Source organism: Eubalaena glacialis, chromosome 6 (genome assembly GCF_028564815.1).
Source record: "Eubalaena glacialis isolate mEubGla1 chromosome 6, mEubGla1.1.hap2.+ XY, whole genome shotgun sequence".
NCBI classification, from domain to species: Eukaryota; Metazoa; Chordata; class Mammalia; order Artiodactyla; family Balaenidae; genus Eubalaena; species Eubalaena glacialis.
The window spans coordinates 132,918,721-133,495,436 of record NC_083721.1 but is presented as its reverse complement, the minus strand read 5'-3'; the positions used below and the strand labels follow the sequence as shown (position 1 = coordinate 133,495,436).

The 576,716-nt window shown below is 46.5% G+C and overlaps 1 protein-coding gene and 1 non-coding gene across 2 annotated transcripts; both read left to right on the top strand.

The window, feature by feature from the left end:
* The first annotated feature begins 106,272 nt into the window (after positions 1 to 106,272).
* Positions 106,273 to 531,228, top strand: EPHB1 (EPH receptor B1). Its single transcript, XM_061193662.1, has 16 exons — positions 106,273 to 106,642; positions 243,191 to 243,255; positions 267,189 to 267,870; positions 392,591 to 392,746; positions 416,537 to 416,872; positions 439,182 to 439,306; positions 446,931 to 447,093; positions 450,671 to 450,779; positions 451,617 to 451,681; positions 463,862 to 463,984; positions 476,872 to 477,119; positions 484,713 to 484,928; positions 518,282 to 518,431; positions 525,044 to 525,237; positions 527,114 to 527,269; positions 530,542 to 531,228. The coding sequence occupies exons 1-16, from the start codon at positions 106,585 to 106,587 to the stop codon at positions 530,648 to 530,650; spliced, it is 2,955 nt and encodes a 984-aa protein (XP_061049645.1). The 5' UTR covers positions 106,273 to 106,584; the 3' UTR covers positions 530,651 to 531,228.
* TRNAK-UUU (transfer RNA lysine (anticodon UUU)) lies at positions 471,005 to 471,076 on the top strand. The gene has a single exon. It is a non-coding gene; the product is annotated as a tRNA-Lys (tRNA).
* Positions 531,229 to 576,716: the final 45,488 nt, after the last annotated feature.

The window sequence follows — 576,716 nt, the reverse complement described above, 5'->3', positions numbered from 1 at the left end:
CCAAAATGCAGATATGTACCCAGAGAGGGAGGGACAGGTTCACCTAGGGCAGCCATTGATACCTGGATGGCAGACAAGCAGCACCTATGATGCCCTTGTCCCTAGAGGGCTCAGGGCAGACATCCTGAATTGATCCCGGCACTCTTGCTTGCTGAGCTAAGCTCTGGCCACAGTCCTCATGAAATAAGCACTCTAGGTAGCGCTACCAATCAATCACGGTTGGCAGCAGAAATGAAATCCATTTGCCATCCTTGCATTAATCTTTTATCAGAGATTAATTTGCCTGATTGGTCAGGGATTTCCAACAACAACAAAGCTTGGCCTGCAGGCGCCCGGGCCCCAAGGGAATAGGTCACAAAAAGGGAGGTTTTCATTATCTTGATGGGTCATTGAGGGAATGATCAAGCAGTCTGGGGATTTTGAGGCTCAGTATGAGTTAAGTGGGTGTGGAGAGCTGCATGAGTGAGGCCCCTCTAGGCTTGGGATGGCCCTCCTCTTTTCCCTGTTCTGCAATGTCTGGCTGGTTGAAAACTTTGTGCTTTTTACCCCATCACGGCGCAAAGTTCTGGCACATCTCTCCCATTTGTACATCTTATTCCCAGATGATCAGGTTCTATGCTCTATTACATAGCCATCAGTTGTTAAATATATGTATCCCTTGAAATTTCAGGGCAGTGCTGTGAAATGTGGGGGGGGGGGGACACATGTCCTCCTGCTGCCTTCTGTCTCCAAATGATGAGGTTCAAGAGTGTTGGACCTTGACCATGAAAGGGTGCCCAGGCAGATGATTCAGGGTGGGCTGGGGGGTACATGTGTGTGCACACGTGTGTGCTGGGAAGCCAGCCCACTGTAGGCCCTCAGCCATGTCAGCATGTGCCTGGAAGAGTAGCTGAGGTGGGGTAGGCTATTTTCATGAGGGACTGGGGAGCCTCCTGGGAAGAGGGAGTCAGGCAGCAGTTAGGCTCAGGAACAAACCCTCTGTCTTTAGAGGAGCTGTCACTTGGATCTGTGCCCAGTTCATTGTCCCTGGGACACGTGTAAGACCCAGGGTACAGATGAAAGGAGATTTTTCAGTGGCGACCTTGAAAGACTTCGGGTGCAAGAGCAACCTTGCTTTGGCACCGAGTGGCAGAGCTTCCCACAGGAAGGAGGGCAGGGGAAGGAAAGCAGCCTCTTGCTTCAGGCCTCAGCCTTCTGGCTCCAGAAGCCACAGCCCCATTTTGGCAGCTCAGGGCTCTGGAGCCTTCTTGCTGTGGTGGTGGAGGTGGTGCGTGGTGAGGGTGGCTGTGATGTGGGCACTGGGGTGCCTGGAGATACCCGAGGCCTCAGCAGCACGTAGCCCTGGAAGAGAAGGGCTAGAGTGAAGGACAATGGCTGCTGCGAAACAGTCAGTCAGGGGACCTATCCAGAGGCACGCGACAGGTATCTGAGAGCTCCCAGAAATGACTAGGGGGGTGATGGGGGGAAACTCTCATCACAGAGCTGTGGCTATTTGTTCTGGTGTCTTCCTCCCACTCTGGACTGTGCCCTGGCATAAACAATTCTCAGATTAACAAATGACATTTGTGTAGTGCTTTACTTGTTTATAAATACTCTCCCAGTGAGACTTCACAGCCCTCCTGGGAATAAAATGTATCCCACCTCACTTATAGAGATAGTCTGGAATAACGGAAAGAATTCAGACTTTGGAGCCCACAGAGCTGAGTTACTACCTTGTGTGGCCTTGGTCGAGTCATTTAGCCTCCCTGACTAAGAAAGGTAAGGTATTTAGCGTGTGGTACCAGCATTATTGGACTATTATTGGTGATCAATTGATGGCAGAGAAATAAATATTAGATACATCTAGTTGGGTTTGGGTATGAATTTGAACACGGGGTCTTTTCTGTCTAAATTCATTTTTGTTCCACTCTGCTGTCCCGGCTGCAGATGATTCTGAGAATTATGGTTGGGAGAAGAAGGCATGATGCTGAAACTCGTGTAGTGGTGGGGTGAGGGGGTCTGGGGCTGGACAGGATGGTGGGAACCATGCCGTCCAGCATCAGTCTGAAGGCCCCAGAGCTGCTGTGAAGTTCTAGGATTGGCCTCACAACACTGAAGCCCGTCCCAATGGGCTCGCTGCTGCCATTGGTCTCAGGGATGCAGAAAGTTCACACTGGAGGTTTGAGGCCAACTTGGAAAACGGCTGGTTGGTTTCTCCCTGGACATTTTCAAAGGCTTAAGTCATGTCGTTTGTTAAAAATGGAGAGTTCTGTAGCAACCGAGGTGAGGCCACGTGCCGTTTCTAACGAGGACATGTCCACTCTTGACCTGGAAGTATGCAGGGTCACCGGCAGGGTCGCAGTGAGAAGCCCAGGCTGTGGGGCGTTCTCTTGGAGCAGGTGAGAATCATTTATATCTTCAAAAGACATTTTTGCAAAAATAGCATGACCAGAGTTTAATAATAATTCAAACAGTGCAGTTAGGTTGATGTGGACAACAGTGGTCCCTGCCTTGCTCCTGACCACCCGGGTACCATTCTCAAGAGACCCTTTCACCTGTTTCTTCTGTTTATCTCTATCTCTCGGTGATACATAGTTGTACTTCAGTTTCTTGATTCTCCAGCTTTAATATTATCTATTAACATGTTATTTCAAGGTTAGGATTTAGCCCTTTTACACACACACACACACACACACACACTTTTATACCTCCCTTCTCCCAAACTGTTTATGCCACAAGATTTGATTAAATAAATGTTCAGTGTTTGCCATACTATGACTATAAAAATAATTGCCCATTAAGCAGCCTATTATTCTAGGATTACATTTCCTTTCTTTAACAACTTATTGTTTATCGTTTTCCATGAGGATGGGGAAGTGGGTTAATTACCTCATTTTTTTAATTTGCTTTAACTTCATGTCTCTATCACTCAATTTCCCAGCGCTCTTTTCCAAACCAGCTGGTATCTACCAGCTTCACATTTGCTTGGGGACATCAAACCTGGCTTCTCCATCCTTCCTGGTTCCTCTCTAGGCCTTCCGCATACCTGTGACTGTCACTCTATGACCTCCCTTCACTGTCATCCCAGCAGCTCCCAAGTCCTGGGTCCCATTTCTTTCTCTTTCTTAGTTTATTCCCTTGTTTGGTGAATCATGATCTCCTGTGGCTTCCTGACAAAGGGTGCATGATTCCAGGACCTTGAATATTTGTTGAATTTCAGAAATGTCTTTATTGGCACCTGATTAATAATTTGACTATTTTTGGAGTTCTCATTTAAACATCATTTTTCCTCATCATTTTGAAGGAACTGTGCTATTGTCTTCTACCGCACTTAAAAGTTTCTTTTCAGAGGTCTGATGCCACTCTCATTTCTGATCATTTATATGTGACTTTGATTTGTTTCTGTCTGGAAATTTTTGCCCCAGTTTTAGGAAACTTCATGATCATGTGCCTTTTTTTCATCTTTCCATTGTGGTGGACACTTGATAGGCCCTTTCTGTGGAGAAACTCATGTCCTTCAGTCCCAGGAAATTTTCTTGTGTTATTTCTTTGGTAATTCCCTCTCCTCTATTTCCTCTGTTTGATCTTTCTGCAACTCTTCTGTTGGACTTTGGAACTCCTGAATTGGTTATTTTATTCCTTATCTGTTCTCCCTAATTGTCATCTTTCTAAAATTTCTAACTACTGGTAAATTATCTTCTATTTTTTAAATCGAGTTTTAAATTTCAACTTTTAAAAATTTCATAAAACTCTTATTCTCTCTTCCCTCTTCAAATATGACATTATTTTCTCATATTCTTGTATTGTGTGAAGTATTTTCTCTTATCTCTCTAAATATTTATTAAATATATTTTTCTTCCCCCTGAATTCTGTTTCTCCCAAGTTTTTAAATCTTCTTTTTTGCTTTAGTTTGTTTGTGGTTATTTGACCCCGTCTTGACTTTTGCCATTCTGGGCATCCTTGGCTGTCTGCTCACCTTTAAGAGGCTACATAAGGCTTGGTGATTGGGCTTTACTCTAAGGAGGTCAGGCAGGGACTGGGATGTCTTGTTGGGGGAACTCAAATTATAGAGTGTTTTCTCCTGGGGCAGTTTTCCAGTTTCCACAATATTCTCCAGTTTCCTGCCTGGATATAACCTGGCCATCAGCAGCCTGTGAGGTAGGGAGAGGGCTGGGACTTTCAGAATGATGCCTCTCCCCTACTCATCATCACCCCTGGTGTCTTCTCATCCAAAGCATGTCTGATTCAATTTCTCTGAAGCAAACCCCTCTAGTTTCATGTCTGTGTAGCATGGGGAGGGATTTTGTGTCACTATCAGTCAGGGTAGGTTTTGGTAACAATACCAAAATCTCCTCTGGGTCTGCCTGCTAGGAGAGTTCCTTCTCCCACAAGGTCCAGGCATGGGCTTCTGGGGAAGGACTTAGAGCAGCCATTCCTTTCTCTTCCCCTTTGTAGAGTCCCAGTTGTATTGGAGTGTCTACACCTGTACTGGGTAACTCAGGCATTCAGCCACCTAAGCTGATCTCATCAAGTAATTCTCCTTTCCCCTTGCCAGCAGTTGGTTTAGGGATGGGCGTGTCACCTATTTTCAGCTAATGAGACATGAGGGGAGGTCTGCTGGAAAAGGACCCCTCTCTCTGAAATAGGAGATACCTAGAAGAAATAACCCCTCTTCTTCTTGTCTGATCATGAAGCTAGGAACTACAGCTGTTAATTTGTGACCATGAGGCAAGCTGATCTCTGAGGAGAGAGGTATATGCTGAGAATGGCTGAGAGGAAAGAAGGAAAGGGCCTGGGTCCTTGATGTCACCACCGAACTACTGCATTAACCCACCAGACAGCCACCTTACCTGGGAGCCCCTTTTTAGATGAAGTGATAGATTTTACCTGTTGTCTAGGGCCATTAATTTGTTCCTTGCATCCAGAAGCTGCCTAACTGACAAAGTGAGCATCCTTGGGGGTGAGTAAATTGTAGCCCCAGCCTCCAGGTCCTGGATATGTAATTAAAACAGGGAGTTATGCACAGGGTCCAAGCCAAGTGCAGGCTTGATCTAGGCAGTGAGATGTCCTGGGCCACACAGTCAGAGCCAGACAAGGGACAGGAATGTAAGGTGGTGATGCCTAATGGTTGGGGCTCATGCTCTAGAATCCCAGCTTTGCCAGTTACTTGCTAGGTGAACTTGGTGAGCTACTTCATGCCCCTAAACCTGGTTTCCTCATTTATGAAATGAAAGTGATCATAGTAACTTCCTTCTAAGGTTGCTGAGATTGTCAAATGAGATAATACCTATTAAGAGCTCAGAACTGTGCCCACGACTGTCAGAGGCTGGACCCCTTGAGTGCGGAGCCAGGGCACCATCGCATCCTCTGCATAAGGGATGCTGAGTCCCAGCGCCAGGGTGTAATTGGGGTGGGACCAAGTGGATGCCAGCTGTGGAGAGGACACCTTCTCCCAAAGGTGGTGGGAAGGGGTCTTCCAACAATTTGAAATACCACCACTGTGGAAGTCATGATTTTGAAGACTATGAATAAAATACATTAGCCCAGTGGTTCTCAAAAATGTGTGTGCATCAGAATCATCCAGAAGGCTTGTTAAGCATAGTTTGTGGGGCCCCACCCCAGTTTCTGATTCAGTAGGTTTGGGTGGGGTTGCAAATTTGCATTTCTAGGAAGTCCCTAGATGATACCAGTACTGCTAGTCTGGGGACCACAGTTTGAGGACCAGTGTGTTAGAGGAGGCGGGGAGAGAGCAAGAGTATGAGGGAAAATCATGTGAGGTTAATGTCTTTTTAAAATCTATTTTATTAAAAATTATGTTATTATGGAGAAATGAGAGTTGTATAGTGAGCCCTCATGTACCCATCACTCAGCTTCAACATATACTCATGTCCCATCTTAAGTCCACAGATGTCTTTTGAATGGACTCCCGTTCTCTCCCCACAGCACCAGCAGGGGCCTTGGCCCCATCTTGGGCTGGCTCCCAGGGCTCAGAAAGAGGCCATGTCCTTGGGGCCCAGCTGCATGGAGGGATGCCTAAGTCAGATTGACTCTGAGGAGAAATGCCGTGGCTGGACACTTCTTGATACACCCCTGTCAGCCTCAAACGTTTTCCATCCCCACCACGGGTGGGCAGCTGAGGCGGTCCCCAGAGACGGTCCCCGGCCAGTGGCTCAGCCGGATGGCTGAGGCCTCAGGGGGCTGTAACCGCCAGTCTGAAGACTAGCTCTCCTCCGAAAAAGCCGGTCCCCTGCCAGTCAGTCATTCCATCCACTACACTGTGCCTGGTTCTGTTGGGTGCTGGGGAGGCTGCCGTGCACAGGACCCACTCCAGTGGGGAGAGGGGCCACTAAACTGGTGACCACAGACAGCAAGCTAAGTGCCGGGGAAGAAGCCTCTGCAGACGGTGTCCTGGGAGCACAGAGGAGGACACCCCAACCCTACGGGGAGGCAGGAAACCTAGGGAGGCCCTCCTGACTTGCTGATGCTGGAGCAGGTCTTCAAGGGCTGTGGAAGAGAAGGCCTGGCCGCCCCGCTGGTGGGCTGTCTGTCTCTCGCTGTTGGAGTCAGCCCGTGCTTCCTTCCTGTAATCTGTGTGCAAGCTCCCAGTCCAATCGTGAGGGCGCCGGGGTCCTTCCCCCTCCACACGGAGCCTGAGCCCAGCTGCGGCCTCTCTCGTGTGAGCCCGTGTGGGGCTGCGGCAGTGCTCTGGGAGGGGCTAGAGGTAGCTGCTCTGGGATTAAGCAGCATCACAACTCTCCATCTTGAATTTCCTCCCTATCAATCAGAGTCATCGGTGATGAATCACACTCTTTCAGCTCCAGGAGTTTCCCCTTCTCCTGGTTTATGTGTAGAACACGGGTGATTCTGGGATTGTCTGCTCTGTGTATGATAGACATGGGGCAGGGCTGCCCGTGTGCATATTCAGCGTTGGTGTTGATGCCAGGAGGGCTGGGCAGCCAGGAAATGGGGGTGTCTCTCTCTGGAGGGGATGGGAAACAGGCAGAACCCAGAGGGCCTTGGCCACTTAAAGGGGTCCTGGTACAGAATCCTACAGGGAGCCCTGTGGGGACGGGTGGAAGGAAGCTCACAATCGATGCTCTGCAAATTTCCTCTTTACAAAAATGTCTCTGTTTCCCAACCTATGATCACACCAGGGCCCTCTGTTCAAGATCCCTCCTCCCATGATTAGATACAATCCCAGCAATGTATCATCATTTTTATATTTAATTAAATTGCTGTCCCCTATTTAATATTTTCAACTAAGCTCCTAAAGCCAGATCTTACTTATAGATCTAAGTTTTATATTGTAGGTTCTTTCAAAGGCTTTGTCATGGGACCTTTTTTTATTAGTATTAATCCCCTATAATAAATAACATCAACTCCAATAATGCTACACTAGATACTTCCCCTGACTCCTATCTCCTTCCACATTTATTATTGACTCAGTTTATGTTCCTTTAAATCAGTTTCAGTCTGGGTGGCAATACTCTCATTTACTGACCCATCAATTTGAATTTGTTTTATAAGATTCCATTAATTACTGTGTCCAATTCCTTTGCGTGCCTGCAACCCGCACATCCCTTCAGTCTCTTTGAATTCCCTCCAGGCTCTGTGGCTGCAGATTTTCATGGCAATGGTGTCTTCAGGTTAGGCTGGTGAGCCCTCAGATGCTTATGCTGTGAGATGTTTTCAACCTTATTCCCAGCAAGGAGCAGGGAGCTGAGTCACAGAGGGCCTTCCTGATACCTTAGTCCTCTAGGTCTGGCCCCTCCCCTGGTGAATCCCCTGAAAACCCTGCAGGGAAGGGGATGTGAGGTCCAGAGGAGGATCAGTCTCTGCGTAGGGGCACATGGGACTCATGTGACAATTCCTTTTGTGCGTAGCTGGGATTTCCTAGGGTCGGTCCCGTCTGCCATCCATGTGGCCGCAGCCCTGCGTAGAGCACCGGCACACATGCAGGAGACTACCTCCCCCTGCCATAAACCAGAGGTGGGGAGGACACCTGAGCTTTAGCGAATTCCTTCCTTTTCCTTAATCTGAACCCGTCTCCTGGCACTGTCCTATGACACTGTCTTCAGAGCCATGGGCGATAGCCCCCAACCTCCTCTGCCTCTACCATTTGGAGAGACACTTATTCTGTGTTGCCTGATGGTCTGGTCACTTTATATCCAGCTGGTTGCTTATTTATAGGAGAACATGAGGCTGGGCACACAAATCTTCTCTGCAATACTCAGACATGACAAATTCGGGGCGTGGGTTAGGTGAGTACAATGTCCCTAAGGTGCCATCTGCAGACTTACTGAAAGCAGCCTGCCATGGCTGTGACTCCCCTCCTGGCTGTGACTCCCCTCCTGGCTGTGAGTATTTGGAAAAGTGATGAGATTTAGACAAGGGCTGGCCTATTGTCTGAAGCTAAATGAGAGCTGGTCCAATGATTTTCCTCTTCCAGAACTCGAGAACGGACAGTGAAAGGCAAGTTGGTTGGTGGAGTGTGAAGATCCAAACATGTGGCCAGTGGCTAATCAGGTGAATATGGTAGAGTGCTGGGTGAAGCTGTGTGAACACTTGCTGCCCAAGTCCCCAGCCATCCTGACGGCCGGAACTCAGAAGGTTTCCAGGTTCTGTGAGGCCTGAGGGATGGCAGTGATTCCTGTCCCAGATGCCCCCGAGCACTGCCATATCCTCACAATGTCAGCCCTGCTTCACACACGCACACACACACACCCCGTTCTTTAGTTAGCTCGAGTGATCTTATTTTCTTGCAAAACAAAATACTTCGCCTTGAATAAGGGGTGACTTGCCAAAGAGTACTATCTATAGGAGACATGATAATGCTCCAATGTGTCCTTGGAAAGAGCATCTTTAATTAGGGCAAAGACAGAAGGCCAAGGTCAGTGACAGAGAGTGAGCGTACATACAGGCCACAAGGTTTGTTTAGGAGGGAAGACAAAAGGAAATAAGTCTGTTTCCAAAAGAGCCTGAGAAAGTCTATGCACTATGAATTAGGAGGCTTCTTTACGATGAAAGGTATTTTGAGGCAGAAGCGAGTGCCCAAGAGCAAGAATGCATGCAGTGGAGAACCACCGTCCTTGGAAGAGTGGTTGACTCCCATCCACTGCTCCCTACTGGGCATGGGAGATGGGGGTCATTCAGCCTCTGCTTGAATGTCTCCAGAGGTGAGGAGCCCTCTCCCTTTGTCCTTCCCAAAGGAGCCTCTAATCTGCACGCAGTTTGTGGAAATCTGTTGGTTTCCCTGACAGACTTCTATTCTCCCTTTTGCAGGGAGCACCCAGGCTATTTTTCCTTTGGAGAACCACCCCTCCTCGAGTTTCAGTCCTTGTGGTTTAGGCAGGACTTAGCCAAGCTCTCAGTGTTAGTGGTGGGCAAATGATCCAAGCCTGGTGAATCATCCTGTTTCACACTATGGCCATAATGATTGTTTCAGAAATGAGCATGTGACCCAAGCTGTCCAATGAACGTCAGCCCTGAGAGTTTTGATGGAGCCTTCAGGAAGGAGCTATATTCATTCTCTTGGTTGTTAAACTGATAGGATCTAAGTCTGGTGCTTCTAGTGACCATTTTGCCACCATTGAAAGAGAATATGTCCAAAAATTAAGCCGACATAGAGAAAAACAGTGTGGAATGATGGAGTGCCTGAAACCTATTTCTAGACTTTACGTTATGTGAAAAATAAACTTTCCATTTGGTTTAAGCCAGTTTGTGTTTGGTTTCTGAGTCCTGAATGATATAGAAAGCTTTTAATTACTAGAATTTTATTACTTTTTAAATTTATTGGAGTGACTTCCCTATACTCTTCCTTTCTTAACTTTGTTCTGCCCTCTGCATTACATAGAAAACATCCATTTCCTCTTTTAAACTAGCTCTTATTTAAAGATATTATAGCTTGCCTGAATCTTTACTTCTGGAGTATAAACCTCAACAATCATTTTATCTATTGTCCTTATGACAAGTTTTCTAATCCCTTCACTATGCAGGTTACCTTTTTCTAGACCAACTATGGCTTTCCAATGTTCCTCTTAAATGTGGCTCTCACATCTGAACCTGGGATTCCTGAGGTGGTCTGATCAGATCGGAGTACACAAGGCTACCCTTTCCTTACTGGGATGGACCCTCTACTTCAATTAATTCAGTTTAAGACTCCAATCAGATTTTCAGTGGCTAGTTGTGTTTATAAAGCCTCTGACTGTTTTTTACAACAGTTGGTGAGAAGCTGGGCCTAACCCACTCTTCACTTAACTACTAGTTATGGACTCTGCTCTCATACAAACTTGAAGCCTGGCTTTCCTCATTTACTAGCTGTCTAACCCTGAGAAAACTTTTTAGCTACCTTAGGGTCTTGCTCTTCAAGGTGTGTTACAGGCAGCTTTTAGAAACATTGAATCTTAAGCTCTTTTCTAGACCTATTATTCAGAACCTGTATCTTAACAAATCCCCAGGGGAATTGCATGCACATTAAAGTATAAGAAGCACTTTTCTAGGATACAGATTTTTTTTCACCTGTGCAGTCAATTTTTTCAAAAAGAGCTTTATTGTGATATGTTACATATCACATAATTCACCCATCTAAGTGCACAATTCACTGTTTTTTAGTATATTCACAGGGTTGTGCAACGGTTACCACAACATAATTTTAGACAATTTTTGTCCCCCCTTAATAAAAAAAGTCCCATACCTATTAACAGTCAACTTGCATTCCCCTCCTACTCCCAAGCCCTAGACCTGAGCAATTACTAACCTACTTTCTATGTATTTGCTTATTCTGGACATTTCCTATAAGTAGAATCATACAATATGTGGTCTTCTGTGTCTGGCTTCTTTCACTTAGTGTAATGTTTTCAAAGTTCATTATGTTTTAGCACGTATCAGCACTCCATTCCTTCTTATTGCCAAATAATATTCCATTGTATGGAAGTATCATTCTTGTGTATCCATTCGTCAGTTGACAAACATTTGGGTTGTTCTCATTTTTTAGCTATTATGAATAATGCTGCTATGAACATTTGTGTATAAGCCTTTTACATTTTACATTCTCACCAACAGTGTATGAGAGTTCCACTTTCTTCAATTCCTCACAAACACAAATTGTCTGTCTTTTTAAATTATACCTTCTTAGTGGGTGTGAAGTAGTATCTCACTATAGTTTTGATTTGCATTTCCCTAATGATTAATGATTTTGAACATCTTTTCATGTACCTGTTGGCCATGTATCTTCTGTGGAGAAATGTTTACTCAAATCCTTGCCCATGTTTAAATTGGGTTATTTTTATTTATTTTTTTACTATTGAGTTCTAAGAACTCTTTATTGATTATAGATACAAGTCTCATATCAGATATATGATTTGAAAATATTTTCTCCCATTGTGCATTGTATTTTTACTTTCTTGATAATGTCCTTGAAAGAACAAAAGTTTTTAATTTTGCTAAAATCTGATTTATCTATTTTCTCTTTTGTTGCTCATGCTTTTGGTGTCATAGATAAGAGTCTGTTGCCAAATCTTAGGTCATGAAGATTTACTCTTATGCTTTATTTTAAGAGTTTTATAGTTTTTGCTCATACATTTAAGCCTATGATCCATTTTTAATTAATTTCTGTCTGTGGAGTGAGGTGAGGTATGGGTATTCAGTGGTCCTAACACTATTTGTTGAAGAGACTCTTCTTTTCCCATTGAATGGACTTGGCACCCTTGTTAAAAATCAACTGACCATAACCTAAGAGTTTATTTCTGGACTCTCAATTCTATTCCATTGATCTATATGTCTGTCCTTATGCCAGTACCACACAATAATTATTACTGTAGTATTGTAGTCAGTTTTGAAATTGGGCAGTGTGGGTCTTTCAACTTTGTTTTTTGTTTTTAAGATTGTTTTGACTATTCTGGATCTCTTAAATTTCTACATGATTTTTAGGATCAGTTCTTCAATTTATGCAGAAACTGGCAGCTGGCAATTTAATAAGGATTGCATTGAATCTGTAGATTAATTTGGGGGGTATTGCCATCTTAACAATATTAAGTCTTCCAAAAAATGAACATAATATGTCTTTCCATTTATTTAGCTCTTCTTTACTTTCTTTCAACAAGTTAAGTCTTGTATTTCTTTTGTTAAATTTATAACTATTTATTTTTTTGATGCTATTGTAAATGGAATTGTTTTCTTAATTCCAATTTTAAAATGTTTAATTTTGAATTCCTGGAGTATAAAAATACAGCTGATTTTTATATTTTGATATTGTATCCTGCCACACTGCTGAATTCATTTATTAGTTCTGATAGTATTTTAGTGGATTCTTTAGCATTTCTATAAACAAGACCATGGCTTCTGAAAATAGACTTTTCTTCCCTTCCAATCGTCATGCCTTTTCTTTCTTCCTCTTACCTAATTGTCTTGACTAGAACCTCCTGTACATGTTTTTAAAAATTGGTGAGAATGGACACCCTTATCTTGTCTTAATCTTAGGGGAAAGCATTTAGTCTTTCACCCTTTAGTATGATGCTAGTTGTGGGTTTTCCATAGATGCCCTTTAGCAGACAGAAAAAGTTCCCTTCTGTTCTTAGTTTGTTCAGTGCTTTTATCATGAAAGTGTAATGATTTTTGTCAGGTGCTTTTTCTGCATTTGTTGAAATGATCTTATGTTTTCTGTCTATATTCCATTAATATAGTATATTGTATTAATTGATTTTTGAAGGTTAAACCAACTTTGCATTCTTGGGACCATGCATTTTTTCGTGGCATATACTTCTTTTTATATGTTGCTGGTTTTGGTTTGCTAGTATCTTGTTGAGGATTTTTGTATCTTTAGTCATGAAATTCTATAGGGATTTTGTGTGTGTGTGAGTGTGATGTCCTTATCTGGTTTTGATATCAGGGTAATACTGGCTTAATAAAATGAGTTGAGAAATATTTCCTCCTCTTCTAATTTTCCAAATAATTTGTGAACGATTGGTATTAATTCTTCTTTAATGTTTAGTACAATTCACCAGTGAATCCCTCTGGGCCTGATCTGCTTATCTTTATGGAAAAAATTTTAAAAAATATTCATTTATTTATTTGGCTGCACCGGGTCTTAGTTGTGGCACGTGGGGTCTTTTAGTTGTGGCATGCGGGATCTAATTCCCTCACCGGGGATCGAACCCGGGCCCCCTGCATTGGGAGCTCAGAGTCTTAACCACTGGACCACCAGGGAAGTCCCCTGGGAAATTTTTAGATTACTAGTTTGATCTCTTTACTTGTTATAGGCTTATTCAGATTTTCTGTTTCTTCTTGAGACAGTTTTAGTAATTTTTGTCTTTCTAGAAATTTGTCCATTTTACCTAAGTTATCTAATTTGTTGATGTAAAGTTCTTTATAGTGTTCCCTTATAATACTTTTTATTTCTGTAAAGTCAGTAGTAATGTCCACTCATTCATGATTTTAATGACTGAAGTTTTCTCCCTTTTTTCCTTGACCAGCCTAACTAAACTTTTGTCAGTTTTGTTGATGTTTTAAAGAACCAACTTTGGTTTTGTTGATTTTTCTCTATTATTTTTCTATTCTCTGTTTTATTAATTTCCATACTACTTTTTATTTCCTTCTTTTTGCTTGATTTGGATGTAGTTTGTTCTTCTTTTTCTAGGATATAGTTTTTTAATCTAAAAAAAAGCATAATATTTGCTTCAAAGTGTTGTTGAAAGGATTAAATAAAACATGTGCCTGGCATATAATAAGTGTTCAGTAAATGTTAGTTCCCTTTTTTTAATTCATCCTTCTTGTTTTGGACCCATAAATCCAGCCTGTTAATACAAATCTGAATTTTGAAATTGCCATCAAAACATGTTAGTCATGCTACTCAGCTGGGTATCACCGGCAAATCTGGTAAAACATGATTCCAATACCTACATCTAAGATGTGGATGAAAACAGTGGAGCAGGGCAGAAGTTAATGGTATGCCACAGCAAACCTCTTCCAGATGGACATCAATCCATTAGTCAATGCTCTTTGGGCACAGTGGTTCAGCAATAAATCTACCCAGCTGTCTACGTTGGCCCCTGCCAAATGCCCTGCTAAAGCTGTGTTGCCTGTGGCACTCCCCAATTCTCTCGTCTCTGCAGTGGGCTGCTGGCCTTGCCCATTTGTCATCTGTGCTCCTTTCTAGGTGTGGTGGATTGAATTATTGGCCCCAGTTTTCACCCCTCCCTGCATTCACACCCTTGCCTCAGCCTTAGGAGTTGAGTACCCTTTACATCCTGCACTTTGACTTTGGCCATAGGATTTGCTTTGGCCACTGGCATGTGGATGAAAGCCACAGTGTGCCAGTTCCAAGCCTAAGTCTTAAGAGGCCTCACATGTTTCTGCTCAACATCTTTTACCTCTGCCATCACCTTGAGAAGAACATGCCTAGGCTAGTCCTCTGGTCCAAGGAGGATGAGAAATGTGTGGGACAAACCTAGGCTCACAATCCTATGGCAGGAAGCAGAGCCTCTCCAGCCAACCCACAGATCTCTGAGAATAAATGATGGTTGTTTCAAGGCATAGGGTTTTGAGGTGGAAGGTTACACAACATTGGCACAGTACCTGTCCAATACACTAAGAAAAACCCATCCGTGCGTGTAGTGTTTCAGCAGGTGTGACGAGGGAGGGTAGAGCTACCTTAAAGCTGAGTCTCAGTGGAAAGAGCTTTGGGCTAAGGATGGTTCTGGAGGCGGCTCATCCTAGTCCCAACACCCTCGGGCAGCTCTTACATCTGTCTACCTGCAACATAGGCCTCCCACCAGCACAGCAGTCCTCTGCCATTTTTCTGTCCCATTTTTCTATGGTGGGCAAGGCCATCTGTAAGATGCATCTCCTCCACAGGATCCAGATTTTGATAAAACTCTAAAAGATAGTTTTGGAGAAGTAAGTCCCTTCAACAATTGACAAGCATCATGACAACTCATGGGAAGGCAGTAAAGGGCACTCACACAAGGTTCTGGCTCAGGTCCCAGGGGCTGTGGGTGAAGCGAAAGTCCAGTGTCTCTACAGGTTACTTAACCTCTTTGTTTTCCATTCAAGAAAGTGGGAGAGTGAGGTTGTTATTATCCACCAGAGACCAATTTGCCTGTAAACGAGTGAAGCTTCGACTTCAGGGTCCTCACTTTCCAGGCCCCTTTCAAGAATCCTGGGAGGGGCCTTCACAATGTATGTATATGGTTCTACATTTTCGTAAAATTTGCAAAGCTGAAGAGTTTGAACTGCAATAGTGAAACCACTGTCACTGTCCATTCTCTCTTCTGCTCTGTTAAGCTTCTCTTTGTGTCATTGGTGGCATTGGAGTGGCCAAGGGCCTTTCTGGTATCTGTTACAGGGGTTTGAATTGGGATGTATTGGGTTTAGTGGAATGTACTTCTGTGGTTTGCATCACTCTCATTGTTGGCCATGTTGGTACAGGAATGACTTCCAAGAATGTGCCTACTGCCCATTCTGCAAACTCTCTCAGTATCATGACATGAATACACCCCCAGGTATCCAGCTCCTAAAATATGTGGGTGATGCAGGAGACATGAGGCTTGAAATGTACAGAGGCTACAGTAGGATAATCTTCTGATTATTAGGCATATAAAATTGTAAGCAATGGATTCAATTCTCATCAATGCCTAGTCAAAACAGAAGTCCACTTATGCAAGAATATACTCAATAAGGCAGAACAGACAAATATAATTGTACTATATATCCTTTTTTCCTTTTTCAATGGGAATCATGTAAAATAGAACTGATTAGAATTGCTGTGTTACAGGCACAGGCCTATAGCAGTATTTCACACCTCAAGTACAATTGCAGCAGCTCATATGTGAAAGAAATTTGATAAAAGTTTGCTTAAATTTGACAACAATCCTAAAAATTCATGTGACATTACCAATAACAAGTGGTGAAGCTAGAAGAAACTCTTCTAAACTATCAATAACTTAAACCAAATTTCAACAAACTGATCTAAGGGAAAGAGTAAATTTCTGCTTCTTCTCTCTAGAGAAAATATTATACAATCATTTTCATGTGGAGGCTTAATCAAAGAGTATGCAGCCAAAAACTATATAAAAAAAGAGTATTATAGAGGTATGTCATGCTGTGAAGTATTATTTTTTTAAATTATATCATTTTTCTGGATCTTGTGGTGTGCGTGTATTGTCATCACTGTGTAATTTGTAATTGTCATCACTGATATTTGTCATCAAATTTGTAATTTGATATCATTTCTTTTCTCATTCTAAATAAATATTTGTTTTGCATTTAACTTTGTATTTGTAATTTTGTATTTTTTTCTTAAAATATGCCCCCCAAATTTTACAGGTTTTGGCCCCCAGGAAACCTGTTTCCACTCCTAGCTGCCAGAGGTCACACCCCAAATGCCTGCAAGGGGCCAACAGTACTTTCACTGGGGAAGTGGTGTGCCCACCCAGGGACTCACACTGTCACTTGAAGAGAGAGCCCTGCCCCCTGCTGAAGGGATGAGGACACTCAGCTCCCATTGAGGGCTGACACCAGCCCTGGGTTTTCCAAGAGAAGCTGATAATATGAATTTTTATGTGAATTCTTTAAAGTTAACACATACATACTATGTGAGCTGCTATTTTTCACCCTCTCCTGAGATAACTTTGCCCTTCTCTAATTTGCTTTTTAAAAAGTAAACAACTTGTAAATGCCAGAGTTTTACTGTTGCAGCAATAACTTGCCATGGGCCTTGTGGTGGCAGGGGTAGGTCAGGACACTGCAGCGGGCACAGGGCCTGGGGAGTCTCTAGGGTCTTGCTGGCTCTGATGCTCCGGCGTCTCCCTCCAGCAGGCTCCCCCCCTACCTGGCATCGGTGCAGATGAGGAAAGACTGTGAACCGTGGTGGCCAGGATGCTCTCCAAGGCCCGGGCAGGCCAGGGCGCTCAGAGGAGCCAGAGCAGCCGAGACCATATCTACAGAGCTGGGGCTGTGTCCTCTGTGGCCCTGAAGGACAGGAGTTTGTGGAAGGGCAGGGGGAATCCAAGAGTTAATGTGATAATGTCTGTCAATTATTTTAAGCCACATGGAGGAAAAATAAATTATAAATAGCAAGGGCCATAACAGATTCAAAGGGTAAGTGTATTGATAGCTTTTTTCTCTTCCTAAGATTTCTGAGGTTTCAAAACAAGATTATTTTGGGACTGCATCTATTTTAATTCAAAAGATTTTTCTTTAAACATGTTTCAGTGTGAGAGAGCCTGTCTCCTCCCGTTCTCCCCTCGCTCTTTCCACGGAAAGGCAAAGCTCTGGTTTCACACACCTCGTGCCGGCCTCCAGCCTTTAGAAACCTTTCTGGGCACCACCCGGCCACCGTGCATGTTAGCAAAGACCTGGCTTTGGGTCGGGCTTGACATTCTAATCCCCAGAGTCTGCCTTGTTTACCACTTGAAAGCAGGCTTCATTTTGAGGGCGGTGCTTTGTAACTTCCAGCTCCTGAAGCAAGAGCAACACACAGGCGCACACACACACATGCCTGAACACACTCATGCACATACATACACAAGCACGTGCACACGCAGCAAGAATGTGCCCTGATCTTAGGGGGAGGCTCCTCTCCCTACAGCACACCAGGCCAGGAGACGCGAAAGGGCTGGCACAGAACAAAAGCTTGAGCCTCATGCAAGTGCTGGTTTATAAAGGGCATTTAGACCTCTTTGGAGCAGCCTCGGGATCCCGGCCATGGTGGGTCCGGCCTTGACAAGCTGGGATTTCTTCACTCCCACAACATAAGTTCCCCAGATCCACAGCCCCGGCCTCCAGAGCCAGATGCTGAAGTCAGGCTGGCGGCTCAGATTCCAGCGGCTTCTGTTGCTGTCACCGGGATTAGCACAGGGAACGGCAGGCCGGAGCACGGGGGTGCGTGGCCTTCTCCTCTTCCAGCCTGGCTGCAGTTCTGTCTTTGCAAGCACTTATTTTTTAAAAACGACTTTTGCTGTCTTGCAGACACGCCCCCATGCTCTCTCTCCCTCTCCCCTTCCACCCTGCACACCTCTAGTCCTCACATTTGAGGCAGCTTCCTTGGACTCGGATTTCTACAGATTTTTGAAGTTGGATAAAATGGTTCCAACAGAGGATATAAAGATACTGCCACCATCTTGAGTTCTCCTTAAAACAGGAAGCCCAGTCTGCAGAGGGATTTGTTGCTTTCAGCCTGGCAAAGAAGCAGCCGTTTAGTGGGGAGGGGAGGGGATGAAACCATGCACCTCAGACTGGGACTTGAACCCACGCAGCTGGGGCTTGAACCCGGCCAAAACCCTGATTGGGATTGAACCCATGCGGCTGGGACTCGAACCCAGCCAAAACCCACAGTCTTCCAACCGAGATCACACACATGATTTCAGGACTTTATGAAGCTCAGGTTCTTTTTTTTTTTTTTTTTTTAAATCTTTATTGAAGTATAATTGCTTTACAATGGTGTGTTAGTTTCTGCTTTATAACAAAGTGAATCAGTTATACATATACATATGTTCCCATATCTCTTCCCTCTTGCATCTCCCTCCCTCCCACCCTCCCTATCCCACCCCTCTAGGTGGTCACAAAGCACCGAGCTGATCTCCCTGTGCTATGCGGCTGCTTCCCACTAGCTATCTATTTTACATTTGGTAGTGTATATATGTCCATGACACTCTCTCACCCTGTCACATCTCACCCCTCCCCCTCCCCATATCCTCAAGTCCATTCTCTAGTAGGTCTGTGTCTTTATTCCCATCTTGCCACTAGGTTCTTCATGACCTTTTTTTTTTCCCTTAGATTCCATATATATGTGTTAGCATACTGTATTTCTTTTTCTCTTTCTGACTTACTTCACTCTGTATGACAGACTCTAACTCCATCCACCTCATTACAAACACCTCCATTTCATTTCTTTTTATGGCTGAGTAATATTCCATTGTATATATGTGCCACATCTTCTTTATCCATTCATCCGATGATGGACACCTAGGTTGCTTCCATGTCCTGGCTATTGTAAACAGAGCTGCAATGAATATTTTGGTACATGACACTTTCTGAATTATGGTTTTCTCAGGGTATATGCCCAGTAGTGGGATTGCTGGGTCGTATGGTAGTTCTATTTTTAGTTTTTTAAGGAACCTCCATACTGTTCTCCATAGTGGCTGTATCAATTTACATTCCCACCAACAGTGCAAGAGTGTTCCCTTTTCTCCACACCCTCTCCAGCATTTATTGTTTCTAGATTTTTTGATGATGGCCATTCTGACCGGTGTGAGATGATACCTCATTGTAGTTTTGATTTGCATTTCTCTAATGATTAATGATGTTGAGCATTCTTTCATGTGTCTGTTGGCAATCTGTATATCTTCTTTGGAGAAATGTCTATTTAGGTCTTCTGCCCAGTTTTGGATTGGGTTGTTTGTTTTTTTGTTATTGAGCTGCATGAGCTGCTTGTAAATCTTGGAGATTAATCCTTTGTCAGTTGCTTCATTTGCAAATATTTTCTCCCATTCTGAGGGTTGTCTTTTGGTCTTGTTTATGGTTTCCTTTGCTGTGCAAAAGCTTTAAAGTTTCATTAGGTCCCATTTGTTTATTTGTGTTTTTATTTCCATTTCTCTAGGAGCTGGGTGAAAAAGGATCTTGCTGTGATTTATGTCATAGAGTGTTCTGCCTATGTTTTCCTCTAAGAGTTTGATAGTGTCTGGCCTTACACTTAGGTCTTTAATCCATTTTGAGTTTATTTTTGTGTATGGTGTCAGGGAGTGTTCTAATTTCATACTTTTACATGTACCTGTCCAATTTTCCCAGCACCACTTATTGAAGAGGCTGTCTTTTCTCCACTGTATATGCTTGCCTCCTTTATCAAAGATAAGGTGACCATATGTGCGTGGGCTTATCTCTGGGCTTTCTATCCTGTTCCATTGATCTATATTTCTGTTTTTGTGCCAGTACCAAACTGTCTTGATTACTGTAGCTTTGTAATATAGTCTGAAGTCAGGGAGCCTGATTCCTCCAGCTCCATTTTTCGTTCTCAAGATTGCTTTGGCTATTCGGGGTCTTTTGTGTTTCCATACAAATTGTGAAATTTTTTGTTCTAGTTCTGTGAAAAATGCCAGTGGTAGTTTGATAGGGATTGCATTGAATCTGTAGATTGCTTTGGGTAGCAGAGTCATTTTCACAATGTTGATTCTTCCAATCCAAGAACATGGTATATCGCTCCATCTATTTGTATCATCTTTAATTTCTTTCATCAGTGTCCTATAATTTTCTGCATACAGGTCTTTTGTCTCCTTAGGTAGGTTTATTCCTAGATATTTTATTCTTTTTGTTGCAATGGTAAACGGGAGTGTTTTCTTAATTTCACTTTCAGATTTTTCATCATTAGTATACAGGAATGCAAGAGATTTCTGTGCATTAATTTTGTATCCTGCTACTTTACCAAATTCATTGATTAGCTCTAGTAGTTTTCTGGTAGCATCTTTTGGATTCTCTATGTATAGTATCATGTCATCTGCAAACAGTGACAGCTTTACTTCTTCTTTTCCGATTTGGATTCCTTTTATTTCTTTTTCTTCTCTGATTGCTGTGGCTAACACTTCCAAAACTATGTTGAATAATAGTGGTGAGAGTGGGCAACCTTGTCTTGTTCCTGATCTTAGTGGAAATGGTTTCAGTTTTTCACCATTGAGGACAATGTTGGCTGTGGGTTTGTCATATACGGCCTTTATTATGTTGAGGAAAGTTCCCTCTATGCCTACTTTCTGCAGGACTTTTATCATAAATGGGTGTTGAATTTTGTCAAAAGCTTTCTCTGCATCTATTGAGAGGATCATATGGTTTTTCTCCTTCAATTTGTTAATATGATGTATCACGTTGATTGATTTGCGTATATTGAAGAATCCTTGCATTCCTGGAATAAACCCCACTTGATCATGGTGTATAATCCTTTTAATGTGCTGTTGGATTCTGTTTGCTAGTATTTTGTTGAGGATTTTTGCATCTATGTTCATCAGTGATATTGGCCTGTAGTTTTCTTTCTTTGTGACATCTTTGTCTGGTTTTGGTATCAGGGTGATGGTGGCCTCGTAGAATGAGTTGGGGAGTGTTCCTCCCTCTGCTATATTTTGGAAGAGTTTGAGAAGGATAGGTGTTAGCTCTTCTCTAAATGTTTGATAGAATTCGCCTGTGAAGCCATCTGGTCCTGGGCTTTTGTGTGTTGGAAGATTTTTAATCACAGTTTCAATTTCAGTGCTTGTGATTGGTCTGTTCATATTTTCTATTTCTTCCTGGTTCAGTCTTGGCAGGTTGTGCATTTCTAAGAATCTGTCCATTTCTTCCAGGTTGTCCATTTTATTGGCATAGAGTTGCTTGTAGTAATCTCTCATGATCGTTTGTATTTCTGCAGTGTCAGTGGTTACTTCTCCTTTTTCATTTCTAATTCTATTGATTTGAGTCTTCTCCCTTTTTCTCTTGATGAGTCTGGCTAATGGTTTATCAATTTTGTTTATCTTCTCAAAGAACCAGCTTTTAGTTTCATTGATTTTTGCTATTGTTTCCTTCATTTCTTTTTCATTTATTTCTGATCTGATCTTTATGATTTCTTTCCTTCTGCTAGCTTTGGGGTTTTTTTGTTCTTCTTTCTCTAATTGCTTTAGGTGCAAGGTTAGGTTGTTTATTCGATATGTTTCCTGCTTCTTGATGTAGGCTTGTATTGCTATAAACTTCCCTCTTAGAACTGCTTTTGCTGCATTCCATAGGTTTTGGATCGTCGTGTGTCCATTGTCATTTGTTTCTAGGTATTTTTTGATTTCCCCTTTGATTTCTTCAGTGATCACTTCGTTATTAAGTAGTGTATTGTGTAGCCTCCATGTGTTTGTATTTTTTACAGATCTTTTCCTGTAATTGATATCTAGTCTCATAGCGTTGTGGTCGGAAAAGATACTTGATACGATTTCAATTTTTTTAAATTTACCAAGGCTTGATTTGTGACCCAAGATATGATCTATCCTGGAGAATGTTCCATGAGCACTTGAGAAAAATGTGTATTCTGTTGTTTTTGGGTGGAATGTCCTATAAATTTCAATTAATTCCATCTTGTTTAATGTATCATTTAAAGCTTGTGTTTCCTTATTTATTTTCATTTTGGATGATCTGTCCATTGGTGAAAGTGGGGTGTTAAAGTCCCCTACTATGATTGTGTTGCTGTCGATTTCCCCTTTTATGGCTGTTAGTATTTGCCTTATGTATTGAGGTGCTCCTATGTTGGGTGCATAAATATTTACAATTGTTATACCTTCCTCTTGGATCGATCCCTTGATCATTATATAGTGTCCGTCTTTGTCTCTTGTAATTGTCTTTATTTTAAAGTCTATTTTGTCTGATATGAGAATTGCTACTCCAGCTTTCTTTTGATTTCCATTTGCATGGACTATCTTTTTCCATCCCCTCACTTTCAGTCTGTATGTGTCTCTAGGTCTGAAGTGGGTCTCTTGCAGACAGCATATATATGAGTCTTGTTTTTGTATCCATTCAGCCAGTCTGTGTCTTTTGGTGGGAGCATTTAATCCATTTACATTTAAGGTAATTATCGATATGTATGTTCCTATTCCCATTTTCTTAAATGTTTTGGGTTTGTTATTGTAGGTGTTTTCCTTCTCTTGTGTTTCTTGCCTAGAGAAGTTCCTTTAGCATTTGTTGTAAAGCTGGTTTGGTGGTGCTGAACTCTCTCAGCTTTTGCTTGTCTGTAAAGGTTTTAATTTCTCCATCAAATCTGAATGAGATCTTTGCTGGGTAGAGTAATCTTGGTTGTAGGTTTTTCTCCTTCATCACTTTAAGTATATCCTGCCACTCCCTTCTGGCTTGCAGAGTTTCTGCTGAAAGATCAGCTGTTAACCTTATGGGGATGCCCTTGTGTGTTATTTGTTGTTTTTCCCTTGCTGCTTTTAATATGTTTTCTTTATATTTAATTTTTGATAGTTTGATTAATATGTGTCTTGGCGTGTTTCTCCTTGGATTTATCCTGTATGGGACTCTCTGTGCTTCCAGGACTTGATTAACTATTTCCTTTCCCATATTAGGGAAGTTTTCAACTATAATCTCTTCAAATATTTTCTCAGTCCCTTTCTTTTTCTCTTCTTCTTCTGGGACCCCTATAATTCGAATGTTGGTGCGTTTAATGTTGTCCCAGAGGTCTCTGAGACTGTCCTCAGTTCTTTTCATTCTTTTTTCTTTATTCTGCTCTGCAGTAGTTATTTCCACCATTTTATCTTCCAGGTCACTTATCCGTTCTTCTGCCTCAGTTATTCTGCTATTGATCCCATCTAGAGTATTTTTAATTTCATTTATTGTGCTTTTCATCATTGCTTGGTTCCTCTTTAGTTCTTCTACGTCCTTGTTAAATGTTTCTTGCATTTTGTCTATTCTATTTCCAAGATTTTGGATCATGCTTACTATCATTATTCTGAATTCTTTTTCAGGTAGACTACCTATTTCCTCTTCATTTGTTAGGTCTGGTGTGTTTTGACCCTGCTCCTTCATCTGCTGTGTGTTTTTCTGTCTTTTCATTTTGCTTATCTTACTGTGTTTGGGGTCTCCTTTTCACAGGCTGCAGGTTCGTAGTTCCCGTTGTTTTTGGTATCTGTCCCCAGTGGCTAAGGTTGGTTCAGTGGGTTGTGTAGGTTTCCTGGTGGAGGGAACTAGTGCCTGTGTTCTGGTGGATGAGGCTGGATGTTGTCTTTCTGGTGGGCTCGTCCACGTCTGGTGGTGTGTTTTGGGGTGTCTGTGGCCTTATTATGATTTTAGGCAGCCTCTCTGTTAATGGATGGGGCTGTGTTCCTGTCTTGCTAGTTGTTTGGCATAGGGTGTCCAGCACTGTAGCTTGCTGGTCGTTGAGTGAAGCTGGGTCTTGATGGTGAGACGGAGACCTCTGAGAGATTTTCGCCGTTTGGTATTACGTGGAGCTGGGAGGTCTCTTGTGGACCAGTGTCCTGAAGTTGGCTCTCCCACCTCAGAGGCACAGCCCTGATGCCTGGCTGGAGCACCAAGAGCCTTTCATCCACACGGCTCAGAATGAAAGGGAGAAAAAATGGAAAGAAAGAAAGAAAGAGGATAAAAGAAAATACAATAAAGCAATTATAATAAAAAATAAGAAAAAAAATTATTAAGAATAAATTTATTAAGAAAAAAATTTTTTTTTAATTTTTAAAAATAGATTTAGTAATTTTTATGCTAAAAATAAGAAAAAAATTATTAAGAAAAAATTTATTAAGAAAAAAAATTTTTTAATTTTTTAAAAATAAAAAATATGAAAAAACTTATTAAAATTTTTTTTAAAATTTTTTAAAAATAGAAAATAAGGAAAAAATTATTAAGAAAACATTTATTAGGGAAAAAAAATTTTTTTAAGTAAAAAAAAAAAAAACAGAAAAAAAACGGACGGACCTAACCCTAGGACTAACGGTGAGAGCAAAGCTATACAGACAAAATCTCACCCAGAAGCATACACATATACACTCACAAAAAAAGGAAAAGGGGAAAAGTTAATATATCCTGCTCCCAAAGTCCACCTCCTAAATTTGGGATGATTCGTTGTCTATTCAGGTATTCAACAGATGCAGGCACATCAAGTTGTTTGTGGAGCTTTAATCCGCTGCTTCTGAGGCTGCTGGGAGAGATTTCCCTTTCTCTTCTTTGTTCGTACAGCTCCCGGGGTTCAGCTTTGGATTTGGACCCGCCTCTGCATGTAGGTCGCCTGAGGGCGTCTGTTCCCCGCCCAGACAAAACGGGGTTAAAGGAGCAGCTGATTCGGGGGCTCTGGCTCAGTCAGGCCGGGGGGAGGGAGCGGTACGGAGGAGGCGGGGCGAGCCTGCGGCGGCAGAAGCCGACATGACGTTGCAGCAGCCTGAGGCGCGCCGTGCGCTCTCCTGGGGAAGTTGTCCCCAGATTACGGGAGCCTGGTCATGGCGGGCTGCACAGGCTCCCGGGAGGGGCGGTGTGGAGAATGACCTGTGCTCGCCCACAGGCTTTTTGGTGGCGGCAGCAGCAGCCTTAGCGTCTCATGCCCGTCTCTGGGGTCCGTGCTGATAGCCGCGGCTCGCGCCCGTCTCTGGAGTTCGTTTAAGTGGTGCTCTGAATCCCCTCTCCTTGCACGCCACGAAACAAAGAGGCAAGAAAAAGTCTCCTGCCTCTTCGGCAGCTGCAGACCCCCTCCCGGGCACCCTCCCGGCTAGTTGTGGTGTGCTAGCCCCTTCAGGCTGTGTTCACGCAGCCAACCCCAGTCCTCTCCCTGGGATCCGACCGAAGCCCGAGCCTCAGCTCCCAGCCCCCGCCCGCCCTGGCGGGTGAGCAGACAAGCCTCTCGGGCTGGTGAGTGCTGCTCGGCGCCGAGCCTCTGTGCGGGAATCTCTCCGTTTTTCCCTCTGCGTCCCTGTTGCTGTGGGATCCACGCTGATAGCCGCGGCTCGCGCCCGTCTCTGGAGCTCGTTTAGGCGGCGCTCTGAATCCCCTCTCCTTGCGCGCCGCGAAACAAAGAGGCAAGAAAAAGTCTCTTGCCTCTTCGGCAGCTGCAGTCTTTTTCCCGGACTCCCTCCCGGCTAGCACCGAAGCCCGAGCCTCAGCTCCCAGCCCCCGCCCGCCCCGGCGGCTGAGCAGACAAGCCTCTCGGGCTGGTGAGTGCTGCTCGGCACCGCTCCTCTGTGCGGGAATCTCTTCGCTTTGCCCTCCGCACCACTGTGGCTGCGCTCTCCTCCGTGGCTCTGAAGCTTCCCCCCTCTGCTACCCGCAGTCTCTGCCCACGAAGGGGCTTCCTAGTGTGTGGAAACCTTTCCTCCTTCACAGCTCCCTCCCACTGGTGCAGGTCCCGTCCCTATTCTTTTGTCTCTGTTATTTCTTTTTTCTTTTGCCCTACCCAAGTACGTGGGGATTTTCTTGCCTTTTGGGAGGTCTGACGTCTTTTGCCAGCGTTCAGTGGGTGTTCTGTAGGAGCAGTTCCACGTGTAGATGTATTTCTCATGTATCTGTGGGGAGGAAGGTGATCTCCACGTCTTACTCTTCCGCCATCTTGCCCCTCCCTCCCGAAGCTCAGGTTCTTGATGTCTCATTGCAGAAAGAATTCAGTGAGAGACAAAGTGATAGGTAAGAAGTGGATTTATCTAGAGAGAAACACTCCACAGACCATCTCAGAAGATGGGCCATCTTAGAAGGCGAGAAAGGCACCAGGGTATGGGGTTGTCAGTTTTTATAGTGGTGGGTAATTTCATAGGTTAATGAGTGGGAGGAATATTCCACCTATTTCAGGAAGGGGCCAGGATTTCCAGGAATTGGGCCACTGCCGACTTTTTGATCCTTATTGTCGCTGTAGAACTGTCATGTAGCCTGTGGGTGTGTCATTTAGCTTGCTGATGTGTTACAGTGAACATATACTGAGGCTCAGGGTCTCGTGGAAGTCGACTTGTCCACCATCTTGGACCCATTTAGTTCTAATCCATTTATGTCATGTCCTCGGGCTATGTCATTCTTTCAAGGGTTGTGCCCTGCCCCCTTCCCTCCTGTTTCAGGGAGAGGAATCAACCCATTTCCCCTCTCAACATGAGCTACTATTTAATGAAGATGAATTAAGATTTAACAGTGTTAATGCTGTTGAATTATGAGTTTGATTAAAGTGGGTGATTAGTTAGCAAACACTGAAGATGAGTTGTTTCCATGCTCAGCAAATGCAAATCGATGGTTCTCCTCTCCTGCGGACCTGTGTGACTTTGACCTTGGCCATTCATTTGGCTAAGTGTGTAGCTGCAATATTTCATGATCTCCCATGGAGTACGTGCAGGTAGGCTGAAGAAGGACAAAGGCCATATTTTATGTAAAGAAAGAGTCACTGAATGTGGAGAAACAACAGAGGGCAGGATTCTGAACTGTTATAAATAAATTCCTTATTGTGGAAGTCAATACGTGTACTTCTGAAATAGAAATACTCATATGGCAGCTTAAAAATTCTTTGGCTATTTATGGGTAAAATGCTGTGATGTCTAGGATTTGCCTAAAATACTCTAGGAAAAAAAATGATTTTCAAATGTCTGTATGTGTGTGTTGGCGAAGAAACATATAAACAGATAAAATTGTCAAAGTATTTAGAATTGTTGAAGTTGGGCGATGGGGACATGGGAGTTTATTGTACTGTCCTCTCTACTGTTACGTCTGTTGGAAATTTTCCACAATGTAAATCTCCCCTAAACCCCTAAAAAATTCCCTGGAAACAATTAAGTAAACTATGAGGCAAGAGACAAGCAGAGAGATTCACAATTTAAAAAGAGAAGATATAGAAGAAAAACATGAAGGCCCAAGCAGATAGATGGACAAAGTGTATGAGCTGGCAACTGGTTAAAAAAAAAAAAAAAAAATCGGGCTTCCCTGGTGGCGCAGTAGTTGAGAATCTGCCTGCTAATGCAGGGGACAGGGGTTCGAGCCCTAGTCTGGGAAGATTCCCACATGCCGCGGAGCAATTGGGCCCGTGAGCCACAACTACTGAGCCTGCGCTTCTGGAGCCTGTGCTCCGCAACAAGAGAGGCCACGATAGTGAGAGGCCCGCGCACCGCGATGAAGAGTGGCCCTCGCTTGCCGCAACTGGAGAAAGCCCTCGCACAGAAACGAAGACCCAACACAGTCAAAAATAAATAAATAAATAAATAAATTAAAAAAACAAAACAAAACAAAACCGCAAATGAGTTAAAAAAAAAAAAACATGTCTAAGAAAATTTGAAAACCTGTTCAAACTCACTAAAACAATTGAACAAATTTAAATGCAAGCAATAGGATGCCTTTTGTCTTCCCCTGCAATGAGCAAAGATTTCAGGAGTAGGAGCTCCTAATTTCAGTGAATGTCAGGACCAGCTGCAGAGAGTGCATACTGGGACAACTCTTTGGAAGGCAAATCAGCAGTGTGATTTCAACAACCTTAAGTTTTTCCTATCCATTGAGCCAGTAATTCCATTTCTAGGAATTTTGCCTAAGGAAACAAGTAAAGATATGCACAGTGGTCTGTGATTCATGTATGCAGATGACTGTGCTAGCATTATTTAGAGGAGTGAAAACAATTGGTAATGACCCAAACATCCAACAATAAGTGACTCCTTAGATGATTTTGGATAATTAATTTGTGCATTTATTCAACAGATACTTATCAACATCCCTTTACAAGTCACACCCAGGGGACACAAAGATGAATAAGACACAGCCCCTGTCTTCAGGGAGTTGATAGGGCCATGGGAACATGGAAAAATAAACAGGTGACAAAGGCCATTTATATAATGGACTATACTGCAGGTATTAAAAACAGAAGTTGCAAAGGATGGCTTTGTTTTAAGGTAAATGTAGGGTAAAAAATTGTACATACTGCCCTATGTAAAAATATTTAAATAACAATATAAATATTGATAAACGATATGCAAAATATTAACAGATTTATCTCTGATCATTGGGATAATGCATGATTATTTTTTCCTTAGACTTTTCTCTAACTTGCAAAATTTCCTCTATCAAAATACATAATTCTATAATTAGAAAAAATAACAATAAAAAGGGAAGCGTGCTACATTTAATGAATGCCTATTATATGCCATGTAGATTTCTAGGCACTACACACACACACACACACACACACACACACATACATGCTACATACATAGTTTCATTTAACTGACAACTTTTAGGGGTAGACTTTATTTTTAATTTTTAAAAATGTTCAACTTCCTGTTTTTATTTTTGAATAAGTTCCAAAATACAAATCACATGGTTCCAAAATCCCAAAAATATAAAATGATATATAGTGAAAAAATATCCCTGCCCTGAACCACTGTGCTTTGCACCACCATCCCCCATCTTCACACTGGATTTAACCACTTTTATTAAGTTCTGTGTATTATTTATGTAAAATAAGCAAATACAATAAACATATTTTTATATTCCTCCTTTCTTATACAAAACACAGCATGTTATACGTACTATTTCCCATCTTGCTTTTCTCACTAAAATAATGTCTACCTGTTATTGTTGTGAGGATTAAAGAACTTCCTCATTTTTAATGCCTGCAAAATATTCCACTGTGGATACATTGAAATCTGACTAATGTTCCACTGTGGATACAATGCACTGTGGATACATTGAAATCTGACTAATTAGTTCTGCTGCAAATGAAGTTTGCATTTTTTCCTATTAATCTGTGTGTTTCTAAAAGGATAATAAGATCTAGTTCAAATGAGTAGTTTGCAAAATTTTTTCCCTTATGAGTCTGAATGGTGTCTAATATTGGGTTGGCCAAAAAGTGCCTTCGGTTTTTAAGTAAAAATAAAAGACACATTTTTCATTTTCACCCAGAACTTTATTGAACAATGTATTCACTCTTTTGTTCCACTACCTTCTGCCATTTTTCAGGCAACTTCATAGTTCCATCTTTCCAAAATTTTTTTTTAAAAGATTTAATTTTGTTTTATTTTTGGCTGTGTTGGGTCTTCGTTGCTGCGTGCAGGCTTTCTCTAGTTGTGGCGAGTGGGGGCTACTCTTCACTGCGGTGCGCGGGCTTCTCATTGCGGTGGCTTCTCTGCGGGGGCTACTCTTGTTGCAGAGCATGGGCTGTAGGCATGCAGGCTTCAGTAGTTGTGGCACATGGGCTCAGCAGTTGTGGCACGTGGGCTCTAGAGAGCAGGCTCAGTAGTTATGGTGCATGGGCTTAGTTGCTCCGAGACATGTGGGATCTTCCTGGACCAGGGATCGAACCTATGTCCCCTGCACTGGCAGGTGGATTCCCATCCACTGTGCCACCAGGGAAGTCCCTTCCCAAAACTTTTTATCTTTTTGAGCAAAGAACTGTTCCAGGTGCCTTTTACAGTCTTCCAGGGAATTGAAATTTTTTCCATTAAGAGAATTTTGTAAAGACCTAAATAAATGGAAATCCAAAGGTGCAATGTCTGGTGAATACGGCAGATGAATCAGAACTTCCCAGCCAAGCTGTAACAGTTTTTGCCTGGTCATCAAAGAAACATGCAGTCTTGCATTATCTTGATGGAAGATTATGCATTTTCTGTTGACAAATTCTGGACGCTTTTCGTTGAGTGTTGCTTTCAGTTGGTCTAATTGGGAGCAGTACTTGTTGGAATTAATTGTTTTGTTTTCCAGAAGGAGCTCATAACAGAGGACTCCCTTCCAGTCTTACCATATACACAACATCACCTTTTTTAGATGAAGACTGGCCTTTGGTGTGGTTGGTGGTGGTTCATTTCGCTTGCCCCACGATCTATTCTGTTCCGCATTATTGTACAGTATTCACTTTTCAGCGTCTGTCACAATTTGTTTTAAAAATGGAACGTTTTCATTACTTTTAAGTAGAGAATCGCATGTGGAAATACGGTCATGAAGGTTTTTTTCTCTTAACTTATGTGGAACCCAAATATCAAAGCGATTAACATAACCAAGCTGGTGCAAATGATTTTCAGTGCTTGATTTAGATATTTTGAGTATGTTGGCTATCTCCTTTGTGGTATAATGTTGATTGTTCTCAATTCATGTCTCAATTTGATCGCTGTCAACTTCAACTGGTCTACCCAACCATGGAGCATCGTCCAGCGAGAAATCTCCAGCATGAAACTTTGCAAACCACTTTTGACACGTTTGATCAGTCAAAGCACCTTCTTACCCTGCACAAATCTTTTTTTTTTTTTTTTTTGCATTTCAGTTGCGTTTTTACCTTTCTTGAAATAATGAAACATAATATGACAAAAATGTTGCTTTTTTCTTGCATCTTCAATAGTAAAATGTCCACACAAAAATTCACCAATTTTGATGTCTTTTTAAAAAATGCATGCTGATATGACAGCTGTCACATACAATCTAACAAAATTGTTTCAAATGAAGTTAAAGACAACTAAGTGCTACTAGAGCCATCTTACAGAAAAAAAAACAAATGAACATTTTGGCCAACCCAACAGAATAAGATTTTGTTCAAAGTCACTTGTCCTAGTCCCATTTTATAGATGAGGAATAGAAGCCTCAGAGAGGCTCAGTGAATTGGCCAAAGTTACAAGCTAGTAAATGAGTGATCTAGGCCTCAAACTCAAGCCTGTCTGGGTCAGAGCCCATGCTTTTTCAGTCAGAGCTGGACTGAGAACTAATCATCACAGATTTATTATAAGAATATACAGGGAACTTAGAATTTTGTATAAAAGGTCAATGATTAGCTTATTATAATTATTTAGGCACTGGACTGAGAACTAATCATCACAGATTTATTATAAGAATATACAGGGAACTTAGAATTTTGTATAAAAGGTCAATGATTAGCTTATTATAATTATTTAGGCATAGCAGAAGAAACAATGGAAACTTCTGAATAATTGTGAGCAGGAAAACTCATGGGTAAGGATTGGGGAGGGGATGATCAAGAGATCCAGGAGGACTTCGCAGTGATTTTGAGGGACCCATACCCATTGGAATCAAGAAATTTGTTGTTTTTCAATAAAGGAAGTTCTGAGCGGGCAATTGGTTAGCAGTCTTTTCTTGAGCTCGGGAGGACGCAGTGCCTGGCCATAATCCTTCAGTGTGGGGTTTCCCTGGTCGGTTCTAGCTTCTGAGGTCTGACCTTGGCAAAAAGCCTGTGTGTGTGTATGTGTGTGGTGGGGCAGGTGTTGGAGTTGCTGGCGAGGGGTGAGATGGGAGTTCTAGCAGGCTGAAAACCAATGTTAACAGTGTCCTTATTCCTTAGATTAAGTGCTAAAGGGACCCCTGAAAGACTGCTAGCAAATAAGAGACAATGAGTCTGTGTGTCCGAATAGAGAGCAGACATTTCTAACTCTTCTCAGCTCTGTTCAGCAGAGACAGGTCATGGGCTTACAAAGAAGAGCCATCTCGCTTTCCTCCACTCCCCAGTGTAATACATGGGTGAGGGTGACCCATAGGGTAGGGTTGCTAGATAAAATATAGGACACTTAGTTATATCTGACTATCAGATAAACATTGTGTAAATTTTTAGTATAAGTACATCCCATGTAACGTTTTTATTTGCTAAATCTGGTAACCCCACCATAGGGGCTCAGCTCACACTTTCCTGACAGCATCCATTCTTTTTCTGCAGGTATTTACTAATCTCAGGTGAGACTGTTTAGGGGAGGAGATGTTGAAGAGATTCTGCCTTTAGATGACTTCTATTTTATGGCTGTTGGTAAGTCTACCTGGTTGTAACAACACCATTTCCCTGTAAAACAGACAAACAAACAAATATTTTATTTATCTATCCATTTATGTATTAAGCTATCTCTAAATAATTTTTGGATTACAAAAACAAGATATATTCATTGTAGGAAAAATAGATATAAATAGATATGTGTGTATGTATACATATACACAAGTATGTAACAATACTTTTAATTTTACTTGAATTTGACAGAAGAATATCAAAGTGTAAATGATAGAATTACTAAACTCCAGATAAATATGTTTTTTACAAAAAGATAAATCAGTTCCTTAAAAAAACTTTAAATTAAAAAAAAAGTAAAAACAGGGTAAATATAAAAAATAAAATAACATAGGAAAATTATTTTGCATGTCTATAATCATGATACAAATGTACCAGACTCTCTAGTTAAAATATAGAATTATCAGATTAAATTGAAAAATCCAAACATATTCTGCTTGCAAGAGCCACATGAAAGCAAAGGGGCATGAAAAGGCTGAAAATAAAGGGATGGAAAATGTATATTTGCCAAAACAAAGCTTGCATAGCTATATTAATAACAGATTTTTAAAAAAGATGAAGAGGGCCAGTCAAGATATGATGATGAAATCTTCAATTCATTATAAACTTAAATATACTTAATAACATAGTCTCAAAATATATAAAGCAAAATTTGACAGACCAATAAGGATAAATTGATAAACACACATCACACTGGGAAATTTTTGATATACTTTTCTCAGTAATTAATAGATCAAGCAGACAAGAAATCTTTCATGGTATTTGAACAATATAATTAACAACATTGATCCAATGAATATATATATATATATATACACCCCTATAGCAAGAAATTGGAGCATATACATTCTTCTCAAGAACATAAGGATCATGTATAAAAATTAACCCAAAAGTAGGCTGTTAATTAGGTCTCTGTACATTTTAAAGAATTAATAACACAGAGACCACATATCTGATTCCAGTGCAATTAAGGAAGAAACAAATTGATAAAAATAATTTAAAAATCCATACATTATGAAATTTAAAAACAAAATCTAAATAACTATAGATCAAAAGAGAAATAAAAACAGACATTTACAATACTTGGAATGGTCTGAAAAATAATGGCAGCTTCCTGCATCTATTTAGTTCTATACATCATTTCCAAAATCAATTAAGTCAAGAGGAGGAGCAATAAAATCATCCCTGATCCACACCTTTACATCACTAGGATACAGAAACCACCACAAACTTTAAACTAACTACAAGTTGAGAAATAAACACCATGTTTCAACAGAGCTTCTGCTGCTGCTGCTGGTAGGAGAGTAGAAGCTTATGAGAATCTGTGAAAAAGGAAATTAGGAGAAGAGGGCATAGACAAAACACATACAAAATCACTCCCAGAAAAAGAAAGTGCAACAGTAAGTGTCAAAATACTGAACACAGGTCTGGGACATGGTAGCTCACAGCATCAACCAAAGGGAAAATGGCTTGAAAGTGAACAGGACTGGAATTGGCAGCCTCAGAAAAGCATAGCTTCTAGGAGATAATAAAATAAATAGAGATAAATTATGTCCTTTGTGGACTGACAGTGAAGGGAAAGTTGTAAGTAAGAGAGGAAAAATATTGATTCTGCAGAAATGAAAAAGGGATAAGGTATGCCAATGCTTTTCATTCCCTGCATCATCATCCATAAAAAAACTGCAGAAGAGGGTACCCTTAAACTATGAACTCTGTACACACAGTGCTCAGGAATAGGAAAAATAAAAAATAAATCAAACCAAGTCCATATAAGACTAGTAGCTAATCAAAATCCTCCCCTAGCAAACATCCCCAAAACGGAAGAAACTGATAACACATGTTGCGATGTGAATTGAATACACTTAAAAAAGCATTTGGAGATTAAAAAATTAGAATCAGAAATTAAAAATCTAAAAACAAAAATGAACAAAACATTTTGTTTTGAAATGCAATGAGAAGAAATGCAACGAGAGTTGACGAAATTCAGGAAGGAAATTGAAGAAAAAGGCAAAACAATTTCAGAAATACAGAATAAATAACAAGCTGTAAAAGGAGGAATATATTGAAGTGAAAATTTGAAAAGGAACACTGAAGAAAGGCAGAAAACAATGAAAACAACAAAAGTAATAAAAATGAAAGAAGTAAAATGGTTCTGAAAATGATTGAAATGGAAGATGTGCAAAGAAGGTTCAGCCTACATATAGTAGGAATCCCTGGAAGAAAAGGGCAAACACAGGAACAAAACAAATATTTAAAACTGTATTCAAGAAAACTTTCCAGAAATGAGAGAAAAGTAAATAATCATATTCAAATGGCCCATCATGTTGTCAAGAACTGTGAAGAGTCTTATATTTTATCCTACTTATAAGCTAATAAGTTAGCTTGCCACAGTGTTATGGTTGCCAGTAGAAAACATGAGACTCCTAGGTCAGAGAGTAAAGATAGTTCATTACTCACAGCAATATCAGTACCCAATATTGTGCCTGGAATCCCTGAGGATTTTTCTTTGTCTTTAAAGTCTAGTAGTTTATGTCTCAGATTTGAGCATTCCGGGACAATTTTCAAAGTATATATGTTGGGAGACATATGTTTTAATGTTGATTCCCTCAGCCCCAATATTCAAGGGAGATGTGCAGAGGGCTAGACAATATCTGCACGTATAGCGTAACAGGAGAGATACTCTGAGCTTAGGGAACCTGAGTGTTTCATAATGGGTAGATAGCATCCCTTCCTTTTGCTTTATTTTTTTATTTTTTTTTAACTTTTGGTTTATTTATTTATTTATTTATTTATTTATTTATTTATGGCTGTGTTGGGTCTTCGTTTCTGCGCGAGGGCTTTCTCTAGTTGCAGCAAGCGGGGGCCACTCCTCATCGCGGTGCGCGGGCCTCCCATAATCGCGGCCTCTCCTGTTGCGGAGCACAGGCTCCAGACACGCAGGCTCAGTAATTGTGGCTCACAGGCCCAGCCGCTCTGCGGCATGCGGGATCCCCCCGGACCAGGGCTCGAACCCGTGTCCCCTGCATTGGCAGGCAGACTCTCAACCACTGCGCCACCAGGGAAGCCCCCTTTTGCTTTATTATGCTGAACACCAAGCATGTCTTCTTTTTGTCCTGGAGGACAAAAACACTCTGAGAGTGTTTGCTATATAAGCTCCCTTAAAAATATAGTCTGGAACAAGACAATGAGTGTATATTCTGTATATACTGCATATACTAATATATATATGTATATACCGTATATATATTTTGTATATATTTGCAATATATACAGAAACATGAGTTACTCAGAGAGTTGTCTCCCAACATATATACTTGGAAAATTGTCCCGGAATGCTCAAATCTGAGACATAAACTACTAGACTTTAAAGACAAAGAAAAATCCTCAGGGATTCCAGGCACAACTATGAAATTACTTAAATGCATAAGAAAATTAAGCTTCCATCAGTCTTCTCAAGAACAACATACAAAGGAAGGTAGCGATGGAATGATTTTTTTTGCATGTGGGGGTGGAAAAAGAGTCATTGCAGATATAATTAGTAAAGTTAAGAAGATGTAATACTGGAGTACTATGACCAGTGTCCCTATAAGAAGAGAAGAGACACAGACACATAGACACAGGAGGGAACACCATCATGTGACAATGGAGGCAAATATTGAAGTGCTGCAGCTGTCAGCCAAGGAACATCAAGGATTGTGAGCAAAGCACCAGAAGCTATCAAGAGGCAAGGAAGTGTTCTCGCCTACAGGTTTCAGAGGGAGAGTAGCCCTGCTAACAATTTGATTTCAGGCTTCTAGCCTCCAGAACAAATTCTGTTGCTTGAAGCCAGCCAGCTTGTGGTACTTTGTCATAGCAGCCCTAGGAAACTAATACAGATGGATACTTCCTTGACATGACAAAATATATAAACCTCAAATCCTAAAGCCAGAGTCCTACTTGATGGGGAAACACTAGAGCTATTCTGACTAAGGCAAAGATGCTCATTATCTTTAGTATGCTTTAACATTGCATTTGAGGTATTAAACAATGCAATTGGATAAGAATAGACATTTAAAGGTATAAGAATTGGAAAAGAGGTAAAACTATCTCTACGTACACTTACCACAAGACTCAGCCATCACACTCCTGGACATTTATCTCAGAGAAATGAAAACTTATGATCACGCAAAAACCTACATGTGGCTATTCATAAACGTTTTATTTGTAATAGCCCCAAACTGGGAATGACCAAAATGTCCTTCAACAGGTGAATGATTAGACAATCATACTCAGGAAAATAGATTAAACATTTAAACAAAATACTAGAAATTTGAATCCAACAGCAAGTAGGGAAAAAAACATATAATCAGGTTGGTGTTACCTTAGGAGTGCATGACTGACTTAATGTTATAAAACTATTTACAAAATCACTACATTAACAGATTAAGGGGGGAGCATATGATCATCATCCTCATATTACAAAATCCTATAAATATCTAATGCTTAGATCTCCAAGTTACCCTCTGGGGGTCTCTAATCTTCTCCACCTTCTGGGTGCTCAGGGTGCACAGCCCAATGTCCCCTTGCAGAGACTGGTGTTTATCTTGCTTTCCCCTCTCTCCTGTATCTATTTTCTTGAGAGGTCAGGGTGGATTATGCATTCTTACTCCCCTTTCCTGCCTTACATCTGGACCTTAGATCCTTACCACTCAAAATGTGGTGTGTCGACCAGCAGCAGCCTGGAAGCCTGTGAGGAATACAGAGGCTCAGCTCTACCCCAGAGCTACCAAACCAAAATCTTCCTTTTAACAAGACCCTAGGTAATTCCTTTGCACATGCAAGTTGAGTAACAGTGTCCTAGAGCACAAGCTGACACTTTGTCTCCTTTGACCTCTGGTCCCTCCAAGCTAGTTCCCCTCAAGCGCTGAGGGTTGGCCTTAGGGAAGAGGCCCAGCGGGTAGACCAGAGAAGGGAAGGGGTGCATAGATAATTTAACATTTGACATCACCTTCGCGTCACTTTTCATACCTTTCACCCAGGTTTTGGAGGACTCTGCTGAGGACCCACGCTGGTTCCTGTTTGGCTGGTACTCATCAACCGTCTCTGCTGGTTGGAGAAGAATGGTGGGGGGCAGGTGCGGGGAATGTAAGCGGAGGTCAGTTCCCAGTTTCAGTTCACATATTGTAACATCAAAGCCCTCTCAACTGATGTGTGGTAGCTGTGTGCTCCTGTGTCTCCCCTCAATTTTAGAGGTCTCCACTTCTGCCCCCTGCCCTCCTTCACCCTCTCTGCCCTGCAGATCAAGACTTTGTGTATCTCTAACCCAGAGGAAACAGGCCCTCAGTCTGGCCTGAAGATGTGTGTGGACAATGTGTGGTCCTACACGTTGTTTTCTTCCCTCTCTGAAAATATAAAACAGGAGGTTTAATACTCAAGTTCTGAGCCTCTGAAGATCTGACAGCTGGGTCCTCGTTTTCTCCCAGCCTCAGTTCACAGTGCCTGGGGAGGCAGGGGTACTCTGTCCCCTTTGGCTGGGACATTATCTCGCTCCTTCTCCAGGGTGTCTCCCTCACACGCCTACACACGGCCCCTTCTCCTGCTTCCCTCCTTGCAGCCTAGCCTGGTGGACACTGGCACTGACACTCTGATCCAATGGCCTTGGAAGACTTTCATCTCTTAGGAAAATGTGTCCCAGGTGTTGGTGGCTGTCACCATCCACACTTGCTTGTCCTCCTATCATTTTAGGCCTCAGCTTCTTTGCCTGCAGAATGGGGATTAGAATCATTTTTCACTTAGTCAAATCTGACAATCATTTTCTTTATGGTTTCTGCCTTTGCTTCATGCTTGGAAAGCCTTCACCACCAAATGATTTTTTAAAAACATGTTTATTTTTTCCAGTTGTATCATGGTTTGTGTTTCCACTAAACCCATCTGGATGGGTTTTGGTGTGTGATGTGAGTTTCTTCTTTCTAATTGTTTCAGGGCAGTTTATTAAATAGCCTATTATTTCCTTATTGTTTTGGAACACAAATTTTATCATAAACTAAATACTTAGGAGTGTTTGTGTCTATTTCTGGGACTGTTTGCTCCCTTCTGCCATGCATTCCCTAGACCCTCGGGGGCTCGGCCTCGCCTCTCTGAAGGGCCCTTCAGGAAATCTGTGCTTCTGCCCATGGAGGCTCACACTCCACTGCAGGGGGACAAGCCAAACACTCCGAGGAGGGGTGGGGGGCAGTGAGCACGCTGCCCGTGGAGAGTGCGTGTGTGTGTGTGCACTGTGTATGTGTGTATGTGTGTCTGTGTGTGTGTTCTGAGGAGCTGTGGCCCATTGGGTTGCAGTTGCAGTTTTAACTTGATTCCATGTCCTACTTAACTTAGATCATGGGGCTTAAGACCTGACCTCCTTCAACTTCCATCCTCTCCCTTCTCACCCATGAGCATGCCTCTCTCTGATCGGTCAGTACCATGCTCTGTCCTCCACCTCCTCACCTCTCATTACCCCCTGGGTCTCCTTCTGTCTGCCATCATCCCTCTCTCCTGCATCTTCACCTTCTCCCTGTCCTTTGGATCCTGTCCTCCAAAACACAGAGGATGGAAGGGTCAAGTACATAGGGTGTATGGCCACAAGTCCAGAGTGGCAGAAACGTGGGGCTGGGTGGGTGGGAGATACCAGGAGATGCAACCAAGAGGTGGATGGGGGCCGACAGGGACCAGTGAGCAGAGGGAAATGTGGGCACAATTGTTTTAGAAAATCCTCCCCGGTAGCGTAGTGGAAAAGGCTGGCTGGGAGGGCCCAGGACTGGAGACAGAAATCTTGCTGCAGGAAACCAGGTGAGAGATGGGGTTGGGCCAGGCCATTAGACAGAGATAAGGGAGATGCTGGAGCTCCTGGAACGATCTGAGTTAGGATTCTCTCCACCGTGAGTACTATATACTGCTGGGCTTACTTCCTTGAGCCCCTGGGGAGGACCTGAGACTTCATGTCCCACCTGGAGTGTCACAGGATGCAACAGCAGTTGACAACAGGGTGCCAGCTATGACATCAGACCAGACCTCTTCCTTTACTCGCTCCTGACACCCAGCTCAAAAGCTGGGCATATCTGCCTCAGTAGGAACCTGGCGAAGGCTGCTTTCCCCATTACAACCTTGTCCTCCCAAACTCTCCTTTCCTCCTGACACACTTCCATCAACAATGCCAGCCGTAACACAGCACGTTCTCCTTTTCCAGGGTCCAAGACTTTCTAAGATAAGCCTCTGCAGAGTCCTCTTGCAGAGCTTTATGTGGACCGTCCTGGGGGTCCTCGGGGAGTGTGATGGTCACCCCAGCTACCCGGGCTGACTTTACCTGGGCTCAGCATCCCGATGGGAAATAACCAGAGCCCTGTCCACACTGGAGATTCAGTTGCATACAGCTTGATGGCAGGTTGGGTGTGTGGAAGAGGAATGTATTGTGTAAACTGACACCAGGTTGTTAAGAAGGACCACGGGGCCTAAGGGAAAAGAAGATCACATTAATACAGATTGGTCTGGTGCAGTGTCCAGACTTAGCCTCAGGTCCCGAAGAGAAAGGGGCACCCTTTGAATACGCCCCAGCATAGTCCCCTGGGGACCTTCGATTCTTGGGAGGAGGTGCTTATGAGCTCAAAGTGAAAGCACTGTGTCTTTAAGAACTGAAGCTATTCTGCTAGGGAAATGGGTGGTGAATCGGGAGGAAGGAGTCATTCTGCAGGCCCCCTTCTCCTCACCCAGAGCAGAGCAGTGGGAAGGAAGGAGGGGGAGTGGTCAGTGGAGGAGCCAGCAGCTCCAGCCTCCAGCTGGGAGCCTGAGAGGTCCCTGAGCAGGACAGTGGGCAAGTGCAGAGGGCATCAAAGGATAGGGCTCTCAAAGGTGGTGACAGTGATCCAGGTGTGTCAGGGAAACTTCGGGAGGGATCCTCCTGGGGCTTCTCTGGTGGAAGCAGTGGAATGCGGGGGACAAGTCTGAAGCCCCCAGAGGAAATAGCCTGGTGTATGGCCTAGTGAACTAGGTGTGCCCCTCCCATGGCAACTGGCTCTGATCTGGATGGGAGAAGCGACTCATGTGAAATTTAGAAACGTGTTTTCAATCTGTGTTCCTGCTGGACAAAATTCTGAACACCCACTGGAAACTGGATCCAGATTTTAGACAAAGATTATTTGTCAAAAGGCAGAGAGATAAGGATCTTACCAGAAAGATATTGATTACTTAAACACACTTTAATGAGTTTCTGCATGTGTTTTTCTAATGTAGATTATTCTCCACTACCTAGCAGAAATACCAGTCCTCTCATTTATTTTTTTAAAAAAAACAGCTTTATCCAAGTATATAATTACATGCAATAAAATGCCATAGTTTAAAGTGTACAATTTGATAGGTTTTGATATGTTTTGTATACACCTGTGAGATCATCTCTGCAATCAAGATAGTGAACCTATCATCACCCCAACATACTTTCTCGTGCCCCTTTGTAATCTGTCCCTCCATCCTGTACCCCGCCACCCCTGCTTCCCATGGCTGCCTGGAAACTGTCTCTAAGCATTAAGCTGGGGCAGTCATAAGGCTCACCTCCTTCGTTTCCTGTCTCTCAGGGATGAGCCTTCTTTTTTGCCCCATGCCCAATGTCTTGAGCACCATTGTTTAGTATGTTTTGTCTGGGCCTGTAGTAGTTTCAGGTCAGAGGGTAAACCTGGTCTCTGTTATTCTATCTAGAATAGAAAGGAATTCCAACCCCTCATGTTGGATGATTCTCTGCAATTTGGTCAGAAAGCAGTGCATCCTCTCCCTCAGCTCAGAAGTCTGAGCAGTGCCATGGTGGATGGTCCTGAGTACCCATTATGTGAGGGGTGCTTCCGTTCATCCAGTCACTCAGCAAATATTACTGAGGATGTGCTCTGTGCAGTGCTCTCACTTTGGCACTGGGGATACAGTGATGGGCGAGACAGACATCATCCCTGCCCTCCAGGAAACCCTTGTCAAGGGAGGGACACAGACGGCTAAACAGGCCATCTCAGATCAGAGCTACAGGGCCGCGTGAGAGACAGTCTCTGCAGATGGGGCAGGCGTGTTCACAGACTGGATCGGATGCTCTCAGGGCCCCTTGCGCACCCCCTTGGCCTACCTCTGCCTTCACCGGCAGCCGTGGTGGAAAGTTCCACGTGAGCCAGTCCCACCTCTGTGCTTCTCTGCCTCCCGCCTTCCCTCAAGCTTCAAAACCCACACAGCTGCAGACAGGAGCACCTCAGCCGCAGTATGCAAGAGGGAGGGCCTTGTCAGCCCTGAACCAATGGGACATGAGAGCTGTGCTAAATGACCCACTTCCTGTCCTCTGGTTGGACGGTTCTGGGGGCACATTCTGTGTGCTCCTCAGAGGTCCCGACAGGATGAAGCCTCTCACCACCTGCGGCAATAGTTAAATAGTGTTTCCTCTTTCCTGACTTGCCCTTCCTAAATTTGCAATCCCACTCTCTGGCATCACTTCCTAAATAAATTCCCTGCATCCAAGGCTTTGTCTCAGATTCTGCTTTCACGGGGACTCAGATTTGGACATAGCGTGTCTAATTTTAATACAACAATCCCATTTTACAGATGAGAAAAATGAGTCTTGGAGCTTTTCCTGAGGTCATAGGGCTGGAAGGTGGCAGAGCCAGGGTACAAGCGCAGCTTACTGGACCCCAACTCCCTTGTTCTTCCCACACACTCTGGGTACCTCCAGAAGCTATGTTTCAAGAGCAGGAGTCTGGGAGAGCTGCAGGGGGCTTGCTGTGCATCCTCCAGGAGCCCACCAACCCCTCTGTAGTTAATAGTAAGTGAAATAACCATGACTCTGTGCCAACGTGTGTCCAGGGATCTTGTGACGACCCAGGGGACAGTATTTAAGTCGTGGCTTTGAATCAGGTGCCACATATGTGCAGGGTGCTGGGGTTCACGTGTGCCAAGCCATGGCCGTGCCTTCCAAGAGTTCCTAGTCTACGGAGGGTGAGAGCAACAGGCTGACAGCTAACGACAAGAGGGACATAGGCTAGTCAGGGCCAGAGGGGACACCCCAAGAGGGAGTGGCAGTGTGCTCTGAGGGGGGAGTCCACAGCACAGAGGCCTGGGACAGCCCTGCTCAGGGCCCCATTGGCAGGTGAGAGGAATTGAAGCAGGTGTGTCGGGAGGAGGTTGTGGAAAGAGGTGAACAGGAGGAGGCTGGACGCAGAAGAGAGGCAGGGAGGAGGTCCCAGAGGTCCTGCAGGCCGAGCCAAGGAATCCGGGCCTGGCAGTGGGAGCCACTGAGGGCTTTTAAGTAGGTCAGTGGTCTTCAGCTTTAGCAGGCGTCATAATCACTTGGAGAGCTTGTTAAAGCACAAATATATGGAATCTAAAAAAAAAAAAAAAAAAAAGTGGTCGTGAAGAACCTACGGGCAAGACGGGAATAAAGACACAGACCTATTAGAGAATGGACTTGAGGATACGGGGAAGGGGAAGGGTAAGCTGGGACGAAGTGAGAGAGTGGCATGGACATATATACACTACCAAATGTAAAACAGATAGCTAGTGGGAAGCAACCGCATAGCACAGGGAGATCAGCTCGGTGCTTTGTGACCACCTAGAGGGGTGGGATAGGGAGGGTGGGAGGGAGACGCAAGAGGGAGGGGGTATGGGGATATATGTATACGTATAGCTGATTCACTTTGTTATAAAGCAGAAACTAACACACCATTGTAAAGCAATTATACTCCAATAAAGATGTTTAAAAAAAAAAAAACAACCACAAAGCGTTGGGCCCTGCACCGGAGTTGCTGAATCAGTGGGTCTGGGATGTGTCCTAAGAATTTGCATTTTTATCTAGTTCCCAGGAGATGCTGATGCTGGTGGTCTGGGAACCACACTTTGAAAAGCACTGAAGTAGGGAAGTGAAGTGCTCAGATTTTCACTGAGATGGACTGGAGAGGGACTAGTTGGGTGAAGTAGGTTAGAAGGCTGTTGGTTGCTGCAGTGATTCAACAGGGAGCTGAAAGGGCCTGAGCCGGGCGTGTGGGGATGGAGACAGCAGGATGGGAAGCAGAAATGTTAAGAAGAATCAACAGAACTTCTGTGGTTTGGGGAAAGGATAATATAAAATCCAAGTGGATCTTATCACCATTTCAAAATCTCCAGACCAGGAGTCAGGGTGTTCAACCGGGAGAACTGTATAGAGAGTCAGACAGACCCTTCCTTCCCTTTATTTTTCTGCCTCCTTCCCCTCCTAGTTAGAAGAGCAACAGAAACTGTTCAAAGAAAGGAAAAAAGTGCCACAAGGAAGATAAAGTGGGATGATAAAACAAAAGGAGAGACGAGCAGCGAATCGATTGCCAGTTGGAAGCCAGAGACCAGGAGAGCCAGGCAGACGGAGGGGTGGAGGGGAGAGGATGGACAGACAGACCAGAGCTTCCAGTCCTGGGCCCCGCTGGAGGAGGGGTGTGTGCCCCGAGATGCTAATGGGTCAAGGTGCTCTGTGGCAGATCCAGTCTCCCAGTGGTTAATTAAGCCCTTGCTCCCATTAGCTGCAGGACACTAGCTTGGCATTGGAGGGAGGGGACACATAAACAAGGGCTCCACTCAGCCAGATAACACTTTACTATCCCACCTGCTTTATCTGGGCTGCTCTCCCCAGATCCTGCATCTTGCAAGGCTCTGGAGACTAAATCACCATTAGCAGCCCCTGAATAGCAGTCCCAGTGTGAGCTCTTCCAGACACCTTCAAGCACAGCATTTTTATCCAAGACCAGGCCAGATATTGACCAAGGCTGTATGATGTGATGGGGTGGGGCCTCTGCTGTGGTTTTGGACAGAGCCCCTCCCTCTCTGCTAATAAATGTCCCCGCCCCTGTAGGCGCCTCCTGGAGGAGTGGCCCCACAGAGTCCATCCTTCCTGCTCCTGACCTGGGAACTTCCAGAGCAGGGCTACCCAGCAGTCCAGGTAGATGCTCCTGAGTCCAGGGCAGCAGGATTCCCCTGTTCCTGGCACAGAGCTCCTAAAACTTTTGGAATTTCCTTAGTGATGAGAGTGATAAAGGTGTCTTTTATTATATTAATGAGGTGACTTTTGGAAAGCTCCTAGGTCACCTAAGGACCAGGGGACCCAACCACAGGATTAGAAGGTTGGAACTTTCAGTCCCACCCCCAACCCCCCACCTCTGGGGAGGGGAAAGGGACTAGAGGTTGAGTTCAATCACCAATGGCTAATAATTTAATCACTCATGCCTATGTAATGTAACCTCCATAAAAACCCAAAACGAAGGGGTTCAGAGAGCTTCCAGGCTGGTGAATCAGAACTCTTCCACATGCCACCTTGCAAGACCCCAAACTCCACGGGGACAGAAGCTCCTTTGTTCGGGACCTCACCATAGGTATCTCTTCCTCTGGCTATTGATTTGCACCCTTTGGTATCCTTTGGAATAAACTGGTAATCTAGTGAGTAAATTGGTTTCCTGAATTCCATGAGCCATCCTAGCAAATTAATCCAACCCAAGGAGGGAGTCATGGGAACATCTAATTTGTAGCCAGTCGGTCAGAAGTACAGGTAACAACGTGGACTTGCGATTGACATCTGAAGTGGAGGGCAGTCTGGTGGGACTGAGCCTTTAACCTGTGGAATCTGATCCTATCTCTGGGTAGATAGCATCAGAATTGATTTGAATTCTAGGACACCCAGCTGATGTCAGAGAATTGCGCGGTGGAACAGGGGGGGAAAACCCTCACATGTTGGAACTGAGAATCAGAGGAATCACACAATATATGACCTTCTGTGTCTGGTTTCTTTTACTTAGCATAGTTATTTCAAGGTTCATCCACATGGATCAGTACTTCCGTGTTATGGCTGAATAGTATTCCATTGTGTGGATATACCACATTTCATTTATCTATTCATCCATCAATGGACTTCTGGGTTGTTACCACATTTTGGCTATTGTGAATAGAGCTGCAACAAATATTTGGGTACAAAGATTTGTTTGAGTACCTGTTTTCAATTATTTGGGTATGTATCTATGAGTTGGATTGACTTATATGGGAATGGGTTATGTGATAATTCGTTTTTTAACTTTTGAGGAGGCTTATTTGTAGTTCAGGGGTTTTCCTACCTCATCTGGACCCATACCTCACAGTTCCTAGGATAGTGTGATTGTTGTGGTGTGGGTGGGAGATGGCTCCCAGGGTCTAGCTCGGGCAACTGGACCAATGGGTGAATGGTGGTGCCATCACCATGGGGAGCGCATTGTTGGAGGAGGTCATCAAGAGGACATGACTATTGCTGGTTGACCGGAGAGCTGGACCCGGACAACCGGAGGCTCCTTCTCCTTCCCCTGTCCTTGGGATGTATGTTCTGTCCACTGTTCCTACACTAGGAGCTACTTCAAGGACACAACCCATCACAGAGAACAATGTGATACTGAGACAATCTGGACTGAACACGCTTAGGGCCTCTACGTAAACTTTTAAGATTCTGGCTGGTGGGTATGGTGATATACTTGTCTACTGTCCAAGACAAGCCTCTTATGTGAGTTCCCTTGCTGGTTAAACCTGCTGTCTACCAAACTGGAGTGGCTGCCTCTTTCCTCTGTTTCTCCTTGCTCTCCATGTATGGAGGCCAGTTTCAGATTTCACCTGGGGAACTCCTGAGATTGTGAACCAATGGTGGGAGATGAGTTCCACTGAGACCTGTTGGATTTGGAGTGCCTGTTGGATGCCCACATGGACATGCCTCGGGGGAGGGCTAGGTGTGCTCACCTGTATCCACAGGGCAAGGTCTAGGCTAGAGGCTGAAGTGGGCCTCATAAGCATCTCAGGCCATCACATTCAGCTTAACTTAACTTATCATCTCCCTGGACACTGTTCTGAGCACTTTCCACTATTCCATCATCTCAACAACCCTCTGAGGTTCTATGAAAATCCTCATTTTCCATATAAGGAAAAATGTGCTGGGCTCCCTTGGCACATCTATATCCCCCGGGCACAAGGCTCCTTGATATGGTTGTTGCTTGTTTCTGGCCACTGTCCTGGAAGATTGGGCTCCTGAGGGCAGGGGTTGCTCTTCCTGCTCTGCTCCCCTGGGCCTGGCACAGGGCTTGGCACACTTGTCCAGTGGGTCCTGAGGGTGACGAACTCTGTGAGTGAGACGAGAAGAGGGCCCAGAGTGACACCTGGGGAACATGACAATTAAGGGCAGGTGGAAAAAGGGTAATCAAGAAAAGAGATCAAGAAAATCACTGACAGGTAGGGAGGAACCAAAGGGAACCCACAAGGGAGGTATTTTAAGATGAGGCAATCCACCCCAAGAACACCTTGCCTGTGGACATGTGAACACAAGTTCCTAGGGCACAGGCCATATCAGATGTAACCATCACTGCAACCAGCCCCATGTTCAAGGTAAGTGCTCAGCACATGGGGGTGGTGGAGTCAAGATGGCAGTGTGGGAAGACACAGAGTTTGCATCCCCCCACAACTAGGGCACCTGCCGGATGCTGGTGGGGGACCTCGATGCCCAAGGAGATGTGAGGAACCCCCAAGTGAACCGGTAGGACATGGGGGGACTGAGGCAGGAGGAGAAATAGAGGCCAGACAGGACTGGTGCACCTGAGGGGTGGTTGAGAGGGGGGAGGAGTTCCCATGCCTGGAGGGACCCTTGGGGGCTTGGATCAGAGGATAGCTTGCCCAGTGTTTCCCCTGCCCAATCGGCTGGGGAAGTCTGCTGGGTCCTACGCCCTCAGAGGCCCCCTCCGGACCATGTTGGTCCTGGGGGCCTAGAAGGGAGGCGGAGGGAGAACAGGAGAGGCGAGCAAGAGGGGCTGTCCAGGACCAGAGGACCAGGAGAAGGAGCGGAGGGCATTGGCCCCACCCACTTGGGCCCAGGAAGCCTGCTGAGCTCCCAGGTGGGGTCTCCCGTCTTCTGAGACCAGAGGCTGGAGGCGTGCCTGGACCCCTTCTGTTCCGCTGAGCTTAAGTCCCACCCCCCACACCTCCCAGGGCCTTTTCCAGCCCTGTCCTAAGCATAGGTCCCACCCACCGCCCAAACCCTGCCCCTGCTTAGGCCCCACCCTCCACAGCCAAGGCCTTTTCCACTGTTTTTTTTTCTCCTCCTCTTTTTTACTATTGTGGTTCTGTTTTACCTTCTAGTTGTTGTTTCATCTACATTTTTATTTTTATATTCTTTCTAACATACCTGTTAGTTTCCTAGTCTAATTTTATATTTTACTTTGTTATTGTTCCTTTTTTTTTTTTCCACCCCACATGGCTTGCAGGATCTTGGTTCATGAGTTGGGGGTCGGGCCACAGCTCCTGTGGTGGGAGCTCCGAGTCTGAACCACTGGAGAAACAGAGACCCTCAAACCCCAGGGAATATTCATTGCAGTGAGGTCTCCCGGAAGTCCTCATCTCAGCACCAAGACCCAGCACTACCCCACAGCCTACAGGCCCCAGTATTGGAAGCCTCAGGCCAAACAATGAGTAAGACAGGAACACAGTCCCACTCATAAAAAAAAAAAAAAAAGAGACAGCAAAAAAATATGTCACAGATGAAGTAGAAAGTTAAAATCCTACAAAACCAAATAAATGAAGAGGAAATAGGCAATCTACTTGAAAAAGAATTCAGAGTAATGATAGTAAAGATGATCCAGAATCTCAGAAATAGAATGGAGGAACGGATTGAGAAAATTCAAGAAATGTTTAACAAAGATCTAGAAGAACTAAAGAACAAACAAACAGAGATGAACAACACAATAACTGAAATGAAAAATATACTAGAAAGAATAAATAACAAAATAACTGAGGCAGAAGAGTGAAAAAGTGAGCTGGAAGACAGAATGGTGGAAATAACTGCTGAGGAGCAGAATAAAGAAAAAAGAATGAAAAGAATTGAAGACAATCTCAGAGACATCTGAGACAACACTAAATGCACCAACATTTGAATTATAGGGGTCCCAGAAGAAGAAGAGAAAAAGAAAGGGTCTGAGAAAATATTTGAAGAGATTAGAGTGGAAAACTTCCCTAACATGGGAAAGGAAATAGTCACCCAAGTCCAGGAAACACAGAGAGTCCCACACAGGATAAACCCTAGAAGAAACGCACCAAGACACATATTAATCAAACTAACAAAAATTAAATTCAAATAAAAAATAGTAAAAGCAGCAAGGGAAAAACAAAAAATAACATACAAAGGAATCCCCATAAGGTTATCAGCTGATTTTTCAGCAGAAACTCTTCAGGCCAGAAGGGAGTGGCAGGATACACTTAAAGTGATAAAATAGAAAAACCTACAACTAAGATTGCTCTATTCAGTAAGGATCTCATTCAGATTCCAGAGAGAAATCAAAAGCTTTTCAGACAAGCAAAAGCCAAGAGAATTCAGCACCACCAAACCACCTTTGCAACAAATGCTAAAGAAACTTCTTTAGGCAGGACACACAAGAGAAGAAAAAGACCCACAAAAACAATCCCAAAACAATTAAGAAAATGGTAATAGGAACATACATCTTGAAAATAACCTTGAATGTAAATGGATTAAATGCCCCAACCAAAAGACACAGACTGGCTGAATGGATTCAAAAACAAGACCCATATATATGCTGTCTGCAAGAGACCATTTCAGAACTAGGGACACATACAGACTGAAAGGGATGGAAAAAGATATTCCATGCAAATGGAAATCTAAAGAAAGCTGGAGTAGCAATACTCGTATCAGATAAAATAGACTTTAAAATAAAGAATGTTACAAGAGATAAAGAAGGACACTACATAATGATCAAGGGATCAATCCAAGAAGAAGATATAACAATTATAAATGTTTATGCACCCAACATAGGAGCACCTCAATACATAAGGCAAATGCTAACAACCATGAAAGGGGAAATCGACAGCAACACAATAATAGTAGGGGACTTTAACATCCCACTTACACCAATGGACAGATCATCCAAACAGAAAATAAATAAGGAAACACAAGCTTTAAATGACACAATAGACCAGATAGATTTAATTCATATTTATGGAACATTCTACCTGAAAGTGGCAGAATACATTTTCTTCTCAAGTGCACACAGAACATTCTCCAGAATAGATCACATCTTGGATCACAAATCAAACCTCAGAAAATTTAAGGAAATTGAAATTGCATCAAGTGTCTTTTCTGACCACAATGCTATGAGATTACAAATCAATTACAGGAAAAAGAAAACTGAGAAAAACACAAATACATGGAGGCTAAACAGTGTGCTACTAAATAACCAAGAGATCACTGAAGAAATAAAAGAAGAAATTAAAAAATACATAGAAACAAATGACAATGAAAATACAATGACCCAAAACCTATGAGATGCAGCAAAAGCAGTTCTAAGAGGGAAGCTTACAGCAATTCAATCGCACCTCAAGAAACAAGAAAAATCTCAAATAAACAATCTAACCCTACACCTAAAGAAACTAGAGAAAGAAGAGCAAAGAAAACACAAAGTAAGTAGAAGGAAAGAAATCATAAAGATCAGAGCAGAAATAAATGAAATAGAAATGAAGAAAACAATAGCAACCAACTAAAAGCTGGTTCTTTGAGAAGGTAAACAAAATTGGTAAACCTTTAGCCAGACTCATCAAGAAAAAAAAGGGAGAAGATGCAAATCAATAAATTTAGAAATGAAAAAGGATAAATCACAACTGACACCACAGAAATACAAAGGATTATAAGGGACTACTACAAACAACTATATACCAATAAAATGGACAACCATGAAAAAATGGACAAATTCTTGGGAAGGTACAATTTTCCAAGACTGAATCAGGAAGAATTAGAAAATATAAACAGACCTATCACAAGTAATGAAATTGAAACTGTGATTAAAAATCTTCCAACAAATAAAAGTCCAGGACCAGATGGCTTCACAGGTGAATTCTATCAAACATTTAGAGATGAGCTAACACTGATCCTTCTCAAACTCTTCCAAAAAACTGCAGAGGGAGGAACACTCTCAAATTCATTCTACGAAGCCACCAAAACCAGAAAAAGATATCAAAAAAAAAAGAAAATTATAGACCAATATCACTGATGAACATAGATGCCAAAATCCCAAACAAAATACTAGCAAACAGAATCCAACAACATATTAAAAGGATCATACATCGTGATCAAGTGGGATTTATCCCATGGATGCAAGGATTCTTCAATATATGCAAATCAATCAATGTGATACACCATATTAACAAACTGAAGGAGAAAAACCATATGATCATCTTAATAGATGCAGAAAAAGCTTTTGACAAAATTCAACACCGATTTATGATAAAAACTCTCCAGAAAATGGGCATAGAGGGAACCTACCTCAACATAATAAAGGCCATATATGACAAACTCACAGCAAACATCATACTCAATGGTGAAAAACTGAAAACATTTCCTCTAAGATCAGGAACAAGACAAGGATGTCCACTCTCACCACTCTTATTCAACATAGTTTTGGAAGTCCTAGCCATGGCAATCAGAGAAGAAAAAGAAATAAAATGAATACAAATTGGAAAAGAAGAAGTAAAACTGTCACTGTTTGCAGCTGACATGATACTATACATAGAAAATCTTAAAGATGCCACCAGAAAACTACTAGAACTAATCAGTGAATTTGGTAAGGTTGCAGGATACGAAATTAATGCACAGAAATCTCTGGCATTCCTATACACTAACAATGAAAAATCAAAAAGAGAAATTAAGGAAACAATCCCATTTACCACAACAACGAAAAGAAAAAAATACCTAGGAATTAACCTACCTAAGGAGGTGAAAGACTCAGAAAACTATAAAACACTGATGAAAGAATTCAAAGATGACATAATCAGATGGAGAGATATACCATGTTCTTGGATTGGAAGAATAAATATTGTGAAAATGACAATACTACCCAAAGTGATCTACAGATTCAGTGCAATCCCTATCAAACTACCAATGGCATTCTTCACAGAATTAGAACAAAAAATTTTACAATTCGTATGGAAACACAAAAGTACCCAAATAACCAAAGCAATCTTAAGAAAGAAAAACAGAGCTGGAGGAATCAGGCTCCCAAACTTCAAACTGCACTACAAAGCTACAGTAATCAAGACAGTATGGTACTGGCACAAAAACAGAAATATAGATCAATGGTACAGGATAGAAAGCCCAGAAATAGACCCATGCACATATGGTCACCTAATTAACAACAAAAGAGGCAAGAATGTACAATGGAGAAAAGACAGCCTCTACAATAAGTGGTGCTGGGAAAACTGGACAGCTACATATAAAAGAATGAAATTAGAATACTACATAACACCATACACAAAAACAAACTCCAAATGGATTAATGACCTAAATGTAAGACCAGACACTATAAAACTCTTAGAGGAAAACATAGGAAAAACACTCTTTGACATAAACCGCAGCAAGATCTTTTTTGACCCACCTCCTAGAGGAATGAAAATAAAAACAAAAATAAACAAATGGAACCTAATGAAACTTGAAAGCTTTTGCACAGCAAAGGAAACCATAAACAAGACGAAAGAACAACCCTCAGAATGGGAGAAAATATTTGCAAATGAATCAAGGGATAAAGGGTTAATCTCCAAAATATAAAAACAGCTCATGGAGCTCAATATCAAAAAAACAAACAATCCAATAAAAAATGGGCAGAAGACCTAAATAGACATGTCACCAAAGAAGACACACAGATGGCCAAGAGGCACATGAAAATATGCTCAACATCACTAATTATTAGAGAAATGCAAATCAAAACTACAATGAGGTATCACCTCACACTGGTCAGAATGGCCATTATCAAAAAATGTAGAAACAATAAATGCTGGAAGGGGTGTGGTGAAAAGGGATACCTCCTGCACTGTTGGTGGGAATGTAAACTGATACAGCCACTATGGAGAACAGTATGGAGGTTCCTTAAAAAACTAAAAATAGAGCTATCATACGACCCAGCAATCCCGCTACTGGGCATATACCCTGAGAAAACCAAAATTCAAAAAGAGTCATGTACCACAATGTTCATTGCAGCTCTATTTACAATAGCCAGGACATGGAAGCAACCTAAGTGTCCACCGACAGATGAATGGATAAAGAAGATGTGGCACATATATACAATATTACTCAGCCATAAAAAGAAATGAAATTGAGTTATTTGTAGTGAGGTGTATGGACCTAGAGTCTGTCATACAGAGTGAAGTAAGTCAGAAAGAGAAAAACAAATACCATATGCTAATGCATATATATGGAATCTAAACAAAAAGGTACTGATGAACCTATTTGCAGGGCAGGAATAAAGACATAGACACAGAGAATGGACTTCAGGACACGGGGAGGGGGAAGGGTAAGCTGAGACGAAGTGAGAGAGTGGCATGGACATATATACACTACCAAATGTAAAATAGCTAGCTAGTGGGAAGCAGCCACATAGCACAGGGAGATCAGCTCGGTGCTTTGTGACACCTAGAGGGGTGGGATAGGGAGGGTGGGAGGGAGGCTCAAGAGGGAAGGGATATGGGGATATAGGTATTCATATGGCTGATTCACTTTGTTGTACAACAGAAGCTAACACAGTATTGTGAAGCAATTATACTCCAATAAAGATCTATTAAAAAAACCAAAACACATAGGGGCTGTAAGCCTGAGATGTGACCCATGTCCTCCCATCAAGGGGAGGGAAGCCTGAAGAAGGAGGGTGGATCCTGCCCAGCACCCTGTAGCCTGGGATCTCCTGCTCTGCCCCCCAGGCATGGCCCAGCCCCTCCCTCCCCCCACATTCCATAGTGGTGGGACAGCAGCCACCTCCCCTCCTGGGCAAATTACTGGAGGGATGGCAGATGATTAGGTACATGGACAGCACGTTCACTTACTCCCCTTGGAAAGAATTAATTATAGTCATAAAAAGAAGACAGAATTTCTGCCACATTCCTCCACAGAGCGGGTGAAGCTAGGACAGGGGAGAAGGGCAGCCTCTTGGGGCCAGGACACATAGAAGGATGACACCTTCTCAGGAGAGAAAATTGCAGGAGGTTTCATTAATGTCATTAAAATGCAGGACTGACAGTGAAGGTCCTTGGCGATTGCCTGTGGCTGCAGGAGCTGTCTCCTCCTGCTGCCTGGGCTCACCGGTGACCTGCGCTGCCCCCTTGCCGCCCGTCCCACAGGCTCTACCACTGCCCAGGCATGACACGGGCCTGGTGGCCAGCGGCCTGGCAGGGACTCAGCTGCTGGGAGGGAAGGGCCTCTGGGGAGTCCAGGCACGAAGTGGGTGCCAAGGTCACCAGCAGACAGGGCTCTGTGTTCCATCCTTTGTTCTCAGTCCTCAGCGGTGGGGTCTGGGCGTACGTGATTACTGAAGCCTGTGATCCCAGATGTCGGTCCTTCTGTCTGTCTGTCTCTCCTTCTGTCAGTGGGTCTCTGGCTGGCTGTCTCTGTGTGGTCTTCCTAAGCTGAGCTCTGCATACAGGCCCGCTCTGCTCGTTCCCTTTGCATCTGTCACTGCTCTATTTACAGTTTCTCTTTCTCTATATTTATCCCAGCTCTCTTTCCCCTCATTGTCTCCCTGTGGTCAGAGCTTCCCTCCATGGGGACTTTTCCAGAAAAGCAGCTAGCAGGCTGAAAGACCCCAAACTCCACCCCTCCGACGGTCCACAAGCTGTAGGTCTTCTGATGCTGGCTAGGGACCCTCATTCCCCGTGGACCACAGGAGATGGAAAACTGGCCTAAAGGCAGCGATACCAGGTGGGCAGGGAGCCAGTCCTCCTGGCTTTGAGAGCACCCACTCAGCATTGCCATCCTGGATGCCCACACACAGCCAGCATCTCAGGGTTAAGGGACGGATCTCAGGCAAGGGCCCTGACACATGTGCTTTTACAAATGAGAAAACAAAGTCTCAGAGAGGTAGGGTAACTGACCTGAGGACACAAAGCTGGACAGCAGTGCTCTTGCCCCAGGGTCCTCTCTCCCAACCACTTTGCAATACTGCCTCGGGGCACTGTGGTGTGAGCCACAAACGTGTGCACACCGCACACTGGTGTGCACGCTCAGAGATGAGTATCTGCAAGGTTGTATGTGCACACGTGTGGGGGGTGTTTTTATGTGTGCTGCTCACGCACCCCTTTTAGGCTTTACTGAAAATGTGACAAAATAGAGCCTCTGAGCCCACAGGACTTGCCAGCTGCAAGGCCCCTTCCGGGCTGGATCACACCCCTGCCTGCCTTGGCGTCCTGCACCACACTGCATGGTGACTGGGGCCGGGCCGGGTGGGCAACTCTGTGTCTTAGCCTCAAGGACTCCTCGAGGCCTGGTGTTCTGGTGTCCCGGGGCTGCCCCTGCTGGGCCTGTGACCCTGTGACCGCCATGGGAGAAGCGGGGCTCACGCGCAGAGACCCGGGACCACCCAGTTGGCCCATCGGGAATGTACTCAGAAGGTCAGAGCTTTCTTCCAGGGTTTTGGTGAAGGACACAGCTCATCTTGTCAACAGAAGGGCTGCCCCAGCGTGAGGAGGGTCTCCTCCTGCGTCCTAGCCCTTCTCCTCTATCTGGTCGTTCTCCCACGTGCACCGACCTGGGGCTTCTGGCCATCCCAAGGCCTCGTGATGCCTAGCTTGGCCATTTTCAAACTGTATCCTCGAGACTTTTAGCCTCTGCATGAGGTGCTTCAGTGACTACTCAACTCGGGGGTGGAGAGGGGGGGTAGTTATGGATACTCAGGGGATGGGAGTCTGTGTATCCTCCTCTGACCAGGGCAGCCCTGGTTTTATGTTCTGCAAACTGGGTTTCCTTCTAAGAGCTTGGCTAGGCAGCACACATTTTTATTTGCCTTCTTAAAAAAGGCTTTAGGCCACCCTCCCCCTTGACTCTTAACTAGGGACAGGCAAGCTTTCAGCCCCTCAAATCCTCCCCGCCTGCCCTGTGGGTCTGGGGAAAGCAGACCACGAGCGGGTTGTATGTGTGACTCTGACACTCCTCCCCAGATCTCCGCTGCACACCCTGGCTCCCTCTTCACAGCGGGTATCGTGGCCAGGACACGTGAGGCCTGTTGGGCAGCTGGGTGTGAGGTCAGCTTATTCTGAGCTCAGAGGAAGGGTACTGGGCCATGTGGCCTGTGAGAGCTGATTTATGGAGGACCCAGCAGGTACAAAGGGGGAGGGGAGGGGAGTGCCTCATCCTCTACCAGCTGGGACCTCGGGTCAGCCCTGAGCCCAGGAGGCCCGACAGCTCCCAGAAGGGGCAGAGCCTAGCCCTCACCCAGGGCTGCCCTCTAGTGGAGAGTCTGTGAATGGAGGCCCTCAGGTGGTCAGCATCTCAGCTCCCAGAGGGCATCTCTAGGAGGCTGAAGATGAAAGGTAGTGTCCTCCGTATTGTATGCACAGAACAATCTGGCTTGAGGGCAGCTGCAGGGCTGCTCCAAGGCTGACTCGACCTCTAAGCGGGGAGAGATTGCCCCTTTCTTCTGTCTCTGGTGCAGGCTGCTTGGGGCTGGGACCTCTCCACGTGGCAGAGTTTCCCCCAGCCCCACTCAAGGTGCCTCTTCGGTGGCTGGGGCCACATCTCAGCTTCTGCCCCCTCCCCGCCTTCATCCTGGCTCCCTTTGCGGAGAAGATCCTGAGAGGAACCCCAGCTTTGGTAACTTCCCTGTACAGCCGATACTTGTGGCTAAGGAGCTGTATGTTGAAAGCTCACCTGGCTGTCTGAGTTTTTGATGAGAACTGGGTTGGTGCTTCGCGTGTCCCCAAATGCAACGTTTAGAGAAACAGCACAAAGTGAGTTCCCGCTTTGCCTCTGAGGGAGAGTGCAGGGGGAATTGCCCCTGCTTTGGAGGAAGGCTTACACGTGTAGTGCATGGGTGGCCTGAGCCCCGTGCAGGGGCAGGATGGTCAGCGAGTCCTTTGTGCTGGGGCACTTGCCCAGCCCAGCGGGACAGTCTCCACTTGGCACCCCCAGGACAGTTTCAAGTGTTCCTGGTCTGGGTGGCATCTCTTAGCAGTACTTTCTAACTTATACATTCCAGCTTTCCTGAGTTCAGGTTCAGATCAGAGGAGAAGAAGGCCCATGCCTCTGTGTGGAGAGCATTCCCAAGGGGACCGTCCATGGACAGCTGGGGAATCCTCATCCCATCACTGAACATTTGGCAAAGTGTCGGGAGGCCCCTTATCAAGAGCCTTGCAAGGGAAGTCAGGTCCAACTGTGTGCAGGATGGAGGGCTGTGATGTCTGGTACATTTCAGGGACCAGTATGGTGTGGGGTTTAGAAACCAGTCCTGTCCTGACCACTGAAGGTCCAGCAAAACCTGGAAAAGAGGAGACCCAGGGGACAGGGAGCATCTGTCCCACACCCTATCCTTCCAGCTCTGGAAGAGAGACAGGGCTCGTAGGACAAACTTCCTTATGGGCCCAGACCGTGCTCAATGGCAGGGAGAATCTCATAGCAATGTCTGGGGCTCTGAGAGAGACAGGAATTGGGACCCAGTGGACCTCAGCTTCTGTCTATTTCCCAGGTTCTGAGCCTCTAACATAGGCCACTCTATTCCCATGGAGACATCAGCAAGAAGATGCCTTTCCTTTTGCCTCTCTTGTATGGAGGACTGATTGCTTACTTGGCTGGTGAAAAGTCTGAGACTGGGAGGACCCCCAGGATGCAGCAGATGTCACCGTAGGCCAGAACTGGCCACCCACAGAGCAGCTGGGTTTGTGGCCGAGCATATCACCACCCAGGACAGGATCATGGTTTTGTCAATAAATACAAGGAGAACAGATAATGATTAGGTGACCAGCCATGTGTGCCGGAGTCCTTCAAGCTCATCTAGTCCAACCCCCCATTTCATGGATAAGCAAACTGAGATCAGTAACACAGCCGGTGTTAGACTTTGGACTAAAACTCAGAACCTTTACTCCCATGACAAGGCTGTTTTATCAATACTTCAATCCAATTCAATAATATTTATTAAATATGCACAGGATTTGATAACTGGCAGAATACTGAGGGTGGGTGTAGAAAAAGAATCAAGGATTATTTCAAAATTTTCAGTCCCAAAGAGAGGAAGAATGTAGAAAATTAGGGAAGAGATGAGCAATGACTTATTTAAGTCACATGTGTGAGTGGATGGAAGGCAGAAAAGGCAGGGCCGGGAGGAGGGAGGGGCACCGGGATGGCAGAGGGTCCCTGAGACAAGGATGGGACCTCCTGTGGTCACCTGTGCCACCAGGGCCGAGCCCTGGGGAGAGAGAGGCGAAGGAGAGGTGCCCCTGGAGGGGAGCCGATGCAGTCTGGGGGACACCCGGAGTGGGTGCTGAGGACACGAAGACCCCTGGGGAGGAAAGGGAAGGAGGGAAGCAGGATGGTAACGTGAGCTGTAGGAGGGTCAGGGAAGGACCGGTTTCCAAGGCTGAGGAGAACTCGACAGAACTGTGGGCTTTGGTGGAGGAGTCAGGGGAAGCGGGGATTTGGGGTGCAAACGTGAGCAGAGGGACGGGGGGGTAGGAGGTGGGGGGGTAGGAGGTGGCCCCAGCACTGGTGGGAGGAGGGGTGGTGTGGTGGCTTCAGCCCCGGGCCCAGGTGAGGGGCCAGGAGAGCGGGCACTCAGTGCGTGCTGGGTCTGGGGGTGAACCTGGTTGTGAGCACGTGTGCGCCCCTCGTGTGTGACTGTGGGCTGGCGGAGGCTAAGCCTAAATGGGGTTGGTCAGGGGAATTGTGTAGAGATGAGATTAAAAATGGAAAAGCAATTCAAATCACACCTTGTTTGAGACAAAGTTGCCCCTGATCACAGCTGTTATGATGATTATCGACCATTTATGGACTACTATAAAAAGATGTAACCCAAGGGTCAGCTGGGTGAGACGGGCTCAAGCCCACCCCAGCTGCATGGTCTGTGGGAGTCCAGAGGCTCTCCCGTCTGTCTGCAGACATACGGACATGAGCTGTTCACGCCTTCTCTGCACCCGACACTGCTGGTCTCTGCAACCACACAAAGTAAGCCTCCCCTCGGGGCTCCCCAGAGACTCCCCATGTCCCCTTCATCCACCCCCAGGCAGTGCAGGCTTCTCTGAAGGGTCGTGGAGGAGACGGGCTGGGCTGGGCATGCATCAGGGCAGCCGGCGGTCACCATTGTCCCCCGAGGGCGCGTCACACCCACCTGCTCCGTCTTTGTCCCCTCCTCAGCTCATCCGCTGGCCCCTAGCTCTCCCCTCTGCCTCCTTTCCTGCCTTTTACAGTCTTCCCAGGCAGGTCCCCCTGCTCTGAAGCCTTGGCTCCAACAGACATGCAGCAAACAATCTTTCCCCGAAAAGGGCAGCGTGTTCCATCAGAAGGTTACATGGAATGCGTTTTTCACCACCCACTTATTGTTCACGTTTCAGGTTTGCTTCATTTTAGGCGGCCCTCCAGCTCTGCACTGAACTCCGATCACATCTGTTCTCTACCATCATGGGCCTGACGACTCTCTGGGTGGTCACGTGGGCTCGACTCCCCAAACAGGACACAGCCGTGCTTTCTAGCTGTCTACACAGAGGAGAGGCACCGGGCCAGGAGCCAAGCCCGGGCTCTAGCTGTGGCTGTACCGCTGATCATCGTGGGGGAGGTTCCTTTTCCCAGGGCTCGTTTCCTCGTCTGTAAGGTGAAGCTGGTCCAGGAACCCTGACAGGGTATTTGTCCCGGGTGGCCGGCCTGAGGAGCAGCTCTAGGGGGATGCCGACTGCCCCTTCCTGTCCTCGCTTGCTGGGCCTGTCTCTGCCTGGCTCTGGCCCCATTTGTTCCAGTGTAACCACACCCTAGTCCCCTAGACACGGCCACCCCAGCCTCCCTGGTCGGTGTGAGCCAGCTCCCGAGCCAGCCTGGGACACTCCCTCAGCATTATTCTCTTACTGCTTTTTGTCACCCAAGCTTTGGGCTGCCCCAGTCAATGGCAGCTCCATTTCCCTTGAATTGTCACCCACACCTAAACCCAGGGCTTTCCATGGTGTGTGTTGTTTTGACACCCAAGGGATCACCCATTCCTCTGGGGGCTCAGCTTCAACTTTAGGACTGAGCTGGGGATGCCCTGGGGTCCCTCCAGCCCATAGACCATCCCTGTACGTACCTCCCCACGGAATGGGATTCTGGTTATTAAGGAGCAGACAAGTACCCCCTTCATTAATTCATTTATCCAACACTTCCTTCCACAGTGGGTTAGTGACCTCCCAAAAGAGAGGGGGTCCTAACCCCTAGTACCTGTGATAGTGACCTTATTTATTAAAAGGGTTTTCGCAGATGTAATTAAGTTATAAATCTTGAGATGAGATCATTCTGGATTAACCAGGTAGGCCCTAAATCCAATGACAAATGTCCTCCTAAGAGACAGAAGAGGAAAGGACACAGGGAGAAGAAGGGAAGGCCATGTGAAGGTGAGTCAGAAGTTGGAGAGATTCTGCCACAAGCCAAGGAATGCCTGGAGCCACTAGGAGCTGGAAGAGGCAAGGGAACAAATTCTTTCCCAGAACTTCCAGAAGGAATGCAGCCCTGCTGACACCTTAATTTTAGACTTCTGACCTGCAGAACCATAAGATATAATCAATTTGTGTGCTTTTAAGCCGCTAAGTTTGTGGTCATTGTTTATAGCAAACAAATACAGTCTGTGGCCAAATGGGTCTTCCTCCCCCTTTATAGGAGCAGCCCGTCATGGCCACGGCCCAGGACTCCTAGGAATCAGGCCTTTACTTGCCAGCTCGTTGCCGTTTCCCACAAACTGGTCCTGTACAGAGGCCACAGCTTCGCCTCTGGCATCACCACCCCCTGGATTTTCCTGACATGGGAAACCTTCCCCTCCTTCCAGGCTGTCTACAGGAGACCATCCAGCAACCCCACAGCAGGAAATCAATCCAAATGAGCCGGAAACAGGTGGGTCCTGACTTTGACTCACAGCACCTGGATTTTAAAACTGGAAACCAGTAAAGCCTGACTTGTAGGGCTGTGGGTGGAAAGAACCTAGTTACAGTGGTGTCTAACGGGAAGAAGGGAGACCAAGCCACTTTCCTGATGTTCAGATTTTTATATAAGGGGCAGGGGTCTCTGGCAGTGATGTGTAAGCACGAAAGACTTGGGGAGCAAGCAATCCTAAAAGCAGAAATACAGCCATGATTATTGCATGTACTCCCATCGATAACAATGAAGACAGTAACTGTAGTAATAAGAGAAGAAGGCTAACGTGTGTTTACGATGTGCCAGGCTCTCTCCTAAGCTTTCAGCATGTAGCTTTGAATCTTTTGCAATAACCTACAAGATGTTTGTCTTTACTATCCCTGCTTTGCTGATGGAAAACGGGAGCACAGAGAGGTTAAATAATTGCCTAAAAACAATTAGAACTCATGATTAGCCTGACTCTAGGGAAGGCACTCTCGAATCAAATGTAAAGATATTAACTTGCATCGTCTCAGCACCCAAAGCACTTTCCCACTGGTGGTTTCATTCTGGTGCCCAGAGCAGCAGGCAAAAATCCTCCTGTCCATTCTTGAGATGAGAAAACTGAGGTCAAGAGACTGGTCCAAGGAAAAAAGTGACCACTGCCATCCCTGTTCAGTGTCTGGTATATCCACACAGCAGAGCCCCATAGGATAATTGGAAGGGTTAACAGTTATTGAGCAATTACTACATGCCTGCCAGGAATGGTGTTAATCCATTATCATGTGCACATTCAATCTCATAATAGTCCCATGTGGTAGAGACCAGGGAGGTTAAGGAACTTGTTTGAGGTCACACAGCTAATAGTCAGTGGTCACACAGCTAATAGCCAGTGGTCAAGCTAGAAGCGCTCACATGCTCTTGCTGTGAGGGGATCTCAGAGTCCAATGCAAACAGCTTCCTCACCGCTACTTGCAGAACTCTATGGGTCACGGGTCCCGGGGCCTTTCTCGTTGGAGGGCACTTCTGCAAGGTAACAAGGGATCACGCCTGCTTCGTTTCTCAGTGCCCACAGAATGCTTTCTCTGCACTGCTCCACTGAATTCTCGTGCCGGGACCATTCCAGGTATTTGGAGTTTTAATTCTTTGGAATGACTAAGCCCATTGCTGAGAAGGCTGTTGTAAGAAAAGGCTGAGGGAGGCTTTCCTGGTGGTGCAGTGGTTAAGAATCCGCCTACCAATGCAGGGTACACTGGTTCGAGCCCTGGTCCGGGAAGATCCCACGTGCCGCGGAGCAACTAAGCCTGTGAGCCACAACTACTGAGCCCGGGTGCCACAACTACTGAAGCCCACACGCCTAGAGCCTGTGCTCCACAACAAGAGAAGCCACCGCAATGAGAAGCCCGCACACCACAGCAAAGAGTAATCCCCGCTCGTCGCAACTAGAGAAAGCCCGCACGCAGCAAGGAAGATCCAACACAGCCAAAAATAAATAAGTAAAATAAATAAATTTAAAAAAAAAAGAAGAGGCTGAGGGGTCTTTTTTGTTCTTAAATGATAACCTTCTAAGGCAAAAGCACTTCAGCTTTGCCCCTGAGGAAGAACGTGGATCCAGCTTCTATTTTTGCCGGGGTGACTCCTCGGCTCATCCACTGAGCTCTTTTGTTTAAATGCTCAGACAGCCCCCGCCCGGAGCCTGCCAGCTTCCCTTGGCTGCCCACCAAGCTCTGCCATTCGTTCTCCAAATTGGTCCCCTAATCAAATCTTCGGGACTTTTAATTTTCATAAACATGAATATGGAAAATGAAAGGGGCCAGGAGAGCTATGGAGAGAGGCCCGCTGCTGCCCGGACGGGGAAGGTCAGGGCTCTTCCAGGTGAAAAGTGCCTGCCAGGGGGCCCCTGGACACACCCTGGGCACTGGGCAGCCCTTGGGCTGAGCCTTCAGAGAGGATGGCTCTGAGGAGGTGTCCCCTGGATTCATTTTAAAGCTGAGCCAAGAAAAATTCATTTTGTCCAAAAAGGCCAAGGGGAAACTTCCTGCTTTGGCTGAGATGGCCATTGGTGGAAGCAACGTCTCCACCCTGCGTAGCAAGGTGGTGAGATGCTCGGGGCAGGGATCTGGCAGCCTTCTGGGCGTGCTGTCCACCCGGCCCTGATATTAGTGCTTCAGATTTGCCTAGGAGATTCAGAGCAGAATTTGCAATTCATGACTCTTTAGCTTTCTCATTTTCTCTATGTGTAACCCTTGAACGCACCTGAGTCCCCACTTCTCCTCTTCTATCCCTGATGTGGAGGTGCTCCTGGGGAGGCTCCTCCGAAGTTTCCAGTCACCTAACCTGAAAGTAAGCGGAAGGAGCCTGGGGATCCTCTCTCCACATTCTACATACGACGTTGAATTTCCTTTACCTCTCCAGCTGTTCCCCATTCCTCCTGCAGGAGGAGAACCTTCCAGCAGCTCTTCTCCTGAGATTTAACGGAGTTGCCACATTTTGTAGCTAGCTGGGCAGAAGGAGAGGTGAGAAACCTTGATATTGACCCCTCGGTTATATACAGTTTCCCACGTGTGAGGCCCGCAGACGCATGGCTGCCACTGCAGCGAAGGTCCTTGTCTGAGGATGCCATGAAAATAGGCCTAGCCTATGGGTCCAGACTCTGAAAAGACTGGCAGGCCTACAGGAAGTCAGCCTGAGCCAGGCCAAGTGCATGTCTGGCTGGTTACCTACCCCGGGTGGGCTCTGCTGAGGGTGATTATTATCAATATATTGATTTCTCCCCTGCACTGTGGAAACGTGCCATTTTCTGGGGAACTGGACCAGGTCACTTTGCACTCACATCCCCCATTTGGCACAAGTGCATGTAAGTGGGGTTGTGGGTTGAACTGTGTCCCCCAACCAAATTCCTATGTTGAGCTTTTAACCCCTAGTTCTTCAGAATGTGACCTTATTTGGAGACAGGGATTCATGGAGGTCATCAAGTGAACGTGAAGTGATTAGGGTGGTTCCTGATTCAATAGGATTGGTGTCCTGAAAAGAGGAAGACGACGTGAAGGCACAGGGAGAAAATGTCCGACTACAAGCCACGGAGCGAGGCCTGGGCAGATCCTTTCCTCACAGCCCCCAGCTGCATGTGAGATCCTGCCAGCACCTGGATTTCAGAGAACAGTGAGACAACACATTTCCATTGATTAAGCACCCAGTTTGCTGTGGGCAGCTCTTGCAAACTTGTACAGGGGGCTTTACCAGCCAAAACAAAACAAACATAAACAAAAAACACCTCTAGCTACAAATGCAGGACTTAGTGAATAAGTGGGTAAAAGAAGTTCCCCCATGGGGTCCCAGAAACTCACCATGCAACTTCTAGGGTCTGTGCTGGTGACTCTTCTCACTGTGAATAAGAAGGGAGAGACAGTTTGCAGAACCAAATGGAGACGGGCGTGCAGAGGTGGGGGTGAGGGGGAGGGCAGCAGCAGCTTCATCATTAATATTTGAAAGTAATTTACAAGGCTCATTAAAAATCACGGCTTTTCTGTAGTTCAGGGCTGTGTTATGGAGTTCCATATCTGTTTTCCTTTGATGAACCAGGAGTCAGACAGACCAGGACTCCAAAATCTAGAAGTCTGAGATCAGTACCTCTAACATTTATTAGGTGTGTATGAGAGAAACTGTGAGATCTTGTTTTATTCTCCAAACAATCCTGCCTGGTAGATATTTTCATCCCTGTTTTTTTTTAATTGAAGTATAGTTGATTTACAATGATTCAGGTGTTCAGCAAATTGATTCAGTTCTACATATATATGTGTATATATATTTTTTTTCTTCAGATTCTTTTCCATTATAGATTGTTATAAGATGTTGAATGGAGTGCCCTGTGCTGTACCCCTGTTTTGAGATAGCACTGAGAATCAAAAGGACTAAGTAACTTGCCCAAGCTCACACAGTTAGCTGTGTATTGGAGGAGTATTTACCTCCAAAACACATATTCTTTTCAAAACAATCAATTTCTTGTGGATCAAGTGTCTCCCTTAGGTTTTCTGAGATGATGACCTTGGTGTCCTTAGCCTTGAAATAATGCCCCGTTCTTAGTAACCCAGTGAATGCTTTTCTAGCTCCATGTGGCAAATCTGGGGTCTCCACCACTCACTCCTCATTTCTTAGGGTCCCACGTCACAGGGTACTAGGTAGAGTGACAAGGGCTGCAGATTGAGGCCTCCCCTTTGTACTCTCTGGGTCATCAGGGTGGCCCAAGACCGGTTTCATTACTGTGTAGAATATATTCTGCTGGCATGTGAAGACCATCTGAGAGCACACTGCACAGAGATGGGCCATCTAGAAGCATATGGTAGGACCACAGCCTGCTGCAGGCACAGTTCAACAAGCAAGTCAACTCTATTTCCAGTGGCTTCAATGCCAAGTTTAAGTTGGCTTCAATGCATGAGTTCCCACATTCCTAGTCTTTAAAGGAAAATGAGCTCTTTCTGGTGGGCCTTCAGGGACAAGTTCAGGGACCCGAGTTCTGGTTCCTCCTTCCAAAGCCTTCGGAGCCACCTTGGTCTGCTCTCCCCTTGAGCACAGCCCTGGGTCCTTTCATTTGCCTTTATAGTGAGTACGTGACAATACCTGTGTCACTGCGTAGTACTAACTTACTTCTTTGGTCCAGGCTCTCTTCACCATCCTGACCTCTGTTATGATCCCGTTCCTGTTCTGGAGCCTCCTCCTGAGCCCCGAGATGCCCACAGCCACCTGGTTGTCACTTCTGTGGCATTTGCCTCTTGCACCCGGGCTGTGTTTCATTTCTCACAAAGGGGCAGCATGTGGATTTGGAAAGGCCTTGCTCCCTGGAACCCGCCATGAATGGAACACCTCCCCCATCCCAATGCTCCTTACTTCAGCCACGAAATTAGCTTTCAGCTCTCCAGGTATTCCTTGTTGTCACTTTTCAATTTAGCCTCCAAATTAGTCACCCGACAGAGAAATGATCTCCCCTCCAAACTCTTTTCATCTGCAGTGACACCTCCATCCCTGGAGTTATTGCTTCATCTAGACCAAGAACTTGGAGAATAAACTGACCTTGGCTGCTCCAAGAGTACAGCTCTGCTGACTGCAAACCACCCCCAAGCCTTGTGTCCAGCATCCTCCAAGCCGTGTTCATGTATGGCTGACTTCATCGTACCTGAGAGTGCTACCACCTTCAGAATACTCTAGTGTTTCTACTCCTTTGAGGACTCATTATGTGATGGCAGTGGTTCTCAAACTTGAGGGAGCCACCTGGAGACTTATTAAAACCAAATGACTGGGCCCCACCGCCAATCATCTGATAAACAGGTCTGGGGTGGGGCCTGAGAATTTATGCTTCTTTTTTTTTTTTACATCTTTATTGGGGTATAATTGCTTTACAATGTTGTGTTAGTTTCTGCGGTACATCAAAGTGAATCAGCTATATGTATACATATATCCCCATATCCCCTCCCTCTTGAGCCTCCCTCCCACCCTCCCTATCCCACCCCTCTAGGTCATCACAAAGGACTGAGATGACCTCCCTGTGCCATGTGGCAGCTTCCCACTAGCTATCTATTTTACATTTGGTAGTGTATATATGTCAATGCTACTCCCTCACTTCGTCCCAGCCTCCCCTTCCTCCCATGTGTCCTCAAGTCTGATCTCTACCTCTGCGTCTTTATTCCTGCCCTGACACTAGGTTCATCAGTACCACTTTTCTAGATTCCATATATATACATTAGCATACAGTATTTGTTTTTCTCTTTCTGACTTACTTCACTCTGTGTGACAGACTCTAGGTCCATCCACCTCACTACAAATAACTCAATTTCATTTTTTTTATGGCTGAGTAATATTCCATTGTATATATGTGCCACATCTTCTTTATCCATTCATCTGTTGATGGACACTTAGGTTGCTTCCATGTCCTGGCTATTGTATATAGTGCTGCAATGAACATTGTGGTACATGTATCTTTTTGAATTATGGTTTTCTCAGGGTATATACCCAGCACTGGGATTGCTGGGTCATACAGTAGTTCTATTTTTAGTTTTTTAAGGAACCTCCGTACCATTCTCCATAGTGGCTGTATCAGTTTACATTCCCACCAACAGTGCAGGAGTGTTCCTTTTCTCCACATCCTCTCCAGCATTTATTGTTTCTAAATTTTTTGATGAATGGCCGTTCTGACTGGTGTGAGGTGATGTCTCATTGTGGTTTTGATTTGCATTTCTCTAATGATTAGAGATGTTGAGCATATTTTCATGTGTTTGTTGGCAATCTGTATGTCTTCTTTGGAGAATTTAAATTTCTTTTTTATTTTTTTTATTAAGGTATAGTTGATGTACAATATCGTATAAGTTTCAGGTGTACAACAGAGTAATTCACAATTTTTAAAGGTTGTCCTCCATTTATAGTTATTATAAAACACTGGCTATATTCCCTGTGCTGTACAATATATCCTTGTAGCTTATTTATTTTATACATAGTAGTTTATTCCTCTTAATCCCCTGCCCTTACTTGCCCCTCCTCCTTCCCTGTCCCCACTAATAACCACTAGTTTGTTCTCTATATCTGTGATTCTGCTTCTTTTTTTTTATTCACTAGTTTGTTGTATTTTTTAGATTCCACCTATAAGTAATATCATATGGTATTTGTCTTTCTCCGTCTGACTTATTTCACTTACCATAATGCCCTCCAAGTCCATCCATGTTGCTGCAAATGCAAAATTTCATTCTTTGTATGACTGAGTAATATTCCAGTGTGTGTGTGTGTGTGTGTGTGTGTGTGTGTGTGTATATACATATATATATATATATATATATATATATATATATATCTCACATCTTTATCCATTCATCTGTTGATGGACACTGGGGTTGCTTCTATATCTTGGCTATTATAAATAATGCATCAGAGCTGGTGTGTCTCATCCTTTGTGAGGGCAGTAGTCAGAGCCATCCTAGTCACCATGTCATCCCCAAGGCCTGGCTAGTGACCGGTAGCCAGTCAGAAAATATTTGCTGAATGAATGAATGAATGAACAACGTGAACTTGATCATTGTCTTATTAGGATATTAGCCTACATTTAAATCAGGCAGAATTTTGGTACCTTATGCATACACTACCACAGTGGTTCTCAAGGTGTGATTCTTGGACTAGTAACACCAGCATCACCTGGGAACATCTTAGAAATGCAAAGTCTCTTTGCAGACCAGCTCTGATGATACGGTGGGCTCAGAATGACAGGAGGGGAAGTACAGGCTGCTCCTGAAGCTCAGAGCAGGAGCCCCAGACCAGTCTGATGTGTGAATGAGAGAATAAGGGAGAAGGGAGAAGTCTTGTAAGGCTTCCTGGAAGAAGTGGCATCTAAGCTGGATCTTCAAACAGAAATAGGAGTGAGCCAGAGGAAGTCAGGAATGGGTTGTGTTCCAGGTAAAGGAGAGAGCAGGTATAAAGATCTGGGCAGAGTTATGGCATGGCATGATGTGGAACCTGAAAGTTCAGGTAGCGGGGAGGGTGTCTGTGTGTGAGAGGAGGATGGGGAGTAGAGAGAGAGACTGGAGGCTGGAGCTGACCATGGTAACAGGTGATACTGGGGCAGGGGCTCTTCAAGTAGTCCTTGGAGTAGTCCAGCAGCATCAGCATCACTTGGGAACTTCTTGGAAATGCCAATACTTGGGCCCCATATAGACCTACTGAGTCAGAAACTCTGGGCATGGGGCCCAGCCATCTATGTTTTCACAAGCCCTCCAGGGAATCTGATGCAGCTCAAGTTTGAGAGTTACTTGACTAGAGAAGTGGGCAGAGGCTGGAGAGAGGCCATGCAAGTCCTAGTAGGGCATCTGGGTTTGATCCCACAGCAACCACAGCACAGAATCATTTCTCAGTAACACATATTTGCTGCTTGATTGAACAAGTGAAAGATTTTAAACAAAATGGTAATGTGGCTTACTTGCATTTTCAAGGGATCTCTTTGGCCAATGTGGAGATTGTCTACAACATCATTTCTGTGCATACCTTTATTCTCAGGGTTAGTTATCTCTTCACTGAAGTAAGACCTTGGGATTATATTCACAGGGGTCAGAAGGTGGAGGTATTCGCTGAGCCTGGCTCCCCACAACTTTCAAATATATTTATTAATGTACCATACACCTACAATAGAATCAACTCAATCATTGTGTGGGAAGAAAGGATGTTCTGGTTTGTGAAATGTTCCTGAGAGCTGAGGTTGGACAGGCTCATACTATGAAAGTCCTTGGGCTCAGGGCCCTGCTCTGTGTGTGTGTGTGTGTGTGTGTGTGTGTGTGTGTGTGTGTGGTGTTAAGATCTGCCTCTCCCATGGTTTTCTGCTATTGACTGCTCTGATGGTGGAGGCTCAGAGATACAGATCTGAGCGGCCTCCGGGATCCAGCAGTGTCTCTGTGGCTCTGAGCCAGGTCTTGCTCTGCCTTGTCCTGTACCCACTTCTGGTGCCTGCCTCCTGATTTGGGGACCCAGATTCTTAGGACCCTGCCCTCTCAGCACAAATGCCAGCCCAGTGCCCCCCTGTGCCGCTTGCCTGTCTGCCTGGATCTTTACCACCAAGGCTACCCTGCAGGGAATGCTCTATCTAGAAAGGGCCCTTCCCACCTGCCCTGACCACACTCCCCCAGTGGGCCTAAGGCTAAGTGGGCCTAGTTGGAGGCTGTACCACATGACTTGTAACCAGAGCCTCACCATCTGGACCAAGGGTGATCGTCTGACCATCATTGCCTGCCTGGTCATCTGAGACTGTGCCTGGGCTAATGTCAGGCCAATTCAGACTCCTCCCTGTAGATCGCGGAAAACAGACCGGATCGAGCCGTGAGCATAGAGACTGAAGGAGCAGAGCCATGGTGCAGGGGGGATAAGACCAGGACAGGCTTGGGGCCTTGAGCAGTTCAAGTCACATGGGGATGGAAACCACCTGTTAGCAGGTGCTGGTCGGAGGAGAGGAGAGGCCTGAAAGTGCAGGGACGGGAAAGCAGAGGCACCCAGGGAGAAACTCGTCCTCACAGCTTCCTTGCTCCCCACCGCCTTTAAGTTCTAGTTTGTCCATGGCCTGGTGTCCCCCAGTTTTACTCCATGAGATCCAGCAAGAGCTCTGCTCCACCCCGCCCAATGGCATTTTAAAAACTGGCTTGAAAGGTCTGTGTTCTTTGTGGCTCTTTGACCTTCAGTGGGCCTCCCTGTCACTGGCAGTGTGCCTGGGACTGACTGGTCTGTCCAGAGGTTGCCCTCCCACGTGGATGCCCAACACGCCCACTTACACTGTGCTGTGCTCGGGAGGAACATCTGATCTGCAGCCCAGTCCTCCCATTCGGCTTCATCTTGCTACCCGGAACCTTCTGGGCCCAGCGGTGGGAAGAGGCTGGCTGCGGACATGTGTGCATTGGTGTGACTTGGCCTTTGCAACCACTACGTGGAGAAATGGGCTGCAGGGTATTCAGGTCCCAGGCAGAGACACAGCCATGCTTTATACCACGTGGCCAGTGGTATCGTGCAGGCAGTATCTCCCTCTTAGACAAAGAGGTCTCCACTGGAGGCTGAACCACAGCCCCCCTTCATAAGGACTATTTCAGTAGGTTAACTTCATAGACACTTCGACTCAGGCCTGAGGATTTGGGGAAATGGAAGGTGAGTGTTCTGGCCTTGCCGCCTCCACACTCTTAGCCCGTGTCAAGATTCCAGACTGGCAGACCTGACTGACAGGCGTGTGAGCTGTGAAGTCGCACAGGGCTCCGTGCTCAGGAACACCCCATGCTCGGTTTAATGCTCTGTCATCTTGAGATTCTTAATAACTGATTAACAAGGAACCCTGCATTTTCATTTTGCAAAGGGCCCTGTAGGTAAGAAGGAAGTCCAGTGGAATGGGCCCTCTTCTGGCCCTTTCCTGACTCCACACCGATTTTTCCTTCCCATGCACAAATCTGGGTCTGATTGCTCTAAGTTCTTGCCACAGGTGTTGTTCTTGTTGCTTGTAAGCAAATATTTTTGAAAGCCCGTGCTGTGCCAGGCACCATGCACTGTTCAGGGAGCTCTCCGTTCAGGGAGAAGACAGATGCATAGCTGGAAAATCGACATGCAGGGACAACTAATCTAACCTAGCCATGGAGAGGGAAGAGCCTTCCTGAAAGAGTAGTGAGTGATGGGTGATTAGAGATTAGTCAAAGACTCTAGGCAGTTCAGCCCGAGCAAAGATCTGGAGAAGTGAAGGACACACTATGTTCAGGGAGCTTGAAACACTTAGGGAGGACTCAGTGTGAGGCCAGGAGTGACAGGAGAAGAGGCTGAGGGACAGACAGGGACAAGACCAGAGGGCCTTTTATATACTCAAGGAACTTGGAATCTTTGGCATCAAATGGGGAGCCATGGAAGGATCAGGAACAGGCAGGAACATGATCAGATTTGCATGTGGGACAACCTTCATGTGGCTGTGCTGTGGCCAGTGGATTAGAGGCAGTGAGCCTGGAGGGTGTCTGAAACAAGCTGCCCCATTACCGAAGGTTATCTTTAGCTAGTCAGACCTGAGCTTCCTAGGAACAGGAATTCATTTGGCCCGCTGCAGACTTTGCCTACAGATCTGAATTTTGCAAGCCCTGCTTAAAAGTAACTGGAGCTCTAATTAAGGCCATGAAAGGCTTTAACAGTGACCAGAGGCATTTTTCCTTCTATTCCTTTTCATGTGGTGCCAGAAGGAGCTGAGAACCCTTCTCTCTTCTCAGTTGGCACTGGCATCCCTTCCTAACTGTGGGCCAGCCCAGGTGCTGGAAACCCAGGGATTCTGGATGTCCAGGTGCCGACTATTTACATGGCTGAAACTAGGAAGTCGTAGCTTCTCCAAGTGCCTGCTCATTGGAAAGCACTGCTAAACAGGTAGAGTGCTGTGGTGGGCAGGAGTGTAAAGATGTCTCTCAAAATCCCTGTCCCGGATTATTCAATCAAACACTAACTTAAGTGCTGCTGTGAGGGGACTTTGAGAGGCATTAAGGTTGCTACTCAGCTGGCTTTAAGATGGGGTGGTTATCCCAGGTTGTCCAGGCAGGCCTGTGGAATCACGTGAGCTTTTAAAAGCAGAAGAGGGTCCCAGGAGAGATTCCCAGCAGGAGAAGGGTTTGATGTGCTGTTTCTGGCTCTAAGATAGAGGGGCCAGGAGCAAGGACCAGAGAAGTCACTAGGCACTAGAGGAGCACCGGCTGACAGCCAGCAAAGGCACGGGGAACTCAGTCCTACAACCTCAAGGAACTGGATTCTGGTAACAACCTGACTAAGCTTAGAAGCAGATCTCTACCCCCCGACCCCAGCCTCCAATAGGAATGCAGCTGTCTGTGCCTTTCTAATCAAAACAAGCCCTAAAGACAGGCCAGGGGCTTGGGCTTGGAGATGCACGAGGTAAAACAGTTTTGGATGGTTCTGTGGCGAGGGAGGTATTACTTTAGGTGGGCTCTGAGGCTGGTTAAGAAACAGGCATGAGAACCTAGTTTCAATTGACTGCAAGTTTCATGAGATGCAGGCACGAAGTACCTCAGGAGCTGTTGAGTGTGGTCCTGGACTGGCAGGGTCAGTGTTACCTGGGAACCCAGAGAAAAGCAAATTCTTGGGCCCCACCTCAGACTTGCTGAATCAGAAAGTCTTGGGGTGAAGGCGGAAGTCTGTGTTTCACCAAGCCCTCCAGGTGGTCCTGATTCTGGCTCTTGTTTGAGGACCACTGGAGTAATGCTAGTACAGTGAGGCTCAACCTTGGCTGTGCATTAGGAACAGCTGGGATGCTCTCAAACTTACAGCTGCCTAGACCCTATGTCAAACCAATTTACTAAAAATTTCTGGGCTGGACATTTGTAATTAAGTTTCCTTGCAACTCTAATGTACATTAAGAATTGCTACCCAGATGCCTGGCACATAATTGAAGCCCGGTAAATATTTCCTGACTGGATGGTTGGTTAATAATATACTTTGAAAAATCCTTGGTATTAGTGATTGTTTCACCAGAGAAGCAACCCCAAAGCTGGACCCTAAGTGCCTTGGGAGCTGTGGGGGAGAAAGTGACCAACAAGCCTTGGTCCTGGTTGTCATCTTCTTCACTGAGCACTTTCCTGACCTCTAATTCATCCTACTTAAGTTTATCCAAAAAGGATAGAGATGAGATGCAGGTGTAGGATGAGAGCGTACAGTTATTTCTATTCCCTCTTACATCCTCAGTCCTAGGCTGTGGAGTGTAAATGGGCTCATTTCTGAGACATGGGGGAACCGTATTATGCCAGCTCTTCATAGCTTCCTCCCCGTCCCTTCACTGATGTGGAGCCAGCAGGTCAAGGCTACTTTTCTTCTCATGGAATTGCGTTCTCCATTAAGGTAAGCAAGTGTGCTTGCTTTTCAGTCCAAATAGTTAGTCTTCTGTAGCAGGTGGATAGCAGAAATACCAGATCATTCTCAAATCTGGTTGCCCATCAACATCTCCTGGAAAGTGACAATTCATACTGCTAGGTCCCATGTAGACCCACTGGATCACGAAGTTCAACAGTTGAGCTTTCATTAGAACCCCCAGGAGAGTCTGATGTCTTCAGGCCATGAGAGTTTGGGAATCACTGCATCCTAACATACTCTTTTCACAAAGCTATGTCCTTTCTATAAGAAGCTCTCAACATTGTTAAATATAAACTAACTTTAGCAAAAAGATTGCATCAATAAAAGTATCAATACATTAGAGTAAAAGTTAAAGAATTGCCAATACTTTGCAACAGTTACAATTCTTTCTACTTATCTTCCTTTTCTTTTTTTTTTTTTTTTTAATTTTATTTATTTATTTATGGCTGTATTGGGTCTTCGTTTCTTTGCGAGGGTTTTCTCTCTAGTTGTGGCAAGTGGGGGCCACTCTTCATCGCGGTGCGCGGGCCTCTCACTATCGCGGCCTCTCTTGTTGCGGAGCACAGGCTCCAGACGCGCAGGCTCAGTAATTGTGGCTCACGGGCCCAGTTGCTCCGCGGCATGTGGGATCTTCCCAGACCAGGGATCGAACCTGTGTCTCCTGCATTGGCAGGCAGATTCTCAACCACTGCACCACCAGGGAAGCCCCTCTTCCTTTTCTTTTTCATCAACCTGATTCTTTTCTTGGGATTTACTGGTACTTCTCATTCTAACCTGATTTCCGAATTTAATCTTCCCCTTGTGATATTTTTTTTATTGTACTATAATTGCTTTACAATGTTGTGTTAGTTTCTGCCACACAGCGAAGTGAATCAGCCATATGCATACACACATCCCCTCCCTCTTGGACCTCCCTCCCTCCCATCCCACCCCACTAGGCCATCACAGAGCACCAAGCTGAGCTCCCCGTGCTATCGAACTAGTTTATCATCAAACACCATTCAGGATGCTTTTACTTTTCCCTCTTCTCAGCTGCAATCATTGGTTAACTGTATCATAATTGATCAGGGGTGATAGAATTTATCTCCCTAGCCACGGGGTCTTTGCCATTTTCCCTCTTAACTTCCACCTTATTCTTGTCAAGCGGCAAAGGAAAACTATAAATAGTTAATAGCATCATCAGGCCCACTCCTGAGTTCTCCTCTTGTGTCTGTTTTGTCTTAATCATTAGTACATGGGTTAATTAGCTTCCAAGTCTTTCAAAGTTACAGATTGTATGGATGCTAATTTGGAAAACAGTGATAAGATTTACATACCAAACACTTTTCTCCTGATTCCCTTAGCAACCATCCCCAAACTCAGTGCAAAATTATCAACCCATGTTGGCCAGAAGGTAACTGTAAGAATACATTTGGACAGATGCTAACAAGGGGAGCCCGCACCCTCACTTGCATTCCTGGATGCTGACCCTCACAGAGGTGTCAGGTGCTGAAGTCAGAGTAACCCAGCCTCCCACTTCCACACCATCAACTCTGCCAGCTTCCTGAGTCCAGCCAAGAGAGGCTTCACTGTCCTTTCTCCAGGCTGAGTGAGGTGGGCAGACTGAAGGACCAGCGCAGAGCAATCTATGCCCGTTGCCACCCTCAGAAGGCACCAGATCCAGGAGACCTCTTTACTCTTCTAGTTCTTTACCACTGACACTTGAGAAATAGCCAGAATGTTCTTAAAGCCACGAGCACTCTGGATCCCTGACTTAGGGGGAAATATTTCAGGGATGAGGGGTTATTTGCAAAGGTGCTGGTGAGATCAAATTGCAGATATCTTCATGGGGAAAATGGATCCAGCCATCCAGGGTGGATGGGGCGGAAGCAGACATGGGGACACCGAGCAGAGGCATCCCATCCTGACTAGGCCTGTCTGAAACGTCAGTCTTGGCCGCCCGTTGCTTTCTCCCCAGAGGCGCTGCGGGCATTGTGCTCTTTCGGTGCCAGGAGAGGAGGTGGATGGGAGAAACCTGACCCTCTGATGCCAGACGCCCAGTTCAGCTGATGCACGGCTGGATCCTCTTGCCAGACTTGGCTGGCCTCCCTCTCTGTTTGAGGCAGCATTAAGAAGATTGATTTCTGTTAGCCAGCCATAATGGGAGACTGTAATGGCTGCGAGGGAGACACTTGGCTTGTGGACATCTTGTATGGATGCCAGTTGCTTCGGGAGAGAGCACTTGACCGAGAGCCAGACAAGGCTCCTCTTCAGCTTCTTGCTGTTCTGTTTTCCCCCCTCCCCCCTCCTCTCTTACCCTCCATTTCTTCCCCCTGTTCATTCCCCATGCTCTCCCTTGTGGTCTAGAAATGTCCCATGTGGGAAGGACTCAGAGCCACTCTTGGCTTTGCTTGCAGGGTGCTCACCCACCTAGATTCTCCCCTTTGTGTCCCTGACAAGGGTGCACCTGGGGTGGGGCCTCTGCATGGTCACAGTGGCGGGCTCCCACCACTGCCCCGTGACGTTCCCAGACAGCCCTCGGTCTCATCGACAGACTGTAAGTGTTGCCTTGTGAAGTCTGACCGCTCCCAAGAGGGAACGGAGAGCTAGACCATCTCAGGCGCTGAAGGGTCATTTCCAGGAGCTCAGCTTGACTGTGACTCAGTTTATGCCCCTTGCAGCCTTCTGGGGTGAGGGGAAGGGAATTTGGCTTCTGGTGGGTGGAGACAGCTATCCAGGCTGGTGCTACCAAGGCCCTGTGGTCAGTGAACCTCTCCTGGGAAGGGATCTCCAGATTCCAAAGCATGGGTGGCAGCTACGGCCTCCTCTTTCATATACCCTAAGGTCTGCCCAGAGGTGCCCAGAGGTGCCCGGAGCCCCTTGGAGTGTGTTTGCCAGTCCCAGTCTCCCACCAGTGCCCATGCACTCGTAGAGACAGCAGGGCTTCAGGAAGCCATGTGCTGGCCAGGTGGAGAGACACTGCACAGCTTCCTCGCTCTCCTCCTCATCCCTGGCTGCAAGGTCCTGCTCCTGTTCGCTGCCACCTACACTCAGCGGTGAGGCCAAGGCCTCAGAAAAGACAGGGGACACAGACATCCCAGACAGATGGGCAATCCGGGGGACTCCCTTCCTGCAGGAGACAGTTGCTCTTAGAGCAGGCAGAGCCCTCTCTACATGGTGTGGCTGGGAGCAACCTTTGGAGGCCACTTAAGCCACTCCCTTAGCCTAGGCAATGGCACCCATAGAGTCCAAGTCTATTCTGAGCATTCAATTCCAGGTGCTGCTGTTATTAGCTGGTAGGGGTGGGAGAAAAGCCAAGTGCACCCTGGTACCCCTGGTCGCAGGTGTATCCCTCAGCACACATCTCCATGAACCTGATACTTAAAATCGTAACTCAGAACAAACAGGGCTCCACATAAATGAACCCTGCCCATCTTCCCAACCTCATGCCCTACACTTTCAGCTATTGGTGTCTCTCCAGGCTTCAGCCCCACTGCCCTCCTTCGTCCCTGACATTTCTGTTTCCTTCCCCTGATTAAGTATGCGCTCACAGATGCCCTTCCAAATGGCCCTGGGTGAAGCATGGTCCTCATCCCACCAAGAGTCACCCTCTGTCACGAGGTGTTTTACTTTCTACATGGTTCTTGGTTGACACCCTCTGAGATGATCTTATTGTATTTGCTTAGTTTTTTGAGGGGAGGGCCTGTCTCTTCTATAATTCCACACCCATGAGAACAGGGACTTTCTGTCCTGTCATTGTTTCCCCGGCACCCAGCCTGGTGCCCAGGATGCAACAGGTGCTCAGAAAATACATGCTGAGTACATCATTGACTGACAGCAGGAACAGAGAGCCTTGCCCTGCTGCTGCAGAGGCTTCCTGGGTCCAGGCGAGTAAACACTGTCCTCTGGGCGTCAGAAGGAAGGACACAGTTCCCACTAGCGTAGCCTGGGGTATCATTTCCTAATTGACACCTCCTCCCCGCCATGTGGGTGTGTTGGTTCACAAACACAGGGGGTAACACATTGTTGTCTCAAGACTGCATTCTTGAATGGCTCCTAGTGTGGGAACAGTGGGAAGAATGTACATTCCAAGGACAGGGGATGAGGATGAGGAGCCTCTGACTGCCGGGGTCAGCTCAGGGGCCAACCAGTGGTCACATCCTCTCGATGACCTCCTCCAACAGGCTGATGTTGTCTTCCTCACCTTTACTCTTGTTCTCTTCCGCAGGCTGTCTGGGAGATGCAGGTATGTGCGTTCCTGTTTCTTCCCTTGTGCTAAGTCACATAACCAAGAAATGACCGTACCAATCCACTCTCCAGTTTAGCACACAAACTTAAAACTTAATCCTTAACTTGAGGCAATGTAATAGCATGCCACAATACTCATGGAATAGAGAGGAAAATTACTGTATTAATCTACAAATACCTTGTCAGGAGAGTGAGTCCTATAAAATGAATAACTCTTTTGTTCCACTGAATCCTCTAATGGGCTCTTGTCCACATGGATAGCCTAGAGCCAAGGCAGCAGTGAGGGTCTCCTGGGTGGGGCAGCTGAAGGACTTTGAAGAACAGGAATGTGTAATGTTATCTGAGTCCATTTGCATTTCTGCAAAGTAAATATCCTCGTCAGTCCTCAGTGAAGTCTACCTCACACACACACGCTGTGTGAGAGTGGTGAGTGTGTGTTTGAGTCAGTTCGGTGCCTAGTGGAGAGGCTGAGGACGTCCATGCATTGAACTCAGGAAGCAGAGACAAGTTTGGGACTAGTGTTGAAAACTCTTATGCCCTGACCACATTCCCTCAGCCCTAGCACTTCAGTCACAGTGGCCTGACTTCCAGCTGCCAGCTTTGGGGCCCAAGGCCTTTCTCTGGACCTTGGAGGGCTGCCTGCCTGTATTGACGCAGCTGGAAGTGCTGTGGAGTTGATGCTCTCCACCTTGGCAGCCTGAACAAATGTCTGCTGCGAATTGGTGTATAAATAACCCCACTTCCTTGCCCTTGGGTGGGATAACTCGTAGGCCTGTGTTCTATGCTGCCATCCAGAATTTCCCCACAGGGTTACTCTCCAGGCGCCCATTGGTAGCGCTGGCTTGGTAATACACCATATGGCTGCTTCTCCTCTGTTATCACACTTCCCCACTCACCTCTCCATGTTTCCTTCCCCTCCTCTCTAAGTGAGGTCCCTAGAAGCAGAGCCTGAAGCAGGACTTAGGGGGAGGTACTCTCAGCGAAGAGGCAAGAAGGCTGTCATGGACCAGGGAAAAGAGCTGAGCAAAGCTGTGGTCTTGGCTGGAGACTGGCTTCAGCCTGATCCCTTGGCGAGCTCTGGAGCACAGACTCTACTGCAGAGTTCGTACCCCCCTGGAGCCAAGGGAGCTGGCCTTTTGAACCTCCACTTCAGTTAGTTACTTCCTGAAGATCGCCCTGAATGGTGGAGGTGGGTAGGCATATCCTCCTAGCTGAGGCGGTGCCCATTTGGCCAAAGGCAGTGCTCCAGAAAAGAGCCCACCTGTGAGCTGTTAGCAGCCAGTGATCACAGCTGGAGGAAGGGTGCACCGGCCAGCGGAGGGGAGCAGCCAGTGCACCTCCGTACAGGCTGGTGTTCTAATCTGTCTCAGGGTCTGATTCTGGGTATGGAATGAGAGACAGATTTACCTTGATCTCCAGGAGAGGGGAGGCATCAAATCTCTTGATAGTATATTCAAGTACCCATTAGTCCATTTGGTTCTGGAGGTTACTTTGGATAATTTGTGGAGTTAATTAGACAGTGACCTCTTCTCTCTCCATCACTCATTCTGTGTGGAATGGTACCTCTTCTCCTGGAGTGACCTGGCCCCTCTTTTTCAGTCTTCTTCTTCCTGTTATTCAGCTGTGAATGTGGGGGCTTTCTGACCGCCCAAACCCCTCTTCTCTGTATCAGATCTACACAGTGAGCGCTAACAGCTGAAATGGCAAAAATGCCAGGGATTACCGACATGGCCAGCTGCTTCCTCAGCAAACCACCTCCCTGTCCATTTGTCTGTGGGTAGAGATATCTGTGGGTTGTAGGACTCCTCCCCTGTGTGGTAGCCTAGCCGCTCTGGATGCCCTGTACCACAACCCACCTCTGTGTGGCCTTGACACCCACCTAATCCTTGCTAACCTCTGGCCCTAGAGAGCCAGATTCCATTCCCATAGTTCCAGTCATCAGCTGGTTAAGGTAGAAATACAATATAAGCTATGTATTTTCTAATAAACACATTAAAACGGTAAAAGGAACAGGTGAAATTCATTTTAATATAATTTAACACAATATATCAAACTATTATTTCAACATGTAATTGATATAAAAATTATGAGATATTTTACATTTTTTTATCCTTAATCCTTGAAAGATGGTATAAATTACAGCATATTTTATACTGAAGGTACATTCAGTTTGGACTAGCCACATACCAAGTGCTCAATAGCCACTTATGGCTAATGGGTACCATATTGGAGAGACTGATTCTAGAGTGTCTGGTAGTAAGCCTGGCTTTGTTGAAATGGCCAAACTATGGTGTCTAGGCTGGACTAGGAGGCAAGTGAAGCCAGGAGGGCCTGATGCTCTTGATGGTGTGGTGCGGCTGGATTGGGTTTGAGGACTGAGATTCACGATGAAGGTGAAGGGTAATGATGAGTGGGGGAAGGGGAGGGATGGTTCTGGAAGCCTGGGAAGTCCTGGTCTAAGAGGGGAATTTCCAGAGTTGGAGATGATGGAGGTGGGGCAGTGGCCAATGCTGGTGGATGTAAAGAGGAGGTGGACATAGGGACCACTTGCTTGAGGTGCTGGAGGAACTTTCAGGCCAATGCATTTAAGGTCTTTGAAACTATCCATAGTACGGGTAGCAAGAGGGGCAGATGGACAGGCTATGATGTCGATGCTGATGCTATTTGGGGCACCAGGACCACCTCATTCAGATGGGGTGAGATCAGAGCCAACTGTGTGAATCTGAGGCTCATCTATTTCGTGAGAAAAGTCAACTGTTCTTAATTCTAATTTTTCAAAAGGAAGATTTCCAAAGGCGAGACGTGACAAACACAAATTTAACCAGCATGTTTTCTATTGCATTATTGAGTCCTTGGTGTAGGTGTTAAAAAAGGCACACGTTTCTCATTGACCTCCTTGAAAAATACTTGTGGATTTTACTATTAATAAGTCCCCTTTGATTCTCACTCTCCAATTAATTGTGCGATCACCTAACAGTATTTTGATCTGGACTGTATTTCTTGTTATAATGATTAGCATTTCATACCTTAGACTCTGTGAAGAGCAGGACAAATTGCCTTCATTTCTTCTTCTTGATCAACCACAGAGAATGATCAGATTTTGCACTCTCAAGTGTCTTTTAATTGACTTTTGAGCAGGATATATACTCACCTCAGTTTTTAGATGGGTAAACCAAGGCTTTGAACAATTACTGGACTTGTCCAATTGACTCACTTAAAAAAAAAATTAAACCTGGAGAGTTTGCTTAATGAAAATACATGGAAATGATTAGTAATTGGGGTTTCTAAGTTTTACTTTTGGTGAGATTCAATCCTTCAAATGATTGAATTTTGCAAAGAAGGGACTTTGTTTGTAATTCACTGCTGTACCCCAGATTCTGACACACTGCGTGCACTCAATAAATATTTTTGAATGAATGGATGAGTTGCATCATCTCTTCATTTAGTTTTATTTAGATGGTCAAGTATCTTTTATTGGTTTTAAAACATTTTTAAACTTAATATTTTAAAACAGTTACTCATTCAGGCTTTTTTTAAACAGCAAATTCTTTCTGGAGATAATTCAGAACAAATAAAAAATGCACATACACACCCTTTTGGGAGATATAATACTGTTTTCTCTCACTTGTTTTGCAACTTGCCTTTTCACAGAACACTGGGTCTTGAAGATCTATGTACATTAAGCACAGATAGTTCCACATCACTCTTTTAACTCTGGCATTAGTAGTATGGCTGGATGATAGTTTACTTGGTCATTTCCTTAATTAATGGCATTTAGGTTATTCTTAATTTTTTCCTATTTTAAAATTTGATGCATCAAACATTTCAGCACATTGAGTCCTTATGTGCCTCCATGACTATTTCTCTACGTTAGTGTTGAGCAGTGAAACTGGAGTTCATAGAAAGGCCCAACTTAAGGCTTTTAGATACTGCCAAAATGCCCTAAAGAGTAAAACTTCAATTTATACTTTTACTGTCTATCTGCCCACACATCCTTGCCTACATTCAGTATAAACAAACATTGTTTTTTACCAGTCTGTTGGGTGAAAAATAATATCTAGTTCATTTTGAGGAAGTAACTTTGTTATGATGAATACATATATATATAATTACATGTAATGAGTTATTATAAATACACACATATATACTTACATGTAATGAGTATATGTACATATGTGTATATATGTGTATGTATACACATACAATTTAAATATTAATGCCTACCACTCAGCTGAATATTAATATTGCCTTAGGAGCATCTTTTTAATTATGCAGCAGTAATTCATTCATTTTTGCTCCTGTATATGAGTATACATAATTTTATCTTTCTGTTGTACAATGATGGACATTTGGGCTATTTCCTGATTTTTCCTATGGTGAATTGTGCACCTCTGAGGTTTCTTGTGTATGTCTCCTGGCTTACATGTGCACGAGTATTGCTAAGGTATACCTAGCTATGAAATTGCCGAGTCCTAGGGTACAGTGGAGACTACCAGTTGTCCACCCAAATCCATTCTCCCCACTTTCGCACAAGGTGTCCAGCTAGACATCTTTCCCAGCTTCCCTTTTAGTTGGATGTGGCTATATGACTAAGTTTTCATAAGCAACTTTCTATTTTGCTACTTTGGGGTCAAAGCTTTAAGGCAATGGGTACACCTCTTCCATGCTCTTATCTCTCTTCCCAGTAGCCAAAACCCAAATGTGGTGATGACCCAACTTCAACTTTGCGGAAAAGGGCAGAATCCTAGAGGATGGCGGAGCAATGACTTGAAAAGGACCAAGGACCTAAATGGTCATGAGGGTCAGAGTTGTCCCACTGATCAGGACTGTAAACTTCAGGAACTATATGTGTGAGAAATATAAACTTCTTTACCTTTAAACCATTTTACTATCACTATTTTATTTTTAGTCTCTTTATTATGGCAGTCTGTACTTTAATTAATACATAAGGAAGCACATGTTAAACCTCACTGATGCCATACTCCTACCCAAAGGGTTTGAACCAACTGGTACTCCCATTAGCAATGCATGAAAGTTCCTGTCGCTCCACATCAAACCAAGCCTGCTATTGTCTGACTGTATTATTTTTGCCTATTGGTGTGTGAGGAGTATTATCTTGGTGGTGTTGTCACTGGCAAATGAGGTTGTTCATCTTTTTAGATACTGCTAGCTCATTCATATTTCCTTTTACCTGAAATGTCTATTTGAATTTTTTGCCCTCTTTAATATTGAGTGTTTTTAATATTATGGTCAAATATATATAAAATTTGCATTTTAATCATTTTAAGTGTACGATTCAGTGGTGTTAATTACATTCACAATGTTGTGCAACCATCACCACTATTTCCAAAACCCTTTCATCACCTCAAACAGAAACTCTACCCATTAAACAATAACTCCCCACACTTCCTTCCTGTAACCCCTGTTAGCCTTTAATTTACTTGCTGTCTTTATGAATTTGCCATTCTAGATATTTCATATAAGTGGAATCATACAATATTTGCCCTTTTGTGTCTGGCTGAAAAATATGGAAAAATTCATGAATTTTTGTTTCAACGGCTATGCTAATTTCTGTTATCATTCCAATTTTAGTTCCAATATGCTGTCAAAGCAAGTACTTGGGCACTTTTAAAAGTTTATTTTTGGTTTGTAGAAGTTCCTTATCTATTCTAGATATGAATACTTTCTTTCTTTCTTTCTTTCTTTTTTTTTTAACATCTTTATTGGGGTATAATTGCTTTACAATGGTTAGTTTCTGCTGAATAGCAAAGTGAATCAGCTATAGATATACATATATCCCCATATCTCCTCCCTCTTGTGTCTCCCTCCCACCCTCCCTATCCCACCCCTCTAGGTGGAAACAAAGCACCGAGCTGATCTCTCTGTGCAATGTGGCTGCTTCCCACTAGCTATCTCTTTTACATTTGATAGTGTATATATGTCCATGCCACTCTCTCACTTAGTCCCAGCTTACCCTTCCCCCACCCCGTGTCCTCAAGTCCATTCTCTACGTCTGCGTCTTTATTCCTGTCCTGCCCCTAGGTTCTTCAGAACCTTTTTTTTTTAAGATTCCCTATATGTGTGTTAGTATACGGTATTTGTTTTTCTCTTTCTGACTTACTTCACTATGTATGACAGTCTCTAGGTCCATCTACCTCACTAGAAATAACTCAATTTCATTTCTTTATATGACTGAGTAATATTCCATTATATGTGCCACATCTTCTTTATCCATTCATCTCTTGATGGACCCTTAGGTTGCTTCCATGTCCTGGCTATTGTAAATAGAGCTGCAATGAACATTGTGGTACATGACTCTTTTTGAATTATGGTTTTCTCAGGGTATATGCCCAGTAGTGGGATTGCTGGGTCGTATGGTAGTTCTATTTTTAGTTTTTTAAGGAACCTCCATACTGTTCTCCATAGTGGCTGTATCAATTTACATTCCCAGCAACAGTGCAAGAGTGTTCCCTTTTCTCCACACCCTCTCCAGCATTTATTGTTTCTAGATTTTTTGATGATGGCCATTCTGACCAGTGTGAGGTGTGACCTCATTGTAGTTTTGATTTTCATTTCTCTAATGATTAGTGATGTTGACCATCCTTTCATGTGTCTGTTGGCAATCTGTATATCTTCTTTGGAGAAATGTCTATTTAGGTCTTCTGCCCACTTTTGGATTGGGTTGTTTGTTTTTTTTTTGATATTGACCTGCATGAGCTGCTTGTAAATTTTGGAGATTAATCCTTTGTCAGTTGCTTCGTTTGCAAATATGTTCTCCCATTCTGAGGGTTGTCTTTTTGTCTTGTTTATGGTTTCCTTTGCTGTGCAAAAGCTTTTAAGTTTCATTAGGTCCCATTTGTTTATTTTTGTTTTTATTTCCATTACTCTAGGAGGTGGGTCAAAAACTGATCTTGCTGTGATTTATGTCATAGAGTGTTCTGCCTATGTTTTCCTCTAAGAGTTTTATAGGGTCTGACCTTACATTTAGGTCTTTAATCCATTTTGAGTTTATTTTTGTGTATGGTGTTAGGGAGTGTTCTAATTTCATTCTTTTACATGTAGCTGTCCAGTTTTCCCAGCAGCACTTATTGAAAAGGCTGTCTTTTCTCCATTGTATATTCTTGCCTCTGTTATCAAAGATAAGGTGACCATATGTGGGTGGGTTTATCTCTGGGCTTTCTATTCCGTTCCATTCATCTATATTTCTGTTTTTGTGCCAATACCATACTGTCTTGATTACTGTAGCTTTGTAGTATAGTCTGAAGTCAGGGAGCCTGATTCCTCCACCTGCGTTTTTGTTTCTCAAGATTGCTTTGGCTATTCGGGGTCTTTTGTGTTTCCATACAAATTGTGAAATTTTTTTGTTCTAGTTCAGTGAAAAATGCCATTGGTAGTTTAATAGGGATTGCATTGAATCTGTAGATTGCTTTGGGTAGTATAGTCATTTTCACAATGTTGATTCCTCCAATCCAGGAACATGGTATATCTCTCCATCTGTTTGTATCATCTTTAATTCGTTTCATCAGTGTCTTATAGTTTTCTGCATACAGGTCTTTTGTCTCCTTACGTAGTTTATTCCTAGGTATTTTATTCTTTTTGTTGCAATGGTAAATGGGAGTTTTTCCTTAATTTCTCTTTCATATTTTTCATCATTAGTGTATAGGAATGCAAGAGATTTCTGTGCATTCGTTTTGTATCCTGCTACTTTACCAAATTCATTGATTAGCTCTAGTAGTTTTCTGGTAGCATCTTTAGGATTCTCTATGTATAGTATCATGTCATCTGCAAACAGTGACACTTTTACTTCTTCTTTTCCATTTTGGATTCCTTTTATTTCTCTGATTGCTGTGGCTAAAACTTCCAAAACTATGTTGAATAATAGTGGTGAGAGTGGGCAACCTTGTCTTGTTCCTGATCTTAGTGGAAATGGTTTCAGTTTTTCTCCATTGAGAACAATGTTGGCTGTGGGTTTGTCATATATGGCCTGTATTATGTTGAGGTAAGTTCTCTCTATGCCTACTTTCTGGAGGGTTTTTATCATAAATGGGTGTTGAATTTTGTTGAAAGCTTTTCTGCATCTCTTGAGATGATCATATGGTTTTTCTCCTTCAGTTTGTTAATATGGTGTGTCACATTGATTGATTTGCATATATTGAAGAATCCTGGCATTTTGGGATAAACCGCACTTGATCATGATGTATGATCCTTTTAATGTGCTCTTGGATTCTGTTTGCTAGTATTTTATTGAGGATTTTTGCATCTGTGTTCATCAGTGATGTTGACCTGTAGTTTTCTTTCTTTGTGACATCTTTGTCTGGTTTTTGTATCAGGGTGATGGTGGCCTCGTAGAATGAGTTTGGGAGTGTTCCTCCCTCTGCTATATTTTGGAAGAGTTTGAGAAGGATAGGTGTTAGCTCTTCTCTCAGTGTTTGATAGAATTCGCCTGTGAAGCCATCTGGTCCTGGGCTTTGGTTTGTTGGAAAATTTTTAATTACAGTTTCAATTTCAGTGCTTGTGATTGTTCTGTTTGTATGGTTTTTTTTCTTCCTCGTTCAGTCTCGGAAGATTGTGCTTTTCTAAGAATTTGTCCATTTTTCCAGGTTGTCCATTTTATTGGCACAGAGTTGCTTGTAGTAATCTCTCATGATCCTTTGTATTTCTGCAGTGTCAGTTGTTACTTCTCCTTTTACATTTCTCATTCTATTGATTTGAGTCTTCTCCCTTTCTTTCTTGATGAGTCTGGCTAATGGTTTATCAATTTCGTTTATCTTCTCAAAGAACCAGCTTTTAGTTTTATTGATCTTTGTTATCTTTTCCTTCATTTCTTTTTCATTTATTTCTGATCTGATCTTTATGATTTCTTTCCCTCTGCTAACTTTGGGGTTTTCTTGATCTTCTTTCTCTAATTGCTTTAGGTGTAAGTTTAGGTTCTTTATTTGAGATTTTTCTTGTTTCGTGCGGTAGGATTGTATTGCTATAAAATTCCCTCTTAGAACTGCTTTTGCTGCATCCCATAGGTTTTGGGTTGTCGTGTTTTCATTGTCATTTGTCTCTAGGTATTTTTTGATTTCCTCTTTGATTTCTTCAGTGAACTCTTGGTTATTTAGTAGTGCATTTTTTAGCCTCCATATGTTTGTATTTTTTACAGATCTTTTCCTGTAATTGATATCTAGTCTCATAGCGTTGTGGTCAGAAAGGATACTTGCTACAATTTCAATTTTCTTAAGCTTACCACGGCTTGATTTGTGACCCAAGATATGGTCTATCCTGGGGAATGTTCCATGAGCACTTGAGAAGAAAGTGTACTGTGTTGTTTTTGGATGGAATGTCCTTTAAATATCAGTTAAGTCCATCTTGTTATGTTTAGAGCTTGTGTTTCCTTATTTACTTTTCATTTTGGTTGATCTGTCCTTTGGTGAAACTGGGGTGTTAACGTCCCATACTATGATTGTGTTACTGTCGGTTTCCCCTTTTATGGCTGTTAGCATTCGCCTTATGTATTGAGGTGCTCCTATGTTGGGTGCATAAGTATTTACAATTGTTATATCTTCTTCTTGGATTGATCCCTTGGTCATTATGTAGTGTCCTTCTTTGTCTCTTGTAATAGTCTTTATTTTAAAGTCTATTTTGTCTGATATGAGGATTGCTCCTCCAGCTTTCTTTTGATTTCCATTTGCATGGAATATCTTTTTCCATTCCCTCACTTTCAGTCTGTATGTGTCTCTAGGTCTGAAGTGGGTCTCTTGTAGAGAGCATATACACGGGTCTTGTTTTTGTATCCATTCAGCTAGTCTATGTCTTTTGGTTGGAGCATTTAATCTAATTACATTTAAGGTAATTATCAATATGTATGTTCCTATTACCATTTTCTTAATTGTTTTGGGTTTGTTATTGTAAGTCTTTTCCTTCTCTTGTGTTTCCTGCCTAGAGAAGTTCCTTTAGCATTTGTTTTAAAGCTGGTTTGGTGGTGCTGAATTCTCTTAGCTTTTGCTTGTCTGTAAAGGTTTTAATTTCTCAGTCGAATCTGAATGAGATCCTTGCTGGGTAGAGTAATCTTGGTTGTAGGTTTTTCACCTTCATCACTTTAAATATGTCCTGACACTCCCTTCTGGCTCGCAGAGTGTCTGCTGAAAGATTAGCTGTTAACCTTATGGGGATTCCCTTGTATGTTATGTGTTGTTTTTCCCTTGCTGCTTTTAATATTTTTTCTTTGTTTTTAATTTTTGATAGTTTGATTAATATGTGTCTTGACGTGTTTCTCCTTGGATTTTTTCTGTATGGGACTCTCTGCGCTTCCTGGACTTGATTGACTATTTCCTTTTCCATATTAGGGAAGTTTTCAACTATGATCTTTTCAAATATTTTCTTAGTCCCTTTCTTTTTCTCTTCTTCTTCTGGGACCCCTATAATTCGAATATTGGTGCGTTTAATGTTGTCCCAGAGGTCTCTGAGACTGTCCTCAATTCTTTTCATTCTTTTTTCTTTATTCTGCTCTGCGGTAGTTATTTCCACTTTTATCTTCCAGGTCACCTATCCATTCTTCTGCCTCTGTTATTCTGCTATTAATTCCTTCTAGAGAATTTTTAATTTCATTTACTTTGTTGTTCATCATTGTTTGTTTGCTCTTTAGTTTTTCTAGGTCCTTGTTAAACGTTACTTGTATTTTCTCCATTCTATTTCCAAGATTTTGCATCATCTTTACTATCATCACTCTGAATTCTTTTTCAGGTAGTCTGCTTCTTTCCTCTTCATTTATTTTTTCTGCTGGGTTTTTACCTTGCTCCTTCATCTGCTGTGTATTTCTCTGTCTTCTCATTTTGCTTAACTTACTGTGTTTGGGGTCTCCTTTTCACAGCCTGCAGCTTCATAGTTCCCGTTGTTTTTGCTGTCTGTCCCCAGTGGGTGAGGTTGGTTTAGTGGCTTGTGTAGGCTTCCTGGTGGAGGGGACTAGTGCCTGTGTTCTGGTGGATGAGACTGGATCTTGTCTTTCTGGTGGGCAGGACTGTGTCCAGTGGCGTGTTTTGAGGTGTCTGTGACCTTATTATGATTTTAGGCAGCCTCTTTGCTAATGATTGGGGTTGTCTTCCTGTCTTGCTAGTTGTTTGGCGTAGGGTGTCCAGTACTGTAGCTTGCTGGTTGTTGATTGGAGCTGTAATACTTTCTTTCTTAATTAAATAAGTTGCAAATATTTTCTTCTAGTGTTTGGCTTAACTATGTTTATGATGTCTTTTGCACTAATGCGTCTCATTTTATGTAGTCAAATGTATCTATATTTTCTTTTGTAATTTGTGGATTTTGTGTCTTGTTTATGAAACCTTACTCCACCCACTGTTCTTCATTAAGGTATTCTCTTATATTTTCTTCAAAAATATTTTTAGAGTTTTACCTTTCATATTTATTTATTTATTTTAACACCTTTATTGGAGTATAATTGCTTTACAATGGTGTGTTAGTTTCTGCTGTATAACAAAGTGAATCAGCTATACATATACATATATCCCCATATCCCCTCCCTCTTGCGTCTCCCTCCCACCCTCCCTATCCCACCCTCTAGGTGGTCACAAAGCACCGAAATGATCTCCCTGTGCTATGCAGCTTCTTCCCACTAGCTAGCTATTTCACATTTGGTAGTGTATATATGTCCATGCTACTCTCTCACTTCGTCCCAGCTTACCCTTCCCCCTCCCCCGTGTCCTCAAGTGCATTCTCTAGTAGGTCTGCGTCTTTATTCCCGTCCTGCCCCAGCTTCTTCAGAACCATTTTTTCTTTTTCTTAGATTCCATATATATGTGTTAGCATACGGTGTTTGTTTTTCTCTTTCTGACTTACTTCACTCTGTATGACAGACTCTAGGTTCATCCACCTCACTACAAATAACTCAATTTCATTTCTTTTTATGGCAGAGTAATATTCCATTGTATATATGTGCCACATCTTCTTTATCCATTCATCTGTCGATGGACACTTAGGTTGCTTCTATGTCCTGGCTATTGTAAATAGTGCTGCAACGAACATTGTGGTAGATGTCTCTTTTTGAATTATGATTTTCTCATGGTATATTCCCAGTAGTGGGATTGCTGGGTCATATGGTAGTTCTATTTTTAGTTTTTTAAGGAACCTCCATACTGTTCTCCATAGTGGCTGTATCAATTTACATTCCCACCAACAGTGCAAGAGGGTTCCCTTTTCTCCACACCCTCTCCAGCATTTATTGTTTCTAGATTTTTTGATGATGGCCATTCTGACCGGTGTGAGATGATATCTCATTGTAGTTTTGATTTGCATTTCTCTAATGATTAATGATGTTGAGCATTCTTTCATGTGTTTGTTGGCAATCTGTATATCTTCTTTGGAGAAATGTCTATTTAGGTCTTCTGCCCAGTTTTGGATTGGGTTGTTTGTTTTTTTGTTATTGAGCTGCATGAGCTGCTTGTAAATCTTGGAGATTAATCCTTTGTCAGTTGCTTCATTTGCAAATATTTTCTCCCATTCTGAGGGTTGTCTTTTTGTCTTGTTTATGGTTTCCTTTGCTGTGCAAAAGCTTTTAAGTTTCATTAGGTCCCATTTGTTTATTTATTTCCATTTCTCTAGGAGCTGGGTCAAAAAGGATCTTGCTGTGATTTATGTCATAGAGTGTTCTGCCTATGTTTTCCTCTAAGAGTTTGATAGTGTCTGGCCTTACACTTAGGTCTTTAATCCATTTTGAGTTTATTTTTGTGTATGGTGTCAGGGAGTGTTCTAATTTCATACTTTTACATGTACCTGTCCAGTTTTCCCAGCACCACTTATTGAAGAGGCTGTCTTTTCTCCACTGTATATGCTTGCCTCCTTTATCAAAGATAAGGTGACCATATGTGCGTGGGTTTATCTCTGGGCTTTCTATCCTGTTCCATTGATCTATATTTCTGTTTTTGTGCCAGCACCAAACTATCTTAATTACTGTAGCTTTGTAATATAGTCTGAAGTCCAGGAACCTGATTCCTCCAACTCTGTTTTTCTTTCTCAAGATTGCTTTGGCTATTCAGTGTTTTTTGTGTTTCCATACAAATTGTGAAATTTTTTGTTCTAGTTCTGTGAAAAATGCCATTGGTAGTTTGAGAGGGATTGCATTGAATCTGTAGATTGCTTTGGGTAGTAGAGTCATTTTCACAATGTTGATTCTTCCAATCCAAGAACATGGTATATCTCTCCATCTATTTGTATCATCTTTAATTTCTTTCATCAGTGTCTTATAATTTTCTGCATACAGGTCTTTTGTCTCCTTAGGTAGGTTTATTCCTAGATATTTTATTCTTTTTGTTGCAATGGTAAACGGGAGTGCTTTCTTAATTTCACTTTCAGATTTTTCATCATTAGTGTATAGGAATGCAAGAGATTTCTGTGCATTAATTTTGTATCCTGCTACTTTACCAAATTCATTGATTAGCTCTAGTAGTTTTCTGGTAGCACCTTTAGGATTCTCTATGTACAGTATCATGTCATCTGCAAACAGTGAGAGCTTTACTTCTTCTTTTCCGATTTGGATTCCTTTTATTTCTTTTTCTTCTCTGATTGCTGTGGCTAACACTTCCAAAACTATGTTGAATAATAGTGGTGAGAGTGGGCAACCTTGTCTTGTTCCTGATCTTAGTGGAAATGGTTTCAGTTTTTCACCATGGAGGACAATGTTGGCTGTGGGTTTGTCATATATGGCCTTTATTATGTTGAGGAAAGTTCCCTCTATGCCTACTTTCTGCAGGGCTTTTATCATAAATGGGTGTTGTATTTTGTCAAAAGCTTTCTCTGCATCTATTGAGATGATCATATGGTTTTTCTCCTTCAATTTGTTAATATGATGTATCACGTTGTTTGATTTGCATATATTGAAGAATCCTTGCATTCCTGGAATAAACCCCACTTGATCATGGTGTATGATCCTTTTAATGTGCTGTTGGATTCTGTTTGCTAGTATTTTGTTGAGGATTTTTGCATCTATGTTCATCAGTGATATTGGCCTGTAGTTTTCTTTCTTTGTGACATCTTTGTCTGGTTTTGGTATCAGGGTGATGGTGGCCTTGTAGAATGAGTTGGGGAGTGTTCCTCCCTCTGCAATATTTTGGAAGAGTTTGAGAAGGATAGGTGTTAGCTCTTCTCTAGATGTTTGATAGAATTCGCCTGTGAAGCCACCTGGTCCTGGGCTTTTATTTGTTGGAAGATTTTTAATCACAGTTTCAATTTCAGTGCTTGTGATTGGTCTGTTCATATTTTCTATTTCTTCCTGGTTCAGTCTCGGCAGGTTGTGCATTTCTAAGAATCTGTCCATTTCTTCCAGGTTGTCCATTTTATTGGCATAGAGTTGCTTGTAGTAATCTCTCATGATCGTTTGTATTTCTGCAGTGTCAGTTGTTACTTCTCCTTTTTCATTTCTAATTCTGTTGATTTGAGTTTTCTCCCTTTTTCTCTTGATGAGTCTGGCTAATGGTTTATCAATTTTATTTATCTTCTCAAAGAAACAGCTTTTAGTTTTATTGATCTTTCCTACTGTCTCCTTCATTTCTTTTTCATTTATTTCTGATCTGATCTTTATGATTTCTCTCCTTCTGCTAGCTTTGGGGTTTTTTTGTTCTTCTTTCTCTAATTGCTTTAGGTGCAAGGTTAGGTTGTTTATTCGAGATGTTTCCTGTTTCTTGATGTAGGCTTGTATTGCTATAAACTTCCCTCTTAGAACTGCTTTTGCTGCATCCCATAGGTTTTGGGTCGTCGTGTCTCCATTGTCATTTGTTTCTAGGTATTTTTTGATTTCCCCTTTGATTTCTTCAGTGATCACTTCGTTATTAAGTAGTGTATTGTGTAGCCTCCATGTGTTTGTATTTTTTACAGATCTTTTCCTGTAATTGATATCTAGTCTCATAGCGTTGTGGTCGGAAAAGATACTTGATATGATTTCAATTTTCTTAAATTTACCAAGGCTTGATTTGTGACCCAAGATATGATCTATCCTGGAGAATGTTCCATGAGCACTTGAGAAAAATGTGTATTCTGTTGTTTTTGGGTGGAATGTCCTATAAATATCAATTAAGTCCATCTTGTTTAATGTATCATTTAAAACTTGTGTTTCCTTATTTATTTTCATTTTGGATGATCTGTCCATTGGTGAAAGTGGGGTGTTAAAGTCCCCTACTATGATTGTGTTACTGTCAATTTCCCCTTTTATGGCTGTTAGTATTTGTCTTATGTATTGAGGTGCTCCTATGTTGGGTGCATAAATATTTACAATTGTTATACCTTCCTCTTGGATCGATCCCTTGATCATTATATAGTGTCCTTCTTTGTCTCTTGTAATAGTCTTTATTTTAAAGTCTATTTTGTCTGATATGAGAATTGCTACTCCAGCTTTCTTTTGATTTCCATTTGCATGGAATATCTTTTTCCATCCCCTCACTTTCAGTCTGTATGTGTCTCTAGGTCTGCAGTGGGTCTCTTGTAGACAGCATATATACGGGTCTTGTTTTTGTATCCATTCAGCCAGTCTGTGTCTGTTGGTGGGAGCATTTAATCCATTTACATTTAAGGTAATTATCGATATGTATGTTCCTATTCCCATTTTCTTAAATGTTTTGGGTTTGTTTTTGTAGGTGTTTTCCTTCTCTTGTGTTTCCTGCCTAGAGAAGTTCCTTTAGCATTTGTTGTAAAGCTGGTTTGGTGGTGCTGAACTCTCTCAGCTTTTGCTTGTCTGTAAAGGTTTTAATTTCTCCATCAAATCTGAATGAGATCCTTGCTGGGTAGAGTAATCTTGGTTGTATGTTTTTCTCCTTCATCACTTTACGTATATCCTGCCACTCCCTTCTGGCTTGCAGAGTTTCTGCTGAAAGATCAGCTGTTAACCTTATGGGGATTCCCTTGTGTGTTATTTGTTGTTTTTCCCTTGTTGCTTTTAATATGTTTTCTTTATATTTAATTTTGGATAGTTTGATTAATATGTGTCTTGGTGTGTTTCTCCTTGGATTTATCCTGTATGGGACTCTCTGTGCTTCCAGGACTTGATTGACTATTTCCTTTCCCATATTAGGGAAGTTTTCAACTATAATCTCTTCAAATATTTTCTCAGTCCCTTTCTTTTTCTCTTCTTCTTCTGGGACCCCTATAATTCGAATGTTGGTGCGTTTAATGTTGTCCCAGAGGTCTCTGAGACTGTCCTCAGTTCTTTTCATTCTTTTCTCTTTATTCTGCTCTGCAGTAGTTATTTCCACTATTTTATCTTCCAGGTCACTTATCCATTCTTCTGCCTCAGTTATTCTGCTATTGATCCCGTCTAGAGTATTTTTAATTTCATTTATTGTGTTTTTCATCGTTGCTTGGTTCCTCTTTAGTTCTTCTACGTCCTTGTTAAATGTTTCTTGCATTTTGTCTATACTATTTCCAAGATTTTGGATCATCTTTACTATCATTACTCTGAATTCTTTTTCAGGTAGACTGCCTATTATTTCCTCTTCATTTGTTAGGTGTGGTGTGTTTTGACCCTGCTCCTTCATCTGCTGTGTGTTTTTCTGTCTTCTCATTTTGCCTATCTTACTGTGTTTGGTGTCTCCTTTTCACAGGCTGCAGGTTCGTAGTTCCCGTTGTTTTTGGTATCTGTCCCCAGTGGCTAAGGTTGGTTCAGTGGGTTGTGTAGGCTTCCTGGTGGAGGGGACTAGTGCCTGTGTTCTGGTGGATGAGGCTGGATCTTGTCTTTCTGGTGGGCATGTCCACGTCTGGTGGTGTGTTTTGGGGTGTCTGTGGCCTTATTATGATTTTAGGCAGCCTCTCTGCTAATGGATGGGGCTGTGTTCCTGTTTTGCTAGTTGTTTGGCATAGGGTGTCCAGCACTGTAGCTTGCTGGTCATTGAGTGAAGCTGGGTCTTGATGTTGAGATGGAGATCTCTGAGAGATTTTCGCCGTTTGGTATTACATGGAGCTGGGAGGTCTCTTGTGGACCAGTGTCCTGAAGTTGGCTCTCCCACCTCAGAGGCACAGCCCTGATGCCTGGCTGGAGTACCAAGAGCCTTTCATCCACACGGCTCAGAATAAAAGGGAGCAAAAATAGAAAGAAAGAGGATAAAATAAAATAAAATAAAGCTATTATAATAAAAAATAAGAAAAAAATTATTAAGAAAAAAATTTATTAAGAAAAAAATTTTAATTTTTTAAAATAAAAAATATGAAAAAAGTTATTAAGAAAAAAAATTTTTTTAGAAATAGAAAATAAGGAAAAAATTATTAACAGAAAATTTATTAAGAAAAAAAATTTTTTAAGTAAAAAAAAAAACAAAAACGGAAGGACCGACCCTAGGACAAATGTTGAAAGCAAAGCTATACAGACAAAATCTCACACAGAAGCATACACATATACACTCACAAAAAAAGGAAAAGGGGAAAAATTAATATAACCTGCTCCCAAAGTCCACCTCCTGAATTTGGGATGATTCGTTGTCTATTCAGGTATTCAACAGATGCAGGCACATCAAGTTGTTTGTGGAGCTTTAATCCGCTGCTTCTGAGGCTGCTGGGAGAGATTTCCCTTTCTCTTCTTTGTTCGCACAGCTCCTGGGGTTCAGCTTTGGATTTGGACCCGCCTCTGCGTGTAGGTCGCCTGAGGGCATCTGTTCTTCGCTCAGACAGAACGGGGTTAAAGGAGCAGCTGCTTCGGGGGCTCTGGCTCACTGAGGCGGGGGGCAGGGAAGGGTACGGATGCGGGGCGAGCCTGTGGCGGCAGAGGCTGGCGTGACGTTGCACCAGCCCGAGGCGCGCCGTGCATTCTCCCGGGGAAGTTGTCCCCGGATCACGGGAGCCTGGCCGTGGCGGGCTGCACAGGCTCCCGGGAGGGTAGGTGTGGAGAGTGACTTGTGCTTGCACACAGGCTTCTTGGTGGCGGCAGCAGCAGCCTTAGTGTCTCATGCCCGTCTCTGGGGTCCGCGCTGATAGCCGCGGCTCGCGCCCGTCTCTGGAGTTCGTTTAGACAGCGCTCTGAATCCACTCTCCTTGCGCGCCGCGAAACAAAGAGGCAAGAAAAAGTCTCTTGCCTCTTTGGCAGCTGCAGACTTTTTCCCGGACTCCCTCCCGGCTAGCTGTGGTGCACCAACCCCTTCAGGCTGTGTTTATGCCGCCAACCCCAGTCCTCTCCCTGCGATCCGACCAAAGCCCGAGCCTCAGCTCCCAGCCCCCGCCCACCCCGGCGGGTGAGCAGACAAGCCTCTCGGGCTGGTGAGTGCTGCTCAGCACCGATCCTCCGTGCGGGAATCTCTCCTCTTTGCCCTCCGCACCCCTGTGGCTGCGCTCTCCTCCGTGGCTCCAAAGCTTCCCCCCTCTGCCACCCGCAGTCTCCGCCCGTGAAGGGGCTTCCTAGTGTGTGGAAACCTTTCCTCCTTCACGGCTCCCTCCCACTGGTGCAGGTCCCATCCCTATTCTTTTGTCTCTGTTATTTCTTTTTTCTTTTGCCCTACCCAAGTACGTGGGGAGTTTCTTGCCTTTTGGGAGGTCTGACGTCTTCTGTCTTCTGTTCAGTGGGTGTTCTGTAGGAGCAGTTCCACGTGTAGATGTATTTCTACTGTATCTGTAGGAAGGAAGGTGATCTCCACGTCTTACTCTTCCGCCATCTTGCCCCCCTGGATCCTTTCCATTCTTTATAGCTTTCATTTCTTTTTCATGTCTTACTAGTGCTGGCTAGGACCTGCAGTAAAATGTTTATTAGAAACAAAGAGAGCAGGCATCCTTTTCTTTTCCCCACCTTCAGAGGGAATGCTTCTGATGTTTGACCATCTGATGGATTATTTGCTCTGGGATTTTGGTATATACCATGTCTCAAGATTAGAAAGTTTCTTCCTATCCTCTTATTAAATACTTTTTAAATTGTGAAAAAGTTATGAATTTTTATCAAATATTTATGTGTCTATGGAGATGAGTATATACATTTTTCCTTTAATCAGTTAATGAAGTGAATAGATTTCTCTAAAATTAGACTATCCTTACAATCCTAGGACAATCCCAAATTGGTCCCCTTAAAAAAAAGAAAGTATACAGTACATTGCTGGGTTCAGTTTGAGTATATTTTGTTATATATTTGTGCATTTATTTGGTCCTTTATTTTCTTGTACAGTTCCTCTCAGGTTTTGATATCAAGGTTAAATTAGCTTCCTAACATGATTTGGGAAACATATCCTTGAATGTTTGGAGGAAAACTCACTGGCAAAACCATCTGGACTTAATGTTGTTTCCTTTTTGGTGCATAGATTGTTAATTACTGATTCAAATTATTTCATGGTAATGAGTCTATTCAAATATTCTTATTTTTTATGAATTAGATTGTTTATGTTATATTTTCCTATTTCATTCAAGTGGGTCATAGTATTCTCTAAACTTTCAGAGTTTTATTCTATACCTATGTCCCTCTTTTCATCCCTAACACTTTGTCTCATTACAGATTTCTTGCAAACCAGCTCAATCTTGTTAGAAGCTTTTTCCATTTTATTAGTTCCTTTTTTTTTTCAGACAGTGAGTTTTGAGATGTGAGGTCTTGTTAATAATTTCTGTATTTTCCATTCCTGTATTTTTATGTATTTATCTTTATATTGTATTGCTTTCCTTTGAATTATTCTCAGTTTTATTGCTCTTTTTAACTTAGTGATTTCTTCTATTCTTATAAACTTTCTAATATTCTGATATAAGATACAAAATTACCTTTAAATATCACTTTAGCTGCATGTCAAAATTCTGAGAGGTTGAGTTTTAATTATCGTTCTATTTGAAATATTTTTCATTTCCCATTAAGATTTCTTATTTAAAGGTTGTTAAAGTGTGTTTCAAAGTTTCTTTTGTTATTGATTTCTAATTGAATTACTTTGAGGTTAGATGCTGTGATTTGTATGACCAATTATTTGGCCTTTGTTGAGACTTACTTACTTTGTGGCCTGGTAAGTAGTCAATTTTTGCAACTGTTCTACATATACTTGAGAATAATAGGCAATCACTAGTGATTGGATAGGGCTCTGCATATACCTCTTAAATTAAGTTGGGTAGTTATGTTGTTACAGTCTTCCAGTACCAATTTTCATCTGCTTGATCTATAATAACCAAATGAGGTATGTTAAAATCTATCTCTATAATGGTAGATTTGTCAACTTCTGTTTGAAATTCTGCCCTTTTTTTTCTTTATACAATTTGAGTCCATGCCTTAGGTGCATAGAAATTCAGAATCCATGTGTCTTCCTAAAAAAAATATTTATTTTATTATTGTGTATTGCTTCTTTCAGTACTAATAATGCCTTTTCCTTAATTTTTTGTGTTAATCTAGCTATAATGGATTTCTAAAATCAATATTTTCCTGGCATTTCCTGGCATATATTTTTCTTGTCCATTTACTTTGAACATTTTTGAACCCTTATTTTTTAGTGTGTTTCTTCCAACAATATATAACTGGATTTTCTTCTTAACCAGTATGATGTTCACCTTTTTAAATAAGTTTATTTCATTTATATTTACTATGTTGAAGACACATTTATTGTGATTACTAATATACTTGGATTTATTTCCATCATCCTATTTTGTGCTTTGTGTATGTATGCTGTGCTTTTCTTTCCTTAGTTTTTCTCCTTTCCTACTTACCATTGTATTGATTAAGTTTCATTATTCCCTTTTTCCCCCACAGCTTATCTGGGAAGTGGTAACCCACAACATTTTAAAGCATGACTGACTAGATAGACAAGATCTAAATTTTTTCAATTACCTCTGCCTGCCTCCAGAATGGCACCAGCATTTTAAAAAACATTTAGCTTTTTAACTCCTATCTGAGATGCTGTTCATATTCAGTATTTTATTGTTATTTAGTATTTAGTGCTTTTACAAATGCCAAAGATTTGCCCACATTATTGCTTCTTTCATCTTACTTTGCTCTTTTGATTTCATTTCTCTTATTCATGAATGATTTCTTTTAGTAGCTCTCAGAGACAGTATCTTGGTGGTAAATGCCCTAAGTCTTGCTTGATAAAGCCTTTATTTTGCACTCAGTCCTGAATACAAATTTAGCTGGATATAAGATTTTAGGTTATACAAAATTTTAGATTCATAGTTATTTTCTTTCTGCACTTAACATTTTGCTGCTGGGAAAACTAATTGTCATTTCTTAAAAGTAACCATCATTTCTTTTCTTTCTTTTTTTTTTTTTGAGTTTCATAGATTTTTAATATGTAATATTTTTTCTTTTTTAACTTTTTATTTTATATTGGAGTATAGCTGATTAACAATGTTGTGATAGTCTCAGGTGCACAGCAAAGTGACTCAGCCATACATATACATGTATCCATTCTCCCCCAAACTCCCCTCGCATCCAGGCTGCCACATAACATTGAGCAGAGTTTCCTGTGCTACTGTCATTTCTTTCTGATCACTTTTAAGATTTTTTCTGTCTTTGGTGTCCTGCAGTTTCATTATGATTTGTCTAGGCATGAATATTTTTTGTTTATTCTGCTCAGGACTTCCTAAGTCTGTGCTTCCTAAATCTGAACAATCCATTTCTTCCATCTGTTCTGGAAAACTTTCTGCCATTTTCTCTTAATATTGCTTAACCACCCCCCACTACAATTACTTCAATTATTTCCTCTTAAGTATTTAAAAAATTATGATAGCCTTCTATTTGCATCACCCTTATACCTCAACCTCTTTTAATGTTTTACATCTCTTTACTTTTCTGTGTTGCATTATAGCCAATTTTCTCAGATTTAACGTGAAGTTCAGTAAACTTCTCTTTAAGCATATTTAATGTCTTAAGACTATCCATTTAGTTTTTAGTTTCAGTGTCTTTAAGTTTTTTCCTATTTTCTGTTGTTCTCTCATAAATGTATAATTTTTTGTAGTGTCTTATTTTAAATATTGATATTTAAGTCTTTCTCTGATAGTTCTATAATAATGTGTCTACTCTGTTTAGTCTGCTGAATTTTGCTAATGGTAGATTTATTCATGTGTTCTGTGATTTTGGATTGTGAGTTCATATTTGGCAGGGCTTTATCTGTGGGAATCCTATGGGAGGGTGTCCTTTTTGCATTTCCTTCTACCAACCCATTTACAACAAATTATTTTCAATTGAGTTATTGGCTTGGGAGAGTCGAGATTAAGTAGTATAAATCTGAACTCAAGCCCATGGTAAGTGAAGGCCTATCATAGGAGTTCTGTGGGGAGGTTACTGTCTCTCACATCCAAGTCAAGCCCAGGTTGAAATGCAAGCTTCCTAGTCCTCCCCTCTGACAGTGGGTAAACGTTTTTCTCAGTCCAGTATTTCAATGAAGGTGTTGCAATTTGAGGTCTCAACTTTATGCAGTGGTCTCAGTTCCAACTTTCTGTCTTGCATTCATTCAAAGCCTTGTTTCCAAGTGATATACATTAAAATTCAAAGCATTAGATTTCCGGACCAGGGACTAGTCCCTGCCCACGCTGCAGCATAAACTCCTACATTTATCATTCTGGATTTTAGTACTTTCTTTCTAGACTCTTGGGGATAATTATGGGCCCTGCAATGTATTGAAAAGAAGATACTTTACATATTATTGAGTTTTTTTCTGGATATGTTTAGCAAGAGTTTTGTGGCTTAACCTATAGTATTACCATGAATAAAAGTTATTCTTTTACTATTTATTTTCCCCTTTGTTTTAGGCATGATATGTAAAATGATATTATTTTTTAGCCAAAAAGTCTTCTTTATCAATATTCAGTTTATTCATATTTGTTATTGGAAGTGATTTCTGTCATTTCTTATGCATTCTTCTTGTTTAACAATAATTTATCTTCTGTTTAATAATTTTTCAATTCCTTTTTAAAAAAATATACAAGTTATATTTTATTTTTATCTTCTCCAGTGTTTTCAAAGGTATATATACTTCTTTAAATTGTATTTGTGGAAACCTTCAACTATTTAAAACTGTTTTTAAACTAATTTTAACTACTTTAAACCAATTTCAGTATTTGTAAGATACAAGCATTTAAGAAAAAAAAGCTTCTGAATCCCTCCTATGTGAACTAGGAATTTCACAAAGCTTTGTTCCCCCACCTAACATCCCCCTCCTCTTTGGTCTTAATATAATTTGAGCTATTAGATTTAGGTTTCTGTAATTTGAATTTTAACAACATGTATATTCTTTATTGAGACTACTTTTGATATTTTTATTCAATTTAAAAGTGGTTTGCAAACATTTAGACTTCTATTTTAATTGATTTTATGCTTGTCACCAAACTTCATCTCTATCATTTGGGTATATTTTCAAGTAACTTTTTTTTAAAACTGCTGCAAATTTTCTGAGACTGGAAAATTTAACTGAAAATGTCTGTTGCTTTTAGCCTGCTCAAATATATTATTTGTGTCACAAATTTTTCACTCATCAAAGTCTACAGCTCTGGCTCCATTTTCTTTTGGAATTTAGTGTTATGAAGTTAATGATATTTAGTCCAACTGTAGGTAATCTGATTTGTTTTTCTAAGTGTCTGTTTGTCTGTGCCCTTGGGTAGATGTAAGATTTCTTTAAAATATCTTCAAAAACGTCACCAAGGTGGGACTATCAGGTCTTTACTCAGCTAAGTTAAGTTTTTATATTGATAGCTTTGCCATTACTTTCATGACATTTATATTGCTGCCTCTTTTAGGAACTCTAAACTCTTTCAGGAACGTTTCTGGGAATTCTTTGGAGTCCCTAGCCCCTGGCAAGCAGAACACAATTTTACGTATGTTGGTCCTCCATCTTGTGTCTTCCATATGTTTGTATTCTCTCTCAATGTTTTTCCTTTTCTGTCCATTTTGCATGCATTCTTGGAAAGATTCCCCAGCTTGTCTTCAACACCACTCATTCAACGCTCAGCAGCAACAAATCTGCTCTTTCCTGCCACACCAGTGTAGAGTTTAATTCTGCCCTGCATTTTTGTTTCCTTAAAACCCTCTCTCTCTCTCTTTCTCCTCCCTTCTCTCATTCTGTTGCCTTTTCCTCTTAACCTGTTTTCTTGTCAGCTTCTCCCTTTGTCATGAAATTTGTCTTTATGCATACCAAGAAGCTTGTTGAAAATGTCTCTTGACTGGGCAAAGCATCATTTTTAAAGGGATGTTCCCCCTCTGGGTCTTGAGGTACTGTCCCTGCTCTTTGTCTTGCAGTATTTCTAACAGGTCCCTGGACTCTCTTGACTCCTTTTCACTCCTTCTTGAGAAGGGAGGGACTCATAGTCCTGTTTCATGCTAGGCAGGAGGAGTGGATTGGCTTTGGGCCCCCCATCTTCCTGCTTGCTTGATAGCTGAATCATCTTTTTAGACCTACAGCTGGAGGACCAGCCAGTGTAGCCTTCATCTAGTATATCTGCTCCACTGAGGTGGCATCTTTCTCCAACTACCATGTTGATTCTCTGGTGCTCTGACCTGATGTGTCACAGGAAAAACTACACTCTGCAGTTGTACTGCTCCCACATTTATTACCATATCTGCTCCAGCCTCTTGACCTTTCTTCCCCTACAGAATGCATTGTGTCTCCATCAGCCCATCATCTGTCCAGTTGTCTTGCTCATTTTCAGGCTCTTCTTGGTATAAGAAGACCTTGGGGAAGGGAGAAAGGTGACCTGGGGAAACTGTTCTTCATTTGGTTCAGAGTTGAAGCAATAATGGTGATGGATATTTACTCCATTCTCTGGTTAGTAGAGATCCTGGGTGTCTGAGTCACGTATTGACAGAGTGGGAATTACCATGTATCTTCTTATTTCTTTAAAGCAAGTTCTCTTTATGGAAGAGAACTTGGCATATGTCATACATGTGTTTGATAGGTTTTTCTCCATCCAGCTTCATCTGCCTTATAAGGATTGTCAGTTCCTTCTACATCCTGGCAATTAGGTTGTCTGTCAGTGTTCATTCACCTTGTTACTCTGAGTCTTCATATTTGTCTGTATTTGCTGGGGTGTTTTCCTGAGAAATAGGGAGAGGCTTTGTTAGAAGCCTCTAGCCAGAGGCCATTTTGTACAGAAAGTCCCACAGTGCATTTCAGTGTCTGTCTTCCCAAGGAGACCCTGAGATCCTTAAAGGGAGGGTTTGGGTCACAGACATCACTGGGTCCCCAGTACTTTGCAGGCAACCAACACTGAATTCCTGATCAATAAACATTGAAAGAACAAAAGAGGGAGAGGAAGCTTTTGTTATTTGTCTATTATCCATTGTTAAAGTGTTTTAAATAACTCGTAAATGATCCACCTGCCTCTCCAAAAAGAACCGATGAAGATGTGTCTTGCAGCTTAAGAATCTAATTAAAGGTAGCTTGGGTCATGGAGTGTATGACTAAACCTTTCATTTAAGCAGTTAAATAATGCTTAGAAAGAAAAAGATGGGATAAGAGAGCAACTTAATATCTCAGGTACAAGACACCCATATGATCATCCTCAGGGTGGTTACTATTTGTCTATGCTCCCATTACTAAGTAGAATGAAGAAAACAGGCTTAAACTACAACAAAAGGGATGTAGGTTAGCGGTGAGCAGGAACTTTCTAATAGAGTAGCTTCATAATGTGTAGAATGGAAGCTGCGCAATTGCTTTCACTAGAAATGCTTTTCAATCTTTTAGACACAAAACTGTTTAGAGGTGGGGGTGACCTGGTTAGCTGCCCCCAAACCTTCCAGCCAGAAGGGCCTCTGAGCCCTAGCAAAAGGGTCAAGTCACCCTTGGGTGCCTGAGGGTCCTCAGCTGCTGGCTTGGAGGTAAGCATCTGTCACTTTGAAGGAGTGATTTAGTGATATCAAATAGCTGGGTGATTAATCAAAAAAATAAGTGAGCATTTGACTTCGGAGAGAAGAAAAAACAGCCAAGGAGTTGCTTTGGGGAAAATGGGCACCCAGGCTTGGAATCCCAAACCAATGGTGCTTTCAGGGATATTTACAGAGCATAAATCATTGCAAGAGAGAGATCAATCTGCTGCACGGCTAAATTAATATTTAACTTGCTCAGGATAAGTCAATCCCCTGGGTTATTAGAGAAATTAACAAAAGCCCTAAACTGATGTTATTCTTACCTGAGCCATCAGCATGTGCTAAAAGTCATCAGTGCCGTTCCCTCATACCCTTTCAAACTGTTGTGCCCCGTCCCCACCCCACTCCAACTCTCTCCTCTAACCCCTCTAATTTTTCCCCTACCTCCTTCTCTTCTTGCTACAGAATGCTTCCTTCAAACAAAACCTGATATAGTCAATAGATGCCGAGTAAAATGAAAAGCTGACGGAACAGAGGTGAGGTCTGCAGCCCCATCCACTGACCACTTCCCTATCTGCATGTCCCCTGAGAGGACCTCAGAGAACAGTTTGAAACTCCTAGGCAGTGGCTCCCGAGCCTCACTGTGCAGCAGAATCCACTGGTGTGAGGACTATAAAACACACCTGTGGCCCTACCACATCCCTACCAACTTAAAATCTTTGTGAGCCTTGGGTGAGCCTCGGGGGTCAGAAGATATTAAGTGGGTGATTCTTGTGTAATTTTCCTGGCACAGGTTCAGAGACCCTGGCAGAGTTCTTGGGACCCCTGTAATTGTGGTGTCCCAGGGTCCTCCCAGGAGTGAGGTTTGCAGTTGGATAATGCCTTCAGCCAAGTCTGGAACTGCTGCTCTGTACCCACACAAGGAGCTGTAGCACAAGACTGTGGGTGAGAGGGACCAGTTAAGGGACACCAAGGCTTCCTGGGAGAGGTGGGCTTGGGGTAGAAGTTGAGGGCAAGAAATTCAATTCATTTCATTTCAGTTTGCATGAAAACATCTGGTGCAGTGCTTGTATGCAGCAGGTGCGCAATAAACAGAAGTCATTCCCCTCGTGTCTCACTACCCACCATCACCCTTCAGCTGTTAACCTTGCTTATTTTCCAGTCCTTCCCATCACCTGACACCTATTTCCTCTTTATTGTCATCCTTCTCCACTACACTGTAAGCTCCCTCAGAGCAGGGTCTGTGGCTGCGTCTCCCCAGCCCCGAGCAAACCCTGCCTGGCTCATAGTAGGTACCCAATAAATATTTGTGGAATAAATGGGTGAGTGCATGGCTAGCCAGGTGCAAGGGAAGGAGAGCCTGGGTTGGGTGTGGGGATGGTGAGGGGATCAAGCTGGCTGAGCAGCCCAGCCCAGAGGGAGGCTGGCAAAGTCTGGGTTGAGAAGGCATGTTCCAGGGAGCTTGTAGAGGAATCTGGATGCCACGCTAAAGTGGTTGGTCTTTCTTTGGCAGACGAGGAGGAGCCATTAGGTTTCTGTGCTGGGAAGAGATAAGATCAAGCTCGGCTTGAGGAGGATTGGTTTGCCAGCAGAGTGCAGAAGGATTGGAGAGGGGAGGGGATGGAAGCTGGGTGACCAAAGCAGTGGGCTGGCACTGGGACAGGCTCACGGGCATGGGCCAAGGTTATCAGAAGCAAGCTGTGGCACAGGGGACTCTGCCTAAGGCACCTCTCAAAAGACTGTGATGTTCATACAGTGGATTTTGTGTTTTGTATTCAATATGCATCAAAAACAGGACCCCAGTCCTTCCTCCTTGTAAAGTAAGAAAATTTTATTTATGATGTGTGTAGTTTACTTACCCTGCCTCAAAAAAAGAAGGTTAAATATTACATTTTTTTCCTTTAGGAAATGTAATTTGGGACAATTATCAACCCCATTTTTTGGTCCTTATTCCTATGGAAACTGTATATATTTTCTTCTTGGGTGCTCTTTATGACTTTTTAAAATATTTTAAAAAAGTAATTTAGAAGTAAGTTTTTCAAATAAAGCAATATTTCTTAAAAAAAAAAAAAAAAGACTGTGATGTAGCAAAGGACAGAAAGGAGTCTGAGACTCATCCATCTATCCATCCATGGGGGGAGGGCTGGAGGCAGAAGAGCAGGTGAAGCTGCTGTGGAATTGTCCATGGACCCAGCAAGAGTTGAAGAGGGAACAGTAAGAAGTGCTAAGTTAGGTAGGAGGAGAGCGGGCACCATGGAAACTGAGGCAAGAGCTCCCTGATGTCAAGGGTGCTGAGGGCTTAGGAGGACTATGGGTAACTGGGAGTGGGTCATTCCCGGGGTGATGGCTCCAGAGATGTTGGGATGTACTTGGTGGGGTGAGGCAGGACAGAGGGCAGCTGGCACGCCGTTAAGGAGGAGGATGAGGGAGTGAAGGCTGGTGCCGAGGCAGGGTGGGATGGAAGGTAGTGGGGAGGGAGGCAACCTGAGTCAGAGTGGGGGAAGCAAAACAGTGTCAGGATGGGGAGAGGAGTCTGGCTATGACTGAGGGGCGGGGGGCAGTCCCAGCAAAGGAGAGACTAAACATTCAGGGTGGGAAGCTGATTTGGCAAAGCTGGAAGAGGAGGACGTAGAGCATGGGAGGGGTCATCACATCTGCCCACAGTTAAGTCATTGACAAATCTGGGAAAGGCTTGGTGGGGAAGAGGCGACTGTTGGGGGGTTGACCTAACAGGTCCTCCCTGACCCTGTAGGACCAGACCATCATCAGATCTGGGGTGGGGGTGATGGGATGAGGACAACTCTCCAGCATAGCTTTACAGCCTCAAGGCAGATCTTGAACGCTCTGGCTATCCCTAGAGACAGGAAAAGAAAGCAGAGCTGGGGGTGCTGAGCTGGGGAGAATCGCTCCTGCCTCCAATGCCCTGTCCTCCTGTTGCTGCCTCTGCAAGTCCTTCCAGCCCCTCCTCCACAGTTTTGGTGCCTTCCCCCGCCTGCCACCTTGCAGAGCTCTCGCTGCCCCTATTGCATTCTGCCCCTCTAAGGGGCTGTGTGACCACTGGTCCCTCCCGCCTGACCTGTCCTCTGGGGTCGGGGCCCTCGGTGGATGTTCACAGGACACGTGGGGAAGTGAAAACTAAAGGCAGCCAGAGACTTCTGGGGGACAAGAGCAGCAGGGAGCTGAAGAGGAAGCATATCCAGTGCCCTGCACCCTGGGGCTACCGCCCCCACATTCTCTGAACCTCATTCATTCAGTCAACAGACACATGCCATCACCTTCGACGGGCCAGGCATTGTTCTAGGCGCTGGCCATTCGGTAGTGAACAACGCGCACACGACTCCCGTTCTGGTAAGGAGAGACCCACGATAAACAAAATTGATTAGTAAAAACCACAGTGTGTTAGGTGAAGTGCTACGGACAGGAGGGATAGGGTGTGCCATGGGGGCTGCACTAAATAGAGTAGTCAGGGTAGTCTCACTGAGAAGATGAAAGAAGACAAACTTGATTATCTATAGGTCACCTAGTCCTGGGGGGCTGTAAGGGGAAGGGTCTTGGTCGGCCCCTTCCCTAGGCCCCATAGGTTAGGGCATGGAGAGCTGGGGCCGGCCGGTGCGGTTCTCTGGGAGCACCACCAGGGGGAGCCCGGACCCCTCCTAGCGCCTTCCGAGCCCTCCCGCACAGCCTTGCAAGCAAAAGTTTTTCTTAAACTAACAATGCCAGTGTAAGGAGGTGCTCGCGCCTGATTGGACGGGGGAATTTTGCAGGTTTGATTCCTTGATTGGACAGGAGGTGTTAGGGGTGGGGAGAGAGCTGATGGTGGGGGATCCCGCACCCTCCCCCGTCAGTCTGGCCGGCTCAGTCCTCCAGTAGGCTCGGCTGTAGCTCGCAATGTGACACCAGGACGAACACGCACTCGCGCGCTCTCCCCGGCTCGCACTCCCTCGCCCGCTCTCTCACACACACGCACGCACACACCCACCTCTCCCATAAACACACACACACACATGCACACCCACACCCACGCGCGCCCGCACCGCCCCACGCGCGCACACTCCCGCCCACGCCCACGCCGCGCTCCGGGGAGTCCGGTCCCGGCCAGAGCGCGAAAGGATACGGAGAAGCCACCGGCGGGGAGCGCAGCGGCACCCCGAGACGCGGTGCCCTCCCCCCGCGGCCGCCTCGGCTCGGGCTCGGCCTGGGGACCGCCGGCCGGCGATGGCCCTGGACTGCCTGCTGCTGCTCCTCCTGGCATCCGCAGTGGCCGCGATGGAAGGTAACGTACCCACCGCGGAGCAAGTTGGCGGCTGTATCCCCGGGGCTTCTGTGGCTGCTACGCGTCGCCTGCATCCCGCGACCCGAGGGCCAGGTTGTTGGGGAGCATCGGCCGCGGCCGAGCGCGGGGCTGGGGCGGCACCCACCCGCGCGCCCCCGGCTGGCTCTCGGCGCCCGCAGCTGGTTCGCGCGCGGAGCCCTCTGGCTCCCGCGCCCGGGCGCTCCTTAGCAGCCCCGGTCTCCCGCAGCTCGGCTCAGAGAGCACGGAGCCCGCTGCATTGCGGTGCAGGCTCCTTAGCTCCGGCGGAGAAGGGCGTTGGGGAAGAAGGGGCGCCTCGGGCGGTCCTGCCCCTGGAGTGCGGGCGTTAGTCTGCTCGCTTCCTATCCCGGGCACGGATGCTCTTAGGCAGCCGCGCGCCACCTCTCCTTTTCCTCCGCTCGGGATCCGCGGGCTCCAGGACTCGGCCCGGCGGGCTAGCGCTGCGCGCCGGGACCGGAGAAGCTCTGCCACGGTACCTCGCAAGTGGCTGCCGAATGAGAGGGGCTGAGTTCATTGGCCCGACCCTCGGGGGACAGCTGGTGGTACCGCAGCCTGCGGACTGCATCTTTCCCGGGTCAGTCGGGGCAAAGTGGACACCTTTGTCGCCTCTTGCTCCTGAAAACGGGTGTGGGGTGGAGTGGGTGATCAGTCCTGACGAAACTCGCCCAGTATCCCACCGGCCTGGGAAGGTAGCCGACGCGCAGCGACGCTCTCTCTGTTACTTCAGCCTTGGCTGTGCCTCTGCCGCCGTGGCCCGGAAAGCGCGCTCCGCGGGCACAGCGCCTGGCGCAGCAGGGAGACCCGCGCTCGGCGGCGCCCGCGAATCCCTGTGGGAAATCCCTGCCCCTCTCCCGCCTCCCGCCCCCTTCCCCCGCCCCATTCCTCGAAGCCGAGCGGCGGCCGCAGCCCCCTCCCGAAACGCAGCCGGCCTAGAGCGGAGTTTAGTGTCGGGATGGAAGCAATTCTGGGGGGAGATACGCGCCTCAGCCCCGCAGCCCCGGTGTCCGGCGTGGGTGAAACTCCACCGAGGGACTCCGCACGCAGCCCCCGGCGCCCGCGCCGCCTTCCGAGCTGGGAGCTCGCTCTGCTGGGCCGCCCAGGTCCTCGTCCAACTGCTACTGGTTGCCCAGCGGAACCCTCCGCCCGGCCCCAAACCCCGTGGTTCAGCGCCCCGACCCCTCCGGAAAGTGCTGCCCTTCTCGAAGCGAAGCTGGGGCCTTGTGGCCCCGAGGCGGGGCTAAGATAACCCGGCCCGGTAGCGAAGACCACCATATCCCGCGTTCGTTCTGGTGGCGGCGCGGGGGTGCGGCGATTAATGCCTAGAAAGCTCGCTTTTGCTGTTCTGAAGGTGGCTTTTTGTCTGCCCTCCGCCTGCCGCTGCCCTTTCTGGCTGCTGGGTCTTTGTGCCGAGGGGGTTGCTTTTGGGAACGTGCAGGGGCTGGAACGTTGGGGAGCGCGATCAACAAACACCCCGCAGAAGGGATGCTCGGATTTGGCTTATTGAGAGGCAAGCGCGGGAGCGGTTGAATTAGGACAAGCCAGGCGAGGCACACCTCCAAACCAGTCGGGACGACCTGGGAGAGCGGGCATTTGCAATGGGCGAGGCCACACTGGACTTTCTAACGCTGGGGCGGCGCGTCCTGCCCGCCCATCTTCGCGCCCCTTGGAGGGTCAGCGGCTCGGTCTCGGAGAGCAGATAGGTGCCTACTTGGGGAGCCTGGTCTCGGCGTTGGGTCTTCATCGTTGAAGGAGAGCACATGCATTCGAGCGAAATTGGAGAGCAAATGTGTGGGAACTCACTGGGCGTCTGGCGGCGCGCGGTTTCTGCCCTAGACCCCCTCTTGGCTAGCCCTCCCTATCTGCTGGGCTGGAGAGGCCCCAAGGAGGGTGCCGTGGTGCCGGCGCCCAGCCGCGCGTACCAGTCCTGTCACCCAGGTCGTCTGGAGCCTTTCCCTCCTCGCAGCTCGGAAACTTTACCGTTAGCCTGGCCAGAAGAGCCCGGCTTTCTGGGCTGAACGTCTCTCTCTCCAGTAAGGGTTAAAAGAAATGCCACGTTCAGCAGAATATTAAAGCAGCCCTGGCGTCCCTGCTCAGTGCACAGGGATAGTCCACACCATTCACTCCTTCCTCTCCCCGATGAACACAGGCAGGCTCATTTTCTCCTCCTCACACGCGGAGCTGCCTTCCTGCCGGGCTGGCTGGGCTGGGGCCAGCATCATTCGGTTTGCGATGAGTGAGGAATAATTATCAGAAAAGTGGATCAATGAGCTGCCTACACAGAGAGCAGATCCCTCTCACACTGCCGTGGCCAGGCGGTGCCTCCCCTTGCTGGTTTGGCCACTTTTGTGTCTGTCTGTCTTCTTTCTCTCGTGGGTCTCTGTTGGAATTTCAGTGGGCCCTTGTCACCCAGGGCAAGCAGCTCCAAGAGCAGTCAGGTCCTCAGCCCAGGCCAGGGCAGGGACAAAGGGATAACGGCAGCCGTGGGCCAGGTGGTGGGGACACTTAGCCAGAAGCAGGCGGGGCCCTAGGAGACCCTCTGCCTGGGCGGAAGGAGGGAAGGGGCTGGCTGACCTGGGGAGTGAGAGGCCCACACTGAAGGAGACGACCCCTTCCCTCCTCCCTTCCCTCCCCACTTATAGCCCGCTCTGCTGTGTGGGGAGAGAGATGGCATGCAGGGCAGAGGCATGGGCTTTTAAAGGCTATTTTCAGAGGGGAGCAGGCAGGCTGGGAGACAGGGATGCTGACATACTCTGGGCTTCTACACACAGAACCAGGGCTCTTTTCTCTGTCTCCAGAAAAACAACTGCCTCTTCAAGTCCATGTCTTTTCACCCTGGGCCTGAGAGCTTGTTGAGAATGGGCTGCTGGTGTCTGCGGGCTGCATTCTCTGAGCTGCCCTTTGGCCCATACCCTTTGCGTCGGGGTCTGGAGACCTGGGCTTCTCTTGAGGTGCTTCTGAGGTGTTGGGCTGGCTGCAGACACTTCTCCCTCCGAGTGGAGTATTCCTGGGCTAAGCGCGTTGGCCCTTCTGGGAGGCAGTGCCCTGGAATCACTGACAGCTCATAGCATCCTCCCAGCCCGAGCACCCGTGGGCGTCCACGAATGACCATAGACTTGCAGGTGGCCTCCGTGTTCCACGCTCGCTGACCAGAGCACTCCCCGGAGAACCGCTCTTTGATGTGGCCCAGAGTGAAATCCTGGGCTTGCCACCCTTGTACGTGCACACGTTTGATTTGGTGGTAGGGCTTAACAAATAGTGAGTTCTCGAAGGAATTGCTGATGTATGAATACATACACCCCTGAGTTACTGCAACCCTTCTTGGGGTACCCCACCTTGACATGCAAGGGCACTGAATCTCACCGTTCACAGTTTGTGGCGAAAAACCCCAACCTCAGCCTGTGTGCCTACAACAGGCCACCAGGCCAGGTGGTAATTGGCAGTTTCTGCATTTTCTGTTAATATTCATTTGCTACATGTGCCTCTGTTTTGGGTATCCATGAGCGTGCATGAGCCGGCAAGTGGTAGCAGGCGCCAAAGATTGAAAAAAATGTCTGGGAGAGAAAAGTAAATTTGCGAGAATTCTATCCATTAGTTGATTATATTTTCTGTGCGTTATGAAACAGTTACCATTACTCAGTGTTTGTGGAGGGACCCCGAAGCCAGTGAGTGGAATGCTGGCAAGGAAAGGTAACGCAGCCCTGGGCCATTGCTTGAGAAAAGTCTTGGCAGTGTAGACAGCTACAGAGGTAGGACCCAGCCCTGGCCTGAACCTTCTGGGTTGGCAAAGCAGAGCTGCCAGTAGCTGGTGATGCTCACCCATTCCAGCCTTAGAAGTTGGACAGGTAATATACGTTATGAGGATATCCCTGTACTGGTTTAAAAATAAAGATGCTATTAAAGTCAAAGATGCATTCATATTATTAAACTAAAACAATCATCTTAGCTAATCCTCAGGAGTTCTTAGAAACCCTAAGGTTCAGGAGCGTAGGGTTTCCAGCGTGGGCAAAGGGTGGAAGCAGTTTTGGAAGCCAGTCATCTCAGGTAGGGATTTTTAGGCTTTAGGCAGCCTCATGGCACCTGGGCAATTTGCTATAGACTCCTGGACTCTTCCCACAAAAGTTCAGCAGGTCTGGATAGATCCTGAAAGTCTGCATTCTGGCCTCCCAGAAAATCCTGTTGCAGGTGCTTCCTGGAAATTCTGCCCAGGGGAATGGTTCTAAAATAGGCTGCGGTCACAAATCCTGGGCAGGTCTTGCTCCACTTTGCACTTACTGAATGGCCTGGGATCTTCATTTTTAATAAAGGGCCCCAGTGATTCAGATGCAGGCAGTCTGGCACCGGCATATTTGGGAACTGCTGATAATAGCTAACACTTAACGCTAGGTGTTGTTCCAGGTGCTTTACATAAATTAATTCACTTAATCTTTAGACAACCCTATCAGGTAGGTATTATTATTAACCCTCCTCTCCCATTTTTCAGATGAGAAGACTGAGGTACAGGGTGGTTGAGTAATTTGATAAGGCCACATAGCTAGTGAGAGGCTTGCACTGGAACCTAGGCGGTCAGGTTCTGGGGTTTGTGTTCTTAACCACTCCACCTCACTACATCACTTTTGTAGGCTTTGCATGAAGAAAGGTTCAGATCCACCTGAATCCATGGGCAGGAAGAATTCTAACGCTGATTGAGCCACCGACCGTTGGGTACTCCGTTGATTACTGGGGACTCCATGTTTCCATGGTCACGGGAGAAGAGATGAGTGAAAGTTTCATATAATCCCAACACTTCAGCTGAAGCACCAGTTTCCTACCCCTTCTTTCCCACCCTATTCCCATCCTGTACACAGGCAGACACAGGGCTAGGGACCTGTACCGTGGTGAGGCTTCTGATAAGGAATCTAGTAGAAAGACTGGGAGCATCTTTGTTCCTCTTCTTGCCCTGGCCGCTCTCCCAAGGAAGAAATGATTGCGGACAAAGGTCCCTAAAGGGGATGGGCCTGGGCACCCTATGCATCCTGGGGGCAGTGGAGGGAGCACACTGGATCCTTACCTGTTCCCCCTCCCCCCACCAATAGTCTAGAGCACATCCCTGTACCTGGATTCTAGGAGTCCACATTCCTTGGAAGAGCTCCCTTTCTGTCTCCCTCTTCTGCATTAGCCACTTAAGCAACCTGAATATTTCCATCAGATTTCCATGTCTCCAAAGGTGGTGGAGAAACAGCACTGGATGCCTGCCCTTCTGAGGAAATTACTATAATAATAAAGTAACACCCTGGGAGAGATTCCATATTTAAAAGCACAATTTTGCATGAGAAATTTCTCAGCCCCTTCCGTGGATTGCATTTCAATTGCAGCAATAGTCAGGGTCCCCAGGTGTGTGTTTGTGCTCAGAAGGGGGGCATTGAGTGGCCAGGTCAGGGCCACCTGCTCCATCAAAGGCCCTCAAGCCTGACGTCTGAGTCACCTCACTGGCTTTTGTTGATCACTCCTCTGGGGGGTTAGAGAGATGGGAACACACTGTGCAGGGAGGCCTGGAGGGTGGTGGGCTTGATTCTTCTTTACTAATGGAACACTGCTTTCCATCTGACCTAAGACACAGGAAGCAACCGGATGTACAGTTCGCTCTCTCCCTCCCTGTGCCCCAGTTTCCTCATTGTTGAAAGGCTAACGGAGGGGCCGTTATGATGGAGAGGGTAACAGGGGCTTGGGGTGGGCGCAAACCCCAGGGTAGAAGCAGTGGTAGAAGTAGGAGGTTTGGGGGTGACAGCTGTGGGTAAAATGCAGTCTGGGGCATGGTGACCCCCTGACTAGTTGTGGGCGAGGTGTGGATCCTCTTAGGCTGGCAGGGGTTCTGCAGCAGCACCTCAGAGATGAGTGAGGGTGAGCTGGGCCGACATTAAGAAGGGTCTTAGCCTGGTGCCCTCCATGAGGAGACCTTGCTCCTGGGACCTCTTGTTGGCCTGGTCCAGGCCTGCTGACCTGGTCCAGCACTGGGTCCACAGTCTCCACTTGTCCCATGTAGAATCATCCGCCAGGTGTCTCTCGGTGCAACTGGCTTTTACGTTTGCCACTAACTTTGTGAAAGAGAAGGTTTCACTTCCACAGCCTAGGAAGAATATCTTACCCACCTGCTGCCTCATTCCCAGGGAAGCATGGGAGCCGAAAATCTGGGGCCCTTCACTACATCATAACGACCCCCATAATGGGGTCTTCAGGATGCTCATCTGCTAAAGAAGCTGAAAAGGTGATGAAAAAGGCCGTCTCCCACTCTGCCCCCAGCAGAGGTGTTCCTCCAGGGCAGGGAAACCCCAGCGCCCGCAGACAAACCATTAGCAGCTTCTGAAGGAGGCTGCTCTGTCCCCTCATGGAAGGTTCCCAGAATTCTCTGGAGCAGATCTGGGCCAACGTGGAAACATATAGGAAATTTCCTGAGAATTACCAGGACTCATTTCTGCCCACGAGTTGCACCTGAGGCCCGGAGTCTCTCCTCCCGTCCCTCCCGTTTCCTGGCAGCAAGTGACAAAATGACTGATTTGAATTTAACCTCCTTGTTCTGCTTCTCCATCCCCCCAGTGGAGGTGATAACGAGCAGAGAAATGGGCAGAGGCAGGTGGCCAGGAGGGGAGGGGCAAGTGAGGGAACAGGGGTCCCAGGCTGCAGCCTAGCACTGGCTTCTGAAGTCCCTAGGACTGATCCTGGGGCCGCTTCAGCTCCTGGGGGCCAACAGGGAGTCAGGCTTGTTCCCAGGGCCCCAACATGTTGGGAGCAGGACTGGAGACAAGTTTTAGGGAAGGGAAGAGACTTTCCAGAAATCTTACAGCCTAGCAGCACTAGAGCCAGGACTAGACTAAGCTTCTATTGCCCATTCACCATGTGCTGATCCCATACCCTTAATATCCAAGCATCTGTTTGTTCTCCCATTTTACAAGTGAGGAAGCTGAGGCATTACTGGCACAAGAGCTAAGATTCAAACCGAAGTCTTGATAAAGTGAAGTTGGACAGCTCCTCAGCCTCTGCCTCCCAGTTCAGTGCCTTTTCTATTGAACATTGCTTACTCATGAATGAAAGCAGGGAGCACTTATTAAGCGCCAGCTGTTTATTCACTGTTCTGCCAGGTGCTGTCAAAGGTACCAGACAATATCCTGGCCTCTGTGCCCAAGTCCCTGTGGCCAGGCTGTCCTCCTGCTCTCTGGAACTGCCCCACCTGTGCCCCCAGCTGGAGGAAGAGCTTCTTCCTTCTCCGTTTGCATTTTCCTGTTTGCACATGGCCTTTCCCATGTTGTCCCACCAGTCAGACCCCCACTGTGGTCATTAGTGGTTTTCTTTTTGCTGCGTGTCCGTCTGGCTCTTGTCTTTGATGTGCTGCTTAGACGGTGGCGGCTTGGCATCTGGGCCGGGCTCGTGATGGTGGGGGTGTGTGGGGAGCAGGTTGCTGTGGGCCTCCTAGAGCTCCCGCCACAGGCCCACCTTCCAGAAGGAGGGCCAGTTGCCCGCGTTCTCCCTTGGGGACCGCCCTGACTTCTGCCGTGTTCACTCTGCCCTGCCTGGGGCCGTGTTACTCCCAGAGCTCTGGCAGCTCCTGTCCGTGGGGACAGGTGCAGACCCACAGCATCAGGGGAGGACATGGGGATTTAGCATCAGGTTTGAGTGTGGAAGGGCATGTAGGAGGAGGGGGGAGAGAAACCCCTCAGCATCCTAGTCTCACTGGACAGTGCCCGGTCCCCCTGGGGCCGTGCCTGTGGACGGTGCTGAACAGGAGGACCGGGAATAAGAGCAGGCAGCTTCATCGACAGGGCGGCAGAGAAAATGCCTTATCTGTGAGAGGCAGCTGGGCCCTGCAGTTCATTGTTCTGTTGTTTTCCTCTTGCTGCTTTTTCAGTACATCAAGGTGGTACCTTTGCCCTTGGCTTTCTCATTGATGCTGAGGCTTGAGCTGTGTGGTGAGCTTGGAAGGGGGAGAAAGAAGGGAGGAGCCTCGCTCAGGAGGGCTGGGAAGGGAGCCCAAAGAGGGATGCTCTCAGTCCCTTTGGCAATGCAGCCAAGTGGTCTGGATGCATTGGGGATGGGGTGGAGCGCAGGCTGTAAGCTTCAGGGCAAGGAAGAGGGTCTCAGACCATCCATCTAGCTGTGGGTGGGTGCCCAGGGGCCTGTGTTGGGCACTGGTCAGACCATACTTTGGGTGTCAGACCACACTGTGCTACTTAGGTTTACCCTGGCTGGGGCGTGTGTGAATCTCTTCCAGCACCTTGAGGACTGATGCGAGACCCTTCACAATCTGGGTCCTCCTTCCCCCGACTCCGGTCCTGCCAGCAGCACCTGCTGCTGCTCCGTCTTCCCCTGCTCCACACGGGCACAGATGCACACACGCTGCACAGGTACACACACCCCGGGCATCCCCTTTCCTTTTCCCCGTCTGTGCAGGGGCCCAGCTGAGTGTTCTGCGGCCGTGCGCCTCCGGGTCTGCACCTGCTTGCTCCGCCTGTGTTGTTGCGTTTGTCACTGATCTTTCCTTGGCTAGCTCTAACTTAGTCTTTAGAATTTGCTGTAGTGGTTGCCTCCTCTTGGAAGCCTTCCTCCTAGCCCCAGGCTGGACTAAGTGGCCTGCTGGTCCCCACCGCAGCTGCTTCTGCCTCCCTCTGTGGGAGCACAGTCCACACTGGTCTGCAATTGCGTGTTTATTTCACTGGAGACTCCGCAGCTCTGTGAGCCCCTGAAGGGTGGGGCTCTGTCTTCATTGTCATGGTATCCCCAGCATGTGACATATAGGTAGTGGCAATGTGTATGTTGTATTAATGAATACAAAGAAAGAAAAGGTCAGTAGAACACACAAAAACCTGAAATCATGTCTTATGTGGTAGTTTAAAACATGTGTGCAAATTTTTGATATTCTTTTCATCAAAACATGAAACCTAGCTCGTCTCCATTTAAATATGGGTTGGTCTTCTGCTCACTCTGATGAATAGAACATGGCAGAAGTGATCTTGCCTAACTTTGGAGGTGAGATCAGAGAAGATACTACAGCTTCTGCCTGACTGTCTCTCACAAGGGATGTGAGACCTGGTGACCCTGCCACCATATTGTGAGGAAGCCCAAGCAACTTGGAGAGACCACGTGGAGATGTTCTAGCCACAGCCCTAGCTTACATCCCAGCCCACTGCCAGCATCAAATGCCAGACATCTGAGTGAGTGAGTCTTCAGATGGTTGCAGCCTCCATCTTTCCAGCCATTTCTGCTGACTCTCAGTGGGAAGAGACAGGATTTCCTCACTGAGCCCTGTCCAAATTATAGATTTGTGAACAAAATAAATCTTGTCATAGTTTAAAACCACTAGGTTTTGGATTGGTCTGTTATGTAGCAATTGATAACCAAAATAGGAGAAGTAGTAGAAGTAAAATAGTTTAGAGAAGATTAGAGAGGACTTAAGGAGAGGCTGGGGAGAGGGAAGAGAAATGGTATCTCATTCATTCAACATCTAACAAATATTTGTCAACCTCCTACTATGTGCCAGGCAGTATGTGCAAAACAGGGAGTGATGGAAAGGGAGCCCAGCCTTTGGGAGCATCTTAGTGGCAGGACAGACAGTCATTAAGAAGACAAATAATGTAGAACATAATTTTAGGAAAGTACTATAAACGGAGTAAACAGGGTGATGTGATCGAGGGTGATGGGTGCAGGCTTGGGCAACTGAAAATGAGGGGAGAAGGTGGGGAAGGGAAGACCTCTCTCTGTGAATACATGAAGGGTCATTTTGCCAAGCAGGCTTAGCTTTACTCAGCATGGGAGATGGATTTCGGCATGATTATTAAATTCTTTACAGACAAACTGAACCAAGCTGGGATAGGCTGCCTTGAGGGATGATACAGCCCCATCCCGGGGTATCCAAGGAGGGCTGAGCCACTCCCAGAGGTGAGAGCCCAAATTCTACAAGAGGCAAATGGGGAGTGGGAGCAGAGGGGTAGAACTGACAGCTTGGCCTGGGAGCCATCAGGTTCATGAATACTCATACAGAGCACATTTATTGAGCATCTACATGAGAAACTTTGTACTTGAAGCTGAAAACATGAAGGTCAAGAAGACACAGTCTTTCCTTCCAGGAGCTCACCGATTAACAGACTGGTGGGGGAGACAGAGCCATGCAAACTACAAGCTGTAACAGGATGTATGATGGCATATGCTAGCTGTGGTATAACAGTTACACATCAGCTGCTAGGAGAAACCAAAGGAGGGGGTCATACTTCCGATGGGAAGGATTTGAAGCAAGAGTGTGTGTGCAAGAGAGAGAAACAGAGATAGAGACATGGGGAAAGCTCCTTGGAGGGTGGGTAGAAATTTGTCAGACAGAGATGGGAGTGGGTAAGGATGAGAAACCAAGATTGATAGTCATTCCTATTCTCTGTCTTATGAAGGTGGACTTCCGGAGCTCTCCATGAAGGGCTTTACCTATTTTATTAGCCATATCTTTGGCTGTAGGGACAGATGTACAACTCAAGGTGGAGAAAAGCAAAGTGTAAGGAGTGATTACTGGCCCTTGTTATTCCTGGACAGTTTGGGACTTAGGTTGTGATTATATTTGGGGCACCAAGGCTGTCTTAAGACTCAGTCTCCCTTTCTTCATTCCTTAGCTTTGTGTCTGTGTCAACCCAGGTCCTGGCAGAAAACACATGGCATTCTCAAAGGGTTAATTGAGGAGAGTTTAGTGAAGAGACTCTTCCCAGAGGTATGAACAGGGTTAAGGGAACCAAAAAGTGTGGGATGCACCCAGGGTCTGGCAATAGTGGGAAGCCATAGCTCCCCAAGGCCAGAAGGGGGAAGGGGAGGGACTGGTGCCACCAGAACCTGGCAAGAGCTGTACTTGGAGAGGGCTCCCTGATGGGAGCTGTAGACGTAGATAGAGGAATGCAGCTGCTGCCCAAACCATGCATGGGGATGGGGGGAGGGGCATCATATTCTCTGAACTCTTTCTCCTCCACTATTTCATCACCTGCGAGTACCTCCTGTTGGGTGAACCCAACAAGAAAGCGGTGGACGTGGAAACCTGGTCCATGGAAGTCAGTCTCCTGAGGCTCAGAAGAGGGCAAAGAAATGGGTCTGGAGGGGCAACGGAGAATAATCAGCCCAGTCATTTACATTGACTTCATCCTCCAGCAGGCTCTCCTACCAGATTGGTCATGTGGCCACTGACAGCTCAAACTCACATCCTCTTGAAATTTCAGCAGAGATATGAATTCTCACTCCCAGTGGCTCCAGCAAAAACCCTGGAAGTTTTGTCTCCTTGGTTCCCTTGGGTTCTAAGCCTCTCCGTGAGCCAGGCTCTGTCACCAGCATGTTGAAATGCACTCATCGGCCAGGCTTGGGGCGCATGACTACCCATCCCCAGAGCTGGGGAGGGGAGAGTTAGCCCAGACCCACCTGAACCACCGGGCCTGAGATGGGAGACGGCTGTCTCCCCACAGAAATGTCAGGATGCTGTTACCGGAAGAAGCAGGAGTGGGTGCTGGACAGGGCAACAGTCTTCCACACCCATTCAACTTTCCTGCATCACTGGAACATTACAGAGAGCTAGTGTGCAGGAAAGGAAAGAACATGGACTCTGGGGGCAGAAGGAGGAGGCTGCAGCTGTGATGGTCCTGGATGAAGATGTGGGAAAAGCAGGGGAAAGTGAAGGTGATAGAAAAGTGAAAACCCAGGAAGGGAGACCTAGAGATGGCTGGGCAAACAGCTTCTTTCTTGAGAAGGATATTTTCTATATTCCTGAGCATCATGATCAAACTCAAAGTGATGAACAGGAAGACAGCAGGGGTGTTTGGCTGAAGGCAAAATGATTTTAAGACTAGGGTATCTCAACTAGACTCTGAAAAAGGGAGGGCTCCTATTTGGGACAAGATGAAAAAAACAATGAGTGAGGGGCTATGCTTCTCACTGTAACTCTCTGGGTTCCAACACAGATACCACAACATCTTAACCTAACCATTGCATTTAAACTGGATGCTCAGAGGAGAGCAAGAATGAAAGAAATGCAAACTCATAGGTACAATGAGATGGCTCATTTCCTCTTATTGTCCCCCATTCTCAATCATGGCTTAGTCTCACCAGGAATTTCCATTTTGTGTCAGCAGAATATTTAGTCAGTTTTCTGTGTACTTTTTGTCTAGGTTTTGAGACTTGTATAAAGATGGCAGGTCTTCAATGTCCTTTGCAGCCTTCTTTCTTCACACCTTAGATGTCTCTTTCTCTTTTGAGAGAGAGGCATCTAAAATCTGCTAGAGTTCATCAGAGGAAGACTCCATTTGCCCTTTCAAGTTCCCTGCTCTTGGCTCCAACTTTCCTCTACTCCCAGCCAAGCAGAAAAAGAACAGTTTTTTTTTTTTTTTTTTTAACACAGTAACACAATGCTGCCGCTCTGCATGAAAACCTGTGGTTTTCTTTTTCCAATCAGAAGAAAGTTATTTTCCTTTCACTCACCTGACTAACTTGTTCAAAGCATCCCCTCCCCACCCTTGTCTGATATCTTGCTGCTAAGTATTTGCCAATTCATTTGCATCTCAATGGTTCCTTAGCAACTATCATACCCTCAGGATTAGGTACAAAGCTGCTCTCTGACACAGACTGCTGGGGCTACATCGCCCCCGTTTATGGTACCTGAGTTACCAAACCGAGCCCTGCCCAGACACAAGGCACACTCACTGAGAACATCGCACAGGTTCTGAATTACAATGAGGTTCCTCCTTACCCTATCTGAGCATGCAGACTTCTAAGAAGACCCTTGTTTTTGAAATGCTCCCAATAGTCTATTGGTGCCTGCAAACTGCCCTCTGATAATATCAGGAAGAGAATCACAGATCTCAGCATTGGAGGTGAGTCCTGTCTTCAGATGGGCAGTGGATTTGGTCCATTTTATAGATCTGGCAGCTGAGGCTTAGAGAGGTGAAATGGCCAGGTGGGGCAGGTACCGTGACATGCCGAGGTAGGATGGGAGCTCAGGGCCCTGCTGTTTCCTAGTGCTTGCTCCACTCACATGCTGCATCCTGTTAAGAGTGACTTCCATTTGCCAACTATTGTGAACTTCAGGAATAAACTTAAAGAAAGGTTTTTTGTTTTTTTTTTTTTAAACATAGGTATGCGACTCTTCTTCTGAGATCCTAGGAGATTTCACTTCTCACCTAACCAGAGAGAGTAATTGCCCAAATGAATATGCCAGATATGTACATCACCTGGTTTCTCTGCTCTTGATGGTTGGTATTCTTTCCATTCTTGGGCTTGTAGCTGAGGGTAGCACTGGAGGAGTGAGGGGAAGCCCGGTGTGTGCGTGTGTCTGTGAGTGTGTGCGCTTGTGTGTGTATTTATGCAGATGGTGTGGATAGACAGTGGCACAGAGACTGGTTAGGAAATTAGAATATTCCACCCAGAGTAGGTGGTGCTACTTTTGTAGCAGCACCAGGCCTCCACCACCAGGGCTCACTGACATGCAACAGCTGGCAAAGGGAAGACGCTATTCAGAAAAGGACAATAAGAACAAAGCTCGTTCTACAGTAGGGCTGACCTTTGCGACTCCCGCTTCACGTTGTTATTAAATATCCGGAAGGGACTGAAAGAACAATTATAGTATTGTCATAACGTATAAGTGCACAAAGCAAGCCTTGCGCAGGGAGGCTGGGACTCAGCTGAGCTTGACAAAGCAGGGGACTCAGCGACAGCGCTTAATTTCTTCTCACTTGGAGGTTGTTTTCATTATTTCACACCGGCGGAAAACCACCGACGTACTGCGTGCGGTTCTACCATCAGGAGCTCCGGAAGCAAAGACGTCCAGAGGAGAGGGGTGGAAATCCGTGGATCTGTACTTGGCTTCCTGTAGACCTCCATGTGGAGTCCTGATTGTAGCCGTCCTGATGGCCTGGGCTTCAATGGGTGCTGGCCGCCGGGGTTCTAGCGACAGTTTGCTGAGTTGAGTTGGTTTAAAGCTTTCATAGGATGGAGAGTGAGTGACTGGCTTTGCCATGATGGGGCGTCCTGTAAAGAAGGATCACAGGGGCTCATGTGGTCACTCCCTCCTTCACACATCCTCCGGCTCATGTCGCCACCTCACTGTGGTAAGAATGGGGACCCATAGCATAGGGAAAACCATCAGGTGGGAGTTGCACACGTGCACTGGGGGCTGGCTCTGTGGTGTCACGGCTCTCTGTTCTGCATCTAAACCAGTGCTTCTCAACCTTATTCTCATTGCCCCTCACCCCACCCCCCTACCTCCCAGGAGCCTTTGTAGACATTTTTCCTGACCACCCCCTACCATACCCTATGAAGTGTTAATACCTAGATATACTGTACATCTCTTTATGGACTGAGGCCCTTTGGGGCCACAAAGCATTGTAATATCTAAGATTTTTCACTCCCCACCTTCCCCCAAGAATCACTTTGCACCCCTGTGCAGAAAGCATGATCTAAATGAAATAAGTCCGGCAGCAAATTAGCCAGCCCTCCGCTGAGTTAGAGCACAGCTTGACATCTTCTGTTCTTCCGTATAAGTTTTGCCAAGAGTGGCACCGGCGGGTTGAAAGGATGTCCACCTTAGTTGGTCCAGGATGTCCCCTGCAACCTGGTATTAAGCTTCAGTTGTCAGGTCCTGGGGTGGTCCGGGGAGGGGTGTCCATTGAAGGCCTGAGGCACAAGGGTAACCAGAAGCCTTGGGCAGTGGTGATTTACCAGTAAGTGCGGAAGGATTTCAGTATTTTAACAAGCATGGCTGTGCCAGCCCATACTTAGTGAATGTCAGTCCTGAGTTCCCCAGATTTGGAAGTAGTTTCTTGAGTCTGGGTCCACTTTTTAAATAAATCAGCTTTCTTGAGGTATAATTTCCATACAGTAACGTTCACCAAGTTTAAGTGTACAATTCCATGAGACTTGACCAATGAATGTGGGTGTGTAGCCCCCATACAAACATGATATAGAACGTTTTCATCACTCCCATGTCCCTTTGCTGCCATCCCCTGCCTCTATCCCTCTCCCCATGACGTTTGGCAACCACTGATCTGATTTCTGCCTCTGCAGTTTTGCCTTTTCTAGAAGTTCATACAAATGGAATCACAGAGCATGTAGTCTTTCTGTGTGGCTTCTGTCACTCAGCGCGGTGCATTTCAGAGTCACCCATGTCGTCCCACAATTGTGGTTCCTTCCTTTTTCCTGCTGAGCAGTGTTCCATTGCACAGATATACATACTTGCTTTATCCGTTCAACAGTTGATGGCCATTTCCTTCTAGTTTCTAGTTTTTGGCTTTCATGAATAAAGCTGCTGTGAACATTTGAGTTATGTTTCTTCGTGAAGACACAGAACGAAAAATAGGTTTTTCTTAGGTATTGGGTAAATACCTAAGAGTGGCGTTGCTGGATAATACGGTTAGTGTGAATTTGTCTTTATAAGAGACTGCCAATTTGTTTTTCAAACATTTTGCATTCCCGTCAGCTGTGTATGAGAGTCCCTGTGGCTCCACATCCTCACCAGCAATCGTTATCGTCAATCTTTTTAGTTTTATCCATTCTGGGGTGTATATAAGGGCATCCCATGGTTTTCATTTGCATTCTTTAACAATGTTGTGCTTATCATGTGCTTCTTAGCCATTCATACATAGTCTTTGATGAAATCGATGTTCAGATCTTTTGTCCATTTTTTTTTTTTTTTGTGATTGGGTTGTCTGTTCTGGGTCCATTTCCACTTGTATGGTTGTTTGGAGGTAACAGGGAAACCTCACCCCCACTCCTGCCTGTCTGTTGGGGTTGCTGTGTTGTGCTGAGAAGACCATAGGTTGGTACCTGCTGGGTCTCATTCCTGGAGGTGGGGTAGGGATGGGCCGTGATCTCCTCAACAAGGATGGTTGTCAGCTATCAGGTAAGAAGTGCATCCCCAGATCGGAGCCAGAACCTTGGAAAGTGGGCTGTTGCTGTGGGAATGTGTGAGCCTCTGCAGGAAGCCATAATTCAGGTGATCCAGCGTTGTGTCACCCTGTGTTTATTTCCCATGTGTTATCCCTAAGTTCCAAGCCTGTCTCCACCATACTCCTGGGTATGAAGGGAGGGCCCGTGCCCTGCCCCGGCCCAGCATTACGGGAGGAGCTGGGCCTCCATGGTGGTGGCAGCAGAAATCAGGCAGAGATCCCCACGCATCCTGCTTCTCCAGGTGGTCTTATTACAGGTATCTTTTGGTTTGGGGTTTCCTTCTTAAGGAGAAAGGTGATTCCTCTTCACAGGCTGCCCTATGAAGGTTGGTCTGGCACTGCTCGGGATGCCTGGTCTCAGGCTGGGCCCATTTGATAGGGCGCCCAGGTGGCTCATCACCTTTCTCCTGCTCCGACTCCTGAGAGGTTTCCCAGCCCCACCAGTTTGTGCTGCATTCAAGCCGTGGAGAATGACTTTGGCTCATTTCTGAACTTTAGGTGACAGATGCAGGATTCCACAGGCTTCTCAACACCAGGGATGATGTAGGTGCTTCAACCGCGTTTGCTGTTATTTGCATGATGATGATCAGTGATCATAGTAATCATGGGGGTGGTGACACATAACAAGCATGTGGAGGCCTGCCATGGTGTCATCAAGAATTGATGGGCTCAGCTGGGCCCTGCGTCACATCTCACAAGCACTTCTTGTGCCCACAAGCAAAGATGCAGCTGACTCTGCATCACTTCTGGCTCTGGGCAGGGCAGGCACCCTAGCCAGAATCCACCCTAACCCTAACCCGGACACAGAGGAGGTACTCGGTAAGTGATGGATGCATGGATGGATGGATGGACTGGGTCCCTATCACACTGCACAGGGTCACTCAGGGAGAAGCTGGTGCTGGGGCCACCATGGCATAAAACCAGGGACTCATATCAAACAAAACAACAGCAGCATAGGAAACCCAGATCGAACTGTGAAGACAAGACCAACACACCTGGAGCTGGATGGAAAGACCTGAAGATGGTTCAGACCAGGAGACACCATTGAAAGGACCTGTTTTATGGGGAAGCTTAGGGGTAAACTGTACCTTGAACATGTGGAGACGGAGAGTGGTGGGGCACGTGTCATGGGAGAAGTAGCAGAAGCGGAGGTATGGCAATGGGAAAGGAAAGGCTAACACGTGGAATAGCAATACAGTCAAGTGAGTGCTCAGTGGCTCAGCCATGTGGCCGGGGCTGTAGGAGGTCAGAGGATGGAGAGACGGAATGGCCAGGGTAGCCAGGATCGCTTCCTGAAGGAGGGGTACCTCTTGCACGAAATAGAGGGTTCTTGCTGGTAGAAGAAGCAGAGCATAGGATTCTCTTCCAGCGAAGCTTGCCCTGCCCTCGACCAGAATCATCTGGGGTGGAGAACCTGCAGAGAAGCCTGTTTCTGTGACCTGTGCCCCTCTGTCTTGGATCTCCTGGCTCCGGAAAGCCCAGGAGGTGTTCCTGTGGGGGAGGGCTCAGCATCACTGTTGCATCCTGAGTCCCAGGGTACAGCTGACACTGCCAACATGGGTTCACCTAGAGAAAAGGAAGATGCTTTTTGCAATGGTCTGGACCAGCTCTCACAGCTGTTTTCTCTGGTCTCACACTCGGGGTGTGGTGTGTGAGCCAGGGCCTGGGCTTTACCTGGGAGCTCACCCAAAATGCAGAATCTCAGGCCCTGCCTCGCAATGAGCGAATTCAGATCTGCCTCGATCGGGAGTCCCAGGCTCTAAAACTTTTGCATCAGGGACGTGGCCTCTTTAAACAATTTAACAAACCTTTTTTGAGCATTTTTTTAAAAAAATGAATTGCTCCAGATTAATGAAGACCAAAGAGACATGACAAGTAAATGTAACACATGTTCCTTTACTAGATCTTGTACTGGAAAAAAAGTTGCTCTAAAGGACAGTATTTGGACAATTGACAATGAACACCCCAAATTAAGGGAAAGGGTCTCACTAGATGAAAGTAATTTAATGTTAAAATTTCCAAATTTAACAACTTGTGGTCAAGTAAGAGAATATCCTTGTTCTCTTAATGTATGCACCTTGTTCTCAGAGGTCTTGGGGAGGAAAACAAGCGAACAAGTGTGTGCATATCCTGTAATAAATGTATACATAATACACAAATGTATATGGAATATACATGTATATACATGTATATGTATATTCTCTTATACTCTAAAATATACTTGTAGAAAGAGAGAATAAAAAAGCAAATGTGGCAAAATGTGAAAAATTGGTGACTCAGGGTAAGAGTATATGGTGGTTTTTTTGTTCTATTCACGCAACTTTCTTGTGTGATTGCTATTATTTTAAAAATAAAAAGTTTTAAAAAATGCGTCTTGTTTAAAAGTTTGATAGATGTTGCAAGTTACCCTCCAAAAATGCTGAACCAATTTATATTCTCACAGCACCGTGAGAGGGTTGGTGCAGCTGCTTGATGTAGCTATTTTTATTCAGCTATTTTCATGCCAGGGACTTTTTTTGATGGGGTCATATATCAGTTTTGACCTGGGGATATTTTGCTTTTTCCCAATTTATTATGAATATTTCTAAAAGTAAAGAAAAATCATAACGCAGCAAACATCCATAGCTGACCACCCAGATTCAAGAATTGTTAATATTTTACCCTGTTTATTTTTTTTTATTATTATTATTTTTTAATAATTTTTATTTTTATTTTTATTTATTTATGGCTGTGTTGGGTCTTCGTTTCTGTGCGAGGGCTTTCTCTAGTTGCGGCAAGTGGGGGCCACTCTTCATCGCGGTGCGCGGGCCTCTCACTATCGCGGCCTCTCTTGTTGCGGAGCACAGGCTCCAGACGCGCAGGCTCAGTAATTGCGGCTCACGGGCCCAGTTGCTCTGCGGCATGTGGGATCTTCCCAGACCAGGGCATGAACCCGTGTCCCCTGCATTGGCAGGCAGATTCTCAACCACTGCGCCACCAGGGAAGCCCCACCCTGTTTATTTATCAGTATGTATTTTGCAGGGAAGGTTGGGAATTGAGACGCAGCAAAATTCAGTAACAGCCAGAGGTAAGTGATGGAGCCAACCACCATATCCTCTGTACCTGGTGCTTTATCTCCTGTCTCCCAGATTTTCCTGAATTGCTTCCTGAACAGGGAGAATTTTTTTGTTTTGTTTTTACTGAAGCACTTTAGGAGAGTGTTGGAGTCAGATAAGCCTGAATTGGAACTCCATCTCTGACCTTGGGCTCCTTAACCTCTCTATGCCTCAGTTTATTCATCTGATAAGTGGGGATGGCACTACTTACCTCTTCAGATTGTAGTGAAAGATAAATGGGATAACCTGCTTAGCCATTATTATTGTCATTTCTTCTGAATGTCTCTTTTCATTTAGCACAGACCTCCAGGCCATCTCCTCCAGGAAGGCTGATCCCCAAGTCTTTACCCTGCTTACCAAGACCTTGTCTAGACCTTACGTTGCTGGTATGTGGTTCTGTCTTGTCTGCTCCAGTAGTCTCTGGAAAGTTGATACTCAGGCGTGTGTGCTGGGGTGATGTTTGGTAGCTGGACATCATGACCAGGAATCCCAGACCCTGGGCCTCCCATGTCACTAACCCCCAGCTGCTCAGGTCAGGGTGAAGTCCCCACAGCCCTAGCAGAGTAAGGAGAGGGCCTGTGGCCCACTGCTCCCTTTCCCACCCTGTCTCCAGATTTCTTCCCACTAGGCCAGGATTTAAGTTTGTGGGGACAGGGAAGCACAGGGCTGGGGCTAGGGTCAGAGGACTGAGGCATGCAAAATCTAAGGGGGCACCCCAAAACTCAGTAACCAAGATAAATATTTTAATGGAATATTTAAAAAAAAAAAAATCTTCAAACTCTAGCCTGTGGGCTGGCTTCCTGTTTTTGTAAACAGAAAATAGAGTTTTAAAATAAAGTTTGAGGGCCTCCATCTGCCCACACGCCCCTCTGCGGCCCCAGGAACTCTCCTGCACTTGCTGTCCTCAATGTGAGATATCCATCAGACCCGCGACTCTGGAGTTAGCACAGCTCCTTCATGCCCTAAAGGCCGGACGCCCTGATGCTCTTAGCACCTGTGTCCCCAGGCCCATGGCCAGCAGGGCTCATGGCTCAGCTGGAGGGAACACTGAGCTGGAGGCGGATGTGTGTGGTGGGTTCACATGGTGCGGGTGGCACTTGTTTCCCTGTCGTGGTGGAGGGGTCCGCACGGGGCCCCTCCTTGGCCTTAAGCTGAAGGAGTGCCTCCATGGCAGAGGTGCAGCGCTGGGGTCAGAAGACTGGCTGCCGTGATCTTGGAAAGTCACCTCGTCACCTATCTAGTGGAGGTGATGGGGTCCAATCCCCTCCCCTCTGGGGTCTCCAGTAAGAGGTTGTTGAGTAGGAATTAGAGCTGCGGTGTGTGAGATGCTTTGTCCCAGAACTGGCCCTTGCTCTGGAGATGTCAAGCCGCCTCTCCCGTAACGGTGAGTGCATTTGATGCCAGTGGCTAAGTGGTCATCCCTGTAGAGGATCCCCATAGAGGGGATCAAGTCTAAGACCCCACCACCCAGCCCAGAGTGGGAAGGCGGTGTGACAGGTGAGAGTCTCCCTTCCATGTCTAGCCGGGTTCACAGACACCTCTCAGGGTCCCAGGCCTGAGCATCCAATCACCTACTTCTCAAACAGGTGGCTCCCCGAGCGCCCCGTCCCTGCCCCATTCCCGGCTCACCTGAGCTTGTGGGGCTGTCCGTGCCCCCGACTCTGCTGAGGACCATGTAGAGAGGAAGGATATGGAAAGGGAAGGTGTACCCAGGTACAGGATGTTCCCTCAGGTGATCATCTCACACTCCTGGGCCATAGATTTCACTTTTCTTTGACCGTCACTCCACAGGTGTGAAACTTGTGTTCAGCTCTGGGGTAACGAGATCGGAAGTCCCTGGCGCCCTAGGAGTCTGACAGGCAGACAGCCGGGTGGGGGTAAGGCTCCTTTGGTTTCCGATATTCGACCTGGCTCTGGTGTGTCCCTACTCCTGGGGACAATAATATGGTCCCCTGGGAGCCTTCCGCACATCTGGCCTCTCCTCTCACAGGACTGTGTTTTAGGGTGAACACGGGGCTGATCAGAGGCCGAGGAGCAGAAGGGAACAGGTAGCCTGGCTGGAAACGGGGTGGAGGTGGTAGATGGGAGCAGATTTAATCTTCAGACGACCAAGGGATGCTTAGGGGCCAGCCTATGAGCAGAGAGGGCTGTTTGAATAGGACAGACATGGGTCTATACCTGGGGTACCAAACAGGAGAGGTGGCAGAGGTGAGCTCCTAACTGAACACAGAGAAATGGAAGGTGGGCAGGCAGAAACACCCCTCTGTTTTACCATTGCCGTGATAAATTGGGGTTTTCCATTTGTATGTGTCTCTCCCTTTCCTGTGCCTTGAGGTCTGGGGCCTCCTATTTGTGTGTCGGTGCCCTGCACAGGCAGCCAGCAGGCAGGATGCATGTCCCCCGGGAGGTGCAGTGGTACATGTTGGGTGGTGGTCTCAGAGACCAGGTGCCTGTCTTCGTTTGGCTACTCTCGACGTGTGGCCTTGGACAGTCATCTCCTCTGTAAAGTGGGAATGAATGATGCCCCCTCGTAGGGGCTTCTGTAGGGAGAAAGTGAGCTAACACAAGTCCAGTGCCTGGTGCAGTGCTGAGTGTGTAGTGGGCACTCAATGAATGCGTCCTTCCTTCTTCTTTCCCTCCTCCTTCGGGGCTGTAGCCTGGTGGGTTTGCTTGGAGAAGCTGGGTCTCCACCGCGAACCCACACCCTGCTTCCCACAGGCTGCTCAGACACTTCTCCTTGTGGGCAAGGTGGCTGCCCTGCCCCGAGCCCCTGCATCCCCGCTCCCCTCCTCTCCGCCCTGCTGGGGGCTTCCCTGTGACACTCTTGCCTCCTTCCCTAGCCCAGCCTCGCCTCCCCCACCTCCTGCTCTGAGCCTCGCTCAGAGGACAGATGGACACCCCTGGTGCCAATTTCCGATTTGGCCAGTGTCAGCTAATTGCTGTAACAACAGACTCCAAATCTGTTACCCGACAAGATAAAAGTTTATTTCCTCCTCACATCACAGTTCATGGCGGCCAGCGGCGGGCACCCGTGCTGATGGAGGAGAAGGCTGGCACTCTTACCTACCCAGCCTGGAGATGACACCCCACTTCCTCTCCTCTCACGGTCCCGGCTAGACGCGAGCTGGGAAATGGAGTGAGCATCCATCTGGGAAGAGGGCGCAGGTCTAGAGAGCAGCTGGCAATGTCCCTGCTGCTGCACCACGGCCTCTCTGAGTCTGGGGACAGGGGCAAATGCCTCCCTGTGGCCCGGGGAGGCCTGTCCACCAGGAGGGCTCAGAACATTCCTCCCTCCCTCCCTGCCTTCCCCCCTTCCCCCTTCCTTTCCTTCCTTTCCTCCATCCTTCCACGTTTACAGGGCAGCCCCTTAGACGAGAAACTGCCTGCCTTCATGCAGTGGAGGAAGAGATGCTTAGGGTAACTTTTCAGTTCATGAGGGCTGGGCTCTCAATCACAGGTAAATAATGATCCAGGTTATTCCACTTACCAAACGCTTCCTCAACAGCAAGTTCTTGGTAGTTGCTTTTTATTTATTTGGGTTTGTCTGGCCACCTGCAGTTTGTCCCCCGATGCCAGCTTCTCTCCTCCTGGCACTCCCCACGCTGCTGCTTCGGCTGGGAAAAAGGAGCAAAGATCAGATAAGCTTTAAGAGGGACGACTGATTTTTTTTTTAACATCTTTATTGGAGTATAATTGCTTTACAATGGTGTGTTAGTTTCTGCTTTATAACAAAGTGAATCACTCATACATATACATATGTTCCCATATCTCTTCCCTCCCGCGTCTCCCTCCCTCCCACCCTCCCCATCCCACCCCTCCAGGTGGTCACAAAGCACCGAGCTGATCTCCTCGTGCTATGCGACTGCTTCCCACCAGCTATCTATTTTACATTTGGTAGTGTATATATGTCCATGCCACTCTCTCACCCTGTCACATCTTACCCTTCCCCCTCCCCATATCTTCAAGTCCATTCTCTAGTAGGTCTGTGTCTTTATTCCCGTCTTGTCACTAGGTTCTTCATGACCTTTTTTTTTTTCCCTTAGATTCCATATATATGTGTTAGCATACGGTATTTGTTTTTCTCTTTCTGACTTACTTCACTCTGTATGACAGACTTTAACTCCATCCACCTCACTACAAATACCTCCATTTCATCTCTTTTTATGGCTGAGTAATATTCCATTGTATATATGTGCCACATCTTCTTTATCCATTCATCTGTCGATGGACACTTAAGTTGCTTCCATGTCCTGGCTATTGTAAATAGAGCTGCAATGAACATTTTGGTACATGACTCTTTCTGAATTATGGTTTTCTCAGGGTATATGCCCAGTAGTGGGATTGCTGGGTCATATGGTAGTTCTATTTTTAGTTTTTTAAGGAACCTCCATACTGTTCTCCATAGTGGCTGTATCAATTTACATTCCCACCAACAGTGCAAGAGTGTTCCCTTTTCTCCACACCCTCTCCAGCATTTATTGTTTCTAGATTTTTTGATGATGGCCATTCTGAACGGTGTGAGATGATATCTCATTGTAGTTTTGATTTGCATTTCTCTAATGATTAATGATGTTGAGCATTCTTTCATGTGTTTGTTGGCAATCTGTATATCTTCTTTGGAGAAATGTCTATTTAGGTCTTCTGCCCATTTTTGGATTGGGTTGTTTGTTTTTTTGTTATTGAGCTGCATGAGCTGCTTGTAAATCCTGGAGATTAATCCTTTGTCAGTTGCTTCATTTGCAAATATTTTCTCCCATTCTGAGGGTTGTCTTTTGGTCTTGTTTATGGTTTCCTTTGCTGTGCAAAAGCTTTTAAGTTTCATTAGGTCGCATTTGTTTATTTTTGTTTTTATTTCCATTTCTCTAGGAGCTGAGTCAAAAAGAATCTTGCTGTGATTTATGTCATAGAGTGTTCTGCCTATGTTTTCCTCTAAGAGTTTGATAGTGTCTGGACTTACGTTTAGGCCTTTAATCCATTTTGAGTTTATTTTTGAGTATGGTGTCAGGGAGTGTTCTAATTTCATACATTTACATGTACCTGTCCAGTTTTCCCAGCACCACTTATTGAAGAGGCTGTCTTTTCTCCACTGTATATGCTTGCCTCCTTTACCAAAGATAAGGTGACCATATGTGCGTGGGTTTATCTCTGGGCTTTCTATCCTGTTCCATTGATCTATGTTTCTGTTTTTGTGCCAGTACCAAGCTGTCTTGATTACTGTAGCTTTGTAATATAGTCTGAAGTCAGGGAGCCTGATTCCTCCAGCTCCATTTTTCGTTCTCAAGATTGCTTTGGCTATTCGGGGTCTTCTGTGTTTCCGTACAAATTGTGAAATTTTTTGTTCTAGTTCTGTGAAAGATGCCAGTGGTAGTTTGATAGGGATTGCATTGAATCTGTAGATTGCTTTGGGTAGTAGAGTCATTTTCACAATGTTGATTCTTCCAATCCAAGAACATGGTATATCTCTGCATCTATTTGTATCATCTTTAATTTCTTTCATCAGTGTCTTATAATTTTCTGCATACAGGTCTTTTGTCTCCTTAGGTAGGTTTATTCCTAGATATTTTATTCTTTTTGTTGCAATGGTAAACGGGAGTGTTTTCTTAATTTCACTTTCAGATTTTTCATCATTAGTGTATAGGAATGCAAGAAATTTCTGTGCATTAATTTTGTATCCTGCTACTTTACCAAATTCATTGATTAGCTCTAGTAGTTTTCTGGTAGCATCTTTTGGATTCTCTATGTATAGTATCATGTCATCTACAAACAGTGACAGCTTTACTTCTTCTTTTCCGATTTGGATTCCTTTTATTTCTTTTTCTTCTCTGATTGCTGTGGCTAACACTTCCAAAACTATGTTGAATAATAGTGGTGAGAGTGGGCAACCTTGTCTTTTCCTGATCTTAGTGGAAATGGTTTCAGTTTTTCACCATTGAGGACAATGTTGGCTGTGGGTTTGTCATATATGGCCTTTATTATGTTGAGGAAAGTTCCCTCTATGCCTACTTTCTGCAGGGCTTTTATCATAAATGGGTGTTGAATTTTGTCAAAAGCTTTCTCTGCATCTATTGAGATGATCATATGGTTTTTCTCCTTCAATTTGTTAATATGGTGTATCACGTTGATTGATTTGCGTATATTGAAGAATCCTTGCATTCCTGGAATAAACCCCACTTGATCATGGTGTATGATCCTTTTAATGTGCTGCTGGACTCTGTTTGCTAGTATTTTGTTGAGGATTTTTGCATCTATGTTCACCAGTGATATTGGCCTGTAGTTTTTTTTCTTTGTGACATCTTTGTCTGGTTTTGGTATCAGGGTGATGGTGGCCTCGTAGAATGAGTTTGGGAGTGTTCCTCCCTCTGCAATATTTTGGAAGAGTTTGAGAAGGATAGGTGTTAGCTCTTCTCTAAATGTTTGATAGAATTTGCCTGTGAAGCCATCTGGTCCTAGGCTTTTGTTTGTTGGAAGATTTTTAATCACAGTTTCAATTTCAGTGCTTGTGATTGGTCTGTTCATATTTTCTATTTCTTCCTGGTTCAGTCTCGGCAGGTTGTGCATTTCTAAGAATCTGTCCATTTCTTCCAGGTTGTCCATTTTATTGACATAGAGTTGCTTGTAGTAATCTCTCATGATCCTTTGTATTTCTGCAGTGTCAGTTGTTACTTCTCCTTTTTCATTTCTAGTTCTATTGATTTGAGTCTTCTCCGTTTTTCTCTTGATGAGTCTGGCTAATGGTTTATCAATTTTGTTTATCTTCTCAAAGAACCAGCTTTTAGTTTTATTGATCTTTGCTATTGTTTCCTTCATTTTTTTTTCATTTATTTCTGATCTGATCTTTATGATTTCTTTCCTTCTGCTAGCTTTGGGGTTTTTTTGTTCTTCTTTCTCTAATTGCTTTAGGTGCAAGGTTAGGTTGTTTATTCGAGATGTTTCCTGTTTGTTGATGTAGGCTTGTATTGCTATAAACTTCCCTCTTAGAACTGCTTTTGCTGCATCCCATAGGTTTTGGGTCATCGTGTCTCCATTGTCATTTGTTTCTAGGTATTTTTTGATTTCCCCTTTGATTTCTTCAGTGATCACTTCGTTATTAAGTAGTGTATTGTGTAGCCTCCATGTGTTTGTATTTTTTACAGATCTTTTCCTGTAATTGATATCTAGTCTCATAGCGTTGTGGTCAGAAAAGATACTTGATATGATTTCAATTTTCTTAAATTTACCAAGGCTTGATTTGTGACCCAAGATATGATCTATCCTGCAGAATGTTCCATGAGCACTTGAGAAAAATGTGTATTCTGTTGTTTTTGGGTGGAATGTCCTATAAATTTCAATTAAGTCCATCTTGTTTAATGTATCATTTAAAACTTGTGTTTCCTTATTTATTTTCATTTTGGATGATCTGTCCATTGGTGAAAGTGGGCTGTTAATGTCTCCTACTATGATTGTGTTACTGTCGATCTCCCCTTTTATGGCTGTTAGTATTTGCCTTATGTATTGAGGTGCTCCTATGTTGGGTGCATAAATATTTACAATTGTTATACCTTCTTCTTGGATCGATCCCTTGATCATTATATAGTGTCCTTCTTTGTCTCTTGTAATAGTCTTTATTTTAAAGTCTATTTTGCCTGATATGAGAATTGCTACTCCAGCTTTCTTTTGATTTCCATTTGCATGGAATATCTTTTTCCATCCCCGCACTTTCAGGCAGTATGTGTCCCTAGGTCTGAAGTGGGTCTCTTTTAGACAGCATATATACGGGTCTTGTTTTTGTATCCATTCAGCCAGTCTATGTCTTTTGGTGGGAGCATTTAATCCGTTTTCATTTAAGGTAATTATCGATATGTATGTTCCTATTCCCATTTTCTTAAGTGTTTTGGGTTTGTTATTGTAGGTGTTTTCCTTCTCTTGTGTTTCTTGCCTAGAGAAGTTCCTTTAGCATTTGTTGTAAAGCTGGTTTGGTGGTGCTGAACTCTCTCAGCTTTTGCTTGTCTGTAAAGGTTTTAATTTCTCCATCAAATCTGAATGAGATCCTTGCTGGGTAGAGTAATATTGGTTGTACGCTTTTCTCCTTCATCACTTTAAGTATATCCTGCCACTCCCTTCTGGCTTGCAGAGTTTCTGCTGAAAGATCAGCTGTTAACCTTATGGGGATTCCCTTGTATGTTATTTGTTGTTTTTCCGTTGCTGCTTTTAATATGTTTTCTTTATATTTAATTTTTGATAGTTTGATTAATATGTGTCTTGACGTGTTTCTCCTTGGATTTATCCTGTATGGGACTCTCTGTGCTTCCAGGACTTGATTAACTATTTCCTTTCCCATATTAGGGAAGTTTTCAACTATAATCTCTTCAAATATTTCCTCCATTCCTTTCTTTTTCTCTTCTTCTTCTGGGACCCCTATAATTCGAATGTTGGTGCGTTTAATGTTGTCCCAGAGGTCTCTGAGACTGTCCTCAGTTCTTTTCATTCTTTTTTCTTTATTCTGCTCCGCAGTAGTTATTTCCACTATTTTATCTTCCAGGTCACTTACCCGTTCTTCTGCCTCAGTTATTCTGCTATTGATCCCGTCTAGAGTATTTTTAATTTCATTTATTGTGTTTTTCATCGTTGCTTGGTTCCTCTTTAGTTCTTCTACATCCTTGTTAAATGTTTCTTGCATTTTGTCTATTCTATTTCCAAGATTTTGGATCATCTTTACTATCATTATTCTGAATTCTTTTTCAGGTAGACTGCCTATTTCCTCTCCATTTGTTAGGTCTGGTGTGTTTTGACCCTGCTCCTTCATCTGCTGTGTGTTTTTCTGTCTTCTCATTTTGCTTATCTTAATGTGTTTGGGGTCTTCTTTTCACAGGCTGCAGGTTCGTAGTTCCCGTTGTTTTTGGTATCTGTCCCCAGTGGCTAAGGTTGGTTCAGTGGGTTGTGTAGGCTTCCTGGTGGAGGGGACTAGTGCCTGTGTTCTGGTGGATGAGGCTGGATCTTGTCTTTCTGGTGGGCACGTCCACGTCTGGTGGTGTGTTTTGGGGTGTCTGTGGCCTTATTATGATTTTAGGCAGCCTCTCTGCTAATGGATGGGGCTGTGTTCCTGTCTTGCTAGTTGTTTGGCACAGGGTGTCCAGCACTGTAGCTTGCTGGTCGTTGAGTGAAGCTGGGTCTTGATGTTGAGATGGAGACCTCTGAGAGATTTTCGCCGTTTGGTATTACGTGGAGCTGGGAGGTCTCTTGTGGACCAGTGTCCTGAAGTTGGCTCTCCCACCTCAGAGGCACAGCCCTGATGCCTGGCTGGAGCACCAAGAGCCTTTCATCCACACGGCTCAGAATAAAGGGGAGAAAAAATAGCAAGAAAGAAAGAAAGAGGATAAAATAAAATAAAGTAAGATAAAATAAAATAAAGCTATTATAATAAAAAATAAGAAAAAAATTATTAAGAAAAAATTTTTTTTAATTTTTTAAAATAATTTTTTCATTTTTTATAATAAAAAATAAGAAAAAATTATTTTAAAAATTTTAACTTATTAAAATAAAAAATAAGAAAAAAATTATTAAGAAAAAATTTATTAAGCAAAAAAATTTTTAAAATTTTTTAAAGTAAAAAATAAGAGAAAATTATTAAGAAAAAATTTATTAAGAAAAAAATTTTTTAAATTTTTTAAAAGAAAAAAGAAAAAAATTATTATGAAAAAAATTTTTAAATTTTTTAAAATAAAAAGTAAGGAAAAAATATTAAGAAAATATTTATTAAGAAAAAAAATTTTTTAAGTAAAAAAAAAAGAAAAACGGACGGACTGAACCCTATGACAAATGGTGAAAGCAAAGCTATACAGACAAAATCTCACCCAGAAGCATACACATATACACTCATAAAAAGAGGAAAAGGCGAAAAATTAATATATCCTGCTCCCAAAGTCCACCTCCTGAATTTGGGATGAGTCGTTGTCTATTCGGGTATTCCACAGATGCAGGTACATCAAGTTGATTGTGGAGCTTTAATCCGCTGCTTCTGAGGCTGCTGGGAGAAGTTTCCCTTTCTCTTCTTTGTTCGTACAGCTCCCGGGGTTCAGCTTTGGATTTGGACCCGCCTCTGCATGTAGGTCGCCTGAGGGCGTCTGTTCCCCGCCCAGACAAAACGGGGTTAAAGGAGCAGCTGACTCGGGGGCTCTGGCTCACTCAGGCGGGGGGGAGGGAGGGGTACGGATGCAGGGCGAGCCTGCGGTGGCAGAGGCCGGCGTGACGTTGCAGCACCCTGAGGCGCGCCGTGCATTCTCCCGGGCAAGTTGTCCCTGGATCATGGGACCCTGGCCGTGGCGGGCTGCACTGGCTCCCGGGAGGGGCGGTGTGGATAGTGACCTGTGCTCGCACACAGGCTTCTTGGTGGCGGCAGCAACAGCCTTAGCGTCTCATGCCCGCCTCTGGGGTCCGCGCTGATAGCCGCGGCTCGCGCCGCCTCTGGAGCTCTTTTAGGCGGCGCTCTGAAACCCCTCTCCTCACACACCCTGAAACAATATTCTCCTGCCTCTTGGGCAGGTCCAGACTTTTTCCCGGACTCCCTCCCGGCTAGCCGTGGCGCACTAGCCCTGTTCAGGCTGTGTTCACGCCGCCAACCCCAGTCCTCTCCCTGCGATCCGACTGAAGCCCGAGCCTCAGCTCCCAGCCCCCGCCCGCCCCGGCGGCTGAGCAGACAAGCCTCTCGGGCTGGTGAGTGCTGGTCGGCACCGCTCCTCTGTGCGGGAATCTCTCCGCTTTGCCCTCCGCACCACTGTGGCTGCGCTCTCCTCCGTGGCTCTGAAGCTTCCCCCCTCTGCTACCCGCAGTCTCTGCCCACGAAGGGGCTCCTAGTGCGTGGAAACCTTTCCTCCTTCACAGCTCCCTCCCACTGGTGCAGGTCCCGTCCCTATTCTTTTGTCTCTGTTATTTCTTTTTTCTTTTACCCTACCCAGGTACGTGGGGAGTTTCTTGCCTTTTGGGAGGTCTGCCGTCTTCTGCCAGCGTTCAGTGGGTGTTCTATAGGAGCAGTTCCACGTGTAGATGTATTTCTGATGTATCTGTGGGGAGGAAGGTGATCTCTGCATCTTACTCTTCCGCCATCTTGCCCCACGGACCTCTGATTTTTAAAATGAAGAAAAAGTATTAGAATTAAGAGGATACGGACATTTAAAAATGCTAATAAAGTGGTACAACCAGGGAACTATTGCTTGAAAGAATTAGTGGAAGTGAAAAAGGTTTGAGTAAAGATAAAAGACAGGGACACAAGTTATGGTGAAAAGAGGGTGAAAGCCCAAAAGGGCAAGATGAAATGTGAAATCCAAACACCTAAAATACTGGAAGGCTAGATTACGTATCCCAAGAAGACTAAATTTGGAAGAAAACAGACAGTCCCAAACCATAGGTGATGGGGGCACAGCCTAGCTCTGTGACTGTTTCTGTCCCTTTTTCTCTGAAGGTTCTTGGGTGTGAGAAGTTCTAGCGTAGATAGAAACAACGCTTCTCTTTATGAGAAAGAGGCTGGGGGCGGGGGGGAGGGATGGTGGGGCTGGGGGCCTGGGGCGGCTGGTGCCATTTGTCTTGCCCCTGGGGTCTGGCCTTTCTCCCTTTTCTCCCTGTGTTTGGGACAGCTGGAGGCAAGGAGGTTGGGAGGTCAGAAGTGGGGGCCACACGCGAAGAGCAGACCCTCCCCAGGCAGCTTCTCCAGGAGAACATTGGCTAAATGGAAAGGTAAAGGTGTTAAAATGGGGCAGGTGGAGACTTAGAGGGTGTCACCAGGGGCCTTGTGCTGTCTGGGAACTGGTGTAGGAGCCGGGAGGTCTTCCTGCTTTGCTGGGGAGTTGGGTCCCGGTATAAAGGATTGCTTCAGCTGGCAGAGACATCCCCTTTCCCTCCCACTGCCCTCCGGCCTGCAACCCAGCCTCTGGGCTCCACAGCTCCTGGTCCCCACCAGCCGCGTCACCACACAGGCGGCTTCAGGGCTGTCCCCAGACATGGGCAAACCCCACAGACACCCTCTAGCCGAGGCTTCCCGGACCACTGGCATCTCTCACCGCCGACGCTGGCCATCCTTCACCCCCACCTGGCTGCAGGTGAGCTGCGATGTCGCAGGCTGATGGTGTGTGCAGGCCGGTGAGGGTGGGGCACTAACCAGCATGTGTGTTTTCCTTTCTCATTCCTCTTGCAAAAGAATTGGCTTCCTAAAGTCAGGGCCTTGCCCTGACACTCCAGGAATGCCCATGATTCTTATTTAAAATTGTAAGGTATTATCCTATACTGCCACCCTCTCCCCGCCTTGCTCTAGTGAGCCATCCCTTGCCAAAGCACGTTCCTTTTCCATTTTGTCTCATTTTGCAAACGTGACAGATCTAATTTACATCAGGGACCCTTCTGTTTTTAAATAGCATACTTTTGCTGTTAAAAGATTTTTTTCCAATCACCTTGGAAGAGATTTGTGTCCTTCTCAGAAGTGTTGGCATAGTTTGCGGGAATTGGCGTGCTGATAGGAGCGTTGGCTTGGCAGAAACGCACCCAGACTGTCCAGCCTGGGGTCAGACTCAGCAAAACCTGCACCCTGCACCCTGGCCTCAGATCCAGCCAAGGGGGAAGCAGAGGTGCCCTTGATGGGGTGCACTGGACCACCCCTCACCTGCAGCGGGACCACCCAGCTTACCAGTTCCCTGCATCCCCAAGCACCCAGCACTGGTTTGAAAGGCTCCACTGGCTTGCCCCTGGGCCTGTGGCCTCTCAGATAATTGCTTTTGCTTAAAAGCCATTAAATCTCTCAGAAGAAGGTGTGAACTGTTGTAAATGACTCACCTGCCTTCTTCTTTTTTTTGTTCATGTATGTACTTTTATTTTTATCCTACCCTATTCTGAAAAAGATTTGTAGAAGAAAAAGTAAAGAAACAGATAGGAAATATTCATTCTCTTTAGTAATCAAATAATTGAGCTAAATTACAATTTTATTCACACTAAATTATAAAAAATCTTTTCTTAAAAAAACCTGTTATGAAGTACATATCCAGTTTTCAATTAATGGATATAATTTATAGTGCTAATGGTATAGTTGACAATCTTTTGGAAAGCAATATAATAGATAGATAGCATGAACCATAAACGTAGGCATAACTACTGAATGAGTAGTAATTCTAACCATTAGTAATATAATTTTAAAAAAGCAAAATAATATTTGATGGATTTTCATTACAGTACAATCTTTAATTTCAACTAAGAGAACACTTCTTAATTTCTTATTTCTATTTAACTGTTTTCTATCCAAAATAGTAGAAATGAGTTGGTAAATTTGAATAAATGAAATAATATTCTGAAGCTCCTCATAAAATAATTATTGAAACTATGGAAAAACATAAAAAGTTATGAAACTATATCAAATATAACAGTATAAATTAGGATGTCTACCTATTGCATTTCTTGAAAAACTATTCATTGCAAACATCACCTGCCTTCTTAATGGAGGAAGTAAATTCAGATAGAGGCTTCCAGAAAACAACTACAGGCCAAGCTCTCCCAGAAGGGAGGTGTCTTCTGTGAGCAGTGGGTTTGATGAAGGGAGTGGGGCGGAGCTTGCACAGTGGAGAATCAAAAGGGAGCAGGAGGTCACCCTGGACTTGGGGATTGGAAGGAACAAGGTGTCCTGGGGAAGACCAAGCCATTCTTGCTGGGGCGGGAAGGAAGCCCCGTGCAGAGCCTGCACCTCCATTCAGAGCTGCCAGCCGGTGGGTTCTTCCCAGATGGGGCTACCCAGGCTGACAGGGGAGTGCCCTGGGATGGTGGGAGGGAGATCTTTCTGGACCAAAGGAGGGTCACGTCTTGGATTATGGAGTGTGGGAAGGAAGAAAGTGGGGAGTGAGGAAGGAAGGGGGGAGGAGGAGAGGGAGCAATGGAAGAAAGTAGAGAGGAAGAGGAGGAGGTGGGTGGGGCTGAGGATAAGTTTCTCCTGCTTCACTTGACCCCTTCTGGGCAGAACCATCTGCAGAACCCAGGGGAAGTGGAGAGTGAGGACAGAGAAAGAATGGAGAAAGAGTGGGAGGGAACAAAGGGGCAGTGGAGTTGGTGGCATCCTTGTCCTCTCAGTAGCTCAGAATTTCCGGCTCCCATTGCCAGCCCCCTACCTCTGCCAGGTTTCCCACTGAATCAAGCTGCACAGGCTCTTTAAGTCAGAATTCTTGGGGTCTTGGGGAAGAGAAGCCTTGCCTGTTGAGTGCCTGCCTTCCCGCAGGCTCTGTGACAGGTAACCCCAAAGGCCTTTCCATTTTACAGATAGGGAAACTAAGGCTCAGCTTGGCCCAGGTAACACCAGAGCTGCTTCTGGGCCCCAGACAAGGTTCTTTCTACTATTCCCCTGAGGGAATCTGATGAATATTCTGGAAGTTGATGAATATTCTGGAAGCTGATGTTTCCCATCGACCATCAAGCTGAGGTCCTCTCAGGAAACTGTAAATATAAAGACATTTTATTATTGAAGTCAGAAGTTGGTGATAGCATCAGTTTTCGTGACAACAGGCTATGATGTCACAGACAGTTGCCTGGCACAGCAGAGACACAAGCAGGCAGGAACATGGGGAGCCATGGCAGAGAGGGTGTAAGACACGATCCATTAGCATAGATGCTGAAGGCCTTCCACCCACCCTCTCCCAGCATCGGCTGCTGCTTTCTCAAAGGGAGACACACTGACATTTCAGAGCAAATACATGGGCTTGATGAACCATTGAATGCTTCTGCTTGCAATATTATTTCCCTAAAAGTTTTCTTTGACTATTTGCTAAAAGGACAATACTTTTTTCTTTCTTTTCTTTTCTTATTTTTTGTTTTGTTTTTGTAATCCTGGGATCTTGCAGTTGGCTAAGTGGTAGTTGGTTTCTTGTGTGCCCAGCAGGGGAAGCTATTAATTCCTGTCGACATGGCAGAGCAGGGTGGGGATGACAGTGAGAAAGGGCCAGTAGGGGGTCAAGTACTGGGAGGCAAGTGAGTTTCTGGAAGGAGACTGGGAGGTTGAGCCCAGATGCTGAATATGCTGGGGCTGAAAGGCACTAGGTCTGGGGTTCTCACCGTGTGACACGGCAGCACTGGGTCCTCTTGCCAGTTGGGATCATTCTCATCGAAGTGCTCCACGTTGTTAAAAGCTGTGACTCATTATGTTGTTCAAAGAGGGCTACAACACCATCTTCCATCCCACATGCTCTTTGGCAAAGGGACTGCACCAGTGTAGAATTGAATTCCCCTTCCCTGGAATCTGGACTGGTCTTGGTGAATTGCTCCACCAATAAAATGTGGCAGAAGTGATGGGCCTTCCAAAGTTAGGTCATCAGTATCTCGCAGCTTCCACCTGGATGTCTGGGAACTCTAGCTGTTAGGATGCTCATGCTGGGAACCCAGAGGCCATGTTGTAAGATGCCCAAGCCACGTGGAGATGCCACGTGGAGGGGCTCCAGGGACAGCCCCAGGTGTGCTCCCAGCCATTTGGGCATCAAGCTTGGTAGAGGTTCCAGTGACCGCAGCCCCTGCCAACATCTGACTGCAGCCTCCCGAGCGACCCTCAGTGAGAACTACCCAGCTGGGCCCACCCAACCTGCAGAATTGTGACATAAAATGAGACATCATCATCTCGAGCCACTACATGTCCAGGGCGACTAATGGTAACAGGAACACAAGCAATGACTTGAAGTTGTTGTGTGAGACAAAACTCAGACAGGCCCAAGGTCAGAGACCACAGTCATGGCAGGTGACTGGCCCTGTGGTGGGCCCTGAAGTCCAAGGCCTCTGACCTTCAGAACCAGGAGACAGTCAGTGGCCTGCCTGTGGGTGAATCCTGCTGTAAGGAGGGCGTGTGGGAAGGGTGGGGATCTGCTGTCAGTCAGCTCCAGGAGCCTGGCTGTTGGTCTGCAGTTTGGCAACATAAATGCCCATCAGGCCAGATCTGCTCCAGCTCTGATGGGCTGGTTTTGAACCTCGGCATGCAGGACCGTTCATTTTATCTGGTTGGTTTTGGCTGAGTCTCCCAGCAATTGAGATTGGATGAATGTCCCTTTGCAGAGTTTCATCCAAGCGGTTGATAAAAATGCCGGAGGGCGCCGAGCCTGTGAAATCTCACAGAAGATGCTGCTTCCACGGGGCCCTCTTTGGGTACTGTTATTCTGCCAGCTGTGAATCCACCAATTTGTACTTATCTCGGCCTATGCTTTTCCATCTGATCGACCATTTCATGAAGTGCTTTACTGAAATCCAGTACAGAATGATTTAGTGGCCTAGGAAAACTTCCAAGCAGGAAAGGAGTTCGAGTTGGTGGTTATTACTCAACTCATCATCCTCCCGGAGACCTCCACGTTTCCTCTGCGTGTAAGTATCCTCTGGTCCCCACCTTCCCCCATGGGTTGGCTCATGGGATACAGTGTTCACCATTTACCTTTTTTTCCTTAAAGAAATATTACATTTGCCCTCTCAGTTTTCTCCCACTTTATTCATCCTCTCATTTCCTGAAGATGCCTTTCTTTGACCATATCTGCATTGTCTTTCTATATTGTATTTCCCCCCAGATAGTATTATACCGTAAAAGGCAATGAAAACATTTTTAGATGTAGAGCTTAGAACCAGTGTACATTTAGGAAGTTCTTCCTGTTGTCATCTTCCAATTTTTTTTTATTGAAGTATAGTTGATTTACAATGTTGTGTTAATTTCTGCTGTACAGCGAAATGAATCAGTTATACATACATATATACATTCTTTTTTTATAGTCTTTTCCATTATGGTTTATCATAGGATATTGAATATAGTTCTCTGTGCTTTACAGTAGGACCTGTTGTTTATCCATTCTATATATAAAAACTTACATCTGCTGACCCCAACCTCCCACTCCATCCCTCCCCCAACCCCCTCCCCCTTGGCAACCACCAGTCTGTTCTGTATGTCTGTGAGTCTCTTTCTATTTCATAGATAAATTCACTTGCGTCATATTTTATTTTACTTATTTATTTTTTTAAAGATTTATTATTTATTTATTTATTTATATTTATTTTTTGGCTGCATCAGGTCTTTAGTTGCAGCACACAAGATCTTTGTTGAGGCATGTGGGATCTTATTTGTGGTGCACGAGCTTCTCTCTAGTTGTGGCGCGTGGGCTCCAGGGCTCATGGGCTCTGTAGTTTGAGGCATGCAGGCTCTCTAGTTGGGGCATGTGAGCTCAGTAGTTGGGGCGCATGGGCTTAGTTGCCCCATGGCAGGTGGGATCTTAGCTCCCTGACCGGGGATTTAACCCATGTCCCCTGCATTGTAAAGGCAGATTCTTTACCACTGGACCACCAGGGAAGTCCCTGCATCATATTTTAGATCCCACATATAAGCAATATCATATGGCATTTGTCTTTCTCTTTCTGACTTCACTTAGTATGATAATCTCTAGTTGCATCCATGTTGCTGCAAATGGTATTATTTCATTCTTTTTATGGCTGAGTAGTATTCCACTGTATATATGTACCACATCTTCTTTATCCATTTATCTGTCGATGGACATTTAGGTTGTTTCCATGTCTTGGCTATTGTGAACAGTGCTGCTATGAACATAGGGGTGCACATATCTTTTTGAATTAAAGTTTTGTCTGGATATATGCCCAGGAGTGGGATTGCTGGATCATATGGTAATTCTAGTTTTAGTATTTTGAGGAACCTCCATACTGTTTTCCATAGTGACTGCACCAATATACATTCCCACCAACAGTATAAGAGGATTCCCTTTTCTCCACACCCTCTCCAGCTTCCTGTAGTCATCTTGATGTCTAGCCCATGTCAATTGGGGTGCAGTGCCCTCTCTCTTCCCATTTCTTTCCCCCTCATCATGTAAGGGGAAGAATCAGGCCTCTCCTCAGCAGAGCTACTCTGCATATAATTGACTGTTCTTGCTGTGTCCTTCATCTGCCTTCTCTGCTTCTGGATAAATAATCCCCACTTCCTTGTGTGTTTCCTCACTACCCCTGTTTTTCAGGGCCCTAATCATTTTTATTTCATTCTCCACTATAAATGATTTTAAAGCCCCTTGGAAATATAAAGGTTGTCTAAATAATAAATCATCATTTTGGCAAATGATACTGAGACATTTAGAGAGAGAAAATTAATCACCCCCTTATAGCCACAGAGTGGCTTTCCACAGGGCGTACCAAGTAGTTTGTAGAGCTCATCATTAATTCTTGACCCCTTCCTGGAGAAAGCAGGTAGGGACCATTTATTTTACTGGGGGAAAGGCCATGGAGGTGCAGGCGACTTCTTTGCTGGCACCTCTAGCCAGTGCAGTCCATGGTGTAAAGAGGCCTCTGCTCTCAGCATCTGACACTGCACCTGTGGGGTGTACTGTCTCTGCTCCACCATCACACGGTAGGCTTCCTGGGCCCATTCCCTCTGTACATCAGCCTGTACAGAGCCCAGGATAATGACCATAAAGCACTTTTTCCTTAGAGCAAATTCTCTGTCCAGAGTGCTGCAGTGTCTCCCACTGCATCTAGTACAAACACCACAGATTCTACCAATATTCAAGGAGCATGCACTTTCACATACATCAGCTCATGAATTATTATGTCCATTTTGTAGATGAGGAAACTGTGGCTTGTGGACCCTCAGTGGCTTATTCAAATCCACACAGCTAGCATGTGGCACTGCTGGGATCTGAGGCTAGGTAAATCTAACACCCTAGTCTAGTACTTTCTCTTCTTTCTAGCCTGAGCTTATGGCTACATCCATTCTAGTTATTTAGGTTTTGAGTGACAGTAAGCAAAATCAATACACGTGGACACACATACATACACCTTATTGGCCCATGTAATTCAAAGTACAGTGTGATGCTGGTTTCAGGCTTGGCTGGATGCAGTATGCTGTCGTGACTCAGTTTCTGCCTTGTGGCCCCACTTCCTCTCAGTTGGTCTGACGCTCTCCCATCATGGTCAGCAGGTCCGTTGTCATGATACAATACAAACAGGGAGATTCACTTCTTGGTAGTTCCTGCACAAGTCCTGGGAGTCATTCTGGTTGATGCCAACCTAAGTCATGTGCTCATCCCTGAACCAGTCACCACGCCCAGGGGCTGGAATTCGCTGATGGGCCTAGATTACTCTTTCTCTTGGGCAACTGAGGGGGTGGGGGTTTGTGTACTCTAAAGGGTGGGTGAAATTGCAAGCCAAGACCATGGACAGTTATGATAAGGAGGATGAGTGGGCGCTGGCTGGCAGAAAATAGGTGCCTTCCCTGGGCACCCACCCTGACACCTCGTGCTCTGGCTGGGCTGCTCCTCAGATGGACATTGCCTATCCCACCAGCATCTCTTTGCTAATTCTTGTTTCCTGCTCCTATTTTTCACCCTTCCCATCTGAATCCCCCATACCCTTTGGTCTGTTTCATGCCTCCCTGGACCGAGGAAACCTTCTTGGCTGCCTGGCTCCTGAAAGCTTCCTCCCTTGAGGACCTGTGATCTGGATTCCTGCTTTCTCTTCCTTGGTACCCCATTGAGGAAAGACATCTGCTCGCCACCTTGGACGGTTTTCGAGAAATAGCTTATGTCCAAGTTGGAATAAATGTGCAAAATTCACATCTCTGTGCTATTTGGGACTTTTGGTGAATAGTTGGTGAAAATCACTGCAGCCAAGGATGGAGGCAAAACCAAGTGTGTATGAATGGGAACAAAAAAGATCCTGGGGTCTTAATAGACCGATGAAGACTCTGACTCTGAATACAGTGCCATAATGAGAAGTCTGGCAGGATCCTCCCAGGCACCCAAATGGGATTCAAACAAATGGGGCATTTTGGCCTGGAAGGTCCCGTCATCCTCTCGCTCTGTTCCTGGTCAGTTAGAACCTTCTCGGAACCTCATCCCCAGTTGGGCCCATTATACCTGAAAACATGTTAATTCCCAGCATCTGACTCAATCTGATCATTTTCTAGATCAGGAATATGAGATCCTGAGAGGCTGAATTAATTCCCTAGGGTCATGCAGTGGGTTAGGGCATAGCTAGAAGTGGAGATTACTTCTGATGCCCCCTCTAGTGCTGTTTCCAGCCTCTGTGGTTTTCCAGGGCGGCTCAGCAAGGCATTTACACTGGGGAATGACTCTGTGCGGGAGGCTTGGGGACTGCAGGCAGTGCCCAGACAGAAGGAGGCTGAGGGCCATGGACGGGGTCTGATGGTGCTTCCTGGAGACCGGTCAGCATGGTCTTGGGCACACGTGGACGCTGAGCCAGTGTGTGGGCACAGGATTGGCTGATGATACTTTTCAGGGTTGGGAAGATTCTGGTTAGGAAGGTACTGCCCCAATATCTTCTATGCTGCAGAGGAATGGGCCTGTCAGGGTGACAGAATGCTGGGGTGGGCCACGCAAGATGACCACTGGGTCCCGTCTCTGGAAGTATTAGAGCAGGAGGTCTGAGTGGCTCAGACAGGAGCTGCCTGAGGCTGACAGGGTGGGGCCCTCCATCACCCAGCTCGTACTCTGTTTGGGGAGCACCTACCATCTCCCTTTCCTTCCCGTAGTCAGTGAAGTATTGCGGTAGAGATGTGCCATTTCTCAGACATGATTTGGATAAATGGAAAACTCTCATATGGGAGGGTGCTATTTTTAAGAGATACTAGGTACGGAATAAAATTCTGTGAAACACACAATTATTTAGCTGTCTTTTGTTCAAGAACATTCTTCTAATTAACGGCCACTAGCATCTATTGAGATGTTGGGGAAGTATGCCTGCTACGTGCTTGTTTCGACGGGGAAAAAAATTAATTTGTATTCTTGACCCCAGTCCTGAGTGAGCCTCCCCTCCAAGGACCTGAGACAATCACCTTGGGGGTGAGGAGTAGGAGGCTCTCTTTGTCTGGGGGACACTGGGACTTGGGGAGGTTGCCTCCCCAGGTGCCTCTTGGCAGCGGCCTCCCTGGGGGGCTGTTGTAACCCTGCGGCTCTGAGAGGGCTCCCTCAGTAATGCTACCCTCCCCGGCACACCCCCGCTTCAGTCCTTCTCAGAGCTCCTTTTCATTTATCTTAAAAAAAAAAGAACTTATTTTGAAATGATTTCAGACCTATGGAAAAATTTTTTAGTACAAAGAATTCTATTATACTCTTGTATGGGTTGAATTATGTCCCCCACCCTCGTTGAAATCCTAACCCCCAATACCTCAGAGTGTGACCTTATTTGGAAATGGGTAGTTGCAGATATAATTAGTTAAATTATATATATGATGAGGTCATATTGGAGTAGGGTGGGGCCCTAATCCAATATGACTGGTGTCCTTATCAAGAGGGGAAATTTGGATGATACATGTGCACAGAGAGTGTCGTGTGAACACGAGGGCAGGGATCGGGGTGATGCTTCCATGAACCAGGCAACGCCACAGATCGCCAGCAAACCACCAGAAGCTAGGAGAAAGGTATGGAAATACATCCTCTCTCCCTACTCACAGAAGTCAGCAAGGACTCAACAAGAAGGCGGTGGCCGGGGGTGGGGTGGGGGGTGGGGGCATCCATCCTCATAACTTCCATTAGCTCTCCCTGCTTTCTTGAAATGGAGAATGATTTCCTGCTCTCATGTCAACTGCATGGCATCCCCAACCAGAGTATTGCTCTTAAGCCCTTCTAATCGAGAAATTCCAGAGTGGCCTCTGGGGAGGAGACGTGTTATAAGAGGGCTCCTCATTGGGGTAATTGAGATCCAGTGTCCTGTCCAGGCAGATAGCTTTGCAGAGCTCTGAAAACACTGGCCAGCGTGGCCTCCAATCTTCCCTGGAACTTTCAAGAGCAGCTGGGAGGCCAGGAGTGGGCCCGCAGAGTTTTAGGCTCTAATGAGGGAAGCTCTGTCGTGTTGAGCTGGACCCTCGCCCCACAGTTCTCGACCAGCTGCCTGCCCCATAGCTGAGCAGATTCAGGATCCATCAGACTCTCTGGGACCATGTCTTCCCACTGTGTCGCACCCTCCTTTTCTCCAGTTTTCCTTCCCCAAGTTTACAGACTTGCTCAGGTCCCTCCAAACAAGCAACAGAAGTTTGCTTCTGGCCTATCCTACCCCTCTGATGCTTCCTCTTTCCCTTCCAAGGTCTCCAAAGTAGTTCCCACAGGCTGCTTCCGCCTCTGTAGAGACGTTTCCCCTGCAGTTGAATTGACTCTTCATTCCTGTGCTTTCCTAAATGTTGCCTCTACACAAATGGAAAATCATCTCCCACCTTCTTCACCTTCAGGCCGCTGTGACTTGGCCCAGTGCTTTTTCACACTTTGTAACATTTATTGGCTTCCCCCTGATTTCAAAAGAGATGTATGCTCTGAGATCTCCTCATTTTCAAAGAGGACATCCTGTAGTCTTCCTTGGTTCAACTGCATTGTGGGAGAATTTACCTCTTTGAATGCTTGTGCGATCTGCTTGGGAGAATTTGGGGCTGTTACTCTGAAAAGGAAAATGTCAAGTGTTGCTTTCTGAAATTGTCCAATGTGCCAGCATACTGTGAGATCAGCATGCTGGCTGGGTAGGGTCACCAGATAAAATACAGGATGCCCAGTTAAATTTGGAGTCCAGAGAAACAGTACATCATTTTTAGTATAAATGTGTCCCAAATACTGTGGGACATGCACTGACATATTGCATGTGACATTTGGGATATACTTAATACTAAAAATGATTTATTATTTATCTGGAATTCACATCTAACTGGGTATCCTGCTGTTTGTTGGTTTGCTGAGTTTGGAACCCTATATGGACAAGTGGGATGGAGCTAGGCAACCTGTGGGCGGCCTTCATCTGAGGTCAACAAGGGCATTCGTGAACATAACATAAAGGCCAGGCTGGGAACAAACCAAGACAGAATGAAGCTGAAAGGAAATCTGGGACAGGTCATGAGACAACTGAACTTCAGACCTTCAAGTGAAGTGTCTGAGTCATCGTAGCTCCCGAGAATTTGCCCTGTTAATCTGAGGCCCTCTTCTGTCCCCAGCTCCATCCCACTGAGATCACTGCCATGACTCCCCCCTCACCCCCATGTGCTAGTAGAGACCTAGTATTTTCCCCTAAATCAATTCACTTAAAACCTTGAATGAATGTATTTCAAAAAGGAAGCTTGATCCCATCGCTCTCAGGGGAAAAGCAGTCTCACTTTTCACAAAGTGCAGGTGACTTTCAATGTCAGGACAATGACATTGATGTTATTGAACTCTAACCTTTGACTCTGAGTCTGAAGCCTGCTCTTGATTCCTTAAAAAGTGAACTTAGTAAGTGGTGGAGAGGCGCTAATGACACACCAGTCCCTGCTTGAAATTTTCTTCTTGACATAATCACAAGGGCCAAAGAAGAATTGCAGGGGACACAACTTTCTAACCCTGCAGGCCAGCGTATTTAATGGTTAATGTGACTCTTGTTTCTAGAAAGCACTGGTGTTGGGTATGTCTTAGTAATGGCCGGTAATGCTAGTTTGCTTTGTTTTTTGAAAAAGTCCTTTATAAATGAATTTCTTCTTTCTGTGGAGAGAAGTTTGAATTTTTGCAAGTGGGAGTCAAGTTTCCACAGTGCATGCTCGTGGTGACCTGATCCCACATCCTCTGTGCTGGGGCCACCAGCCAACATCCAGCAGAAATCTCCTTGGGGTCCTTTGGGGCTCTCATTCCGCCATGAGTGAGGCTACAGAGGTAAACACAACTAGACTCTCCAGCTTTGATCTGAAGAGGCCCCACTCTGCCCCTGTGACCCCCAGGCCCTCTGGTTTGATGGCAAGGCCAGCACAGGATAGAGTGTGCTGAATGGACCGATATTCTTGTCGTTGGGACTGTGAGTGGGCAAGCCTCGTCCCCGACAGGGCAGACAGGACTTGGAACACAATTTTTCCATGGAAACAATGTACTAAAGGGTGGTTAGGTTTTATGGTATGATTGGTTCAGGACAGTAAATTTTCTTTGAGCACCTAATATATTCCAGACACTGTACTGGGACTATAAAATGTAGAAAGCACTGTTTTGGGCTAAATGGAGTTCAATCCTGTGGGAGAGACGGGCAGAGAACAGACAAGCGGGCATTGGCTGCTCAGGGTGATGGGTGCAAGGACGGATGGAGGCCCAGTGTGCCGTCGGGGTCCAGCAGTGGGCCCGGCTAAACCTGAGGGCGTCAGGAGGAGCTGCCCGGAAGCTGAGTCCTGAAGGAGGAGGAGGTGTTTGATGGGTGGCGAGCAGGGATGTGGGGCACGCCCAGCAGGGTGGACAGCCAACAGTGGGGCCAGGGGGCTGAACTGCATGGTGTGTGCTGAGCTGCTCCCATCTGCCCATATTTCTAAAGTGAGTTGAGTTTGGAGGGATAAGCAGAGGGGTTTTATGGAGGCCCCCCCAGAGCCTGATAAGAAGTGTGGACTCAGTTTTAGGCAGGGGAGCCACTGAAGGATTTTGGTCAAGTTTACATTTAAGAAAGTTGCTCTGGCAGTTGTGTGGGTGATGGATGAGAGGATGCTAAGACAGAGGGAGAAGACCAATAGAAGGCTTCTGTGTCATTCTAGGCAGGGATGAGAAGGCCTGGGCCAGGGGGCTCGCTAGGCTCCCTAGAATGCAAGGCCCAGGAAGGCAGGGATCTTAATCTGTTTTGTTCAGACATATCCCAAATGCCTAGACGAGAGCCCAATACATAGTTAAGTGATAAATAAGTATGTGTTGAGTGAGAGGTTCAGAGTGAGGGGAGATTTAGGGGGTCCAGTTTCGTGGAGATGAAATGGGCATTTGATGTTCCAACCTGGATTCCTAAGTGTCCCCTCTAGCAGACCTCCAGAGACAAGGAGGTCTTTTTGTTTTTCTTACACAAAGCAAACTCCTGACCCATGGATGGTCTTTTGGGATGCGAGTTGTTTGGGAATCTCTGGGTGAGGTCATCTCTGGGGTCTTTTCTTCTGGACTCAGTTTGGCCAGCCTAGGCCTCTCTAGCTTGGTCCTTAGTGGAGACGGAATAATGCTTTGCCCTCGTTTTATGCTCAGAACATGTCACCTTCTAGCTTCTTCTTAGGGATAACCTTACCCCTTGAGCCTTTTTACTATGTAAACATCAAGTAGTCTTTCCAAATTCTCCCGTTTGGAGGTTGCCTTATAATCTGTGAGCTGAGGACACCCAGGGGAAGGTCTCCTGGCCATTGGGACAGTTTGGGATGTCACCCGGTGGAGGAACATGGGCAGCCACGCCATCAAAATCCGTGATTAATGGACATAATCTCCACCAGAACATTAATTTTGGGCATAATCAAAGCCCGCTGAATTACTTCAGTGTCAGACCTTGACAGAGAAGTCAGCTTGGGATTAGCATTTTGATTTAAAGTTCAAGGGGTGGTATTTATCTTTATTTCTGTCACATACGACTGATTGACTGTCTGTCCTAGAAAATAAAAACAAATGCTACTTCCTCAGTCAAGTGAGCAGGGGGTAATTTAGAGGCACTTTTTCACGGTTGGCTGGACATGTACGGAATGGGTGGGCAGCCTCCTGTCTTGGCTTCCACAAGGTGTCTGGGCTTCAGGTTCTCGATTCTGTCAGAGGCCAGGTGACTGTGGGAGGAGTCTTGCTAACGTCTGTGCAGGTGTGTCGCTCCTGATGGTAGTGCCTTGCCAGAGCCCCTGCCTGAGCTGAGAGGAGCTGGCATGTGGTGTTGGGGACCCTGGAGAAACTAGGTCCATCCCCATGGGACTGGGTTCAGAACATTGGAGACCCCTCCCCTTCCCCAGGCCGGACAGCACTGAATGGTGGTAGATTTCAGATTCCAGGCCCTGTGATTGCCGCTTGCAGCCCTGCAGAGGGGCTGCTCATGAGAACACGTGAATGTGTGAACTTGACATTATTGATGCTGACAGTGCAGCCAGGCACTGGGCTGGTGTCTTTACCTTCATTGCCCTGAATCTTGACCACAACTCTTTATAGATGAGGACCTGGAGGCCCAGAGAGGCGAGGCAACATGCCCAAGGTGAGTAGAAATGGCAGGAGGAGTCCAGCCCTGGACAGTCTGGCTCCAAAGCCTGGGTTCTTCCTGTCCCTGCATCTGATTCATCTAGCCAGGTGGGGCAGACCACGGGGCCGGAGGTGACGGGCCCCTGAGCCTTGAGCGTGGCTCTGTAAAGGGAAGGGCCCGACTGGGGAAGAAGGACAGCAAAGGGGCGTCAGGGTTTCCCGGGCTCCCCAGGGCTCCACCCATCCTTAGCCGCACATCTTCATCCTTCTCATAAGAACCCGGAGGTTCCTGTTGCCTGTCCTGTGGGCTCTTTGGCCGCAAGTTGGAGGCTGCTGCTGTTTTGGTCCAAACTCAGAAGTGATCGGCGCTCCGCCAAGAGTCTGCAAGCTCCTTTGCAAATAGGGTTTAGTGAAAGGTTGGGTCAGAGTCAGCAGTTTGGAGCTTCTTTGGACGTTTCATCTGAAGGCAGAAGCTGATGCAGAGGCTGTCTGGAGATGGGGAGGGTGCGTCCCCCCTCAGGGAGAGTGGTCCACGAGGCATCTGCTCTGCACAGCCATCCCAGTCCTTCTGGCCACACCGAGCACCCCCTAAAGCACAGACTCCCTTCGTTCTCAGGGTTATCTGACAGCAATGATCAATGCAAAGTATGATTTCAGCATCTATTATACTCACTTTTTTCAATTAAAAAGTACATTTTAATAATGGATTTTAGCTCCTTGTTTCTCATAAATCAGATGCAGTTTTTTAAAAAGGTGCATTTAAAGAATTACTTCATTTGTCTATTTTTAATTTTGCGTCTGAAAATGTAGTAATCTTTCAGGAATTTCATCGAACACAAATCGAAGCAGATCTTTGTAAATTAAGAGGCAAACCATCTGCAATCTAACAGAGGTATGATATGTATTTGGTGAATTTTTTAAAATTATACTTTATTAGGCAAATAAAGTACAACTGAAATAACAGGCAGTGAAACTATTTTCTTTGATTAAAACTGCATATTTATAGGGCTTCCCTGGTGGCGCAGTGGTTGAGAATCTGCCTGCCAATGCAGGGGACACGGGTTCGAGCCCTGGTCTGGGAAGATCCCACATGCCGCGGAGCGACTGGGCCCCTGAGCCACAATTGCTGAGCCTGCGCGTCTGGAGCCTGTGCTCCGCAACAAGAGAGGCCGCGATAGTGAGAGGCCCGCGCACCGCGATGAAGAGTGGCCCTCACTTGCCGCAACTAGAGAAAGCCCTCGCACAGAAACGAAGACCCAACACAGCCATAAATAAATAAATAAATAAATAAAAATTAAAAAAAAAAAAAACAAAAAAAAACCTGCATATTTATATATTATGAATATTTATTTACATTCGACAAAAGCACATTTTAACAAAAACATGTACCATGCATTGTTAGTATTTTGGTCATAAATATGAAATGTGGACTTTAAAAAAAAACTGTAAATATGAATCAGCCTAAGATTAGTCAAGATAAGAAAGTTAATGTCTTCATTATGCAGCCGCTTACCTTCTTCTTCCTGTTAATTCATTGACCGGAAAAGAAATAGGAGCTCGCCTGCTTTTCCAATTCCCAAGTGACTAATCTCAAATAGATTTGTCTAAAGAAAGAAGACATTGTTTCTTCATCTGTAGAAGAGGGTACGGTTATTAAAAGCTTGATTTATCATTTTAATATCCTGATGAATGCAGATAAACAGCTTTAACTATTTGAAATTACTCATCAGCAAATCTCTCTCTCTTAATGTGTCCACCCTTAGCTCCGTCTCATAAAGCTGATATTGAAAAAGGATGGTAGCTAGTTGTCCATGTGGCTGGATGCCAAGGTGTCCCTGCAAAGAAAGAGTTACCCCAGCCCACCTATGGGAATACTAGCAACCAGTGTGTCAGGGGCACATCGGGATTTATTTGTAAAACGTTTCTTTAAAAAGATTAAAATAATCTATTCTCTCAAACACCCCGTAACTAAAAGGTATGTTATCTATTCCATGATTATGTCTTTGAGCTTTAGCATATCTTTTTGGCTATGGAAAGCAAATGATTGGGGTTAATTTTTTTCAAAAATAGATGTTTTAAAAATCTGATTTACTTCTAAAGGATCTCTGATTGTCATCCTTCTTGGTTCACATGGATGCAGATGTTGTTGATATAAACTCAAGGATGGACACCAAATGGTTCCCATGGCCTCAGGCTGCTTTGCAAAATAACTCCTGCTGTCCTGGGGCATGACAGGGGAGAGGGCAACCAGTCTTCTCGTGCAGACCTTGCCAGAGCTGGGAAGAGGTGGGGCTGGTGGGCTAGCTTGAATCTATAAAAGCATGGCTTTATCAAAGGAACAAAGGACCAAAGAAAGCTCTCCTCTGGCCCCCAAAGATTGAGAATTAGCCAGTATGACTTAAGTATTTAGGGGTATTTGGTAGAATTTTTAACTGTTTCCATACAAGGAAAATTTAGAAAATGGGGAACATGAGTGGCTCATTCATGCAATGGGGAGCACAGAATAGGGGCTTTGATTGGGATTTCCCTTCAGGCTTTAGGGAATCATTGGTCCTGGACCGTGCTTCTGCTCTGCTCTTTCTCCCAGCATCCTCATGCCCGATGGTCAGGTTTCTGATACCTTGGGAATGCAGCTGGCCTCCTGACATTCTGGTCTGAGCTCTGCCTTCAGGTGGTGGGGGAATTGTTATCACTGTGTAGGACCCAGGCTGGGAACAGGGAGAGCTGCACAAAAAGGTGGAAGATTCATGGGGACTGAGGTCCGGGGAGCCATAGGAGATCATTTACTCCCTCATTTCCTTTTACAGATGAGGAAGCTCAGGCCCAGAGAAGTTAGGTGATCTGGCCAGAGTCTTGAGAGTGTTAGAAGCAGAGCCGAAAGGAAACCGTGGCTTCTTTCCTGCCCTAGCCTTTTTGCCCTCTCACAGTTTTCCTGGGCTTATTTCAGCTCTTGGGGACACCTCCTGGATGCCTCCCCCTCAGAGTCTCCTAGAAGTTTATGCTAAAATGTTGTTACCCTGTTGGTCAATCAGTTCTTCCTAGTGTCTGTCATCTGTGTTGCCCAAATTTAAAACCTTATCCTCTCATGCTATACTTGAAAGCATGAGAGAATAATTGCTTAGCGCTCTCCTCTAAAAGAAAATTATTCACTTAATAAAATCTTCTAATCTATCACATGTAGCCTTTCTTGCTCTTTGAAAATTAATATATGGAAAATTCATGGTTGTAGCTGGATCTAAGGCAAATCATGTGTCTTCCAGCTTGATGAGGAGCCCCGAGCAACCACTGCCACCTGGTGGCAATGTACCCTAATTACAAGAGAAGTATATAAAAAGAGGGCAGCTTTCTTGCGTGCGACTTTGAAGCTAGAAAAAAGCGAACATTCTACCCCTAGGCAGGCAGATTCTATTAAAAACAATAAGAGCAAAATAATTAGATGCAGTCTGGAACATGTTCAAGTAAATGAGTTCTTTTTTTTTTTACTACATATTCATCCATTAATTCATCAATTAATGTTTGGGTGAAAGAGAAGGAGTATTTATGTAGTGCCTACTCTATGCCAGGCACTGTATTAAGTGCTTTACATATATTACCTCATTTGCTTCTCAATATAAAACCGCAAAATATTATTCTTTTTGAACAGATGCCTAGAGGTTAACAGGCAAAGCCACACACTCTGGAACTCACAGGGTTACGATGTGAACTCGATTTTTCACGCCCAAGACCATACTTGTGTTCATTGCCTCACTGACTCCTGATTCTGCAGCCTGCTGTGTGCTGATGGCATCAGTGCTCAGCGGGCACATTCCTGCCCTCACCATGTTGCTATTGGCTGGTGACTATTTCCCTGTTGTAGATATAATTACTGATTTGAGTTTCACCTAGAATTCTAGAGTCTGTTCCTTTGTTCTTGGCTGTTCTGGCTGTGTTACCAGCTTCTGCTGCTGTGAGGCAGAAGTGGATGGGACTGAGTTCTGGGGATGTGACGGGTTCTAAGTTGTGCTAGGTTACAAGGAAGAGGGGCAGGGGGTGTCCTGAAAAAGGCTCTGCCCGTGGACACCCAGGCACAAATCTCAGGGCGCTTGATCCTGGGCCCCTAACTGAGTTGTGACCTCATGCCAGGCTGGCCCGAGTAGGATAACCAATGCAGTGGGCAGCCCTGGAGGGAGAGGCTGTGTCCTGGGATGGGCCTGGCATAGGTGGGATGGTGATGAGTAATGGGATCCATCCGGTATTTTTCCATGTCCCCACGACCAGACACCACCCAAAAAGGGAGCTCAACTCCATAGATGGTGGGACCTGTTTGCCTGGGGGTGAAAAAGCTTCTAGGTGACTCTGCTGTATGTCTTGGGCCACACTTTGGTGACCAAACAAGTGAAAGGTTGAATGTGCTTCTGCTTTGTTGAGGATTCACTCGGGGTGGGTTTGGACTGACAGCTCACTGGGGACCCCAGGGCATCCCACCTGGAGGTCCTGGGGCAATGGCAAGGAGTGCTATTTCTTTCATTATTACTCCTCTGTCTCTCCCTAAGAAATCTCTTTATCTCCACTTGGTGCCTCCCTTATTGCTTGAAACTCATTCTTTTTTGGATCAGTTATTTCTGTGTGTCTGTCTCCCAGGCAGCATGAGTCACTAGGGCACAGGGACCAGGTCTTACTGTTTCCTCATGGTGCCTTTGCCTATCGTAGACTATGCTGTGAGTGTTTGTGGTTCATCTAAAAGCAGGGACCCCAAATCCAGAAGCCAGCCAGGGACTTGCAGGGTTCAGAACCAGCTGAGGTTGCCTGGTGGGGGCCATGCAAACAGATGAGCCCACGACCCATCTGACTATATGGCCATTGCCTTGTCTTCTGGATTTTCATGGGATAATCCCCAATTTTTAAATGTTGGCAAAAATGCACTTTTTTCTTTTTACATTGTGTGCAGGCCAAATAAAATCAGTCTGGCTCTCAGATGCGTTAAAAACCTCTAAATTAAAGCACCACGAAAAGCCTACGTATGCCCTTGTCCTTTAAAAAATAGTTTCTCAGTGCTCATGCCTAATTAAATGGGCCTTGGCAATTGAACTTCTTTCTTTCAGGTGAGTGTGTAAGAGCATCCACTTCATGAGAAGGAAAAACTTTATGAAGTTGTTTGGGTCAGAACCATAACAATACCAATAAGATGTATTTTATGAAGTTGGTGAGAAAGTTGTAATCTGGATGCTCTTTTACAGTGTGTAGAACTGATACACGTTGTAGATACCAGTTCCCTGACCGCCCCCTCGGCTACTCCTTCGGTGACAGATGTGAAGCCCCCTCCCTCCCTTTGAGAGCCCCCCTCAAAGCTTCCGGCACAGGTATGGGCTTTAATGGCCTTGGTAGTTTACGGCCCTCAGGCCCACTTCTGATCAGCTCATTATTGTGGTGACAGTCACCGGGCTGGTGACTGCAGGTGTTATTAGGAAGACGGGGGGATGGGGTTCGAACTGCAATGAGCTGCCCCATCTTGGGGCTCCCTCCAGGGGACAGGTCTCCTCCCTGGTCTCCCATGCTCTCAGAGCCCCCTTCTCTGGCTGCATCTCCCCGCACCTGGCCAGGAGAGGACGTGTGTGCCGAGAAGGGGCAGAACTCACCGGTGCTGCGGTGTGACTGGGGCTTCTGCCCCTCCTGGGGCCTTTTCATGGTTTCTGGGAAGATCTCTGATGCAAGCGGGGATCAGATGTCTCTAAAACCCCATTAGGTGCTCTGCCACCTCGGCCGTGTTCAGATCCAGCCTGGGCACCTTGGAGGAGTGGGCGTCCCGTCCCAGCAGCCTTCTCCTGCTTGCTCCAAGCAGTGCTGGTCCCTTGGGCTGCCTTTTGATGGAGGCTGCTTTTCAGGCATATGTCAGTGTGTGGGGGTGTGGCTGGGGGCAATGCTGAGCCCAGTTGTTTTGCTTCCTAGGGAACCTAGACAGGCTTGCAGGCAGTGGGAGGAGATATTCCTGAAAGGAGGCAGGGGCAACTCTAGCTTAAAGAGCTCTCCTCTCCTTATTTCTCCATTTGATTGATTGAAAAAGCTGACTCTTTGGAGTGGGCACCTTCTCACTGGAAAGAGTGACTGAGTCTGGGAGGAGCGTGTGTGGGGTGTCGGGCACACGTGCATCTGAATCCTGCTCTGCTGCAAGCTCTCTGTGTGGCCTTGGGCCAATGAGTCCTCAGTCTCCTCCTCTATAACATGAGTTTAATAAAATCTTCTTTTTAGGCTTAAATGAGGGAATTTGAGATGCTTATCAGAGTGTCTGGCATTGTGTAGGGATTGATTTAAATTCTCTTATTTGCTTATTTATTTGGGCTGTCCACCTCTCAGGGTCTCCCTCATTCTTTATACCTTGCTGAGCTTATCTGCAGGGATTTTGAGACCTGGGCTGAGAATAAAAAAGAGGATGTCATGGACATCACCACATATCATTAGGGTGGGCTCCTAAGAGACCTCCCTGATCTGAGCCTCACTCCCCCACGCCACACCATCCGGAGCCCACCCCATCATGGCTCACTCCATCCAGGACCCGTGCCACCTCCATGCCAGAAGACCCTTCTGAAGGCACTGATTGGAAAGATCAGTTATTCTAATTTAAAAACAAAATCTGGGAGTTCCCTGGCAGTCCAGTGTTTAGGACTCGACACTTTCACTGCCATGGCCTGAGTTCAATCCCCGGTCAGGGAACTAAGATCCCACAAGCTGCTTGCTTTTCATGGGCCTCCTTAGTTGTTACCTGCATCTGACTCTTCCAACCTCACCCTCTAGGTCCTCCAGTCAGACAGCTGACTCTTCGTTAGACATGGCTTTCCTGGCTGCACACTTTCAGCTGTTCAGTTCTCTCTGCCTGTAGGGCCTTCCCCACTGTCTCCATCTTTTACTATCCCACACACCCTTAACAGCCTGCTTGAAGTGGTGCCCTGATCCTCTCCTTTATGCTGCTAATGTTGTATCTGTTACAGCTATAGATGTTATAAACTCAACAACACAGTGTTACAATGATTATATAATCTTATGCTTTTTAAAGATGCTAAGAGAAGACACAAGGAAAATATATTTATAGAGTCTTTTATATTAACCCACATATTTACCATTTCCAGTACTTTCTATTTCTTCTTCTGTTTCCATGTTACTTCTGGTGTCATTTCCTTCAATCCTGAATCACATTCTTTACTATTTTTTTGTGAGTCAGGTTTTCCAGCAATGAATTATCTCTGTCTTTGTCTGGGAATGTCTTTATTTTGCCTTTGGTTTTTGTAGGATAGTTTGGCTGGATATAGAATTCTTGCTTGACAGTTTTTTTCTTTCTTTTTTTTTTTTTTTTGGCCGGAGTGTGGGATCTTAGTTCCCCAACCAGGGATTAAACCTGCACCCCCTGTTTTGGAAACGCAGAGTCTTAACCCCTGGACCACCAGGGAAGTCTGACAGTTTTTTTTTTTTTTCTTTTGACACTTTGAATATGTCATTCCACTGCCTTTGGGCCTCCATTGTTTCAGAAAAGAATCAGGAGTTAACCATATTGATGTTCCTCTGAATGTGATAAATCACTTTTCTTTCACTGTATTCAAAATGTTCTTTTTGCCTTTTAAATGTTTGAGTATGATGTATCTATGTGTGAGTCTCTTTATACTTATCTTACTTTGGGTTCATTGAGTTTCCTGACTGTGTATAGATTGATGTTTTTCATCAAATTCAAAAAGTTTTAAGCCATTATTTTTCAAATTTTTTCTGTTCTTTTTTCTCCTCTTCCTCTGGAATGCTCATCAAATGCATATTTTTGTGCTTGATGTTATCTAACAGATTTCTGAGGTTCTGTTGCTTTTTTACTTTAATTTTCTTTCTGTGTTCTTCAGATATTATAATTTCCATTGATCTATCTTCAAGTTCACTTGAAGAATCTTTTCCAACTTGAAGAATATTCTGTCAGGCTCCTCTAGGAAGTTTCTCATTTCAGTTATTGCATTTTTCATCTCCAGAATTTCCATTTGATTCATTCTTTATAATTTCTGTCTCCTTAGTGAAAATACCTGTTTGTTGATATATTGTTTTCACACTTCTCTAAATGTTTAAACATGATTTCCTTTATTTTTGAACATATTTACATTAACTACTTTGAAGTCTTTGTCTACTGAAGCCATTGGGGGACTACTTTTTTTCTTGAGTATGGGTTACACTTTCCTATTTTTTTGGGATGTGTCATAATTTTTTTATTGAAAACTGGACATTTAAGATAATATATTGTAGTATCTCTAGTTCTTCTTTCTTTTCCCCTAAAGGCTGTTGTTACTGTTTTTGATTTTGTATTTGTTTTGTAACTTGCCTGGGTTAAATCTGTGAAATCTGTCTCCCCTGGGGTGCGTGGCCACTGATGTGTTGGTTCAGTTTTTATTTTTAAATTTTTGTTTTTATGTTTATGTCTTGCTTCCTAGGGGTAACCCCTCTGTCTGTGTAGCTTAGTGGTCTTCCAGTGATTAGACAGAAGTTGTGCTCAAACGCATTGAGCCAGTCCATCTTCCATTCTCTGCGACTGATCTGTGTGTGGGTAAAAATGCTCAAAGTTCAGGCCATTTTGAAACCTACTCCAGCTTTGAATTTTCAGTGGGACCTTTTGCTTCTCCTCTGAACAAGCACAGTCTTAGGGCTAGTGTGTGGATATCTTGGGTTCTCTCTGATCTTCACTGGACATGTGTGCAACCTAAGCCAGGGGTATGCTTGCCCCAAGCATGACCACAGCCTTGCCTGCTGAGATCCTCACTTCTACTGACAATGCTGCTGGACCTGGGCATCACCAATCACCCCAAATCCCAAGTCCTCTTTGACCCCACAGCTCTGCTCTTCTCATGTCACTTCCTTCCCTGGCAGAACCTCCTTATCAACCCAGCTGGGGGGAGGGTGGGAGAGGAGGGAGCAGCTCCAGGCAAGAATACCACAAAGTTCTTACCCAAAGTTCAGCCTCTGAGACATAAACACTTCTCAGATTGTCTTTGGTAAATTTTCAGAGTGCTGAGATGGTTGTTTTTGTCACTTTTGCCCAGCTTTATAGTTGCTTTTTAAAAAAGAGGTTTTGCTGACCTCCTTTCTCTGCTCAGCCATGAGTCTCTACTGGGTTGCATTTTTTGTTTAATGTAATCAGCTTTTTCCTGGCTTCAGAGTCACTGGAGAGCTTGGGTTTCCTTCCCCACTTACCCAAGAGCTCCATCTGAATCCACTTTGGATTCGTCTGTGGATCCTCAATGAGTGGCATCATACCTGGCACACAGCAGGTGCCCAGCACGTGTTTGTTGCTCTTATGATCTTAAAGATGGCTGATAGACGGGATGATCCATGTGAACGTTGGATGTGGACTCAGACAGACCTGGGTTTGGTTCTCAAGTAAAAAACTGAGAACTTTACTGCTCCTTAGTTTCTCATCTGTAAAGTGTCAAAAATAAAACTCACTTCTTACTCGCCTTACTGCTCCTTAGTTTCTCATCCGTAAAATGTCAAAAATAAAGCTCACTTCTTGTGGTAGTTGTGTGAATTAAATAAGAGAGAGTGTAGAAGTCATCTAGAACAATCCCAACATGGAGTAGTGCTTTGTAACTATTAATTTCATTTCTTCTCCTAAGATGTGGGGTTGATGAAGATAATATGCCTTTGGTAATCTGGCTTATTCATCTATCCAACCATCCATTCATCCATCCAGCTGTCCATCCATCTTTCTACAGATGCAGAGATAAATGAGACAGGGGATGTGCTCTGGAGAAACACCTATAATGGAGAAGACAGACACATAAATAGATAATCTACAATCCGTGGACAAGAGCTAAGGCAGGTATGAGTGAAGAGCTGCAGGTAGAGAGGCCAGAGGAGTGACATTGGGGTAGCAGTCTCGTGTCCATGCCCCTTTGCTGTGGCTTTGAGGCTCTCTGGTTAGGGGCAGGAAACTGAGGTGGGTAGAGACAAGACCACCTAGCACTTTCTTCATCCCATACCATCCCAAGGGAGATAACCCAGCAGACCTCAGGCTGCAGCAGTCTTATATATGCTCACACTGCCTCTGTAGGAGGTACAATTTTACTTTTCCTGCCAAGACACTCATCATTTCTATCCACTGTTTTACTGCAAAGCACTAATGTATCATGGTTTTTCGTGGAGTCCAGGAGTGCCTAGCAAGCTCTCACTCTTTTTGTCACAGAGGAGGCACCCTCGCCTCTGTTAGGTGACTGGGGCTATTTCCCCCTCCCCCCCACCCCAAGCATGCCCATACTTAGGAGATGGAGGCTTTTGTGCACAGGTCGGAGAGAAGACTGTGGTCGTTTCACATCTGCAGAGGGTCTTCTGAGGTGGCCACATCCTTGGGGAAGTGGGACTGCCAACCTGTGCCCAGACTTGCATTTCCTTCTCTGCTTCAGGCATTTCCTCTTCTCGGGGGCCCACAGGCAGGAGGACAAGGAGCAGTGGACAGCTTTTCCCTGGGTCTGTTCGCCAGGCACTGTGGCCCCTGCCATGTTAAGCCAGCAACAGCTTTTCTCTGCAAACACAGACCCATTTTAGCAGCTCAGTGCTGAGTGTTGCGTCTGAATAGAAGGCCATTATGAAGTGGTTCATTGCTTGCATGTTGCGACCTGCCAGGGCAGGCCTCCGGGGCCCCATTCAGGGGAATGTTAGTGCAGCCCAGCGCTGCTCCGCCTGCCCATCACACTGCCTTTGAGAGCCCTCCCGAGCCCTGCACTCTTCCCTGCACGCACATCATCGGGAGCATTGCCCCGGCGCTCCTCGCCGGCCCTGGGAACTTTATAGCCCATGTTTACTATTCATTGTTGTTTCCACAGTACATCTTGTGTGAGGCCTGTTCAGTGAAAAATGGTTCTTTCCCTGTCTTCTCCATGGAGTTACTTCAAAACCTGCTCCTGGCTGAAGGCAGGGGCTTTCCTGTTTGTGGAGAGGATGCTTACCTTTGCGGGCGGTGTTTGGGGAAGGAAAGGTTAAGGGCAGACAGGCAAGGCAGGCTGAGGGCTCTGGTGGGCCACTCCCCAGTCCATTTTGGAAGTTGAAACTGAAACCTCTGGTTATTTACCCAGCCAAGTCACCTGGATGAGGAATGGGCCAGGAGGGTCATGTGACGGGAGTTGAGGCGAGCACAAAAGAATCCATTTATTATCCTGGCAGGAAATTTGTTCTTTTGGATTCTGGAGCTGCAGACATAATGATTTCATTTCCTTCAGGGGAGGGAGATTAATGGTCCTTCCCGGGCCCGTGTGGATTGCTGTTTCCTGCATTTCCCCGGGTGTTGTCAGCTCCAGTTTGCTGGGGTCAGGGGGCATGTGCCAGTTCATGCTGATTAAGGGAACGTGGCCTTCCCTGTGGAAGGCTCCAGGATACCCGGAGGTGACCCAGGTTAAAACACACACATCATGGAAAAACACATCCCAGACAGAGAGAGGCTGTCCCCGGAGTCCCTGTGAGCTGCCAGCAGAAGTGGCAGGAGGCTGGGTCCCCTCCTGCTTTGGATGTAGCCACTCATCCTACGAGTGGGCTAGAGTCATAACTGCCCAGGAGACAGCTGGGACCAGGACCCCACCAGTGCTGCCACTCGCTCGTTAGCTGTGTGACTGGGAGCAAGGTACCCAACCTCACTGAGCCCGGCTTCCTCATCTGTAAAATGTGGAGATTACACTTACATCACCAGGCCTTGCTTGGGAGGTTAAATGAGAGCTGTGCCGAAGTGCTTTAAAACCAGAGTCCTTCACAGGAGGGGTGGCCTCCTGGGGCCCCTCTGGACTCCTGATGGCTGCAGGGAGGACCACTCCTGATGCCGAATCAGCCTTATCTAGAGGACGAGATGAGGTGGGTGGACCGAGGCTGGTGGTCTGCCCTGAGATGAGGAGGTTGAGAAGAAGGCAGGACGAGGGAACCAGAAGGACCTCGCCTGGGCGCTCCTCCCAGGGGTGTCCCCGGGTGACCCAGGTGGCCATTGCAACCTGGCCCCAGTGTTTCATATTGTGTGGAGCAGACATCCCATATGGGGAGTCAGATTCTGTGTCTGGATAAGGATCAGTGTTGTGTTAAAAAAAAAACAATTTTCCACTGTGGCCTGGAGACATTGTACCACATTGAACAAAGATTGCTGTCAGGCTCTGGCTTGTGAGGCGCTGGGCCTCCTCCCACTGAGCTTGGCTCATAATCGGTGACTAGTGGCTGTTTGCTCGTGAAGGACCTTTCGTTAAATGAAACTTTTGCTTTCCAGAGAGATGCAGAGGTGATTTATTTGGAGAAATTTGTGTATTTTCCTTCCCTCAGTTTCCCATCTATGTCTGCACTCAACCCCAGTAGCACACCTGTCATGGAGAATAGTGAGTTTCTTCGCCTCTGCATAAAGAGATGGCAGATTGAATGGCATGAAATTAAGCTGAGTTAAATTGACAGAGCTGTTGAACACAGGAATGGGTGACCAGGACGAGGGGTTGTCTGTTCCCAGGGGGCCTCGGGAACAGGATGAGGCTTCCAGCAGCGGGTGGTCCCCGGAAGTCTTCCTGAAGGCAGGGGCGTGTCTCGACAGAGCATTACTAAACATAAGTTAAATATGGATAACAGAGCAATTTTAATAAACATTTTACTTTTAATATGTTTACACTGTTGTTAATTATCTCTCTAAGTGGAGAAAATAGAAACTGTAGCATATTGAACAAAGATTGCTGATTAGGGTAATAAAATGGAAATTTTAATCAAGATGATAACTTTAAGTCAAAGGAGGTTTTCTCCTAGGCTGCTGGAGCTTTCATCTTTATTAAACACCCCATTTATCATCACCATTCCATTCATCACCAGCATTAGATTAATATTGACAATTTAAAATAGAAATAACTTTTTCTTGCCATTATGATGCTGATACAGTAATGGTGCCGGAGACTTTCAGGAAACCGTCACAAGCTGTCATGCTTCCCTTCCCTGCTGCAGTCGGCTGCCACTCTCCAACCCAAACCTCAAGGCACCAGCCACTCAGCAGGGAGGCTTTTCTCGTGGGAAACTCCTCCACGATCTGTGACCCCCAAAGTCCTGTGTGTTCTTCCTTGAGAAAGCAGAAAGCCTTTGGTGGCTTGAGGTTGTCTCTTCATGGTAGAAGCGTGTCTAGGAGTCACAGGCCTCTATTTTTCAATCCAATACGAGAGGTAGCTGTTGAATATCTATCTGCAAGGCACTGGGCAGAGGCCAAAAGAAGTGAGCCTCAGCCCTGCCCTGTGGAGGCCACAACACGCACAAGGCTGGAGACGTGAGTCTCAGATGAACGGTGCAGACAGAAGACCCCAGAGGGTAAACAGAGCTGGCCTGATGACCACACTTTGAGAACCACTGGTTTAGACTAAGACTGCTATGAACAAACCAGGAGGGCTTCACGGAGGAGGGTCCTTTTGGCCTTTGCTGGAGGCCTAGAACCTCACCAAGCAGAAAGGAGGAGAAGTCCCGGAAGGTGACAGGGCCTGAGTCGGAGGTGGGAAGTTCGAGGGCAGCCGGCCCAGGGAGAAAGCTGCAGAGCCTTTGCAGTTGACATGGAGGTGGACAGCAGGTGCATCTGGGAGTTGGAGATGGAGAACTCTCTCTCTCCATCCCCGCAGAGGGGTAAGTGACGCAGGGAGAGCTGTGAGAATGCAGGAGGACCCTGAGGGCAGAGCTAGGAGATCTGGGGTCAGAAGCCATTCATGCCACCTGGACAGCGCCCTCCTGCGATGCAGCCCAGCCAGACCACACCGAAGAGACCTGTGGTTCATGGCCCATCACCCCAGGCCTCCTGGTGGAGTTATTATTGCTGCCTTTGCTGGGTGGGGGAGGGGAAAGGGAGGGATATGCCCCCTGGAGCTCTGCTCCACGGAGCCCCTACTGTGGGGAAAAGGACCACCACCTTGGGAAGAGGCTGGCCACCTGCCTGCGTTAGGTCTGCTGGGCCCGGTTTTGGGCATTGTCCAGCAGCAGGGTGGCCTTGGCCTCTGGGTGCTCTCCGAGGCCGGTTGGGAGGCTGCTCCTGGTGGGCTGTGCCCTGGGGTGCTGGGGAGGGGACAGGGCCGAGGACGCCAGTGTGGAGCCTCCCCTTTGGAACCACTTCATTCTTCCACCTTCCCAATCCTCTAGGGCTTCTTAAATGTGCTACATCGTTTCTTAAAAGGCCTCTTTCTTTGCCTTGATCATAAAATTGCCAGGGAACAATGACGCTCATTTAAACAGCAGCATTAAATCTCCTTCTCCCCAGTTGCCGTTGTCACCTCTGTTCCACATCAAAGCAGCGCGGAGCTCCCGGGAGAGCAGCGAGGAGAGCCTGCCTTCCAGGGCCGCAGGGACCAGCTCTTGGCTGAGACCTTATTTTTAAGAGGGGTGCCCTCCACGTTGGCCCCTGGGGAGACCACCCCAGTTTGGGGCCTGGAGAAATGAGGCTGGGAGACCTCCAGGGGTGAGGGCCCCTCAATCTTCTTGGGGGTCCTCTGGGCTTGCCCTCACTGACCACGCTCCAGGGGTGGGAAGAGGGGAGTGTGGGGCAGGGAAAGGCTTGTGTCCCAGGCACAGAGGTGAGAAGGGCCCATGGGGTCTGGGGGCTGACTGAGGAGTCAGGGAGTTGTGCCCGAGCAGGGAAGGGCCACCCACATTGCTGTGCCCACACAGCTGGGATTCTTGACTTGTCTAATGGCGTTGGGGGTCATGATCCATCCCACTTCCCATTCCCCAGGTGCTCCCATGGCTGCCCTGTGAGCATGAGGGGGGCGCAGTCTCCCCGTGGATGCAGCAGACGCTCTGGCTGGTTGGTGCAGAGCTAGGAGGGCGTTTGTGCCCTTCCTCCTGGGAAAGCCCAGCAGAAGCAGCTGGGAGGGAAATTGCATCACAGTGGAAGGATGGGCCTTGGCCTGGGCCTGGATCAGGAATCGCCTTTCTCCCTTCTTCCCTGTTGGATCATTGCCCTGTTTCCTCATGGGCAAAGGCCCCAATGTGTTTGTGAGGAAAGGTGCTGGTTCTGTGTCCTTCCAGGGTCAGGCTGTGTCCAGCGAAGAGAGAAGCGGGTGCTGGGGCCCCCAGGGCTGGGCAGGCCTTGTCTGGAAGGGAGAATCCAGGCTTCAGGGAGACGGCCCAGCAGGGGCCACACATGGCTCCTTAAAGCTGCTTCTCAACGACAGGTTTCCGCGGGTGGTTAAGATCTCTGGAGAGACTCATTTCCAGGGTGTCCTTTGGGGTCCCCTCCCACTGTCCAGTCCTCACACCTGTTTCCCACAGGTCCCTGGTACCCTGCATTCCTGCTCCTCCTCCTGGCACCCCCTTTCCTCTCCCTACTACCCCTTTGCTCCCCTGAGCTTCCTTCCTCCCCCACATTGGTTATTTCCTCTTCTCTCATTTCCCTTCCCTTTCTCTCCCCCTCCACCTTCTTCAGTCCCTCCCCACCTTCTCCTGTAAATTCCCTTCCTTCTGCAGCCACCCTCTTCCCGACAACATGCCCCCCCTCCCTGCTGGAAGAACTCTGTGTACATTTGTTTGCATGGCGAGGTGCACACGGGCTGTCTTGGTTTTTGCAGTCTTGTCCCTTGGGCTACTGTCAGTTCAGGGGGCCAAACCATGCTCATTGCCCTCGGTGCCTGGTGACCCATGGGCACTGTGGTCACTTTTCACTGCCTGACAAACGGTAGTTTGTTACGAATCTGAGGTTTATTTACACGTTAAGCCTTACAAAGGAAGGTATAAATATTGAATCCCCTTTGTTACACATTTAATGAATTATGTTGGCTGAAAATCATAAAATAGTGAAAATCTTGACAGTCTGGAAAACAAATTGTCGCCTTGTTTACCTTTTTGTAGCTATGTCCATGCTCGGAGCTGAGCCATCGTCCTTTGCCAGGCTCTGGAGGCCTGACGTGCTTCTGTGGACCTCAGGACGAGCCTGAATCTTAACCATCCTTCTTTGTCCAATGTTTGTCTTGAAATTCTGCCGAAGGGTGGATTTTCAATAGAACCCTAGGGCTGCAAGGGTCTGTCCAACTTCAGATTATGTGCGCGGCCTCCATTCTGCATGGGTGGCTGTGTGCTTAACCCACCTCGGGGGTGTTTTCTCACCCGTTTTAAGGACAGTGCACTGCCATCTGGTGTCATCCACCTGCCCCCACCTCTCACCACTGTCCGCCTCAGCGGTCCCCTTCTTTTGGTGACCCCACCCCTCTGGCAGTCTGCCTCGACCCTGAATCTGCAGCCACAGCGCACACCCTGCCACTCCCACCCTGGTGAGCAGCATTTGCGCAGACGGCTCTGTTAAACCTGGATGGGTTCCGAAGACGTTATTTGACTTCTTCAGCCCTCTTGTGCAAGACCATATGGGGCTACAGGAGAAGAGGGCAGAGGGTCAGAGGCACTTAATCTCCCACCCCCATCCCCTATATGTCCTTCAGGCACCTTCTTCATGGTACTTTAGTCAGTCCTTTGTGGTGAAGTGATGGGATTTTGAAGAGGATTTTTGTAGGTGCCTCCAAGTGCAACAGAATGCATCAGCCTCATCAGGAGGAGAACTGAAGGCCTGAAAAGCCACAGAGTAACATGTGGGGAGGGTGAAACCAGTCTCCTCGGAGACTGTGGGTGCAGGTGGCCAGATGTGCAGTAAATATGGAGAGACATACAAGGAAACATACCCAAGCACCCTGATTATTGATTTGTGTTGTGCAAAGGATGACCAGCCCTGTCTTTAGCCAGAGTCCTAGGCAAAGGGACAGGGACCAGGAGAACCAGTGAAATAGGGAGTGTGAGTGGGGCAGAGAGCTGGACTGGGGCCAGGACATCTGAGTCCTATAGGGCTGACCCCGTTGCCAGTTGCTGTGAAGATGTGGGCGCGTGGCTCTACCATCTGAGCCTCACATTCCCCACCCATAAAGTGGGGAGGGCCAGTGAGGTCGCTGCCACCTCTGATTTACTATGACTGTCACATCTGAAAAGGGGAAGGGAGTAGGGCTGGGGTGGTGTGGAGAGCGAGAGAGATGGAGAAGGAGGAAAGAGGGAGAGAAAGGAAAGAAATAGACAAGGCCAAAGAGTGGACATGAATGAAGTAGAATCAAAGGTAACAGAAGCAAGAGGAGAGAAGGGAAGAGAAAGAACAGGTGAGCACTTACCTGAGAGCTGGCATTGTTGGAGGAAGAGCGAGGAGGGAAGCACATCGCAGACCCCAGAGGCGGCTTGTGCTCGAGCCCCCGTGTGACTCATGGCGCCAGCCTGAAAAAAACCAGAGGGGGCCACAGTGCCCCTGATGGACCCCCAGTTCCTGTGATGGGCTTGGGCAGTCTCTCACACTGGAGCTAGACATGGGAAGAAATGGCAGACATGTTTTGGTGATAAAATCACAGATTTTAGTGATGGGTTGGCTGTGGGAATTAGGGGAGGAGGCGTGGCCAAAGGCGGCATCCAGATTTCTGGCTTTCACAGTCAACGGATGATGGGGCCACTTGTTGAGATGGGAAAGATTGGAAGCCGACCACATTTGGGGGACTCGGCTGTGCTGACTTGGAGATGCCCATGAGAATTCCAAGTGGACGTGGTGAAGGAGATTGGATGTGTGGATCTGAAGCTCCAAGGAGAGGTCAGTGGGCTGAGATGGAGGTAGAAAGTTGGTAGCCATGCGTATACAGGTGGTTAATTCCCCACCAGAAGCATCGTGGCCCAGCAGTGTTCTTGGACTCTTTTCGTAGGAGTAGAGAAAGAGAAGGCTTTGGGGAGGAAGAGAAGGCTTTGGACCCCTGCTCCGCTCAGAGCTCAAGCAGGGTGGAGAGTATAAGACATGGTTTCCATGGAAAATATGAGACATGCATGGGTTCCATACAAGAACGACAACACACCTCAGCGAAGCCTATTCCCCTCGACCAGGACCCAGAACCCATCCATCGCAGAGTTCTTCCTATGAGCCCATGCTCAGCCTCAGAATCCTTTCCTCCAGTGGCTCCTACCCCCTCTGAATCCTCTCCGTGTACAAGCAGGCACACCTGTTCCTCTCCTGCCCTGGAGGTTTACCCAAGGCTCCTGTTCACAGAAGTGGTGTTTGTCTTGCTGCAAGCCCGGAGCTGATGTCAGGTGGGGCTGGCTTGGGGCTCCGGGTGTGTGACGGATCTGGGATTATTGGGAGGAATCGTGCAGTAGGAGTGCCCAGTAGGTGCTCAGTGAAGACGTGTGGGATGAACAACTGTCTAGGTGAGTGGGTGCCTGAAGCCTCTTGGGGGCAGAGGCATAAGGAATCTGCCTGATGACCTCAGGACTGAGCTGAGCTAAGCCGAGTCTGGGAGGTGCTCAATGAACGGTGATCTGTGTCCTCATTGTGATCTTCTAATGTCTCCCTCTGTTCTCAGACCCACCATGAACCCGGCCTCTTGGTTTCCGCTCCTCGAGGAAGTGCCTTTACCGCAGTGCACTTTGGCGCGATGCTATCAGTCTAAACCGAGAGGCTTTGGAAGAACAGCCCTGGGAAGTCTTGGTGGTGTTTATCACGAGGGTGTCATTGGCAGTGTTCCTTGCATTACACAGTGTCCTTGTGGGGGCCAGTGGGAGGCATTGGCTTCGGGCTTCCATATCAAGAACCGTGGGCTTTTCTGAGCAATCATTTTGTTTATGTCCTATGGATCCCATGACCGGTGTAACCGGTCAGGTTTTCCTCATCCATCTACTGCTAGAAAATCCAGCTTTAATGTGTGGCTTGGCCAAAGAAAATGAGTTGTTTCAGCCTCACCGTGGGCTCCAATTTATGCCTTTACTCTTGGTTTGGCTTTTTCTTCTCACCTATTTTTCTTTAGAGATTTTCTATTACTTTTTTCTTAATATAAAACAAATATAGATGCTCTACAAAAGTTAAGAAAACATAAAAAACTGTAAAGAAGAAAACCAAGTCAGTTGTAATCCCCACCCGCTCTTTGTGGCAATCTGTTAAATTTTGTGTTCAGCTTACCTGTCTCTGTCCTATACACACATGAGCACACGACACATAGGTGTGCACACACGTACACACATGCACAATATTCAGATAACAATTTCACCATATTATACATAGTGTTTGGTAACTTTAAAAAATAGTAATACATAATATGTTTTTTACTTGGTTACTTATATATCTTAGAGTATTTTACATAATCCTTGTAAGCCATCTTAAAGCTTCTAAAATAGAGTGGGTTATAAATAAAATACATGTAAGATTTAAGGCAGAGACTTCCAGGGAAGCTTAGGCCTGAGGCAAATCAAGGGCTCGGGGTGGAGGTGCTCCCCAGTAGCCGGAGGCTCTGGATGGGGGTGCGAGAGCTGCCCTGTGGGTGGAATTGCTCTGGGAAGGTTGCCTGAGTTTCTTGATAGAATTTTGAACATACTGGAAGAAATTCACATGTGCCCATTGGATCCCACAGTCAGACTGGAAGAAACTTCCTATGGAACCTGCAGACAGAACACTGGGGCTGCTATGATGTGTTGGAATGGGGGGAATGCACACCGTCTGAATGACCTACCACTCATCTGAGCAGAGACAGCAGACCTCACCTTAAAGCAACAGGATGTCTCCTGGTTACAGACTGGGCTGTAACCTGAGTGTACAGACTATGATGGTGCTGATATGCAGAGATAGCTCTACATAGATACGTTTTTCTGTATCAGCAGGCTGCTTTATTTCCCTGTAGCCTTTCCACCAGTGATGCTGGGGGAAGGAGGGAGAGAATATACCACAGAGTAGGGAAGAAGGAAGCCAGGACCTAGAGATGTTTCTGCTCCACTGGAATAACTGTTGTTATTGAGCCCTGACCTGGTACCGGGCACTCTTCTGAGTGAGTGTTTTATGTGTGTTCAGCATTGAATCCACAAAGCAACCCGATTAGATGGTAGTAGTAGGATTATACCCATTTTACAGATGATGAAATAAGAGGAAGAGAGGAGTCAAGAAACTTACTCAAGGTCATGTAGCTACTAAGGGGTGGAGCCAGGTCCAAAGTCAAGTGGCCTGACTACGGATGTCACACTTAACGCACGAGGCTCCAGGGTCCACACAGGAATACGTATAAGAACACCCTTCTGGTTCCTGGAGGAAGACAGAAAGCAAGAGAGGAAGGTGAGGGTGGAACTGAGAGCTGGTGCCCCAGCGCCCCACTTTGGAGTGAGGGTGCTGGTGGGGGGTACTGTGGGCTTGGAGACCCTTAGGCAGGTTTGGAGGAGGGGTGGATGTGTGGAGAGGACAAGCAGATGGGAGCAGGCCTGGAGAGGGGCTGCAGCACCATGGGAGTGACCCATGCAGTCACCCAGGGCCTCCACGATAAGCCAGGCAGTTCTGCCTTCCATGGGGGGAGAGGCCGGGCACTCGGCGTGGGTGGGGACAGGAGCAGACAGCCACATCTCATGCCCCTGTATGTGAGGATAGCTCAGCTTCCCAGCACCCCACGCCATCGTGGGATGGGGCAGATGAGCCTGAGTATATCTGAAAAGAGATTCTTTTAAGCTGGAAGAAATGGAGTTTTCTTTAACTTTGCAGTGCATTTTTGTCTGCTGTCATCAGCACTTGGGGCTGATGAGCAAGAGATCAAATTTTAGACCTGTTTTGTTCAGTATGGTCGCTACTAACCACCCGTGGCTACTGAGCAGAGGGAATGTGGCCAGTCCTTCCTGAGAGGTGCTGTCGATGTCAAAGACACCCTGGGTTTTGAAGACTTTGTATGACGGAAAGAATAAACTATCTCAAGAATTTGTGTATTGATACGTTTAATGGTACTATTTTGAACATATTGGGGATAAGTAAATTATTAAAGTTAATTTTACTTTTATTAATGTGAAATTTAAAATTACATGTGTGACATTATATTTCTGCTGGAGAGTACTGTTTTAGACAAGGTGGAAAATAGTAAAAAAAAAAAAAAAAAGAAGAAGGAAGGTTGTGATTTTTGCACATTTTATGACACTGTGTATTTCTGTGGCATAAGATGCATCTGAAGAAGGAATGTACCCTTTCAGACGTGGTGTTAGGTCGGGTTCCTGGGCAGAGTGCTGTGGTGGGATCTGATGCCAGGAAAACAGGGGAAGCCCAGTGAGCCAGCCCTGGGAGGGTGGCGGAGGGGTGGTGAGCTCCAAGAGGGGGGCGTGCTCCTGGGAGAGCCAGCAGCGTCTCTGAGTTTCCGGGCACCCGTCCCCTCGTCTGCTCCCTGCCGGCATATGTTCTCCCTCTTCTATCGGTACTTTGCCCCGCTTCCTCCGGGCTTGCCCAGACCTGCCTCCTGTCCGCCTCACAGCCCCGGCTCCTCCTGATGCAGGCATTCTGGTCAGTGAGATTCACCTTTTCACACCAGGCCATGTCCTGGCCGCTGACCACCTGAGGATGTCAGTCCTGGGCTGGGTGCCGACCTCGATGCACTCAGTGACTGCCTCTGTGTGGTTGCCAGCTTGGCGTGTGTCCCTGAGCACAGTGCAAGGAAGTTGGGCCTGACAGGCACTATGATAATGGGGGGTGGGGGTCAGTCAGGAGAACAGAAGCAAAGACCGGCAGTGTCCATCCCAGCACCACACTTAGGGGCAGTGTCGGCCCCAAGCACCTGTCCAGGAGCGATGCCTGTACATCCCCAGGTGGAGGTGAAGGCAGAGCCTGTGAACTTGATGCTACTGAGTATTTAAGATCTATTATCAGTTCCTCTGTGCCTGTTGGATCATGTGACTCTCCGTGTAGCTTGTCCACAGGGAGGAGTGCACTGGTGAACCAGCATAGGTACCCTGGCTACCTGGAGAGGTACTTATTTCATTTGAAAGCGACACATTGGCATCCTGGTTATGCATTCCTCCCTGTGAAGTTATTTGCATGAGTCAGCCCCCTGTTATCACAGTTATGGGTCTGACCTGGTGTGCCATGATTTCACGAAAGATGGTTCCACTTAGGCAAACTTCCTAGAAGCCATCTAGGGGGCCTTAGCTTGTGCCATCCCTCCACCTAACTTTTACAGAATGGCTTCAGGCTGACAACTTTCTCTTGCTCTCAATGGCAAGCATTTGGTCCCATCAAAATTGTCATCATTGTTGTCATTGCCAGGTCTCACTGTAAATGGGGTGACATGTTCTCCTTGCTTGGGGCCCCTGAAGCCTGTCCTGTTACCTTCCCAGATGCTTATTAGGTCCCCTGATGGGTCAGAATCAAAGACGATGCTTTGAGTGTGTTTATGTGAGCACTTGGGGCGGCATGTGGGAGGGCGACTGGGGCTACCATAGCCGAGTAATTAAACAGGAGAATGTGTCTGATGTCCAGGTAATTACTGCTGAGCATCTGCTAAATACAGAGTTTCATTGATGGCTGGCATTGTTAGGCACAAGAGGGCTGGTGTGTTTGCACTCCACATGGCAAAGGGATGATTTAAAATCTGTTCCCATCAGCGGCCCCTGGAGCAGCCCCAACATAAATTAAGGAAGGCTGGAGCTTATGTAACCTGACCCAAAAATCACTTCCAGAAGGGGCCACAGGAAAGCTCCTCTGCTCCGGAAAGGCTGCTAGAAATAACAGCATGAAATGATCGACTCTTGACTGAGAAAGGACCCCTGGGAGTTGGTCAAGCCCACGCGTCTGACTGTTGAGGAAACTGAGGCAGCGCAGGGAGGGGAAGGAACCACAGGGTCGGTGACAGAGCCAGGACCGGCTGGCCACCCCTTCCGCCCAGGACATCCCCCCAGCGGGTCCCCAAAGCCCAGCCTGCCCTGGCAGATCCCTCGGAGGCACTTACGGAAACCCTGGGCCCCTGCTCAGGGGGAGTGGCAATCCTGGGGTGGCCTTCAGCTCATCCTGCCGCCTGACCACGTAGGGGGCACGCTGCTCACCCCACGTCCTCCCTGCCGAATGGTCACATGGGCTGGGACCCACAGACGAAGGGCAAGAGGAATCTGGGGAGGTCTCCCGTCTGGTTTGGAGGGCTTTTTCTTTTTCCCGTCCACGCCTGAGGGCAGAGCACCCTGGATCTCCTGGCTCTGGTGCCTCTCTCTTCATTGACTACTAGTTAAATGTTTTAGGCTCTGCCCTGGGATATGTGGTGTAACATCTTCTCTCCTCCCTCGCTCCCTAATCGCCCCTCCCTAGGCCTCATCAAATGGTGGTCGCCAACCAGCAGAGAAAATTCTTTTCCAACACAGCCTCGCAGTGGTGGCAACCAGAAGGTGTAGGGGAAGCTCACCTTGGGCTGCACTCTCCACCCAGTCTTCCTGTGGGGAGGTAACTTGGAGGGTGGGAGGAGGTGTCCAGCCCGTTCTAGGCCATTCTGGTCAAGGTGTATGGCAGGTCTGGGCCCTGATCTGGTCCAGTGGTCCCAGACTTGGGATCTCTAGAGGGCCCATCCCAGGGTGCTACTCTGTGAAGCCTGGTGCCCCCAACCCCCTGGCGGAGCCCCCGCGGAGCCTTCTGCTAGAGGCTGCAGTGGCCATCACAGCTTTTAAAGCATCTTCCTCTGACCGTCAAGGCCCTGACTTCGGTCTCCGTGGAGCCTGCCACCATTAGGACTTTAAATTTCTGCTACCCAAATGCAATCATTCATTCAATTAACAAGCATTTATTTGCAAACTTTCCCTTTTTTGAAATAATGCTTTATGTTACCAAAACACTAAGTACATTTTTTTTTGGTGATACCTCTTCCAATCTGTGTCCAGATGCATACAAATTTACTGTTTATTTTCCCTGCTTTACATAATCTCTATAATTGTCACTTTTCAATGGCTTTGTAAGAGTCTGTCAAATGGCTGTACAGTGTTTAATCATTCCCCTGCTTTGTGAAACTGGGAATAAGTATGTCATGTATTTGTATTTTTTAATTTTTATTTTATACGGGAGTATAGTTGATTTACAATGTTGTGTTATTTTCAGGTATACAGCAAAAGTATATTGTGCGTTTAGCTTTTTTTATACTGCTTTTTTGTTTCCCTTTGGTAAATTCTGAGGAATGGATTATTTTGAACACTTTTAGCTGTTTAAAGTGCAGAGTTGAATCATATGCACATTTAAGTGACCAGACTTGAACTCTAACAAAAGAGAAGGGGTGGAGACACACACACACACACACACACACACACACACACACATACACACACACACATGCAGCTCTGCTGACCCCTAAGCCAGCTTCCCTCCCTCAAGCCTCCCATTCTGGGAGCCACACCCTCATTAAAGACTCCGATGTTAAAGATGCGTGGCTTTCGTGTTCTCTGGCACCTAAGGGTCCACCAACTGCTTTGTCTGGTACCCAGCCAAAGGAAGGGCCATCTGTTCCCGGGAAAGATGACGTGGCAGCGTCCAGCGTGGTGCCTTCCCCAGGGACTCTCAAGGGCAGTTTTGACTCTATAGACTTTCAATCTCACCCTGGCCTAAGAAGCAAGCCCACTTAATACTTTCCAAAAGGTTGCTTGGCAGTGTCACTGTGAGTGACACTAGATCCTCTCACCAGTCATTGCACACCCCATGCACCCCAGCTCATTCCCAGATTAAATAAGTGAAAAGCAGTACTTCAAGGCTCACTGCCCAATTTGCCTGTGTTTGCTCCGTGTTTTGTTTTACTTTTTGTGTTTCCCCAAGAGGCACTTCCCTGGCTATGGACAGGATGAGTAGGACAGTGCATGGAGGAAACTGGTGGCTTGGAAGGCCATGAGAGGGCCGGCCAGGTTTGCAGATGTTGGAATTGTGGGGCTACAGGGAGTGAGTGTGGTGGAGAATGGGGCAGGAGTGGGGGAAACACATATACGCAGAACGCATTAGGGTCCCAGGAGCAGGCGAGCCCCTGAGACCAGGAAAAAGAAATAGAACAGAAGGATGATAACGTCATGCTAGAATTGTCGAGGGCCAGGGCGTTTAAGAAGAAAGCAGTCAAGTGGAGTGCATGGGATGTGGCCAAGACAACCAGCCAAGGGCATGGATAGAAGAGCAGACCTTGGCAAGCTTGTTTTCTGGCATAGTGGGAGGAACCCACGTGAGGGGGATAAGGAGGGGATGGGAGGTAGTGAGCGTCCAGGTGTAGACCACTTACCTGAAAGTTTCAGCAACCAAGATTAGAGAATCTGTAATACCAGCTGGAAGAGGCAAGGAGATTTCAGAATAAGGAGAGTCATGGCAGCTTCCAGAAAGGGAAGCTGCCCTGGAAAGAAGGTTTGTGAAAGAGTTAGGGAAGGGACGGGGGTGGAGGGAAATAAGAGGAGAAACCATCCTCCCAGAGGTAGGAAAGATGTATACAAACACTGTTGGGCTAAAAGAACAGCCCGTGTGTAATATAGTCCCTGGGCTTCTGCCCGGTGTCTAACTTGGGTATTCGTTTTGGAGGAGTGAAGAAATATGAACTTGGCAGCCTCCCAGCCAGTCCCGGGGTGGGAGCTCCACTCTGTGGGGATTCTTTGGAGCGTCCATCGTGGCCTCACTGCTGCCCCTGCGCAGAGTCAATTCCCAGATTCTCAGCTTCCCCTGAGCAGCCTGGGTGAGGATGAGATGCTGTGGAGAGCAAGGAATCATGGGCCTTGCCCTGGGCCTTCCCTGCCTGCTGGGAGCATGAGGTCTAGTGCAGAGGGTGGTGGGGCTCATGGGCAAAGCCACCCGGGTGTCTAGCTTGGGACTGATGTCTGCGAGAGGCACCTTGCTCCCTGGGGGAGGAGGAGTTGGTACAGGATTGGAGGTGGGGGGGCAGCAGGGGGGGAGGGCTTTAAGTTGGGCCCAAAGAGGTCAGAGGTGTGTACTCCATGGATGTCCTTAGTCTGTCCCCCTGGAACCCTAAAATAGACTTACACCTGTCTGGACCACAGTTCTTCCCCTGGGGATACTGGCCTGTTTGGTCTTAGATTTATTTTTGTGGACAAGCTCTTATTCTTTCTTTTGTTCAAACCTTGTGAACTCAAAAAAAGAGACACCCAATTAGAATAAAACTTAAATGAAATTGAAACACCAATTAAAACATATCATCAATTAAAATAGAGAACTAATTAAAGTGCTTCCAACAAGCAGCAGCCAGTACGGCCCTGTGACCTGGAAGCCCCAGGCTTGGTCATGGGGTGGCTGGAGGGCCAGCCAGACATACTGCTGGTTTGGGAAGTAGGAAACGGAAGGCTGACTTTGGGCACTGGGAACAGGACATCCCTCTTGTTGAGTCCTTCTACCTGTGGCACAGTTGGTGACCCTCTTGCTCCTTTTCCTGGAGACAGAGGGGCTCACAGCTGGTGCTGACTCCATACGGAGTGGAGCAGAGCCTAGCCTGTCCCCATGGGGCCCAGAGTAGGAAGGGCTGCAGGTCACACACAGGGCTTCACAGGCCACACCTGACAGAGCCACCTGGACTCAAAGCCACATGCACATTTGCAGGTGCTCTTTTCCTTCCTCTTGGTAGTGAGGCTCTGAGAACCACTGTGTGTATGTAGCTTTGCTCCACGGGTCCCTGGAGCGCAGGTGGGGTGAACACCAGGCTCCCCCTGACCTGGCAGGCCTGGTATTCGTGGCCTTGTGCCACCTGGGCCCTCAGCCCTGTCTTCCTCATCTCCCACCATGCCTGTGTGTACAGAGGACCTCTGTTCAGCCACTCTGGTCTCCTGGCTAACTGGCAAGTTGTTGGAAGTAATAAGATGTTCCTCTAAAACTGTCCCTGGTTACCCTCTCCTCAAGGCCCAGTGAGACACATCTCCTTGCTGCTCCTCTAAGTAGGTCTGTTGACCTTGACCGGCCTGTCTTGAATCATTATGTACACAGCCATCTCCATCCTTCTGTACAAGTCAAGGTATATGTTAATATATAGTATTAAGTTACATCTTTCTTGTATAGGAGACTGCGTGTTTTTTAAGGGTAGCGATTGACCTTTGCTTAACTTTTTATTATCCACTAGTTTTTATAGTCATCAACTCAAACTTTTAGAATTTTATTTTACTTGTCTAAGGAAGCGTTCTAGTTTGACAGGAACAAAATGTCAGAGTGTGGAAAGGCCCCTCGGGTGTCTGGCCAGCATGCCCCACCTACAGAGGCTGGACCACCGGGCCGTAACCCCACCTACCTGATGTGAGCTCACTTCAAGAACAGGCGAGTTCTTAGGAGAAAATCAATAACCTCATGTATGCTTGTCTTTTAAGCCCAATGCTCTTAAGTGGCAGCAAGCTCTACCAGGAACAAAAGAAGGAAGAAATTAGGTAAAGGGAGAATCAATATTTGTGTTGGGTTTTTAAAGACTTAACAGTCTGTTATTATCCTTGGTTCCGGGGAATAGTAGCTGTTATTGCAGGGCTTCTGGAGCGAGCCTGCGGAGAGAAACTCCATGTTTGGAATTTGCTCTTCTACCTCCGAGCCTGGAAATAGAACAGGTGTGGCAGCCCCTGCAAAGCTCTGTTCCTTCTTTGTAGCGTTGTATGTTTTTACCCAGCTTCGTATTTAAGGCAGAGATCAGGAGAAGCAGGCCCAAGTGTTGACAGCCTGTCGTGTCCAGTGTCCCGATCCCCAGACCGCATCCCCGGAGAGGGAAAACAGATCATGGAAGTGGGCATCTCTGTTGCCTGTCCTTCTCCAGCCACACGTCAGCTTTCATTGGGGAGGCAGGTGGTGGGGAGGTGGGGCTCAGGGACAGTACTGCTGGAGGTCACAGCATCTCCGCTGGGGACAGGATGAAGGCTTCCTCACTGGAGAGATGCTTTCAGGAAAGTGGTGCATCCTGGCCTCTGTTGTCTCAAGAACAGCAGAGAACATGGCTCAGCTGTGACCTTGTGCCCCAGCACTGGACCTTTTCGTGTCTATTCACCTTCACCTGGCCCTCTTCCGAGCCCCGCTGCAGCTAGTTGCTTTTGCGTGAGGTTCCTTCACCTCCTCTTTTAAACCTCCTGATCTGTGGGTTCTGGACCAGGCTGGGAAGTCCTGGGGTCAGGAGAGGGCTTGCAAAGACCTGGGCCCTCATCCCCAGCTGTCAGTGTGGCTGTTTTCTTCCCTTGAGCTCCCACTTGCTCACCTTTCCTCAGGTTGTTTGGAGACCTGTGCACACATGCTCCTGTCCCGGAATGTCCCCCCTGCCACCCTCCTTATTCCCCTGGCCTTTTCTAAACCTTGTCTCAGGCCCCCACTGATGGTCCTTTCCTTTGACATAATTTGCCCTCTCGCCCTCCTCCTCCTCCCCACTCCCCTCTTCCTCTAATGTTCTATTTCTCTCCCGAGAGCCACAAGCTCAGAGTAAAAAAGAAATCAGTGGACTCAAAGGAGAGAAATCATTATTCTCTCTCTCTGAAACCTTTTCCCTCTCTTTTCATAAAACCAAAGCAGCAGGTGAGGGACAGTATCACCATAGCTGAGAAAAAGAGGGAGTGGTGGAAGGCACATGGAGGGGATGTGTCAGGAGGAAGCATGGTTTGTTCATTTCTTCAGGGCAGCATGTGTTTTCAGAACACCTCACTGCCAGAGGGGCTGCCCACGGGGGTGGGAAGACAACCGACTGGCCTGTTCTTGAGTGGCCCACAGTCATCAGCCCAGGATCTCCAGACCTGGGGTCCCTGCATGGGCCTCTGAGAGGTCAGAGATCAGAGATGTTGTGTGTGTAGGTGCATTTTCTGAGAAGAGTTTCTACAGTTTTCCTCAGATTCCTGGAAAGGTTCAAGATCTAAGACTTTCAATTTTTTTTTGACCATGACTTGTAGTTAAAAAGACCTGTCTAGACCTTGTCTCACACATCTGTGTATGTATGTGCGTGTGTGTATGTATGTGTGTGTGTGAGAGAGAGAGAGAAAGAGAGAGAGTGTTAGTTTTGTGGGTGTCTATATATATTTCTATATCCATGTCTATATCATCTCTGAAACAAAAGTTCCCCAACACTACTTACCCTTCTACATGCAAATCAATGTGGTATTTTCTATTTTACTCTTCTTGATTCTATAATTAGCTATTCTATTCTATTTCATTAAAAAATACTGATTATAGCCCATGAAATTGATTTCATAACCCAGTAATGAGTCACAACCTGAACTTTGGAAAACACTGATCTAAAGGAAAGTGTTAAGGATCACTGATCTGGGAACTCTGGCACATTCTTAATGAGGGCCTTTTGGCAATATCTGTCAAGGTACAAATACATACACCCATTGACCCTGATGTTCCTACAGGGATGTTCCACTTCTAGGAATTTCTAGAAATCCCATTACTAGGAATTTCTCTTACAGATATACTTATGCACAATGATATTCAAGATAATTCTTTGCTTTGTTGTTTATAATAGCAAAAGATTGGAGACAACTCAAATGTCCATCATGAAGGGACCGGTTGAATAACTAATGGAACATCCACACAATGGAAGAATACTCTGCAGGTGTTGTTAAAGAAAAAAGGGAAGCTCTCAATGACCTAAGTTGGAAAGATTGCCAAGATATATTAATTCAAACAACAAGATGCAAAACAGCGTGTTTCATTTGTTACCTCTGGAGTGAAGAAGGGGGCAATTAGATTCTATATTCATACCTGCTTATATTGGGTTGGACCATATGAAATTCCCATTTTTAAAGATCAAAATAATTGAATATTGGCAGTTTCACATGGTTCAATGTAATGTGCATAAAGGAAGTATAAGGTAAGAACGGGTGGGAAATTTCTTGCTGGGACCTGTTAAAATAAGGAATCCCATTGGTTAATGGGACAGGAAAGGGGCTCACTCTGAGCTAAGGCAGAACCGAGGGCAGTCCCATGCCCAAGCGGAGAATAAGCAGAGGCCGCTGGTCCCTGTCCTCATGCCCGAGACCGAGGCAAGACCAGCCCCAGACAGGGGGCAAGAGGCTGGGATGGAGTGGACCAACAGCTGGAGAATCCCTCTGTCTCCCTCCTTTATCCCTCCCTCTTTCTAGATATCAAGTGTGAATGGTATGGTGGGGATGAGTTAGAAATTTAACTTTCAAAATTTAAAATTTTGAACGCAATTGCGTGTGTCAAAAAAAGCATCACCCAAGGAAGGTTGATACCTGCAGACCGGACCAAGTAGGGCTTTTGACTTCTCAGGGCTGGGCTGGAGAGGGCCGAGGACTCAGGAGAGCTGCCCGCAGGCACAGACCATTTTTCTCATGCCCAGTACCTGCTGCCTGCTGCCCAGCCTGATGCTCAAGCTCAGTGAGGTTTCTAGGACCCTAGGGTTATCTGGGCAGGTGTCTCGAGGAGTTGGACACTGTTGAGGTGTGGGGTGGGGGTAGAGTTGAGGATGGAGGTGGGGCCTGGTCTGTTTACCTCAAAGCCCATGCTGATTCTGTTCAGGTTTCCAGGGCCAAGGAGGATTGCTGGGCAGCTGGCAGGGTATTCAGCTAGGACCTCATAGGGCAACATTTACCTGGCACTTCACCACCATGATCTTAGTGCTACAGACTTGGAAATTTGTTTTCATCAGCATGTGGATGCTGTTCAGGCTCTCAGAGACTCACATGTAGACCCTGCCCTGTGTGTTCATTACCCTGGGAGCAGAGCCACCGAGGGGAGTGGATACCCAGGCCCTCTGATCAGTATACCTTCTCCTTTAGGCAGCTCCAAAGGGGCAGAAAACTAGCATCAGAAGGCCCTTGGTAGGCAGGAATCTGAGCTATACAGGCCACCCTGGGGCTATGGAGCACCAGCCCTGATGGATACCTGAGGACTGATCCTTTCCATTGAGAATATATGAAATGAATGTGTGTTATGTACTGGGGTGGGGGGCAATGCTGGCAGGGCCATGGCTTAATCACCTCTTAGAAGTTTCTTTTTATTCTCTATGTGTGAGCAATCTCCCTTGTAGGGCACATTCCTTCATCAGCTTTATATACCTTTAATTCAATTATAGTTGATTCTATCTGGACAGATATCTTCGGTCTCCCTTGGAAGACTCCATGCATTGACGTTTATCCAAGTTATACATGTATGTATGTATTTTGGCAGGAGAGGATCTTTTGCTCCCTCTCATTTTCTGCCTACATTTTACCCAAAACTCCAGTACTCAGATAACAGAAACAGCCTTGGACAGTGTTTAGTAGAGAGAATGGTGGGACCCCAGTGGGGGTCTGTGAAATTAATCAGGAAGTACCAGGCAGACAGTGAGCAGGAACTGGTCAGGGCCGGCTAGAACGCTGCTGCAGAAGCTCCAGTGAGCAGCCCAAGGGCCTGGGCTGGGAGGAGCAGGCAGGTGAAAACAGGCAAGTGAGTGGTACCAGTGGCCTTGGGAAGGAGAAGAAACAGGCTTTGGAAGCTGACTCAGTATCAGAGGTAAGAGGACAGACATGGCATGACTCCTCTGGATCAAGCCTGGTGGTGGGAAGTGTGATGGAGAGGAGTCCTTGGGGAAAGATGCTTAATTAGTTCAGGACTGGCCTTTCAGATTTGACTTGCTGATGGGGATGGAGAGTCCCATCTCCCTTGGCCCCGGTTCCCTGGTAGTTAATTTCAAGCTTGGGACTCAGTTCAAGATTTTGGCCTAAACTTCATAGAAGTGAAAGGTGGTGACTCACATGAAGGGATGAATGAAATCATTTAAGAGGGAGTACAGAGGATGTAGGTGACCAAAGACCAGATCTTGGGGACTGCTCCATTGGGGAGTGCTGTACCATGTTGCTTCTCATTGGGTCCTGGGCTGAGAGTGATGGGGGTGGTGGGGAGAGTTGAATGGAGACGAGGCTGGTCTCCCAGGGCTTCTGAGGGAAATGCTGTGGGCATCACGTGTTGGAGGCCCCTTCCTGTGGGCTCTGTCCCCAACAGTCCCTTCAGCCTGTAGTGGAAATGGAACTGGGGGCACTGGGGGAGAATTGGAACCAGCAGAGGGTAAACCCTGAGGACACTAAGTAAAGACCTCACCTCTAAATGTGAAATTCAGGGAGATTTGAAGGAGGGGTTCTGCTTTAGCCAGGGGAGAAGAGTAGGGTTAGGCGAGTCATTGATTGATGAGTTAAGGTTTAATGAAAAGATACCAAATTGTACTTAAGTGCTTATCTTTCTGTGCCTCTTGTTCTTAAATTATGTATCAGATTTTTAAATGTGGACATGATTAATGCTATTAGGATCTCCGGCTTGGCTGTCTTAACAAAGACTTACATTTTAACTTAAAAACATAGCTGAGTGGAGACTCTTACCATTTTTTTGTCAATTAATCACCTGCGTGTGAAGCTCAGCTGTTTGGACCCTAAGGCCATATGCAAAGGCAGCCGCGCCCGCTGGGTGGTATCACCCTCATTACGGGGCAGAATATTTTGGAGAAAGTTAACTGACTCCTGAATGTTGCAGCAGTAATGTGAGATGAAGGTCACTAGGAATGCAGAGGTTCTGTGTTGCACCAGGAAGGGAAATGGATGTAGAGGGTGAGAGGGGAAGAGCACAGTGCTGATGCCAGGGCAGGGGCAGTCTCATCTCCAGGCACACCAGGCAGAGTCCATGGAGACTTGGTCCTTGAAGGTCCTTGGTCCTTGGTCTGTGGTTCAGAGCTTGGGAAGTGAAGTACCCAGGACAGGCCTGACTTGCACAGTTTAGTTCACTAGACATTTATTGAGAACCTACTATGTGTCAGGTTCTGGGGATACAAATAGGAATAGGATACATTCTTGGCTTTAAGTATTTACCAGGTAGTGAGGAAAATGGACTGCTAAACATTGGATGTGATAAACCTGTGGCTTGTTCAATAATAGACGTTTGTATCAGACCTCCTGATGAGAAAATAATGAATCTGCAGTGCAGGCCTGCTGTCGTGCTGGACCCTCAGCCATCATGTGCCACTGGGTGGCCACTTGGTTCATTAGAGGCCATGGGCCTCCAGGGTTTGATGAACTCTCCCTGAAGGGATGATTACCTGGGTTCAGGTCTTGCCTCTGCCTCTTACAAGTTGTGTAGCCTTGAGCGACTCACTTAACAACCCCCTGCCTCAGTTTCCTCACAGTGGTACTTACTGCACAGGGTTGTCAGAAGGATTAGATGTGTTACATAGTGTTAGCTTAATGATGGAGAAGAAGTGGGAGGGGAGGTCTAGGAAGCAGGACTGGAAGGGCATTCTCAGAGAAAAAGCTAGGCAGGTGATAGAAATCCCAGCCCAACTTGGCTTAAGTGAATGGGGAATTTATTGCCTTTCTCAGTGGACCAGGAAGGTGAAGCAGTGCTGTGGATCTGGTTTCTCTCTCCCCTCATTGGCCACGCCCTCTGGGCTGATGTCATTCTCACAGGCTCTCAGCACAACCTTGTCAAGTTGGTTGCAGGCAGCTGCTGGGACTGTAGCCCTCCAGGATGAATTTAGTGGGAAGTAATAGCAAGAATCTTTGTTCCCGCATTTCTAGCAAGAGCCCTTGGATGGACCCTGAGGGGGTTAAGCCTGTGCCCGACCTTGAACCACTCGCTGAGGTCGGCTGAGTGCTCAGAGACCATTCCACTCTCTCCATTTAAGACACACCCTTTGCAATGTCCAATTCTGGCTTCTCGTAACGGAACAAGAACTTTAAGACCCTAAAGCATGTTGAGTGCAAAATCTGCTAGATTGTTAGTGATGTTCTGTTTCTGATCTTTTAGCTTTGTGTTACCCTGTCCAAAAAATGAACATTTTTAGCAACTTGTTGTGTCTTTCCAGAGCATTCAACTTAGTGCCATAGAAGCAAAGCTCTTCTTCTTCACATTTATACTTCATAGATTTATTAATATTTGATTAAATTAAGTATTTATAACCACAAATACAGCTGGCAAACAGGTATGGGGACAAACACAGACTCTGGGCAAGCATTCTGTTTAACTCATGGGCACAAGTGCGCAAGTCTCCTTGAGCTGTCACAGGACTGTGGGCATTGGGTCCATGCATTTGACAGAGCGAATAGAAAGAGTAGGTAAAGCAGGCAATCACATAAGGTCATTAAAGAGAGTTTCCACTGCCCAAGTTTGCTCTCGGATGACTGGCATGGCTGGGCCAGTTGCAGAGGATGTTGAGAAAGTGAACTGGACCCACATGGGATGGGCAAGAGAGGAAGAGAGTTCTGGCCTCCCTAAGGAAAGCCAACGGTCCAGAGAGAGACATAATGACTTCAGTCACATGCAGACCTGATGTCCAGAGTCTGTGGGCATCCAATCTGAGCAAGGAAGATAGCCAGGGCAGAGTTGGTGGGGGCAGGGTGGAGGTGTTAGGAGCATCCTGCCCACTCTAATTGTATCCCCTCAGGGTGGTCCCAGGTGGCAGAGCAAAGCAGGGCATAGCCTAGCTCACAATCAGGAGTGTTCCCCTTGGGTCAGTTGAGGAGTATTCAGAAGGGGCTACTGGCCCAGGAAGGCCAGGAGGGCACTGACCCTTTGCCAGGGAGTCACAACAAATTTCGAGTTCCACTGGATTCAAGCTCTTGGGCAGAGATTGGCATCATCTAATGCTGCCCTGGACAGCGTGACATCAGCTGCATTGTGCTAGGACGACCCAGCCTCAGAAAACCCCAGCCACACACAGAGCCGGTCTCGGGAGCCTCATCAATAAGATGGGGACAAGGGGACAGACCTCACAGACTGTTGCAAGGATTAAATGAAATGAGAATCGCTGAGTTCCCAGTACAGAATAAGTACGTAGTAAGTCTCAGCTCCCTCTTAGCCATGTCTCCCTGGTTTTCCACTGTGGAAACTGATCTCACAGAAGTTAAGCAACTTGCCTTGTTTATATGGTACAAGAGGGGCCAAGCAGGGGCCACCGAAGCTTCCTCTTTTCCCCCCAAACCATATGTGGTCCATACACTAAGCAGGCTGATGCCTCTCTAATAGCTTGGACTCCCCCCTCCCAGCCCTGGGATGGGTGGCCTTTATCATGGATTCCTGCACAGTGAGAAGGACCTCAGCTTAATAATGTAACAGAGATTAGAAAAGTGTAGGCCAGAGGGAGGCCGTAGAAATACCTAGTTACTAAAACAGTATCAGATAACGACCTTTCAAACCAGCTGCAGCTCAGAGAAGGAGTGGAGCTGAGTAATGATTACAGCTCGGGGCCTAACGAGGAGCCCATCACTTATTTATAACACCGCCGCTTTCTGGCTATTACTGCACGCGTGCCCCTGGGTCTAGGCAGGGGTTACCTTTCATAATCTGAGCAACAAATGAGTCAATTTGGCCAATTCTCTGGGCTGGGGGATTGGCTGGGATGAGGGGTGAGGAATTCAGCAAGTGAGGTCCTCACACACTGGTCCTGGGGTGGGGGGCAGGGGAGCAAAGCTCTGCAGTTCTCAGAGTCTGTCGTTCAAAGTGGATTCATTTGCTGGGGACAAATCAAGTCGATGTAGGGTTGTTGATCTGCCACCTCACCGTGTTCATTATTTATCATCACTATTATCATTGCCTTTATTGAGTGCACTGCACTTTGTAATCCAGGGCTCCCTAGGTGAGCTCAACCAAGCCTGGGGCTTTCAATACCACCTAGATGCTGACGACCCCCAAACTTATTTCCAGCCCAGTCTCTCTACTCACTGCAAACACATGATTCCCTGTGTCCCTGGATCTCCCCACTGGGATGTCTCACAGCCTCCTCAACCATAGCAAGTCCAAAATGGAACTGCCCCTCCGCTAGCCTTTACACCCCAGCGAATGGCGTTGTGATCTGTCTGGTTGTCATAGCCCCAAAGCATGGGTCCCCTTTAATCCCTCCTTTCCCTCATAGCCCTCAGCCGGTCACCCACATACCCTGCTGGTTCTCCTTCCAAAGTGCCTCCTGGATCTGTCCGCTTCTCTCCACCTGGTCCTAGCCCCCGGCATCTTTTGCCTCCAGATTGCTTTGCCCTCGTTCTAAGTCTGAGTCAGGTGATCCCCCTCTCCACCTCAAACCTCCTGGTGTGTTCCCAGCACACTTAGAATAAGACCCCAACTTGGTGCCATGGCCCTCATGTCCCCACGTGCTCTGACCCTTGCCCACCTGTGCAACCCCACCTCTTACTCGGAAATATTCCTCAGGCTGCAGTGACCTCTCTGGCCCTTTAACAGAGCAGGCTTGTTTCCATCTCGGGGTCTTTGCAGTTGCTGTTCCCTCTGCCTGGCATGGTTTCCCTCAGGGTTTCCTGGACTGGCTCTTTCTCTGGGCAGGTCCCAGAGAGGCCTTCCCAGCCCACCTTAGTTAAATAATACCCCTCTTATCATACCATCTTGCTTCATCATATATGCAGCACTTGTAATTATCTGAAATAAGCTTACTTATTTGTTTACTAATTTACAGTCTGCATGCACTGGAGTCTGCATGCAATGGAGCAGGGACCTTTGGTTGTGGGTTCTGCTCTGAACAGGGCCTAGTATAGGGCCTGGGACATCATAGGCTCTCAGTAAATATTTATCGAGTGAATTCACGAACAAGTGTTTTTCTAATTTCAATAATAACCTAGCAAAGTAGGTTTCATTTGCTCAGTTTTATAGGAAGTTGAAGTTCAAAGAAGTCACAAAGCTTGCGTAAGGTCATCCAAGCTTGTAAGTGGCAGAGATGCAGTTCATGCCCAGTTTTGTCTGCTTTAACACTCTTCTCCAAAACCACACTACCTTGCCAAGACAAACCTGTTTGGGTGCTGCTCCCAAAAGAAAGTTTGAGGATCCCCTGGGAAGATGTTCCTTAGCGGGCTCACGATCACTCCTGCAGGTGTGAGCTGTTACTGCATCTGGACCCTGGGGTCTTTGCAATTACCATCCCCATCAGCCTAGAAGCTGCAGGTGAGAGAGCAAGAGTGAGTGTGTTTGGGGCGAATGGGTGGAATGAGCAGCGGCTGCCCTAAAGCTCTGGGTGTTCCTCACAGGGACCACATCGGTGTGCCCCTGTGATGGCCAGCAGCTGGCCTGCTGAGGGGAGTTAATATAGTTAATGGCACCAAGCTATTAATGCAACCAAGGGCAGTATCTGCAAAAAGTCCAGACCAGAGTGGAGCTACGTGGGCGGCTATTGGACAGCAAGCACTGGATGCTGTGTCACCACGGGGTGACACAGGGGCTGCCAAATTGCCGTTCCACTCACCTCTGATGGCTGCATCTGCTCCTGTTCCCCATGTGGAGGTGGCCCCTTCTGCTGCAAAATCCTTGACCTTCTGGTCCTCTCCCACCTCTCTGTTTCTCCGTGGGTTCATTCTGTTTGTTCTGAGTCTCACCTGGTCCCTTAGCATAAAGGACGACTTCTCACAACAAATTGACAAAGGATGGCTAGATTTGGGGTAACAGCTCTGCCTCCCCCAGGAGGGAACCAATGAATCGCCCACTGAGGGGGCTCTGGGATCCCTCCCAAAGTAGCCTTGACGTGGTTTACCTGGGCCCTTATAAGCACATGGGAAAGATAATTCCCACTCGAGGGAGAGGCCTTGGGCTCACCGTGTCTTAGCTCTCTCTCCCATCGCCTCTTCTAATCCTTATAATTTGGATCCAGTACAATGAATCAGACAGTAAGAGTCCAGGAACATTAAGCAGAATTTGCCATTTTCATGCAAAGCTGAAAGACATGGCTATTTCACATGCAGTGATTAGATGCTTTTATGGCCAACCTATCACATTACACGCCACAGATTTCCAATAAATAAAGGAAAGCTAGAACGGGGCCTGCCAGTTGTATTACAATCCAGCTAACAATATCGTGGGCAGAGCAGTGCTTTCTTGACATCTAATTTTCTCAATTACACGAGTGATCATGTCACTCCCTGCTTAAGCTCCTTCAATGTCTTTCCATCAACTAGAGTGACGGTGAGTACCGCACGGCTCCCCTCCATCCTGGCACCAGGGCACCGTATGAGAATAGTCCATGGGCCTCCTCCACCAGACTGGGTGTCCCGTGAGGCAGGGACCACACTATTTTCCATATCCCTTGACTGGAATAGGGCCCAGCCTCCAGAGAGAGCCCAGCAGAGGTTGGCTGAGTGGATGGATGACCGAATGATCCACCCGAGATACTGTGGACCTTGGCTGGCGGGGATAGATGGGGGAACATCTCACAGACCTGACACGGCTCGTGTTCAGCCATAATTCACAAAGTAACATTTCCGGATATTTGACACATCACCTGGAATGTTCTATCTCAGCCTAACCTGAACCATTAAATTAGAATTCATGAGCCAACTCATGCCCTCTTGGAGAGAGAGGGAGAGGGAGAGAGATGAATGCATGCCCCAGAGCGAGTGGGGGCCAGGCAATGCTTTCTCCTCTCTCCTGGGTCCCTCGTGCTCCTTGTGACCTGGACATCTTGCTGCTCTGAGTGTGATAAAGGATTTGGCCTTTAGACCTAATTCACCCCACCCTTACCCCAAGTCAGAGAAAACCTTTCTGGGGTGCATTTGACACATCTGAGCCACTCAGATGGCTTGGGGATTCATACTGAATTTATCCGTATTCTAATAATCAACCACAGTAATTGTCTTTTCACTTAGTCTGCATCTCAGCAATTAAGAGCGTATATATTTATTGAGGAATGGCTGTGGGGACTCATTACCTGCTGCTGTTAGTTCACAAGGTCTGCTCAGAGCTGTCTGTCATGCAACCAGGAGATGGTCCTGCCCCATCCCCGCCTGCTGCCCTTCTGGAGAAACCTGACTGGAGCGGTGATGGCCGTTAAATGATGGCCCTTTCATGCGTTTGGGCCAGCAGGTGGTGGCGGACTGTGTCTCTTGACAGCCCTGACGAGGGGTGGTCGGGGTGGGTTTAAGGGCACTGGCGGGGCCTCCAGTGTGGGCTGAAGAACAGAAGTAAACAAGAACTAGGAGGCAGTCTGTCAACCTCAGATCCCAGCTTTGGCAGGGTAGCCTTCCTTAGGACGTCGTCGGTGGGCAGTGGTTTGTCACTCAGCTTGGCCTGAGAGGTTTCAAGGAGAAACTGAGCAAGGAGAATGGGGCGCCCTCCTCTCCAGAGAAACTTTTCCTTTTTTTAACATCTTTATTGGAGTATAATTACTTTACAATGGTGTGTAGTTTCTGCTGTATAACAAAGTGAATCAGCTATACATATACATATATCCCCATATCCCCTCCCTCTTGCGTCTCCCTCCCACCCTCCCTATCCCACCCTCTAGGTGGTCACAAAGCACCGAAATGATCTCCCTGTGCTATGCAGCTGCTTCCCACTAGCTAGCTATTTCACATTTGGTAGTGTATATATGTCCATGCTACTCTCTCACTTCGTCCCAGCTTACCCTTCCCCCTCCCCCGTGTCCTCAAGTCCATTCTCTAGTAGGTCTGCGTCTTTATTCCCGTCCTGCCCCTAGCTTCTTCAGAACCATTTTTTCTTTTTCTTAGATTCCATATATATGTGTTAGCATACGGTGTTTGTTTTTCTCTTTCTGACTTACTTCACTCTGTATGACAGACTCTAGGTCCATCCACCTCACTACAAATAACTCAATTTCATTTCTTTTTATGGCTGAGTAATATTCCATTGTATATATGTGCCACATCTTCTTTATCCATTCACCTATCGATGGACACTTAGGTTGCTTCCATGTCCTGGCTATTGTAAATAGAGCTGCAATGAACACTGTGGTACATGACTCTTTTTGAATTATGGTTTTCTCAGGGTATATGCCCAGTAGTGGGATTGCTGGGTCGTATGGTAGTTCTATTTTTAGTTTTTTAAGGAACATTCATACTGTTCTCCACAGTGGCTGTATCAATTTAAATTCCCACTAACAGTGCAAGAGGGTTCCCTTTTCTCCACACCCTCTCTAGCATTTATTGTTTGTAGATTTTTTGATGATAGCCATTCTGACAGGTGTGAGGTGATACCTCAGTGTAGTTTTGATTTGCATTTCTCAAATGATTAGTGATGTTGAGCATCCTTTCATGTGTTTGTTGGCAATCTGTATATCTTCTTTGGAGAAATGTCTATTTAGGTCTTCTGCCCATTTTTGGATTGGGTTGTTTGTTTCCAGAGACACTTTGATCAGCGCAGAAATTCAGCTGCTTCCACGGATTGGTTCTGGGTGGAAACCTGAACTCCGCGGGGCCTGGCCGGTGATGCTGGCAGGCAGGCGGGCAGCCTGTGGCAGCAGGCTCATTGCTCCAGCCCTGCCCTCGCCTGTAGCAGAGCAGGCACGGCCAGATCTTCACATGTTCTTTAATGCAATCCAGAAATTGGCATTTTTGTGTGAAAGTTGCACTTTTTAAACATTAGCAACAGATTTTTAAAACACTATACACTGTTCCCCCCTCTCACTTCCCCAGAAGGTCTGTGGGCAGCGTGGTCGTTGGCTTCCGGAGGCAACAGACTCACCCGGATGGCCTGGCGGCACTTGGTGTTGACTACCTCACGGGCCCGTGTGATTCTCCACGCCCCATCTGAAAACACAGACAGAAATACTCCTAATGTGGAGACACGTTCCTCCTTCTTCTTGCTACAGAGTATCCAGAAGAAGGCCCCCAGCCTGGGGGCTGCGTTCATCATAGTGTTACCTGGTGGCCTATTTATAGAGCGTGGGCCCCCACTCTGCCGTCACCGGGGCCCCTTCCTTGCTCTGTTGCAGACTGAGAATGCATCGATGCACCCTCCTGAGAGCTTGGGGTCCCTGGAAGGGGAACAGTCCACTTCCCTCCCCTTCCTCATTGTTGTCTGATCCGGGCAGCCAGCGGGCCAGGCTTTTGCATCACCTCTGGGGTCCTGCCCAGACCTTGGCTCCTGGCGTCCTTAGGAACTCATCCCCCAAGGGATCGGCCTCCCACAGGGCTTGTGGCACCTGGACAGAGTTTTCGGGGGTGAAGGCCCTGCCTAGTTACAACAGGCAAGGAAGCAGGGTGGCTCAGCTCATCCACTGGCAGGTGGCTCCTAAGGAGACGCCGGGCCTTGTCCTGATGCCTTTCCATCTGAATCGGCCGAGAACAGCTGACCTCCCCGCCTGGTCCCTCACCAGGGCTTGTGCTGGCGGGCAGAGGGGAGCAGACGGCCGGCTGGGAGGGGGAGTTCAGGCAGATGGAGGTGCTGCCGGCAGTGGGGAGGGCGCACATGGGCAGCGTGGAGAGGCCTTGGCCCAGGTCTCACGTGCGGAGCTGCAGGGAGTGGGGGGACTGGTGGCCTTCAAGGGACCCCGGGAGGCCCGGGTAGCACGGCCCCGCAGACCTGTTCTTCCCTGAGCCTCCACGCGGATGCTGCCACAGTCACAGGAAGTTCCTCAGCACCTCTGAGCTCTCGTTTCCACATCTATAAAATGTGGATAATGACCACCTCTCACCGTGCTGATGAGCTAATGTTTGTGAGAGGGCTTGAAGCACCATAGATCGCTACACCTAAGTGAGATGATTATTATGTTTACCTATTTTTATTCCACTTCTCGAGTACTTATTTTTCGTCCAGGTCTTTAAAGCAAAAATTTTAAAGACATCCAAATGGAACAGGTCAGGGAAGTGGCCACAGGGCCTCTTTTGAGCCTTTGTCATCTCCTGCTGCAAAGGAGACTGTTGCCTCCGCCCCCTAACTTGACTCCCAGCACCCGGCCTGGCCTCCTCTGCTCCCTCCTACACACGGCCTGCAGAGGGAGCTTTTGGAAACTGCACCCCTGGTCTTGTCGTCTTCATGCTCCACAAACTTCAGTTCATAACTCAGCTCTCACATAAGAGATGTACGCTGAGTTCTGTGCTAGGCAGAGAGCTGGGCGGGAGTGGGATGGGGCACCATCCTGTCCCCGGGCTCATGGCCTGGGGCTTCTCTGCCCCTGCTGGGTAAGAATCCTGGCTCCCAAGTCTTCTGGCGCTGTCCCCTGCCTACCTCTCCAACCCATCCTCCTCGCCCCCTCCTCCCAAGCCCCGGGTGAAACAGCCCCAGTGTTGTTCTCCGACACATCCGGGCTGGTGCTGGGCCCCTCACCCTTTCTTCTTCCTCCCTTCCTCTTCATTTGCCAGTATCCTGCCCAGCCTTCACAACTCAGCATTTGGAGTGTTGCAAAGGATGGAAATTCCACTCAAAATAGCTTCAAGGAAAAGGAAATTTATTGATTCACAGTGAAGAGTTACATGCTTTCTGGATGCAACACCAGGACCCGATCTCTCCCATCTCCTGGCTCTGCTGTCTTCCCTGGAAGCTTCATTCTTAGGCCCCCAAAGGGGTGGCAAAGATGACCAGTCGCCAGTTTAGGCTTAAAATGTGGGCAGTGTGCATCTCCATGGTGGTGCCAGAGAAGGCCCTAGGCAGAGGCTCACTCGGCTGGTATGGGTCATGTGGCTGGGGTAATGGGCTAAGATGGGGTGGATAGTTGGGGCAGGATGGGGCAGGATGGGGAGTCCATGAATCCCATGGACTGAGAGTGGGAGGGAGTAGTTTACTGGAGCAGAATCAGGGGCTCTTAGTAAAGAAGAGGGCGTAAATGCTGCGTGGCAGGCACAGAAGATTCCAGCACACCTTCCCTGACTATTCCCACAACCCCGGGGGTTGTGTGCTGCCCACGTGCCTTGCTGCTGTCAATAGAGCGGGAGGAATTTTTGCACCTGTTTCTCCCACTGCACTGTGAGCTGCCTGAGGCCAGGGCGTTTGTCCCCTTCAGCACTGGCTCCTCACCACCTGACCCCGGGCCTGAACCCCATGGGGGTTTGGTACCTGTGAGTCCACTGAGGCCCAGCCTCAGGCTCACACACAAATTGAAGAAGTCTGGAGTCAGATGGCAGAGCTGGGGTCATGGTCGTGGGTGTGGACCATTGCCAAGCACACTGGTCCAGATCCTGCGGGTCCTGTGGTCTGATAAGATCCACCATTGGGGGCCATTCCTTCGTGAGCTGAGAATGCCCTATCACGGACAGGATACCTGGAGAACCTTAGCTTCGGATGGGGATGCTGCCCAGCAAGAGTGGAGATGAGTGGTGCACCATCATCAGAGCTGGTCCTTTCCTTGTGGGGGAGGAACCCACCCAGCCGCCAGCACCACAGCCCCCAGGGTGCAGGCTGGCCCTGAAACTGTGCTCCTTCCTTGTTGAGAACCTCTCCTTTTCCTCTGCTGACCCTCAGGCCTTCACATCCCGCCAGCCCCTTTGATGGTGGGCTGAGCACACCCAGGACGTTACCCTCCCAAAGGCACCAACTCCAGAAACAGGGTCACCATCAGTCAGGAGATAGACCATAAGAAACTTGTAACTGATGACAAAAAACCCAAGTTTGTGAATAATCTGTTTGCTTCTTTAGCAAGTTGTAGGGGTCCAAGTTTCCTCCATATAACAACTTTCCCCTCACTCACGTGTGCTTTCCTGTGTGGGAGGGGATGGTGCCTCCACTGTAGGGGGTTGGGGGCTGTGTGTCATCTGCAGCCTCTCATACCCATGGTGCAGCCCCCTTACCTGGGGACCCTGGGAAGGCCGTGCCCGACCTGACAGTGTCACCCAGCCAGGCAGGGGTTCAGGCAAGACCCACTGCTCTAGGCTTTCCTCCTTCCCTTCAGCAATAGGAGTGCCCCTCCCCATTGCCTCAGCCCTCAGTACTGCCAGGTCAAGTTGGGGTGCAGTCGCCACGGGGCAGGGTGGCGGCTGAGGGAAGGCCAGCCCCCCCACCCCGCCCCTGAGTGGAGGTGACCACCAGTCCTCCCAGCGAAGGTGATGGTGGCACTGAGCGTGTCAGCTTTTCACATGCCAGCTGAGGGTGGCCTTGGGAAGGCTGGGGCTTCCTGGTGAACCTTCTGGCCCTGTCTCCATTGATTTTTCTGAGGGATATTTGTATATCATGAATTAAGAAGGAGTTTCAGGCTGTTCTTCAAGCAATTTCTTAAGCAAATGGCCCAGGTGAAATTAGCTCTTCTGAATAATTCATTTTCCTTCTTCCAAATTTAAATTTGCTCTTCCCTTAATGGTGAATCAGCTAGATGAGGGGCAGGGGTAGTTGGTGGTCCGTATTAAAGTTATTAAAGAACAAAGAGAGGCTGGAAACCCTAGGAATTAAAAACCACTGTGTTGGTGGAGGGCATTGCCCCTGGGGGTTGGCATTGTTATTCCTGGCCATCATGAGGCGGTCTGCTTGCCATGCACCAGGTGAGTCCACAGGGCTGGGGGGCTGAGCCCTGTGGGGACAGGGCTCTCCCTGCTGTGACTTCCTCTGGCTTCTGCAGAGCTGGTGGGAGGGGAGGATTTGGTCTCTTTGTGATGACTGTGATTACAGGGATGATTGGTTTCCCCAGTCAGGAGTCCAGATGCAGAGGGCAGAAGGGACCCCCAGGGCCATTTGCCCAGCATTTCCTCCACTTCTGTTGTTCACACAATGACCACATTGATGAATTTTTGCCATGAGTTTACTATTGTTGATTCACTATTGTACCACTGTTGATTCACTTTTAAAAAATCTAAGTGTATTCATTTGTAAAAGAAAGTTTAAATCAATCTAGTACATGGCAAGTATGCAACCAATGGAAGACAACTGTCAAAATGAATCAAATGAAAAAAAACATTAAGCTTTAGCTAAAACGTAAGCCGGTTTTCTTGTTTTTGAGTATCAAGTTTTCAAGAGGGGTTAAAGAAATGCCACACCCAAACTAAGACTTTCTTCCTTAAGGTAGTCGGAAGGATGGAAAGGAAGCTAGAAGGGGCATGCATTTCTCCCGAAGTCATGCAGTACGATTTAGCGTGGTGTCTGGCGCCACCCTGAAATTGCTTTGAATGTCACAATGGTGCCTGCCTCTCCCTTCTCACTTAGAAAACCCTGCTCCCCCTCAATCCTCTCACCCATTTTGCAGAAAGCTTTACTGAGGCTCATAAATAGAGTAATATATCCAAGGTGCCCAGAGCTGGCCAGAGAGCAGAGTCCAGGTCTTAAGACTGTCTGGGGAACTGGAATCTTTGGATCACTGCTAAGCCTGGAAAACCAACATTTGATCCCAATTCCAAGCCAACAGCATTTACCAAGCAAAGATTCCATCAAGAAATGCAAAGGATGGAGATTCAATGAGGGAAATTGGTCCCATTTCCTGAGCTTTAGAGGAAGGGAATCGAGTTTGGACAAAGCTGTGAAAGAGATCATATAGGTCTGCCGAGTTGTCGTAGAATGATTTATACCCAAACCTAGCCTGATGCCATCATAACAGGCAAAATCAAATCCAAAATGGACATTGGTAGGGTACGATTGATAGAGAAGTGATATAAACGAGGCTGGAAAAAATCAGCATACCCCAGAGGACGTCTCTGAGCATCCTTGGTTCCTGTTCCTTTATATCCACCCCAAACGCTGGGCCTTCCCTCACACCATGCTTCACTCTGTTCTCAGCTTTTTGCAACTGTGCCTTTTGCTGGAAGAGGCCTTGTGGGAGGAAACACTCTGCCTTGGTCTGAACTGGCCAATGTGCAGCTGGCCAGAGAGTAAACACTGAAGCAAAGGTGACAAGGACGTTGCTGCCCTCCAGCTGTTGAAGGACTAACTGGGAAAAGTAGAGGGGCTGGGTGGACAGACCCGGGCTGCTTTGCTCTGGGACTTCTGTGGAAGCGTGTTTCTTCAAGACACCTCAGTGGCATTTTAGGATTGTGAACAGTCTCTTAGGCCAACAAGGGGACTTTGGTAAGGAGGCCCGCAGGGCTGGTTTGTCCACTTGGCAGCGGCCGCGGGCTGTGTGCTGCCCATGGGAGGCAAAGGCTGGTTCTGCTCTTTCTCCTTTGCCCATTCCTCTCACCACTGGCTTGAAAGTTTCCTGGGCAGGCCTACTGGTGGTGGCAACATGCGGTCCACCTATTCAGGGGTTCTTCCTGGAGACTACAGTAGCCCTCCACACAGCCAGGAGATGGTCTCCATCACTTCAGAGGACACGGCATTGAGGGCCCATCACCAGGGACCACAAGGCCAGACAGCTAGCCCCATATCACTGCTCAGCCAAGATTCATCTCCCTGGGCCCCCCTCAGAGCACCCAGCCAGTGCTTGGCAGGGCGAGGCTACAGGTATGAGCATCTGGGCTGCAGGGCCGAGCGGTGAGGCTCTCAACACTGATGAGGATCCCTGATGTGTCCTCTCAGGAAGGTTAGGCAGCTTGGAATTGGGCTTCTGGGTCCTTCTTTCAAGAAGGAAGAGATGTTATTGCTTTATCTGTGAGAGGAAGGGGTGGTGGGAGAATTACATGGCCAAGCGTTCTGAGAATTGGGGTGCAGTTAAGGGGAGTAAATTTGTTCATCATTGGAACAGCGCCATTTCTACACTCATGTTGGCAGATCAAGGGCAGCAGAGGGGCCCTGGTCAAAACAGTTTGAGCACTCTGTTCTCGTGGGGGATTCTGGGTAGCCGAGCCTTTGCTGGTTGTGGGAGTACCTTTTGTTAGCAGTGGCTCAGAGCCTTTGTACTAACATCCCTAATGCAGGAAATAGCATCTCCCAGGGAGGCAGAGGCCCCAAAGTCTCCATGGGAAGCGACGGGTGGGTGTGTGTTTCACATGTGCATGGGTGTATCGGGTGTGTAGCAAGTATATAGTAGTATGTTACAGTAGTATGTAGCATGTATGCTGTGTATGTGGTGGGATGGGACATATAGGTGTGTGCAGGCAGATAGGGGCAGGGAATTGTCAGAAAGGAGAGCCCATCAAGAAGCAAAATACAGACCCTAGGCTGACTTGAGATAAAGGTGTTTTGGTGGATGATGGATAAGACACACCCCCATTCCAGAGCAGCTTCACCTGGGGTCCCACCTGCCTCAGATTGATGAGGCCACTGGAGAGACCAGCTGGCAGAGACTGAGTGCCAGCCACCTGTGGGGCCAGGTCAGAAGGGACCTCTCTTTATAAACTAGGAAAGATCTACAGGGGCAGGAGGCCTGGCAAAGGACAATGACGGGTTCATGTACACCAGCAGAACTGCCTCAACAGACGTTAGCACCAGAATGGTAAATAAATGAATAATTGAAATCAGCCCCTCAACACAGGCATAGATCTTATTTTTAATCCCTGGAATTCTGACTTTTTTGAAAAGAGCTTGACTTGGCAGGCAGCAGCAGAGAACGTGGGAGTGACTGCCTTAACGCCCGGCCATAGCCTAGCGCAGCTTCCCATCAATGATGACTGAGTAAATGAAAAGAAGGGTTCACAGAGGGTCAATAAAGCTTTATTGAAAAAAACAAACAAAGAATTCATGGAATGAAATGATAATGGGGAACTGTCCAACAATATTCTTTGGGATGTGTCCAAGACTGTAATCAGAGGCAAGCTAATTCAGTACTAATTTCAGGGAAAAAGATTGGGAAAAAATGGATAATTAGAAAAGAAAATGGGAACACTAGAGGAATCCTATAAACATAAATTAGGTCCCAAAATACTAGCACAATTAATCGCAGCCAGGGGAGAGTCAAACCTCATCCTATCAAGAAGAACTGAATATTTCAGTTCTGAAGAAGAATTGAAGAATTGAAAGTATACAAAAAAGGGATGAACCAAGAGGAATATAACCAGCCATAACTAAAACAAACAAACAAACAAACAAAAAACGCTTGTCAGAAATTAACAACTGAAATGCAAGAGAGAAATAACATCTTTATTAACCAGTGGGGATGAAAAGTAGACTCAGAAAATACAACAAATGCTCATATTCCTCAAAGCCCCATCTCTTTCTATTGAAATTACAGCCATAACTTTCAAAAATCTTTTTATTTTTCCTCTCTCAGGAGCAGAATGATTCATTGTATATAAAAAAGAAAAGAGAACATAGGAAATAATTAAAGCTATAAAAAAATTCCCAATTATGAAGCATCAGATTCCAGATGGCTATGACACAGACTCACCATGAAGAATCAACTTGTGTGTGTGTGTGATTGGGGGGCATCTCTAACACGATGGAGTTGGAGACCTGGAGAAGGAAGTGCTGTTAGAACTCTTCTTTCCTCCTGAAATTAGGACTTCTTAGGACTGGAAGGGAATATTCCACCATGATAGCACTTCACTTCACTCAGAAGGAGGAGAAACAAGCCATGGTCTGTTCTGAGGAGCAGACTCTGGAAATCTGTCCTAAGAAGAACCACTGAAGCAACGAGGATGGTCTGGAGAGGGGAAAATCTCAGAGGTAGATGTGAGAGTTGCTGCAAGGAAAAGGGCCCCCTAATACAAAGTTTACACTGAGTTTCTGACTTGGGCCCTAGCTGTCTTAAAAAGAAATGTCCTGCCTTGGGGGACAGTGAGCTCTCCATCCCAAGCGGAGGTTGTACAACCTCCTGTCAGAAATGTTGAGAGCGATTCAAGTACTGAGTTTGAAAGGGCCTTTTTATCCTTACGTTGTTTAGTTCTGAGATTGCAAGCTGGACCAACTTTAAACTCTCCTAGAAAGGACAAGTGATAGATTTAAGATTTTGGGAGGAGGAGAGAGTTCCTTGGCTAGCTTTTAATAGCTGGCCATGAACCCTGAGTTACCCATGAAAAAATAAAGGGCGTTACTTCTCTCGTGGAGAGGAATTGGGTGGGGTGTGGACAAGGGGATCACTGCCTGTTCTGAGATTGGACCTTCCTGAGAAACATCTGGTTACCATGGAGCCTCCATAGCAACTCCCATCAGGGCTGAGATGCTCATAGGGCAGGTGTTGCCCTGCCTTGGAGGATCAGGGCAGGGGTCAGGGAGAGTAGCCCTTAGGGACATTCCCTGTGCTGGGCACTGTGCTAAATGCATTTTATGCATCATCTCATGGCAACTCTATGAATCACAAACTGTTTCCCCTGGTTTAAGAGGTGGAGAAATGTAGTCTCCATGAATATAAATGTTACACTGTTGGTAGGTGGTGGGAGGATGGGATTTGAGCCCAGGTCTATCCATTCTAGAGTTGGGTGCACTGCCCTGTGCTGCCTTCCATTTTGGCCTCTATGTGTCAGGCCCTGTGGCCATGGTAGGACTTCTGGGCCGTGATATCTGAACGTCTGTGTGGTGTTCCATTGGCTGCAGTCCACGCCTCAGAGGCTCTGGTCCCCCCCCAGCATGTCGGAGAGCAGTGATGGTGTGGAGAAGCCGAGAGCTGAAATTTCCTTTTTGGGTAGGGCACAGCTGGAAGAATTCTGAGTTCGTGAGCAATCACAGTCCTGAAGCCTCAAAGAAGCCTTTTGTATGCATAAGCTTATTATAAATAAATGAGTGTAAGATTTCTTTTAACTCTAAAATACATGCTTGAAGCCAAAGCTGCTCAGATGCCGTTCCTGGGGATTCAGAAGTTCATTTGATCAGAAGGTGGTCTGTTCTTGCCAGAGAGTACAGTGGGTTCTAATTAGCTCGGGTTCAAAGACTGAGAGAGCCCTGGCCACCATTCTGTTAGTTAAAGAAAATATCAAAAATCAGCATAAACAAGCAATAGGATATGAGTTAATAATACCATTTTCTTTCAAAAGACCCGAATGATCCAGACCATATTTCCTTTGGCTAATTTGAATCTTTGCATTTTAAGAGGCCAAGGTACTGGGGCACTGGAATAACATAAGTGAGAAAGCCTCTCAGTTTACTCTGCTGTGTGGGTTGAGCTGTGCAGTATCCACAGCTGACATGTGCAGGCACAAGGGAGGCACTGAACCAATGACCCGAAATTGAGCAATCCATCTATTTAGACCTGATCTCTGGAACTGCAGTCAATCAATCAGCATGCATTTATTGAACACATATAAATAAAGGCATGCTGGAATTGACATCAGCCCTCGGAGGAAACACAAGGAGTGGATACAATGATTCTCATGCTGCAGGTCTGAAAGGGTGGCTTTGTTTGGTATTCCCTCAAGTAATTGAAGAAAAAGTTTGGATTCTAATGGTGCAGAGTTATCTCTGCTTTTGGAGGAGGTAGAGGAATACATGAGCATGATAAGGAGAGACAAAGATGTAAAAAAGGTCCAAGTTGAACATCTAGAGATGAACATCTGAGATGAGAAATACACAGGATGGGATTGAAGGAAGATGAGGCACTGCAAGAAAGATGAGTGAACTTGAAGACAATCCAAGATGAAACACAGAGGGATAAATGATTGAAGAATAATGAACAGAGAATCAGTGAACCGGTAGTAAAAAACCAAATGTAGTACCATGTATAATGTTAGAAAATATAAACAACAGAAAAAGTGCAGAATGAAAGTGATAGCCTCTTTCCCCAATCTGCACTCCCATGTCTTTCCCCAGCAATAATCACTGGTGACAGTTTCTTGTGATTCCTTTCAGAAAAATAAATACACCCATAGCCACCTATTTGTATTTATACATCTGAGAAGCAGTCCCGGGTTTGAGGACAGTTAACTAGCCGGCAACAGGCAGATCATCTTCTCCAGTTATGTACCTCTAGGACCCCCTAACCACACTTGCTTACATGCCTCCAGGGAATTTTGTGGAACATAATTGATATTGTGAGAAAGGAGGGTTCCATGGCTTAGAAAGTTTGGGAAACCTTGGGGACAACAAAGTCAAGTGAGCAGGCCTAGCTATTGCTGACTTGGCAGAGCTTCAGACTCCTGGTGAAGGAGAGATTGTTTCTCAGTCTTGGATCCAGGAACTCGTTCAGGGAAGGGTGTGTCCTAAGCATGACCTGGGTGCTTCAGGAATCTTTTGGGAGACGCTGCTCTGCCAACAAATGGGAGACGGTGGCTTGACTGGAAACGGAACTGAATCTATGGGGTGGTTGTGTGTGGGTGGCATGAGAGAGACAAAAGTCACACAGCTTGGAAGTGAGGCTCCTTTCCAAAAAGTGAGCTCACCTGGGAGGAGATTGGGAAATAGGAAAAAAAAAAAAAATTAGAGATACAGACTCATGGGGCAACAGACACAGGACAACAGTTATCCATTGTTGCATAGCAAACCACACCCCTCCCTGCCCCCATTCCCCCACATGTAATGGCTTAAGACACTAACAGTGAATGACTTCTCATAGTTCTCAGGATCAGCTGAGTCCTTTCTCTTCTGGTTTTACCTGGGCTCACTCCTGCAGCTGACTTTGGCTGGAGGGTGGTGGGTTCTAAAGTGGCATCACTCTTGTGTCTGGCAGTTGGTGTAGGCTGTTGGCTGGCGGCCTCGTTCTCCTCCATGTGGCTTCTCATCTGGCTCCAATTGGGCTTCTTTGTGGCACAGTGGGCTTGGGGACAGAGGAGTGGAAGTTGTCAGACCTCCTGAGCTCCTGAATTCACACATCACTGCCACACATGCTGTCGGTCAGAGCAAGCCACAGAGATAACCTGACTTCAAGAAAGTGGAGAAACAGATGCCATCTATTGAGGGAAGGTGTGGCCAAGTCACATTACAAGAGGCATGAACACAGGGAGGGAGGCAAGATTCACTGGGGACCATTATTATAAGTGTCTGCCACACTGGGTTTGGAACAAAGGGCACCAGAAACAAGGAATGACATTTGCCTAGGAAAGAATAGTAAGTATTTATTTTCATTTATGTCTTTTGATGTTAGCTCAAAGGCTACCAAAACAACTCTTTATCAACCTGAATAATGTAAAGAAGTTGTTTGGGGAGTGATGACAAAGGAAAATCAGGTTTTTGTTGTTTTAACTCTGCAGGGTGACCATTTTGTAAGTTAATAAAAAGTTGAAGATTAATGAGACCATATCCATGGAGTATTTAGAACTCATTTTAAGGAGAGTGGAAGATTCATCAAATGGCTGTCCAAATGCCATTTAAGAGAGGACAGGTCATATTTTCCACCTGTCAGAGTTGGCATCTGACTTTCAGGGGCCTCCCTGCCTGGATTTGTGTTGACTTAGTTCACCTACTCCTCTTGGCAAAGAGTAGAGTGACTACTTTTCTAAGGAGAGGATTTGGGGCCAGGGGAGGACTTGAGCTCCTCTAGCTGGGAGCACTAGCGGAGGGGTAGTGTGGAAGGGCCCACCTCCGATGTGTCCTGGAGGACAGCCCTTCCCTGTGGACAGCCTGAGCACAGCCCACAGGGCAGCTGCTCAGCACGGGGAATCCTTTCTGGGGAGGGGAAGGAATTTCCTCCCCGTCCCCACAGGCAGCATCCATGGTTTCACACAGGGGCAGCCGGCCAGAGCCCCAGGGGCCTTCCCATGACAGGATTGGACTAGGACAGTCTCAGCTCCACACCAACCTGGAAGGACGGTCTCACCACCGAGCTCCATGCCATGAGGGAGAGGGATGCTTTAGGGCCTCTAAGGCCCTACAGTCAAAGCATTCTATGGTCTGATGTGGCCTATATCCCTAGTCCCTTCTAGGAAAAGATACTCCTCTTTTCTAGAAATAAAACATATCTTCTGGGAGTGTCAGTCTTACCCACATGTAATTTGTTTATCCATCAAATATTCTGAGTGGCAGTGCATCCTGGGCAGTGTGCTAGGAAGGGAAACACAGCAATGAACAAGGCAGACAAAATTGCTGCTCTCCTGGAGCTTCAAAGAATGTTCCAAAAGGGGAAGGAGGACAGTGCAAAGGTTCTGAGGGGAGGAGCCTGGCAGATTCCAGTAGCCGAGAGAAATGTTAGTTGGCAGGGACTGACTGTAGGGCCTGGATGCTCAGAGGTGGGTCAAGGTAGACCCCTTAAAAGCCATTCACAGGTCCTGGTGAGGAATTTAGAATTCTGCTGAGTGCGGTGGGGCGCTGTGGAAGGGTTCTACGCAGGATGGTGAATGGAGGTGGTACATATTTAAAAGAGCCCGCGAGCTGTTGAGTAGGGAGGCAAGAGAGGAAACTGGGGGGAGGGGACCAGTGAGGGGCAGGTCCAGGAGGCCAGGCTTGAGGAGATGGTGGCCTGGGCTGGGGGATTATGCATAAGCATGTATTTTTGAGTAGATTGCAATTCTGCCTTTGCTGCAGCAATAAAGCTTGAGCCTTCAAAGAAGTTTTGTCCCCATGGTGGGCCACTTTGGGCTGTGGTCCCAGACCCCCAGGTCCCTTGTTCACCACCATCCTATCATGAGGGATTCTTGGGTGAAAAACTGTGCAAAGGGGACTTCCCTGGTGGTGCAGTGGTTAAAAATCCGCCTGCCAATGCAGGAGACACGGGTTCGATCCCTGGTCTGGGAAGATCCCACATGCCGCAGAACAACTAAGCCCGTGCGCCACAACTACTGAGCTTGCGCTCTAGAGCCTGCGAGCCACAACTACTGAGCCCACGTACCTCAACTACTGAAGCCTGAGAGCCCTAGAGCCCGTGCACTGCAACTGCTGAGCCCGCGAGCTGCATCTACTAAAGTCTGCGTGCCCAGAGCCCATGTTCCACAACGAGAGAAGCCACCACAGTGAGAAGCCTGTGCACTGCAACGAAGAGTAGCCCCCACTCACCACAACTAGAGAAAGCCCGCGCACAGCAATGAAGACCCAACACAGCCAAAAAAAAAAAAAACAAAAAAACAAAACAAAAAAAAACTGTGTAAAGTATTACCACACAGAAACTATTGTGTTAGAACAAGTAGGTAGCCCTCTGGAAAAGGAAAGGCAGGGATATTTCGAAACTTTGTATTCTATTCCATTAATCTACCTGTTTTGATGCCAGTACCACACTGTTTTTACTGGCTATGGCATGATAATATGTTTTAATATCTGGTAGGACTGTTGCCTCTTCTTGTTCTTTTTTTTTTTTTAACATCTTTATTGGAGTATAATTGCTTTACAATGGTGTGTTAGTTTCTGCTGTATAACAAAGTGAATCAGCTATACATATACATATATCCCCATATCCCCTCCCTCTTGCATCTCCCTCCCACCCTCCCTATCCCATCCCTCTAGGTGGTCACACAGCACCGAGCTGATCTCCTTGTGCTATGCGGCTGCTTTCCACTAGCTATCTATTTTACATTTGGTAGTATATATATGTCCATGCCACTCTCTCCCTTCAACCCAGCTTACCCTTCCCCCTCCCCATGTCCTCATATCCATTCTCTACATCTGTCTGCGTCTTTATTCCTGTCTTGTTTCTAGGTTCATCAGAACCTTTTTTTTTTTTTTTTAGATTCCATATATATGCGTTAGCATACGGTATTTGTTTTTCTCTTTCTGACTTACATTAGAATGACTCTGTATGACAGGCTCTAGGTCCATCCACCTCACTACAAATAACTCAATTTCGTTTCTTTTTATGGCTGAGTAATATTCCATTGTATATATGGGCCACATCTTCTTTATCCATTCATCTGTCAGTGGACACTTAGGTTGCTTCCATGTCCTGGCTATTGTAAATAGAGCTGCAATGAACGTTGTGGTACATGTCTCTTTTTGAATTATGGTTTTCTCAGAGTATATGCCCAGTAGTGGGATTGCTGGGTCATATGGTAGTTCTATTTTTAGTTTTTAAAGGAACCTCCAAGCTGTTCTCCATAGTGGCTGTATCAATTTACATTCCCACCCAGCTGCAGATGACATGATACTATACATAGAGAATCCTAAAGATGCTACCAGAAAACTATTAGAGCTAATCAATAAATTTGGTAAAGTAGTGGGATACAAAATTAATGCACAGAAATCTCTTGCATTCCTATACACTAACAACGAAAAATCTGAAAGAGGAATTAAGGAAACACTCCCATTTACCATTGCAATAAAAAGAAGAAAATACCCAGGAATAAACCTACCTAAGGAGACAAAAGACCTGTATGCAGAAAACTATAAGACACTGATGAAAGAAATTAAAGATGATACCAACAGATGGAGAGATATACCATGTTCTTGGATTGGAAGAATCAACATTGTGAAAATGACTATACTACCCAAAGCAATCTACAGATTCAATGCAATCCCTATCAAACTACCAATGGCATTTTTCACAGAACTATAACAAAAAATTTTATAATTTGTATGGAGACACAAAAGACCCCGAATAACCAAAGCAATCTTGAGAAAGAAAAACGGAGCTGGAGGAATCAGGCTCCCTGACTTCAGACTATATTACAAAGCTACAGTAATCAAGACAGTATGGTACTGGCACAAAAGCTGAAATATAGATCAATGGAACAGGATAGAAAGCCCAGAGGTAAACCCATGCACTTATGGTCACCTTATCTTTGATAAAGGAGGCAAGAATATACAATGGAGAAAAGACAGCCTCTTCAATAAGTGGTGCTGGGAAAACTGAACAGCTACATGTAAAAGAATGAAATTAGAACACTTCTTGTTCTTTTATTAAAGTTTTCCTGGTTATTCTTGTTTGTTTATCTTGTAGTAAAATGTTTTAAAAATGTTTCAGATCTATAAAGAGTAGAAAGAATAATGCAACATTTTTAAAAAAAACAAAAAAGTAGACCGTGTTCTAGACACAGGTCTACTTACCACCTAGCTTCTGAAATCTCTTCCAATTTCCACTACAAATGCAGAGAAGCCCCATCCATCCCACCTCGGTCCCTGCCCCTCCTCCCACCAGGGTGGCCACTGAATTTGGTGGGTTTTGGTTCCATGAATTTTATTCACTTTTAATGTCTATGTATGTGGGCCTAAACACAACAGTAATCTAGATGTTTCTAAATTTTATATAAACAGTATTATACTTTGTGTCCTTCTGAATCTTGCTTTTTTTCCCCCAACTCAACATTAAGCTTGAGAGACTCTTCCAAATTGAGATGACTTGCTCTAGTCCATTATTGCCACAGCTGTGTGGTATTTTGTTGTATGAAAATCCCACAGTTTATTCATTTTACTGTTAATGGGCATTTAGCTTGTATACAATTTTCTGCCATTATAAGCAGTACTTCTACTGACATTCTTGTGCATTTCTAAGAATTTCCCGTGGATCTTTTGCATCTATACTCAGGAATGGAATAACTTGTTCATCAGATATACACTTGTTCAGGCCTCCTAGATAGAGTCAAACTGATCTTTGAAGTGTGTGTACCTGTTGGTTTTCCTGTTTTAACTTTAGAATTAGCTCAACTATCTGCAAATGAGCATATAAATAAATAACAGCTTCAGTGGATTAAATTTATAGATTAATTCAGGAATAATTAACATTTTATGAATGTTTTATGAATGTTTAGAATTCTTATCCAAGAATATGGAATTTATCTTTTTTCTTATTAAGTATATCTCCAGGTATTTTGTCCTTTTTGTTCCTATTATACATGAGAATTTTCTCTCCTATTGTATCTTCCAGTTGGCTGTTGGTAAATATAAAAGCCATTGCTCTCTAGATATTACTTTGTAACCTGTCCTTTTACCATTTAGAGCAGAGTGCAAGTTGATTGTCTTGGGTTTGCCGGACGTACAATCATAATATCTACTAACGTTGACTGTTTTTGTCTCCTCCTTTCCAATTTATACACCTGATTTCCTAATTAGGTATTAATTGTTTTGCCTACTGCTCCACAACACTGCTCAATAATATGGTAAATCTGGACATTTTGCCTTGCTTCTAATTTTCGTGGGGAAAATCTGTTGTTTTTCCATTAAACATTTTGTGTTGAGAAAGACATATATCATAGTGGCAGAAAATATCCATCTATCTCTGTTTTCTTATGAGTTTTTTAAAAATCAAGAATAAGTGTTGAGTATTATTTATTGCCTCTTCAGTATCCATTGAGATGCTTAGATAATGTCTGGATCTAGTAAACTGGTTAAATTATGTTATGGATTCTCTAATATTGAATGATTCTTGTTTTGTAGTCAACCCCACTTAGTCCTTCAGGGTGTTGCTGGATTTTCAGCTAATAATTTATTTAGGACTTTTGCACTGCTATTCATAAGCAAGATTGATTTCAAAGGCCTGTCTGGATGGTGGGGAGCTGTGTGGGAAGCACCCTGCAGAATCTGGGTGTTGGAGTCCCCCTTACAGCCTCAACATTTATACCATGAGCCAGTTCTCATGATTATTTGGGTCCCCAAATGTCCACGGACCTTCAGCCTTCTAGAGATGATCTCCTTCACAATCTTGTCACAGAGGAGGATGGCCTCTCAGATAGGAGGGGTCTGTTCAGATTCCCACAGCCTCCTATTTCAGCTCATATTATTCTCTCTCTAGTCTGGCCTTTTTCCATAGAAATGCATTTGGGGAATGAGGTGTAACTCATTGTCTAAGCAGATCCTCTCCCAGCCTTCTGTCCTCTCTGTTTACTGCTTCAGTAGAAGCACTTCGCAGCTTTCCAAGCAGGTTCTTTTTTCAGAGTTGGGTTTGTAAGGGAGACGTTTAGATCTAGGAGTATACTTTCCCAGAGAAAGGATGTTTTAAGTGGTAGATGAACTACTACTTCTTCCTGGCCTTGAAGCCCACTTACTGCTTCTCGTCCCTACCAGGGGTGTCCCAGCCACAGCTGCTCACCAGTTGTCATATTCTGGGGACAGGAACCTGGGCTGAGTTCTGTGCTGGGACCCTCCCCAGAGGAACATCCTTTCCAACCTTGGCCCAGCAAGAGCATCTCCACCTCCAAAAGGCCAATTGCTTCTGGAGGATGCTTAGACTGGGCTGCCTACTTGCAACAGGAGTACCAGGAACAGGTTAACTCTGTTTTGAGAGAAGGTCCCCTCTCTATTTGCATGAGAAAAGAGAACTCAGTACACTTTCTCCAGAGAAAGTAACTGCCCATCAATCACTCCCTAGGTGACCCCTTGGGAGAACAAAGGGCAGTTGCTTTTTTAAGTCAAGTGTTTCTAAGTTAGAGGTAATCAGCAAATGGGATTTTTCTTGGTAGGATGCTTTTCTTTTTCTTTTTCTTTTTCTTCTGATGGAAAAATTAGGCTCCATTTTTATTTATTTCAGACTCCAGGTATCCCTGTAAGTCTCTGTTCCCTGGTTTTCCCTCTCCCCTTCCTTTTTATACTCACTTTTTCCAGTTGGCTACCACTTCACTCTGCCTTCCCTCCCTCCCTCTCTCCATTCTATCTCTTGGTGTATAATTCGTTTGCAGTCAGGTGGTCTCTTTGATTTACTGGGCCTCTTCTCAGCAGAATTATAATAAATGGATTGCTTTCCTGCGCCCCGGCTGGCTCACCACCCTTGCGCAGCCTGGGTCAAGCCCCTTGCAAACAGAGGATGCTTGCGGCCTGCACAAAGGCACGTGCTCACACATACCATATCAGCCCTCTACATCTTTTTCTAGCCAGATATAATGAAAAATCTCAAGTCATCCATCTGAGACCCAATTAAGTTGCAAGAATATAGGAAGAGATGTCCCCGGGATGGTCCACCTCCGCATAGTGTGGTCCTGGGTGCCGATGGTCTCAGGAGCCTAGAGATTGTCCTGATTACAGACTTAATTAGCTGTGTAATTAGCAACTGTAGGCCTGTAAAACCTTTGTTGTTTGCATCCAGAATACTCTTAAAGAGTGTAAACCTAAACTGTGTTACCTGAAATGAGGAGCGGACAAATCCATTCATGGGCTCCTTGGCCTCAAACACACTTCAGCGGTTTCTCCCGGCACTGAGAATACAGTAGAAAAACAAGCAAACAAACCATAAATCCAAACAAAGAACATCTTAATGTGGCCTAGGAGGCCCAGTCTGCCCTGTCTCCCCCCAAATCTCTCTAATGCAAGTGCACACTCCCCCCACCCCGGCCACACGCACACCCATGCAGATGCCCATGGGAGCCTTTCACTTGCTCAGAAGTGCTGGACCTGCAAGGACTTGCGAGGGCCCTGGACCCACCCTTGCTCTGCCTGCTGCATCCTACCAGGCCCCAGCCCCGCCTCCTTCATCAGGCCCCTTCTATCCATCCCTCTGTCTCAGTCTCAAAGCTGCCTCTTCCAGGAAATGTTCACATCCCCCAGCCCCCTCTGTTGAGTGAGGTCCCCTTATCTACTCCACCCACTGGTGGCGTCCTCCGTGTCAGTCAGTGCAAAGGTCATGATATCAGTATTTGGGCCATTCCTTGCGGGATGTCTGTCTGTCCGCTAGCCATAGACTGCCTGAGGGTTGGGCTCCTGCCTGTTACTTTCTGGGCTTTATCCGCAGACCAGGTGCTGCTCCCTAAGTACCTGTGGGTGAACTGAGGAAGGAAGGAAGGAAAGAAGAAAGGGAGGAAGGAAGGAAGGAAGGGAGGATGGAGGCGAGGAGGGGAGGAAAAAATGCCAAGAGTAACAGCATCTTTCTTGCCTCTGCTGCTGGGAGATGTTTGCATTGAAGTGTGCATTTTCTCTTTTATGTGCTTCCTCTGCTTCCCACCCTCACCCCACCCTCCTTTATTCCTGTTTGTCTCTGAGTTGAGCCCATGCTGGTTTCTCACCACCAAAGCCAGAGCATCGGGGAGGAAGGGCTAAGCTTCCTCCCTAGTGGTACTCCTGCAGCCAGTGCACATGGGGTTCACTCTGTATTGGTTGAACTGATTAGAAATTTCATCCAGAGGTGTCCCTTCCCGGGGTCGCCCCTTGTCACTATGTCCGAGATGAGCATGGTGTGGCTGGTGGAAGGAGGCGGGGACTGGGAGCGAGGCCTCAGCTTCAGGAGGCTGACTCACCGTGCTGCCTTGAGACCACACTCCCGATATCAGTTTCTTCATCTGAGGACCCTTCTATTTTTTTTTTTTAACATCTTTATTGGAATATAATTGCTTTACAGTGGTGTGTTAGTTTCTGCTTTATAACAAAGTGAATCAGCTATACGTATACATATATCCCCATATCTCCTCCCTCTTGCGTCTCCCTCCCACCCTCTCTATCCCAGCCCTCTAGGTGGTCACAAAGCACCGAGCTGATCTCCCTGTGCTATGTGGCTACTTCCCACTAGCTAGCTATTTCACATTTGGTAGTGTAAATATGTCAATGCCACTCTCTCACTTCGTCCCAGCTTACCCTTCCCCCTCCCCGTGTCCTCAAGTCCATTCTCTACATCTATGGCTTTATTCCTGTCCTGCCCCTAGGTTCTTCAGAACCTTTTTTTTTTTTTTTAGATTCCATATATATGTGTTAGCATATGGTATTTGTTTTTCTCATTCTGACTTACTTCACTCTGTATGACAGACTCTAGGTGCATCCACCTCACTACAAATAACTCAATTTTGTTTCTTTTTATGGCTGAGTAATACTCCATTGTATAGATGTGCCACATCTTCTTTATCCATTCACCTGTCAGTGGACACTTAGGTTGCTTCCATGTCCTGGCTATTGTAAATATAGCTGCAATGAACATTTTGGTACATGACTCTTTTTGAAGTATGGTTTTCTCAGGGTATATGCCCAGTAGTGGGATTGCTGGGTCATATGATAGTTCTATTTTTAGTTTTTTAAGGAACCTGCATATTGTTTTCCATAGTGGCTGTACCAATTACATTCCCACCAACAGTGCAAGAGGGTTCCCTTTTCTCCACACCCTCTCCAGCATTTATTGTTTGTAGATTTTTGGTGATGGCCATTCTGACAGGTGTGAGGTGATATGAGGACACTTCTATTAATACAGTTTGAACGTTTTGAAGCAGAAATGCAAAGACCAAAGCTTCTCAGCCTAGAAGCCTTCCAGGAGGCTGTCTAAGCCACTGCTAGCCTCCAGGAAAGCTAGCATTTCCTCTCTGAGGGTCTGTTTTTCTCTATCGTCCTTCTCCCTGTCTACCTACTGTTTGTGAAGCCCAGGATTGTTGGTTTGGGTCTTTCCTTGGGTTCTGGCAAATGAAATAAGGTTCTGGAAGAATGATGGAGAGTTCTGTTTGGAACGAGGGCTCTGGTGTCAGACCAACCAACCTCTGTCCCCAAACCCTCTGCCGTGGGCTCTTGGAGACCCACGCCTTCGTTCAGCGTTTGAGGATACACCAGTCGTAGAAGGGACATTTCCCCTGCCTTCTCCTGCGGTCACCTCCCATCTGCAGAGGTATGTTGACAAGCCAAGTGCTTTGTTCTTGGAAGATGTCCCCTTCGGATGGTTTTATTCCCCTAACTGGTATTTTTCTGTCTCGTTTCTTCATTTTCTCTTTGTCTCTGGGAATGAGGAACCGTGGCTGTTATGCAAAGGCCTCTCTTTTTCTTGTTCGAGTTCAGTAAATCTCCAGCATCTGAAAGGAGTGACAACCTCCAGCCTTGAGTTTCTGCAGGGGAAACAGGCTTTTCACTCCTTAATGTGTAGCCAGATCTTCTGCGTTAATCACTCCCCTTTCTTCTGGGTATTTGCAGCTTAAAAGGTGTCATTTAAAAGAAATGAATGCAAAATAGGAGTCTGTGTTGGGAGAGCCCTAATGCCCTCTGCTTGCCCTGCTCCCTCCCTGTGGCCCTGTGGGCTGCCTTGCTTTTCCTGCCAAACTTGGCCCCCAGGAACTGACATCCACAGAGATCAAAACTGCCTCTATCTTGCCTTCTCACTCTGCATTTGGTGGCTCGTTGGATGCCCGGTGTATTAAACATTTTACCCAATGACAGAGAATCAGGGTCCAGATGGACAGAGGCGTGGCCTTGGTACCCAGCGCAGAAGGGGTGTGTTGGAGAGTGAGGGCCTGTGATCACCCATGGGCAGAGGGAGAGCTTGGAGAGAATAATCTCTGTTACCAACGCATTTTTTTCCACAAAGAAAATAAGAAAGCCACAGTTTTGAAGTGGAAACTTTCTAGGCTTGGAAGAAGCTGAAAAGTAAAATATGGTGCTTGGACCTTTTGTGTGCAGATGATACGGAATCTGAAAACATGCACTTTTCCTATCCAACATGCTCAAATATCTTTCTAGTACTCTTGTAAGGAAACGTGAATTCACCGTTTTAAGCTCTAAGAGGAAAATCCACCGAATGTTAAGAAGGGCAGCTGAAGTTTCTTTTGAAGTTTAAACTTCTAGAGAAGATGGATGATAATAGAAAAGCACGCCAGGTTTATCTTCTGCATTGTGAAACTGATGGGCTGGCCTGGGGACGTGGGTACAGTTCAAACCCCAAATGTAAGGCACACGGGTCTGTCCATAAGGTCACCCTCTACCTTTCGACTTTGGTCCCAAATTCTGCAGCCTTTGCCAACCGTCTTCAGGACAGGCAAACAAGGCTTGAAGATGAGGTGGGGTTGAGAACAAACAAGGAACTGGAATCTTCTCTTTGGCTCCTTTGCCAGCTTTCTTCCATGTAGCCAGTAACAGGGAGTGGTAGGCTTTCTGGAATCTTTCTGGGAGCACTGGGGAGATGTGGAAAGAGCAGCATTTGAATGGCTCACCAGGTCAGGTACATGGCGTGTTGAGGCCGGGGAAGAAGTTCTGAGATGCCAGGCAGAGCGCCCAAACCTCAAAGGGTCCTCCATACCCCCCCTGCAGAGGTCATCTCAGAGATGCCGAGTCTGGGTTTGCTTGGCATCTGCTGGATGCTGAGCTTCTTCCCCAACCAGTTCTCTTTAGTCCTGGCATCCTCCCTCCTGTAACCTGGTCCATTGGATGAGAGTTGTCTGTCAGTAAAGGGAGACAATCATAGAACCTACCTCAAAGTCATCAGGGACCAACAGAGGTGCTGAGACCATACCTGGCATATCATAAGCACCCAATAACAGTTGATGCTGTTGTGGTGGATATTATTATTATTATTATTATTATTATTATTATTATTATTATTATTATAACAGACATTATTTCCACTCCCATTGCTCACTTTCTTGCCAGTTGACTTGCTGGTTTCCTCCTGTCAAAGCCTGTGCGGGCTGGTCTCCACTGTAGATCTTTGTGGGGTCAACCTCCTCCGCCCCACACCCTCTGCCCTCAAGTGTTTTGAGTGCTTTGCTCACTGGGAGTAGTTTCCTGGGGTGTCAGGCTCAGAGGGAAGCCCCACTTGGGCAGACTTGCCAGAAATAGAAAGCGCCATGGGTTTGGTGTTGACAGAGGTGGCAATCTGAATGCAAGGCCATGTCCTGAGGGAGCCAGAGCCCCTGCTGTCCTGATTCAAGGGCATGGAGGTTGGTGAAGGCTTAGCCCTGGTGGGAAGTTCCCTCTGGGTGAATGTCACCTTCCTCCCATGGCACCTGTTCCATCCCCTGGGACACATCTGGGCTGTGCTAGAGGGGACACGAGGACGCCACCGGGGGTGGTGGGAGGAGGGCTCCAGCCCTTTGCTGAGATGGCTGTGCCCCAGAGAGCTTCCCTGAAAGGGTGAGGGCAGAGGTTCTCCCTGATCCTTTCTCACAGCCAGGTTTAAGTGGGGGACCCAGGGCACACCCAGCCCCATCACCATATTTATTCCTAAAGAATAGTTTTCTTCTTGGTCAGTTCAGTTCATCAACCTTAGGAGTCTGAAAGGTCCCAACCTCTCTTTGGCCTGGAGAGTGGTGAGGGGCCACACCATCTTGAAGGGAACGTGCCGCAATCCCAGCCACTCCCTAACCGCCTGGGACTCAGTCCAAGGGCAAAGGGAGGCGGGTGAGAGCAGCAGCAGTCCCACGGGAGAGCGTGGCCACCCTGGGAGCGCAGGCCAGCAAAGCAGCGCGTCCCGAATGGTCCTCATTCACAGGGGTGCCAGTCTTCAGCACCGTCGGTTTCCTTTGCCTGGAATTCCTTCCCCACCAGTCTCTTCAGGGCCGCAACTCGTCCAGAGCTCAGCGGGACGTTTCCTCTGGGCAGCCTCCCCTGACCACCTGCTCTGGAGTTTCCAGCCCTGATCCTTCTGTGGCTCTGTTGACTGACGCACTGAATGGATGATGGACGAACGGTCGGCTGGGAAAGCCTGGTGCTGGTTTGGGCCCCAGCCCGAGTATGTGTGTGTCTGCACATCCTCCCTGGGGAGAAACCTCTTTCTGCTCAGGCAGCTGGGTCTCAGTGCTGTGGTGAAGGGAGGGGTTTTAGAGACCCTTCCACTGGCAGCTTCTCTTCTCCTAGAGCCCAAAGTGCATATGGACCGTGGCCTGAGGCTGTGGCACTCCTGTATGTCACCATTAAATGTCCCTCAGGGGTTTGTGGCTTGGGGCTTCGCTGATTAATCCCTTCTTGGGATTAATCAGCAAAGGGATTAATTTGCCAAGAAGGCAAATCGATGTTATCTCGTGTGCCAGCTGGCATCGAGTGGGGCGACGGCGGGGTGGGTGAGGAGGGCGGTGATGAGCGTGGTGGATGCGCGTGCCTGGGTCGCTGGCCGTGCCTGTCGTGGGTGGGGGAAGGGGTGTGGCTGCACACAGGCTGCATATTTGTCATCCCAGCTCATCAACTTCATGTCCAACTCCTCTCAGTTACACTTTACAGTCATCACCTCATGACTCCACGCATCATCCTATAAATGGGCTTCGTTAACAGCTCCATTTTCGGATGGGAGAAAATGACTTGATCACATGGCAGGAGTGCTGGTGGCAGGGCTGGGGGAGAAGCCTGGCTGGTGGAATTTGTAGCCCCACCTCTGCAGGCCCCCCCTCCCCCTGGTCGATCTAACCATCAACCCCACTTAGTGGCACCGATTCAGCTCCTCTGTGTAGTTGGTGGGGGGCCAGCCCCTAATGCTCCGACTCCCAGGAGACTTCAGACAAGCGACGGCGGAGCCTGCATGTAGCAGGTGATATGGGGCTTCGGCACAATCTGTAGTTTGGAAGCAACTCTGTGTTTTCCAGGCGCCCATCTGTGGAGGAGAATGGGGTCTGTGCGGGGTCTGCTTGCTTGTTGAGGAAACAACTGCTGCTCAGGACTGGAAGTGTCCGCCCCCTTATGTGTGCCATTTCGTTTCCAAGCTGAGAAGCCCCGGGCTTTTCTGGGGAGGGGTTCCGGCCCTTCGGAGCTCTGCTTGCAGGCCTGGGAGCACCTTGGTGAGTCCCTTCCTTGCTGGAATGAGCCTGTGCAGCGCTGTGTATGCTGCAAATGGTCTAGGGGCTCAGGCCTAGCAGTGCACAGGATTCTGATTCAGGCCGGCACCCTGAGGGAGTGGGGCGGAGGGAGGGCTGTGTGGGGCAGCTGTTTTCTTAATTTCCAGTGTGCTGGTCAGTGGAGTGGAGGACAAGAGGCGGGCCATGTGTTCTTCACATCACCTGAGACGCATACAGGATGCTTCCCAGGGGTTAGGAGTAGAAAAGGCACTGCAGACCCGTGATGCATGAGTTCCATCATCATCATCATCATTTTCTTCATCATCATTTTTATCATCATCCTCAGCCATGGGGGCCTAGGGATTATGGAACTTTTAAAAAATTGTAGTATAGTTGATTTACAATGTTGTGTCAGTTTCAGGTGTACAGCAAAGTGATTCAGTTATACACACATACACACACGCACACATTCTTTTTCAGATTCTTTTTTATGGAACATTTTTTGCTGGATGTTCTAGGCAGAGAGTGAAACTGCTCCTAACTGAGGTTGGCCTGGGGTGTTCATTCTCTCTTGCCAATGTACCTGAGGTTCTGTGCTAGGCAGGTTGCTGACACTCCCCCCGCCCAGCATTTCGTTCTTGAATGCTTCAGTGCCTTTGCCCTTGCTCTTCCCTTTGCCTAGAATGCCCTTACATGCTTCTTTGACTAGTATATTCCTACTCATGCACTAAGCCCCAGCTTAAGCCCCCTTCTGCCAGGCAGAATAAATATCTTTGCAGGGATAGTGTTGATCACATCCTAAAGTTGATCTCTTCCCTCTTTTTCAACCATCCAAAGCACACACTAAGACTTTGAGCTAATTGAGGGGAAGGGCTTTCTAGGGAATGGCACAGCGGGACAATGGACCACACCTGGTGCATTTGCGAGGTGGTGGGGAGACTGATGGACCCAGAGCTTGGTGCCCCCAGGCCAGGAGTAGCAGGACCTAGGCCGGGTGGGTGGTGGAGGTGGTTGGTGCCTAAGCTGATAAAACCATCCGAGGTGAATGGACTTGGGAGTTAGACAGGACCTTGGTTGGAATTAGTTTCTGGGCGCAGTGTATTCTGAGGTTTCATCTCCTTTGAGCCTCAGTTTCTTTTTCTGTGGAAATGTGATGGTAGAGCCTATTGCCAAGGCTGCTGTGAGAATCATGTGAGGTGATGCAGGTAAAGGGCGAAGTAGGTGCTCAGACACGGTGGTCATAACTGAACTCATTCTGGCTGAGAAGCTGAGGCCTTTGGGTGCAGGGGTGGTGCCTCTTCCATCTTTAGATCTGCAGTGGGCCTCACACAGGGCAGGTGCTTACTGGCTGCTCACTTTTTAAAGCAGTCTGAGTGAAGATAATGCCCTGAGAAGAATTTTGAACCAGGGAGAGGCAGAGTGAAAGTGGTCGTTAAGGAAGACTTTGGTAGGGGTGTGTGTAGGGTGGGATATAGGCAGCAGAGGTGTGTGGAGGGGAGCCTGAGATATCAGGACATTTCAAGCACACTCTGAAGTGACCTGGACTGAGCGCTTCCAGGAAGTCCTGGAGCCTCTTGAGGAAGAGCTTGGGCTCATGGGGCCCAGTGAGAGGTGGACTTGGGCAGAACATGTGTGAATGTGAGGGCGGACGTGCTTGTGTGCGGGTAGAGGTGCTTGCCGGTGTGTGTAGGGGGTGGGGGATGTGTGTGTGTGTGTGTGTGTGTGTGCACTCACATGTGTCCACCCAACACTAAACAAAAGACACATATCCGCCCTCACAAAGCTTGTGACTGTAGTGACACGGGGAAGAAGGACTGTAATGACTTAATGAAATCATTACTCAAAAGTGTGATGACAGGTCTGATGGGAAATTTCCGGAATTCTTTGAAAGTTCATACAAGTACCTCATTCATAACTGGAGGCTTGGAAGACAATCTGCTTTTTAAAAAGCTTTCATCTTTTCAACTTATTTATCATAATTTTAATAAACATAATTTATATTTTACATAAATATGTGCACGTTTTCCTTCTGTAACATAACCACAGCACCATTATCACATCTGAAAACATCAGCACTGATTCCTTAGTGTTATCAAATAGCCAGTCGGTGTTCAGATTACATTGTGTGTCTCATAAACATTTTTACAGCTGGTTTATTCAAATCAGGATCCAAACAAGATCCACACGTTATGTCTGGTTGACTTGTCTCTCAAGCCTCTTCTAATCCATAGCTTCCCCCACCCTTTTTATTTTCCCATGTAATGTATTTGTTGAATGAACCAGATTACATGTCCTGTAGAGTTTTGCAGAGTCTGGATTTTGCTGATCAGACCCCATGGTGTTGGTTAGTATGTTCCTTGGTCCCTCGGACGTCCTGTAAGCTGAGAGTCAGACCTATTGATCTGGACAGGTTCAGGTTCGATTTGGTTTCCACACAGGCTTTTCCCAGATGGTTTGGCAGCCATTGGTGGCTGTGGCGTCCTGGGGGGAGGACATTTCATAGATTGCAGCATCTAAGCTGAAGCCAGCTGGGCGAGAAGAGTCACCAGGAGAAGGGAAGGGAGGGGATCATGAATCGAGGCTTGGGCGTCTGAGAGGACATGTCAGAATTGAGCAGCTCGGAGGAGCTGGGAGATGGGTGGCAAGGTCAGCACCGTGGTAAAAGAGGGCTGGGCTGGAAGCAGAGGCAGGGCAGTGCTGTGGGAACTTGGGTGGTCTCTCAGCCTCTTTAAGCGTCATCTGTAGAGTGGACACAATACCTGTGATTACCTCCTAAAGGGACTGTGGAGGTTAAAAGAGACAGCAAGATGAAAGACCTTTAGCACCAGCATCTGGTAAATAGAAAGGAATCAATAGATGCTGTTGGTGATGAGGATGATGAGGATGCCGACAATGTGGAGGAGGAGGGAAGGGAGCTGGGACTTTTCCCTGAGATCCATGGCAAATGATTGAAAGCTTCTGGGTCAGAGTGATATGATCAGATTTGCATTTCAGGAAGCCTGACTTGTCTGCAAGATGGAGAATGAATTTGGGAGGTGCAAGAAAAGGAGTGAGACAGCAGTTAGGAGCTGATGTAGTTGTCCAGAAGAGAGGGGGTTGGCCTGGGTGGGGTGATGGCAGTGGGGATGGAAGTGAATGGACTTATTGGGAGGTATTCAGAGAATAAACACGGAAACGAGATGATAGACAACACAGGTGAGAGAGGGGAGCCAGGAGGGGGTCGGGGTTTCGGCTTGAGTCTCTAGCAGGAGGGTGGTGCCACCCACTGAGTCGGTGGGGAATCTCCACACCTCCAGGACCCCAGGCCAAACACCACCCCAGTACTTGTATATTTATGTATTTAGTGAATGCGTGTGTGCTACTGTGCTAATATATTCTGTGCATTTTAATATATTCAATAAAATAAAAATTATTAAAAATCAGATAAAGATGAAATAAGCAATATTTTACACTATCTTACTATGATTAAAATGGCTTCTTAATCTCATTAGATGGTACAGCAAGGCAAAATATACACTCAGGGAGAGGTTCATCATTCACAGTAGTAGATGTATATCCATATTTCAAATAGTCTTCCTGATTATTTGATGTTTTTGGCCAATTTCTTGTCAGATCTGATTAGACTGTCACGGCTTTTAGCTCTTCGTGCGGCTGATGAGGAGCTATTAGTAGGGGTGGGGTGAGCGTCAGCACCCTCAGGCTCGTGGGCTTATGACCGCGTGCAGTGTTGGAACGGTTCAACTTGTGCCTTCTTTGCCAGAATCTTTTAAAACCGCTTATTCCACCTTTGTAAGGATTGGTTTTGTCTGAACCAGATCATAGAAGCTGTAAGTGCTCTTTGCCAGTACATCACCCTGGAAATGAACAGAGTTAGGACACCTGGGCCCCCCTCCCTCGTGCTGCCTCCCATTCGGCTCCCAGGACACCTCGGAAGCTGCATCCGACATGGGACCCTGACCATGGCCCGAGCGAGAGCATCAGGTCCATCTGTATGTTCTGTAGGACTAAAGCTTAGTTTTTTCTTTCATCTTCTTTTGTGTATTAAAAAAAAAGAAATAGAAGTGCAGGCACCCCACTTGAGCTCTGGGCTGCGCTTTGCCAAGTTGGGGGAACGATATGCCTTGTGGGATGTGGTTAAGGCAGGTGAGGCTCTGAGCAGCCGCTCCGGGCTGTAGTCTGGGCTCCTGCATCCCAGGTACACCTGCAGCTCACGGGTCTGGCTGTCGAGGTGGCTCCTATTGGCGCCGGAAGAGCTAGGATGGGTGTGGGGGGGAAGGGAGGGATGGGGCTCCTTGTACCCCCTCTCTGGCCTCTTCGGCAGTCTGGCCAGGAGAGAAGCCACAGCTCACCGCAGGGCCTGGCGTGTGTCGGCATGCACGTGAATATTGGCACATTTAGCAGCATCCCTTGCGATTAAAAATGAATTTGCCTGGGACCATGCTGCCCTTTCTGAGAATCCCCTTCTCAGAAGGCCCTGAGGGCTGGAGGTCGGAGTCCTCCCACCGCCCGCCCCTGGGCACTCCCCTCCCACCCAGCCCCGGGCTGCGCGCACCTGTACCAGGTTTATTTCTAGGGAGGAGGCTGATGAGGCCTCTGCAAGGGGAGGGGCCCGGGCACCCACCAGAGATGGGAATCAGGTAATAGATTAACCAGGTAGAGCTGACAGAAAAGAGATTTGTGGGGTTGTTTGAAATTGTCCGGTGTTCTAAAGCTGCTTATCATTCTGTCGCTGCTCATCCCGGGTTCTGAAGAATCCCCAGGAGACTGATGGGCGCACACGTTACACCGGTGCTGAGCAGCTCTGCCTCGACCCCAGCGCGGCCAGATGTGCCTGCGAAGGGAAAGTCCGGAGGACTGTGGGCCCTAATTGGCTGCCGCCGGACCATTTCTGATTGAGTGCAGAGGCAGTGCAAGCAGCCGCTCCTGCTCGAGGAGCCAGGCCAGCTCTCCAGAGAGGGGCCGCCCCCTGGGCCATTTTCAGGAGGGCGCGTCCACCCGTAGTGGGATGGGCCGCCGCTGGAAGGAGCCTCAGCTACGTCCCAGCGTTCCCTCCCTCCCTCCACGCCTCGTGGAGAGGAAGCGTCCCAGCGTGGGAAGAGGGACCGCTGGGCTCCTGACCCATTAGGAGCCCTACTGCCTGGCGCTTTCGTCCCCGGACTATCACTGCCTTCTTCGGCGGGATTCTGCCCTCTGATTGTCGCCGGGCATGGCCCGTTTGGTTTTTCTCGGTTTACCTCCCACAGTCATTTCGTGCATGAATGAGTACAATGAAACCCGTTTAATTTGCTGTTAATTCTCTGTTCAGAATATTCCCTTCTGTTTCAGGGACGCAGGCAGCTGCGGGGGTGGGGAGGCGGTGGGGAGGGGGCGGGGAGGGCGGGATCTTCAGGAAGTGGGTGAGCTCCGCGGGGAAGACGTCCTCCCCCCCAAAGCCTGTGGGGAGGAGGGTCCCAGGTTGTCGGGGTCTTACACTTGCGGAGCTAGGGGTTGGTCGGACTCTTTTTGCAGGGGGTGGGGGGGGGAGTTCAGGGCTGGAGAACTTCCTCCAGATAGAGGGGCTGGAGGGGCTTTGGCAGGGAGATTTGAGGGTGCAAACCGAAGCTAGCGTCTGTGGGTCCCAAGCGTGGGAGTGAGGAAATGAATTCTGTGGCTGATCACCAGTTGTGAGGTAGTCAGGGAAGACATCGGATGTGATTTAGGGAACACAAACTTGAAAAATTGCCTCAAAGCATCTAAATATAGTGTTTGTACAATTTTCTCAAGCTTAGCTGGTCTGAAGGAGATTTATTTTTGACAGAAAGTTGCTTGTTTTGGTCAACTGAGCCTCCCTCTCGCACCTCCGTGTTTTAACCCGGGCCTTTGGAGGGAGGGAGGGGCTTTGCACCTGGTGGCAGATGCTCGATCCCCAGTCACAGGGCTGCGTTTTGAGAGACAGATGATCTCCACAGCAGCTGAATCTGCTAAAGCAATGTCGGGGTGAGGGGGCAGCAGCTGTGTCTCTTGGTCACCAGGCCGTCCCTCAGGCCACGTGGAGGTGGGTGGAGGCGGCTGGGTGGTGGATGGGTGGGGCCGGTCCATCAGAAGGGTCTACCTCGCCCTCCGATAACTGCAGAAAGACCCCTCCCTCGGCAGGGTACCTTTTCAGATACTCTGGTAAGTTGCAGCTGGAGAGGTTCAGAAGCCGCCCGGGATCAGTCTCCTCCTTGGAGCTATGGAAAGTGCTGGTGGAAGGGGCCCAGGAGCCTCTCTGGAAGCCAACACTTTTGATCTGTGAGTTTGCACCATCTGTGGGCTTCCCAGACTGATTGTGTCCATGGCAGGCACCGCCCTGCCTCACCTCCACACGGCCCTTCAGTCGCCCTCCGTGGTGTCTAACATTCCTGTTGTCACCCTGGGGTTCCTGACCACCCAGCCACTGTGGACCTAGGTAGGAGGGCGAAGTTCTGCTTTGGAAAGCACACAAGCTTTATCCATCAGTTCAGCACATCTGTAGAGACCGCCTGCTGGGTAAAGATGCTTAGGTGGGTGCAAAGGGAAGGGAGCAGGGCAAAGGCAGCATGTGGTGGGTGGCTTTACAGGGCCAGTCGGTATGGCCTGGGGGCACACTCTGCTGTGTACTGCCTGGGGCACTGCCCTGGCTAGGAGCAGGGAGAGAATTCCAGAGACCAGGGATGCTGGGAAGCAGGGATCTTGGGAGCAGGTGCCACTCTGAGAATGGGGTGAAGGGATGAGCTGGGTTGGGCTGGGCTCAGGGGTAGTGAAGGGGCTACCCCAGGCACGGGGCTGCTTCCCACTCTCTCCACTTCCCGTTGCCCCTTCTTGAAATGAGCACCGTTTGGGGAACTGCGGCAGGGATTCCTACCCAGGAGTGAGCTGCGAATGAACCAAATCAGGATCGATGTGCTGTTCAGGGACACTGTAGTTGTACCAAAGTGGAACATTGTCATTAAGTTCATCATAAAGGATATAAAATGAAGATAAACACAGTCCGTGCCTGTCATCTTGCCTTCTTTTTTAATTAGGAAGTTTTCCTCCTCACTAGAAAAGATGGAGTTGCTTGTGTTCATGTGGGAGGGGACCTTTGCCCACCAGGTTCTTATCAGAGATGCCTCCACCCCAGATGTGGGCCCCCCTCACCTCCGACGTCACGCCCAGCTCCTGAGTGATGTGGCAGGCTGGCTGAGGATGGTGAGAGTGGCCCTGCCATGGCCACACTCCCCTGCCCATTTACTGTCCCTCTTCTTGGCAGCCAGAGAGCTTGTCCAGTGGCAGCTACTGAGAATTGTCTTTTTCCCTGGAGCCCCACTTCTCAGCTCACCCCTTCACCCTCACTCTGAAGAGTCTTGCAGTAACGACACTGGCTTAACTAACTTCCCTAACTGATTTGACCGACTACTTATTTCCCCCCTGAAACACATGTTCTCTTTCCCCAGTTCCACAAATTACCCTTTGGGAAACACTGCTCCAAACCCTCCAGCCTCTCATTTCTCTTCCCACACAAATCCTTTGCATAATCCAAGCTGTGCCTATTGTCTGCCTCTTGCAGGAAGCCTTCCCTGACCACCTCAGGCTCTCCTCTCCTCCCCCGAGCCCTGGTAGTCTATACCAGTTGGCTCCAAGGATTCTTTTGGACACTGCAGTGATGAGGGCATTTCTCAGGACAGCCTCAAGCCCCGGGGTCATGGCTTGCCAAGAACCCAGCTTCTGCTTCCAGCAGACCCTTGAACCCCTGCCGCACTTCCTCACTCCACTGGCCCAGTGCCCCTGAGCTCAGGACCTCCTGAGTCAAGCCAGAGAAGCCCACAGCCTTCAGGCCAGTGCCTCGGCCAGCTGACCACTCACTTCTTGTCTCACCCTCAGGCCCAGGGACCACCTGTCAGCCAGCTCAGGGCCTCAGGTGGTCCTGACTATCCAAACCCAGAGCAGACGGTATATTTAAAATGAGCCTGGGGCTGAGGACAGAGGGCAGACAAGACAGACCATGCCCCTGGGATCATGGAAGGGACACACCATTCCCAGCTGAATTAGCTTCCTAGGGTTGCTGTGAAAGAAAAAACAAACAAACATACAAAAATCACCACCACAAATTGGGGGCTTAAAACAACAGAAATGTATTCTCTCGCTGTTCTGGAGACCGGAAGTCTGGAAGCAAGGTGTCAGCAGGGTGCTTCCTTCTTCAGGTTCTGAGGGAGAAGCCGTTGCGCCCCCAGCTTCTGGTGGTGCTAATCATTGGTGTTCCTTAGTTATAACTGCAGAAATTCAGTGTCCGTGTCTGTCCTCATGCGGCCTTCCCCTCTGTGCATCTCTGTGTGTCAGACCTCTTTCTCTGTTTTCTCTTCTAAGAACACCTGTCATCGGATTTAAGGCCCACCCTAAATCCAGGCTGATCTCCGCTCGAGGTCCTCAAAGGTCCCATTCACAGGTCTGTGGGATAGGACCTGGACTCATCTTTTGGGGGACACACAACTCAACTCACTATGCTGGCCCTTGCTCCTCCCCGCTGGAGGTGTGGTGGGTTCCAGACTCCTCACCCAGGAGCCCCAGCCGTCACCCATTACAGCCATTCACAGTAACACGAGCCAGGTCTGGAGAGGGCTCGCCCTCGGTCTTACCATCTCGCTGGCTGTTGTCTGGCCTTCGTGGACCCACCGGTTTCCCCTTCACTGTGGGAGGAGTTTTGGAGATAGCCCTGGGAAACTGCCATCACAGCGCTGCTTAGAGCTGTCTCTTATGCTGGAGGCTCCGAGGAGTAACCCTGTTGACCCCAGCCCTCCTTTGCTTGTGAGGTCTGGCCAAACCTGGACTGAGCCTCAGCTACGTTTTCTGCCAGGTGGTGACAGGGGCCTTGGGGTGTCCGTTTCCCCCAGCTTCCCTCTAGGCTGAGGGAGGCGGACAGAGCCCTGCCATCTCCCCGTCGTTCCTGGGCAGGTCTTGGCCTGTAATGAGTGAACCTCTTGCTGTTGGCTTCCCTTCTGAAGCGCTCTTGGCCCGTCTGCTCACGTCTCTGTTTCTGCCACCTGGTTTGGCTGTGCCGCATTTTCTCCCATCTCCTTCATCATGCCTCTGATTGTGGTCCCAGCAGATCGGAGGGGACTCTTCCCTGAGCCCAGGGCCCTTCTGAGTGACCCTGTGATGACACGTTTCCATTATGTGCCAGGTCCACAGACTCCCCGCTGACAAACACACGAAGTATACATGTTCCTCTGCAAATTCGTTAGTGGTGAATGAGGCTTATGCTCCCCATGATTCTCCTGTTTCCCTTCAGATCCTCTAGGAAGGACTCAAATTCCCTCCCAAATCTGGTAGAAACCAGTTGCCCCAAGAGGACAGCATCACAGACCAGAATTGGGCCAGTTGTCTTCTGTAGGGACACTTTGCTAAGATTACCTGTGAATATAAACCTTATTTAAGCTTGTTTTCTTTCACAAATATTCCCATGGTCCCCGCTGGTGTCTTTCTGGTGTTCTGAAGGTCACAAAGGCTTCTGTGGAAGTCTGTAGTTATAGTAATGGCTAGAAAGATATGTTATTATTGTATGCTAAAATAATGAGTTAGTTGATCAAAAATTACAAGAAAACATTTAAATATCGCTGAACAAATTTTGTCAGCACATTTGTCCATGCCAGAACCCTTGCCTGTCTGGACAAGGGGTGGGCAAACAGTAGCCTGCAGGCTATTTTCAGGCTGCAGTAGCAATGGCAAAGTTGAATAGCTGCAACAGAGACCTTATAGCCCACGAATCCTAAAATAATTACTATCTGGACCTTTATAGAAAGTTGGCCAGCTGCCAGCATAGGCGATTGTAGTACACATCCTAGCAGCCCAGCTCCTGAGGGCCAGTGGTAAACTAAGACCACCTGGGAGGATGTACTCCTGGGCTGGGCTGGAGGACTTCCCCTAGAGCTATGTTTCCCCCCAGCCAAGACGGTGTATCACCTGTATAGATCTAGGGGAATGCAAGCTAAGACCCATTCAACTGATGGTATTATGTCCAGTTTGTTTAATAAGATCTCAAGCTGGGGCTCAGAGAGTTTGTGTAGGGCTAATGCTTATCTCATAATGGTCTTCTGAAATGTGATAATGTTTGTGAAGACATTTATAGACTCTAAGGGCTAGAAAAGGACTATTTATAAAAAGCATATGTTGGCACTCCCCAAAATGAAATAGTTATGTATAAATCTAACAAAATATGTACAAGAACTATAGAAGGAAAAACTATAAACCTGATGAATGAAGTCAAAGAAGAACTAAATAAATGGAGAGATGTTCCATGTTCATGGATAGGAAGACTCAATATTGCCAAGATGTCAGTTCTTCCCAACTTGATCATAGATTCAATGTAATCCCAATCAAAATCCCAGCAAGTATTTTGTGGATATTGACAAACTGATTCTAATATTTATATGGAGAGGCAAAACACCCAGAATAGCCAACACAATGTTGAAGGAGAAGAACAAAATTGGAGGATTGACATTACCCACTTCAAGACTTACTATAAAGCTACAGTAATCGAGACAGTGTGATATTGATAAAAAGAATAGAGAAATAGATCAATGGAACATAATAGAGAGCCCAGGAATAGACCCACATAAAGATAGTCAACTGATCTTTGATAAAGGAGCAAAGGTAATAAAATGGAGCAAAGATAGTCTCTTCAAAACATGGTGCTGGAAAAACCAGATATCCACATGCCAAAAAAAAAAAAAAAGAGTCTAGACACAGACCTACACCCTTCATAAAAAGCAGAATTTTTTAATCCAACTGTTTAGAAATAATAATAGATAATATTGATGAGTTGTTATTATGGGCTAGGAATAGTAATAGACACTCTACAAATAGCATTTCATTTAATCTGCATATTTCCTTAAGAAGCAGGTATATTGCACCCTTGTTACCTGTGAGAAATCTGGGGCTCAGCGAGTTTGTGTGGGTTGCCCAGGCCACACTGCTCTTATGTACACAGCCTGGTTAGAACCCATGTCTTGTGACTTCAACTCCAGTGCTCTCCTAGCTACAGCATGGCTGACAAGGTTGGGGCCCTCTGAAGGAGGCAGGTGTGTGTTTACCTCTGCTGGTAAGTAAAGCTGGGCATCATTTTTCTAAAGGAAGGGTAGGCGGGCCCAAGGACCTTAGTGAAACATAAAGAAAACACAGCTCATTGTCTCTGACCATTCCCAAATTTAACACTGAGTTTTGACTGTTGTAGAAGTTATGTGTCATTTTGCTGAGATTTGAACTTGAATCACAGCACCAAGGAACCTGCCAGGAGGGACACAGTTGCTTTGCTATTTGCCATTTATCATCATTATATTGTGTTATGTACATTAGAGTAACTCTTTTGAAGTGGGGAAAAGGTGGAACCCTCCTTCCCAAGAAAGCCAGCCAGTAGTACTAATGATGGAAATCAAGAGAAGGTAAAGAGAATAGACATTTTACAAGAAAGATTGTACCCTTGGTTGTATTATTCAACTTGAAAATTAATAGAAGTCTTGGAACCTGTCCACATTTCACCAGTTGAGTGTACTTGGGAAGTGAAGAATAGTCATCCGTGCCCACACCTGCCTCACCTGTGCTCTCCCATCTCGTGTGCCAGAATTTGGCCTCCTTCTGCAGGCATCCAACGTGTTGCTGCCTTTAAAGTCAGAGTTAGGGACCAGTGTGTTCCAGATAAGCTGCCTCCTCTGAGATGCTGTAGGCCACAGCTGGTGGCCCCGCTAGGGTCTCATTCCCTCACTGATTCGGGCGCTGATCCATTCACCCGTCCTCATAGCAGACACGAAGGGGCCCGTGTTCGGTGTCTGACCCTTCAGGCACATTTCCCGCCCTTAGGAAGCCTGGAGTGTCTTCCTGTTGGCAAGCCCTCATCTCTCAGAATCTAAACACAGGATGTGGGGCTTTCTGTATACCCATCCAGAGGCCCCAGTGTGTCAGGGATGGAGGTGCTGATACCCCCAATGACTGCGTGAGGTGGGGACCACGCCAAGCCCCTGGGACTCTGCAGCTCTGTGAGCTCCGACCCTTCCCGTCGGCTCTCTCAGGCCCAGGGCCCAGGGCTCCAGCCTCTATGCTTAGGGCTCCCAGGCCCCCACAGCATCCCATGTGGGCAGCACGCAGGGCAGGGGTTTCTTCTCTGTGCCTGTCACTCTGCACTATGTAGAGGGCTTTTGTGAGTTCTCAAGTGAATCCACTGACCCATTGTCTGGGCCCAGCTCTCCCTAGACTTCCACCAGCTCCGTGAGGACAAAGGCGGGGCTGGGAAAGGCCAGATGTATTCCCAGCCAGAGCTGAACACACTATTCATCCCAGAAATACCCTGTTAAGCAGCAACAACAGCACAAAGAGGGAGGAGGGGGCAGAGAGAGGGAGCAGGAGGAGGGAGGAGAGGGCAGGGAGGAAGGGGAGCTGGCGATGGATTCAGAGCTCTGAGGAGCCTCCTTTCTCCCAGGGAGCCCCTGGCATGCTTGGTGGGATTCTTAAGGGGACCTACAGGGAGATGAGGAGAGAAGTAGAATGTGCCCACTGGGGCGGTGACAGCCCCCTTCTCTCTCCTGTGATGCTGGGAAGCCGTCAGAGGTGGTGGGGCTGGAAGGACAGCTAGTGGAGCCAGGAGTGTGGGACTGGAAGAGAGGAAACTCAGAAGGTCCGGCTCCTCATACTCCGAAGGGCTGCCGTGGAGAAAGGGGAGCAGTTGGTCCTGTGGGGACCCTTTCGGGGCACAACAAGGGCCAAAGAAGGAAATCCCAGGAGCCAAGCCTCTGACAGTTTGGACTATCTGACAAGAAAACGGCCCATCTGGACAGGTAGTGAGTGCCTCGTCGTGGGTGGTATGCAAACAGAGATTGAATGGCCGATTGGTGAGGGTGCTGGAGCAGAGGCTGGAGCTTGGGGAGGAGGAGTGCACCAAGTCTCTGCAGCTTTTTAGCCCTTGAGAGGTTCTGAATTGAGAGCAGTGCCCAGATTTGGACCCAGTCCCTGACCTCGTTTGGATAGGCAGGAAGTGGAGTGGGCAGATGAAGTCTGGACTGCTCATCAGGTCCAAGCTGGAGGGCAGGGAACAGAGCTCCAGATCCCGAGCCACTGAACTTAATCTTTTCTCAGTTCGGAAGGAGGAGAAATGCAGGCCTGATTGTTCTAGAAGTCTGTTCTTTTGGCCAGAAAACCACAATGGAGAGTCTTGAGGCTCTAGCCCCTCAAGGAAACTTTTGCCCCACCCCAGCGGGGAGAATGCAAGGCCAAGTCCGCGAACGACCCTTCCCATGAGCTTCTAGCCCCCAAGAGGAGGAGGAGATTTCCAGGGGCCCCGACTGCCTGTTGTCAGAGGCCAGGGGCTGTGCTTCTGCTTCCTCTCACACAAGAGCCTCTGATAGAGACTCTGTTCTCATCACACCCGACCCTCCACCCCACCACATCCCTGCAGCTCTCTGAGGCCCGGCCACAGTCCCTCTCATCCTCTCGGGAAGCCTGCCTGACGGCCCAGCCCTTGCTCTCCTCCTGCCCCTGAGGATGTAGGCCATCCCTCATTGGCACTCCAGCTCTGTAGGGCCTGAGTTCTGGGCTGCTCCTCTGGTGGTTCCCTGGCCGCAGTGGCTTGTAGGCCGTGTGAATGATGTCAGTCTCCTCCGTGGATCCTCTCTGGCTCGCCTGTGGCCACAGATAGGGAACCCACTGATGTGGCCAGCCCTGCTATGTGAATCAGGCCCCAGATTCAAAGGCTGAAGGCTGCAAGGCGGAGGCCCCATCACTCCTCCTCCAGGAGCCTCCCTGATGGTTGAAGCCACCCATTCGATCCCTTGCCTCACCTTGTACCCTCAGGGCAGCCTCAGTCACTCTCTGCCTTTCGTCCTTTCCCCTGTTCTGTGGGGTGGATTTTGAACTGCTTGTGATGGCCTGTCTCTCCTGGCTCTGAACCTGCCCTCCTGTACCCCATGACCGCTGTCATCTGCATGGTGGTAGAGGGAGCAAACAGGCCGCCCGTAGCAGAGTCCCTGAGAGGAACCTGCCAGGGGAACGGCTCCCTCCTGTCTGCGGGGTCATAGTTCTGGCCTCCTCTAGCTGAGCGGTTGTGGTGGCCAATGGGGTGATGCCCAAGGCCCCTCCAGTGCTGCTTTTGTAACTCCACGGATGCCTCCTGCCCCCAGGAATGGACCTTTTGCCATTGTGCCTCTCCTTGTCAGGGCAAGGCTGTCCTGCCCTGCCTGTCATTCCTGCTCCTGAGAACGCTCCATCATCACCAAGACACCTGGAGAGCGCCCCGGGAAGACTTCTATTTGTGTTTCCCAATCAGTAGCATTGACTGGCTCCTGGCATCCTGCGTTTCCTAAGACCCCAGACAATCTCGATGCCATTAGTGTCCTCCCCAAACCTTGCAAACCCCTGCCATGCATGCCTTTGTGCAGAAATGTCTCCAGAGATATTGAGGCCCCAAGCAAAGCTCCCTTGTTAGCCTTAGGGGGGTCCTGCTGGGTTTCCACAGCTGGGGGCTGGCAGGCCTGGTGGCCGCACAGTCCTGCTTCCCTCCCGCTCTGGCCGGGAGTACCTCACCTGCCCTCTGCCACAGAAAGGGAGGGCAGGGGGACGTCTGGTGCCTAAAAGCCCCCAGGGCAGGAACTGTCACACTCCCAGAGCTGTCAGGCTTTGGGGACTGGATAAATGTCACATCACAACCCAGAAACCACCCATCCACACCAAGCCTTAGGACAGCACCCTCAGCCACAGAGGAGACAGTTTATGCAATTGTTGCCACTTAACAAGCAGCTAAAGTGAGACGTGGAGAAGGGAGGCTGTCTCCACATAAGCTTGTCAGAGGGAACAGACCAGGAGACAGCGGACCTGCGGAGTAGGCCTGGCTCTGCCATCAGCATGTGATGTGAGCCTGGGCTCTCTCCGCCAGGTCTCCTTGGGTGGACAAGGATGGGGTGGCTGGCGGATCACTCTGGGCCTTTCTGGATGGTGCCTGGCTCTCTGGAGAGAGGAGGGGGGGGCTGGGCATGAAGGCTGGAGGCCAGGAGCGCGGTGCCATGAGACAGCAGCAGCCTCCGCAGGGCCGTGCCGAGGATTGCATGCCCCTGGAAGGAGATGTCCGTGCATCTGGTGGGAGGTGCGCTGCAGAGCGGCCCCAAGGGGTCTTTTCAGCTCTGGTGGCCCCTTGGGACTCAGCAGCCCCAGTCTGGTCCAGGATGTGTCCACGAGAAGGCCAGAGCCTGCCTGCTAGCCCCCACTTCTTCCTGCTCTGGCTGGTTGCCCTGCCCCTTCGCACATCCCCAAGCCCCTACCACAGCCCTCCCCCGGGGGCCCCTGGCTCTGTGGCGCCTGCTGGTGCCTGCAGGGGCCCTAGGCGCAGAGACATCTGAGAGTCACTGTGCCACAGATCAATCCAGGATGAGGGCGCAGGAGGGCCTGGTGGCGGGGGGTGGTGGTGGGCAGACGGCAGCGTGCTTCTTCTGATTAACGAGCCCAGGTGGCCATCCATCGCCGGCCTTCATTAGGGCTGCAGAGTCATTTTGCATGGGCTTGCGGCCTCTCCTCCCCGCTGTTCTCCAGGGTGATTGATGCCCCTTGGGTGCCGGCATTCCCCGGAAAGTGAGAGGCCCTCTCTCCTCGCGCCCATGAGGAGCAGAGCAGCGGGCTTATTGTGCATGATTCTTACCTGTGTGCCATTGGCGCCAACTCACGGGTTTGTCAGAGTGGCCAGGGCAAAAGGATTTAATCTCCCTTAGAATTCATGGCGCTGGGAGACTGGAAAATGCGACTCCTCAATCTTAATGGGTCTTTGACTCTCCCCGCAAAAATGCAAATAGGTGGAGCACGGAGCAGTGGGGTCCCGGCCAGGCCTGCTTCATCAGCGTGCCGGGACGATGATTTAAAGGATGTCCCTGGACCAGAGCACTCCTATGCGGTTCTCTTTTCTCTCCTTGCGCTGGATGGTGTTGGGGAAGAAGCTGGGTCAGGAGGAGGTGAGGGCTTTGGGCAAAAGCTCTGCTGCAGGTCTGGTTAAGGGCCCCCCTGACGCCTGATGGCCTGGGCGTAGCCGGTGCTGCTGGAGGTCATGCCTGGGCTGGAGGGCAGCCTCGGAGGCCCGCCTTGCCTGTGCCCACCAACAAGATCTGGCCGGTTTGGCTTCTGCCTTCAGGTGTTCGATGCTGGAGAGGACCGGAGATCCCCAGCCGGGAGTGGTGAGACCCACTTTTCTTCTTGGCTCTCTGGCTGTGCGGTACTTTCAGACATAAGAGGGGTGCACGTGGATTTGAGAGGGTGTCTGGTCATCTTGAAGGATCAGGGAATACAGGTATCAGAATGGGAAAGGGAGCTGAGATAGAAGGAAAAGAAGGCAGACGAAGGAATCAGGCAGAAGAAAGACTGGCTGTTTGGCATTTTGGGTCTAAAATGAAGGCTTTCAGTCTCTCCTTTTCCTCGCTCCTGTGTTTAGTCTCGCTTGCTCAGGGCTTCTCCTTTGTTGGAGAACAGCTATCAGTCCTTGCACCCCAGGCCCCCTCCTCCATCAGGGAACCATATGGAGGCGGTAAGCCGTGCAGGATGAGTGCAGGGGCGTGAGGGGGTGGGCAGGGCCCAGCATGAGACCTGTCTCCTGAGGGCGGGGCCCAGCATGGAGCTTCCACTTCCAGCTGGGCAGGAGCACTGTGGAAATTCTTTCACTGCGAAAGGCGAACCCATCAGGCCTGATACATCAGGACGATGAGGGGCACATCATCTGGGAGGTAGCAGGACAGGCACCGTGGTCACCCTGCCTTTGTTCTGAAGGGCCATCGCTGACCTTGGCCCCTTGGGAAAGCTCGAAGAGTAGTTGAACTGCTTGCTGATCTCTTCCCAAAGTTCTCTGGATACAAGGAGAGACTCTTGCCTTCAGTTCTTGGTGACCTCCCAAGAGGGAACACTCTCTGGTGGCACATATGACAGTAGGTGGGCAAGGAAACCACTGCCTAGCACCATCATTCTCAAACCAGTGATTCTTCTACCATAGTTTTGAAGAATGAAGTCACAAAGCAACTGACTGAGGGGACCCACGCTCTCTGTAGCCAGGGTTGCTGGAGCCCACTGCCTCACGAACAGGACAGGCCGTGGGGCGTGTGTGATGTATAAATCCACTACTCCCTCCCACCCGCGCTCCACAGGCCATGGTGGGTCCCTCTCCCAGTCCAGGGCCCTTACACGGACATTCACCTTCGGTTAATCCAGAATGTTTCTGTGTCCAGCCCAGGAGAGGGGCTGTGGCCCCCCAAGCCTGGCTGCTGGAGGCTGCAGACCACCAGCTGCCCCCTGGCTGCAGAGCCCACGCCCCACCTTGGGATGGGGAGCCGTGTGCGGAGGAGGGCAGTGTCGGGGGCACTGGGTCTGGAGTGTGGCCCGTTCATCCAGAGCAGAACCATGGCCGGAGCCCGCACACGCCAGCCTTGCGAGCTCTGCACGAACACCAGGGCGCTGGGAGGAGCGCTGAACCCAGGAAAGACCCGGTGCTGCTCTCCGGGCCTCAGGGTGTATGTGGAGGCGGGGGGAGCCACCTGGCTATTTGGGTTCCTTATTGTCAGCCGTCCCTATAGGCCCGGATGGGGCCCTGGTCTTCAGGGGCAGCCTGCGGGAGAGGCATTTGGTGCACTCTTGCTGAGGCTGCGGCCCCGTGCCAGATCCCCCATGCAAGGGGTCCGTGGGGTGAAGCAGGCTGCAACAAGGGTCCCTTGGTGGCTGGGTGGGGGGCCTGAGGAGAAATTAGAGTGTGGCTGGAGGGCCGAGGCTTTTCAATCAACCAAGGCTGCCAGGGTGGGCCGGGGAGAGGGGGGACCAAAACCCACCCTTCAGCGTGGGCCTCAGGGTCCGAGACCCAGTAGCTGGCCCATCTCATAGGACACAGCTAGGGACCTTAGGCCTGTGAGAGAGTCCACTGCCCACACCAGGACCAGACACGGGGCATGACAGTGCCTGCTGCTAGCGGACCAACTTTTGCTTGTCAAGCACTTGTGCAGTAAGTGTCTGGTGACACTTACTTCCTTGGCTCCGCCGACTGCCTTGTGACGTGTGCATTATTACCCTCATTTAATGAGGATGGCTGAGCATTAGGTTTAGGGGTCTAGGTGACTTGCTCAAGGTCATACAGCTGGATAGCGTGGGGCTGGGACTCACACCCAGGTCGGTCTGATCCGAGCTCAGTGCGGTCAGGACAGGCCAGGCTGGCAGGTAGCTGCCTCCCGTGTGCGACGCTGGGAGGGCACAGGAGACGAGGTGCTGCCGACCAGGGGCTATGGACCGAGGCCCTGCGTATCCCCAGGGACCTGGAGAAACAGATGACGCAGTCCAAAGAGGTGAGGGGCGGAGATGAACGAGGGGACTGTTTGCAAAGGTTTGCACAGAGTTAAAGAAAGGCGACAAGGATGGCAAAACACTTAGGGACTCGCGGCAGTGGGGAGCTTTTACCACCCTAGGCCTGAAGGATGAGTGGAGGGGCCCTGTGAGCAGGATCAGGCAGTAGGAGAGGACCACCACCCGCTGCAGCTCGGCAGGGGGCAGCTGGGGATACTCCTCCCACCCCCCAAGAAGCCTTTCCCTCCCACCCGCCCCAGGCTCCATGGCAGGGGGCACAGTCCATGTGTCTATGAAGGCCTGCCTCCAGGTAAGGAATCGGGGGTGGGTGAGTGGACCTGGAGCAGCTAATGAAGACCTCCCATCGCCTGCTAGAATGGGGTCTTTGAAGGAGGCACCTGGCCTTCTTTGTGTCTGTGTCTCCTAAGCTCCCAGCTCAAGGCTGAGTATTTGCTGGAGGAAACCCGACAGCGGTATTTCCTGGCATCCTACCCTCCTGTTATGGGTTCACTTGTGTCCCCTCAGAAAAAAGATATACTGAGGCCCTAACCCCCAGTGCCTTACAATATGACCTTATTTGGAAATAGGGTCATTGTGGATATAATTAGTTAAGATGAGGTCATACTGAAGCAGGATGGGCCCCTAACCCAATAGGACTGATATCTTATAAGATGGCCGTGTGAAGACAGAGACACACAGGGGACACCCTGTGACCCTGAAGGCACAGATTGGAATGATGCAGCTGCAAGGCAAGGAATGCCAAAGATCACCATTAAGACCCCAGAAACTAGAAGAGGCAAGGAAGGATTCTCTCTTACAGGTTTCAGAGGGAGCATGGCCCTGCCGACACCCTGATTTTGGACTCTTAGCCTCCAGAGCTGTGAGACAAAACATTTCTGTTTTCGAAGCCACCCAAATTGTGTACTTTTGCTATAGCAGCGCTAGGAAACTAATACATCTCCTAAAGCAATTTTTATATTTTATTAGTGAAGAGCATTTGCAGGGGACAGGTATATGCACTGCTAAGTCACCAAAAGACCAAGCCAGACCTGGGGATTCAGGAGACAGAGGGATCCACCCAGGCTCCAGAGGTTCATTTTGGTTTCTTGCCATGTTTCTTAGAGATCACCCTAGGGACTGGGAGCCAGAAGTGACCCGCTGAGGCCAGAGAGGACAGGGACCCTCCCAAGGCAGGTACCAAGTCTGAGCTGGGCTGGGCAGAGAAGGCAGCAGCCCTTCTGAGGCTTGTCCCCAGCCCTTTCCAGCTCCCCAGCTGAACAGACCATGTCACGTCTCCATGCTGTGGTCTGCTCCCCGGGAGCCTCGCCTGGCAGAGCCCTGGGAGGGAGAGAAAGCAGAGCTGTGAGTCTGGGCCTTCCAGGCTTGTTCATGGGCTCTGCCATGTGGGAACCAGAGCCCTGCCGGCTCCTGGAAGCATATTTCTATGCTATGACCCATCTAAGCTGTGGCTTCTTTCTATTTATGATAATTAACTGCACCTTGGAAAATAAAAGCAACAGAAGGAAAAGGGTGTGGTGGGGAAGACTGGGCTAATCTGTGTTCTTTAAAAGAGCAAATTTCACAGTTTGTATTTATAATTTCAGTGCCTGTTCCTACTCATGCAATCAGTCAGTCATTCAGCAGATGGGCTGGACTGGCTCATTCGTTTACTCAGCCTTGTTTCTCTTCCTTGCTGGCCACTATTACACATGAGTCAATGGAGACTTATGTAATAACAGCTTCTCTTGACCTAGCATTTTATGCTTGGCAGAGACAGTAAATAAATGTTATTCCAATGAGTGTTCTCAAGAATATACAGAGCATCTTTCTGGGTCTGCTCTCCCTGGCTCGTGGATGCAGGAGAGATGCCTCTCTCCGTGAAAATCAGACTTTGATGCTCAGAGGTGACTTGATTTGCTTGTCAGTCCTGGAGCTGGGACTTGAACCCAGGTCTCCAGAGCTGATGGAGCATTTCTGCTGTATGAGACATCTGATCAAACTCTGGGGGATATAAGTCACAGCTCTACCTTCTCAAGGTACTTACAAAGTACTTGGGGAGGAAAGATGCAAACCAGATTTCAGGTAGAGAAGAGGAAGAAGCCATTCCAGGCAGGAGGACCTGCCTGAGCGCAAGTGCAGTGATGGGAGGTGATGGGTCTCCTTTGGGAAATTGAAGATCAATTTGGAAAAGACGGGCTTGGAACAGAAGGTTCATGGAGGCCAGAGGTTTGTGGCATATCTTGGAATAGTGGAGAGATTTTGAAAATCATAAAGTAGGGGAGTGAGGTGGGATGAAAGAGGTATTTTTAGAAGGTGGGTTAAATTTCTATTTCTGAACACGTGTCTTCTAAAACAGCACAGTAGTAGTAAGGATGTAAGTAATAGTAAAACCGACATCCCTGACCCATCAGCCCTTGTACTTTGCTTTCTGGTCTTTGTACTCATGGTGCCATTTTACTCCACTGAAGCACTGTTTCCAGAGTTGCATCTGTGGTGCAGACACAGCTCTGTTTCCTGCTCTGTGTTTAATTGCTGGCATCCTGATGCTGTGACATTATCCTCGTAACACTCCAGGAGCATGAATATGAGCGTGCCATCCTTCACTTCCTTCCCATATGCTGCTTCTAGTGTTCTCATATTCTAAATAATGCTGTAATGAACATCTTCACGAAATAGAACCTTTTGTTTTCTTTTCCTTTGGAATTATTTCCTTTGGACTATTTCTTGGGGATGACATCACTGGGTGATCAGAGGACCTGAGATTCTCTAAGCCCTTGCTTAGTGTGGCCATATTGCCTTTGAACCATTTACATTGACAGCAAGAGCTGAACTGGGCAGCTGTGCAGAGAATGGTGCAGATGGGGGCTTCTTCTGAGACACCAGCTAGGAGGTGGTTGCTGTGGTCCCACTGTGCAGGGCTGATGCCCTAGACTCAGATACGTTGCCAAGACTGGAAAGGAATACACAGTGAAGAAGATGCAAGTGTCACTGTGGTATGGTGAGTGATTTGATGATGGACTGAGGGAAAGCAAGGAATCAAAGCTAAATGCCTCTGAGGTTTCACACATGGGCTCCAGGGAAGGGCAGTGGGAAAGCGTGGAGGGGGGCAAGTGTGAAGAAGCTTTGGATGGGTGGACACATGGGATGGGATGTGAAAGGCTTGCTTGGAATACTTTATCACTTCAGTCTTTCATAGCTGTGCAGGGCCCAGGGCCCAATTGTGCCAGAACATAAGACCCTGAGGCTAGCTGGTGCCCTTCACAGCTCACACTCAACCAGAATCATCCCCAGACCCAGAGCCAGCAAGGCTCTCCCTCCTCTGGTCCAGGGAGGTGATTTGAGGCCTATTCAGAAGGATGGGGATGAGATTACAGGGAGGCTGGCCTGAACTGGCAGTAGGAGGTCTGGGCAGGTGTGAAGTTGGGGCTTAGCAGCTATTGGTTCTGAGACCCTGTGTCAGGGGCTGAAGATTGCGGGGGCAGCAGACCACCTGAGGAGTCTGTGCCCAGTGAGCAGGGCGTGTGAAGACAGGACACAGCCCCAGGGAAGGTCTGGGGAAAGAGCCCCACGAGGCCTCCGCAGCAAGGCTGGGCTGGAGTCCTTGGCAGGCTGTGGTGATGGGTGGAGCAGGGCCAGGAGTAGGGGCCGCTGAGGAGCCTGGGGTGGTGGATGGAGGATGTGAGCTCCAGGAAGTGCTCAGGTTCTCTGTGATGAGTCCAGGTCTGGAGGGCAGCATGGGGATCGCTTGGAAAGGCTGAGTGCCACACCGTGGTCAGGGCTGCTCAGCACATCGTGGGTACCGGCACGCTCTGGATTTGGGGTGGGGGAGACTACTTACTACGTGTCTTATTCCTGCAAGTATGGGCTCAATCCTGGAACAGGAGTGTGCATGTGTGCGTGAGTGTGTGTGTGTGTGTACGTGTATGTAAAGGGGGCAGTCCCTGTGCTTTCGTCAGCCGGGGGCTGGGGAAGGAAGGAGGAAGTGCCGGCTGTGTGCCAGGCTCCATACACCTGTCATTTTATTCAGTCTTCACAACCGTCCCTGGGATCACTCTTCCTGCCATTCACCAAGGCTGTAATTGCAGGTTTGGCTGCGTGCTTATTGGATTAATTTCTGTTTTCCCACTTGCCTGCAACCTCCCTGAGGGCTGGGGTGTCTGTCTTTCTCTGCTTTGTCTCTGGCGCCCGCACAGTGCCCACCTTGCCTGTGGGAGTGACTTGGACAACCTTTGTTGAATGGGTACCAGCACCCTTTTATGCCACTGTGTTTCAGCCCTCTTCCAATGATCCCGACTGCACTGTGAAGGCTGAGGGAGAGGGTGGGCTGCAGGGGGCTGACCCCCAACTTCTGGCATTTACCTGATAGGACCTGGACTCATGAAGCAACTCTGTGCTGTGGCTCCTGGGTTTCAGGAGCTCTGTGGGTCACGGAGGGCTGCACAGGGCAGTGACGGAACAGCTGCTCTGGTCCTTCCCTGCTTGGAAGGTCCATGGATTTGCCTTATCAAATACACATGAGGCACTGCTCAGAGAAGGCCTGGAAGCCCCCATTCCATCTGTGTATGTTGTTGTATATTGTTACCACCATGGAAGGACGTTGTAAATATTTTCAGCTGAATGTCTGATTAATGTCTCTCCAAAAAGAGTGGCAGAACTTTAAGGAGAGGGTTTATTTAGCTCTCTTTCACCATGATGGACATCTAATTCATCCCAAATGTCAATACATCCCCACGTGCCAATCCAGACAGAAACAGGAACCGTCTGAGAGTCGGGCGGCAGCTGCCTCTTCCTCCTAGCGGGGGCTCAGACCTGCCCCCTCCACCTGGACCCTCGGGCGGCGGCCCCGTGTGGTTGGTTTCCATACTGAAACCCCTGTAGGGAAATTGTTCCCTGGGAAAATGGGGTCTCTCTGCCAGGCTGCTCGTGTGCCCCAGCCTTTTCGGCTTCTTGCCAGTCCGGCCGGCTCTTGCCAGAGACCTCCTTCTGTCTCCCCACGGGGCCTCCCCTCCCCTCTGGCTCAGTCTTCCTCACCCCCGCCCCTTAGGTTTGGGACGGCTCCCACTTCTTTCCAATTGACCTGTCTCTGCTCCCTCCTGGTTGCTCTGGCAGTCACTCTGCCATCTCTGTCCCAGGCGCCAGGTGGACCTCTCCATTCTTGCCTCCCACCGTGGCCCACCCTAATCCAGGAGGCCACAGCATTGCTTTTGCCCAGGCACAGTGTGAGTCTCCCCTTTGGGACGGGTCCACTGACCCCCCACATGGAGAAGAGTTGTGTCCATTCTCTTGAGTTTCTCAGTCTTCTTCTCATGGCCTCAGCCAGAACAGGATGTCTAGTGGAAATTTGTTTCTTATCTCTCCCTGAACTGGACCATGAGTCCCTCCAGAGGATCCACTGCTCTGATTCACTGCTGTATCCTCCACGTGTTACTCCTTGGTCTTTACAAGGAAGGAGGTAGATGAGATATCAGTAGATATCCATGATCGTTGATTCTTCCAGATATCTTATACGCATTTTACAGATAACGATCATTAGATTCTTTTCATAGCTAAGAAACAGAAGCTTGGAGTGATTAAGGTATAACAATAAGAGCATTTGTTTTGCGGTGCTTTGTGTCATGCAGTCCATCCATGGTCCTGAGCACTAACTAGCCCTAGCCCCATTCTGCAGATGAGGATGGAGGGAGGGGGAGAGAGAGATGGCCACTAAGTGGTGGAAGTGGGACCCGGACCCTGTCTGTCTGCCCACACCAGCGCCCTCTCTGCCTTCTGTGTGCCCTCCCCAGCTTTCCTCCCGTGGGCAGTGAGCACGCGCTCCCAGAGAGCAGAGGCTGGCGGCGGGTAGGAGTCCCAGAGTCATGTCCCCTGAAGGCATTGGATCTGACAGCAACACGTGCACCTCCAGCTGGTTTGGTCCCCATGCCACTGTTTGAGAGTAGAAGTGATGGTAAATATTTAATTGTGCTTCCACCATAACTTTCTGCCAGAACTCTCAATATGCTTTATAAATGCAAATGAGTACTCTCTTCTTCTCCAGGGAGATGTAAACCTCCTCAAATCACTTTAACTCAGCCCCCACCAGAGTGTAATGCCATAATCAGGAGCGCTCTGTGCCAGAAAAGAAACTGCCCTTAATCATATCGAGTGGATGGTTTACGGTTTTGTGGTCTTTTGTCTCCACGCGGGCAGGATGCAGAGAAATGGATTCCTCTTGCTGCAACTTCTGTCCAAGAGGGTGGATGGAAAACATTATTTAGAAACAGATTCAATTACAGCCCTTGAGCAGGTAACTATGAATATAATGAACTCTTAGACTGTATTCCTGGGGTTAACAGAACAAACCAGTCCTTGGAAGATTGAGGAGTGAAGGCTGATTCTTACTTTTGATTCTGGACTCTAGTTTCCTCCCTGCCCGTGTCCTCTGCCTGTTTACTGCACTTCAACATGATCCTGAGTTTGGGGAGTGCCATGATATACATTATTATCGCATTATGCCTTATTCTGGGGGCTTTTGTGGCTTCTTGGCTTTATGAGCAAGGACCTCCATTCCAGGGCCACAGCAGAGCCACTGGACACCCAGGTCTGCCTGGTGGGCAGCAAGCTGAGATTTGGGGCTGTCGGCATCAGGATGGGAGGCTGTGTGACCCAGCGGGAGGCACTGCACCTTTCTGTGCCCTGGTCCCCAGCCCTGCCAAATGGGTTCAGTGACTCCTGCTTCAGGCCCACCTGGCGAAGGCATTTTAATCATGGAGATGAATTTCTACAGGGCATCATGGAGTGCCTTCTAAGAAGTGTATTATGTAAATTTGGTGTGTCATTATGATCATTATTAGTGCTGTGAAGTGGAGAGAGGGAGGGCTGCTCCATGCAGGGATCGGCCTCCCCAGCTGTTGGAAGAATCGGAGGAGAGAACAAACTGGAGAAGTCTGTTCCAGTGCTTCCCTTCCTTCAGATATGCACGGGGCATGACTCTCAATCCAATTCCAAACTCAAATGGGCAAGAAAATCCAGCTCACTTTATTTGCTTTACTCCCCTCTGTTGGCAGTGTGAGCCCCCCTTCCACTGGGGTGGCAGAAAAGCTGTCTAGGTTGCAGGCGGGCTGTATAGCGTCAGGTTGTGAGGGAGGTGCCTCACTGACCTGTTAGCGCCCGTCCAGCCCGGCATGCACTGAGACACCCTGGACCCCATCTGACCCTTGTGTATATAGTCCATGCAGGTCACCACTGGGTGGTTCTGGGTTCCCTTCATGAGACCCGTTCTGGCTCAAAGGCTTCCTCTGCTCTGTCTGTGCCATGTCAGCCTGTGAAAATCTGCTTTTCACAATCATGTGAAAAGCTGCTTTTCACAATCATGTGAAAAGCTGCTTAACATCATTAAGCAGCTTAACATCATTCTTTATTAAGGAAATGAAAATTAAAACCACAATGAGATACCACTGCACAGCTGTTAAAATGGCCAAAATTAAAAATGACTGACCCTGCCAAGTGTTGGTGAAGATGTGGAGGAACTGGAACTCTCATGTAATAGCCCCAAACTGGAAATGACAGGTGAACGGTAGACAAAATGCAGTCTCTCCATACAATGGAATATTACTCGGTGATAAAAAGGAATGAACTATTGTTACACACAAACGTGATGAATCTTAAAAACAACTATGTTGAGTGAAAGAAGCCAGATTAAGAAAACAGTATATACTATATGATTCCATTGATGTAAAATTCTAGAAAATGCCAGTTAACCTATAGTGACAGAAAGCAGATCAGTCATTGCCTGGGGGCAGTGACAGGGTGGGGCAGGGGTAGGAGGGAAGGAGGGATTACAGAGGGACAGGAAACTTCTGGGAATGACAGATATGTTTATTATCTTGATTGTGGTGATGGTTATAAATATATGTCAAAACTTACCAAATTGTATGCTTTAATTATGCGCAGTTTATTGCATGTGATTTCTACCTCAATAAAGCTGTTAAAAGAACAAAACAAACAAAACAAAGGGGCTTTTGGATTTGCTGATCAGAGCTCTTATCAGCCTTTGGGGAGGAGTTTCCCTTGAGAGGTGGGGCTGACAGAAGTCAATAGTAGATTGAAAAGGAAAGAAAGAAAAAAGAAAAAGCTGCCCCGTTTTCAGGACACTTTACTACTAACTGCCAGAAAACAGGTATAATAAATATCAGCTCTATGATCACTACATGGTGCCTGGTGATCTCGGCGTGTGTACTGTAGCCACCCTGGTGGCCCCTGGGAGCTCACAGCCAAGTCAGGGTGTCTGTCTTTCCCTTACTGGCCAGAGGGATTGGTGACCAGGAAGCAGGCCCTTGGGGTCTGAGATGTGCATTTATGTTTGGGGTAAGGGCTTTGCCAAAGCTGTGTGAGCCCACAGCAGAGTCTTGGGAAAGGGGCTGGACATGTATCTGGGCCCAGGGGCAAAGGGACCTGCAGGAGGGCTGAGTGCTGGGGCCAGAGGGGTTGAAGGGAAATCGGCCAAGAGTGTCAACACAGAGGCCTGAGGGGAGGCGGAGGAGAAGGGTGGGGAGAAAGGAGGGCAGGCAGACGAGGTTGGAGGGTGGGGAAGGAGCGGGGAGGAAGAGGGCAGAAGGAGGTGGCCGAGGGAGTCTTGAGGAAGGAATTAGGTTTGGCTACTGGGTCAACGTGGCCTGGGAAGCCCCCAGAGGTAGAGTGCTGTGGGAAGAAGCTGCGTCTCAGGGTTAAAGTGATGAGTAGGCAGATGACTTCACCCCACCCAGCTGGCTTGGGGTCATTCAGGTAGAGACTTAGCATCAGGACACCTGAGGTCTGTGCCTAGCTCTGCCACGAGCTGCATCCTCCTAGCAGACCTCTTCCTCCTCCGAGCCGTGGGCTAGGCAAAGGAGCCCAGGGCTCCTATCACTGATATTTACAGTCATAAGTAACTTTAAGAACATAAGGGCCACTGTCCAGTCACCCTTCTGATTCACCATTTTTTCTTTTTTTGATCTGCAGAAACGTTAATGGACACCAGGACGGCTACTGCAGAGCTGGGCTGGACCGCCAATCCCGCATCAGGGGTGAGTGTCAGACCATCCATCCTTCAATCCTGATGAGTAGTCGTGGGAGCAGAGCCTGACTTGCCCCTTTGGGATGTGGAATATAGGCGTGAATGGCTGTGTCCACGGTCCATCCACAGAGAGGCAGCAGCAGGGCCTTCAGACCTGAGCTGCTCCCTGGTGTGGAGTTGCAGACCATCAGTCCTCCAGGTGACCGGGGCCTGTGTGGGACTGGGGCCAGTGGCTGCCAATAGCTGGGCTCTCAGGCCAGTGGTGATGGGGCAGACATCCGTGCCACCCATGGGGCTGCAGAAAGGCAAGGGCATGAGGAGGAGCTGGAGTTCAGAAGGGCTGAGGTTCTCTTTCATCTGACGTTTCCTTAGAGAGATGTTCTGTATTCATTTGTTCAGTGCTCATGCAGCTGGCCAGACCCTGTAGCTACAAAGATGAAACAGCCTTGAGGAGCTCATGGCCTCCTGTGGGATCCACCATGTTCATGAATGAGCTGAAATGCATCTCTCCTTTGTGGCAGTGGAGAGGTCTACAGGCAGGTGTGGGCACAGAGCTGGGAGTGAGGCACTTCAGAGGGAGACATGAAGCCTTTATAGAGAAGGTGCACGTGAGCTGGGTTTTGGAGAGGGAGTAGGAGTTCGACAGGTAGTGAATGGGGAACTGGAAAGATATTCCAAGTAGGAGGAATAGCTGGTTAAAAGGGATGGGGTCATGAAAAGATGTAAGAGCAAGAGTCTGTGTGTCTGGACCAGGGCAGGCTGTGGGCAGTGCTGAGGTTGGGCTGGGGTGTGGATTGGCTGGGGCCCAGGGTGGGGAATGGGACTGCCGTGCTGAGCTAGCAGTTTGGATTTATCCTATAGGTAATGGACAGATCTTGTAACGCTTGCTGACAGGATTGTAGGGAACAGTTGAGAGAAAGGCCTTTAAGAGGTTCTTTTAGCTGTCTCAGATGGGTCGGAAGCGGCAAATTAAAACGGGATACTTAGGACAGTTGGAGCAAAGCTAAGCAGGAGGCATTGGCAGCGTTTGGCAATGGATGGACTGTGGAGAAGAGAGGCAGAGAGAAGAGTAGGGATGAGATTCGCATCCCTGGCTTGAGTGACGGGCTCGCTGCGGGGCTTAATCATGAAGGGAGAGGGCGGGAGAAGTGCGTGGACACTTCATCCCAGCAAGGGGGTGAAGCTGGCAGGGGTGGGGTGGGCTAGGCCCCCTTAGCTGCCCCACACCTCCTCTCTCCTCCCTACCTTTGGTCACCTGCAGCCCAGGGCCTCTCTGCACCCTGGGGTGCACGTCACAGCCAGTCCTAACACACCCACTTCTGCCTTAGGGACACTGGGATTCAGGGCCCGAGGCAGGCTGTGGCCTCACCAGCACCTTCTCCCCTGGTTTCTCACTTTCACCGCCCTAGGTGCAGGCATCAAGCCTTGGGGCAGGAGGGCAAAGTCTAGCGTGAGCTGTGTTTCCCAAAGCAGGGGTGGGAGCAGGGGCACATCTTGCCCACTCTGACAAAGTCCAAATCCTGCTGGGAACACTGTGGGCCACTGGGGAACACTTCCCACTCCCAGTAAGGACTTTATGCAAAGCCAACGAGGCGCCAGCTCTTCAGGTGGCCTGGACATTAAGAACTTGCCACTCTTTTACAAGTGACATTGTTGTTTGAAGGTTTGCATGTTTTCTCACGAGGCAACGATGTGATTTATGGTTCATTTTTCCCTTGATTTTTGTACACACCACCTGTCTTCTTTAAACTTCTCATCTCCTTTCCCAAGGAAGATCATCCTTTAGGGAAACATTCAAAGTCAAGAGATGCCCTGTAGAGACAGCAGCTGGCTGGGCTGCTCTCTGCTTACCCTTCCCTGGTTACCAGCCACGCTCGGCGGCCTTTCCCTCATTGCTCTTCTCCCAGGGACACACCGCCAGATAGTTCTCCTGGTGCCCTGAGCAGCTTCTGAGCCCGTCTGGTTTAGGGCGAGCAGCAGGAGGGTCAGGCAGGCCCTTGGCCTGGGCGAGAGGGCGGATCGAGGACCACACTTCCACCCAAGCTCTCGCCCCGCCTCCCTGTGTTCTCGTCCTGGAGAGTTGCCTCTGATTCCGTGAACACACCGGTGACTCCCAAGTTTGTCCCTGGCCCAGCTCACATATCCACCTGCCCTGTCTTTTATTGGCTGCTCAGCATGGCCCGAGCAGAATTCACCCTCCTTTCCTTCCCCCACCGGCACACGTGGGCGCCGTCTTAGCAAATTGTGAAGGCCAGAAACCAGAGCCATTCTTGACTTTCCTCTCTTCAGGCCTCAGCTCACTCGGCCCATCCTCGGGATACCTTCCCTGCATCCCCAGCCATGTTAGGTCCTCCATCACAGGTCGTCTCAGGGCCAGGGAGCTTTACTTCACAGCACTTTTCACAGCTGCAAATTTTACATCTCTCTGTGTTAGTATTGGACCCATCTCTGCCCCTCCCCCATTTTGGCCACAGTGTGGTCTCCATGGTGGCCTGGACTCTATTCATTCACCATTGGAAACTGGCACCCAGTTCACTACGTATATTTCGACGTATATTTGTTGACAGTTCTTTTTATTTATTTATTTATTTATTTATTTATTATATATGGCTGTGTTGGGTCTTCGTTTCTGTGCGAGGGCTTTCTCTAGTTACGGCAAGTGGGGGCCACTCTTCATCGCGGTGCGCGAGCTTCTCACTATCGCGGCCTCTCTTGTTGCGGAGCACAGGCTCCAGACGCGCAGGCTCAGTAATTGTGGCTCACAGGCCCAGCTGCTCCGCGGCATGTGGGATCTTCCCAGACCAGGGCTCGAACCCGTGTCCCCTGCATTGGCAGGCAGACTCTCAACCACTGCGCCACCAGGGAAACCCTGTTGACAGTTCTTGACTTGGGCAAGTGGGTGGCTGCTGGTGTCGTTCTTGGAGATGAGGACACAGGAGGAGGCGCACGCTTGGTGGAAGGAGGCTGAGCTCCTGAAGCTGAAGTGTCCCTGGGCACCCCTGGGGAGGGGCCCATTAGCATGTGACTCCAGGGCAGTGGAATGAGAAGGCAACCTCACGGGTGGGAGGCGAGCCCAGGGGGTGGCTGCAGTCTCCCAGGGAGAGTGTCTGGAGGGGGAAGAGGTGAGAACTTGGGATGGGTGACCTGACTGAAGTGTCAAATAGAGAAAGAGGAGCCTGAAACGGGCATGAGAAGGAGTGGCCTGGGAGGCAGGAGAAAACCAAGAGGTGGTCTTCTCAGGAAGCCAAGGGAGGAGACATCAAGGAGGAAGTGGGGCGAAAGTGCTGCTGGGTGTTGCATGTTTCCACTGGGCTTGGTAACAGGGACCCTGTTGGTGACCCGTGCTGATGGCTTCAGAGGGGACCAGGGTCAGAAGCCAGAAATCAGGGCATTGAAGGGTCAGTGGGAGGTGTGGAGATGGAAGCAGCAGCTTGTGAGGAGAGAGAATACAGACCGTGGGGAGTGGAGGGAATGGGGGGCTGTGGGCATGGGTGCCTTTCAGGGGACGGGACTCCTTTGCTGTTGAAATGGCAGTGCAGTGACCGGGTGCCTTCAGAGAGATGGGCGTGCTCAGGATTGGAGACAGAAGCCATCAAAGAGAAAAGTCTTTCAACTTCCTATCTTCTCTCTGAGGTTGGAGGGGAGGTTTGGAGAGTGGAGGTGGGGAGTCTTTTCTTTTTTTTCTTTTTTCCTTTTTATTATCAACAAGCATTGGCCAGAAATTTTAAACAATGTGTGTGATAAAATACTTTCCCCTCCTCACATGCCACTACCACTGCAGAGTGGATTGAGAGCCAGGGAGTCGGAGAAGGGAGAATGCTTAAATCCAGAGTAGGACAGCCAGGCTTGAATCCCAGCTCTGATGTTTACTAGCTGTGTGACCTTGGGTGAGTTACTCCACTTCACTGAACCTTCGTTTTCCCACTTGTGAACTGAGTACCATACAACTTCAGGCACTGTTGATAGCTTTACACAGGTTATGAGGTAGGGAGTCTTGAGTAGCAGGTTTTAGGAGGGAGGAAAAGGTGTGACGTAACTGCCACTGCTGGTGACTTGGAGAGAGGCTGGACTTGTCTGGAAGGAATGTGGCTGGAATAATGGCCTAGCTGAGGTCGAGGCCGTGTGTTTGTGATGGCCCTGATCAGGTGTACCTGGCGGCGGAGTCATCCTGAGTTATGGCTGTGCAAGAATGGTGGGTCCGGAGGGTCAGGAGCTGAGGACGTTGGCAGCAGGGGGTCAGCATCTTGCAGCGTGGCATCGACCCCACGAGAAAAAGAGTGAAGCCAGGAGGGACTGACCATGTGACAAAGTACGAGGGCCCAGTTGAGGGTCTTGATGAGACTGGAGGAGGACCGGAGGCTGTGGCCTTGAGTCAGGGCTTAGATTTAAGACAAACAGAGTACTTCTGGCTGATGAAGGGGTCCAGAGAGTGGGGCCAGGGCCAGGCATTTGAGAAGCCAGGAGGCTGGGTGGGTGGTCCACATCTTCCTGGGATCCAGTGGGGGAGGAAATTGCCCCCACAACCCCAGAAAGGGGACAAAGGCCTCAGATGGTCCCTGCAGTCAGGATACCATGCATGCGTAAGATGTTGAAGGGTGGGCGGGCATTGTTCTGGTAGCCTGTGGGTCTCCAGGGAACTGGGTTGGCCTCATCCAGAAGAGGCACCGTGATTCTGCCAGGGGACACAGCTGGCATTTCAATGAACCCTATCCACAGTGCACTGTCTGTGAGGTGGGCTCCCCAGAGAGAGACCAAGAGACTTCCTTTTATGGGGTCACTAGGTATCTTCACCCCTGTACTTGAGGACTGCCAGATGTGGGAAGGAGTTGGACTGCCCACCCACACATAGCCCACAAATTGTTTTCAGCTATATTGCTGGAAAGTGGATTATAATATTATGTGTCAAAAGCAGAAAGTATTTCTGTTCAAATGGCAAAATGTTGCTTTATAATCTAATTGCAGCTTTAATTTAAAGCCTTTAGTTTTAACCCGAATCAGAGGCCACCTGGTGAGCAGAGGGAGAAAGTAACAAACACATTTCTGAAGTAACAAATGCCAGGGAGGGGCTGAGGTACCATCAAAGGGCATCCTGGGACCCTCACCCATGACCCTGCTGACCTCGCCCTCCTCCCTCAGGCTGCCTTCAGTTACCTCTCCCAAACCCTTGTTTCCAGCCCTGCTCCAGAAGGGTCCTGACCTTCAATTTCAGGAGCTCTGGGCAGTGGGGGAGCTCCGAGAGGTCCTGTGGTCAAACCCTCGGTGCTGTGCTCGGCCACCGGCAGAGCTCAGTAAGTGCTAGTCTTCGTGGTCGCATGGTCCATCTTAGCAGTCTGCCCCAGTTCCTAGATGCTGCCTGGCCCTCTCCACCATCTTCCTTTTCCACTGCCCTCCCTCCTTGCATCACTCTCTGTCCCTCAAGTGTCAGCTCCGTTCTCCTCCCCTCAGGGAGCCCTGCTGGACGCCCCTCCCCACCAGGACTCTGTGGTAGGGGCCCTCTTCTTAAAGCAGAGGGCTTGGTGCCAACTTCTAATGTACTGTCCATAAACCTGTGTTGATGTGTGCTTTCTCCCACCGGCCAGAGAATGGAGTGGCTTCATCTCTGTCCCTGGTGCCCAGCACTGGTCGAGCAGGGGACAGGCTCCAGTAAATGTCTGTTGGCCAAATAAATGAGGAAGGACTGGAGCATTCATGATACTTCCCTGCATCTTCAACCCAGGGTTCTGAATTTAGGAGATGCTCAATTTAGGTTTATTGTAGCCCTCTCAATACCCAATTGATTGTCCATATCTTTTTAAAGAAGTTAATTAGTGATGCAGATGGAGCCACCTCTCCTGAGACGAGCATGAGAGAGGAGACGAGGACACCCACCAGAAGGTCCCAGTTGCTTTCAGACACTGGCTGTGGTGGATTAGGAAGGTGAGCCTGGGCCCCTCTGATAGTGAGGCTTCTTCAACTTGCTTGCTGGAAATCCAAGCAAGCCCTTTTCCTTTCAGAGTTTTGCCAGAGCTCACTGGCTATTTGCATGTGGGCGGCCAGTGACCTCTGTATGTGTAGGTTTCTGTGTCTGTGGGATGTGTGGCCCCCGTGTGACCATCTACAGATCCTGAGTTACCTTCAAAGAGCACTCCACGGGCTTCCAGACTCCAACTCCATCTGTGCTGCCCTTTGAAACCACGGCCCATGACATGCTCTGTTCTCTACTTTAATATTGGCAAAGCTTCATCATGGGAAGTGGGGGAGGTTGACAGAAGAAAGATGGAAAAGGAATCTGGAGCCGAGCCTGATGAGCCGTCAGGATGAGTGGGCTGGGTGTGTGCGTGCCTGTGCTCCATGTGTGTGTGCATGTGTGTATAGGTATGTGTCTGTGCGTCTGTGTGTGTATATATATGTGATATGTGTGTTTGCATGTGTGTGTATCCAGGTACATGTATGTATATATGTGTGTATGTGTCTGTGTATATATGTGCATCTGAGTATTTCTATGTGATATATGTGTATATTTCTATGTGATGTGATGTGTGTGTGTGTGTGTGTGTGTGTGTGTGTATGAAGTTAAACAAGCTTATTTCACCTTATGCCTCTGCAAGCAGTTCCCACAGTTCTGGAAAAATCTTAAATGATGGGAGGATTATTGGACTAAGGGGAGAGCCTCCAGGGAGGCCAGTGTGAAGGGAACGACCTTCATTTGAATGCCTGTGTCTGATAAATTAACTCCCCACACAGGATGCACGCCCATGAGAGCGGTGCACCGGGGTCTTCCTCCCTCACAGCCCTCCTTGTCCACGTGGGGACCCTCCTGGCAGCCTCCTGTCTCCTTGTCTGTCAGATCCAGGCACCCTCACCGGCTGCCCACCTCCTGGGAATAAGGACAGCACGCTCTGGAGAGAAATCCACCCTAATAACATCCCATTCGTTCCAAGGCCAAGCAAAATCAATTGAAATTTAGCTGGTCTGCTGGGTGAGAGGTTTATGGAGCAGCAGCGAAGGCCTCAGGCCTTGACGTCAAATAACCTGGCTCGCGTTCCCGCCCTGCAGCTCCCTGGCTGCGTGATCGTGGGCCTGTCATGCAGACTCCTTCAGTCCTGGTTTCCTCCTCTGCTCAGCAGAGTGAGGATGGGAACTGTTCCATACATGAAACCATGTCGGTGAAAAGTTTTCCTGGGTAAACACTCAGGAAGTGTTAGCATAGTACTCACCCTCTGGAGGTCTGGATTTTCTCTTTTCTTCCTTTGATGACTCAATCATGCTAATTAAGACAGAAAAGTCTGAGCTAAATTAGGCAACTCCAAGAGACATTTAACTCTGGGCAAAATGATTCTGTGAATGGAGTTGTACGGTTTTTGAATTTCCGGCCATGCCAGGGGCAGGCAGGCAGAGCGGGACAGAGTTGGTCATCCTTTCTCAGACTGGTACCCCTGCCTGGGACTTGGGGGCGTTGGACCTGGTTGCTGATTGCTGGGAGCCACACTTTTGTATCAGTCAGGGCTTCCTGGTGGCCAAGGACAGCAAAGCGTAAGTCAATCTTAAGGAAGGTATCTTGGCTCATGTAAATGAATGGTCCAGTGACTGATGTGGCTTCATGTGTGGCTGGTCCAGATCCTTAGGATCAATGTCTCTCTCTCTTCCCACCCCCTTTTTCCTCTCTCTACTCCCCTGGTGTTGGCTCCATGCTGGGCCTCCTCTTGGTCATAAGAAGTCTGCAGAGGCTCCCGCCCCTACAACCACATCCATCCGTGTCCCCTGGGGAAGACCAAGCACCTCCTCCCAGTCCCCCCAGCAGAAGCCCTGGAATTAGCCCTGAATGGGCCTGACTGGATCAGTTTGACTCCCGTGCCTGCCCTGATCCAGTCCCTGCATCCAGGAAGTACTGAGTGGTACTCCCAGGTCCTGTGTTCCAACCCCGTGTTGTGCTGAGCCCACCAGAAGCCTTGGACTGACAGGCTGGAGGGAGTAATTCCCCAGAAGGAATCGGGATGTGGGTACCAGAGAACTGAATAGGTGCTCGACAGAGAAAGAGGAAATCTAACACTGTATCACAGGCCCCACGTGCTTTACAGCCAGGCATGCGTGCATTAATCCTCACAACAGCCCCGTTTTACAGATGAGGAAACTGAGGCACAAAACAGCTGTTAAATTGCCGCTGGTCACATGGCTAGAAAGCACCAGTGCTAACATCCAGCCTGCTCTCCTGCTGGCAACCAGGCTGTACCCTCTTTCCCAGTGAAATGCTACAATGTCTCCAGAGGGTGGCTTCCAAAGGAACTCCCAGCTTGAGTTGCTGGGGGTTCCTTGAATTCAGGTTCAGTATCTAAAAGGTTTTTCTCACAGTTCAGGACATGGGTGGTGTCCTTTCCCTGAGCTGTTACCCAGGAATTAGTACTGCTTTCTCCTCTGGGAGGGGCCCTGCCTCCCAGCAGGTGGGCCTCTGACCTTCCTGCTCCCTCTCCCCTTCCCACCCCTCCCCTGCCCTCTTCAGGTAAACCCCTGAGATAAGTCAGAGCTCCCACCCTGGGCCTCCCACCCACTCTTTATCTTTTTCTCTCGATACCAAAAGGCCTGTAATTAGGAAACATTAGCAGGCTCAAAACAGCTTTCATACCTGAAACATCCTCTGTAATTGCACTCAGCAGTGCTCTTCTCTGGCTATTAATGTCACTTTTATGAAACAATGAGGAACAAAACACCCCAAGGCACTTAAAACATTTTTTTTTATATAATATGTGTCTTTTAGGAATGGAAGTTTAAAATCACCTGCTTGACAGAGAGAGTGATAGACAAAGGCCTGGGGGCTCAGGACAGAGCCTCGGGGGCGGGACTCTGGGGAGGTGGAAGGCGCTCCACGCTCCACGGGGTTCAGACGCTGCTCTGGGAAGTGTGACAGCCGTGGGGTGGGTTGGCCGAGGCTGGTGGATCCCAGGGGAGGAGAGGTGGGCTGGACGAGGGCACAGTTCTGCTCGGCTTCATCTTGTGTGGTTGCTGTCTGTCACAGGGCTTTTACATGACCTCTTTTCTGTGGGCATGTGTGTGCCTTTGACAGAGAGGTGACTAGAATGTTACAGATGACCAGTGTCATTGGTTAGAATATGAATTATTACATTGAGTAGAATATTAATCATTGCACTGGTTGCAGAAATGCTAGGGAACCGTTGACCGAAACTGCCTGCCTTGGCCAGGCATGATGATAACCACTTGCACGAGTTGCATCGAAACAAGAGGTACTGATAAGGAACACGGTGCTGCCGTGAAAACTAACCGGAGAATTCGGGAGGCGCCAAAAGGAGGGAGGCGACGCCTGTCCCTATGTCCTGCTCTAACCTCCCAGAATCCTTCGCGTTGGAATCCATCTTGGCTGAGAGATGCGCGCACCAGGGGAAGGACACTGAGTCAGACCAAATATGGGCCAAGCAAGGTGACTGGCCAGAGATAACCTGGAAACTAACCCCATTACCATAAAACTGGAGACAGCCAGCCACGTGGCAGAGCAGTTCTCCTGGTTTCCCTTCCCCTGCTGCTCTCCGCCCAGGCACCCCTTCCCAGTAAAGTCTCTTGCTTTGACAGTACGTGTGTCTCCTTGGACAATTCATTTACGAGTGTTAGACAAGAGCCCACTCTTGGGCCCTGGAAGGGGTCCCCCTTCCTGCAACAGAAATACATCGGGTATGACTGCGTATATGTGTATGTTGGGGGAGGGATGTGGGTGGAGTGGAGAGAGAGATTGACTGAGGGAGAGATGCTTCTCCAACTTGCTGTGTTAAAGAACTTTGGGAGTTGTGGTGGTTCACCAGAACCTTACTGTCTGGCAGATTGATTTTCTTGCTCTTGGAAATGCCTTGCAGACTCATTCATCAGCAGAGCAGGAGATATTTCTGTCCGCAAACTCTGGGAGGGAACCCCAGAGGTCACCCAGCCCACCTCCCCCTCTCAGAGGCTGGCTTAACCCTCATTTGTCCAGACAGATAGGTGTCTTTTCTCTAAAACCTCCCCTAGGATGGCAAATCCCTGGCACACCCCTTGTCCCAACCCTGGAAACCTTTCTCCCACCGACATGTGAGGCTGAGGACCAGCTGCCTGGTGACAGCTCTTCTCAGGTTGAAGGCTGGAGTGGCCCTCGAGGCCCTGGAAGGAAACGGGGCTCCTGACACAGGCACCAGGATGCAGCTGAGGGGGGTCCGCAGGGGCTCATTGCCCTGACAGCCTGAACTCACAGCTCCTCTAGTGGTCTCATTGGTGAAGGAAAGAAATACATTACAGGGGAGGATGAAGCATTAGAAAGAAGGTGAGGCAGAGTTAAGAGGCCTGGAGAAGATGGACAGGAGGAAAACGGACGGAGAAGGGGCGTCAGAGTGGGCAAAAGACATGGATCTTCTGGCTCTGGAAGGACAAACTGAGCTTGTGCGGGAACAGGGCAGCCCTGGGGGTGCACCCTTGGCCTTACCTCCAGCTACGGCCCAAGGGAGAAGAATCCTTTGGCCTGAATCCCACTGTACTTCCCGTAGCATCAAGGAGCAAACCCAGGATTTGCAATCTAATATGCTGGGTTTATTTCCATTTTCCTCTGAGTTCTTTAACTTCTCTGAGCCCATCTTCTGCCTCTGTCACATGGGTAATGGTTGACAGCATAAATTGTGTTTACCTTCTTTGGAAACACCAAAGCTTAGTCAATACCACTTGCCCTGACTAGTGCTAGTGGTCTCAGTGATTCTTGTCTGAGGGACTTAACTTGCACGGGACGAGGGTAGGAATTGATGGGTGAGGGGGCCCCTGAGACGCAAGATCAGATTTGCAGCCTTTCTGTCAGGCTGTGGCTCTTGCGAGAATGCCATCAGAGGGTGCGCCCTGTTATTACTCACAGCACTTTCATTAGGAACAGTGATAACTACTGCTACTACTAGTTACTGTTAATTAAGTACCAGCTGTGTACCAGGCACTGAACATCACTTGTATCGCTTCGCTGAATTCTCACCAGGACCCCGCAAGCCAGGGGGCTGTTTCTCCCATTTTACAGAGCAGACACTGAGGCTCGGGGCAATGATCCAAAGTCACAGGACTGCTTAGGGGTTTTGCCGAGACTGACCCCAGGCCTGTCTGACCACAGAGCTCACTCCTGTACTTGTACTTCTGCCCCTGGATGAGAGTGAGGAAGGGTGAGTCATACATTGTTGAGAAACCAGAGAACAGGGGGCAAGGAGAGGAAAAAGTTTCCCAGTTTTCTACAAAGGGAAAGGGTAGGTTTGACAGTGAAACGTACACACGTTAAGCGCCCATGAATTGCTTTTTAAAGCAAGCTGTTTGGGGAGGGGTGGAGCAAGCGCTGTGTGATGTGTGGGGTTTGGGGGCAGAGCAGCAAGCCCAGGAAGAACCTTGAGGGAGCAGCCCTGTTCCCAGGGCAGGTGAGGCCTGGCCAGGGAGCCAGAGGAGGACACAGGTGGTCCCTGGGGATGGCTGGTTCCAGATGGTGATGGAGGAGCCTGTGGTCAGCTCCCACCCCCAGGCTTTGGCAAATGCTCAGGAAGTGAGGACTCCTGGGAAGGGAGAGAGGTGAGGGGCCTCCATGAGCTGCTGTTTCCCATCCAGTGGCCCCCGTGTCAGTTCGGCTGACCCAGCCCCTCCTGTGTTTGAGGTGCTCCTCTGCTAATAGAATGGGGGGCGTCTAGTCGTGGCACACCCTCATCTCCATACGTACTGTCCCACTCACCACTCTTCCTGGTGGAGAGAGGCATGCCCAGCACATTTCCCAGTGTCACAAAGGACAACCACGTGAAAGATGTTGGAGTCAAGATTCAGCCGTATCTTGCTCAGTGAGAGCTCCGTCTTCAAACTGACGTGGTCAGTGGTAATGGTCCACACTTGCGTTTAGGTGTAAATGGGTCACTGTGAGAAACAAGCCAGAGGTGACCCAGGTAGGCAGTGCCTCAGGTGGTGGGAACTTCCGTGTGGCTGGCCACATATTCATGGGGAGTGACCACAAGACGCAGGTTCAGGAAAGGCAGGGGCAAGTCACAGGTGATGGTGGTCCCATTGCACGCTGTGCCGGCCTGAGCACATCTACAGAAATGGGCTTATTCTGGGAGCAGAGTTTTGAAAGGGACAGTGGACCCGGAGTGGTGCCGGTGGTGCTGGTGCCTAGTGGGGAGTGATGTCTAGTGGGGGTGATGCCTAGTGGGGGGTGGTACCTAGTGGGGGGTGACCAGTGATCGTGTCATTCAGAGAATGTTGGGGGACCAGGGAACAGCCCAGCAGCAGTCTGAAGCAAAGTCCAGGAGGCAAAAGCATGAGATCAAAGTCCTCCCCAGGCTTCCCAGGACCAAGCTCCAGCAGCCACAGTCCCTCAACGTGGATCACACACAGTGACCACCTTCCCAGAGTTGGGGAGGGGACAGGATGGAAGGGAGTGTGTCCCCTTCCCAGGTCAGATTTGATTTTCCTGCACCCTGAGAATGGGAATGATGCCAGGAGCTCCTCTAGGAAGGCCAGTCTCTTCCTCCCCCGTGGCTTGCTCCCTTGTCTCCAGGACAGCTGCAGCTGGCCACAGCCAGCCTGCCCACACTCAATCAAAACTCTCTGCACTCATGGAATGAAGAGCCCATCTCCTTGGCCTGTAACCCAGTGTGCTGGCCTTGGCTATGTGTGCTGAGCGGAAATCCCTCCAGGCTGCAGGAAAATGCCATCAGTCTCTCCCAGGGGTAACTGCTCCTCATCAATGGAGCCCAGGCCTGGGCAGAGCAGTTCCAGGCCGGGGGGGCCTGGGGCCCGCAGCTCCCGCCCCTGCCTTGTTCGACAAGGCCTTGTTGGACAGCAGTGGGGACTGCATTCAACCGACAGCTTAAGATAATCACATGTGTGAGGCGCTGGGATAATGACAGCTGAATACCCTGCCACCGTTGCCATAGTGACCAGCCAAGCACTGGTTCCCTCCTTTTTTTTCTCTTATTTTCTGGGCCTCCTTGTTATAGTGCTGGCTGGTGGGGTGGGGGGGTGAGTTTGGAAAATGGGAAAGAGGAGGAGAGGGGGAGGGGAGACCCAAGAGGGGCAGCCCATTATATGCTCTTTAAATACCCCAGCTGGAGGTGTTTTAAATCTCAACAGAGACAGAGAGAAACAGTGTCTTAATCCCCAGCTCCCTGTGAATTATTTAAAAGGGATCTTGTCAGAAGGATGAATTTGTCACTGTTTCAGTGTCAACAGCAGCGGCAGCTGTCATAATGGCCGAGGACCCCACTCCAGGCAGGGCCTGGTACCAAATGCTGCTGCCTGGTGGAAGTTACAGCGGCCCCGGTGCTGTGGACAAGGAGCCCCCACCCGAGGCACAAGCCTTCAGTGTTTCTCCTGGCGTGCTGAGAGACTGGGCTGTGAAATGTGCCAGGATGCCGAGATGCAAGCCATCTGGACCTCAGGCCGGCTGGCCTTGCCCTCTGTTAATGTGGCTCCCATGGCCCATAGCCATGGTGTCTCTGTGTAGTGAGGGGCGCTCCCTGGCTGGGAGTGGGCTGACTAGAGCTTATACGGCATTTGATAGGTGGGCATATACCCAAGGGAGGGCACACGGGCCCCACCTGGGCCACAGCCAGCGCCCCCAACTACACACACACACACATGCACACCCAGGCATGCGTGCACACATGTACATACGTATGCACACATATGCACACGTGCACACACCAAAGATGATGCACAGGTGCAAACAACTAGACAGACAGGAGAGAGTTGCAGATCATACACATCACGGAGGGAGAGCAAGACTTTCAAGGAAAAATGCCTGGTGCTCAGAGAGATGTGCTCAGAGGGCTGATAGCCACAACTTGCAGGGGTCTCTTATTCAGGTTGAAGTACTTCAGGTGCATTACCACGTTTAATCCTCACAGCCATCTGGTGAGGTAGGTACCCTGAGTATCCCTGTGTTAGAGAAGGAAACCGAGGCTCAGGGAGGTTTAAAGACATGTCCGTGGTCACAGGGCTGGGTCTGGCTGACTCCAGAGTCTGTGCATTGAACTTCTGAGCTAAGCCAGGGGTCACCATGACCTCTGGGGTTCAGGGTTAGGCAGGGTGACAGCAGTGCTTCTTCATCCCAACCCTTTGTTGCTCAGCACAAAAATCTCCTTCCGAACAACCTGGGTGTGTTATGCTTGGGGCCATTTCTCTCACTCCCACCTCGACAGAGTATTTCTTGCATTTTTCCACCATCCAAGTTTCCAGAAGGATTTAGTGGAGATTTATAGAGACCGCCTTGGGAAACAATAAGTATGTTTTCCATACTCTAATTCTTTCCATATTCTAATTGTGTCTGTCACCCCTATCCCCGCTCTTCTGCATCTTATGCACCCTTTAGAAAATGCATCCCTTTGTACCCTTTCGAGGCTCTGGGCTCTCAGAAGCAGTGCCTGCCCCAAGCCTTGGCACACCACAGAGGGCCATGGTAATGAACAGGGGCCAACGTGTCCTCCCAGCCCAGTACATCAGGGAGGTAAATGAAGCATATTGGGAGGTGAGCTGGGGCTCACAGCCCTCGGGGGAGCCACTGAGTACATGGCCGCCTTGCTTGGTTGGTGTACTAAATGGTAGATCCCTCTGGGCTTGTAGGAATTTATGCCCCACGGACCACGCTTTACATTTTAATTAGCCCTCAAGCTTGTCTAATATCCAAACTCTTTCAGGCTTAGTTTACTGTCTACACAGGAGCTGTGTTCTTGGGATCCAGGCTGATTGGCGGTGGTGGCTCCAGCCCTGCCCGAGCCATCTGCTGTCCTGAAGAATCTCTGGCTTCCTGTGGGCTCTGTGAAGTCGTGTGTGGCCCAGGCCTCAGTGGGCTTCTCTTCTTGTTCAGAGAGCAGCCATCTCTTACTGGGAGCCTGAAAGCAGGTCTCTGGATTTCCCCTGATTGAGCAGTGCCATGGGAGTTAGGGTCCTACGGGGTGTGGTGATGGTGACTGTTTGCAAAATAGCAGGTTCCTGCAAACAAAAGTTTGTGCCCAAATGCAAGCTGAGTGGGAGCAAAGCCTGTGATGTGTGTCCAATTTTGTCTCCTTGTGGTCTGGTGGCTGACGGTGGCCCAGGGATTGCCTGGCTGAGGGAAGGGGGCCCATGCTGAAACCTGCCCAGAGGCAGCCCTGGAGATTCTGGGAGGGGTGGGGAGAAGGCTGCTGGCTGTCCCTCTGGGTCTGTAAGGAGACCGAGTTCAGCCCTTTAGTCCCTGCATTTTCTGCTGACGGAAGGGTAGGATTATTTATCTAAAATGGAGGAGATGATTTCCACACCCTGACGCGTCAGCCAGAGCAGGATGCTCAGGTTAGCATAACAGCGATGCTGCTGCTGATAGTAATAATGATAGCTGGTACTTAGTGAATGGTGGTTACTTGCAGGCTCAGTGCTAGGTGATTTCTTACCTAGGTGATGATCTTTCAGTCCTCGTGACACCCTGCAGGGTAAAGAGCATTTTGCAGATGAGGAAACTGAAGTTCGGAAAGCTGTGTGTGGTTGCAGAGCTGTAACTGGCAAAGGTGGGGTCCGCCTGCCCCGCGGCAACCTCTCCTGCCTCCCCTCCTCCCACTTTCCCCCTGCCCTATGCCGCTTGGCAGCCACCCCGGCATCCTGGCTTTCTCGGCAACATGCCGGCAACACTCTTCCGCCAGAGAGTCTGTTCTTGTTCCCTGAGCCTGGGATGCTTCTCCCACATGTGCCCTCCAGGCTGGGGGCTCCTGAGTGTCATTCAGGTCGCTACCCAAAAGGAGACCTCTGACGACCCCACTGCCAGCTGTCACTCGCTAACCCCTTACCTGCTCCTCAGTAGTATTTAACACTGTTCAACTTTATATTATTAATTTGTTTGCTTGTTCATCTTCTGGTTTGCTCCATTAGATTATCAGGCCCATGGGAGCAGGACTTTGTCTCTTAGTCGCTGCTGTGTCACCAACACCTAAGACCACTACTTGGGGATGTAGTAGGTGCTCAATTCTTTATTTTAAAAATCAGTTAAAAAAAAAAAAATCAGTTAAATAAACTGGGTTGGAAACAAATCAGAAGAGCCTCTTGTTAGACTGATAGAGGCCAAAATGCCGATTTCAATGATTTCTGTCCTCACCTTAAATAGCAGTGTCCAGAGGAGCACCCCTTCCTGGACAGGCCCTGTACAAGTGGCTTATTCTCAGCAGCTGCTATGATGCAGCACCACGGTAGCCACTGGGCACTCTGGGAGGGGCAAGGTCGGCCCAAGGAGGTGCAGCAGTCCAAGGAAGGGCCAGCGATCATAGATCTTTCCAGAACTCCATGCTTGGAACTGTCTTCAGAGGCATAAGTAGCATCAGCTCCCTCTTCTTAACTTCATTTTATGGTGGTTCTTCATTTTTGACCAAGAACTAGTATTTCTTAGCTTGCTCATCCGTCTGACTCATCAGATTGGGCTCCAGAGGACCTTTGCCTGCTTCCAAAATCCAAACCCACCCTTGGAGGATAAAGAATGTGTTAGTGTTTCTGAAGGTTGTTCTAGAAAGGCAGTGTCGATGGACCAGTGGGTAGAGTCCATGGCAGTGGTTCTGAAGGAGAACAGCGTGTTCTATACACACATATGCGCACAATCGGCCAGACAGCAAATGCCAGCACGCACTCGGGGGCTACTCCAGAGCAGCAGACCTGCAGGTTCTGACTCCAGCAAGCCAGTGTGAGAAACCGAGATCTTGGAGAAACCTACAGCGGTCTTTATCATCCATCAAAGTCCTGATCTGAAAGCCTGAACAAGTACTTTCTAATGGGTGTCATTGTTTTCTTCATTACGTTTATCTCAAGGACAGGTGGTCCATTGGCAGCAGTAATAATGCCCTTTCAAAGGTTGTTAATATTCTGCTGGTTTTGCAAGGCTGCTTTGTTTCTTCTTCTCCCAGGGACAAGTTAGCCTGGTGGCACCTGCTATAAGTCCCCAGCCAAGGACCAGGGGCTGAGGAACAGACCAGGAACTTGCTCACTCCCTCCATTTGTCAGTATGTACGGAGGGCTAGGCACTGGGAATATCAGGAGGTCCCTAACACAGTCCAGCCTTCTAGGGGGCAAGTCCACGTTGGGGAGGGTGGGTGGAGGTTGGATTTGTGAGACTGCAGCAGGACTGCAGAGAGCAAGGAGGTGAGTTCCAGGAGGTTACGAGGAGATATCCAGCAGGCAGCTGGATAAACAAGTCTGGGCACTGGGAAGAGGTGATGTACTGCATGGTGGTTGCAGCCTTGTGTGTGGTTGAGATCACCCAGGATAAAAAGTGAGAGGAGAAGGGAGTAAGGGTAGAGCCCCAAGAAACCTGTGGATTTCACTGGTCCCAGACATCGCTGAATAAAAACGTCATCACGTAATACCAGTGTTGCAAAGCTAAATACACAGAATTATTTCGCTGTCGACAGAACTAATAAATTAGTCAAAACATAATTCCCTGTCCTCAAGGAGCTCACATCCTGGTAGCGGAAACCAAAGCAATTAAAGAATCGTTCAAAGCAGTGTATTATCAAATGCTAAATTGTGTGGAATAGCTCAACCATACTTGAAGCATTTGGGAAGATGGTAGCTGAATATAAGCTGGGAAGGCATCATGGGAAAACTAAGACTTGAGGCCCCTCAAAGGAAAGGCTGCAGAGAGAGCTAGGCTCTGCCACCCATCAGCTGCCTGACTCCGGTCCACTATTGTGTCTCTGGGCCTCAGTATGCCCATTTGTCAACAAAAGGTCTTGGTCAACACGAGCTATAGTGGCTTCCAGCCAGGTTGTTACTCTCCGGTTCTGTGTCTTGGAGGAGTTGAGATGGGATGAGGATGGGGTAGAAGAAAGGCTTCACAACATTAGCAACAATATCAGGAGACAAAAATGGGCACCGTCTCTGAGTGATGGGAAAGGATGTGGCCCTGGCTTGAGCCCTGGCTGTCTCTTGCCTGGTCTGCTGTCATTACTCTCTGACCAAACAGCAGGCCAGGGCATGAGTCCAGGCATGAGGTAATGCCAGCCCTAGTGCATGGCCATGGAAAGCAAGAAAGAGGCCAGATAGGAGGAACTTTGTTCTGGAAGAAATGGCAAATTGTGGTGACAAATTGGGCACGAAGTTGCCAGGGGCATACTGTTTGTGGATAATAGAGACCAGGCCAGCATTGTTGGGTGTTGAGGTGTAGGCTGGACCGGAAAACAAAGAGTGTTTTTCAGAAAAAGCTATGTTAGTTATTAGTTACATGTCATAAAATTTACTCATTTTTTTTTTTTTCCTTTTTAAACATCTTTATTGAAGTATAATTGCTTTACAATGGTGTGTTAGCTTCTGCTTTATAACAAAGTGAATCAGTTATACATATACATATGTTCCCATATCTCTTCCCTCTTGCATCTCCCTCCCTCCCACCCTCCCTATCCCACCCCTCTAGGTGGTCACAAAGCACCGAGCTGATCTCCCTGTGCTATGCAGCTGCTTCCCGCTAGCTATCTATTTTACATTTGGTAGTGTATATATGTCCATGACACTCTCTCACCCTGTCACATCTCACCCCTCCCCCTCCCCATATCCTCAAGTCCATTCTCTAGTAGGTCTGTGTCTTTATTCCCATCTTGCCACTAGGTTCTTCATGACCTTTTTTTTTTTTTTTTCCTTAGATTCCATATATATGTGTTAGCATACTGTATTTCTTTTTCTCTTTCTGACTTACTTCACTCTGTATGACAGACTCTAACTCCATCCACCTCATTACAAACACCTCCATTTCATTTCTTTTTATGGCTGAGTAATATTCCATTGTATATATGTGCCACATCTTCTTTATCCATTCATCCGATGATGGACACCTAGGTTGCTTCCATGTCCTGGCTATTGTAAACAGAGCTGCAATGAATATTTTGGTACATGACTCTTTCTGAATTATGGTTTTCTCAGGGTATATGCCCAGTAGTGGGATTGCTGGGTCGTATGGTAGTTCTATTTTTAGTTTTTTAAGGAACCTCCATACTGTTCTCCATAGTGGCTGTATCAATTTACATTCCCACCAACAGTGCAAGAGTGTTCCCTTTTCTCCACACCCTCTCCAGCATTTATTGTTTCTAGATTTTTTGATGATGGCCATTCTGACCGGTGTGAGATGATACCTCATTGTAGTTTTGATTTGCATTTCTCTAATGATTAATGATGTTGAGCATTCTTTCATGTGTCTGTTGGCAATCTGTATATCTTCTTTGGAGAAATGTCTATTTAGGTCTTCTGCCCATTTTTGGATTGGGTTTTACTCATTTTAAGTGTACAATTCAGTGATTTTCAGTACATTTACAGAATTGTGTAATCATCACCACAATCCCATTTTAGAACATTTCCATCACCCCCAAAAAGATTTTTCATGCCATTTGCAGTCACTCTCCTTTCCCATCCATGGTCTCAGGGAAATACTAACACTTTTCTGTCTATAGATTTGCCTTTTCTGGACATTTCATGTAAATGGGACCCTGCAATATGTGGTCTTTTGTGTCTGGCTTCTTTCACTGGGCATCACATTTTAGAGATTGTTGCATGTACCAGTGCTTCCTTCTTTTTTTATTTCCAAATAGTACTCCATCGTATGGCCTCATCACATCATTTCTGTCATGCCAATTAAAAATGTATGGAGCTGAACTGATCAATCTGTTCATTTGTGGCTCCTGAGTTTCATGTCATAATTACTATACTTACATTGTCTCCATAGTTTCTTTTAGTATTTTTATGGTTTCATTTTTAATGTTTAAATCTTTGATTCACTGAGAATTTTTTTCTGGAGTAAGGTAGGATATATGGATGCAAAATTATGTGTTCTTTTCCGGATGGCTACCCAGCTATTACAACAATTTTAAAAAATGATTCACCTTTTCCCCACTGATTTGAGTTGTGGCCAACCTTTTAAATGTTGAGAGAAACTATTGATTTGACATCTAAAAAATTCCACCAGTTACACTGCCACCAATAGGCTTGGGAGTGGCCTTTTCTCTACATTCTTACGGAGACTTGATATTTTATCTTTTTAATTTTGTGCCAATCTGATAAGCAAATTATGGTGGTTTGTTGTTTTACTGGGAGGAGATAATTATAGAAAGGAACACAGGAGGCAGTGTGTCAAATGCCTAGAAGTGGAGGCTGAGAAGCTGCCACTGAACGGAGACCTTTAGTATGAAATTAGCTTTGGAACAGGCAGTGAGAATGCGTCACAGAGACTGGAGCCAGCACAGGTCTTGGGTAGAAGCAATTGGGTCTGAATATCAATGGGGTCATATATCCAACACTGGTGAAACTCCCCCTTTTTAAGGATCTGGGAAGCGGTGTGCCCGGGGACACAGGGTACCTCAAAGCCTGGCTGGGGAGGCAGGCCTGATGCATGAAAGGGTGTTAAGGGAACACACGGGCCCTTGGGTCTGGTTAAAGCAGCCTCTCTCTGTCCCTCCCACCTCCCCCCTCCCCCCTCCCCCACCTCGGCTGATGAAAGCCTAGAGCTTCTGCTGCACCAAGATATATTTTCAGTGTCCACTGGTCTGGTCCATCCCACCATCATCTCTCACCTGGACTAGGGCAGTGATGTACATGTCCCGCTCATGCACTCGTCCAACCCAGTCTCTACTTTGCATCAGAGAAATCTTTTAAAAACTCAGCTCTGATCACCTGATTTTCCTCCTTAAAACTCATCAATACCTTCTAGTTACCCTCAGGATGAAATTCGAAGTTCTCCACCAGACTCATCCTCTCCCCAGTCTTCTTCCTGCCACCTCCAGCTTTGTATGACTCTTCATTCCTCAGTGGTGCCAGGACACTTTTCCCCACCACAGGGCCTTTGCACTTGCTGTTCCTGGGCCTCGATGCTCTGCCCCTTCTCTGCCCCTCTCTGCCCCCAGCAGATGCACACTTTTCCTGGCTAACTTCTATCCATCCGTCCCTCTCAGCTTGGAGGGTCTTCTCTGCCAGACCTCTGTATATCAAGTACACCCCCCTCACTTGGCATCCTGAAATTTTTCCTCACAGCAGTTAGCACAATTGTAATAATTTAGTTATTTTAATAACCATTTGTCTAATTTCTGTTTCTCTCACTAGATTATAAGCTTCATATTTCTGCATCCCCAGTGGCTAATGGAATGCCTGGCATAAAGTTGGCATTCAGTAAATATTTTTTTCGTTGATGGATGAATGAGGTAGAACTATAAAGCAATGACACTGATTCCAAGTATCATAAACAAATAATAATGTCTGTCCTCCCTGCTGGGAATGCTATTCCACCCTCATCTCGATTTCCCCAAATCCTCTCTTTCAAGGCCCCCAATCCTAACTGCCACTAACTTGGAGAGCATTTGTGCCTCCTCCAGCCCCCTCTGATTGCTATGTTTCCAACCCCCGTACCACCCGCGGGCAGGAGAAGAATGAAAAAAGGAAAGAAAAAGACTCCATCATGGCCTTTTCCTGAACAACGAGGAATTATTTTCCTTTCTCTCAATTTCTCTCTACTCTTTCCCTTTGAATATACAGCTGTATTCCCCCTAATTTGCTTTGATCGCTCCCTTAGGAGTTGTCATGGAATCAATTAGATCCGTAGATTTTTATGACTCCAGGTCACCCAGTATGATTCCTCATTTTACAGATGAGAAAACTGAGGCCCAGAGAGGTTAATGTTTGAAACAATTACCTCCTTGGGTCTTATAATACCAATCAGTGTCATTTTCTAAGATAAATGTTCTCAATATCCCAGCTCCACAGAAGCGTAAGTCCTCATTCTGTCTGTTTAAGGGTGTACTGGTGGTGATAGTCTCAGTGCTAAGGTGAGCCCCCAAAGGTGGGCTTCCTGTCCTGCTCCCACACAGCAGGGCTGCATTAGTCTTGGGTGGGTCAAGGTCTCCACCCTAATTGGGGCCCCAGGCTTCACCTGTGCATTGACAAAGGAGCCCCATATTTGTGCTGAGACCTCATACAGCCCAATGAAATGATGGATCATGAGACCTGCTGTGTTTAAACAATTGCAGAACAGCAAAAAAAATCCTTTCCTTCCCTCAGAAGTCATGTAGGGTCAACTGGGAAAATGTAATTTCAAAACAGCCATGGGAGAGAGGCCTGAAAATTTGAACTGAAACAACTGTCAGCGATGACTTCTCCCTAATGTATTTGCTTTCTGGTTCCAAAAAACCAGGCAAGCAGAACATAACTTTAACGAACACATTTAAATAGAACATAACACAATCTAAAGAAGGAATAAAAAGTGGTTCCTCAACATCTAGAGATTCAATAAGAAATGAAGCAAGGTCTAGGTGCAGTTGGCTGTATGCGAGGATCCCGGAAGGAGCCCACCAGCTAAAGAGGGAACGGGGCCCCCTGAGAGTGCTGGGAGGAGCCTGGGGAGAAGGAGTGGCCATGGGGGTCATTGTACAGCCCTGGGTGGGCAGGACCAGCTCTCCACGTACCCATCTTTCCTCTGCACCATGCCTGGTCTTCAGAAGCCCCGGTACGAGTTTAAAGGACAGCCTTGCTTTGCCCTCCTGCTCCTACAGATAATTAATACTGTGCAAGAAGAAATTCTGGTATATTTCCCATGTACACTTGATTAGCTTTTAGCTCTTTTAATAAAGAATTCTAATTTATACATTTCAAGTCCACACTGTGAATAATAAGCAATTAACACAATATTTAAAGAAATGGCACTTGTTTGGTTTCTTTTGTCACCACTGCTAAATAGTCAAGGACCTTGATCTATTTTCTCTTTTCACTTTAGAAGTTGAATTTCTTCTGCCCCTTATTTACTTCTTTAGCAAACACATTGGAACCTCCTGGGAAGACCCCCAGTTCTTGAGGTCAGGGTCCTGAGAGCTCCCCAGTATGGGCAGCTGCTTCCTCTCCCAGCACAAGGAAGTAAGAATGACCCAGCAACTCTTCTTTGACCCCTGCCCCAGAGTGGCTCATTAAGGAAGCTGTGTCCTTATGGACCCCCTCCCCTTATTGCCTGTTACTGAAATAAGTTACTAGGTGAATTTCTTTGGCCATTCAAAGCACTTGTTTCTATTTCCTCTCTTTCCCATCTCCTTTATGGCCATGTGACCACGGGTGAATTGCGTGGTGTCTTTTCACCTGTAAATTGAGGATGATAATCTAGTTGTATGGGGAACTGTTGAGACTATTGAGAGACATCACTTACTAAATGCATTTTTCCTCCTCTCCTTCCAATCTACAGGACTGCTAAAAATGAGAGCTCTCTTTTCCAACATGAATCACAATAGTCTCTCCCTTATTAAGAAGCTTTCCTTATTCCCTAAGTAACCCCCTCCAACATTCTCTTCCATCACATCTTTGTTTGATGTGTGTGCACAATGACGCTTAATTTGCTTCATTAAGGATCTCTCTTAGTATCTCTACTCTTATCCGCTTCACAGTCTAACTCTTTCAGAGATTGATGATATAAAACAAAAGTTTATGCGAATCTAAGTTTATTGAACAATTCTGAAAAGCTTTATATTCATATGCTTTTTGGAGCTATAAAAGGGTTTCACCACAATAAAGAAATTAGGTTCAGAAATGAGAATTTCCCAGGTGAGGGTGTCATGTGGTCAGACCCATAATACACAGAGTGACTGTTGAGAGCAGAGGCAGTGGCATTGAAGATGAAAGTGCCTACCATTACACAGGGCTAAGAGCACCACCAAGGGGTGGTCCCTTGGATGTAATGAGTCATTGTCACAATGAGAGCTGTGGGTTAGATGAAGGGAGGCTTTCTAGGGTGAAGTCTGTTATATTTTGGAATGGGCTGCAGAGAAGTCTTCTGAAGTCTGCTTATAAGGAGACCTTTAAAAGCAAGTTCAAGTTAGGTGCGTTCATTTCTCAAGTCAAGCAGCCAGACTGGTGAGCTCATAAGGCCCCCTCCAGTGCCAGGCTTACTCCTCTGCTCTGCCTCTCCTTGTCTTCTTACTCTCTATTTTGTGTTTTTCATGTGTGTGCCTGGCCTGCTTGGTACAGTGGGAAGAAGTCAGTGGCTATGATGAAAACCTGAACACCATCCGTACCTACCAGGTGTGCAATGTCTTCGAGCCCAACCAGAACAACTGGCTGCTCACCACCTTCATCAACCGGCGGGGGGCCCATCGCATCTACACGGAGATGCGCTTCACTGTGAGGGACTGCAGCAGCCTCCCCAACGTTCCAGGCTCCTGCAAGGAGACCTTCAACTTGTACTACTACGAGACTGACTCTGTCATTGCCACCAAGAAGTCGGCCTTCTGGTCCGAAGCCCCTTACCTCAAAGTGGACACCATTGCTGCAGATGAGAGCTTCTCCCAGGTGGACTTCGGGGGAAGGTTGATGAAGGTCAACACAGAAGTCAGGAGCTTTGGGCCTCTTACGCGGAATGGTTTTTATCTTGCTTTCCAGGATTATGGAGCCTGTATGTCTCTCCTTTCTGTCCGTGTCTTCTTCAAAAAGTGTCCTAGCATTGTGCAAAATTTTGCAGTGTTCCCAGAGACCATGACTGGGGCGGAAAGCACATCTTTGGTGATTGCTCGGGGCACATGCATCCCCAATGCAGAGGAAGTGGACGTGCCCATCAAACTCTACTGCAACGGGGACGGGGAGTGGATGGTGCCCATCGGGCGCTGCACCTGTAAGCCTGGCTATGAGCCTGAGAACAGCGTGGCCTGCAAGGGTAAGCCCTGAGGCTCTTGAGGCCTCTACTTCCTGCCCTCCTGGGGCAGGGCCGAGTCAGCAAAGGTCCCTGCCTCCAGCTCGGGATCATAAAGGAACAGAAGAGCCTAATGGCCTCTTCTAAAGTTCTGGGGGGAACCTCCATCTCCAGTGCTAGGCCTGATGATTTTCCAGTTGTGTTCAACTGGATATCCATATTTATGGTGGGGGGAAGAGATGGGGAGAATTCCAAATGGTGGATAATAACTTAATAACCACTCAGGTATATTTAGTTTGGGGGACACTGGCACTCATATTCTCTTTCTCTCTCTCTTTCTCCCTCTTTCAGACACACAGACACACACACAGACCCACACACCTGCATCCAGTCCAGCCCCGTGCTCTGAGGCGTGGATTATTTGGGTTTTCATAGACAAGTCACTCAAGGGTAACTGAGAAATGACTGAATTTGGAAAATATTTTTGTTCATTTCAGTCCAGCTCCCACAGCACTCAGCTTGGTACCGAACCCATGTAGCTCATTAACTCAAAGTCCCCTGGCTTGGCTGTCTTCCTCCAGGGTCTCAGTGCCAGGCTCTGGAGCAGGAATGGGGTCTAGCGTTAGCAGGTCCTGGAAGGAGGTGAAGCTGTTGGAATCGGGGTGGGACAATACTGTGTGTTCTATTACCTTTGCTTTGGGATGATACAGAGTGATGGCGACTGTGCAGATGGGGGTGTCAGTGTACCCTGTGCTCACACTGACCCTCCTCAGTCCAGGAGAGCACATGTGCAATACATGGCAATAAACGTGCTGAACTGGCTTGAGACTCGATCTTCTCTGGGAGTTGATAGAGGGGTCTAGAGGGTCTGTGGCTCGTCTGTTGCCTGAGTACATGGAAGCTGAACAGGAGGGAATCCAAAGTTGGGGAAGAGAAGACTGTTTTCTTTTATCTTTTGCTTGTGGCTTTCAAAGTTTCAGATTCTTTCAAGAGCAAGGCTTCCCATATGGACCTCAGAAACCACCTTGACCCTAACTCCTTACTAGGGTTGCCCCAGTCCTTTGGGGACAAGATGGAGGTTGGGGGGGCTGTGGTTGCTCCTTCCTCTCCATCATGAGCTTCATGCCGGCTGTCCCCCGTCATCATCCCCACCCTGCCTGAGCATCAGAACATCCCTTGCGTGTCTCCTTCCCCACTTACCTTGCTCGCCAAACACCTGCAGGCAAAGCACCAGGCACAGGGTTGCTAATGCCCACCTACTCTGCGATCCTTTGGACTCAGCTAATTGCCTGGGCTGGGGCACTCACACAGCCTTTCTGAGGCCTGCTGAGAGCGGAGAGCTGTGCCTTTGTGTCTTTATTGGGTTTCTTGGTTATGGTACCCATGATGGATGATGTGGAAACTGGGGGGAGAGAGTGCCAGATCAAGTGATGAATCAACGCAGACAGTTTAAAACCAACCCAGCCTGGTCCCACAGCGCTCCTCTTTGTCCCATTGTTTGGGGGTGGAAGGGAGGTGCCCTCTTGGGCATGTGTCAGGGTCTGAGTGGAGACCCAGGCCCCAGGCTGAGTTCTTAAAGGCGCAGATGCGGCAGCTGCCAGGCATGCTCGCAATAGCACGGGTGATTTCTCCAGGCTTCAAAGGGTTGCCACACTGCACTTGCTGGCTGGGGCCCTCTTGTTTCTCATTATTTCCTGAGCAGAACGGCAGGAACCAGAGCAAGCATTGATTGGTTCTGATTTAATTGGGACTCTGGGAACAGCCTCTCATTTCTCTGGGCTAATTGGAACTTTTCTCTTTTGGGGGGTTCTTGTGTCCCTGTTGCTTGTCCGTCACCTCCTGTGGTTGTCCTGGGAGGGCCTATGGGGACAAATATGTAAATCCAAGTGGTTACTTTCCATCCTCCCTACTCAGCCCCACCCTCCTCCTGACTTTTGGTGGATGTTCCAGATCTAGAGCTGTCATGAACCTGACCTGACTTCACAAACTACTTGTTGCAAACTCACTGGAAGCTGGAGGAGATGGGGAGCCCAGGACATCATCACTTTGCTATTTCAGCAGCACAGGCAGCCACATTTTGGTGGCATTTCTAAGAGCGGAGAGTGGCAAGCCAGGCGGCATCATGGGTCCTGCAGCCCAGCGGCCTGGCTGAGCTCAGTGCACTAGAAAGGCAGAAAAGCACCTTTTCTTCTGTCTCAAGAACTTTAAGCTGAATCCTCCAAATTCTTTGACCTTGGTTCTGCTGGTAACCCGGGCTTGATGGCTGAGCCTGACCTCCCTCCCCAGGGCTCATAGCAAGGGGCTGCCCAGGGAGGTAAATGGGCCTGAGGCATAGATGGTGATCTTGGGAGGATTCTGTACCCTTTGGATGGGGATGGGCAGTGCATGGGCAGGTACTTGTAACTAGTCCTTGGGGTGTATCTTCAAGAGAAGGTGCTCAATTCATTTTGGATGCTCATGCTGGGGGGGTGTCAGGTGGGCACTGTGGCCCTTCACAGCAGTTCTGGGGTGGCCTGCCTAGTACAGGCAATTCTCCTGAGGCAAGAAGCATAGAGATTGGTGGATGCAATAGAGACCTGTAGGTGAGAAAGTCTTGTGAGTCTCCATCAGCTGTCCCGGTAGGACTGGAGAACGAAGGCAAGCTGCTCTCTCCCAATACAGCCCTGAGAATTGACGCCCTGGAGCCCGGCTGGGAGAAACCTGGATGGTTCTGTGATTCACAGTTATGTTGATCTGATTAACTTTGTTTTCCAGATATTTGAATCTGAGCCTCTGCATGTGTCGAATCTATGGGGTGACAGAAAGAATATCTTTTGTATTGTTTTTCTGGCAGTTCAGACTTTCATCACAGGCAAGAATCTTATTCTGACTTTTCGCTTTGCATCTGCTAAACCCTCTCCTGTCAAAGACATGGTGACCAGTTTCTTGGTTTTGCAGAAGCACCTGGAGACCAATTAGGCAGCTCAACCAGCAAAGAGTGGTCCTGGCCTAAAGCTGTTCCTGTTGTGAGGAGGGAGGGTGCTGGAAGGGGGGGTGGCAAGCAGAGGAAGCCGTGGGGGGGGCTTGCACATCAGGCTGTGCAGCAAGCGGCTCACACACTTTCTAGAGGTCTCCATGGCCCAAGGCCTGTTCTGGACTCATCCTTTCTGCACACATAGGTTGGACTGATCAGGCAGAATCACAGCAGCCTGTTGACCCCACCAGTGACTCTGACCCCATCATGCATTTATCTCTGTGAAATTGTTAATTACTAGGAAAATGGCCCATATGCCCCACTTTCAAGTTTTATGCTCTTAGTTTAGCAGATTAATGAGAAATCATGGCTTTGTCTTTCCCCACCTGCATGCCTTCCCTGCTCAGGTTGATGGCTAAGTCCATTCTCTTTGTGAGTCCCTGTAGCCTAACTGTTCCTGGGCCGGGGAGGCCAAGAGCTGGTGCTTGGCAAGCTCCCTCTGTGCTGTGGAGCCTAAAATGTTGCATCAGCTAAAGTTGGTCTCGGGGGTCAGCTAAGATCATTCCAACTCTGGATGTTGGCAGGGCCTTGGCAGCTCCTAAAGAAGGACAGAGCTGTTCTCAGCTGTTCTCTGTCCCTCGCTTTGTGTCTCTTCTGCTCCTTAGCATCCATCAAAGGCCTGCCTTGGGCCCTACAACCTCATGGGCACTGTCTGTGCAGCCCTTCCCCCCCGCCCCCCAGCCTGGCTCCTCGGCCACACTTCCCTGCCCCTCCCCCAGGTCTCTTCTTCCCTCCTTCCCTCCCTCCAAATGGGGACTGTTTCCCTTGGTAATTTTCCACCTACATGTAAATTCCTTCATGCCTGGAAACCCAAGGGACATTTTGAACCTTCCAACAGTTTCGACACCTTTGTCAACCTGAGCAGCTGAGATGAGCCAATCTATAAGCCTGGGGGAGTCGAGACAAAACATCTGCAGGATTCGAAGGGGGAGAAAAATTTGTCTAATTTAGCTCCTCTTGGAAAAGTTTCTGGGGCCTATTTCCACCTCCCTTCATCCTGGGTGTTGAAAGAGAAACTAGGGGCCTGACAGAGTGCGCGCGTGTGTGTGTGTGTGTGTGTGTGTGTGTGTGTGTGGTGCTGTGCTGGTGGCTGCATTCAGGGGCACTGAGGAACCTTTTCTGCTCTGCTCTCTGGCCCATCAGCTGTTGGCTGGCGACTGAGAGGAAGGCCACAACCTAGACGCCTCCTCTCAAGCCCCAGGGAGACCCGCTCTGCTCAGGGCTGGGGGAGGCCAGGGTCATTAACACCGCAGCCCTGTAAGATGAGCTTCATGATAGGATTGCCCAACGGGCTACTTCATTGAGAAACCTCTCGGGCCTCCACGGTGGCCCTGCCCAGCGCCCTCCAGAGAGGCCTCCTATGTAATTGGCTGGATGTAGTGGGCTGTGACACCAGCCTGAGCAACAGTAAACAGAGCTGGAAGGATGCCCTCTGCCTCACCGACTCCAGCACACAGGGCAGGGGCACGTGGTCCCAGACTCTGGTGGCGGCAGGGGACAGCAAGGAGAACAGGGGAGAGGGGCAGCTCTGGGTTCCAAACCCCCTTGTGCTCTGCATCGCCCCTTCTGCTTTTGAAGGACAGGGGTAGAAGCACCCAATTACAAGCAATCATGATTTTCCCAGGTCAGTGCTAGCGTAAAGAGAATGTTCTGGGCATGATAGCTGTCCTGGGTAGAAGTCCATGACTTAGTAAATATTATCAAAGATGATGACGAAGGCACCATACGGTCATTATTGAGTCGGTGTGGGCAGTGGAGACATCACGGGGTGAGCAGTTCAGCTGGGGCCCTGGGCCCACCACTACTGCCCCATGAAGAACCATCGAGCCTGAAACAGCCCAAGCCAGGGGGTGGCGGTGGGGGTGGGGGTGGGAGTGGGCAGGATACGGAGAGACCATCTATTCTGGCTGCCTCATTTATCCATGGAGAGAGGGTGGCCAGAGAGCATCTCTGGATACCAATCCAGGGAGCCCTGTTGGGTAATGTCAGAGCTGGGATCAGACCCAGGTCTGGGAGGCCACCATCTGCCTCTGCTTCTGAGTCTGGTTTTTGTTGAAATTAACCGTCCTTGGATGTACAACATGTGCTCCAGGAATATCCACCCCCTCTCAGCTGTTTTCCCATGAACACTTTCTCTGTGTCTGTGTCGTCCCTTGTTTTATCTTGGGCCCAGGCGCTCCGTGGAGCTGTGCTCTACGGTCATACATTTCCCCACCGTACAGCACAGGGCTCCATGTTGACTACCCCCATCTTCTTTTTAATCTTTCTGGGAGCAGTACCATCTCTCCAGATGTTCTGACATGTTGACGTGCCTGTGAGCCATCCAGAGGGGCATGGCATCTGGGCGGGGGTGGGGTGGGGTGGTGGTGACACCAAGCTCCCTGGGAAGGGTGAGGTCTAAGGCTTTGTGCTTCCAGAAGAGGACAGGGGGGATGGCAGGGCTGTGGGCTGGAGGCCTGATTGTGTCTCTGTAATCGGCATCAAGGAACAGCATGGGCCCCGAGGGCTGCACCCGGGTCCAGGCAGGGCTGTGGTCAGACTTACCCCCTTTGCTTCCTGTCCCCAACTCTCTCTGGAGCTGGACAGCCCCTGTATGCAGAACCTGAGCACACACATCTGCACAAACTTCCTTGCCTGGAGGGTGAATCACCACTTTTGTGTTTGAAGCATGGAGATGAAAACTTCCACTGAATCTGAGCTTGCCTGGAGCTGGGACCGTCCGTTCTGGACCACAGGAGCTCTGATGGTCTGAGCTCTGTTTCCACTGCTTTGGCCCATTGACAAGCTGTGTTGACAGTGCCCTAATGCTCCTGGGCCTCAGTTCTCTCTCAAGGCAGCGGGGTGAAGAGCCCGAGAAGAGTCAGCTCAGGGCAGCTGCAAATGGTGAAGGAATGCATCCTGTTTGCACACCACCAGGAGCAAGCCTTATTTTGTCAACAGGGCCATAGCAGGGACATTGAGAGAGGGACACCATGGCCTTTCCCTAGGGGAGGGGTCTCTGTCTGCAGATGTCCTGTCTGTACTGTCCTTGCTGGCTAAGGGCTGGAGTACCAGTTACCTGGTCAGGCCGCTGCAGCTGAGCCTTCCACTTTTGTTTTAAGGGCTGGTTAATGAGGCAGGGCAGGAAAGCCCCAGGGAGATGTGGCTTAGCACAGAGGAGTATGCCTCGATCTGCCTGGGGCCCCGGGAGCTATCCTGTATGACAGAGAGCATCTTGCCTTCCTGTGTGCCCAGCCAGCCTGCCACGCGAGGCGTCTGTGCAGCTGCAGGTATGCTGGGTTCACCCTCTCATGTGTGTGTGTGTGTGTGTGCGCACACACGGGCACGCTCACGGCCCAAGAGGTCGGGAGGAAATCAGCTCGGCTACGTCAGGCCCTGGAGAGGTTGGTGAGGGTAAGGAGGTGCTGTGGGGAGCCTCAGGAGGCTTCTTGGAATCACAGGACAGAAATTTAGGGCCATGGAGGGCCAGGAGCAGCCCTAACAAGGGTTTTCATTGAGGGTGGGACCCAGTTCAGGAGAAGGGCTGGAGCAGGCCCTTCAGGTTCTGGCTTGTCCCTGGCCTCTGTCTGGAATAGCCCACCAACGCTGTGGGCACATAGTGCCCCTAGTGGGGGCTGGAGTTACTTGGTCTTCAGGTATGACCCTTGGGGCCTGCTCAGGTCACCTCCTTGCAGGCCTTGGCAGTTCTGGCCTCCCATTCCTCAGTCCAGTTGGATTCTACTAGAATGGAACTGTCTCTATGCTCATTCTTTCTCTAGGTTCTTATTGGACACCTACTATTGCCAGGCCCTTTATACTTATACACTCAGATGAAGCGATTATACTTCTGAAAATCTGCTAGATTCTTAGCTCTTAGAAAGCGCTTGCAATATCCAGAGGGCAAGGGGACCACAAGTGGCCTATGGAGGGTGGCCCCTCCCAGCTAGGTAAGGCCTCTAAGCCCACCAGATTACACTTACTTTGCTTTCCCACAGTGGTCCCCCAGCCTGCTCTTAGACACCACCAGTGATGGGACGCTCTGACTTCCTGAGGCAGCCTGGTTCATCACGGAGCCCTTCTTTCTAGGACTGAAATGAATCAGGGGCCCACTGCTCTTGTTCCTGGGTTGGAACTTTTAAGCAAATCTCTCTTATCCCAAGTTACCTTTCGTTGTTGTTATTTTTTAAATGCTTTGAACAGGTAGGACATATGAAATTAAGTTTCCCTTTGACTCTTGTCCTGATCAGGTCCCTCACTGTTTTAGTTTCTGATATTCTCTTGCCAATAGGGTCCATGCATTTGCACACCCAGAATGTAGACAAGTCCTTTCCTCATCTGCACAGGGTTTTTCACCTAGTTCCACACCCCCCCCCCCAACCTTTCTTACTTAACAATGAAAGTTAGCAGTAGTTTGGTTGGTTGTATTACCTAGAAATCTGGCCTCTTTCTTTCCAATGATTGTGTAATATTCCACTGGATGATTGTACCTTTATTTAATTGGCCCTTCATTTATATACATGTAGGTTGCATCCTGTGTTTTGCTATTTCTAAACAATGTTTCAGCAAACATCCTTGTGCCTTCATCTTTGCACTTAGGAGTGAGCATATCTGTGAGATTAATTAATTAATTAATTTATTCAATGAATATTTATTGAGGACTTTCTGTGTGCCACGGACTTTTCTAAGAGCTAAGATGCAGCAAGTTCTTATAAGTAAAATTGCTGAATCAGAGTATATAAATTTTTAATTTTGATAGATATTCTCAAATAGTCCTCCAAAAAAGGACATTTTCTTCCAATTTTTGCTCCCACCAACAATGTATGAGGGTTCCTGTTCCCCATACCTTTGCCAAGATAATAAAATATCAATTGTTTTTATCTTTGCCAATCTGATAGATGCAAATTGGCCTCCCACTGTGGTTTCAGTTTCCATTTGTCTTGGCATTGAACATGGCAAAGTTCCATAAATTGCCCTGTTTGTGGGTTGAGACACAAGCGTTCCTATGTCACGCATCATTACATTAGGTGGGTTTGCACTTGGCAGTCAGTTTGGAGTGTGTTCACTCCACGACGTGGTCTACCCTTACTCTCCTCTGGCCCCTTCCCTCCTGCCCTTCATCTCACCCTTCATGCATTCTTTGCCCATCTGTAGCCTCAGGACATTTGGGCCCTGAGTGTTTCCCGACTGTGGTAGGGGAAAGGAGAACAGGTGGGACAGGACAAGAGCCGGTGCTGCTGCAAAAGGGCCATGCCACCCTTCTGGCCAGTCTCAGGAAGGCTGGCCAAGCCCGGTTTGGGGGGAAACACACCTCGCTTTTCCCATCCTTCTTCTCCTGCCCAGGGCCTGTTCTGGGCTCCCTGCTCCCCTTCTTGCAGCCCTGCTCTGCCCCACGCATCCCTCAGCTGTCACCCTTTGCCCAGTCCCTCCACCTGGCATCGCTTCCTTTTACTCTCCCAGCTTACCTCTGGGGCCTCAGGGCTCAGCTCACCCTGGTGACTCCCACTCCACTGCCCCTTCTTAAGTCACCAGCCCTCAGCCGGTGCCTCCTCCAGCCTCCTCTTCATTTCTTCTGCAGCCTCTCACCCTCACCAGACCTGCCACCCCTTCCGCGGCAGCCCTGAATCTGTCTCAGTCCCATCCCTGACCAGGTGTCCTTGCCCAGCCTGCGGAAGCCCCAGGCCTACTTCTGCCAGTGGGCGTTGTCTTAGCCCTGGGCTGCGGCTCACTGCCTCATTCTCTTTTTGGTTTTGTCTTCTACTCTGCAGCAGTTCTTTCTCTCTGGGGCCATGGACTTCCCACCTCTCTTACTAGCCTCAGCCTCCCTCTCCCCTCTTCCTTACTCCCTGTCTCCCCTCTCCTCTCCTCTCCACTCCTCTCCCCTCTCCCCCTCCTTTCCATCTTCCCTCCCTCCCTTCCTTCCTCACTACTTTTCTGTTGAAATATATTCAGGTTAAAAGGTGAGTCAGCTTAAAGAAAAATAATAAGTTAAATAATAAATTTAAAAATCTGGCATGTAGATATGGCAAAAAGCAATAAAGATAATATGCAAATGACTGATGTTTAAGAAACTGCTGACTTGCCCCGTTTACCTAGGTTAAGAAAGCAGCCTGTATGCTCTGCAGGGCAGTCCCACACTCCATTGTCAGATCATGCTGACGGCTCTCATTCGGGTACAGAGCAAACTTCTCTGGACTGGCTTTCAGCTTGCCTTGAGGCACTAGTGCAGTGTGGCTATCATTTATAGAGTACTCATATGTACCGGCTGCTCTGCCAAATTCCTCTCCTGCATTATCTCTTAAATCCTCACTGTAACCCTGTGAAGTACATACAATCATCGTGCTCGCTTTTCAGTTGAAGATACTGAGGCACAGAGAAGCTAAGTAGCTTTGCCGAGGTCATGCAACGTAGGACTCTGAGGCCTGGCTGATAACTCTTATTCTGTATTCCTCTGCCAGCTGGAGAAGAGCAAGATTTGCTTAGGGGCAGACCTGTGTTTTGTGATGGGAGCTAGGGCTTCAGTGTCCCATGTGGACTGAGATATAAGCCTTCCCTAAGGTACCCAAAGAAAAGCCATCAGAGTTTGATCAGCATTTTCCATTGGCTAGGTATGAACCAGGAGGTTCATGGAGGGACCATGCTCATGGCAAGAATGAGTCAAAGACACACCCCTCCGGCTCCATGGTCAGCCCAGCTCTCACCCTTCTCCTCCCCAAGCTCCCTACGGGCAAGGCCACCCCTGATGAGCCTCTGTGTCCCAAATGCCTACACTGTGCCATCTGTTAAATGAGAACCAAACAAAATGCATTGAAAACAAAATTGATGGAAGCAGGATATGAGCTGAGGAGGAAGAAGGGCTTTGCAAGTAAGTCAGACAGAGAAAGACAAATATCATATGATATCGCTTATATGTGGAATCCAAAAAAAAAAAAAAGTGATACAAATTAACTTATTTACAAAACAAAAGCAGACTCACAGACTTAGAAAACAAACTTATGGATACCAAAGGGGAAAGATACTGGGCGGAGTGGGGAGAGATAAACTGGAAGTTTGGGATTGACATGTACACACTACTATATTTAAAATAGATAACCAACAAGGACCTACTGTATAGCACAGGGCTCAATATTGTGTAAGAACCTAAATGGGAAAAAAATTTGAAAAAGAATAGATACATGTATATGTATAACTGAATCACTTTGCTGGACGCTGAAACTAACACAACATTGTTAATCAACTATACTCCAATATAAAATAAAAATTAAAAAAAAAAAAAAAGATGTTTAAGAAAACATCTCAGCTGAACTGGGCAGTGTAAACTCCGAACAAACCAGGCAGGAACGGAGCGCGAGTCCGATGACAAGGCGTGCACTCGGAGAGGTGACGATGGCAGAACCAGATGGAGGAAGTAACCAGTGATGACAGAGGCCTTGTCTGTCTGTTGTCCAATAGAGTGACACGTTGTACACACACAGGCACCCACAGAAGAAAATCAACAGAACGGTTGCAAGCCCATACGTCATGAAACCCTTTTGCTAAAAGTTGGTGATAATGTGTCAGTTTGACAGAGGACATAAGGTCAGTGTACCGTGTGTGCTTCAAGCAGAAAATGACAATCTGCTCTTTGCACAAGATGGATAGAGCTTCTCATTGAAATTGTATGGAATATGCAAGAACTCTGCCAAATCACGAACTTGGCAAAAATGTACCTGTTCTGCGAATTAGGCAATTGGAGGGTTTCTGTTGGGTTTCTGGGTCTGTCACACACATGCCTGTGTTGATCCAAATGTGGAGGCCCTTGTGACTTGGGCTTCTCTTCTCTCACTGGTTCTGTTTGTCTTCCCCTCTGCATCTTTGGCCAAATTTGTCTCTCCCCTGTTTTCCTTTTTTTTCTTTTCCTCCATTTATTCTATTCTTTTGTTTGTCTTCTCTCTGGAGTTGATTCAAAAAGAGAGAAAAGAGAAAACACATTCCATTGGTAGAATTTTAATGAATGGATGGCTAATTCCATTCATTTTATTTTTTTTCCTCTAGGAAACTGTTTAGATGCAAATTGCAAGAACAAATGCATTTTTTCATATAGGAAAATATAGGAAATCAATGTTTATCAGTGAAATCAATTGCAAATATTACGAGTAATTTTTGTCATCAAAATTATTAATATGTAATCACACGTGTTGATAATAAGGTTATTTTTTAAAAAGAACATAGCTTTTTAAAAAAATGTCTTTGTAGAATGCCCTGCTTCTCCGTGCTCATTTCTTTATTTTTCTGGAACACAGTCTACTGCTTTCAGCTTCTTCAGCCCCATCCTTGATTATTCCTGGCTTATGAGAATTCTTTCAAACTTCCTTTTTTTCCTAACATCTTTTAAATCTTTCAGTCCAGCTACTAGTTAAGAACCAGTTACCACAGCCGTTTGTGGTTTAACATACCCAATCAGAGTGACAGATGTAACCTTTCAGGCTGACAGCTGCCCCTCCCCTCTTGTAGGTAGCTCTAACCTGCTTACCGAGACCACTTACCTCAGAATTTCCTCATGCAAACTCAGTTATTTGGGAGAGTGTTTCACCTTTGGGGACTGGACTTTCCACTCCCCTGTGCTCTGAATCCCGTCAGGGGGCACTTACTGCCCCTCCTTGCCCACTTGTAGAGTCTAAATGTGAACTCACAGTCCCAATGCGGGCAGCAGCCCCCTCCCCTCTGAGGACTTGCTGCAGCCTTGGGGGCAATGGATGTGCTCCCCAGAGAGCTGACAGCATCATCACACTAGCCAGTTGGACATCCATACCCCCACGTCTTCCTGACCAGGAGGAGATAGAGGTGGCCGGACATCCTGAACCCCTGGGTCCTCTCCCTGCCCTGGCTCCCCCTGATGGCCAGGCTTCTTCTGGCCACCACCAGCCCCCATGCCCCCAGTCTCCTTTCCCGCCCGTAGCTGTGTGCCGGCCCTTCCTTCTGGGCCACAAAGGCTCTCTAGACAGACATTGTGTGCTGTTTGCCAACACGGGGGCCCGGGTACACAGAGGGGGCGAGGGAGAGGCCAGCTGCTCTCTCCTTTCACACAGACCTTTGCTTTCTCCCTTTCAGTTTCCCCCTGGCTCTCTGTCTTTGAACGTGCATACAAAAATAAAAAAAGCAGTTGCTAATTAGAGCCAGAGAATGAGAGCGAGCCTGGAAGAGGGAGGTAGTGGAGGGGCCAGCTCCCGTGCAAATCAACCAGGGTGGAAGGGCAGGGGGGCCCCTGAGGGACTTGGGAGGGATAGTTTGTCAAAATAAGCAACAACGCTTCTTTAGAATGGCAAAGAGGGATCTTGTCTTAACCTCCCGTCCTAAAAGGGGAGGAAAGGAGAAATGACAGAGTTTCTTGTAAACTCCCACTGCTGGTGTCCATCTACCCTTCTCATCTTTGTCCCTCTCTCAGTAGCCCCGTAAACAATAGTATCTGTTTGGGGGACATTTAAGTGTATCCTTTTATTGGTCATTTTTGTTCTGGCTGATAGAGAATGCGGGATCACTGGCTGAGAGGGGAGCCCCCTTACGGAGGAGCCGCTGAGTCATCAGGAAGCCCCAGCTTGGAAAACATCCTCTGACAAATCAAAGCTCTCTGTCAGGGCTTTTTTCTCACCCAGTCCTATTCTTGGTTCACCAGGCAATTTCTTTTCCCAACCCCATGTCATTAAGTTCACCAAAAGCAAAAGCAGCCCTGATGCCCGGTGCTGAAGGGCTGGATGCCCGGTGGATGGCTGGGGGGACAGCAGCCAGTGTCAGGGCAGGACCCGACGCCGACCGGAGATCTTTGAACCCATTGCAGGCTCACAGAAGGTTCCAGATACCACAGCAGTCAGGGCCTGGGGGCACCGACCTGGCAGTTCTTCTGTGGCTTAGAATGGCCCTGTGCTTCATGGGGCCAGGATCACTCTGAAGGCTGGGAGGTGCCCGGGGGGACTGGCTTTGGAGAGCTGGCAGTCACAGGGAGGGAGGGTTACCTGGTGACTCGGCCTGTCTAGAGATGCAGTTTCTCCAGGCATATGGTGAATGAAGTGATGATGCAGATCTATAAAGGTTTTGACGTCAGTGCCCTGTGCATTGAAAAAAAATGAGGTAATTTTCTGAAAAGGAGAACAGTGGAAGCCTCATCGTGATACACATTGGTACTAACTAGTCAGGAAGAAAGGAAAGGAAATAGAACCTGGAAAGCAAAGACTATAACTAGCTCATTTTCTTCCACTGGTGGCTGTTTCAGGTGATGGCTACGTGTGAGAAGAGAGACCCCACTGGAATCTATTGGGAACATCCTCCAGTTCTGGGCTGAGGTCTCAAAATGAACTTTTCCAGAGTCCATACGCAGTGGACTGTCTGTAGCACACAGCTCAGTGTAGCTCGTCTTAACCCTGCCCAAGGACTCCTCTGGAAAATAAGGGCTTGAATCCATATCCCATGCAACTAGCCAGACCACAAAGCTGTTGAGAAAACAGCCATCGATGGGTAGTTGTCAAGAGCTGGCGGCAGGAAAGCTTGGGTTGTTCTGTCCTGGCTCTATGTTTATGAGCAGAATGACCTCTCCGGGCTCAGTATCGTGTTAAGTGGTCTTATAACACTGGGCTCGCGCTGGCAGTGAAGACACCATGAGAATCTCTGCCTGGGTAGGGTTCAGCCAAGATCTTGGCACGTTGCAAGGGTTCAAAAAGGTTGCTGATATTATCAACATTTTATTATTAAATAAGCCAGAGGATAATTTTCTATCTATCTATGGGGCTGGTTCTCTTGAGGTGTATGAGAATTGTGGAACGGATGTGGTACATTTACAGAGATCTGGTAAATATTAAGAAGGCTTAGATAACATGATCTGGGTCATGGGTACATAAACTAGTTTAGAGTCTCTGGAGATAGTGGAAGCCACCCATCTAGTCATAAGTGGATATGAGTTTAGAGTCTCTGTGGAAGCCACCCATCTAGTCATAAGTGGACATGAGTTTGTCCAGTTTCTCATTGCAAAATTAATTTTTTTTAATTCTTTTTTTCATTTTTCAGTAACTTTAAATTTTATTTAAAAAAATTATCATACAGAAAATTTAACTTATTTTGGTGGGCCGTTTTATGAACTTTAACACATATGTAGATTTGTGTAACCTCCATAAAAATTAGGAAACAGAAGAGCTGCTTTATGCTTTCCCTTTATCTCCATTGCCTCATCCCATCCCCCACCCCTGGCAATCAGTGATCTGTTCTTCATCACCATTATTTTGCCTTTTAAAATGGAATGATACACTGTGCCAACTTTTTGAGACTGGCTTCTTTCACTCAGTGTAATACCTGTGAGATTCATCTTAGCTGCTGTTTGTGTCAGTAATTTCTTCCCTTTCATTGCTGAGTAATATTCCATTTTATGGATGCACCATGGTTTTGTGTACCTATTCACCTGCTGAAGAACATTTGGATTGTTTCCAATTTTTGGTGATTACATATAGTTGCTGTAAACGTTCAGGTACACGTTTTTGTGTAGACATACATTTTCATTTCTCTAGGGTTAATACCCAGGAGAGGGATTGTTAGGTCATATTAAAATGGGATGTTTTACTGCCAAGCTGATTTTCAGAGTGGCTGTACCATTTTGCATTACCAACAACAATTGCTCGGCATCCTTGTCAGCTCTTGGTATTGTCAGTATTTTTTATTTTAGTCATTCTAATTGGTATGTCGTGGTATTTCATGGTGGTTTTAATTTTCATTTCTCTACTGAATAATGATGTTGAATATCTGTCATATGCTTATTTGCCATCTCTTTATACTCTTTGGTGAAGTGTCTATTCAACATTTTTGCCCAAGTTTTAATTAGGTTATTTGTTTTCTTACTATTGAGTTTTGAGATTTCTTTGTATATTTTGGATACAAGTAGTTTTGTTGAACGTGCGATTTAAAAATATTTTCTAGTTTGTAACTTGTCTCTTCTTTCTCTTAACAATGTCTTTTACAAAGCAAACATTTTTAATATTGATGAAATCCAATTTATCCATTAAAATTTTTTTATTAAAGATTGTATTTTTAGAGCAATTTTAGGTTCAGAGCAAAACTGAGAGGAAGGTACAGGTTTTTCCCATATACCCCCTGCCCCACATGGGCATAGCTTCCCCCATTATCAACATCCCCCGACAGAGTGGCATATTTGTTACAACTGATGAATCTACATGAACACATCATAATCATTCAAAGTCCATAGTTTACATTAAAATTCACTCTTCGTGTTGTACATTCTGTGGATTTGGACAAATGTTTAATGACATGTCCATCATCATAGTATCATACAGAGTACTTTCACTGCCCTAAAAATCACCTGTGCTCTGCCTGTTCATCCCTCCCCACATCCATCCCCTGGCAACCTCTGATCATTTTACTGTCTCCATAATTTTGCCTTTTCCAGAATGTCATACAGTTGTAATCATGCAGTATATAGCCTTTTTTAATTGTCTTCTTTCATTTAGTAATATACATTTAAGTTTTCTCCAGGTCCTTTTTATAGTTTGACAGCTCATTTCTTTTGAGAGCTGAGTAATACTCCACTGTCTGGAGAATTTATCCCTTTTTTTTCCAATTTATCCAACCAATTATTTTTTCAATTGTTCCAGGACAAGAATCATATTTTTGGTGTCATGTCCAGTAATTCTTTGCCCAACCCCAAGTCACAAAGGTTTTCTCCGAATGTTATCTTCTGAAAGTTTTATAGTTTTTTGTTTTTAGGTCTATGATCTGTTTTGAGTTAGCATTTGTTGGAAGTATTTGTTGGAGGTTCAGGTTGAAGGTCATTTTATTATTACTTTGCCTGTGATGTCTAGTTGTTCCAGTACCAGAGATGACTCCTTCACCTCCTCCAAATCTTTACTTGAATATTATCTTCTCAGTGCCCCCCACCCTGACCACCCTACTCGCAGTGTAGACCACCCTCAGCAGCCCTCCTGTCTCCCCTACCTCGCACGCATCATCTCTAAATAGTGTATAACTTATTGGTTATGTGTATTATCTGTCTCTCCTCAGTAGAACGTGGGCTACATGAGGGCAGGGATACTTTGAGGGTGTGTGAAGGTCTGCTTGTTAACTGATGTGTCCTGAGTGATTAATAAGAACTGGATGCACGGAGAGGTGGGGCTCCCTCAGGGCACACGGCTGCAGAGGGAGAAGGTGCAGGGGTAGCTGGCGGAAGCTCCCAGGCCAGGTCAGATCAAAAGTGAGCTGTCCAGAGCCCTGCCTCCCACGTTCATCAGGCAAAACAGGTTTGTCAAACACTCCACCCTGAGCTCTCCTCTCACCCACCCGCCCACTGTATTATTTGAGGCCAGTAAGAACTTTAGCAATTAAACTATTTTTTTCTATGTCTTAAAGTATTTGTTCCTTGAAACTTAAGCTTTATCCCTTTTTCACCCTTACACCCCTTGAGAAAAAGAAAGTGCTCTAATGCCCTGGGAAAGTGATCTTAAATTCTAATCAGCCCTCAATCCTGGGTGTTGGAAGCCATTCAGTGATGAGGCGGTTGGCAGGGCAGAGGTGCACCGGGAAAGCTATTTAGGAGGCAGAGTCGGCTAAGATGCAGGTTTCACCTGGCCGGACAGTCTTCCGTTCCAGCGAAGAGGCTTAACTTATCAGGGCGGAAGCCCAGGGAATCCGAGAAGCAAACAGTACGAAGATATGGAGATGGCAGAAGAAAAGAGGGCAGCTTAGATGAACTGGGGTGGGGGACTTAGTGGGTTCCTGTCCTCCATAATGGAGCCCCTCTCCATGCTATCCTTACCTTGAATCCCAGCATCACTCACTCTCTCCAGTGGAAGGTGGAAGGAGTGTATGATGCTGTGTCTCCCTGGGGTCAGCTCTGGAATTTCTATATAGGAGGGGTTTGGGGCCATGGCTTGGTTGGATGGGAGGGGAGGGAGCTGGCTGGGCACTTGAAGGCTGCGTTTGTACAGCAGTCTCACTGTTCTTAAAGGGGATGTTAATTTGGAGTGCAGGACGCTGATGGGAACAGGAAGGGAGGGAGCGTCTGTTGGGAACTGGCTGCAGAAGGAGCTGGTCCTCTCCCTGCCTCACTGCAGAGGAATCTGCCCCATAGATACCACCCATCTCCCGCCCCAAGGTGGAACCCTGCTCTCTGATGATCTCTGAACAGCTAAGGCTCCTGGCCTGTTTGGAATCTGGTCACATACTATATTTGTTCCCAGAAAAGCAAGCCCACGTTGTCTCCTATTTCTGTCTCATTTCCACCACTGGAGAGACCAAGTCGGCTAATTTTCCCTTTTGATAAATTTGCTTTAGTTCAGTGGGAGGCGCTGCTGATTTTGAGTCATCAGACCTATGAGGGTGGGGGAACCCAACTTGTAATATATATTTCTTAAATTATACTTTAATGAAGACGCCCACTAACACTTGTAATAATTCACAGAAAAGAAGCTCAAGCAGATCTGGTTGAAATGTCTTCCTTTGTGGTTTTGTTTTTAAAGAAGTGTTACCACCTTAAACGGAGGTCTTAATTACAGATCAGAAACAAAAACTTGCAGTGTCTGAGAATTGCTTCTCGCCGGTTCCCTTGGCCACACCTGTCTCCCGTGGTTCCTCAGGGGGAAGACCCACCCAGGAGAGGCTGCCTCTCCCCCTTGGGCCCCCTTCCCTTCCTCCCCCTTCGAAGCATCCTTGCTGTGGGCCAGCACTGGGTGCAGGGCTCCTTAGCTGTATAGAGAGTGCCTGGATCTTTGGTCTTTCTCTGAGAATCTATGTATGGTAATGTCAAAACAGGGTTACAAAAATTGTGGTATGATTTAAGTGTTTGCATTCAACAAATAAATGCTTTTAACACAAAAATTGCAATACTTGATCTTATGCTACAAGAAGATACTTGCAGGGTTTATGGGATGTGTACACGTGCCGCCCCTTAGAGGCAGGCTGGTTGGATAATGTGATATGTTTGAAGTTGTGATGGACTCCTCATCTCACTCCTGTGACTCTCTCATCAAGTGTGAATTTGAGGCCTTTCCCAAATGGGAGTGAGGCCAGGTGGCCCTCCTACCTTGCCGGTGACAGCCTGGCTCGGCCCCTGAGTCTGGGGGATGGGCAGCTCTGACAGAGATGGGTCCCTTGCCCACCTGTGCATCCCAGCCGGTCCTCAGCAGCATCCTCGTCTCTGGGGGTCTGACCCCTCTTCTTGCTCCCTCTACAGACCCGCTGGGGGCTCCATGGACAGAACCATTTGGAGTCTGATTCAGAGGACAGGTAAATCTGATGGCTGACCAAGCTGGGGGTTGCCAGTGCAGTCATTCTCCTTCCTTGGGTGTGGGGCACGCATCATCCTGCAGGAGCCCCGCCCTGTGGCTCCCCCTGTGGTCTAGATGCTTGTGGGCATCTATGTGCCCTGACACCCAGGTCTGCAGCCCGTTCCAAGGGCAGGCACCCAAGGGGACTGCTTCTCTGGCTATCTTGACTGGCCCTTTGTCTTTCCTGGGGAGCCAGGCAGGGGAGCCTGATGGGAATGCTCCCTGCTTCTTTATCCTGGGGGAACCCACTGTAGGTCTGGCAGTAGGGGGAAAGCCAAGAAGAAGCTCTCCTTGTCTGTATTCTGGTCTTTCAAAAGGAATCAACTAAGTAGAATTAAAATGCCCAGGAGTGATGGGGTGGGTTGGGGTAGGGGTGGTCAAAGGACCTGGGGAGAAAACATTTGTGGAATACTTAACCCTAGAGAAAAACACTGCGGCTCCTGGCTCCAAGGCCTGAGTGGGACGGTGTGCCTTATCTCTGCAGGGAGACCCTGAGAAGTGTTATCTGACCTGGAACAACACAGAGACACATGTCTGCAGGAGGGATGATCCAAAGGCCAGCGGGAAGTTGGTGATTTGGCCGAGGGGATGGTCTTCAGCGAGTACCGTGGAGTGATTTAGAGCTGCCTCTGGGATGGAGGGTGTATCCCATCCCTCTGCCTTCTTGTTGGAGACCCTGCCAAATGCAATGGCCTCTAACCAAACCTCGCCCCAGTACTCCAGGTTCACCCCATCTCCAGATTCATCTTCCTAAATCCCAGACTGGCTCAGCACCCATCTGCTCACAAACTCTTATAGCTCCTCATTGCTCTAAGAGCACGTCTCAGGCAAGCATTCAAAAGTGCACACATACCCACAAATACTGCAGGCCCCAAAGCTTGGTTAAGAGTGTAGACTCTGGGACCAGACTGCCTGGCTTAACTCTGTCTCCACCACCTACTAGCGTATGACCTTGGGTAGGTTACTTTACTTCTCCGTGCCTTGGTTTTCTCAGCTGTAAAATGGGCATAATAGTAACCTATTTCCTAGGGTGGCTCTCAGAGAACATTCAGTATATATGAATCATTGTTATTGTTTTCCAACTCTCACAGGTAGCCTGCTGGCACCCCTCCCCCTTCAACTCCAAGAGTTCACATTTTAAATCTCATCAACCCCCCAAGGCCTGACTGAACTTCTGCCTCTTCTTAAACAGTTTTTGATTTCTTGCTCCAATTGTCAGCTGGACATAGTAATTGACTTTTCTGTCTGTATGTATCTGCCAGCCCATTGCCTATTTGCCCCTTTGTCTCCCAAGTGCCAGAGGCAGACTGTAAGCCCCTGAGGGGTCCCGTTCCTTGTTCTTCCTCGTGTCCCTGTTTCTTGCAGGGGACGGGCTCTCACTGCTTCTCCTGGCTGAGCTGCTTCAGCACTGGCACCTCCTTGCCTGCCTTCTTCCTTCTCCCTGTGCTCCTCTCCTCTCCTCTCCTCTCCCCGGACCCCACCCAGCTCCCTCTGTTTCGTTTAGTCCTCCCCTCTTGCCATCTCTTCCTTCTTGATTCTCCTTGTTTCTCTGACCTCCCCCACCTCTCTCTTAATGAGAACTTTCACACGTCATATTGATTTGGAGTTTTAAAAAGCCAGCTTCGATTTTCCTGGGGCACTTTTCATGATCTTACTTTTAAATGTAGAAAGAAAGCTGTTTCAAAAGCCATTGACTTTGTTCTGTTGAGTTAGGAGTCGAGGTTGGCAACTCTTTTCTGGAGACTCTGAGAACTCGGGGACCTCAGACGCTACATCTCATGAGCTGGGGCCCGAGTCTGGGGGCAGAGAGCCTTGGGCAGGGGAGGTCTTGCACACTGGCCTGGACTCAAGGATAAGGGTAAAGGGCAGGCGTAGAGCTGGGCGAAGACCAAGACGACAGACTGTCGGCCGCTGGGGTGGGGACGGAGGGGAGGAGGACCGTGGTGGGGATTCGTTGGTGAGGCCCTGGCTCCCGCTGCTTTGGCATCAGAGACAGGTTGGTCTCATCTCTTCCCGCACAAAGCACGTAGTGATCCAGCCCCTGTGCTGAGGGCCCTGCCTGCCTCATCCCATCTAATCCTTCAGTAACCTTAGGGGCAGGTCATATTATTTACATCTTGCTTTATGGGTAAGACGACATTACAGGAATAAAGCTAGGGAAGGGCAGTGGGTTCGAAAACACGATCTGTAAAGATGAAGTAATCGAAACAGCTAAGTGGGCAGAGTGAGGGGGGGAAGGGCAGCATCCTACCTCCTGAAGGATGTGTGTTCACACATGCAGTCTGCATTACATCTTTCTGGGAATGACGCTGGATATATATATATATATATATATATATATATATATATATATATATATATATATACCAACAGAATCAAGGGAATAGTGAGGATATTGGATGAAGGGAAAATAAAGGCAGGGAAGTAAGATGATCTGTAGCTGAAAGTCCTGATGCCCATGGTCAGAGGTGGGTCCTCTGGATGGACTGCTTGCTTGTCACCAGGTTTGCCCCGCTCCTCCCTCCTACCCCCCGCTTGGGTTCTGCAGCCATGAGCTGTGACCACCCCTCCCCACGTGACTTCAAAGCTCTATGGGAGCAGCCAGGAGAGCAGTAGCCTAATCACATCTCATCTGACCCGGGCTCCTGGGCAGGCGCAGGGAGGAAGGGTCAAGGGCATGGCTGGGTCCATGCACCAGCCCCTCTGGGCACTGCAGCCTGGCAGCCCCCCTGGCAAACGCAGAACAGCTTCCCCACCTGGCTCAGTAAACATGGCACAGGAACAATTCATAGGAACGTTGAAAGGTGATCAAATCATCCTGAGATGATACAGAATTTTAGCCTGTTTGCCAATGTTTAGATATTGTCTAGATTTCGTTGTGGAACAATTTTGCCCTTTTTTTTCACCAGGCTAACTTCTCCCCAGTTTTTGGATTTCAGCTTAGGGGTCACTTTATCCAGAAGTCATGCCATCTCCTCCTGGAAGCCTAGGATACTCTCCATGGCCCAGGCATTCTTCTGTAATGCAGCACATAATTCCCTAAATTTGCACCCTACTGTGCCAGTGCTTCTGGGGAAAGAAAGGCTGGGGCTTGTCCTTCAACATGTTGGAACTCTGTAGCCAAATCCCTAAGGAGACGGCAGCCCAGGTAAATCTCTTCCTCCCCATAGGTAGAGGCTTTGTAGCCTTGAAGCCTGGCGCCCTGCCTTCTTCTTGGAAATGTAGGTCCCTGGAGGGCATTCACTTCTAGTTGAGACCCAATTTGTCAAAATTAAAAATCCGAAGCTTCCTTGTGGGTGTTTTAAGACAGACAGCCATGTCTTTGAGGCTGTTGCATCTGCGTTCCCACCTTCATGGCTTAATGGAGGGGAGGAGGTGAGGTGCTTGAAGCCACTAAACGGCCACAACCTACACTAAAGGAAGCACGTGTGTAGACTTTCAGCTTGTGCCGAGTGTCACAGGCACTGCCACATAGTGGTCTGGGGTGTGGAGGAGAGAGACTCAGAAAATCCCCAGCTCCTGGACAGGAGGAGGGGCGGGAGCTGCTGGAAATTCATCCTGGGCCCAGTGGATGCCCGGGTCCTGTGTCCTGTCCATCATCCCTCCGGGGCCCATACCATGCTGACACCCCCAAATACCTGTTCCCTCATTTTTAGGCTTTCCTTTCAGGAAAGATAGTGAGGCTCAAAATCTCTCCCTCGGTGACCAGACACCCTCTGGTCCCTTCCCCTCCTATGTCCCCCACCCTAGTTTCTCATCATCACCCCCGGCACATTCAGTCTTCCTAGAGTTACGGGCCCCCAATTTGCTCTTGGGGTGAGATGCCCTGGTTTGTTTAGAGTCGGGGGTGCTGCCCACCAGAGCCATTCTCTGTGACTCCCCCTGCTTGCTTTTCACCCCCCAACTTCACCTCAGCTGCTTCCCCTCCCGTCCCCACCATGGGCGGGATGAGTTTTCCACTCTCCCAAGATGCTCCCTGGGTCGTCCACAGGAGGTGTAAGGATAGAGGCCTAACCCCAATGAACGTGGGAAATCTTCAGGGCTGGGAACCGAGCCTCCAGCCTCCCCAGGCCAGGCTGGTGGGATGGCCCGACTTGTGGAGAGAGGAATCAAAGGAGACTTTCCCACATCTTCTCCATCCTCCGTTTTACTTTCTGTAGTGTCCAGGCCTGTTTAGAGGATCCGCAGACAGTGTGATGGATAATGAAGGAGCCTGGTGTCTCTGCCATACTTACACATCGGCCTGTGGCTGACTTAAGCCCCCTCTGAGGAGGCAGGGGCTTGCTTCTAGAACTTCAAAAGTTGGAGGTCCAAGCTTTTCCCTCCTCCTCCCACAGAATCTTCTCATCTCCCCAAGCCATTGAGTTACCAAGTTCTGTCCATTCTACTACTAAAGCTCTCTGGAAACTTCCCTCTCTGTCTGTTGCTCCTATTCTACTGCAGTTGGGCCCTCTCTGGTCATCCTGACTCCTGTCCTGGCCCCTCAGTGCATCTTCCACTCAGCTGCCCCAAGGGTCTTCCCAAAAGGTAAAGCTGGTCTTGACCACCTATGCAAAACTCTTTAGATCTCTCCATGACTTCTGATGGATAAAATCTGATGCACCCCAACCCCTTAGCACCTGGACATTTAGTAATTTGACCCCTGACTTATCTCCAGACCTATTTCCTTTGGCTCTACCTCAAGCTTCTGGCTGAACAGTGCTCAGGGGTGCCCAGCATTGAGTCTGGTTTTCAGTGTAACTTACACACTCTTTCTTCTTCCTGGATTTCCCTTCTCTCTCTCTTCGATTGGTACAGCTTAAGTCTGCTCAAATGGCTCCTCCTTACTAAGCCTCCCCTGTCTCCCCCACAAAAGCTTGTCAGCAGCTCTTGCTTCTGTGTCCCCAGTGCTTTGTAAGCATTGACTCTGGTGGCATGCATCACATGGTACCACAGCGTGTCCTCTCTCCTGGTCCTTCCAGGAGCTCTTGAGCTCCCTGAGGGCAGGACAACCTCCAGGTCATTTCTGTGGCTCCTCACCCGGCCCAGTGCAGGTATTACAAGGACTCATTGTACATGTGTTGAATGAGTGAATGAATGAATGAATGAGAGAATAGTGTGGGAGCTACACAGTGATGTGCGGGTTCATGGATGCTGCTGCCACCTGGCTTCGGAGGAGTAAAATAGAACCAGCTTTCTTGGGCTTCCTCCCCCAATGTGCTGTCCCCATGGAGGGCAGGGCTGTGGGCCTTGGTCGTGGGATCTGGAAGCTAGACAAACACTCAGGATTTCTGGCCCCATGATGTAGCTTGTCAAAGCCCCCAAGGAAACAAAATCAAGATGTTGGAGGATTTTTCCTTAGGGAAATAAATATTCTCAACTTATATTTAGAATGGTACAGTATCTTCTACATTAGGATTTGACTGACAGAAGAAGTGTGTTTAAAGGTATTTTTAACCTGGAATCTGAAGAAGAAATCTAGTGATTAGATCTTTGGAGGCTATTGTATAATTTAAAAACTTTGGTAAAGGAGTATGTTCAAAAAGGAGAGAGAAAGAAAAAAAAAAAAAAAAAAAAAGAACAACCCAACCAGATTGATGTATTTCAGTTCTCTCCGTAACTTTAGACTTTTGTTTGAAAGGCATCCATTTTCTTCAGAAAGGGGCAACTAGCAGTGTGTGAGTGTGTGTGTGTGTGTGTGTGTGTAATTCACACCATTCTCCATAAATAGCTTAAGATTACGTTCTTCCCTCAAGAAAACATTTTAGAAGGGGCCTTTTTCACTCTGTTGACAGCAACAGTGAGTGCTTGTGCAGAGGTTATTACTGTGATCATTATTATTCCCATTTTGTAGAAGGAAAAAGGTGCAAACAAGAGTGTTTGAATGACCCACGCGAGACCATTCTGTCAACGCATGGTTATAGATGGTGTTTGAGCCCAGACCCTCTTTCCCTAAATCATATATTTTTTCACAGTTATTTTGATGTCTGAATGCAAAAGTTATTTGGGTTATCCCCATATTGCATTGCTGGAAACTTAATGGGTAGAATTGTGTTTTGCTTACATCTTACTACATAACTAACCAACCTCAATGGTTGGGTAAAATAGTGACCACTTTTATTATGTTCTCAGATCCTCTGGATCAGAAATGTGGACAGAGCACAACAGGGATGGGTTGCCTCTGCTCCACCATGGCTGGGGCCTCAGCTGGGAGACTTGAACAGCTGAGAGATGGAATCTTCTAGAGGCTTCTTCACTCACATGTCTGGCACCTGGGCTGGGATGACTAAAAGGCAGAACTCAGCTTCTAGAACTGGACTGGACCCTTACAGGTGCCCTCTCTATATGGCTTGGGCTTCCTCATAGCATGGCGGCCTCAGGGCAATTAGACTTTTCACAAGGTGGTTCAAGGTTCTTAGAGAGAGTATTTGAATGAAGAAGGCAGACGCTCCTTGGCTTTTAGGACCTAGTCTCAGGAGTCACACATCATTGCTTCTGCTCTACCCCACTGGTCAAAGAAGTCGTAAGCCCACCCAGATGTAAGAAGAGGAAACATAGATCCCAACAAATGTAGATCTCAGTGGGAGGGGTGTCAAAAATTCACAGCCATGTTTTTAAAACCACAACAGATCATTTCTCTTCTGCCTGGGTTGATCTGGATTCAGTGTTATCTGGAAGGAAGGGGAGGAAGAAGGTCGCCTCTAGAGAGACTTGCTAGCAGTGGACTCCTGGTGATACCTTAGATTTCTCCAACCACATGAGAAGACAGGCCTTCCAGATTGTCCCATTTAGTTCTCCTGCGCAGGACCAGGCCAGAGAAGAGGTGGACCCTGCCACACTCTGCTGGGATAGACGCTCAGTGCATGTCAGGTGGATCACCGGGCACCATGCTAGGCCAGGGGCTTACGTATTGTGTGGTTTGAGGTTTTTCTGCCTGCTGCTGCTAAGCCATAACCCTGTATCATCTTGTGGGGAAGATATTTCATCTGGCAAAATCCTCGGGGGTGAAGGGATTGAGAACCTCTCTGAGAGAGGAGCAGACAAAGAGATGTCTTCCTGGAAATTCAAAGCACTTTATCTATGAGCTCCAAGGGTTCCCCCCCTCAACACTGGAGCAAGGAGATAAGCACAGGACCTGCAGGATATGGGACCTCACAGGGTCATCCTTGTCCTGCCGAGGCATCCCTGACACATTAGGGTCTCCTGGAACACATGTTGACCAACTGCTTCATTCTCGGTAGTCAAAGGTGGGCCCAAGTGAGCCTTGTTACCTTATTTCCCACATGGTGGTCCCTTCACCAGCACTCCAGCCACACCAGATTTTGTCATTAAATTTTCATGAGCCATCATGCCTGTACCAGTCAGCATAGGCTGGGTTATATTGCAGTAACAAATACCGCCCCCCCCCCAAGTCTTAGTGGCTTAAAACAACACCTGTTTATTCCCCCTTCATAGTGTATGTTTCATGCCATTGAAAGTCATCTGTGAGAGGGAAAGGGGACTCTGGTGGGTCTTGCATTGACAATTATGCCCTGGCTTAGAAGTGACACACGTCACTTCCATTTACATCTCAGTGGCCAGAACTACACCCGTGGCCTCACCGCCACCACCCCGCCCCCAAAAGGGCCAGGAAGCACAATCTCACCATGTACCTGCAACACAGGGAGCTGGAAAACATGGTAAATTGCATTGATTGCTATGTAAATACCACAATGGTCTCCTCAAATCGTTATCTTTGCCCTCTCTTCACAATATCCTTTCCCTCTTCTTCACATTTGCATTCATGCCTGCATTCCTGCATGCAACCATCCATCTGCCCATCTAATGTTTAGTGAGCACCTGTCCTGTGCCAGCTATGGCTCCAGGTGCTAAGCATATGGAGATGAAAAGGTTCCCTGGAGAAGTTCCTAGTCTTAACTGGGGTTGTTCAAAATCTATCCAACTTTTTCAGGCTGTAGCAAAGTTGAGGTTTAAATTGGGGCCAAGTCCAAGTTCTTACTCTTTGATGGCTACATCACACTTATTTTTAATGCTCATGCAATCTTTTTCTCTGAATCAGAGACCTGGAAACAACAAAGATTATTTTCCTGCAGTTGCATTATGAGCACTTAAAAGGTGAGGATCATTTCCAGTGATTTCTGATCATTCGAGTCCTTTTTGATGAACGAATGAAGGAGGGAGAAAGGGAGGGAGGGAAAGAAGAAAGGAAGGGAAGAAGGAAAGAGGGAAGAAAGGAACAAAGGAGGGGGAGGAGGGAGAGGGGTTGATGCTCTTGACATAGAGTGAAAGTCTTGCCTGTGAGGTGGCGTGCCTCTCTGGGCTGCAGGCAGGCGAAGGCAGCGTGGACCCTGTAGGAGGGTGTCCTGTAAGTCGGCAGTGCTGCTTTTATAACCGGATCATCACTGATCAACAGCTCTGTCCATCAGCTTCCCAGTTCCGTGCCTTGGCGCGTCTCATTACCGCTGAAGAGGATCACCAGTCTACCACGTCTAAACTGACTACAATTAAATACACAGATGTATTCCTCCTCACTCGGCTGCTGAAAAGGAAATATTTTTGAAAAATATGAAACTCAGTATCACAGCTTGGAGAAACTGGAGGAAGGAAGAAAGGGCTACAAAGGAGGCATTAAACAGAATTTTTAAAGGTCACTCTGATTTTGTGTGTTACTTTCCAAAGCGATATTTTGAAATTAAAAAAAAAAAAACCTGCGAATATAACAATTATGGCTCGCCTCCATCCTCTGCAGTTAAATAATGGTTTACATGGGAATCAACAGCGGTTGGTGAGGCCTGAAAGCATCGGCCTTTCTGCAGCTTGGCACAGTGTGCTAGGTCCAATTTGTTTTCCACAATTGCTCAGGCTTTATCAAAAGAACAATCTGCAGTCCTGGGCTGCTCTCATCTGGTGTCGGAGCCTTAGACCGTGTCCTATATATCGATACAAGGCTTGAGTTAACCTAGATTTTTCTAATGCAGCTTGTTGGCATTTAATAAAAAGGCCCCCCTTAGTGTCTTTCAGGCTCCAACCTCAAGGGTCAAATTGCTTTCTTCCGTGTTCACTCCTTCGTGTGTGTGTACCCCTGTGCATGTGGGTGTGCCCCTGTATAGGTGTGTGCACCACTTTGTATACTGTGCGTGTGCACGCACGCCCACGTGTGACCATGCATACACTAGTGACTACTGTGTTGGCAGCTTGTGGCTTGGAGATGATGTGTAGGCACTAATTTCATTTGCTCTTTAGCAATTAACCACTTGCAGGTGCAACTAGTTGTGAGCTCAGTTCTGTGTGTGTGACTAATTGCAGGTGTCAAGTACTCACCTCTTGAGTTCCCTTCATGGCTCAGTGGGGCTCAGCGCTAAATCCCCCTCACCATCTGGGTTCAGGCACCTCCTCTAGCCAGAGCATCTCCTTGGGAGAGGGGCCCAAGGGGAGAGGTGGGAAAGCTGCTTCAGAGCAAGAAGGGGAAGGGAGGTGAAGGGCAGAGTTCCTGGGAGCCTCTGCAGGGAGTCGGAAGCTTAGCCGGTGAGCTGCTTCCCCGCCGTGCCACCCATGACACGCGGAGGATTAGCTCTGTCTGGATGTCAGAACCTCCACATCCAGGGCCTGGCATCTCCTCTGTGAAGGACTTTGGTTTTCTGAACGGCCTGCAGAGGGTGGCTCCCTCTCCTGGACCCTTTGCCCAGGCAGTGACCCAAACCCTCAGGGACAGAGGTGGCGGATGGAAGTCTGGACAAGTGTTCCGGAAGCTGAGGCCCTTTCGCAGTATCACCCCCTCACCGTGTGACAGCTGCACCCTTGGCCTTAGCGGCTCATCTGCAAAGTGGGATTGACCCCCTCCCTCACCTTCCTGGTGGGTCCCCAGGGTGTCCTGAGGGTTAGGCGACTGTGACTTCAGTTGTGGACTTGCCTGGTGAAGAATACATTCTGTGCCCTGCAAGAGAGCAGGTGACTCTTGGGTGGCCATGGGCAGTTTCTTACCTGTAATGTGTTCATGGTAAAAATCTCCAAAGGGGTCAAGGGGCTGAAGAAGCAGGAGCGAGAGCAGAACTCTTGGCCCTGAGCTCTACGCCCTGCGTCTGAGCCCCTGTCTCACCACCAGTTGAAAGTGAGGGCCTGAGAGCAGCCGGAGATGACCCTCCTCAGGACATGGGTGGTCCTCCCAGTGGGGGCCCTGTGAGCACCCTGCAGCTGGGCTTCCTTCCCCTCCCCACAGAGGCACACCTACCTTGATGACAGTGGCCCTGACCATGGCCTTCAGAGAGCTCCTCTCCACAGCTCAGGCCTGGGTGGCATGGGGCTTCAGGGAGTGGAGAAATGGGATGAGGCAGAGCCCCAAGGAAGAATGAAGGCCAGGAGGTGGCCGGGACAGTGCCACGCGGCGAGCAAGCACAAGGTGGAGTATTAAGCTCTCCAAGAGCCCTCTCTGGAAAGTCTGGGGGGATCGGCTGCTTCCAGGCAGTGGAGAGGGAAGGGCCCTCGCCCTGGGAGCTCCAGAGAGTTCGGAGTGCCCAGCCTAAGGGCGTGCGTGGAGCCCCTCCTGCCATGTTAAAGGTGTCACTGCAGGTCCAGACATGCATTCCTGGGGTGAAGGGGCTCAGGGAGTCATGGGGAGAAAGCCTCAGAGAGTGACAGCTCAGTGTCCTACGGGGTGGGGTGTGCTAGAAGAGGCCAAAGAAGAGTGTGCAAGGTGGGGCCTGAGGCCAGGGGAGAGATGGGGTGGCACAGGGGGAGAACAGTCATGTCATACTCTACCTTGTGGTCAGGGTCGGGGAGCTAGGGTGGCCTCAATGGAAGGGCATGGAGCCTGGCAGAGACCTCGTGGAATTTGTGATACCCAGAGTTTACTCCACAGGGAAGCTGGACCAGGGGGGACCATCACCCTGGTGTCACATTTTCAGCTGAGTCCTTTTTATTGCATGATTAAACCTGGCTTCCCAGTCTTGACCCTTGGGTTCCCACTCTGGGCCACTTTCAGTAACTACCCTACAGGACTTAGCTCGACCCTGGGACCCTCGGCCTGCCCCTTGGAGGGATTCAATGGTGTGCGCCGGAGCAATTAAAGATGGCTTTCTGTTGGGATTGAGTTGACTGGTTCGTTTTGCCTTATTTCTGCAGAGATTCTGATTTCTTGAAACAGAGACGAGGACTTTTCCATCTACTTTACCACTTGCTACTTGTGCCTCAGATTTCTTGTCTATAAAATGTGATAATATATATTTTTTAATTTTTATTTTATATTGGAGCATAGTTGATTAACAATGTCATGTTAGTTTCAGGTGTCCAGCAAAGTGATTCAGTTATACATATACATGTATCGATTCTTTTTCAAATTCTTTTCCCATTTAGGTTATTACAGAATATCGAGCAGAGTTCCCTGTGCTATACAGTAGGTCCTTGTCGGTTATCTATTTTAAATATAGTAGTGTGTACATGTCAATCCCAATCTCCTAATTTATCCCTCCCCCCAACTTTCCCCTTTGGTTACCTTAAGTTTGTTTTCTATGTCTGTGAGTCTGTTTCTATTTTGTAAATAAGTTCATTTGTTTCATTTTTTTTTCAGATTCCGCATATAAGTGATATCATATGATATTTGTCTTTCTCTGTCTGACTTACTTCACTTAGTATGATCATCTCCAGGTCCATCCATGTTGCTGCAAATGTCACTATTTCATTCTTAAAATGGGATAATATTAGAGCCTATTTGTTAGGGTTGTAGGGAGGATTTAATGAGATGAGTAAAATGTTCATCATTTTAGGTAGAACAGAGCAAACCCACACTAAATGTTAGTACTCAGTTACTCATGTTGTTATTACTGTTCTTACTTTTACTTTACTGAGACTACTTTCTTCCCAGAACACCTGCCCCTCACCCAGGATGGCTTAGTCAGTGTTGCCTGTTGGCTTTGGCTGCCAAGACCCCATAATTCTGAGATCAGTGTGGTCTGAGCCTGAGTTATTGGCCCGGTCATGAGAGCCAATGGCCGTGTGGCCACTGGGCAATGTCTGGCTAGGAGTCATGCATGGTTCCAGCCAAGCAGAAGATGTGCTCGCCCAGATCATGGCCCTTGGACAAGGGGTTTCACTCGCAACAACTCGGGGGTGAGGCACAAATAAAGACTTTATTTCACCCATTGCTTTAGATCATAAACTCAAGCTTAACACCATCAGTTCAGGATGTGATCATTCAAATGCCGACTCCTCAGCTTCATCCCAAGATCCTGGGGAGTGACTGTGTTCCAGATAATTAAAGAATGTGAGTGCTGGGAGGATCCCTCATGATTATTCCACAAAACCATCTTTTTCCTTTGAGAAAAGTGGTGACGGAGTGTTCAGTAAATTTAGCCAGAGTTCAGCCGACTTGGGGTGCTTTATCTTTTAGCTGGTTCCTTTTAACTCATTCCTGTCAGATGCAGTGCAGCTTAAATGAGGCTTTCTTAATTGCCAGTACTCGCAAAGAAGCATGTGCATTGATAAGTGTCTGTGTGCCTGGCAGCTAGCATCCTGGCCAATGTGTGGCTGATTCTGGACGTTAGCCAGAGGGACCGGCTGAGGTTCAGCATCAGCCAGGGCACTTGGAAACCAAGTGAGGTCATGATCCAACTTATCCATCTGGAAAGTGGGGGCCTGGGACAGAGAACTCTGATTTTTCAGTTCAGGTTGGACCACAGTCCAGCCCATGGATTCCAGACTTTTGGACCAAAAATAATCCCCAAAATACAGGTTACTAATATAAGATCCCCATTAAGGATATTAAAACACACACACACACACACACACACACACACACGCATACACACTGCCTGAACAAAAACAAGAGAGCCGCTTTCCATCACGGGAGCATCATTTCTTAAAGAAGGTCAGTTTAACACCAGAAAAGGGACAAAGAGGGATCCCTTTTTTTTCAGCGTAATGTGTTTGTCATCACAGTCTTGGAACAGCCTAACTATATGTTTTCCAAAAAGGGGAGGGGGACATAATCTCAGAATTTAAACACTTAAGAATTTAATCTTTATGAAAATTTCATCTTTGTGAAAATCTCACTACATTACATTTATCTCTCTCGTGTTCACACAGCTCTCTCACCTTTGCCTGATCCAGGTGTGGGAATAACTGATCTAATCTGCTCTAAAGGTGAAGGACATTCCCTTTCTTATCTTGTACAACTCATCAAGACACTCACCTAGAGAGAACTGTGAAAGATTGGACACTCGCTATTTTTCAAACATTAGTCTATGATGATTCAATATTTTGATAACAATATCAATAATAATTGCTAACATTTATTAAGCATGTAGTATATACAGGCACTGTCCTGCCTAAGTGCATCACATGCATTAACTCATCTAGTCATCCCCACAACTGTTAGGGACTGGATTGTATCCCCACAAAATTCTAGTGTTGAAGCTCTAACCTCCATTGTGACAGTATTTGGAGGAAGGGCCTTTAACAAGGTGAGGAAGGTTAAATAAGTCATAAGGGTGGGGCTCTCACAAGAAGAGGAAGGAACACCAGAGCTCTCGCTCCACATATGCACAGAGAAAAGGCCACCTGAGGACACAGTAAGAAGGTGCCATCTGCAAGCTGAGCAGAGAGATCTCACCAGAAACCAACCCTGCTGCACCTTGACTTAGACTTCCAGCCTCCAGAACTGTGAGAAAACAAATGTCTGATGTTTAGGTGACCAGTCTGTGGTATTCTGTTATGTCAGCCCAGGCACACGAGTACAACAGCAACCCTTTGGGGTATGTACTTTTGTCAGCTCCTTTTTGCCAAGGAAGACCTTAAACCCCGGAATTGTGACCAGCTTGTCCAAGGTTGAGCAGAAATTGTGGCACTTGGCCTTGTTCCAGACCGAGCTGGTATCCATTAAGGCACCTGCCTTACACTGAGAGTGGGGGGAGGCCCAAGTCGCTGCTCTTCAATCTAAGCCAGTAGGTCCGTCCCTCTGAGCCAAGGTACAAGGGTCTGTGTTGAGAAATGCTCGACAGCCCAGTGGGGCTGTTATGGTAGAAAGAGAATGAATATAAAGTCCTGGGCTCAGCGCTGGGCACAAAGTAGGCAAGAGCTCAAGAGATGCTAATGGGATCTGATGAACAAACACACAAAGAGTACCTTGACATCTCTTTGTCTTCAGCTTAATGTGTGTAACCATGTTCCTAGAACAGCTTAAGTGTATTTTTTTCAAAGAGGAGCAGTTAGCCTAATCAAATGAGTAAACATGAGCAGAATGAATCACTGTGAGGTTCTATAAATTGTGTCTTGAAGTACTAACAGCCCTAATAAGAGCAACCACAGTAAATGAATGTGCCATTAGGCTGAAAACAGAACTATTCATACCAGAAGACGCCTGCCCCCACCCCCCTTATTGCTAATGGATCCTGGCTGGGGTGACCATGACAGATACGTGGTACAAGGGTTCAGGTGTCCAGATTCATGTGATTTGTACTTGTATTACTTACAGGGATTTGTGTGTACAATAATCCCTCCCCAAACACAGATTCTCTTTTTATGGAATTCTGGTATCCCTGGATTTACTTCTGTATACTTTGAGAATTTCTGTTCCAGGTTACTCAGGTTTTGAGTCACTGCTGTTGGGAATATTTTAGAAATAGAGGAATTGACGGTAGGAGAAAAGAGGGTGAGTGCAAGGCAGAGCAGTGGGCAGTGCTCACAAAGCTGTCTTGGAGGAAGACCTGGGTGCCCTCCTATGTCCCAGTCTGTTCCGGGAAGGGTATTGGGATGTGCCTGACCTGGGATCAGAGTTTGATGCCAGGAGCTGAGGAGCTCTGGCTGTCTCTCCCACCATGTTTGCAGGCAGGCTGAGGAATTAGACACCTACGGAGGTCTTCTGAGTCAGGGTCCAAGTAGCAGGTGACATAAATCACATAAATCAGAAAGGCTCTGAGTATTTGATTAGAGGACAAGATAGGGCCATAAAAGTGAATCAGTGTGTGCATTTACTGCCCCAGAGTGAGAAAATTACAAATGCCTTTTCAAAACTGTGGAGAGGGAGATTCTGAAAGTGTTTTTAGCAAACGGGAGCTAGTAAATGGGAATTACTAATATGGAAATCATAAATTATTACTTTAATTTATACAGCATGTTATTGATAGTCTTTTTGTGTCTGACATTTTTATTTTAGGAAAAGTGACTTCTTGTTTTTATTAAAGGTACACATTTCTACTAACATTTCACAGAAGAAAAAAAAAGTATAATGAGGAAGAAAAAATGACTCAAAAAGTCAGAAACTATAATTGTTAAGGTTAGGTCAACAGCACTTTAGCTATGCCTCTATAATCTATCTTCACTATAGCTAGAAAGATAGATGGAGAGTCAGAACTAATTTTAGAAAAATGTGATAATGGTAATCTTGAAAACATTAATTTTGTTTAAATGTAACTGAAGAAAAAGAAACTAATGTAAAATGCAGGAAATTGCTACGTTTGATAAATGTTTCTTCACAAGAAAATATATTTCCTGAAATATTCTCTTAAGATCAAGAAAGAATATTATTTAAAAAAATGTGATTTGACTCATTATTCTAAACTTCATATTTCAATTTTAAATAGTAACTATTAACCTCTTTCTATTATAAGGTTGGTATATATATTGTATATATATTGTATTTCTTTCCCTTTCCCTGCCTCCTAATTTTCATTAATTAAAAAAAAATTTTTTTAATATTAGTGTTTGTAACTTCAGAATGTTTTCATTTTATTTCTATATTTAAAAGACTATAACAACTCCCAGTTGCTTCATCACAATTACTCTGTACTGAATTCATCATTTTGATTTATCTCTTGGTTGATTGAATTTCATTATCAAGTAGCTTTTCCCCCTAGAAGGACTCTCTGTTACCTGAGGTTCTACATCTCTGAGAACATCTGCTTGCAAATGGAAGGTTGCTATAGACAGGCCTGGGGCTCACGTGGGCCTCCCCTGAGAGGTGACCGGCTGAGCATTTCCTTCCCTTTGAAGTTCAGCAACTTCACCAGACTATGCCTTTGACTCTGCTGATAATTCCTTCACTTTCAGGAAATTTCTTTCTGTTGGGTCTCTGAATACTGAATACCTTTTTCTTTTTCTTTCTTTTTTTTGGCTCAGGCTTCTAATTTAGGAATACCAGTTGTCCTCCATAGATTATTTTGAGCCTTTTCTTTGCTCAGCACTTATTTTTTATGTATTTACTCTGTCAGTAGTTCAGTCTTAAACTATATCATTTCTGTAGTCTTTTCTGCTTTATTTATTTGCTTTATAATGTTATTTTCACCCATAACTTGTGTCTTTAATTCTGCCATCTCCCTAATTGTTTTCAGTTGTTTTATCGTCTGGTTTTGAGCTTTTGTGTTATTGAGTTCTTCTGGGAATGAATCCTTATGGATACTTTTCTTCTAGTTCTTGGACTGTATTTTCTTCCATACTGAGTTCTTTTCCTGTTTTCTTCTCATGCTATGTTTCTATATTATTTCCTATTTTTTATACAATTGGTAGTGCGTTTGCATATTTGCCTTGCCCTTCATTTCTTTTCATATCGTTCACACTCTCCAAGGGCAGCTCTGGGCAGACCTCCTGTTTCTCTTCCCCACTTGACTTTCTGCGCACTTGGCCTTAGGCCCGTTTGTCTTCACACCTGAGCCACAGTTTAAGAGCCTGGTTATTCCTCCCTCCACCTTTCTGTCCCTGTGGGAGGAGGAAAGCTCAGCCACGTCTGTGCACCATCTTTGATAGAGGCACAATATCTACTCTCCATCAGTGCTTCTAACTAGGGTAGGTCTTCCTCAGGTTTGGGGTGGTGGGTAAAGCCTTGGCACCCTGTTTCAGGGTGGAGCCCTGAAGCTTCTCCTTCTGTAAGGGTATTAGCCCTGAAAAGAAAAAAAAAAATTAAATACCCTTTTAGCCTATTCCTTTCCAACTCTACACATGAGGAGGTCTGGAGAGAATTCTCAGAACTCTAACTCACCAGTTGCACTGAACTGGCCCCAGAGACCTGCGTGGCCTGCCTGACTCACCCCTCACCCCTGTGCAAACCAACTTCACCCTCGCCGACCACCCCTCCTGCCGGCCTGCTTTTGTTCCTTGCCCTGCCTCATTCTCTAAGTCAGACCTCAGCTCAGACGTCCCAACCTCAAGGAGCCCTCAGGGACCCCTCACACAGGCCACGCCCCTGCTGTTCACACAGCTCTCCATTCCCATCGGTGAGAATCCCTCTTCTTCTCTGAGTCGAGGGGTGAGGTTAAACTCCCTCAGGACTTCCACTGGTGGGTAACTCTGGAAGCTGCCCCTTTCCAGGGCTGTTTATCTTAGTTATCCGTTTCTCCCCATGATTCCCTCAGCCTCCACTTTCTCTAGCTGCATTTTGGAAACTTTAATCTCAGGTCACCTGTGAGAGAAAACTGCCTGTCCTTTATCATTTGTTTTTTTTAAAGGTCACACAATAAATGAGCTCAATGTTGGGACCTCACATGAGATACTGTGGCCTTAGAAACCTGTGATTTATGGTGCCGGGACATTAGCGCAGCACCTGAGGGCTGGTCGGGGGGGGGTGAGGGGCGGCCCCGCAGTGAAAATGACGGTTGGAAGCTGCTCTCGGGCCCTGGCTCCACGGAACCTCTCTTTTTGAGCTGTAAGCTTGTGGGAGCTTGGTGATGCCTTTGCGAGAGGCAGCCCCATGCAGTGCGCTGGGCTCCAAACTTCCCTCTGGTTCCAGGACTACATTGCCCAAACTTCTGGCCAGTGTTCTGGATGAAAGTTTGTTTGTGTTCTTAGTTAAATCAAGACAGACATCCTGCAAGTGTTGACTGAGCATCTACTTGGCGCTGGCAGTGTCTGAGGCTTTGAGCACAAGCACAGAATGGTCCTGCCCCAGTGGAGGGATCTTTAATCACACTAGGGCTGCCAAGTAAATGCCCTCTGCAGTCGCTTCTTATAGGAAACAGTGTCTAGAGTCAGATGGGGACAATGTGGAGCCTTGTCCCTCCCTGTCTGCGCTGTGAGCTCCTGGAGGAAAGACCTGTCTTTTCACCCCCACCTGCAATGAGGCAGCGGATGGAATGTAATCTCACAGACCCTCTTCTTCCCTTCTCTTCCCCAAACACTCAAATCCCATCCCTCCTCACCTACATCACCCTGGCCCTCTTGTTGTGGCCCCTGAGTACCACTGTTGAGAGGTGTGCTTCTGGCCCTGTCTGGGGATTTCTGCCTCTTGTTTCTCACACGGATTTGGAGCTGATTGGTGGGCTCCCCCCTCCCTCGTTCCCCTAGCCCTTGGCCCCATGTCCTTTCCTGAAAGCCTTTGCCCACATTGTACTTGTTCCTGACAGGCATCTCGAGGTCCAGAAGGATGCCTGCCTGGCCAGAAGGGTGCTGTCCCTTGCCCCCCCCGGCCAGGATACCTATCTGCAGTTCTTGCTCTGACTCTTTGGAAGCTACAGCAGCATAGGCTACTGGCTGCCCTTGCTGCCAAAGCACTTGCTGGGAAGCCATCCAGCCTCATCCGGATGCCAGGCGAGTAAGACCTGGGGAAACAGATAGATCTAATCCTGGCCTCGGAGGGGACAGCTAAATTGTCAAGCAGCACACTAATGGGGACTGCTGACTGCACAGGTATCTCTGGGTTATAAATGCCCATCACCAGAGAGCCTCCTAAGTCACACAGAGGACAACTTTATGATCCAGAAAGTAAAGAACTAGAACAAGATCAGCTCATGACAGGGAGCAATTGATTGGGAATAGGAGAGAGCTTGGCCTGGGAGCTTGGACCTCCATAAACCACGGAGCTCAGTGCTTCCCGAGGGGACGTGCGCTGACCACAGCACAGGGGGCCCGGGAAGCTGTGAGAGAGCTCTGAAGGGCTGTGTGGTGGGAACCTGGAGCACAGATGGGGCTGGGTTTCCTGCACCACCCCAGTTGATTTCCCTCATTGCTTGCAGTGTGCTCTTTCTCCAGCTAAGTTCTGATCATGAGACTCTCCTGTAAGAAAAAAGACTTCAGGGACTCCTCCACACCCCTCCCACCCCCCACCCCCCACCCCCCACCAAGAGTCGGTCAGACTCCTTAGCATGGCATTCGGGGTGCTGTGAGATCCTGGGTTTGATTAGCTTTCCAGCCACATTTGATGCCTTGGGTCCCCCCAGCTGTGACACACATTCTCATCTCTGGGCCTTTGTACAAGCCATTGATTCCTTTTACCTCGAAGGCCATCCTTCCCCACCTTCTGCTCATTTGGATTTCTGTCACTGATGCTTCAGGTTTTAGTCCAGATGCCACCTCTTCCATGAAGCCCTCCAGGTTTAGGTGGCCCTTCCATATGCAGTCTGTGCATACTCTGTCATAGGACTTTTCACAGAATAACGTTTTTGCATTTTTCTCTGTTTGCTTGTCCATCTCCCCACCAAAAACCTTGGCTGGGGTGGGTTGGACAAGGATGGTTTCTTATTTATCATTTTATCCCTAGAGCATGGTGCAGTGTCTAGCACATGGAGGATATTTGTTGAACAAATGAATGAATGAATAAATAAATTAATGATATGAAAATAAATGACATGACAAAGTGGGGAAAAATGTTGGCCCTCCTGGGACATCCTCTCTCCCTGTCTGCCCTGCTTCTTACGCCTCTACAGCAGGCTTCTGAGGCTTCAGAGATACAGTCATCACAGGATCTTAAGCTGCGTCTTCAACTCCTGCTGTTTCATGCCTGGGAATGTGCTTGCTGCTTACAGTCCTTTCAGACTCCTCAGTCAGCTTCCTCCAGGAAGGCCTCCCTGAATCTCTTGTGGGCCTCCCGCAACCTCTGGTATTCACATTGCTCTTTGCATAGCTATGTCTTAGCCTGTATCTTGTTGCATTTTCGTTGTATATTTTTTTGTCCCATATTTAAATTTTTTTTAAAAATTTGAGATAATTATAGATTCTTATGCACTTGTAAGAAATGATACAGAGAGACCCATGTGCCCTTCATCCAGTTCCCCCAAGTGGTAACATCTTGCATAACCATAGTGCAATATCACAATGAGGAAGTTGACACTGATACAATCCATTGACCTTATTCAGATTTCACCAGTTTTACATGCACTCACTGTGTGTGTGTGTGTGTGATTAGATCTATTCATTTTAATCACATATATAGAATTGTATGACCATCACTATAGTCAATATGCAGAGAGTTTATCACAGGCGTCCCTAGAAATACCCTTTTAGAACTGTAGCCAACTCCTTTTCTCTTCTTCCTGCATCACTGGCAACCAACCTGTTCTCCATCCTTATAATTTTATCTTTTCAAGAATGCCATATAAATGGAATTATGTAGTATGTAAACTTTAGAGACTGGCTTTTTTTTCACTCAGCATTATTCCATTGAGATTCATCCAAGTTGTGTGTATCAGATATCTCTTTTAATTGCTGATTAGTGTTCCATGGTGTTGATGTACAGTCAGCTCTCCGTATCTATGGATTCCACATATGCAGGTTCAACCAATTACGGATCAAAAATATTTGGAAAAAAATTCCAGAAAGTTCCCAAAAGAAAAACTTGAATTTTCCGTGTACCAGCAACTATTTACATAACATTTACATCATATTAGGTATTATAAGTAACTAGAGATAATTTAAAGTATATAAGAGGATGTGTGTAGGTTATATGCAAATACTAGGCCATTTTATATAAGGGACTTGAGCAACCACATATTTTTCTATCCTCGGGGGTCCTGGAACCAATCCTCTGAGGGTTGACCATACTGTAGTTTGTTTAACCATTCACCTGTTGAGAGAGATCTGGGTTTTTTCCAGTTTTGGGCAATTATGAATAAAGCTGCTGTGAACATTCATGTACAGGTTTTTGTGTAAACATAAGTTTTCATTTTTCTACAGATGGCTGACAAGCACATGAAAAGGTGCTCAACATCATTAGCCATTAGGGACATACCAATAAAAACCACAATGAGATACCACTATACACCTCTCAAAATGGTTAAAATTAAAAATAGTGACAACACCAAATGCTGGCAAGGATGTGGAGAAACTGCATCACTCATACATTGCCAGTGGGAGTGTAAAATGGTACAGTCACTCTGGCAAAGAATATCACAGTTTCTTACAAAACTATGCATGTGCTTATCGTATGACCCAGCAATTGCACTCTTGGGCATTTTAACCGTATATTAAAGCAAGTTTGAAAAAATACATAATTCATATCCATAATAAAAAAAGTAGAAATACGAATAAACATAAAGGAAATAATCTCCTGTAATCTTGCCATAACTACTTGACATATCTACTACTAATATTTTGATGTATTGTGTGTGTGTGTGTGTGTGTGTGTGTGTGTGTGTAGTTCTTTCATCAAAAATGGTGGCATATACTTTTCTGACTTCATTTTTTTTTTTTTTTTAACAATATAGTGTTTCCCCCCTCCATATCAATGGGTGCCTACGTTATCATGTTAACACTTGCCTTATATTAAGTTTGGTGACTTATTTCACTAAACTGAGACATCTAGGTTATTTTAATTTTTTTCTCCTGCTGTTATAAACAATACCTAATGAAATTCCTTATTCACATATTTTTGATAACTTAATGGATGATATTCTCAAGATAAGTTTCAATATGTAGAATTTTTGGATTAAACTTTTTCCCATTTTTAAGGTTTTTGATAAAATTCCCAACTGCCATTCAGGCACGTTGTACTGATATACCCTTCATATCCTGGCTGCTCATGAGTGAGCCCTGACTGTCTCCAGCAATGGCCATTGTAATTCTTCTTATTCTATGTTAGTCTGACAGCTGAAAATGATGTCTTAGCTATTTTATTTTAGATTTTTAAATGTAACTGCCAGATGGACCAAGTATTTGTTTGGATTTCTTTTATTGTGAATCACCCGTTTTTATTTTTTATCCATTTATCTATTGATTTGAAGGATATGACCTTGGTCATCTGTATTTCATTTTTCCTAAATTTGTAATTAGATTTAGAACAGTATTTTTGCAGCAAACCTTAAAATTTTATGTAGTTCAGTCTATCAGTTTTTCTCCTAAGTGCTTTTCCCTTCAGTTCCTTCTTTGAAAGTTCTTCCTCACTCTAAAGTTATATAAATATTCATCTGTGCTTTACCATATCACTGTTGTGGCTCAATTTTTCATTTAAATATTTAATCCAGCAGGGATTCATTTGGGGGATTTGGTATAAAGTAGGGATTTAACTTGTTTTCCTGTAGCTAACTTGTGTCTCTGCCTGGTTCCCTGAGTAATTCACTCTTTCCCCCAACTGGAAAGGTCATCTTCATCACGGCCCACATCCTTCTCTGCCCTCAGGTCTGTTCTGTGTCACCGAGATATCTGAAGCCACCTTATTCAACCTGCGAGCAGCCTGCTTTCTCTCTCCAACATTATCTTTATTATTTTCCATGATGCGTCTGGGGTCTCTTTTTGCTGACTTTGCCTGTTGAGCCCATCTGTCTGTATACACAGGCCTTTATCTTCAGCTCGGTAACATTTTATTACATTATAAATTTCATTTCTCGTCTGTGTCATTTGTTGTGGATTCTATTTTAGGAATCCTCATTATCTACATGTGTTCTTCATTCTCTATTTGCCAAATCTTTCACCTTCTGCCATATTGTCTGAATTTCTTTCACATTTGTTTTCTGTGTTATTGACTTGATATCCTGAAGCTTGACTGCTACTCTTCCTTGCCTACAAAGTGGCTTTGTTTCCGCTATTGCATTTTCAGTTTCCTTGCTATCCTCTCATTTTGAATGCATCCTCCTTTTCATCTCATCGTGCTGATCACCCCGTCTTGTGACTTTCTGTTCCTCTTGTCTTAGAAGCCAAGCTTCTTGTACACTCCTGAAAAAAGTAAACAGTTTCCTGAACTTTTCTTCTGAATTCTGCAGTATCTCATTTTTAGAGGCATGCTCCTCCTCTGGCTATACAGAATGATGTTCCCATTCTTGTGGTATGTGGTGTTTTCCCTTGTAATTGAAAGCATGATAGACTTTGGTGAAACTTGGTGAGGTTCCACAAACTGGGTGAGAGGCCTGTCCTGAAAAGCTATGTCCATTCGATTCTGGGGGAGGCCTGTCTTGGGACTCCGTGTCTGCCCACTTCCAGGGTGACTTCATTCCCCTCTCATGTCTGCACCAGCTGGGGGGATGGATGTGTCCACTTTCTCACATCTAAAATGCTTCCATGATGCATCTCTCCCCTGCTCAGCTGACACATTCCTTTGACCTGCCGCATCTGGTTCTTTGGTTGTTCTAGTCTGATGTGATAGGTGAAAAGTATGATTTTTTGCCTGCATCACTTCTGGGCATTACTCTCCTTACCCTTTCCCAAAAGTGCTCTTCCCCTCAGACCACAGCTCTCAGATGCATGATGTTACTTGTAGACCTTGGATAGCTATGCTGTGTCTGGCTGTTTTCTGGGAAGGGAAGAGAGTGTGGGGAGCAGGGTGGTGAAATGGAAACTTCCTTGACTCCCAGCATAGCCCAGTTCCTCACTGGTAGTAAGTAGCCTTGGATCTCTGGGGCAGGGACAGCGCATGGATCTTATTACTTTTTTCTCAGGCAGTCCTCTGTTTCAGGCAGCAGAGTCAGGGTGTGCCTGTCCCAAGCCCCAGCGCATTTTCTCAATCCAGCCCTGATACAGAGCCTCCCTTCCCCCATCCTGACACCGGATTATCTGATTATCTGTCAGTATTAGATTGAAGAAAGTTTGTTGTGAGTTTTCAACATTTCTCTGACATGATAATAATTTTACTGAAAAATTGGGCATGCCTTGGGCTGCTGTCCCCATTTTGAACCAGAAAGTCTTCTTAATATAGTGTGTTCAATCATTTATTTATCTGACTACACCCTCCACCCCTCATTCGTCTGTCAGCTTTTGGTAAGAATTATAATTCACCACTACATCAACAGTATCTAACAGAGTCTTGTGCGTAGTGTTTAATAGATTTTTTTTTTTTTGAATTAAACTGGGATATGATTGCCAAGGAAGAAACTGAGGAGAGAGACAACACTGGCCTTTGAGGGACAAGGCAGCCGCAGGAGGAAGATAAGCCAGCAAGGGAGACAGCAGAGCAGGCAGGAGGGTGGGTGGGAGAGGGCTGGGCAGGCAGACTGGTCAGGGTTGACAGGGTCGGCCGTGTGGCTGAGAAGGGCGATGCGTGAAGAAGAGGTGATGCCTGGTCAGTCTCAGTCTCTGGTGACCTTTAGTTTCAGAAACGTGATGGAGACAATCCCTTCCCTAGTTGAAAGGCTGTGTAGGTTGAGGAAGGAGTTCAGAACAGATTTTGAAAGAAAAAGTGAAACAGAGAAAAGAGAGGGCTTGAGGGGAAATCGGCATGCCAGAAGGGTTTTTTTGTTTTGGTTACTGCTGTTGCTGTTGTTGGAATGGGGAAGATCTGATCAGCTTTATAATCCTGAGGGAAGGAGATTGTGACCAGAAAGAGCAATTTGCAAGACAGAGGAGGAATAGGAGCCAAAGCCAGTCTGAGACTGACCTGAGGAGGAAGGAATCAGAGGAGTGGACGAGTGGAGGGAAGGTTGGTCTGAGAACTGGATGACGAGGGCTGCGCTCCCTGTGCAGGAGGCCCCTGGGCGAGGGAGGTGCGGGGCTTGTTGGGTGGGGAAGGAAGCCCAGGGCGGTGGTGGAGATACCTTAGGTGGCAAGGACAGAGGGGAGGGCTGCCCTCTTCTCCCCCCTCCTAGTACAAGGATAGGGGTTTGGGGGAGGAGGGGAGGGCGAGAGGCACAGAAGGCCTGGTGTAGCAAAATGGGGAAGGATGAAAGGGTTACCCGGCAGCTTGCAGGCCCAGCCTAGGTGCAGAAGAAGCCTCTAGACCTGATGTTGGGTGGCACCGCAAGAGAGACTTGAAAGCCTCTTGCTTCAGGTGGCCTTGTGCACTGTGCTAGCATTGACTGCCTTTCTAGGAGGCTTGAGGAAAGCTTTTAGGAAGTGGCTTCACGCCAGGAGGGAGGCTCTCCCTGGACTACAGCCCTTTTTTCCTCACCTTTCAGCTGTTTTGGGGGATTGCTTCATACTTGTCTCCAGAGATATGAAGTACATGGGCTGAGGACACACAGTAAACCTCTGTGGAGATGTCCCTGTCCTGGGTCCCCTGATCTCCAGACACCGGCAGTGGTTCCCCTCACACCCTCTGTGCCCCTGCCCACCCCCTCTCTGCTAATTTACCTCTCCAAGGACTAACTTGAGCCCCTCAAGTGGACTGGCTTAGCACTGCCAGCTGGACCAGAAAGCTGGTTGTGAAATACCCAGCTCTGAACTTGTGCTTATGATAGCCTTCTTGGGTTGAAAAACAAGATCTCAATTAACTAATTAATCAATTAATAAATAAAACATGTCCAAGAACCTTGTGTACGTCTGATACCCTAGAGGCAATCAGGCCATCATCCATGCCCATGAGAGTGTACATGTAGCTCAATGAAGGAAAGTCACAGAAATAAAAGCCTTTAAACTAAGGGGGGCAATTCATCTGAGGTCTGAGGGGTAGACAGTCCATTTAAAGGAGAGGCAGAGGGATGGATGAAGTGAGTCTGGAGTCCTGTCTCAACCAAGCCGTTTCATTTTAAAGCAGGACTTGCAAATTAACTTTTCCTTTTGGTATTCTTCAACGCCCTTTCAAACAAATAATTAGCCATGCAAAAATAATGCAGCATATTCTAGAACTCAATTCCTAGTACTACTCTCCAGAGCACTTGAACCGTGCCCTGAAGCTGGCATTGTTACAAGGAACTCTTGATGAGAATAATGCCTGATACTGTGCAATTGTGTGCGGTTGGCCTTCCTTGCGTAGTTCTGTGTACGCACATCAATTACATGCATTCGGGATAATTTGTCTTTTTAAAATCACACCTTCTATTTCACCCCAAGAAGATAAATGGATCCTGCCTCGGTCCCAGTTCCATTGATTTTTCTGTGGTCCTATGGTGAGGCTATTATCAACACTAATCTCAAACCCTGCTAGGAGCCAGGAAGGCCTTAGAATTCAGAGCACCAATTTTGGCAACTTTCGCCTTATTTTTCTTTTCACGGGCTTTGTTCTGACTCCCCTCCTCATCTCATTTTCAAGTATGATTTGATTATCATCCTGTGAGGTCTGTTCCGCTGGCTCTGAGCAGACACCTTTTTGCCATATGCAGCCTGCAGGAGGGTGACAGGGGCCCCTCCTGGTGAGGGTGACCCTCCTCAGGGCAGGGTGTCCCTGTGGCTTTGAAGCCTCACCCCATGGCCTCCCCTTCTGGCGGGGTGAGCCCACAACCTTCACCTTGTAGCTCTCAAAGTTACTTTTCCAGGGAGAGGAGGAAGAAAAGAAGAAACAGGGGGAGTGGAATTGAGAGGCTACAGGCACCGGGGCGGGTTTTGATAGTGAGCTCAGTGTTGGAAGTTAGGGCAGCCACCGCCATGTTCCCAGGGTTTGAAGTGATAGGTGTCAGGTGGCCCTTTCCTTCCATTTCCCAGGGCTGTTCTGCAGCCTCCCGGGTGTCACATATCCCCACCTTCTGCTGGACCCGGGACCAAACTCAGGATCTGAAGAGATCACATGCCAATTAAAAAACATACTGATTAATTTTCAGAAGGCAAACCATTCAGTTCATTAAGATATTTCTAACAGGACAAAGGGCATATAGGAAAGAGTAAGTCTTCCTTCACTGCTAACCCTGGGCCCAGTGGCCTCCCAGAGTACTGCTCTTACTGGCTCCGTGGAACCTTCCAGAGACAGTCTATAAATCAGGCGAGCCCTCACTTCCTCCTGCCACGTCACTGTGCACGCTGCTGCCGGTCCTTTTCTGCTTCATTTCCCCTCCTCTTCTTCCTCTCTCTCCTCCCTCTCCTCCCCCCCCTTCTTTTTCTTCTTTGATATAATAATTTATCTTGTAGATGGTTCCATACCAAGACTCATAAACCTGCCTCACTCTAAAGGGTTGCATAGTATTCTACCGTGTGGAAATATGTTATTTAACTAATCCCCTAGTAATAGTTATTTTGGTTGTTTCCACTCATTTTTTTTTTTTTTTAACCATTAAAAAGAATGCTGCACAAAAGAATTGAAAGCGGGGACTCAAACTGATATTTGTACGAAGATGTTTATAGCAGTATTGTTCACGGCCACAGTAGCTAAAAAGCAGAAACAACCCAAGTGTCCATCAGGAGATGAATGGATAAACAAAATGTGGTATATCCATACAATGGACTATTATCCAGTCACAGAAAAGAATGAAATGCTGATATATAGGACAACATGAAAACAGTATGCTAAGTGAAAGAAGCAGCACACAGAAGGACAAATGTTTATGATTCCATTTGTATGTATGAGGTACATAGAATAGGCAAATTCATAGAGATAAAAGTAAATACAGGGGCTTCCCTGGTGGTGCAGTGGTTAAGAATCTGCCTGCCAAGGCAGGGGACACGGGTTCGAGCCCTGGTCTGGGAAGATCCCACATGCCGCGGAGCGACTAGGCCCGTGAGCCACAATTGCTGAGCCTGCGCATCTGGAGCCTGTGCTCGGCAACAAGAGAGGCCGCGATAGTGAGAGGCCCGCGCACCGCGATGAAGAGTGGCCCCCACTTGCCGCAACTAGAGAAAGCCCTCACACAGAAACGAAGACCCAACACACTCAAAAATTAAAAAAAAAAAAATTAATTAATTAATTAATTAATTTAAAAAAAAGTAAGTAGAGGTTTTGTGGGGAGGCGAAGCGGAATGGGGAGTTATTGTTTAATGGATACAAAGTTTTATGTTGGGGATGATGAAAATGTTTTAGGTATAGATAGTAGTGATGGTTGTGCAATATTGCGAAGGTATTTATTTGTTTTCTTTTTTTGTGTGTGAATGTATTTAATGTCACTGAATTATACACTTGCAAATAGTTAAAAGTGAAAATTATCATGCCGTGTATATTTTATCACAATAAAAAGAAATGACGATAGAAAGATAGGAAAGATAATAATATGCTGCTGAAGCCTTAAAAAGAAAAGAATGCTGCAGGGAACATCCTTGTACAATAGGGCGCTCTGTAGGAACACAGATATATCTGTATGACACATTCCCAGAAATGGAGAAGGAGTGTGTGCATTTTAAATTTTGATATACAATGCCAAATTTTCTTCAGAATATTGGACTAGGTAATGCTCTGACTCATGAGATATGAGGTTGGTTTGATACCAACCACAGTCTGACATCAAACAGTGTGATCTTTGCCACCCTGACAGCTGAAACACGGACCCCTTGTCGATTTAATTCACGTTTCTCTGAGGGGGTTATGCCATACGTGTGGTGAGTGTCACAGACTCCCCTAATCAGGAGTCACCTTGGTGCCAGGTCAAGACGGAAATAGGTCAGGAGCAGCCTGGAGGCACAAGGGCGGGCTGGCTGGCTGGGTGTGGCTCCTTTACCCCCTCTGCAGCCTCCCTCTACTTGCTGCCTCAGCTTTATTATGTGGTTCATGGAACCGCAGAATGGCACCTTGGAAGAGGACCTAACAGGTCCAGCTGCCCAACACAGCGAGTCCTTCGTGTGCTCCCTTCCCAGCTTTGAGAGTCTCTGCGCACCGCTCGTGACAGCAAGCTCACTTCTTCCTGATTCCTAGGAAGGGTATTCTCCACCAAATGTACCTCCTCCTGGTTTTCCATCCCATGATCGTAGACCCTCTGAAGAACCAGAGCAAGTGTAGTCCTTCTCTGAGCAGCTCTTGGGCCAGTCACTTGCAAAGATAAAGCCTGAAATAAATGATGGTGAATGGATCCCTGAATACATGAATTATCTGTAAATTTCAATCACTAATATTATTATTATCCTGTGGCTTCCATAACAGTATAGAGTTCTTAGAAAGGAACTTCCTCAATTCAGAGGACAGTGGGCTGGCCCTTTCTGGGATGCAGCCTGCGCTGAGTCAATGCAGGAAGCATGTAGCCACCTGGCATGCTTTGGCCTTCTTCACATAGTGAGCTACAGAGCCAAGGTGTCTTGATTTATAATGTGCATCTGTCCTGTCTAAGGATCACCTTCTCTTGGCTTCAATCCAGAATTCCAAACCCCCATGATCAGTCTGAGTGAATCTTAACTCACTCTCCAGCATTTTAGTAATTTCTTCCAGCTTTTTGTCACTTCCTGATTTGATATATATTCCATTAAATATTCTTCCTCCACTCTATGGATTACAATGTTGATTAGGTCAGGACCAAGGGCAGTGTCAGGTGATGACATCCCATTTCTCAAGCCTGACGGGATACAGTTATTTAACAGAATTATTCCTAATGAGAGGGCTGAGGTCTCAGCCAACTATCACGTTTATGGTGAAATCATGAGGGGCTCAGACACTCTGCTGATATCAGGATGCTGGGGACAGTGGAAAGAGGTGGGAGACAAAACAGGAAAGTTGCTGTTAGTGCTTGAGTTCTGACTACCAAGGAGCAAGCAGGTTGTGCAGTGGAAGCGGGGGTGGGGGGGGTGGGGGGGCAGGGAACTTGGACCAGATCATCAGCTTGGTATGTGGAACTGCAGAAGGAGAGAAGGGTGCTTGAATTCAGACATGAAGGTATAATTCGAGCCTCGGAATAACAAATCTATACGTAGTGCTTACGGTGTGTCAGATACTGTCTTATGCGTATACGAACTCATTTCATTCTCACACATCCTAGGAGGCAGGTGTAGTTATTATCTCCATTTTACAGATGGGGACACGGAAGCACAGAGAATGGTTAAATAATTTACCCTGAATCATACCTGCAGGGTTTAAAGCCAAGCCTGCTGGCTCCAGGGTGTGTGCTCTTAACCACTTCACTCTATGGCCTTGGAAAGCTCAGCCTCCATCACATTACTGAATGGATTTCAGAGTCTGCTGGCATGTTCAGCTTCTAGAAAGAGGACGTGGCTAACCCCAGGGACTCCAGACCTCAGGGCAGTCTCTCCAGGGCCAGCAGTCCCTGTGGAATCTTCTCTCAACCAAGTGGGAGAGGTGAAAGTGACTGCTGTGAGGAGTTGTTAAATAATCTGCCTCAAGAGATGTCTTATCATGTTCTGAATATGCGGTGGCATTTCCTAGCTGAGTGGGAATGGTACAGGGACAGCGGGAGAAGGTCTGGGTCAAGGGAGGGCTTTGCCATCACCTGACTCCTTGGTCTTCAGTTGTTTCTTCTGTGGATAAACAAGGCTGAGCTGAAAGATAACTTTAGTGTAGTTACTTTCTTATGTAAAAGTTTAGCATGTCTTAAGATGGGGGAACTTAAGTTATATACCTGGCTGAGTGCATTCAGTGAAGGCAGCCTCTTCACTGGACAGGTGTGGTCAACACAGGGATAGACTTGCCTTCTGTCACGCTCGGAAGCCACGGGGTCCTGTGTTGCCTGGGGAAGGGAAGCAGCATAAACCCACATCCTTCATTAGATCCAAAAACAGATGTGAGGGCAGTGGTTCTCACCCCTGGCTGCGGATGCCACAGCCCATGTGCAGAGTCCGATTCAGTCCTCACATGGTGGTGGGGATCAAGATCACCTGCAGAGCTGCTGAAGCACACGTGGCCCCTGGGAGCCTTGAAGGAGGATAGAGCCCAGGCTGTTACATTTTTACCAAGTTTTCCTGGACGGATTCTGATCATCATCAAAATTTGAGAACTAGTGGTCTGGGGTGTGGCTCACAGTCATTTCTTAAAGTCCTGGGTGTTCTACTGTGCAGGTAAAGTGATACAGTCTGTGGGCTCTCCTGTATTTGGCTGTTAGAGGTGCAGAGAGCAACAGAGGACAGGGAAGCAAAGGCAGGCTCAGCGAGCTCAATCAGGGACTGGTGACACCAGCACAGGCCACAGCTGAAGCTGCAGGCACCGGCATGGCACGGAGGGACAAAGCCCTGGAGAGGGACAGAGCCCTGGAGAGATCCAGTGCATTTGCAAACTGCCGGAGAAGCTTCTTAACAGAAAGCACTGCGAGGTTTTTCTAACATCCTGGAACATAATGGAAAAACAGTGTTTAGTGGACCTAGGGTAATTAAATTTTTAGCCAGCTTATCTCCCAGTTTGACTTCTTTTAGCCTCATTTTAATTATTTTTCCTTAGGATTTATACAATATAAGTTCTAATTAGAACATCACATAAATCTGTTACTTAAAACAAAGACAGATCTTTCTGATTATGTTTTTATGTTTTTTAAGAATTTTTTTTGTGAAATTGATACAAACCCATTATTTGTTTTTTCAACCAAGTAATATACAAAAGTACCCAAAAAAAGAAACAGAAGAAATTACTTCAAATTCCGCCATGGAGAAGAAATTAACATTTGGTGAACATTATCACAGCTCTCTCTCTCTCTGATAGAGTGATAGCTAATTAGGTAAATTGAAACACTTTTACAAAAATAGAATCTTACTGTACACATTTTTAAATTAAAAACAATATGTTTAGTTTGATTCAAATTTAATAGACAAAAAAATTAAAATGAAACTTCAAAAATTGCTGAAGTTCAGAAATAGTTTTCTTCCTTCCAAGTTATTTCAATTTCTGAAAGAATTTTCTGAAGTTATTTATTTTGGGGGAGGAAGATGAGTTTTAGTCCCAGTTTTAAAATTGCACAGAGACTCCTGCCACTTTCCGCCATCCCTCCAACTCTGGATTTCTCTTGCTACTATTTTTACATCAACAAGGTTTGCAGCATTTGCATTCTGTTCTGTGCTGTCATGCCCAGGTGCTTTACCGTACTCCCCTCTTCTCACGGCTGTTTGCCTGACCTTCACTGGCATTTCTGTATTCCAGGGCAATGATTCTCAAACCTTAAAGTGTAAATGAATCACTTGGGGATTTGGTTAAAATGCCCTAGGTCTGAGGTGGGGGTCTGTATTTCTTACAGGCTCCCTTATGATACTCACGCTGCTGCTGCAAGAACCACACTTTGATGACAGGTTCTAAAATGTTTTACTTCTTAGACGATCAGACTCTGTCCTCTGACCCCTACCCACCCACCCTCTCCCCATAGCTCATTGGTGCTGTGTTTCCTGAAATGTGGCATTCTTGAGAATGCTTGGATCTTCTTGCCTGTTTGTATGCATGGGGTGGGGAGCAACCTGCCTGGCTTTAAAATCACTGGGTGACATACATTCCTTTGCTCAGAATTGTGGACATTTTTCAGTGTCTTCTGGCATTGAATATTGCTGTGGTCAGTTTAGGATGAGCCTGATTTTTACCTTTCTAAGATGAGTTGCCTTTTTCCATCTGGATAGCCGGAGGATTCCTTCTTTATCCTTGGGGTTTGGTAATTCACCAGGATGTGTCTTGATTTGATCTTGGGATGTATTTTGACTTTTTCAGAGGGCAGTGTCAAGCCTTTAATTCAGAAAGCCTTTCGTCTGTACTGTGCTTCTGGAGTCTTACGCAGAACACTGATGAAGCATTGTCGGTGGATGCACGGGGGTGTGCTGTTTGTCACTGGGGCTGTGGGCTGGGATCCACTGAGGCTATTTCCCTGCTTCCTCCACACTCTCTCTGGAAGTTTCTCTCGGCCAGGAATCCTTGTCCTGGTAGCACTGGAGATGGGGACAGGAAGAGGCAGAGACACAGGAGAGAGAAAGGAACACCCTCGGGCTATATCACAGATTCCCACACCTCCCCTGCACCTTGGCTCTCATATCGCCAGAGGGCCTTTCAGGATGCAACATTTTCTTTGGAGAAATCCAAATCTTGCCCAAAGTCTGAGGAGGTTTGGGTCAGCTTTCAATATTCTTCCAAATTTCTCTGCATTTTCTACTATGCAGTTTGTAGTAGTGTCTGTTTCTTTTAGTGAAGGTTGGTCTTTCTTCTCTTCCTACAAGAAAAAGCCCTTTTCCTTTGTGCATTTAGCTAGAGATACATGGGAGGAGATAGAAGGCTTCAGCAACAACTTTGCTTTCCTCCACCTTTCTAAGCCAAGGCCAGGATGAGGTTCAACCTGTTTCACATTTAACTGGGTTTTTTCTTCTCCTTTTTTTGTTTTTTGTTTTTTTTTGCAATTGGATCTTGCAATGGCTAATGAGGGGACATCTGACCAACAGGGGCCTGGCCCTCTGTCCCTGCTGCCTGGGTTCCTGCAGCTGAAGCTGCTCAGTGCTGGGGCTGCCCCAAGCCAACTCCCTCTCAAGGGGAATATACTTCAGCCCAGGTGTATCCTCAGCTCGTTTCTCTGCAAGGCCTGTTTTATTGGCAAGTGGTGAACCAAGAGAAAGCCTGAAACCACCAAACCCACTGACCCAGCTCCTTGGGTGAAAGCCACTTGCACCATCATTACTTGTGCTATTATTTGCATATCTAGGCTTTACTGGGAAACAGGGAAGGCTGACTGGAGGTACTTCAGGGTGACCAAAACCTAATAGATGTGGCACCTGACCACTTCAGAGTGAAGGCCCTGCAGTCTCTCAAATCATCCCCACCTTTACCCATTTAGGATCGTGCCAAACAGGAGGGCCATCATCTCCACTTTCGAGAAAGGAAAGTTGAGGGAACAGAAGCGGGAGTCACAGACCCAACCTTGTTTCTACCTAAAACGATGAAACAGATGACGTTAGCCCCCCACCTCCGGACCTTAGTGACAGTTATTAGGGAATTGCGGAAGGTGCAAAGGTTTACCCCTGATGCAAACTCACGTGTGGTCCATTCCTGTGGTTCCCCCCCTGCTCCCACACCTAGTGATGTGATTCTCCCCCTCCTTACTGGGACAGCTGTGAAGTCAGCTGCCTTCGGGGAGGATGGACGGAGGGCAGATTGCAGGCGCTGGGGGGAACAGCCGGACCCGCTGCCTCACCACAGCGTGCCATGTGTCAGAGGACACATCTGGGAGAGCCGGCAGCAGACGGACAGATGCTTCTAGGGTAAGATCGGGGAGGGGAAAAGGAAGAGGTGTCAGCCGTCAGGCTGAAAATCCTGGGGCTAAGCTCCACTAAGAGAAAAGTAGTTTTGTCCAGACCTCTGTCTCCTGCCAAGGTTGCGACCTCTGCTCCCCCCAACCCCGGCCCACAGCTTGGAAACAACCTAGTTCTCTAAGGGAGCGTTATCTTCTTCCCAAGTGTCTCCCCCAGACAGTGTCCCTAGCCTCCCTTTGTAACCAGAGGCTAAAGCTACAACTGCCACCGTTTCCCCCGGCTGTAGATTAAGCGTGTTGTAAACACTAAATTGTAAAACTGAGTCAATTACGCATCAAGCAAGAGAGCTGCTTCAATTCAGCTAGTTTTAAAAGTCTGCTGGAATGAAGTCATTCTGGAAATTGAAGATGGGATTCCATGTTGTAGTGGACACATGTCTGGTGGGCTAGGGGCACCACTTAGAACACTCCTTCCTGCTTGAACGGGGCTGGGAGCGTCTACCTGGAGAGCCTCAGGAGCTCTGAGGGGCCCAGATGGTCTTCCTCCCACCTCAGGGAGCTAGGGCATGGGCACCGGGCCTCGGCTCAGCCACCTGGATGCTCCTCACTAAGGCTTTGACTTTTGAGGGAGCGACTCGAAGGTTTAGGAGACTTGGGACATTTGTAGCAGCATTAAGTCCCAGCAGATGCATCTGCATCGGGCGTTTGGAGGGTGGGCAGGGCCGAGGGGCCATCAGGAGTGTCTAGGCAGGTCCAGACCCTCTAGGGTCTAGGTGCAGCCCAGGCTGCTTTGTCTGCTGCCCAGCTTCTCCAATGATTCTGAGCACTGCTCCGTTGCTTTCCAAAAGGCTGCCTCCCTTTTCTGTTTCTTTCGTTTAACCACAGTCAATTTCCGTTGCTTGAAACCAGGAATCCTCACTGATACAAGAGTGGTGCCGAGTTTTGAGTTTGCCAGTTGTTGCTTAGAGGAAGGCTGCGTCTAGCAGGAAGACCATACCTGTGGGAGATGGAGGAATGCCCATTCATAATTTAGAAAAGGGCTATTGAGTGGGTGCTGGTGGCAGACACTGTGCTAAACAGTAGGAAGCGTGCCCTCATGGAGCTTTCGCACGAGTGGAGGAGACATGCCTGTCCAGCTTCCAGATCACGGCACCAGGTGGGCCCCGTTTGGAAGCCTGCCTGCCTGGTGGGAAGATGTGCCATCCACTCACACAGCAGGTGCCTGGCAGGCCTGTGTGGGGGGTCAAGTAAGGCCCTGACGTTCATCCGCGGCAACTCACCTAGAGCCCAGTGTTCATGCAGGCACAAATCGCCCTGTCTTTCGTGGGTCGTTATAGCTATTTCTTCTAGTTTTTGCTTTCTGGTTTTATTTTTCTTTCTTCTTATTTAATAGACTTCAAGAAGGAGAGAATTACTGGTCACAGCCAATCGCAGATTTACCCTCTGTCTTTAGGGGTGAAGAGACACTGGACTACCAGGTGCTTATATGTTTGGGGGTGTTAGGAACCCCCATGCAGCACCCCAGGCTCCAGTCCTGACTCTTCCTTTGCACAGCCATCCCATTTGGGCCCAGAGCCTGACTGCAGCCTTCTGCAAGCAGGGCCGTGGCTCCCATTGCCAGTTTCTATGCTGTTCTTGCTGCTGCCCCCTGCCTGCTTCCTCATTCCTGGAGTCACGGGGCATCTCAGTGCCCATCAGCCAGAGCCTTGGACCTCTGGCTGCTCACCACTGACCCAGTGGCCTTTGCATACCTCCAAGGGCAGGTAGCACACGTCCCTAAGTGCTGATCCAGGGCTTCTTAACCTGGCTGAACTTGAGAAAGGCCTGGGGAACTTTTAAAGCAACACTGATGCCAGCCCCCGCCCCTCCCCTGCCATCTGACTGAATTGGCCCCCATAGGGATGGGCTGTAGTATCTTTAAAATCTTCCCAAGTGATTCCATGAGGTGCCACTGTTTAAAAGCACTGTTCGAGGTCTTTTGTTCTGGGATAAGCCTTCAAGGGGGAACCAAGCCCAGAGTCTTGCCCTGCCCAGGGTCTGGCAGCCAGGTGGGGGCCCTGCCCTCCCGCTCAGGCCCAGGCCCGGAATCCTGGGGGGCAGTGTCCTCCCTTCCAGGAAAACTAAGAGCTTTCCTTCTCTCCTCTCAAGATTAGAATAGGAACTTCACCAGATAAGCATGGCCGTCATCCCAGCCACTTGATGTGTTTCCCTTCAGAATGTCTGCTGTGGTTACTTCTCAGGACGCTGGCCAGGAGTGTGTTCTCACTGCAGAGACGCCCAGATGGCCCTCCCCGGCCTGGGCCGTGGCCAGCACACGACTCCCTTCCCTCCTCTCCAAGCGGCGGCTGAAGGCCTGGAGCTTGAGGGGGCAGAGGATGCAGAATTGGCAGACTTCTTCCTCAGGCAGGCTGGGAAAGATTGTTTAAATTTAGGCCCTCTCCTCCCAGAATGAAAATAAGTTATTTTTATGTGAGTAAGTATTTGTTATTGAATTAAATATAAGTCCAGGGCACTTCTCCTTATTTACGGCTGTGGGTGCAGAGCTGAGCTGGCCTGCGTCACCGGGTGCCCCCTTCACGGCCATGCTGCCTTCACAGCATCTTCCCCACCCCCTACCATTGCTCATCCATTTCGATGTCTCTCCCAACTTTGTCAAATGTAACGTGAAAGGAAGGGAAATTAAAAGAAAACAAAAGAGAGATTTTCCAAGAGGAGAAATCAGATTTATCCTGAGGTAATTTAATGTGTAGAAGACCCAGAACAAAGGATTGCAAATAGTGTGCGTGTGTGTCTGTGTGTAAGAGTGAGAGAGAGAACGAATCATTATTTCCCAGGCAGCCAGAGCCTTCTGATTAATCTTAGGTTCAGGTGCCTATGAGATGGCATCAGCCGGAGAGGCCACCCGCTCAGGTGTCCCAGCACCTGCCCAGATGCCGTCGGCGCCCCGGGGCACCCTGCAGCACCTCAGGTGGAAAACCAGCCACTGCCTTTCCTGGCAACCTTCTGGTCTCACTGCCCTGCAGAACTGACCTTCCCTGTCTGAGCTCAGGGAACTTGGACTTTTCTCTTGTCTGTCTCATCTACTAGAAGCTGAATAGTTTGGGGTCAAATACTGAGTCTTTCATGGTCTTTTATTGTGGCATTCCCAGGAGTCCACCGCAGGGCCTGGCTTACTGTGGTCAGTCAGTATGTGTTTGTTGAATGAATAAATGAATGAATGGATGACTGGGCACAGGAGGGACCTGCAAACATTTCAGACACATTGAGGTCATCTCGCTGCCATCTTTGACAGGTGCGTCCACCGTGCCTGAGCTGTGAGGTGGGGTGTGACGGGACTCCCGGGGGGGCAGAGGAGGGAGGAGAAGCTATGAGGTAGGAGGTGGTGCTTAAACTGGGCCTGGACAGATGGACCCATCATAAGGGGTGCTGGTACTTCCAGGCAAGCAGCAGTCTCCCTCATCCTCCCCACACCCTGCCCAACTTAGACCCGTGGACATGGGTCCTCTGAGAAACAGTGCCGGTGAGTGGCCAGCAAGGCCTTTCAGCGGCTTTGATGGGGTACTGAGCAAGGACCAACCTCCTTGGGAGGCTCTCTGGGGGTGTAGTCTACACAGGCCATCTGACACTCCTCCCACCTAGGGACCTTGCTGATGCTGTGAGTTCCCTCCGTTGTGGCCTTCCTCCCCTTCTTCAACGAGCAGCTCAGATGTCACCTTCTTCCCCTTAGTAGATTCTTGAAACTTCTGCCTACACTGTGACCACTATCAGCCCTGTGTCTTGGCTACTGCTGATCTCTCTTTTCCTATGACGTGCCCGTCCACGAGCTGCACAGGACACGACTAGCATCCCGTTCAGCTCTCTTGGTAGCTGCTGAATAAACGCAGGGCTTATTTCCTTGACAGACCAATTTCCTAATGCTTTTTGAGTGACACTGTATGACAGGGATTATACATGGGCTTTGGGTGGTGCTCTCATTTCCTCCTCAACACTGGGCAGGAGTGAGTCTTGCCAGCTGATGGGGACCGAGGGATAGAAATTCCGGGCTGGGGCTGTGCCTTGGAGAGGCTGTGGGGTCAGGGGGACCGAGCCCGTTTGGGGTAAAGTCTGCCTGAGAACCTGTGTGTTCAGAGTGCTCTTGCCTTTCTACCAAGGTTTAACCACGACAGGCCGCCCAGCCGAGCTCTGTGGGCCGTGCTGCAAAATACCTAGAGGCCCCATCTGGCGTGCGCCATGCTCCAGCCTTTGGCTCCAGCGTAGGAGGGGCTGCCCACAGCGACAGGCTTGGGGGCTGAGTGGAGACTCCTCCTCATCTCTTCCACAGGCCTGAGTTTCCACCGTGAGACATCCTTTTGATAAACTGTGGTAAAATACTGAAACTTAAATCTTACCGTCTAAACCATTTTTAAGTATAAAGTTCATTGGTACTAAGTTCATTCATATTGTTGTGCAGCCATCACCACCTCCATCTCAGGAACTCTTTTCATCTTGCACAGTTTACATCTTGCCAGTTAAACAATAGCTCCCCATGAATCCCTGCCCCCAGCCCTTGGCAACTACCGTCTTACTTTTATCTCCCCATTTCCCCCATACCTCAGCCTCTGGTGACTACCATTCTACTCTCTGTTACTATGAGTTTGGCTTTTATATCTATATTCCACTTATATATAAGTGAGATCATGCACTATTTGTCTTTCTGTGTCTGGCTTACTTCACTTAGCATAATGTCCTCCAGGTTCATCCATGTTGTCCCAAATGGCAGGATTTCCTTCTTTTTTAAGGCTGAATAATATTCCATTATATGATAGAATATATATATATATATACACAAACACACACACACACTTATGTATACACACATACACATATCACAGTTATATACAATGGAATATATACATATATATGAATACATATATATCACATTTTATTTACTCATGAGACATTCTTTTCATTGAATTTTAAAGGTTCTTTAGCCTTTAATATGTTCTTTGTTAGAATAAATACTACTTTGGGGGAAAAGACCTTTGGATGCATCAATGTTGTCAGCTTTACTATTCTCTGAGATTCTCAGCCCCCAGAGATCAGAGCCTAGGTGAGCTGGAGCATAGGAGTGCTTCATAGTCAGTGCTGTGGTCTGAATGTTTGTGTCCCCCCAGCCAAGTTCATATGTTGAAATCCTAACCCTTAAGGGGATGGAATTAGGAGGTGGGGCCTTTGGAAGGTGATTATATCACAAGGGTGGGACCCTCACAAATGGGATTAGTGGCTTTATAAAAATGGGTCCAGAAAGTTCCTGTGCCCTTTTGGCCATGTGAGCATACACTGAGAAGTCTGCAACCTGGAAGAGGGCTCTTACCCGACCATGCTGGCACCCTGATCTCAGAATTCTAGGCTCCAGAACTGTGACAAATAAATTTCTGTTGTTTATAAGCCACTCAGTGTGTGGCGTTTTGTTATAGCAGCCTGTACAGTCTAAGACGGCCAGGCTGGTCTAGCAGGATGGAGCTGCCCCCAGGAGGGTGGGTGGGCCTTTAAACTGACTCCACCCCAGGACTCTGGGAGGAGGGAGGGCAGGGGTGGAGGGGCACGCAAAGCAGGTACCAGATTTCAAAGAAATTGGTTATTCATTCTTCTGGGCAAATACTTGTCTGTAGATGAATATTCCAGAAAAATATCAATTTTTTTGTTTTTGAATTACAGTAATAAAATATGCCTATTGTAGGAAATGTGGAAGATACGGGAAATAAAAAGAAAAATGAAAATCACCCAGAATGCCATCTAGAGATCATTTCTGCAGCCTTTTGGTGTATTTCATCCCAGCATTTTGTGTGTATGGGGTCATATTGTAAGCAATTTTATATCTTTCATCCACTGAACATTACATTGTGATCATTTTCCCTGTCATTAAATTTATTTGAAAACATCATTTTTAATGGCTGCATAATATTCAGTCTTGTGGCTGATACATAATTTATTTAACCATTTCTCCCTTTTTTTTCTGAACACTTATGCTCATTCTAATTTGTGGATATTATGAATATCCACAAAATAATGATGCTGTGAACATCCTCATACATGAATCCTTGGACACTCTGTGCTTAAGGACAGAGGACAGAATTCTAGACATGGAATAAAGGGCATGTGATTTGGTGATGGGTCTGGGTACTTACTTACCAGTTGCTTTCCAGCAAGGTCTCCAGATGAAGGCTTTGCCACAATAGATGAGAATGTCCTTGCTCTGGCATCTTCGTCTGCATTGAGCATTACTGTTCCTTAAATCTCTGCTAACTTGATGGAATAGACACAATAGTTTCTTAGTCATTTACCGTCTGTTCATTGATTTTGCCCAGTTTTCCAATAGGGTGTCACTCTTTTACTTAAGAGTCCCCCATATATCAAGATTATTAATCTTTTTCAAATATGATACAAATCTTTCTCCCAGTTGGTTATTTGCCATTACATTTTTTATAACAGCTTTACTGAGATATAATTCACATACCATATAATTCACCCCATTAAAGTGTACAATTCACTGGTCTTTAGAATATTCATAGAATTGTGCAACCATCACCACGATCAATTTTAGAACATTTTTAACATCCTAAAAAGAAACCCCATACCCACCAGCAGTCACTCCCCATTTCACCTCCCCTCCCCTTGCCCCCAGCTCCTGGCGACCACTAATCTACTTTCTGTTTCTATGGATTTGCCTATTCTGGACATTCCATATAATGAGAAGCATACAATACATGGGCTTTTGTAACCAGCTTCTTTCCTTTAACAGGCTGTTTTCAAGGTTGCATCATGTCTCAGTACCTCAATGTGCCATTAAATTTTGCTTATGATTTTTAATAGTAGAAGTTTTAAATTTTTATGTAGTGAATGTTTTGAGCTTTCCTTCTGTGATCTACCTTCTCTCTCTCAACGCTTTTATGCTTAAAATGTCCTTCAGTTAAATTTACAACTGTATTTTCTGTTAGTTTGTTTTTTTTTTAACTGCTTCATTAAAACATTAGAATGATTAAATCTCAACGTAATATATGGATATAGTCCTGTTTTAAGTGGCTTTAGTTTTTATATGAACTCTTCAATCCACCTGGCATGTATTTTAGTAAATAGTAATAGGGTGAGAGTCTAATTTAATTTTTTTTTCCAATAGCCAATTGTCCCAGTGCATTTCTACCCCATTTACTTGTGCTGCTTCTTTTGTAATTTATTAAGTTCTTAAATGTACTTTGGTCTATTTTAGTACTGTTGCAGTGCTCTGTTTATCCACCACAGCACCAGGGCTGGGCGTTCTAATTCTAACAGTTGTAAAATAAAGTACAGTCTGGTTAGACTTGTTCACCTCTCTTTATTCTTCTTTTTACGGACTTTCTTAATTCCTTTGCCCATTCATTTTACCCGAAGATCTGAGAATTTTTTTGGTCAAATTTCCTTCCCTTCTCTGGAACAATGCCTTTTCCCCACCAAACAGCTGCTGGTAATTTCATTGGTCATGCTTTAAACTTCCATGTTATTTTGAGAATTGATTGTATTCAGTCTTTTATCCAGGAGCACGTCTCCCCATTTTGTCGAATTTTATTTTATATATTTTAGTAATGCTTTTAATTTTCCTCATTTTGGTGTCACAATTTAGGGCTATTCTGATCTCTTTGATTGCTTTTGATATTTTTTATTGCTCTTGTGAGTGGATTTTTAAAACTGGTTATTTCTTTTTTTAAAGAAGGCTCTTTTTTCCCCCTGTTTGTAATGGTCTACTTTTCTGAACTCTCTTTTCTAATTATAGGATATTTTCCAGTTGTTTCTTCTGCAATTTCTCTGTCTCTAATCATACTGTCCAAAGCCATGATGATTTCTTTCTTCCTTTCTAATAGTTACATCTCTATTTCTGTTTCATTTCTTATTGTCTTGGCTTGATCTTCCAGAAAAGTGTAAAGCATTAGTGAGAGGGAACAAGCTCATTTTCTTTCTAATTTTACTGGAACTGACTTTAGTTGTTTCATTATTAAAATAGTGTAGGTTTAAAGTAGAAAACTAGGAAGAAAAATAGAGTACATTTATTTGAAAAAATAATAAAGAATATAGTCAGTATGTTTTGAGATAAGCATATTGTTTGCTCTGTTGCTCAGTGACATGGGGTTTTGATTAATATTAATAAAAATATATAAAATTATGTTTTCATTTTTTAGAATAAAACTTAGTTGGCCATGGTGAATGTTGTATTTGATTTATAGCGCTTTTATTTGGATGCTCGCATCTGTATTCATAAGTGAATTATTCTTTATGTTTTTTTAGTTATATTGGCACATTTTGATATAAGGTTTTACTAACTTCATAAAATGAGCTAGATAGAGCTTTATATATTTTTAATGCATGGGACAGGTCATACAGCATGCAGTTATCTTTTTCTTAAACGTTTGAAAGAACCCCCCTTGTAAAAGTATTCAGTCTTGGAATAGTTCTCTGATGTAAACGTTGGTAGTTTTTTCATTCTACCCTGATAACTAATCGATCTCTTAAGGTTTTTATTTTTTCCTGTATCATATTTTGATAATTTACATTTTTCAGGAAAACTATTCAATTTGTTGAGATTTTTCAATTCATTAGCACAGTGCTATACAGAGATTTTTCTGAACTACAAGAAACCACTGTGTCTGTCCCTTTCTTATTAGTTATGCTATTTGCTTTCTCTCATTCTCATTTACAATAATAATATAGAGAAGTTTACATTTGAATGGGTTTATCGCTTACTTCCAGCTTTCCCATTCTTGAATTCTTCATTTTGATTCATCACTCAGTCGGGTGAAGTGTATTTTCAAGTAATATTTTCTTTTCTACACAATACATGTTAAAATTTCAGAGTTCATGCTTTATCTTGAAATGTCTGTTGCTCCACATTTAGACAATGTATTGGTTGAGTATAAAATTTCATGGTCACAACCATTTTCTGCAAAACTCAATGGGTGTTGTTGTCTGAAGTCTTCTGTTCTTGCCTTTGTGATATTGCAGAGGTGGTCTGAGGCTAGTCCTTTATTGTTATTTCATTTTTGTTTTGTTTTGTTTTGCTTTTTCTCCTGCCTGAATACTTGTATATTTTTAAAAAGTCCTTTTAGATAACAATATTAGGGCCTTCAAGCCTAATGTATTACGGTGTATTGTGAGAGAGAGAGAGAGCGAGTGTGTGTGTGTGTGTGTGTGTGTGTGTGTTACGATGGGAAAATAGATATTCTCATTGCCTTAAAATATATACCCCACACGGGAATTCCCTGGTGGTAGAGTGGTTAAGACTTGGTGCTTTCACTGCCGTGGGCTCAGGTTCGATCCCTGGTCGGGAAACTAAGATCCCACAAGCCGTGTGGTGCTACCAAAAACATACATACATACATATATATATATATATATATATATATATATATATATATATATATATATATTTATACTCCACAAGGTACAGCAGTTTTTCTCATCCTTGAAACTATTGACATTTTGGTTCAGATCATTGTTTGGAGAGCCATCAGTAAGATGTTGAGCAGCCTCCCTGACCTCTACCCACTAGAGGCCGGGAGCATCCCCTCTCCTCAAGTTGCAACAGTTCCAAATGTCCCCAGACATTGTGAAATGTTTCCTAAGGGGCAAAATCACCCCTGTGGAGAATCTCTGGAGAGAGGGTGGCATGAAATTGTGTTTTGAACTTGGGTTCAGGAACAGAACGTCTTCCCCATCTTACTTTAATTGGTCTGTAAGTCAAGCAAATATATATATATATATTGTTTGTGTTTTTCAGTCCTGCTCCCATGGCTTTATAATCGGTGGAAATCCCTCAAAGTTTTAGCACCAGATCAAATATAGTTTATGTAGTGGCTTTTGAGTTTTTACTTGTCTAGTTTTTACCGGTGTTTTAGTGGGAATTTGGGAGAAACTGTCAGGCATTTCTGGCCAGTAACTATTTAACACCATTCCCCCTTGTGAATTTTCTCACTCTGCATTTTTATACTCAGACTCTTTAAAAAATAATTTTTGTTTCTTAGAGGAATTGTTTTGAATACATATGTTGGTGTTTCCGGTGAATATGCCTCTGGTTCAGGTTGTAATCTGGGATGCCCAGTGAAGTCGTTTATTCTGGGCCACACTGAAAAATGGCCCCTCTGCAAGCTTCAGACCTCGGTCAGACCCGAGGATTCCAGACCCGCAGACAACTTGGTTCAGACCACACGTGCTGGCTGAGATTGCTGGGTTGAGCTATCAGCTTGCGGTCTACACCTAGTCAGTTCTGAAACCAGGCAGTGACGAAAATCCCCTCTAAATGCAAAGATGTGTGAGACTCAGTCGAGGCTTGGTGTGAAAATAGTTTGGCTGCGTCCCCTCTGCCCAACTTCATCTCAAGAGACTCGGGAAAAACACAGAAGCACCTCCTTTCCAGGATTGTTTATTTTCATGTCACACACTGTGTGGTGGAATGAAAACAGTGCCCTAGTGTGGCTCTAGTTGTGAAAATTCGAGTTTTACTTCTATTTTAATCCCGGAAAGGGAAAATTCCAACTAATCTTCTAAAGCCACCTTCTTTGAAACCTTTCAACTCATGGTTTAGAAACAAAGATGGATGTCACCAGAATTTAAGAAGAGTGTCAGTCCCAGCCAGAGTGGAACGCGTGTTTTGGGGGCTCCCTTGTCATTTGCCCCCTCCCTACCCCACACCAGGGGGTGGACCAGCACCTTCTCCCCCACGTTGTAGTGGACCCACCTGTGGAAAAAGCAGCTTTTCGTTTTTTCAATTAATTTTAATTTTTATCAAAGTAAATGGATTAAAAAATTCAATTAGTACCAAAGTGAAAAAATATCAGTTTCCTGACCACCTACCTCCCCCCGCACCCCATCCTGTTCCCTAACACTTTGATCTGTTTCTTATATTTACTTCCATTTTTTGAATTATATACTCCTAATGCTATTTATTGATATCAGTTTAGACATTGTCTTTTGACTCCTCCCCATGGTTGCTGAGGATTTACCTCTCCTATTTCGTCCCTCTCCACAGCCTTCCTCTTCTCTCATTTTGTTAATATCCATCACTTTTATCGCTTATATATAATTATATAATGTTTTGGTTATATATATCTGACTTTGGGATACCCACCTGTGTGTAATGCAGAATATATTTATATATTTTGTTAATTTATACTGATAACTTTTTTGTTAAATCCATATCACGTTTACATTATTATATCTATGCAACCATTTTTCAGTGCTGAGTCGAGTTACATGGTTGTTTTCTTTCTTGTATGCTTTTTATAAAATTTGGGATTAATAATTAATAAAAGTTAATAATTTTTTCATTTATTTAATTTTCTATCTAGTATCTATGTTTTTCACAAAATCAAATCGATCCAATAATAATCAATATTATTTTCCCAAAGCTCAGAAAATTCAAATGATCTCCCAAGTCCTTCCTGAAATCCTCTATTATCCTGCTCAAACCTTGCTCTCCAGTCCTGCTGCCCAGTTGGCATTTTAGGACTTTTCTTTGCTACTTTCATACGTTGCTTCTTGTGTTTCCTGAGTCTTATGTCTTCACCTGTATTGGTTTACTCTCTTGTTTAGCTTGAGTGCATCCTTCAGAAATTTTGTTAAAAAAAAAAGTGTGCTTGGGAGGTAAATGTTTTGTATTCTCACCATGTCTGAGAAGATTATTCTACTCTTGTACTTGATTGATTGGCTGGGTATGAATTCTAGGTTAAAAAATCATTTGAAGACACTGAATTGGCTTCTTCTACATGTCAGTGCTGCTGTTGGGATGTCCAGTGACACTCTGATTTTCCTTATTTTATATTTGGTAGTTTGTTTGATTTTCTTCATTGGAAGTTTTTAATATCTTCTTGTATCCTTGGGATTCTGAAATTTCATGCTTTTTTTTTTTTTTTTAAACACTCATTGCCTGGGCACTCCATGAATATTTTAATCTGGAGTCTGCTGTTTTTTGTTCTGGTAAAATTTATGCTACTGCTTTTTAAAAATCATTTCTTTCTGTCCATTTTATCAGTTATCTTTTTCTTAAACTCTCATTAGTCAAATATGAATGAGACCTCCTAGTTTGATTTTTTTTTTTAATAATCTTTTTCCTATTTTTCATCTCTAATTTTTTTGTTCTCCTGTGTAGGTGATTTCCTTAATTTCATCATATAATCATTTTACTGATTTTTTTCTTTTACTTTTATTTTCTAAGACCTGTTTCTTTTCATAATATCCTGTTCTTTTTTTTCATGAGTGTAATACCTTTCCATCTCTTTGAGGATATTTACTTTAATTTTAGACATTTTCTTCAATTCTCTGCTTTCCTTCTTTTTCTTCTGGATTCCCTTTCTGTTTGTAGGTTTTGCTATCTCATGTTGCAGGCTTAAAAATCATATCTGAGTATTCAGGCAATCTGTTCGTATTTTAATGTGTGGCACTGAAAGATGGTCAGACATTCCACATGAGTGGCTGGGGCTTGTTGATGGATGGATAAAACTGTCAGGTAGTCAGATGGCAAGGTGACCAATTCACTGGGGTCAGTATCCAGAGATCTTTTCTCAGATGCCCTCCAATTTCTCAAGAGATGGTTTCACCAGTACCCTGATCTGTTATTTATCTGTTTGTTTGCAGCAGAGACATCTCTGCCTGCATGCCCCACTCCTACCCTCTGAGGCCTGTGCCTCTGAGGAGTTCCAGTGACCCAACAGCTCATATGGCCCCACTCGAGGCCCAGACACTGTGGCCATTCCTCAAAGTCAGTGTCAACTCCTCCCTTCAAAAATATACACAGACCTTTGTGTGCTGAGTCTCCCTGTTCTTTGGGAGTTTACACATTTTCTACTGTTTATTGTCATTTCCCGGGGTTGGAGGAGGTAGCAAAGAGAAGCATGTGTTTAAATTAGAGGTTTGACTGTGGATGACATTAGTGATAAAGTCCATGTGACTGTCTAGCACAATGGGGCAGGGAAGAAGAACCTGAAGGGATCACCAGGCGGGAATAAGAGCCCCTGGGCTTTGATACAGGATTCAGTCTGTGTTGGGATAGGGTATTGCAGGGGAATTCCTTTCCTGCAATGTGACAATCAGGGTAGATTCTGGAATCATTTACTGTTGATTTAGCTTAAATTGTTTACTGTCTTTAGCTTAAAGACAGAGAGATAGACTCAGAGAACTCAAGGCCAAAGCTCATCTTGAGGACAGGGCAGCATGTGTCCTGCAGGGAAGGTCAGCTCCCCTTGGGACCTTCCATTGTTACAACCACTGGAGTCCTTAGAATCAAGGCCAACCTAAGCCTGCAGGAATCACGCAAGACAGCTGCTCTCTCTGTTACATTGACTCACTAGGCCTCCTCCCTCCTGACTCTAAAGTGAGGAGATTTTTTCTAACCTCCTGAGGCATGTGACTGTGAAATCACAATTTACACAAGGGTCTGGAGGCTCTAGGAAGGGAACTACCATTGATTGAGAACTTGCTTTACACCAGGGCCAGCATTAGGGATTTCACACACGTCCCCCTAGGAAGATGGAAGATAGCTAGAGTCAGTGTAGTATCCTTAAAAAAACAAGAAATCGCTGTTTCTGAATAAATTGTTTGCATATATGTTGAGAATGGGAATCAGGATATGAAGACGAATAAATCACCAGCCCTCTCCTGTTGCATCAGGAAGGTTCCATCCAAGTCCAGTGTGCTCTGCCTTGGCCCCCTGAGCGTGTTCAATAACGTGTCACAGATTCAGAGAGTTAAGTTGCTGGAAGGGGCCTGAGAGGTTCTAGCAAAGTGCTTCCCTTTGTAAATCCTGCCGCGGCAAAGCTGTTGTGCTGCACGCTCTCCCTCACACCATTAGTGTCAAACCCTCGTCAATATTTAAACATTCATTATTCAGAATTTCATTTCTCCGCTCCTCACTTTTTTTTTTTTAAACTTGGAGAAGGAAAGAAAAACAAGGTTAGCAACTATATCCTGTATTTCTGCAGGAAAGAAATGAGCCACTTCAAAGCTGAGTTGATTTACTGGATAAATATATATTTAGGCATTTGGGGACTTTAAATATATATGATTTACCGGAGAAATAGGGGGCATCCTTCAGAATCCATTATGCAAAGACATATTGACACAATTTCCCCTGTATGGTTATGTCTTTGATAAATCAGCCTGCCACCTGCAGACCTTCATGGTCCACTGGACATAAAATATGCACCTCCTGTCTGGGGAGGAGCAGAGGGCAGGCAGGCAGGCTGGGAAGTACGGCCACGTCTGCCTGGAAGGGTCTCACACGGGAGGCTCCTGTGCGGCACAGAAGCTCAGCCTGGGAATCCTGTGTGTGTGGTGGTCGGGGGGCTGGTGTTGGCCACCGGCTCCTGACTGTGCGTTTGCAGCCAGGTCGGGGGCCGTGAGAGGCAGGCGCTGTCTGCTTAGGGGAGAGCTGGAGGCTGGAACCCCATGCTGGACCCTGGGGAGGCGGGTTGTGCTGAAGTGATAGCTCTACTGCCTGGACAAGGCTCGGCCCCAGTCACAGCCACGGGAACCCTGGGCAGGTCCTGCCAGGTGGCTTTCCCCAGAAAATCCCTGCATGTGAGCTCAGGTGATCCTGTCAAGGCAGCTGTCGGAGGTCCTGACAGCAGGCACTTTTGAAGGTCACTAGAGGGGGCTGGTGACTATTTAAGCAGGTGGGGGGCCCCAGCCCTGTAGCTGGTGTGTAAGTGCAACCTCTCGTCGTCTAGGAGCCTTCGGAACCCCTCCTGCAGGGAGCCCTGCAGGATGGACCCTGCCTGGAGGACCTGAGTAGGACGTAGGGCCAGAAGGAAGGGGGACAACGGACGGGGAGGCTGCCGAGTGGAGCTGAGGAGGGACAGAGAGGCCCCCTGAGCATCGGAGGCTGAGAAGGAGGCCGAGAGCTCACACACTCTTCAGGCTGGAGCAATCCTCCGCGCGCACACCCCCGCCTGCTGCCGGCTCACAACCATTGCCATGGCCACGTGCGGAGCTTTTTCTTCTAGTCCCACTGGGGTTTGGAGCCACGTGGCCTGAGCCCTAGGTTTCTGCTGCTTACGTGGAGTGGGCATGCGCTGTGCCAACAGCCCCGATTGCATCTAGCCCCTGCCCTCCTGCATCCATCTCCCCTCGGGGAGGCTGCAGAGATACCCGCCGTCACCCTCAGCAGGGGTCTCTTATCCACAGGCCTTGTCTGCTGTCCTTTCCCACTGACAGGGCCTGGCTTCTTACCCACCAAGTGGGGATTTTGCCACCTAGTTCCACAGATGTTGAAGCTAGAATCGCACAGGGAAAAAATAGCTTTCCTATTCCAGGCCAGTATTTACAATAATTACACGCAGTGATAAATGGAATTGGGAAAAGTGAATTAGCTTTAATTAGAGGGTCTTTTATTCTTAAAGTACATCCTAGGGAGCACTTCCTTGGGTAATTAGAGAAGGAGGTTGAAATCTAGCAGGTTGTGTGTTTGGGGCATGGCCTCCCACTCAGGACACCCCCGCCGCTCACCAGCACAACCCCTCTCACACCATTTGCATGGATCTGCTTCCTATTGCTGGGGGAAGCTGGGCTGGCTGGAGACCTGGAGTCTGTTGGCCTCGAGTTACTATTTCAGCGACTCCTGCCACCACAGACATCCTTGCCTGATGCATGAGGCATAGGCCCATCCAAAGCTTTTGAGCCTGTGGCAGGTGTCAGATGACTGGCCCACTGGAGGCCTGTGTGTAATATGCCAGCTGTCTGCTGTACCACCAAGAAGAGAAGATTGGTCCCTAGGGAGGTCAGCTCATGGGACTTGTCAAAGTTTCTGGTCTGGGCAGGTCCACAGGTATGAGGAAAGGAGGGGCATGAGGGCATGGGAATCCCTTTAGGTGCTAACGTTCATTTACTTCTCCCTCCATCCATCCTCCCTTCCATCCACCCATGCCTCCACCCATTCACTGATGCCACGTACACCCACTGAGTGGCTGCCAGGCTCTGGGCTAAAGGCTGAGGACAGGTGAGAAGCTACTCCTGATCCCTGGGAGTCCATGGTTGGGTGGGGAAGGCAGACAAGGCCAACAGCATAAACAGAGCGGCAAGGCTGATGGAGCACGGCCTCTGGAGGACCAGAGCCTCAGACTCGTATCATACCTAAAGGGGACAGGTAGTGCAAGGGAGGGCTGGGGTCAGTCTGACCAAGATGCTAGAGCGTGCTTGAATTGGACAGGGAGAGACTTCATCAAGGCAGTGTTGGAATTGGCACACACCTGTCCAAACTGGCCAGGATGGAGGGAGCAGGCCTCGATGGGTCAGCAGGCCCCTCACTGCTTTACTGTTCTGTGCCATCTCTACCACATGGGGACCCTGCAGTGCACAGATTACCACGCCCTGAGATGGAGAGAGGTGTGTGCCCTGCAGCCTTTCACATCTTAGGCAGTGCTATCTTCACCATTCTTTTCACCTTCAGACCTGTGTGGGGTCCTTTTAACTCAGCCACCGTGACAGTGTAACTGGGGGATGTCCCAGCCCTTGCCTTACCCTGAAGAGCTGTCTGAACTTGGGATTGGTGCCTTCACCTCTCTGGTCAGTAGGGTCTTTGTGCCTATTTAGGAAACTTCTAAAATAGCAGGTTGTGTTGACGACAGGCAGCCAGGTTAGGAAACCAAAATTTGGAAGCCACAGTTAGGATCTACCCAGCAATGGGCTGAAGTGGCCAGGATCCAGGGCTGTAGAGGTTTACAAGGTGGACATTGGGGCTTGACAAGCAGTAGCCACAAGGACAGTGTTCTGCTGCCCTGGTTGATTTGGGGAGTGGAATGTCAGGTGAAGTGGGCAGGACCAGGGCTCTGGGTTGGTAACTGGACTACGGAGAAATGAATGGGCTGCTATTCTGGAATCAGACTTTCTTAGACGTGGGCAGCACCCTGACCTAGGATGCCGCCACCATCACACCAGGCCCAGTAACAAGAGAATTGGCACGTGCCGAGGACCCCAAGTCACTGCTCAGGCCTGGAAGCAAGATGAGGGTTTTCAGTGCAGGGAATCACTCCGAACTCTATCTCCTCACCCCAGATGCACACTGAAAATGAAAAGTCTACTCTTTGTTTCAAATCTCCATGAGACAGGAGTCCTAATGGGATGAGTCTCTGGCCTCTGGGAAGGATTTGATAGAATTTTCTGTGGTCTTGGCCTTGAAAACTGGAGAGAGTTCAAACCCTCAGGGTGATGTCCCTTGAGGATAAATGTTTTGTGCAGAAAAGCACTCATTAGGTATGTAAGGGAGAAAATGACTAGTTTTGCATGGATTTGGCTTTTAAAGGTCATTGGCACTAGTTCCCGACATAAACGTATTGGAAGAGATTTAGAAGTCAAGTAGACCAAGTCCCTTTTACATAAGGGGAGACTGAGGTTCAGAGAGCTTAGGAGACTTGCCTGTGGCCAGGGACAGCATCTATTTCTATTCTATCCCCAACCCCCATCTAAAATATCGGTGGGGGGGTGGGCGGAGCGGGGTGTTGCACTTGATGGTTGAAAAAGAGTGAATGAACAAGCTAAAAATTTGCCTTGTACCTCAGGTCCATTTGGGATAACAGTCTCATTACAGAGCAAGCCAAGAGGTACAAAGTTGCAATGTGGATTTCATATTTCCTGGAGGTTCCACCATGTCTGCCTGGAGTGGGTACTAATTCATCTGTGTTGCTTGAATGGTGGATTTCATCAGGCCACATGTGCTCTGCCTCCTTGGCCTTTGACTATTGGAGTGATTTATGAAGAAAAGTTACAGGAATTCTGCAGTTAGTGTTAGAATACTTTTCTGGTATGCCCTTTATCAGTCCCTATCCTTCTTTTTTTTTTTTTGTAAATTATGATCATTGTTTATGCCCAGCAGCCTAAGATCCCCCGGCCTACGAGCCCCAGAACCTTTGCTCCTGCCACAGGGCTCTGGTGTGCCCCTGCCTGCAAGCATCCATCACCTTTACCAGAATAAGGTGTGAGGGGCAAGTTGGCCATGTGTAGTTCCAGTGGGGCAGCCTGGCCAAGTCTATCTGTGAGTTTACTTATCCCCTGCGGGGGAATAGAGATGACAGCAAATTCTTTGATACTCATCCCATGGAGAGATGGGATCCATTTACTCTCCCCTTGAATCTGCTCTGGCCTGTGACTACTTTGACCAACAGAGTGTGGTGAGAGTGACACTTTGCTACTTCCAGGCCTTGCCTTTAAGCGTGTGTGCTGCTCTCTCCCTGGTCTCTTGGTCCCCTGCTAGAGAGAGGACACTGCAGGGTGAGGGTCAGGGAGATGGGCCCAGCTCAGCCCAGCTGGCCCTGCCATGGTGCCAGGCAGGTAAGTGAGGCCATCTTGGACCCTCTTGCCCAGTTCAGCCACCAACTGAGGGGCACAGCTTAATGCTACTTGGAGCCCGAGAATTACCCCACCAACCTCTGTTTGAATTCCTGACCCACACAAGCTCTATAGATAATAAAAATATGAGTTTGGAGTCTGACTTCCTGGGTTTGAATCCCAGTTCTGCCAGTTTCTGGCTGTGTGGTTAGAAGCAAATGCTGATCCTCTCTGAAACCTTAGTTCCAGAACCTATAAAATTGGATAACACTACTTTCCTTTCAGAGGAATAGTATACACCATAGTATGGTGTGAAGGTCTTGGCATATAGTAGGTGTACAATAAATCCAAGCTATCCTTTGAACATTTTGCCAGCAAACCGGAGTTCCCTCAGGCAGTGGGATCTTGGAAATAGCTCCCCACATGCGGTGTGATGTCCCAAGAGCTTCCCTGCTTGTCCTCTTGGGGACCTGTGGTATTGATAGGGAAGGGCCACCCAAAGATGCTGAGCCCTGGGTCTGGGGGCATTTGGTGAGCTGGAGACCCATGTCCCAACTTGTCAGGAATGCAGGAGTTGGGTTTATGGTTGAGACACACCTGCATCTACAAGGCATGTCTATGTGCCCGTGCACACATGTGCGTGTGTCAAAGGGGAGAAGGAACTGAGGCTGAAGGTGTTCAGTCCAGCGAGCGTGGCTGTGAGGAACACTGAAGCAGGAGCTGCGAAGGCTCAGAGCGTAATGTCACAGCCCAGGAGGGTCACCGGTCTGCCTGGCTCAAAGATAATGCACGGAAAGCTCTTCCTAAACTGTAAAGCACTCTCTGTGAGCAAGGCATTATTCTTAATAGCATGACAAGGAGGAAGAGAAGTTAGAAGAAGTGGACAAGTAGAAATCCGCCTGAGTCCTCCTGATAACAATTTTACATCTATAATTCCTTCCCCATCTTACCACATTGGAATTTTATGGGATTAGTGAGCATCCAGCTGCAGAAGGCCCGAAGCCCCTTAGGAAAGGCTCAGCTAGGACTTTATTTAATGAATCCCCTCAGAGGGGATTTTCTATTGTGTGGATATATTCCCTGCTGGTAAGGGATGTTTTCCACAACCTGGAGCCCCTTCCCTGGGTCTCTGTAATCCAGGAGGGCAGGGATGATCCCACTCTCCAGGATGTAGTGGTGGGTGTGTTGGTTGAACTACTTAGAACTCCATAGCCACAATTCTAATTTCCTCCCTCCTTGTCTCTGCCCTGGAGAGAATAACTCCCAGACCTATCATTCCCCATTCCCCACACACCATAATGTGGTCCCCCTGGAGTTTACTTGTGTGGGCCAGAACTGCTGGCTTGTTTCCACGAAATGCCTGGGGAGACTTCTGTGGCCGCAGAAGTGCTAGCTGTGATGCTGGGGTTCTTTGCCTTCCTGTAGAGTTACTTCCTCAAGTGGGGTTTCTCAAATGCATTCCAACTAGTCTTTCATAAGGAATCCTACGGTCTTATCCGCTCCCCCACATCATAGCCTGAGCAGACCTATCCCCTGAAAAGATAAAGAAAGGTCCACACTCCTTGGGCAAGGAGGTGAAAATGTGAAGCCCAAGATTTGAGACCATGAGGATGGGGTGGCCAGATAAAATATAGAACGCCCAGTTAAATTCGAATTTCAGAGAAAGAATAAATAACTTTTTAGTATGCCCCAAGTGGACTTCTCACAAAGAATGAATTTTCAGTATAAGTATATCCCATGCAATATTTGGAACCTACACATGCTAAAAGAAAATGACTTGTTGTTTGTCTGAAATTCAGAGCCAGCTGGGTGGGCATCTTGTGTTTCGTTTGCTAAATCCCCCAGGCCTGCCTGAGGATGCTGCTCTCCTGCGGTGGTGGTTGGGTCTTCCATACTGAGCTGAGTTTTTGCTGAATTCGCTGAGTTTGCTAGGCAGCCTCAGCTGATTATTTCTTCTCAAGGAATTCACTTGCTCCAAGGTCGGTGGCCCCAGGTAGGCAAGATGCTGCTTTGTTATCTGGTCTGTCCAAACAGCAAGTGCATTCTTCAGCTGATCTAGAGAAACCCCATGACTCATCCCCTCATGCCCCTTCTTTAAGCATATGACCATCTCCCCACGCCAAACAGCAAATGGTAGACCATTGAATTAAAGAGGTTAACTCCTAGGATTTTATATTCTTGTTTACCTCCTATTCTCATATCAAAAAGAATGTGGAGTATCTGAGCCCCTAAACTTTTCTCTCTAATCTTTTAACTGTTAGTCAACCAGGCTCAGGCTTAATCAAGGCAGGAACGGGGCTGTCTTGTGCCCAAATATCCACCTCAGAATGTAAACCCCTCCATGAGGCCACAGCTGGGAGTAAAGACTCTCCCCAGCAACAGTTCTCCCATATTCCTCCCCCTCCCCCTCCACACCGGTTCCCCTGACTTGCCTGTTAGGAGAGGGTCTCGCTGACCTCCCTGTCAGGGGAGGCATCTTTCCCATGTCCCGTGTCCACCTCCCCGCCCTCTCCCGTGGAAGGTCCTGCTCCATCTCCATACTAGGAATTCCCAAGATGCATTCCTTGGGTGGAAGCCTTTTGCATCCATAGAGATGCAGCTGCTTCCGGCACCGATGATGCCTTGAGGCTGACTGGTCCCTAATACCTCAGATTGTGCTCCACAGGTCCTTTCCTGAGTTAGTGCCTGGGGAAGAAGAAGTGGGAGAGGCTGACCTGCATATTCCCCAAAGCCGGCGGTGGGAGGAGGACAGGGAGGAGGGAGCCTCGAGGACGTGGCTTGTCGGCGGGCCGCCTGATGATCCCCTTCCAGCTCCGCTCCGGAGTTTCCCAAGCCCTCCGCTCTTCCCAGGCTGACTGTCAGGGCGGGGCTTGTCCTAGAGCAGGTAGGACACGCACAGATTAACAAGGTAGATTGTAAAATGAATGTCCTGAGCAGTGAATTTATCAGGAAATGGATTCTAATTAAAACGGAATCTATCTCACTTTCAAACCACTAATTTTTTTTTAAAAAGGGGGTTCTGCCTATAGTTATGGCAGCTCTCCAGGATGTCGGGGGGGGGGCGGATGTTTCTGTATATGTCACAAGTATGCGCGGGCAGTTTGGTGCTGCCATGGCCACTGTAATAAAGACGATGGAAATGATGGGAAGGCAAGACCACACCTCTTGAAGGTTTGCAAATGTGGCAGAGACATGCTCTCCTGGAGGACAGCAGCTGTGCCTGCATCTGCCCTGAGGGACCAGTCCCCATGGATGCAGGCCAGCATCGAGCCCTCTCGGCAAGCAGCAGAGGAACATCAGCCGAGCCTATGGGCAGCCATGCTCAAGGTGCTGCAGAGCAGAGAGGCTGAGACCACAGCTTCCTGGTCAGACAGAACCAAGTTTGTGATGACAGTTCTGCTTACTTCTTTACTGTTCTTTAATATGGGGCACATTACTTCACCTCTCAGGGTCTTAGTTTCCCGACCTGTAAATGGAGGTAATTATATTTGTTACATAGGTTGTTGGAAAGAGCAAACAAGATAACATAGGCAAAAGTCTCAGCACAATGTCTATCCCTTAGTAAATGTTTAATAAATGGTACTGATTATTATTAGAAAACATATTAATTAGGTCTGTAGTATCTTAACACATTTGGTTGTTTTTAAAGTGATGCCTTTTAAGCTAAATTAAGCTGCCTGCTTAATTCAACTATATTCTTAGCTCATGCACTGCAGTAGAGACTATTATCTTTCCTGATATATTTCCTCCTTACATTTTCACCTTTTGTGTTTTCTTTTCTTGATGTGTCTAATCTCTTATGGCATCTCAGAAGCAAGGCTGAGTATGAACTGGATAGGTAGTTGTTCAGGAGATGCCTCAGAAATGGAATTTAGTGCTACTGTAGCACAGAGGATCCTAATGTGTGCTCCATGGACCCCTGAGCGTTCCTTTTATGGGGTATTCAAGGTCAGAACTGTTTTCATAATAAAACTTATATGCCATTTGCCTATTTCCCTGTGTTGATATTTGCACAGATGGTGGGTAAAACTTGGGTCTACCTGACTGTGAAGCTGGTATTCTTAATTCTTACCTTATCTAAGATTAAAGCAATAGCACCAAAGTGTACTAGTGGTCATTCTGTCCTTTACTAAGAGTCAAAAAAACAAACAGAATATGTCATTTTCACTTAAGAATGTCCTTGATGAAGCCCTACAAGTTAACAATATTTTTAAAAGTCTTGATCCTTGAGTACATGTCCTTTTAACATATGATGAAATGCCAGGTTCAAATAAAAAACTTCTGCTGTACACTGACGTGTTATGGTTGTCTCAAGGAAAAGCACGCTTGTGACTGAGTTGCAAGCTGAACTAGCCATTTTTTAAATGGAACATCATTTTTTACTTGAAAGAACAACAGACATACAAATTATGGCTACTCAGACTTGGATATTTGGCAGATGTTTTCTTGAAAATACAAGGAGTGAGCTTATCATTCGAAGGAAAACACCTGAAAATTTTGGTTGCTAATGATGATGATAAAATGTGAGGTTTCAAGTGAAAATTAGAGCTTTGGGACACTTGAAAGTTTCCCATTATTTTAGAGATTATATTTTAATGAATATCGTTTTTTTTTTGGTACTGTATGATGTGCCAACATCTGGAAGTCCCGCATAACTCATTTTATTGATATTTGCCACATGACCTCTGCATGATGTGACTAAATCAAACATAAGTAAAAGTTCCATGAAAAATTCAAAATAGATGAATATATTTGTAAAGCAACATGAATGCAAAATTTTCATTGTTTAGGTTTAAGGTTCCACATTGCAACCAAACCTACTGAGTTTTGGTGTAGTATTAGAGAAGAATAGCCTCAGTCATCTGAAAAGGCTACTACAACGCCTTTCTCTTTTCCAACTACATATCTGCGTGAGATGGCTTTTCTTCGTATACTTCAACCAAAGTAACATATAACATCAGGTTGAATGCAGAAGCACAAGTGTGGGTCCATTTGTCTTGTATTGAACCAAATATAAAGAGATTTGAAAAACTGTAAGGCAATGCTAATCTCACTTTTGTTGAAAGTATAGTTATTTTTCATAAAATATGGTATTTGTGTTCACAATGTAACGATTCTATTATTGGAGTTCTCAATAATTTTTAAGATTATAAAAGGACACCGAGACCAAAAAAATTTAAGGACTGCTGCTCTAGCAAATGCTTTGTTCTTTCTGAACCATAGCTCTACCAGCATTTTATTGTAATTATTCGTGTGTGTGCCTCTCTCCCTCAATGGAGATATAAGCTCATGGAGAACAACTTATTATTTTTGTTTGCATCCCCAGCAACTAGCGCATGGCAGGGCACATGGTAGATATTTGGTAAATATTTAAAGAGTGGGATAATGGCTGTTGGATTGTCTCTCCATCTATAAAAATGGGATCTGTTGGTCCACAGAATTACCTGAAGTGATGTCAGGTTATGACTTCAGACTCTACTATCCAAGAGACCTGGTTCCCATCCATACCTGCCCCCTTGGCATCTGTGTAGTAACTTGAGTAAGTTACTTGATTTCTAGTCTAAGGCATTCATACTCTAGTTGAGAAACACAAATTCCCTGGCCCCAGTCCAGACCTACTGAATAGAAACTCTGGAAATGGGGCCCAGCCATCTGGGTTTTAACAGGCCCTCCAGGTGATTCTGATGTACCTTAAAATTTGAGAACTTCTAAACACCTTTTATTCTCCTGTAAAATGGAGACAAGAAGCCTCACTCCTGGGGGTTGCTGACAGATTCCATGAGGTGATAGTCATAAGACTCTTAGCAGCAAGGCCTAGATACTCGATAAGCAGGACCTATTCTCATTTTTTTTTAATCATCCTGGGATTCCTTTTTATTGTATTCCTGGGCTATATCCACTTTCTCTTGCATCCATGTCTTCCATTTCCATGGATTTTATTATTATTATTGTTAAACTTTTGATTTTAAGAGAATTATAGATTTATATGCAGTTATAAGAAATAAGCCAGAGAGATCCCAGGTAACTTTTACCCCAATGGTAACATCTTGCAAAACTGCAGTGCAATGTCACAACCAGCATATTGACATTGAAACGATTAAGATACAAAACACTGGGCTTCCCTGGTGGCGCAGTGGTTGAGAATCTGCCTGCTAATGCAGGGGACACGGGTTCGAGCCCTGGTCTGGGAAGATCCCACATGCCGCGGAGCAACTAAGCCCGTGAGCCACAGCTACTGAGCCTGCGCGTCTGGAGCCTGTGCTCCGCAACAGGAGAGGCCGGGATAGTGAGAGGCCCGCGCACCGCGATGAAGAGTGGCCCCCGCTTGCCGCAACTAGAGAAAGCCCTCGCACAGAAGCGAAGACCCAACACAGTCAAAAATAAATAATAAATAAATAATAAATAAAATTAAAAAAAAAAAAAAAGATACAAAACACTTCCATCATCACAAGGAACCCTTATGTTGCCCTTTATAGCCACATTCACTTCTCTCCCACCTTAACCCCTAACAACCAATAATCTGTTTTCTATTTCAATAATCTTGTCATTTCAATCATGTTCAACAAATGGAACATGGGACTGGCTTTCTACCAAATATATAAAGAAGAATCCTACACAATCTCCTCTAAGAGATACAAGACGTAACACTTCTCAATTTACTTTATGAAGCTAGTATTACACTGACACAAAAGCCAAAAACAGTACAAAAAAAAAAAAAAAAACTAGAGACCAATATCTATAATGAATATACATGCAAAAATCCCTAACAAAATTTAACAAATAAATTCAGCAGTCTATAAGAAGAGTGATCACTCCAATAAAAATTAATTAAAAAAAAAAGAGTGACCACATAGGGTTTATTCCAGGAATACATCAAAAAGGAACAAATTGTATTATATGTTCTATCTATCTATCTATCTATCATCTATCTTTAGAGAGAGACTTGGATGAATCTTCAGAGAATTATGGTGAGTGAAAAAAAGGACCTATTCTTATTTTAAAGGCCAAAGATGGGACTTCCCTGGTGGTGCAGTGGTTAAGAATCCATCTGCCAATGCAGGGGACACGGGTTCAATCCCTGGCCCGGGAAGATCCCACATGCCGCGGAGCAACTAAGCCCGTGTGCCACAACCACTGAGCCTGTGCTCTAGAGCCCGTGCTCTGCAACAAAGAAGCCATGACAATGAGAAACCCATGCACCGTATGAAGAGTAGCCACTGCTTGCCTCAACCAGAGAAAGCCCATGCACAGCAATGAAGACCCAACACAGCCAAAAAAAAAAGAATAAATAAATTCATTAAAAAAACACAAAAGGCCAAGGATGCCTAGACTATTTTATACCCTACTGGACTGTTTCCTCGCCCACAGCCCAGCCCTTGCTCACATTCTGGGGCCCCGAGCTCAGGGCAAGGATAAGGAGCATGGCTGAGTTGGAGAGCGAGAAGAGAGTCCCAGGAGGCTGAGGAAGGATGGCGTGCAGCCCGGCCCCTGAGCCCTCTGTATCCTTCTCCTTCCTGATGAAAGTGTGCCGACCTTTAACCCTGCAGTGAGGGACAGCACACAGCAGTCCAGTGAACTGCAAAAGAGGCCCTGATGGAGGGAGAGAAGTGACAGCTCAGAGAGAGGTTAAGGGAGGAGAAATGCCAGGCAAATTAGAGCAGGTAACCTTTGCAGATGGAAGCTGGGGAAGCAGAAGGTGAGAAGCTGTCATTCCAAACTACAGTTTGACAAAGGGAATGAATAAGCTCCTTGGCAGACAGGTACCTGAGCTTCCCGTGTCACTCTCTGAATTCAGCCTGGCTTATCAGAGGCCCCATTCCTGTGGCCCTATTAAAGCCATTGGCATCTGCAAGTCTTCTCATTAATTGGAAATGCATTGAACTGCATAGCCAGCAAAAGCCCATTGAGGATGGGCCTCAGTAGGACCCGCTGACCCTTTAACTCTTCTCTGCCTACAGCTCTCAGCTTTCTGTACCCAGGGCTCTCCAGGGGCAGAATGCTTCCTCTCCAGTACACTGATTCACTCATTCATTCATTCATTCATTTCCCTTGTCCCTTCCCTTAACAAACATTTATTCACACCCTTCTGGCAGCCCCTCTTTACTCTAGACTCAGGGGTTCTTAAACAGAAGAGGCATTTTTTTCCCCTCTTCCCTTCTGGGGAATATTTGGCTTTTGACTTTCGAAGCTGGAGGGTGTATTGGGCAAATAGTAGGTAAAGATGATGCTGTAATGCACAGGGCAGCTCCCCGCACAACAAAGAATTATTTGGCCCCCCATGTCCATAGTGCTGAGATGGAGAACCCTGTGCTAGATGGAAGATGGATATTCGAGGGTTACCCAGGGAGTGAACAGGCAATGGAGACAGCAGATAGCAACCACGTTGTCAAGGTAAAGAACGAGACTGTGGAGTGATGGCTTGAAGAGGGAGCCTGGGGAGCTGAAGATTTTTCTCTCTAAGGGTCAGTGGAGGACAAGGGCAAGGGTGCTGGGCAGAGTGGCATGACTACGGATTGAAGTCTCAGGGAGGGAGGGAAAGAAGCCTCCTTTAGTCTGTCCTCTGAGTCTCAGCAAGTCTCTCGTCTTGCCAAGGGCCCATGACCTTAGGTTTGAAGCGGGTGTCATGGAACATAGGGGAGCAGAGTAGCTAAGCTGTCACCACATCCACCACTCCCTGCACACAGAGGGGGCTAGTCACACTTGCTGGACAGCAAACCCTGTGTTTCTGCACACCTGGTCCTCCACACCAGGGCTGCAGGGCTCTTGATCATGAGGCCACTGTGGCTTCTGCTCCTTCCAGCTTTCTGTCTCCTCACATGAGTGTCTGTCTCAGGAGATGGTAGAATAGTTCAAATGCCCAACCAATAGCCAGTTCACTCCTGCTTCCTTCCTCTGTGGGCTTGGTTGCTAAGCACACATTTCTAGAAGGTGTGGGGACCAGTCAAGCTAGAGTTGCAGCCCTGTGGATGCATCCTTACAGGCTCGGAAGTGGGCCATCTTCTACTACTCTGGAGAAGGTGCCTCTGGCCATCGTGGTCCACTGGCTATTTTGGGATCTAAATGGAGCAGTCTGATCTACAAGCACCACCTTCTGGTTCCTCCTGCACCACCACTGGACTCAGCTTTCAGCAGCTGAGTGAGAGAGGATCCTCCTCACTGAGATCTTTGCATATCTTGAAAAGTATCTCCTTGCTTAAGTATTTGGCTCAGACTACATCTTTAAGCCACTTAATGTGGTTTTGTCTATTGTGTAACAGATGTATTGGCTAAAAACAACAACAACCATTTTACTACCATTTCTCACAGTTCTAAGACTTTGCTGAGCTTAGCTGGGCACATCTTCCTCATCTTCTCTTGTGCGTTTACAATCAGATGATGCTGGGCTGGGATCATTGAAAAGGCTTCTGCTCTTACAGGTTTGATGGTTGATGGTAGCTGTCACTGAGAACTCAGCTGAAGCTGTGGTCCAGAAAACACCTTTCCTCCTCATGTGCCTTGGGCTTCCGCACAGCATGGTGGCTGGGTTCTAAGAGGGAGTGTCCCAAGAGATAAGAATTGAAAGCTGCCAGGAGTTTCTTAATGCCTCTGCTTGGAAACTGGCAGAGCTTCCATCATTGTCAACTCCTCAAACAGTCACAAGAGTCCAGATTTAAGGGTGGAGACATAGACCCCACCTCTGAATCAGAGGAGTGTCAGGTACTTTGGGGACCATGTTTTAAAACCCTTCACAGCGTGTGATTAGAGAGGAGTGAATAGGCTCTTCATGCATTCATTCACTGACCAAATGGTCCTGAGCACCAGCTTTGTGCCAAGTTCTCTATGGGGAAAGAGGCAAGCCATGCCTCCTGCCTGTGAGGAATTCAGGACTCTCGGGCTTAACTTCTGGACCTTTGAACTCTGTGCTCTGAGTGTTCTTCCTGCTTGGTGATCTGAGATGGGACAAAAGCTGGCTGGTCCCTGAGTTCATAATGTCTTTCTTCTGTGAGCTTCCATTGGTCTCCCAGGACAAGCACTCCAAGGAGACTCACCTCGGGGAGTGAAGCCTGCTTCCCTCTTCCATTTTAACCTTCACAGCCAATGTGTTCCCTTTGGAGTTTAAGCTCATGTGCAATGGGTATTCTGTTACTTGCATTCAAACTGATATAGAGCATTGACTAAGAATGAATTAGGGGGAAGGATACAGGGATGCATGCACGCCATCATGTATGTATGACTGCCATGGAAGGCTAATGGAGAGGCTTTTTGAGGATTAGACTTTAAGGCTTTTGTCTTATGTGCTGACTTTATAGCCTAACCTTTGAGTTGGTATGCGCTTCTTCTGTGAAACCACCGAAAATGTAATGACCACCTACAGCCATTGTTAATTCCGTAAAAGAGAAGACACCTTAACCCAACACCCAAAGTGGCAAACACATAATAATAAAGGGCAGTGCTTTCAATTAAAATGAATTTATCTTTATGAAACCATATTGCATTTTTCATATTTTTGTCATCATACTGCAGATTAATAATCAATGTTGTGGGCACTGTCTTCCTGGGGCCCATCCTTTCTGCATGGGAAAGTGAGTGGCTTTTGATTACTAGGAATGGTTTCTGCTTCTTGTAGCTTTGGGCCTCACCTCATTCATGAGTATTTGCCTCGGAACCTCTGATCCACTTGCAGTTGCTGATGGAATAACTCCAATATCCAACCACCACCAGTCATATTCGGGTCTTTTTATCCTTGATTTTCTGGGCCTTTGTTAACTTTGAGAATGGACAAAAGGACAGGAAATAAGAAATCCAACAAACTAGAGTGTGTATGTGGACGTTTATTTCATTCTAGCCCACCCTTACTCTGGGTTTGGATACTAACTGCCTTTACTTCTTCCCAAAGTTAATTTATTTTGCTTCGAAAACTAAGATAGACAAAGGCACCAAGGTGGTTATTCTCTAATAATAACTGCCCACCTCCACCACCAGCCTCTTTTCTATCATTCCGTTAATGACTTAGTCCCTTGGAGGTTTCCTCTTGGAAATTTAGGAATGGCTAGAGCAAAAGCCTTCATCTTTCTAAATCGTTTCTGATCAGAGCTTCAAGATTGATTAGCACCTGCTCTCCTATTTCTGCCCACCTGCAGGCATTTTTGAGAGCAACACACTGAAAAGACGACAACGGTAGGGACCTACGTAATTCATAAATGGCTTTGACTGCGTGGGTTTTGATGAGGCAATATGGAAAATGATTGCATTAAGCATTGCTATTTATTTACTTGACTTTGTACAGGACAATCAATTTGTTCACATTCCGTGCCTCCTGTCAGGAAGTTAAACAGCAGAGAAGGCAGGCTGGATGCATTACCTCATTGCTCTAAGAGATGCTGTCACTTCGTAAATCACTTTAGATTGTTTTTAATAACAGCGTCTTTCATTCCGGTCCATGGAGGGAGTGGAGATTCTCTCTCCACAGAGAACAGGATGCCGAGGAAGGTGAGGTCTGGCCAGGAAAAGATGAGCTCATTTTTCCTTGAACTCCATGAAAATGCTGTTTCCTAGGTCAAATATCAGCAATTTCCTATGGATCAACCTAATAATTTAACACATGCCTTTGCCAGGATAGAGTTAATCTGTACTGGGAAGGGAGGAATAGGTCCTATGTGAGCATTTAGGAAAAAATTCCCAATCCTTGCAGAGAGAGCTGGTCAGTATTCAGCCCTGGTCACGGCAGACATCAAACTGAGGTTATGTAAAAAGATGGCAGGTCAGAGGCTGAACTGGACCCACAGGATGAGCCCAGTTGGACAGTGCATGCATCTCTGGTGTGTGTTGATTGAATATTTTTGGAAGTTCTGGAAAATTGATCAGAATGATAGTGCGTTTAAGATGGCCTCTGAGTTTGAATAAGCTCTGGAAATCAGGCTTCTGGGTTTAAGGAAAAGGCTGAATAGAAAATAGCAAAGGAAAAAAATATGTTTGCTATTGATTTAAGAGGTGTAGAGTGGAGGAGGGAAGTTGCATAGACACCAGGTTGACTATGAGTTTAGGCTCTGTCAGCTCTGTAGCCAAGTCATGGTGTCTCCAAGGATTGGCTTTTCTCTCATCTATAAAACTATAAGATTAGTGTGATGGTTAATTTACTATGTCAAGTTGGCTGGGCCATGGTATCCAGATATTTGGTCAAACAGTATTCGAGATGTCTCTGTGAAGATTTTTTTTAGATGAGATTAACATGTAAATCGGTAGACTCTGAGTACGGCAGATTACTCTCCACACATGGGTAGGCCTCATCTAATCAGCTGAAGGCCTACATTAAAAAAAAAAAAAAAAAAAAAAAGACTGACATCCCCCAAGAAAGAGGGAATTTTGCCAGTAGACTCGCTTGGACTTGAACTGTAGCTCTTCCCTGGGTGCTCAGACAGCTGACCTAAAATATGACCTGCATATTTTGGACTTGCCAGATCCCACAGTTGTGTCAGCCAATTCCTTAAAATCTCTGTCTTTCTCTCTCTCTCTCTCCAAACACACACACACACACACATACACACACACACACACACCTCTTATTGGTTCTGTTTCTCTGGACAACTCTGACTAGTAGAGTGGATAAAATAATTTTTAAGTTATCCCACTTACTCATTCAAGGCTTGAGGCATCTACTCTGGGTCTGACCCAGCACAAGGTACCTTGACAATAATTTAACCTCTAGGAGACCACAACTGTCTCATTCACGGCTAGGCTCCCAGTTCCCTGCACAGCACTTAGCACACAATGTATTCCTATCAAATGATCATTCTTTTTCTTTTTGGGCCCTTAAATTTGGGGTCTGTTCCAGAGGAGTGGGGCTTGGCTTGGAACTGGAGCAGAAGAGAGTGGATTGAAAGATGGGAGAAGACATCTTCAGAGCCCTGGGAAGCCAGGTGCAGAGAGGAAAATTCAGAGAGCTCCGGGTAGATGCTAGAAAGGGTCTGGATGGGCGTGCTATATGCTGCATGTCTTGCTTTACCCTGTCCTGGAGGGCATCAGATGGCATCCCACACAGGTGAGGGAGCACGACGGCCTCAGAGCATAGCCAGCTAAACCCACCATTGCTGTACGAAGGCCCCCGATCGTCTGCGGGGAGCCTGAGACTTCTCACAGTGCTAGCTGGCATGGACATTAGCTCATCGGATCTTCACAGATTTATTATAAAAGATTTACATTATATACATATTTATTGTTCTTTTTTTCAGACACAACACAATTTCCACAAACACTGCATGTTTATTCCTCATAAACTCGAATTTATTATAGATTCAATTTTCTTTTTCTCTGCATGGGTTTCATCCTTCCCTTTCTGGGTGTTTTCCTGATTTTAGAGCTGCTTCTTCCAAAGGCGTCCATTTGTCCTGATGCATCTCATTCCCTTATGCCTCCTGATGCCTTACGTCCTGCATTATAGCCCTCTGGCTCTCATTTTTCATTTTTGTTCAAGTAAATTAAATATTTTAATACACAGTTGGCCCTTTGTATCTGCAGGTTCCGCATCCATGGATTCCATCAACCATGGATCAAAAATATCCAGAAAAAAAATTCCAGAAACTTCCAAAAAGCAAAACTTGAATTTGCCACGCACTGGCAAATATTTACATAGCATTTACATTGTATTTACAACTATTTACATAGCATTTACATTGTATTTACAACTATTTACATAGCATTTACATTGTACTAAGTGTTACATGTAATCTGGAGATGATTTAAACTGTATGGGAAGACGTGTGTTGGTTATATGTGAATACTACATCATTTTATATAAGGGACTTGAAAATCTGAAGATTTTAGTATCTGTGGGGGAACCAATCCCTTGCAGATACTGAGGGATGACTATATAATTAACAGATGCCTACTGTCAAAAATTTGAGATGTTAAACATAATAAAGAAGTAGGCAACGTAGTACCCATAATTCTATTAATATTTTGGGATGTTTACTTTAACTTGTAGCCTCATTATCTGCTTTATTATCATTTGGTACCTAACAGTCTAGTCCAAATATTTGATATAAAACATCACGAACCTTCTTTTTAATGGCTGTCCATTTGGCTGTCTACCTTTAGGTATAATATCATATATATATATATATATATATATATATATATATATATATATATATATATATATATATATATATATATATATATATATATATAGAAAACAATTCCTGTAATGTTGGACATTTGGTTTGTATCTGCTTTTCATAAAATGATGATGCATAACACTTCAAAGAACATATCGTACCTAGCTCTCTGTCTTTGGGGGTACATATTTAGGGAAGATTCCATCATACTGCTGGCTCCCAGCTACCGTGCACTCCTGCGGGCCAGCGCCTGTGCTAGGCGCTGCCTGGTTGCTTGTGAAGCAGCCTTATGGAATTGCTACCACAACTCCCATTTTTTTAAAGAGGAGAACACCAAGTTATAAGGAGATGAGGTGACTGGGACTTGTCCACGATCACTGCTCAGTCAGCAAGCAGCAGAGCCCCCTTTGAAAGTGAACGGGGTCATGCAGCCAAGGCCTGGCACTAGCCCGCACTTGGTCGGTGCCCACAGGGTTGGCTGCGTCATCTCTATGGCGAGGCCTCCACAGCACAGGTCTACGAATGGGCTCCTCTTCCCCACCTGTTGGGAGGCTCCTACTCTCTCCATCCATGCACCTTCCTGACCTGTGGCCCAGAGGATAGGGAAGCAGGAAACACAGCCTTTCCCCAGGGCTCTTCCACCCGGGGTCTCCCTGGACAGCACTCTTCCCTGCGTCCTCTGTCCTAACACTGATAGCCCGCCCGTCAGATGCTCACTCCCTGGAGAAAGAGTGCTCTTCACATCCAAGCCCAGGCCTGGTGACCGTGGTACCCGGAAACCTGCGCATCACTGTGGAGCATTGGTCTGGAGCCTTCTGCCTCTAAAGTTCACACAGGGCACACTGCACACAGTAGGGGCAAGGCTGTGTCCTGGGGGGCTGCTCACCCCCAGGCTGCAGAGGCTCCGCAGACATTTCACACACCCCTCCTTCTCTTTAGACGGAGTAGCCCTGCTAGGAGCCCTGCTCTTCCCAGAATGCACCCCGTCAGCAGGCCTATGGACTCCCTGGAGTCTCTGGAAGGGCCTGTCATAGGCAGAGCCAATTTGATGCTCTGTGTTCTACCCCCGAAGCAGCAGATTTCCCCAGAAGGGCCAGAGCTGTCATGGAGACTAACTCAGGTGTGCTGATGGTATCCCGGGGCACTTCTGAACAAAGGCAGGGCCACATCCAGGGACACATGAGATGACAACATCAAATCCAGGACTGGGGGAGAGAAGTTAAATTCTGTCTTTCTATTATCCTCTGGTCTCATTAGATTCCCAACAGATTTCATGCTTGCAAATGCATTTGCCACACAGAGGTGCTTGAGGTTTCTCGGAGGCCCTGCAGACAGGCAGGCGGGGAGGGAGGAAGCTCGGCCCTGGGAGCAGGGCTGCTGGCAAGCAGGGAGCCTGAGGAGTATGGGCGGGGCTAGAGGACATGAGCCCCAAGAGCCGCGACCAGGTTGGGAGAAGATTCCTGCCAAAGTCACTCAGGGTGACCTGCCCCTCCTGCGTGGGCTGAGAGAAGGACATCCACGTATGCAGAGCGCTGAGACTGGGAGTCCCCTCTGGGCCGGCTCAGTGGCCCCCAGGATAGCAGTCACTGGGTACCCTGGAGAAGCCACCAGACCCCGCGCACATCACAGCCCCATCCCTCCTGCTGCCTCTGATCCAGGAGCAGGTGAGGCAGGGGTGGGGGAAGGGGCAGGCACAGGCTCAGAGGTGTCCTGCCTGCACAGACGGGCTCCAGAGACCACATGCAGCCCAGGTCATCGTGGGAGAGTCCTTCCCGGCAGGCGTCCCTGGATAAGGAAGGCTTATATGAGAGGGGGCCAAAGAGCAGGAAGTCACAGGCTGGAGGGCTTTGGGGGCAGATGAAAGGGATGGAGAACAGGAAACGTAGGGGTCACCTGTGAACCCCTAGCGTCTGGTGCTGAGGCCACTGGGCTCATTCCCATCCTGCCCCAGGGACAGTACCACTTGTCTCTCCCATCCTCTTCCTCTGTTCCCTCTCTTCCCGCTCTATTATTCTCTTCCCCTTTGGGCAGGTTCTGATATGGCCTACTAATGCGGTTATCAAGTCCTCCAGACCCCAAATCCCTGAAACCCCAGCCCCATGCGTTCCTTAAACCACCCTCCTGGACCCACGGAGGACTGCGGTCCCTGCTGTGTCATTCCATTCGTGATGCTTACCAGCGCCCCCCGTCCTGCCTTCTGTCCACAGGACTGGGCAGTCTGGGCGTGGGCTGGATCCCTTGTCCAGCTCTTCAGACGTGTTCTGCTCTCCACCTCCCAAGGCTTTGGTCACTCTTTCTTCCTTGCAGGTTTTCTGAGTGTAGTGACCACATTTTCCAATCTCAAAATCAGATTCCTTGACATATGTACACCATGTCATACATATGCATGTGTCTGTACACACACACATACTGTATCTGTCAGTATACACATGTCGGTAGGGTTGCTCCAAATCCTGTGCTTTGCTGCCTTTACTGAAAGCCCGGGACAGGCTTGGCTGTGGTGCTGAGCCCCTACCTGCTCGGGCGTTGTGCTCGGGTTTTGTCTTTCAGGTTGCTTCACTTTTAGCTCCCTTGTTTTAGTGAGTTTATTTTTCTCTCTCAACTGGAAAATCACATTCAATCAGCTGTAGAGAGCAATCAGATACCGAAACATTGGGATTTTGTCCAGGAGGTGGCCCCTCCAAAGCTGGTATGCGTTCTCTGGGGTGAGACGGGACTCATAGGGAAACACACCCAAGCCTCAGGAACAGGGAGTCAGGCAGACGGCGGACGGGTGCAGACTGGGAGAGACAGAAATGCAGCAGCCAAAAAGCTATACTGTGCTGAGCTCTGGAGCCCCAGGCTTCTGGGTTTGGGCTGATGCATTCTGTCTGCCTCGCTTTCACTCTCATGCTTCTGCTCTTAATCTCACTTGATGAATGTGGCAAAAGGTGAATGAAGTGCCCTTGTGGCAGCACCTATATCCACTCCCCTGCTGCTGGGACATTCCGTGCATGGGAATGGTGGGGTGGGCACCTGGCAAGGCAGTGGGCTCAGCCCGCCTCTGCTCCCCACCCCCTCCCCCGCTGCCTGTGGCCACTCCATGCCCTGGAGAGGAGGAGGGCCAGCCACAATAGGGGCTTCCTTGCAGGCATGTCTTCACCGCTGTTCCGGATCTCGTGGGCAAAACCCTCCTGCTGATGTATAAACATAGTCCGAGCAGCATCTCTGGGCATCTGCCCGCATAAAGCTCCTGGAGGAATGTATCAGTCCATAGCCCGGAGGGTCCTCACACCAACCCACTCATCCCGTCCTTATGTATCAGCCCAGGCCCCAAAACACCTTACCTGCTTCTGCTGCTCGCCCATTCCCAGCATCGGAAGCTCAGCCTGCTCCTTCAGCCCTGGCTGTCCTGCAGCATCCTTGGCTCAGCCACGGCATCTCCTACCTACGTCCACAGAGCTCCTGTTCCTTCAGCTGACATGGGGGTTCTGTGGAAAAGGGTCCACGGTCAGAATGATGCGGGGCACATGGGAGGTCTCTTCTCTGCAGACTCCCTAGATCTTTCATATTCTGGGGTGCTTCTTAAGACTCCACAGGGAGGTATAGTATGAACCTTCTACTAAACTTATTTGAGCACAGGAAACTTCTCTTCTCGGAACACCTTATGATACCTCCCAGAATACAGTTTGGGAGAAGCAATTTATTTTTAAAGTTAACTCCTCGTTCAAGTTCCTGAAGTGATCCTTAATGGATATTATCAAACAAATCATATCAACAAAGATTTTTCATGCCCCTTCTATGTGCAGTGTATCAAGTTGCTCTCTACAGCAGCAGATTCTTCTGTCCAAATTCTGTTCTGTGATAAAACTGGGGACTTAGGCTCAGCTTCTCTACAAGGTTTACTTCTGAAGCAGGAAAAGTTTTATTACAGAAGGAGCCCTCTCGGAGTGAACACAATCATTTACTGCTTCACAGCTCCTAATTTGACATTTAGAATTCAGGTGTCACCCGAGAGTGTCTGAACTAGCAGGTTATCTGGATATTATGACATGGGTCACTCTTCCTCTATAGGCTGATCCCTGGCAGCTCACCCCATTACAGGGAGGTCTTCCAATTTGCCATTACTTGAGGAGCAAACTCCCACCTGCTTGAAGCAACTCAAAAAGGGGAGCGAAGAGGAGAGAGGAGGGGGGCGGAGAGGGGAGGAAAGGAGGAGGTTTGCGGCAGAGAAGGAGGTGAAGCCCAGCCAGTGGGGGTTTTGGGGGAGCAAAAGTTGCCGAGCCTCCCAGATTCACTGTCAGTGTCTGTTGTATGAGAGGCATGGGGTTTTTATCTGTTTTAGGTGTGATGGATATTTGCTTCCTAATGGGAGTGGATGGGGGTGGTGATAACATAGACATAAAAAAGCAAAGTATATATTTTACTCCAAATAGCATCCCAAGGCCTCAAATTCCTAGGGCAGCTGAGTAGGTCCTTAGAGGCTCTGAGGTATGGGGACATGGGCTCTGGTTCCAGCTCCGCCACTGCTAACATGTGACCTTGGACATGTCCCTGTGGCCTAAGTGTGCTTATGCATAAGATGAGAATCATTTTGGGCCACAATTCCCAGAGGCAGTGTCTAGAAGGGCCAATCCAGGGGCAAGGCCACAGGGAGGGATGGGAGTGCCAGTGTGCATGTGTTCTCTCTCTCTCTTTCAATATTGAGATAGCTCCCGTATCATAAAATTCACCCTTTAAAGTGGCTTTTAGTATATTCACAAAGCTGTGCAACCATCACCACTATCTTATTCCATAGGATTTTCATCACCCTAGAAATAAGTCCTTTAGGAGAGAGGCAGCCACTAATCTATTTGCTATCTCTGTGGATTTGCCTATTCTGGACATTTCATGTGAATGGAATCATGTAATATGTGGTCTTTTGTAACTGGCTTATTTCACTCAGCATAATGTTTTCAAAGTTCTCCAGCTTGTAGCTTTCCTCTTTATGACTGAATAATACACCATTGTATAGATATCCCACATTTTGTTTCTCTATTCATCAGTTGATGAACATTGGATTGTTTCTATTTTTAGCTATTATGAATAATAATAAGCTTTGTGCACAAGCTTTTGCATGGACATATGTTTTCGATTCTCCTGGGTTTGGGATTAGAAATTCTGGATCATATGCTAACTCTATGTTTAACTTTTTGAAGAACTGCAGAACTGTTTTACCAAGTAGCTGCACCATTTTATATTCCCACCAACAACGTGTGAGCATTCCAACTTCCCCGCGTCCTCACCAGCACTTGTTATCGTCCATCTTTTTGACTATAGCCATCCTAGTGGATATGAAGCGGTACCTCACTGTAGTTTTAATTTGCATTTCCCTAATGACTAATGTTGTTGAGTACCTTTTCATATGCTCATTGAGGCCATTGGTACATTTTCAGACAAATGTCTGTTCAACCTATTTGCCCATTTTTAAATTGAGTTATTTGCCTTTTTATTGTTGAGTCATAAGAGTTTTTATATATTCTGGATACTGGTCCTTTCTCAGATATATGATTTGCGAATACTTCCTCCCATTCTGTTGGTTGTCCTCTACTTTTTTAATAGTAGCCTTTGAAGCACAAAAGTTTAATTTTGATGAAATTCAATTTCCCTATTATTTCTTTTTTGCTGCTTGTGTGTTTGGTGTCACAGTTAAGAAACCATTACCTAAATTCAAGATCATAAAGATTTATATCTATGCTTTCTTCTAAGAATTTTATAGTTTTAGCTCTTAATTTAGGTCTTTCATTCATTTGAGTTAATTTTTGTAGCACCCTCTTTTAAGACAATCTATGCAATTGAAAACAAACAAAACCTTCTTGTGTTCTGTTGGGCCAAGCCAAGCCATCCTGTGGGTCACTAGTTTTGCAAGTTCTGAGCAAGGGTTTTCTAAGGGATCTCTGCTACTTCTCTATCAGGCTGCCCTCCTTTAATGAGTTACTGGGGAAGAACCTAGAACCCCAGGGAAGACAGTTTAGAGCAGGATCTCCAGCAGCAGTAGAGGCCAATGGGGCCGTCCTGGGACAGGGAAGTGTATCGGGTCTTCTGATGAGGAAGGCCAGATGGACACAGATGTGCTGGTCAGCTGGCCCCGGAGCTGGGTAAGGCCTTGCCAGGTTAGATTGAGGCTGACCCAAGTTCTGTCGGCTTAGGCCTCGTGTGCTTGCTTATACATGTCCTCACAGAGCTCAAGCACTGGCCTGGTTTCTGGAGCTCTGGGTCCCCTTACTAGTTCTCCTATAACCTGCTGCGTGTTCCTAGGCCACTCACTGAACCACACTGAGCCTCCAGTTTTTGCTCTGAAACATGACATTGGTGACCTTGTATTAAAGATTCTGATGACTGCTTGAGTCCCACTGACATGTGATGTTTTCAAAACAGTTAGAAAGATTTGATCGTGGAGATGCTGAGTAGTGTTTCCTGAAGGGCATACCATAGAAATGTGAGAGACAATGGCTGTGTGCACAAATGACTGAGAGACACTAAATTGAACACAAATAAGTCTCTTTACTACGGCACTTTCCAGAGTCTTTCTGGGAACATCGAGCCTGAATCTGTAGGAGGGAGGTGTGCCATGCAGGATTTCCCAAATTAGTTTAACTATGAAAGGGCTATTGAAAAAAAGTGAATGCTGCCTGTTTCACTTCATGTAAACGAAACGACAGTCATGGAGCTGGACTTCTGTCTGTATGTGATGCTGTTGGGTCAGGTGCCACTCTGTCCAACCTAGCACAGAGTATCTTTGCCACCCAGAATATGCTTTCCCCTCTGGGGTGCCCGAAACAGTCCATCAAGCTGGCCTGGTTATGGAAAGGGACTCTGGGTAGCCTGTAAAGTGTTCAGATCTTCACTCCCAGCTGGTCTGACATTCAGGGCTGCCTGCATTCCTCTTGGAATTGGCAGCCAAGGAACCCCATAATTCACCTGAGCTGTCCTGGACCAGTGAGGCTTTGACATTTGATCATGTCCGAGATAGAAAGCCAGGTGTCTTGGGCTCATCCACCAGCATTACTGGCAGTTAGAAATGGTCAGGCCACCAAGAGGCTGAGCCCTAGAGTTTGGGAAAGAGTCCCGGGCCCAGGGAGGAGAAGAAGGGTCTGACAAGGCCAATGTCCCAGGTGACTTCCCTCTTTTCATCAGCCCAGGTCATTTGCTTATTATTACTGTGAGGAGTTTGGGATGGGGTGGGTGGAGATAGTAATGAAGGAAAAACTCTACACAGGAATGTAACTGATTAATTTATTCAATAATAATTTGATGTTAGATCCTTTTTGTATTCAATTTAACTCCCTGGTTTTGCAGTTTTAGACAAATGTTTGCATTATTTTGTACCCCTAAAGTACACATTGAGAGTTGCAGGATGGATGGCGGGGTGGGAGGTGGGATTGGGACATGGGAGAGGGAGTCCTACACCTGAGACAGGTAGACAGGGACACCAGGCCGTAAGCTCTGATTCTGCACGTAATCAAAAATGATGCACGTGGCCAGGTGTTCATTGTACCACAGCGGAAGTGTGGCCCGTAGGGTCAGAGGGTGGTCTGTCTGGTCCATGTCTTCTTTCCTTCCACACAGCTGGGAGCTTGGGGAGTAAGCAAGGCCACTTCCTTGTATATAGTTCTCCTCAAAGGCCAAGGAGACCTGCTTCCAGCTGCACTTCCTCTGTTGACCTGACCTGGCTCTGCCTTGGCACAAGATTTTGTAAACCTTCAACAATAAATGATCCTTCACTGAAAGAACCACTAAGGAGACTCTGGTTCCAAACATCCATCCGCCTTGTGCTGGGATACAGAGGTGAGGCTGACACAGCCTCTGCTCCTGGGGACATCACAGTCTGGCTAAGGCTGACTGTGCCCACATATTCACAGTACTAGGCTGACAGCAGGGCAATCTCAGAGAAAGGCAGATGCAGGTCAATGGGAGTCAGAGAAATAAAGATCATTTCTACCCAGTCTGAGGGACAGGAAGCCTTCATGAGAATAACATGACTTTTTAAGAGTCCTCAAAGAGGGTAGGAGTTGCATATGCCGAGTCAGAGGAAGGGGGTGTTTGTGGCTTCTTCCAAGAGTTCATGCAGAGGAACTACACGGATACGAAGAGAGAATGTGCTGGACCAGAATGTGTGGAGTCTTATGTGCTGGGCCCTGGAGGTTGACAATTTAAAGCTGTTTGACACCTCTTTCTGTTCCAACACCATTTCATTTGAAGTTACAGAGATGTCTTGGGAAACGGAGTGGGGCCTCCCCATAGTGCTTTATTTTGGTAATGAGTGCAAAAGCTCATAGCTCTAAATACCATCTATATGCTAATGACTCCAAAATTTACATCTCCAGCCAGACCTGAGCTCCAGAGTCATATATTCACCTGCTGACTTGACATCTCCCCCTGGACGGCTAATAGGCATTTCAAACTCAATGCCACCCACACAGAACTCCCGCGTTTCTCTTTCACATCAGTCACTCCCCACTTTTCAACATCTCAATAAATGGCATGAGCACAGATCCAGCTGTTGAATCGAGTAAGTTAGGACATTCCTTTTTTTTTTTTTTTTAAACTAATTAATTAATTAATTAATTTTTTTGGCTGTGTTGGGTCTTCGTTTCTGTGCGAGGGCTTTCTCTAGTTGCGGCAAGTGGGGGCCACTCTTCATCGCGTTGCGCGGGCCTCTCACTATCGCGGCCTCTCTTGTTGCGGAGCACAGGCTCCAGACGCGCAGGCTCAGTAGTTGTGGCTCACGGGCCTAGTTGCTCCGCGGCATGTGGGATCTTCCCAGACCAGGGCTCGAACCCGTGTCCCCTGCATTGGCAGGCAGATTCTCAACCACTGCGCCACCAGGGAAGCCCATTTAGGACGTTCTTGATTCTGCTCCTCAGAATCTTTCCCAACCCTGCTTGCAGTCCACCAGTAGGTTCTATCAGCTCTACCTCGAGAATATGTTCCAGTCTTTGCTCCATCTCAGCTGTAGAGTCCAGCCCAGACTGCCATTGTCTTTCCCTTAATAAAACCATCATCGTCTTTCTCAATAAAACTAAATTCCTTACCAGCCTTCTGTGACCTGACCCCTCTCTACTCTCTGTCATGTCTCCTTCTGCCCCCTCCAGGTCCACTGAGCTGCAGCCACGCCAGACCCAAACAGCCCATGGTCATTCTGAGGTTTTTGGTACTTGACACTTCTGCCTAGAAAGTTACTTCCCTGATCTTGTGTGTGGCTGACTCTGACCTTCCCTGACTTTAAAGTCTAAAAGATCCTTCACGCCCCATCCCTATCACTCAAATTGTCCCTGTTCTATTGTCTTCAAGGCATTTATCATTGTATGACCTTGTCTTATGCATTTGTTTATTTATTATCTGTCTCTTCCTCCCCCTCTACCCTCAGTAGAATGGAAACCCCATGAGTGCCATGAGAATGTTTGTATTTCCCGTCTAATTCACTGTTGCATCCACTGTCACCTAGTAGAAGCTCAAAGATATATTTTTAACTTATGTATAATGAAAAGTTTCCAACATGCACAAAAGTAGAGAAAATAGGACAATGAACCCACTTCTCATCACTCAGCTTCAACAATTATCAACCCAAGGCCAATCTGTTTTCATCTATCCCCCTATATTGAAGCAAATCCAAGATATCATGTAAGTTCATCTATAAATATTTCAGTGTGTATCTCCAAAAGATAAGGGTTCTTCAGAAAAAAAACCAAAATGCCATTATCATATCTACACAAATTTACAATAATCCCTTAATATCATCAAATATCCAGTGAGTTTTCAAAGTTCTCTGAATGTCTCACTTTTTTTTTTACAGGTTGTTGTTGTTTGAATTAGGCTCTAAAGAAGGTTTTTAAATTGCAATTGTTTATAATGTCTTTTAGTCTCTTAATCTCTCCAACTCTCTTGCTTTGTTCTTGCAATCTATTTATTGAAGAAACCAGATAATTTGTGCAGCAGAGTATCCCATAATCTAGGTTTGCTAATTGCATTCCAGTGATGTTGTTTAACACGTTCCTCCGTTCCCTGCATTTTCTGTAAATTGGACTTAAGAGGCTTGATAAGATTCAGGTTTGTTTTTTTGGAAAGAATGCTTCTGCCTCATATTCTTCCATCAGGAGGCGCATCGTGTCTGCTTGTCACCCCGTGATGTCAGAGGGGTGGGTTATCATTGCCCAGATCCAGTATTTCATTAGACTTGACAAAATGTTAATATTCTTCTGTCTTTCCTTCTACATATATTAGCTGAAATACTTTTATAAGGAGAAACTTACCCTGATTATTATTTGGTTACCTTGAGGTATAGTTTATATAGGAAAGGCAGATAAATGCTTGATTCTCTCTCTTTGTCCATTTCCAAAATAATGAGTTGGTCCCTACATCCTCCAAAGTTTACCAGTGAGGATTTTCATTTTAAGGATCATCATGAGCTCATAGATTTAAACAAAAGTGATGCATTTCAATCAACAGATATTTGTTGAATTGATGCATGAATAATTGAGCAAATGCAAGTTTAGAACTATCTATAGTCTTTCAGTTCTTTCTTTCCAGACTTTATAGTCCCAGATTTTATATGCAAAGCCACTGGGTGATTTTCCTTTAGGGTTAATTCTGTTCCTTAGCTATTTACTTAGTCTTCTAGGGTTTAATTGAGTAGGTACCACACAGGCCCTGCTTTTAGAAATATGTTGATCCATCTGCTACTAGACAAAATGCCTTCAGTTAGATCCTGAATCAGTTCATTATCAAAACCCACTGATGTGCTTCCCACCTGGGAAAGTACTGGTCACTGGCCCAGAGGCAGTGGCACTGATCAGAACTGGCCCAGGCTCCTCTGCTGTGGGCTTCGACCAATCACCTCCCCTTTGGGTCTCAGCTTCTGCATCGGAACATGTAGGGAAGGTAACAAGTCATTACCAAGCCCCCTCCTCCTCAGTATGTTTGACCTCTTGGTAGAGGCCATGTGAATGGCATCAGATGGGGTGAGCGAGGCAGCAGTGGAGTGGGGGTGGGGAGGGAGGAATGGGACCCACGGCCAGGAAGGAGAGCCCCCCACACACAATTCAACCAGCAGCTCAGAAGGTGCCATGGCTGGAATACATGTGCCATTCTGCGTGCTGTCTTCTTTAAAAGCTTTCTGGCATGTGGTGGGAGCAGGAGGTGCCTACAAGGTTAGGAAAGATTTCTGGGAGTGTTTGGTGGCCTCTGGAGGAAGAGAGGCTAGGTGCTGGATGCAGAAAGCTGTTTTCATAGTATGGTCCCTGGAGCACGGGATCTGATGCCTGAGCCATCCCCCCACTCCGCCCCGCATTTCCTGCTGGAGCTGCTCCAAACCCTCAGCCCATCTCCCTCTGTCCCTGCGGCCCTCCTGGAGGCAGAGGCAGCCTTGCCAGCTGCCCTGGCAGCTCTGCCCGTCTGGGAATTCAGACATCTGGAGTGCCAGAGGGTCTGCTGGCATTTTCCTTTTGTCTGCCACAGGTTTGCATTGCATGGGCCTCGATAGCCTGCATTCTGGGAGCTTTCTGAGGAGCAGGCCTGCTGCTGAGTTGTTGTCTGTGTCCCCACCCTCCAATCACAGGGCCCACATTTCCCCATCTCAATCAGTGGTGTGCGACGCAGGCCCCCATAGAGATCAGTTTATCTGATGCTCACGTGGACCTGACAAGGTATCTAGAGATGATGGACTGTCTCTCTCTCCTGCTTCCCGACACTAGCTGCATTAGCCAGGGGCTGGTGGGTTTTTTTTAATTAACCAAGGACAAGCGTTTGGCTGATAAGGGGGTATGGTGGCTTCCTGCCCTCTGTGGTAGGAAGACTGCTATCCTGCCCCCACCCCCATCACCTTCACAGTTCTCCTCCATCACTGCCATCAGCCTGAGTGTAAACAGTGGGCAGGTCACCCTAAGAGGGGAGAGGTAAGCTCTGCACCCTGCAAGGAGGAGCTCCTGGGCCTTTCTCCTCAGCACCTTGTAGGCAGTGCCATTTGAGGCATCTGGGGATGATTGGATGGTCAGAGTCACCTTGGTGGTTGGAAAACATCCCAAGAGGTGGGTTCCTGGTGTTCGTTAAGAAAGAAGGCACAGTGGTTGAGGCAGTTAGATATCCATACTCAAGAGAAACAAACACAGACTCTTAAATCAGCCCATACACAAATATCAACTCAAAATGGATCATAGACCTAAATGGAAAAACCAAAAGTATAAAACTTCTAGGAAAATATTTTGTGACCTTAGGGCAAAGATTTCTTTGATATGATTCTAAAAACACAATCCATAGGAGAGAAAATCGATAAATTGGATTTCATCAAAATTCAAACTTTTGCTCTTCAGAAGATACCATTAAGAAAATTAGAAGACATGGCACAGACTGGGAGAAAATATATGTATATCATATATCTGATAAGGGACTTATATTCAGAATATGTAGAACTCTTAAAACTCAGTAGTAAAGAGTAAAACAAATCAGTTAAAAATGAGCAAAAGATTTGAATAGGCATTTCAGCAAAGAAGATATAAAAATGACTAATATGTACATGAAAATATGCTCAACATCATCAGTCAGCAGGGAAATGCAAATCAAAATCACAATGAGCTACCACTTCACGCCCACTAGCATGGCTATAATTCTAAAATTTAAATTTAAAGAATGGGTCCCTTGTACATTACAGATGGTGGAAATATAAATTACACAGCCCCTTTGGAGAACAATTTGATCATTTCTTAAGTTAAACGTAAGTTTACCATACGACCCCAAAATTCCATTCCTAGGTTTCTACCCAAGAGAATGGAAACATATGTCCACACAATGACTTGTATATACATGTTCACAGCAGCATTATTTATAACAGCCAAAAAGTGGAAATTATACAAATGTCTATTAACTGGTGAGTGGGTAAAGAAAATGTGATATATCCGCACAATGGAATATTATTCATCAATAAAAGGGAATGAAGTACTCACATATGCTACAATATGGATGAAATTCAAAAACATTATGCTAAGTGAAAGAAACCAGATCCAAAGAAAATATAGAACAAGTCCATGAAATATCTAGAAAAGGGAATCTGTAGACAGAAAGTAGATCAGTGGTTGCCTGGGGTTGGGGGGTGACAGCAGTTATTGACTATAGGGCATGAGGGAACTTTCAGGGGGTGATGGACGTGTTCTAAAATTGGATTGGGGTAATTGTTGCACAACTCTATAAATTCACTAAAAATCATTGAAATGTACACTTACAATGAATTTTTTATGGTATGTTAATTATACCTCCATAAAGCTGTTTAAGGAAAAAAAAAGGAAGAAGGGAGAGAGGTAGACTCCAAAATGTGCTTTGCCAAAGGGACCACCTCATCCAGGGAGAGAAGGGGAGAGTGGGCGCAGGACCTCATAAGCAAGCCCCAGCCTCCAGTTAAGGTGCAGACCCCACCTGGTCCAACCCACTGAGCTGAGTCCTGAGGACCTTCTACTGCCCCCTGCAGGAGGGGCAGCCATTGGCGGCTCTGCAGCTCAACCGTGAGGCCTCAGCTCACCACCCCATCTCCCAAGCTTGTTCTCCCTTCCTCCAGCAGACAGCATAGGTGCCTTCCTGCTCTCTGCACCCCCTCAGCCATCACGGCCCTGCCCCGTTCCACATCTGGAGTCTGCCATTCCTCCCACCTTCTCCATTGTCCTGGAAAAAGTTTCCTCTAACGGGCATGCTTGTTTTCTAGTGTACGTCACTGGGTCATGAGATGGCTGGGTGTAGACTTGCTGGGAAATGGTCCCAAATCTAGGGAAGGGGAAGACATAGTAGAAGGAGCAGACTGGATTGAGAGGGAGCTGAAGGAACATCGCATGGGATGTGGGCAAGCATAAAGACCATCAGATGTGTGCACACAGGAGGGGCAGGACAACTCGAGGTAGGATGCTTTGGAGCAGCTAAGGCCTTCTGGGGTTGACTTTGCTGAATTTCAAGAATTGAGACCCCCCTGGAAGGTCAGCCCTTGCCACTGGTTTAGTCACTTACTTCAGAGTATGAACCAGCCCCTCAGAACTTTGAGCCCTGTTTTGGAGCCCTTAATACCTGGTAGACTCTATTGAAAGTATGAAGTCAGCATCAATTCATTTAATCCTCACAAAACTCTTTGAAGTAGGTGCTATTATTGTCACTCCATTTTGCAGATGAATGGAACTGAGGTCCAGAAGGTAAAGCAAGTTATCCAAGCTTTGGAAAGCAATGAGCAGCCGAGCCTGGATTGGAGCCCAAACAGTGGGTCTCTAATTCCTGCATCCCACCAGGTCCCTGCCAAGAGTGGGTTTGATGGGGTAAGAAGCCAGACTCTTAAAGGCCCAGTATGAGAAGGCTGGAGGCCTTCAAGACAAGTTCATCTACTGGGCCCAGCAAGACAGGGAAGAAGGAAAGGAGTAAGAGAAGAAGCTGACATGCTCTGGGATGGAGGATAGCACGGGTCCCCCCAGGGAGGTGTCCTGGGAACCCAAGGGGCCTGAGGCTGCCTGTCTCCTGGGGGGAGAGGAGCTGGTTGGGCAAGGCACCCTAAGCCCAGCTCCCTGGCCCAAGGTGGCAGGAAAGACCAGCCACACACAAGACCAGCTCTTACATCTGTAAGGTACAGAAAAGTAGAACCCTGTGGCCTGGGCACCGCAAAACCAGCACCTTCTCTGGCCACAGCCAGCTGAGGTCTTCCAAAAGAGCAGCCCGTAAGGCCAGTGTGGGCAGAGATGGCACCGCCTGCATGAGAGGAAGGCAGAGGGAAGCAGAGGGAGTTTTGGGAGCTGGGATGTGTTGTGCCGAGAGAAACCTGATCTTGCATCTTTCTTAGGGAGAGTAGGGGCTCACAGCAGCAAGGGGCTAAGCCTTGAAGAACCCAGTGACAGAAGAGTCTTGAAATTCAAGAGAATTTTTACCTTGTCCTAGCGTGGCTTCTAGGAGATTCAACCTAGATTGAATCTAAGTGCAGGTTGAATCGTGGCTTCTAGATTCAACCTGTACTTTCTGAGCACTTACTATGTGCTTGGCTTCTAGGATAGAGGCCTTCTCATAGATCTGGGCAGGCTCATTCCCTTCTTTGCATCCCTTTTCCTTTTCTTTGATGTCTATACTCACAGAGAAGGTCCTTGGAGTAACAGTATTTGTGAGCAGATGCCACAGATCTCCAGCATCCAGCATCCAACAGCACAATGCTGAGCCCAAAACAGTGCCTGGTTAGGAAGCGGGTGGGGAGCTATAGACATAAATTTAAAAACCAACCAACCAACCACTAAAGACTTACCCTCCATAACATCTTCTTAGAAAATCGATGCCTCTCTTGGGCTTGGGCCCAGAAGGCTAGAATGAGTTGATCATTCTGAGAGCTGTAGCTCTCAGCCTACAGAACGATGGTAACCTGCTTATGGGCCCATGCTTCCAACCAATTGGGACCCTTCCCTCCATCCAGCTGGGACCCATGCCTCCATTCAAATGAAACTCATGCCCCTCCATCCAACTGGGACCCATACTTCCATGGGACCCAGGCCTCCATCCATTTGTGACCCATGCTTCCATCCATTCGGAACCCATGCCTCCATCCAAATGAAACTCATGCCCCTCCAACCAACTGGGACCCATGCCTCCATCCACTTGGGATCCATGCCTCCATCCAAATGAAATTCATGCTCCTCCATTCAGTTGGCACCCAAACTTCCATCCAAAAGCCCATGCCTCTCTCCAAAGGGCACCCATGGCTCCATCACAATGGGCCTATGCCTCCAATTAATTGGTGCTATGTGAGACTTCTGTCTGCTGCTGCTGTTGCTACCACAAATTCCCCGATTCCATTAGAGCAAGTACTCTGAAAGACTCTCCACAAACCCCATGAGAGAGAGCAGGGCTCGATCTGCTTCCCGCCTCCCGGAGCCCAGCCATTCATTTAGATAGTAATGCTGGGGAGCTGGGCGGGGAGGCCCCAGGCAGAGCAGCCCTGAGCCCCCTCAGGGCGGTTCTTCCTCCCTTTCCCTTCACTTTGATTGTTATCCCAAAGGCCTCGTTATGGAAATTACAAAATAATGGTTCTGCAATTTGTGCCTGTGTGGCTATGTGTACACTAATTGCCATCCCTGTGTACCCTCTCTAGGAGGCACTGCAGTGGCATCCGACGCGAATCACTCTTCACTGCAGCTTTGCCTCCCTCTCCAGTCAACTGTCACCCCAGCTATCTCCTTTCTCCAGGGTGCCGGGATAAAGTGAGTGTCTGGGTAGAAATGGCCGCCCCAAGCCCACCTACATATATCTAAAGGGGTCCAGGGCACACAAGGGATGTAGAGATGCCTCCTGGCTTCAAGATCTATGAAGTATGCACACTGTTTTAACAGAGATCCTGTTGATTTGGGGGTAACTCTGGGGGGCTGGTAGAGATAATGAAGCGCACTGTCACTGTGGCAGCCCCGCCTCCTGGTTTGCACAATCCTTGCAGGTTGGGAAGTTACTTGCTAGGCTGGGAAAGGGAAGGGTGGGAGAGAGGAAGCTCATGGTGGATGGGGTGTTACTGAAAATCCTGGTCCAGGCGTGGTGCCCTGAGCAGGACGAGATCTTGGGCTCAGAGGAAGGCTTCATGGAGGAGGAGGAGTGGCCCTCAGTTGGATTTCAGAAGGGCAAGTTGGGGCCAAGGAAGAGAGCAGAGAGGGCGGCAGGGGGAGAGGTGGGCAGAAACAACCTGCCCCAAACCCCAAACTCCTGTTGCTTGTACTTACAAGCTTAATCAGATTCTTTCTAAAGGAAATTGTTTCTGGGGAAACTCAAACTTTCTTTGCAAGAAAAGGTAAATTGCTTTCATCAAATTACCTCTGAGAACACTTGGCCTGGGGCAGAGCCATCAGAACACCCACCCTGCTTGAACTGTCTGAGGAGAGTGTGGTTCTGGGGAAGGGACAGCAGGTGTGAGAAGGACTCAGAGAGGTGGGCACTGGCAGGACAGCTTGGCATCTCTAGGACTTGAGGGCCAGTGAAAATGGCTGTAGGTCATGGTCTGAAGCTTCAAATTTCACCTTCCCTCAACTTCGATCAGGTGCAGGAGTGACACAGACCTGGGTTGAATTTTAATTCTGTCTCTTGCAGCTGTAGGACCTGGGTGGAGCTACTTAATCTCTCTGTACCTTGGTTTCCACATCTATTAAAAGGTGTAATGACAGCACCTCCTTTGTGGGCTGGGGGGAGAACTGAACATGACAAGGTAGCTGAGCCCTGAGGGCAACACTCTCCCGGAGCGAGTCCTTGCCTGCCATTTGGTGTCCATTTGCTGTTGTTATTGTGCATGGTGGTTGCGCTGTTTTGAGGATTAACTGTCATAATTATGTAATTTCTGTACAGCATCAGCACAGTGCCTGGTACATAACCACTGTTTATTGTGTTGACTATTGCCTTCACATCCAACCTCTTTCAGTTCAGTCAGACATCTCCCGCTCCAAATCTCCATCCTCTCTCCCTCCAGAGAAGTGAGGAGAAGAATCAGGAGGAGCGGAGGGGGGAGGGGGAGGAGGAGTGCCCAGGGTTCCACCCCACCCCCTCCTCCATCATCAGCAAAGCACAAGAAGTCCTTGAGGAATTTCATATTCCTGGTACCTTTGAATACCTTCCTCACAAGTTCTTAGAGTGTGTAGCGTAAAACTAGGGCTTTGGGAAGAACTATTTCAGCATATTTTAGAAAAAAAGTTGTGTATGGAGAGGAAAAGGGAGTTGATATAGAAATATCCCAGTATTTCAAGTAGAATCAGATTAGGTATATTCCTATAATATTCCTATATTAGATATAGGAATTTAGATGCCTACAAAACCCTTGAAAGAGACAGGAGACAGAGGTCAGTCAGGCCCCTGAGCACTCTCAGGTTGGACATTAATGTCCAGGGGGTCCGTAGCCGGAAGGTAGTGTTCCAATGGTCATAGCTGCCCCCAGCATGGAGGCAAATGCAGGGACAACACGTGGAGGTCACTGTGATACTTCACATCTGCCTAAACAGGGGTGGCTTCTTCCCACCCCTGCCCAAGAGGCATCCCAGCTGCTGCCTCCTGTCCCCCTCCCCCTCTGGTGGGAGGGCCTCTCCTTGGTGGGCTCTAATCCAGACCCCACAGGACAGCATTCTGGGAAATGTAGTTCCCCTGCTTCCAGCCCCTGGGAGCCCGAGGGGAGCAGAAAAGATTGGAGGTGGGTGGGGGCTGATTGTCTAACAGACAATCCGTTGAGAGGGATCTGACCCCTTTAAGATCCAAAAGGCAGTGGTCACATGTGCAGAGGTGGGACCAACATCGGGGAGGCAGGAGGGCACAGAAGTCACCAACAATTTGCTGTGCGCAGAGAGCTCAGAGCTGCACAACTTCTGGGGGAGGAAGGGGAAGGAGAGGTGAGGCCTGGGTGCCTCCCTGTGAGGCGGATGGAGGGGCAGCAGGAGTGGGGTGATCCAAGCAGGAGGCCCAGTCTAGGAGGCGCTAAATGCAGGCTCTCCCCAGCACAGGTGATGGGCAGGGTAGGAGGGATAAACTCAGAGCTACAGGAAATCCTGTATCACCCCAGAGGACCCCTAAAACTGGCTCAGGGCCAAGACAAGAGCTTGGGGAAAGCCAGGGGTTTCTGTGGAAAGACTGCAGGACAACCATGGACAGACATGAGAGCCCAAGAACCAATGGGGATATAAGGACAGTGTTATAGTGAATTTAATTCAACAAGTACCTGAAGCCACCATCTGGGCTCTGCAGGACCTTGACATAGAAGGGTACAAACATGACCTGGATACAGCCTCAGAAATGTACTATTTAGTGAAAGAGACCAAATGATGATGGTGATGGTGATGGTGATGGTGATGGTGATGGTGATGATGATGACGGTGATGGTGGTGGTGAAGATTCTGGTGAGGAGGTGGAGGAGGATGGTGGTGAGCTAACTCTTTTGACTGCTTAGTATACAAATGGTTTTACATGGATTATCACACCTACTCTCCAACAGTACAGGTAGGCACTATTATTATTATGCACTGTCCTTATGCACTATTATTCTTCTAGCAGGTAGGCACTACTGTTATTCTTAATTTACAGGTGGGGAGCCTGAGGCTTAGAGAGGCTAGTGACTCTGGTCACACAGCTTATAGGAGGTGGGGCCACTTTCCCTCCCTGGACCCCTGACTCCATATGCTGCACTGACAGGACACAAATGCACGGGCAGTGCTAAGGGGGGTATTCAGGGAGGAGACATTCTCACCAGCCGGGAAATGAGGGGCACTGTCATGGGTAGGGTGGTGTGAGCTAAGCTGGAGGGAATGGGCACATTTCAGGTGCAGGGCTGGGTGAGTAGGGCCTGCAGAGAGTGGGATTCATGTTAGCGACGTCTTGGAAGGTCACAAGTCATATAGTACGGAAAAGTAAACAAGAGGTCTGAGTTCTTCAATGTTTATCTTGCTTGTACCCATTCTTTTGCCCATTCAACACGAGTACGTGAGTGCTGTTTAGGTTCTGGCAGAGATGCACAGGGTACTGGGAGCAGCTTAGGGGGGAGGCAGGCAGGTAAACAGTCACACCCGGTGTGGGCACACAGAAGTCTAGAACAGGTACAGAAGCTGCAGTGCTTCCAGGAGGAGGGGCCACTGAGCAGTTCTGACACGTGGATGGGAGCGCCTCAGGCAGCCGGGCATGGGTGTTTGGGGGCAGGGAGAGGCTGATGAAGAGGCTGGAAGGGTGAGCAGGACCACTGATCCCAAGGGGCTTGGAAAAGACACGACCAGGCATGGGACTTCATTGCCAAGTCAGAGGCGCCCTCGGAGGCTTTAGACAGGAAGTGGCATCGATTCAGATTCCTGTTATTGGAAGATTTCTCTGGCAGGTGTGCAGGGGAGGCAAGCGGCAGTCGGGGAAATCAGGGAGCTGGTGACAAGACAAGGGCCTGAACCAAGGTAGAGACAGAAATCAGGAGATTTGACAATAGCGCGGACAGATGACAGGATGTGGAGAAAAGTGGATGCGGGGAGTGGGGGAGGTTAGGGAAGTAACAGGTGTGGGACATCTGCTGGTGGACCATCCACAGGATGCGTCCTAGAGACAGAGGCCAAAAATACAGAAGGGAGGATGAGACCATTAGGGCAAGGCTCCAATCCCAGCAGAAATGGGGCTGAGAGTGAGTGGGGGTGGGGTGGGGTTCATCTCCATCACAAGGAGCATCTTCTCCGGAGCCTGGGGAGGGGCAGGGGGGAGGTGGTGAGGCTCTCTCCTGCTGTTCTCCTGTGTCTCTAACTGGAGCTTTTAATTGTGTGTAGTAGGCAAGTTAGTACTGTGTGGGTCAACTTAATTAAAGCCTGCACATTGAAAAATAAGAATGATAATAAAGGCCAAGTGCGTCCATCACGTCTGTCCCCCTGGCTCCGTCCCCAGCTTCCTGGGAAGCCTGGAGCAGTCCTTGTAGCCCTGGTCTCCATGGTCCCCAGTCCCATCCTGGGCCCCCTCACCTCTGAAGAGCAGGTGATGATGGCAGTTCAATGAACACCCGCACAGGGCATGTTTGTGGCAGCAGAACCGTGAAATAGTGAATCTAGGAGGTGAGTAAAATCTTTGCTGGATATGGTCCTCCCTCTCCCTTTTCAAGATAGATTTTTCTCTTTCTTTCTCACTTTCTTTCTTTCTTTCTCTCTTTCTTTCTTTCTCTCTTTTTCTTTCTCTCTCTCTCTTTCTTTTCTTTCTTTTCTTTCCTTCCTTCCTTCCTTTCTTTCTTTCTTCCTTTCTTTCTTCCTTCCTTCCTTCCTTTCTTTCTTTCTTTCTTTTTCTTTCTTCCTTCCTTCCTTCCTTCCTTCCTTCCTTCCTTCCTTCCTTCCTTCCTTCCTTCCTTCCTTCCTTCCTTCCTTTCTTTCTTTCTTTCTTTCTTTTAGCTCAGAGATATGCCAAGAAAATGAAATAAAGGAGAGAGAGAGAGACCAAAGTGCTTTTAATTTGAATAGCTTTTTCCCATGTGAAAAAGCGACAGTTCATTGCAAAATATTTATCTTCATTACGGTTGGTATCATTATTGATGGAGAAGCGCTACAGACTAATGGGGAAATCTCTCTAGGAGGCCTGAATCCAGATGAGCTGAGTCTTCACCTTGCCTTCAACATGCTGGGTGAGCACGGCCTTTAATCTCTGGGTGCCCCCAGCTGACCCACGGGTACAGCCGGAAAGGACAGTGCTCGTGGTTGGATTAGCCACATAGAAGTGGGAAAGGTCCTCCATATCAGGGCGTGAGCTCCTTGTGGCTGGGACTGCTTCTTGCTTGCCTTTGTATTATGCGGGGCCCCTGCTTAATAAAGGTGTGTACTGAATGGCTGGAGGATGGATGGATGACCGTGAGAGCAAGCGTGTGTTAAAGGGATAGGCGGGTCATTGAATTCAGTTTAACCGTTCATTTCACCAAAGTGGTCAGTGTGGTCCAGAGAGGGGGCTCACACCCATCAGCGGCACAGCTGAACTGAGGTTCAGCCCCTTCCTTCCCAGGGACCTCTCTGTCCCTGTCCCTTCTGCTGAGAGATGTTGTAAGATATAAATGAGAACGTGCTCTTGCAGCTATTTTTGCTATTCAGAATAAAAGGAGTTTACAACAATCAAAGTGTCATTTACCATGACGGATGTCTCAGAGGCTCAGGTTAGCAACCGTGGGAGCTGTAATTCACATGAAAATCAAGCCTTGTGTGTGTCCACCAGTCAACAGCAAAGGTGCAGAGCTGTTTTTACTCCCCCAGTTCCCATTTCACAGATGAGCCCACTACGGCCCAGAGAGGCGACAATGGGTCTTGCCCAAGACCTCACAGGCAGCAAAGGTTTAGGAACTGGTTCTGGAATCCTGGCGTTTGGAGTCAACACTCAGGGTGAATTTTGCTCACCCGTTGCCACCTCCTGTGACATCCTGGGCCACGTGTTGAATGTGCAGCCATGAGCAGTCGGGGCAGGGCTCAGCTGAGTTTTCTGGTGGCTGAGCGGATTGATTAACACAGGAGGTGCTGAGAACAGCCCTGACTTTGAGGAATTCCTCGAGGGGAGCTGAGTGCATCTTCCCAAGCTTATTACCTGGTCTCAGAACTTTACAGCCACATCTCATAAATTGGTACAGTGTAACATTTGGCTGTTTCCAGGGAAGAGATGGCAGGGTGATTTAGAACTCCTGCATGCGGGTTTCTGGTCTGTGTCAGCGCACGGAAAGCTTCTGGAGGACGGAGGCCTCTATGAATTGTTTTCTGCCTTCACGCTCAGCCACCTTCAGGCCCAGGTTTACTGCTCTGAGGTTGTAAAGATGCCGAGGAAGGGAGCCTGGGCCTGGTTTTGCCCACGACTGCCTCAGAAGGCACCTGCTGGTCTGGACAAAGATAGCATCATGGATGTGTGATGGGGGACAGAGCTCGCCCTGTCCTGAGAGCGTGGGTGAGAGGTCCCCAGCACATCCCTCCCAGCAGCAGAAACAAGGCATCCAGGCCCTGCCTTCCTGCCTCCATCTCCCCCAGGCAACTGGCTTCCCCTGTCACGCGTCCATCTCTGCGCTTTACCGACACCTCCTCTGACTCATGCCGCTTCCCTTCCCCCAGGGAGTGCTGTGGGTTTGAAATGATGGTCTTTAATCATTTCTTAAGTGACCAGCCCAGAAATCATTTCTTAGTGCCATACACACAAATTAAATCATAAATCCACACGGGGCGCTGCCTGAGAAGGACGGAAGTACAGCCTGATTTGGAGCAGAGAGGAGGCCTCCATAGGAGACAGGAATCAGCCGGCACCTGGAGGGAAGGCCAGGGCCTGGGAGAAAAGGAAGACACGTCCTACCGTCTGAGCGGGAACTGCTCTAACAGAATACCACAGGTTGAGGGGTTTAAACAACACACATGTATTTCTCATAGTTCTGGAGGCTGGGAAGTCCAAGATCAAGGTGCCAGCAGATTTGGTGTCTGGTGAGGGTCCACTTCCTGGCTTGTAGGCCATTTTCCCATTAAATCCTCACATGCCCTTTCTTTGTTGCTTGCGGGGGTGGGGTGGGAGGTGGGTCTCATGTCTCTCTTTTTTTTAAATAAGGGCACGAATCCCATCATGGGGGCCCCACTCTCATGATGTAGTCTAACCCCCATTACCTCTGAAAGGCACCACCTCCAAATACCTATCACATTGGCGGTTAGGACTTCAACATATGAATTTGATGGAGTAGGTGAGGGACAAACATTCAGTCCATTGCACCTACTAACTCTCCTTCAGAAGGACCCTTTTGTACTTCTGTTATTCTGCTCTGGACAAAAGAGGTCCCAGAGAATGCAGACAAGTGGGTTCAGGGCATTATAAATATGCTTATCTCAGGGTTAGGAAGTCTGGGCAGCCCCATCCAGGGCTGAGACACCCATATCCTGCTATTCGGAATCAGCCAGGTCCAAGAATTTCTTTAATTAGCTCTGGGAGGTCGGAAGCAGGTGGGAGAGTTAGGCAGGCACTCATCAAGAGAGACTCAGCATTGGGGGATACAAGTGTGTGTTCCTGAAACATCCATGATTCCTACTTATTTCAAGACTCAGTGCAACATTCTGCCTCCATTCGAGACTAATTCCAGCCTATTTGAAACAGCTGATATCTCTCCCCATGAAGACAAAGTCTTCTCATTCATTAGGTTGGTGATGGGCTTACAGCAAGGACACTAGCAAACTACTAAACATCCTTGATTCTTTCCCAATCACCATGCCTTTGCACATGCCATTTTCTTTGCGTGAATGCCTTCCTTCATTTTATCTACTTAGTAAACTCCTATTCATGCTTCAAAACCCAGATCAGCTGTCATCTCCAAGAGACCTCTCCTCTCTCCCAACTAATACAGAGAGGGGATTGCCTCTTTTCTCCCCACTCCTATACATGCTTCTCTTTTCCCATTAATCATGCTATATTATAATTACTGTTAGTATTTTGTTCTTTCATTAGGCTTGTGTTCCTTGAGAATGTGGACCCTAGCTTACTCTGCTCTGTGTCTCCAGCAGCCGGCCTAGTGCCTGGATCCAAGGAGTGATATTTCTTAAGCTGTGTAGTCAAGTGATTGGAGCCCAAAAGTGAAAGAGCTGTTGCCTTTCTTTCCTTTGCCTCCAATATGCTTTGTTTATGTAAGTCACTCAACTTCTGAGTTGAAAATCCGAGTTTCTTCCTCTGCAAAATGGGGGAATAAAACCAGTGCCTTCATTATTTCAGAAGTCTGCAAAGAAGATGAATCTGAGAGTGGGTTGGTGGAGAATGTGTCGAAACCCTTTAGCTTGAAAAAATCCATTAAAAAGTCAAGGTGTTCGTATTGCAATTATTATTTGATTCCCAAATGGTGAGAGTGCTTCCAGAGATGTGCTTTGCTTGATGAACCAATACATTCTCAGCCCCCACTGATGAATTTGGGAATCGAATACCTGTCATCTTGAAATAATTGACACATCTTGGTGAAGCGCTTATATTCGTCTGATGAAATTCTGGAATCTTATTGAGAGCAAGGAGAAAGACATGTTACATGGGAGCAATATTGTTTTATGGACCTTTATCTTGGTTATTAACAAATGAGTGTTACTTGTAGAAATGGTAAAGGGGGAATTCAGTAATGAAGTTTCATAGGATTATAATGATTATTAGTCTGATGATGAGGAAATCCAGACTTCAATGCATGTGGTTTCCTTGGCCCTCATTGCTCTGTGCCCCTGATGCTGGTGGACAGCAGGCTGGCTACTTCTGTACCTCTGTTCCATTCTGAAGTTATCTGGGAAGTTGGCATAAAGGTAATAGCCTCTTTTGGCATATTTGGACTGAGATGTAGTAAACAATAATAATTCAAGTGCCCATATGTCATGTCTATAGCAAACATCTTATATTCTAGGAAGCTGGCACCCACTGGAGGTGGGAGCAGTTACTGCCAGTGAATACTCACCCCCCACCTGCTGCTGGGCTGCCCACGTGTCCTCTGGAAAATCAGCCAGTCTCACCATTGACGCTGCCTTCCTTTCCCTCTGCCCACCGGAAGCCACAGGGAGGATGAATTTGCCTTTCAGAGCAGGCCTCTGCAGAATGGCCAGCAACCAGACATCACCTTTTTACATCTGGTCAGGAATCCAGGCAGGCAGGGGGACTCAGAGAGCTCAGAGCCAGTATATGATATAGACCATAGCTGGTTTTCCTCCCTCCCCTTGGAAGCAGGGAAAGTAGGGCAAGATGACTTCAGTGAGCAGGAAAGCAATACATCTTGTCCCTTTCCCAAGCCTCTCATCCGAACTCACGTGCATTTGAACATGTCATTCTCAAGCCTAAGTGCACATGCCCATAAATACAGAATGCTGCCACCCCCATGAATAAGTTACCTTAGTAAATATGACTGGGAAGGGTATCAGCTTTGAAGCCAAGCAGATCTGGTTTTGAATTCTGCCTCTGCCACAGATTAGCTGTGAAATACCAGGCAAGTTGTTTTAACTCTCTGAGCCTTAATGTCATTGCCAGTGAGATGGGAATGATACTATCTTTCTTAGAAAGTTTCATTGAAAAGAAATGGTATGTTAGGATTACAGTTGTCTATGAGAAAGAGAAAACATGTAAGATAATTTGGTTTTTAAAATATAGAGATTTGGGGGCTTCCCTGGTGGCGCAGTGGTTGCGAGTCTGCCTGCCAATGCAGGGGACACGGGTTCGAGCCCTGGTCTGGGAGGATCTCACATGCCACGGAGCAGATGGGCCCGTGAGCCACAATTACTGAGCCTGCGCGTCTGGAGCCTGTGCTCCGCAACAAGAGAGGCCGCGATAGTGAGAGGCCCGCGCACCGTGATGAAGAGTGGCCCCCGCTTGCCACAACTGGAGAAAGCCCTCGCACAGAAACGAAGATCCAACACAGCCATTAATAAATAAATAAAGCACACCTAGTATAGTGTAATTTAAAAAAAAAAAAAGCTAGTCCCTTTTCTTAAAAAAAAAAAAAAATAGAGAGATTTGTTTTCTGTCATGTAAAATATATGCAGGCTGGTAGAGCACTCCATAGCCTGGTGTTAGAGACCCAAGTATATTCAAACTTGTTGCTCTGATATCTTCACAGCCCAAGATGGCTGCCTGAGTTTCAGCCATCATGTCTACTTTCCAGCTAGCTTTCTCTCTTGACAGTCACTGCGCAGAAGTCACATATGCTTCTGTTTACCTCCCTAAATCTTAGCAATTCAAGCCGAGGCTCATGCATTATTAAACCTTGATGAGAATGCTCCATGTGGTGGGACAAATGTTGACTATAAAAAATGTAAAACATTAGTAAGGTGATAGCACACTGCCTATAGCGAACACATTACAATTTTATAACAGAATAATATTAACAGCTACTTTTAATTGAGTAGTTAATACATGCCAGGAACTGCACCCAACATTTTATATTCATTATCTCATTCAATGATCAAAACAACTCTTATTAGATAGGGACAGTTATTCCATTTTTACAGATGAGGAAACCAAGGCTCAAAAAGATGACAGAACTTGCTTCCTATGGCTCTGGAGTAGTGGAGTCTGTAACTCAGAAGCTGGTACTCCTTCCCCATGAAGTTATGTTGGCATAGTTTGCATTTAACATGATATACACTAGTTTTTATTGGTTGCAAGGAAAGTTATTTGATTTTAAAACATTCCAACCAATGAGTCAGTCAGCCTGTGTTCAATTCCTGGCTCCACCACTGGCTGTGGAGCCTCAGACAAGCTGCTGATCTTGTTTGAGCCTCAGTTTCCTGATGTGCAAAATGGGAATAATTGTAGCATATGTCTCTTAGGGCTGTTATGAGTATGAAATGAGGTCATGCTGAGCACCCGAGTACCTGGCCCTTGATAAATGTTATTTAAATACTGATCGTCGTTATTATTAATAACATTATTGTTATTATTAATAATATTGACACAATTTTGTAACCAATTTTAGCCAGTGGAGGTCAGCTTGACAACCCACAGACCTTGCCTTAGAAGGGTCTTGAGGGTGGGAGGAGAGGGCCCAGCATCACGCCCCAACTGTGCTCTGCAGGAAAGGCTAGTCTCTCATTTAATAAGAGGCCTCTGCTGGCCTGACCCAAAGGCTGGCGGGGAGTGGGTGGGCAAGGAAAAGCAGGCCCCTTCCTCTGCAGTGGAGGGTTAGGGTAGTAGTCTCCTGTCCAGCTAGGCTCCTGTGAGCCCTTCAGCCCCAGACTTGTTTTGTTTGGGGAAGTCCTCTCCCAAGCTGCTCAGGAGGGCCTGTCCCCGCTCTCCCCACTCCTTCCTCCTGGCTCTCCCGGAGGTCTGCCCCTGCCGCTCCTTCCCTAGGCCCTCCCTCATGCGGTGCCTTCAGGGGAATGGTTCTCTCGGCCTCCCCTAGGTATGCACCAAGATCTAAGTGCTAAGTGCACACTTTACACCTCTGATCTTTTCTGGAAGCTTCCCCCTTAATCATGTTTAACTGACAAATCTGAAGGCAGCTGGTGATGTTAATGTACATCCAGGAACTGCAAATAGGGAGGACGCAGAGCACTTTGGAAATTACCTCTCAGCACCTGGGAATAAATGGTCACTCGAGAGAATACAACTCTTCAACCCTTTTCTGCCCTTCCTGCAGCAGGAGCCCTCTCCCAACTGCTCTGATTTACAACAGCTGCTGGGCCACTCACACGGCCTCCCGGGATCCAGTGCCTTGGGCGGCCCTGCTCAGCTGCGCCCAAGGATGGCATCCTCTCTATTCCAGAATCCATGAGCCCCGTTTCCCTGTTCAGATTTGGTGAGGTTCCTGAGCAAAGTCATGGGTCAGACAAAACATATTCCGCCAAGTTTGTCATCCTTCAGCCTTTTGGATAAATGTCATGTTCACTCCTACTTGGAGAATCTTTTGGGATGAGTATAACCTTATTATTTCAATACTGATTATTACTCACAGCTATTTCCCTTTTTTTAGAGTTGACACTGGGACTTGCTGAGTGGTACACCCACTGCCACTGCAGTTTAGGAGCTGAGACAGGGCCCAACACACCCTCCTGGCAAGGGACCCAACTGATTCCTCTGTGACCTTGGACAGGCCCCTTTTCTCTGACACTCTGCAGGAAGGCCCATGCCACACCCTTTGGGCCACCAGGCCAGGCCAGGGCAGCATGAGGGAAGGATTCCTGTCCTTTATCTGTCAAGACAGCTCTGGTAATCCAGCTTGAGAATCTTGGCCTTGATGCTTTTGCTCTGTCATTACCAAAAAATAAAAACCATTTATTTTGCTCACTTGTCCCACTTGCATGGTGTGTAATAGTGTCATAGATTGATGGTGTTTATGACTTTGTGACCTAGGGAGAAACTGGAAATTCCACTGTGCCCATTTCTACTCCTGAGTTTCTGTAAAGGTCACGGTGAAATTATTTTATCAAGTACACCGCAGAAGGGGAAAATCTTAATCTTATATTATACATATGCAGCACTTGACCTTCTCTTGAGATACGGCACCTCTTAGCTACACTTACTTAAACATAATGCAGCTCTTCCCCGGATGCACACAGAGAGAATAATTAGGTGCCATGGCATTCCAGCTGGAGAGGAGTCTTGCTTGAAGATGAGAAGGAGAAGGAGTCGAGGTAGGTAGGGACGGGGATGCAGTGAGCACCCCAGAGTTTCAGCGGGCTTGTCCTGATGAGGCAAGTGGAGCGGACTCTGTGGCTTGTTCCGGTTCCCCCACTGACTGTGCATCTCTGGCCAAGATATTCATTGCCTTCTCTGGGCGTTAGTTTCCCCATCATAGATCTGGGATGTGCCAACTTTGATCTGTGGGTAGTGGCTGCCTGGGACATTGTGTTAAAGATTCTGAGCTCTGGTCTGGGTTGAGTGGGAATGAGTGCCATGATTGATTAGCGATGTCAGTCATGGGCGGCGTTGGGGGTTGGTGATCATAGCTATATGGGCTAACCCTGTTCTAGGGTGTTTCTAAGGTCTTTTTGCAGCCTGACTGCATGTGATTTGTGGACTCGCCAAAGCCCTGGGGTGAGGAAGCTTAGAAAAAGGGGAAACAATAACAACCTTCCCTAAGAGAAGAGTACTATTTGCCTTGTCAGGTTTTGGAGCGGAAATGAGATTTGTGCGATGCATCCAAACATGGTTCTTTTTTTTGTTTTTTTCACACTGGCTCTGTGAGAAGCGAAGAGACCAGGGGACAGCAGTGCTTTTTCTGGGTGTGATGACTCACCAGGCCTGGCTGTCTATGTGCGTGCAGGAGGCCGGCCCTGCCCCGGCCACAGGAAAGAGCAAGGAGCCCTGGGTGGCTTCTCATCATTGCCCAGCCTTGAGAAACGCAGTAAGAAGTCACCTTCGCTTATCTTAAAGACTTGCTATAAATTATTTTTTAAAGGGAATCCATCAAGGTCTGCGTCAGGGGAATACTTAAAAATAAGGCTTTTCTCAAAGGGTAAAATAAGCACTTCAGTTCGAAAATGTGGGAAGCAGCCTGACTGCCAGCATATGTCCCCTTGCCTGCTGCCCAGAGCTACCAGATTGACGGTGCTTTTAGAACGCTGGCAGCCAGGCTCTGACGTGGGTGGAGATAGAGCCTGGGGAGGGGGCATGTGGGGATTCCCTGCCTTCCCCTTCCCCTGGCATAGCAGTGGGGGTCTAGGCCTGGCAGCCCTGTGGCCCAATGGGTCGGATCAAGATAGAGAACCTTGGGGCCCTTTGGAGTAGCCGAAGTGATCTGACCCTCACTTCCTCTTTGTTGAGTCCCCAGGAAGCATCTCTCTGGTGGTGGAGAGGGAACCGGGAAGACCATGTTCCCTTAAAGGAGTCTGTCCTGCTGCTGGCAGGGTGCTTCTACTCTCTTCTCAAGGACAGACCCCCTCCTGCCCTGTCCCCCCAGCATGGGCTCACCCACCTCCTTCAGCACCTGGCTGTGACATCAGCTCTTCTCCAGGAGGCTTTCCTCTGCCCCTGGAGCCCCACATCTAAAGAATTCCACCCTCACTGGCCATCGGCTACCTCTGGATTGAGGGTTCCTCCAGGTCCCCTTCCACTTCTGATTCCCTGCACGTCTGCCCTCACTCCTCAACAATAGCCTTCTTCTTTCCCAAGGTAAAGAAAGTGACTCTCTTACATCGAACTCAGGGCACATAGGAAGTGCTCCCCAAATGAGACAAGTGTATAAAAGGGAAAGGGCTCTGCTGGGCTAAAGCTTAGGAAGCAGCTCCATGGGGCCCCCAGCTGCCACTGGTTGTCCAGGTGGCCCGCTGGGAAGGCGCCCTGGTAGCACTGCACCTTCAGGGTCCAGTGACATCAAGTAGATGTCGGGGGTGGGTCTCAGCTAGAGGCCTCTCCCCTACCAAAGTCCCGAAGAGTTCCTGAGTCTGAAGGACCCTCCTCGGTGGGTGGGCTCCTTCAGTCTCATTTGCAGGCTGGCGGGGAGGGGACAGACTTGGGGACCTGACCCAGCCAGTTCCCAGGGGAGCCGCTCCCCACCTTCCCCACTCTCCCCTCTCCTAATGTCACTCTCAACCCCCTCAAAGTCATAGGGACAGTGAACCCACTGCCAGGTATAGGATTTTTAAAAGAGAACTCCAGGAAGAGGAAAATGCCTGGCCCAAGCGGATGAAGTGTGGAGGGCGGGCTTTCTGGCATTGGTAGGAAAGTAGGGGTACAAGCCAGACAAGTGCCTGGCACCCAGTAGGGGCTCTGCTGAATGAATGAGTGATCCCCAGTCATCACCAGATCCTCTTCTTCTAAATGACTCTTGACTGTTCCCACTACCCTGGTGATTAGCACTCTTTCTAGACTCCTGTGTCTCCCCTAACCGTCCCCCCTCCTCTGATCCCTTCTCTCCCCAGCAGCCAGTGTGATCTTTCAGACACAAAAATCTGATGCGTGTTTTTTCCCCATGTTAAACCCATCAGTGGCTTTCATGACCTAAGGATAAAGTCCAGGGGCTGCCATGTGCTCAGGTTACCTCTCCAGACTCAGCCTCCTCCTCGCCAACTGACCCCTGCCCACCCCACGAACAACTCTGCCTGAGCCCGTGGCCCTCACACGACACGCTGATTCATCATGGAGACACTGCTCTCAGTTTATTGACTGAGTAGTATTTTTTCTCCAGGGCCTTTGCACATGCTTCTCTCTCCACGTGGAGGGTTCTCTGTTTCCCCTCACTAACCCACCTTACCTCTGCCAACCTATATGGCTCCTATTCATTCTGTATGACTTGACTTAGACCTCACTTGCCCAAGACCCTCCCAGACTCAGATAGGTCCCTGATCCGGCCTCCTACACTGATTACCTCTGTTGGAATTTCCAGTTTAGATCTGTCTTCCTCCACTAGGATGTCAGCTCCATGGGGGAGAGCTCTTTGCGTGTTTCATCCATTGGTGGATCCCAGTGCCGAGCACAGCTCCAAGTTTATATTAAGTGGCCAATTTAAATACTTTAAAATGAATGATTGATGAAAACATTCAGCCTGGCTCCTTGCAGAAAACACCCAGCTGCTATTTACTGAGGAGATGCTACATTCCAGAAAGTTTGCACTGATCTTCACAAAGCTACAAGAAGGAAGTTACCCTAGTACCCCTTTTTACAGAGGAGGGGGCTGAGGTTGAGGGTTAAGTAACTTGCATAAGATCACATAACCAGTAAGTGGCAGTTTTCACAGACACCAAGACCAGGATGTTTCCTCTCTACCTGGAGGTCTAGAGCAGCGGTTCTCAAACTGGAGTTGCATCAGAATCTCCTGGAGGGCTTGCAAACACTCAGATTTCTGGGCCTCACCCCAGAGTTTCTGATTCAGTAGGTTTGGAGTGGGGTCTCAGATTCTGAGTTTCTACAAGTTCCCAGGTGATGCTGCTTCTGCTGTCCGTCTGGAGACCACAGTTTGAGAATCTCTGGCGTAGGTCACAGAAAACCCCTGGGTTTGCTTTATGCTACCCCACTACCCAACCACACTGACCTTGGGCCAGGATTGCAGGATGCAGCCCTGAATTCCCTGCTGAGAGGCTCTGATGCCCAGCCCAGCCTCCCTCCCTGAACCTGGCCTTGGCTGTGCTGTGCCCAGCTGTTCCCTAGGGACAGGCGCCATCAGTGACAAGGATTTAAGTGCCTGCCCCTCCCCCTTGGGACACTGCTCTTCTGTTGGTCGTGTTTCAGTCCTGACCAGTGATCTCCCCATTTCACCAAGGCTAAGCGCCCCTGACCCTGACCCCACGTCTTTAACAACTTCCATGCTGATCGATGCATGCTAGGCTTGCTGCTGCTGCTGCCAGAGAAGCTTAATAGCACTGGAAGTTATAGTCTCGTCTGTGTCAAGGTGCCCGCAGCATTCATCAGTTTCAGCAAGCGTCACCAAGAGTGATGCGCGTGTATGACACAGCTAAGTGTTCCCTCTGCACAGGCCATTACAGCTGGAAGTGGGCCCGTGGAGACAGGGCCTGGAGACCCACTTGGCCTCATGTGGGCAGGTTGGCATAGACATGAGTGCCGCAACTCACCTCCTGCTGTGGCCCCTTGAATGCTGTGTGTGCCTGGCAGTCTCTACTGCCAGGTTCCCTCTCCCTACAGGTTTCCCGGGCACTCCAGGCAAGTGCGGGTCCTGTTCTCTCTGATGCTTGGGGCACTCGTTTCCCTTTGCCTCACCCTCCCATTTCTGCATCAACTTTTACCTGTCCTTCAAGGCCTGTGCATGTGCCACCATCCCCAGGCAGCTTTCCCAGCTCGCCTTTACTCTCCCCTTCCTCCAAAGACCTCTGGCACAGGGCATCTCCGCCTCTGGTGTAGAGCTTTCCTCGGTAAGCAGCCCACTCTGACCTGCCCTGCTCATCTCAGCTCCTTGGGGTTGGAGGTTGCCATCCATAATTTTGTGTCCTCTGCCAAATTTAAAAATGTAGTGATTGAGATTTTCTTTGGTTACTCGAGTCCTGTATATACAATGCAAAACATTGGGGAATTATGGAATCATCATCATTGCTACCACTCCCAGTTTTTATCTTACTGCTTATGGTTTATATATATGTTTGCATATATATGTATATGCTTGTATGTGTATGTATAATGATGTTCATACTTTATAGTTTAAAACTACTTTAAAAATATTTTTCCATGACATAATTTTAATGACTGTGTAGTATCACACTATACAGATGTTCCATAATTTACTTAGTGAATACCCTATTATTTGACTTTTAAGTTCTTTTTTTTCCCTTCCTTCCTTTCTTTCTTCCGCATTATAAATAACAGTGGTGTAAGCATCCATTAACATAAATCTTTTTCCACATCTCCTTGCTTTTTCTTTAGAAGTAGAATTGTTGGATCAAAACTCTGGACATTTTGAAGGTCTTAAAGGAGAAAAGTTTTAAGAATCCACACTTTGTAGGAGAGTGCCAGTCACCTCTTACCCTGTAATATTAAGATCTTGTCATTATTGTTGTTGTTATTATTTTTTTAATCACAGCTTTTATCTTTGGGTCTTATCACAGCAGGCCTTCAGTGAACTTACAGTTCAACCAGCCTCAGAATGCATGTGCCTACGTGTAAGGCCTGTGCTCAGTACCAGGGAGAGGAAAATACAAAGATGGCAACACCTAGCATCAGCCTTCAGAGAACTTTCAATCTAGTGCAGTAGTTGGAGGGCTGGCTGGCTGGCTGGCTGGATGCCTGGGAACTACTTCTGTGCTAGTGGTTTTCTCAACACATTGCCCTGACTATAAGGGGAAATGGGGGTTTCACAAGATCCTGGGTCCCACTGGGATGGCCTGGGGTTGTTCAGGGAGACCCATTTCTGGGAAACGCAAAGACTGCTTATGAGCATAGACAAGGAACCCCAGCACACCTCCTTCCCTGGAGTTTCACACCTGGAGTTCCAGAGTCTAGAACCCCTGGGGTCAGCCCCCATAATGTGAAGATGAGGGAGGCATTGAGCTGCAGGTGTGACTCTAAATACTGTACCGGGCTCAATGAGAGGCCACGAGACCTGTGAGTAGCGCCATGCAGAGCTGTGCGCATGCTCTGCAGGAAGCTCTTGTCCCCATCCCCTGCCCCGCCCACCACGCCCATCCCAGGGATCTCAGCAGCTGCCCAGAGCGGCTGGCTCTTTGCTTGTCTTCCGGAGCAGGAGCAGAGCCTGGAGACCAAGGGGAACTTGAGAGGCAGTGAGCTCAGGGCTGTTTACCTCTTTCTTCCCTGCCAGGAGCACGAGCCTTGCCCCTCTCACTGTCACCCCGCGAGGCAGGCACACCTCCCGAGCCAGCTGCTGGGCTGCACCTGCCTTGAGAAAAAGGCACCCGGTTCTTAAGCAGGGGATGAATATTCATTGGCATGAACCTTTGCAAACTCATTTGGGGAAAAAAAAATTAGATCAGGAGCAGTAATCAGATTATTAAAAAGAAAAAGCAAGGACAGAAGGCAGCGGTGGAGGGAAGCATCACATTTAAAATGCAAGGAGAGATTTCCTTCCTGCAGAGAAGCTGTGACCCCCCCCCCACCCGCCCCCACGACCATGCACCGGGAATAGTTAAGCTCTCCCACATTCCTGCTGCATAAAAATGTTGTTTTGCGAGGCTTCTGTGGAAGGGGCAGGGGCAGAGGCAGTGTGCACCCTCCACGTACAAAAATTATAAAATAATGTTATGAGGTTTTCGTTTTATTTTCCTTGGATATCAAGAAAAATTGTGAGAGCTAAAGAGGTTCTGGCGAGTGCTGAGTGACAGGTTAAAGGGCTCCAATAAAGATTAGATGGTCCACTATCTCCTGAGGAAATTGCATAGAAGTGGTTATTCCCTCTTGCTTCTATTAATTTCCTCTTCCTGGCTGCTTGGAAATGCTTCATAACCTGATGTTGCAGATGGGGACGAGAGGTGCTTTCCATTATCTCAATCACTGCACTGTTTATGAGACACTTAATCTGTTTCTTTATAAAGTAATAGTACTGTAGGTGATGGATTTAGTGTCACTGGAGGGCTGTGTGCAGGGATGGCAGGGGAGGGGGTTCTCCAGAGCACCGTAAGCACTAGGTAATTTGTTACATCTCCGAGACGCTGAGAAGTTGGGTGGGCGTTTCAAGGTGATCTTCCGGATACCAGCTAGAGGTCACGTGTACCAGTCCCTTCTTGCTCGAAGGGGGAGGGAAGTGCTGCATGTTTTGCTTGGGGAATGGAAAATGCACACATGCTTAGGGACCTCACGTCTTGTCTCTTCCTCTCTGCCAAAGTCAGGGGCGGGGAAAGAGGTGTGTATGTGGGGTGCCACCTAAAAGCTGCATCTATCACCTGTCTGAACTGTGATCCCCTACAATGGAGGGAAGTCAACCCCCTTTTCTTAAGGAAACAAAGCCATCTGGGCTGCGCTGGTGTCAGAAATGTACAGCCCTCCAAGTCACAGGTGTTCCATGGACAAGGGTCTTGTGGGAATACACAGCGGCTCTTCCTTTCCCACCCACCTCCTGGAATAGTGATGAAACCCTCCTGGCTGAGCACTCTCTGACCTAATTTCCCTTGCTACCTCTCCTGTTCTTCCACCTCTGTCCTTCTAGCTTTGTCTTTGCCTCTCTTGAATCTCGCCTCCTAGTCGCCACAAGAAAATGCTTCTTCTGGTCCTCTTCTCATGGTGATGGATCCTCCAAGTCAGGCACTTCCTGCCTGACGGGTCCCCTGCCCCAACCCTGTGCACACACAAGCATAACACAGATGGTGCTGTGTGGGAATCAGCCAGCGTTCCATCGTCTGCCTCCTTCCTCACCCCCCAAGGAAGGCGGACACTTCCCAGGGTCTGTCCCCCACCCTCTGTGCTCTGCTCTATTCCTCTAGCAAGGTGCCAAGCTCACCTAGATCTTCCGTAAAATTTTGTTGAATGAGAGGTTCATGACTGTAGTGACAATGCTGACCATAATTTTAAATCAAGAGAAAGGCAACCTTTGAGTGTTGAAATGATATTAAAGCAAGTAGCTGTGCTATCCACTTCGAAATTGCTTGACAGTGTGGATATGTGCTTGGTTAGATGATCACAGTATTTAATTGTTATTTTTTGAGCCTGCAGGCAGAGGTGCGGTCCCCGGGCTGCTGCGGTCCCCACCATTCTCCGCTGTGTTACTCCCGACCACTTTATATACTCAGGTGACTTCTCTGGGCTGAGGCGATTGCTTTTGCCTCCCTTGGTCTAAATATTCTTTGTTACACTCTACCCAGCAGCTCCACGTATCACCTCTAATTAAAGCTGCTTTTCCTCAAGGAGCAGCACAATTTTCTTATTTATTTTTCTATGTAAATTTGTAGTAAAATAACAATCTTATTCGTTTCTATTTCTCATTAGTGGCATCTGGTACAAGGTGAGTTAAAAAAGGCTTTGTGGAATAGCCTGGCACTTTAAGCATTATTTAAAGCAGTAATTCTGTGAGAAAATATAGCCCAAGTGTGCTTACAAGGTACAGTCCACTTTGTCCCTCTCTCACTTCGTCCCAGCTTACCCCTCCCCCTCCCCACATCCTCAAGTCCATTCTCTAGTAGGTCTGTGTCTTTATTCGCGTCTTGCCCCTAGGTTCTTCATGACCTTTTTTTCTTTTTTTTCTTAGATTCCATATATACGTGTTAGCATACGGTATTTGTTTTTCTCTTTCTGACTTACTTCACTCTGTATGACAGACTCTAGGTCCATCCACCTCACTACAAATAACTCAATTTCATTTCTTTTTATGGCTAAGTAATATTCCATTGTATATATGTGCCACAAAGTGAGAGAGTGGCATGGACATATATACACTACCAAACGTAAAATAGATAGCTAGTGGGAAGCAGTCGCATAGCACAGGGAGATCAGCTCGGTGCTTTGTGACCACCTAGAGGGGTGGGATAGGGAGGGTGGGAGGGAGGGAGACGCAAGAGGGAAGAGATATGGGAACATATGTATATGTATAACTGATTCACTTTGTTATAAAGCAGAAACTAACACACCATTATAAAGCAAATATACTCCAATAAAGATGTTAAAAAAAAAAAGTTACAGTCTAAATGTTCAATAAATGAACCTAGGCATACTGTTTCTTTATAAATTAGGGAATGCCTACACATAGATTTTAATAAAATATTAACTTATGAAATGTGAATATTAATGAGTTTCATCCATTTTGTAATTATTGATAAGATATATTTTACAGATATAATGATTCTCCCATTATACAAAACAGAAATAATCTGTGCAGAAACACATTCTTCCATTTGGTTCCAGGATTTATTTGCCGACTTTGGGACTCTAAGTTTATATTCTAACCCTCAATTCTAAAAGTTTGTGCAAAGAAAACTTGTTTTTCAAAAGAGACTGGATAAATGGAGGTAAAGAGGAATTAGCACTATTTAACACTTAACGCGCATAGGTAAATGTTCATATTTGAGTTTAATAAATTCTAATGACCTGTGGGAGTTGTTGTGAGAAGTGTTAAATTTCTTTTTTATGGATACTTTATACAGATGAGTAAGTGAGGATTACATGACTTGCCAGTGATCACCCAGCTAGGATCCAGCAGAGCCAGGAATTGGACCCAGGACTGTTTGATCACTACCTAGTGCTCACTGCCCTGGGGAAGATGGAGTCATACCCCCTCCCAGGGCCTTTCACCCTAACCCTTCTCTGAGCTTCTCTCTCTTAAAGTTCAGCTTGGCCTCCCTCTCCTTCATTTCCTCCCTCTGTGGCTGTCAGAGTCTAGAGACACCCAGTTCTGCCTTCCTTCATCAGAAATCTCAGAGGAAGACACCTTCTAAATCCCTCTGCTACTTGTGGACATCAGGATGGTTGTTTATGCTGTTAACTTATTAAATGTAAAGCAAGGAGGCTTTTAAATGGTGGAAAGAAAGTGAAAACACCTTGTGTCTCTTGGATTGATACATTAAGAAAATTACATGTGGCAGGGCTCCAGTGAATGCATGAGTCTCCACATTCCCCTCCCCCACTTTCCAGAGAAAGAGCTTCCGCTGTGTTTGGGCAGCACAGGCCTGGGATTCCTCTGTGTTCTCCAGCTCCAGAACTGAATGGGGTGCAGAAACGCTGGGAGATTTACAATAAAAAGGGCCAAGTCCTTCTCATGGGTGATACGGAAGAGATATGGAAAGAAGAAAGGGAGAGAGGAGGAAAGAAATAGGGGGAGAGACTTTACTGAGTGGGCTTGGAAAGATAGATCAGCAAGCCAAATTCTAGGATACTAGGTGTACCATTCAGAGTTTTCCTTTTGGTGTTTTATTTGTTGAGCCTTTTTGTAGAGATTGAATTTTTTTTTCTTTCTACTGAGAAGTTTATTTGAATGTACTGAGATGGGTAGCAAGTGGCCCATTTTTACATGGGTTACAACAGAAATCCTTAAGAACCTTATTGTAGCACCTAGACAACATTTACCCCAGTACATTCCCTGGAAATTGAATCCCAGGAGGTGCTCTACAATATAGGGCTTCTTGGTGAGAAAACACAGCATTCTGTATCCTATTTTGGGAAGTTCTGAAAAATTCTGTAATAAAAGATGAGATGAACTTTTTAAACCCACAGATTCAAAATATCTGACCACAGACCCCTTTTGTAAGTAACAGATGTTAACAATCCTAAGGACATGGACTCCGTTGAACACTCTTGGGTTATGCCATTCCAGGACATTCCATTTCAGAAATTCCCTCTCATTCAAGATGAGCTTCTGCCCCGGGGCACTTCCAGAGTGACCTAAACCCTATACCTCACTTCAAGTGAGCAAAGGAGTGAGAAAACTTATCCAGCATAGGAAACCGTTCTTTCTTGTCTTGGTAGAAAATCTGTGGATATTATTCAAATAGTTTCTATGTATATCATCGTTATTACTTCTCCCACTGTGTGATTCTGGGCAACTCTTTTAACCTTTCAGTGTCCCAATTTCCTTAGTAACAAAATGGAGCTAATAATAGCTACCTCATAGAGGAATGCATGTAAAGCACTTAACAAGAATGTTAACAGATGGTGGCTACTGCTACTGTTAAAGAATACTCTGCACTTTCCAGGAGGGAACAGTATATTTGGGAAGATGAGCTTTATATAAGTAGAAACCTTTATAATGGTACTTCTACTATGGTAACGATCACATTGTATTGCTACTGTATGACCTCATTGGATCAAGAACTCCTTGAGGGCAGGCTCTGTTCTCAAAATTCCCTGGATCAGGTTCTCAGCAGGGTCACAGTAAATGTCTGTTGAATGAATTAGTGAAGTATGTAGGAAAGCCAAATGAGTTGACCATGAAATTAGTTTTACCTGGTCTCAAAGGAGGATAAGCCAGAACAGGTTTCTTGGGGGCCAGAAGATTCAGGAGCTGAGATAGTGAAGAAGGGCCTCAGGGAAGCAGGGCAGGCAGGGGCAATTTTCTGTGGGATCAACAAGGCAGAGACCAGATGTCTGGAGTCAAAGGTCTCTGTAGATGAGGCATGGTCAAAGCTTGAGGGATGGCCTAGAGCCAGACATTTTGGGGCATGGCTCTTCACAGGCTGACCCATGGAGCAAGGAGAATAAGTGCCTCATATCTGAGAACAGCTCCAGTGGGCATCGGGCTATACCAGACATTCCCAATCTTCCCCACTGACATGTACATGATAGATGACACCAAGTGCATGACACATTCCCTGGTGCACTGCCTACAAAGGCATCCTGCTTTGCCCCCCACCCCCACCCCCACAAAGCATTTCAAAATGCAATTAAGGGAGAATGATGTTGTTAAGCCAGTAACCTTGAAATCACTTTAATTTCTTCTTAACGAATCACTCATGAATTTCAGCCCTTTACCACCATTCATAATAAGTGTTAACACAGCTCACAGTTTCCCTCATGTGTGTTGCAACATGGGATTTAAGAACCATGGGTCCAGTTCATTGTCAACCAGGACCTCTTTCCATCCGAGGCCCAGGTGAAATTTCTTCACTGAGTGAATCAGGGTAAGGCCCTGAGTATTAACAGGTGGAAGAGGGAGGGAATAACCGTTTATAGAGCACTTATGCCTCAGACACTGCGCTACACATTAATTCATTTTCTCAATTAAATCTCTCGACACACCTGAAAGGGAAGAATCATTATTCATATTGTTCAAGTGAGAGAAGCCATTGGTACCAGGAAGGTATATTTCACTAAGGATGTTTGAAGACTTGGAAGTGTTAAGTAGGGGTTGCCTCAATCCAAAATGCTCACTTTGTGCAAGGGGGTATCTCAATGTCCTTTTTAAGGGGACAGATGTTTCATTTTCCAGTTCCAGGGAAGGGCCTCTGACTGCCACTCTTCCATTAATTCTAAGATGGTTTCTTTGTGTTACAGCCTGCCCTGCCGGGATGTTCAAGGCCAGCCAGGAAGCTGAGGGCTGCTCCCACTGTCCCTCCAACAGCCGATCCCCTTCAGAGGCATCTCCCATCTGCACCTGCCGGACTGGCTATTACCGAGCGGATTTTGACCCCCCAGAAGTGGCATGCACTAGTAAGTATCTAGCAGGGTCTCTGGGCTGGGGAGTTTGGTTGTCTGATAGTGCAAGTGGTGGGCCTAGGGCAAGGAAGACTTAAGACAGCATCCTCCAATTGCATAGTACAAAGTGGAAACGTTGGCTGTGGTGCTGAAACGGACAGCTCCTTGCTGGGCAAGCAGTGCTCCTCTCTCAGTAGTATCGGGTCAAGATTTTTTTCTTGGCCCTCTCCTCTTAGATGGGAGGGCCTTCCTCCTACCCAAGGAAGACAACTTCTGCTCACCAGATGGTTAAAAAATGTCAACTGGAGAGTTCTTTGAGTGCAAAATCAAGATGCACCAGGATGTTGCAACAATTCCTAGTAGCTCTTCCAGTCACCTCATCCAAGAAGCCCCCTTGGTCTTGACAGATGAGAATATCCTCTCTTTTCACTGGGCTTCCTGTACCTCTGTGACCAGGCTCCCTCAAAACTCTCCTGATTTCATTAATTGTCCAAGTATTCTTCACTTGCCTTCTTGGTTACCCAGTGAAGTCCTTGTGTGCCAGCTCCATATATTCATCTCCCTGTGTCCCTTCCAGTACCTAGTGTGGTGCATCCATGCCTCTGCCAAATGACAAGACCAGAGTCCTGGCCAGTGTGCATCTCTGAGGCAGAAATTCTAGGGGCTGGGTCCAGAGCGTCAGCTCCACCACTCTCCCACTCTCTGCTGTAGAGGGAAGGGCAGTCATCCTGCCAAAAATGGAGGCGGCAACTCCACTCCCTGGGGAGGGATGGAGGAGGGGAGAATTTCCTCACAGTCTTCTCCCTTATGATCCATAATCGTGGGGGTCAGGAAGCACTACTCTCCCTGCACAGCACTTTCAAGAACTTACTCCTCCTCTCCTAAGTGTAGCAGCCCTGAAATAGGGATGCTTTTTCTTCTCAGTATTCCTGTTGCATTCAGAAGTCAGTGCTCCAGGTTAACCTCTAATTATGCTAGAACTTTCTTCTGAGTTGGATGCTGTTGCCTGGATCCCTCTGAGCAAGGACCTGCCCTTCACCTCCTCTGACCAAACTCCTTCCGCCCACCCCCAGCATAGAAAGGCACAGACAGAGCATTTCATGCATATTTGCAGTTTGATGAACAGAAAAAAAATGACTGAGCTCCAAGTAGAATAATTTCTTAATTCTGGCCTGCAGTATACATAACCTTTGCTGGATAAAAAAGAAGAATGAAAGTGTCTTCTAGATCAAGGTCCTAAGGTCAATCAATGCTTATAGATTTGAACTGAGGAAAAGCTCATCCTCTCATAAACAGATTTTTCCCCAGACCTCCCTGGGTTGGTATGAACAAAAATGATTCCATTTCTGCTGACTAGAGTTCCTGTCTTTCTGTTGTGTTATCCCATCTACTGATTTCTGAGGTTCCCCTGTGTGTCTCTGTAGGCTTGAGAAGCATTGTTTAATGTACTTCTTTAGAAGCCACTTAAGGATGCTAAATATCTGCTGCCTGGATGTCCAGACCAGTCTCCATGATTGCCAAAGCCCAGCCCTCACAGCTTCCCTTCTGGAAACATTCCTCTCCACTCTGCTCATGGATCCTCTCTGATTGGCCAGGCTCCTTCTGCAGATAAATTCATGCAAATAAAAGTCTGGGTCCCCAGCTTCCCACCTAGGGAAGTTCAGCAGACACACCCTGTAAACCCATCCAGCCCCTGGACAAGGTCACCTAGAGAGAAGGTAGACCAATAACCAGAGGCTCAGAATACTGATGTGGAGCTCCTTGCTATATAACACCTCTCCCATCTACCTCTCACCTGACATCTCCTATCTACCTTCCACCACCTGACCTGATGTGCTTGAACCAACAGGACTGATTCCTGGTATAAACAGGAGCATCCCAGAGCCTTCACTCTGCACATTGCAGACCCTCACTCTGTGCTGCTTACCCATATTCTGAGTCCAGCTCATTAAAATCAGACCTCCCAGGCTTTTCTCTCCTGTCCTGGTCCAGCCAACTCTGAGTTAGGCACACCTTCCCACCCACTATGTCCCACCAAAATCTCCGCATCTTACCCAGAGTTGGGATGAATGCTGGACATGCCCGGGGGTGTCACCACACCCTGTACACAGCCATGTGCTCTTTTACCCCCGGAAGGAGAGCGCTAGGGTCAGACCAGAAATCACCAAATCAGAGCCACACTTGCCTGTGAAGGTCAGGCCAAGAGCAGCTCAGGGACGCATCGTCTGGCTCCCTGACATGGCCAGCAGGGGCCAGCACTGGGTGAGAGGACACAGAGGCCAGGCTGGGCGGCAGCACAATGCTAGGCAAAACAAGTGTAAATAAACCTATTATTTTATTGAGCCTCATTATATATTTGATGTATTGTGTGCCAGGGAAGTACTGTATGAAAAAGTCAATTTGTTGGCTTTTATAATCTCATTAGGCTTTCCTTTTAAAGCATTCTAATTGGAGATGCCATCTGTTATCTTAAAAAGGCATCACACATCACCACAGTAAATAATTTTTCAGATACAAGGAGCATATCTGGAGCTGCGGAGGTCAGGCACAGCCCTGCACCATGGCCTGGGGGCCCAGCTGGTTCTGCAGGTGGAGCAAGGCGGCCAGCATGGGCCCAGCCATCTGACAGAGGGTGGTGGGGGGCAGAAAGGGCCCAGGTGCTTGCTCACTTTGCAAGTGCATCCCTCTGTCCATCCAAGCAGGAGACGGTGATGGCCCGGTAGGGCGCTGGGAGGACCCAGGCAAAGGGGAGGTCTGTTCTTCTAAAATGTACAGGGCAGCGGGCATCTACAGCGTTCAGGTCCCGTGGGTGTCAGGGAAAGGGGACACAGTGTCAGAAGCTTCCAAGAGCCTAGGCCTCAGGTGTGGCCTGTTGCCACCGTCTTTAAATGAGGTTGTATCAAGAGTCATTCACTGACAATATTGAAAAGGTTACAAAGAATCTTACGATTTAAAATGTGCTGTTTTACAAGGCTAAAAATATCTATAGTGTGCTAAAAATTAATGTTTTTAATGAATCATGTTAATCTCATGAAATGAGCACATATATATTCATTGTATTTTTTTATCGTGTTCAAAGTGTTAATTTATTCTAAATTAATCTAAACATTTAGAATGCATGACAACTTTTGTAGCCCTGTGTGGACATTTCTTCATTTTCTTTTTAATCTCCTGGGAGAGCCTGTCATCTCCTTGACCTCTGAGAGGCTCCGGCATCCCTGTGTGTCCAGCCTTGTCCTTGACAATGTTCATAGATTCAGCAGGGATTTGAGCGCACCCCAAGGCTAAGGTGTCAAAAGGGCTGGTGTGGGCTTCAAGTGAAGTGAGACGAGGGGCCTTAGGGAACTCGGCGAATGAGTCTGTGATGATGTACTTCTGCTGGTCTTGGACACCCAGCTCCCTTCTTCCTTCTTCCTCATCCTCCTTGCACCTCTGCCAGGCCTGGCATTCTGGATCTGTTGCATCAGTATCTGGCCGACTGCCTCCTGGTACAGCCATGGCCCCATGTGCTCACGTTCAGGAGGAGGCCTTGTCCCTGACAGGCTCTGGAGGGAGGGAGGGAAGGGAGGACCGGGAAGGCTGATGTCAGGGTTTACGGTGCACACTGCAGCATGTCAGGGCTGCCCTCAGAGACAGAGGGACAACCTAAGCCATGGATGGGATGAGGTGGGAGCTTGGGGGATGGCTAGAGGTAGGTCACAGGTGACCTCACCCCTCCCTGCTAGCAAAAGCCTCTGAAAGAAGCCAGGCTACACAGAGTGGACAGTGGGGACCAGCTTTAATGAGGAGTTACCAAAGGGCCACCTACAGCAGGGGGCAGGGGGAGACGTCAAGGGGAAGGTGCAGCCCCACCCGCCAGAGGGGTTGCAGAGGTTGTAGGCTGGGGAGCTGAGACCCTGGACTTCAGGTTTTCTGAGCTTCAGCTGAGGAAGTTGCAGCTTTCCTCCTCCTGCTGTCTCCCTGGGCCACTGCGCAGAGGCCCTGAGGCCCCCTGGGGAGTCCTGGCACCCCAAACCGCCCCAACCTTGAGTGGGTCCTAGGAAAGCGTATTGAATCATCGATTTGCACATAGCACTGGGAAGGTAGGCTTGGCACTTCACAGACAAAAGTTTGAATCCTGACTCTGTCTCTCACCATCTCTGTGACCTTGAGCTAATGTCTTAACTTTTTTACATTCTGTCATTTTCTTCTCATGACCTCATAATAATGTATGCCTTTCTGGGTTGTTACGAGGATTAAGCAAAATCATATTATGGAGTCTTTGGCGCAGTGCCTGGTTCATAGTAAACTCTCAATCAGTGTTAGAACTTGCTTTGGTTATATCCCTGGAAAGTGTGAAGATTGCAGCAGATATGGAAGCTTCCAGCATGATAGGAGATCTAAAAATAAAAGTGACTTCCTTAGGGGGAGTACAGGTTTGACGCCAGCCCCATGTGTCACAGCAGAATCCATCGTGTGGCTCAGATCACAGTCACTATTCACCTTAGCCTGGAGATCCTGATGAAAACCAGCCAGAAGGTGACAGCCACTGGGAGCGGACGGGCTGTAGGAGGGGGGAGGTGCGGATAGAGCACCAGAGAACTCCAGATGCTGCTGAGGCCTCTCCTCCAGGACTGAGATATGCTGAGAAGCTGGGCAGGAGTGGCCACTGAGGAGATGGGCTCTCAGTTCTCAGGGAGCAGGGGCTCAGTGACTCCTCAGGGTTAGCTTCTTTCACAGGAGGGTCTGACGGCCCTGGAAGTGTGACGGGCGGGACATCAGGAGAGGGGTGGCAGCCAGGAACGTATGAGGAAGTGCGTGACAATGTGAAACCAAGCACTGAAATGCATGTCTTCAGTTTTAAGTAATTTCTATTTACGGGGGGAAGAAATGGAAAGGAGGAATTTATGAAGCAGGCGAAAATAGATAATTATGCCTTATAAAATTGCTGACTGTGAAAAACTATGCAAAAGGACTGGTGTAAAAATAATTACCTTGTTACATTTCCGACCACAGAAACCCTTTTTTCTGCACCCACATGGGAGAAACTTTGATGGATCACAGAGACAAGCTAGTGCTTGTCTTGTTTCTTTATTTCTTCTTCCAATACAATGGGTTTCCCTCTGCAGTTTTGATTATAGAGGTGGAGTGAAAAGGGGCTCCAGAGATCATTGTCTTGTCCCCTGGCCCCGCCTGCCATCCCCTCCCATGAGGGGCACATTGGCGGCCAGCCCTCCAGGGTCCCCCAGAGACCACCCCTGACCTCCCTCCTGACTCAGAGAGGTGGCTGGGAAGCTAAGCAGCAAGGCAGGCACTTTGGGTGTGGATCCCAAAGGTGTGTGACCTGGGGCATGGGACGGCCTCTGTGAGCAGGGGCTTCTCATCGTCTGAATTGGGCATGATGGAACTCAAATTAGGAGGTTGTTGGAATTAAATGACAGGATGTCAGGCAAGCCCCAGGATGGAAGCTCAGGTCTGTCTGCTTCCGATGCCACGACCTCATACACAGTTAGAGCTACAGTTTGGTAGCTCTTAGGAGCATGTCGTAGATGGTCATGGCAGGGATAGAGATTTGCTGTTACTCTCACTCTTGCATCTGTACCTCCCACAGAGAAGGATAAGAATCCAAGCTTCCCTCCCCCATCTCTGCCTACTCCTGTTTCTCTCTTTTAAGCTCATGTTTCATCCTTTAAGGGGCTGGCAGCTGTTTCCCTCTTTCATCCCAACTGTCCCAGGGCAGCAGGGTGGTCCCTATGATGCAGGGAACATACTCCTTGGATGGACTGCCCAGGAGTGTGGCACCGCCCAGACCCTGGTCTTTGCAGGCAGGCTGGGTGGAATGGAGAAGAGGGTACGGGGGCCCAGAAGATGGAAAGAACCTTGGGATGACAGAGAAAGAAGGGAGTCCTCTGCAGCCAGATCTCATGGCCTTCGTGGTGTTGTGAAACATCTGTAAGGACATCGGATCATAACCTCCTCCCTCCAGTCCTGGGTCCTGATGGCTTATGCTTGGCAAGTTGGCCAGTGATGGTTTCCTTTGTAGCAGTGGTTTTTAGATGCAGTGCTTGGACAAACAGCCTCAGTGTCACCAGGGAACTTGCTAGGAATACAAATTCTCAGCCCCTCCCTAGACCTCCTGGATGAGGTACTCTGGGGATGGGGAGTGGGGAGGGGAGGAGGCAGAGATCTGAGTTTTAACAAGACCTCCAGATGATTCTGAAGCTCGCTAAAGTTTGAGAACATTGCTTTAGAATTAGGTCATGTTTCTCTGTCCTTTGCCTTATGACTCCTGGGGATAAAGGCCATTGAGTGAATTCCTGCAGACTGGGACCACAGGCCTGCCCCTCCCCATCAATGTCTTGTGTAGCAGGCTGCAGAGACAGAGAGAGGGGCTACGAATACATGCCTGAGGAAGAAGAGAAGAGGGGTATGGTGTGATGTGAGTGTGTGTCTGTGTTTGAGTGTTTCGGGGAGGATCTCACTAGTTCTCAGAACCACCCCCACCTGCTCTGGCCCAGTTTCCATTTCATTCTCTGTCTTGGGTGGTGGGAGAAGAGGTGGGGGAGAGAGAGTGGAGACCAGAGAGCACGACCTGGCTGGAGTGGGCTCAGGGAGAGCTGAGGGGGAAACTAAAACAGAAGCGAAGTGACTGGTGGGGACCATTCCCCTGAGCTCAGATGGAGGACCAGGTGGGCAGGGTGATGGGTGATGGGCCTCACCCCTCAGGTGGTCCTCCATGCCACCTAGCAGGAAACAGGTCAAGAAGTAACCTCTGGGGGCCAGTGCTTCAAGGAGGGGCCCTTCAGTCCAGTAGGGCAGGAGGATTCCCCCAAGGCGACAAACACTCCACAGGGCATAGGAATCCAGTGTTATAAATTGAGGACTGTTTGCTCGCTAGTCTACATGCCTTCACATTGGGGATGATTTTAAATACTTTTCAAAACCCAGCCTTTTCAAAAGCACTTACCTCCTCATCTAGGAGTTGCAACCTATTAAAAGAGGGCTGCTTTAGTCAAGGTTTCGCTCATTCATTGCTGATCAGGGTTTTAGTAAGATATCCACCATGTGCCCCTTTCTATAGGCCAAGGTGCTGCTTGATTTTACCCTGGTTTGTGATCCACACTGCACATAAAAATATATCATTTGTGTTTTTGAGGGGGAGGTAATCTGTGTGTTCCTTGAGATGAAATTCCAACAGGGGTCACAGATAAACAAGAGTCATAGGGTAAGCTGTTTCTCGGAGTGCCTGGATTTGGATAGTGTATACATCTAGATGCAGAACTGAGGGAGTGTGACAGCAATCTGAAAGCTATTTATAACTGTCAGTGCTGTTTCAAGAAGGGTCAGCGTTACCTGTGTACATGGGCTTTCACACTTCTATCATCTACAATTTCTTTTCACAGTTGTTGGACCCAAGTGGGTATAACCCTTAGGAGGCATCATATAGCTCTAAGTTTTAAGCTAATAGCCGGGCACAGGCTCTGCTGTTTCTGCTTCAGCTTTTCCTCTTAAGAGCATTTCATCCCATGGGCATTTGGAGTCACAGATTATTAACACTCTGAGCAGCCTTCTAGGCCCTGCCACCCAAACTCCTCCCGAGTATCAGCCTTGTCTCTCCAACAACCCTGAGAGGTAGTCATTCCAGTTTTAGTTTTCTGAGTATTTGTAATGATGGACAGCTGATATATTTTGCAGGGCAGCTCCACTCCACTGTTAGGCAGTCATCACCCATCACTGTAAGAGAGATCTTCTGGACCTTGGATCAGGCACTGCCTTCCTCCCCTCCTCACCACTGGTCCACCATTGAGGACCAAAGTCCTGCAGGTGGAACCAGTGGTTCCAGTGCTTACGAACAATTTCCTTATCCTTCCTTCATCACCTACTGTAGGCAAAGCATTGGTTATATTGTCTACTCCCCAACATGTATGATTTCCTGAACCCCAGTGTCCTGGCAGCCTTTTCTGAATCTCACATTTATCAATACAACTCTTAGAACATGGCAGCCAGAATGAAACATATGACCCTCGCTCCCGAGCAGGGTCCAGTGGAAACTTGGTGGATTTTCTCCTGTGACTGGCATACTGGTGATTGTTCACTTTGGTTGCAGCCTCTCGCATCGTGGGCTCCGACCATACTTTTTGACCACTGAACATTCAAAGTTTTTGTTTGTCCCTTTAGAAAATGCTGCCCATTTGGGTCTCCCCTTTTCTGCACTTACACATGTAACTTGAGACATTTTGCTTTGTGGATTTGGGCACCATGCTCTTTCAAGTAGAGACCGTTTTGAAAACTGATTTCAATGGACAAGTATTAGCATGATTGTTAGGAGTGTGAGCTCTGGTGTCTGGGTTCAAGCACTGCTCTGACACTTGCCAGCTGTGTGATGTGGGGCAAGTGACATGGCTCTGTGTCTTCACTTTCTCATTCAAAAAGTGGGTATAGTATTAGTGTCTGCCTCACTGTGTCGTCAAGGGTATAAATGGAGTAATGCTATTTAGAACAGTGTTTGGCATTGTTCAAACAGGAAGCATTCAATGAAAGTAAGATATTTTATTTTACTACTATTATTGGAGTTGCTCACCCTACTTTTGTGCTATTTTCAAAGCAGCTAAAATCCAAGCACTGGAATTATCATGTAGCTAACATTTCTTCCTTTGATACACAAGTATCTGTGTACTTTTTTCAGTTACCATTCTTAAAACCTAGGTATACTCTTTATATTATTTTTCTCTAAAGGCTCATAAACTTTTAAAAGAAACAATGTCATTTGGCCTGACATATTTAGAGACCCATGCTGGTTTTTGTCATTGTTTCCTTGAGGCTCACCATGCACTGATTTAACTATGAAGTTTCAGAAGTAGGAGGGGATTGAGGTAAAATGTATTTATTTAATCTACTTTCTTCTCTATTTTGAAAATCGGAACAAAACTGTCTACCCCATGGCTCTAGGACCCTCTGTTGTCCTGAATGTTCCTTGCTGGCCTTCAGGCAATGGCTCTGATATCTAATTTGCAGGCTCTGATCCCAGGTGGGGCTGGTCTCGGAAGGATGCTGGAATTTGATGGCAGCGGTAGCTCAGGGTCCTTAAATCTTCTCTGCTCCAATTCTCCTCCTCAAAGGAGGAGACAGTCGGAGGCACGTGGCTGTACATCCTCTGTCTTCTGCCAGCATCTTACCTCATCCCCAGGAAAGGGGATGCACGCTCTGACTATTCTATTCAGATCTATTCAGGTGTAGGGCTTTCTCTGTCCACTGGACTGGAAACTGTTGACATGCTGATCTGATTTTTTATCCCCTCTGTGGCCTTACATGGTAGGTGCCCAACACAGCCAGGTGGTAAGAGCCCTGCTCTTGGGATCAGGTAGACCAGACTTCACTCTTGGCTCCACCCCTCCTTTGCCATTGTTACTTAACCTCTCTGAACCTCTCTTCTTTTCCATAAAATGAGGATACTGTTTATTATTGTGCCAAGTTGTGATGATGTATATACCTAACTCAGTGTCAGACGTATGGTGAGGGCTCAAAAAATTGTCTTTGTTTTGGTCGTTATGAATAAGGTTTGAGTCATATCTGAATTGCACGGTCCGAAATAAGAACAGAAAAAAAAGTGTGGGGGAAATGGGCATTTTAGGGCAGTTGCTTCTGGAGAGTCATCCTTGGTTGGCTGGAATCTTACACCATCACCCCCATCTCCACCCCATCACGATGTGATCACAAATCCGTGTGTTACCTGTGCAGACCACCTTGGTCCCCAGCTCCTCATAGGTGGTCCCCAGCTGTGACTAAGGTCCTGGTTCCCCTAGTCCGCCTTCTTCCATCCATGTAACCCAGAATCAGATCCTGATCCAGTTCTGACGCCAGAGGCCAAACCCAAGTCCCATGGAGAGGGGGTCAGGTTGGGGACTCCCTCCTAGACCTCCAGCCAGTTTCTTCTTTGCAATCACCTTTCAGAGTCACCACTGCCAATCAGTCCTGGAACTGATATGCACCCCTCTGTTACTGATCATTGACCCTGTCCAGGGGCTGGGTTCAGAACCTACCCTCAAACTACATTACACTGGGTGGGATCACTGGCTCCACCCCTGTTTTCATTCTCTGGACCTCCAGCTGCCATATTGGAAACCTGGCACTAGCCAACCCTTTCCCAGACCAGGACCGTGATCTTCTGTATGCCCCAGTTGGCTAAAACATGTGAATGCAGCAAGGCAGTTAGAGCCAGAGACCCACAGATGTCCCTGATGGCTTCACCTGGGTGTGACAAAGACCAAGAGCCCCAGGTATCTTTGACTCTCATCAGAGATTTAGAAGGAAGCCACTTTCAACTTAGTCTAAGGGTAGATTCTGCACACTGTCCAAGAGAGTGAAGCCCCCTGAGTGATTAGTGATCTACTCCCAACTGGAAGTGTACAAAGAGGTACTGGTGATGGGTACTGGTGAGGTACTGAATTGTGTGGGAAGTTGGGTGAAGTGGAACGACATGAGTCTTATAGTCAGTGTGGGCATGTCCATGCTGTCTGAATTATGTGTGGCATCGGACCAGGACAATTGCATTTTATAGTAATTTATTTTGAAACTCTGTGTTGGTCTTCTGAGAAACTTTCCACACAATTGGCTGTAAAGTGTCCAGTTGGAGCCAGACAACTGAGAACTGTTATGACAGGGGGTTGGCTGTGGGCTTAAAGTCTGGACTCCCCAGTGGGTAAATGATCACGGATGACTTTGCAGAGAGAGAGAGAGCAGGCTGCAGTCTGAAGTCAACTGTGGAAGGACCAGGATTCCCTCCAGCTTGTGCCAGAGACCACCTCTGCCCCACTCAATCAAGGTGCTCTGACTCTGAAACCACATTAAGAAGGGGGGCTTGTCTCAGGGGTTGATGGGTAGAGGGCCAGAAGCCACTTGGACACAGAGGTCGCTCTGTCCTCCCTCCCCATTCTGTAGAGAGAAGGTTGGGGTAATGGTAGTCTTGGTGTGTGTCTTTCCCCCCACCTCTCGTGACTGTGGGCTTAGACTTGCAAAGAGATGCCCAAGGTGGCCTTTTGAGCGGCCCCTCTGGGGCTCATCTCACGAGCTCTGTTCATCTTGGAAATGGCAATAAAGGAAGCTCCACACTGCAGCGTGGAGTGAGGCCAGCATGACAGCTGTGCAGTGAGATGCGGCTTGGTGCAGGCTGTCTCTGTTGGTGGGTGATTGGGGGCTAGGGGGGGCAGGTGGGCCATGGAAAGCCATGGTCACCACCAAGCCCTGCCAGTGCTCAGTGAGCAGAGATAGAGAGCAACTCTATTACTCCAGAGAGGATGCTGTTTGCTGGCCAGCACAGGGGAACTTGCTTATGAAGTGAGAATTCACTCTCCCTGTAAGCAAAGGGCAGGCTTTGTGCTAGTGCCTGTCAACTGTGGAAGGACCAGGGCTTCCTGGTTCTTCCAGGGCTATAGGCAGCTCTGATGAGGTTAGCCATGCCCGTACCTGCACCCCCTGCATGGGGAAGGCTGTGCACCACCACGGCCTAGGGCAGAGGCCTCTTCTGAGTGGACCCCAAGCGCTGTGTGCCTGGTGCTCCCCGACACGGGCCACAACCGACTGGATCAGGAACATAAGTGCCTAACAGTAAGCCTAACATAATAGCTGGTGCTGATTAAGCCCCTGACATGGAGTTTCTCAATTAACCTCACAGAATATAAGATAGCTACCTCTGTTATTCCTAATTTATAGATGAGAGAACTGAGGCCTGGCAGGGCTAGTACCCTAGCTCACACATTCGTGAGTGTCAGGGCCCAATTTCTGCCTGGACCTGACGGGTTTAGGGCTCCCTACCCACAGTGCTGGGTTGCGTTCCTCAGGAAGGAGTACGGTTGCCTCTGAGCTGGCCCGACGGCACAGTAATGCAGATGCCTGCTTGAGACACTGAAGGATTGCATTTCATTGGTCAAGATTCGTCATGTGATCTCTGTGGAAGTGGCTGGGAAATGTGTCTTCAGTGAGACTGGGGAAGAGAGGAGAGTTGGTGTGGTGGTGGAGGGGAGATGTAGAGGGGGGAGCAGGGGGATGGGGGGAGGGGGAGGAAGAGCAACCTCTGCTGTGTTATACAGTTCCCCATAGGTGGGCATTTGGGCCAACACAGTGTTTCACTAATACCAACAATACTGCCACGAAAATGCTCAGACATACCTTGGGGGCACATAAGCCTGTATTTGTGGAGGAAATTTACCTAGAAATAGAATTGCTGGGTTACTGGGCACATACACTCAGAAAGCCAATCAATACCACCAAAGTGCTTCCCCAGAAGACTCGACCAAGTGACACACCTACCAGTGGTGTACATCTTGCTTCCCCACTGGCAGGCCCAGCTGGATGTTATCAAGACTTCTGGCTTTTGCCAATTTGACTGACCTCCTAATAATTTTGATGGTATTTCCCTCATTATAAATTAGTGTGTGTTTTTCATATATTTATTGACCAATTTATTTTGTCTTCTGCGAATTGACTGTTTATAACATTTGCCCTTTTTCTATTTTTAAAAATTGATTTCTAGATGCCTATTAATTATATGTGACATCTTGCCTCCCAGCCCTGTACTTATTTTTAACTCTATTTATAAGTGCATTTGTTGGCATTATCGAGGTTTTTAATTTTTGAGCTCATACCTGACCATCTTTTTCTTTCTGGTTTTGAGGATTTGTGTCTTGACTTTTTGCCTGGGTTTTGTATATGTCCTCCCCACTCTAAGGTATAAAAACACTCTCATATTTTATTTTAAATCTTTATATAGAGTTTATTTTTAATTCCTTCTTCCATCTAAAATTTATTTTTGTGTAAGATGTGATATTGGTATTCTTATTTCTCTTATTAAAAATAACATCCTGGGGCTTCCCTGGTGGCTCATTGGTTAAGAATCTGCCTGCCAATGCAGGGGACATGGGTTTGAGCCCTAGTTAAGGAAGATTCCACATGCTGCGGAGCAACTAAGCCTGTGCACCACAACTACTGAGCCTGCGCTCTAGAGCCCGTGAGCCACAACTACTGACCCCGCGTGCCTCAACTACTGAAGCCTGTGCACCTAGGGCCTGTGCACCACAACAAGAGAAGCCACTGCAATGAGAAGCCTGCACACCGCAACAAAGAGTAACCCCCACTCACCACAACTAGAGAAAGCCCGCGCACAACAATGAAGACCCAACACAGCCAAAAATAAATAAATAAATTTATTAAAAAAATAACATCCTGTGAGCTCCATCTGAATTGTCCAAAATGTTAGTGAGATAACTCTTTTATTACCTACTAAGTGACTGTACAGACTTTTCTTTATTCCTTCCCATTGATTGTTTAGTCTTTCCTGGCACCAGTTCTAAGCTGTTCTAAAGATAGTAGCTTTATAGTATGTTTCAATAACTGGTAAACCAAGTCTGTACATATTATTCATTGTCAAAATGTCTTGCCAATTCTGAAGCATTTTTATCTTCAAGATGAGCTTTGAAATCAGCTTGGCACAGCTCATTAATCAATCTTATTACATTGGGATTGGGATAGCATTGACTAGAGGGATTACTTTGGAGATGACTGTCATCTTTATGATATGCATCTCTTCATCCAGGAGCATGTGTTCAAGTCTTCTTTTGTGCCCTTAAGTAAAGTTTTATAGTTGTCTCCATACGAGTGTTACACAGGTCTTGTGAGATTTAATTCTACATATTTTATGGGTTTTGTGGTATTGAGAATAGGTAACTTTTTTCATTGTATTTTCAAAGAGGTTATGATTATTGTTAGCAGATGACTTCCTGGTGGTGGGAGTAGTGATCTTCCCATCGCTGAAGGAATCAAACAGAGGCTGGCCAACCAGGTAGGGACTGTAGAGGGCATTCACCACCAGGGACACACTCTGACCTCCAAGGTTCCTTCCCATGCCAAGAATGAGTGTGTCTATGAAGTGTCAGAATCAGGACTTGCTTTTGGATGACCCGAACCTTTCTGGGAGGTATACCTACTTTTTTCAATTTCTCTTTTTGTTTCCTTAACCTTGAATTGTTATCTTTGGATTCTGGGCCTTTTCTGTACTCCTGGAAAGAGACAGTACAAGAACCACATACAACAGTGTTGGGAGACTCTTCTGTGTATTCCCAGGGAAAATTAAATGAATAATTCATGACTTTGTAACCCGTAGTCTCTTCCCAGCTGTTGTCTTGATGCCATTCTGTTATACAGCCTCTAAAAAAGATGGAGAATTATGACAACTGGAAAAATTCTGCCACACAGTGAGGGGCTTTTTGTCATTTGTGAAGAACTGTGGAGATGCAGGAGTCCTTTATGGGCACCACGCTCTCTCTGCGGATGGTGGAGAGAGAGGACTGCTGATCCTGCAGTAGCCTTGAGGCCTCATCCCAGCTACCACCCCCGTATGCCGTAGGGGCTTCTCCAGTCTGGCCCAGATGGTTATCTTCTTTTAAAAACTACCTTGGAAAATCCTTGCCCTTCTCTCTTTAGTACCTAATATCTGAGAGTTCAGAGTAGGCTGTGTGCCGAGAGGAGTTCAGAGGAGTTGAGATGCTTTACCTGCAAGGCTTCCATCAAGTGTGTGACCCTCATCCTTGACAGGCCTTGGCCCAGTGGCTGCCAACCGTACCTCAAGACACATAGCATCAGTTTCCTTGTTCTAGATTTCTTTCCTGATCTCAGTCTCCACACTTGCACCAGCCTGGGGGGAATTACCAAGCTCTGGGTTGAGTCAGGACATGCTAAATCAAATGAATTGTTTGGGGTGATTCAGGGTTTGAGTTTGCATCAAGTAAGAATGATATTCCAAAACAAGTTGCCCTGTGGGAGACCCTGCCCAAGAATGGTCTATCCTGTTGTACCAAAGACTGAAGTGTGTCCCAAAGTCCTTTGACTTCAAGAAGAATATGACTGGCTTATAGTGTTGCCTCTGGTGGCAGTAAACACCTTAGAGCCTGCCTGGCAGGTTGTGACCTAGTGTATGGATCTTTCAGCAGGATGACCTATGTGGATTCTTTCTCTGAGGGACTACCTGAATCTCGCAGAGAAAGAATCCCAGTCTGGGGTGGGAACCCTGTATAGAAGCCTGGTAGATCTCATAGAGAAGGTCTGCCTGGGACCTAGGCAGGAAGATGTCTTCAGAGGGCCTTCAGGTCTAATGTTCTGGACAGTGCCTTTTATTCACTGTACAGGTGTGCACGTGGTCACTCTTTCTCTGCTGGAAGGTGGATGGATGGGCAGGGATTCCTGGGTAACTATACTGAATAGTCTTTAATGCATGTGGAGCATACTAAGATACACTATGGCTTCAACGTATATTCTGCCGTTTGATTCTCCCATAAGTGGGAAGAAGGCAGGGACCCCACCATGTCCCCGCAGCATGGTGCCTGGCCTCTCCAGGCCCGGGGATGCGTCTCCACCAGTCTTGTCAGTCAGTGGCTTGTGTGACAGCTGTGCAGGTGCCCACCTCCCCTGCAGACTTTGAGCTCCTCAGGGTAGACGCCAGGGAATTTTTCATACCATAATCTTACATACGGGGCTTAGCACACTGTAGGGTCTCAGCAACACAGATGGACTGATCAGTCAAGAATTCATGAAAGATTAGGCTCAGAGAGCATGAATGACCTGCCTAAAGTCACAAAGCTGGCACTCAACCTGATTTTCTTTGTGAGTCCAGTGCATCTTTCACCACTTCTGAAAGCCCTGAGGCCACATTTCAGGGCCAAGAAGGAGGTCTTGATGGGCAGGTCTTTAAGAGGACATGACCTCTAGCTCTCCTTGACTTGAAGTGTCCCCAAGGAATCTGCAGGGGGTGTCATGTCCAAGCTCCCCTCTCTCTGGCCTCACTTTGGTCCACAAATAGAAGATTCCACTTTCTATCCCTCCCTTGCACAGACAGTGACGCAAGATGGCTGTCAGCCATTCCTGCTGAGATACACTGCCTCTCAGGGTGCAGGGCCCTCAGCCATCCTCCAAGGGCTCCTGCAGCCCTGGGGAAACTAGATGCTCAGGCTTTGGCTTAGGCCAGGTAGAGGGGCTGTCTCTTTTCCCAGAAAGTGAAACTCACCCCCTTCTCTCCCATACAATTAGCTCCATAGAAGCAGGAGAAACAAGAATTACTTTCTACAAACATTGGTGTTTGGTGAAATGTGTAACACTGGGTTCTTTGATGCTCCCGAAATCCCTCTCAGCGGGGTCTCTCCTTGTTTTGACTAGTCATTTCTTCTTATTACTAACTGTTATGATTAGGAGAATTGCCTGAGTACAGGACCAGTGTTTCCAAGACCCTAATGAGCAACAGACTCAGACGTGCTCAGCAAGGCCCTGGAACCACGGTTGCCCTGTTTCTATAGGGAAACTACTGAAACGGTTCAGGAACAAGAGCTTCCTGCCTCCACAAGAGACCTACCCCCTACCCCCCAGCACCTGGTTACATTTGCATCACACTTGCACCTTGCACCCTTAGGTGCCTCCACCCTAGGGGTAAGAGTTATTAAGAGTGCACTTTGGAACCATTCAAGCCTGTACTCAAGTCTTGATTCCAGCATTCACCCACCACATGATTTAGGCAAGTCATTTAATGGCTCTGAGCTACAGTTTCCTTATATGTAAAATGAAGATAATAGTTCCTACCTCATAGGATGTTGGGAAAATGAGATTTCATTAAGTTATGTACCAAAATGCCTATGATAGTACTTTGCATAGAGGGTTTGTTGTTAAAATGTAATTCACAATTCCATATAGAACTCCACTGAAAAGGAAACCACAGCCATCTCTCTGATCTTTCAGATGATCCTTGTAGAAATCTATTCTAGGCAAACTACCAAAATTACTCACTCACTTAGTGGCATGAAGTAAACGAGTTCCACCAAATCAAAGCCTTTTCCTCCTGACATCCATGCAGATGGCACAGGTGTCTATCCCCAGGAAGACTATGTCCCTGGGGTTCATTTTAAGCTGGTTCAAAAGGTGATATAAAGTTGTCTCTGGGAATGTTGAGATCTCAGGGCAATTAGGAAAAGTAAAGCAACATGACTGCTCCAGGTTTCAATGTCCTCTCCTCCTTTCTCCAGGGGGGACAGCCTACATTTTGAGGGGAGTAACCAGTGTACCTGAGCTTGCAAAGGGACAGACATGACTCAGTTTTCCAGTCCTGTGCCTCAGGCCCCCAACACAACTCCTTCTTTGGAAAAGACACCTCAGGACTTCAGACACTACCATCTTCACATTGAACAAAACAGTGTTCCAATTGTCTGGTGCTCATCCCTCACAAATTACAGGTAATCCTTGATCAGTTTTTCCCAAAGATTCCAAGCCCCTCTAAGCTTCCACTATTGAATGGAGGGTGCCTCAGCAGTCTGTTCATTTGATGCCACTGCTTTCCACCAGGTCCCTGATAACTTACTCTTGGTTTCCTGATATGGCCTCAAGTAGTCATACACCCCACCCCCTTAATGACAAAACTTTACAACCCCTGTTGTCAAAGACCCTTGTTATTGTGGTGTTATTGGTGCCTGACAGAGAATCTTTGGGAACTGCCCACTGCCATCCAGGGAACCCCAGTGAAAGTGGGAGTGCTCAGGCTCATGCCCCTCTCCAAGGTGCTGAACCTGCACGACACACCACGTCACAACCCTTTCCTCTAGCATAGTGGTCACTCTTGTCCAATCTCTCCCAGGAAGTCTACACCAAATGAAGGAATGGTGGAAGAGGAATTGGTGCCTCAAGAGGGAAAGAGAAATAGAGAGAAAGAGAGAGAGAGAGAGAGAGAGAGCTGAACTTAGTCTGAAGAGTGTAAAAGCTACACGTGGCAGCCAGAGAATAAAGAGACGTTTTTTGTTTTGACATTGTTTTCAATGAACGAGTTACCAAACTTGGGACCATTCTGGAGACACAGCCCTATACCCAAGACTAGGGCTCTACCTAGAATGTGCTTGCAAGGGTTAGGTGTCCTAGAGGGTATAGACTAGAGCAGAAAGCCTTCAAGGTGCTTCTCCCCAAGTACAACTCCAATCTTGTAGGCAGGATGCCCAGACACCATCTCTAAAAATTTTGTTCTTCATTGATCTTATCATTCCTCAAACATCCGTTTGTAACTCTTTGTGTCTGTATCACTTGCTTTGACCCTTAACTGTACGTGCCCACAATTCCCAGTACTCTGTAGGTAAGGGGTCTTGCCTCATTAATAAACATATGGACTCCTCTTATCTTCATGGATGTCAGCATAGGTCTGGGCATCAGGGTTTCTGCTCAAGGAACAAGTGGCTGAATTAGATTAATCTTAGTTCAACGAGTGGGTCAACCAGATCATCCAATAATGACAATACTAATACTAATAGCAGCTGACATTAACTGAGTTTTTCTGTGTACCAACCACATAGCTAAACTCCTTGGACTTACTATCTCATTAAATCCTCAAAACTACCATTTCTCAGATGAGAAAATTAAGACTTAGAAGTTCACATTCCTAAGATTTGCCAACAAGAGAATATTTTTTTTACTTTGTTGCTGTGAACATTTAGGAGGTTTGTTGGTTGGTTTCAGAGACCTCTCAGAGTCTCTGGAAACAAGTACATGTTCAAGTACATGTTCATTTTTCTCAGGAAAATCTGTGTTGCTTTCATCAGATTCTTCAAGGGGTCATGCACACAAAAGGGATGGCCTCATCTCTGGCCTTACGCAGAGCAGTTCAATTCCAGCCTGCACGAGGAGCCTCCCAGGAGAGCATTGCCTCGCTGTGATTGTCACCCTCACCTGCTCCCCATGGGGAAGGGTACAAGGACACAGACCCTGGCAGCAGCAATGCACAGTTAGCTGGACACTGCCTGCTCTATACCTCGGACCAGCCAGAAATTCACATCTAAATTCTAAAACCAGGATGTTGGCTTTATTAAGATTCCTAATAAAGAAATTGGCTTTTGGGGCTTACCTGTCTTCAGCAGATTTTCCCTTTGATTACTCAAGAGTGCTCTTATTTCCAGCTTTATGCCTACAAATAAACTCAACTACTCTCTCCCACCCACCCTGTCTCTCGATTCTTTAAAAAAAATCATCTGGCCCAAAGCACATTAAGAAGCAGGAGATTCTATCTCAATGTGACAACACTTGGGCTAGCCCTATGGCTCTAGAAGGATCATTTCTGCTTAACTCTTTGAAGTCCCAACGCCATCCATGCTCCATGCAGGCTGAACCAACCTCTCAGGCACATCCTGGAAGACCCTGGAGACCCATCCCCACAACCCAGAATCCACCCTGTTCCTTCCACCCAGACAGAGAATCACAGCTCAGCAGTTTTCCCATCCTTTAAAAGGACTGAGTTTTCCTAGCCCTTTCAGCAGGAAGCTTTCATCAGTAGTAACCGTGGCAACAGATCAGAGAGGCTTCAAAAAGCCTGTCTGTATGTAATTAAGAAAAACGAGGACACGGACGAGAGAGCAGGGAGTTTAGACAAGGAGACCCTGGCTCTGAGCCCTGCCAGTGTACTTCCTGAGGGCTTCTGAGGACGGAGAAAGCAGATTTTCTTCTCTCTCTGGCCTCCCTCTCCACTCCCCCTTTAAAGTTTTGGTTTGCTGGTCTCAATTGGCCTCCTTCCTGAGGATGTTGCTGGGGACCCCAGTGCTGGCCAAATACTCTCTGCAGGGGGAGGGCCCCAAACCCAGGGGATACCGCCTAGATGGGTAGGAAATGGCCCTAGCGCTTCCTCTAGGGAGATTTATTTGGAGGCCATATCTGCTCTCTGGTCAGACTCTTTGTTCAGGCACGGGAGAGACTAGGCTGCCTACTTGCAGGAATGCATCCTTGTCATCAGGACAATGGAGCACAAACTTGGGGACAATCATTGTTTTAGCTGCCCAGACACTGGGCCTGGCTTGCCTGGCCTGGAAGAAGCCTCGTCGGAAAAGGGACAGGAGCAAGCATTGTGGGGAGGCAATCTGAGCCTGGGGATGGCTTTATTTCCTGACACTTATTCTTATCTGGAACCATCTCCTTTATCTCTGTGTTTCCTTTTTTCCTGTCAGTTTTTTCTCTCCATGTAAGCTCCATGGGAGTAGGAGCTTGTCTGGTTTGCTTTTTCCTATTTCCCAAGTGCCCAGAACAGTGCAAGAGTGTTTATTAAAAGAGTGAGTGAGTGAACAAATGAATAACGAATTGGGTTCTAGCCATCGTTTGTGGCCCAGACTTGGGCCACTTCCACAAGTATGCGTTGGGAGCCCAGGCACTGTGCAGGTTCTCCGAGCTGAGTCTGCTCTCCAGGGAAGGCTCTTAATGTCTACTCCTGCTCCTTGGGAGGAAAGGATTCAGATTTATGCAGCCTTGGGCTCAGCAACCACGGCTCCCACAGAGCCCTGTTCATGCCCCACAGATGCATTTGCTCTGGAGTGCAGCCATGAATGAGAGGTGGTTGCTTCATATGAAGCCTGTTTCTAAATAAACTTGAAAAATTCTTCTTGGAAACCCACTGCTTTTCTTCTTGAGTGGGAAGCAAGTGAACAGACATGGAGAAAGTACTGACCAGGGTTGGTCTCTCCCAGCTGCCATGGACACCAATGGATCAGGGACGGGGCAGCTCCTCACCCACCACCTTTATCTCACCAAAGCCTCTACCATTCAGGGGCACAAGTGGGGTCCTCCCTGCGGCTGCTGCTGCATCCTCCCTCAGCCCCACCACAGGGCATCATGTCTCATGCTGGAGAGCGGTGCACACATGTGACCTGAAGCCTTGCACACTGAGTAGAGGTTGAAAACTGGTGGAATGGGGCCTCTCCCAGGCAAAATGCTGAGCATAAGAATCACAGAGACTAACCAGCCACCAGCCCCTGTTCACCAGGAGGCCACAGCATGGTGAGGACACATAAGAAGAGCCCAGCACAGTGCAATGGTGGATTCTGAGTTAGGCATCCAGAAATGGGCTTATGGAAGCCCAGCGGGGGGATGCATGACTCCTGGTGGAATGTGCTGGATCTGGAGGGTGAGCAGGAGTTCCTCAAGTAGACAGAAGGAAAAGAATTCCAGACAGAGGAGAAAACACAGTGCAAAGGCTTGGCGGAAGTAAAGAGACCTTAGTGTGCACAGGACATCACAGGAATCTTCTTTTGAATAATTGGGGTGTGAGTAGAAAACAGTATGATCCCATGTACGTTTGGAACTTACACCCTGGCAGGAGAGAATGGATAGGAGAGATGGAATGTGATGTTAGAGAATTGTTAGGAGTCTTTGCAATAGGGCAGGAAAATTGACAAGGCTCATCCTTGTGAGGCAGTGGAGATATAGAGGAAGGGAAAGATCCGAGGAAAGGAGATAAGCTGACAGACTGTGTGTTGGGCTCCCACGTTGTGGCAACCACACAGGGAGTTGTCAGGAAGGTAAGGACTGAATTGTGTTCCCTGGATTTTTCAAGTAGGAGCCCCCCTGCCAAAAAAGGCAGGCATGGTGGTAGAGTGCGAGAGCAACTTGGCTGCATTTGGCTGAGCAGGGAGAGAGGGAGGCCCGTAAGTGTGACTCCGCTTTGGGAAAGCTTGGCTGGAGAGTAGATAGAGGACATGTAATATAAAGAAAGAAACGCCAGGTGACCATATTTTGGTTTTAAAATGGCAATGACTTATGCACGTTTAAGGGGATAAGGTGGAGTTAGGGGAGAGGGTGAAGTTGAAGTTCAAGGGAGAGAGGAGGTAACTGAAGTGGGGAGGTCTCCAAAGGGTGGCAGGGATGGGTGGTCACTCTCCCTGACGGTACCTGTCTCTGCTCCTCCGCCCAAGGCTGCTTTCTGAGTGATAGCCTCAAGATGTCATAAGGATGCAGCAAGATAACATGGTTAAAGGATTTGCCCCATGCCTGGCATAGAGCACGCACTTGGTGAACGTAATTATTATGATCATGAGAAACAGTGGCCTGTGGCTGAAGCTAGGCTGTCTGCTGTAACAGTGAGACAGGCAGTGATGGCATTGACCACTGGGAGCTTGTGGTCTGAGTCTCATCAGTCCAAGCAAACAGACATGTCTAAGACAGGCACCGGCCGATATGGACGTTTAATGACTAGTGCAGTGTGAGATGAGGCTGGCCACGCCCTGTAGAAGCCCACCTAGCGTGGTCCCGACTGCCCGCCCAGTACTAGCTGTGTGCTGATTTGCAAAGAGATAGATGTTCATCCCTGGGCATAGGGGTGGGGAATTCTTGAACACTATTTGCAAGACTTTAGTAAAAATGCCTCATGAATCCTGCTCTGTCAAAAGCATGCATGAAAGTCGTGCTTTAGCTCAGGCCTAATGGGCTTTATATAGTACAGTACTGATTTTCTTTCATGTTTTAATACAATCCGATTTAATATTTGCTTTCTGCTCTAGCTGCTTGCTGTTGACTGATTCAACACAGAATCCTTCCCTGGTGCCCCCCGACCTTCTTGTTATTCCCTCATTCTGTGTGTTGGCATTTGATTCCTGTCTCCGGCATGAATTGCCATACACGTCTTCCTTCAGCTGGTGACAGTCACGTGCAGGAATTCTGAAAGCATTACTATCCAGAGCGGCGGCTCCAGCCAGCCCACCATTCGGAAGGGGGGGGGGTGCTTCCAGGAGGGATCCATTTCCATCAGGTGGATACTGAGGATAAGCAGAGCTCAGCCTGGGAGCCAGAGGCTGTGATCTGCTCTGTTCTTGGGCAGGAGATTCTCCAACTTAATCTCCAAATGCTCAGGACTGCAGCAGGCCATTAATTCGGCAGCATTTTTGCCCTCCTACTAGGGACCAGGCTTTCTAGAGTTTTGCAACAAGGCATTTCAGCCTTTGCCAGAGTGTGACCAGCAGCCATGGGCAGAACTGTCCAGAGGGAAGAGGCTGCCCTCCTTGAGTCCCTGTGAGCCCGGCTGATTTGTAGGAGAGGCAGTCTGTTCAAATCTCCTGTTGTCCGTTTATAGATTTGACTGCCAACTCTTGGAGTGTCATATCAGAGTAAGGCCAGCTCTTCCCTTAGTAGGAAAAGATAGTTTCACTAACAGGCAGCACAGGGCTATAGTTAAGAACGTGAGCTTTGGAATCAGGCAGATGTGGTGTCCATGCCAATTTTAGTTCTCATAGACCACATGATCTATAGCCAGTCCCCATTCTCAGCATTAGTTTCCCTTTCAATAAAATTGAGTTAATTATCGTACCTTCCCAATAGCGTTCTTGGTGGGGGGTGTTAAATGCATGCAAAGTAGCTAGCAGAGTGTCTGGGACAAACCCCTGTGCTCTTCTAGTGTCATGGGGTCAAAAATGGTGGTTGCGTGAATTTCCTGACTTCATGCACCAAAACTTGTGCAATGTGACTATTCATCTCTCCAGGTCTTCTGGCAGCCCATCCTACAGAAAAACACTCCCAATGCCATGCACACACCACATAGATCCCAGATTGTATGAGGTTTTATGCAGGATGCCTGGATATGTTGGGTCTTATGAGGGGTCACTCCTATCCCTCAACCCTTGAGTTCTACACCAATTAAGGAAAGACAAGGAATCCAATAAGTGTCCAATATACATACATGTTATTGATGCTAAAGCTGCCTGGAGGATGCAGCTTGGTCCTGAGAACAGAAGGGCTTGTACCCAAGTCCTCCATCCTCCTCTCCCTTGGCACACATGATTCAAAGAAGGAAAACCCCAGTGGGGACGACTAAAAGGGGAGTGGGAGACAGGTTGTCATCTCTGTCTGTCATTTTTTCTCAGAATGGATTGAGGCATGGAGATTTGGGGTTGAGGGAGGAGAGGGGATGTGTGTATGTGATGAGAGTAGGAACACACCAAAGACAGATGGAGAGATGCTGGGGAAACTTCTATCCAACCTCACTGTCCTTTCGTTGTCTCCCTATAGGTGTGCCATCAGGTCCCCGCAATGTCATATCCATTGTCAATGAGACATCTATCATTCTGGAGTGGCACCCTCCTCGGGAGACAGGTGGGCGGGATGATGTCACCTACAACATCATCTGTAAGAAGTGCCGGGCAGACCGCCGGAGCTGCTCCCGCTGCGATGACAACGTGGAGTTCGTGCCCAGGCAGCTGGGCCTGACTGAGTGCCGTGTCTCCATCAGCAGCCTGTGGGCCCACACCCCCTACACCTTTGACATCCAGGCCGTCAATGGGGTCTCCAGCAAAAGTCCCTTCCCCCCACAGCATGTCTCCGTCAACATCACCACAAACCAAGCTGGTAAGTCTGCAGGCATCTGTGCTCCTGTCTGTCTGTCTGCGGGGCTGGCTCTTTGCCACTTCTGTGCAGGAACAAAGCTTCAGCCACACATATCCAGTTAGCCTGCCCTCAGGCCTCCTCCCAGGAGTGAAGGTATCAGGCGATGGGCATTTGTGACCATGGAGGAAAAGGCTGTAGTGCTTCACCTCTGAGAATGAACTGGATTCTGAGGGGTTTTCTTGTGCCCAGTTCAAAAGCAAAGATGTACATCCAATCCAGAGTATGACCCAGTGCTCTGCATCCAGCTGGGGCTCAACGAATGTCCTTGGAAGGATGGATGGACAGATGGATGGATGGGTAGGTGGGTGGATGGGCAGAAGCACTGCATGATCTTGAGAACACCAGTGCTGCTTTATTAGCCAACCCAATGAAAGAAACTTCCCAGAAATCATGTGATAGTCAGTACTGCCTTCATAGATTATTTTTCAATTAAACCCATGTAATTCAACAGTACGTTCTCCTTTACAGCTTGGTCAGATGAATGCTACACTGTTATAGAGACTTCAGATAGTTGGCAGTAGATCACTCCTGATGGCTGGTACATCCCTGTGGCATGCATAGCTCAGAATGCATTTTCTTCTCTTCTCTTTATTTCTGTATCTTTTGCTCTTCTGACCTTTTCCTTTTATTACTTTTCACACCTCTTGCAACGATCCATTTCTTTTTATATCCGTTTAACCAGTCCATTCATGCACTCACTCATTTATTTATTTATTCACTCAATTATTGAGACAGTTATTCAGCATCTACTGTGTGCCAAGCTATGGATTAGACACTGTGAGGGATACAATGATACTTGGACACCATTGTTCCTCCCATGAAAGTCAATAACTGAAGAATTTCCAGGACATAGACACAAAGTACAGAGCTGCAAGGTGGTATATTCTAAGTATTGTGTGTTGTAAACATGCAGTAAATACCAAAGGAGCTAGAGAGAAATGAGCCATCTCCCCCCTGGAGGGAAGGTGCAAGGCTGCAGAGGGGACATGAAGATCACATCTATAGGCAACGATGGGGGTCGTGGGCAGTGGACCATGATCTTACTTGGAATTATGGATTTTTCTCAATCAACAAATTCTAAAAGGACAGCTTGTTAGTGGAATAGCAGGAGCCGAGCATTTCTCTTTGCTCTCTCTCCCTCCACATAGCCCCCAATTCTTGACCTCTTCTATTCTTCCCCATCCTTTCCTAGTCCTCATCTCCCCATCCTGAGACTCATTCTACCTCTTTTAATACCAGGCATCTTTGATGGCAGATGATTCTTGGGTTTAAGCTGTCAGAACTGAGAAGAAAAAAAGGTGTCGTCGGAGAGCATGGCTATCCAGATGGCTGCGTTGTTGCTGTGAGCGTGTGTGTGTGTTCGTGTGTGCGTGTTTGTATGTATGCGTAGGGTCACGTGTTTACATGCATACGTGTGTAGTGAGAAAATAAGAGTGGAAGTGTGGAAGCCTCCAGCTGGTGACCACAGCCCCAGTGCCATGGAGACAAAGGTTGTGACAGCCCGTCTTACTCAAAGAGAAGAGAACGGTAATTTCTGCATCACGATGAGCACATAACATGAGCAGCCTTTGTTAGCAGTATTTCCCTTGGAGAGTTTAAGGCAGAAAACTGGCTGAAATATTTTAGTGTCCCAGCTTCTGGGAATAATAATCCTTCCAGTCTGTCATGTTACGCTGGGCTTGGCTGTCTTTTCCCTCTCTCTAAGCATGTGTGAACAAACCTGCCACTTATATTGGTTTGCTTTGATTTCTGCCCCTCCCTTCCCTTACCCTGCTATTCCCGAACCTGCCCATCTGCTTGTCTTGCCATCTGCACCTTCCCAGGCTGCCGTGGAGCTGAGGGACCAGGGCTTCTACAAGGGACCCTGCGTTACCAATATTCAAAATATTTATTTTCGTCCGTACCCGTTGGCCCCTCCAGGAGCATTTCTCATGCCCTTTGTTCGCCCTCTCATGGGCCCTTTATTCTTAACCTTCCCTGATTTTGTAGTCCCAGCCCCCATTGTCACTGTCCAATCTATGATTTCTCTTTGGGAATTCTGGAATTTGGGTGTCAGAAAGTTTACAATCAACAAGATAAGGTTGCAACTGCTTCTTGGTGGCATATGGTTATTATAAAATAAAGGTCAAGTTAACCAGTGGTTTCTCATCCGTGGGCTGTGGGGCTCTGAGGAACACAGGGCTGTTTGGTGAGTCCACATGTGAATGCAAATTACTTTCCACAAACAGATATTTCTTTAAAAAGATGAGACCTTTCAAAATAAACACTCGAGCCTGTACCTCTGCAAGAAGAGTTTAGAAACATGAATGGAAGCCCCAGATTTTATAAGGGATGAAAGAGAGACTAAATAACAGGCATCATAAAATCCCTAGTGACTCACTCAGATCCATTACAAGACAAGGTGGATGAACCCCTGTATCACCAAGAAGTCACGATATGCCTGTCTCCTTTCCAGAGCAGCCCTGGGCTCTTCCACTCTGGGCAAGATCCAGGTCAGCCTCCCCCCTCTGACCTCCAGGTATGGTGCGACCCTTGTCAGTACCTGTGGCCACATTTGTCCTACTGTTTGGGTCATGAGTAGGTAGACGGCAGGTAAAGAATTTGACCAAGAGCCGTCCTGGAATCAATCATTAAATCAACTGCTAAGTGTTTACTGAGTATCTATTCCCTGCCTGGAACAGCCCAAACTGAAATGGTGGGGGGACTATTGAGTGGGTCCTGATTGAGTAATAGTTATTATTCATAGTTTGTGTCTCTTTTGAGTTGACAAACAATTTTGGAATATACAGACTCATTTGATCTTCATAATTACCCTGTGACTTGTACATTATTGTTCCCATTTTTCCTATAAGGAAGCAGAGACTTGAAGGGCTTGGGAAATCTGGGATTAGAAGGAGGGTCGGCAGGCCATCCATTCTGTTTCTCTCTTCTGTTTCCTGCCTTAAAAGGTGGGCGGTCCCTCTGGGTTCCCCATATCATAGCCTCCAAGCACAGAGGGGTTATTCAGAGACAGCCAGTGTCATCCAACTGAGTGGATGGGATCTCAGTGTCCAGGCTGATTACCCTTCCACAATTTTCTCTGTGATGCTGAGCCATGAAAGGCTTCCCCCTGCCTCTGGTTGGAAATGGGAGATAGGCGTGTGTTTGTTGAGGGGTACAGGTTGTTCCAAGGTGAATTGGATCCTGACAATGGATATCAGGGTCACATGAGAGAAGGGTTTGGACAAGTTGTCTGCCAAGGGTTTTGAGCTTGATCTGAACGTGAGAATCTATCTTGGGAGGCTGCTCACTGCTCTGGGCTGGTTCCTCCTTTGTTTAGGAGCTATGGATGGCATCTGTAGCTGGGTGTGCCATTCTTACTGTCCAGTAGAGGCAGGATTGTCATGCTCTTCTTCCTTGGGGCTGCCCAGATGTGCATCTTTATTGGAGTATAATTGCTTTACAATGGTGTGTTAGTTTCTGCTTTATAACAAAGTGAATCAGCTATACATATACATATATCCCCATATCCCCTCCCTCTTGCATCTCCCTCCCACCCTCCCTATCCCACCCCTCTAGGTGGTCACGAAGCCAGTAGCCTTCTCTTGACCCTAAGGTTTTGATCTAAGGAGATTTTGTAGTCATCTTTTGGTCCATTGGATACATATTAGGTATAGTTCTTCCCTCGGAACCAGCATGACTGGGGGACACCAAAGGGTCTATTGCATCCTGACATCCAGCGAGCCTTCATCTCCTTCTGTGATGACCCCAGTCAAGTATATAGTCAGACTACTCAAGGATCTTGTATCACTCAGAGAGTATCAGGATGGGATTCTCATGCAGCCCACAGGCTGAGGCAGAGGACTACCATTTTTGAGCACCTCCAGTGTGCCAAGCCCCTACCAAGTTCTTTACAAAAATGATGTGGGTTATATGAAGAAACCGAGGTCAGAGTGCTTTTGGAATTTGCTCAGCATCTCACAGCCAGCAAATGATGTTTCTGGGTTTCATACTCAGGTTTGTGGCCATTTTATCCTCAGACTGATCAAAAATTGCATTATGGTGAGCTGTGTAATTTGTAAGCTCCCTCTAAGCTATTGCCACATAGCTGGGCCACTTTAGCTGTCAAAAAAATGTCCATCACCTTTGGTCAGGGTTGGTCATGAATTATGCAAGCTCAGATTTACGTGAGGTCTTTAGGGATGCAGCCTTGCGCTGAATACAGCTGCCTTGAGTTTAAAATAGACCAGATCAGGTGGAACTCTCTCTGTTCCAGTGGCCAAGTGATCTGCAGAGAGGTTGTTATCACCACTAACTTCTGCAGTCACTCTCCGGCACCTGGCCCCAGGTTCAGACTGATGGCCGGATCATCTGGCTGTCAGAGAGAATTAAAGTGAATGACAAACTTTACTTCTCTTTTCTGCCAACTAGACTCTGAGTGTCAGAGTTGGGGAAGACAACCTCAGAGGAAATCTTGGAAAAAATAAACAAGACAAATCAGATCAGCACATCTATAAAGTCAACTTGTAGTGTGGTAAAATAAAGTCAGTAAATTTGGGAGCATCTGAGCCAGAGAGAACACACTCAAAGACACATGAGGCCAGGCAGGTAATGGAGAGGAGCAACACGGGGCCCGGAGTCAGACAAGAGGGAGTGGTGGAGACTATAGGGAGATGAAGAGGAGAACAGGGGCAGCCTCTACTCAGCTCCAGCAAGTGGTGCCATGCCCAGCGCTGCCAGATGTTATAAGCTGAAAATCCAGATTAAAAATGTTGACAACTAATAAGAAAATTTTAAAACACTTGAGAGCCAAACAAATCCAATTCTGGATTTGGCCTTTTGGCTGTGGCTTGCAGCCTCTGATTCAGAGGGCTAGTCTGACTTACCCAGGCTTGAATGGTGAGTGTGCTGTGTGGTACCATCTCTTCCCACCTCGGGGCAGTCACCTTCCCTGACTCCTGGGCTCATGGTGGCAGCTGTGCAGTGGGGAGGGGAGACGTGGGGATGGCCCCTCTCTCTGCTCCTCACATGACTCATGCAAGTTCATTGAATTGCCGTGACCCCTCCTTTCTCCACAGTAAGATGGGAGTAATGGCACCTGCTTCCTAGTGCTGTGTGACAAGCAAATGAGACAGAGGATAGAAAATCACTTGGCAAACCATGTGATGGACTGGGAGACGAGCATAATTTCTGAGAATATGTCCTGAGCCAGACAGCAATTTGCTGGGCTTTTTTTTTTTTTTTTTTTTTTCTCCCTAGGCTGTTTCCTTCCAAGGCCCCTGGTCCCTTTGTTTGGGACTGATGTCATCTAGATCAGATAAATGACAGATATTGGTTTGGCCACTCTTCAAGGAAGGAGTAGGCACCAGAAAGGAGAGCAGTGAAATCTGTGTTCCAGGGGGTTAGTGAAGAGGGCAGGGATGGAACAGAACCTGTATACCCGACACAGGCTCAACCTGCCGCTCAGAGGAGGCTGACTGTCTTTCCTCATCATGTGTCTGGAGAAGCAGCACTTTTCCCTTCCCTGCATGATGCATCAGCAGCATTTATATTTGACATTTATATTACGCACACTTCATGTATGGCCTGTGGTGCCAACTGCATGTGAAATACTAACACATCCACTGCGCCCACAACACAGACACAAGCCGGTACTTAATTTTGTTTAAAAAATACTACACTACTTTGTCAGTCATCACAAGTCCCTATAGTTTGTCCATTTTTAAGGTATTTTCAAAGTTCCTAGACAATTAAACTCACTCAGAGATGCTACTTTTCCCACACATGAATTACCCAGCCCACCAATTCCTCTGAACACATCACCTAATTTGCATTATTCCTTGGTTAAATATAGTATTTGCATGCATAAAGAGTAATCTTTGAATATGAAAAGGAATTTTATGATATTGCAATATATTGAGCTCTTTGGAGGAAAGATATTATGTAAATCTCAAAATTAAATATTAAAACAATATTACGCTGCTGCCTGTAAAAATTTAGTGTTAAGATCCATATGCTGAATCTAGTCCATCTTTAAGGGCTGGTTTCACTGGAAATTAGCAGGTGAAATTTGTTCCAGAGCAGAGAAAAAGATTGAGTCAGAACATCAAAAAGATGGGAATGACTTTAAGGAAAACTTTCATTGAAGTTAATAAGGAAAAGTTAAAAAAAAAACTTAAGTCAATGAAAATTTCACTGTTCTTAATTCAATTTCATAGTTCATTTCATTGCTTTCTTCTCCTCGTTAATTTCCAAATGGCTGTTTTTATTGTTTCTTAAGTCTTGGCATTGAGGAGGAACTTCCAAGCGGCCTCAGAAAGGTCCTGCCATCTGCAAACAGGGGTTGTTGTCTCTTGAGTTGAGCAGGTCAGCACATAGCATTGCCCTTGACCAAAGTCATGGCCTTCCACTCCCGGCAGCCTTGGGTTCTCCACTAGGTGGTGAGCTCTGCAGAGAATCAGACTTTCCAACCTACCCCACTTTCATGAGGGAGGGACCCACAGCACTAGGCACAGAACCTTGATAAATATTTGCCAGGCTCCTTTAGTTCCTACATATGAGCTTTGGTATATAAATGTTTGGTTGATGTGTAGTGATCAGAATATATCCTGGTGGTCCACGGGTGGGCAGGTGCTCCCTCCAGGTCAGCCCGGGGAATAGGTATCTTCCTCTCTTGTGGCTCTTAGAAGGAAAACTTAAGGGGATGATCTTAGGATGTTACCAGAAGCCCTGATGTACTCAGAGGAAAACAGTGAGATTCAAAGGGGGGTTTGTTTGTTTGTTTAAGCACATTAACTTTGGAAATGTATTCATTCATTCACCACAATCTTTGTGACTGCCTTCCACATGCTGACTCCTCGGCTTCTGCTTTTAGGGGCTCCCATTGACTTACTCAACAAATATTTATTGAGGTCTTCTGTGTGTCATTCACGGCTCCAGGCCTGAAGAACACAGGAGCAAACAGCACAGACAAGAGTCTGTGCCTTGGGGAGCTCCCATTCTGGTCCCCAGCACTCATTGAGACTGGGCTCGGATGCCCAGAAAGTCACCAAGGGGGATCTCAGCTGGGCTCTGGGTACCACAACCCACTGAGGTGCCAGCTCTCACTTTGCAAAAGTTAGGATGTGATCACATGCCATTGCTAGAAAGCATTTCAATCCGAGGAAGTTGTTGCTATACAGTGACAGTACAGGGTGGGATATTTTATTATTTACTATCTGACCAATTTGAACTTCTTGTGGACAGATGTCACATGCTGGGCCACGCGGTGGTTGGGCGTAGGAATGCTCCCTGTTCCAGGTCCTGAGCAGTGCCTAAGATGCTGCTGAAAGCTCGAGAACAGCTGTGTGGCTCTGAGGATGCCTAGAGGGCCCCACGGGCCCCAGGGACCTATTTGCTCATTTTACTACCTCTTGGGTGCTCTAAATACACGGCTTGTTCAGTGAAAACAGGACTGCCAGGCAGTGAGATGTAGTAAGTTTCTTCCCCTGTTCAAAGTCCAAATGAGATTGTTATCACCCTCATTACAGAGGGAACCTCTAGCTGGATTATGAGATAGTCTCTGTTCGCCTTGTGGCCGAGGCACAGGGGGGAGGAGGGAGGAGGAGTCTGATGGTGAGTCCGCTCCTTGCTCCTCTGGCAAACGTCAGTTCCATGAGCCGACTATCATCTCCAGGAGAGCGTGCCCTGTACCCACCTGAGTGGCTCTTGTTCCCCAGTATCTAGCTAGGCGCTATTATTTCTCTAATATCAGCATTTGAGAAATGTTCATTGAATGATTTAATAAATTATCAAATAAATGTATGAATGGATGCCTCGATCCTTCTTAAACTCATCTCAGACATCAGCAAATGGTGTGGCTTGAGCTTTCTCTGTGATCTTTCCTTCCCCCGGCATCTCTGGGCGGGCACTGTGATTGCAGTTAAGACCCCACGTTCTCCCAGATGTTGGTGAGACCTGGACTTCCTGGGCGCACTGTCTTCCCAAAACACGGCCCTGCGGGAGACACTCTGCTATGCCCAGGCTGCGCTGCCCCCTCCCGCATAGGCAGGGCCCCAGCTGCTCCAGCAGGCAACAGTGGGGGTGTCGGGTTGGCAATTCCGACGCTGCTGTCCGTCCACCTGCACGCCAGCTCTGCGCCTATCATTTTCACAGCACCATCCATGTTAAACAGGCAGGAGCACCAGGGGTTTTTGAATGCAGCAATTAACAAAACAGTAATCAAGCTAAGTGTTTAATTTCGGAAAATTAACATCTTCTCTGAGCGGATGTGAAAGACGGGGAAAAAAGGCACATTAAATGTTCTGGGTAAATAAAGGCAAAGCTGGACTACAAATATTTTCCAGTGCAAGAGGGACTTTTTGCCAACCCCCCCAGGCCTGGGATCAGTTTCCTTCTGAGAGCCGAGCCGCAGGACAGCCTCAGCTATAGAAATGAGCCCTGGAAATTTGAAGTGTGTGTGTCTCTCTTTTGCTTCCTTTCTTTTTCTTTTCTTTTCTTTCTTTCTTTCTTTCTTTTTTTTTTTTTCTGGACAGAACAAATGCTTTATGTATCCAGAAGAGCTCAGGGGAACAAGCACCCATTCATGCCCCTGTGAGCCCGTCTGCCCCATAGAAACCCCTGATGTGCGTCTTGTCCTTCTCTGAGCTGTACTAGTTATAAGGATGGCACATGAGTTCTTGAATATGTAGGAGTTTTTTGTGTGCATGGGCCATACGTCTCCTGATAGACTGAGGGCTCCCGAGGGAAAACACCAGGTCTCACTGCTCCAGTAACCCTTGCACCTCAGTGTGGTGTCCTATGTGTCCCGGGAAGTCCTGTTAGGCCTGACATAATGTTCACAGTCTGGTGGCGCCTCATAACCCAGCGGGCTGGCATTTGTTCACAGGAACGGGTTTGCCTGTGGGTAGGGAAGTTTGTGAGGAGGTGGGTATGTGGAGGGCTGGTTGGAAACAGGCCCTCCTGGTGTCTGCTGTCTCATCTGATGCCCTAGAAGGAGTGAGGACAAGGAGGGCAAGGAAGGCGGCTTTGCAGGAGGGTCACCGAGGTTTGAGGCACAAATAGGCAGCCCCAAGGCTCCTGAGGAGGAGCTGCAGCTCAGCAGGGAGGTGGGCTTGGGGAGGTTGAGTGGGTGCTGCCTCAGGGAGCACAGGGGAACCGTGTCCCCACAGGCCCACAGCTCCCCAGGGAGGGCCCTGGAAGTCTGGCTCAGAGAGCAGGTTTCCCAGGGGGCTCTTGCAGGCAGCCGACATGGAAAACAGAGAAACCAAAGCAGGAGAATGAGCGGGTGGTTTGCAGATACATGGGAGACATGCCGGGGGCTCCCAGGAGTGCACAGGGACCGTGGGTTCGGTTTTGCGCATGCGCGATTTGAGGAGATTTCGAGTACCCGAGTCGCGGTATTATTGATGCGGTTGGACGTTCAGGCTTCTATTTTCTCTGTAGGTGGGTGGTAAGCTTGGTTGCTGAGAGTGAAAGAGGAGACACTGGGGTTGAAGGGTTAAAGGGAATGAAAAAAGTTAGGCAGTCCACTCCAGAGAATGGGATATGGAATTGACCAGAGAAATTCAGCATTTCCAGAAAGTGTTTTGAAGGCTTATGTGAAGTTGGTGATCTTATATTTACAAAGCTGCCCATTTGCCCTGTTTTGTGGCTTTCTCAGCAGTGCCTGACTGCTCAGAGCAGACCCTACAGGAAGAGGATGGTGGGTCTCTCGCGGGTTGAGTTTTGCTGCTTGTATCCTATGGAAAGATAAAGGCAACTCACGCCTGAGGCTTAGGGGAGTATTGTCAATTACACTATTGCAAAATGGAACCCAAGCTGGATGATGCGGGATATGAATTGGGAGAGGGCTATGCAGAGACAAAGGCGGAGAGAGCCAGATGAGGCTGCAGGGGGTGGGGGGAGTTATCAGAGGTTGCCCCAGGCAGGATGCTTGCATTCAGGAAGAATACTTGAACGTGTGGCTTTGAAACTGGAGCACCTTCAGATGAGGCCAAGTCCAACTGTCTGGTGGGGAGGGTCAGACATGGAGGAGTAGTGGGGGTGTGGGCGTGCGCTGTTCAGGTGGACGTCAGAGTCACCCACAGGAGGGCGAGGCTGGGATTGAGAAGAAGATAGAGATGGAAGCCCAAGGCTTCAGTGAGTCAGGGAGTGATGTGGGAGGGAGTGCACCGCGGTCCCAGGCTCAGGGAGCAGCGGCCCGGTGGCATGTGGACAGAGGGGGAGATGGTGAACAGCAGTGGATGGCGCACAAGGAGGGCACAGCCCCCTCCTGACCCTGAGGTGTGCCGGGCGTGAAGTCATACACCGCCACGCCAGAGAGAGCTGCAGGGCGGAGGGGTCTGCAGCGAGAGCTGCTGTTCCTCAAGGCGGGCGTGGAGGGAGTGTTCTGGGAAGAGCCAGGTGGAGGCCATGGGGGAGTTTCTGGTTCCTGAGCAGCCGTTTTGGAGGGCCTGGGGCAGGGGTGTGCAGGGTGGTGGAGGAGGAAGTCAGGCTCACAGGAAAGGAGGCCCCGGATGTGGTGGGGACGGGGTGGGGGGTGCAGGGGTGGCTCCAGCTGGGCAGTGCCCTGCAGGAGGCGGGCTCTTGGCCCTGAGGCCAGAAGACTTCGACCTCCGGGCCTGGGGAGGACAGTCACAGTGGCTGCAGGCGCGGCTCCCCTGCCTGGTGGCCGTGGCGGTGATGTCAGGCTTTGGGTGGTGGTGGGTGCCCTGCTGAACCCCTGTGGGTGAGAGCCAGGAGTAATGGGGCACACAGGGTGTCCTCTGCTCACTCCTGTGGCTTCTCCAGTACCGGAACTGCCTTCTGTGCTCAAACACTCAATAAACCAGAGCTGCCATTGCTCTGGCCCCACACCAGGAAGGCTGCTGGGCCTGCCCCAGGCGCCCTCAAAGCCACCCTGGGGTGCCTGCCTAGGACTGGCATCACCTGACAAGAGCCCCCGTTTCTCACACGCCCCTTCATAGCCTCCCGCTGCCACGGGGTACAGCATTCAGGTTTGCTCCCTTTAACTGGCGCACCTTCTGGTTCCCCCAGGAAGAAGAAGGAACAGAGGAAAAGTGCCAGGCAGGGGTGACCCAGGGGGCAGAGGGACCCTAGGACCACACTAGCGAGGATGCCTCGTCCTCCTGGCACAGGGCTTTGCTCACGTCCACCTCTATTGGGACCCCTGATCTCTCCGAGGGATCAAGGGTCCCAGAGAGCAGCACCCACCCGTGAATGATGTGACCCTGACCGCGCCCCTCCACATGCTGGGCATCCTCCAGGGGCTCTGAAATTGTGGGGTGCTTGAGTGCAGGGGGAAGGGAGAGAGAGCCAGCATCCGTCTCAGGGACAGGAGCCAGGCTGATTTGGGCTCTGCTCTAGCCTGCTGGGGACATAGGGAAGCAGTTTCTCTCTCTTACCCTCACTACTATAATCCATAGATGGTAAGAACTGACAGAAAACTGAATAACATCAGATGTCCTTTTAAAATGTAACATTCTGGACTTCCCTGGTAGCGCAGTGGTTAAGAATCCGCCTGCCAATGCAGGGGACACGGGTTCAAGCCCTGGTCCGGGAAGATCCCACATGCCGCAGAACAACTAAGCCCACGAGCCACAACGACTGAGCCCTCGTGCCACAACTACTGAAGCCCATGCGCCTAGAGCCCATGCTCCGCAACAAGAGAAGCCACCACAGTGAGAAGCCCGTGCACCGCTATGAAGAGTAGCCCCCAATCGCCACAACTAGAGAAAGCCCGCACGCAGCAACGAAATTAAAAAGAAATAAAATAAAATTAAAATTTATAAAAAATAAAATTAATTAAATAAAATTAAATTAAAAAATAAAATGTAACGTTCTGATTTCTAGACTTCTAGACAAAGTTTTCAAACTTGAACTTGCCTCAGAATCCCCTGGAGGGCTCGTTAAAACTCAGATGGTTGGGCCCCACCTCCAGGGTTTCTGATTCAGTAGATCTGGGACGGGGCTCAAGATTCTGCATTTCTTATCAGTTCTCAGGTGATGTTGACCTGGGAGTATGTTTTGAGAACTAGCAGCGTCAGGTAGATGATCCCAAGAAAGAACCCACCCCCAATCAGAGACAATATCAAAAACGAGGGCCTCTGCTGTAAACCCACAAACCCAGAGCAGCCCCCAGCCCCCAACCCCCACTGTCACAGGCTCCCTTGGCTTTTAGAACAAAACCCTTAGTGGATGGACCAGTGAGGGAGGAGCCCCTCTGGGGGTGTGGGGTTGACTCAGCCACCCGGCCTGGAAGCCCTCACTTTCTCTCTCACTCACACTTGGTTGAGCCCGTGACGAGACTCAGCCAATATTCTACAACAGCATCGAACTGATGCCACCCACCCAGAGCAGTCCTCTGTCCCCAGGGGACTCAAGGTAGAGAAGGAGGTTGGAAAGGGTTGTCAGGGCCATCTCAAGGCGCAGCCCAGAGCAAAAGCAAAGAAGCCAATGTCCACACTAGGGGAAAACAATTAGAAAAATAATGAATTCTGCTTTTGTATTCATACCCAGTCCTCAAACTAATTACTTATTTGTTTAATCTACTTTGACCAGAAGTGTTACTGCACCAAAAATATTTAATGAGTCAGGCTTCCTGATTTAAAATTCAAGCGTATTTGTCAAATGAAATGAGTTTTCATCAGCAGAGGCGGAATCTGGTATCTAAGCAGTACCTTCTCAACAAAGTTCTCTCCTAGAATACGGATGTCAGAAGAAACAAGATTCTTCTATGCACAGTTCATCATGTGCACAATTCATCTGTGTGCAAATTATTCTTCTTTGTCATCAGTACTATTGGGCCTGATGTCTTTACCTGACATTTAAATACGGATTTTAGTTTTTTCCTAAGGATGTATTTCATATAAGGAAAAAGATAACCCACAACCCTTAACTCCTCATATCCAACCTCGAGACCCATGCCTTTTAGGAACTCACATAATTTAATCTGAGGTCTCAAGGGGACTTCTGGAGGCTGCCTAGCAGTTTTGGATCTTTCCATGAAACCTTCAGAGTCTGGGCTGGGGAGATAGGAAATGGACCAGCCTCGGGGCTCTGGGACCCCTGCTTCTGATTCACCCAGAGCAGCATTGCATTGTTCTGCTTCACGCTTTATACTTCAGGGAATCTTTTCTTGGTAGAAAGGATTTTACAGCTTAAAAAGAAAAGTTAGAAAACCACTCATGTTAAAGTAACCTTTCAGTTGAAACATCTCAGTGAGATGGGAATGGCCCCAGCCTCCCCAGTTTCTGCCTCTGCAATCTAGAAGCTCTCCTGTCCCCACTGCCCTGGGACCGCTGTATTCAGACCCACTCCACGTTCCTTCCCAGGTACAGGCGGCAGAATCACAACCCCGCCTCCCCTCCCCCGACATCCTTCTCCTTTAAAGGCCTATGTCCATGTTTGGTGCAACTGTCTGATTTTCCAACCCCTCTTACTTCCAGCGCCTTTGGGGAAGAGCCCGCAGCCATTCCAGTAAAGGCAAACTTTTATTGAACATCCATTAGGGGCTAACACAGTGGGAAGAAGCTAAAAATAGGACTTGTGCCCTAAAGAGTTTATTCCAGTGATGGAGACCAGAGATGATCACCTGGAAAGTTAGATCCCAGTGCACTGTGTCCCAAGGTGGTAATTACAGCCCCATGAGAGTTATTAAAAATAAGGACTTTGAGTCGGGAGGAGGGAAGGGACACTTTGGTGGGCATGGTCTGGCGTGGCTAAGCCAGGGCAGTGTGTGGCCTGATCTGGACCTTTGAAGGCTGGTGGGGTTATGAATAGAGGTGGCTGTAGTGAGAGATCCCTGAAGCTGAGTTCTGCTGAGACTCGGTGAGTGGAACAGCGAGATGAGAGCAGCGGGCTCCTTAGAGGGAACCATGGAGGCACCTGCACTGGCCAGCGGCTGCCACGGTGTAAAATGTTAGAGAAGGAGTTGAGAATTTTTTCCAATGGGGAGCCATTGAAGGTTTTTGAGCATCAGAGGAAGTGAGTAAAATGAGCTTTGGGACAGTTAATCTGGCTGCAGTATACTTTAAACTGAAGAAACCCAGAGGTGGACAAGGGATCTGGGACAGGATATTAGGTGTAAGGCAATGCCAGTGACCAGACCAAGAGAAAGGTGGGCACAGAGCCAAGTGAACGTTGTGACTCCTGGACCTGAGTCACACCATCGGATGGGTGGGCAATGCCTCATCCCCTCCCCACAGTCACAAGCTCTCCTTGTCCTCAAGGACAAGGCACCCCATTGTTTATTTCCTAGATTACTTCCCAGAAAAACTTCAGGTCCTCTCGAGATGTTACAGGAAACCATCTTTCTTCTGGAGCATTTATCACACCAAACTCCGGGGAACCCCGCTGTTAGCCTTCCCTTTCTCCAAGCCCATTCTTATTCATCGCTCCACTCTGACTGGGTTGACATGTTTATTTATCCCCTCAAAGATATTTATCATACAAATACCCAAGGCTTGTCACTGGATTGTGCTCTTCACATTTACCTTGGGGAATTATGCCCAGGGATTGATTTGCATCTGTGAACAGTGGTGGACCCAGAAGGAGACTTTGGGCTGGTTGCCAAGTCCCCTGGGCTAGCAGACTGGATCTAGTTGGAAGAAGCAATGGACCACACAGGGCACATCTTCAGAACATTTGAAAACCTCATAACATCAGGGTTAATATTCTTGTTTTACAGTTGAAGAATTTGAGGTCCAAAGTAGTTAAGTAACCTTAACCCAAGATCACAGAGTAAGCAGATGGCAGAGCCAGAATAGGAGCCCTCCTCTCTCTGCAACATCTCTAGAGCCCTGAGCATAGTCCATCTCTATTTTTGCTAATTTCTACTTCCCTAGGCTGGGGCCCTTGGCTCCTTACTATTCCTTGTATTCTCCTACACCACCCCCCTTGTTTTCCTCACAGCTGGGGTCTGTGATGTAGATTGTAGGTGGTTAGTCCAAGGATGATTTAGCTGGGAAATGCTATTCTAGAAAAAGTAGGAGAGGTTAGCATTACCATATGATCCAGCAATTCCACTCCTCAGTATATACCCAAGAGAAATGCAAATATAGGTCCATGCAGAAACTTGTACATGAATGTTCTTAGCAGCATTATTCACAATAGTCAAAATGTGGAAACATCCCAAATGTTCATCAAATGATGGATGTTTGTCCGAGAAACAGCAATGCCCCGGATGGCTGAAGTGGCGATAACACTCAGATGCACACTGTTCAGGCTGGGGCAGCTGTATCACTCTGAGGGGTCACTGTGGGGACCTCCCCCCACCCCACAAACCTTTCCCCATGGAAGGACAGGGGAAAGCTCCCCAACCCGGAATAACTCCCCATGAGTTACTGTGAGGGAGGCAATGGGCTGCCCTTTCCATGGGCCTCCTTGGGAAGTTCAGACAGGAAAGCCTCCTAAGTGGAGACACCGTTTGTCTTCCAGGACACTTGCTAGGCTTGTTACCTGAGCCCAGGCAGAGGGGACTTAGCTGTGACCCTCACCCCTGCTCTAGGGCAGGTAAGGGGTAGCCTCACAGCAAGGCTGTCCCTGGCATGATTTCCACCTGCAGAAGCAACACTGTTTTCCCCTTTAGATGAGATTTACTGAACTCTGAAAATCCAAGTTCCATATTTTTATAGCCTCTTCAAACTTTTTTCTCCGATAGATCAAGTTAATTTTGAATGTATGTGTGTTTTGCTATTATTTTTCTTCAAAACTACTGATAATACTTTTGACGTCTTAAATAAAATATTTTAACATCATTTATTATATCCCAAAATGGATTATGGTGATAACTGTTGAAAGAATTCTTTTGACACAAAAATCAATAAAGACATTAGGAAGTAATTTTTAATAAGCAAAGATAATGCTTTAGAACTTAGTAATTGTCCTAGGAAAAAAGCATCAATTCGTTCTCACATTTTGGAATCTGAGATGCTTAATCATTGGGGGAAAATGCCCCTATCAGATGATAAGGAAAACAAAATGAGTAAGAGAAAACTTTGAATATGACTGAGTCAGTAACTAAATTAAAGGGTCAAGGAATGTCATAAACATAAACTGTATGGTCCAGGAGAACCAGAGATAGTAAATCAAGGCTCCACACATTAAGAGCCAGGGTCCAGATTTGGGGTTATTAACTTGCAGACAGATTCATGCCACCCTCCCAAGACCCAGCCTGACTCTTACAGGAGTGCAGGCCCTATGATCTCTTTTGGAGCCCTTCTTACAAATGGAGAGCTGGCGGGTGGTCCACCAGGCCCCATCCATGATGCCACTGGCAGTGACCTGTGACTAGTTTGGGCTGATACTTGTCCCATGTCACCAGTGAGTTGTTTCATAACTTACAGCTGGGGCCATCCTGTCCCTGCAATTTATCCACATCTCCTTTGTCAGTTCAGGCAACAACATTCTATGCACTCTCGCTGCTGTATGTGATATACTATCTTAGATCTGTCTGCTTCAAAACAATTTGGGAGGACGTTCTCCCCAAAGTCTTCCTTGGTAAAAACAGAGACAAAGGACTCACTCCACCTGCCTTTGCATTTTCTTCATCCCTAAGCCCTTTGACCGTGGCGTTTAAGTCTCTTTCTACTTCTTACACATTTAAAGGGCTTCTTATTATTGGGTGTGAACAATACATGTGTGTGTCTTTTACACACTCCTGGTTTTGATTCTGTTTGAACCCTCACACAGATTTTCCTCAGTGCCTGACAGGACACTTGTCATTGCTTCTCCACTGTCCTCTTTGGATTCTGGCTTCCTGTTGGGCCAGCCTCTTTATTTTGTCGAGAAGAAGTGCAGGGCAATTTTGATTATGTTTGGATTTTTTGAGCACCGCCTCTTTAGACCAAACAAATCTTTCTTTCTTTCATTTAAAAATTTTTTTGAAGTATAGTTGATTCACAATGTTGTGTTAATTTCTGCTGTACAGCAAAGTGACAGTTATACATATATATATTATTTTCATATACATTCTTTCATATTCATATATATATTTCTTACATATTCTTTTCATATATATATTCTTTTTCATATTCTTTTCCATTATGGTTTATCACAAGATATTAAATACAGTTGCCCTGTGCTATACAGTAAAACCTTGTTGTTTATCCATCCTATGTGAATAGTTTGCTAATCCCAAACTCCCAGTCCAACCCTCCCCTCCCCTCCCTCCCCCTTGGCAACCACCAGTCTGGTCTCTATGTCTGCAAACACATCTTTCTTGATCCTTCAGTACCTTCCTTCCAAATAGCCCCTAAACTAATTCTTTGTCCTTACTTTTTCTAAAGAAAGGTCTATATTTGCTTATTTGCTAAAGTTTAATAATTTTCATTTCCTTCTCTCTGTAAAATGTTTAATTTAGTCAAAAGCATTCTGTGTGCTTGTGAGGGGGAGACTCTTTCAAGCATTCAGTGAAACTGTCCCTTCATCTTAGGATGCAGGTTTATGGAGAAAAGACAGCTGGCCAGGACATACTGTTCAAACTATTGTATTCAGGGGTCCCAGGGGCTGCTGCTTTGAATTAATTTTCCCTTCCTGTCTTAGTCTGCCTTAGTTTTGCTAAAAGAAGTTGGTGTTTGAGTGGATACCTGAGCTCTTTTTTATTTTGTTTTGTCTGAAGGTGTTATTGCATGTAAAACACCAGATTTAGAGGTGGCATTTGCACTTGGAGAAGGAAAAAAACATTTGTCACCGTAGGTGATCACTGATGGCAGAGTACCAAATATAAGCCTCTCCTGATCTTCAGGGAGGAGGAGTAATACTTTCTTACTTTCTCCCCTGTGCAAAATCCCATCTCAGTTAAAAGGTAAGACATTTAGAGTGACCTGTATGAGGATAGATAGCCTGCCAGGGGCCCCGTGACTATGGTGTCATCACCATAAATCTGAGAAATGCTGGCGGAGGTGACTGTCACCCTCTGGCAGCTTCTCCTGGATCTGTGTGCTGCTGCTGGACTGCTGGGAAGTCCTTGCCACCTGTGTAACAGGGACATTCCTCTCAGTGGATTTGACTATCCATTGTGTCTGGATCACCTTACCTCTTTGCCATTTGACCCCAACTGGGGCCTTCAAGCAGGGCTGTGACTTTCTTACTTGTCCTTCTGTCTTGAGTGATTAGAGCAGGGGCATGGCGCAATGGTTGGCATATATGCTGAGTTTTGAATGATTGCTTTCCAGGGATTAGAGGCAAAGTAAAGAACCAAGCCCATCAAAAATCCTCAGGCCATTGGGATTAACCTTTCTAATTTTTAATACATGATGCTTCAGCTTTTGAGGCAGAAGGATCCTGAAAACCTATATGGCACTGACATGATTAAAAACATGTCGACTGAATCGTGTTTCCACAGAGGCCTGAAAGGGTAGCCCTTTCAGTGTGGTGGGCGGTGGCCGGGGATAGGGTAGGGAGGGGAGGATTAATAGGGGCTGTTCCCATCCATCCTGGTGGGCCCAGCAAGATCCCAAACCATCCCGACTGACTCCAGAACACTGCCTCACTTTCCTGAAGCTCCTTCATCCTCTCTTGGGGCTCTGCACAGTGCACACAGGCCTTGGGGAAAAAAATCCCAAGCCAGCCACCCCGTTAACCATTCAGCCTGTACTAAATCCACACTCACTGCCTAGTTTCACTTTGGTGACTCAGCAGTGGCATCTCACACATTCTGTCCTCCAGGGAACGCTGACTGCTGCTTGATTTCTGGGCGATCACACTCTGGTTCTCCTTCCACATCACTGGCCTTTCTTTCTCAGGCCCCTTGGTGGCTTCCCCATCATCTCCTGAATCTTAGACTATATATCCTCTTCTTCTCCTTCTCTTGGTGATTTCTGTCATTTCCAGTGCTTTCAATATCTTTGAAATATGATGACTTCACATTTATAACTCCAGTCTGGACCTCTTTGACATGCATTTGCCTACTAAGCATCTCCTCTGGGACATCCTGGATGTCTTAAAGCCAGCAGGTCCGAAGTGGATCACCTGGTCTTTCCTCCCAAACTGTTTGTACCGGTGTCGTCCCTGATCTCAGTCGATGGCTGCCCCACTTTTCCAGCTGCTCAGACCAGAAACACATCCATTGAGATATATTCTAAATATATTCAGAATCTGACCATCTCCTCTCTCACCACCTCCACCATTCCAAGCCTGGTCCAAGTCACCATGATCTTCCAGCTGGATTATTCTTTCAGCTTTCATACGGCCCCTGCACTCCATTAGCAATATAGCACAGGGTGATACTGGTAACATGTAACTCACATGATGTCACTCCCCTGTTTGCGACCCTCCCATGGGTCCCCATCTCTCTCAGTAGAAGCCAACGTCCTCTTTTAGTGTCTCTGGGGGCCCTACCATCTGTGACCTCATTTCTGCACCAGTCCCACTGGCTCTTTTCTGTTGCCCTGAAACACCAGGAGGCTCCCAGAACAGAAACTTTGCCCTGGCCTCTCCCGCTCACATGCTCTTCTCCCAGGCATCCGCCTGGCTCCCTCTTTGCCCTCCTTCATCTCTGTGCTCCTGCGTCTACTTCTCAGACAAGGCCTGGCCGAACACATGATTCAGAATTGCAGCCTTCCCCTGGCCGGCCTCCTATATTTTGGCATTCTGTATCCCTTCTCCTCTGCTCCATTTTTTCCCATTGTACTTAATAGTTTTAACATACCTTGTAATTTATTTATTTATTATGTCTAGCCTCTGAATCCCTCCACTAGAAAAGAAGCTCTATGAAGGCAGGAAATGTTAATTTGTTCACTAGGGAATCTCTACAACCTAGAACGATTACTGGCACATGACAGATGCTCAATAAATATTTGTTTAAATAGCTAATTAATGGATCTGGGCCATGATCCTAAGTTGGGAGGAAGAGAAGATGCATTTGATGGTTGAGTCAGGATCAAAAATTATTTCAACTTACCAGACTCATAGGCCAAATTAGCACCATAAAGGCACATGTAAATCCCTGTAGTCAAAGCTAAAAGCCAACTCTATAGACAAAAGATGAGGAGCATACCATGGGAAAACCTAAAGGTTATTCTGACTGTGGTTTCAAAATCAAATAGCAGGGACATGTTTTTGAAGCAAAGGCTAATGGTCATATTAATAGATGTATCGTACACAGATCATGGTGGATATTAGTTTTACTCTAATCTTTGCTGTTCAAACAGCAGTGAGAGAACTGGGTTCACCTCTGGGCCTTATGCCTAAAGAAATTTAGATAACATGAGTCCCGTGTGGAAAAGAGCCACCTCAGGTGGCGGCATCTCATGGGAGAAATGTTCATAGTATCTGGCCATTCTTTTCAGCAGGAAAAACTCAAGGGAGACCTCAATAGTTTCTTTTGCTATTTAACAAGCCATTCTGTGGAAGGGGGAACATTCTATGTTACTTCAATTGGCAGAACTGAGAGCGGTAGGAAGAAGACATATTTCAGATAAGGATAAGGAAGACACGCAAATTGGTGAGAGGTATCCAGGTATGAAGTGGCAGCTTCTGGAGGCAGTGAGCTTCCCATCCCTGGGAACGCAGCAGGGCGGGGCAGGGAATACTTGATAGGGTGATTCAGGACTGCATCAACTCAGGTCCTCCACGAAGCAGACACCAAGATGGGATCGGATGGGATCAGATTTACTAGGGAAATGGGGTGGAGGCCAGAGGATGCTGGGAGAGCTATCAGACCACAATGAAGGTCTGATCCCTCTGAGGGAGAGAGAGAAGGAAGGAGGATTGAGTGGGAAGAGTCTTAGACTGCCACAAGTTACAGGGAAGTGTTGGGATATCCAGTGGGGAGTATTTGAGCAGGAGTTGCCCATCAGAAGAGTCAGGAATGGACCTACCTTAGCATCCCCGCCATCCTCAGTCATTGGCTGGGAGCAGCATGTGGGAAGTGGGCTCTGCATGGATGCAGTGACGGATCGCAGAACGCAGCAGCTGGGGTCATTAGGCAATTATGCTCCCAGGAGTAGGAGCTCTGAGAGGCGCATTTTCACGGCCATGATGAGGTCTCTAATGGGAACTGGGCAAAGTCCCAGGCAGACACTACAATTCTAAGGGCTCATCACAGCACCTCTTACTCTGCTCTCCTTATGGCTCCCCTGCACTGTGAACATCTTCACAGCTCTGCGTCTCCACCCTGGCCCAGGGGCCTCACGCAGCAGGTTCTCACGGAGAGTCCGCGGATCATGGAGAATGAGGAGCCGCCTGTGACCCGGTAGCCGTGCTCTGTAATTTCAGGTCTTGGAGGGGAATCTGTTAACTTAAATCCAGGATAGTAAATGCCACTCAGCCATGGTCCCCAGAGAAAGCCTTGTAAAGTGGAGTTCGTGTGAGGAAACGACCTTCATCACTGCAGAAGTGCCAGGACTAAATGGAACAGCCCCTGAGTAGAGCACAGACTGCAGCCTCATCCATCACCCGCCTCTTCTCCTAGACAGACAACCCTCATTTATTATCTCCAGACTGTTTTCATTTTACTTACACAGTGTGAAAAATGTTGAATTGGGAAATAAATAATATTCTTTTTAAAGAGAGATTTCGGAAGCACTTCACAGATTTTGGAACTATTATTCTGTTTCCAAATGTTTGGTTTGTGTATCATTTCTTCATTTATATTTGTGAGCTCTCAACAGCAAATGTCCTCATTTGGAAAACTCTGACAGAAGTCTACAAGAACTCTGTTTTTGGTCTGTGTTCATGTCTTCTTGAGAGATGCTGCCTCTCTTCCTTTTGAAATGCAGCAAAATCTTCCATGCAGTCTCAGAAGGAGATGTTTGCTGGAATGTTCCTTTCCACTGCACAGCAATTCTGTACTGACCAGCTCGACTCTCTCGCTGTCAGGCCTTGCCTCCCGATCCTCTTCTCTGTGATGGCTCAGCCCATTCCTGCAAGACTGAGGTTCCTTCAACACCATCTGCTCAAAGACATTCCATCGCGCCTCTTGTCCCACTGCCTGAAGCCTGGACTTGTCCTGCTGGTCACGCCCTCCATGCCTGTCTCCAACTTTCCCCGCACACACTGTTTTCCTGTGATTTCTCCAGCCATCTCTTGTTTTGGTCAAACCTTTTTTCTTCCTGTCCACTCTGGTCCCTGCCCTCACACATGTTCTCCTGTCCTAAATTGTCACCTTTTCTCTCCTTTGGTACCCAAACTCCATTTGTTCTGCAAAACCCACAGGAAGTTCTGTAGATCCAGATTAGTTGATGAGAAATGTCCAATGACATTTCTCTGCCTCTTTGTCTCTGAAAGACAGCACTTCTCATATAATCGAGGGTCTGTTCATCTGCCCTGTCTCTTCCTCTCTCTGCAGCCCCTTCCACTGTCCCCATCATGCACCAGGTCAGTGCCACCATGAGGAGCATCACCTTGTCATGGCCGCAGCCGGAGCAGCCCAATGGCATCATCTTGGACTATGAGATCCGGTACTATGAGAAGGTGAGCCAGCCCTGCCTTCAGGCTTGCAAGACCCAGGGCCAGCCACTTTTCCGTGGGCGGTGGTCAGCTGAGGTCCCAGGGAGACAGGCTGGAGGGAGTCCTGAGTGGGGGAGGAATCTGATGACGCAGGTCAGAGGCTCCCTGAGAGTGCTCCCAGCTCTGCCCCAGCAAAGGCCTCCAAAGCCCAGGCACTTTCTGTACCAACTCAAGAGAGAACCTTCCAACCCCGCGCCCCCCCCACCGCCCCCGCCCAATCCTGCTGTCTGCACCGCTCACTGGGCTGTCATGGATGGGCAGGACCAATCCCATTCTCCCAGTCACATGCTTGCTATACTAATGCAGATGCTACACACCCACCAGGTGTCCCTTGAACTTCCTGAAGATTTTGTGGTTTTGAAAACTAGTGTTTTTCTTTTTCTTCTTTTTCTTTTATGGCCGTGCCACATGGCTTGCAGGATGTTAGTTCCCCAACCAGGGATTGAACCCCGGGCCCACGGCAGTGAAAGAGCACAGAGTCCTAACCAATGTACCACCAGGAAATTACCTAAACTGGTGTTTTTCAAAGTTTTTGATCATATACTTCCAATTAAGATTGTTTATTTATAAATTATATGCATATACTACTGTGCTGAGCTATGTATGGATGTTTAAAATATTTGAATGGAAATGTAAAAGGATAGATAGAAATTAATCGAAATAGAAATTTGTATGTTATTTCCCTTGACTGCTCTCTCACAGCTGCTGCTGGGGGCTACAGCAGGGCATGCCCTGCCAAGAGGAGGGAAATGGTGCCCTGTGGAGTTGACCCCAGCCTATCTGTGGGGGAAGCAGGGCTTTCCTTCCACCATGGTGAACTATAGCATTTGCAGAATCCCAGGAAAATATAGTGCTTTCTATACTGACCCAACACAATATTTTTGCAAATACCAGATTTATTCCTTTACTTGTTTGGCAAGTATTTATTGAGTGCCTGCTATTTGGCAGGTACTATTGTAAGATACATTAGTGATCAAAACAAGGATTCCTGCCCTCAAGAAGCTTACTTTCTAATAGAAAGAGAGAGACAATGAATAATGAATATAACAAATAAAGATATCATATAGTGTGTTAGAAAATGAGTATAAATTGGGGGGGGGAAGCAGATCAAGGTAAATGGGATCAGGAGGGTCAGGTTTGGGGGAGGAGTAGGTTGCAGAAATAAATAGAATGGTAAAGGTGGGCCTCTTGGAGAAGGTAAGTTCTAAGTAAAGACCTGCAGGAGATAAGGGTGTTGTGAAGCAGGCATCTGGGGAACAGAGAGCCTGTGCAAAGGCCCTGAGGTGAGATCATGACTGTTGGTTCAAGGAGCAGGAAGGAGACCGGCATGACTGGAGTCATACGAGCAATGGGAAAATAGTAGTCAGGGGAGAGGTAATCAGAGGAGGTGCTCATGTTAGGCCTTAAGAACTTGAGCTTTTCCACTGAATAAGATGGGAATCCATAGCAGGGTTTGGTGCAGAGGAGAAACAAAATCTGACTTACATTTTTAAAGGATCATTCAGGCTTTTCCATTGAAAATAGACCTGTTAGATTACAATCATCTAAGACAAGGATGATGGTGGCTTGAATCAAAGTGGAAGCAGATGGCTGATGAAACATAGTTGATTTCCAGGTGTATAAACTAAAGACAAACCAACGGGATTTCCAGCAGGTTGGGTTTTGGATGTGGGAGGGTTTGGGCCTGAGTCACTAGAAAAATGGAAACACCAATGGCTGAGAAGAGGATCACTGTAGGCAGAGCATGTCTGGGGTGAGGGAAGGGACCAAAGTTCAGCTCCATGTCTAAAATGCCCCTGAGATAGCCAAGTGGAGATGTGGAGCAGGCAGCTAGATGTGCACATCTGGAGTTCAGGGGAGAGGACGGGCTAGAGATGACCATTTGGAAGTTGCCAGTGTGTGGATGGTATGGGTGGGATCATCCAGTGCATCAGTGGGGATAAGAAGAGGAACAGAGATGAAGACCTGCAGCCTCCAACATGGAGGCAGTGTTGAAAGTGGAGCATGGCTGCACTGGGAAGGGAGCCCTGGATTCCAGGGCCGCCCATAACTGACAGACACGCAGCCATGGTCCCATTACTGAACCACTTACTCTAGGTCAGTTTTCACATTTGTAAAATGGCACCAATTTACCTCCCTGAAAGCAGAAGCTCAGATGGATCACCAGTCTAGCCTGCAAGGAGGTGTGCCCTTCAGCCATTACAGCCGAACTTGCAAGCAAGGTGAGGGTTAGGCGGCTTTCTACCCATTTAGAGGAAACTGGGTTTTGTAGACAGTTGATTCTGATAATTCAGGGAATTGGGGGTAATTCAAATGATCTGGATTCATAAGCAACCATTATATCCATTCAACTTTGAATTGGGGACCCTTATTTGCTAGATATTTTTTATCATTTAGTAAAGTAAATGTTGGACCAATCCAAAAATGTTTTGGACCTATCTAGACCTATTGATTACATGGCCTCGTTTCATCACCAAAGTTGACCTAGACCAAGTTCAAGTTGACCTAGACCTAGTTCTATTGACCAAGTCCAGTAGAATATTATGCTTGGCCATATATGGTGTGATGTCAGAGTCACCAGTAAGGTCCCACCCAGCCCCCCTTCCCACACACACATGAACTTGAGCCTTATGGCTCATCTCAGATAAATAATAATATTTTCTCCCTAGTGTACCCCTGTTGGGTGTCAGAGGCTTTCTAAACATCATCTCCTCTCCCCTTTCACCACCCAGTGTAGTAAATCTTAGTATCATTGTTTTGGGTAAAAGAAACAAATGCACAAAGAATTTGAAAAAAACAAAACCCAGTTGCTCAGGTCACACAGCTAAAAAGGGAGTCTATAGCCTGGGTTCTTTGCCCTGCAGCCCGTGGCGGTGCTGGGAAGGGGCTGGACGCATGGGAAACCACTGACCCTTCTCCTCACCTGCCGTGCCAAGGGCAGTCACCCTGGGACGGGGGTGAAAGGCACAGAACCGAAACCACGAGGCTCATGCTTGTGTCCCCCGGCTCCTAGTTCCCCAGCCCACACCCGAGTCCTCCATGGCCTTTCCCTGTACAAACTATAGTTGACCTCAACTTCTCCCTGGACAAACTGTAGTTGACCTCAACTTCTGACGCTATGAAGTAAGATTATTCTCCCATCTTAGGCCCTGTCCCTACTTCTCAGTACTTTATACCAATTATTAACAGAACACATGCACAGTAGCTCAAGGCCTGAGGGGATTTCCACACCTCAGTGAAGGATGTCATTGTCCCAGAAGATAGAATGCTTTTTTTAGGAATGCAGAAGATTCTTCACCTAAGCACTGGTTGCCATTTAGTATATTACGATAGAACTCTTCCTCACTTATAAAGTGCTTGACTATAAAATGCATTACATGCCTTGACCATTTCTAATATGTCTAAAGAAAGGACATTACCTTGTGAGGGTATTTTGAAATAATAACCACAATGATAATAATTCATCATGTATTGAGTGCCTATTATATGCCAAATATATTACTTCTGATCCTTAAAAGAAATAAAAGAAAGATACTTGAAAGCCAGGTATAACCAATTTATGGGTGGTGGAACTAAGTCACAGAAAGGTCAAATGACTTACCCATGACCTCACAGGTCACAGCTAGAGAACCACAGAACTAGAGCTATAGATATTTTTACTATATTTCAGTATATTTCTGAGCTCAGTGTAGGACTGGATGCAATTGTGCTGATGCTGAGGATCTGAAAATTAGCATGACCCCCTGAAATAAGAGATTGTGTCTTAATTTTCAATCCAAATGCTTGTAACCAGAATGGTTTCCCTCCCTGCTCCACAAGGCTGTGGAATCCTGGTCTTAAGAAGATGCAAACACAAGTAGAACTCAGTCCAGTAGATGTCCTGGATTCAGTCCAAAGAAACAGAACTCATCATTCCTCCATCCTGCACTACTTCTTCTAAACCAGAAATCAGCACCATTTTTCTGTGAAGACCAGGTAGTAAATATTTTAGGCTTGTGGGCCATAGAGTCTCTAGCCCGACTACTCAACTCTGCCTTTGTAGCAGGAAAGCAGCCATGGGCAATAGATGTCAATAGATGGGCATGGCTGGGATCCAATAAAATTTTATTTACAAAAACAGGTAGCTGGCCATAGGCTGTAGTTTTCCAAGCCCAGGTCTCCTGCTCCATATCACACTCTTGTTTGTGCTTGGTACACCTTTCAATTTCAGCGCTGTGAGTAGAATCAATGAGGCTTTCATCTCCTGCAACAGCTCATTAATAGAGAGCTCAGATGCCATCGAGCTGATGACACTGCCAGGGTCTCTCCCATGTTCATCTCCTTCCCCATTTTAATACGTTTCCATTCATCATTCCCTCTTGTTTACTGTCTTGTAGCACTTTTCACTCCTGGCATCAGCGCTTGTAGGCAAACCAAGGGAAGAGCATCTACAGCTGCTCTCGGCTGTCTTAATGATTGAGAGTTTAGACGTATACTCGCCCTTCATATTAACTGTCTAGGTGAGAAGGGGCTGCTTTAGGCCTTGGGAATTTCTACCCTTCAAATTTAGGATCATTTTCTCATAGGAACTCTTTCAGACTCTGGCAATGTCTTGTGCTCCATAAATGGGTTAAAATGACTGGTCCAAAGTGTGCTGTTTATTCATTCATTTAACACTGAGGTGTTGGGCACTCAGGCAGGGCAAGCCCTGTGCTATGCATTGGGGATGGAGAAAGATGTGGTCTCTGCCCTCAACAGCTGCAGCCTCTGTCTCCCATACACTTGTGAAATCAGTCATAAGCAACCAAAAAAAAAGAAAAAAGAAAAACAACAACAAAAAGCAACCCTGCTCTTCACTCTCACTTGTTTGCCTGAGGTTGATTAATGGTTCTGAGAGAACAAGGACTGATAATCATTTTAATCATTGAACTTCTTGAAGGATGCGTAGACGATAAAGTGATTATGGGTTAATGTTTGGTCCTCACAATCCAAATGCCAATATACCAGAACACATTTTTCAGTAAAAGAGTTGCCCAGCCAATGTTTCACTTATTTCAAGCAGTGCACACTTGCATCTGATTCCAGTAAAACCAGAGAATTCAGGCAGTCACCTGGATTTTGTAGCAACGGGATTTTGTCCTAATTCGTAAGGTAGACTATGATTTTCATAGTTTCAGATCTCCAGTGTGTCAAGATAGTAATGACCAAAGTTCTAGATGGCATCCCTTCTAGAGTGGACGACCTTCTTTCTGCTGAATCCCTGATTAGTGGGGGCTGGGTTGGGGAGGGGGGGCATCCACCTACTTTTTAAGTAGATCAAATGATGGACAGGTGGTCCCTCCCCAGGCTGTCTCTCCCAGAGGCCAAAGGATATCACCTCACTTAGTGTGAGCGTGGTCCTCTTTGTAACGTTCACGTGTCTCTTTGCTCTGGCCTCTAACCTGGAGTCCCTTACAACTGCTCCCAAGCCACTCATCACCACCCCCATGCCACTTACGCTCCAGAGATGCCCACTCACTTGCAGGCTCCTGAAGCCCTTTAGGCCTCATTTTTGCATGTTTTATCCTGTTCTCAGGGGATATTCTATTCAGTTCTCACTCTCTTCACTCATCCATGGGGCTAATTTCTTTCCTCTTCCATGACTCACTCATGTCACCCTTTCTCAGAGCCCCTCTCAAGCGCCTTGTCACTCTAGGCTGGGGGACCCCGTGAGCTGCCCTCTGCCAAGTCACTCACTCAGCACTGCTGTCATCTTCTGTTTGCTTTTGGCCCCACCCCACACAATGTCGCATACCCGAGGGCAGGGACCATGCCTTGGTACCTGCAGCCCTTGTATAGTGCCCAGCACATGGTAGTGTGTCATCAATATGACCGCCTGGCCAAATGAATGAATGATTACACATCCAGTCATCTCTGCCTCTGCAAAGTAGACTTTTTCATATTTTAAGACCACGGTAATTTCTTTTCATGGGACTGTGTTCTTTTGTCCTGGTTCAACTCCCCATGTTTCTTCTGTCCTTTGACTAAGGATGTGGCTTACAGACCTCTGGTCATCAGCTTTCCTCTCATTTGTCACCATGCCTCTTGGACTGCTGTGCCTAGAACTCGTCACAGTGCCCTAGATCTGTACGTGGGACTCGGGACCTCCTTCTCGGTGACCCAAGATCTTCATTTTCACTAATGTTGCCATTTTGCTCTAAGATTCATGGTGCAAAACAGGGGCAGACCCAGACTCTAAACTTCTGTGCCTGCACACTGGAGGATAAGCCACCATCTTCACAATGCTCACGTGGAAATGATTAGAGACCAGGAATGGTGTTCACAAAAGTGCTGAGGGTGAGGTGGAAGGATGAAGGGCAGCAGTGAAGAGAGTCCATGGGCTGGAATAGTGAGGGGTGCTTTCCTAGGAGAGGAGGCCTTGAGGGGTGTAGGCATAAGGAAACTGGAGACTGCAGAGGAGGCCTGGAGAGAGGCATTTCAAACTGGGAAAACAGCCTAAGCGAAGGCCTGGTGGCCAGGCCTGTGGTACCTGGAGGGGCAGCAAGGTGGCGACTTAGGGGATCGTGAGAGATTGGAATTGACTTTGTTATGAAAGACCCGTGGACTGAGATTGAGGAGTTTTGTCTTTATCTGATAATAGCTTTAGGGAGTCAGAGGTCTTTTTTACAAATGAAGTTTAGTTTGGGTAGGGAGGGAGTGGCAGAAAAGATGGGGGGCTACAAAAGTCCAGGTGCAAACCATATATTACACAAGATCAGCAGCAAGGAGAGCAAAAGCAAGGACCCTTTAAGGGCACTCACAGTGGATGGGAGGGTCAGAAGGAAGAGACCCAAGCAAGGTCTGTGCATGCCAGAGGACACACGTGTGCAGGTAACAGGGACTGCAGAGGGCAGGGCAGAAGGTGCTGGAGGCAGTGACACACAGGAGGGTGGGGATGACCCCCTGGATAGTGGGAGAGGTGAGGACACAGGCCCTGCTCTCCAGGAGGAGGGGCATGTCCTCCCTAGATGCTGGTGGAGAGGAACTCAGACTATGGGGACCCAGACGGACACACACCAAAGCGAAGGCAGAAGCAGGTAGTCCAGAACAGCCTCAAGTTTTCAGCGGAGTGAGTGGACACAAAGCCATTTGTCTAAGGACTTGAGGGCCCTTAAGGAGTGATCTAGAATAGCCATTGTGCGGAGTGACCGAGAAGATCTTGGGTGAGGAGAGGAAAGACCAGTACTCAGCAGAAACAACACAGAGAGAGGCAGGCAGGGTGTGAACGTGACCCAGTTTGCTTCGGCTGAGGTCAGAGAACCAGAGTGGGTTTGCAAATTTGGATGTGCTTTGTGATTCTGTCTCTGAACCCCGGAGGGGAAGGAGTAGAAAATGACTGTGTCCCTCTTGCCAGTCCGTGAGAGCTCAGCCATTCGCTCAGACCCCTCTCTTCAGAGCATCACATGGTCCAGAGCTGATTTGGCATTCTTTAGGTCCAGGCCAGTCTGTCCCTGTTTCGAGGGATGGCTTGGGGCTGGGGACAGCTTCTAGCAGGTCTGCAGGACCAAGAACTGAGGGGCCCGCATGCTTAGGAGCAGGCTGCCCACCTCTTCCCCTCGCTCTTTTGCAGGAACACAACGAGTTCAACTCCTCCATGGCCAGGAGCCAGACCAATACCGCGCGGATCGATGGCCTGCGGCCCGGCATGGTGTACGTGGTCCAGGTGCGCGCCCGCACCGTGGCCGGCTACGGCAAGTTCAGTGGCAAGATGTGCTTCCAGACTCTGACGGATGGTAAGAGGCAGGCCGGTGACCTGGGCACAGGGCAGGCCGCTGGAGGAGAGAAGAGCCCCCCGCAAGGCTGTACTCGCAGCCAAAATGCCAACTGCTAACTGGATTCCAGTGGAATTCCCAAGGAAGTGTTTGTCCCCGGTATGACTGTGTAGACGCCTCGATTCACTAGGCAGGGCATCTGTCTGAAGTCTGGCCTGTTTCTCAATATCTAGTGGATTTGCCTTGGAAAGGTCTATGTGCCCCGCACGCGCAGAGACTCCCACGTGTTGGCCGCGTTTGCACAGCAGTGAGACGCACACAGAACTCAGGAATATGCCTCGGCTGGTGCCTGCGTTGTTTCACCCTCACTCCCACTTCACTCCTCTGTTCTGGCAGCTGGGAGCTGAACGCGCAGCCTCATTGCATGAGCCGAGGACTCCAGAAAGAAAACAGAGGGACACAATTTGGGGAGTGGCTGTGCCACGTGTCTCAGAATATTTGAAGCAGCTTCATGTGTGACCCTCAGTAGGTCCTGCTGAGGCGTCTCCAGAGAGCATGGCCACTGGTTTCCGAAATATCCCCAAGGCCACACAATCTGTCACCAAAAATACTTCCACCTTTGAGCTTTATTTGTTCTCTGTTTTAACAATCTCCCCCAGTCCTCTGAGACCTCCTTATTTAATTGTTATGAAAATCCAATTCCCTGTAACCTCAGCTTTGTGTATGGGTGTCTGTCTCTACCTTAGCCACTTACCGTAGTGTATGTATTCATTTACCTATCTACTATCTATCCACCTATCTATCTATATTTATTCATTCATTGCTGAGCTGTGTCCTGATAGTTTCCCAGGTGTCACTGTATTCCCAGCGTCACAAATTGAAAGCCTTTAATTTTTCCTTTATTACTTAAATTATATAGAAAACACTCTGCCCTTACATAACATTTTATTTTAGGCCAGCACTCTCTGATGAGGCCCTTAAGAGGGCTTGAGGTTTTCTACTGACCCATATTATATTTTGAAACAATTTAAAAAGTCATCAGAAAGATTTAAAAATCAAATGATTTTATATAAAAATCATAATATCCATTTTCTTACGAAAAATTTTAAGAGAAGCCAATGCTGGTGGGCAGCCTAGTGTGAGGACTCTGCCTTGAGCTGGGGGCTTACCCCCCACTTCCCATTGATCTGTACCTGGATGCTTTGATGTGAGCTGTCTGGCCTTTGTAGGATGAGAGTTTGCAGCCAGCTCTGAGTTTATTTTAGATGAGTTTTGGTTCATATTTTGAGGATGGTGAGCTAGGGTAGAAAGGTGAGCCAGTTTATCCAGATGAATAATACTGCTGGTATGAAAGAACACAGGCTGTCTTCGGTTACTTAAGGATTCTGTTCCCCTCTTTGCACCTCACTTACCATCTAGATTTATGGGCACTTTGGCATCAGGAGGTACACAGGATTAAAAGCTCAAACTCAAAATGCTCTGAGTACTGGTCTCTTGGCAGTTCTGCTAGACAAATCAAGAAGTAACAAATTTCTCCCAAGAAGGCTATTCCTTTTACATTTGGCAGTTAAGTTTTGTAAACCCAACAGAGGTTGGATGTAGGAGAGTTCTGGTAAGTGGCCAAATTTGAGAGTATTTATCTTAATGACTGAGGTTCACACATCGGAAGTAATTATGTTCACTGAGGCTTCAGGCCTCCCTGCAGCACAAAGGTGAGTCTGAAGGTTGTCAGTGATAGGGTCTTTGGGGCGGGCAGGACCTGTGGGATCCTCCCAGGGTCAGTGACCATGCTTTGGGCAGGTGATGTCCACGTAAGGCAGAGCCACTGTGGTCCTGGCTGCTCTTAGCTCCAGCCTGCTAACTTTTGACTTGGTCGCCTCATTTTTTTTTTTTTTAAACCCATTTATACAGCAGGGTATCTACATGTTTACCAAGTATTCTGGGTGATTCTTAAGCACTCCAGTGTTTGAGAACCATCCTTCAACTCTGTGGGTGGAGAAGGAGACTTCTAAACCCAAGGATATTGGTTCTCGAAGCCTCTGACTCTCTAGAAATTAGTTGGAAAGGGTGAAGGTCACATGGCTTAGGAATTTTTAAATTAACATGAATTTTATTTTACTTTTTGCCAAATTATTATTTTTTTAAACACACATATTACAAAAAGCTCGCAGCAGAGGGAAACTGAAACTCTACCTTCAGTCTTTTAAATTGATTTCTAGAGAGTGGGAGGCTTCAAGAACAACATCCTTGTCTTTTGAAATCTCATCCTCCACACACAGAGTTGAAGCATGGTTCCCAAACATCAGGGTTCCTAAGAACCACGTGGAGTGCTTGGTAAACACGCAGATACCCTGCCTTTCACTCAGAGGTTCTGATTCAGTAGGTCTGAGGGGCCTGGAAATAGGTCTAACAGTCGGGCTCGGGTGATTCTGATGCAGGGCATGGGAACCTCACTTCAAGAGGAATTATTGTTAGGGGGGCCAGATAAAATACAGGATGGTCAGTTAAATGTTGTGAATTTCAGATAAACAACAAATAATGTTTTAGTCTAAGTATCTCCCATGCAATATTTGGGTCATACTTAGACTAAAACATTATTTGTTGTTTACCTGAAATTCACATTTAACCGGCCAGCCCATACTTTTATTCACTATATCCGGCTACCCTACTTGTAATAGCACATACTTAGCTTGACCTCCGTCTGCCTCAGTCCTGAACATTCGATAATGGCTCCTTGACGCCAAGTGAGAGAATAACCACAATAATAATAATAACCCACGGGGCCAAGTGGTTTATATGGATTAAAGAAAAGAGAATTCGTCGTATTAAGGGCATCTGTGATAGATCAAACACTGTGAAATATGTCACATGATCTGATTAAAAAATTTATCTTAACAGATAAGAAGTCTGAGAGTCAGAGAGACTAAATGCTTTGCCCGAGATCACCAAGCTTCCCCGTGGTAAAGCCAGGGTTTGGGCGAGCTCTGTCTGCCTCTGTGACTGGCGGGCAACCGCTCCCCCGTGTGATACAGCCTGGTTCTAACACCAGCAGAAGCCTGGACCCATTCTCTTGAGCGTGAGCTTGAGAGTGCTGGGCTCTTTCTTGGCATTTCCTTCATCCTCTGCAGCACTGGGTGCGGTGCCTGCTGGCTGCAGATACTCTTAAATCTCTGCTCTGCGAATCTGTTGACTGGGTTGCATCTCAGCAACTTTGTGTTTTAGAAGGTACTTCAGCAGTGGTTTCCATTCCCCCCATTAGACGTATCCTTAACGTGGCTGACAGACCTTTGAGAGACCTTCCGAATGAGGGCATATAGATTGGAGTCACCTCTGCTCTGGGACCAGTGTCATCAATTTAGTTCTGAGATCCTCTGTCGCTGCTGTTTTGCCTTTATTGTTGACACTGTCATTTGGTTTTCGTTGTTTTTGTTTATTTGTGACTTAAAGATTACTCTTGGTTTGGGTCAGGCTTACAGCTCTGAAGCATAGAACCTATCTATCTATCTATCTATCTATCTGATGTCTTTGTTGTCATCACTGAGTACCAGCCCTATGCAAAGGGCGTACAGGAAGCTTCTAATGCCTCTTTCTCACCTAGACGATTACAAGTCTGAGCTGCGTGAGCAGCTGCCCCTGATCGCTGGCTCGGCGGCAGCCGGGGTCGTGTTCGTCGTGTCCTTGGTGGCCATCTCCATCGTCTGCAGCAGGTAGGACCCCACTCCTGCTCCCACCTGCTCTCCTTAGACGCAGGAAGCCCCGCTTGTGGACCCCTCCCACGTCATGCAGACTGGACAGGGCCTGACCATTCAGGGACGCACCGTCCAACTCACCACACTCATCATCCCATCTCTGTCCACAGGCAGCCTAGAGTTCTCCAGATTATTTATTTCCTCTGTGCCTGAGATAAAATTCTCTGTAAGAGCTGGGCAAGGCTCTGAGCATTCGTCCTCAAACCTCATTTTAGCCAAGACGTTTAGCCCACCTACACACAACGGTTTTCCTGGAGTGACAGTTACAAAATTTCACTTGACCCACTGGAGCATCACACCCTGTACCGCAGCCCGTCCTCTGGCTACAGAGCTAAGGACCTCGCGCAGGGCGCAGTGGGGCAGGAGGGGAGCCGGGGAGGAAACGAGGAGCTCCGTGTCTGCAGGAGGGCAGGCCCTGAAGGCCTTGTGAATTTTTAATACTGTTGCTGCTGCCTTGGGTGGTTAGCCCAGATTCAGCTGGCCCCTCCCGAGAAGTTCTGCAGTGCGGCCAGAGTGCTAATAGGCGTCATCCAGAGCCTCTGCACCAAGCTCTGATGGAGACGCATGGCCCTGCCCGGCCTCTGAGAGACCTTGACTTGAAAGACCTTGACCCAGCTGCCCAAGGTGGTGGTCAAGCCAGAATGCTGCCCATGACAGGAGTTCCACTTAAAGTGAGAGTTGCAGTACCCAATCCCACGAGATGCCTGGGTGAGCCCCCATCAGGACAGGAGGTCCGGGAGCAGAGTGGTCGGGGTGCACCCCAGCTGAGAGCGCTCCTCTCCCTTGTGTCCACAGGAAACGGGCTTACAGCAAAGAAGCTGTGTACAGTGATAAGCTCCAGCATTACAGCACAGGCCGAGGTGAGTAGAAAGTAGACACCTACCACCTGAGCCCCGGCGAACCACTGAGTCGAGCAGGCGAGTGCCTGGAGGGCTCCTTATAGCCAGACTGGCTGGTCCCAATCACAAGCCCCCTCCCGGCCCCCAGCGCCCAGCGGCTGGGTCCCCAGGGACCGAGGCTGCCCACCCCATCTGTGTCCGCCTGTCGTGGGCACTCATTGGATGCCTGGCGGGTAGATTATCTTCTGCATTGATAAGCCCATGGAGGACATGGAATGCAGGGAGAAAATTGGGTTTAGCAAGTCAATGAATCCTGAAATCAGACTCAGTGGGAAAAGACGGAGGATTCTCTATTAACATCTTCTGCCTTATCTTATCCAATGGAGCGGCTGGGGAATGTGTTAACCAACTTCACAGATAAGCCAGAGAACACGAATGTAGGGAATTAAAAAGATAGCAGAGCCCGAGAGGCCAAAGTGTTGGGATATCTCCCAAGTGTTTTCTTTTAAGCAGTGCCTTTAAAAGTTTTTCTCACTCATTATCTACTCTCTTTTTTTCAAAACCTAAATGTAATATTTTATAACTAAGATTTCCCCTCACCAACGTGCAACATAAAGGCCTGTGTCAGGATTATTCTTTGATCTGTGTAATGACAACGTTGCAGGATCTGCAAAGGTCCCACTCAGTCCAGAAAGCAGAACGCTTAGATCTTTACAGCAGACACGCTCTGATTCTAAATAACTCCTTTTGAATTCCACGGATGCCCTCAGAAACCTGCCCCAGCACTGTGTGCTGTGCCCTCTCTGTCCCAGGCTTCCGCCGTGAGCTGCATCTCACCTCAGTCCTGCTGTGGCTGTGCCTGCCCCCTCTCCCTGTTCACTGGGCAGTGAGCATGCAAAACAGGCTCCGTCTACACACATCCTAAGCTGGCTTTCACTGGGCGGTTCTGGGAGCAGAAATGGGCTCCAAGGCAAAAGTTTTCACCTGAGGTCACCTAAGGCAGGAGAGTGATGCCAGGATGCTCCCATGGCAGCTTCACCTCCGAGGGGCTCGTGTTCGGGTGTGGCCAAGGTCGATGCTGGCTGGAGCTGCACAAAGGCCACTCTGTAGATATGGCTTTGTTCCCCGGGGGCTTTCAATCCAAGAACAAGAACCTGCCAACGGTCTGTAGAGGACCAAGGCCCTGGCAGCTGGGCTGCTGTGCCGCAGTCATGGCTGGGAGAGGTCTGTGGGCTGGGCACCGGCTGAGGCTCCCACGGTGGTCCAGGCAGCCTCCACGATCAGGAGCACAAATGGGGAGTGAGGGTTTGGGAGAGCAGCCCCTTTCTAAGGCTATCGGCACAGATCCTGCAACACTCAGAGTCCCATTTACCCCTCTCTCTTTCCCCCAGCAGGCCATTTGGGCCTCCATTTTAACCAGACGTCACTGGTTTTAGAGGGGAAACTTGAATGTGTTCTCTCTCCTTTCCTCACATCCTGACTCTGCGCCTCATGGCAAAATCTACAGATGATTTTTCTTATAGTAACCGGTGCATTTCCCTTCCAGGCAAGGCCTTAGCTTCCTAAGAACAGAGACTTTGATTTATCTGTGATTCTTAGGTGAAGGTGCCCCCTCCAGGGTGCATCAGAATTACCTGGAGGGCTTTCTCCACTGCCCTGCCTCCCTGCTTCTGCCTCTCGGGATTCTGACATTGCCCCGCCTCCCTGCTCTGGGCTGACTCCTGGCCATGTTGAGAGCCACTATAAAGTCTATTTCAGATTTGGCATCCTTTGAACTCTGGATGAAACATTTAAAGATGGCCATGTGGGCTTGAAAGCAGAGGACACAAAATTGGGTTCAAAAGGAGGAGTGCCATTTTGAAGACTAGAGACGCCCAAAGGTGAGAATGTCCCTTTTTAAAGGCATGTAAGTTAAGCCTTGTCACCACCCCTTAGTCGGGGTACAGAAAGTCCCTAAGCATCAAGCTGGGATGCATCTTGCTGCCTTTTTGGGCACTTCAACCTCAGACCTGACCATTCTGCTCTGGAGGGGCCGGCTTGGCTGGGCCGCCACATGGCACCCACGTGCACAGAGGTCTGCTCCCAAAGTGCTCACAGCCTGCTTCTGGGGAACTCTGTCCCCTCTAAGGCCAACAGAAGGAGGCTTCCCTGGCTCTCAAGGTCCACAGAAAACCCACCACCCAGTCTGCAGTAGCAGAGGCCTTGCTGCAACCAGTGAGGGTGGGACCCGGGAACGCAGAGTTCTTCATGGACCAGAGTTCACACCCTCCTTGGCCTTAGAAGTCTGTCTTCTTTTTAAATCCGTTCTCCTTTTTATAAATGCTCTTTCCTCCTATTCATAACTGCTCTCTTTTTATCCAGTCCCCGAAACCTGGCTCCTCTTTGCACTCTGGTTCTCTAAACTCATAGCCTCATGCTTTGAGTTGCATTAGTGCATTTTTTCCCACGGACATCCATCACTCTGACTAAAGCTATTACTGTTGGAGAATGACAGTCTAAGGGCTGTGGAGCTGGGAGAAGACTCAGCACACATATAGCAGAAGAGGAAACTCAAGGTTCTGGTGGAGAATGGGCCTGGCCCGAGATGGGGGAGGGTAGGAGTAATTAGTTATGGAAAGCCTACTCGGTGCATTGGGAACTTTATTCTGGAGGCTCATTTCAATCCCTCTGACCCTGACAACCACTCTAGGTGGCAGACATTAATGACATGATTTTGCCTGGTCTCACCACTCATGGGTGGCCAAGGTGGACTGCACACCCTCTAAACCTGGCTGCAGAGCCCATGATCTTACCATATTGCGGAGGCTCAAGGTGGCTGGAGGTCAGGAGCAAGTCAAAATGGGGTGAGGACTAATCTCAGAAATCCTGGTTGGTGGTTTGTTGATCCCCTCTCTGGGTCCCACTGCAGGAGGCAGAAAGGTGGATGCACCTGATGTGAATGTGTACACATAACCATTCCTGGGCCATCCACATGCATGCATCTCGCTGTGGGACGTGGATGGTAACCTGGACATTTAAGCGCTTCCTGCCCTGGGAGGGACAGAAAACCTGCAGCAGTTCCCCAGCCTCACTCATCAGTACCAGAGGGGGCCCCTGCCTCTCTTCCCCGCAGGCAGGGAGGGCATAGGGCCACATACAGAGGTCAGCGGCCCCTGCCCTCCCAGACCTGCCTTTCAAGCTGATGCAAAGGCTGAAGGAGACATAACAGAAATGTTGGCAAACATAATACCTTCTCTAGTCCGTGAAGCCCCGGCAGATCTGGTCAATTTGAGAATGCCAAGTGCTCCCTAGGGCACTGTCTTACATCCCCGCTCTGAGCCTGCAGCACAGAGAACAGACTTGTAAGGGGGGATTTGATTTGGGTGAAAGAGACCAGAGGGAAGGCAGGTAGGGAAGTGAAAGTGCATGGATGTGGTGCTGGATGCTGGACTGAAGAGCCTGGGAACCTGTGGTTCATGTTCAAGGGTGGGTGGGAGTGTGGGTTTCCCATGTCGGGGAAGAGGCAGACAGACGGAGTGTTCTCATGGTTTCCATGGGCCAGTCCGCAAAAGGTGCTGGCTGACTAAAAATTGCCTGGATGGGATGATCCAGGTGGGCTAAGGTAGGCTGGGTAATCTATCTTTAGAAAAGTTCCAGTTGATGCTACATTTTGAAAATGCTACCAGGTACTTATGGGGCTTGGATGGACAACTATACACTTGATGGTGATTGACACTGCACTGATTTCTGAGATGGATGGAGTGTGCAGGGGTGGGGAGAGAAGAAGGTAAGGGCTTGGTAAGGGGTCAAGGGCTTTCAGAAAGCAACCCTAACAGAATCATCTCCTTGTTACAGGCAACTGCAGATATAATCACCGAGCTACTTTTGTTAAGCTTTGAGAAAAGCAAAAACAAATAAGATATGTGTCTAAAGACCATAAGACTGGCAAACACACTAATTTTCACACAGGACAAGAGGACAGAACACAGGGACCACAGAACAGGAGGGTGAGCTTGATCCCTGCCAAATGCTCAAGAGACTGGGAAGCAGATGGGTTCTAAAACTAAATTCAGTGATCATTGGGAACGAACACAGGATTGTTAAGAAAAGTTATGGGGACCTCATCTCATTTACTAGGGTTATGCATTTAGTAAATTCAAGAGGAATTGTATATGTAGTGGATTTTTATTTTGGCAAAAATATTTGATGATCTCCCATGGGAAAGCATTGTAAAGTGGGTACAGAGCTGGTCGTCATACGAAAAGATAGTGAGTTAGTGAGTCTGTCAGCCAGGAAGGAAGTCACCAGTTTTATTCTAGTTCTCGTCCAATTCAATCTCTTGTTTGTTTGATGGTTTTTTAAATTCATGAGTCAAGTGCAAGCCTAGGGATGCTTATCAAGTTTGTAGGTAACAGTTGGGTGGCTTAAGGAACTCCACAGAAGACAGAATCAAAATTCAGAACTATACAACAGCTTTGAATGCTAATTTGAAATCTGCAAGACAAAATGTTAGAGGGATAAATCTAGAAGCTAGTGTTGGTTAAAACAAAAATAAAGCGGTACAAAAAGGAGGAGACCTGACTTGCTATCTGTTTGTATGGAAAAGTTTCAGTACTTAGTTGATCACATGCCTAATAGGAGTGAGAAAAAGCTAATAAAAAAGGCTAAGCACTGTTACTAATGCAGAATAATACTACTAAAAGCCTCCAATTTGAGCACTTACTATGTTGAGCACAGTAACTTTAAATTAACTAATTTGATCCTCATAACCGTCCCATGAGGTAGATTTTGCATGTGAAGAAACAGAGCCTCAGAGAAGTCAAGTAGCCTCTCCAGAGTTTTATGACTCTGTGGTCACAATTAAAGTTGGGATCAGAGGAGGTGATACACAGAAATGCTGTCCTCTGTGCTGGTGAGAACACATCTAGAAGGACGTTCTTGGTTCTGGGGACCCCATGTGTCAAGAAGGACTTTGTCAACAAAGCAGCCGACCCATGGAGGGCGCCAAGTCCTGACCTGTCACCTCCGAGACACCAACCGATTTGGTGCTGGAGAAATGCAGGCAGGAACATGGGGGTCAAAATCAAGCATGACACCATCACGGCAAAAGAAAGGTGATACTGTTGTTGTGCTTTGTTGTGTTAAATGGAACCATCGGTGAGAGATCCAAGTAGGCAGACTTTGATTCAATGTAAGAACAGCCCCCCAAACTGGAACTGTCCACACAGAGACAGGCTGCTTTTTGGGGAGGGAGGTGAGCTCTCTGGTCTTGCAGAGACAGATACCAGTAAAGGCTGCTGTAGAGGATGTTGTAGAGAGGATTCCTGCTTTAGGTAGGACACTGGACTTGATTCGACCCAAGATTCTACACCCAGCTTTCTTGACTCTGGGTGGGAGGGACACATCTGAACCGGACAGGACACAGCATCCAGCGCACTGGAAATCGCCTTTGGACACCAGGGTGAAGGTCAGGTGTAGCTGGAGGAGGGACACAGACCATGGATATTTTGGCTGCCTCTCCTGAAGGTAACAGGAGCATTAGTACCTGAACATGAGTAAATGAGGGCCTATGGGAAGAGGAGGAAAGGCCCCCAGGTGCAAAAGGTGGCTGAGTGTTCAGTGAGTGCTTGTTAAATGTCAAATAAATTTAACGAGCTAGCTTCACCCATTTGTCTGCTGCTGGCTCAAAGCCAGAGCCTCTAGAAACCAGGGTAACTCTTTGAGTCCCCAGCTCCTGGGCTGTTGCCCTCAGGTTCTTGGCAGGACTTCAGTGGCCCAGAGACAGTGGGCCTTGCCTGGAAGGACCTGCCTGTCCTGGTCATTGATACCTAAGAAGCAGGGAGATGTTCAACTATTTTTCCTGAAATACCTTCCTCAATAACAAGTAGCCTGTGGTCCACTTTCCTTCTCTTGGAGACACATATTAGGCAATAACTGTGGTTTTAAGAACGAATCTTGAAATGTGGTGAAACCCCCAAACAGAAAGTGGAAGGAAGAGCTTCCTCAGATTCGGTGCTTTTCCACCAGCCTTGTTGCCCACCCTGGGGCTCCCTCTCTTGGATTCTCCCTCTAGCCTTGGCTGGACACCCATGACCTCCATTCTTTCAGGGAAAAAGACAACCACTCATCGTCCTGGTCTTGACCCCAAGCAGGCGGAGCAAAGTGTTTCTAGTGCCCATCAACCTTTCCTGGTAGATTTGCTCTAAGAAACTGCCCATCCTCAGCCTTTCACAGCAACAGCTTCAACCGTGTGAAGCTCTGGGTAACTCATGTGTCCACCACATCCACCACTCCACATCCAGCCTTTCAGCTGTTTCCATTCTGAGTTTTCTGACTGACTTCTAGGCCTTGCATATTCCATCCATGCATTCAAAGTCTAAAGCCACGTGTGCGAACTTCCCTAACAATAGGGTTTCCTTCCCAAAGTCCATCACCTGGTTAATAGGACCACTTAATTCTGGAAGTCTTGGCATTGATTCGGATTCTTCCGGTCCTTCCTTCATTCCTCATCTTTAATTGCTCGCCAAGTGCTGTCAGTTATTCCTTTGAAATTTCTTTTGCCTCTTCTGCTGTTGTCATTGCGATGCTCTGCTTAAAAACTGTTATCTTGTACCGTAATTACAGCAGCAACCTCAGAGCTGTTTTCTCAACCTCCAGCCCCTTCCCCTCAACGATGCAAGGGAATGCTGCGGGCTGTCAGCAAAATGAACTCCCCGATGCCTTGCTCTCAGTATATCCCTTCCCTGCTGCTGGCACAGTTGTCGGCTCTGTGTGTCCAATGGCAGCAATCCAGATCCCTTTGATGGTAGTCAAGGCCCTCCCACTAGTGCATTAGCACTGTTCCACCTCAGAACCCCCCCTTCCTTCCACACTCAAGCTGACCACACTGTCCCCACTCGCGCAATGGCAGATCTCTCTCTGAGCTGTGCCTCATGACACTTCAAGCTTCTCCCTCTTCAGTGAAGGACCATATGACCTGTCCTTCTAGAACTCTGACCTTGAAGACTAGCATCCACAGTCCTCCGCCTTCTCTGGTTTCAGCAGCACTTACAGCTTGTTTCCGGGTGTGGGATCCTGATTCTAGACTCTCTGGCACTGCTCCCCGGTTTGTTCACGTCTCAGTGACCTGAGAACTCCACGAGCTCTGTTTTCCCTGTAGCTCCCACAGTCCCTGGCACAGGGCTAGTTGGGTGTCTGGTCAGCATTGAGAAAAAGAGGGGCGATCAACGTTTTGAGGCAGAGGACTGGATGAGGTCCCTCCCAGGAACCGGAGTTTATGTGCAGATCCCTAAACAGCTTCCCTCTTGTGCTTAGATATCTGGACCAAACTTAGGTGAGTCACGAATATGACAAAGTCTGCCTTGGATCCAGAATGGGGAATGAGGAGGCAGATGTCCCCCTTTCCTATGGCTCCATCAAACCTGCTGGGACACAAGTTATCAACAACTGAAAAAAACCTAATTTATGCACTAGCTTTCCAGACCCTACTGTGGGATTCTAGGAATCCTCCACCAGCAGGAGGGCACTGGGCTCTTCCTGGCACCCCGAAGCCTCCCTCATGGGACCTGCAATCTGTCCGTGGTACTGATTTTGTACTTTCTGAATGCACAAGAGGGCTGAATGGCAGTATTCCATCTTCTTCTTCCACTTTTAATACCTAAATGTCACTTACTGTTTAGAACTGGCCCTTTACCAGCCCATGCTATCCCGCCCTGAGACCCTGGCACTTGTAAACATGTCGAGCTGACTTTTTAGCTACACCCCACAATCTGCCAGCATCCCCCAAATTTATCCCAGCCTCTTCCCTTTTGAGAGCACACTAATCTCCTGATACAGGATCTCCAACAATACCCAGGAGTTTCTTGTGCTTCAAGGACTGCTCCCTGCCATGCAAGAAGGCTCTGGATAATGGCGAAGTCATTTCTCCTCAAAGTTAATATCTTTAAAGCCTTGGTTCATGTTTAAGATTTTGCAGATCTCCTGGGACTATGGTCCTTTAAAGCTTTAACAGTCCAGGCTGTGACCCCACTCATAGCATAAATGGGTTTTGAGACCAAAGAATAAACATATCTGCAAATCAGATCTTTAATAGAGATTAGTAAACTAGGAGATCATAAAATTGAAGTTTTTTTTCTCTCTCTCTCAGCACCGTCAATCAGTTTAGATCTGTACATACCACTTTTGTGCCAAAGGTATGTAACCTATGTTAAAAATGATGAAAATAATCAGAAACTATAAGGTATTATAAATATTATAATATTAACACTAACAATAATGTGAAGCATTGGACAGAGCATTATAAAATGTCTTACATTATAGAGCTATATTACATCTGATATTATTATAACTGCCATTAATAATATTTCCCCAACACTCACCATCTGAGAACATTTTCTGAGCCCTGTCTCCAAACGTTTGGCTGTGCCTGACTCCACAGCTGACTCGAATTCCTTGTTCACTGTCTGGTGATTCATTGCACTAAATACCGTTTCCCTGATAATTAAAAACTGCTCACTGGCAAGTGGGAGCAGGAACAGGCTGATGCAGGATTTATGCAGAAACACAAAATGAGCCAAAAGACAAATGACCTGTTCTGCCTAGCTGAAGACATTTTATTTTTCCTCATCATCTTCTGGGACGAGAAAAAGGCTAGCTGTGATGTGGGAAAGAGGTCTGGAGAGATGTGTCATCCCGAGATGAGGTGGATGCAGGGAGAGCCATTAGTGCATGTGTTCGGCCAAATCACTCTTCAGACTTAGGACCTAGGGACCCTGCCCTCAGCCATTCCTAGACTGGCCCTATCTGACCCTCATCAGAGGAAAAGCACTGAGTTTGAACCATTTGTTAGATTTCTGATTTCAGTTTTCCTTCTTCAGTCTAACAGTGGTATCCTCAATTTCAGGGAAAACAAGAACTGATTCCTACCCTGCATAGGTGCAGGATGTTCTAAATTGACATTGCATCACCAGGTCTAGGCCCAGTGCCACCTCCTCGGCTTCTTGTGAAAAGCGTCAGCGATGACCAAAGCCCCTGCCTGGCCCAGAACAGCAGTTGAGACATCGTGTGTGCTCACACACGCACATACTCATACACGTACACATTTGTACACACATACACACACTCACATACATGCATACACACATAGACACTCACACACACACACTCCTTAATTCCACAAGCCAGTGCGGTAGCACAGCTGCCCGTGAATACACCACACGGTGATTAGAATGTGAACTTTCTCCCATGCAGATGCCCTTGCTCGGACGCCACTGACCTAAATGAATCCTGGCACCATCAAGAGATGAGCCTCTACCTTCTGGGAATAGCTCCGTCCCAGAATTGATTGGGGCCAGTATCTGTGGAGCTCATTAACTTAGAACCCTCTCTCATTCATCCTTATATATGTCTTTACTTGCAAACCATTCATTACAGCACATTCTAGATTGTTTAATTAGTTTCCATGGAAGAGTTCCTGTAGGACAGCTTAGCATACATCGTTTAAAAGCCCTTGATTCAAAATAACAAGGTGGTATTTTTAAAGTAACTAATATAACCCTAAGCGGTTTACAGCCCCCCAATGCCCAGCCCCCATGCCCAGCCCCCGGCTTCCTCTTCCTACCGCCCCAAACACTTCCTAGAACAATTTACTGATAATGATCACGAGCATATCAGCTTGTGAGCCCTCCCTGTACGTCAGGCACCGTGTTAAGTATGTCACTTGCAACATGGTCCTTAATATGACAGCCACCCCAGGAAGAAGGTGTTCCCTCCTCCGTCAGCAGAGGAAAACAATGTTATTTATAAGAGATGTATGTGGTCTTGCCTTAGAATGCCCGGCTAGTGAGAGGCTTTGGGGTTCTGACCTCACCTCTAGATCCCAGCCTCTGGGCTCTGAGACTTCTCTCATTTCAGCCCAGAACTGGGAAGAAGTCACAGGTTGTTGACACTGGCCTGCTGCCCCTGTAGCATTTTGAGTGGGTCTTTTGTGGTGACCTCGTTTCCTGAGCTCACCCCTCCAGCGCACACTAGCCGGCTTCCACCTGAAGCATCTGTGTTTCTTCACCTAAGCACCTCTCAGGCCCTGGAGTCTCCCCACCCACCTGCCCAGCAGGGCGGCCAGCCCTCAACCAATGACTGATGGGAGTTGTGTGGAGCTTCGTCAGCTCCCTCCACCCTAGGGTGGGCCAACTCTGAAGCAGATGGTCTCAGAGATTCCTAGGGGCTGGGGAGTTAAGCCTGTGTCAATTACTCACAGCCCCAAGGCAGTAAGTGCCTTGAGAGCACACCTTTCATAGGCTGCCTTCCTTTCCTACCTACCTGTCACACTCGCCTGCGGCTACTTCTTCGGATCGCCTCCCAGATAAGCCACTTGCTTTCAAAACCTTGTCTCAAGTTGTTGCTGCTGGAGAAACCCAAAGTGAGACTGCCTGGAGATACTGGTCTGGGTTGTTAGACTTTCTATGTGGTTTCAATCGTTCTTGCACTTCACTTGTTCTCCAGACCAAAGGAGAAAGGGATGAACCTCCAGCTCTGTTCTCCCTTTTGTCCACTGTTATTAAACTCTCTCTCTCTCTCTCTCTCTCTCTCTCTCTCTCTCTCTGTCTCTTCCCCTCTCTCCCTCTCCCTCCATCCCCCCAGGGATTAGAACACTCTATTATAAAGATGAGGATTTGCTTTGTCCAAAGATCAATCAGCAGATTCCAAAGTTAATGTTGTCATCCCCAAGTTTTCAAAGAGCATTCTAGAATGATGTTGACCACCCTAAAGCAAGCCGCCTAGCGTGCTTGGAGTGCTTTCATTTCATGACTGGGAATAACCCAGCTTTCAAAAGAAGCAATTCCTCTGGTCAGAGCACCTGGCTCTCTTTGGCTTTCAAAACATATCCCCCTTTAATTGTTTGCAGCATCTTCCTTCTCCCTCTGGATTGTATTCTGGCCTGAATTGGTGATCAGGGCAACATTAATCTGGGGGAGCTGTAGAGTCACCAGAAGTTTTTGGGATGAAAGATGCCAAAACTAGACCACGCGCTCAGGGCTGGGACTCGCTGAGAAGAAGCCACGGTGGCCGGGTGGGAAGTGTGTGCTGAGAGGAGCTCAGCTCGGGGAACCTGAGATCCAGCCTCCACCGCGGGCACAGCACTTGGGCTTTTGCACACCCGCCTGCCCTGCTGACCTGCCCCTTCCACGAACCAGACAGCAGCGGCGGGCAGGGAAAATGGCTGCTCTTCCCAAGGATGCGATGCCAGACTGTGCTGAGCAGCTTTCGAAGCCCACCTCCCACCACATCACCCCCAGGAAAACCATCTCCATTCTTGCCTAATGACACATCCAACATGGTGAAAAACGACATTGTGATGAATCCATTTGTCTTTGGGTTCCATTTCCTTTCTTTTGTCCCCTCTCCTCCACTTTTTGAATGTATTTTTTCTGCAATGACGATTCTCTATTTTGTCCCCATGCACACCTATTTATCTTGCCACTGTAAACATCAGTGACAAAGTCCATATTCCTTTATGTATTTCTCATTCACCATTTTATTCACTTTTCATACTTCATTGTGTCTGAAGGCATGGGGGTTCAATCACCATTTTTCTTTCATTCCACCTCATTTTTTTCTATGTAGACTTTGCTCTTTCCTCTCCCAGTGTTTTCTATGCTTTTCTCTTCGCATTTTCTCTTCTGGTATACTGGCTTGGCACTCCTATCTTGAGGTTTTTCTAATAGCAATTTATTTCTTTTTTTTTTTTTTAAATCCATCCTCATCCCTCTTCCAGCCCTGGACACAGCCGTCAGTTATAACCTTAACGGTGGCCTCCACTCAGGAAAGTTGTCAAGTTGATAAATATTGATATCTGCCCTACCATTTTACCACCACTTTTCTGCTAATGCATTTGGTTGGCATCAGTCAGCTTCTTTGCCTTCTGTGAGTGCCCGGTGTGGGAACTGGTCCCGATCTGTCATTTATAAGTAATCTGCTCCACATTTCATCAAGAGCTCAAAAACAGAAGAAAATATAGAGGAGAAGTAGAGGACAGAGAACCAGGCTAGCGTGGCCCAGAGGGAAGGGAGATGGGGAGGTCCGGCAAGGAAAAGAGAGGCAGCCCTATGTGTAGGAGAGACACCCCCGCCCCGGTCATACCCTTACTGCTGGGGACATCAGCCAGTGCTTAATGACCGCCGTGTCCTCTTTGGGATGTTAACCCTGCTTATCTCCTCCAAAAAGGCTCCCCAGGGATGAAGATCTACATTGACCCCTTCACTTATGAGGACCCCAACGAAGCTGTCCGGGAGTTTGCCAAGGAGATTGATGTCTCTTTTGTGAAAATCGAAGAGGTCATCGGAGCAGGTATGGCTCTCCCCTCTCCTCCTTTCTGTTCTCTTGGTGTCCAAACATCCTCTTCCCACCGCTCTGGGTGTTCTCTACCATTTTTTCCCCAGAAGATACGTCTAAGCCATCTACAATGTGTGTCTAAGGATCTTTTGGGGAGCTTGTTCGCGGTGTCCAAGCTTATTTGGTATTGCAGAGAAGTCAACTCTAGTCTAAAAAGATTCAGAAATAGCTTTGGAAATGGACCACCAAATGCAGATAAAGAGAGAGAAAGAGGGTAACCAATTGAGAAATTCACATTTTTAGAAGCTGGACATAGTATCCTCTTCACTGATTCACATATCTCCATGGCTTTGGGCCAAGATTTCTTCGCACACTTTCAGTTCTCCTTTTCTGACGTACATGGATTCGGAGGCAGACCATGATAAACTGAAGAGGGACCACTATTTCCAGAAGAAAGCTCACCCATATCCATATTTTTAAACAAAAGATCTATGATATGGATGGTAATACAAGACAAATTTCTGTCCCAAAAATGTGTGCTCTCATCCATCTTCCTGCATTGGAATAGAAACCCAGCCCAGCAGAGAACTAACTGCCTGAGATGCTCTTAGGAAATTCTACCTAAAGACTGATCTAAAATTTTCATCTTCCTTTAATGGATCAGTAGTTGAGTCAGTTGGGCAATGGATCCAGCCTTATTGATGTAAATGAGTAAAATATCCCAAAATACCATTCCTTTGGAAGTAATCTCTTTACTGCCCCCTCTGCTATCTTTTCTGAATCTTCTCAAAGATGTATTTGCTTTGTGTCCTCTTTCCTACTTTTGTTTCTACAACATTCTTTGTCTTCTCTTCTTCTTTAAATTGTATTAGCCACTATTCAATCTCTCTTCACTCATATGTTGTATTCTTCTTTGTAGTTCCTATGTATGGAAGTGCTTTTTTTCATGTCAGTATTTGGAGAGCCATGGGGCTGCCTCTCCGAATAATATTTTAAACTCCATAAAATATGTTTAGTCAAAGTCTTCCAGACAGCCACTCCATATATTATCTTTAGGGGGAAAGTCACACTCCTTCCATTCACTGCCTCTCTTAATGCACTGAGGGGTCAAAAAGCCATCTGTGAAATTGAAAGTCACATTTGAAAGCTTGCCCCATTAAGCCACCATTCTTATGCTCTGATTTCCCTCTTAAAGAGCTCCAACCTCATGGCATCCCTGTGGTGGGTGCTGGGACTCTCCCTATTAGGACACACCACTCTCTTCCTACCAACCCCTCACGTGTTCCAGCAGGCTGGCCATAATCTGATCCACATGAGTCTATGCATATTTCACATTGACTTTCATTAAATACTGAACCACGACTTTAACTTCTGTGCAGATAATTTTCTGTTCCCCCTTAGACACTGACAGACCTAAGGATCATGCCTTAGAAGCCTGGATCCCGGATAAATTTGATGACTCAGAGGGGCTCAGACTTCTCCAGTAAACTTGAAAGAGTGTTGGGCAGGGGGAGAGGGCATTCAGTCCGGCATCCTATTCCTCCGTGTTGTTCATTGTTGTTATGTCATGTGGCAATGGTGCTAGCGATTTTAATGTTGTTATTTATGTCATGTGCTTAGAGCAATGTGTTCTGGACTGCATTTCATCCCAGAGAGCACATGTCAGCCCCCCTCCCGACTTTGTCGGGGGAGGAGTAAAGAGCCTTCTCACTTTATGACCCTGCTGGGGAGTGGCAACTTGGAGTGAGCTCACCAACTGCTGGATGCTGGGTAGCATTTACTGGTGCTGCCGTTTTTGTGCATTCTGCTCAGAGAAGGCTCAGTCCCTGCCATGGCTCACCTGATCCCGGGGAGGGTTGATACATGTAGCAGTTTATGAGATGGCCAGCAGCTTGGGATAAAGACTTCTGTCCAGTTGCTGCTGACCGCCCCCTACCTGACACCCATCTGCTCACGATTCAGAAATTGCAGAGCTAATCCCTGGGGATACGAATTCACTATGTGTAACTTGATGCAGTTTCAACAGGAGACACTCCTGGCTGGTGTCAACCTCTCTCCACTCTCCGGTTCTTTCTCTCTGTCACCACTCCTGCTTCTCCCATGCCCTGCCTCACTGAGACTGACTTCACATTGTGCTAAAAGGGCTGGTGTGAAGGTTGAGTTTAAAAAAAAAATTTTGTAAGGTAACATTTATGCAGTGTAATTGGCAATATTTCCCTTAGCCACCTGGCAGATTCGGCTCGGGGGACCAAATCTGGGCTGCAAAATGGTAACACAACATGAGAAGAAGAATCAGAAATCATTTCTCCTTCCTTCATTCTATTCCTTCCCTCTTTCCCTCAATAAGCTCTTATTGAATAATTTTTGCACGTGGGTGTGGAGAAGAACAGACACTCCCCTGTTCAGAGGACTGACAGTCTTGGGGAGAAACAGGCCAGTAACATGCTCACTATATCACACAACCCACAACACAGGTATGTGCAAAAGTTGTGACCAACACAGAGTAGTGTTTAGTTCCCTGTTCTGGGAGTGAGTTGGGGCATCAGGAAGACTTCATAAAGGAGATCACCTTTGGCCTGAGCTTTCAAGGATGGAAACTAGTAGAAAAAGTAAGTTTCTGTGAAACTCATGAGAGGATGAGACAGAAGAGGAAAATTAAACGACATAAGGAGGGGAATGACCATGACCTTCCAGCAGTGGTGTGCTAGAGCCAGCTTGCACTACTTCACAGGAGCCAATGGTGTGCATCTTTTTCCAGCCCTGTGTTTGGTGGCATCGTGTTGGTAGTTTGACATTAGCCATGGGAGGAGTATTTACACCATGAGAATTAGCAAATGCTACAAATCAGGGGTCTTTGTTTCTTCGTTTTCTGGAGAGCTGGTAGTTGAATGCTTACCAGCACACTCCGGCCTTCCAGAAGGTGCAAGATAATTTCAAAGAGGTTGCAGAAAAACTGGCCCATTCCTGCTGAGAATAGATCCAGAGGAGAGGGCTATGTTTGTTGCAGGAGGGATTAGGTTGAGCATTCAAGAAGATCACAGCCTGTGACTGTGGTGGATTCTGGAAAACACACTCAGTGCCTAATAATCCCGGCTGATATGTTACTGTCTAACACAGATGCAGTCCCACTCCACGAGAGGAGGGGAGGAGACTGAGAGCTAAGACGAGGGACCAGAGAACACGCAGCCCCGGAGGTGGGAGGAGGAGAGGCTTGATGGCCGGAGAGGACTCAGGGAAGAGTCCCCTGAGGGCTTGGAGGCTGTGGATGGGCTGACACTCTGTGTGGCACATTCTGAGAACAAGGCTGAGAGGAGGCTGCTGGGGAGGGGTTTCCTGAAGGTAGGAATCAAGCATTAAGTCTGGAATCAGGCTGAGGCTTAGCAATCCAGAGACTGCAGTATGGATTTTATCCTGTAGAAAATGGTGAGTGGGGTGCTTTCTGAGCAGAGTGGGTGGTAGGAGTGAGGGGGGAGAAGAACCTGATGAACCTGTGTTTCGATTGGACTGGAAGGGGTGCTGGGAAAGGGTAGGTAAGGACTCAGAGGCATGCAGACCAGTTATGGGGCTTGGAAATGTGGAGAAGTTTTGAGATGGCCGATGCTGGGATCAAGGGTGGTAAGGAAGGCTGCTTTGCAGTGAGTAAACTCATCTAAACCAGAATGTACCCACACATGGCGAATGGAGTGACCAGTGGGCTTGGTGGCTGGAGTTGATGGGGAGACACGGCGTGGAGGTTTGGCCAGAAGCGAGGGCCATCAGGTTAAAACACCTTGAAGGGAGAGGGGGACTGCCTGGCCCCCAGGGTGTGGGACTGGAGGTTGTGCTTGTGAGTAAAGGCCAATAGAGTAAAATTTAAAAACTATAAGGTTGAAGAATGGCACCAACCTCCAAAGTTTCTTCTACAATTGTTGAGGATATTGAACAAAGGAATAAATAACAAATCACTGTGAGCCAGGTGTGACACCAACCAAGAGGACTGAATTACATTTGACCCTTGAACAACACAGGGGTTAGGTGCATCGACCCCCATGAGCCGTTGAAAATCTGCGTGTATAACTTGACAGGCAGCCCTCTGTACCCATGGGTCCACATCCTTGGAATCAACGAGCTGTGGATAGTGTAGTACTGTAGTACCTATTTATTGAAAAAAATTCTGCGTATAAGTGGACCTGTGCAGTTCAAACCCATGTTGCTCAAGGGCCAACTGTATAATTAGCTCATTAATCATTATGTAATTATTTGTTTAGTGACCCTCTTTTATCACCGTGCTCAAAGTTCCATGGGAGTGATGAAACGTAAGTACTTCTGTGAGTCCCATGCTTGGCCTGGTGTGGCACTCAGGTACTCAGTTAAATATTTGTTGTGTATGGTTGAATGTCCTTGTGGGAAAACCATAACAGGGATAAGAATTTGGAGAACTGGGTGGAGTCTGGGAGAACGCAGAGAGACTAGAGAGAGGTTGAGTGAGGTGGTGAGTCATTCAGTGCTCTGAAAGGAGCCTAGTGGAATGAGGAAGGCTGATCCTTCCTCTTTTCCCTGCAGATGATGGGAATGATTGAAGTCCCTTTAGAGAGGGCAGAGGGCCATCTGGTATCTTTGGAGGATGTCAGCTTTTTATAACCATGAATCTGACTCATAGGAGTCGCTCACAGGTCAGCTTCAATTGACCTGTGGAGTTCTGATCCAATGCTTCATTCTGATTGGTTTGATCTGTAGACATGCCCAGAGCATAAAGCAGGGCTGCCATGTCTAATTGGGCTCTACAGCATGAATGGTGCTCCTGGGTCATGCAGTGTGCAACCTACATAACTGTATGTAGCAGCCCTGAGCATGACAAATGCATGAAAATATAGGTAGAGGTGCCACCATAAGGGGTCATCCAGGGGACACACGCCAGTTGTATTTTAATTAACAAACACACCCTCCCCTGACTCAGCAGCTGCTGGTCCAGCATGTCCATGGATGGCTTACTGTGAAGGGGAAAGAGGCTTGAGGTGAGAAGGCTGGGTGAGGAGAGCTGCGGAGAGGGAATTTGTGATGTATATGGATGGAATGGGGCCAGCAAGGCCCACCATTTCTCTTTGAAGAAGAGCATGTGTTTCTTGGGGATGATTTGGTAGAAAGTCCCCTGCCAGCCTGACTCTCTTGGGCTCACTCATAGCGAGGATGGGCAGGATGAGGGTAGCCTCATACTGGATGAGAGTCACAGCAGGAAGGGTTTCCAGAGGAGCAAATCAAATAGATATTGTCTGTAAGTATGATTAATATAACTGGCATGCACTCAACATGTACATACTTTACAAGCTTTGTTTCATTCAACTCTCATAATGGCCCTGTTAGCCCTGTGTGTTAGTTTGTGTGTGTGTGTGTGTGCACGCACATCTGCGGGCGCGCACGCATTTGTAGACTGGTAAGGATATCCACATTCAGTGAACAGCTTGCCAAAGGCCATGCTACTGGTTGGACTGAGTTAATGGTAGAGCAAAAACTGAAACCCAGATAAGGTTGATCTTAGTCTGGTGAACGTAATTCCCACACTACCTGCCACTTTTGTCACTGTTCTGGAAAATGGCAGCTAAGTATAGAGACATTGCTTCTGATGGCAAACTCTAGCTAGCAGTTTGGAATACCCAAGCCTCTTGGCTGGGAATGACAGGACTCTCCTAGAATTCAGTATGCCCATATGGTGGTGCCACAAAGATGCCCTGGGGAGATCATGTTCTTCCTAGAATACCCTTGTCCCATCCTCTGGTCCTCCTATTCTAGTATGATCAGTTATTTCCTTAAGAAGGATAACAATGAGGGCCAAGATATTTAGCATTTTTAATTATATGTGCTTGCTTATGTTAAGAAAATAAGTAATATGTAGGTATATGGTTGTCTAATGACCACAAGAAGCTGTGAGAGAAGAGAAAACTAGGTTTACTCTCGCCATCTAGGTATTAGGTATTGTGGGCACCATGGCTATTAATTAGATTCCATCTCATTTGCCAACCCCAGTAGCCTGGTAATGGGTACCTGGGGAACTCTGCTGAGGAGAAATAGGGTTGTGATCAATTAGTAATGTCTGTCCGGGGTGCAAGGACAGGAGGTGGTGGAATGCCTGCCATGATTTTACTATCCCTGGTTTAGCCATAACCACCTTGCACAGGACAGTGTGAAAACTTGCTGGAAATCATACTTTAAAAACCTAGTTTAAATTAATTCTTTAAAAGTTTCTTTTCTGGTGGAAGCTTGAACTAGTAGCGCGAAGCTCTGCTTTCCTTTTTCCCTCCCTAAGGCAGTTTGTGACTTCACAATGCTGCTAAAAAAAAAAAAAAAAAAGACTGCAATTGTGTGTAGATCCACGCTGCACATAGCCAACAGCTAGTGCTTGAAATGCCTGCTGGCAGGTTGGATGTTTCATTTTCAAAAATTGAAAATTCTTTCCTTCTGATTTTACATATAATAGTTGAGGTGTTTAATGCTGCTGAGCCATTTTTTCTCTCTTCCTCACTTTGTCAAGGAGCTGAAACTTGTAGGGAATAATTTCAGCAGCTGTCCTGGAGGGCAGTGACAGGAACTGGCAAAATGACACTCAGCTGACAGCCCTGAGGGCCACGGTTCTCAAACTGGAACCAGGCATCAGAATCACCTGGAGGCAAGTTGAAACCCAAGTCACGGGGCCCTATACTAAACTTCTGATCCAGTTGGGTATAAATGGGGCTTGAAAATCTGCATTTTCTAACAAGTTTCCAGGTGATGCTGATGCTGTTGGACAGGAGCCACACTTTGAGAACAACTGCTAAGAATCACTGGCACTAAACTGGCATGAAGCTGGAGCTAGTTTAGTGCCAGCCTTAGCCAAGAGGTTGTTCGGCTGTAGGAGAGGGTCCAAGGTCAGCTGCAAAGATGTGTGCCAATCACAGTACAGCCAGACCAAAGTTAGGTCGGCTGCAATTACTATCAGTCAATGAGCTGTATAGAGAGAACCAACCATAACCACTACCCAGTCATTTCCTGTAAGTGTCTATTTTAAATATAATGCTGGGGAGTTCCCTGGTGGTCCAGTGGTTAGGACTCAGTGCTTTTACTGCCGTGGCCCGGGTTCAATCCCCGGTTGGGGAACTAAGATCCCGCAAGCCTCACGGTGCTGCCAAAATAAAAATAAATAAATATAATACTAATGCTTCATTTGTTGAAAATATTTTTTAGGCATTAAGAATTTTTCTTAAAAAGATGAAAAATGGATGGTCATGTTTTGGAGCTCATATGAAAGGAAGCTCTATAGAGTTCAGATAATGGCAAATCGAAGCACCACAGACCTCAAGTTCTGGCCCTAATGACAGGAAAGGTGTCCAAAAAGCAAAAATAGTTCCCTGAGAAAAGTATGTGAACCTGAAGTCAAAGATCACAGGTGACAGCAGTCAGATTGCAAGTGACACAAGGTCTTGGTTTTCTGTTTGCTACTAGAAAGGGCCCATCGACTCCCACTCCCTAGGAGTCTGTGGCGGTACTAGGGGGCCAGAGCCCCCAGACTTTAACACCCCAGGCTTACCTGAAGACACCCTCCATGCCCAGATACCTGGCAGGGAGACTTCCCAGCACCCCTGGCAAGATGCTCTGCTGTGTCTTGGATCAGCCTCCTTCAAGTCCCGCTAGGCTGCAGAAACCTACGTTTGCTCCCTTTTCTCTTCCACTACCCATCCCCACTCCCTACCCCATGACCCTACCCTCACTTCCCACCCCACTCTCTACCCCTGGCTTGTCTTTTTAAAATCACTACCCACCTGTGTCTCCAACAGTGTGTAGTTTACAAAGCACTTTTTCAGAGACCTTACGCCCTGTTAGGAAGGCCCCACAGTTGATCAGTTCCTTTTATCCAACAGAGCTGAGAAAGCTGAGGCTGAACAAGAGAAGCACCCTGCCCCAAGTCCAGTGGGTGGAGAAGGAAGGGAGGATGGTGTAGACTCAAGCTTCTTCCTCCAGAGTTTCTTCTTCTGGCCAGAGTTTGCCCCAGCTGCAATGAGGGCCACTTAATTACAGGGTGGAACACAGCCTCCGAGTAAGGACTGTGGATTAAGTGACTTCCTTTGCAGTTGGTGGTTTGAAAACCTCCGGGCTTGGGGAATATGAAGTCATTTCTTTGTCAGACACAGGAAAAGAGCTATTTTTACAGAATCACCATCCTTTAAGCCACTGCTTTCCAGTGATTATAGAGCAGATTTCCAAGAGCAGTAACGATACAGAACCCATCTCTCCCTACCCAAGGAGAGCACTTTCTTTTTTAAAAAGACTTTATTTTTTAGAGCAGTTTTAGGTTCACAGCAAAATTGAGTGGAAGGTACAGATATTTCCCATATGCGCCCTGCCCCACACATGCATAGCTTCCTCCATTATCAACATCCGCCGGCAGAGTGGTACATGGGTTACGATTGATAAACTTACACTGGTACATCATTATCACCCAAGGTCCATAGTGAAGGTTCACTCTTGATGTTGTACATTCTATGGATTTGAACAAATGTATAATGATGTATATCCACCATTTAATTTCATATAGAGTAATTTCACTGCCCTAAAAATCCTCTCAGGAGAGCACATTTTTATTTTATAATTTCAAAAAGCTATATGATGAGACCCCTACAGAGGATATAATTTAGAGCTAAAGTATTAGGAACACTGCACATGAAGACCAGTCAGCCACAAAGATTAAACAATGACATGACATTTGTCAATTAGGAAACGAATGTACGTAGCCCACACTGTTCTATACAGATACGACTTTGCAAAGCCACACCTTCATTGATTTCTTGCTTCATTCTCTTCTTTCTCTCCGCTCACAGCTACAAAGCCCACACTATGTGTCAGGCCCTGTGCAGTGAAAGGCAGCTTGTAGGCAAGCACTGCTTTCAAATGAATTCAAAGGTGTAGGGATGAATTCCAGGTACTCCAGGGCCTTTAGCAGTTCCCTAATCCGTTTGAAATACGCTTGGGTGGTTTCGACCCATGGCTCTCAACGTTGGCTGTTCCTCAGAACCACCTGGGCAGCTAGGCCTGGCTTCATGGGACCTGTGTGGTCGCATGGAATCCCATGCTCAGCAGGGCCCACACTTAGTTTAATGCTCTGCTGTCACAGTGTTGAAATTCTTAATAAATTTTGAACAGGGAGTCCTGCATTTTCATTTTGTACCAGGCCCTGCAAATTACGTAGCTGCTCCTGTGAGCAGCTTTTAACTATGTCCATGCCCAGGCTGCACCCAGACCAACTAAACAGAATTCCTGGAGGTGGGACCCAGGCCTCTGTGCTTTGTAAGCTTCCCAGGGGGTTGCAGTGGGCAGCCAACTTCGGGAACGCTGGTATATAACAGAAGTCTTCAACTGGGGAGTTTATGTGTATGTTGTGGGGAATAGCAAATTCACCTGGGGCACTTTTACACACTCCCCAGACTGATGTGTAGAAATTGATAAATATTCTGATTCCTAAATATTCTGATCTCATCTGACTAGCCGGGCAGGAACTTTCCATGAATATGATATTTGTCTATAAGGTAGTCCTGATACCAGCCAGGGTTCTTGGCCTTCCCCAATCAATAAAAATTGACTAGAGGCCAGACAAGAAACTCAGGCAAGGCTTTACTGTGACCGCTGCTACAGCAGAGGGCAGCGAGAACAAACAACAGTTTCCCTGCTTGCTAGCTCCCTCAGGAGGGGCGAGCTTGTTCCTTATATGGTGTGTGTGCAGGCGTTGGGCCGGAGGGGTGGCTTAGGTGTTTTGCCCACCCCTTAGGAGGTGTGGTGTGCAGGGGGCATGCGCGGTACCCTGCTTTTGCTCCTGACTCCTTGCTCTTGTTCCGGGCTCTGCAAAAGTGGCAGTTGGGTTTTTTGGTCTCTTTGTATCTTTTGTCCATAATTTTGCCCAAACTGCGCATGCATGCAGTTATTTTTAGTCCCATACAGTTTCTTTGTATTTTGTTGCTTGAGGAGAGGTGTGTCCAGGTGCAAGCACTGCAGCACTGCAGCAAAGGGTCCCAGGTCCCAGCCTGTCACAGTCACACTGTGTTTGCTGTTCCTTGGTTACTGAGTCACTATAACAGTAACTGCATATGAATGGTTAGGACTTGCACAGTTGGAGCACAGTGGTCCCTGCGTTGTGACTTCACTGCTAACCGAACACACCTTCTGAGAGGCGGTATGGCAGGAAAAGGGATAGGCCCAGGGAGTATCCCTGGCTCTGCCTCACACATGTGGGGTTTGAGGCATGTTTTCTTCGTGCCTCAGTTTCCTTATTAGTAAAATGGGCGTAATAATACCCAGCTCATGAAGGTGCTGTGAGGATTAAGACATGCAAAGAGCCCAGCACGGTACCTGGCACAGAGCAGGTAGTCAAGACATTTTGGTGTACTATCTCCCCCAAGAAGAAATATTAGCATACTTTCCCCTCACTCTCAACCGTGTCTTTTTACTAAAAGAAAATAGAACTCATTAGTATGACAACAAGGAAGAAATACTGATATTCTTCAATTAGTATACTTATTAAATATGCAATCTGTATTCAGTCAGCTCATAGTTATTGAATACCTACTAGGTGGAGGTGTCAGAGAGCTGGATTCCATATATCTCTATACACAGACACATATATATACATACAAAAATATATAGAGACACATCCATATATACAATATATGCACACATGCATATAGACACATACATATATGCATGTATATACACAAGTATGTATACATACATATATATACATACTCTACACAAATATATATACATAGAGAAGCACACACATATATGACAGGTGGTTGTTATTCAGTACTTTTCTTTAAATTTTACTCATTTGAACTGCAAAGACAATGCTTATTGTAAAAATTTAAACATAAAAGTAACTAAAGTTTACTAATCCATACTTCCCCACTCCTATTCCCACCATTCTAGTGTAACCAATTTTTAAAATAATTTGAAGTTGAAAGTAAATTTGCTATGAATTTTTTCCAGAATGTTTTTTTTGGCATACACCACCCCCCTACGGGCATATTCTGCAGACCACATTCTATTAATATAACTTTCTCTTCTTTTCTGCTTCACTTAGCAAAGTAATGCAGACATTTTTGAAGCCAATACATCTCACTCATCTATTAGTTTTCAGTAGCTCATAGCATTCTGCAGGATGGCCGTCCCTTTCCAGCCATCCCCCTGGTTATGGTCATATGGTGTTTGGCTGTTGAAGGAGATGCTGCCATAAACAGTCTTTTGTAAAAATGTAAATACTGGTACTTCCACTTCTTTTGGAGCCTCCAGCAGCTTGTAACCCAAGAATGAACAAAGCCAAGCAAATAATAATAAATAAGATACCTCAACTTTTATTGGCATACCTACCACGTACCAGACACTGCAGTGGTGTGTACAAGCTACGGACATGAATGAGACTTGGTCTGACCTCAGACAGTTGTGGTCTCATGTCAAAACCAGTATTACACATGCTGTCTATCTTAGGTCCGTGCTGAAATCTTCCTAATGGTGCTTAAGCCAACCTCTACTCCAGCCTTAGATTCTAACAAGTTCCATAGACTCTGGAGCAGTTTTGCATCCAAAGGCCTTTCATGCAGCTTCCTTCCAACCTATGCAGCAGAAAATACAAGAAGCTCCCAACTAAATCACAGATGTTAACTTGCTTTTCTAATTCGGTCAGTAATGTATCTGATTGCTCACAGTTTGCTCCATCATCGTCTTCCAGAAGCTGAAAGTGAGAAAGAAAGTTTTCCCAGCAGAAAGCCATGTTTCTCCTATCAGGCCTTTGACACCCATTTCTGCGATGCACTTACAAGTAGATTCTAAACTGCTTCACATGAAAGAACTGAAGTTACAAAACCAAGTTAAATCATAAGATAACTTTTGAAAGCACATTGAATGGGATTCAACAGATTTTTTAAGCAGCTGTGAAATATTGTCACCAGAATTGTTTTTACTCTTGGTGATTTTACTGCAAAAATGTTTAAATGCTGTGGCACCCGTGGAGGTGTGCAGCTCGTGTCTGCTTGAAAAAGCCACTTGCTGTTCAGCTGCCAGGAGTGCAGGTAGCTGCCAGCCTCCTGCTGCAGCGCCTTCAAGATCTGCCTTGACTTTCTCGCAGGGACCCAGCTCTTTTTGGCAGCCCCAGTCAGTGACTGAGCACAGTGTGATGCTAGGGCCTGGGCCTTTCTGAAATGGGCACTCTTTATTCTGGAGCTCCTCATTGGGTTAGATGAGACTGTCAGGTCTGTATCAACCAAGTCTGCACTGCAATCTGGGCCTCTCCTTGCCCACTCCTGCTTCCTCCTTCTTTTCATAAAGTCAGGTCTGCACCATGACCTGGGACTCTGGCAATCCTACTTCTCTCCCCTTTATCCTGCACAGTGTCTGCTAACTTACCTTCCTAACTCCTCAGTTTCTGTTTTCCGAGGGACCCAATAGACACAAACACTTTCAGGGCAATGTAGGAACATAAACGCTATACATCTCATTCACAGGACTAAAGTACCTGAACGTACCCCATAGCCCCTGGACATTCTTGCACTAGGCTCTGCTAAAAATGAATTATGATTCTGCCACAGTGAAACTGACCATTTCATTTCAATTGTTCAGCTGGGATACAAATGAAAAACCAAACCTGAGGAAAAACAAACCCATATAGAGTCTGAAATTTCACTTTAGTTACCCAAGCTAAGATCCGAGGTAAAGAACATATTTGGGTATTCCTTCTGTGTTTGCCGTGAACTGCTTAGAGCTGGATGTCACGGTTACAATGAGAGGACACTATTTCCTTTCTGCCACCTTAATCACCATTCTACTTGGAGTACCATTGTTCTTGATAAGCTGCCTCCCTTCATGGTTCCACAGACAGAAGGAAGTGAGTAATAATTGCGTTCTTGTTGCAGGAGAGTTTGGAGAGGTGTACAAGGGACGTTTGAAACTTCCAGGCAAGAGGGAAATCTACGTGGCCATCAAGACACTGAAGGCTGGGTACTCGGAGAAGCAGCGACGGGACTTTCTGAGCGAGGCGAGCATCATGGGCCAGTTCGACCATCCCAACATCATTCGCCTGGAGGGCGTGGTCACCAAGAGTCGGCCGGTGATGATCATCACGGAGTTCATGGAGAATGGCGCTTTGGATTCTTTCCTCAGGGTAAGAGCAGCTCAGCTCACCTTTACTCCTCAGGGCAAAAGCATGCATGATGCTGGCGCTGCTGGACGCTGGCAGACCGTAGTGGGCTGGGGAGAAGTGTCCGTGTGAGGAAAACCTGCCGCTCAGGAATCCCCGATGAAATGCGGGTGGGCGTTGAAGATGTTAGCGAGGTTAACAGATTTGCTGCTGAAAGGAAAGAACAAAGCAGAGCATGTGGACCCCTCTGTAGGAGGACGGCATCGAGCCAGGCCTGGATAAGTGCTTGCTGGTTGAGTAAGAGTGAATAGAGGAGGACAGAGAATGGCCATCGGTGTCATTGAAGAGACTGAAGAGACTTCCAGCCTCTGCGCTGTCCTGAATGATTCACGCAGATGCCAGTGGCCATCTCTGCCTCTTCCCCAGCATAGCCGCCCTCCCAGATAGCTCTCTTAGTTCACAGTTCAGAGATAAAACAGGTTGCCCTTTTCTGATGCCTGGGCGTCCCGGCCTCTGAGGAGGTGCTTCTGGGCAGGTCAGGGGAAGAGTGTGTCACAGGCGTCCACAAGTCTTTCCTGGAGTTGATGGAGAACTGTGGCTCCCATCCACCTGCAGCAGAGGTGCGGGTCCCTGAAGGCCTATGGCCAGGAGATCTGTAAAGGACCGTTGTCAGAACATGCCCACATGCAGCTGCAATGGAAGCATTTTCACTTCTGTGGGGCATCCCAGAGCTATTCAGAGAGGGGGTGAGTGAGCGTGGCCGAGGTGCTCATGTCTGGAGGGTAGACGCTGTCTACCTTGCCGTGGAGCAAGGCCTGCCTCGGACCAAAGGGGCAGCTGGGCAGCCTGGGAGCAAGAGGGTGCAGGGAGCGGCATCAAAGAATGGGGCAGGACCTTCTAAGCAAGGGCTTCAGGGTAATACTAAGTAGCCAGCTATGCATGTCACCAAAGCTACCAAACAGTAGCTATGGCTGAAGATCAAAGGACCATTCGTAGAGTCTCATTGAAACAGTCATGAGGTGCCCTGTGCTGGGAACTGGGCCTATATTGATGAGAGAGACATTGCTCCAATGCTGTGGAACAAATCACCCCAAGATTTTAGTGACTTAACCCAACAACAATTTGGTTTGCTCACAAATCTGCAATTTGGGCAGGCCTCGGTGGGGACCTCTCTGTTCCATGTGTTGTCAGCAGGAGCAGCTCAAGGGCTAAGGCCTGGAATCGTCAGAAGCCTCATTCATTCATCTGTCCCACGGTTGATGCTGGGTATAAGCTGGCATCTCTCCACCTGGCTGACTAGGGCTTCCTCACAGTAAGCTGGGTCCCAAGAACAAGCATCCCAAGAGTAGAAGGCAGAGGCTGTATCAGTTTTGTAACCTAGCCTGAAATGTCACACAGCATCCTTCAACCACATTGATGGACCCACCCAGATTCAAGGGGAAGAAACATGCCCCACATCTTGATGGGGGACAGCAGCCTTCTTACACATAAGGGATGGGAGGTCCTGTTATATCCATTTTAGAGAATACAACCTGCATAGATGCCTCTGACCCCAAGGACCTTAGTGCCCAAAGCTTCCAGCAATCATCTGCCTGGATTATACTTTTTGTTTCTGTACATGAAGTACAGAGGTATCACATAAAGAAGAACTGAAATCTTCCCGAGGAAGCCAGAGAAGCCTTCAAGGAAGAGAGAGAATTTCTCTGATATTGGAGAAGGAGGAATTTGCCAGACAGGTCAGGAATGGGCAGGTAGGCTCACAGAACAGTGGAGCTGTGTGTGCATAGGCCAAAGTCAGCGTGGCCTATTCGGTAATCTGTCAGCAGCTGCCTGGTGGGTCCAAAGCTCAGAAGCAGAGCTTGGGGGCTGCAGCGTGGAAGGGGAGCTGAGGACGTGTCTAGAAGCTGCATGTGTGCATACTGAAGCCACTTTTGCAGGGGAAGCACACACATTATGCCTCGTCTGGGTCGTTAGGCAGTAGTGGCTTTTATTTGGTGGGGTGGGGGACAGCTGATGTAGGTGATGGGCCCCACGTACTTTGCCTGGTACAGCCTCCTTGAGGGTGTGGGTTATGCTTTGTATTTTGAAACCCCAGCACCTAGCACACTGAGCACCGGGTCGAGCTAGTTGAATGAAGAACCGTTTCTGGAGCAAAAGCGTTCGGGCATGGCAGGAGAGATGGAGCTTGCTGAGCGTACACGGTCTCTTGTCCTTGTAGCCAGACCTCTCGTGTCAGCCAAATAAACATGAATAGGAGGTAATGTTAGAAGGAAAAGTATTTTCTGGAACCAGCCTCCGGACCTATCAGGAGTCAATTATTTCCTGCAAGTCACCTGTCTGTGCTTCACAGAGACTCTCATCGCGATCTGGAGACTGTGGTCAGACTCTTTCCCTGGAACGCACAGGCGAACAGGAAGATTCATTCTCAGGAGCCTGCGGAAAATCAGAACCCCGCACCGCTGCTCTGCACACACCTGTTCCATTTTGGGGGCGCAGGACATGGGGGCAGGTTGGATGCCAGTTATTTTTCATGACAATGCGGCCCAGGCAGTGGGAGAAAAGCTAGGGGTGAGAGAGGAGCACAGGGGAATAGAGGGGAAAGGATGGCCAGAAGGGAGCTGCCAGAGCAGGCAGTGCTGGGAGCTGAGGGAAATGAAGCATGTCCGACTCCCTGCCCGGCACGGAGGCAGGTAATCTATAAATCTAATTTCAGCCTTACTACCAAACCCTGGAGCATAGCAGCATTAACTGATGTATTTGCTTCTTGATAAAATTGAAAAGTGGGTCATCAGTTCTGTCCTGCAGGATCCATCTTCTGGGAGGTAGTATACTTTTAAGATCACCATTCAGAGAAGAAAGGAAAAGGGTTAGTCTTCAATTTGTGCACCTGCTTCCTCCCCGACCCCCCACTGGTCCTTTCACACCAGACGTGGTGGCTTTGGAGAGTGACCACAACTCCAGCTCTGGATCAGTGTCTCAGAGGCTCTGGGCATCGAGGGTCCAGGGAGCACATCGGAAAGGGCTTCTCACAGTCTGCTCACTGCTCCTCACTCATTGCAGGACTCAGAATTCTTCACATTCTGGAGGGATTGGAAACACCATTATTCTTTAACCACACATTCAGTAGGTTCATAATTATCCATTTTTTTAAAAATGTCTGTGCCATGGGTTAGGTAGACTGCAAATCCATAATTAAATACTTCCTTCTTGGCACTCAGATTCAGGGGATTCAACCTAGTAGCTCTTCCATAATCTTAGGCACAAGCCCTGAAACCCTTCTCAATGCCTTATGCCTTAGCCAAGAAGGTCGACCTGCTCCATAAGGCCTTCGTGGCTAAAGCTTGGCCTTGTGGTTACTGCTGGTTCATTCACAGATGGTCATAACTGGAAGACTCTTGGAAGTCACTGAGCAATGTCAAATGGAGACATTTATCATTCATGGGATGCTCATTCATGGGCTGGAGCTAGAGGACAGCAAGCCGGTTGTCAGAAAGAGAATACCAGGTTGCAAGTTCTGAGACTGAGGCCCAGCTTTGGGCTCTGCTATGAGTCACCCTGTGGCCTTGAGCAAATCCGTTAACTCAATTTCCCAATCTATAAACTAAAGGCATTGAGCTGGATGATCTTGAAAGGGCTCTTTCAGGTAAGGAAAAAAAAAAAAAATCTATGATTCATTCTCTTCAGACAAATCAAATAAGGGTTTCATTTCCTGAAGTGGGTTTGTCAATTAAAGTTGAAATACCTAAATCCTTGCTGGCTAATAAAAGGGCCAGCAAGTGGCTTCAGTGAATTTGCAGAAAAGCAATTTCAGCAGAAAGCACTTCATGAAAGGGAGAAACTTTAAATCACTTCACCCAGCCTGTATTTCTTCTACAAACTGTGTTTTTACCATGTGCTCAGCACAGAATCACATCCTTTCCCAAAGTTCTAAGAAATCTGTTTTTCTTTTTCTGTCTTGTTTATCTTTGTATGCTGATGCTCATATCTCTGAAAGTTCTTTTTGGGGAGTTTATATCAATTAAGTGAACATAAAACAGCTGGACATGTCAGAAAATCTTAATATGTTTATATCTCTAAGTTTCCAAGATTATGGACACAACAGGTATGACTGTCTTATCATGATATCTGATTCTCCTGCAGATTCTAAAGAAAATGTGTTATAGAGTCAGCATTTTCCAGTGGAAAAGGCACTGGACAGGAATTATAAAAGATTCAGATAAAGTAGCATATTTGTGGTACACGTTTCTACTTTCTTTTTCTATGGCCGTGGCAGACATCATTAATGAATCATAGATCTTCTTCCTACAAAGCTTATACACAGACTTCTCCACACAACATTTGAGGCAGCCATTACCAATTGATCAAAGATGAAATGTAAATGGAGAAGCAATTTGCTGTTTGGACTTAGATTCTTCTTATAAGTCAAAATCACACAGAGTGATTTAAGGCTGATCACTTAAACTTTCTGGACTTCCTTTATCTTCTCTATAAAAACAATGTAATATTGCCTGCCTTGCCTACTCCACAGGACTGGAGTTAAGGATGAAAACATATTCCATGAAGTATGACTTGCCATTCAAAGGCCAAGAAGGGAAGAAATCAGAGTTTGTAGATTAATTGATCCTAATTTCAGGCCTGCATTATTAGTTCCTACTACAGTTAGGGTGGGGATGATTATTACAGATGCCAAACTGCTGAGCTCAGAATGCCCTGTGAACTAGGCTTTCTGAGGGCAGTGATCCTAGGATGTCTGCCCCACACACCCAGGAAGCCAGGAGGAACCTGCAGTCCTCATCCAAGGTGTCTTCCGTCTCTCTCACCAGGCATCTGGGGTTCATGGGAGAGCTGATTTGTGAGACATTATGGCCTTGCTGGTAATTCCAGCAGTCATTGCTGCTGTCTTAGTATTCATGGGGCACTGAGCTAAGCCCTCCACATGTATTATCTCATTTAACCTTGAATCTCAAATCTCAGGAAGAATGGGCACTCTGTTCTTATTTTACAGATGTGGGAATCACTGCTCTGGAGGTTAAATAACTTGCCCAAGAGCATGCAGCCAGTGAGAGACAGAGCCCGGACCCACCATGGTCTGTCTGGCTCCAAAGCCTGAGCTTTAATCACTTTTTGCCCTTTGTCGACACCAGAATCTATAAGATGACTGATCTAAACATTCAAACAAATCAGAAAATGAAGCAGCTCAGTGAAGTCTTTAATGACTTAAAGTAGAAACATAGACACAAATCTGCAAAAGCTTTCAACACTGCTCTTGGCAAAGCTGCTTCCAACTAGCACCGGTGCCCTCCCCAACATCTGTCTACAAGTGGGCTTCTGTAGGGAGACATTTATTTTTAACCACATTGTTGTCTCCACTTACAGAGGAGAAGGAACAAACTGAATTGAAAAAATTTGACCCTTGGGACATGTGGCTGAAATATATTTTCTAATATACGGAAGTCGCATGACAACTTTCTGGGGAGGCAGATCCCCAGAGACCTACTTAGAGAAATGATGGTGCTGGGGAAATCTGGGCTAGTTTCTCAGGGAGGTGTGGAGTGAAGTTCATTAGTGAGCAAGATTTGCATCACTCACGGCACATCCAGCTCTGGCAGATGGGCACCATGTGCTGAAAACCAATCAGTTTCCAAAAAGCAGCTCTGCACTTTCTTTTGGAGTTGGTTAGAAGCAAATATTGCAGAGGAAGCATTCTGGGCAGATTGGGAGGTGGTTAAGGTTTGAGTGAGAACTTGGAACTTGGAGTATGTCAAACTCAGTGTGTTTGGGGGTCCTCCTTCTGGTGGGGGTTGGGGGCTCAGGAAGGAGTGGAGGGAGTGCCAGTTTGCTCCACTCCTTCAACCTTCAACTGAGCGAGGGGCATAACCAACCCTCGGGCTTGCAATCTTGCATGAGGAACAAAGTCTTCAACAATTCATTCTACCGTTGTTAGACTTTTCAATTGTTGGATTTTTTTCCCCTAATAAATAGTGTATTTTTATAACAGCTCTTTTATTTTTCTTTACTTATTTTTACATAGAAAATTACTTTTGCAGGAGCTCATGCATAACTGATGTGTCCCATACATATTAGCGAGATAATGCATGTGAGTGCATTGGGTACCATCTCACAGACAGTAGGTGCTCAATAAATGGGAACTCCTCACACTGTTTATGCTTCCTGCATTTCACAGGAGGACCCTGGGGCAGAGGGAGGGACTGCCTTGCCCAAGGTCTTTGTTCAGCAGTAACTGGACTAGCCCAGGGTGCCCCACCTCCTCCCCCCCTCTCCCCCACTCAGAGCATCTCAATGCCTGGGCCATGCTCTGCTTACACAATACAACTCATAACCCTTTAGGGAGCAGCTGGGGCTGGACTAGTTGGGAAAATGTGTTCTTGGCAGCATGGCCCAAGGTCCACTGATGTAACCAGTGTGTGCAGAGTCCAGACTCAGGGGCTTTGGGGAGGTGGAGGAAAGCACACATTCACTCACAGAAGAGCCTGTCCTCTAACCATGGAGGAGGGAGGGCATCCAGGTAAGAAACTGTGATTGGAGAGAAGGCAGCACTTCAGGTTGGCAGGAGGAAGGGCAGCAACAGTTCCCATTCACTGGGAGAGTCCACGAGCCAGACACGGTGTGTGCACTTCTCCTGACCATCCAGCCCTCTGAGGCAGGTGTGTTATCCACTGTCGAGCAAGGCACCATAAACATTTAATTCTGGAGACAAGAAGAGATGTACCAGCCATTCATCCAGCGTATGTTTATCGAGCTACATCTGTCTACTCAAACGTTCTCAGCACTGGGAATGCTATGGTGACTGCAAGAGGGAGGGTTCTTGTCTCAAAGAGCTTAGAGTCAAGTAGCAGAGACAGACAGACAGACAGACACACACACACACACACACACACAACTAAACCTTGTGATACATGCTAAGAAGGAAAATAAGAGCATGCACTGAAGGATAGTAGTAAGAAAGTGCTAATTATGTGGGGGGGAGGGGACTGGCTACAGAGACATCCTCTCTGAGGGAGTGACATTTAAGTGGATACCTAAAGCAAGTAGGTGTTGATTGTGGGGAAAAGACAGAGGGAACAGCATGTGTAAGGGCCCTGAGGCAGGAAGGGCTTGGCCAGGGAGAGGATTGAAAAGTTGCCAGTCACTGTGGCTTTAGCACAGGAGTGCAGGACAAAGTGGCATAAGGTGAGGCAGTAGCTGATTCCATGGGGCCCCGTGGGCCACACTGAGGAGTTTGACACTTTCCCTTAATGCAGTGGGAGGCCGTTAGAGCGCTTCAGTGATGTGACCTGATTTCCGTCTTACGAGGATGTCTCTAGCTGCCCTTAGAGAATGGATTGGGACGGGGGCAGGTGGATGGAGGCTGTTACAGGTGACGGATGATGATGAGTTGGTTAGAATGGTGGCAGTGAAGGTGGAGAGGAGTGGATGGCTTTGAGATGTAATTTGGAGATGAAATCCACAAGACTTGGCAAGGAGAAGGCAGAGTGTTCAAGGAGAGGGAGGAGAATGGGAGTCGGAAGGGAGAAGGCAGTGGGGCCCTGGCACCTCAGCTTCTGCTTAACCACTGAAGCCCATCTTGATCTGGTTGCCCTTGGTGTCTTATTACAGCAAAATGATGGACAGTTCACGGTGATCCAGCTGGTGGGGATGCTGAGGGGCATCGCCGCGGGCATGAAGTACCTGGCCGAGATGAACTACGTGCACCGAGATCTGGCTGCGAGGAACATTCTGGTCAACAGTAACCTGGTGTGCAAAGTGTCTGACTTTGGCCTTTCCCGCTACCTCCAGGACGACACCTCAGACCCCACCTACACCAGCTCCTTGGTGAGTCCTTCTGCGTCTTCTCGGGTCAAAGTATGACAGGGGTGAAAGGTGGCTGCTCATGGCAGGGACCCATGGCGGACCATACTGGGAGGGACGGGGACCAGAACTCATCTATCCACTGGGGGGAGCCAGGTGCTGGGTGGACCATTCATCCAGGAGAAATTACAGTAGCTGGTTGTCCAGGCAAGCGTTGGGACATAGGCTGTGAGAAAGGGTCGGTGTCTCCTCTGAAGCCATGCTGTTCCTGGCCCATGAAGAGGACATTTTGAAAAGGATGATTTGGGGGAATCCAAACCTTTGGACAGTGGCATTGGAGACAGCTGTCAGCAGGGAGTGGGCTGCAGTTGGGTTGAGCACTGTGACACCAGGTAGACTCCTGGTCCTCTTCTCTTTCTCCATCACTTCCAGAAAGCTTTAAGTACCATCTACATGATGAGTACTCTCAAATTTGTATTTCTTGCTCAGCCTCCCTCTCTACAGCCCAAGCAGCTTAATCATCTGTGTCCAGCTGCCTAGTTCACACAATTCCCTTTAGAATTTTCACAGGTCCAAAATAGAGCTCTTGATTTACTCTCCAATTTCCCCTCCCCCATCTCTTCAACTCAGTGGTTGCACCATTCAACTAATGACTGAAACCTAGGAATCAGTCTTGAGTTCTCTCTGTGCCTCCCCATCTGTGTCCAATCCCTCAGCTACTCCTATAGGTTTCTATAAAGTCTGTCCCTTTCTTCCCACCTCTGCTGTGCACCCACCCTATTTCTAAGCACCATTCTCTTTCACCTGGACTGTTACAGTAGCATTCTAGTTAGTCTCCCTGGTTTCCTTTTGTCTTCTTACATCTATTCCCAACAACATCCAAAGTGATTGATCTTCCTACTTACCTACCTATCTATATTCCTTAAGCTTGCAGAAGCAATACATAATTATCATAAAAATCAAAACAATACAGAGGAGAGGAAAGACTAACTCAGAACCTACAATCCCCTTGAAGCAAGCGTTGGTAAATTTTTCCTAAAGGGCCATATAGTAAATATTTTAGACTTTGCTGGCCAAGAGGCCAAATGAGTATATTATGCACATGATTATATAACCATTTAAAATGTAACCCTTTAAAAATGTATGAATACCACCCTTAGCCCATGGGCTGTAAAAAACCAGGTGACCTGCCAGATTTGGTACTTAGGCCATAGTTTACCAAGCCCTGTCCTGAAGCATCAGTTTCAACAATTAGATGTGTCTGCTTTCACACTTTTCTCTTTGTTCAAAAATTTGAAAAATTTTATTTTATAAAAATGGGATCATACTATGCCTATTTCTCTGTGTCTTGTGTGTCTCTTGGGTATTCTTACTACAGGTTGCTGCTTTGAAAGTCTGTAAACATTCACACTCCACTAGGGATGTACAGTGCCCATCGTCCAACATCCTCACCAGCATTGAAAGTAATCAATATTTTAAAATTTGCTAATCCAAAGGTGAAAAATGATACCTCATTTTGTTTTAATTTGCATTTTCAACTGACTGCTGGAGATATTACTGTCTTTTTACACAGTTACTGGGATTCATGTTTCTTCTTTTGTTAATTACCTGTACATGTATTTACCTATTTTTCTATTGGGTTATTTTCTGGTTTCTTAGAAATTTATAGGAATTCTTTTTATGTTAGAGATGTTAACCCTTTTTCTGCAATATATGATACAATTAGTTCCTTCACCTTTTACTGTACAAAAAAATACAATTCTTTTTTTTTTATTCAAAAGAATACAATTGTCCTTTTGATATTGTTTATGATATCCTTTGGCTTGCAAAAGTGGTTCATATTCATTTAGTCAAAAATATCTATCTTTTCCTCTACTTATTGGATTTTCTGGTTTATTCTAAAAGTTCTCAGGGTTATAAAATGCCTTTTGAAGGGGGTTGTCCTATATCTAAATAGTTAGTACACCTGAAATGTATTTATTTTTCCCAAGTTTTTAGTTTGAAAAATTTCAAGCGTACAGAGAACTTGATAGAATTTTGCAAAAGACAGCCATATTCTCACCACATAGATTCTAGAATTAATATCTTGCTATGTTTGCTTTACCATATAACTATTTAATCCATCCCTCTGTCTATTCATCACTCCATCCTATTTTGTTGATGCATTTCCAGATAAGTTGCAGATATTAGTACACATCACCCCTAAACACTTCAGCATACACATCTTTAATAAGAGTTAAATATTTGTTTATAGTTCTTTCCTTGATTAAGGTAAAATTTGCATATAAAGAAGTGCACAAATCTTAAGTGTACACTTACAAAGTTTTAACAAATGCATGCAACTGTGTGACCCAAAATCCTATCAAGATAAAGAACATCGTCATCATACCAGGAAGTTCCCTCATGTCCCTCCCCTACCCCACACCCAGAGGCACCCACTGTTCTGATTTTTTTTCTTGAACTTCACGTAAGTGGAATCAGGATGCTCTTTGTGTCTGGCTGCTTTCTCTTAGCATTCTGTGTGTGAGATTCATTCCTATTGTTGTGTGCAGAAGTAGTTTGTTCTTATTTACTGTAACATTCCATTGTTTATTTATCCATTATCTTGTTGATAGACACCAGGGCTATTCTCAAATATGTTTTTGAATATGTGTTAAGACATATATTCCTACCCTGTTTTCATACAGGTGAATAGATAATTATACCAACGCCATTTATTGAAGATATTTTCCATATTTTATTGAATCACATGTTATCCTTGTCATATGTTAAGTTCCTTACATAAACTATGTTTTGATTCTCAAATCTGCTCCACTGAGCAACTTAAATTCTTATGCCCAACCATATTGTTCTAATTATAGTAACTTTATCAGAAGTTTTACTATATGATTACAAGAATTTTAGCAAGAGTTTTACTGTTTAGATAAAGTAAAAGTTATTCTTCATTCTTCTTTTTAAAAAAATTCTTGGCTCTTTTCAAATATCTTTTTTTTTCAATTTAAGATCACTTTGTCTGGTTCCAAAACATGCAGTGATACATGTACACTCACATATGGATTTTGAATGCAATTCTACTCTACATTTGGAAGGACTAACGTTTTATTGACCCTGAGTCACCTAAATAATAATGTGAGTCAAACATACAATCTCTATATGTCTTACATTGAAAGTTTCTTAAGTGAAATATTCCCCACATTACTTTCCTGCACACATTATTTAGATCATTTGCTGTGATTTTGTGTTTCTTCTAAATGATGAAGCTTATAAACTAAACCTAACAGCTTTCAGGATCCTTCACATTTTATCATATTATTCTTCCATGTTTTGCCTTTTATTCAAAACAGAGAAAATTATCATGTTTGCTGATTAAACTATTGATATTTCTAAAAATGCAATTTATTCACATGAAAAATATTTATTGATCATCTGCTATGTACCAATCCTGGGCTACAATCTAGAGGCACAATTAAGATTGAAAAGAGACAGCATTACTATTCTCACATTATTCACATTCGATGAGGAAAAGGAAGATTAATCAGACACATACACAAATAAGTGCATAATTGCCAGTTGAGATAAGAGCCACTGTGTTCTGTGAGAGCATGAAGAAAATAATAAATAAGAAAAATAGCCTGACTAGATCTAGGGGAATTAGGAGGGCTTCCAGAGGAGGAGATGGTGCTCTAGCAGAGATTTGAAGAATAAGTCACCCAAATGAATGGGGCAGGTTAGAGCACTGAGAAACATAAGCAGCACATACAAAGGCTCTGCGTCAAGTAGGAAGGTGGAATTTTAGAGGAGCTGAGAGAGGACTCCTGTGCTTGACATTTGGAGAAAGAAGGGAAAGTGACCAAGGAGGTCAGCAGTAGTTACATCGGGCAGGGCCTCCTGGACGCATGTGATGGAATTTACCTCCTTAGAGCAATGAGAAGTCATTCAAGGGCTCTGTGTGGGGTGGGGGTGGGCGGTGGGAGGGGTGTACACAGATGCACACACATGACCCAAAGGTGATGAATTTGCATTTTAGAAAAATAACCTGGTTTTTCTCTTGTTTTTCCTTTCCAATATCTTCCCTCCCTTCTTTATAAACAAAACAAACAAAAAAACTTTCTTGGCTTTCTTCCTTCTTTCTTTCATCCAAAAGTCATTTGGCAAGCCCAATCAAGGTAGATGTCCTGATCTAGAGAGGCAAGCCCTAGCAGGGATCAGGACCCATGGGTGAGGGGGCTGGGAGGCCAGCACTATTGGAAGATTAGCTATAGACAGGGATATTGAGAAATATATTGGAGACCATGGGAGCTTTTGGTAAAGTAGGTACAAATATGGAAAGCATGAAAGCTAGAATGAATTATGTGATGTTGAATTGGAATTGGAGGTATCTGTGAGAACTTGTGGTTTTCAATATATAAGGAGATAGAGAAATAAATAAAAGCTGAGAGTGCCTGTACACAATGGTACCTGTGTAGCAAAAAGTACACCTGGCACTCATATCTTGGATTCTGTATTCTCTTCTATACTAAAAGCACCCAGGACTCATTAGAGAAATGGCCCCTTCCAGGGCCTGGGCAGGAGAAGTATTAGATGAACCCAGTACATCTTTATGTGCCAGAAAGTAAGAAAGTACTCAAAGAATGATGGGAATATGTCAAAAGTACACAATACCCAGTTTAAAGGGCTTCCCAATGTCCAAATATAGTATAAAATGAACCTCAAAATATATACTGATGGTAACAGATTATAACCTATTGAATAAGATAGTAACTATGGAGTCCACACTGATATGAATATGAATGAATAAATAAGAGAAGATAAAGCTTTTCCCAATAGTGGAAAGAATGGTGTTAATAGAAAAATCACTATTTGGTGACCATCAGATTAATAGTTAAGAAACATGTTAATACTTGGGGTGAAACTGGAGAGAGAATGGGGACTTTACATAGCCTCAAAGTATTTCCCCCAAAATATTAATTACAAAAGGGGAGAAAGTAACTTTACAGAGAAGTCTGGTAATACCATCTGAATCAAAGATTAGAGTTCACACCACCAATAACAGACATTGTGTGCCACTGAGAGTATGCAGTGAAAGAACATAGCATTTCAGATACTCTGTTCAAAATGTATAACTTGGATCTTATCATGAGGAAAAATCAGACTAATTAAAATCGAGATACATTCTATAAAATGCCTAACCTATGATCTTAAAATTTCAAGGTCATGAAAGTTAAGCAGACAGCCAACTGTTCCAGATTGAAGGGCATTAGAGAAGCATGATAACCGGGTAATATTTACATATGATCCCTAAGAGGGCATTTCTGTGACAGTTGTTAAGAATTTGAATGGAGTATCTGGATGAGGAGTGTATAGTCATTCTTTGTAGTATTCTTGAAACTTTTCTAGACATTGAAACTGTAGCAGAATAAAATATTTTTTAAAAACATTTACCCTGGCTGAAGTGTAGAGGACAGATGGGGGAGGCAACAGTAGAAGCAAGATGTGTCAGGAGGCCATGGGTAGTGGGAGTGAATGAAGCCCAGGGGGATCAGGGGAGAAACGTGGAAAAGACTTGAGAGTGGGTGATGCTTAGGGGTGAGGGTAACAGAGGTCCAAGGATGACACCTGGTATCTGGACTATGTCTCTGGATGGATGATGGTGCCATTCCCTGAGAATGGGGATTCTGGAAAGGAACTGGTTGGAGGAATAGAAGGATTGGGAGTAAATTGTGGGTTTAGTTTAAAGCAGAGTCTCTCAAATTTTGGTGAGTATCAGGTTTACCTGGAGAGCTAATAAGGAACAAAGAGGAACAGACTCATGAAGTTGAATAGAGTCTGGGCCTTGGCATTTTCACCAAGATTTCCCAGATGATTCTGTTACAAAATTTGTAAGACACTTGTTTAGAATATTTTGACTTTTATGTGCTGGTAGGATATCTAAGTAGAACTGCTGAATAGGCAGCTGGAAATCTGGGTTTGGAGCATGGAGGAGAAGTCCAAATGACAATGTGTATTTAGGAGTCATCAGCATAAAAACAAGAATCAAAACAGGGGGTGTAAATGTACTTGACTTGGAAGAGATAGAGTGGGCAAAGGACCTCATTCTGATCATGAAGAAGCCCAACACTGACCAATACAGATGTCTGTAAATCTGGAAGCATGGATGTCTAACTGTCCCTTTCCTCCAGAGAGGCAATTACTAAGAATTTGCTATAAATCTTACCCCCTCACTTTGCAGAGGATGGATCGAGGTCCACAGTGGTCAAATGAGTTACTCAGTCACATAGGTTGTCAGTGCAGCTTTGGCCCTTCAGTTCAGGTTTCCGGACTCTGAGTCCAGTGTTCGGGACACCATGGCTTCCTCTCTGGCCCCACAGTGTGCCAGACTCCCTGCTAAACTTGGGTCATTTGTGATATCCCAGAAAGCCTATTTCTCTTTCTTTTTTTCCCCTTTTCTTCCCAAAAATCCAGCAAAGGATTGTCATCTTTGCCAAATGGCTCTGCTGGCCTTTGGGTGATACACACAGAGGTCAGGCCATATTGCATCGCCCCCACCCCATCTTCAGGCAGAGGTGGGCAGGCTGTTAACTTTCATTTATCTATTGATTTCTTTTCAGCTCTACTTCTTTACATTTTTTTTATGGTTACTCTAGGATTTATGTATATAAACACAAATATAAATATAAATATAAATAGTGACTTTTTCTCTGTTTACTTTCAAGATTTTCTCATTATCTTTGGTTTTTAGCTTGACTATGATGTGCCTGGTCATGCTTTTTTCCCCTAATTTATCTTGTTTGAGACTCTCTCAGCTTCTTAAATCTGTAAATTTATGTCTTTTACTATTATTGGGGAATTTTTCAGCCACAATTCTTCAAATATTATTTCCTGTCCCCTTTTCCCTCCTTCTAGGACTACAATTACCTATGTGTAAAACTTGTGAAATTGTCCCACAGGTTCCTGAGGCTCTGTTCATTACTTTCCCCATTTTTTCTTCTCCCTTTCTCAGATCTATCTTTAAATTCATTGATTTTTTCATTTGCTATCTCCATTCTTCTAAGAAAAGTCCCTCAAGAGACTTTTTTTTTGATATTGTATTTTTTAGCTCTATACTTTCTTATGAATCTTTCTTTTATACTTTCCAATTGTCAGCTGAGATGTCTTATTTTTTTTATTCATCATAAGCATATTTTTCTTTACCCCGTTGATCATAGCCATAATAGCTGCTATTGTAAGTCTGGGTCATCCTGGGATTGGCATCTTTTTTTCCAATGAAAATGGATCACATTTCTCTGGCTCTTTGTATGTCTAGTAGTTTTGGATTACATGTGTTGTGAGCGTTGTATATGTGATGTAGAGACTCTGAATTCTGTTACACTGATCCAAAGAGTGTTGCTCTTTTTGATTTAGCAGGAAATTAACATGTTATACTCAACCTGCAGACTCTGTCATGTCTGCAGTGGGCAACAGCTCAGATTTCAGTTCCTGTGGTTTTCAATCTGTCTTATACCTGCATGGTTTAGGAGTCAGCCAGAGAACTGGCAAAAGTTTATACCCAGAATTTGGGAATTTTATCCCATTTCCCTGGTTCTCTTGTGTCCAGGGATTCTTTCCCAACTCTCCAGCATCCCTGATTATGCAGGACTCCTTCACTTGGTTTCTCCAGGCAGAAAGATGGTAGGTTTTTCCACTAGAGTTTTAGCCATTGGGTGGACAGCTGCCCCCAGGGCAAAACTGCAAAAAGTAAAACTCACCTCATGCTGCTCAGTTTCTGGAACCTTCAGGTAGTTTTCCCTTTCTTTTCTTTCTTCTTTCCTTTTCTCTTCTCTTGTATTTTGTTGTTATTTGCTGGAGAGCCTGTTTGTTAGAAGCATACTCCTCCACACCAAAAGTGGAACCTTCAGCTTATTACCATAATCAGCAGGTCCGTAAGACAGCCCTTAAGCCTGCTCTACTCCATCTTAAGTTCCTTATTCATGCAGTTCTTTCAAGATCTTTTAAACATCGTCACCTTCTAATACATCTTGTTTTACTTTATAGGTGGAGACCTCAGTCGTAGCTATTAAAGTTTTCTAGTTTTTCCTACTAGGCCCTCAGTCTTCATCTCTTAATCTGTCTTAATTCTCCACCATGCTTCCCCCTTCTCTATTTTAAATTGCTATTTCTAGCCCCAAGAGCATTTCCTTCCCATCAGGCTCCTGGAATAATGAACAGATAGAATTTGCTCCTTTGTGCTTTTCTATGACTGGAATAAACCCACTAAAATAAGAAGGAGTTCTGAACTGCTCCTAACATTCCAGAGAGACAGATCAGTGAGCTGGGCTGGGCTCTAATACCTGTACAATTTATATAACTTTCTTTTTGGCAGGTGTATTTCTGAATACTGTTATGGGTGTTCAAAATAACATTTCTACGTGTCTTAGTCTGCTCAGGCTGCTCTAACAAAATATCATAGGCTAGGTGGCTTAAATAACAGACATTTATTTCTCACAGTTCTGGAAAAGCTGGAGGCTAGGAAGTCCAAGATCAATGTGCTGGCAAATTTAGTTCCTGGTTGGAGCCCTCTTACTGGCTTGCAGATGGTCGCCTTCTTGTTGGGTGCTCACATGGCAGAGAGAGATAGAGACAGAGAGAGAGGCAGAGACAGAGACAGAGAGAGCAACAGCTCTGGTCTCTTTTCCTCTTCCTGTAAAGACACTAATCCCATCACGGGGGCCCCACCCTCATGACCTCCTCTAAACCCAATTACCTCCCAAAGGCCCAACCTCCAAACTGGGGGTTAGGGCTTCAGCATATGAATTTTGGAAGGACACACTCATTCAATCCATAACACCATGCTTGTGTTAAAGACCAGTGCTCAGTGTTTGACTTCACAGGTAACATTCTGGTTATTACTGGTCCTGTCTCCTGTTACCAAGGGAAAAAAAAGGCACACATATCAGGGAAAGTGCCACATCTTTGGTTAACTCTGCATTTGGGGCTCACATACACATTCACAAACCTGACCTTAGCCCTTTCTCAGCTCACACTGGTGGACAGAGCCCCAACAGGGTCCCACAAACCCTCTCTGCCTGGCAGCTTTCTGCTGGTTAAGTCAAAAGCTCTGCTCCAGCATGCCTTTCTTTCTTTTCTGATCAGTAGGAAGAGGCCCCATCAGGTCCCTTTGTGAGCAAAATCTTTGCTTCTTCGTATTCAGCCAGGTTCCTTCTGCTAAAGTAGTGTCAACTTTCCCATCCTTCAAAGCCCCAGGCTGTCTCTCTAAGAAGTCTCTGGCCTTGCCCACGCCTTCCCTCAACGCTGCTCCCGGCAGACCTCCGTATTTTATCCTGAAGTGCACTCTGTCTTCAAGGCGCCTCTGATCTCCCCCAGCCCCTTCCCCTTTGCTCCTCCTGCCTCTCAGCCCTCCTGTCTCAGTCCCCGGCTCCTCCCACGCCCGGTGTTTTTCTGGTGTTTCTGTGCTTCTGAGGCTCCCTTCCTTCCAAGCCTGCCAGCGCCTCCCTCCTCTTTGCTTTCTCTGTTCTAATGTCTGCTGATGTTCCCTGCCCACTCTGTCCCCCTCTGGGGAACCTCAAATAGAGCTGCTTCTTGGGCATCTGCCCCTCCTGGCGGGAAGCAGAAGCCATTTTCTCAGGCGATTCGCCAGCCGCTCCTTGTCCTGCCTTGATCTCCGTGCCTGCCCGGCTCTCCCTCACATACTGCCCTCACTTCCCTCAATGACTGCCTGGACCGGCTCCGGGACAGCTCAGCTGGTCCTTCCTCTAGCAGCTGCCCCATCTGCATTAGACTCATTTCTTGAGCTGCCCCAGGGGCACTGGACACGGAGGGTCCACCCTCCCCATGGGACAAGGGTCAGCCTGTCCCACAGGGACATCTCTGCGAGCACCTGTCCCACTGGCTCGTCCTGAACCTGCCGGGGAAACCAGGCCTGCCCCGCACGTGCTCTGCAGAGGCCCTTGTTCCCCTGTGATGAATTTCAGTCACCCTGTCACCATGGAGGCAGGACCCTGTCTCATCCTCCCCCATTATTCCCATGAATTATTGTCTCAGCTGCAGCCTCCAATCTCACCATGTTTCTGGGAGAGAGCATCCATTCTAGCCACGATCAATTCCCTGCTGAAGTCTCCTGGGCCTTTCCTTTCACAAAAAAATTGACCTTTATTCCATAATATTATGCTGCCCATGTCTTCAGCAATGTGGGCTGGGAAGGTGGCAAAAAGATCCCTTCTAGAATTCTCTCCCACTCTGGGGTAACAAAATAGTTCTTTGAACATGGTAGGAAGATGCAGGATTTAGTTTCAAACTATGCTCTATAAATTTGGCCTTTGGTCTCCTCATCCATAAGATGGGATTTGGAAGAATTGTCAGATTCATATGACCCCCTGTGATAAACTGGAAACAACCCCTAATGCAGGTCCTGCCCTGGTCGCAGCGTCTGTGATGGTTGTGGGTGCTGCCACCAGTGCCTCCTGGGCTCTCAGAATCCATGCCCCACGGCGAGAGACACCCGGGTATACATTTTCAACGTTAACTGGTAAAAAAGATTGTGACTTTCCCTCTTCCTACTCACTCCAAAACAGAAAACAATAAAGCAGAGAGCTTCCAGAAGCCCAGGATATTTTGTGAATATTTTGATATTCACAAAGGAAAACAGGGCCCTTGTGACAGGATCCCCATGGAAGAATTTTGAAGAAGACTTCTCAGGAGAGAAGAGGGGAAAAGGCAGTTAAGGTTATTGTGTCTAGGGAACTCCCTGGTGGTCCAGTGGTTAAGACTCGGCGCTTTCACTGCAGTGGGTCGGGTTCGATCCCTGGACCAGGGAACTAAGATCCCACAAGCTGCAAGGCGTGGCCAAAAAAAAAAAAAGATTATTGTGTCCATTGAAACCCGTGGTTCTCACACTTCCCTGTGCCCCAGGATCCCCTGGAGGGCTAGGAAAGTGGAGGTTTCTGGGCTCTGCCCCCAGAGTTTCTGATCAGTAAGTCTGAGGTGGGGCCCAGGAATATGCGTTTCATACAAGAACCCAGATAATGCTGATACCACTAGTGCTGGGCTTGCACTTTTAGCATGACTGCATTGAAACTATTTTAGGGAACATAAATTCACTCACAAACCTGCGTTGCAAGAAAGGTCAGTTATTTTTCAAAAATCAAAGTAAATCTGACACTGATTCCCCATCCTGTCAGACTAGAAAGGAAAATGTATCTTCAGGCATCCTGGAGCGTTTCCTCTCTCCCCAAGCCCGAGGGATTATGCAGGTCCTGGGGCCACATAGGGGCACCATGTCTTTGCAGGGACTAGAGCCCCTCCTCCTCTGGCCCAGCATCACCTGTGTCTGAGGAGGCAGGGAGGGCACAGTGCCCATAGGTGTCCCCACCACAGAGCCCCAAACCAGCATCTGTCTCCAGGTCTTGGAACCACCATCTGACCCTGCCACTTAGCTCTCCCAATAACCCATTTCTCAGAATCTGAATCCCCGTCCTGCCCCATTCATCAGCTCTTCTGGAAAAAGAAAAAAAAAAAAAAAGTTGATTAAATCAGCCCTGAAGATCCTGGGGTTGGTTTTTGAGGAGCTGGGGAGAGATTGATGATCACCCTCAGTCTTGAGATTCTTCAGTGCCATAGCACCAAACACACATGAATTAACACCTCAGTCATTTTCATTGACATGGTTACCAGTGAAGTGGCTGCCCAGTAAACTGGAGTTCAACTCAGAGAGGGTATCTGGCATTGTGTTTGTTTAGCCTCCACCTTCTATACGTAAATAAGGGCTTAAGGAAGGAAGGTCACCCAGGGTGCCGGAGGGGCTCACCCATGTTTGGGATGGAGAATCTTTTTTCTCCAGGAACTTTTACTTGGGTAACTTTCAAAGAAGGGATCCACCGAGAAAAGATCAAGAGATTCAAAGCCTCAGCCTTAGAGGCCCTCCCCCTTCCCCGTGCCAGGTCCTGAGCCCGACCTGCACAGGAGAAGTGGGTGCCCCAGTCTGAGACCCCCTTTGCTTTGACACATCCCGGAGGAGTGGCCGACCTGCATCCCTGTTCCCCGAACCAGCTGGGGACTGAGGGCAGAGCCAGGAGCACAATCGTCTCCCCGTCCAGGCTGCCCAGACTTTCTGTTCCACCAGGAGCCAGCAATGCTGTCCTTAGCCCTTGTGGGTGACAGATGGTTAGGGGGACTCTGTGATGAAGGCAGGAAGCCTCTGTGAACTTTCTTTAAAGCCTGTGGTGAGTGGCTCCCACCAGCATCACACACGTAGCATGCACGGGCATACACAAAGGTATAGTGCAGTGCACACACACAGATACCCAAGCACAGAGACAGACAGAGAAACACAGGCACCAGGGCTACCTTGAGACAGGCACGTGCCCTCCCAGTTGCTGTGGGGCAAGGGCTAGGCTTTTCCTTTCCTTACCGCTGAGAAGTGAGTTCGACTGCTAGAGCACTGGTTTTTTTGTTTTGTTTTGTTTTGTTTTTCTTATAATGTACTTAATACTTAAAAGTTTCAAAGAAAGCAGAAAATTATCTGAGATAATCGTTCCTGCAAGCCTTTGGGAAAAAGCCCCCTCTTCACTTTGCAGAAGTCGCTACTGAGAAGGTTCATCCCTCTGCTTGATGGTTTGGGCTCAGGCTAGGAACTTGACCCTTCCAAATGAGAAAGGTTTGCTGGCTTTCTGTCCAGTGACCCCAGGCCCAGTTTCACTTCTCCTCACCATTCTTGGCGGTTTTTACGTTTAAATCATACTTCTCCTCCCGGTCTGATCCCTGGCTTCCCTCAGGAGGCCGTTTTCAAATAGTGATTTCTCACTCTTCTTTCATTCACTGAGCTGAGGTAACAGGTTCTCTCTTGGGTGGATGGGAAAGTGCAGAGGAATGAAGACAAGCAAAGAAAAGAGGGGAGCCCCTTTAATTGCAGCCAGAATAAAACCGAGGCCCAGTCCCCCGGACATTCTCCCCCAGCATTAATTAAGCTGAGGGCGGAATCATTCAAATGCTACTCCAGCCACCCCACTCTACCACTCACATCACTCTTCTTCAGGCAGCCCTGCCCTCCCCTTCCACCGATATCTCTCCCCGGATCACTTTGTCACCAGATGCTCAGTTAGGGATATCAAGCCCTGACTGAAATGCCCTTTTGAAGAAGACTCAGCATAATTATTATTAGTAAGGCCAGTGTATTATTAGCATGAGTGGGATCAGGATGGGATTTTGGAGCCTGAGCTAGCTCATACCCTGGCGACTGGAGCAAGATCAGGGTCAGGTTTCCCGGCCAGCACGTCTCTCTGCTCTGAGTGTGGTGTGTGGGGTCAGCCAGGCAAAGCCCTCCTCCCTGTGTGCCTGTCATCATGCAGGAGGGGCCAGCCACCTGCAGGAGCATGCAGGTGCATGCAATGCCTCTACCAGCCATTCTCAGCCAACGCATATTATTAAGCACCTACTGTGTGCAAAGCGCAGCAATGAACAAAACAGACGCTTCCTGAGCTCCTTGAAGTTCCTTCCTAGCAAAAAAGATGAACATTAAACAACCGATGCAATTAACTATGTAATTACAACTGTTAGGTGCTATAATTACAATTGTTAGGTGCCATGGAGAAGCATATATCAAGCACGTATTGCATACCCTGAGGAAGGAACATCTGGGCCGAAACACAGAGGTGTTCATTAGGGTAAGAGTGCAGCCAGGACCCCATGGGAACAATCCCATAGCTGGAGGCAGACTCTGCTTCCTCAGCAAGGACAGGGCGTGGAGGAGAGGCGGGTGCTGGGGACACGTGCACAAGCACAGATGGGGGAGAATCAGCTGCCCAGTGGAAAAGGCTTTCAAAAGGGATGTTGCAGGGAATGGCGAGTAGAGGTGAGTCAGGATCATGGGGTAGGACTGTGTGAGCAGCCCAAGTGGGCTCACAGTAGCTTTGCTCCAAGCTGTGAACTCCGAGGGCGGGGGGCGGTTGGCCAGGGGAGGTAGGAAAAGAGGAAGAACCGGAAATGAGACCCTGACCCAGGTCCTCAGGGAATAGGCCTAGGAGCCCTGTGCAGAAATGGAGGCTTGAACTGTGAGGGCACCTGGATTGAAGCACGCCCAGCAGAGGGTGGAGAGATTTTACCTTCTCAGCTGAGGTCCCAAAGAGTCAGTCAAGAAGTCAGTGAACCAATCAATCAAGGATCATTGATTCCTTGCAAGAGCCGAGGACCTCTGCTAGAGAAGGTCGTTATTTATATTTAATATGTTGATTGGCAGTAGTATCTGTAAATCATTCACTAAGATTTAAGCTTACTTTCCTGATTGGGTGCTTAGTAAATACAAGTTTGGAGCCATGGCTTAGAGAAAAGAGAGATGGCTTTCAGCTGAGATGAGAGAAGGGGGTGGAGTAGATTCCCAGATGAATTGGAGGTGAACTAGGCAGTAAAAATGGGCACATAAAAGGTACTCAGTAACTGTTTATAGGATGGATGGATGGAAGGATGGATGGATGGGTAAACGAATAAGGTTATAAGGGCTCAGAGGCTGAGGGTTTTCCAGAGAGAGGTAACATCAGAATGGAAGAGGTCAGAAAGTAGTGTGCTTGCTGCTGCACTCCCAGCTTGTAAACAGGCTCATTTGGCTGGTTTTGGGAAGAGGGTGTGCAGGCCGATAAAATCATGGCGCGCTAGCCCTTGAAAGGCCCTGTTATCGGTTGCATCGTGTTCCCCCCAAAAAAGTTACTTGAAGTTCTAACCCCTGTATCTGTGAGTGTGACCTTATTTGGAAATAGGGTCTTTGCAGATATAATCAGGTTAAGATGAGGTGGATTAAGGGGGGCCCTAAATCCAATGACTGGTGTCCTTTTAAGAAGGAGATTCTGGAGTCTTTGCAAATCTCCCTCTAGTTCTGCGGTCCTCCTCTGCATCATTAGAGAAGTTGGTACCGGGGGGTGGAGGTGTTCATCCCCTGCACCTAGCTTAATAGGGCCTTCAAGACCTGATAGGGCTTGACCCGTGAGCCCTGCACAGGGCCAAGCCTCTTCACGAAAAGAGGCTTCTGGGTCTAGCAAATCTCTAGAAGGCAAGGTGTTTATCCAAGAAAGCGACACCAGGCCCTTCAAGCCAGCCCTCCGAGAGCACACGGAAACAAGAGCGATTTTCTAAAGACCCCAGTAGCTCAAAACCGGCCCTATTGAGGCTGAGCATATTACACCTCCTCTGGGAAAGCTGAATTGCAAGAGGGAAGAGATATGGGAACATATGTATATGTATAACTGATTCACTTTGTTATAAAGCAGAAACTAACACACCATTGTAAAGCAATTATACTCCAATAAAGATGTTAAAAAAAAAAAAAAATCTGAAGGCAGCCAAGAAAGTCTCTTCCAGTGTAGTTTACAGATCCAGAGGTAAAAGAAAGAGTGAGTTAGAGTGTAAGCAAGAGGGAAAGAGAGAGCAGAGTGAGGAAGGGGAAGAGCAGGGGGAGAGCTGATCAAAGGCCACTCTGCTCCCACTCATTCTACAGATACTGTAGCTGCCGGGGGCGGGGGGGGGGGGCGGTGGGTGGGGGAATATGCGGGGAGGACTTTAGAGGGGAAGGTTTTATCTTAATCCTCTCACAAAAGCATTCAAATAAACCCTTTCCCTGTGAGAAAGCGAGAGAGTACAAAACAGGAAGAGAAGATTCTCAGTGAAAAGATCCATGTAGACTTCTACTAATACTGCTCACTTAGAGAACACATGCCATCTGGGTGTTTGATAAAAAGAAAAAAAAAAGGCATAAAGAAAAGTTCAAAGCCCATGGATTCAGCTTGTGAGTTGCAAGCTGCTCGCCTCTCCTCCTGGCAGATATTTTTTTTCTTGGTCAGCAATGACTAGCTTTTCAAAGTGACCTGTCAGATCTTCGTTCCTTTCTTCTCTTGTTGGCCAAGGAGATGAGCAGTGGGGAGAAGCGAGAGGAGGTGACCCAGGTGACAAGAGCAAGGCTGACCTTCCATTCGTTAACCTTCTGAGAATTTTCTATTGAAATACAAAGCCTCAGCCCACTTGTGCCTGGGCCTGACCCAGCAGCTTCACATCTTGCTACTCCATGCCAGATGGGACAAGACACCTGCCTTGATCTATGCACATTTTTTTACTTCTTGTCTATTAGAGGTGTATATTTTGGGAACATGCACCAGGGCTCTGGCCCATGACTTAGCCAGGAGTAGCCATGGGATCTTGATTTTAGGCCCCATCATTTTTTAAAACTTCTCCTTTGGAAGGGAATTTGGCATACTCCAAGGATAGTAGAGGATGACAGAAAATCCAGGGAGGCTCCATCTCCAGTTACCAAGCAATGTAAGTTCATATGCTTTTAAACCAACATCACTGATAAAACTGTATGAAGCGGCTCTGTAGTTAGATATTCTATCTGGAGAAATTAGAAGGGCAAAGGTTTGGTCAGGAAATGCTGTGGAAGGAGGGGGTAGAATGGGGTGAAAGGTTGGGGCAAAAGCCTGGGCAGGGAGAGGGGCTGGTTCCTTAGTATCACCTTAAGATAATTTATGTTCCTCCTAAATTACTTTTTTTCCTATTACACATGCTATGGTTCTATTATCCTAAAATAATGATTAGTATTCTACAATAGTTCTCTATTAGAAAATTATTTTAGTTAATAAGACATCATTTAAAACCCATTATTCAATTTTTAGTTGTTTATTTGTATTGGCTTTTGATATGCATTATTCTACCAGTAATCATTATCTTCAATGACAAACACACTAAACTCATTCTTTCCTTCCTTTATTTTTCAATGTTTTCATCACATTTCAAAAAATGTAGCAAACTCAGTCCAACAGCTCTAATGACAAACAATTCAATGCATAGAACTTCACAGTAGATAATTCTGAAGCGTGGTCCCCTCAGCATTTATAAGGACAAGGCTGGGTTTTCAGCCAGAAAACATGGTTTGAGTCCTGGCCAATTATTAACTTAGGGTGAAAGTCACTTTACCTCTCTGAGGCTCCATTCCATTATTTGTCAAATGGGAATAGGATATTATACTCGGTCTGTATCACATGACTATTGTAGAGATCAAAGGAAAAATATTGTATTGAAAGTGCTTTAATAAATTTCTTAAGTCCTGTAAAATGTAACAAAATAAAAGTTACTATAAAAGCTGATGCAATAGAATAAATTATTCTGGATCTTAGTGAAATACTTTTACCTGATTTGGGGGGAAAAATCTGTTCCAATACAGTTCCATTCAGTTAATAATGCAAGTGGTAGGATCTTGCTTTAAACTCTAACCAATGTAATATAAAGAGCACAAACTTGGGTGGCAATGAGACTGAAATACAAACCCTGGCTCTGCTACTAATACGTTATGTAAACCGGGTGAGGTCTTTACTTTGTGAGCCTCAGTTTTCTAACCTGTAAAACAGGGATAAGAACCTACCTCTTAGTATGACTGTGAAAATTAGGTGATATTAAATATCAAGTGCCCAGCAGAGCAGCTGGCACCCAGTGGATCCTTGATAAATGTCCATTTGCTCTAGCCTCCTCTGAGATTCCTCATAAATATGGGAATGGAGATAGAGCCTGTTCTCTCACAGTGCCTACTTCTTCAAGGCGAACTCACTCAATATATGGTTGATAAATGGGGGAATGACATTGGTATAATTGTTCTCATATGACCTTTTCCAGGGATATTTATGTCCTAAAGCAATAAGGGGCAAGATTTCTTACAATTAAAGAGAAAGCCTTAGTAGCATCATAAGAAGACCTTAAGGAAAAAGTTGGAATTGACAGAAAAGCCTTTCTTTAGTGCAAGTAGTGGCTGGTTTAGTGGTTTCCAGAACCACTATATTTTCCACTCTGTTACCTGGTAAAGCTGAGACAAAAAATTGAGGAGACTATGAAAGCATGTCCTTTAAGTTAAGTTATAATTTTTTGGACAAAGAAGTCTATACTCTGGGTCAGATTTTTAATTTTAATGAAACTGATCTCTGTGAGACGGGAATGTCCCCCCTCCGACCCCCGCCCAGGACCTATTTCTCCAAGGAGGAAGCACAAAATCCAGGGTTTTGGTTGCAAAGGATTGACTGACTTATGTAAAGGCAGGTTTTAATTTACCTGTGTTGCTATTTTTATTAGGATTGTTGTGGTTTTTTTTACATTTTGAGTGGTCTTCTCCAAATGAAATTTTTTCCCTTAGTCTCTGTTATTTTATTGTGCAATTTTGCAGAATGTGAGGTTTTTCAAATATATATATGGCATTATAGCAGAAAGCCTGTATTAGGAAATTAGAGTCCATTCAGTCACCTACAGGAAGCATATGCTCCATTTAGGTATAATAAATAGTTGAACCATCACTAGGCCTAACCATTTGAGACAGGGAATATTTTTAGAATTTTTAATAAGATCAAAATGAAAGCAATTATGTTCGAATATATATGTGAGTCAAAGGAAAGGAAAAAATGTGAGTCACTAGAATGCCTTTCAACTCATGTGATTGATAACGTCAGCTTCACATCCTAGAGTTTATAGGAACTGGGTCAGGGCCCTGTTGGGGTGAGGGGGAAACCTAGCCAGGCTCCAGACCACTACCCAGCTTCAATCACAGAAGCTCCTCTCTTCTCTGTTTTAGATTGAACTAACACCGAGGTTTCCTTTCAGACGAGGGTTTTTGAAGACTATAGGTCATTAAATGTGATGACAATGGGTCATTTGCGGTCAATATTTCTGTCCCACCAACCGTCCTTTTTCCAGGCCTAGAAGAGACTCTACAGATCATGACCAATGTTGGTCTTTAAGGAAGATTCAGAAAAATTTTATTACATTTCAAGAACTTCAAAGCTAGGATATTGTCCATATTGCACTTCCTTCACTGCCTGCATTTGAAGTTGTGGTAAAAATGCTTGGGGCACTCCTCACTGGCTTCTCTGTAAGAACAACTTCAAAAGGAAATGCTATTGCTTGGTCAGAGAACTCCTTTAGATACCTGATCATTTGAAAAGGAGATTTTTAAGAACTTTTTATTGGATAAAATTTTCCCCCCAAATTTTAATGAAGACATCTACACTATGGTAAGATTTTTAATTTTGTCCAAACCAATCTCTGAGGAGTGACTGCCTTCCAGGACCTGCGGTCCAGGGTCTAGTCTTAATCCTCATGTCTCTTCAGTCTCCTTCAATCTGGAATATTTCCACTGTCTTTCTTTGTCTTTGATGACATTCATTTCTTTTTTTAAGAGTACATTTTTTTTTCATTAATAGAACATTCTTTGAGGCTTTTTGGTATTCTTCATAATTAGATTCAGGTTCTACATTCTTGGCCACAGTCTTACATTAAGTGATATGTGTCCTTCCTAAGGTATCACATCTCGAGACACAGGATGTCCATGTGCCCCTTCAATGGACTTACTGATCTTCATCACCCGATCAAGGTTTGCTCCAACTTCTCCAATGTATATTTACACGTAATACATATTACATATTGTTTTCTCTTGTAACTGATAAGCAGTCTCTGGGAAGACAGTTAGGCTATGTAAATATCCTGTTCTTCATCAAAATCCCTCCTCCCCCTTCCCCAGTTTTAGCATCCATTGATGATTCTTATCTGAACCAGTCAGTAAAATGACCTTTTCCAACTCCAGCCAGCAGGCCAGCACTTGTCATTGACAAGGGAATATTTTGGATGCTAGTTCCATAACCCAATAAAATGTTTTTTTGTCTTGCTTGGAAATTCAACCTAATAACATTCTGAAGATCACACTCTCTATGATTTTTATCTGAGAACTTTTGGAATGACCTTTGGCTAAAAACATTAAGATTCTCATCTGTCCCCAGGTTGCCAATCCCTGTTTTAGGTTATGACCTTTCAGACTGGTCTTGTCCCATCACTCTGCCCACACCTTTGATCTAAATAGTCTGATTTACTTGAAGGGAGGTCAGATGAGGCAGGTAGGCAGACAAGCTCCAATCTGTCGCACAAATATGCTGGCTCATTAATTCCTGGTTCTCTGCTTCATGGCTGCTCTGCTCCAGAGCTAGGATGCCCTGCCCTCTACCTCCACCTGTCCTAACCTCACCCATCCTTTGCCACAGGTAGTAAAATACAGACCTGGAGGGCTCAGAAATGTGAAAGTCTGAGAGGCCTCAAGAGATACTGAAATGTTCCTACAGGATGTAGAACCACTGGGAGGCTCTCCACCAAGCCCAGATGAACAGTCTCTGCTTACCATGTGCAGAGGCCACGGATCTTGGGAAGTTGTGAGAGCTTCTTTTGACTTGTGGTTGAGGATTATCTCCTGAAACTTTTAGGCTCCTATAAAACACTGGGTTCCCAGGCCTTGGGAGACCATGGATCTGGTGGAAATGGGAATTATTTTGGAGCGGCTCACAGTTCAACAGCCCCAGATAAAATGGGTTCTGAACTCTCTGAAGAGAGAGTCTTAGGCTTCAGCAAGGGATGCTTCCATGACTCTCACAATTCCAGAAAATTCTGGAACAGAGACGTGGCAGTTCTAGACAGAGCTTCAAGGCTATGGTGAGATTAGGAAGGCCATAGTGAGTGGGGCTGGTGATAACAGCCACTAAGTGCCACAGCAAAAAAGTCAAGTTCAGGGTTGGAGGAGCAGACACTGATGGGTCTCTCCTTCCCACTGTGAAGAACCCAGCTGCCTTTGGGACCACCACATGGTCAACCCATCTCTGGGCTCGCATGGGTCCAAGCAGGACAGGCAGGGAGGCAGACCAGGGGTTTAGACCCACCAAGTTGGGAGAAAGCTAAGTCTGGGAATGCGGGAGGACCTCCAGGAGTTGGCTTTTCTAAAGAATGGGAAAACAGCATAAATCCTAAAGTAGATCAGAAAATAGATTAGTCAGGAGAAGGAACAGATAAGATGCAAGCAGCACTGGCTAAAGCCTAAATCAAGCTGGTGTCCCAGTACACCCCAAGCAAGTTCTGTAGTGCAGGCCGAGGTAGGACAACAGAATCCGAGGCCAAAAGAATGAGAGGTTGGGAACAACCTCGGGCAGCTCAGCCCACAGTCCAGCCCCCGCCCTGCTCTCAATGCTGCTCATACAGCCTGTACCAGCTTTCACATCAGTGCCCTCATCCAGGCTGTTCAGTGGCTCTTCAAAGCCTCTGCCACATGCCTCGTGGTCTCACCTGGCCCTGCATCCTTCTCTCCCAGCAGCTTATTTGGCTTCCTCTTTTATCACAGCATCCCCGAGCTTTCGTGCGCTGCTCAGTAAGTGTTTGTGGAGCGAATTAAGAAATTAATTAATGAGTGACACACATATGCCTGGAGATCTGAGATACCAAGTAGGAGACTGGTCAGTGTTGACTAGAGCAGAAGCCTGTGTACCCAGGGAGAGAGATGGCTGTCCCAAGACAGCTGGGCTCTACACAGCGGGAAGAAGATACCCTTCAGTTCCTGCTCTTCCAGCCTGGACTTGACCCTTCCCCTGAGGCTCTTAGTGGCTGTTATCACTGGCCCCCCTCACCAGACTTATGTCTGTCATAACCCCCACTCCCTCCCCCCACATCTGGGGAGGACTGATCCCAGACCAGGCAGGGAGAAGGGACTCATTGGTCCAACTTGAAATGTCAGCCCATCTGAAAAAAGGGACCCAAAGAAGTCTCCAGAATGCTGTATTTTAAAATATTATGGTTTTATTTTTAAAAGCAATGCTTAAAAACATCAAAAAAAAAGTATGTTTAAAGTAAAAAGTGAAAAAGACTTTCCCTTCCCAATCCCCAGAAGTCACTGTCATGAATAGTTTGGTGTGTTTCCTTCCCAGCTTGTGAGTGTGTGTGTGTGTGTGTGTGTGTATTTATATTTTTAATGGTCTCAGAAATGGTCTCAATATACATACCAATCCATTCATCACCTTGCTTTGTCACTTAACAATGCATCATGAACATGCACTTTTCCCCTCTTAGTACTTTACTTCCTGCCTTTGGAAACCTTTTGCTCCTGCTCCTGTAGGTTTCTCAGATTCTTTCTCAGGCATCCTTTGTATGAATGAGCTGTAGAAACTATTTAACAAGCTCTCTTTGATGGCCATCTAGGTAGCTTCTGATGTATTATTTCAAACAATGCTTCAGCGAATATTCTTAAGGAGATGCCTCTGCACACTTATATAGATAGTTCTATAAAATTAATTTCAAGAAAAAAATTACTGGGCCAAAGAATTTGCACATTTAAAAATTTTTAAAGTAACGTCAAACTTAAAGAAAAGTTCCAAGAATAATACAAACAATACCCACATAACCTTTGCCCAGATTCTTTACCTATTCTTATCATTTCACGCCATTTCTTTGTTATTTGCCTGCTCCTGACCAAAAATTGTTTTTTTCCTAAACTTTTGGAAGACATGCTGCATACATCATGGCTTTTATCCCCAGAAGGTAACACATACTTCAGTGTGTATTTCTGTATTTCCTAAGAATAAGGATATTCTCTTAATAACTGTAATAGTACCATTGTCAACTTAATTTAACATGGATAAAATACTTTTATCAAATCTACTGTCTGTATTCTAATACTGTTAACTGACCCCCAAATGTCCTTTTTAGCACTTTTTCCTCCTAGTACAAGATCCAGTCCAGGATCAGATATTGCATTTCATTGTCATGTTGTTAAAGCCTCTTTTAATCTGGAACATTTTCACAGCCTTTCTTTATTTTTTATGATATTGACATTGTTAAAGAATACTGCCCCTATTTCTAATAGAAGCTTCCTCTTTTGGGGTTTGTCTGATCTCTCCTCACGATTAGACCCAGGCTCTGCATCATGCATTGCATAAGTGATGGTGTGTGCTTCGCAGGGTACCACATCTGAACACATGATGTTCATCGGCCCCTCATGGTGATGTTAAGAACTGCATATTTTAAATTCTGGTAGGAAAAAAGTTCATTTCCCAAAACTTTTTTGCCAGTGTATATTCCTGCCACAGTTTGTGAGATTTCTGCACAACCCTATCCTTTTCCTTACGCAGACACCACCACCAGTCTTCTCAACGTATGCCGGGTCAGTACACTGTGCTTGTTAATGCTTTATTGTAAAAAGAAAGCAGAACATTTTTTTTTTCTCATTTCATTTTGAGATACTCTTTAGTATTCTTATGCTTCAGCAAAGGTTCCCCAAACATCAAAAATGCAGTAGACTCCCATGGTCTTTTGTAGCCCCAAACTCACTGGGACTTGGACAGTGTGAGTGTGACAATGGCACAGGCGTGATGGGACTCTTGGCTGAGAGTTTGGGGCTCCACGCTCTGTAAAAGCAAAACAGAAACCAGTACTTTTATCCCCCACTTTGGGAGAGAAAAGATGCCCCTGCCCTCCATAGGCAGGGACATTTATCTCCATTTATGTTTCCATCTTCTTTCCTATTATCTGCTATGAGGAAAAGGCAGCCCGGGATTGGGAGTTGAAGGATCGGTTTCGAGTGTCGCCACCACTTTCTATCAGGTGTGGACTCATGGCCACCCTCCTCGCCTCCCCCGGTTCACATAACTGATGAGGAAGGGACTCAGGAGGAGCTGGCCTCCCCGAATGGTCTTTGGGGCTGGCCCTGCCCTCCCTGGCCTCCCTCACTGCCACCAGAGAGGACAGGCGGCCCGGGGAACAGGGCTCCTGCCGGGAGACAGGCGGAGCAGCCTCACTCACGCATCTCACACGCTGCCAGCATCAGCCAGCAGCACCTCGTATGCCCCTCTGAGATAATTAAGCATTATTATCCCTATTGGCAGGTGGAGACAGGGAGACAGAGTGGTTCAGTGACTTGGTTATAACTGCCGGGATTGTTTGAGGGAGAAGCCGTGCCAAGAAGGGAGTGCAGTGCAGGAGGCCAGAAGAACTTAAGCTATTTAATGTGACTGATTATTTTAAAATAGCTGCTGGAGGGTGGGGGCTGGAAGAGGGGCTGGAGGCGTGGCCAGTGGACATCGGTGAGGCACCAGAAATTACCCTGTGAATAAGGAATAGACCTAGTATACCTGTGAAAACGGGTTGCCGCAGTCTTTCAGATGCTTACAGGAGAGGAGGGAAAACATTGAAGGCTTAGTCAGCTCAGTGAGGACGAGGAATAAACCCCTCAGCTTCCCGCAGAGCTGGACAGAGGTCCCCAGGATGGGCGTGTAGACAGACCATCCACCCTCCCGGCGCCCTCCCCTCACGGCTCAGCGTCTGGAGCCCTGCCACGTTGCCCTAGGAGGTGTAGCCCTACCTCAGAGTGGCAGGAAGCCCCAAGTGTCTCCATGAACAGAGGTGGGAATAGAATGGGAGAAGAGTGGGTGCCTGCCTGAGGGTCACAGGGGAGACACTTGGGACAAAGGTGGGGAAGCCATCACGGCCTGTTGACAGAGACAGGAGCCACAGAGACCTGGTGCCAGGTGTCACTAGTGAGGCAAACAGATGCACTAGAAAAGGAGAGGAGAACTGTGGTCCTAAGGGCGAGGCAGACAGGCAGCAGTGAAGCTGTGGCGATGGCAGCTCCAGGGAAAAGCACAATTCCTGCCATGTTCAGAAAAGCAACCAATACACCCTGGACCGGCCCGGGAAGGGAAGGGTAGAGAGCAGGGTGACTGGCTAGCCTCCTCCTCAACCCGGACCATCCCGTTTGCTGGCCCTCCCCGCCAACCATGCCATTCCGAGGTCACAAAGGGGTTCAGCCTCCCACCCCACCCTCTTGGGGCCCAGGCTTGGGGGTTGCACCAGGAGAGACTAAGCCCCATCATCCCTGCCGGCTACCACTGTGGAATGCCCCACACAGTGCCTTCCTCAGGGCAGAAGTGGTTTTGTTCTCTTTGCCTCTACTGACCCTGACCTTGCCCGGAGAGGGTACGCACTGCCTGCTTGTTGAATGAATGAAGGCAGCATGTGAATCTTTAGCCCTTGTCTCTCCACCCTTTCTTTTTAATTATAAACTCGAGAAATGCTGTGTGATAAAAAATATATAATTAAATGCCCACATCTCAGCCATCAGGGGCTATTTTGGGGGTGGATAGTAAAAGACAGCTGTTTGCCCTGACAGTATAGTACAGAGAAACAACGTCTGTTTGGTTGAAGAACAGGTTTTTTTTTTTTTTTTTTCCAGCTGGGAAACGTCACCAAGTGGCCTTTCTGTTCTTCACACATGAAACACACACTATCATCCGCATATTTTTAGTTAATTTATGTCCAAATAGGCCTTTCTCTCGCTGCTGGAAAATGATGTTTGGGCTGCAATTACCTTTCCAGCATCTCACAGAAGGGTTTCAGCGCTCACAAAGCTCAGGGGAGAGGCAGCACGTACCCCACCGACTGTAAATCTCTCCATTTGTAGCTATTCAAATCACATATTTTATTACTAGTACAAAATACGTTGTGTCATTCATTTTGGAGGAGCAGCTAATGCTCCAAGAAAAGCTTTGAAAAACATTCTATTTAGAAACAATTTCGTCTGCAGCCAATGCATTGTGTTTTTTGGGGTTGTCTTTTCTCCCAGCCCTTTTCTCTGTTCTGTGTGCCATTTGCATGACAAATGAGATCATCCTCTCCAAAAGCTCACCTGTCCATGCAGCCCGTTTCCCACCTGAAGTTCTAATTCTCTGTATGTTGCATCATAATCCTTAGCATGGTAATAAATTACAGTGTCACCATCAGGATTGTGGCTTCTGGAAAGAAATAAGCAGCGGGGCCAGGTGAACTCTCTCAGAAGATTGAGAGACTGTTTTCATGCAAATTCCTGGCATCCTGGGGAACTAGAAACAGCCTCTTTATTATATAGACTCAGTTGCAATCCAGCAGCCAGAAGCCATTTCCACTGGCTCTTAGAAGCCAGTAATGCTCAGAGAAAGATAACCTTTTTGGCAGAAACTTCTTTTTCTTCTTGGCTGATATGGGTCTTATCTGGAAAAATCACTTTGCTCATTAGGTTGGGCAAAATGGGTCAGTGTACTTTCCAGAGTGCTTTTAAATAGAGACATTCATTCTAAATTACCTTCTTAATTTAACACTTAGAATCACGTTAGATCCCTGGGTCCAAAGCAGTGGGCAGTGACTGGGGAGGAGGAGGAGCGCGTGTCCCGTGGATGCACCCTAGGGCAGGGCCATCTGTGTCTAAACTGTCTACAGAGGGCTGCACAGAGCCAAGGCTGGGCAACCACATGGTCAGGATGGTCACTGCTTCAAGGGGAGTGTTCAACCTGCCACTCCAGAGGGCCACTTGCTATATGTGATGTGAACTTCACCCCAATTCACCCTCCATTTCCCTTGAGACATAGATACACTGGACAGAAACTTTGATGAAGCCAGCTCATTGCCTTTTCCCCCATCATTTTAAGATCTTTTGATCATTTTAAGATCTCATCACTCATTAGTCATGGCAGCGTTCCTTGCTGAGCCCAGATGAAGCCTCAGAATCCTTCTCAACCCAGCCATTAACAATGACCAGAGTTGGTATATGAGACTTCACTCAGTCCATGACTTATGCTGGATTGATCTATGCCAGTGGTTCTTAAAGTGTAGGAACCACACTGAGAATTTGTTAGAAACGTAAATTCTCAAAGCCAATCCCAGAACTAGTACATTTGAAAGTCCAGGTTAGGGCCCTGTGATGTGTGTTTTAACAAGGCTTCCAGGAGAGTCTGATGCACACTCAAATTTGAGAACCACGGCTGCAGGCCGGTGCTTGTGACTAATGACTGCTCATTAGAATCACCTGAAGCATGTTAAAACTTACCAATGCTTGAGCACCACTCCCAGAGTTTCTGAAGAAATTAGAACACCCACTGGCATTAAAAAATAATAATAACCTTCCCCAGAGTGATTCCCAATGGATAACCAAGCTTGAGAAGCACACGCTAGGCTTTCTGGGTATGTCAGGAAAAGGGATATTTTTTTTTTTTTTTTTTTTTTTTAATAAATTTATTTATTTATTTGTGGCTGTGTTGGGTCTTCATTGCTGCGTGCGGGCTTTCTCTAGTTGCGGTGACCGGGGGCTACTCCTTGTTGCGGTGTGCAGGCTTCTCACTGCGGTGGCTTCTCTTGTTGCAGAGCACAGGCTCTAGGCACGCGGACTTCAGTAGTTGTGGCACGCGGGCTCAGTAGTTGTGGCTCGTGGGCTCTAGAGCGCAGGCTCAGTAGTTGTGGCGCACGGGCTTAGTTGCTCTGCGGCATGTGGGATCTTCCCGGACCAGGGCTCAAACCCCTGTCCCCTGCATTGGCAGGCGGATTCTTAACCACTGCGCCACCAGGGAAGTCCCAGGAAAAGGGATATTGACATGGCCTTCAGCTACCGTTGTGCAATTAAGATGGAGCTCCCCAGGCCTGGAGTGGCCACCTGGGTCTGTGGACACTGCTGGTGGCATGAGGGTGGTTCTCCCTCAGGCATGTCACACCTCTCCAGTGAGTAGGGGTAGTGATGTGGCTCCAGTGTCATCAGAGCTGCCTGCTGACTGTCGTCCTCATTTCCACATCAGTGGAGACGCCAAGGGTCTGTCCCTCGAAACCCTCACGCCACAGCACTCACACTGCTCAGCAAAGGGCAGTCCTTCAGGGAGTAGACTGGCCGGGTCTGAGCAACAGCACTGAGGAAGCATTACAGAGGACCCTGTGGTTTATCTGCTGGGCTTCCACCTAAACGTTAGAGGTTTCCCTCACCTGCAATAGTAGCCCATGGTGGACCTGCCACCTGGGGATTTAACAACAGTATTTTTAAACTAGTGCCTGATAAAATGGTATACACTCAATGTATTCATTCCTAGGGCTGCTGTAACAAAGTACCACAAATTGGATGACTTTAAACAGCAGGATTTTTTTTTTTTCTCTCCCAGTTCTGGAGCCTAGAAGTCCAAAATCAAGGTGTTGGCTGGGTCATATTCCCTCCAAAGTCTCCAGGGAGGAGTCTGGTCCATGCCTCTCTCCTCGTTTCTGGTGGTTGCTACCAATCTTTGCAGTTCCTTGGCTTGTGGATGCATCACTCCCATCACTGCCTCCATCTTCACTTGGTATTCTCTCCTACATCTCTGTGTTTTCACATGGCCTTCTTATAAGGACACCAGTGGCTGGATTTAGGGACCACTCTAATCTGGTATGACCTCATCTTTTACTTTATGTTACCGAGCAAAGGGCTTGCTGCCTGACATGCATAGAAGCCCATACTATGGAACCAGCATTTGAGAAAAGAAAAGACTTTATTGTGAGGTCGATCAGCAAGGAGACAGGAGGCAAGGCTCTCAAATCTGTTTCCCTGATCCAGGGTTGGGTCACAGTTTTTCGAATTAGGGGAGGATGGTTGGTATGTGGAAGCACTGGTGGGACAGGTTTTGATTGGAGGGTTTAGAACTTGGCCATTTATGGTAAGGTATGGTAAAGGAGCTTCAGCACAGGTCTTCATGGACAGCGAACCTGAACCCTTAGCTTCTGAAAGGTTTCCAGCATTCAGGTTCCAGTCATGTCCCAGTTCTTTGGTTCTGTGGGGTGGAGAAACTTTGGTTCCGGGTGTTATTTGAGATCAAAAATTTCTCCTCTGTGTATGCTTCAGCTGCACGACTTGCGGTTTTGTTCTGTTGTCTCTGAAACACAACTCAGTATATTGCTAGAAACAGAATAGGGCCAGTATGGGGCTGGTTCTTTGGTTACAGTTACATCCCCGAACACCAGATTTCCAAATAAGGTCAGGAGTTTAAAAGTTGAACGTATCTTTTTGGGGGGGCATAAATCAACTCACAACACTCAATAAATTCTTGTTTAATGGTAACAATAATATACTGGGTGATTTACGCATATATAATGTTGGATCTTCAAAACAACCCTAATAAGTTTTATATATTACAAACCTATTCGAGAGTGAGCATTGTGAAATTCAGGACCATTGTGTGATGATCTCAGTCATAAACCTATCACTTCAAGGGGATTCCTCATACGGCACGATTCCAATGATTCTGTGATCATGATACTCAATATTCATGAGTGTCTGGATTCCTGTTATGTCCCTGCTGAGACTTCCTCTCACACATGATGGGGGAGAAAAGTACTGTAGCAGCGCCCAGACACACAGAAGCATTACCCTTATGGGCATCTCTAGGATAAGTAACTAGCAAGGGAAATCAGTCCTGTGCTCAGACTTTAGCCTGGAAAACTCCACAATTGGGTGGGTTCTAGAAACGAAAGCTACGAGCTGTGCCTATCTAATGTCACTGTGGCAAGGCAGTGAGCTGTCCGGGTGGCACTGGGGATATCCTTCACTCCTTGAGAGTGGGGTTGAGTCTCGTCACTGCCAGGTTCCCAGCAGGGTGCCAGGCAGAGTGGGTGCTGCATAGACGCTTGTTGCAGGCTGGCTGAGGCTGAGGGACTAAAGTACTTCTATGCTGAAACCTTCTACCTGTTGGCATCACTCCTGGTGGCAGGTGTAGATGTAAGTTATCAGCAGGTGCCCCTGCAGATGGCTAGGTTAAAATTAATCTGCTGCCAGACATCATCTCCTAGTTTATCAAATTACACACACACATGCACACACACAAAACACACACACGATCTTTATGGTTTGTCTCATACCTGAATTAAGGCATGATTATTCTGAAGCAAACTTTTAGAGATGTTAAACTTTTGAAGAACTTCTGGGCAGCACAACCATTCAATGCCAAGCTTTACCTGGAAGGTCAGTGTATGAAGTGCACTGACAGCAGTGAGATGCCTCTCCCTCCTCGCCCCCTCTCCCTCCCCCACACCGCAACAGTGCCGCCCTGATGCAGCTCTGGGGGAACCAGGTCCCTGCTGAATGCACACCTGTGCCTTCAATATCCCTGGGGGCATCGAGTCATCTGGTGCTTGGAGGAACCTGTGCAGGGGACAAATGCTCTCTTCAAGCCCAGTGTTGGCCCCTCTTGCCCACGTGGGTACAGATTCCTTGCAGAGAGTCTCGCCTGTTCTCCATCCCCTGAGAATTCTTCCCTCGTGCTTCTTCCCATCCAACAGAGCAAACCACTCCTTCCTTATGCCCCTTCCTCATGCCTGCATTGGCAATAACTGGGACCCTCAGAGAACTTTGCAGTCACAGGAATGCCTTGGCCTTGGACTTTCCAGTCCAGACTTCTCTTCCGGCAAGAAGACCTCCCTCACTAACAGAAGCCCTGGTGGCTGCAACACCATCCCACTTCCTTTTCTCCTAGTCCCCTGCATGGAGCTGGTCACCATCCTCTACATTAATAGATTTCCTTTCATGTAATTGAAGACGGGTTAAATAATCATCACCATAATTACCTCTGAGCATCAGAAGGCAACGCTGATGACATGATATTTGAAAGGCTGAGAGGAAATCGAAAACTCCCAGAAGGGAAACACCCATCCCCGTGCTCCCCTGGCTGCCTTGGAGGTCAGCACCCCCTGCTCTCATGGCGGAGGGCCGGTGGTGACAAGCTGTCACCTGCCTGTCCGGCCACTCTTCACAGAGGCTCTGCCACCTGCTGGGATGGGGGCGGGGTGGTGACAGGCCAAACTCCGTGTTTAGTGAGGCCCAACAGCGCAAGGTGGCAGGAGGGCTGAGGCGCATCAGTGGGCCTGGCACTGCTACTTGACATGCGGGAGGGAGGGCTCAACAGCTGTCACCGGTGGGCCCTGGGGTCTGTTCCAGACTCGGGAGAGAGGACACCTTCAGACTCCCACATTTCCTCTTTGAAATTCAGAAGAATCACACTTTTGTCTCCCCTCCCTCCTCTCCCTGACACAAACAGATGCATAAAAGATAAGCCCTAACTCTCTTTTACCCACAGAACCAAACGGCCAAGTTTTCTCTCTGTCTCTCTGTCACACACACTGGTAAGTTCTCACTCACAGAGTCTCATTCCCTCTGTCTCTCTCACACACACACACACTCACACTCACACTCACACTCACACTGCTCTCTCCTACCTCAGGTAACGCAGGTGTAGTGAGAGACCCGAAACTGCTCCCCTCTGGGGGAGCCCCAGGCCCCCTCCAGCTGTGGCAACACCACCTCCCCTAATGGGGACACACAGCATGGGGTCCCTGCGCTCCCTCTTCGCTGGCTGAGTTTTCCACCTCTCTTCCCAGCCATGGTACCGAGGAGATAAAGCCAGTAAATTCATTCATGTTTTGGGGAATGGTGAGAACAGGGCCTCCTGTTCCCTCGCAGCCCAAGCCTGCCCTCCAGGCATTTGTCACATTGCTGGCATTTGAGCTGAGGATGTCTCCCACCACAAAAGCCTGCCATCGTCCTGGGGGAAATCAGGGCTGTCTTCTTGGCAGAAAGCTGGATGTGTGCCTGGGGAGGTCGGGGTCAGACAGCCTTTATTCCTCCCAGACCCTGGGGAGGAAACTAAGTAAAAATACACTTTGCAGTTTGCTCCTTTTTCTCTCACTCGTGCTCAGATTAACCACTTATACATTTTTCTTTAATAAATTTATTTATTTAGTTTTGGCTGTGTTGGGTCTTCGTTTCTGTGCGAGGGCCTTCTCTAGTTGTGGCAAGCGTGGGCCACTCTTCATCGCGGTGCGTGGGCCTCTCACTATCGCGGCCTCTCTTGTTGAGGAGCACAGGCTCCAGACGTGCAGGCTCAGTAATTGTGGCTCACGGGCCTAGTTGCTCCGCGGCATGTGGGATCTTCCCAGACCAGGGCTCGAACCCGTGTCCCCTGCATTGGCAGGCAGATTCTCAACCACTGTGCCACCAGGGAAGCCCCCACTTATACATTTTTAAGGTATTTTTGCTAAAGTCCAACACATGTCTCTGGTGATTTGAACAGATCGTGGGAACGGTCAGTATAAAAATAGCTTCCTTCAGCCGAGGCAGGAGGCAGATGAGAAGGGGAAGGAGATAGGGAGCTGCAGGTCTCATAGCCCAGTCATCGCAACAGGACCGTGGGAGTGAAGTCCAATATTTGGCCTGGAGAATTGGAAATGAGGATCATTTGCTCTAGAGAATGATGAACTCTACCCCCTTAAGTGGCATCAGTGCCCTACAGAGCTGCTCTGCTCTCTGCTCCCCTCTATTTCCCCCGTGAGAATTCCGCGCTCTAGCCATCCTGCACTGCTGGCAGTTACCATCTTCTCCGTTACCCCAGCATCTGCACGTGCTCCTCTCCGCCTGGACTTCCCTCCTCCCCACACTCTGCCTGATTAACTAGTTACCACGTGTATAGCATGGACCCTCTATGCCAGGTCCTGCCCCAGCACTAGATGGATCGTAATCCACTTATCCTCATGATGACCTGACTATGTAAGTGCGATCATTACCCCCATTATGACAATGAGATACAGAGGCACAGAGAGGTTAGGTAACTTGCCCTAGGTCACACAGGTAGAAAGGGACAGTACTGGTATCCACACGTGGTCAAAGGCTCCAGGAAACTGTCCTTCTGACTGCTCCTGGCCATCTTCCCTGACCCCTTCCTATGTTAGGGAGTTTCCTCTGGTTCTCAGAACACCCTGTATCCCCCTCGGCCTCACCCTTACCACTTTCCACCTTGTTAACAATATGTATTAAGTTTCTGTTTTCTTGTCTGCCTCCCCATGCCTGCCCAGCTTGAGGGCAGGGCCCCTGGCTGGCTCAGCTCTGGGACACCAGCTCCTCAAAAAGGGCCTGGCACAAAGCAGTGCTTCTTGCCTATTTGTTGATGGGGTGCATGTATGGATGGATGGATATCAACCCCTTAGGTAAACAAAACAGGCCAAGTTCTGGCAGACAAACCAAGGGTCAAGCAGAGAGTCAAGTTGGAAACTCCCAGGGTGGGATCGGAGGGTAAAATGGAGAAACAAACCTAAGAGCGGCCCTTTAGAAAAATGTGTCTGCAGCTCTGGATGTCGACCTGCACAGAAGGGCAGGGAGGAGAGCCAGCATCTATCCGCTCTGGGCCCAGTAAACTCAGTGCAGCTGGGGCTGCCTGCAAGCTGCAGAGTTGAGGAAAACCTGTCGCCCAGGGGTGGAGCACGAGGCAAGTGGGGCAGAGGGGCGGCGCAGTGTGATCTTGTAGTCAGGGGTGTCCCAGGAGGTATTACCAATCACTACCTTCGTTTTTGCTTGTTTTGCTCCCTTCTGGCCCAAGTGTCGTGACTCATACATGCTGTGGGACAGCAGAGCATCACCTGCCTGTCACGGCGCACGTGGCCCATCTCACGCAGTATCGTGCGGTAGTGCTTTTCTGCCAGTTTCACCCGCTCCTCCCACACACAGTGACGTTAGAATCAGGATGTAGGGAATAGGGGGTAAGTGCAGCCGCAGCCCCAGTTGCCACCTCTCATGCGGTGCGATGTGCCCCCATGCGGCGTGAGATGGCCCAGCCCCGCAGGTCCCCCTGCCTGGGGGCACCAGCTGTCCTAATTCACGAAATGTCAGGGCGGGGGTGGAATGGAAGGACACGTGTGCCCACTTTATTCTCACGCACCTTCAGCTAGGAACCCTACGGTTGGGCTGACCAGGCTTCTCCTTCCCACAGGGAGGCAAGATCCCCGTGAGATGGACGGCTCCAGAGGCCATCGCCTACCGCAAGTTCACGTCTGCCAGCGACGTCTGGAGCTACGGGATTGTCATGTGGGAAGTCATGTCGTTTGGAGAGAGACCCTATTGGGATATGTCCAACCAAGATGTGAGTGTCAGTGGCACCTGGCTGCTACAGCCCTTACCCCAGGGGTCCCACAGGCCATGGCATGCCAAGCCCACCTATCTGTTTTCTGCTTGGGGCCTCAGAACGTGAACGTGAGGTGTCCAGGGCAGGGGATATTGGATCCCCTTGGCACCAATGTTTGAACTAATCAAAGAGCCCAGCATGACCCCAAAGCCTGTAAAGATGCCCAGGCCAACCTAGGAGACAATGGGCTGGTTCTGAATGGCCAGGAACCATGAATAGATCAGGCCCAAAGTTAATCAGGAAATTCTACCCCACTTCAGAGCTCCATCATCACGTGTAAAGGAAGGGAAGCAGTGCTGGTGGGAGGGCGGGCCTCGCTTCCAGGCTGCTCTGCTCTGCCAGATGTGCTGTGTTGAGCCAGCTGCAGCTTCTGTCTGGGACTCACACCTCTCCACTTTAAAGAGAGGAATTAATCGTAAAGGCCCTTCTTTCCTGAGAATCCACTCTTCTGGGAGTCCGTGTCACCTGTCAGTGAAGGAGGTGCTGAGTGAGAGTCCCAAAGCTGGTCAGCTTCAGGTGGGTCTCAGGAGGGGACCTGTCTGAGTGGAGGTCAGCAACACCCCTCCAGGCCACTCACAAGGGACAGGGGGAAAGGAAAGGGCCATTTGAGATGCTTTAAGCAGAGACCTTTTGGGGAGGTGTTCCAGAGGGGACCCTTTGCTCCATAATTACTAAAAGGTAGGAAGCCTTTGAGGATGATTTGCTTTGGTAAGGTCCCAATCAAAATCCTACCTGGATTCCCCCACTGCCTTGGACCCTGGGCTGTTCCCCAGGACCACTCCTCCTTTGTGTTCTGAATACATGCCCTCCCCTTGGAGAGTCTGCAGTGCCCGTGTTACCTCTGTTCTCTGCTTGCTCTTCCCATCACCTTGGGGGACAGCTATTACCTTTCCCAACTTCCAAGCAAGAAGAGGCAGGGCTGGCCCAGTCCAGATGGGGAAACCAGCCACCCCATAAGCACCTACGTAGTGGGTGGGCTCTTCATTACTCGTAAACTGGAGAAGTCTGCCCCCAGCCAGCCCTCTATCCAGACAGATGTTCCGAGCCATGGCTGTCGCTCATAAGGTTGAGAAAGGTGGCGATCTAGGAGTCCAGAAAACACTTTCCAATGAGCCAAAATGGGAGCTGGGTGCTGCCATGACAGTGCCTCCTGCTCCCAAGGGTAGAGTGGCTTCAGCCCAGAGCAGGTGAAATGGCTTCATCCTTAACCAGGTCCTGCTGCCGACCATGTGTGGCATCTAGATCCTCTATTATCTCCGATTATCCATGCTTTGCCTCTGCTCCTGTAGCATGTCAAATCGGTAAGTGTCGGAATTGATGCCAAGGCTGCTTTCATGAAATCAAGTGCACCCTGGTTTTGTCCATACTGTCAGCTAGATGAGTAATAAACGTTAGCCAGAAAACGCAGACCCATTTTGTCCTGCCCAGAGACTGTAATCCAATTAAGTACAATTCAGCACACATGGAACGGATTATGAAACTCTCTGACAGGCAAGATTTGACATTCAAGATATTCTCAGCAAATGCATTCACCTCTGCTGAAAACAAATGGAGTTTCTGATATTAGACTTCCAGAATTCCCAAATAATTTATTCAACGCACACTCAGGGTATGCTGTGAGTAAGCATTGTGCTTGCCGGCTCTGTTCTTGGGGGGTTTATAGCCCAGTGGCACATACACAGGGCTGTGGGAACATTTTGGGGGGAGGTAAGGAAGGTTTCCAGATATTTGACACTTGAGCTAGGCCTCAAAGGGAATAAGAACATCTGCAAAGTAGCTGTTTATTCTAATTTTATTGTATTTCTCCAAAATAAAGCCTCTCAGCATTGTTCCAAGTACCATTCTGCTCTCTGTGGAAGGCGGAGGGTGACTTTTGCCCATTCAGAAGGTATCTTCTGACCCGGCCTGGGAGAGAGCCAGGAGGGGCTCCCAGCAGCTCGGGCTGCAGCCCGACTCATCAGAAACCACTGAGGTGGTGGCAGTAAAGGATTTTACAGATGACAATTGAAAGGCTTTACGAAAGAGAATTGCAGAGGCAAGTCAGAGTGCTGGTAATTGGGCTTCCGGAGCCCAGGAAGGTCTTTGAACATGTACAGAGAGTTTGTCAGCCAGAGAGAGAACTTGGAAGTTCTACGGCTTGGATCTGATTGACAGAGATAATGAGAGTGGCAGTGTCTGTGGGGAGAAGCTGCGGTTTTATTGAAACATCAGAGCTCAACTTAACCCCCTCTGCCCTGGATCCTCCACTGCTCTGAGCTCCGCCACTTCACCCTCCGCATGGAAGGTCGAGGAAGCACGCCCACCGCCCAACTCACTAATGAAAAGTGCACGTCTGGGGGCAGCCAGGAGCCCCTCTGGGGACAGGAGAGCAAGGGGAGGGGCCCTGCTCCTTTCCCAGAGGAGCTCCAGCCCTGGTCCCCGGTCCAGACCACCTGTCCCTGGTCCCCACCTAACCCCCGCACCTGCCATCTCAGGGTACAGGTGAGCAAAGGCAGCCCTCACCCCATCCCGTTGCTGCAGACCATTCAAAGCAAGTCAGCCCTGCTCCGTGACAGCTGCTGAGACTTGTTCTCACCGCCACACTCGCCATCACCTTCTCTCTGGAAACGCCATCTGATCTCATTTCAATCTCCAGTCTTTTCAGCGTCCATTTACCTCATCCTGTTGTGGACCAAGGAAAGGGGCCCAGGACTTGCTCTGATGTTTCTATTCTGCTCAGCAGGACCCCCTCTGCCCCCAAGCTTGGGCCACGTCTTTCCTCACAATTCAGACGCAGTCACTGGTGTTTGGACTGAAAGTGGTTCTCCTGCCTCCTACCTGTTTTCTCCATACCTGCCAGTGAGGCAGGCATGACAGGGAGTGGTCCCAAAGCCCCATTAGAGGACTACAATTCCTTTTTCGAAATAATGATGTTTTAATTTGATTATAAGTTATATGTATTCAGAAAATTTAGAAAACACCCAGATCCTTAAAAAGAACAAAAATCTCCAAAGGCATAGTGCTTCAGAGAAAGACTTGAATAGATAAATGTTACCCATACAGCAATTAATGACCTAGTACTTTTTCTTTGGAGTGGAGGGTAAAGCTTTTATTTTTTTCATATGTGCAAGAAGCGTCAATGTTCCCAGAGCACCTACTCGAGTAATAACAACAAAGTTATCTAGAAGAAAGAGCAAATAGGAATTCCCTGGTGGTCCAGTGGTTAGGACTCCGTGCTTTCGATTTTTCACTCCCAAGGGCACGGGTTTGATCCCTGGTCAGGAACTAAGATCCCTCAAGCTGCGAGGAGGGGCCAAACATAAAAAAAAAAAAAAAGAAAAAGAAAAAGCAAATGGAATGAAGTCCCATTTGTAAACAAGAGCATGGGAGGGAGCTCCTCTATCCTCTGTCCTGAAAGGTGAGATACAGAGAGGTAGGTGGCATTTACCAAGTCTCCACTGCATGTTTGGTGCTTCCCAAACACCATCTTCCTGGACCTCCCGTTGGCAGGCAGCAGAACAGCAGCCCTCTTTGAAGAGAAGACCTCCACTGTAGTAGACGTGGCCGCAGTGACAGCCTCCGTGTGATGATGGGATTCTTTCTACTCACATGTGTGGTGCTCACCGTGCATCGCCTCACTGTGTCATTTAATCCTTCTAACACCCACCATCTGTGCAGTTTCAGGAAGTCAAGTGACTCTCCCAAGTTTCTGGAGCTAATAAGAAATGGAACTAGGATCTGAACCCAGACCTCCAAGGTCTACGCCCTTAATGGCAATGCCACACCATCACTAACACAGCGCGTGGGGCTACACTCCTGTGGACCTGCAGGAAGGAGGAATCAGTGACTCTCTGATGTCCTCTTAAAAGGAAAGTCAGCACATCAAACAAACAGAGGAAGTACAAAAACACATGCCAGGATGGTGTTCCAAAAATTCCGATGAGGTGGTCTGAAGAAGAGATGGGGGAAAAGCAGCTTAGTGGTGTCCGGTCTAAAGCTCACAGACGGAAGAGTCTGCGCCTGAGCACGTGCCTGGGTCCCCAGTCTCTTGATGCTCTGCCAGGAGTGCTCGGGTCCTCTGGTCACACCTCTGAGCTGTGCCCCCGCAGAAGGGCTCTGCCGCCAGTGCTCCTGCCTCTTCTGGGCAGACAGGAGAGTAATCTTGTCGGCGGGAACATTCGTATTTGGGAATCTGGTCATCAAATAATTTGAGCAGTGATGCCAGCAGTTTAAGGGGAACAGGAGCTGCCCTACACTGGAAGACTTTGGGGGCCCCTAACCCCCAAAAGAAGTTGAATTTGGACATCAGCCCCTCCTGCTGGTCCCACCTAGCTTGTCCTTAGGCAACCCAGAAAGAGCTCGTGGGGCCGTTCAGTGGGTAATCCCACTTGTCCCCATGGTGAGTGGGGACTCTGTGACAGGACCCCTTAATCTGGCTGCCTGGAAGGAGCTGGAAAGGATGCCAGTTTTAAGCAAGGCTATTCATTCTCATGGATTACTTGGTTTAGCTCCATACCCCTGTTTCCTACCATGAAGACATCAAATAGCTCCAAGGACTGTTCTCCAGGCTGAGATTCCTGTTGCATCCCCACAGAGCCTAGGAAGAGTGGGCTTCAAGGTATTCAAAACTTAAACTCAGGGACTTCCCTGGTGGTCCAGTGGGTAAGACTCCACACTCCCAATGCAGGGGGCCCAGGCTCGATCCCTGGTCGGGGAACTAGATCCCACATGCATGCTGCAACTAAGAGTCTGCATGCCGCAACTAAGAGCCCACACACTGCAACTAAACATGTCACAACAAAGATCCTCCTGCATGCTGAAACTAAGACCCGGCGCAGATAAATAAATAAATAAATATTAAAAAAAAAAATTAAACTCAGATACCCCTGTGATTTTTTCACAGCCCTATCCCTTACTAGCTTCGTGCCCTCAGGCAAATGACTTCCCTGTTTGTGCATTCATTTCCTCATGGGGAAAATAGGGCTAAAATGCCCTCCTCAGAGGATAACAGGTAATTTGACTGACAACAGTCTGGCTAAGATAAACATTTGTTAGTGGTATAAAATATTATTCAAAAGTGCATATTCCCAGTTGCTGTTTTTTTATAAAGTGATCATATTGGTGTGGTTTGTATGCTTGTTTGTTTTTCTGCCACATCGAATAGAAGGAATAATACACCTTGATTATCTCTAATGACTTCAGGTTATTATATTATCTCATGCCCCGTCTCATGCCCTGTATACTGTGCATAGAATTTGTAAAAATATAAACTGATTGAGAATATTCACTTTCTGACCAATTTACAAAGTAAAAAAAAGAAAGAATAATCAGTTGAAATGAATCTGACATTTTTTTAAAGTAGAGGCAAAAACACCTGAAAATCCCTGAACTCCAGATTATTCCCTATGTTGTTAAAGGTGCTTTAACTGTTTATATTAATGTAAAATCAATGCCTAATTATTATAGAAAATAAACATACAAAGAAACAAAAAGAAAAACACAAAGGGCATTCATGTTTCTACCTGCCCAGAGGCAACCACCGTTAGCTCCATGGTATAGATCCTTCCAAGGACTTTTCTATGCATGTGTGTAATTATTAGTTTTTGTTTTGTTTTGATTCTTGTTTTTTTACAAAAGCAAGCTTATACCATACTTGCTTTATACCATACCTGCACTTACGCAGCCTGCTGTTTTGCCTAATATTACAATGTGAGTATATTTCCATTTCAATAGGCACATTTTTGTAACATCTTAAGGCCTGCATTGTATTCCTGGCCTTCCATTGTGTTATAATAAATTACAGAGCAGGCATAATTGTTTTAAATGAATTGGAAATTAAGAAGTAAAGGGTGAAAAACACAACAATCTGAAAAACAGAAAAAGGACTTAAAGATCCTAAAATCTTTACAAAACTGTCCCCTGGAGTCTGCGAAAATTAACAAAACCTGATTGGAGATATTCATGTTGGATCACCTTGTTATTTCCACTGTTGTCATTGTACCAAACCAATTTGTTTAACTAGATTATCTTCTACCCAATTCCTGTCGCTGCCTCATGAAGATTAAGGCAGATAATGCCTAGGAAGCATCTAGAGGGTCCCTGGCATGGAGTAGGCTCTCCATCAAATTGTGATCCCTTCTCTCCCTTTCTTTTCCCGTAGCAGTGAAAGGATGAGGTCACAATGGGCTTTGGTGGGTGTCCTTTGCAAATAGTTGGCACGTTTCCCATGTGCCATTGTTTCATCTGCCCTGGTGCCACCAGCTGCCAATAAGGCAGAATTGGGCTTGACGTCCTCTCAGGGAGAAGCTCAAACCATTCTTCAGTAAACATTTACAGCCATCTAGTGTGTGTCAGGCCCTGTGCCAGGTGCTGGGGACACAAAGGCACAATAAGAGGTGGGCCCTGCTTTCTGGGAACTCACAGTCTAGGGGGAAAAGCCAAGTATATGTAAAATCTCTTACTGTGGGAGGTATAGGAGCACAGAAGGCGGGGCACCTGGGGTGAGGAGGCTCCATCCTCGGAAGCTAACTTGTGAATGACTGGCTGGTGGCTCATCACCAATCACACCTGTTCCCATGTGTGTCACTGCAGGTCATCAATGCCATTGAGCAGGACTACCGGCTGCCCCCACCCATGGACTGCCCAGCTGCTCTACACCAGCTCATGCTGGACTGTTGGCAAAAGGACCGTAACAGCCGGCCCCGATTTGCAGAGATTGTCAACACCCTGGACAAGATGATCCGGAACCCAGCAAGTCTCAAAACTGTGGCAACCATCACCGCCGTGTGAGTCTAGTGGAACCGGGTGGTTCCTAGGGGTGGGTGGTCTCATAGTCAGGCAGGGCCCAGAGCGAGGCTGCTAGCCTTCAGTCTACTGAGAACAAGGGGGAGGTGGCTGAGCTTATCCACGGATGGAAGAAGTTCCAAGACTCTTCCCTTCCTTTTTCCCTTCAATCTCTCTGAAATATTCCCTGCCTCCAGCATGGGCTGTAGACAGATGAAAAGATAACATATCTGTATCTCTACCTTCCATTGGCCTCAGATGGGCTGGGCACTGGGCTCTGTAGGAGTTGAGTGTATCTGGTCTGACTGGTATGAGACCCCACTTGTGGGCAATCCTGTTTCCAGAAGACACCCTGTCTGTTAACCACACCAGTGCAGGAGGCAGGTGGAGCTGCAGACTTGGAACCTTGGCCTACCTATTAACAGGTAAAGGCCCTGATTGCTGTGGGACAAAGAAATTCAGAGCAGTTGGATTTGTTATGAGCAAATGCACAGAACTGTCAGCTGTCAGCCACAGTCAGCTGTACATCACGCATTTACATTTGCAGCGTTAACTCATTTATTAATTCATCCTTTCGACCAGAGTTTATTGGGTGCTTATGTGCTAAGCACTGTGCCCTTGCTGGCTGTATAGAATGAGCAAGATAGACATGCCCTCACGGAGCTTAGAATCATTTAGAAGCAGCGAACATTAATCAGATGATTGCCCAAAGAAATGCAAATTGAGACTTCACTGGCCAGTGCGGCAGGGAAGTGCCTGATGCTTGGAGAGCATACACCTTGGTCTGGTGTCAGGAAGGCGACCCTGATGCCTGTTATTTCAGTTGCGAGCTGAAGAGGGAGGATGCATTAACTGAATGAAAGGAAGATGGGAGTAGAGAGTCAGGGTTCCAGATCAAGGGTGCAGCATGTGCAGAGACCCGAGTGTGGGAAGGACAGGGCCAGCGTGTTGGGAGTGCAGTTTGTGGGGGGACCAGTTGGGGACTGAGGCTGGTGAGGTGGGCGAGAGCCAGACACTCAGAGCCTTTAGGCCCTGCTAAGACTTCTGAGCTTGGTTTTCAGAGCAATGATCACCCACTGAAGGGTATGACATGAATCAGGGTCAGGAGCTGGGTTATTGTCAGGATCACATCTCCATATTTTAAAGAGCACCAGGCTATAACATGCACCTGTTGTTGAGGGGAGCATGAAGACAGACTTGGTAGGAGGACATGGCAGTAGTAACCATGGTAGAGAAGATAGCATCTTAAATCAGGCTAATGGTGTGGAAAGAAGCAGATGAGTTTGAGAGATTTTGAAGGTCAAATCTTTATGACTTGGTGAAGGGTTGGGCGTGGGTGCTGAAAGTGAGGGCGATGTGAAGATGGCACCCTGATTTCTGGACTGGGTACCGGGGGGGGGGGTCTGCTTTGAGAACATGCCCGAGAAGGTCAGTGGTGGACTGTTCTCTTCCATTTCTTTCCATTAGCTGAGGACGGAACCCGGAGAAAAAAATGTTACCAATAGATTTGGAGAGGTTGCAGTGAACTTTATATATTTGTAAAAGGAGCATATCTTTGGTTGGTGAAGCTCTTAGATTTCAGTTTACAAAGGAGCTGTGGTCCTTCTCTTCCCTTCAGACTGCCTGTTGTGTCAGTCTGCCCGTCTGGGCTGACTGGCACGGGACAGAGCCCAGAGGCAGGGGGGCTGGCCACCCGGCCTTGAGAAGCCATGCCAGCTCAGGATTGTGTAGGGAAGGAAGGGTCAGCCTGGGTTTCCTGCATAATCCTCATCCCACCAGGGCTGCTGAGCCTCCATGAAGTCTGCCGTCCGCCCAGAGTGTGGCTCTGCCCATTCGCCCCTGCAGCTGTGGGGTCACCTGCTCCCCTCTGTCTTCCAGGCCTTCCCAGCCCCTGCTCGACCGTTCCATCCCAGACTTCACTGCCTTTACCACCGTGGATGACTGGCTCAGTGCCATCAAAATGGTCCAGTACAGGGACAGCTTCCTCACCGCCGGCTTCACCTCCCTCCAGCTGGTCACCCAGATGACGTCGGAGTGAGTGATGGGAATCACCTCTGTGCGGCCCGTGGGTGGGGTCAAGGCTCCCTCCCTGCAATCACCCGTGGTGCAAGTCATGCCTTCTGGTCTCATCCTCAGGGCTCCACCTCAGCATAGAATCGGACCTGGCGGGGAAGCGCCTTGGAAAGACGGAGGGCTGGGGTGGGGAGGCCCAGATTTATTCTGGGTCCCAAATGAGAGTTCTTCAAAGTCACAGCCATATGTCATTTGCCTAATCACTGAGAGTCTCTCCTCCGTTTAAGTTTTTAAACTCAGCCCATCAAAGAGAGCATCCAGATGGAAAGAACACAGCCAGCCAGCACTTTAAACAGCATAGCAGGAAGAGGCAGAGCACTGATTCAGCAGCAACCTCCGATGCACTGGGAGCCTGTCTTCGTGCTTAGACAGCGCTTGTAAATGAGCCGACGTTTCCATCCCCCACTAGTTATTTTCCAGGCTGCAACCCCCATAAGAGTGTGGAAGAATACAAAACCTAAAATTATTCAAATCAGATGAGAGCCAGAAAGGGTCTTAAAGGCCCACGTAGTCCATCATTTCCCCAAGAATGTCCTGAGCAGCACCTGCTCTGGGAAATGTTAATAGGTTCTCCTTGGAAAAAAGGTCCCATAGTCAAATAAATTTGGGAAATACCGAGCACTTCAGCACTCTCTTGGAGAGTCACTCCACATATTAGCATTGTAAAGGCCATAAGAAATCCTGAAGTAAAGAAACCCACGTAAAATTATTAAATGCCATGGAAGCGTATTTCGGAGGGGTGGGGTTTTCTGGGCCTGCATTTTGGGAAATCTCTATCTAGTTCCACCCCTTCTATTCAACAATTCAGAAAGGAGGTGATGTTAGTGCCTGAAGACTCGGCCATCAGGAGAGACAAAGCGGGAACAGAAGCCTGCTTTCCTGACTGCCGGGTGCATATGTTCCAGTCTGCCCACCCAGGGCCACATGGGGCCATACTCGGCTATACACACCCTGGAGTCACCTGGGAGTCTTTAACTACTGATGTCTGATTCCTACACCCAATGTAGATCTTCTGATTCATTTGGTACGTGGTGAGACCTGGGCATCAGGATGTTAAAACTCCCCAGGTGATTCTAATGTGCAGCCAAGCTTGGGAACAACTGGACTAGAGTGGGCAAGTCGAATTTTGACTACACACACACACACACACCCAGCAGGGACCTCACCAGCTGCCCGGCTGCAACGTGTACTAACAGCACCAGGGTTGGTAGCCTGTGACACACATTTTCCCTGGCAGAGGATAAGTCAGTCCACCAGGCATTTGACAAACACTTATTGATCACCTGTTCTGTGTCAGGTTCAGTGCTGGGTGCTGGGATTCCCTGCTGGGGCAGGCCAGTTGCTGAGTCCCAGGGGAGAGGCGGGGGTCATCCATCCTGAGCAGTTGAGCCCCAGGGGGATGGAACCTCCACTTTCTCCCAGGAATGACTTGAATGTGCCTCTAGCCTTGGATCCACTAAACACCAGAATTCACTTTTTCAAACCTGAGTTCATTTCCTGGTGATGCCTAAAAACGTCCTTACCATTATGAATTATCGTCAGACACCAGAAATAAAAACTAAGCCCTTCCCAGTGGAAAACCAGCTTTCCCAACCCACAGAGCTGAAAAGGATGCCTGGGCTCAGGGGCAGAGTGGGCGTCCATGAAGGCAGGGCTGCGCCTGCTTTCCCACTGTCATGGGGCTGAGTACGGGGACCATCATCACCTGATACCCCACAAACTGAAGGAGTCAAATGGAGCAATTCCCTCAGTCTGGGAATAGCCACATGAAAAAGAGCTAGAGGAAAAATAAAAGGAAAGTGAAACTGAAAAGTAAGGGATTTACTTCAAAGTAAAAAATGTCCACACACTATTGGAGCACTTTCGTTTGCTACTTGAGAGATAAAAGGCAGAAAAAGAATATGTGTACGTAAATAAAGTAGATTGAGGGACAATTTGTGAATTCAAAATCCAAGCATACCTCTCAAACTTGTGTGCTGAAAAGACGTGGGCAATTTGACAATCTAGACCAGTGACAGCCCTCAGGGGACTGACAGCCAGCTGAAAGGAGGGGTCAGGAGAGCCCAGGCATTGCGGACGGGGGCCCAGCACAGGGGCCTCCTCATACGTCTTGTGCACAGTGCACAGAGCGATCTGCTCTGCTGGGGCAGGGGCGTCGGCAGGGACTACAGTCAGGGCGCCAGAAGAGTTCTGAGAGCAGCCCTGCAGGGTGGCTGAGAGCCAGGCCATCCTGAATTTGAAGCCCAGCTCCTCCACTGCTTACCTGCTGTGTGATCTTGAGCATGTTACTTAACTGCTCTGAGCCCTGCTTGCCTACTCTATGAAGGTGCAAATAATAATAATGCCCACCTCATTGGTTTGTGGTAAGAGGTGAGTGGAGTAGTACATACAAGGCAATTGGCCTATTGTCTGCCTGCAGGACACACATGAGAAATGATGGCTGGTAAATTATTATCATTGACTCTAAGTGGTTTGGCAGTTTTTACGAAATGCTTCCATAGGTATAAATGAGTTAGTATATGGCACATGGGAAGCACTCAAGTAATGTAATATTGTTAACTAAAAAAAGATGTATGGGTCTCCCCAAAGACAAATATAAGCCATGAACTTGTTCATATTAAGACTCACAGTTCAAAGATGAATCCAGGCCAAATCCCTGTCCTAAACATCTTCCTTGGATTCCTGCTTGGGCAGATATTTGAAAGTTATTTTGAGATCACCCTTCTTAAAAATTCATGACGTTAAAATTCAAACAGAGGCAGAAAATGGAAACTCAGGGGAAAACATCAGAAAACCAGGCAAGCCTCACATCTTTTCATTCACAGTGGGTGATCACTAATTTAGGCAGAAACCTCACAGAATAACTGAAGCCCCATGCAGTGTGTGCTTGCATTGTTAAAAACAAATAGCAGAGGAAAATTCTAGTCCACCTAGGGTCATGGACACAATGAAGGGCTGCTCCAGAACCCGCAGGTGAGGAACAAGGCACAGCACCTCCAGGGCCATCTAAGTTGGAGGGGGCATTGGAGGTGGGGGCCACTGCTTGGAGGAAGTGAGATTGAGCAAGGGAATATCTAGTTAGGTGTTTTTCAGACTCGGGTAAACTTGGGCTCATTGGATTTTAAACACTTTTATTTGCCTACCCCACTATTATCAGGAGCTTGCCTTCTGTGATGAGTTTGGATCTGTGAAAAGCACTAACGTCCCTTCTTTTGTGGCTTTTTCCCTCCTAGAGACCTCCTGAGAATAGGAGTCACCTTGGCAGGTCATCAGAAGAAGATCCTGAACAGCATTCTGTCTATGAGGGTCCAGATGAGTCAATCACCGACGGCAATGGCATGAGAACTCTCGTTTTCTGTGGGGAGGAGAGGAAAGAAAAGGACCAGGCTCAGGGGGGAACCAGAGGTTGACCACTGTGGAATGTCCTGGAGAGATTGGCTTCTCAGCTGAGAAATGCATTCTCATCAACGAAGAATAAACTGGACCTATTCCTAATAGGCAACCTTCATTTCTCAGTGACAGACGCAGGTTTAAGATGCCGTGGGAAACCAAATATGTAAGAATAAAAATACACAAAGGTGATGTTCGACGGAAGTGAAGACAAAACAATATGTGTCTGGGGCACCAAGGGTGAATATAGCTCCCACCCTGGGTGGGCTGGAGTCATCCGTCTACAAGAAGAAAGGGAAGGAGGTAGAGGGAAGAAACAGAAGCAGTTTCCCATTTTCTTCCTCACCAATGACATTCTTTTCTTTTCTCCTTTTGTCCTCCTCCCCGAGTCCTCACCCTTCCCCCACATCCATCTCCCTTTGCTCATGACTCGTGTAGGGAAGTTTCTTCAAACAAACCCCAGCTCCTGAGTCTCCAGATGTTCTGTCAGTTGCCAAAGGACCTTGCTGACCACTGCATGGGGAATCCAACCAATTCAATTAATGTCTTCATATTGAAGAAGAGATGTACCTTCAATTGAAACCTTGTTTTTCTTTTGTTTGCATTTTCTGCAAAAAGGAAAAAAGAAACCACAAATTGGAAAAAGAAAAAAAAAAGAAAAAAAAGAAAAACCTGTTTCCGTGTGCAAGGGCACGCCTATGTATGTCTGTGTTATAAAATGACCGCTTGTTCGTAACAGATGCAAACAAGAAAGAAATGGGAAGTCTTTGTCCCTGGAAGATCCAAAGGGGCTGGAGAATGTTGTTGGTCTGGTTTTCTGATTGGCTCCATTGGCCTATTGGCTCAATGAGGAGAGAGGGTAGGGAGAAAAATAAAATGAAAAGGGAAAAAAAAAAAACTCCGGAGGGCTTGCAAATTCAGACAGGAAACAGGTGAGTGGGTTTGAATTGGATGCAGTGTGGGACATTCGAGAATGATACTGACTGATTCACTATTCTTGGTGACATCTGAAGAGAAGGAGAAGGAAGGTGTTTCTGGAGAATGTTCTTCCACATCCCTGGAATCTGCAATTCAAGATGGCGAGGGCGAGTCCTTCTTCCCTTGTCTGGGGACTGGCTTAAGCTGTGTGACATCTGAGGAATGTTTCAGATGTGTCTGTGTTTCTCTGCATTCCTTCCTGTACCACATTGTTCAATTCACTTTTGTAAATTCCACCTAACATTTAAATATTTTTAATTTCTCCTTTTACCTTAATCTCCTTGCTAATTTTATCTGTCTAATTAAAATGAGCAGAAGCATGTCTGGGTTTACATAGAATGGTGTCGGAGTGTGTGTTCCCAGACGCCAGTGGGTCCCTCCCCACGTTATGGGAGAATCCTTAATAACTGCCCTTCTTCCCCTAATAGGGGAGGGAGGGAAACACATACCGGACCCAGGGACTCCCGAGAAGCAGAGTTTGTGAGAATCACTCTCACGGAAGTGACCCAAAGGAAGAACTAAATAAATAGGAGGCTCTGAAGCCTCAAATATGCAGCGTAAGAAGTCACTGGCAATAAACATAAACAATCACCCATAACGCACGATCTGCCCTGAGCTCAGTTTACACACTGCATTTGGGAAGTTCACATCCAGGCCAAATTTGTAAAAGCCACTGAAGACTATTCCAGACTGCTTCCTTGTGGGGTCCGTGAATGTACAGTTCAGGGGGGTGGGGGGATGAGGCAGCGAAAGAAGCTAGGTTTCCCACATAACTTGTTTCAAACATATTTAAGGTAAGATGAGCCTTCGTCCCTATTCCGAGGTAACTTTGTACTTGGAGAGATCCTTACCTTCTGAGGCCCCTTCAAAGAGGCTCTTAGGCCTGGGGGTACAGCTCTGATGCAGGGAAGCCCCGTCTTAAAGGTCCACCCTTTGCTTAGTGGGCTGGGAGAAGATGGAGAGAACTGTCTCAGCAGATTGGCGTATGGCTGCAAAGGGCCCCCATCCAGCCATATAGCCGGTAGAAGAGAAAACTTCCCTTATTAATAGCTTACCAATTCCATGCACAATTTGCTAATTACCCCAACAACCTCAATCCATGCCGTGTCTTACAAGCCTAAACAATTCGACTAATCTACTCTCAGTTCTCCACAGGAATGAATTCTAATTTGTCACCAAATTCCTCAGGCAGCCTCCTGAACCCAAAATCCTCACTGTGCCTCCACCAAGGCCAGCCCATCTTCTGGCTGTGGACAAAGCAAGGTCAAGGTGAAGGTCATGTCACACCCTTTAGTTAGTTTTGTCTATAAGATCCCACAAAAGAGAGAAAGAACCCAACATACACAAGGGGAAAGCATGAGGGGTCAGCAGAGCCAAGGCCTGGGCACCTCAAGGCATAGTTCCCAGTGGGAAGAATGTCACCAAGTCTGGACATGGCCCCTCCCTGTAGACGCCCAACATGGCTTCACAGGCCAAGCTCGCCCCCTCCATAGCTCGAAAGGCAGTGTCTCTCCGGTGAGTGGAACCCTGCGTACTCCCTCTGAGCAAGGGCGGGTCTCTAACCTCTCTGACATCAGTTTCCTCAGGTGCACAGTCAGCTGGTGATAACTACCTTGGAGGAAGCCTAGCTAATACTCCGGGGCAGGCCCTCCATGCCAGGCACGTTTCTAAGGACTTTACATGTATTAACTCTCAGCAGATGCTTTATCATTCCCCATTTTCAGGTGAGGACACTGAAATACAAAGACCTATCTCAGATCACACAATGGTGGAGCCAGGATGTGGCTCAGGCTCTCTGACTCCGTGCTCTTACCCTCCATCCCAGAGGGGCTTACCCCTAAGTCTGCATCAGCATCACCTGGAGGGTGTGTTAAATAAAACACAAGTCACTGGACCCCACCTCCGAGTTTTCTGATTCAGTAGATCTCAGGAGGGGAACCCAAGAATGTGCATTTCTCACAAGTTGTCAGGTGGTACTGATGCTGCTGGTCCGGGGACCACACTTGGAGAAGCACTGCACTGCACAGACCTACCTTCCTAACAATTAGTAATAATAGACATGAAGCCCTTGACTCAGGCGATGATAGGCATCGAGGTTCTTGGGCTGCCCAGGAAGAGGGGAATGAACCCTCACACTCTTGGGCGTGAGGGATGGGAGAGGCTGGTCTCCTGCACGAGATGTCTGTGCCCACCTGCACTTTGGCACCAAGGGACTTTACTCACACCATGAAAAGAGCTCCCTGGGGAGAAGGCTAGTGGCAGCAAGACCCCAGTCCTCTGAATTTCAGTTAGACAGGCTGCCTCACCATGTGGTAGAGAATTAATTCTAATTCAGATCCTTTCTTAAAAACACACTTTGCACAGTGGTCAGTGGCCTGTGGCCCTGAGAGCCAGGCTAGAAATGGAACCTACAGCCATACAGTGCAGCCCAGGTCATGGCTCCCAGAGGAGCCACCTGCAGCCACCAGGAGTCACAGGGGCGGGGACAACATAGGAGGCAGGTGGGAGATGTTTAATTAATGTTCTTGGGTCAGGGGTTATGGGAATGGAGGCGATTTGTGAGAAAGGCTTGGAGATTATGACTCACCTCCTTGTGGCCCCTCCCTGCCCTTCTCTAATACTCGAAGATAGGAATGAAAAATAGAGTAGATAAATCTACAGACATGTGCTTATTGCATCATCTGAAAATCACTGAAGTTCTTAGATGTTGAACAGGTATATATACTTCTAAGATCATATGCCTCCTTCCACCTCCCTGTAATCCCCCTCCCCAAGTTATGTGTAGAACCAGGTCACTGGGCTCACGCCGAGGACCCCTAGGATAATTTAAATCCAATGAGCATTAGAAGTTACCCTTGACCATCCATTTGTGAAGAAGAACAGAAACCAGTGAGGATTGGGGACTAGGACTCCAAGAACATTGGGGGGCAGGAAGGACGAGACAGGCAGGAAGGTGAGAATCTTCAAAGCATCAGTTAACAAAGATGCTAACAGCTATGTTTCATTCCAGGAAAGCGTCTGTGGGCTGGCCTGGAACTTTCATGATCATTTCTGAAACAATAGTGATTAAGCATGATGAGTTCCTCCCCCAGCAAGTGAAGCAAGGGAGAAGCACAGCGTGATGGGGTACCAGCAGCAGACAGGCACCATCCAGGGTTCACTGCCACCAGGAAGGCTCAAAGGACACTTAAGATCCCTGTCAGAGTGAGCTCCGTGTTCATTGCCACACCTTGCAGTTCATATAGAAGTCACAAGGTCATTTTCAAAAGTAGCCAGAGGGTTTGTATTGTCCAAATTATCAATGGGGCTGAAGGCTGGGGGCTGTACAGGGCAGTCACTGAGGTCACAGAAAGGTTATCAAATGGAGGAAGGTCATTCAAGTTGATTGAGGTCAAAAGGTGAATTATTCACCACCAGGAGTCTTTTGAGATCAGCAATTTCCAATTGAGAATAGAACAGGAGCACAGAGGTCTGAGAACAAACTCTCTGTCCCTCTCAGAGAGCAACAGTCCTGGGGGTAGGGGTAAGGATGGGGGACAATGCATTCTGCAGACCCCACTTCAGGGTGGGTGGGCTGGACAGACCCATGGGCAGTGGTAGCTGGACCTGTATCACCCGAGAGAAAAGAAGAGCCCTCCACACCTTTCCCTCCATGCTTGCATCCCTCCTGGGCTGACCATGTTATCACAGGCCCTTGATGGGTCGCATGTTGCTGGGAGTCATGATTGGCACACAGCGTTCCCAGACAGAACCTTCTGGTGATCCCCAGAGCAAGAGTGGACACAGGGCACGTCCTATTCACTTCTGTACCTGGCACACCGCCTACCACAAGGAAGGTGCTCCATACATATTTGGTGGCTTAAACAAGTTTGAGTTGAGAAAGTCTAACATGTCCTACATCACCTGCGTTGGTCCATGACCTTAACAACAGGCTTTTAAAGAAGTGAATCCCTAGGTATTTGGTTGGTATCTTTCTCATTACTCTTAACTACAATCAATTGTAGGCTATTCTAATTTTAGTATTGTGAAGTTAAACACACTCCTTTTCAACCCTGCATCTTTGATACGATGTCACGAACTTCCCCAGAGCACCAGCCTGGGAAAGCAGCCTCCCACTGAGTGTCAGTCACTGTGCAAAGTTCCTGAGATGCAGAAACGAAATCAGCACCATTCCTGGGGCAATAGAGGCAAACTGGAAGGGCAATGAAGCACAGTGAGTGGTCCAGCCTTCTGAAAGCAGAGCCAGGCCCTTGTCCCTCCACGAAGATGTCCGGCTGGACAAAGAGGATAGACAGGACTTTCCTGGCCAGGGAAACTTTATTTGCATCTTTGCCACTCTCTGTCCACTAAGACTTTCTTCTAAGAGTTGTTTTACCTTTCTAAAGACACCCTTACTCCTGTAGATTTCCTGTAACCACACATTCACCAGAAGAAGTTAAAACAAGCAAACAAAATGATGGGCAAATAAGCCACTTCTAAGCTACTGAGATGCTGAGCCCATGCTATGCTGTTCTCCTAAAAGAGAGAGGTTCTCTTCACTCCAATAAGACTTCAATTTCCTTTTCTGATCTTTAAATTCATATTGGCAAGTACATTATGAACAAATGTAGCTCTGGAAATGGCTTTCAGACACAGAATACGATGGCAAGTCCCAGCTACCTTCTTTATTGCAGAACTCAACTTCGTAAATAACTTCAATGGGGAAATAAGGAGCCATAGGAGCCCAGAGAAGGGCACTGCCATTGTCCTAGGGGGTCAAAGAAGGCATTCTCGAGGGAGTTCACTGAAGAGTGAAAGGACTTCTCAAATTGGGAAGAGGGAGATGTTAGTGATGGAACTTGTATTGTAGGAGGAGGATACAGCAGCATGGACAAAAGTTCAAAAGCCGTAGAGTAGGTGGCATGTTTGTGGGATCATGGGCTGTTCAGCAAGGCTGTAAAATAAGATTCTGGATATGGGTACCTGGAGGGGTAGGCAGTGGCTAGATCACGAAGGGTCTTATATGGCATAAGAAATCTGGATACTATTCTGAATGCAGTTGGTGGAAAGTGGGTTGAAACAAGGGACTTATATTTTCTATAAATCACTCTGGCCACAAAATTGAAAATGGAGTGGAGGAACTAGGCTCAAGTCTGGGAGCCTGGTTAAAAGACTGGTTGGCCATAAAGTAGGCAAGAGATGATGGTGGCCTGGGTGGGGGTGTGAAGTAACATTGGGAATGGAGAAAAGTGGACCCGTGCAAGAAATATGAAGGAGGTAAGACCAGCAGAAGGCAGAGGTGGATTAGCTGTCATGGGTGAGGGAGGGAGGAGTTGAGGATGACACTCCATTTCTGGCTTGGGAGACTGAGTGGGTTTTGATACCATTCACTGAAAAAAGGGATACAAAAGGAGGAAGAAATGGGGGAGGGGGTAACAAGATGAATTTGATTTTCCCATGGCCCATTGGACACAGAAGTTCATAATTCAGCAAAGAGATTTTGGCTGATGATATAGATTTGGGAGCCATCTTTTTTCATCATGACACTCTTCCGCTCCCGTGGTCATCAAAGCCACGGGAGTGGAAGAGTGTCCTGCACGAGAATGTGAGGGTGGAGAGAGGACATGGAATCCTGAGAACAGCCATATTTAAAAGATGCCCCAGCAAAGGGAGGCCCACAGAAGAGTGGGGATGGAGCCACTGCAGGGAACAAGGAAAAGCCAGAGTGTGCTGTGTCTGTGGAGCCAAAGGAAAGCCTTTTAGGGAGAGAACAGCGGCCCCAGGGTTCAGTGCCACCAAGCAGGGCTAATACAAGGCAAGGGTTGAAAACTGCCCATGGGTTTGGCCACAGGAGGCCATGGGTGACCTTGGTAAGGGCAGTTTCAGCAGAAGTGGTAGGGGAAGACACTGGCTGGATTGAGGACAGGGAGGCCATCACGATCTTTCAAGAAGCTCGACTTCGAAGGGAAGAAGAAAAAGAAGGAAGTAGCTGGACAAGTGTTCCTTTGGTTGTTATTTTTTAGTGGGAAAGACTTGGGCATGTTAAAAGCCGATGAAAAGGAATCGGGACTTCCCTGGCGGTCCAGTGGTTAAGACTCTGCGCTTCCACTGCCGGGGGCATGGGTTTGATCCCTGGTCAGAGAACTAAGATCTCGCATCTTAGTTCAGTGTTGCCAGAAAAAAAAAAAAAAAAAAGGCCAATGTAAAGGAGTCCATGGGGAGAGAAGAAGAGAAGGAGGCTCATGGAGAGGGTCAGGCCCCAAGAAGGCAAGGGGTGTGGCCGGATGGGTGCTATGGCTGAAAATGCAACCACTGTAATTTGGTGTGGAGGGTGAAATGAAGAATGACATGAGTTCCTAGCAGAACTCCTTGAGCTCACCTTCCCAGGTCCTCCCAATCTAATCACATGGTTCCCGCAGCCCCTTGTGCAGACCTCCAGAGCCGTGATTGAACCCATGGGCCTTGCCACCACAATGCTAGAAAAACAGGTAAGCAGGCCCATTTGTGATGAAATGGATAAGTGAACAGTGAGAGGATGGTGAGGAACGCATGTGGAGCAGCCCAGGCCCCTCTCCCACTCCGATTCAGTGGCCACTCACCACCAAAGGTATAAAGTCCAAACTTCCCACCACAGCACCTGCTGCCTGCCTTGCCCTTTCCACCTCTGTTTCTGCACTCATGGCTGTCCTTGTGCTAGGATCCCTTCCACTTCCTTGCCTGTAAGCCCACCAGGCCCCAGCTCAAACGTCACAGGTCTTGTGAGGGTGGCCCCATCTGCCTGGTCACTCACCTCCTTCTCATCTCCTATGGCTCACCTTCTAGTCTGTGAGCTCCCTGAGGGCAGGGAATGGACTGTATTCATCTGTGTGTCTCCAGCATCCTGCCCAGGGACCACGTATAATAAATACTTATGGGAGGAGAGGCATGGCCAGGCCCAGGGAAACTAATCCCAGAAGGAAGGGGCAGCCTGGGTGCCCTGGGGTCAAGAAATAGATAACCTCTGGGCATTGGACAAGAGAGCGTCAGACGCAGAGAATGGAAGGGGAAGAGGCTCAGGGGAACAGGGGAACTGTCCAGGGGAACAGGCTCAGCTAGGATGGTAGTGAGAGGCCACAGGTGGTCCCCCTGGCACATAGGGGTCAGGACTGGGAAGTCCAGGAGAAGTTCATGGACATCCTAATGAGTGGAAGGGCTGAACAACAGGCAGGCAGTGGGGTTGGGCTATCTATGCTTCAGGGTTAGACGGTCTTCACCAGAGGGCAGAGCCCAGGATCAGGACCCCAGACTTCCAGGAACTAGAGTGGGGGGTTGGAGAGTAGAACCTGGTAATAGCAAAGCAGGATTCTTCTCATTTATTCAACCAACATGCATGAGACTGCTGCTGGGCTCTGGGGGCTTTGCAGAGTGGTGGGTGGATACCATGGAGTCATAAAGTTAGCATAGCCTTGTGAGCTATGTAAAGGGAAAACTACAGCTCAGGGCAAGGAGAAGCCTGCTTGGGGACCAAGGCTTCAGCCACAGGGAGAGCCAGGCAGCCAGCAGACAAGGGAAGGTAGGAGGCAGCACTGCCCATCCACAGACAGGCCAGGAAGACAGGTCAGACGGATCGGGGAGGACCCTTGGCTTTTTCGCTCAGGCTTGGTGTGTGTTTGGGCAGGTCACCAGCCTCCTCAACTGTGGCTTCCCCAGCGCTCACACAAGAGGGACACAACAAAACTGGGGGTGCGGGGCAGGGCGGGGCTGTTCTCCCAGGAGCTTTACTGCTGCGGGACACGATCCTGAGTGTGCACAGCGATGTCTCCCTCTCCAGGTGCTGTGGCTTCTGTTGAATGAACAGGTGGGCGGTGACGTGTGAGCTCAGGGCTCTATCTGCCCATGTCAGGGGCATGCGCAGGAAATGAAGACCTCCTCAGAAACTGTCCAATGTCTAAGCTGTACAAATAGAACATGCTGCTTCCAAGTCCGACCGAGCATTTAGCCCACCTTTGCTGGATTGCTGTGGTTCTGTGTTGACAGAGTCCCCTCCATGCTGCTGGGGCAATAGGACTTGGTGACAGCCAAGCCCTATCAGAAGAGGCATTAGGAGAGGTCTAGGGGTAGAGTGCACAGCACTTAAGGCTGGTGGGGTTTGGTGCACCAACTGGGCTTCCTGTGTGACCACAGACATCTCCAGGACCTCTGATCACAGCCAAGAGATTTTCCAAGGCAGATAAGCGGATTAGGGCTCCTATACCAGGTTTCGGTCTGAATAAGAGCTAAGAGTATGCTACATTTAGAATTTAAAGGGAGTCTTTCTATCAGCTAATTAGAGGAGGTATTCCTGGGGTGAGGCCCGAATTATGGCCACTTGAGAAGTTCTCAAAAATAATAATCACAAATTCAATTATATAATTGGTAATAGCAATTCCTACTTTTTTTTTTGAGCACTTGCTATGAGCCAGGCACGCCAAGTATTTATACAGCTGGTATTAGTATACCCATTTCACAAATGAATTAACTAGTGAGGCTCAAGTTCAAGAAGCTTGTTCTAGATCACAGTGAAGAGTGAGGATTTGAACCCAGGTCGTTTGTCTGAAGTGTGTTCCCTGAATCTCCAAGTGTACTGCTGCTGGAATGAGGAGTCTCACAGGAATTCCTGCTGGCCACCCCAGTCCTGTCACTCAGCACTGGTGACATTATTAACACTCCGAGGCTTTGTGTCTGTAAAATGGGGATAATACTATCTACTCCACAGGCTAGTTTCTGTTTTATAGGGAGTGCTCCATAAATGTTGCCTGGTATCAGTTAGTTTATTTTGCTTCTAGAGATTTGGAAACATGACCTAAAAATAGAAAGCTAATCAGGGCCTGGGGTTTGCTGTAAAAAGCCTTCTTGCATCTGATAAGGTCAATCCTTAACATCTGTGGATGTGGGGTTTGTGTGAACTTCACAGTTGCGTGTTGTCTGTCATCTTGATCATTTCTGCCTTCACCTTGCCTGTTTGCCCAGGTTGGAACTGAGCTTTGCCTTGCTCCTGAGTGGGTTCCCAGGCTGCCTGTCATCCTGGACCAAGGGTTGGATTCTGGAAACGTCTTCAATATGCTGCCTAGGCATGCTGCCTGCTCTTGTCCTTTCTGGTGCTAAACCAAACCTCTTCATTGGATTAAAACCCAATTTCTGGGTCTCTTGGTCCATATGAGGGGCTTTCTTCAGCTAATAACTATACAGAGATTTTCTTGTGACTGAAATGCAGTCCTTGGGGTCAACCTGCTGGGTTTCCAAGAATGCATCAATTGGCAAGAGGGTTTTAGGATGTACATGTCCAAATTCTTTAAAACCATAAAAGTTATACATTTATCTTAATGTATACTAGAGAAAAATATATATAGTGCATAAAATACATACTACATTATTTCACAGATATCAGGAAGTTTCCTTTTAAAATAAATTTATTCAAGTAAAACAGTGCCTTGGTTTTAAGAAGAAAGAGTAACTAAATGATAGTATAATTAATATGTGGATATGGCAAAAAAACTTAAAAGAGAGACTTGAAAAATGGAAGTTCTGAAACCTATGAATCCTCCTCACTCTTTTTGTGTTTTCCAACCCCCGCTCTGGCATCTCCCATGACATTCACTTTCCCTGATACCCATGGCCTTGCCTTCTGTCCTGGGATTCCAAGCTGGAGCAATGCCCTGGCCCACCTCTTCTCACCAGAAGGCTGCTTCCCGGCTGTGCCTTGAGCCTCAGCTCCACTTGAAGGCATCCCGGAGGCCTCCCACCTGGTCAGCTGCTTCTCCTCTGGGGCCCCTCAGCTCCCCATGCTTCTCACCATCATAATGCTCACTCTCTGTATTATAATGATCTGTTTATGTGTCTGTATCCAACCCTCCCAGACTGGGAGCTTCGTCAAACTGGGGAGCATGTCTTATTCATCGCTGAATCTGCAGGCCTGGGGCACAGTCATCACACAGTAAATCTGTTGAATAAATGAACTAGTAATTGAATCCATGTACCTCTGACAACAGTTGCTTCCAACCGAGGAAGCCAAAGGACCAACAATACTCATTGATTACACTGATTCCTCTTGAAGTTACTTCACTACAGGCTCAAGACTGGGCCACGTTTACTACAACTCTTTAGAACCGTGTTTACACTGTCTTGCTCACATGGTTTTATTTGTGCTTTCTCTAAAGGAAAATGCAGCAGCTGAGCAGGGCACCTGGTGATGGGTCTCTCTGCAGAACAGAGCAGGTGGCGCCAAGCCTCACATCCACTTTGCCCAGTGGGGGAAGGGCTCCTTTGTCTTATTGGTGACCTCCAGCCTTATTCACAATCTGATACTTTCCAAATGCAAACTGCCTACTGAAACTTGGAAAGATATTCTCTCTGACAACCAGTTTAGCAATTAACAATTTTTTTTATTGTTTTTTTTTTTTTTCCACCATGGGGCTTAACTCCTGCTGGGATGTTTCACAGAGAGGGCAGTTTGCCAAGCATTAACTTGTCTGGCCCAGAGGGCATAACTGTATAGCGGATTTCATTCGAGTGAACATCATTCCTTTGGTCTTATTTGCAAACTGTCATATAGTGCTGAGATTTAGTTAACCGTTTGTGGTTCTGGGTCCTGCAGATAGCCAGAGAGCAAAACTATCCAGCATCTCTTCTAGAATCTAGAGCAGCAGATGTAATCCAGGGGACGGTAGAACCTTTCTATTAAGTGCCTGAGAATAAATATTTGAGACTCGTGAGCCATATCGTGTCTGCCACAACTATTCAACTCTGCTGTTGTAGCGTGAAAGCAGACAGGAGTGATATTTAGATGAGTGGGCATGGCTGTGTTCCAATAAAACTTTATTTACAAAAACAGGTAGAGGGCTACCTAAAGTACACAGGTATTACCTTGCCGAGCCTGGTCTAACTGGTGGTTAAGAGCCCCTGCTCTGGAGTCAGGCCAACCTGGATGCAACCTGCCTCAGATGGATGAATGGGCAGTGCCTAGAGTCAGGAAGACTGTGGCAAAGTGCAGGAATCCAAAATACTCATAAAAGCCTCCCCAACTACATCCCGATTCTGGGACTGTCTCCTCAGTGGTCTCGCACAGTCATCCTTGAAAGCCCATTTTAGGAGACTCTTACGGAACTCTAACCCTGCTTGTTACCACCCATCGTACAGAAAGGTGGAAACAAAGCACTCTTCTCAGAACATTACTGTGAGTGGTGAAAAGTAGATGCTCATGGTCACTGTTAAACTGATCGTGGTCCTGGACTAAAGTACTAGGAAAGGGAAGAGTCGGCCCCACGGACTCTGTCTCCTTAGGGATTAGGGAAAATGATGAGATCGTCTCCAGGCAACCAGCAGGGGGTCAGGGGAAAGTAGAGACATCCAAGCAGGTGACTCAGGAGAGAGTGGTAGCAGTCAAGATCAAAGAGAGTCTCTAGGAGGTAAAACATATATATTTATTTATGTATTCATGCAGTCATTGGCTCACACCTCTTTACTGAATCCCTACAAACGCCAGGCACACTCTTTGCTCTAATGGCACTCAACAGTCAAATCAGGGAGTAGAGAAAAATGATGTGAGAGTTGCTGCCATAAGGGCAGGAGTCCTGAAGGAGGCAGAGGAGGCCGATGTCTGAAGCTCTGGCCTCCTGGCTGAGAGATCTGTTAGGAGACAAGGTGGCCGTTTCCATACACGCAGGGAGCAGCAGACATGCTCCAGAGAGAGGCCGGCTCGAGAAGCTTGGCCCCCAGCTGCCGGCACCCTCCCAGGCGGGGTCCCCTGGCACTGGCCGTGATGGAAATGGCCCTGATGGTCCAGATGCTGCGTGCTCCTCCCCCTGGCTCTCAGAGCCATCAGCGCACCTCTGCGGCCTCTGGGGGCCCCGAGAGAGGCCTCGCTAAGACTTGCGCTCTCCAGACCCCACAGGGAAATTGTCCCTTTCCCGGCCCCCGCAGAGCAGCAGGCATAACCAGCTGCCTCACATGTGTAATTAGGAGAAATAAGAGCAATGAGCGAAAATTGGTTAAGTAAGCTCAAAATGACCTTTTTTTTAAAATGAAGGAATAAACCTCAGGGAAAAGAAGTGAAATTAAGGCAGAGTGCACCACTGTGTTCCCTTTTGCCACACATCAGGTTTTTAGAAGGAATCCCAAGGTCCCCTGGCCGACACCGGGCTCCGCCTCACCCACACCAGAAGGCTAGTGGGTGGTCCGACTGCTGGCTGAGGGCGGAGGGAATCCAGACGGTCCCTGTGGCATGGCTGCATTTCTGCAGACCCTGTGTTGTTTGTGTCTCTTGCTCTAGGACTGCATTCTGATGTCAGCCCTGCCCTCTGGCAGGATCGGCGCTCCTAGGCGGGGACCTCTCTCCATATCTTCCTTCCTCCAAACACACATTATGCAACTGCCTATCGATCAGCTGCTCCTCTCGCCCCGTTCGTCACCCTCCCCTCCTTCTCCTTTGCTCTGTGGAAGCTTCTCAGTTGTCAGTTCCATTTCTATATTTCTATGGCAACCACAACCCCCAGCCTCATTGCCTTTACCCCCTCCTGCTTTTCTCCCCATCCCCTCCTCCTTTTGCAAGTAGGATTTGCAGGGAAGCTGTTGACAGGCTGGTCTTCTAGTAATCTCCCTCATAAAACAAACAGCTGAGGAGAGGGAGTTGGGAGGCGGGGCTGCAGGGTGGGCGGGGGGAGCAAGCTCCTCGGAAGACACAAGGGGACAGAGAAACGCGAGAGAGTGGTGTGCACGCGAAGAAAGAGTCCGGGGCACAGTGAGTGACAGCAGTATGAAGTCGGGGCCACCCCATCCTGGGGGGCTGAGCGAGGTGTGGAAGGCTCCCTCCAGATGTGCAGGGATGATGGGCCAAGTGCCAGCCTGACTGTTGGCCATCCCAGAGGCCCCCAGGGGAGGCATGCCGGCGCGGCTGCTGTGACACAGACCAGGGCGAGTGAGGACACAAGCTGCAGCCCACAGGGGACATTATCCCAAATACCCTCATTATTGAGGCAAGTGTCTCTGAACTCATCAGTTCTTACCAGCTGCAAGTGCCCTCGCCCTGGAAGACAGGGCCATTTCACCAAATCTAATGGCAATTTTCCTCCATCCCAGTCGGTTGCGAGTCACAGGATCCTCTGGGTGCTGGAGGCCACCAGGCAGGTGTCAGGTACAGGGCAGGTGTGCGGATGCAAAGGCCAACAGGGGGCACGTTGCTGGGGGCCAAGGTGAGGCAGGAGGCTTCAGCTGGAGCGAGTCAGCAGGCCAGAGCTCGGGAGGAGAGTAAATATTAATAGCTTTATTACATGTCTTTTTTATAAATAAAAGAAATATGTTTTTGGCTGCTAATGACCTTCAAATTAGCAGCTCTTTCAAAAAGCACTTATGTATTTTTAATTCCAAACGTAGCTGAGTGTCAGTTGCAGCAGCAATGGAAGCAGCAGGGTAGCTGGGTAGTTTTAAATAAGAGGAAATCCAGATCATTATTTTTGAAACTGTCAGCTTTTACGCCTTTTAATGGATTCACTTTCTCTCATCTCTTCCCCCACTTCTGTGCTCTTTGAAGATTCCCAGGCATTCTCCGTGGGAGAAAGGAACAGAGGCACAGGTCTGCCATATGGGAGGACCTGGGCTTTAGTTCCCACCTGGGCACGCAGGGTGTCACAGTCCCCGGCAGGGAGGCTTTGGGACAAGGGCTTGCAAAGAGCATCAGAGAGAAGAGGAGAGAGAGTTCCAGCCTGGGATGCAGGGTGCTGGGTAATGGGAACTGGGGCTTCCTTCTCTACCCTGCTCCTGATTCTAAGTAACCAAAAGAGAAATCAGCGACCTCAGAGCAGCAGACAGAGAGATTAGCAGGGACGTAGAAGATAGACCAATACAATGAGAGAGAGGACACAGAGGCAGAAGTAGATAGAGAATCAGTGAGAAGCTGAGTAGAGAGGAAACTAGCAATAGAGCAGGGCTTCTCGGCGTGTGTACCCCAGACTGGCAGCTGCAGCATCACCTGGGAACTTGTTAGAAATGCAAGCTCTCAGGCTCCAGCCCAGAAGCAATGGATCAGCACCTCTAAGGGATGGGCCCCACCACCTGTGTTTTCATAAGGCTTCCAAGTAGTTCTGATGTTCGCTAATGTGTGAGGACCACTGATCTAGAGCAGAGGAAGGAAGGCAGGAGGGCAGCGAAGGGAGGCGAGAAGGAAGGAAGAGGTCTTGATGGTGGCAAAGGAGGAGGAAGAGGCACCTAAGAGAGAAGAGAAATGTGGGTGTGAGTCTATCCCTCCACTCATTCACTCCTTGTCGTTTTCAAATAGCCCACAGGTGACTGTTCCACGGACGCCACAGACACCTGCCCTCACACCTGGGACCTCTCTTTCCCAGTGGGTTTCTTAGTTGAGCTGACCTCCAAGTCGCCAGTAACCTGCAGCTGTACCAGGCTTCTTCCGACACTGGGGAGGATGCTATGTCATTTCACTGATCTGAAAAATGGGGGTGGTGTTCATCCTTTGCTCTTGTGGGCTCCTGACAATCCTTTCCAATGGGCACTCTATTTTCATTTCAGCTACCAGAAGGATCAGCTTCCAGGCTGAATTTTAGATAAAGCTGAGCTTTTCTCCAAGTTGTCAGGCTGATGGACAACGAGCAAGGGTATTTCTCGTTTGGTCATGGAGCTCTTGGTGCTTAAGGCATAAATGTCCGCATTTTCAAAGTTAACAAATGCATGCCACCTCCAAATCCAGCCAATAGACCTTTAGTAAGTGCCTACTCCATACAAAGGTGACTCTGTCTAGCTAAACCCCCCCAAGGACCTCTGATCTCCTAGATAGTGATTGATAATAAGGACCCCGACCCCACACAGACCTCAGCCTGGTGTTTGTCTTCTCCAAAGACTTACTTTCTCAAGCATCCATTCTGGCACTGTGAAAAATGGGGCTCTCAGGACTACTCTGATTTTAGCAGTGCTAAGTGTAACTATTCATTCAACAAATGTTTACTTAGTAGGGACTTCAAGCCAACTGGAAACAGGCATTCTTTCCAAGTGCTTAGGATCCATCAGTAGACAAAACACAGATCTGGGTCTTCAACGGGATCTAGGAAGGGGAGACAGACAAGTAACAATAAACATAAACATAAATAAATTTTCTAACATTTTTGAAGGTAAAAGTGCTGTGGAAAAAGGAAAAGTTGGAGAGTAGAAGAGTAGTTTGTAATTTTAATTATGGTGATCGGGGCAGAACTCATTGAGAAGGTGGGACTTGGGCAAATACTTGAAGGAGGTAAGGGAGTGAGCCAGGATGGGAGTCCTGCAGGCAAAAGCCACTGGAGCTATGGTCTGGTATGTTCAAACAACAGCCTGACATCTTCAAAGAACAGTAAACAGACTTTCCATGTGCTATCTCACTATGCCTTAATGCACCAGCTATTGTTATTAGCATTTCACTGATGTAAAAACTTAGATGTAAAAACTGAGGCTTAGGAAGTCTGCATGGTTTGGTTAAGGTACTGGGTTGCAGAACAGAGATTCCAATCCTGATTGAAATGATCCTAAAACATACGTTGTTTTCTAAAACTTACCTTGCTTCCCTGTGTGTAAAAGTGGATGTGGGGATGTGGATCACAAATTGGATACAGAGCCAAGCCATGAAGACAAGGGAATTGCCACAAAGTATGGCCCATCTTCCAAACAGGGCAGATGCATCTTTGCCAAGGGGAATGGTCTTACACTAGAAAAGGGAAAACTCAGGGCCAACAGAAGATACAAGTCCTCAACAGTAACAGAAGAGTCAAGATCAGCCATTTTAAGTGATTTCAAATCTCCCAGCTGGCTGACTGATGTCACAGGACTCTACCAGGAGTTGTCTGATGGTAAGAAGTCAAGGCAATCTGGGTGCCCATTGCTGAGGAAGTCAATAGTCAAAATGTGCTGGATGCACACCAGGAGTGCTTGTGTTCCAGGTAATGGACTGTTAGATTTTTTTCACATTAACAGTTGCATAGAGTTTAAGATCATAGGGCTCAATAGGCAAAGCAAGAATTAGGTTGGATATGTAATATAATACCTATTCTACAAGAACATACATAACCAAATTATCTGCACTGAACACAATAGAATGGTTGCCTATGGTTGGGGATAATGGGGATAAGCTACCATTCCCCATTTATTTCCCTTGCTCTGCCTTTAAACTAGATCAATACACTTATGTGTGTATATATATATATATATATATGTATGTATATGTATATACATATATATATGTATGTATACGTATATACATATATGTATACATACATATCTGTTTCTGGACATATGAGATGCTTCATGAGTCTGCCAACTCTTATTCTAAGGCAGCACTATCTTAATTATCACAGCCTCATTACACATTTTAATGTTGTGTAACATGGGTCATCCATCCTTATTCACTTTCATAATTCTCATGACTATTTTCACCTGTATATTTTTCCAATTGAATTATGAGATAATTTTGTAAAGTTCCAAAATACTGGTATTTTTTTTGATATAGCTCTAAATATTAAATTAATATGGGAGAGTGGAAATCTTTATACCAGATATATCTTCTAATTTACAAATATGGACATTTCTCTCCATTTCATCAAGTAGTCTTTTATACTCCTTATCAAAGTGTTGTACTTTTCTTACAGATGCTGCATATTTTTTGCTAAAAATGCCTATAATTCAAGTTTTGCTGTAGTCAAGCGAATCTTCTTTTTCATTACACTTTCTAATGTTTTTTTTCAGTGATAATGAGTGTTTTATTTTTTTTTAACATCTTTATTGGAGTATAATTGCTTTACATTGTTGTGTTAGTTTCTGCTGTATAACAAAGTGAATCAGCTATACATATACATATATCCCCATATCCCCTCCCTCTTGCGTCTCCCTCCCACCCTCCCTATCCCACCCGTCTAGGTGGTCACAAAGTACTGAGCTGATCTCCCTGTGCTATGCAGCTGCTTCCCACTAGCTATCTATTTTACATTTGGTAGTGTATATATGTCAATGCCACTCTCTCACTTCTTCCCAGCTTCCCCTACCCCTTCCCCGTGTCCTCAAGTCCATTCTCTACGTCTGTGTCTTTATTCCTGTCCTGCCCCTAGGTTCTTCAGAACTTTTTTTTTTTTTTTTAGATTCCATATATATGTGTTAGCATACGGTATTTGTTTTTCTCTTTCTGACTTACTTCACTCTGTATGACAGACTCTAGGTCCATCCTCCTCACTACAAATAACTCAATTTTGTTTCTTTTTATGGCTGAGTAATATTCCATGGTATATATGTGCCACATCTTCTTTATCCATTCATCTGTTGATGGACACTTAGGTTGCTTCTATGTCCTGGCTATTGTAAATAGTGCTTCAATGAACATTGTGGTACATGAATCTTTTTCTTTGTGTGTGTGTGTGTGTGTGTGTGTGTGTCTGCGCGTGTGTGTAAGACATCAAAAGCTGGGACACACCCAAGGAAAGAGATGAAGTTACTGATCTGAAATTTTTTTTCTTTTTCAAATGTAAATATTACTGTTTTAAATTTCCTTCTAAGCATTGCTTTTTATGCTTTCTGTTGTTCAGTGGAGTGTTCTCCAAGTATCAATAAGATAAACTGGTTGATAGTGTTGTACATGGCGGCTATATTCCTGCTGATTTCTGACTACTTATTTATTGAGGATTAAGGTCTGGAAGTGTCACTGTAGATTTGCCTACTTTTGCTTTCAGTTTTTTTTCTTTAATGTATATTATTTATTTATTTATTTTTCTTATTAGTCATCCATTTTATACACATCAGTGTATACATCTCAATCCCAATCTCCCAATTCATCACACCACCACCCCCACCCCCTGCCGCTTTTCCTCCTTGGTGTCCATATGTTTGTTCACTACATCTGTGTCTCAATTTCTTCTCGGCAAACCAGTTCATCTGCACAATTTTCTAGGTTCCATATATATGCGTTAATATACAATATTTGTTTTTCTCTTTCTGACTTACTTCACTCTGTATGACGGTCTCTAGATCCATCCATGTCTCTCCGAATGACCCAATTTTGTTCCTTTTTCTGGCTGAGTAATATTCCATTGTATATATGTATCACATCTTCTTTATCCATTTGTCTGTCGATGGGCATTTAGGTTGCTTCCATGACCTGGCTATTGTAAATAATGCTGCAATGAAATTGGGGGTGCATGTGTCTTTCTGAATTATGGTTTTTTCTGGGTATATGCCCAGTAGTGGGATTACTGGGTCATATGGTAATTCTATTTTTAGTTCTTTAAGGAACCCCCATACTGTTCTCCATAGTGGCTGTATCAATTTACATTCCCACCAACAGTGCAAGAGGGTTCCCTTTTCTCCACACCCTCTCCAGCATTTGTTGTTTGTAGATTTTCTGATGATGCCCATTCTAACAGGTGTGAGGTGATACCTCATTGTAGTTTTGATTTGCATTTCTCTAATAATTAGTGATGTTGAGCAGCTTTTCATGTGCTTCTTGGCCATCTGTATGTCTTCCTTGGAGAATTGTCTATTTAGGTCTTCTGCCCGTTTTTGGATTGGGTTGTTTGTTTTTTTGTTATTGAGCTGCATGAGCTGCTTGTAAATTTTGGAGATTAATCTTCTGTCAGTTGCTTCATTTGCAAATATTTTCTCCCATTCTGAGGGTTGTCTTTTGGTCTTGTTTATGGTTTCCTTTGCTGTGCAAAAGGTTTTAAGTTTCATTAGGTCCCATTTGTTTATTTTTGTTTTTATTTCCATTACTCTAGGAGGTGGATCAAAAAAGATCTTGCTGTGACTCATATCATAGCGTGTACTGCCTATGTTTTCCTCTAAGAGTTTTATAGTGTTCAGTCTTACATTTAGGTCTCTAATCCATTTTGAGTTTATTTTTGTGTATGGTGTTAAGGAGTGTTCTAATTTCATTCTTTTACATGTAGCTGTCCAGTTTTCCCAGCACTGCTTATTGAAGAGACTGTCTTTTCTCCATTGTATATCCTTGCCTCCTTTGTCATAGATTAGTTGACCATAGGTGTGTGGGTTTATCTCTGGGCTTTCTATACTGTTCCATTGATCTATATTTCTGTTTCTGTGCCAGTATCATATTGTCTTGATTACTGTAGTTTTGTAGTATAGTCTGAAGTCAGGGAGTCTGATTCCTCCAGCTCCGTTTTTTTCCCTCAAGACTGATTTGGCTATTCAGGTTCTTTTGTGTCTCCAAACAAATTTTAAAACTTTTTGTTCTAGTTCTGTAAAAAATGCCATTGGTAATTTGATAGGGATTGCATTGAATCTGTAGATTGCTTTGGGTAGTATAGTCATTTAAACAATATTGATTTTTCCAATCCAAGAACATGGTATATCTCTCCATCTGTTGGTATCATCTTTAATTTCTTTCATCAGTGTCTTATAGTTTTCTGCATACAGGTCTTTTGTCTCCCTAGGTAGGTTTATTCCTAGGTATTTTATTCTTTTTGTTGCAATGGTAAATGGGAGTGTTAATTTAATTTCTCTTTCAGATTTTTCATCATTAGTGTATAGGAATGCAAAAGATTTCTGTGCATTAATTTTGTATCCTGCAACATTACCAAACTAATTGATTAGCTCTAGTAGTTTTCTGGTGGCATCTTTAGGATTCTCTATGTATAGTATCATGTCATCTGCAAACAGTGACAGTTTTACTTCTTCTTTTCCAGTTTGTATTCCTTTTATTTCTTTTTCTTCTCTGATTGCCGTGGCTAGGACTCCCAAAACTATGTTGAATAATAGTGGTGAGAGTGGACATCCTTGTCTTGTTCCTGATCTTAGAGGAAATGCTTTCAGTTTTTCACCACTGAGAATGATGTTTGCTGTGGGTTTGTCATATATGGCCTTTATTATGTTGAAGTAGGTTCCCTCTATGCCCACTTTCTGTAGAGTTTTTATCATAAATGGGTGTTGAATTTTCTCAAAAGCTTTTTCTGCATCTATTGAGATGATCATATGGTTTTTCTTCTTCAATTTTTAATATGGTGTATCACATTGATTTGCGTATGTTGAAGAATCCTTGCATCCCTGGGATAAATCCCACTTGATCATGGTGTATGATCCTTTTAACGTGTTGTTGGATTCTGTTTGCTAGTATTTTGTTGAGGATTTTTGCATCTATATTCATCAGTGATATTGGTGTGTAATTTTCTTTTTTTTGTAGTATCTTTGTCTGGTTTTGGTATCAGGGTGATGGTGACCTCATAGAATGAGTTTGGGAGTGTTCCTTCCTCTGTAATTTTTTGGAAGAGTTTGAGAAAGATGGGTGTTATCTCTTCTCTAAATGTTTGAGAGAATTCACCTGTGAAGCCATCTGGTCCTGGACTTTTGTTTGTTGGAAGATTTTTAATGACAGTTTCAAATTCATTACTTGTGATTTGTCTGTTCATATTTTCTATTTCTTCCTGGTTCAGACTTGGAAGGTTTTACCTTTCTAAGAATGTGTCCATTTCTTCCAGGTTGTCCATTTTATTGTCATAGAGTTGCTTGTAGTAGTCTCTTAGGCTGCTTTGTATTTCTACGATGTCTTTTGTAGCTTCTCATTTTTCATTTCTAATTTTATTGATTTGAGTCCTCTCCCTCTTTTTCTTGATGAGCCTGGTTAAAGGTTTATCAATTTTGTTTATCTTCTCAAAGAACAAGATTTTACTTTCAGTGATTTTCGCTAATGTTTTCTTCATCTCTATTTCATTTATTTCCGCTCTGATCTTTATGATTTCTTTCCTTCGCTAACATTGGGTTTTATTTGTTCTTCTTTCTCTAGTTCCTTTAGGTGTAAGGTTAGATTGTTTACTTCAGATTTTTCTTGTTTCTTTAGGTAGGCTTGTATAGCTATAAACTTCCCTCTTAGAACAGCTTTTGCTGCATCCCATAGGCTTTGGATCATCATGTTTTCATTGTCATTTTTCTCTAGGTATTTTTTGATTTCCTCTTTGATTTCTTCAGTGATCTCTTGGTTATTTAGTAACATATTGTTTAGCCTCCATGTGTTTGTGTATTTTAAGTTTTTTTCCCTGTAATTGATTTCTAATCTCATACCATTGTGGTCAGAAAAGATGCTTGATATGATTTCAATTTTCTTAAATTTACTGAGGCTTGATTTTTGACCCAGGATGTGATCTATCCTGGAGAATGTTCCATGCACACTTGAGAGGAAAGTGTAATCTGTTGTTTTTGGATGGGATGTCCTATAAATATCAATTAAATCTATCTTGTCTATTGTGTCATTTAAAGCTTGTGTTTCCTTATTAATTTTCTGTTTGGATGATCTGTCCATTGGTGAAAGTGGGGTGTTAAAATCCCCTACTATTATTGTGTTACTGTCGATTTCCTCTTTTAGAGCTGTTAGCAGTTGCCTTATGTATTGAGGTGCTCCTATGTTGGGTGCATATATATTTATAATTGTTATATTTTCTTCTTGGATTGATCCCTTGATCATTGCGTAGTGTGCTTCCTTGTCTCTTGTAACATTCTTTATTTTAAAGTCTATTTTATCTGATATGAGTATTGCTACTCCAGCTTTCTTTTGATTTCCATTTGCATGGAATATCTTTTTCCATCCCTCACTTTCAGTCTGTATGTGTCCCTACGTGTGAAGTGGGTCTCTTGTAGACAGCAAGAAAAGTGGGTCTTGTTTTTGTATCCATTCAGCAAGCCTGTGTCTTTTGGTTGAAGCATTTAATCCATTCACATTTAAGGTAATTATCGATATGTATGTCACTATGACCATTTTCTTAATTGTTTTGGGTTTGTTTTTGTAGGTCCTTTTCTTCTCTTGTGTTTCCCACTTAGAGAAGTTCCTTTAGCATTTGTTGTAGAGCTTGTTTGGTGGTGCTGAATTCTCTTAGCTTTTGCTTGACTGTAAAACTTTTGATTTCTCTATGGAATCTGAATGAGATCCTTGCCAGGTAGAGTAATCTTGGTTGTATGTTCTTCCCTTTCATCAGTTTAAGTATATCATGCCACTCCCTTCTGGCTTGTAGAGTTTCTGCTGAGAAATCAGTAGTTAACCTTATGGGAGTTCTCTTGTAGGTTATTTGCCATTTTTCCCTTGTTGCTTTCAATAATTTTTCTTTGTCTTTAATTTTTGCCAATTTGATTACTATGTGTCTCGGCGTGTTTCTCCTCGGAACTCTCTGCGTCTCCTTGACTTGCGTGGCTATTTCCTTTCCCATGTTAGGGATGTTTTCAACTATAATCTCTTCAAATATTTTCTCATGTCCTTTCTCTCTCTCTTCTCCTTTTGGGACACCTATAATGCAAATGTTGCATTTAATGTTGTCCCAGTGGTCTCTTAGGCTGTCTTCATTTCTCTTCTTTCTTTTTTCTTCATTCTGTTCCACAGCAGTGAATTCCACCATTCTGTCTTCCAGGTCACTTATCCGTTCTTCTGCCACAGATATTCTGCTATTGATTCCTTCTAGTGTATTTTTCATTTCAGTTATTGTATTGTTCATCTCTGTTTGTTTGTTCTTTAATTCTTCTAGATCTTTGTTAAACATTTCTTACATCTTCTCGATCTTTGCCTCCATTCTTTTTCTGAGGTCCTGGATCGTTTTCACTATCATTATTCTGAATTCTTTTTCTGGAATGTTGCCTATCTCCATTTCATTTAGTTGTTTTTCTGGGGTTTTATCTCATTCCTTCATCTGACACATAGCCCTCTGCTTTTCATCTTGTCTATCTTTCTGTGAATGTGTTTTTTTTCCCACAGGCTGCAGGATTGTAATTCTTCTTGCTTCTGCTCTGTGGTACATGACTCTTTTGGAATTATGGTTTTCTCAGGGTATATGCCCAGTAGTGGGATTGCTGGGTCCTATGGTAGTTCTATTTTTAATTTTTTAAGGAAACTCCATACTATTCTCCAAAATGGCTGTATCAGTTTACATTCCCACCAACAGTGCAAGAGGGTTCCCTTTTCTCCACACCCTCTCCAGTGTTTATTGTTTGTAGATTTTTCGATGATGGCCATTCTGACCAGTGTGAGGTGATACCTCATTGTAGTTTTGATTTGCATTTCTCTAATGATTAGTGATGTTCAGCATCCCTTCATGTGTTTGTTGGCCATCTGTATGTCTTCTTTGGAAAACTGTCGATTTAGGTCTTCTGCCCATTTTTAGATTGGGTTGTTTGTTTTTTTGATATTGAGCTGCATGAGCTGCTTGTGTATTTTGGAGATTAATCCTTTGTCAGTTGCTTCGTTTGCAAATATGTTCTCCCATTCTGAGGGTTGTCTTTTTGTCTTGTTTATGGTTTCCTTTTCTGTGAAAAAGCTTTAAAGTTTCATTTGGTCCCATTTGTTTACTTTTGTTTTTATTTCCATTTCTCTAGGAGGTGGGTTAAAAAGGATCTTGCTGTGATTTATGTCATAGAGCATCCTGCCTATGTTTTCCTCTAAGAGTTTTATAGTGTCTGACCTTACCTTTAGGTCTTTAATCCATTTTGAGTTTATTTTTGTGTATGGTGTTAGGGAGTGTTCTAATTTCATTCTTTTACAAGTAGCTGTCCAGTTTTCCCAACACCACTTATTGAAGAGGCTGCCTTTTCTCCATTGTATGTGATTGCCTCCTTTATCAAAGATAAGGTGACCATATGTGCGTGGGTATTTCTCTGGGTTTTCTATCCTCTTCCATTGATCTATATTTCTGTTTTTGTGCCAGTTCCATACTGTCTCGATTACTGTAACTTTGTAGTGTAGTCTGAAGTCAGGGAGCCTGATTCCTCCAGCTCTGTTTTTCTTTCTCAAGATTGCTTTGGCTACTCAGGGTCTTTTATGTTTCCATACGAATTGCAAAATTTTTTGTTCTAGTTCAGTGAAAAATGCCATTGGTAGTTTGATAGGGATTGCATTGAATCTGTAGATTGCTTTGGGTAGTATAGTCATTTTCACAATGTTGATTCTTCCAATCCAAGAACGTGGTATATCTCTCCATCTTTTTGTATCATCTTTAATTTCTTTCATCAGTGTCTTATAGTTTTCTGCATACAGATCTTTTTTCTCCTTAGGTAGGTTTATTCCTGGGTATTTTATTCTTTTTGTTGCAATGGTAAATGGTAGTGTTTCCTTAATTTCTCTTTCAGATTTTTCATCGTTAGTAAGAGATTTCTGTGCATTAATTTTATAACCTGCTACTTTACCAGATTCATTGATCAGCTCTAGTAGTTTTGTGGTAGCAAGAGATTTCTGTGCATTAATTTTATAACCTGCTACTTTACCAGATTTATTGATCAGCTCTAGTAGTTTTGTGGTAGCATCTTTAGGATTCTCTATGTATAGTATCATGTCATCTGCAAACAATGACAGTTTTAGTTCTTCTTTTCTGATTTGGATTCCTTTTATTTCCTTTCTGTCTCTGGTTGATGTGGGTAAAACTTCGAAAACTCTGTTGAATAATAGTAGTGAGAGTGGGCAACCTTGTCTAGTTCCTGATCTTAGTGGAAATGGTTTCAGTTTTTCACCACTGAGAACGATGTTGGCTGTGGGTTTGTCGTATATGGCCGTTATTATGTTGAGGTAAGTTCCCTCTAGGCCTACTTTTTGGAGAGTTTTTATCATAAATGGGTGTTGAATTTTCTCAAAAGCTTTTTCTGCATCTATTGAGATGATCATATGGTTTTTATCCTTCAATTTGTTAATATAGTGTATCACATTGATTGATTTGCATATATTGAAGAATCCTTGCATTCCTGGGATAAACCCCACTTGATCATGGTGTATGATCCTTTTAATGTGCTGCTGGATTCTGTTTGCTAGTATTTTGTTCAGGTTTTTCTCATTTATGTTCATCAGTGATATTGGCCTGTAGTTTTCTTTTTTTGTGCCATCTTTGTCTGGTTTTGGTATCAGGATGATGGTAGCCTCATACAATGAGTTTGGGAGTGTTCCTCCCTCTGCTATATTTTGGAAGCGTTTGAGAAGGATAGTTGTTAGCTCTTCTCTAAATGTTTGATAGAATTCACCTGTGAAGCCATCTGGTCCTGGGCTTTTGCTTTTTGGAAGATTTTTAATCACAATTTCAATTTCAGTGCTTGTGATTGGTCTGTTTATATTTTCTATTTCTTCCTGATTCAGTCTCAGAAGGTTGGGCTTTTCTAAGAATTTATCCATTTCTTTCAGGTTGTCCATTTTATTGGCATATAGTAGCTTGTAGTAATCTCTCATGATCCTTTGTATTTCAGCAGTATCAGTTGTTGCTTCTCCTTTTTCATTTCTAATTCTGTTGATTTGATTCTTCTCCCTTTTTTTCTTTATGAGTTTGGCTAATGGTTTATCAGTTTTGTTTATCGTCTCAAAGAACCAGATTTTAGTTTTATTGATCTTTGCCATCGTTTCCTTCATTGCCTTTTCGTTTATTTCTGAGCTGATCTTTATGATTTCTTTTCTTCTGCTAACTTTGCGGGGTTTTTTTTGTTGTTCTTCTTCTTTCTCTAATTACTTTAGGTGTAAGGTTAGGTTGTTTATTTGAGATTTTTTTTGTTACTTGATGTAGGATTGTACTGCTATAAACCTCCCTCTTAGAACTGCTTTTGCTGCATCCCATAGGTTTTGCATCATCGTGTTTTCATTGTCATTTGTTTCTAGGTATTTTTTTATTTCCTCTTTGATTTCTTCAGTGATCTCTTTGTTATTTAGTAGCGTATTGTTTCGTCCCATGTGTTTGTATTTTTTACAGTTTTTTTCCTGTAATTTATATCTAGTCTCATAGCGTTGTGGTTGGAAAAGATACTTGATATGATTTCAATTTTTTTAAATTTACCAAGGGTCGATTTGTGACCGAAGATATGATCTACCCTGGAGAATGTTCCATGAGCACTTGAGAAGAAAGTGTATTCTGTTGTTTTTGGATAGAATGTCCTATAAATATCAATTAAGTCCATCTTTTTAATGTGTCAATTAAACCTTGTGTTTCCTTATTTATTTTCATTTTGGTTGATCTCTCCATTGGTGAAAGTGGGATATTAAAGTCCCCTACTATGATTGTGTTACTGTCGATTTCCCCTTTTATGGCTGTTAGCATTTGCCTTATGTATTGAGGTGCTCCTAGGTTGGGTGCATAAATATTTACAATTGTTATATCTTCTTCTTGGATTGATCCCTTTATCATTATGTAGTGTCCTTCTTTGTCTCTTGTAATAATCTTTATTTTAAAGTCTATTTTGTCTGATATGAGAATTGTTACTCTAGCTTTCTTTTGATTTCCATTTGCATGGAATATCTTTTTCCATCCCCTCACTTTCAGTCTGTATGCGTCCCTAGGTCTGAAGTGGGTCTCTTGTAGACAGCATATATATGGGTCTTTTTTTTGGATCCATTCAGCCAGTCTATATCTTTTGGTTGGAGCATTTAATCCATTTACATTTAAGGTAATTATTGATATGTATGTTCCTATTACTATTTTCTTAATTGTTTTGGGTTTGTTTTTGTAGGACTTTTCCTTCTCTTGTGTTTCCTGCCTAGAGAAGTTCCTTTAGCATTTGTTTTAAAGCTTGTTTGGTGGTGCTGAATTCTCTTAGCTTTTGCTTGTCTGTAAAGCTTTTAATTTCTCCGTCAAATCTGAATGAGATCCTTCCTGGGTAGAGTAATCTTGGTTGTAGGTTTTTCCCTTTCATCACTTTAAATATGTCCTGCCACTCCCTTCTAGCTTGCAGAGTTTCTGCTGAAAGATCAGCTGTTAACCTTATGGGGATTCCCTTGTATATTATTTGTTACTGATTTTAATATTTTTTTCTTTGTGTTTAATTTTTAATAGTTTGATCAACATGTGTCTTGGCATGTTTCTCCTAGGATTTATCCTGTATGGGAGTCTCTGCACTTCCTGGATTTGATTGACTATTTCCTTTCCCCTATTAGGGAAGTTTTCAACTATAATCTCTTCAAATATTTTCTCAGTCCTTTCTTTTTCTCTTCTTCTTCTGGGACCCCTATAATTCGAATGTTGGTGCATTTAATGTTGTCCCAGAGGTCTCTGAGACTGTCCTCAATTCTTTTCGTTCTTTTTCTCTATTCTGCTCTGTGGTAGTTATATGCACTATTTTATTTTCCAGGACACTTATCCGTTCTTCTGCCTCAGTTATTCTGTTATTGATTCCTTCTAGAGAATTTTTAATATCATTTATATTGTTGTTCATCATTGTTTGGTTGCTCTTTAGTTCTTCTAGGTCCTTGTTAACAGTTTCTTGTATTTTCTCCATTCTATTTCCAAGATTTTGGATATATTTACTATCATTACTCTGAATTCTTTTTCAGGTAGACTACCTATTTCCTCTTCATTGGTTTGGTCTGGTGGGTTTTTACCTTGCTCCTTCATCTGCTGCATATTTCTCTGTCTTTTTGTTTTTCTTAACTTACTGTGTTTGGGGTCTCCTTTTTGCAGGCTGCAGGTTCATAGTTCCCCTTGTTTTTGGTGTCTGCCCCCAGTGGCTAATGTTGTTTCAGTGGGTTTTGTAGGTTTCCTGGTGGAGGATACTGGTGCCTGTGTTCTGGGGGATGAGGCTGGATCTTGTCTTTCTGGTGGGCAAGACTGAGTCCAGTGGTGTGTTTTGCAGTGTCTGTGAACTTATTATGATTTTAGGCAGCCTCTCTGGTAATGGGTGGGATTGTGTTCCTGTCTTGCTAGTTGTTTGGTATGGGGTGTCCAGCACTGGAACTTGTTGGTCATTGAGTGGAGCTGGGTCTTAGCATTGAGATGGAGATCTCTGGGAGAGCTCTCGCCGATTGATATTACATGGGGCTGGGAGGTCTCTGGTGGTCCAGTGTCCTAAACTTGGCTCTCCCACCTCTGAGGCCCAGGCCCAACACCCGGCCAGAGCACCAAGACCCTGTTGGCCACACAGCTCAGAAGAAGAGGGAGAGAAAAAAAAGAAAGAAAAATAAAATAAAATAAAAATTATTAGAAAAAAAAATTTTAATATTATTAAAATTAAAAAGTAATAGAAAAAAAGGGCACAACAAAACCAATAAACAAATCCACCCATTATAACAAGCACTAAAAACTAAACTAAGATAAACATATAAATCAGAAACTAGTCAGTCACATACAGCAAACCCCAAGTCTACTGTTTCTCACAAAATCTACCGCCTCAATTTTGGAATGATTCATTGTCTATTCAGATATTCTGCATATGCAAGGTACATCAAGTTGATTGTGGAGATTTAATCCACTGTTCCTGAGGCTGCATGGAGTAATTACCCTTTCTCTTCTTTTTTCGCACAGCTTCTGGGGTTCAGCTTTGGATTTGACACTGCCTCTGCATATAGGTTGCCCTCTGGCATCTGTTCTCCACCCAGACAGGAGGGAGTTAAAGGAGCAGCAGATTAGGGGGCTCTGGCTCACTCAGGCTGGGGAGAGGGAGGGGTACGGAATGCGGGGTGAGCCTGCGGTGGCAGAGGCCAGTGTGACGTCACAACAGCCTGAGCCATGTCATGTGTTCTCCTGGGGAAGTTGTCCCTGGATCACAGGACCCTGGCAGTGGTGGACCGCACAGGCTGCCAGGAAGGGAGGTAAGGATAGTGACCTGTGCTTGCACACAGGATCCTTGGTTGCTGCAGCAGCAGCATTAGCATTTCATGCCTGTGTCTGGAGTCCACGTTGATAGCCGTGGCTCACACCCATTTCTGAAGCTCAATTAGGTGGTGCTCTGAATCTCCTCTCCTCACACACCCCGAAACAATGGTCTCTTTTTTCTTAGGCAGGTCCAGAGTTTTTCCCAGACTCCCTCCCAGCTAGCTGTGGTGCACTAGCCTGCTTCAGGCTGTGTTCACACAACTAACCTCAGTCCTCTCCCTGGGATCTGACCTCTGAAGCCTGAGCCTCAGCTCCCAGCCCCCACCCGCCCCAGCAGGTGAGCAGACAAGCTTCTCAGGCTGGTGAGTGCTGGTCAGCACTGATCCTCTGTGCAGGAATCTCTCTGCTTTGCCCTCTGCACCCCTGTTGCTGTGCTCTCCTCTGTGGTTCCAAAGCTTCCCCGCCCCGCCCACCCCCCATCTCCGCCAGTGAAGGGGATTCGTAGTGTGTGGAAACTTTTCCTTCTTCACGTCTCCCTCCAAAAGGTGCAGGTCCTGTCCCTATTCTTTTGCCTCTGTTTGTTCTTTTTTCTTTTGCCCTACCCAGGTACATGAGGAGTTTCTTGCCTTTTGGGAAGTCTGAGGTCTTCTGCCAGCATTCAGTAGGTGTTCTGTAAGAGTTGTTCCACATGTAGATGTATTTTTGATGTATTTGTGGGGAGGAAGGTGATCTCCACATCTAACTCCTCTGTCATCTTGAAGGTCCTCTACACTTTCTAATTTTTAATGTATATTTTATAAATATCCAACACGCTGAGCATTATTATTATTTAAAATTTCTTCAATGGAATTTATTATTTCATTTGTTTGTCTTTTATTCAGGCACATAATATCACAGTCTACAATACAAGAGAATATTAATTTCAGGTTATCCATATTTTTAATTTAATTTGTTTTCCTGCCTTATTGCATTGTCTGGAGCTTCTAGAAAAATATTCAATAATATATTGGCAGATGTATTTCTCTTTTTTCTCATTTAAATGGAAATGCCTTTATTTTTTCACAATGAAGTGTGTTATTGGTTGCTGCTATTATATGAATATTCAAATAAGGGAGTTCCTATCCTTGTTTTACTAAGAATTATTATTTTAAATAGGTACTCTATTTTTTTCAAATGCATTTTAACATCTACAGATAAGAGAATATATTGAACCAGACTTGAATTCCTGAAGTAAACTCTACTTCATCATGGCATGTTTTGTTTTTAATTTACTGGTGGATCTGATATGATATAATTTTACTTAGGATTCTTGCTTCCATATTAATAAATATGATTAGGGTGTAGTTTTCTTGTTTGTATATTTGCTAGCATTTTATTTTCAATGGCCCTGAGTATTTAATTTTCACTTTTATGAAAGTATAGTATAGAAGAAAAACTGTCCAAATTATATCAACAGCCTGATGAATTTTCATAAAGCAAACTTACCCATGTAACCACCACCTACATCAGGAAATAAGAAAGCCTCTAACATCAAGTTCCCTCCCAGTCACTATTCCCCAAGCTTTGCAAAAGTAAACAGGTAGCCATCTCCTGACTTCTAAAACCAAAGACTGTTTTGCATTATTTTGGACTTTATATAAATGGAATAATAGTGTTTATTATTCTGTGTCTGATTTGTTTTGCTCAAATCATATTTGTGAAATTCATGTCCTTATAATTTAATTCATTCATCTTAATAGCTGTGTGATATTCATTTGTATGAATATACCACAATTTGCTTATTTACTCCATTGTCATACATTTGAGCTATTTCCAGTTTTTGATTGTTATAATTGTACTATGAATATTCTCACACATGTCTTTTGGTGTACATGTCTTTCAATAAACACATGTCTGCATTTCTGTTAGTATATATCTAGAAGTGAAATTGCTGGGTCCTGGAATATCTATATGTGCTGTTTTAATAAGTACTTTCAAGTAGTTTTCCAAAGTCATAGAATAGGAGATGAAGTTTCTCCCAAAGAGATAGCTTCCACTTTTTCATGAAAAACCAAGGTGCTGTTGGGCCAACCTGGCTAAGGACTTGAATATAATATTTCCATTTGACAAGTGAGGCTCATTGGACACTCCCCAATTTGTTAATCATTGATCCTGGGTCACAAGGACTTCATGATCAGGCATTCACTTTCCACAAGAGCAAACTAATAGATGCTTTTCAAAAGGGATGTACTTGAACACTGTGAATCCATCCACATAGTCCCATAGACTCAGAGAGCAGGATTTGAATTTTATCAGAGTTCATCGGCCACCCCAGAGGCATGATCACATTACAGTCAGAACCACAGAGACCCAAGCTTCTGACTTGCCAACCAACAGGACATCATTTATGTAGGAAAGCACTGGACATCAGGAAGTAGAGACACTCTTGTTAAAATCTGATTCATTCACCACTGGCAAATCACAGCACAGTTTAGGCACCCATGGGGAAATATTAAGCATTCAGTGAGCACTTCTCTTCTGATCAAGAGACCCTCCTCTGGACTTTACGAGCATTCACAATGCATGCATGTAAAACATCAATATCAATTACACATTCAGCAGTGAAAGCCACAACCATAGTACATTTAATTGTCCTGAAGGGTCCCAACCACAAAATTACATTAACTCCCTTCCTCTTCTCTGAACCTTGTCTAAACCCCCATTAACTACATCTGCTTTTTTATTTCCTGATCTGGGTGGTGGTTACATGGATGAGTTTGTTTTATGAAAATTCATCAGGCTTTTGACTTATAATTTGGACAATTTTTATTCTATATTATACTTTCATAAAGGTGAATATTAAATTATCAGGCAATGGGCACAATGGTGACTTGGGCAACTGTGTCCAACAGAGCCACAAAATTTGAATCTCTTTCCTCCCTGAAGTTCCCTAGCACACACAGACAGGTGCATATTGCCTTCAGTGCTTCTGAATAGGAGGAGATCTCAGCCCCAAGTCTAATCATCTTTCTCCTTAAAGAAACTGAGAAAGTGAGGGAAAGATGAATCAAGGGGAATGGAGAGAGAGTAGCTTCACACCGTAAGCAAGGCACATTTACTTTCCATTTCGAGCAGTGCAGCAGCTACTCTCAACTCAAACAAACAAAATTCCATTGTTTCAGCCTATCCAATACTGTATGGAATGGTGATGTCCTCATGGCTAACACCCTCTGTTTCATCCTTGGGAATCTCTTGACTCAACAATCACAGCCACATTGATTTCCAGCTGGGGTCACGGGGTGTGTGCCATCTGGCTGGCTTGGGCTTGGCTCCCACAGCAGTAACCTTCTTTGAGGAGCCCATATTAATCTGGGACCTCATTTCCGATTAAGAAGATAACACTTCCTAAGTTCTTACTCGATCTCCACATAAGGGCTAGGGGAATTTTCCAGGGTGGCAGGGTTGACAGCAAGCATTTATCTAGATTTCGTTGGGTCAGTTTCTCATTCTACAGTGGGTCACTTTCATCATTATAGTAAACCCAGTTCAGAGCAGTAAGACCCTGAATACTAGTCAACACCTCATTTATGGTTTCCCAGAGGAGTTTGTCTGTTTTAGGGAAAACTCCCTTATTGCAGCCAGTACCTACTGCAAAAAAAAAAAAAAAAATCTCTAAACTTATTATTGTCAGCTCCAAATGGACCTTCAGTTGTCATGACAGACTGACAGAGCCCTAAGATGAACCAGCTGTTCCCATTCTTCCTTAACAAGCATCATGCATCCCACCCCCTTCATCTCCCAAGTGAATCGGCCAAAGGTCTATAGATTCTCCTGTTTTCTGCACATTGTGGTAACAAATTTCCCTCCTTTCATTATCTGTGTATGTGGGTGTTTTTGTAACTGTTATTTAATAGAGACAGAACCTTTAACCAGCTGCCCTCAAGAAAAATCTTAATATCAGTTATAGGGTCAATTTGAAGTTGACCACTGGACTGGTGAAGTCCACCCACTAGAGGAGAGTTACAAAATCCAAGGCCCAGTTCAGGCAGCTGTCTTTGAACCTATTTCCTAGTATTTGATCTACAATTTCTCCCCAATTCCTTTTCATTAACAGGCAATGAAGTAGAGGACAATTTATTGCCTGGTTGAACAGATATTTTGGTCAACATGTTTTCTGAAAGTGTCAAAACTGTGAAGGGTCAGAGATTTGACCCTACTTGCAAGCTAACAAGTTACCCTGCCATTGTTTCATGAATGCTGTTCTACCAGACTCCTGGGTCAGAGACGAAGGACAGTTTATTACCACAGAAATAGTAGTAACCAGAATATCGTAACTTTTGGACCGGTTCCCTGAGTCCCAGTTCCCACAGGGTGTCACGACATGGGCCAAAGGACACCTGCACGTGCAGCGTGTTGCATTGCAGAAGAGGAACCCTGAACTTACTCAATAGTAAGTTTTCTTTTACTGGGTTTTCCATACCCAGAGAGAGACATTTTCCTTACTATACCTGACAGTAAGTATGCCTCTGTTTTGTTCCAGACAGCGTCTCCCAAGGCTATTTGCTACGCAAACATTCTTGAAAAAATAGTCCAGAACAAAGGGTAAGCATTGCCTTACCCATAAGACATGCAAGAAATCTAATTTACATAAAGTTCACCCTTTCGAGGTGTGCAGTCCTCTGAGTTTTGAAAAACATATACTGTTATGTAATCACTAGCACAATCAATATAGAATATTTTATCATCCCCAAGAGTTCACTTGTGCTCCTTTGTTGTCAGTTTCTTCCCTCCACCCACAATCCCTGGCAACCACTGATCAGACTTTGAGCTCTATTGTTTTCCTTTTCCAGAGTGTTATATAAATGGAATCATAAAAAATATAACCATTTATGTCTGGCTTCTTTCACTTAGCGCAATGCTTTTGAGATTTGTCCATGTATTTTTAATGCTGAGTAGTATTCCATTGTACGTACAACGATTTCTTTATCAATTCACCAGTTGATGGAAATTTGGATTGTTTCCAGTTTTTTACTATTATGAATAAATATGCTATAAACATCCACATACAGGCTTTTGTGTGAACCTATGTTTTCATTTCTTTTGAGTAATTAGTTTGAAATAGATTCTTGGACCATATAGTAAGTTCATGTTTAACGTTATGAAAAAACTGACTGCGGTTTTCCTAAGTGATTTGTACCATTGTTCACTTGTAGCACCAATGGATGAAAATGTTACTTCACATCCTTACACTTGACATGGAATTGTTTTTAATTCCAACCATTCTAATAAGTGTTCAGTTATACTTTTCATTTACATTTCTCTAATGATTAATGACGCCAAGCACCTTTTCATGTGCTTATCGTTTTGTATGTCTTATTTGGTGAAGCAGCTATTCAAGTCTTCTTTCCATTTTTTAATTTTTTTTTTCTTATTGAGTTTGGAGAATTCTTTACATATTCTGGATAGACTTTTTTTTATCAGACTTTCTTTTTTTTTCCCCCAGATGTTTTCTTCCAGTCTATGGCTTTTTATTTTCTTAACGTTCAAAGAACCTAAGTTTTACATTTTAATTAAATTCAATTTATCTTTTTTTATCTCATGGTTTGTATTTTTGTGTCTTCTCTGATAAATCTTTGCTTAGCTGAAAGTAAAAAACATTCTCTTTTATGTTTTCTTTGTTATGCTTTACAGTTTACTGCTTTCTTTCTTTTTTTTTTTTTTAACTTTTTAAATTTTTTTGGCCACTCTGCGCAGCTTGTGAGATCTTAGTTCCCCAGCCACGGATTGAACTGGGGACCCTGCAGTGGAAACCCAGAGTCCTAACCATCAGACCACCAGGGAATCCCCAGTTTTTCATTTTATATTTAGCTTTGTGATCCATTTTCAGTTGTTTTTGTTGAGGTTTTGTTTTGTTTTGTGTTTCTTTTTACATGTGGATATCCAACTGTTCCATCAATATTTGCTGAAAAGACTTTCATCTATTAAATTACATTGAGAACTTTAGTGAAAATCAATTGATTACATAGGTTTGAACTTATTTCTGCTATCTTTATTCTGTTCCATTTATCAGTATGTCTAACCTTTCACAAATATTACTGTGTTAATTATTGTATTTTATGGTAAGTGTGTAAATGATGTGGTCGTGTCCTCTGTGGTCTTTAAAAAATTGTTTTAGCTATTCTAAATAATTTCTTTACTTTTCCATGTAGATTTTAGAATCAGCTTTCTGATTTCTACAAAAAGCCTGCTGGTATTTTGAATAGAGTTGCAATGAATTTATAGTGTAACTCTCCATTTATTTAGTCCTTCTTTGATAGCTTTCATTAATATTTTATAGTTTCAGGATACAAATATTGGAATATATTTTGTTAATATTTTGTGTTTATGATGCTATTATAAGTGAAACTAATTTATATTTTAAATAAATGAACTATTTATTTTATTTTATATTTAAGTGGTCATCTCTACTATATAGAAATGCAATTATTTTTTAATCTTGACCTTGTTAAATTTACTCATTAATTCTAGGAGCTTTTTGGTACATCCTTTAGGATTTTCTACATAGACACTCATGTTATCTGCAAATAAATACAGCTTTATTCTTTCCTTTCTAACCTAGATGTCTTTTCTTTCTTTTTTTTCTTCCTTGTTGGCCTGGCTAGAAACTCCAGTAAAATGTTGGATAAAAGTGATGAAATGAGAGCAGACAAACCTGCCTTATTCCTTAGGGGGAAAGTATTCAGTCTTTCACACTAAATATGGTGTTAAATGTAGGGTTTTTCTAGATGCCCCTTTTTAGACTGAGGGAGTTCACTTCTTTTCCTAGTTTGATAAACATATTTCATCATGAATAGATACAGAATTTTGTCAAATGCTTTTTCTGCATCTATTGAGATGATCATGTTTTTCTCTTTTTTAGCTGGTAATATGGCTAATTGAATCAATTAATATGCTAGTGTTAATCGAGCCTCATATTCCTGACATAAGCCCAGTTTGGTCATTGTGTATTATCCTTTTTATGTATTCAGGTTGCTAAAGTTTGGTTAAAGATTTTTGCATCGATGTTCATGAGGGATATTAGTCTGCTGTTTACTTTTCTTGTAATGTCTTTGTCTGGTTTGGTATCAGTGTAATGCTGGCCACATAGAATTCGTTAGGAAGTTTTCCTTCCTCTTAAATTTTCAGAAAGAGTTTGTGCAGAGTTGGTATTTTTCTCCTTATATGTTTGGTGGAAATCCCCACTGATGTGAACTAGGCTTGGGGTTCTTTGTGAGAAGGGATTTAGCTACATATTCAATTTCTTTAATAATAAAGGGCTATTCAAATTACCTTCTTCTTAAAAAAGCTTTGACAGTTTGTGCATTTCAAGGAAATATACCATTTCATCTAAGATTTTAAAATTTTATTGCTATAAAATTCTCTATAATGTTTTCTTAAAATTTTTTATAGCTATAGAATCTGTTTTGCTGCATATTTGTTTCTTTTAATTAATTTTTTACTGAAATATAGTTGAATTACAATGTTGTGTTAATAACTGCTGTACAACAAAGTGCCTCGGTTTTATATATATATATATATATATATACATTCTTCTTCATATTCTTTTTCATTATGGTTTATCACAGGATATTGAATATAATTCCCAGTGCTATAGTGTTGGATCTTGTTGTTTATCCTTTCTATATATACCAGCTTGCATCTGCTAATCCCAAGCTCCCAATCCAACCCCCTCCCCCTTGGCAACCACCAGTCTGTTCTCTATGTCCCTGATTCTGTTTCTGTTTCATAGATGATTCATTTGTGTCATATTTTAGATTCCACATATAAGTGATATCATATGGTATTTGTCTTTCTCTTCCTGACTTACTTCACTTAGTATGATAATCTCTAGTTGCATCCATGTTGCTGCAAATGGCATTATTTCATTCTTTTTTATGGCTGAGTAGTATTCCATTGTATATATGTATACAATATTTACACATCTCCTTTACCCATCCATCTGTCTTGCTGTGTATTTCATTGCTGACATTGATAACTAGTGTCTTCTCTCTCTTTCTCATAATCTGTCTGGCTAAAGGTCTATCAATTTTTTGATCTTCTGAAAAAAACTTTTGTTTTTATTGACTTTGTTTTTCTGTTTTCTATTTCATTGTCTTCCACTTTGATCTTTATTGTTACCTTTTTTTCTACCTACTTGAACTTAATTTATGCTTCTTTTTCTAGTTTCTAGAGATGGAAGCTGATTTGGGATATTTTCTTTTCTTTTTTCTTTTTTTTTTTTTTAGTTCCAAATATTTTCTAACTTCCCTTTTGATTTTTCTCTTTGATGCATGAGTTATTTGAAAGCATGTTATTTACTTTCAAGTATTTGGGAATTTTCTAGATATTGTTCTTTTACTGATTTCTAATGTAATTTTGGTTTTGGTCAAAGGGTAAACTTTTCATCATTTCAATCCTTTCAAATTTATTGAGATTTTATGGCCCATAATATGGTCTATCCTGGTAAATAGTTCATGTGCATTTGAAAAATGCTGTACTACACTGCTGTTGGGTGAGTGTACTATGGATGTCATGTAGCCCAGGTTGGTTGACAGTGTTGTGCAAGACTTCCATATCTAGTTTTCTGTCTACTCATTCTGTCAATTATTAAGAGAACAGTATTGACATTTCCAAAAATGATTGTTTGATTTATCTATTTCTTTTTGTAGTTTGTCAGTTTTTGTGTATTTTCAAGCTCTGTTGTTTAGAGCATAAACATTTAGGGTTGTTACATTCTCTTGATACATTGATATCTTTATTATCATGATATGCCCTTCTTTATCCCTGGTAATATTCTTTATTCTGATTAATGTTAGCATGCTGTATCATTTTCCATCCTTTCATTTTTAATCTACTTATGTCTTTATATTTAAAGTGCATTTCTTCTAGGCAGCAAGTACTTGGGCCTTATTTCTTATCCAATCTACAATTCCACTGTGCAATTAGAGTGGTGACACCATTTGCATTTAATGTAATTATTGAATAACAGTGTTATAAGGGTAACTTTTAAAATACTATTGAGAGACACAAAATAAGTTTTTAATAATGGAAAGGCTATTGTATTATTGGATAGAAAAAATCAATATTATAAAGAGTTCACTTGGTCTTAATTTAATATCTACATTTAATTTTGATCCCTATAAAATCAGTAGGTTATTTCTGAAGTAGAATAAATTGGATCATATGTTGTTAGAAAAATAACCACATATGTATCTCTAAGAAAATTCTGAAAAATAAAAATAATGAGGAAAAATCAGTCTTACAAATAATAAAATATTTTATAAATATAGAGTAAATAGTGTACTATTGACATGACTGGAATATCTATGAGTGGAACAGAAAAGAGAATGGAGAAATAGACACAACATTGATGTAAAAATTTTGTATATGAGGAATCTGGGTCAAGATGGTAGAGTAGGAAGATCCTGAACCCACCTCGCATGGACACACCAAAACTACAACTATATATAGAACAAATATCTGAGAATGACCTGAAGACAAGCAGAACAGGTTTTTTGCAACTAAAGATACAAAGAAAAGGTCACTTTGAGACAGGTAAGTGGGGGCAGAGATGCAGTCTTATCAGAACCCTCACCCCTGGTATGGGGGCCCACAGGGAGGAGGGTTATAACAATAGCATGAGTTCCCCCTGAGGAGCCAGGATTCCAAGCCCCACATAAGGGTCCTCAGCCTGGGAGACCTGCAGCAGGAAGAGAGTCCCCATAACATCTAGCTTTGAAAACCTGTGGGGCTTACATCTGGGAGAACCAGAAGGCTGTGGGAAAACCAAGACTCCACTCTTGAAGGGTTCACACACAAATACTCTCTCCAAGTCCCAGCACAGAAACAGAGGCTTGAAAAGCACCTGGATCATATGGGAGGGAGATTCATTGACTAATTTTAAGGTATATGCCAGAGGGGGCAGGGATTAGGTGGAAGTTTCACCAGGGACAGAAGTGCTGGGAGCCACTTTTTTTTTTTTTTTTATCTTTTTCTTTGGTGAAATTATTGTGTAGGATACTGTGTTGTGTACTGGCTTGACATGATTTCAAATCCACTTGTTTATTATTTAAAAAAAGTAGTTTCAATCCATTTGTTTATGACAAAGACCAAAAAAAGTTGTTTTTAGCAATAAAGTTGTTTTGATAGAAAAATGAAATAAATTGTGTCAAGATTTCATCATGTCATCTGTTCTCATTGATAAACACTTAGTAGCTTTACTGCTGAGGGCTCCCACTGGGGGTTTATCAATAAAAACAGATAAAGAAGCAACTATGGAAAGGGGACACTTAAATGATAAATATTGAGAGTTTGTAAGGAATATCCTAGAGTTTCGGTCAGAGGAAAGCTACCCTTTGCTGACCTGCTCTCTCAAGATCTTGAGACACTTGCTCCTGCCATAGCCAAGCGACTCTTTTTCAGTCGGCAGTGGTGTTAGGTAGTGCAGCAGTGTCAGGAAGAGAAGGTACATTTGCCTCTGCCCTAATAAAGGTGACTCCTTTATTGGCAGTGGTGGCAAACTTTGCAACAGCCTGAAAAGATCAGGCAGCCAGTCAACACCATTGTTCCCTAGCAATGTGCTCTAGCACCAAGGGACTTTTATTTTTGTTCTGGCAGCTGAACTTCAGCAAAGCCATCTCTCCAGAGAAACTCTAGAAAAGGTAAACCTCCACTTAATTTGAACTTTATTCCTTTCATTTTACCTTGCTTGGAACAATAAAGTAATAAAGCTTTATTTAAGCTTTAAGCTTTAAGTAATATAGCTAATAAAGCTATCATTTGTTTGGAGTATGTTATTTATTGGCTTATTAAGAAACATTATTCTGTATGCTATTGGCTTGCAAAATTATTATAATTCCCACTGTGAATCTATGTTAAATAAAATATTGGCAAAGGCAATTTCAGTCTCTGAGCATAATTTGCCACCCCCCAAAACAAAACACACTGTAATTGTAGCTGTATGACACTATACAATTGCCAAAACCCATAGAACTTTAAAGCACAAAGAGTAAACCTTAACATCTGCAAATTTTAAAAACTCATTTAGGAGGTTGTGAGGGCACCCTAGGATGGAAAGTAGAATGTGACAGAAGAAGCTAACTGTATTACAATGTATGGAATGTATGGAACAACCTCACTGAAGAGGATGAGGGAAAAATTGCTAATCTAAATAACTTTGGAAGTGAGTAGAATCTGTAAGACTAAAAGCAAAGGGACATGTACTTCAACACTGTACTCTAATTGATAAAGTTGTTTTCCAAGGAGTACAGGTTAACAATTCTGAAAACACTATACATGTATACTAGAATTGAGCAATTAAGTAAGTGCATGACAGATGGTAGGAGCCAGGGTTCTCAATGTTAGAGTAGGCTTTTCCTGATAGGCAAAGAAGGAAGCTAGAAAGAACATGTGGTGCTGGATTATAGTTGATGACATCAATAGGAACTCATGTTTAGCTTAGTATACATTCAGATGGTTATATAGAAATATTTATAGATATGTGTATATACACGGGTTATTATACACACATATATTCCTTGTTCTGTTAGCTGAGAGGGCCTAGAAGCAATGACATTCCAATTAAAATGAGCACACCTAGAACCCATACCTTGGTTTGTAATATCATTCTCCAGTGAAAGGAATAGGGCTCCTTAGAGAAATGGTTGATTCTAGGACTGGGACAGGAAATATAAAGATGAGCCTGGAGCATCTTGCAGTAAGGAAGTACTTTAAAAAACACACATTCACAATGATGGGGGTATGCCAAAGGGACATAGGGTCCAGCTAAAGAACTCCCAATGGGCAAAGCAAAACAATTGGAGCAACAAAATAAATAAAGTGGTATTGGATTATAAACCAACGTATAAAATAAATATTCATGAGTCCATACTGACATAAATAAATCATTGACTAAATAAATAAACAAACAAATATGTACATACCTACATAACTTATAAATAGTGGGAGAATAGACAAATCTGCCATGCAGAATTCTCAATAATTCATGAAGAGACTCCGCTTCAAGAAAGTGGAGCATAAGTCCCCACTCCTTAGATGTGAGCTGCACATAGCAACTTCCTTCCAAAGAGTAAAGTGTAGAAAGGAGGAAAAACAGAGTGACTTTACAGTGGAGAAACCTGACTACCTCAGCCAGGTAATCAAGGTTAACATCAACAGTAATTTAGTCATGTGTATAGTATGTTCGTTTTACATGATGTGATGAGAATGGTACTTTACCTTTGTGGTCTTCCTGCCAGTCTAATCATGAGAAAAACATCAGACAAAGCCTAACTGAAGGACACTATACAAAGTACCCAATCAGTGCTCCTCAAAATTGTCAAGGTCATCAGAAACAAGGGAAATCTGAAAAACTGACTAAGAGGAATCTAAGGAGATGTGATGACTAAATGTGATGTGATAAGATCCTGGAACAGGAAAAGGACATTAGATAAAAACTAAGGAAAATCTGAACAATAAAGTATGGACTTTAGTTAATAATAATGTGTTAATATTGATTTATTAATTGCTTCTATTGAATCATACTAATCTAAGATGTTAATAATAGGAGAATCTGGGATGGAGTATATAGAAACTGTACTACCTTCACAATTTTTTAAAAAAATCTGTAACTATTCTAAATTTATTTTTTTTCAGTAAAAATTTGTTGAAAATTTAAGATGGAAAAAAACTCCATAAATAGTATCTAAATAAATGTTTTTAACTCACATGATAGCAAAATACTAATTTCTGTAACCCATAAAGAATTCCCATAAAACTTTAAAAATAGCAATAACTTAATAGATATGTGGCCCAGGTTTAACTAAATAGTTAACAGAAATTAAATTGCAAAAGACTTTTGAACGTATAATAATTTGATCTATAGCACTCATAAAAAGAAAAATGCAAATTAAACTATACTAAAATACCATTTTTCACTGATGAAAGTGGTCAAGTCTGACAGCATACTTTGTTGAAGAAGGGGTAGGACACAGAACTCTCTTCCCTCTGTGGGATTGTAAATAGTGACTCAGTGGATGAAGATTTGACAATACCTATCAAAATGAGCAGTGCATATACACTTCAACTTAGCACTTTTTGTTTATTTATCTAGTGTACTGTTTAGGTGTCAACTCTTTTTTTTAATTGAGATATAACTGACATAACATTATATTCATTTCTGGTGTACAATGTAATGATTTGATATTTGTATATATTGCAAAATGAGCATCACATTAAATCCAATTAACGTCCATCACCACACACAGTTACAACTTTTTTCTTGTGATGAGAACTTTCAAGATCCACTCTCCCAGCTACTTTCAAATATGCAATACAAATTATTAACTATAATCGTCATGCTATACCTCAGCACTTTTTACAACTATGAATTTATTCCACTGAAATAATAACCTATATGCACAAAGATATTCATACAAGGAGAATAACTGCAAAATTGTGAGTGTAATATCAATTCTATATTTTAAAGCCAGATATCCATTATTAGGACACTTGTTAAAGAGTTACACATATGTAAAATATAAAATGAGATACAATGTTGCTATTAAAAAGAATTGAAATAACCTCATGGGTGCTGACATACAACAATTGCCAAAATAAGCTGTCAGGTGAAAAAAAGCAAAGTTCAGAATATTGTGTTCCTAATAATAATTCATATTAGTATGCATAACAACAATTTAAGAGAAATTATATCCCTAGAAGAAGAATTAGATCATTTAAAAAGTATCATCAGGAAAAAAAAAAAGTGTTCTAAGTAATCAAATATGATTGCAAAAATAAAAAATTAAATTGCATTCTGAATAATAAGTGCGCAGCTGAAGACAAAGTTGATCCTCTGGCAAATAAAGTTATGTTAATGTCTCAAAACAGAATAAAGTGAAAAATATAATTGAAATTTCGGGCACTGTAAGACAGATGTAGCCGTTCTAATATTCATACAGAAGAGATTTAAAAGAGAAAACTGAGGGGAAAAAATGATAATAGCAAATTATCAAAGAAGTATTAGAAGAAAATGTCCTGAAGCTGAAGAAGAGATTCTTCTAATAGAAAGATGTGACCAAATTCCAACCGGTATTAACACAAGAAAAGCTCACATTGAGAGAAATCTTACTGACATTTCTGAACTCCAAACAGAAAGAGACAAATCCTAAAACTTCCTAGAGAGAAACAAAGAGATGACCTCAAAAGAAGAAAAATCAAACTGATCCAGACTTCTCATATGCAACAACGGGTTCTAGAAGACAAAGGAGGAATGCCTTTAAAATTCTGAGGGAAATCATTTGAATCCAGAATTCCATGCCAGTCTGAATGATCAATCAAGTGTGAGGCTGAAATGAAGACATTTCAGACATTCCAAAATTCGTAAAGTTTAAATTCCGTTCACATATATTGATATTTTCTGAAACAAAAACTCAAGGATGTATCCCAGATACCTGAATAAAAGAGGAAAACATGGACTTCCAAAATAACGTAACTGCTGTATAGCTGTCCTAGAACAGAACTGGTCACATAAAAACAGGAGCATAGAGGATTTCTGTGAAGACTGTTTGGGTAAGAAAAGGGAGATTTCATTCAACCAACAGCATGATTAGGCACTTAAAGATCTTCAAATGTGAAAAGAATCTCAGTTACAATGTCTAGGAGAAATGAAAGGCTACCCAAGAAAAACACTGTTCTTTATTTAAAAGCAAGTTAGAAATGAGGCATGGTTATGTGCTAAAAGGGGTGTAAGGAAAGAGAAAGCACTTGGCTTTTACATTCTGACCAGTCTTCCTTAATAATGAAGGAGAACATACATTTTTGAGAGGAAAAATCTCAGTATTGGAAGTGGCATTGAACAACTGTTATGTATTCATAATATTTTAAGAGATATTTATTTACTTTTGGAATTAACTTATGGATAAGTGCTTAGAGGACTAAATTATGTTTACAGAATAAAAATAAATGTTACAAACTTTGACCATGTAGAAGGTACAGGGGAGAAATGGATGTCAATTTCTTCTCCATACATTGTAGGGAGTAGATAATGTCTAAATTTGAAAATAAAAAAATAGAACCTAACATTAATGCTGTCTGAAGTTTGAACAATTACAAGAGGATAGCAGGTTATTTAGTGACACAGTGATAAATGACCATCAGACATGCTAAGTACAGGAGAGGTTATGAGTGGCTAACCCAGGGGAGAGGGACTTGTGTGTTTGGGCTGAAGGAGGACAACGAGGGTTATCAGTTTCCATAGCAGGCCCTACTGTACAATTTGAAATTGTTTAGCAATGTGCATGTTTGCTTCCATAATAAAAAGTGCGAAATAAATTATTAAACCAATGATCAGGGAAAATTAGGAAGTAAAACTGCAATCAGGTAGAGCCTTCATAGATTTTTTTTTTTTTTTTTTAATCTCCTTAATGTGGTCTTATGAAAACCGTAGTGGAAAACCAGTATTCTAGTCCTGGCTTTGCTGAGAACTCACTCTTTCCGAGTCGTTTCCTCTTTGGGGCCTCAGGTTCCTCGAATAAAATGGAGGCTTGAGCTTGACGATGTCTAGGTTCTTTTCAGCTCTAAATTTCTAACATTCTAATTTGAACTTTATTTCACATTTGATAAGCTCACTAGCTTGGTCGATTAAGAGCATCCCACAGATCCTTGTATTTTGAAGCTGTCAGGTTTGGGCTGTCTGGTTGATCTATTCATGATGAGCCATGCGGTTGATGAAGCGCTGGGCTGGAAGGCAGGCCAGCTCGTGGTAGAACAGTCGCTTCTAATGAGTAGGGTCATGGGCTTATGGCTACGTGGAAGGCAGGCAGGGTACATAGCCCTGTCTTTATTGACAGGGTTATCAATGCATCCACATGGGACCTGCAGAGAGGTACTTAGGGTTCATTTTGCAGAAAGATAGTCACCACAAGCACGGTGGAAGAGTTTGTGGCAATAGATGCTAGACTCCGGCATTGAGTCCATGAGTGGAAGGAGTGGGGTGGGGGGTGAGGGTGGCTTTGGCACGGCATCACGTGCTCGGAAAGGACTGGTTCTGAAGGAGGAGGAGTGGGGAGAGAACATCTCACCTGCTCACTCACACTCAAGGTCAGCCGGCCCCAGCTGCTGGGGGCAGGGAGCAGTAACGCAGAGCTGTACCTCCAGGGGCACTGAAAGGACAGAAAAACTTGGCTGTGATGTGATATTGTGATTTATAATAAGAAATATATATTTGGTCATTATTCCCATTCCTGGCACAGAGATCCTAAACTCTTGTAATTTCCGGTGATAAGAGCACTAAATGTATCTTTTGTTATGTTAATGAGGTGACTTTCAGAAAACATCTAAGGATGGAGGCAGTTGCCAAGAGAACCAACCATGGGATTAGAGGTTTGGAACTTTCAGTCCCATCTCCCTGACCTCTGGGAAGGGGAGAGAGGCTGGAGGTTGAATCAATCACCAATGGCCAATGATTAAATCAATCACGTCTGTGTAATGGAGCCTCCATAAAAACCAAAAAGATGGGATCTGGAGAACTTCCAGGT

Excerpts from the sequence above, each read along its gene's own strand:
- EPHB1 (XM_061193662.1), top strand. The coding sequence starts at position 106,585 with ATGGCCCTGGACTGCCTGCTGCTGCTCCTCCTGGCATCCGCAGTGGCC. Across the intron at positions 267,871-392,590 it reads GAACAGCGTGGCCTGCAAGG|CCTGCCCTGCCGGGATGTTC; the intron begins GTAAGCCCTGAG and ends TTTGTGTTACAG. Across the intron at positions 525,238-527,113 it reads GTGGCAACCATCACCGCCGT|GCCTTCCCAGCCCCTGCTCG; the intron begins GTGAGTCTAGTG and ends TCTGTCTTCCAG.